We start from the raw sequence: 576,716 nt of genomic DNA on the forward strand, positions 1-576,716 counted from the left end.
CAGTACAGGGAGGCAGCTCATTTTGCCTCTAGCTGCCAATCAGCTGTGCCAGGGGCAGAGCAATGAATGGGCCAGGCTAGGCGGAGCAGATCCCAACTCTTCTGCTGCGTGAGTTGGAACCTCCTGGGAGCTCCGCTACTCCACTCTCCTATTCTATGCTGCTCTGCTCTCTACTTCAGCCTGACTTTACTTGCCTGCTACTAATTCCTCACTCTACTTTGGTCTGTTCTATCCTCCCGCCCCCTCCAGGCTAGGCTCACCTATCTCTCATACCTCCTAAACCAGGGGTGTCCAATGTCGGTCCTCGAGGGCCGCAATCCAGTCGGGTTTTCAGGATTTCCCCAATGAATATGCATTGAAAGCAGTGCATGCAAATAGATCTCATGCATATTCATTGGGGAAATCCTGAAAACCCGACTGGACTGCGGCCCTCGAGGACCGACATTGGACACCCCTGTCCTAAACAGATTCAATGCGTATTTCAAAATTTTTATCCTCATCCTTCCTGGCCCCAGACACCATTCACATCTAGAGCTCACAGACTTAAATACAATAGTAGTTCCACATCCAGAAAGGCTCCACCACCTGCATGAATAAATCTTGGAAGCTCAGCAATCAGTTGCTCCACAGTCTATGGTCCTTAGCCCCCTACTGGGGAATCCTGGTGAAGGCCTGCCATTTTGAAGAGGCGAGCCTGCTGGCAGTAGGGACTGGACAGCCTTCCTGCTGTCTTCTGTATAAGGTACAAGGCAGGTCGGGGTGGCTGAGGCAGGAGGGAGTGGGTATCCCTCATGCAAACGATCTTTGCAGGGAGGGGGGAGTCGGGAGGTCCAGGTTTCTGAGGCACTGGGCATTCTTCCTAATTTTTTTTGTTTGTCAGAGGTGCATGAGTAACAAACGCACATCTGTGCCCATTACAATAAAAAAGAAGAGGAAAAAAAAAGTATTCCTGCCCCGCTCAGCTGTTCGGGCTACCCTGCACATGTGTCAAAGTCGCTTTTCCAACAACTGATCGGATGAGTTTACGGCAGACCTCCGTGAAACTCATTTCCATGCAAAGTTGTTTGAACATCAATTGCCATTTTCAAATTGGACAATTTATCAGCCCCATAGCAACGCAGAGGATTTTGACAACGATTTTTGCGCATCCGTGCCTTATTGAGCTCAAGTCCTACTAAACCCATTGGGTTTCTTAATGACTCTACAATAGACATACAAAAGCCTTTAATAAATAACCCTGGTTCATCAGTTTCTTTACATTCTAAATACAACAAACAAACATAACCCCCACCCCCAAAAGCAAATGTTTATTTGTGGCAATAATTATATTTACATGTATTTTTTTTTTATAAAAACATCATAGCAAGAATGGAAATTTATTACAAGAGCCCGCAAAAAGAGCCAAGAATGTTGCATTTCTCCATTTTTGATCCCTAAAGTTAAGGTTTAATTCTGATTAAAAAAACATGCTAACAGTCCACATATCTCAGAAATAATCCTGGTCTGAACACAAACTTTAAAAGTCTGCCTTTGTAGGTAATTCTCTTTCTTCTAAGTTCTAAGTTCAGAAGGCTGGTGGGCATGTGACAGACATATTCTGAAGCACTTAAGAATGTAACTTCATCAGAGCTTCCTAAATATAATAAGAAAAGTTACCCTAGTGACCATCCTTTCAATTTTTTGAGTAATAATCTGAGTTATTCTGTAACACTCAACAGTTTTACAAGATTTTTTTTTTTTTTTGGGGGGGAGGGGCATAGCCAGAAGTGCATTTGAGGAGTGGGGCATCCAAAGGTGGACTGAGGAAGCTAGGTATTCTCTTCCCTCTCCCCCCACAACATTGAGGCATACCTTGCTTGCAGGAATGTCAAGCTCTGCTAGCCAAAGAGATTGCTCTGCAGAGTCCCATCTCTACCGAAAGAGAAGCACTCAAGTTGGCAGTGCACTTCAGCTGCCAATGTCAGCACTCCCGCACATAGTTCAGTTGCTGAACTGAGCATGTGTGCCCTCTGACTTGAGTGCTGATCTGACTGCAAAAGTGGGACTCTTGGAGGAGAATCTCTTCAGCTGGCACAGCCATTAAAGCAGAGGGGCACATTATAAATATCTTCTGATTTACTTTTAAAATTAAAACTTCAAAAATGCTTGCTCTACACTTTAGAAGTGATCAGCATGCATTTCCTCATATACACTTGCTTCTCACTAAAATGTCCTACAAATTATTCTTAAATATATATTCTTATGCACAATGATCATCATCTGCGATAACCTGCCAGCCATACAAATTCAAAAAGATGCTGACATTAATTTGCTTGAGAAAATTCTTCAATATGGAATGTAATACTGGGTGTTTTCAGAGAAAACCAAAAAAACTCTGTGGAGTGACGATGTTCCTAAATGGACTTTATTTGAAAGTATCAAAGTTCCAAAGGTACACTAAAATCATCCACATAAAAGTACATCATCCACATAAGAGCCTTAAAGGACCTAGTCCGCTAGGGATACAGGACCCAACATGGTCCGCGTTTCGACAAATGCAAGTAGTGTCTCACTTCCGGCTCACCACACAATTGTTTCCCACGTACTCACCTTTATAGGACCCCCAGGGACCCCTGAAGAAGACTTTTTGTCAAAACGCAGACCGTGTTGGGTCCTGTATCCCTAGCGGACTAGGTCCTTTAAGGCTCTTATGTGGATGATGTACTTTTATGTGGATGATTTTAGTGTACCTTTGGAACTTTGATACTTTCAAATAAAGTCCATTTAGGAACATTGTCACTCCACAGAGTTTTTTTTGGTTTTCTCTGGATTTTCTCCTTTGTGGATATTTTGGGGTCAATTCCTTTTGCTTTTTGCTTTATACTGGGTGTTTTCAAAATTGAACATATTCAGACAATTCTTACCCACAATGACCAATCAAAATCTCTTAACCAGGAAACAGTTTTGCAACTCATCTCCCTTTGACTTAGGAAAGTATACATACTACAGCACATTTTACAGTGTCTGAATTTTGTTCTGGTTAAACTCTTCAACTGATAACATAATTCTATTAAATGTTATCACTTCTCACTGAGCTTAAGGCTAAATTTGTACAATGCCCATAATCTAACATATTTGTAGGATGGCAAAACCTTCTTTAACTTTCATCGCTCTCCAGTTTCAATATCTCAGATTGACCAGATTCTCCCAGATGTGATAAGAGTCTTCTGTAAGCTTCTCTGTGGAAGAAAGCATGCATCTATGTTTATTAACTCTGCTACAGTACTTTGGCATGAAGACAAGTAAAATGAGCAGCATGTGGGTATGTAAAACAAATATATTACTCATTGCAAAAGCAGTTTTGGTTTAAAATGAGCCAAACTAGAAGTAACATACACTTGTTTTGTTAAGCACAGTTGTATTAATGCATGTGCCTGTTTGAATTTACAAATTGTGTTCTTAAAAAAATTTAAGTCACAAAATAGCCATAAGAAGCTCAAAGCTCGACTAGTTGTTCAAACAGTTGCTTTGCTCTCTTCTGAACAGAAATCAAAATGTTTTCCCTACAATTTTAGCCTTCTTTACTCTCTCTGATTTTAATCTGCTGAGAAATACAGTGGTACCTTGGTTTACGATCATAATTCGTTCCAGAAGCATGCTCGTAAACCAAATTACTCGTATATCAAAGCGAGTTTCCCCATAGAAAATATGGGAAACTTGCTTGATTTGTTCCCCCCCCCCCCGAGGCCAGTGGCACTGCTCTACCTCCCCCCTGAGGCCAGTGGCACTGCTCTACCCCCCCCCCCGCGAACCGGCATTGCTTCCCCCCCACTCACGAAGGCCTCCCCCCGCGTGATCCGCCCCCCCCCGCGATCCGGAATCCTCTTTTGCTCGAATTGCTCCCCCCGCCGCGATCCGATATCCTCCCCGTACCCATCACCCACCCGAACGCATCACTTACCCCCCATTGGCACCCGGCACCAAGGCACAGGACATGCCGGTGCCCGAAGATCTCTCATCCTTTTTGCTGGGCCTTGATCATCTGCGCATGCTCAAGGCCTTAGTTCCTACTCTCTCCGAGATTCTCGGAGATCTCGAGAATCTCGGAGAGAGCAGGAATTAAGACCTTGAGCATGCGCAGATGCTCAAGGCCCAGCAAAAAGGATGAGAGATCTTCGGGCACCGGCATGTCCTGTGCCTTGGTGCCAGTGCCGGATGCCAGATGGGGGGGGGTAAGTGATACGTTCGGGTGGGTGATGGGTACAGAGGATACCGGATCACGGCCGGGGAGGGAGGGGGCGACACGAGCGGAGGGGTGCCGGATCGCGCGGGAGGTGCCGGATAGCAGGGGGGAGGTGCTCGTACCTCAAGGTAAGCTCGGTTTGCGAGGCACCAATATTGCGAATGTTTTGCAAAACACTCACAAACTGGTGCACTCGTAAACCAAGGTACCACTGTAAAGCCATATGAATTGTGCTCATTACAATTTCATCTTTAAATCTACATCTTTCAATTCAGACTAATTTACATCTTTTAATTCAGACTAATAAGGCTTTTTTTGGTCATATATGAATTTCCAATATAAGTTGTTTTCTAATTGCATAGATGCTGAAAAGTTTCTCAGCAGATTACTAAACCTGGAATCAATCATCTTATTTGCTATTTATTAGGGATTGTTTACTGTGTAAATGCTATTTGTGAATTATTGTATTTACAATTACTGTAACTGTATACCGCTTTGGACCGCTATAAGGAATAAGTGGATTATAAATGTCAGCTTAAAATTAGATTAGATGTGAATCAGCACAGAAGTGCTAACTGTACCTAAAGCTCTTTTATCATCTTAGCAAACAGCTAACAAGATACCTGAGCTCTTCCACAGATTACAACTTGCAATATGAATCACACAACATGCAAATAGTACTAAAATAGTACTGGAATTCACTCCCGTTATACTTAAGAGAGGAGAAGAATTTGGAAAAATTTAAGAGCCAACTTAAGAGCTTTCTTTTTAAAGATGCGTTCAATACTTAATTGAAATGTTAATTTGCTCTTTCATTAATTGCTCTTTTGTCTACTTTTATTTTACCGATGTTATTTGTCCTTCTATTCCTGTTGTGTTTTACCTTTAATTGTTGATTCTTTCCTATCTAAGATTGTATTTCTATCCCACCTGTCCTATTGTATTCTTGTCTTAATTAGTTTGTTTTGTGACTTATCCTCTTGTTAATTATATGGTCTATTTTATGTATATTTTAGACAATTTATTTTACCAATTTGTACATCGCTTAGAATTTGGAATAGGCGATTAATCAAATAATAAATAAACTTGAAATTTGAAAACAACTTTTTTTACAGCACAAATTTAAAATAACATGACCGTAGTCTCAAGGTAGTAGCTAGAGAATGACACGGGGATAAATTTTTCCCCATCCCCATGGGAACTCATTTTCCCATCCCGGCGAGTTCTTTTCCTGTCCCTGCCCCATTCCTGCAAGCTCCATCCTCATCTGCACAAGCCTCAAACACTTTAAAATCATAAGTGTTTGAGGCTTGTGCGGTTAAGGCAGAGCTTACAAGAATGGGACAGGGACAACGCGCCAAAGCTCGCAGGGATGGGGAAATTGAGATCCTCTGGGGATTGGGGAAAAATTTGTCCCTATATAATTCTCTAGTTAAACAGTGGTCCCCAACCCTTCGTGGAGGACCACTAGCCAGTCGGGTTTGCTCTAATGAATATGCATGGCGCAGATTTGCATTCCTATTGTCTTCATTATTGCAAATCTCTTTCATGCATATTCATAAGGGTTATCCTGAAAACCTGGCTGGCGGTCTTCCAGGACAGGGTTGGGGACCACTGCTATAGCAGTAGCTCTCTGGGAACACCCAGCCACTTTTGTTATAAGGGTATGTACAAAGAATCTGCATGAGTGGTATCTACATTCAATGCAGGCAGTGTAGGCAATTGCATTAGTCGTGGATGATGCTGGAAACATTTAGAAAACTGTGTATTGGAAATAAGGTTCTGCATCTAGGGGCTGATGGAAGAGGATGACTTGGATTTGTGGCAGTCACAGAGATTGTGCTTCATGGAGAATCATGCTTGGAATATAGTTATACTGATCTATAATCTATTCAAGGACGACAGGGTTAAAAGAAAGGGAGAGGGGAGTGGTGTTATGTTAAAAATTATATTAAAGCAACAGAATTTCAGGGCTTACAGAGGAAGGGAGAGACACTGTGATTTAATCTGGAAAGAGAGGATGGCAATCTATTTACATTGGTGTGATGTACAGGCCTTCACAGACAGAGTTAAGTGGACAGAGATTTAATTGAAGACATTCACAATACTGAGTGGAGTGGAGTAAAGCAGCAGGCTGAGAATCAGGGAAGCCTGGTTCAAATCTCACTGAAACTCCAAGTTACCTTGGCCAAGTCTCCTAAATCCTCCACTGTCTGAGGTACAAACAGATTGTGAGCCCTCCAGCAACAGGGATATACCTACTGTAGTGGAATGTAATGCACCTTGGGCTACAACTGAAAAAGGCATATACATTTTTTAAAAAAGGTATTATCCAAATACTTGTAGGTGTAGCCTAATATCCTGGGTTCAATCCCTCTGTAGCTCGTGACACTTGGGAATTCATGAAAGCCACTTTCTGAATGGAGACTGCACAGGGTACGAGCACTGCTCCAGCCCCAACTCACTGCTGGACCACCAGGAACGAAGCGGTGTTGAAAAGTTCTCAGCCCAACCATGAAGGGAATGACGTGGAGCCATAAACCTTACAAATTATTCCATACATTCACCCCTAAGTTCAACACACTTGGCACATTGTGAATGAAGTTTCTGTAACCCTTCCAAAAAAATACTCTGATGTCTGGTCACTGAAATACTGCTCTGCTGCTGCAATCACTTCCAAATTGCTTGAAAATTGACACCCTTTCAAACTCTTTGTAAGGTTTAGAAACAGAAAATAGCCAGATGGAGCAAGATCTAGTGAGCAAGGTGGATGGTCTATGAACTCAAACCTCAACTGCGTCAAAACATCCATTGTTTTGCCAGCCTTGTGAGTAGGTGCATTGTCTTGCAAAAAAAAAAAAAAAAAAGAACTCCCTTCCACAGCTTCCCTCTCTTTTTTTCTTTCAATGCTTCCTTTAATTGGCACAGCAAGTTACAGTAGTATTCTGCATTAACTGTTTGGCCCCTTGGAAGATAGTCATTACAACACCTTCCTGATCCCAAAATATTTTGGCCATAACCTTTCCAGCTGACTTTTGGGTCTTGAATTTCTTTGGCCTTGTAAAACCTGAGTGCCACCATTGCATGGACTGTTGTGTCTCAGGCAGGATCACAGTGGTGTAATCATGTTTCATCAACAGTAACTAAGCGTTCCAAAAAGTTGGTACCAGCTCACTAAAAATGCTGCCAAATCAACATGGAAGTGTCCACTTGATGTCATTTCTCACCAGCATTCAAACATTTGGGCACCCACTTGGCTGACAGCTTCTGCATACCCAGCTGCTCATGGATTATACACCCAACATGTTCCCTGGATATCTGTAGTGGATATCGCCGTTCTTCCAAAATCAGGTCATGGACATGGTTAACAAGTTCAGGAATTGACATCGTTTGAGGCTTCCCAGACCTTGCTGCATCTTCAATCTTAAAATCTCCATGCTGAAAGTTTGCACACCACTTCTTCGCTGTGGAGTATGATGGGCATTTTATCACTCAATGTTTGCATCATACATTCATGGATTTTCTTTGGAGTTTTCTTCTGCAGGAATAGGAACTTCATGACGGCTAGGAGTTCCATACTAGAAAAATTTCACACTTTTCGTTGACATGGTTCAATCAGTGATCTGAAACAATGTCAAAACAGTATTATATTCCATATATGTATGGGGGGGGGGTGATATATCTTTTTGTCATAGATTACAATTTTGGTTGAATTTAAGTGCTTTTATAGTGTAATATGATTGTATAATTTGTTGCATTTATTTATGGCTTCAAATGAATAAAGATATATATTAAAAAAACCCAGCATTATAATTCTGCAAATATGCACTTTGCAAAATAAAATAACAATCCTTTCAGATACAGTAGCAAAATAATGCTCAGAATTTAGGAAGTTGGTTGGAATGAGAACTTTTCATCACCCCCTCGGTGCTTGGATGGGTCCAGGAGGGAGGCCGTGGGGGGGGGGGAGGGCAGGGTGGAGCAGCTGGCCAAAGCAGGATGCTAGAGGGATCACACTTGTCTTGGCTCACCGCTAGACCACCAGGACTTAAAGTAGGTTTCAAAAAGGGGTTGGACAAGTTCCTGAAGGAAAAAGGGATTGAGGGGTATAGTTAGAGGGTATTATAAAGGATAAAATGTCTTAAGTAAAGGATCACTACAGGTCACGGACCTGGGGGGCCGCCGTGAGTGCGGACTGCTGAGCACGATGGACCTATAGTCTGACTCGGCAGAGGCGATGCTTATGTTCTTAATGGCCAGAGCTGTTGCTTCTGCTAGGCTGGGATGGGCCAGGACAAAACACCTTGAGGATGCTAAGATTATTGGTTCAAAGAAGGTTACAGTCCATTCTCATTATTCGCATGTTCCCACCTATCCATGGTTGCATCCATTGTAACCGATATTCCCCATTTGTGCTGCTGTGTTCATGTATTCACGTACCTGCTCTTAAAAAAACAGCTTTCTTTGCTTTTACTTTTTCTTCGCAGTCTGGCATTTGCTTGCAGATATGGCCCCTAAGCATCCAGAGAGTGGATTACAAGCATCTACTCCAAGTGCTGTCCCATACATGAACCTAACCCTGTTTTCCCAACAGTTTTGAGGCACAACGTGTACTGATGGAACCTAACCTCTATTTTCCCCAAAGACTCAGGGTTTCATTATTCACGATTTTACAGTTCTCAAACATTTTTGGAAACCATACTACTACGAATAACAAGAATAGACTGTACCTTGGTTTATAACTGGATAGGTTTATATTTGAGTATCTACAGTAATTGCACAGGAGGCAAGTCTCTTTCAACTGAAAAGAAATGAGTGCACATAGGATGAAAGTGAAAGGGGATATGCTCAGGATTAATGCAAGGAAATATGTCTTTATGCAAAAGGGTAGTGGATGCATGGAATGGCCTCCCAGTGGAAGTGTTGGCGATGAAGACGATTTGAATTAAACAAAGCACATAAGCACATAGGATCTCCAAGGGAGAGAAATGGATAGTAGATGGTACAAATGGCAGACTGGATAGGCCATGTGGTATTTATCTGCTGTAATTTTCTGTTTTTATGGAAACTGCCTAGAACCAAAAGGCATTCGCGATATATAAAGATTTATGTTATATTTACTTATTTTAAAAATTTCTACACCACTTATAAGCTAAGCGGTTTACAAAGTAAGCATACATAGTCATGTGTACACACATAATCAGTAAAACATTAACTACTCACCCCTCCAAACTTGTCTAACTTACTAAAACTAATATATGGCTAATAAAACTTCAATAAAACAGATTGTCAAAATCTGAAACATCACTACCTAGTAAAAGGCTCTCACAAACAAACATGTTTTTAGTTGCTTCTGAAAAGACATCTTGTCTTTACATAGCCTCAAATATCCTGGTAAAGCATTCCATTTCAGAGGACCTGCCACCAAAATGGCTGTTGCTCGTGTCTTTTTGTAATGAGTTTCACCAAGCACCTCTATTGATAGCCTCATGGCAGATTCTGATCTTAACGTTCAAGTAGGTATGTATTGTTTCAATGCCTGCCTTAAATCCCATGGTGTTACCCCATACATTGCTTGGTGAACCTCCATCAAAATCTTATTCTACATTGTTATGTTATATGTTATGTTTTTATGTTTCTGAAACTAAACCAGTCAGGTGGATCTGAGAAATAGGTTGTGCATCAGTACAAAAAGAAATCTTAGTAACGAAAACCAATAAAGCACCTTTGTATAATGTTTCTGCCAAGGCCTTGTTTATGCTCAGAGTTCTTGAGAGACTGAGTAATGGTGGGAATCAAGGAGACAACTAGCGATTGGTCAATGCCTGACAGTGTAGTCAAGATGTTGTAAACCTGGTGATCATATATTGTGCTGTATTCCTGCACAAAGTCTCTGCAAGTGAAACAGAAATACTTTTTAACCTGTATATTGGTGCCAAAACATTTAGCACAGATAAACAATTATTACACTTTTACACATACCCACTACCAAGAAAATGATTAGAAAAAGAGAATGCCTGTCTACAGGACAGAGAGCATCTGCACAAATCTGGTTCTATTTCACAAACTTTATATTACACTGAACATGGCTGTGGACTGATTTGATTATGAATTCTTGTCAACTGAATAGGCATTTACTATACTGATCAGCCAATAGTTTGAGATCATATGTATAATAGTTATCACAAATCATGTCATGTGAGAAAGAACCTGGAAAACTTAGCTAACTCAGATGAAAAAAGGGCATTCAGCTGTACAATGCCTAGGACCAGCTAGAGGGCTAATCCCACCACTGAGTGCAACTACTCAATGAGCACAGCTGTTAGAACAAGTTGTGTAGCGAGGGTGAGAGGCGCCTGGAGCAGTAACATCTGCCCCCAACCCTATCCGCTCCTTCCCCACCCCCTCCTCCGCAGGTCCAGGAAGTGACATCAGAGGAAGAGTCGATGCTGACACAAGCAGCAGGTTGGGGGTTGCTGCTCGTGCTGTGAACGTTAAAGAGGTACGAGGGAAAGGGCACACAGTTGGGGTGGGTGGGTCAGGAAAGGAGTCGGGGGGAGGGGGGGCGGAGTGGATGATGGGTGCTGGTGCTACCACCAAGATGGTGCCCTGGGTGGACCTCCCCCCCTCTTATTATGCCATTGGTTAGAACATAAGAACATAAAAGTTTCCAACAGTGGCCAACCCAGGTCACAAATACCTGGTTACCTTAAAACAGAGGTGAGTCGGGCAGCACCTTCTTCTGGAGCCATTCGGCAGTTCTCTACCATTTGCTGTAGAATCTCTGTAGATAGCTTTCTGACTGTAAACACAAAATTCCAGGTTACATCGGCCATATGACCCTATAATGAACTTTGGCAATTTAGAGCTACTACTGAAAACACTTAAGCTAAATCCAAAATCCCTCTATTCCCATTGCTATAATGTTGCATGTAGAGAAAAGACTTCATGCACACAATGCTCACATGAGAAATCTGTTCAATTTAGATCCCATTCAATCAGTGAAAAATCAAAGTTTATAAAAAGAGAGAAATTATTTAAAACATCATATTAGTAATCTCTGGCCCATTTTTTTGCTCAAAAGAAAAATAAAACAATTTAGCATGAGTTTCTTACTATCTGTTTCACTGGAAGGTGAGACTATTGTTCAGTATGCCAAAGTCCATCCATACCAGGTTAGTTTGGTTTTTCATTCCATCTTTATATCCAGGATAGCTTGTTTACTGGAGGATCCAGGGCTCTCCAGGTATAGGAGCTTGGAGATTAAAGTTCCATTTCTCTTTAGGATATCAAACCCAAAAATCTATAAAGGTTCCACTAGAAGACTGGAGGTGGCTTATTTCTGGGAAGAGCCTTTTCTCAGTGAAACTACTCCTCAATCAGCCGGTATCAGTAGGCTTCACTTGCTTTACTGGCTGACCTAGTCTGCTCTATGCTTCCACTTCCTTTCAGATGCCATCTTATCTGTGGTCTATACATTAAGCGCAAACCTGGCTGGAACTCTCTGTCAGAACTTGGTTTGTACCTTGCTGTGTTGCCTAATGCTTCGAATGTCTTTGTTGCATTTCCATTCCCACCCAGTAGAGCCACTCTCAACTTTGTACCAAGTTCCAACTTTGCATCTATTCTGATTCTTCCTAGTGAGTTTGTGTGATTGTGTTCACCCTTCTTTCTGAGCTCCCCTGGCATCCCACCCCAAGTTCTGGGTTTTAGGTAGAAAGGCCTAACTATCACCAATACTGGAAGGCTCAACCTGAAGGGTTGTCAACTGAAAGCCTGCACCCAAAACTTTTAAGGTTAGGCCCTACGTTTAAAGGCTTTTACCTCATTAAATAGAAGATCAATTATGTGACCAGAATCTTCACTTCCTGAAACTATGTTGTTTCTCATCTATAGAAACCTGCTATTATGGGCCTATTCAGTAGATGGAAACTCTCAAACCCTGACTCTGAACGAGGACCAGCTTGAGCTCAGGGTGAGAGACATACTGAAATCCAGAGTGTTTTCTTGGAGAACATGGCTTTTGGTTCACTGGAAAGAGAAATCCTAGATTGATATGAATGAACTTCATGCACCTCATCTCCTAAAGTTCCTTGAAAGATGGTTTAAAGGATTTCTAGAGATATCCCAAAGGGGAGAGAATAATAGGCACTTTTTGCTTCCTATTGTCAACAGGGGTCTCTGTGTACCTCTATAGTCCATACCTCCTGCCAGCAGCTCTTGTTTCCTGTTCAGGACATTTATATCTATCTATATCTGTTATCTGCCACATACACTTCTATGTGTTCCGGGTACAGATTACCAGAACTTGGTCTCTTCCTGTGCTTCATATGTTTATTGTTGTTTATTGAAAGCTTCTATACTGCTACTAATAGCTGGAGAGTCAATTCAGAGCTTCTGTAAAGGTGCTACAATATTTGAGAATTCTCCATTCAAGAACCATTTCACTGTTCTAATCCAGTCTTTTTACTTCCTTGTTCTTCAGCTTTATTTTGTCTGGACTTCTCTGGTCTCACTCTGCTTTACCTTTCTTAGTTAAATCCTGCCAGCTACCATAATCCAAGGATAAAGCCTGGTTCAACTGGAGTCTCTTAGACTTGGCTTGGTCTGCATGTGCCCAATCTGATTCACAGCTGCTTCACCTTTGGTGGACTACTCCAACTACATGGCACATGTGTATCCAAATGATCTCTTCACCCTTCAATAAGAGTGTGTTAGAAGGGAAATACACATTTCTCCATTTGTGTACATATGTTACAGCTGCTACTGCACATCTGGAAAAACTTACAATGCGCGACGGCCTCAAGGAAAGCAAACCAAATGTTGGGTATCATTAAGAAGGGTATCACGGCCAGGACGAAGGAAGTCATCTTGCCACTGTATCGTGCAATGGTGCGCCCGCATCTGGAGTACTGTGTTCAGTACTGGTCGCCATACCTCAAGAAGGACTTGGCAGTACTTGAGGGAGTCCAGAGAAGAGCGATTAAACTGATAAAGGGTATGGAAAACTTCTCATATGCTGAGAGGATGAAAAAGCTGGGGCTATTCTCCCTAGAAAAGCGGAGACTTAGAGGAGACATGATAGAAACCTTCAAAATCCTGAAGGGCATAGAAAAGATAGACAGGGACAGATTCTTCACACTGTGGGGAACCACAAGTACAAGGGGGCACTCGGAGAAATTGAAAGGGGACAGGTTTAGAACAAACGCTAAGAAGTTCTTTTATACCCAGAGGGTGGTGGACACATGGAACGCACTTCCGGAGGTTGTGATAGGCCAGAGCACGCTACAGGGGTTCAAGGAAGGTTTAGATAGGTTCCTAGAGGATAAGGGAATTGAGGGGTACAGATAGGAGTTGAGGTAGGTTATAGGAATAGTCAGGGACCATTGCACAGGTGATGGGCCTGGAGGGCCGCCGCTGGTCTGACCCAGCGGAGGCAAATTCTTACGTTCAATATCAAGACTATATTTCATACCCACAAGTTCTCTTTTTGCCCAAAAAACTTTGACCAGTTTCCTTCCGAATTATTTTGTGCTGCAGCAATGACAGTGTCCCTCTGGCATACGAAAAATTTGATCTTACCTATTAATTTTCTTTCCCTGAACACAACCAGACCAATCCAAAATGTGTGTGTTATGCCAGTCAGTCAGCAGATGGAGACAGAGACCCACAGTATGAGCGGTTCTATGCAGCCACAGCTCAGCAGTATTCCTGTAGCAAGGCATATGTTAACTCCATAGATGAATTATCCCCATAATAACAGTTGTAGAAGAGAATTCAGGGCTCCATAGTTCTGAAGTTTCCCTGAAGGAAGTCTTAAAGTGTCTTGAGCTTGTTCCTGGCTATTGGGTGAGCCCTCTGGGCTGATCTGGTTGGATTCAAGAAAATTAGCATACAAGATTAAAATTTTCTTTCCTTTTTGTCTTAACCAGACCAGTCCAGAATGTACAGGATATAGCAAATATGTAAAAAAAAATATATATATATGGGTTCCTTTCCTGCTGTAGGAGTGATCTCTTAATAATAAACATGAAAGTAGCCTCAAAGGCTCAACAAGCATAGAAGGCAGTACAAACTACCTAAAAACTATGCTATCCAGGAGCACAGAATCCTATCATTGGCTAGCTGTACCAGAAAAAAAAAGCGCACTTTGATATAAAAAAAAAAAATATATATATATATATATATATATATATCACTAAACTATATATATACAGCAAAATGCTAATCCCCCCACTCCCCCCAAAAAGGCATTGCTTAGAGAAAATGATCAAAAACAGTAGGACGCTCCCACTGCCAGGAAAAAGATATGAAGGCGTTCTCAAAAATGAAGACAAAAATTAACAAAATGCAAAACGGGAAAGTCAAGAAGACAAAACATATCTGGAAGTATGAGCAGTTCAGATCCAGTCTTTCATGAACTCTTCATCGCTGTGGGTATTATGTAGTAAAAAACACAATCCTTGGGATATAGCTGTACTGCATGATAGCTAATAGATAGTCGGTGTTCAGTAAGTTCAGTACAGTGGCGAAATAAAAGGGCAGGTGGCGGTCTGCCTTGGGCACCGTCTTGGTAGGGGCGTGGCACCCGTCCTCTCCGCCCCCCCTACTGCTGCATGCGCTGCTTCCCCTTCCCCCATACCTCTGCAACGTTCCTTGCACGAGCAGCAACCCCTAACCTGCTGTCACACCTGCTTGGGCTCTTCTTCTGATGTCACTTCCTGGACCTTCATCTAGGAAGTGACAGCAGAAAGAGAGCCCACGCAGGCACGACAGTAAGTTGAGGGTTGCTGCTCACACCAGGAACATTACAGAGGTACGGGTAAGGGATGCAGTGCACGGGTGGCGGGGAAGGAGCATGTAGGTGTGGAGGGGGCGGAGGCCACTGTCCCAGACACCTCTCACCCTCGCTAAGCCACTGGTTCAGTACACTCCGATACAGCATACATCTCACACAGCACCAAAGAAACCGTGTAGGTCACCAACAGAAAACTGTCATGTTCCACACCTGCGCCAGAAATGAACTTCATCTCGGTGTTCGAAACTGAACCGTTATCACTTCATAAGGATCTATACAACATATACTCACTACAGTTCTCAACCCTCTTCACTATACATTTTCATCTTCAATAATGCAATCCTTATGAAGCGATAGCAGTTCAATTTTGAACCCTGAGTTGAAGTTCACTTCTAGCACTGGCGTGGTGCATGACGCCAATTACAGGTCTTGCTCTTGTCCTCTCTTCCAAATTTTGAATTTGTGGGCATAAAAACTTTCCAAGATTAGCTATTAAGGTTCATAAAGAATCTAAGGTTACCTCAGATGACTCAGTCAGTAAAAAATGAGGCAAATGTGAAGAAAATACTTGATCCAAGGACAAAGTCCCTTTGTAGCACTTCCAGGGGCGTCTTCCATCTCTCCACTAGATGCTGGTAACAACGCTGGAACTGAAAATAAACCTACCCCCTTGAATTGAGGGAGGCCTCAAATCCACTGCTGATTAAACATGGGCCTCGGGTTCAGCAACCTTTTTCAACTGCAACACTACCAAGCCTTGCAGTGGGGAACTACTGTTGCATGGTTGGGGGGGGGGGAAGGAGCTCTCTCATTGGGGTTCAGTCGTATGAAGACCAACCATGTTTCCACTCTGTGCCGGGGTCTCCAGCGAACCACCCCCAGACGAAAACTCCATTCCTGGCCTCCTCAGGAAGTCATCCATTGGGTCCACAGCAGCCGGCTCAAAGCATTGCGAGGCTCCTGCAGTGCTCCTTCTCCACCGTTCGGCATCAAGCAAACAGATGGCAAGATAGAGATGAGACAAGTTCAAGTTTATTACATTTGATATACCATTTAAACTAATCCTAAAACGGTTTACATTCAAAAGTTTACAATCTGGTCTCCCACATTATCTGCTCGCTCTCTCAGATCTATGGATTTTCACCATATGACCATTCCTGCAATCCATATAACAAAACTCAACTCCATCCATCACTCAGATTTCTTCTCCGTTGTACCCTCCTTGTGGAACTTCCTCCCTTTGGAAATCCATGCTGAATCTTCATATTTGAAGTTCTAGGTTCTTCTTAAGGCTCACTTCTTCTTATAAGCCTTCTCTGGGGAGTCCTGAGTCATATCGTGAGCTGGGACTGTTTCAGCACTTTTTTTCTCATTCTTCTTGTTATGCTGTCATATTTTGGAAATGTAGCTCCTTTCTGTTTTTAATATTATAAATCACTCCGATGGCTTCCGAGAGGCAGTATATACATTTTTTAATAAACATGTAGTATTTTTTTTAGGAATATGGTCAAACACATTGTATTATGAACAGATTCCAATTTTAAAAATCGCCCTATCACCAGCTCTCTTTATATATTTTTGCTATACTCCTACCTCAGATATATGACCTAGTGATTTAACACCTAATGAGTAACTTTAGCGAGAAGTTCTTCACATTCCTACACTCTCCTTGTTTCAAATTCATACATCTTCTTGGTTTTATTCTGTTCAGTACTAATAATTCTTTACCACAGAAGAAATACATGGAGGATTTTCAAAAGCTCTGTCTTCCAAACTACAGGTGGAAATCACAAACTTATGTCCATAATGCTGTGGATGGCCAAGTAGAAGGCATTTTCTAAAAACTTCAGTCATTTCTCATCAGGGAAGAAATAAAATCAAAGTGGGGCTCTTGATAATATTGTTTCTAATGCTGACTGAGCTATTAGAGGTGTGCTCAGTTGTGAAGCTTCTTCAATGACAGTAATTTCTGTTCCACCTCAATGTTAGAGCATGGCTCTCCTGTTTATAAGCAAAACAGATCAATCAAAATAAGTATAAAATTAAACAGCACAGCTCACCTTGTGGTTCATTCACTAACACCAAACACTTCAACACAGCAGGGAGAAGCAACTCCATATCACAGAAGTCAGTATTCTTGGTCCTTTGTAAAATGTGCAGAAGGAAACTCAGAACAGATGCCAAACGTGGAGGAGGGGCCTGACCTTTGAACTGAAGGTAGTTCTCACTGAAAATAAACATCAACGGTCACACATTTTATCTTATTTTTAAAGTTACAAACTGCTAAATTTGAACAAAGAATAATTCTATAAAGGCAAGGTTCAAACACAGCTAAGGTCAAGCCAGTCTGAAAGCAACTAGGCAGCATCATCAGGTACATTTTATCAAACCTGTCAAATATAGGAATACAACATAAAAAGAGCAGAAGAAAAATTGGGTAAAAGACTGGGAGAACAAGGAAAAGGTGTGAAAGTAAAATGCATGGTTAAGAGAAAAAGTGGAATGAAAATAAAACAAGTCCAAGTATAATTTTATAAAACTTTCTTGAGCTACTGGGCCAGCTGGTAGGGTTAAATGTATTCCATTGTGGGGGGAGGGGGGAACAGAACTAAGAAAAATGTGCAGTAACATCTGAGAAATTATAATACTTTAACAAAAATCTCCCTGAAATTTCAATCTTCTGGTAAAACCTCCAAAACCCAACATACCACAGGAAGCTGAGTATGCAGTTCAATTACAAATGAATTACAAATGTTAGTTTAGATTTGATTTGTCATCTTCTTAGTCTGCTTTTTGAAAAGCATTGTAGTGAATTACATTAAAAAAAACAACATACTATCATAAAACAATTTCCAAAACACAAATTAAGATATAGATTGATAATTGTAATTATCCTGAAATGGTCTAAGGAGTTTCTTAAATGCCTAATTAGATTCTTCTCTTAAACTCAAGGGGAGTTTATTACAAATATAAGAGCCTGCATATATGAAAGATCTCTCTTAAGGAGATGCCAGCCTAATTAAGGGAATGAGTGTTCTACACTTACAATTGTATGAGCATGTTTATATTTGTTTGTATTTACATTATGTAATTCAAGCTAGCAGTAAATTCTGCTAAGATTTGTAATCTCTGTTGTCTGAGGTCATACCATCCAATCTCTGGGAAACCTGCCATATTCATGTTTAAGGACCTTACTGGTCATTTCCTCAGATCCCTAATCTTAGGGCATTCTCTGTATCCCTCCCTGCCTTGCAGAGCAGAATTCTCCAGTTTGGGCTCGAAAGCAAGCTATCTATAGCCTGTCCTTCTTTAAAAAAAATATCCTCTTTTTACCAATGCACAATATTCCTCTTTCACTGAACCCAGCATCCATCCAATGAACAGACAGATTTTTCCCACTGATGTTTTTAATCTATTTCTGCAATAATTCAGACTCTCTCCAGTTAAAATCCATCCCTCTAGCCAGGCAGTCTAACAACCTGGCTGGAGGGATGGATGTTTCAAGGGCTCATTTTGCCTTGACAGAACTCTTTGTTATTTGGTTTTACTTATTTGCAATAAGGGAAAGGAAATGGGGCTTGTATACTGCTCTTTGTTGTTACACATTCAAAGCAGTTTACAATACTTATTTTGTACCTGGGGCAATGGAGAACCAAGTGACTTGCCCAGGGTCACAATGAGCTTGGGATTCGGTTCAACAACCTCAGGGTGCTGAGGCAGCAGCTCTTTCATTACGCCACTCCTCACCTCCTAAGCAGCTGGAAATGAAGAAAAAGCACGTCTTCCTTTGGATGTTGAGCTGGTTTAGCTAACAGTTTAGTAATGTGTGGCATATGCATTATGAGAAAATAAATGAGGCAATTCTAACCAACTCTGCTGGGAAGAATGTTTCTTCTGCGCTAGCCGACTAGTCAGATAGAGTTCCTTTATGAATATATTTACACATCGAGAAAAGCTATTTTAAAATGGAGACAATATACCGTATTTTCACGCATATAACGCGCGCGTTATACACGATTTTACAAACCGTGCAGAACCATGCGCGTTATACGTGTGAGCGCGTTGTACAAATATTTTTTTTCATTCTGATCCGGCATTCCCCCTGCGAACCGGCATCCTCCCCCCCAGCTCGCGTCACCCCCCCCTCCCCCGCGATCCTACATCCCCCCCAGCACCGCAAAGACAACTCTTACCCGATTGGGCACCGGCACCGGCACCAGCACCAATGCACAGGATGTGCCAGTGCCAGTGCCCGAAGATCCTCCCTCGTTGGGTTGGGCTGGGCTGGGCAAGAGAGATCCTCCTTCTTCCTGTGCCGGGCTGGACTAGGCTTTGAGCATTTGCGCATGCTCAAAGCCTTCTGGTCTCGCTCTCTCCGAGATAGAAACATAGAAGATGACGGCAGAAAAAGGCTATAGCCCATCAAGTCTGCCCACCCTACTGTCCCTTCCTCTTAAGTATATACCTAATGACTATTTATTCAGATTGACTCTCTTAGGGATCCCCTATAGGCATCCCATTTATTTTTAAAGTCCTATTTATTCTTAAAGTCCAACACGATGCAGGTCTCGATCATCCCATCAAGTCTGCTGACCCATCCTCTTAAGTCTCTACATAGCGACTGATGTCCCAGTTCGACCCTCGTAGGGATCCCACATAGGTATCCCATTTATTCTTAAAGTCCAGCACGCTGCTGGCCTCGATCACCTGCGCTGGAAGCTCATTCCAACGGTCAACCACTCTTTCTATGAAGAAGTACTTCCTGATGTCGCCATGAAATTTCCCGCCCCTGAGTTTGAGCGGATGCCCTCTGGTGACAGAGGGTCCCCTGAGAAAGAAGATATCATCTTCCACCTCGATACGTCCTGTGATGTATTTAAATGTCTCAATCATGTCTCCCCTCTCCCTACGTTCTTCTAGAGTGTAGAGCTGTAGTTTGTTTAGTCTCTCCTCGTACGAGAGACCTTTGAGACCCGAGATCCTCCTGGTGGCCATCCGTTGAACCGACTCGATTCTAAGCACATCTTTACGGTAATGTGGCCTCCAGAATTGTACACAGTATTCCAGATGAGGTCTCACCATGGCTCTGTACAATGGCATTATGACTTCAGGCTTCTTGCTGACAAAACTTCCACTGATACATCCCATCATCTGCCTTGCTTTAGATGAAGCCTTCTCCACTTGATTGGCAGTTTTCATGTCTGCACTGATGATTACTCCTAGGTCTCGTTCTGCCGAAGTACTAGTTAAAGTTTCTCCATTCAAGGTGTAATTTCTACATGGATTACCGCTACCGAGGTGCATAACCTTACATTTCCCAGCATTGAAGCCCAGCTGCCAGGTCGAGGACCATCTTTCCAATGTAAGCAGGTCCTGTGCCATACTATCCTGTAAATTATCTTCACTTACTGTATTGCATAGTTTAGCGTCGTCGGCGAATAATGTTATTTTACCCTGAAGCCCCTGAGTCAGATCCCCTATGAATATGTTGAAAAGGAGTGGGCCCAGGACCGAACCCTGCAGTACTCCGCTGGTCACCTCCGATGTTTTAGAGAGGGTACCGTTAACCATTACCCTTTGAAGGCTTCCACTTAGCCAATCATTGACCCAAGTAGTTAGTGTTTCTCCTAGCCCCATCGATTTCATTTTGCTCAACAGCCTGCGGTGTGGGACGCTATCAAATGCTTTACTGAAATCCAGGTACACGATGTCCATAGATTCTCCCAAGTCTAGCTTCCTTGTCACCCAGTCAAAGAAGCTGATGAGATTGGATTGGCAGGACCTACCCTTGGTGAATCCATGTTGATTGGGATCCCGTAGATTCCCCTCATACAGGATCGTGTCTAATTTACGTTTAATTAAAGTTTCCATGAGTTTACACACTATTGATGTGAGACTCACCAGTCTGTAATTCGCAGCCTCTGCCCTGCAACCCTTTTTGTGCAGAGGAATGACGTTGGCTGTTTTCCAGTCCAAGGGTACTCTCCCCGTGCTTAGGGAGAGATTGAAGAGTGCGGCTAGCGGTATTGCCAGGACATCGCACAACTCTTTGAGCACTCTTGGGTGCAGATTGTCTGGTCCCATGGCTTTATTTACCTTTAGTCTTGACAGTTCGCTGTAAACTTCACCTGGTGTGAACTCAAAATTCTGAAACGGGTCGTCCACACTTGACTTAGCCTCTAACTGAGGACCATGTCCTGGTGTCTGGTGCCTCACAAGTGAAGACCGAGCAGAAGTATTCGTTCAGTAGTTCAGCTTTATCTGAATTTGCTTCCAAGTAATTCCCATCCGGTTTGCTAAGGCGTACTATCCCGTCTGTGTTCTTTTTCCTATCACTAATATACCTGAAGAAGGATTTGTCCCCCTTCTTAATGTTCTTTGCTAGAGTTTCCTCCACACGAAGTTTGGCCTCCCTAATTGCTGTTTTGACTGCTGTAGATCTGGTTCTATATTCCATGATAGCTTCTCTTGTTTCCGTACGCTTGTAGAAAAGAAATGCTTTTTTCTTCTCCTTAACAAGGTGCGAGATCTCTGCGGTGAACCATTGGGGTTTATTGTTTCTTTGTCGTTTGTTTACTGATTTTATGAAGCAGCTAGTTGCTTCATGTATGGTTGATTTCAGTGTTAACCACTTAGCTTCTACATCAGCGTCCGATGGACGAAATCTCCCATGCATGCGAAGTCTGTGCCGCGGAAATTGAGTACCTTTGTTTTCGTGTTTGATCTAGGGAAGCCTTTCCTAAGATTGAACCATACTATGTTGTGGTCGCTGGAGGCTAGCGTATCTCCTCCTACTGAGACCTCTAAGACGCTTTCCCTGTTGGTGAGTACCAGGTCGAGGATTGCCTGGGCCCTAGTGGGCTCCATTACCATTTGTTTGAGACGGGCTCCCTTTATGGAGTTTAATAGCCTCCTACTAGCGCTGGTTGTCGCTGAAAGTGTGCTCCAGTCTGCATCAGGCATATTGAAGTCCCCAAGTAGTACAGTGTCTTCCCTTAGAGTGATATTCTCAATGTCTTCAATTAAGTCAGTGTCCATGTCATCCAGTTGTCTAGGGGGTCTGTATACCACACCAAGATACAGGCACTTTTCTCTGCCTCTTGCCAGGTTTACCCAGAGGGATTCCCCTGTGTATTTGACATCTGTAATCCTGATGGTTTTGATGTCTTCTTTAATATATAATACTACCCCACCACCTAACCTGCCCTCTCTGTCCCGACAAAGTAATTTGTAACCCGGTATAGCCATATCCCACCCATGAGAGTCTGTTATCCAAGTTTCGGATATCGCCGCCACGTCTAGGTCTGCATTCCTTATTTCAGTCTCTAATTCTAGAATTTTATTACCTAAACTGTGTGCATTAACATACATATCCCTCCACTCTTTATGTTTGCTAAATCCCTTTGATACTTTTTCTACCTGAGTTGTTATGACCCCTAGAGAACTGTTTGCAGTGTGGGTACTTACCTCAGAGCTTTGACTCATCTCATCAGGATAGTTCCTTACTGCGCTGGTATGTGAGTGGGTACCCTCCCCCGACTTACCTAGTTTAAAGCCCTGCGAAGCAGGCGGGCTAGTCAGTGTCCGAAGACGTACTTACCTCTACTGGTCAGATGGAGTCCGTCTGGTCCCTGAAGTCCCTGTAGCGCCTCTCCATGGTTCAGGAATCCGAAGTTCATATCCCGGCACCATCCCTGTAGCCACTCGTTAGTCCTCGGGATACCCTCGTCCCTGGCTCTCCCCTTGCCTCTAACTGGGAGGATAGAGGAGAAGACCACCTGCGCTCCGGTCTAGGATGTAGGATAATCTAGATGTAGGATCGCGGGGGTGGAGGGGTGACGTGAGCGGGGGGGGAGGGGAGGATGCCGGTTCGCAGGGGGAATGCCGGAGCCCAGCCCAGCGAGGGAGGATCTTCGGACACTGGCACATCCTGTGCATTGGTGCCGGTGCCCAATCGGGTAAGAGTTGTCTTTGCTGGGGGGGGGGGGATGTAGGATCGCGGGGGGGGGGGGGTGACGCGGGGGGGGGGGAGGATGCCGGTTTGGAGTAGGCGGGAGGAGGTTTTAGCATGCGCCGTATACGCGTGTGCGCGCTATATTAAAATTTTATTATATAAATTTCTGTTCCCCGCGCGCTATACCCGTGTGCGCGTTTTACACGGGTGCGCGGTATATGAGTGAAAATACGGTAAATTCATCAAATTAGAGTTGAATGGCTCCCAGTTTTTCAGATATAATCTGGGCTGCATTGTTCTGAATCATTTGCAGCCTCTTCAGAGTGGTTTGGGGAGGTCCAATATAAACTACATTTCAATAATCCAATTTGCTTAAAACTAAGACCACAGTGTGTTATTTTGTGTTTTTAAAATTATTATTGCTTCCCTTCAGTCTTACTTAAGCACTTGCACAAAGGCCTTCCGCAAATATGAGAGGTGTGGGCCGTAGGTAGAGTCGCACAGTGCCTGCAGTATGGGGTGGTTTGCAATGTTGGGAACAGAAGAAGGAGAAACTGGAAGAAACCGTCCAAAATACTGCTGAATGATGTTTCTTAGCTGCTGCTTCACATATGGCCCTTGTGCTTGGGATTGGCAGCATATAAAACACAAGCCCTGAAAATGGCAATTCAGAAAACAACAAAAAATTACAAGGTATTACAAAGATAACACATTAACAATGTTCACATGATCATCGCTATGTATGGGAAACACATTTTATGACACTGAACAGAGATGTACAGTGATGAAGTACAGGGTGCGTCACAAAATAAGTAGTTTAGGAACATAAGAATTGCCATACTGGGACAGACCAAAGGCCCATCAAGTCCAGTATACTGTTTCTTTAAAAAAAGAAAAAATGTTTATTAAAGGAACATATCACAAAAGGCATAAACAAGGAATACAAAACAAGTATCAAATGAGAAGAGAGACAGTGGCCAACCCAGATCCCAAGTAGTAAAACAGATTTTATGCTGCTTATCCTAGGAATAAGCAGTGGATTTCTCCAAACCATCTCAATAATGGTCTACTGACGTCTCTTTTAGGAAATTCTCCAAACCTTTGATTTCCCCACATTCTCCGGTAACAAATTCCAGAGTTTAATTACACGTTGTGTGAAGAAATATTTTCTCTGGTCTGTTTTAAATTTACTAATTAGTAGCTTACATTGCATGCCCCTTAGTCCTAGTATTTTTTGGAAAAAGTAAATAAGTGATTCACATCTACTCTTAACCTGGTTGCTAAACCGATTCCAGCCGGTTTATCATTCATGTATTTTAGTGACGGATTATCAAAACGGCTTACCATTTTCTGAGCTTCCTAGTAGTCTCTGACTCTGCCATGCAAATGTATTACGAGGTCATTAATATTTAAATGAGTACTCCAGACGATTCTCTATTATCGTCGAGCGATTTCCTAACCTCGCTGTCCTAAATTTGTGAGCAAAATTTCCTGGTAGGTCCGAGCTGTCCTAACCTTACTTTTTTGGTCAGTGCCTGAGTGCTCATTGACAGGAAAGTATGATTTGACAGCTCAGACCTGCCAGAAAATGTTGCTTCCGTCAAGCAATCCCCCCTCCCCCGCCATCAGGAGGGAGGTCCACTTCCTCCTGCCACCGCCATTAAGCAGCTCCCCCCCACACACCCCCATCAGCAGCATAGATGCTCACTAGTGCTGCCCGATTCGCGATTCAAATCGATTCTCCAATTCACTTTGGGTGAATCGATTCGAATCAGTTTGTTATTGAAGAAAATCGGACTTACCGATTTGTTGGCCCCCTTGCCACCGCCGCTTTTGCCTGGCCAGGGAGGAGAGGACAAAGCCTTGCTGCCGGGAAGGAGAGAGCCTTGCTGCCCCGATCTGCACCAGAGACCCGTTCGGGCTTTCTCTCTGCCACCGGAGTCCTTGCTTCTGATGTAACTTCCGGTTTTGCAAAACTGGAAGTTACATCGAAGCAAGGACTCCAGTGGCAGAGGGAAATCCTGAACTGATCACTGGTGCAGAACGGCGGCAGCAAGGCTCTCTCCTCTCCTCCCTGGCCAAGCAAAAGCGGCGGTAGTGAATGCAATTCGTCCGCCCAAGCAGAAACAGGAAGTTTTCATTGAGGGCGGGCCGCAGTGGAGAGAAGACGCAAGGAGTGGTGGCAGGAGTGGATCGCTACTGCCACCAGCAGACCTCTTCCCAGATGCGTCCCTCCTGCCGGACTCTCTTTGGGAAAGGTGCGGGGGTGTGGTGGTGGTGTGGGCTTAGGAGTGCCATAAAAAAAAATTTTAAAAGGCAGATGGAGGGAGAGGGAAGATGGGGAGTTGGTGGACTGGAGGAGAGATAGGGAGAAGATAGATGGGAGAAATGAACTTGGTGGAAGGGGAGATCATGGAGACAGGAGATGGGGGGAAGGATAGAAGAAATAAGGATCTAAAAACAGGAGAGGGAGAGAGATGGTGGACAATGGGATTTAGGGAGGGAAGGAACAGAAAGGGAGAGAAGTTGGACACAAGGGATGGTGTGGAGGGGGGGATAGAGATACCGGATAAGAGGGTAGAGAAGAGAAAGTTGGGAAGAGAAAGGGAGACATGGTAGACCTTGGAGTGGTGGGGAAGGAGAGAGAGATGAAGGATAAAAGGGTAATTCAGAAAAGGTGGATGGAGTCAAAAAAAAGGAAAGATACCAGACCTCCGGGGGAGGGAAGGGAAATGGAAGGGGAGGACAGAGACAGAAGATGGATGGTTAGCACGGAGAAAGCAAGTTATCAGAAGACAACTGGAGCCGGGGACTGAAAGATCTGAATAATGATCAGACAACAAAAGTTAGAAAAAATAATTTTATTTTCTATTTTGTGGTGTTAGACCACGAACGTGAGCTAGGATTTAAGAGATAGAAGAAAAGTCTTTTTTGTTTATTTTGTTTACACAACAACGCCAGTGTGGGTAGGAGAGGGCAAAGTGGGTGAAGAGGCTATAAAAGGGGTGACGAGGCTATAAAATAAACTCATCAGGATAATTGGGAAAAAAAACCCAAACATCTACTTGAGCAGGAAAATTGAATCGAATCGAAAAATCAATTCAATAGGCTGAATCGAATCAAATTTTTTTTCCTGAATCAGGCAGCACTAATGCTCACTCCCTCCTGCCACCGCCGTTAAGCAACTCCCCCCCCCCCCCGGCAGTGGGAGAGATGCCCACTCCCTCCTGCTGCCAAGCAACCTTCCCAACACACCCTCTCCTCCCGGCAGTGGGACAGATGCCCACTCTCTCCTGCTATCAAGTAACCCGTCCAACAGTGAGATGGATGCCCACTCCCTCCCGCTGACAAGCAATGTCCCAGACACCCCCCCCCCCCGGGCAGCGGGATGGATGCTCACTCCCTCCTGCTGCTGCTGTGCCTCCAATGCCCACCCCTTTACCTTGTTCACGAAGGCCGAGCGAAGGGATGCCTCCTACCTCCGGCCAGCAGGACGTAGGAGGCATCCCTAGCTCTTCAAAATGACGGATCCTTCCCTGCCTGGTGAATCCTAGGATGCGCTGGGGAGGGGCCTAAGGCTCTAATAGGCCCAGGTTGCTTAAGGCCCCCTCCTTATACTGATCCATGTTCTCTACCGCCATCTGCTGTTTGAGGAACACAACCCACTTATTTGGACTGATCTAGCTGTAGGATAAGAAAAATACTGCTCTACATACAGAAGTCACTTACATTTTTGCATGCATGTATGTTTTTTAAACCTGTTATATTGAATGTTGTATGTTACCTGGAGCTCTTTCTTGGAAAATAGGTAACATACTCGTATGTCTGAATGAAGGAATACATTCAAAATTTATGCAAAACACCTTTAGATTTTACAGCTATGTGAGCAGTATAGAAATCACCCCTTTTGTGTTTCTATAAGTAATGTGGACTTCTGTTATATGTTACACAAATCACAATTGTTAATATGTTGGCTTTTATCTCCCTAAGAAGCTAAATCATTTATTTGAAACTTGCTCTCTCAACAAGTGTTTTAATTATAGCTCTTTAATACTCCCCTTTCCCCCCACCCCTCACAGGCATATGCATTGCTGCCTATAAAGTGTACTTAAAATCAAAGAAAATGGCTGCTGCAAAAAATTACCTGCAGATAAAGAGGAAGACTTTCACGAATTGCAAAGAGCATTGCTGTGGGAAGCGCTTTGTCCTGCTGAAACAGTGCATGTGGCAACAGCAAGAAATCGATGATGCGAAACAGGAGCTGCTGTGCTTTGGAGGTAGCTAGAATCAGTGCCCAGTGCTTCACTAGGCAACCTTTTTGACAGCAGATACACCAAGAAAAGAAAACAAACAAACTGTGAGAATATAATTATAGCCATTATGGCTTGATTTACTATCTACTTCAACAGCTACACAATAGCTGAATGGATTAAAAATCAAATTCCACCATAAAGTCCATTCATATAGTTCAAAAAAAGGAAAAAGAAAATCCACGGACTTCAATTAGTAAGTGCAGAAAAACCTCAGTGGGGTTGAATTTGATTAGCTAGAAATCATAAATCAAGCCCTTACACAGAAACACAGTAGATGACAGCAGACAAAGACCAACAGACCCATTCATTCTGCCCAGTTAATCTGGTCCAGCCATACAACGTGACTGTAGGATGTTGCCCCTTATCTAGCTCAGTTGTTGGTAACTTCCCTTTTTTTGGTTTTCTAACCTCAGCAGCAAACTGCTGTGAATAAGGCCGAATGTTTCCAGTATTTGGCAGGAAATTACACTGAGTATATTACTTACAAATTTCAGTATGGATTTTTTTTTGTTTTACTCTTGTGATCGTCATTTAAGTGGACAGACATTTTGTCAAGAGTAAGGACTAATGCTCCGTTTCAATGATATAAGTGACCCAGAAGCTCAAATGCAGTCAGAACAACTCACATAACTTTGTGACCTTAGATTAGGGGCTCCTTTTACTAAGGTGTGCTAGCGTTTTTAGCTTGCGCTTAAGATTAGCGCCCGCTAACCACGCGCTAAATGAAAAATACTAATGCAAGCTTTATGGAGGCGTTAGCGTGTGCTAAAACCGCTAGCGTCCCTTAGTAAAAGGAGCTCTAAGTGTAATCTAATGTAAGATTGTTTAAGGATTTATAGTTAAAACTGTAATATAGAGTAGAGATGATTGCAATACTCAGGGTCAAGTTAGGTTTTTGTTTTAATTTAAGATAATTTGTATTTTATATATCATTTTTGTTATATGACAAAATTCAATAACATATTAAACAGAAAACTCTCTCTGTCCATCCATCTCATATAACCCTTCTTTATCCCCCTTCCAAACATGTTCTCTCAGCACCTCTTTCCCAATAATACTTTCCTAAAAAGATTTTTCCTACCAACTTTATCCCAGCTAGTCTAAACCCCCACCCACCTCTTTCATTTGCTTCCAACTCCATTGGCCCGAAGCCGCTTGCTAAATTGTTGAATTCCTTTATTTTATGTAGTTACCTGGTTGAACTTTTCATAAGCATTGCCTCTGCCGAGTCAGACCATAGGTCCATCATGCCCAGCAGTCCGCTCCCGCGGCGGCCCCCCAGGTCAATGACCTGTAGTGATCTATTTCTCGAGCATTTTGTCTTGTATAGTAACCCTCTATTTGTACCCCTGGATTCCCTTACCCTTTAGGAACTCATCCAATCCCTTTTTGAAACCCAAAACTGTACTCAGCTCAACTACCCACTCTGGAAGCGCATTCCAAGTGTCCACCACCCTCTGGGTGAAGAAGAACTTCCTAGCATTTGTTCTGAACCTATCTCTCTTCAATTTTTTTGAGTGTCCTCTAGTTTTTGTTGCCCCCGCCAGTCTGAAGAATCTCTCTCTCTCTACCTTCACTATACCCTTCATGATCTTATACGTTTCTATCATATCCCCTCTAAGTCTCCGCTTTTCCAGGGAAAAGAGCCCCAACTTCTCCAGCCTCTCAGCATACGAGAGGTTTTCCATGCCTTTTATCATTTTTGTCGCTCTTCTCTGGACCCTCTCGAGTATCGCCATATCTTTCTTTAAGTACGGCGACCAGTACTGGACGCAGTACTCCAGATGCGGTCGCACCATTGCCCTGTACAGCGGGAGGATAACTTCCTTGGTTCTGGTAGTGATACCTTTTTTGATAATGCCCAACATTCTGTTCGCCTTTTTTGAGGCTGCTGCGCATTGTGCTGCCGGTTTCATTGTTTTATCCACCAAAACCCCCAAGTCCTTTTCTAGGTTGCCTTTTCCCAATGTCATCCCCCCCATCGTGTAATTGTACATCAGGTTCCCTTTCCCTATGTGGATAACTTTACATTTCTCCACATTAAAACTCATCTGCCATTTATCTGCCCACTCACTCAGTTTGTCCAGGTCCCTTTGGAGTTTTTTACATTCCTCTACAGATCTAACCTTACCGGAGAGTTTTGTGTCATCCGCAAATTTTATAACTTCACACTTTGTCCCTGTTTCCAAGTCATTAATAAATATATTGAATAGCAGCGGTCCCAGCACTGACTCTTGTGGGACGCCACTTGTGACCTCTTTCCAGTCAGAATAGTGTCCCTTTACTCCTACCCTCTGTTTCCTGTTTGCCAGCCAGTTTTTGATCCATCTGTGTATGGCCCCTTCCACCCCGTGGTTCCACAGTTTCCTTAGAAGGCGCTCATGAGGTACCTTGTCGAAGGCTTTCTGGAAGTCTAGGTATACTATATCTATGGGCTCACCTTTGTCCAAATGTCCGCTTATCCCCTCGAAGAAGTGCAGTAGGTTTGTTTGGCAGGATCTTCCAGTACAGAAACCATGCTGGCTTGTTCTCATCAGCTTATTTTTTTCTATGTGCTCACTGATACTGTTCTTGATCAATGATTCGGCCATCTTCCCTGGAACTGAGGTCAAGCTGACCGGTCTATTATTCCCCGGGTCGCCTCTGGTTCCTTTCTTGAAGATAGGTGTAACATTTGCTATCCTCCAGTCTTCCGGTATTACCCCTGTTTTCAGGGATAGGTTACAAATCTGCTGCAGTAACTCCGCTATTTCGTTTCTAAGTTCTCTTAGTATTCTTGGGTGAATTCCGTCCGGGCCCGGCGATTTGTCAGTTTTTAGCCTATCTATCTGTTTGAGTACGTCTTCGAGGCTTACCTCCATGCACGATAATTTTTCCTCTTGGTCCCCCTTGAAGAATTTTTCCGGTTCCAGAACATTGGATGTGTCCTCTTTTGTGAAGACCGACGAGAAGAACGTGTTTAATCTGTCCGCCACTTCCTTTTCCTCCTTTACCACTCCTTTCCTATCCCCCTCATCCAGGGGTCCCACGTCCTCCCTCGCCAGCTGTTTCCCTTTCACATATCGAAAGAAAGGTTTAAAGTTCCGTGCCTCCTTTGCAAGTTTCTCTTCATATTCTCTCTTTGCTGTTCTGACTACGCAGTGGCATTCTTTTTGGTGCTTCCTGTGCTTTTTCCAATTTTCCTCAGTTTTATCCTTTTTCCATGTCCTGAAGGATTTTTTCTTATCTCCTACCACCTTCTTAACTTCTCTTGTTAACCATGCTGGGTCCTTTGCTTGATTCTTTCTGCCCCCTTTTCTAAATCTGGGTATATATCGGCTTTGCGCCTCGTTCACCGTGTCCTTAAAAAGGGTCCAGGCTTGGTCCGTCAGTGCCTTTCTGGTGCTGTTCTTGAGTTTTCTCTTTACCATGTGTCTCATGGCATCATAGTTCCCTTTTTTGAAGTTGAACGTTATTACAGTGGTTCTCCTCCCCTTTGGCATACTTAGTTCCACTTTGAATTGGATCGTGTTGTGGTCACTGTTCCCTAAAGGTCCCGCTACTTCCACTTCTTGGGCAGGTTCTCTCAGCCCATTGAGGATTAAATCCAGAATAGCTGCCCCTCTCATTGGTTCTTTGACGAGCTGTTCCAAGTAACAGTCCCCTACAGCCTCTAGGAACTCCAATTCCTTTGAACAATTGGAAACTCCATGGCTCCAGTCTATCCCTGGGTAGTTGAAATCTCCCATAACTATGGTGTTTGCGTTTTTACATTCTCGCCTCAACTCAGCTCTCAGTTCTTCATCTATTGCTTCTGTTTGTCTGGGCGGTCGGTAGTACAGCCCCATCTTTATCTCGGTTCCCTTTCTTCCTGGTATTTTAACCCATATTGATTCCAGTTGGCCATTAATTGTTGGTGTGTCCACTCCGATCGATTGAATTGTATCCGTTACATAAAGTGCTATTCCTCCTCCTTTCTGATGTGTCCTGTCTCTTCGGTAGAGCTTGTATCCTGGTAGTGCTGTGTCCCATTTGTTGTCCTCGTTCCACCATGTTTCCGTGATTGCTATGATGTCTAGGTTCTCATCTTTGGCCCTGGTTTCTAGTTCCCCCATTTTGTTCATCAGGCTTCTTGCATTAGTGTACATACAGTTTAAGTCTCGATGGATTTGTTTTCTTGTTGGTTTCCCTTGCGATCCATTATCCTTTCCGTCCCTTTCTTGTTCTGCAGACTTTTGTTTATTGTCTCTCTTGCCTTCCTCCTGTGGGGCGTGGTGTGTTTCTTCATTACGTTCATTTTCTTCTTCTTGCCCCTTGTTGACTTCCCCATGTAGTAGATTCCTCCTATCCCTTTCCTGATTTGTCTGGCTCCGCCGGTATTCCATTGCTTGTTTGATGTTGTTGGTGTCTTCCCTGCACTTTCCCCACTCAGTATCCTTTTGGGATACTGTCTTCCGAATCATCAACATCTGGTTGACTGTCGGCTTTCCCCTTCCTCTCAGTTTAAAGCTTGCTCTATTCCTCTCTTGATGTTGTTTGCTAGTAGTCTAGTTCCCGCCATGCTCAGGTGTAATCCATCTCTCCTGTAGAGCTTGTTCTTGCCCCAGAACGTTGTCCAGTTCCTCACGAAGTGAAACCCCTCTTCTTCACACCATCTCCTCAGCCAAGCATTTATTGCTTGTAGTTCCGTCTGCCTCTTCACATCAGCCCTCGGTACTGGTAGGATCTCCGAGAACGCTATCCTCTGTGTCCTCATCTTCAGCTTCCTTCCCAAGATCATGAACTGTTCGGTGAGTGCCTTCCTGCTGTAGTCTCTCCTGGCGACATCGTTCGTCCCGACATGGACCATCACTGCCGTCTCTTCCGTCTCTGCTCCCTCCAGGATCCTTTCGATTCTGTCGATGATGTCCCTGGTTCTTGCTCCTGGGAGACAGGTCACCAGCCGATCCTCTTTCCCTCCTGCTATGTGACTGTCCACCTGTCTCAAGATCGAGTCTCCCACCAGGATTGCAGATTTCCCTTCTTTCAGTCTCCGCTGTGGTCGCATATCAGTGTCTTTGGTGGCTCTCATTTCTTCTCCCTCTAGGTTCTGGTAGGATCCTGCTTCTTCCTCCTGCGAGTACCCTCCATGGGATCCTTCCTCCTTCGTGTCGGATAGCTCGTGTCCTTCGCTCAGCTCATCCTCCTTGTGCGTGCTATGCTCGGGTTCTTCTTCTTCTACTCTCCTGTAGGCATCCTCGATGAACTTCTCAAGTTCCTTGACCTGTTCCTTGAAGTGCCTCTCTCTCGTGGGGTAATCGGCTGTCAGGAATGGGTCTTCTGAGATGTAGAGTCCCTCTAGTTCCTGGATCCTGTGCTTCAGGTGACTAACCTCACTCTTCAAGCTCTTCAGTTCCTGGGTTGCAATGTATTTGGAAGGAGGACCCTGGGAGGAAGGGGGGTTATTTATTTATTTTGGGGAGTGGGTTGTGTTGGGTTATTCATAGGTATAGATTTTGTTATTAAAATACTGAGCTTGTTTGTTTTGCTTGTTACTTACTATTGTTGAGCTCAATAAATATATTTGAATATATCCCAGCTAAGCCTATCCCTCGTCTTCTCAAGAGGCCAGCACTGCCTCCAGAACAGTTTTCTTATAGCATCACAGGGTTCTCAGTGAATTTGAGCAGCATGACATTCAAACTACTACTATTAATAATTTCCAGAGCGCTACCAGATGTATGCAAACTCTCATAGCCTTGATAGTGTGGACGTTTGGGCACCTTGAGATTAAAATCCGCTGACAGCTGAGCAATGCAAGTAGAAACCCAATCAGCTACTCCAGATCCAGTGCTGGCATGAAACCTCTGGAGAACAATCAGAGAACCACAATTGGGAATGACAAGAGTTGTCTCTAGCTTCCAATGAAGAACACTGCTCTGCTTACAAAAAGAGCCTCTGAATTTAACTGGAGCCTCTGTTGCTACATACAGAGAATGAAGGATGGTTTGTCTAGCTCCTGGGGGCAGGGAGGGCTCTTTTGTGGGGATGAGGTAGAAAGGATCACACATGCTAACTGGACCTTGAATTTTCAGCCAGTTAGTGCAGGAAATTTTAATATGCCCTGAATGCAAGTGCTCAAATCATCAGTCCTGTGCTGCTGCTACTAATCATTTCAATAGCACTGCTAGACATACACAACGCTATACATCAAAACATAGAAGAGACAATCCTTGCTCATAAGAGTTTACAATCTAATCAAGACAGACAAAGTGGGCAAGAAGCTGCATCAATAAACAGTGCTCAGGAGGGGGAATTACAGAGGGAACGATAAGACAGATATTGGTGCTTAGAAGGTGGGTTGGAGTTTGGAGTTGAAAGCAGCTTCAAAGAAGTAGGCTTTGAATTTGAATACTACCAGAGGGAGCTTGACTTACTGAGTTAGGCAATTTGTTCCAGGCATACAGAGGAGAAAGGAACAGAATAAGAGAGATATCTGATGAGCGAGTGCCTAGGGGGGGAGTGTAGGGAGAGTTACTGAACACTTGCAGGTCAGTAAGAGGAGTTTGAACTGTATGCAGAAACAGGGAGCCCATACACTTGCAGGTCAGTAAGAGGAGTTTGAACTGTATGCAGAAACAGGGAGCCAATGAAGTGAGTTGAGGAGATGGGTAATGTGGGCATAGCAACACTGATGGAATATGAGGTGTGCAGCAGAGTTCTGAACAGACTGAAGAGGAGAGTGATGGTTTAGCGAAAAGCCATTGAGAAGGTTGCAGTAGTCTAGGAGGTTATGGATGAGGGTCTTGGCAGGATGCTCAGAAAGGAAGGGTCTGATTTTAGCGAAACTGCACAGTGGTGTCTCGCAAACTTTTTCAAGCCATGGCACACTAAACTCAGGGCCACAGCTGGTGGGCCTCTGGGCATGCACAGATATCCTCCAGACAGGAGTCCGAGCTTGCTAACCCTGAAATTGGTATGCCAGTAGGGGGTGTGGAGAGATGCAGAAAGGAGAAAAGGCACTGACTAACTGCCCTTAGGACATGCCTCTGCATGCAATAGGCACATCCTTGCCGGCATCTCATGGAGGTTGGGATTGAGAGAGTTCATCGAGCACTGGGCCATGGGATATTGGGGTGTGCCTACAAAGTTTCACCTTGAAGGAGCGCCTTCTTCGCAGAGCAGGAGAACTGGGCTCGGTGGCCTGAAAAGGTTGTTCAGTTGAACTCTATTAGGATCTTGTGGCCTTTAGCCTGCAGAAGCGGTGCTCATTTCAGGAAATAACTAGGGCTTTGGCAAAAGCCGATGTTCACTATCGCTGGATTTTCCCTTTCGGCTTGCTCCTGACACTGAACAGTGTGCATCATCAAATGACTACGCTAGGGAAAGTGCAGGCCTTGTTGCAGAGGGAAGTGTGTGTGTGTGGGGGGAGTATGGATTGTGATTGTTTAGCTGTTGTATGTGTTCTAGTGGAGGTGTGCAAAAGAACCATGTGTACCTTCACTGATGTGTTTTTGAAGCTGTTGATTTGATGGCCTGTTTTCTGTTTTGTTTACTGGTTATATTCAATAAAGCTATTCATTAAAAAAAAAAAAAAAAAAAAACAACCAAAACAAAACAACAGAAGTGGTCCCAGGACAGAGCCCTGAGGTGACACAGACTGACATCGGGATGGCGGTGAAGGAGGATCCACCACAACATATGCTAAAAATGTGATGGGAAAGATAGGAAGAAAACAATATGATAACAGAGCCCTACAATTCAAGCAAGGACAGCATATCAATGAGTGGATAGATCAAAAAGGATGAGGATGTAGTAGAAGCCTTTGGATTTGGCTAGGAGTAGGTCATTGGAGACTTTCGTAAGGGCAGTGCTCCCATTAATGTGGGCATTTTAGCTTATGAACACTGAACACCTCACTAAGTTAGTGACTAGGTTATTTTTAGTGGGCCAGTGACTTTAGTGCCTTTACCCTGTTGGTAGTAATCTAAAAAATCTAAAAATGTCTCCTTTTTTCATGACAGTTTGTGGACTTGTTTCGCCTTACTGATATATGCAAGGAAACTTGATAGTCTGGAATGGTATCTGAAGACAAACCAGAATCTTAAGATTAGAAAGCTAAGTATATTCCGAGCAAACAATGAAAATAATGAAAACTGAGGACCTAGGAAGAACATTATACCTACCCATTATAGAGTACGCAAGTTGCAGCCCTTCTGGAGGTCCTTTCTTGATAAAATAAGGTTTTATATACTTTATCACATCACCAAGATATTCCAGGGTTTTGGATACCATGGCAGTCTTCTCTGGTAAGATATGCAGGCCACTGTAAACTCTACCGGTAGCCTATGGGGGGGGGAAAAGTTTGAGAGACCCAGGACATAGCAGAAGATTTGTTCTTTACATTTTCTTTTCTATAACCTGCAATGGTGAGCTTTAATAAGCCAAACCAAAAGAACTATGTCTATATATAATAAAGCTACAAACACAAAAACGTATAGACAAATTATACAACTAGAGAAGCACAGCTGCACTTATTTAAGCTATAAAAAACGTGGAGAAAACAACCTCAGAAAATAGCAACCCTTATATTCAGTCCAGAAAAGACATGTAGCAGGGTCTAATAACAGTCATCGGTCTCAGAAAAAAAACTCCACGTATTTCCAGATATCAAAAATAAGAAAAAAACAGAGCAGCAATGCACTTATCTTCTTAGCTGCAGGCTGGGATCACAAAGAGAGCTAAATTGGAGAATATAATATGTAAATAGTCACTCCACTTTCAATCACAATAATCCAAGCTGCCAAAGCTGACTTATTAGACCCTGCTATATATAAACTAAAACTTAAGTTTAAAGACCGTGTCTTCTCTATACAGATAGAGCTCGACTCTGTTTATAGTAAGATTAATAATAATAATAATAAAGATAAAAAAAGGAAAGGACAGGATTTACACTTCTCCCTCTGTATCTTCGGATATGCTTATTTGCATTTTTTCGGCTCCTGACTCTGCGCCCTAATTTTCATCACTGAACCCGGAGTTTCACATTGGGAATCGCTGCTCCCGGTGTTGTATGGAGCAAATTGCAGGTCGGGTTATTCACAGTTTACTATCTTTTTCAGGTCTATTTTACCGAAAAACTGCGAACAACATGCAAAAGGTTAGTAGTGGTTTTTCGGTATTCATAGCTATGTTCTGTCCGCATCCCCTGTGAATACAGAGGGGGAAGTGTATAATTTTGAAAATAACCAAGTTTTCAGATGTTTGCGAAATATTTGAAGAGAGCCCAGGTCTCGCAATTTAAGAGAATATTATTCAATAAATCAGTTATTTTGAAAAATAAAGATTTTCCCAGTTTACTAGTAGAGGTGATGCCTTTCAGTGAAGGGAAGGAAACTAAGTTTTTGTATGGTTCTGGTTATACCAAGTCTGTTTGAATTCCATGAGAAAAGGATTAGAAAGGGCAGATGCCAAACAAGATCTTAAATGTTAAACTGGCACATTTAAAGTAAACCCTAGAGATTATTGGACCGAATAAGGGTTGCTATTTTCTGAGGTTGTTTTCTCCACATTTTTATAACTTGAATATAGGCATTTGTGCTTCTTTGGTTGTGGAAATTGTCTATATGCTTTTGTGTTTGGAACTTTAAAAAGAACTGGGCAAAGTTTGCAATTAACCACGTACTTTTGAATTTTCAAAAATATTGCATAATTTTTTAAAAAAAATCTTTTACAAGTAAAATGTATTTTATTAAATATATAACAAGTAATATATTTATTGGAAATTGTGCTTTATAATGGATTCTCTTTTGTAATTAATAATCACTTTGTTTTTTTATTTTTTTAATTCTTTATTCATTTTCAAAATTACATTATATATATATATTCAATCACATTAACAATAAATATATCATTTTACATTCTATCATTTGTACAGTACATAAATTTTTATCCCTCCCCCTTCCCACCCCTCCCTACCATATATTCCATAATCATATAAAAAACATATTAATAAAATATCCCTCACCCTACCCAAATTAATTGATACATTAAAGGGAAACATTTTCAACTAATCCTTACAAAATAATCACTTTGTTGAGAATCCTTGTTTTGATTTTGTTACCTTCTTTGCTTTTGCTTTGTTGGTTTAACAAGTAAAAAACCCACAACCAAGTAATACAATAGCTAAATCAGATCACAGCATCAAAATTAAACTGTAAATAAGTTAACTATAAACAGCCAAGAACCACCCTCTTCTACTCCCCCCCACCTCAAGCCATAAATCAAGAAAACTAAAAATTGTAAAAAGAGCATAAGACCGTGTGCCATCTCAAGGCACTGGGAACCACATTGGGGACTCCAGCCCTTTTTAAAAACTGCAGTGCATTGGTTTGAATAGCAGATACTTGTGAAATATTTTGTGCATTTAATAGCAAGTGTAAATATGTTTATAGTGTTCTGGGGTAATCTTCAGAGCAAAAATATAAGCATATTTCACTTTGAATATATGGCATAGTAGTGAAAAGTATATAAGAGCAGTTGCATCATCTCTAAAAATGGGAGAAAACCTTTGGTGTAGTTGGTCTAAGGGCTCCTTTTACTAAGCCGCGTTAGGGCATTGAGCTGGCGTTAGTTCTAGCTGCATAGCGCGGGTTTAGCGTGCGCTAAAATCGCTAACGCGGCTTAGTAAAAGGAGCCCTAAGTTTCAAATTCCCCCCAAATCGCCAATGAATTTCTGATATTTAAAAATTCAATCCAGTTTAATTTGTGGCTACGTAAGAACTACCAATTGGTGTTCATTCTTCACCGTTGCTCAATAGTAACACCTACTGACTGGACAATGCAAGCACAAACTGGCCTCCGGAGGAAGTTGCAATTGGTGGCACCTAGTCTAACACCAACACTACAATTAGTGAGTAGGTGGGAAATTACAAAATAAATTGATAAAACTCCAGCAGTTGCAGCTCATGGCACCATAGCTTAATGAAAGCTGGTTCTGATGAAGCTGTAGTCTAAAATGACTAGAGCAACTACACCAAAGGTTTTCTCCCATTTTTAGAGATGATGAAACTGCTCTTATATACTTTTCACTACTATGCCATATATTCAAAGTGAAATATGCTTATATTTTTGCTCTGAAGATTAGAACAAACGCTAGGAAGTTCTTTTTCACCCAGAGGGTGGTGGATACATGGAACGCGCTTCCGGAGGCTGTGATAGGCAGGAGCACGTTACAGGGCTTCAAAGAAGGTTTGGATAGGTTCCTAGAGGATAAAGGGATTGAGGGGTACAGATAGGAGTAGAGGTAGGTTATAGGGATAAGAGGTAAGTTATAGAAATAGGCAGGGACCACTCCTCAGGCAATAGGCCTGATGGGCCGCCGCAGGAGCGGACCGCTGGGCGAGATGGACCTCTGGTCTGCCTCAGCGGAGGCAACTTCTTATGTTCTTATTTGCTACCTAAATCTAAGCAGTTCCTGAATGAATGACCCTTGTATTGTTATTCCCTTACATGCACATTTGTAACTGGCCCTAAACATGCCTGGGAGTTTAACTGGAGTACATGTTATTTAAAATCTTCAATAAAAGAATGTTCACACAGAAGTCTCTTGTTGCCACAGACAAGATATGAGGGGTAGTTTGGCTGGCTCCCCCTCCCCCAGAAAGGGTCCATTCTTTATCACAGAGGGTGTGAGCAAGATTGAGGAAGAAGAAATTGTCTTACCTGATAATTTTCTTTACTTTAATCCTATCAGACCCGTTCAGGATCGTGGATCAGCAGCTGGAGACAGAGTAAAAGCTTGTGGACTGTGCCATGCAGCCTGAGCTCAGTAATTCGAATGACAGCAACCTGCAGCTGAAACCCACTGCTCAGTTTTGACTGAAACCAAAACAGGCCTGGACCTGAACAGAAACGGCCTCATTTCCCTGGTGGTCTAGTGGCTAGTCAGGGCAGAAGTGATCCCCAACCACTCCTGACCATAATGGCACTACTTGGTAAAATGGCTGCTGGGATGTCCCATGGCAGTCTTACGAGACTGCCACTAGAGATCCTGGTAGATATTTTGAGATTGGAGCCAGCACAGGCACTACATGTAGGCCCAAACCCCTACTCTCCATTCTTACCATATTGTTGGCTCTGAGAGGCAGGAGCAATTCCCAGTTGCTCCTGCCAATGCCAGTTCGCAATTCCAGGACTCCAGCGGCAGTCTCATGAGGCTGCCCAAGTTCAAGTTCAATATAAATATAAACCAAAAAATGTTAAAATATAACACAAATATGTTAAAATCTAAGAGGTTTACAATAAGTATAAAATAAGGGAATAAAGCAATACAAGACAAACTCTATTACATTTAAATTACAATAAAATTTGCAAAAGGAAAATAGGGAAAGGGAAGAAAAAGTGGGGTCCTCATAATGTAAACACCCCCTCCCAAAAAAAAAAAAAAAACAACTATGAGCAAAATGCTTGAGAGAAGTAAAATGCCTTTAATTGGGCTTTAAATGTAATGAGCAATTTTTCTTCACGCAGGTAAATAGGGAGAGAGTTCCAAAGAACAGGTGCCATAACTGAGAATGAGGAATTTCTGTGTACATGAAGAAATAATTGCCTAAAAGAAGGTACACTCAAGAGATGCTGATTTGATGAACGAAGGGATCTCCATGTAGTATAATGAACCAAAAAACTGCAAGAAAGAAGATAGGCCAGAGAACATAATCAGACTCACCAATTCAGTAAACAGCCCTCTTCCCCCGGTGACATCTGACATTACCTCCAGGGTCTCCTAAAGCATCAGCAGCAGACGGCTCAGGCTCTGAACAGATTGCTCGTGGTCTGCACCGCTGAGACCTTCCCTCTTCCGCGTCACTGATGACTGTTCAGAGTCTGCGTCCGCTAGCCGTCCACTGCCGCTGCATTAGGAGACCCCCCCCCCGGTTTGTCAGATCTCGGGGGAGGGGCTGATCAGGAAGTGCTGCACAGGGGGATGGGCGGGAGGGACAGAAAGCTGCTGCATATGAGGGAAGAGAGGAAGAACTGTTAGACATGGGGTGGAGAAGAGGAAGAGAGTGCAACAAAGAGGTAGAAAGGAGGGAGAGGAAGAAATCCTGCTTATGGTGAAGGGAAGAGAGACGTGCATGGAGAAGAGAGAGGGAGAAATGTTGGACATAGGGTGCAGGGCAGGGAGAGATGCTACATGGGAAGAAATGGTGCCGGGGGAGATAAGGAGAGATGCTGGGAAATAGAGAGGCTAGACCCAGGGCACAAGGCAAGGAGAGAGAGAGAGAGATGGTAGACAGTGGGAAAGAAATGTTGGATATGGCAGTGGAAGGAAAGGTACAGAGATGGGCAGGAGACCCTGGTGAGCGAGTTAACAGAGGACAAACAGAAACCAGAGAATAGGACCAACATGATTTGAATAATAAAAATGACCAGACAACAAAAGGTAGAAAAAAGAATTTCATTTTCTGTTTTGTGATTACAATATGTCAGATTTGAAATGTGTATCTTGCCAGAGCTGATGTTAGACAGCAAGCGTGAGCTAGGACCTAACAGAGAGAGGAAGTTTTTTTTGTTAAATTTATTTACACCACAGCGTCGACGTGAGGTTGGAGAGGGCAAAAGGGGTGGTGTGGGTGATGAGGCTACAAAATAACCCGCCAGGATGTTTGAAAAAAACAACCAACCAACCAATTGGAGAGGAAAATCAAAATCAATTCAATAGGCTGAATTCAATCAAATACTTTTTCCCTGAATCGGGCAGCAATACTGGCAACCATTTTGTCAGTGACTGGGGATCGTTCCTGCCCCCTCTAGACAACTAATGATATTGTAAGCTGGTGGGAGGGGCTACTTGTGGTTCCAGGAAGGGAGGGGTAGGGGGTTGCAGGCTGCACAGCACAGTTTCGGTTTCAGCTGGAGTATTTTAAGAAGCTTCTTCCACATTTGCCTTTATAAAATAGTGTCTTTTTTGACATTCCACATAGCCACCCTGTTAGAAAATCAAACCACAAAAGGGAATTTTGGAAGATATTTCTGTCCTAAACAGTGATTTATAGAAGAAATGGTATGTTAAAAAAACTGCCTGTACTTTATGCAGGTAAATATATTCCAATAATTTCACTTTACTAGTGGTGACCAAAAACATCCTCAGAGCCAGAATGGGGGCAGGATTTGAACTATTGCTCTACTTTTGATTTTTCCAAAGTATGCATTTAAGTTTCCTTGAAAATTTTCTGTGTACATGTACTAAGCTCCCTTATGTACCTATTTTTATTCTGTAAACTGATACAGACTGTGTTAACAACTTACCACAAAAGGAGTTAATTTTATGATTTCAAATATTTTTATCGAAATTTTTAAACAAGTGGAACATAACATATAGAACAAACATGGTAGTTGCCAGTGTTCAAGAACATAAATAGACAAATAAGGTTTTCAAATAGTAAACATGTAATAAGAATTCTGTAATCACACATGGCAACTCCAACGGAGTCAGAAGAAAATCCTGGAGAGGGAGGAGAGAATAGTACCTTGCTCAGTCAATAAGTACAGATGGGGGACTGTTCAAGAGGGCTGTTTTGCATTGTAATGTAAGTAGGCAAGTCTATGTGAAAAAGTCCAAACAGGCACCTATTTTATAAAGCCAACAGTGGCATATGCTTATGCGACAGGGATACAAGTTCAGACATGCACTGTACCTTGATGAACTGGACAAGAGCACTTTTTGGGTCTTGCTTGTAGGATGATGGCTCAACCTGAGCTTTTGAAAGGATGGTTTCTACTTCAGGAAGTTTGAATATCAACCTAGTTAATTCTCCCAGCTGTTTCATATGCACTTTACCTGTTAAATAAGATGGAGAGACAGAATTACCTGCCAAGCCCAAAACAGGCCTATTATGAAGCTATACAAAAGAATGCCTTTTATTTTATGGTCCCCTTTCTCTGGAATAAACTTCCGTTAAGCATTAGGTTTAAACCAGCCCTAGAGTGGTGGACACCCGGAATGCCCTCCCAGAGGAGGTTATTGCGGAATCGACCGTCCTAGGATTCAAAAGCAAACTAGATGCACATCTCCTTACGAGAGGCATAGAGGGATATGGATGACTAAAATTACGCCAGGTATACACCGGGCAGGGCCTCCGCGTGTGCAGATCACCGGACTTGATGGACCGAAGGTCTGATCCGGAGATGGCGCTTCTTATGTTAAGGCTAACCTCAAGACCTATTTTTTTTTTTTGCTGAACCGTTTTGTTAACAACACTGCTGATATTCACAACTGGCCAGCCAAAGTCATCTGGGTAAATCACATTCACCAATCAGGTCTAAAGTTAAGCAGACAGCTAACTTGTGAATTCAAGCTGAAAGTCCAGATAAAGTTAACTGGGCAAAGTATCCAGTGAATGTTACGGGCTAGATCAGTGTCTTGCAAACTTTTCCATGCCGTGGCACACTAAACTCGGGGCCATGGCTGGAGAGTTTCTGCGCATGCATAGACATCGATATGATGACCTCACGCACATGTGCAACATCATCATGTCATGCATGCATGGAGGTCCTCCAGATGGGGCCCTGAGCTTGTTAACCCTGAAATTACTATGCCGGTGGGGAGGTGCGGAGAGTAGGAGAGGCACCAGCTAACTAGCCTAAACGACGTGCCTCTTGCGGCACACCCAGAATTTCACTGCGGCACACAGTTTGCGATACACTGGGCTAGATGATCAAACTTTATTCCAGACTACTTCCCCACTCTCTGTCCTTTCAAGAGGAAGAGAGGCCCCCATGTAACTTCCAGCACATAATCAAGCCCTTACCCATAGATCTCTCAGACTCTGTCCTTGCAAAGATTTCAGCTGGCTGATCAACATATATCTGCAGAACACATCGAAACCAGGAGCGCACAGACAAAGCTTGATAGGACACATATCCTGGTCCAGAAAGTGTTTCAGACAATTCACTGGACAAATAGAGCAAGATTTGCAAGAAAAGAAAAAAAGTGCATTTAAAGTTTTATTGCTATTATGTACATTTTCATGACCAAAAACCTGATGTAAATTGGAAAGGAGCACAATCTTAGGGGCAAGAATGAAGACTTTTATATTATTGGAGAGAAATTTGTGAAATATTACTCCTCCTTTCTACATTACTAGATAGCAGTGAAATTCTCTCTTAAACAAACCAAATGATATACAGTAAGGGGCTCATAATAAAAAAAAAGGTCTAAAAAGTGGCCTAAATGGGTACTTGGACGATCAAAAGCCTGATCGTTCCAAGTACCCATAATCAAAGCTAGTTTTAGACTTATCTAAAACCAGCTTAGGCCTTTCCCCTGCCTCTAAACGCATAGAGCAAAAAGAGGCGTTTTTAGAGGGGGAAAGGGCGGGCGGTGGGCAGGAGGTGGGACGACCTAGACCTAGGCGTACAGAAGGAATAACAAAACGTTTTGACAAGTTGCCTAGTCGGCACTTATACGTTTTGACTTAGACCAAGTCAAAACAGGTATAAGTGCCGAAAAAGGGGCCGCTGAGCTGATCACCGCAGCTCAGCGGCACCAGCAATCTGCCTACCTGCCGCGATGGTGATCGACTACCCCCCTCTGAACCGCGGCACTTCGGGGTGAGCATCGCGGCAGGGCAACTCTCCTGCCGGCGATACTCACTCTGAAGTGCCACGGTTCGGAAGGGGGGTGGGCGAGGGCAATCACCATCGCCAGCAGGAGAGATGAGCCATCTCTCCTGCAACGATCAGCCCTCCCCAAGCGATTACGATCGGGGCAAGAGGGAGCCTAAGCCCTCTTGCCCCGGTGATTCCCCAACCCCCCTCCCCTCCCCTCCGATTACGATGGGGCCAGGAGGGAGCCCAAGCCCTCCTGGCCTGGCGACACCCCCTACCCCCCACCTCCACTAAAATATAGGTAGGAGGGATCCCAGGCCCTTCTGCCCTCGACGCACCCCCCCCCCGCCTACCCCTCAATCCCCCCACTTCCAATCCCCCCTCCTACCTTTAAATCGTTGGCCGGATGCCAAGCACGTCCATCTGGCAGGCCAGCCATCTGTTGAATGGCTGGCCTTAGGGCCTGATTGGCCCAGGCGGCTCAAATCCCGCCCACAGGTGGGGCTTGAGGCGCCTGGGCCAATCGGAATCGGCCCAGTAGCCTTAGGCCCCTCCTGTGGGTGGGGCCTTAGGCACATGGGCCCAATCCACGACTTACAATTTGAAAATTATTGGTATACAAATTCGAGCGTTTCAAATGGAATAGGTTAAAATACAGTTCTAAGGTGGTAAAGCTATTGATCAGTTTCTGAATGGTGCAGATGTTGGAAATAGACTTGGGTTGGTAAACTGCATAGTGTAAGTACCAATAGGATATGGTCGTAGTGTAGGTCCAAGGGTTGGTTGTCGGTAGAGCATATGGAGTCTCGGAGGTAGGTCTTTCGCATCTTATGAAGTGTGAGGTAGTTTAGTTCGATTCTGGAGGTTGTTGGGATTTAGTTGTCAGAAGAACATATGGAGTCTCAGAGGTAGGTCTTTCGTATCTTATGAAGTGTGAGGTAGTTTAGTTCGATTCTGGTGATTGTTGGGATTTAGTTGTCGGAAGAGCATATGGAGTCTCGGAGGTAGGTCTTTCGAATCTTATGAAGTGTGAGGTTGTTTAGTTCGATTCTGGAGGTTGTTGGGATTTAGCTGTCGGAAGAGCATATGGAGTCTCAGAGGTAGGTCTTTCGCATCTTATGAAGTGTGAGGTAGTTTAGTTTGATTCTGGTGGTTGTTGGGATTTAGTTGTTGGAAGAGCATATGGAGTCTCGGAGGTAGGTCTTTCGCATCTTACGAAGCGTGAAGTAGTTTAGTTCGATTCTGGTGGTTGTTGGGAATTTAGTTGTTGGTAGAGTACATGGAGTTGAACAGGTAGGTCTTCAGCTTCTTTTAAAAAAACATGAGGTAGTTTGGTTCAGATTTGATGATTGCTGGGAGACTGTTCCATGCTTTTGCACCAGAGTACATGAACATTGTGTTGAAAATGTATTTGTACTTGAGGTTTCTTGTTATGGGGAGGTTCAACGGTATCTTGTCAAGATTTCTGGTTAAAGAGGACCATGCCGAGGAGAATAAGAGGTGCAGCGGAGCTGCTACTGAGTATGTGGAACATTATATAGGAAATTTTGAAAATTTATGCAGGCTGGGTAGCCAGTGTAGGTGGGTAGCCAGTGTTTGAGGTAGGTAGAGACTAAATCATATTTTTTCAGTTTGAATATGAGCCTTATTGCTGTGCTTTGTATGAGCTGCAATTTGAGGGCTAGGGTGGTATGGATACCTGCATAGACTGAGTTGCAGTAGCATTCGTACTTACTACAGCTTTGTGAAAGGACCCCTATATTTGACCTCTTTGGTACATCAGATTCTCAACAATTAAGATAATCACGGTCATTTAGAAATAAAACAAAATAAAAAGGGTCTGTTATTCTACTTGCTGTAGTGAACATAAAAACCTGGCAATGCATATCTATCGGCTTTTCATTACTCAGTGTTTATAACTGGTGAAAAGGAAAAGATTAAAAAAAGCTACTTCACAAAAAGAAATATGAAATTCTAAGGATTACTGCTTAATGCAACCACTGCCACCATTAGCAAGAATGAGAAGAGTCTTTGTGGAAATATGAGCTCACAAAGAAAGAGACACAGAATAGTTTACCTGTTATGAAGGAGATAGCCTAGGTATCTTGGCACCAGCTGGGTACAGATCATATCATCCCATCCAAACAACTGCATCGTGGTCAAGACTGGCTGGGGCTGGAGATCTGATGGAGCTGTGCCCAACATGTCCATAGCCAACAAAGTGAAACCTTTTCAGGATAAAAGTAAATTAATAAGTTCATGATACAAACAGAACAGCATTGTTTGGTTATAAACTATCAGGGTCAGCTTAAAGGATGAGGTAATAAGGCACTGGCTCAGAGGACCAAGAAACCCTGCCTCACTCACCCTTTACAGCAGAGGAGGCCCAGACTTTTGCACTGAATCCTCCCTTTAACACAGTAAATGACGGCCGATAAAGACCCATGTGGTCCATCCAGTCTGCCTGTAATCATGCATTACAATTTCACAATAAAATGGTCTTTTTTTTTAGTTTGCTATTTCTGGGCCATAGACCTTAGAAGTCTACCCAGTATTGTCCTTAGGTTCCAATTATTGGAGTTGCCGTTGAAGCTCACTCCAGCCTATCCAAACCATCTCCTTTGCTGGATTCAGACTGTGAAAGTTTGCTTATTTATATTCTAATTAACAATCCTCTGTGTTGATCCCACGCTATTTTGAATTCCATCACAGTTTTTCTCTCTACCACCTCTCTTGGGAGGGTATTCCAGGCATCCACCACCCTCTCCGTGAAAAAGCATTTCCTAACATTACTCTCAAGTCTACCACCCCTCAACCACAATGTATGTCCTCTAGTTTAACCAATTTCCCTTCTCTGAAAAAAGATTTGATCCTATATTAATGACTTTCAAATATTTAAATGCCTGCATCATATCGCCTTTGTCCCTTCTCTCCTCCACAGTGTACATGTTGAGGTCTTCTAGTCTCTTCTAGTACTTCTTTTGGCGCAAACCCCCTACAATGTTTGTCACTTTTCTCTGGACTGCTTCAAGTCTTTTTATATCCTTAGCCAGATACGGCCTCCAAAACTGAACACAATACACTTCCCCCTCCCCATTCGCGGTTTTGGCAATCGCGATTTCACATATTCGTGATTTTTGGGGGAGGGGGAAAAAAAGAAACCCCCCCCACAGTTTAGCCTTCCCCCCGGCGTCCTGGCCTTACCTGGTGGTCTAGCGGGCTTTTGGGGCAGGAGCGATCTTCCTAAACTCCTGCCCCATGTAGATCGCCAATAGGAAATGGCTGTGGGGAGTTCCCGTCGTAGTCTCGAGAGACTACGGGAACTAACGGCAGCTATTTCCTATTGGCGATCTACACGGGGCAGGAGTGTAGAAAGATCGCTCCTGCCCCGAAAGCCTGCTAGACCACCAGGTAAGGCCGGGATGCCGGGGGGAAGGCAGGAGGAAGGCAGGGGTGGGTCAGAGCCGGACCAGAAGATATTCGCGGTATTTCACCATTCGCGGTCCGGCTCTGTCCCTATCCCCCGCGAATCCGGAGGGAGAAATGTACTCCAAGTGGGCCTCACCAATGACATGTACAGGGGCATCAACACCTCCTTTCTTCTGCTGGTTATGCCTCTCTCTATACAGCCTAGCATCCTCCTGGCTACAGCCACCGCCTTGTCACACTGCTTTGTTGCCTTCAGATCCTCAGACACCATCACCCCATCCATGCATATCAACCTCTTGCATCGCAGCACATGCATCTCCCTCAGATTCATGTGATGAATAAAAATGTCTGGTGATAGACAATCTATGCCCTGCTGTTTTCAGTGATGTAACATAGTAAATGACAACAATAAAGACCTGAACAGTTCATCCAGTCTGCCCAATAGTTACACGCATTATAAATTCATGATTAAATTAAATCATTTTTTTCTTTGATATTTCTGGGTCATAGAAGTCTGCCCGGTACTGTCCTTAGGTTACAACTACTGGAGTTGCCATCAAAGCTCAATCCTGTTTGTCTGTCTTGGCTGTTTAGATTGTAAGATATTTCGAGCAGGGACTGTTTTCTTCTTTGTGACTCTGTACAGTGCTGCGTATGTCTAGTAGTGCTAGAGAAATAATTAATAGTAGTAATATCTCTCTCCAGCCTATCTGAACCATCTTGTAATTTGTGGGATACAGACCATATAAATCTACCCAGCATTGTCCAGCAATGTTCCAAATTACTGGAGCTTCCTACAAAGTCTGCCCCATCGCAACCTAAACCGAATAGCCATATACAGGACACAGACCATGCAAATCTGTCCAGTACAGGCCTTTAGTTCTTCCATTTATATCATTCATTTTCTAATTACAGATCCTCTGTGTTCACCCATGCTTTTTTAAATTCTGTCACCGTTTTCCTTTCTACCACCTCCCTCAGGAGAGCATTATAGACATCAACCACCCTCTCCGTGAAAAATAATTTCCTAATGTTATTTCTAAGTCTACCACCCTGCAACCTCAATTTATGTTCTCTGGTTTTACCATTTTCCCTTCTCTGCAAAAGATTTGGTTTTATACCAATACCTTTCAAATGGATATCTTGTATTGATTTGCTTTCTAGTGCTGTCATTCTGGGCCTTGTGGATCGTCTGACTTGCTGTCTCTTGGGACATTCATGTAATTCTTTGCTGGAACCCCTTTCTATCTTTGTTAACTGAGTTTTAAAACCTATTGTTGAGGATAGTGTCACATATGAGAGAGAGAGACCTTGCATTTTTTGGTTTACTACAGTGAAAAAATGAAAGCTCCTTTAGTGTCACATTGTGTTTCATATATATATATTTGACTGCTTGAAATATTTTATTATTGATCATGCGATAGCACACATCAGGGATGGGGATTGGGCATTTATTCAATGTCCTTAAAAATATGTAGCCTCCAGAAGAGAACACAGTACTCAAGGTAAGGTCTTATCATTTACTATCACTACATGGGAGCATTATTACCTACCATCCCATTCATTCCAAGAAAGGCCTGGTAGTTAGAGCTGCTGCCTAAGGTTGTGGGTTCAATCCTAGTGTCGCCCCTTGTGACCCTGGGCAAGCTACTTAACCCTCCATTGCCCCAGATAGTTAGACTGTGAGCCCTCTGGGACAGACAGTACCTGATCACTATTCACTGTAACCCGTTTAGATATAGAAGCGGTATACAAATTGCCTTCACATTCACTCTCTTCCCCACTGTAGCGCTCTGTCCCCTTTTCTGTGCCCCTCCCTTTCCAGAAATAGGAGAGTAAATGCTCCCACCTTTTCCATGTTGGTCTACTATCCTCCTTAACTCGCCCAGCGCTGCTGCTGTGCATAAACAAATGTGCCCTCAAGTTGAAATAGGTGACACAAGAGCATGTGCAGGTAATGCACTGAAGGGGAAAGCTAGCAGCATGGCCATGTGCACTAGGCAAGCTTCTTTGAGCACGAATGGAGGTCTAAAGAAAACTAGTTCATACTTTTGTTTCTTCCATATTAATTAAATATAATGAGGTGTCTGAATTTAAGACTTACTACTATAAAGTGAGATATTTATGACAAACAGGTAGGATAACTATGGTGGAAATTCTAGTTATTTGATATATCGTAATTATTAACAGAAAAACCAAAGCAGTTTACAGTAATGAAATCAGGGATAAAATAAAAAAAAACAAAAAACTGACAGGGTAGTAAGACCAGGATAAGGAAACAAACAAGACACGAATAGGTTAACAAGAAGGGAAAGGTTTACAATATGTCCTGGGAAAAAAACATAAGGGAAAGCAACAAAAGGTAACGGGAATAAAAGAAGAAGGAAAAAGCATTCGTATTAACCATTGAAAATTTGGTCTGTGGTAGAGGTGTTACAAATGCCTTTGTAAAATAGTAAGCGTTTAGCTGCGACTTAAAATTCTTAAGAGATTTTTCAGACCGCAAGTATAATGGTAGGAAGTCCCACAAAATAGGAGCCGAAACTGGAATCACGATTAATATCAAGAAACATCTGTGGAAAAGACGGCACAGATAACAAGCGTTGGTGGGAGTAACGGAGGTTCTTAGTACAAGAATAGGGGGTCAAAAAACAGGACAGAAATGAAGGAAGCCCAGAGGACTGAGTCTGGAAAGTGAGAACATTGCATTTAAATGGTATTCTGTATGCTCTTGGGAGCATATGTTCAGATTTGAGCAAAGGAGTGATGTGGTCATATTTTCAGTGACTGTAAAGAAGACGGACACTATGGCACTTAACTTGGGAACTCAACTCAAGTTAAGTGGCATAGTGGATGTGTGGACTACCAGTTCTATAAGGGCATCTTGACACCTAGATTCCACTGTAGTACCTGAATAGATTGTGAATTTGTTTGTGAACAGCTTAGATGGCTTCACCAGATGGTCAGTATATCAAAATACAAATGAATTGGCAAAATAAGTTGGCCATAATGCGCCAGCATTTAGACTCGATCACTTATATCATGCTTGTTTATTATAAGAGTATGCATGCATGCAAGGGGACAAGTGAGAAATCAAGTAAGAAACTAAGATCAATTTGAACTGGATTAATAATTTGAATTTGTTATTATTTTTTGGGGTTTTTTTGTAGACAAAACCTGCCCTAACTCAGACAGCAAAACATGCATGTCGGCAATGGGTTTGGCAGCGAGCTTATAAATGGCATACTGAGCTAAGTATTTCTATTATATTTCGCATATTAAGAACATCACAGATGAAATAGAGAAAAAGTTATATTCAAAACATTTAGGAAGTTATAATTAGAAAAGTGAAGCCGATGAGGCAGCTAAATATGTCCCATTAGCCACTTTTGATGGCTTCTAAATTAACATTCTCAAATGAGTATTCAGTGAATGTATTCAATATAACAGATATGCACATTGAGATTTCTGAATCATATTTATTGGTCAACATCAGGATTAATCTGTATATTTTCCATATAGGCATATACAGTGATACCTTGGAATCCGAACTTAATCCGCTCCAGAACCCCGTTTGAGTTCCAAGACAATTTTTCCCATTGAAAATAATAGAAACTGGATTAATCCATTCCTGGGTCCCACAAAATCAAATTTTAACAGGAAATACACTGGATTTTAAGCTAAAATATTAACAAATATTCCAAAGCAGCATTCAGATTCTGGGGCACAAACACACAGATACAATGTGCAGGGTGTTCGGATTCCAAGACAAAATTTACTACAAAAAAAAGTTCGGATTCCAAGTCGTTCGAGTTCTGGGGCGTTCGGATTCCGAGGTACCACTGTATACGCACTTGTTATATATGTAGGCTTCAAACCAGCAAAGTCTACCTATATAGCAGAATACATACACAACCATGAACAGTAAACATTCCTAGATCTATAGAGGCAGATCTCTATGAATAAAATTAGTACTCTTGGCAGCTGAGTATTCTAGGCCTAAAAACTTACTCAAACTTATTTAGGGCTTATTTGTATAGCTAGTCTGAATGGGTGGTTGTAAATAACATAGTATAGTAACATAGTAGATGACAGCTGACACTACGCACCATTTCTAACGTTTTTCTGTTTTTTCACAGATAATTCGAGGTCTTCCTCACCTTCTGTATTCTGTAAATCGGCATTCCAGCCGTCTCGATGTAACTTGTTAAGTTTATTTTTGTAACCTTTTGTACCCTGTAATCACTGACCGTTCAGAGACTTCTTACCTAATATTCACCCTGTAATTCGCAGATTGTACAGCCCTCTTCACTGTGAACCGCTTAGAAGTCGCAAGATTATGGCGGTATAGAAAAAATAAAGTTGTTATTATTATTATTATTATTATAATTATAAAGACCCGAATGGTCCATCCAGTCTGCCCAACCTGATTCAATTTAAATTTTTTCTTCTTAGCTATTTCTGGGCAAGAATCCAAAGCGCTACCCGGTACTGTGCTTGGGTTCCAACGACTATAAGGCAGTGTGCCATAAACCATGACTGCATGAAGACCAGGTGAGCTTGTACGAACCTGCTGCTGCATCTGCAAGTTGAGGGGGTGGTGTCTGAGACAGTCTCAAACTCTTCAAGTATGGAAAGAAATTTTTCCAGAGCGCACTGGCAACAGCTTGGTGGTGCTCTTTAGCCACAAACAGAGGCAGTGCATGTAGGCCTGATGCACCTGGCCGATGCCCCTGGCTGAAACATTTATGCACATGCCTGAGGAGAAACAAACAAAGCAAATATGATCCGTTTAAAATATGTTTATAATTTTTCTTTAATTGCAAAATTAGAAATGACAGATATATTTATACAGTTAAAGATAATTCTACATAGAAATCAGTTATTTAATAGATCAACAATGATATATTAAGCAATAGGACATGAAAGTTACTTACGTTAACCATTAAACTTTAAGCTTTTAGATATGTAAACAAATGAGAAAAAGGCAGGCTCTAGATTTTATATTTGCTATGGTGAAAAGCAAGGGGTCTTGTAGATAATTTTTCTCCATTTCCTATATCATCATAGACCATATCCTCCCTTCCAGGAGATGGAGCCAAATATTCAGGATGAGGGACATATACCGGTACCTGATATACACCGCTACATCTGATTTTCTGGTTCAGAACAGCTCCATCTCCAGCAGAGGAAGCAGCATTGTTGAATTTATTGAAACTTTGTATACATTTTTTTTTTTCATTTATTTGGAGCTTGCCAACCTGCTTGATGAACATAAGAACATAAGCAATGCCTCTGCTGGGTCAGACCTGAGGTCCATCGTGCCCAGCAGTCCGCTCACGCAGCGGCCCAACAGGTCCAGGACCTGTGCAGTAATCCTCTATTCCCTTTTCCAGCAGGAAATTGTCCAATCCTTTCTTGAACCCCAGTACCGTACTCTGCCCTATTACACCCTCTGGAAGCGCATTCCAGGTGTCCACCACACGTTGGGTAAAGAAGAACTTCCTAGCATTCGTTTTGAATCTGTCCCCTTTCAACTTTTCCGAATGCCCTCTTGTTCTTTTATTATTCGAAAGTTTGAAGAATCTGTCCGTCTCTACTCTCTCTATGCCCTTCATGATCTTGTAAGTCTCTATCATATCCCCTCTAAGTCTCCTCTTCTCCAGGGAAAAGAGACCCAGTTTCTCCAACCTCTCAGCATATGAAAGGTTTTCCATCCCCTTTATCAGACGCGTCGCTCTCCTCTGAACCCTCTCGAGTAACGCCATGTCCTTCATAAGGTACAGCAACCAATATTGGACGCAGTACTCCAGATGCGGACGCACCATCGCCCGATACAATGGCAGGATAACTTCTTTCGTTCTGGTTGTAATACCCTTCTTGATTATGCCCAGTATTCTGTTTGCCTTCTTAGCGACCGCTGCGCACTGTACCGTCGGCTTCATTGTCATGTCCACCATTATCCCCAAGTCTCTTTCTTAGATATTCTCATTTAATAACATCCCTCCCATCGTATAGTTGTACCTCGGGTTTCTGTTTCCCACTTGTAATACATTACATTTCTCAACGTTGAACTTCATCTGCCATCTCGTCGCCCATTCCCCTAGTTTGTTCAAGTTCCTTTGCAATTCTTCACAGTCCTCTTTAGTCCGAGCTCCACTAAATAGTTTGGTGTCGTCTGCAAATTTTATTATCTCACACTTCGTCCCTGTTTCTAGATCATTTATGAAAATATTAAATAGCAGCAGCCCGAGCACCGAGCCCTGCGGGACCCCACTCGTGACCCTCTTCCAGTCCGAGTAGTGGCCCTTCGCTCCTACCCTCTGTTTCCTACCCGCCCACCAGTTTCTGATCCATCTATGTACGTCTCCTTCTACCCCATGGTTCTTCAGTTTCCAGAGTAGGCGTTCATGGGGCACCTTGTCTCTGCAGTACTTAGATTCCCATTTTTTCTCCATTAAACCTTAAACCTTAATTGGGGATATTGCTTGAGGGAAATTAATACCTTGTAACCACTGGTAAGAGACACCATTAAGAAAAATATGGAAACTTCAGACCCTTGTTTAGAGATGTTGAATAAAACTGAAAAGAGACAGGAGTGCTAAATTGAGAATCAAAGCTTGTTTAGACACATTAGAGATTTTTCATATGGTCAGCCATTCTCAGCTGGGTTGGTGTAACCAAGCTTACAATATGATCAACAGACTAGGTTCTTACCTCGTTAATCTGAGTTCTGTTAGGATATACAGGAGTCCATACTTGAGCTGTTGATTCCCTTTTCCTGCAAATTGCAGAAATACATTCCTTTAAGAACCTTCTAAAGCAGGTGCGGCAGCGGCCGGCCAGCAAGAGCAGCGCTGCCGCTCCTGCTTTAGGGGGCGAGGGGGGAGGGTCAGCCGAATCAGGAAGCCAATTTTTTTTTGTTTTGAATCGATTCACCCGAAGTGAATTGGTGAACCGATTCGAATTGTGAATCGGGCAGCACTACTCCTTACTGTGTCCAAGAAGAGGTAATTTCCATTGGGTTTATCACCCCCAATCATTTTCAAAAGTTGGCTCCTATGTCTGCCACCAATAAGAAAGATTGTTCAATAGTCAGGGAACTGCTAGATCCCCTCTTACCTTAGTCTAGCCAGAGCAATCTGTAGAAAATGTAGAACCGTGCCAAGCTCTGAATGCTGACAAGCAGGCAGAAGCATACTAAACCCATCATTCAGCAACTTTTCTTCTGACAGGTGCAAGTAACAGCTGGTCTCAAACACTTCCTGAGTCCCATCAATATAAGTGGAAAGTAACGTCCAGAGAGTCTGCTTCCGAGTGTAGTCATGTTTAGTCACCAAGAATTCTTTTGCCGTTTTTCTGAAACCGTGAGACAGTTTCTCAGCTAGCACGCCAATATCCATATTCTTCTCAACATACGTCAACAGGAAAGCAAAGTAGCCTTGCCAGATAAGTGCTCTCTGGGCAGTGCTGATGGAAGCTGGGGAAAGAAAGTCCAACAAATCCAGAACCCGACATGTGATGTCCTCAGTCTCGGTCAGAGAAGCCAGCATGAGAAAAAGACTGAAGAAATTCTGTAGGCCCACTACACTGAGCTCCTGCATTCTTCTCTGATGAAATTTGGAATAAATTCTGAGGAAGAAAAAAAAAAAAAAAGCAATGGTTAATTCTAGATAAAAACAAAACGTTTGTGGAACAGAAAAGAAACTTTCATACAATTAACTGCAGTTTGAACATGCAACCCTAAGTAACTGAAATATAGCTATTAAAAATGATAAATCTAGCGATAGTAATACATGTATCAAAATATTGCAAGATTCATATAACTTAAGAGCAAAGAATTGTGATTGCTGCTTAAGGGTGCTTATGGATTTAGTGCAGGCTGATTATTAGCGTATGATAAATCCATTAGCACTCCTTGGTAAAGCTCCTCAACTCCACTTAGAAATGTGGAAATAAGGATAAACAATCAAACTGTAGGTGATCACTTTTACTAAGGCCCAGATGCACTACAGATAGCGATCATCATTAAACCAGTTTTGACTGGTTTAGCGACAATCGGATTTGCCGACCCGATGCACAAAACTGCTCACCGCGTGGTTTTGTCCAAGATCGCTCACTCTCCGATCTAGAGAATAACGTGGGGAAAAAAATTTGTTCCCATCCCTGCCCCGTTCCCACCAGCTCAGTCCCGTCCCCACGAGCTCGGCCCCCGTCCCTGCAAACCATCTGATCCCAATCTGCATAAGCCTCAAATAGTTATGATTTTATACTGAACTTATTTTATTAAAGTATAAAAAGAAATATATTCTGTACAGTTGTCATAGAAACATAAGAATAGCCTCATTGGGTCAGACCAATGACCCATCAAGCCCAGTAGGCCGTTCTCACGGTGGCCAATCCACATCCCTAGTAAGTAGCAACATTCCATGCCACTGACTCAGGGCAAGCAGTGGCACAGTTGTCAAAAGAATAGCCTTACTGGGTCAAACCAATGATCCGTCAAGCCCAGTAGGCCGTTCTCACGGTGGCCAAACCAGGTCTCTAGTACCTGGCCAAAACCCAAGGAGTAGCAACATTACATGCCACCGACTCAGGGCAAGCAGTGGCTTCCTCCGTGTATTTCTCAATAGCAAAACTATGGACTTTTCCTCCAGGAAATTGTCCAAACCTTTCTTAAAACCAGCTACGCTATCTGCTCTTACCACAGCCTCTGGCAATGCTAGAGGAGTTGCTGTACAGTGAGAGATTAGAGAAACTGTGCCTCTTCTCCCTTGAAAAGAGGAGACTGATAGGGGACATGATCGAAACATTCAAGATAATGAAGGGAATAGACTTAGTAGATAAAGACAGGTTGTTCACTCTCTCCAAGGTAGAGAGAACGAGAGGGCACTCTCTAAAGTTAAAAGAGAATAGATTCCGTACAAACGTAAGGAAGTTCTTCTTCACCCAGAGAGTGATAGAAAAATGGAACGCTCTTCCGGAGGCTGTTATAGGGGAAAACACCCTCCAGGGATTCAAGACAAAGTTAGACAAGTTCCTGCTGAACCATAACGTACACAGGTAAGGCTAGACTCAGTTAGGGCACTGGTCTTTGACCTAAGGGCTGCCGCGTGAGCGGACTGCTGGGCACAATGGACCACTGGTCTGACCCAACAGCGGCAATTCTTATGTTCTTAACTATTCTCTAGAGTGAAAAAATATTTCCTCCTATTTCCCTGTAACTTCATAGTGATCCCTAGTCTTTGTAAAAAAAAATCAATCCACTTGTATCCATTCTACTCCACTCAGGATTTTGAAGACTTCAGTCATATCTTCCCTGAGCCATCTCTTTTCCAAGCTGAAGAGCCCTAACCTTTTTAGTCTTTCCTCATAAGAGAGGAGTTCCATCCCTTTTATCACGTTCCAGATTCACAGAGATTTCTTTCAGTTCCTTCGAATCATCAGAGCAAAGATCTTGCTGCTGAGTCCCTCCTTCTGATGTAACTTTCGGTTTTGCCGGACATTATATCGGAAGGAGGGACTCAGCGGCAAGAAGATTCCTGGAGCAGCACTGCGTGCAGGAAGCTTCCAACTGGCTGGTAGGCCGCCCAAGGAGGTGGAAGGGGCTGGCACAGTAGAGTCGCGAGTTTGTTGTGTTGGGGGGTGGGGGGGGGTGGTTTGCCGCCGGCATTCGGGAGCCAGGGAGGGAGGGTGCAAAAGCCGTTGGATCTGCAAGAGGAAGGGAGGACTGCTGACCAGAATGGGTGGGAAGGGAGGCAACTTGCGGCAGATTCTTTACTGTGGGGACAAGGCCATTCACTGCTCTATGGGGTGGTGAATGGCCTTGTCCCTGTACCCGTGGCAACCAATCGATGTCTCCTCCTGTTCCTGTGGGTTACCCATGGCTCACCTCGGGAAACAGTCACCATATCATACTCTATTCCAATCCAGCCATGCAAATAAGGTCATTAATATCGAAATGCCATGTAAACTAGTAGAGCGATTGATGCTGATGCTCTAACATGGCTTCCTGATGCACACACACAAAAAAGTGATTGCTTTTAACAAATCTAAAAAAAGGACTGGTCAAGACCAATTGCTTTCCTGTCCCCTATCTATAGGTCAGCCCTGAAATTAATATAACATACCACACCTTGATGGGCCTTCCCCTTCCTTGTGCATGCACGGGGAAGGGCCCTAAAGCTCCGATTGGCTCAGACACCTAAGGCCCCTCCTGGGATACAGAGGGAGGAGCCTAAGCTCCTGACTGGCTCACACGCCTAAGGCTCTTCCCCATGCATCCCAGTATGCACTGGGGTGGCCCGCCATTTTGCAGTTGTGGCCTGCAAACAGGAGGGTCTGGGCATCCCTCCTGTTGTCATAGAATTACAAGGTCCCTCCTGCCGATCTTCAGTTGGGGAGGGGGAGTGTCAGTTTCAGGGGTGTTGGGGGGTTCGGGAGGGCCGGCGGCATCTCTCCTGCCAATTGCAGTGCCAGTGGGTGGGAGGAATCATCATCGGGTAGGGGTGGGGACTTTTTTCTTTTTATGGGGGCAAATATTAGGCATGTGCTATTAAAAAAGGAAAAAATATCTCCCAACAGCTGAGTAACAGGAGGCTGCTTTGAGGCTTCCCCTGCCACTCAAGCTGTTTGGACTTCCCCAAACCGGCTCTGCTCATGTGTCAGTTGCTCTCTCACAGCAACTGATCAGATGGGATTCCGGCGAACCTCCATGTAAATCATTTGCATGGAAACTTGTTGGAACATCAGTTGCTGTTCCAGAGTTGGCAAAAAAAATCAGCCAACAGTGACTCTCACGGTCTTAACGACCGTGTTTTGTGCCTCTAGCCTTAAGTTATTGTATCTCTGATAAGCTTTCGAGAGTTATCCTCTATTCATCAAGTTAGTGAAGAAACATTGCGTTTGTACTAGGCAGAGAATGACATGGGGATGGGAACTCATAGTAAATCCGCGGTAATAGTAAACATTTTGCAAAGCTTACTGCAATTGTGGAAGAAAACATTTTACAGCCCCACAGGAACATAAAAAGCGTTTTTTCCCACGGTAAAAGAAAACAAACACAGTTACCACCAATTACAATGCATCCCTGCTTCCACATTTCTTATAGTCCCCCCTCTTAGGTCAAGCTTCGCTCTCTCTCCTGCCTACCCCCATGCTAGTAATCTAGCAGGTTATTCTCCCTTCCCCTGGTGACCCTCTGAATCTGCTTTTACAGTCAACAGCATCTCTTTAGCCCAGAGCCTCCCTCTGTACCGTAGCATTCTCCCTGAAGGAAACAGGAAGTTTTGTCAGAGGAAGAGGAATAGCACACACCTTCCTTTGATTTGTTTCCAGGGGTGTGTTCCGCTGTTCTCCTTGCCTTTCAGCATTATATGTGCCAAAATACGCAGGAAGATGTGATAGCTGCTTTCTGATTCGTACAGATCAGTACACTGTGTACCTGAACAGCAGTTTTTTACGATCTTCAGCATGGAGAAGGGGGTTTTGCTGACATTTATCAGCCCTTTCAAACCCAGCCAAGAAATATTGAAGGAACTGTTCTGAAAGAAATAAAAAAAGAAAAGAAAAGATGAGAGAAAGCAAACATTTGCCATTTGAGAGACTGGACTAGCCTCGGAGGCGATATTAAGGCAACTATGTGGTATGTTCATCTGAAATATGACACATCTATCTCCTAGCATTTGGGATTGCACATACAAATGTGATAAAATTCTGCATAATAAAAGCTGCAATACAATTCTGGCATATATATTGTATATGATAGCTCCTGTGTAGAACTGAACAGAAGCCATGTGGCTAGAGCCACCTGAAAACTGAGTGACATAGACCATGGCTTACATCAGAGCTGTGAATCAATTCGGATCTAGAACTGTGATGCAGCAATTCAAGGCTCCCCCCCCTGCTAGAAGCCAAAAAGGAAACCATCTAAATACATCAATGCAGCATTTCTAGGCATCTTTTCCTTCCTCAAGGCTGATGGGAGCACTTCCCAGCAGGTTCCCCGATACACACAAAGATGCAGTAGTCCCACAGAACAGCAAATCTACAGCATATACATGCAAGCATCCTGCTGACTGAATGAATGAGGGGAACTCTCTGCTACTGTATGGGAGACTGGTGCCCAAATCAGTAAAATAAGGATGGATGGTGATGTTGTAAAAAAGAGGGAAGGATATTTTTGGCAAAGGGGGAGAAAGAGTGAGATAAGCTAGTCAGAGGATGAAGGATGATACTGAGCAGTGAGTGGAGAAGGGAATGCTGCTCCATGGGTGGGTAGGAGAAAGGGTAGGGAGGAGTAGGAAGACAATGATAATTAACTAGAAAATGACTCACTTTTTCCACTGATTTTCTCCAATTTTTGTTCTCCTTATAATACATATTGATAAATTCCCAAGAAAAAACTAAAAACAAAGTCCTTATGAATCAGTCAATAGAAACCACTAGGGTGAAATTCTAGAGGCTTGCTCTCTCCATCAGGAGGCAAGCAAAATGTCAGGTCTAGAAATCTGAGTCTTTGGCACAACCAGGTCTTGGCTATTGGCAAACAGCAGAGATGACTGTCCACCGATTGCAGAAAGGACATTTGGTTTCCTCAAATATCCTTTCTGCCATCAGTGGACAGTCATCTCTGCTGTTTGCTTTTGCATTTTTCTAGAGAGAGCTTTGGTCTTCTTGGTTTTGCTTTTTCTCTTAGCTAGTAGGCCAGCCTTCACAGTATCCATTTATTACTAATGGCTAGCAAAAGATAGTCAAGACTGACAGTCATACCAATTTGAAAAATCAATTGGTTATTGGTAAAGAACTGATCTTATAAATAGAATGGATTCTACTAACCAGATACTTGCTGTAATATTCCCACAGGATGGTAACAACTGAAATATTTGCATCCCAGACGCCACACAGGACCAAACAGCACTGAAGATGCATTCGTAAATGATCTTCTAATGAGCCATCCTTACGAAAAGAAAAACATCAGAAGATTACTTTTGTAGAAACCTCATAAAGTGCTTGTTGGAAAACAAATTCTAACTTTCTAACTTTTACACTCCTGGACTACTTATAATTTATTTACTTGAATTCTACTTACTCATAAGAACAATAAGCAAGAAACAGAATGGCAAAGCTCTTTGAATAATGTGCCTCAATCAAAATGACAAATTCTCATATCCTTCAATGAAGCTCTACTAAAAACAGATTATGTACTTACCCTGGTAAGCTCTTTTCCAGTAGATAGGTGAGGCATTCTAAACAGATGGGTTGTGTCCCCATGGCTGCGTACACCTGCAGAAAAAATTCACTCCAGATGATTTTCTTTGTGCCTCTGCTGTACTTCTCTGGGCTCCTTAGCTCCACCTACAGTTAGTAACCAAGCACCGGGAGCCACAAAATAAATGTGAAGTTGACACACCTATGGCAATCAAGTTCAGCAACAACCGTTCTGCTCAAGAAGTAACATTAGAACAAGCACTGCAAACAGCCAACTAAGACTTCAAAGGAGCTCAGAAACTATTCCCGCATAAAAGATTAACATATATACAGTACTCTTCCCAGCCCCCAAGGGCTGACAGGCATCCAAGAAACAACTTGGAGAAGCATAAACAGACTAAGATAGTAAACAGGTGCAGGAAGGACAGGGCAGGAGTTTAGAATGTCTCGCTTATCTACTAGAAAAGAGCTTACCAGGGTAAGTACATAATCTCTTTTTCCAGTGCAATAGGCGAGACATTCTAGACAGATGGGATGCATAAAAGCAGCTTTCTGCGCTGACCCATAAAACTGAGGACCAACTGGCAGCGAGTCTGTCTCGCCGCCATATCCACTCTGTAAAACTTGGCAAATGTGTAGAGAGGACCATGTTACCACCCTGCAGATCTCCTCAGGGGAGACAGCTCTAGCTTCGGCCTATGAAGAAGCCACACTCCTGGTAGAATGCACCTTGACGGAAATGGGAGACTGTTTCCTAGAAAGAATATAAACTGACGAAATGGCCTTATGGATCCATCTGGAAATTGTGGCCTTGGAAGCGGGAGCGCCCCGCTTAACAGAATGAGTCAGCACAAACAGATGGTCCAAGAGACGAAATTCATTAGTGACCTCCAGGTAGCGAAGAAGCACTCTGCGCACATCAAGTTTCTTCAAAAGGTGATCTTGTGTCCTGGAACCAGTAGGCTGAAAAACAGACAAACGTACTTCCTGATTAACACGGAAAGCTAAAATCACCTTCGGCAGAAAGGAAGGAACCATATGTAGGGAAATTCTAGTCTTCAAGATGCGGAGGAACGGTTTCCTACAAGAAAGAGCCTGGAGTACCAAGACACGCCGCGCTTAGGTAATAGCGACCAGAAACACAATCATGAGCGTCAAGTCCAAGAGGGAAGCAACCCGAAGGGGCTCAAAGGGAGCCTTGGTGAGACTAGACAGCACCAGGTTGAGGTCCCAGGAAGGGAACAGCGGCTTAACCGGTGGCCTGATGCGAAGAGCCCTCTTCAGAAATCTAGCAACATCAGGATGAGATGCCAAAGAAGAACAACAATCCCAGTTACCTGGACCCAAAGAGATGCTACAGTGAGGACCTTATCAAGACCAGCCTGAAGGAAGGTGAGAATCACAGAGATCTTAGCCAAATAAGGGTCCACCTGGTTCTGAGTGCACCAGTGTTGGAAAGCCTTCCATACCTTAGTGTAAGCAAAAACTGTAGACTTGAGACTTCTTAGACTTGAGAAGAGTGTCAATAACCACATCAGAATAGCATTTGTGTTCTAAGGCTGTTTGTCAAGATCCATGCCATAAGAGCAAAGCGACCCAGGTCCTCCATGCAGACCAGACCCTGCGTAAGCAGGTCTGTATGGGCGTTGAGAAGATGCATCAGATCTGCATATCATGGTCTTCGAGGCCAATCTGGAGCCACCAGAATGATGTAGCCCGGATGGACTGCAACCTGCTGAATGACCCGACCTACCATGAGCCAGGGAGGAAAGATATACACTAGATCCACCGTGCACTGACCCTTGGCCAACGAGGGAGCCCTGATCAGCCAGTTGTCCAAGTAAGGGTGTATTTGCAGACCCATTTTCCATAAGTAAGCTGCCATGACTACCCATCACCTTCGTGAAGGTACAGGGAGCCATTGCCAGCTCAAAGGGCAGAGCTGATAACTGGTAATGATAACTACAAGTATCTGTGGTGGGCCGGAAATATCGGAATATGCAAATAAGCTTCCGTGAGATCCAGCCACCGTTGCAATGACCAAACGCACTGTCTCCATGCAAAAGTGCGGAACTTTGAGAGCTGCATTCACATGCTGAAGATCCAGAATAGGCCTGCAATCTTCGGAGCCTTTCTTTGGCACCATATATAAAGTATCTGCCTGAGCCCAAGAGTTCGGGTGGCACCAGCTCTACAGCTTGAATATCCAACAAGCATTGAATAGTGACTTTAACCTTGAGCACCTTGTCCAGTCAACCTGTGGGAGAGTCCACAAACCAATCCTTCAGAAGCCGAGCAAATTCCAGCTTGTAGCCTGACTAAATAATGTCTAAGACCCACTGGTTGGACGAAAAGAGAACCCAGGTGGGCAGGAATTATGAGTCTGCCTCCTATATGTAGAGGGGCATCCCCCAGCCTGGAGTCATTGCGCTTTTTTGGCAGAGGGCAGAGAATAGAAGGAGGAGGGCCGGGATCGCCTATGGTCGGCATACCATTGCCAGAAGCCCTGGGAAAATCTCTGCGATGTGGCACTCGCATATGGGTAGGACTGCCAAAAGCTATGAAAATTAGAGCAACCAGAACTTCTAGAGGTCCTGGGTCTTAGGGCGATGGTCCACCACAGAATTCATGAGGTCATCTAGGCCCATGTCATACAATAACTGCCCCTTAAAGGGAAGTCTAGCTAAAGTAGCCTTGGAAGTGGAATCACCAGCTCATTGTCTGATCCAGAGCATCCTGTGGGAAGAAATAGTACGCCGACACTTTTGCCAAAACCTGCATAAGGTCATACAATGCGTTAGCAACATAATCTGACTCTGAAATAAGATCTGTCAAAGCTTCAGATTTAAATAAATATTCCTAGGTTCCAAAACCCCATAGGGATCCGCAGATCTTGCACACAGTCCCTGGACCCCCTTCCTAGGAAGCAGTGTGCCTATAAATAAGGGGTCAGCAAGTTGGTCATCATCATAAGGATCTTCCAGATCAGGATAAGGCAGTGCAAGAACAGCGGCTGACTAAGTTGAGGATGTACCCAGAGAAGCAACTCCACTGAGAGACACATCGGAGGTGGAGTGGGACTACACAGGGGAAGAATGCTGGTATCGAAACTCATTTCACAAATGTTTCATAAATTCTGAGAAAGCCTCCAGCTCCTGTGGAATAAAGTCACACTTTGATGACTTAACTTTGCGTTTCTTAGGCTGCGAAGGGTCTGCAGCCAGGCGCACGGAACTAGCAGATGTGCCAAGCCTCAAAAATAAAGGCCACCCTACTGGGCTAGCTGAGCGTTGTCACCTGCTTAATCATTGGAGAGGTTAAGCTTGGTGCTGTCGCCTCTCCCGGCTGTGAAGAGCTAAATTTGTGCAATCCTGGCAAGAATTCACATTAGGAGAGCCCAAGGACTCCACCCCAACAAGTTTTGAGGCAAAAACTGCAGTTTTGGAAAAGCAGGAAGCTTTAGAAAAAAAAGATCGCTAAAAATCCAAGATGGTTGCCACTAAGAAATTCACAATATTTTTCACATTGAATAAAGTGTAAAAATGGCAATTTTAGGATTTTTTTTTAGGTGGGGAAACATGCAGAAACCTTCAAAACTTCGATTTTCAAACCTCCTCTGATTCACCTCACAGGCTGTGACAGCCTTCACTCACTGTGACCTGTGCTGGAAATGTGCTGCAGCCTGCCTCAGCTCTCTAACAGTAGCTGGAATCAGAGAATCACTGCCTCATTCTGGGAATGGATCTTCAATGCTGATTTTCAGGCTGCCAGTCTGACTGCACCTCTACCCCTGCAGATCGATGGACGTACTCAGGGACGGGAGGAGGTGAAAAGACGCATCCGGCACCCTGCGAGACACCGCCGAGTCTCCTACAGATGACCACCAGCTTGCACTCAAACCTTTGTTCGGCAGAAGATTGGGATGACTGAAGGGAAAAACTGTAGGTGGAGCTAAGAAACCCAGTGAAGTACAACAGAAGCATAGAGAAAATATCCGGAGTGGATTCTGCAGAAGGCATGCGGCCATGGGGACACAGCCCATCTATCTAGAATATCTCACCTATTGCACTGCAAATATCATTAATATGACATCTCTATAGCCTTACTAGCAAATATAGGCAAATAAAATTATGATGTACACAAGAATCAGTGGACACATCAACAGTGGAGGAGTAGCTGCTACTAGTTAGTGCAGCAGGCTGAGAACCCGGGAAACTGGGGTTCGATTTCCACTGCAGCTCCTCGTGACACAATCCTCCACATTGGAGATACAAAATCTTAATGTTTGTGAGCCCACTAGAGAAAGTACCTACATATAATATTCGATAACTGCTTTAATTGTACCAGAGAAAGGCAGTATATCAAATCCACTACCTTACATATAGGCCATGTTTGAGGAGTCAACAGTCAATATTTTCCTTAGTCTGACATAGAGAAATCTCACATATCACAGTGACCTTCTTCAGCAATTTTCTTCACTCATGAAAAACCAACAGAGGGATAGGCTTGACTGAGGAAATGTCTTAGCTAAACCATTTCCACTTTACAATAACGGACTTGAAAGTGCTTGAATAATATGACACAGGGAACTAATTATCTTACTTTAAAATCTGCACAATTAAGGTTACTGGATTTATCCTCATTTATCGATAAAATAGACCATACAGACCTGTGTGTGTATGCATTTTTTAAGCAACTTCTCCACAAAACACCAGTTTGGTTCCACTTGTTTCTGTAAAATAATACATTTCATTAGAGTCATCATCTTTGTCTAATATTACAGAGGCAGAACCACCATACGACATGAATTTCATCATGAAAACAATTCTAGGGCCAAAAGTCATGAGGAAGAGAAGCTACCAATCAGGAATACGTCATCAAATGGAATTTGTATTAGGTCTGGACTCAACAAGGCCAATGTTTTGGCACCTAAGTGTCTTTTTCAAGAGTCAGCCACTTGCCTTTAGCACATTCAGAAGTTATGTAATGTATAACATGGAATATTTTATAAAATGTTGTGCAGTATGATTGTGTAAACGGTTAGCCGAGAAGAACACCAAAATGCCCAACATTACATAACCATTGAATGTGCTAAAGGCAAATGGCTGGCTCTTGAAAAAGGCACTTAAGTACCGAAACACTGGCCGTGGTTGAGTCCAGACCCAATACAGATTCCATTTGATGACATATTCCTGGTTGGTGGCTTCTCTTCCTCATGACTTTTGTGTTTGGATTTTCGGTTTCACTGTGGAGGTGTTTGTCTGGTCCTACTTTGGTGAGTCTAACAATTCTAGGGAACCATTATTTCAACCTCTGTTCTCAATATAGTTTTATAGTTGTTACACAACTAGGAAGAAAAATACTTGAAAATAATTGAAACTTACTTTCATTTTACTTTTAACATTTGATGCTTAATATGAATGCAATATATTTTTTCACTTTTTTTTTTTTTTATAATTCTTTATTCATTTTTACATATTACAAGTGTAGCATAGAAGTTGAACTTATACAACAGCACTTGATTAACTTTCATGTACCACATAAATATAATGAATAAAACCCCCCTCCCAACCCTTTTAATACCTAAATTATATAAAATTCAGTATACTAAAAATATTCCTAATTACATCCCTTAATACCAGATCTGAGATCCCTCCCCTCCCAACCTTCCCCTTACATAATTCCAACCCTAATACTCCAAACATATTCATATATTATTTATACATTATACGATTTTCTAAAATATTACCCACCCACACCCATCCCAGCATTACAATTATTTTATCTTTGGGAAAATGTTCATTACTCATTACAGAAATCTGTTAATGGTCCCCACACCTCCTGAAATTTACCAAAATATCCTCTCTGTAGTCACTTTTTAATTAAGGCTAGTGAAGTTAAAACTAGTCATAAGAACTGCCATACTGGGTTATACCGAAAACCCATCTAGACCAGTATTCTATTTCTAACAGTGACCAATCCAGGCCAGTTCTGGCAGAATCCCAAACAGTGGCAGGATTCCATGCTACTGACTCCATGGATACATAGTGGCTTTCCCCTGTATCAACCTTAATAGAAGATTATGGACTTTTCCTCCAGGAACTTGTTCAAACCTCTTTTATACCCAGATACCTTCACCCGCCTATTGTTACTCTTGAATATCACTTCTGACGTATCTAGATCTTATCCTCCTCAGTAAAGACTGAAGCAAAGAATTCATTCAGGGGCTAGTTCTGGAAGCAGCACTTACAAAACGGGTGCATGATGAATGCCAAACACCGAAAAATGTTGCTTCCAAAATCGCGGCTTGACGTGATCTTAGGTGCCAGAAATGTAGGCCAGGGTTTCACAGGCCTACATTTGCAGCACCTAGGGTCAGTTAATAAATCACAATAAATAAATAAATAAATAAATAAATAAAATAAAATGACCTATTTAAAAATATAATCACAGAGCAAAACGAAGCAAAACCTACCTTTTCTTCTACATTTCCATTACGATCAAAATGGTAAAGCAATGCTAGGTGGGTAATGATCCACCAACAAAAACCTAATGAATCTTTACACTGGACAATCTCACAGATGTTGATGCCTTCTATACTGCCAGTCCCTTGAAGGCAGCCATTTAATACTTTATTCAGCCAACTCCAAAATGACTAGGGAAGAAAACAAAGGCATTTCAGGATTACGTAGCTTTGATAAGAAAACTCTGCATGAACACCGTCCACTCCTTTTCATTTACCCTGTCCACTTTTCCTCCTATGCTGTTCCACTTACTTCTGTGTCAGAGCCTTTGTGTCTGTGGTCCAACAGCTGGATAAGCAAAATCCACAATTCTTTGATGCAGGTACAGGGATAGGGAGAGCTAGTTAGGGCTTCAGAAGGTCTAACCTAGCACAAAGAAGAGGATTACACAAAAGGCTAAAGATTTTAGTGAAAAATAAGTTTCTTTGACACCTGTTAGCCATTACAGTCATCAACTCTTTTGAAATTAAGGTTCCACCTTACATTTGGCTACTGCAATAGTTCTCAAGCATACTTGGAATAGATCAAGTCATAGAATACTACTTGAGTCAGCATTATATTCTGATTAACACAGTTTAATCACAACAGGGTGAATGAGCGATTCTGTCAATGGACAAGATTAAAAAATTTAACCCTTTATTTGGCACTGTTGCTCAGAAGCAATGTGATTTTAATGCTCCGGCAGCTGGTAGGAAACATATTTATTTATTTTTTTTTTTGTTTAAAGTTTTTTATTGATTTTTTCATATAACAAGTATCATAAATTTTCATATAATTATCTTAACAATACACTTGATATTTCTATAATGTATTTTATATAAAACATATCTTATATTATCCTTATTATGATTTTACATATCATATAAACTGTAATGATTTTATCAATTATTATTTAATTATGAATCCTCATCCCTCCCTTTATTTTGTTCTTGTCACATAAGAATAACATCTATTATGATAAATTATTTATAATTTATGATAAAGAGAATAAAAACCTTACCCCCTCCCACCCTCCCTCCTTTAACCATTATCTTATTATGGGAAAAAATGAAAATCAATCATTACAAAAATCTGTTAATGGTCCCCAAATACTCTTGAACTTATCCATATATCCTTTTTGTGTTGCAAATGTACGCTCCATCTTATATATATGGCAAACTGAGTTCCACCAAAAATTATAGTTTAATCTGTCACAATTTTTCCAGTTATGTGTAATTTGTTGAACTGCTACTCCAGTCAATATAAATAAAAGTTTATTGTTATTTGATGAAATTTGACTCCGAGCTCTCATTGCAGTACCAAACAAAATCGTATCATATGTCAAGGCTACCGGATTTTCTAACATCCTATTAATTTGAGGCCAAATTGATTTCCAAAATATTAATATGAATGGACAATAAAATAAAAGATGATCTAATGTCCCTGCTTCTAGATGACAATGCCAGCATCTATTAGACTTAGAGCTATCGATTCTATGTAAACATGTAGGGGTCCATAAAGCTCTATGTAAAATAAAAAAACAAGTTTGTCTCATAGAAGCTGACAATGTACATCTTAACCTCCAAGACCAAAGTCGTGGCCATTGAGATGCATTAATCTGATGCTTAATCTCAATGCTCCAAATATCTCTAAGACCATTTTTTTTCTTTTTATGTACAAATCCAGATATCAATTTATACCACACTGCGGCCTGGTGACCCATGGAATCTATCTGAAAACATAAGAATTCCATACTATGATAGTTATTAAGGTTTTTCCATTCAGGGAACCCTTCCTGAATGGCCTGCTTCAATTGCATCCATCTGAAATATTGTGATTTATTTAAACCAAATTTATTTTGCAATTGTGAAAACTCAAGCAGTTAACCTTTATTCATTACATCCTCTAAAATCCGAATTCCAGCGATCATCCAATGTTTCCAGATAATTTTAAAACCGCCAAACTTTGATCTTTGGATTGAGCCATATTGTTTGAGTCGTTGATTTAGTTATTGAGGAGTTAGGTTACTTATATACCTTATAGTTTTCCAAGTATCAACAAATATTTTGTGCTCCTTATATAACCTGGGCATTTGAATACTGATAACATGACTCAGACGTAAAGGAAACATGAGTCTCCATTCTAACCAGAACCAATCTGGTATATTTTCAATACATAGGATCCAATACATACCTTGACGCATAATATAGGCTTGATGGTACCTATAAAAATTTGGAAAATTTACCCCTCCCTCCTCAATTGGTCTTTGTAAAGATACTAGAGCAATTCTGGGGTTTTTTCCAAGCCAAATAAATTTTGTTAAAATCTTATCCAATTTTTTATAAAAAGACCCCTGAAAAAAAATTGGTATCATACCCATTTGGTAACAAACTACTGGTAAGATCATCATTTTTACAGTTTGCACTCTCCCCCACCAAGATATGCACAAAGGGTTCCATTGCTCACACATTTCTGACAATTTTTGTAATAAATTTTTTTCATTAATTTTCATAGTCTCATCCACAGTTTTTGTAATCCAAATTCCTAAGTATTTTAAACCCTCCTCTTTCCAGATAAAAGAAAATGAGTCAAATAGACTTTTTGCACAATGTACATTGAGTGGAAGCACTTCTGATTTATTCCAGTTTATTTTATATCCTGAAAATTTTCCAAATTTTTCAATCAATTCAAGCAAGTGTGGAATGGTTGTTTCCGGATTTCTCAAATAAAGTAAAATATCATCCGCATATGCTGATAATTTATATTCTCTATCCGAATGCGGAATACCCTGTATCTCCCTTACCTGTTCTATAGCTAATAACAAGGGTTCCAAAACGATATCAAAAAGCAAAGGAGATAGTGGGCATCCTTATCTAACCCCCCTCTGTAGAATGAACTGTTCTGAAAAATTATTATTAATATACAATCTAGCAGCAGGGGAGCTATACAATGCTTTTATTATTTGTATAAATCCGGATCCTATACCAAACCATTCCATTGCCTGATACATGAAGGTCCATTCCACTCTATCAAAAGCTTTCTCAGCATCTAATGAAATAGAAAATGCTGGGTCATTAATGGATTTTGTCAAATACAACATGTGATGTGCCAATCTAGTATTATGAGATGAATGTCTTTGAGCTACGAAACCTGTTTGATGCATATCTATAATGAAAGGGAGAGCTTTAGCCAATCTTGATGCTAATGCCTTAGTTAAGATTTTTCCATCTACATTTATTAAAGAAATAAGTCTATAATTTGAAACCAAAGTGGGATCTTTATTTGGCTTAGGTAAAACTATAGTTATTGATTCAGCCATAGTACCTGTAATACAACCTTTATTTAGTTGTGTCTGATACAATTTTAATAAATAGGGCATTATAATGTTTTGAAATGATTTATAAAACTCCACTGTATAACCATCTCCACCTGGAGCGGATCCAACCCTAAGGGATTTCAAAGCTGTATCTAACTCTTTTAAGGATATTGGCTCCTCTAAACTTCGTTTTATATGTTCAGGAATCTTTGGTCCCTCTATTAACTTTAAAAAATCTAAACCATCCTTTTCCTTTTCCGAATAAGGCTCAGAAGAATACAAATCTTTATAAAATTTTAAAAACTGTTTTATAATGGGATCAATTTGGGATAACATTTCACCATTCTCATTTTTAATGGCAATTATTTTTGTTTTTCTTTTTTTTTGCTTTAAGATAATTTGCCAGCATTCTTCCCGCCTTATTCGAATTTCCATAAAGCAATGTTACTTACCGTAACAGTTGTTATCCAGGGACAGCAGGCAGCTATTCTCACTAGTGGGTGATGTCATCCGACAGAGCCCCGACACGGACATCTTGAAAGCATGTCTTGCTTGAAGAAACTTAGAAGTTTCGAGATGCCCGCACCGCGCATGCGCCAGTGCCTTCCCGCCCGATGTACCGGGCGTGTCTCCTCAGTTCAGGTAGCTAGCCTGAGAAGCCAACCCAGGGGAGGTGGGTGGGACGTGAGAATAGCTGCCTGCTGTCCCTGGATAACAACTGTTACGGTAAGTAACATTGCTTTATCCCAGGCAGGTATTCTCACTAGTGGGTGACCTCCAAGCTAACCCCAATGGGATGGTGGGAGAGTTGGCAATTTCAAGAGAATAAATTTTGTAACACTGTTTGGCCAAACTGTCCATCCCGTCTGGAAAAAGTGTCCAGACAATAATGAGAGGTGAATGTATGAACCGAGGACCAAGTGGCAGCCTTACAAATCTCCTCAATCGGTGTCGATCTGAGGAAGGCTACAGAGGCTGCCATTGCTCTGACCTTATGGGCTGTGACCTTACAGGGAAGGGATAATCCAGCCTGGGCATAGCAGGAAGAGATACAAGCCGCCATCCAGTTAGAGATGGTGCGCTTCGATACAGGTCGTCCCAACTTGTTTGGATCAAAGGAGACGAAAAGTTGAGGAGCAGTTCTGTGAGGCTTTGTGCGATCCAAGTAGAAAGCTAAAGCACGTTTACAGTCCAGAGTGTGCAAAGCAGCTTCCCCAGGATGAGAATGAGGCTTTGGAAAGAACACTGGAAGCACGATGGATTGGTTGATGTGAAATTCAGAGACCACTTTAGGCAGGAATTTCGGATGAGTACGAAGAACCACCTTGTCATGATGGAATACAGTGAACGGTGGATCCGCCACTAGGGCCTGAAGCTCACTGACGCGGCGAGCAGACGTGAGGGCCACCAGAAAAACCACCTTCCAGGTGAGATACTTAAGTGGAGCCTTGTTGAGAGGTTCAAACGGAGGCTTCATGAGATGAGACAGGACAACATTGAGATCCCAAACCACAGGAGGAGGTTTGATAGGAGGGTTGACATGAAAAAGACCTTTCATAAATCTGGAAACCACAGGATGAGCAGACAAAGGTTTCCCCTGTAGAGGCTGATGGAAAGCCGCAATAGCACTCAGGTGGACTCGTATGGAGGTAGATTTGAGACCAGACTGAGATAGGTGTAAAAGGTAGTCCAATACAGAAGAAAGGGAAGCTCGCTGAGGTTCCGTGGCATTGGAAATACACCAGGAGGGGAATCTAGTCCATTTTTGGGAGTAGCATTGTCGAGTAGCAGGCTTCCTGGAAGCCTCCAAAACCTCCCTCACTGCTTGAGAAAACTGGTGAGGAGTTATGTTGAAAGGAACCAAGCTGTCAGGTGGAGGGACTGCAGATTGGGATGAAGTAGTGAACCTTGATGTTGAGTGAGAAGTGAAGGAAACACTGGAAGAAGTATGGGCTCCCTGCTGCTGAGTTGAAGTAGAAGGGAGAACCAAGGTTGTCTGGGCCACCGAGGAGCAATTAGAATCATGGTGGCATGGTCTGATCTCAACTTGACCAGAGTCTTCTGAATGAGAGGAAAAGGAGGAAACGCATATAGGAAGCGATTCTCCCAATCCAGCAGAAAAGCGTCTGCCTCGAGGCGGAGAGGAGTGTAGATCCTGGAGCAAAACTGAGGCAGCTTGAAGTTGTGGGGGGCTGCAAAGAGGTCTATCTGAGGTGTCCCCCATTGTGCAAATATCTGATGAAGGGGTTTGGAATTGAGCGTCCATTCGTGAGGTTGGAGAAGACGGCTCAATTTGTCTGCCAAGACATTGTCCTTCCCCTGAATGTAGACAGCCCTGAGGAAGGTGTTGTGGCGGACCGCCCAATCCCAGACTCGAAGAGCTTCCTGGCAAAGGGAGGCCGAGCCCGTGCCCCCTTGCTTGTTTACATAATACATGGCGACCTGATTGTCGGTGCGAATTAGGACCACCATGTCGTGAAGCAGATGTTGAAAAGCCTGAAGAGCATTGAAGATGGCTCTGAGCTCCAGAAGATTGATTTGATGGAGTCGTTCCGCACTGGTCCAGAACCCCTGAGTGCGAAGACCATCCAGATGAGCTCCCCATGCATAGTTCGATGAATCGGTCGTGAGAACCTTCTGGTGGGGAGGAGAGTGAAACAGCAAACCTCTGGATAGATTCGAAGAGGTCATCCACCAAAGAAGAGACTGCCGTAGAGCAGGAGTGACTACAATGTGGCGGGACAATGGGTCGGACACCTGAGTCCACTGAGATGCCAAGGTCCATTGAGGAATTCTGAGATGTAGTCTGGCAAAAGGCGTCACATGAACTGTGGATGCCATGTGACCCAAGAGGACCATCATGTGTCTCGCTGAGATGGACGGGCGAGAAGACACCGACTGGCAGAGTAGAAGAAGAGCATCCATGCGCTGAGGAGGAAGGAACGCTCGAAGTTGGATGGTATCCAGGACCGCCCCGATGAAGGGGAGAGTCTGGGTGGGCTGAAGATGTGACTTGGGAAAGTTGATCTCGAAGCCCAAGTTCTGCAGAAAACAAATCGTGGTCAAGGTCGCCGAAATGACCTCTGGGGCCGACGGGGCCTTGATGAGCCAGTCGTCGAGGTATGGAAACACCTGAAGACCCATGTTCCGGAGTGCAGCGGCCACCACCACCAGACACTTCGTGAAGACTCTGGGCGAAGAGGAAAGGCCAAATGGAAGCACTCGATACTGCAGATGTAGATGTCCCACCCGAAATCTGAGAAACTTGCGGGAGGCCGGATGAATCGGGATGTGAGTGTAGGCCTCCTTGAGGTCCAGAGAGCATAACCAATCGTTCTGCTCGAGGAGGGGATAGAGAGAGGCAAGGGTCAGCATACGGAACCGCTCCTTGACCAAAAACTTGTTGAGGACTCGAAGGTCCAAAATGGGCCGCAGATCGCCCGTCTTCTTCGGAACTAGGAAATACCTGGAGTAAAACCCTTGGTTTTGCTGATCTAACGGGACCGGCTCGACGGCCCGAAGCCGAAGCAAAGCCTGGGCCTCCTGGAGAAGAAGAGCGGTCTGCGTTAAGTTTGAAGGATACTCTCTTGGAGGGTGGTCCGGGGGGACCCGTTGGAAATGAAGAGAGTATCCCTCTCTTACGATGGTAAGGACCCAAAGGTCTGTGGTGATCGCCTCCCATCGATGACAAAAATGATGGAGACGACCCCCTATGGGAAAAACAGTGGAAGACAGAACGTCAGTTATGCTCCCTGGAAGAGAGTCAAAAAGGCTGAGTAGCCTTGGGTGCAGCCGGCATCTGAGGCTTCTGTTGAGTCTTTTGCGGAGGCTGTCTCTTCGCAGGCTGTCTCGCAGGAGGAGTCTGCCTCGGTTGATAACGCCGCTGGTAAATTTGAGGCGGTCTAGATGGACGAGACTGCTGAGGCTTCGGTTTAGGACGTAGAATAGACTGAAAAGACTTTTCATGGTCCGACAGTTTTTTAGTAACAGTTTCGATGGACTCATCAAATAGATCCGCTCCTGCACAAGGTACATTTGCAAGTCTGTCTTGGAGGTTCGGATCCATATCGATGGTTCGAAGCCATGCCAGACGACGCATGGCAACCGAACATGCCGCCGCTCGAGCCGAGAGCTCAAAGGCATCGTAGGAGGATTGCATCAGTTGAAGGCGTAATTGGGACAGGGTCGCCACCACCTCTTCAAACTGGAAACGAGCCTGAGCATCGATGAAAGGAGTGAACTTGCAGAGCACCGGCAAGAAAAAATCCAAGTATGAAGAGAAGAAAAAGTTGTAGTTGAGCACTCGAGTCGCCATCATCGAGTTCTGATAGATACGTCTACCAAACTTATCCATCGTTCTCCCCTCTCTGCCCGGAGGAACGGAAGCATAGACTTGGGAGGGATGAGAACGTTTGAGAGAGGACTCGACTAGAAGGGACTGATGAGAAAGTTGAGCTCCCTCAAACCCCTTGTGGTGAACGATGCGGTATCGAGCATCCAGTTTACTGGGGACTGCAGGTAAGGAATACGGTGTCTCAAAACAGCGCATGAAAGTCTGGTCCAGCAGTTTGTGTAGAGGAAGCCGAAGTGTCTCCGCCGGAGGGTGAGGTAAATGCATGGTGTCCAAATACTCTTTAGAATATTTTGACCCAGTGTCTAAAGTCACATCCAAGTCATCCGCCATTTGTCGGAGAAAGGATGAGAAAGACAGTTGGTCCGCCAAGGCCGGCCGACGAGACGGGCTAGAAGACGTGGAAGCCTCTGGGTCCAGGGAGAGCTGAGATCGGCAGGGAGAATAGGAGGTAGATGGTTCCTCATACTCCGGCCCTTCCGGCTGGGACAAATCCGACGAGGAGTATCCCAAACGCTGCATCTTCTTCTGCGGGGACACCTCCGAATGACGTGAGGAGTGCCGAGAAGAGTGTCGAGATCGATGCCCCTCCCGGTGACGGGACGGAGAACGAGATCTTCTATGCATCGAGTGGTCCTTCGAAGCCTCAAAGGAATGGATAGGGCTTGATGCAGTGGATCGTAGAGGTGGCAGAGATGCGGATTCACGCAGCGCCACCCAGGTCTGGTATGGAGTGCGGAAGAACTCCTCCTGCGATGCAGTATGCTCAGGACTACGATTATCAGGAGCCGCCCTAGCACCCTGTTGGCGTGGAGGTGTGATGGGCTCCAAAGGTGGCATCTCAGGAAGGGAAGCCCTCCTGGAGGATTCCGCCGCCCTCCGCTGATCCCCTTCGTCGAGTAGAGAGATTGAGCGACGAGGAGGAGGGGGAGGGGGCGGACCGCCCTCTGAAACCGGGGTCGGAAGCTCACCGTGAATGTTGGCAATAAGCCGGGGTCCCATAGTGCGCATAAGCTCGACAAACTGAGCTTCTAGCAGGGAACGAAGCGAAGCCGATATGGAGGGATCCGCACCGAAAGGGGGTCCTCCAGTATGGTCTTCGCGTTCCTTCGTGGCCAAGTGCTTCTGCTTGCTAGCTTTAGGCACTTTGATGACCACCGGAGGAACAGTGGAAGGCGGCACCTGAACCGAGGAGACGGAAGCAGGCGCCGATGCTGAACACGATGCTGAAGCCGGTGTGAACGATGCGGGCTTCACGATGCTCGATGCAGGAGTCGTCGATGCAGGTTTCGAACGGACCGGCGAAACCTCAACAGCCGCAGTAGTAGAGATGTCCTTGGCAGTCTCCATCTTGAACATCGACTCCCAGAGCAAGCAGCGCCGCTTAAACGAGCGCGCAGTGAGCGTGGAACAAGGCCGGCACGATTTCGGAACGTGTTCCGGACCAAGACACTGAAGGCAGCGTCGGTGTGGGTCCGTCAGCGAAATCGCACGCTGGCACTTGCTGCACTTTTTAAAACCGGTGATTGGTCGGGACATAGGCCGGAAAATCGACGCTGCAAGGTCGAAGCCGCTAGGCCGCAGCCACGAGGCCGGCCCGGCCGAACCGCCGGAAGAAATAATTTTAAGTTTTTTTTTTTTTTTTTTTTAGAAAAATAAAGTAAAATTGAAATAAAATCAAAGAAAGAAACAGAAACGCGGGTAATTAGAAGGCAAAAAACTGAATTTCAGTCAGCGCAGAATGAAGTACAAACTTCTCAGCTCCGCGGAAAGAAAAGAACTGAGGAGACACGCCCGGTACATCGGGCGGGAAGGCACTGGCGCATGCGCGGTGCGGGCATCTCGAAACTTCTAAGTTTCTTCAAGCAAGACATGCTTTCAAGATGTCCGTGTCGGGGCTCTGTCGGATGACATCACCCACTAGTGAGAATACCTGCCTGCTTGTCCTGGGATAATACAAAGCTTGCTTTACAAATAAATCTTTTCTAATTATTTTTGAAGAAATTTCATTATATTTACCTTTAGCTTTTAAAAGTTCTTGTTGTGTCAAATAATCCCATTTTTCAATTAATTTTGATTCTAGAGACTTCACCACTTTTTCCAAATCTGTAAATTGCTTTTTTTCCTTTTTTATTTGCAAAGCTGAATAAGAAATAATTTGTCCTCTAATGTATGCTTTAAAAGCATCCCACAAAGTTTCTACTGAAATTCCTTCTGTATCATTAATTTGAAAATAATCTTTCATTTTTTCCAGAAGATTTTCACAAAAGTCATTATCTGCAAGGTAGGAAACATATTTAGAAATTGCCTGCCGCGAAGGTAAGGAGCGGGGAGGGAGATGATCATGCGGCAGCGGTGGTGATCGGGCTCAGGCAGCAGCGGCAATCGGGCGGCAGCGATATGGAGGAAGGGAGATGCTTGTGCGGCATCGGCATGGAGTATGGAGGCAGGGAGCGCGATCGGTGACCGCGCGCGTTCCCCTCTCTTTACTGCTGAGACAAGGCCATTCACCGCTCCACGGGGCGGTGAATGGCCTTCTCCCTGTACCTGCGGTGACCACCTCTTTTCTCTCCCCCGTTTCGGCGGGATAGCCGCGGGTAAGAGCTTCCGTGTCATTCTTTAATCTGCATCTCCAAATGCCTGTTATTTGGCACTGGGCCTGCTGTTCAGCATCAAGATACATAAAGCAGTTGTTTTCACCATCTGCCAATTAAAGGGTTAAGGCTCAGCAGATTTCTTTACAGACCTCTATGTCAAGAAAGGACAATCAAGAGGAATTTGACTTGGTGGCGTAGCAAAGGTGAGATGCACCTGGGGCAGTAGCGCCCCTCTCTCCCCTGCTCCTGGCTGCCGTGCGCGCCCCTCTTCTCCTTCCTTGATCTTGTCTGCCATGCCCCCCCTCGCTTCCCTTGTACCTCTAGTTGAAGTTGTTGCTCGCGGCGGTCAACAACATGCTCCTCGTGACCCCGTCACCTCTCCCTCTGACATCAATTCCTATGCGCGGCATCCAGAAGTGATGTCACAAAGAGCCCGAAGTTGACCACCGCAAACAACAACTTCAACTAGAGATATGGGGGAAGGGAAGAGGGGCATGAGCGTGGAGGGGGGGGGAAAGGAAGAGGCAGGGGGGGCAGAGAGGAGGGGAGCTGGCGCCCCAACCAACATGGTGCCCAGGGCGGTCTGCCCCCCTGGTCCCCCCCCTTTACTAAACCACTGATTTGACTGTACAGTTTATATAATTTTCAAATAGATCATTTACATAGTACAAACAAGAGAGCATGCAAGTTCAAATGAAGAGCTACGACATGAACCTCAGTGTGAAAAATATTTTGTTGTGAATCATGAGCATTGTGCAGAGTGAAGCACAAAGAAGCTGGGAAAAGAATGAAAACCACCACGTGCCTTACAGAAGTTCGGTAAAGAAACAGCCAAGTACATCAGCGCTGCAGTCTTTCAAGGTGCTGCAGACCACATTTGTGCTGTTTCTCTGTGAATAGATTGCAAGCTCTGTTGAGCAGGGACGGTCTCTTATGTGTGTGTTTAGTGCTGCATACAGTAGCACTACATAAATAATCAGTACTAATATATAATAACACTAATCATAAAATCTTACTTTATTGCTGACTGGTGCACTCAAATATTCTGAGCCACAAAAGATTCACTCCCAGGAAGCAAAAATATCATCCTGTCTGATTCACAGCCAGCAAGAAACCCAGAATGATATACATTTGACAGCTATGTCATGCAACTGCTTCTGGTATAGCAAGTATGGGATATAAGCACGATATCATAATCTGCTCTAGGAGGTCAAGACATCCGATGTAGACCAGCACTTGAGGGCTCTCTAAGGCTCTGCACTAGGTTCATTTTCCCTCAGTACACCTCACTAAACTAAACTAAATTAAACCTTAGGTTTTTATGCCGCGCCATCTCCATGGTCATGGAGCTCGGCACGGTTTACAGGGATTGTAATGAGAAAGGAACTCCAAGGAAAGAGTTAGATGAAGATCGGAGGAAAGAAGAATGTTAGAGAGCTAGGATGTCAGATGGGGAGGGAGAGTTAGATTTTTGAGAAAAGCCAGGTTTTCAGATGTTTACGGAAGGGTTGGAGAGCACTCACTCTTTCTTTTTTTTTTTTTTTTTAGTTCAATATTTTTTATTGATTTTTTTGAAAAAATATAAGGAACAGTTCAAGTACATGGTATTAAAATATAAAACAAAACATTTAGTATAACAAATATTCAGTTACATTGTGCAATGTAGAATTGAATCGTTTTAAAAGATCTAAAGTACTAGGACTGTTCATGAAAAAATAGTAAAAGAAAAGATAAGAGGAAAGAGAAATTGAAGGAAGAAAAAAAAAAAAAAAAGAATAAAATGAGGAAAAAAGATGAAGGTAAAGAAAAAGAGGAAGAGGAAGAAGAAGAAGAGAGGAGTGTCTATGAAATAGATTGAACATATGAGTCCAGGAATTTCCAGGGTGATTTACATTGTATCAAATTTTTGGAAAGTCGAATTATATTTTTCTTTCTAAACTCTTTCTAAACCGTTAGGTTTATACATTTAAAGGATTCTAAAACATTTGTAGAAGTTATGCTATTTAAGTTTTGCTTTCTCACAATGAATAGTTTTCTTTTATAAAAACTGTTATTTTCAGTCGGCATTGAGCATATTAAAGAGATCATTCAAACCACCGTTACCAATGCATACTCCCTGGAAACAAAACATGGGGAATGACTAGCTAAGCAATACTCAAAATAAGACCTGGGGGTGGTAGTCAGGATTACAGTACTCTTACAACGAAAAAAAGTTAACACTGTATTGTGTATATCGTAACAGAAGTAGGGCAAGTGAAATTTTATCACACATTAATGAGACAATTTAGGAAAGTCTAGTTTTGGACTCAACTTCAAAAAGGAAGTGGATGAAATATTTATTTATTTAATTTTCTATACCGCTCTCCCTGGAGAGCTCAGAACAGTTTACATGAATTTATTCAGGTACTTCAGCATTTTTCCCTGTCTGTCCTGGCGGGATCACAATCTATCTAATGTACCTGGGGCAATGGGGGGATTAAGTGACTTGTCCAGGGTCACAAGGAGCAGCGTGGGTTTGAACTTACAAGCCCAGGGTGCTGAGGCTGTAGCTTTAACCACTGCGCCACACTCTCCCAAGGACAGAGCAGCCAAATCATTAAAAGCCTAATGAGTGGAGGAGTAGCCTAATGATTAGCACAGTGGGTTCAATTCCCACTGCAGTTCCTTGTGACTCTGGGCGAGTCACTTAACCCTCCATTAGCTAAGATACAAACTTATGTTGTAAGCCTGCTAGGGACAAAGAAAGTATCTACAGTCTAAGCAATATGTGAACTGCTTTGGTTGTCAGAAAAGCAGTACAGTGCTCCCATGGTCAGCGATTCGTGGTCCCGTTCATTCGCGGTATTTTCCGACCGGGCAGGAGAGGGAAGCCGGAGAGGCAGGAGAGAGCGGTCGGAGCATACTGCAAGTGATTTCCTTCACTCGCTGGCCCTCTCCTGTCTCCCCTGCTAAAAACCGTATTTGTGGTTTTTCAACATTCGCGGGGGAGTACTGTATATCAGAATCTAACAAATGTAAAACATAATGGGACTCAGAAGAACAGGCTGAAGAATCCATATTTATTTTGCCTGGAAAAAATGACCGAATGATGATGGCAGTTTTCAATTATATACAGGGTAGTTGATAAGAATGTGGATTTAGTTACACTGAGGATACTCCACAGGGGAAAAACCTAGTAGCAATGAAATTAATCTGCAGCAGGGAAGATTTATTTATTTTTAGTATTTATACACCGCTTATAGCCTAAGCCGTTTGCACTCAGGTACTCAAATATTTCTCCCTATCTGTCCCCTTAGGAGCAACTGCAGGAGGTGAATGTTAATCTCAAAAGAAAATATTAAGAGGTCAGACAGACATCTCTGGAATGATACTAAGAGTGGCGATGGGATAAACTAGAAACCCTTCTGAAGTCCTATGGATCTATGACAAAGAAAATTCGCAATCCAGAACAAAGTAAGCGAGTCAACTGGATTAGCCAGCACACCTATTCCCCACCCCATCCCTCTGTACGAGAAAACAACCAGGCAAAGGTCTGTGTTAGCTCCTATGTAATGAAATAATTGCTTATAGTTAAAGTAAATAAATTCTAATCTTACCTTAGTATATCTAGTGACCGAGAGACTTACGAGGTCACAAATAAGGCTCCCACAGTGATTTTCTAACAGGCTGATGTTGGTCAGGTTTTCTCCAGTTATATTCATAAACTGATGAGCATACACAACTTGTCCTGAAACATCAGGAAGAAAGTAGAATATGAGAACCCTTAAGGAACTGACTCAAAGAAGAAAGGCTGCAAGACCCCCCATAGCTTACAAACGATGTGCATTTTGGTTCAACTGGTAAAAATGCTTTCAGAAACTTACCCCCTCTTTTATTAAGGTGCGCTAAGTGTTTTAGCGCGTGCTAAATCTACGGGCGCGCTAACCGCCAACGCGTCCATAGACTAACATGCACTCGTGGAAACAAGATTTAAGATTTAGACCTTGTAGTGCAAACCCTTTGTACTCTATTTTTTTTTTGTAAATCTTTATTCGTTTTACAACTTACAAGTGTAGCACAAATTAACAATGAACTTATAAACATCACTTCATTTTCTATCAAAATGCATATAAAGTAATCACATTTAGCCCCCACCCTCCCGCCCCTATCACGTTCTATCCAATCACAATATATTATATAAAAAAATCAGAAAACCCCCCCATCCCCCTCCTTTCCCCCTTTCAAATATCACATAACACATACATCAAGGTTTTTCAATCTATTCAATTCAAGTAATGAAAAAAACCCTTTGTACTCTCATCATCAGAACAGAGACATATCAGAACATGCTTCCTTAAGAAATACTATGTGGATCGGGATGGTACAGATAAGCTTGAAAAGGGGGGACTTTTCTTGAAGCAGCCTAAGGGCGAAACATGTCGAAATGACAGGTCCCTTCCCGATGAAATAAAGAAAAAAGACTAAACTAAGATAAGTTTTAACATTTATATAAGGATTAAGTTTAGCACGGAGCAGTTTAAAAGTCTGGCAATAAAGCAAAAACATGAAAAAAAGAGTAAATGGGGCTAGGGAGGAAGCCATTGCCATAAATATATGTGGTGACCATAGAAAATGTCTGGTAACCAATGGCATATCTGAAGCCCTAAAAGAATAAAATAAGGAGTAAAAGAGGTTAATGGACATTGAAGGGTATATATTAATGTTCTTAAGGATGGGAGCATGAGAATATCAAAAAAGCAAATCAGTTAATGGATTTCCCTATTTGAAGACAGGGCCATTCTTTGTGGTATTTTCTTGTTCAACTTCTGCTCACAGGAGGCTTGCTCAAGTAAAGTGGATTTTCTTGTAGACTGGATGGAAGTCTCCTCCCAGAATATCCCCCTTAACACCATCTAGATTTGTCTCCTACAGCAGAGACAGCCTTTTCTACCACAGAAAATACACAAGCCCAGGACTACATCGCCTCTATGGCTTGCAAGTAGACCTTGTTAAGCAAAAGCTTAAGGGCATAAAAACATAAGCATTGCCATAGGCAGACAGACTGAAGGCCCACCAAGCCTAGTATCCTGTTTCTTACTCACTTGTAAGGTACCCATGTCTGTTTTATCATTCCCTCTATGAGAAATTCCCTGACCTCTATTTGTCAGTTTTGATTAGACTGCAAGCTCTTTCGAGAAGGGATTGTTTCCTACATGTTTAATGTTCAGCGCTGCATAGGTCTGGTAGCACTAAAGAAATAATTAGAAGTAGTAGCAGTAGTAGTAGTTTAAAAAAATCTTTAGGACAGAAGGAATGAAACAAGCTTACCAAGCGTCTTCTCTCCCAGCAGGTGAAGAATTTCCAGAACAGCCCAATGGATATCCAAGTGAAGATGGAGTAAGTGCCATGATGGTGGAAACACCTGTGATTAAAGGCAGGTATGTTTACAAGCAATCATTTATTTATTTTAAATATTTCTTTTCCACCTAAAACCTAGGCGGGTTACAACTTAACATACATAAATCCTCAGCAAGCAAATTCATATAAAATCATTGTCATCTTCCAACAACTTAGATGTGCAATACAAAATTCTGTTCCACATGTTATTAACTTCAGTACAATGTCATGCTCTGTATGTAGTCTGTCGCTCCAGATTCTTGGTGGATGGGATGTGCGGAAAGTGACAGTGGAATTCTTTTTATTAACATTATCCCTTTTCTAAATGAGGTGATTGGTTCAAGTCCTAAGATTCTGAAGTTTCCCTCTCCCTTTTCTTATCAAAGATATTGTTTAAGGATACCTAACATCTTGCACGAATATGGAGGCAGTATGTACAATTTGTTAAATTCCTTAATAAAATCTAAATTATAAAATACAGAATATAACATGTATAGCACAATCACTAGCTACATACACAACAGCACAGAGGATCTACACAAAAATCAAAGAATGAACAATATTCTTTTAGATTCTTGCCAGGTACTTATGGATTGGTCACTGTTAGAAAGAAGAAACAGGGTTTGATAGACCTTTGGCCAGTCCCACTATGGTAGGGGTTCTCATACCTAGCCAGTCAGGCTTTCAGGATATCACTATGATGTGATTCATGTATGGAGAATTCCAGTCAGTTGTACAATTGGATAAGTTCATGGTGACTGATAATGGACATTGAATATTAACAATATTGACACTGGTTTAAAGGACTTGGGGGGGTTGTTAAATGTGTAATGATGTTTGATGTATGTTGAGATAATGTACAATGGTTAATAATAAATTGCACTGTTATTGAAAATAGACTGTTATGTAACATAGTAAATGATGGCCGATAAAGACCTAAACGGTCCATCCAGTCTGCCCATAAGTTATATCCATTAAAAAATACATGATTAGATTAACTTGTCTCTTCTTTGATATTTCTGAGCCATAGACTATAAGAAGGCAATAGACTGGGCCGTAGACTATGAGAAGGCAATAGCTTCTTTTTGTATTGGTATGAAATATTAAAGTTACATCTTCAAACCCCCTCCCCCCACCCAAAAAAACCAACTTAAAATGATTAGGACTTTACATAAAACTAGAAAACTCCAAGCAGAAACAGATAAAAAGGATAGGTTCTGGAAATGGAAGTCCAGCGGCAGACGCCTAAAGAAGTAACTGAGTAAAGGTGGTTGGTTGCAACAAAATGTTGTGCCATCTGTCAGCATGTTGGTGTAGTGGACTGCTCTAAACTTCTGGAAACTTCTTTCCAGGTGGCACACAACTCAGCCACACATTGTATAAGTGAAACTATTCTACATGACCAAGTTTAGACAAATAGTGCTGACCATGGTCACAAAAAGTCAATTTATTAACAATGCCAAATGCCAAAACACAAGAGAACATTTTGTAACAACAGAGGCCGATATTACAATGCACTTATCTGGTTTGGAACACATACTAATTGCTGGCAACAGGGATATTCAGTGATATTAACCATATAATGCTACTGAATATTTCTACTGATTGATTTATTTGTTCATTCTAGGGGAGCTCAGAATGGTTACATAAATTTATTCAGGTACTCCAACAATTTTCCCTGTCAGTTCTGGCGGGCTCACAATCTATCTAATGTACCTGAGGCAATGGTGGGATTAAGTGACTTGCCCAGGGTCACAAGGACCAGGGTGCTGAGGCTGTAGCTTTAACCACTGTATCACTCTCTCTCCCTGATTGCCCCAGTATTAACCAGATGGTGCTACGGCAGTTTGTAGGCGGAGCATGGACAGATATGGAGCTTAGCTTTGGTTGTATCATAGAAAGGCGATGTATCAAATTCATGGCTCCCCCCAGTGGCAATATGCAGATCACTAACCAGTCTGATTATATTACCACAGTTTGTCAGTAATTATTCTGGATATTCAGCATGTGGTATCCAGACACCAGTTTTGAATTTAACCGTGACAGCCATGGGCCTAATTATTACCTCCAACGTTTGCAACCTACATTTTATGCTTCTAAATTGACTAGGCGTTGCATCCAGCTTACTAGTTAGAAAATGTATAAGAAGGTATATTAAAGAATGAAAAGCCACCAAACCTTTCCCTGGTTTTGCATTGTAAATGATCCCAAAATGTTGTTGGGCAGTTCACAGAGATGCCCAAGGTACAGAGTCAATGCATAAAGCTCTTCTACTAGCACTGAAGGTAGCTGGGCCTCACGTTCCTCGTAGGGGTGAAGTGGTTTATCATCCATTGCCTTGTGTGGTTCCAGATACCTGCATGTGGTAACAAGGAAATATTAAGACACAATCCAACATCAGCCACTTGCAGAGAAAGGTATCCCACAAAGCCCTAAAGCTGTTAAAATGTTAGCAATCTGAAACTTGACCGATAACAATTTACAAAATATTGAACTCTTATTTTGTTATTTGGTTCCTTGTTCATCATCATGCACAATCTTCCACAAAGGCAAGCAAGTTTCTGGAATCCAATGGGTTACAGGACCCGAGGTAATATGGATTCACTAGAGGCAGTTCTTGTCAGACAAATCTGATCATTTCTTTGACTGGGTGATCAGAGAATAGGATAAATGGAATATGCTAGATTTGGTGTATTTAGATTTTAGCATAGCTTTTGACAGTTTCACACAGGTGTCAAATAAACTGAGTGCTCTTGGTTTGGGTCCCAAAGTGACAGACTGGTTCAGGAACTGGTTAAGTGAAAGATGACAGAGGGTAGTGGTCAATTGAGATCACTCAGAGGAAAGGGATGTTACCAGTGGTGTACCTGAAGGTTCAGTTCTTGGGCCTGTTCTTTTTAACATTTTTGTAAGCGATATTGCTAAAGGGCTGTCTGGTAAAGATTTGCCTCTTTGCAGATGATACCGAAATCTGCAATAGAATAGACACCCCTGATTTTGTGGAAAACATGAGGAAGGACCCAGTGAAGCTTGAAGAATGGTCTGAAATTTGGCAGCTAAGATTTAATTCTAAGAAATGGAAGATCATGCATTTAGGCTGCAAAAACTTGAGGGAACGGTACAGTTTAGGGGGTGAATAATAACAACTTTATTCTTCTATACCGCCGCAGTCTGACAACTTCTCGGCGGTTTACATTGAAGAGAACTGGACAATCAGCAAGGCACAAAATACAAATAGTAAAAATACAATATATTTCTTAAAGATAATCAGAGTAGAATTATTGCAACTATTAGAGAATCATTGCAATTAATGTAATTTCTATTTAGGAAATAAATCTATCGAATAGTTTCTTTCCGAAAAGCACTGTAGGTCAACCTGGCTCCACTAATATAATTACCAAACCAGGACTGTTGTTTACGTGCTTGAAACATAAAAGTCCTATCCAAAATTGACTTATATCTACGACCAGTAATTCTTGGATAGGCAATTACATTACAATTTCTGGTTCTCCTTGTGGAGTTGTATAGCACAAAACGAGACTAACGATAAGTAGGGGCCAATCCCCAATCAAATACAAGAGAATTTGAACATTACTGGTGCCTCCACCGGTAACCAGTGCAGCAATCTATGGTAGGGACTAACATGATCTCTTTTCTTCAGCCCGAATATTAGACAGCCAGCCATGTTCTGTACTATTCTTAATTTTCTCTCTTTTTTTTTTTTTTTTTTAGGTATACCCAAGTAAATGATATTGCAATAATCCAATATAGATAGAACCAATGCCTGCACCAGAAGTCTATAGGATACAGGATCAAAATTTTTTTGATAGTTTTTAGTTTCCACAGCGTAAAAAAACACTTCTTCACCACTAAGTTGGTATGTTCAACCATGGATAGATGTGTGTCTAATGTAACTCCTAATATTTTTACAGATTTTGAAATCGAATAATCATGACCATTTAAGTGAAGTGAAGTACTAATTATTTTATCCTTTGGGCTTGCTAAGAAAACTTTTGTCTTTTCTGTATTTAGTTTCAATTTAAAATTGATCGTCCATTGTTCTATTTCAGTCATAATATAGGAAATGTGTTCTAAAATTTCATTTGTTATGCTGTTTAGGGGAATTAAAATCAAAATATCATCTGCATAAATATAAAAATTTAAATTCAACTTTTGAAGTAATTGTCCTAAGGTCGAGATGGAAAAATTATGTTCTTACCTGTTAATTTTCTTTCCTTTAGAGACAGCAGATAAATCCAGAGACTAGTGGGATAGCACACATCTACCAGCAGACGGAGATAGAGAAACTGATTAACAGGTGGTCCTATTGGCTGGCACGCCTCCTGCATCTTCAGTATCGCTCCTTGCCCAAGCATCCGGAACTAGTAATATACTTAGCATGTAAATAAAAAAACTTCTTTCCCATAAGAAAATGCAAAGGTAGTAAAACAGAATACAACGAGCAACCACAATGAAACTACTGAAACTCACGAAACAGAAACCGCGAGCCAATAACCAGAGAAGGGTGGGGCTCTGGATTCATCTGCTGCATCTAAAAGAAAGAAAATTAACAGGTAAGAATATAATTTTTCCTTCCTTAGCAACAGCAGCAGATGAATTCAGAGACTAGTGGGATGTAGCAAAGCAATCCTTAACCAGGGCAGGAAGTGAACACCACCTCTACAATGACCAAAGCAACAGCAGGCTCCGTCCGCGCAGCCATACGCAACCAGGAATGCATACACAAGGAATGCTGAGAAGAGGAACCAGCCTCAAGACAGATCTCCTCCAAGGAGTAGCCATTGCTCCTGCTGAACAGTAAGTTTGTTCATCAAAGGCTGCTTCCCTAGAACTCCGGAAGGGAGCTAATGTGGAGAAGAATCCAATAAAGGAAAAACCTCCAAAAGGAAGCATAAGCCCCAGGTGAAGACGACTGCAATGTCTGGAGAAGAGAAGAAATAACCTGCATCGCATAACCCTAACACTTCAGCCATGACTGTGCAAAAGCTAGGGCATAATATCAAAGTAGGACGAATATCCATGTTAATCAGACCTTAGGTGAAAAAATCCATAGATACCAGGAATCCCAACAGTTCGGCTGCCGAAAAACTCATCAGATCCGCATAGAATGGATGGCGCAGCCAATCTGCAGATTCTCTAATTACTGTGCCCTGAAAGCGAGCCTGAGATGGGAAACCATCCAAGCAGCAGCCAGGGGAAAACACCGAAAAAAGAGAAACCAGAGGCGAGAAAAAAAGCAACGCTGCTACCCCCTCTGACTGCCACTCCCTATGTCTGCTGACGAAGCGAGGAAGCTTTGAATATCGAGACGAGGCCATAAGGACTAGTACCAGGAGATCTCACCCCTATACAAAGAGCTGGAACGCCTGAGCAACTAGTTCCCAAGTGCCAGGAACAAGAAGATTGCACTACTACTAATTAGTATCGCTAAAGAGCTGAAAGGCTTACATTAGATGGTCCATGCTCAGATTTTGTGGTGAAAAAGTCTACCTAAACTCTTTTCCTGTCCCGCAAAAATAGCTGCCAACAGAAGACGAACATGAGATTCCACCCATGGAAGAAGAACCATAATATAACTCGCCAACTGAGTACAGACAAACTGCCCTGGCTGTAGAGAAATACCATCAACATAATGCTGACCTAAAAAAAACCTTTAGTGGCATTCTGGAAAAATGGTCCGAAACACCAGACACGGTAGTTCGACCATGCTACAGAGAAGAAGAATGAACAAGTACTGAGTCGCCTCGAAAGACCAAACTCCTTGAGCCGAGGATAGAAAGCACTGAGCCCCCCAAACCGACAGGCTGGTATGTATGGTGAATATGAGCTAGGTGCTTAGATGAAAGTGCTTCAATAGAAGGTGCTTCAAACATAAAGTGCTATATGCCTGAAAAAGAAGAATATAAATTGCACAATAAATAAAGTGCAAATGCTTAAAGCTGCCACAGTATATCGTATTCAAATGGCTCAAAAACAGCACTTATCTCAAGAAGCTGACAAGCTGGTAAAGCATATTCTAAAAGTCACTCCGACGGCTGAAAAGCTCAAAAATTGAAAATGGCATCCATAGTGCAACTTCTCACTAGTTGTTCCTTCGTTGTTAAGTGAAAGTGCATGAGTGCTTAAATAAAAGTGCTTCAATAAAGTGCTAAATGCCTGAAATAAAGAAAATGAAGCACAATAAATAAAGTGCAAATGCTTAAAGTTGCCACAGTATATTGGACTCAAATGGCATAAAAATAGCACTTATCTCGATAATCTGATAAAGCAAGATCTAAAGTCACTTCAATGGCTGAAAAGCTCAAAGCTGGAAATAACACTCAAAATGCAACTTCTCACTGGTTATTCATTCGTTTTTGAAGCTGGAAATAGCACCCAAAATGCAACTTCTCACTGGTTGTTCATTCGTTCTACGGGCCCCGTTTCACCCCAGAGGGGCTTCATCAGGAAGCTCACTTAAACATGAGTACAATAAACACAGTTAGAAAAAATCATTCTAAGTTAATTAAATATCTAGTATGGTCTTACAAACTTACTTTGTGTCTGCAGGAAATCAATTCAGTACACAAACAACCATATGTAAAATGGCGCTTTTATCTAAAGAGACGCTTGCACATGCGCATTTTAATCCCTTGGAACATGACAAAATTTAAAGTGATATTCCATGTGTTATAAAGCTAATGACTGATATACAAAAAAGAAAAAGAAAAATAAAAAGAAAGAAAAATATCAGACATTGAAGAAGACCATCCATAATGTAGTATTAGATGAAACTCGACCACTCAACTTTAGAGTTCAAACCGTGTGGATACACACTGTTTAATCTAAATATCCATCTAGATTCACGTTGCTTAAGACGTCCAATGCGATCTCCTCCCCTAGATGACTTAGGTTCTATGTCAATTACAAAACAGCATAAATCATAAAAAGAATGACTTTTTGATTGACAATGTTCAACAATCACTTCAGAACTCCGACCCAACTTTAAATTTGATTTATGTTCACGCATACGGGTTCTTAAATCACGTGACGTCATACCAACATAAATCTTGTCACACGGACAAATGATTAAATAGATTACAAAGTTGGTTTTACAGTTGGTAAAGTTCCTTAAAGTATATCTTTTTTGATCTTGAGGATTAATGAATTCCTTACATTCTTTGGTGATTTGACAGATATTACAACTACCGCACTTGTAATGTCCTAACACAATGTCTTTGAATGAGCATTTTGATGAAAAAGACGAGGGACTAAGAATTTCTTTTAGATTTTGGTTTCTAGAAAAAGCAATTCGCAATTTACTATTTTCAAAACAAGGATGTAAATTAATAATCTCCCAGTTTCTTCTGATAATGTCAGCAGCTATCTTGCTTTTGGAGCAATATCTCATAATGAATGTATGTTGATCTTCCTCTTGAGTAGGGATACCTTTAAGTTGTTGCAGCAAATGATCACGGTTCAAATACTTGGCACGCTTCCGGGCTTGATGTAATGTGTTTTTAGGATATCCTCTCATTGTGAGTTTTGATGATAAATCTTTTGATTGTATATTAAAGTCACTGAGTGAAGAACAGTTCCTTCTAATTCTGACCATTTGAGAGAAAGGGAGGCTTTCTTTTAGCTTTCTTGAATGACTGCTATCAAATTGCAAAAAAGTATTACGGTCTGTTGGTTTGAGATATACTTTCATAGAAAAGTTATTGTGCAAATCCAAAAAGATATCAACGTCTAAAAATTGAATATTATTGGTTGAAGATTTTAAGGTAAATTGGATATATGTATCACAAGTACCCAACCAAAAATGAAATTCATTTAATTCAGAAAGGGTTCCACCCCACAGCATGAAAATATCGTCAATAAAGCGATACCAGCATAAAATTTTATCTGCAAAGGGGGAATGCTGCACCCATTCTTTTTCAAAATTACTCATATAAAGGTTAGCGATGGATGGTGCAAACGCTGCCCCCATCGCTACACCTGATGTTTGCAAATAAAGCTCATTATTGAACATAAAAAACAAACAAACAAACAGCAGCTCAAAACAAAGTAGTCCAAGGCAGATACAGAATTCTGCTAGGACCTTGTCCGTCCTAGATAGTAATGCTTAACCACCTGGAGCTTTAACCTGCTAGCAGCAATACATGTGGAATAATTGGACTTGTCCTCTGCCAATCTCTGGGGTTAAGACTCCAAGATTTTTCACTACATAGGAGCTTCCCTCTAACAGGAAACCTCTTAAACTGGGTCTTGCAGGTTGTATCTAATGACCAACTCCTAGATGAAACCGAGACATGCCTGAAACCCTAATAAGATCATAAAAGACACCTGCTATGCAAGCTATACCAGATTTTCCTAGGCGACTCCAACCCTCCACTGATGTTTCCTCATGAGATTGCTGAACCCACTGGAGAAAAGATCTGGAGACATGGGCACTACACACAGCTGCCTGAAGTCCAAGTACTGAAACTTCACATGTTTGCTTTAAAAGCATCTTTAATTTGCAATGATCTTCTTAATAACAGCAGTTACCAAAGCATCCACTTTGGGTTTATTTTTTTTTTATATTTCTTCCGTCACAAAGGACAGAACTTAGTTGTAGTTCTATCAATCTTGAGATCTGCCTCAGGAGCAATGTATTTCCTCAGTAATAAAGTTTGAGCTGCCTGGTGCACCAGAAAAGCTTTAAAGGGCTTTCTTTCCTCCTCCAGAATTGGATCTCCCTCTGAAGCTACTTCAGGAACCAGAGATTCAGAGATGCTTAAGGGTTTTAGCAACAATTACCACTGTTGTTTCCCTACAATGGGACAAACCATAATATGATCATCACTTCAGACGCCCCACCTAAACACATTACAAGCAGTACACTCCAACAGGACCTCTGATCATGATGAATGGGACTCTCAATCCTCTAGAACTTCCATTCTTGGTTTCTTGGATCTTCCCCACCCTAAGGGGCAGCCTGATCATCTGCAACAGGTTGTGGCACCCGAGACCTTTTTCACAAGTAAGCTTGATGTAAAAGTAAGACGCTGAAAGGAAAACACCCAAGGGCCCCAAGTACCCTCTAGAAATACCTGAGGCTGTTCCCTGAGGCACTGGGTCCATTAAAAGCTCTCTTTGTTTGCTAAGAGCAAAACTAGGCTCAGGAAGATAAATGCTAGTAGCAAGAGTTAAAAAGGAGCTCAGGCAGCAACAATATATCTTATGCTCTCTGTCTAGGAGGTTTCCCCTTTAGTTGATATACTCCCCTATTCCTGCATGGCAAGAGCCATAATAATCTGAGGTTCCACAGAAGGAACACTTGACATGCTCCACTGGGGCCTCAATGTCTTGCCATGCTCTGAAAACAGCTATCTGCATCCAGCTGTAAACAAACCAATACAGCATGGACAAGCCCTTTTTGCACTGGATCGGATGCAAATCAGCCTGTTTGCTGCTGGCTCCCACTGAAGCAACACTAAATTGTTGTACCAAAAATAACTCCTCCTCCACTAAAGCAGCATGCCTACTGCTCCTGGTAAAATTGCTTTACTTCTTCTGAGAAAGTATTTGGTTTGACTCTATTTAAAAAGGAATTTGTAAGGAATTTGAAAAGGAGGAAGATACAGCCAGCAAAAAAAATTACTGCCTAGCTCAAGGGAGATGGGAAGAGACTTGAACTCCTCTGAGAATTCCTCTTGTGGCTTCTCTCTCTTTTTTGTACTAATCGCTGGAGTCCTGTCCTTTCTCTGTGTTCGGCTGGTCACCCGGGCTCCAACTGGCCAAAGAACTAGCCACTTCAAAACAAATGTATGATGGTGGGAGGGTTCTCGAGTGGGCAGACTTGTTGGGCCATAGGCCCTTTTCTGCCGTCATATAGCACAGTTACTTACCGTAACAGGTGTTATCCAGAGACAGCAGGCAGATATTCTTGACTGATGGGTGACGGCACCGACGGAGCCCCGGTACGGACACTTTTAGAGTGATTGCACTCTAAGAACTTGGAAAGTTCTGGAGACCGCACCGCGCATGCGCGAGTGCCTTCCCGCCCGACCCCGGCGCGCGGTCCCTCAGTTAAAATAAGCCAGCTAAGAAGCCAACCCGGGGAGGTGGGTGGGACGCAAGAATATCTGCCTGCTGTCCCTGGATAACACCTGTTACGGTAAGTAACTGTGCTTTATCCCAGGACAAGCAGGCAGCATATTCTTGACTGATGGGTGACCTCCAAGCTAACAAAAAGAGGGATGGAGGGAAGGTTGGCCATTAGGAAAACAAATTTTGCAAAATAGATTGGCCGAAATGTCCATCCCGTCTGGAGAAAGCATCCAGACAATAATGAGATGTAAAAGTATGGACTGAGGACCACGTAGCAGCTTTGCAGATTTCCTCAATAGGCGTGGAGCGGAGGAAAGCCACAGATGCTGCCATAGCTCTAACTTTATGGGCCGTGACAGAACCTTCCAGTGTCAGCCCGGATTGAGTATAGCAGAATGAAATGCATGCCGCAAGCCAATTAGATAGCGTACGCTTAGAAACAGGGCGTCCCAATTTATTCGGATCAAAGGACAGGAAAAGTTGGGGCGATGATCTGTGGGGCTTAGTACGCTCTAAATAGTAAGCTAAAGCCCGCTTACAGTCCAAAGTATGAAGAGCCTGTTCTCCGGGATGGGAGTGAGGTTTGGGAAAAAAAAACAGGCAGTACAATAGATTGGTTGAGATGGAACTCAGAGACAACCTTAGGAAGAAACTTTGGATGTGTACGTAGAACCACCTTGTCATGATGAAAGATTGTGAAAGGTGGGTCAGAAACTAATGCATGGAGCTCACTGACCCTCCTGGCAGAGGTGAGAGCAATAAGGAAAAGTACCTTCCAAGTGAGAAATTTGAAAGTGGTAGTAGCTAAAGGTTCAAAAGGAGGCTTCATCAAAGCGGCGAGAACCACATTGAGATCCCAGATTACCGGAGGAGCTTTGAGAGGTGGTTTCACATTGAAAAGACCTCGCATGAATCTGGAGACCAGGGGATGAGCTGAGAGAAGTTTCCCCTGGACCGGCTCATGAAAGGCCGTAATGGCACTGAGGTGGACCCTGATGGAGGTAGACTTGAGGCCAGAGTTAGACAGAGAAAGTAGATAATCCAAAAGTGTTTCTACTGCAAGAGATTTGGGGTCATGATGATGAAGGAGACACCAAGAAGAAAACCTCGTCCACTTTTGATGGTAACATTGCAGAGTGGCTGGTTTCCTGGATGCGTCCAGAATGGAGCGAACAGGCTGAGATAGGAGAAGATCAGTTGAAGTCAGCCCAAGAGATACCAAGCTGTCAGGTGTAGGGACTGGAGGTTGGGATGTAGGAGGGTTTCCTGATCCTGTGTAAGCAGAGATGGAAACAGTGGAAGCAGAAATGGATCCCTGGAACTGAGTTGAAGTAGAAGGGAGAACCAATGTTGCCTGGGCCACCGTGGAGCAATCAAGATCATGGTGGCTCGTTCCCTCTTTAGTTTGAACAAGGTCCGAAGCATGAGCGGGAGAGGAGGGAAAGCATAGAGGAACAGATTGGACCAATCCAGAAGAAAAGCATCCGCTGCCAGACGGTGAGGAGAGTAAAGTCTGGAGCAGAATTGGGGCAACTGATGATTGTGAGGAGCTGCAAAAAGGTCCACTTGAGGAGTGCCCCATTGGGTGAAGATGGACTGTAGGATTGATGGATCGAGAGTCCATTCGTGAGGTTGGAGAACTCTGCTGAGCTTGTCCGCTAAGTAATTCTGTTCTCCCTGAATATAAATCGCCTTCAGGAATAGGTGGCGAGTGGTGGCCCAAGACCAGATTCTCTGAGCTTCCTGACATAAGAGGCGAGATCCTGTTCCACCCTGTTTGTTGATGGAGGAGTGTGTGGCGCAGTGGTTGGATCTACAGCCTCAGCACCCTGGGGTTGTGGGTTCAAACCCCGCGCTGCTCCTTGTGACCCTGGGCAAGTCACTTAATCCTCCATAGCCCCAGGTACGTTAGCTAGATTGTGAGCCCACCGGGACAGAGAGGGAAAATGCTTGAGTACCTGATTGTAAAACCGCTTAGATAACCTTGATAGGCGGTATATAAAATCCTAATAAAACTTGAAACTTGATGTAGTACATGGCAACCTGATTGTCTGTGCAGAGTAGAAGGACTTGAGGAAATAGAAGGTGTTGGAAGGCCTTGAGGGCATAGAACATTGCCCTGAGTTCCAGGAAATTGATGTGGTGCTTCTTTTCCTGAGGAGTCCAAAGGCCTTGAGTTTGGAACTCGTTCAAATGGGCTCCCCATGCATAAGGGGAAGCATCGGTGGTGATGACCAGTTGATGAGGAGGCAGATGGAACAGAAGGCCCCTGGAGAGATTTGAGGATATCAACCACCATTGTAGCGACCGACGAAGAGATGATGTCACAGATATGTGTCGTGAACAAGAGTCTGTCGCCTGGGACCACTGGTTTGCCAGGGTCCATTGAGGAGTGCGCAGGTGAAGACGTGCCAGGGGTGTGACATGAACTGTGGAGGCCATGTGACCTAATAGAATCATCATCTGCTTTGCAGAAATGGATTGCTGAGGCAGCACCTGCTGACAGAGCGATTGGAGGTTGTGAAGACGGTTGTCCGGTAAGAAGGCTCTCATCTGGACAGTGTCCAGCACCGCTCCAATGAATTGAAGTCTCTGTGTAGGAAGAAGGTGAGACTTGGGTATATTGATTTCGAACCCTAGGAGTTGCAGAAAAGGATGGTCTGGTTGGTGGCCAGAAGGACAGTTTGAGATGAAATGGCCTTGATTAACCAGTCGTCCAGGTAGGGAAAAACCTGAAGGTGGTGCGAGCGTAGAAAAGCTGCTACGACAACCAGACATTTTGTGAACACCCTTGGAGAGGAGGCAAGACCGAAGGGGAGCACTCTGTATTGGTAATGACAGTGATTGACCATGAAGCGAAGGTACTGTCTGGAGGCCAGGTTGATTGGAACGTGAGTGTAGGCCTCTTTGAGATCGAGAGAGCATAGCCAATCGTTGTGATCGAGGAGAGGATAAAGCGTAGCTAGAGATAGCATCTTGAATTTTTCTTTGACCAAGCATTTGTTGAGGTCTCGTAGATCCAGAATTGGTCTGAGGTCTCCTGTTTTTTTGGGGACTAGAAAATAACGGGAGTAGAATCCCTGCCCCCTCTGATCTAGAGGAACTTCCTCTATGGCGTTTAGAAGTAGGAGGGATTGAACCTCCTGAAGAAGGAGGGCAGAGTGAGGAGTGTGCAAAGCAGACTCTTTTGGTAGACTTTGGCCCGGAAGGGTGTGAAAGTTGAGAGAGTAGCCGTGGCGGATGATGTTGAGGACCCACAGGTCCGAAGTGATAACTTCCCACCGGCTGAGAAAGAAAGAGAGTCGTCCTCCTATCGGTTGAGGGAGGAGGGGAGATGTTTGAACGCTGGCTATGCCCTGGAGAATTAAGTCAAAAGGGCTGAGTCGACTTTTGCTGAGGAGGCTGCTTGACTGGTTGTTGCTGCTGAGGTCTAGGCGCTTGCCTCTGTTGTTGGCGCTGCCTCCTAGGCTGTTGAGTGGAAGACTGCAAGGGGCGAGCCACAAAACGCCTTTGATAGGCCGATTGTTGTCTGAATGGCCGTGTGGGTGGAGGTTTCTTCTTGGTCTTAAGAAGGGTATCCCAGCGGGTTTCATGAGCCGAGAGCTTCTGGGTCGTTGAGTCCATGGATTCTCCAAACAGCTCATCCCCTACACATGGGGCATTAGCCAACCGGTCTTGATGATTAACATCAAGCTCGGAGACTCGGAGCCAGGCCAAACGGCGCATGGCTACAGACATGGCTGTTGCTCTTGAGGTAAGCTCAAAGGTGTCGTATATGGACCTTACCATGAATTTCCTGAGCTGGAAAAGAGATGCAGAGCATTGATGGAAAGCCTCACGTTTCCCCACAGGAAGGTACTGCTCAAAGGAAGCCATGGTGGTAAGGAGATGCTTCAAATAAAAAGAAAAATGAAAAGCATAGTTTCCAGAACGATTAGCAAGCATCGCATTCTGGTAAAGTCGCTTACCAAATTTGTCCATGGCTTTACCCTCTCTGCCAGGAGGAACAGAGGCATAGACACTAGCTCCTGAGGACTTCTTGAGGGTGGATTCAACAAGGAGTGACTCATGCGGGAGCTGTGGTTTGTCAAACCCAGGAATAGGGATCACTTTATACAGGGAATCCAATTTGCGGGGGGCTCCCGGAACAGTAAGAGGAGTCTCCAAATTCTTGTAAAAGGTTTCCCTCAGGATGTCATGCAAAGGGAGTTTCAAGAATTCCTTTGGAGGCTGGTCAAAATCAAGGGCGTCTAGAAAAGCTTTAGACTTTTTAGACTCAGCCTCCAAAGGAATAGAAAGAGATTCACACATATCTCTTAAAAAAGAGGAGAAAGATGTGGAATCAGGTTTTGATGAAGTGTCCTGAAGAACAGGCTCGTCTTCCTCTGATGAACACTCCCCTTCTGAGAGGAAAGGTTCCTCAGAATCTCCCCACAGATCAGGGTCCCGAATATGGGAACCAAGGTGCCGACTTTCAGGGGTGGATGGTTCCTGGTGTCGGGTCTTGCGTACCGATTTACCCGACCTCATCGATGCGGTACCGGGTGATGTTATCGGCTGCACCGGCGCCGAAGTCTGCACCGATTGGTGATGAGACCTGGGCTCCGGCGCGAGGACAGGCATCGACACCGATGAGGCCGAGTGTACCGGTACCGAAAGGGTGGATGCCGACAATATAGGCTGTTCCACAATCGGTACCGGGGGCTCAGTGGGGACCGACACCGGAAGGCTCGGTGTCAGGAGAGCTGGCAGGAGCTTTTGGAGCTGGTCCTTAAGCTGTGCTTGTAAGATGGCCGCAATGCGATCATCGAGGGAGGGCACCGGTACCGCCTTTTTCTTCTGCGGTACCTGCGGTGCCGCTCTATGCCCCGGAGATGAGGAGCCCGATGTCGAGGGACTCACCTCGATAGGGGCGGAGCGCTTCCGCTGGTGCCTCACGGTCGGCAGGACTGGACTCTCTGCAATGGAGACCGGAGGACGCTCCAGCGGGGAAGGCTTCTTAGCCGGCTTACTTGTATGCTGCGACGCCGATGCGGTATCGCGCGGCGTCGATGAGGTAGGTGCCGACGAAACAGGTACCGGGACCGGTGTCGAGGACGCGGGGTCGGACATGTCGGTGCCGAAAAACAGTCTCTGTTGTATTTCACGGTTTTTCAGAGTCCGCTTTTTTAAAGTGGCACAGCGGGTGCAGGTGGAGGCCTGATGTTCCGGACCCAGACACTGTAGGCACCAGTTGTGTGGGTCTGAAAGGGAAATAGGCCTTGCACACCGCTGGCACTTTTTGAACCCGGGCTGAGGGGGCATGAACGGAAAAACGGCTTCTGCCAAATCGAAGGCCGAGGCCTCGATGATGGCAGCAGGCCCTGCCGGGGCAAAACAAGAAAAACTCGAAAAAGTCAAGATATTTTTTTTTTTTTTTTTTTAAATGAAAGAAAAAAGGAAGGGCAGAAAAAACCCAACAAGTTTACGCGAGCGGGAAGGCGAAGGAAAAAAATTTTTCAACAGCCGTTGAAAATGCGACTTCTTAGCTCCGCGGAAACTAAGAAACTGAGGGACCGCGCGCCGGGGTCGGGCGGGAAGGCACTCGCGCATGCGCGGTGCGGTCTCCAGAACTTTCCAAGTTCTTAGAGTGCAATCACTCTAAAAGTGTCCGTACCGGGGCTCCGTCGGTGCCGTCACCCATCAGTCAAGAATATGCTGCCTGCTTGTCCTAGGATAATCTATGTTTCTATGTTTAACCCACCATTATCTGCAAGAGGCAGAGGAAAAAAAAGAAGCTGGCGAGTATGTACAACAGGGTACCCTTTATAGGGCTGAGTTCATAAGTGATTGGCCCCCATCTCCATCTGCTCGTTGATGAGCACAACCCATTGGTTTAACACAGACCAGCCTGGTGACTCAGTGGTGGTGCTATGCACTGCCATGTAGAAAGTCTTTTAAGTCATCACACAATAATCTTATTAACACATAATGGTTAACCACAAAATTAAACTACACAAAGCACACTGTATACTTCTCAACATTCATTCCTACCAGAACACAGATAACCCCTATGCAAACACGGGACCACAAACTAAAAGTACTAATATATACAAACAAAACCCTAAGATTCAAGACTCTACATGCAGTACAACCCCCAGGGAAAAAGAAACAAATGTATTTCTTCCTGAGCAGTGCAAAATATAGACAGCAGATTAAACTTCTCAAAATTGACACAATTCAAACACTAAATTGAAAATAAAATCATCCCCCCTACCTTTGTTGTCTCCCTCCCTCTATGCTGTGCCTCCCTTTGGCGGGTGTCTTACCTTCTGGCCAGCTCCCACCTGGCTGTTTTATGCAGCCCGCGGTCCAATGCCACCAGCGTTATCTTGTGGCTGGCTCCTTCCTCCACACAGCCGCAGTATGCACATCCTGTGCCTGAACCGGAAGCTTTCTCTCTGATGTCGCAACATCAGAGGGAATGCTTCTGGATGAGGCGCGGGATGTGCAAGGAGCCACTGCACGCGGCTTCGTGCACACTGCGGCTGTGAGGAGGGAGCGGCCACAAGATAACACCGGGGGCATTGGACCACGGGCCGCATAAAACAGTCAGGCAGGCCGGATTCGGATCACAGGCCTTGAGTTTGACACCTGTGATATAGGTAGTGTTCATATCCTCTTTGAGAGATTACTGTTCAAGGACATTACCTACAATAACTACAGGGCTTCAGAAGGAGGCCCTGCTGCACAGCCTCCTCAGTCCAAGACAGTCACTGCAATGACTAGATAGTTGTGAATGAAGGTTTACGGCACCAGATCTGATTGATCTTGCGGCCCATAAGGTACAAAAGAAAGCTGCCAGGTCCAAAAACAATAAATTTCAGAATGATTTTATTTTTTAATGCTACTATATTTTTGTTATGTCTCCAAATATAAAATGAAATATAAATCATGCTTTGCCTCAGTGTTCGAGTGTTCTAATGTGTTTTGGGTTATTTCTATTTCCCAACACTCAGGTAGATGATATCCTTGGCATGGCAGCCTCTTGTTGCCTTTTCTGGGAGTGTTTGCTCTGATGCATCCATGGAGACCAGCAATTCATAGTTTTAGTTGTAGAAACAAAGTACTAACTCAATTGCAAAATTTAGGTCAGACATAAACAGGTTAGCACACAGAAAGTTCTGTACATTTGCTAGTAAAATTAGTATGCTGGTCACCTGAAGATGAAAACTTTCACATAATGTAGAAATTCAATACACTGCTGTCTGATATCCTCTGCTTCATGGTGGACGATTGCTGCTTGGCCTGAAAAACAACAAAAATTGTACATACTGAACAGCAGTGACTACAATGAACATAAACTGCAGCATCCTTTTAAAGAATAAAGGTATTTGCTGGTTACCAAACTATTCAGCTCATTTGAATTCTAATAAGAGCCTGTCCTATCGATGTGGTGCTATGCCAGCATTTCACTTAAGTGAAGGAAACATACAAAAATCTAGCCACACACAAGCAGACTGTTCTTCATTTCACATTCTGGAAAGGTTTTCAATATATTCTAGCTAATGGGGAGGGAAGTTCTATCTTCCACCGTTACATTTTTCGGCAAGTTTTTTTCATGGAATATAAGAACATAAGAAATGCCTTCACCGGATCAGACCGAGGTCCATCAAGTCCGGCTATCCGCTCACGTGGCGGCCCATTTAGGTTCTCTATTATGAAAACCTGAAATTACCGTATCCCTCAATATGATTTGCAAGAAGATGTATATCCAACTTGTGCTTGAAACCCCGAAGAGTAGTCTCCGCCACAACATCCTCAGGAAGAGAATTCCAAGCGCCCACCACTCGTTGTGAGAAACAGAACTTCCTGGCATTCGTCCTGAACCTGCTGCCACCCAGTTTCAGGCTGTGACCTCTTGTCACATACCTTTAACACAAATTGAGTTTCTTTGTACCAATCGCATATACAAATAAACATATAAAATAGTAGTTGTATAAAGTAATTAAGCAGAAAGCATGAATGAACAAGTCAGAAACTCTTGGAATTCTTTCCGATCCCTTTGTGCGAGTATGTGTATGGTGACTTAGCAGCTGTGGTATTGCTGGTCTGTCCAAATTCTCCCTCCAAAAGTCTGTGAAACAGAATTGTGGGCCCAGAGTGCTTTCATAAAAATTTAAAAAAGGAACAAAGTAAAATAAAGGTAGCTTTTGCTTCCTCTTATACACAACAGCACACCTTTATAAGCTGCATAACAGGCAGGCATCTGCAAATTGGACCTTTTGCTTTTGATTCTCCCTCTTTTCCTGCATCTTCAGATAGACAAGGTACTTCTATGAAGCTGGAATGCATACTCAGCCAAATCAAGTTACAGTCCATTCTTGTTATTTGCGGTAGTATGGTTCTCAAAAATGTTTGTGAACCGCAAAATCACACATAACGAAACTTTGAGTCTATGAGAAAATAGAGATTAGGTTCCAGGAGTATATGCTGCGCCTCAAAACAGGGTTAGGTTCCTGCACGGGATAACACTTGAAGTACCTGTAATTCACTCTCTGGATGCCTGGGGGCCATATCCAGAAGTAGACATTTAAATACTTGCAAAGTATTAATATAGAACTAAATCTTTTTCAGAGAAGGGCAAATGGTAAAACTAGAGAGCATAAATTGAGGTTGCGGGGTGGAAGCCATAGGAGTAATATTAGGAGGTTCTTTTTCACGGAGAGAGTGCTTGAGGCCTGGAATGCCCTCCCTCCCTCCCTGTTAAGGTTAGTTTTGAGCTTATAGGGAAGTTAGGTTAAACTTGGGCTTTATTACATAACTGTCCAGACCAGGCCTGAATTGTATTTTTTTTTTTTTTTAAAGAGAATTAAGCTGTCAGAATTATTGATCCATGCTGGTAATACTGAAAAAAAAAAACACTGCAATGTGGAGCTGAATTGTTTAGTCTAGATAAGATCATAGGACAGAAGAACCATGGTAGAAGGCCATTTAGGTCATGCTGATCTGGGACAATCCTGCACACCCATGAAGGTGGTCAGAGGGCAGATCTGCTGAGGCTCCCTTTTAATTGGCCTATCAGAGAATGGGTCGTGTATTCCCTTTCTGGAAACGTCAATCGCTCCTCCTAAACTTACTTGCTCCACTTCATCACTGACGCTGAAACCGTGGATTGAAGACAAAGTTTTATTTTATTTTTCTTTCCAGCTTATGATTTATCTTTAATCTTATCTATTGTTTTGCCTTTTGTCTTTGTTTTGTTCTATTTCTATCATTTAAATTTCTCCAGAATTCTACTGTTCAACGGCTCCCCCTTCTGCTTCTATTCCTTTCTCTCCTCTCTTCTACCTTCCAAAGTATTTAGATCAATGCTGTCTTGTTAAAATGTTTATTTTATTTTTATTTTTCCTCTAACTCTACTTTTCACTTCTCTATTACCCTCCAGGTACTTTAGTTAGATTGTGAGCCTTCGGGACAGTAAGGGAATTTTTCAAGTACCTTTCTTATTTCTAATCTTAATGTATATTTTCTGTAAACCGCTTAGAACCTAACGGATGTAGCGGTATATAAGAAATAAATTACATTACATTACATTACATTACATTAAGCTGACCTCATAGGACCAATTCCCAAGACGTAATCCTCAAGCTGGACCAATCATGAATTGCCAAGCTCCGTTACTTCCATGTTAGCCTGTCAACAACCAATGACAAGACTTACCTTTAATGGTTATGGAGACAAATCCTATATAAGAATGGATTTCCCGGACATTAAAAAAAAAAAAAGAAGAAGGAGGAGGAAGAGGAGAATGAAACTGTGAAAGAGAACTGCTGGCATCCAACCCTGCAGAGGGACTGGAAAGATGTGCCATGGAGAAGGATGTCTTGCCGGGAAAGATGGAAAGGGGGGTACGACAATCTCTATCTGGGCAGAGATGAGAAATGCTGCTACGGTGAAATTTTGTTTTAAATCAGACTCTTTTTAGAACAGTACTAGTACTAGTCTGACAGCAACTAGCAAAGTTCAAGCACATTCACTAAACAAGGGGTAGGCTAGAATAAACACATAGAGGGACATAATCAAAACATACGTCTAAGTCCGATTTGGGTTTATGGCGCAAGACACCCAAAGTCGGCAGTGGGGAAATGCCCATTTTAAAATACATTTTGAATTTTTTTTTTTTCCCCCCCCCCAAAAATCGTCTTTCTGGACATCCAGGCTATTGTTCATCCAGACCGCCAGGATGACTACCTTTATACCATATTTTCAACCAAAATTTTGTCTAAGTCCCAAACACCCAGAACAAGACCATTTGGACATGGGAGGGGCAAATCTTCTAATGGACTGGACATCCAAACATGGCAACAAAGCACTTGGGCACCTTACAGCACACTGCTGTGAACTTCACAAAAAGGGTGCCAGATCAACATCTCACCAGAACTCCCTTATAGGTTATGGTGAGCCCCCGAAAACCCAATATACCCACCTGTCTACAACCTCAATAGCCCTTATGGCTGCAGGTGACATCTATATGGCAGTAGAGTAGGATTTAGGGGTTTTTGGCAGGTTTTGGTGGGCACACATGTTCCATTATAAATGTAGTGGTTAGAGTGGCTTATGGGCCCTGGGTCCTCCTCTCTATGGTTCACCCCCCAGGCTATTTAAGGCACCTGTGTGCAGCTCTACTAGGCTTTCCTATACCAGGTGCCCCAAAATCTTGATTTATATTCCAGTTTATACTGTACTTTATCTCTCCTCCCCCCAAAAATGAAAAAAATATACCTATAAAACTACTTTATCATTCTGAGTTGGATTTTCAGGTGAACAATGGGGCAGAGATGACTATTAGCATTGATGAATAACTTGCAAATGCAAGCTGATAAAGGCCAAAATAGACTCTTGGTTTTGTTCAACATAGATGGCATTTGATACAGTCAATTATGGTTACAGGAGGTAAGAAATGGAGATATAGCTTTGTTTTGGTCAACTTCTTTTCCTCTGCCCCCCCCACCTCCCCAGCCATCAGCAGTTTGCTGGGAAGACAAATATCCAACCCTTAAATTTCTTCAAAGAGGATTTCCACAAGTTTGTCTGTGCTCAGGGCTAGCCATACCATTAGGCAAGATTAGGCAGCTGCCTAAGTTGGTAGCAAAGAGCAGCTGAAGTCAAACCAATGCAATAGTCCTGACAGCCACACAAAAACATAAGAAACATCATCCCGTCTTTTAGGCACAGGGAAACTAGGAATTTCTAAACAGCCTATGCACCCAAGTAAATAGCTTCTGGAAAATGCCCTTGTTAGAGATAAAAGTTAAAAAAAAAAAAAAAAAAATTTAAATGTATGATATTTAATTAAGCACTTTTATAGGATTGTTTTGGGAGGCATGGCATTGAGCTGACAATGATCACTTTTATTAAAATCTTAGGGGGGCTGTCTAGGGGCCTGAACACCTATGAACCAACCCCTATCTGCATTATTCCCCTTATTAATATTTATATCAGATCTGTGCAGGGCAATTCTATGAAGTACATAATCACAGATAAATATCAATTATGCATGTACATAACTAGAAACACATATTTATGCATATATGCCAAAATTCCATCTAAGCACTAATTTGGTAAATTCACACACATTTCATAGTGTGTATTTTATAGGTATGTGTAAACATAATGGGAGTGTGAGAACAACAGGATTAACACTTATGCGTATAACTTATACATGTAACTTACAGATTTAAAAAAGAGGCTTCAATAGGGGAGGCCGCATGCACTGTGCAAACAGAAAAATCCCAAACTGGGCAATATAGATAAGATATATTGATAAGATGTGCTATATACCGTATATACTCAAATATAAACATATCAGAGTATAAAAAGAGATACCATTTCTGTAACTATGGCAAATTAACCTGTAAACTGTATATCCTATATAATAAAATGCTAAGCGCGCATGCGCACTCTTACCCCGTGTTCCCTGATCCGTCGGGCTGTGGCAGGTAAGAGTACGCATGTGCGTGTCTAAGAACCGGCGACAGGTAACACGCCACGACTCCCCCCCCGCCCCTTTAACCGGCACCCCAGAAACCCCCGTTGACCCTCCCAGCCGACCCACTGCGAGACGAACACAAACCTCCCGGCTCCAGCAGCGTCTGAGGCACAGTAAACACGCTGTTTCGCATCTTTCTACTGGCCTAATTTCCTCTGCCGCGTCCTTGATGACATCATCAGAGATGCGGCGGAGGAAATTAGGCCAGTAGAAGACCACGAAGCAGCGTGTTTACTGTGCCTCGGACACTGCTGGAGCTGGGAGGTTTGTCGACTGTCTAGCGGTGGGAGAGTCAACGGCGGTTTCGGGTGTGCCGGGTAGGGTCGGCGCGGGGGGGGGGGGGGTTAAATGGATACATGCTGCTCAGGGGGATGGGAGGCAGGCAGGCAGGCTGCCATCGGAGGTGGGATGGGACAAAGTCTGTAAGATAATGATGGGGACATAGGAAGGAGGCACTGGGGTCACTAAGGACATAGAAAGGGGCACTGAGGGCACTAATGACATAGGATGCACTGAGGACACTAAGCAGGACAGAGGCACTGGGGGCACTAATGACACGGGAAGGAGGCACTGGGGGCACTAAGGACATAGGGAGAGACACAGACAGACAGGCAGCGTGCAAGGAGAGACAAAGAAAAAAAAAACCCAGACAGACAGACATCTACTCTAGCACCCGTTAATGTAACAGGCTTAAAGACTAGTTATGTATATTGGTATCAGTGCAGAAGCGATGCACACAGAAAACTGAAAAAACAGTGGTGTCGTTGAGTGGTCAGCATCAGATAACTGGATGCTGTGGTGACCTACGGCACCTTGAAATATGCACCGGCACTAATAACTGAACAGGCGGTGCAGCAGGTTGACTTCAACAACGAAACATACCGAAGAGAAAAGTCAACCTATGTAGCTGGAATGCAATGGCATAGATATATGGTCCAAAATCAAACTCGGGGAATATAAAGCTAATGTTTGGTGGATCCAAATGATGAACAATTCAAGTATATAAATAACCGATCTCCTCCCTATATCCTTTTAAACTTAATACATTATTTCTGAACTAACTTCAGAAGTGCTCAGAACCCGCAGGTAGAGAAGCCGCAAACGGGGACACACCCCAAAATGCAAACCCCCTTGGTCTATCATTGCAATTCCTCCTACACTGAAAGTCTGCTTTAATAATCTTATTATATTATTTTATTGTGATTTTATTCTTTATATAAAGTGCTTAGTGCTTGAAATTCATGCTTAAGATTTCAATCATTTCATATGAATGCTAAAAAAGTCCATAACCTGGTGAAGTCAATGAAGCTGACAGGTTCTGACTCGTTTGTAATGTGTCATAATTGGAATATGGCACATAAGATAAACCTCTTGTAAGAACCGAGGTTTCCAATGTGGACCGAGATCTTTTGGATAAATTAAAAATATTTGATAGACTTTCTTTGATACTGACTGGTGGGGACACCTCCCTCGCCCACCCCCTCTTTCTCTTGTTGAGGCTTGTGCTGGAAAATTTCTGGTTTGAACTCTAACAATGGTGGGTTAACGGATGGACACTGTGGATCCACCAGAATCACTGGCACTTCAGAAGTCATCTCCAGATCACTGGAAGTTTGAGCATAAGCTGTTTTTTTCCTCTGTCTTAATCTGCTATTCCGACCCATCCAGGGATACACAAATCCTTTTCTGTAATCATTCTCATCCCTCCTGAACTTGTCTATTTTTGTGGTTTGCACCTCATTCCTAAAATCTTCCATTTGCTTTTTAAATTTTGTTAATTTATCCTGAAATGTCTCTGGAGTCTCAACCTGCTGTAATTTCGTAATCTTATTTTGATAATCAGATTTATAATAATAATAATTTATTCTTATATACCGCCAAAGCCATAATAGTTCGAGGCGGTTTACAATAAGAAGTGCTGGACAATCAGAGAAATAGTCACAATGTAAAATCATCAAATACATACATACGGAATAAAAGAAGTAAAAACTATAAAATTCTTAGGTTACAAATCAATTAAACAATTTCGTTTTTACTGATTTTTTAAAACTAAAATAGGATGAGGAGTGCATAATAATGTTACCCAGCCAATCGTTCAATTTACCTGCCTGGAAAGCAAGAGTTCTGTCCAGGAATCTTTTATAACAGATGAACAATTCCACTTTAGTAGATTCAATTATGAGTAGCATAAGATCTTGTGGATTTATTATTGGCAAACAGCTAACCCCCGCCTCGGTCTCAATCGAGAGGTTGAGTGGTAGGCGTTTCTACATTAGGTTTAGGGATTTAATTGGCTAAGGAGAGAGTGATGTAGCCGAACAGGAAATGCAGCACTGAAGAACGGAAGGTCCTCTCCAGCAGTGTCATGGAAGTTTGTGAACAACTAACAGCAAGTAGTATCATATTTTAAAACATTCTATTTCTTTGTTTGTTATAGGAGAAGTAGTAGTCCTTTTGGTTGTCACAAGAAGTTGTGGGTTCTCTGAGGCAGCCCACGAGGGCAAAATGCGTCAGAACCTGATAGCACCATCACAGTCAGCTTCATTGACTTTACCAGGTTATGGACTTTTTTAGCATTCATATGAAATGATTGAAATTTTAAGCATGAATTTCAAGCACTAAGCACTTTATATAAAGAAGAAAATCACACAAAAAATCATATAATAAGATTATTAAAGCAGACTTTCAGTGTAGGAGGAAGTGCAGTGATAGACCAAGGGGGTTTGCATTTTGGGGTGTGCCCCGTTTGCGGCTTCCCTTCCTGTGGGTTCTGAGCACTTCTGAAGTTAGTTCACATATAATATATTAAGTTTAAAAGGATATAGGGAGGGGATCGGTTATTTATATACTTGAATAGATATATGGTCTGCATGAAGACTCGATGCTGGTAAGACAATCAACACCTTGAAGTATGCACCAGTACTGAAGGCTCCACAGCAGGTACCATCAGTGCCGCAAGTTGTCTCGGTATAGGTGACCTCGATGAGAATGCAAACCGTGAAGGAGAGACAACCTGTGACACTTGTTGGGAAGTGGATAATCTCTTAGCTGACTTCCCCAATGCTGGAAAGTTCCACGATGCCGACGTCAAAGCCAATGTCGATGCTTTCGGTGTTGATGGATGCAAGGACTTGGCACCGTCCATGTGTGTGCCGAAGAACCACTCCTGAGGTAAGATAAATAAGCGTGAAAGAAGAAGAACCCCCCCCCCAAAAAATCAAAATGGTGTTTCCAGCCTCCAACACCACCGACCTTGTGTGAACAGTCGGCAACAGAAAAGACCACGACCACCGATTAACAACCTGTCACATGGACGGAAGAAAACTTTGATGGAATAATTTGTTCAGAAAAAACTTGTCAAAAATAAAACCCGAAAGTTCGGGAAAAAAAAAGGAAAGGAAACTTCCTAAACTGTAAAGTTTTAAAGTAAGAAAAACATTAAGAAAAATGTGAAGCGGGAAGGCAACAAAAACTGGAGTCCAGTTAAAAATGAACTTTTTTGCTCTGCGGAAAACGAAGAACTGGCATACCTTGCATCTCTGCTAGTGGGAAGGCACTCGAGCATGCACAAAGTCTTTGAAACTTAAAGTGACAATTCAGTTGTCAAACTGTCCATGCAGGGCTCCGTGGATGACGTCACCCCATATGTGAGAATATGTTGTCTGCTTGTCTTAGGATAAAGGGTGAAATTAAAAACAAAACAAAACTGAGGAACTTGGGAGACCACACTACGCACAAAGTGGCTGCACATGCTCAGAACTTTAGTTCTAACCTCTGGGAGAGTAGTCCAAGCCTGGTGTCACCTACTTCCTGTGCTCAACATGGTCCTGCATCTCAATGGAAAATCTACTTTCCTTGGATCAATAATCTGAGCAGAACTATTCAAAAAATTTTGGAAGTTGCAGAAAGTCCACCTTTTCATTCAGGTATATGGGACGGACCTTTAAATCCCACAATTGGGTATTTTCATTCAGAATTCTGTGTATTAGGTAAAACGACTACTGCGAGGACTTTTATGATTATACCTTTTTTGAAATCTACTTTAAAGTTTTTGTAGTAACAAAGTTAACAAAGAAAAAGAAAATAACAACAGCTAGTCATGTTACCCAAATACATCATAAAAAGTGATACAAAAAATAAAGCATATGGACATTATTCTGAAGCAGACAATGCTCAAATAACTTTCATCCAGACAACTGCATACATTAATCATGTCACTGAGCAGAGAACAGAGCAAAGTATACCACTGTATACCCTCAAAAACAATTTTTCAGGTTGTAATCATGGGCCAAATCAAAATATTGCTTTTAAAACATATTTTACACTATTTATAAACTTACTGAAATCACACGAATTTGCCTGGGCCAGCTTCTCCAATTTATATATTTGTTGTCTAATAAGAAAAAGAGAAGTGGCTATTTATTCATAGAAGATTATTAATAGAGGATTCTTACAGAAAGGCAAACTAAGAAATATAAAGCACTGCATCTCTTATGAAATATGAATAGGACCTTAAATTTGTGTGACAATATTAAAAGAATTGACCACAATTTTAGTCCAATACAAAAACTGCTCGATAACCTCTCAGCCTAAACCATCCAGTATTTACAAAACTGTAATCTTTGCACAAGAGCAGAACTTTGGTACATTCCCTCCTTAATTGAAAAAGAAGGCAAGAAATCTTAGCACAACATAATTGCACAATTTAACAAATAACTTTCTAAATTCCAAAATGTTTTTCTCCCTCCCCACCACCCAGAACATGCTACTTAACAGTGACAGTACAAGCCCAGTATAGGAGCACAATGCTGATGACAGGAATATCTTAAATTTATTATGTGCCCTCCACCCAAATAGGATAGTATCATACTTTATTAATATATATTTCAGAAGCATACAAATAGTCCTCTTTAGGGCACAAAAGTGAGAAGCTTGATCTTAAAGTGAAATTTTTGTCTTACCTGATAATTTCCTTTCCTTTAGTCAGGTCATACTGTTCTGAAAGTGGGTTTTATCCCTTCTAACCAGCAGATGGAAGTACAAAAAACTGATTTTTCCAATAAACTCACTAGTATAACCTGCTGATTCTCAGTGGAAAGTTCCAATATACATCTGCCAAAGCAGCAGAAGGTCCCTTTGTAATGCACATCCCATGCCCCATCAACCACTGAAGCTACCATAGACATCAAGCAAGCACACCATTACAGCATGGCATTCACTACACTGCATATGCAAAAAACTGGGTTTTTTTAACTGTAACGAAAACAGCAAAGCACCCCATAAGTCCTGTGGAGGATACCTGAGCCCGGATAAAGTGGGCCCTCAACCCTGGAGGTACCCAATTTTACAAATGTAGGTGGACCCAAAATTTGTCTTGATCTACTGTGCAATAGTGGTCTTGGAGCCTCTTGGCAGTTCTGCGGGCCATAAATAAGGACATGTAAAAGAACAGCGGTTGGCTGCTGAGGGTATATATGGGAATGGAGTGGATATTGCACAATTCATGGAAGAAAACATTTATAAATTTGAAAATCAGAAAGTGGAAAAAAAGCTACGGGGCTGATGTGATACATCACAGGATATCGAGAGAACTTAGAGACATCCTGAAAGAACAACTTAAGGATTTATTGGATTTAATAGATCGGAGAGGTTCTGTGGGACTGGACACAAACAGATGCTCTTCATAAAAGCAGGGCCAATAAGCCTCACATCAGAAAAATAATGGCATTGCTGCTGAAGGAAAAGACAGTTAACTTTCTACAATCCAAAGGGTTGCAGGATCTAAGGCAACATGCTTTACCATTTGGAAAATCCTGCCAAATGAAATCCGACTGATTTCTTTGATTGGGTGACCAAAGAATGGATAAAGGATGTGCACTAGATGTAATCTACTTAACTGTATCAAAGGCTTTGCCGAAATCCCTCACATAAGACTCTTGAATAAGCTGAGAGGGTTGAACTTAGGACCCAAAGTACTGAAATGAACTGGAAACTAGTTGACCAACAGGTGAAAGAGGGTGGGAATAAATGGAATTCACTCAGAGAACAGGAAAGTGAGTAGTGAAACACTTCAGGAGTTGGAACTGGGGTTGATTATGTTCAATATATTTATGAGAGACATTGATGAAGGATTAGGAGAAAAAAAATGTGCCTTTCTGTAAATGGCATGAAGATAGTCAATAAAGTGGCTACCCCAGAGGGAGTAGAAACCATGAGAAGGGATCTCCAAAAATTAGAAGAATGTTCAAAGTTCTAGCAATTAAAATCTAATGTGAAGAAGTGCAGAGTGATGCACTTGGGATGCAGAAATCCAAAGGAGATGTACAAAATAGGAGGAGAGAGCTTGATAAGCACAGCTCAGGAAAGGGATCTTTGGGTGATGGGTGTCTGAGGATTTCAAAGTGACAAAACAATGCGATAAGATGGTGGCCACAGCCAGAAGAATGTTGAGTAGAGAATGGTATAACCTGCAGAAGAAAGGAGGTCTTGATGCCTCTGTACAAGTTGTTGGCGAGGCCCCACTTGGAGTATCGTGATCAGTTTTGGAGGCCGTATCTTGCTAAGGACATAAAAAGACAAAGTGGTTCAGAGAAAAGAACGAAAGTGGCATGGAATTTGCGCCACAAGATGTATAAAGAGAGATTCAATTTTATTTATTTATTTGGATTTATTAATCACCTTTTTCATGTAGAGAAATTCACCCAAAGTGAATTTGAACAGTAATCAGGTACTCTTAAGTATTTTCCCTATCTGTCCCAGCAGGCTTACAATCTAACTGTGGTACCTGGGGCAATAGAGGGTTAAGTGACTTGCCAAAGTCACAAGGAGCAGGCTGGGATTGAACACGCAGCAGCTCTAATCACTAGGCTACTCCTACACACCTGACCTGAAGATGTACACTTTGGAGAAAAGAAGAGACGGGTTACATGCAGGGCCAGATTAACACTATATTGAGGCAAACATATATTTATGGGCCCCCTCCCCTACCTCTCCAGGAACCCTCTCCCCCACCCAGTGGCGTAACGAGGGAAGGAGGCGGTGGCACCCATCATTAGTGTGGTGGCACCTGTCATCAGTGACGTGGGTAAATCGACTCGAATCAATTCGTTGTCCGAGAAAATCAGACTCGCTGATTCAGCGACCAACCCCCCACCCTCCCAGTAAGACCTGACATACCTCCGAGGCCTCATAAAGCAGCGATGGAGGTCAGCAGGGCATCATTCTGAATGAGCTGCTTGTGGCCTGCCCTGCTGACCTCCATCGCTGCTTTATGAGGCCTCGGAGGTATGTCAGGTCTTACTAGGAGGGTGGGGGGGTTGGTCGCTGAATCAGCGAGTCAGATTTTCTCGGACAACGAATTGATTCGAGTCGATTTACCAAAGTGAATTAGTGAATCGATTTGAATTGGCAAATTGGGCAGCACTATTGCATACTAAGGACATCTCGGCCAGTCTGGTGCCACTAGGATCACATGTTCTGGATGATGAGCTTTGAGCTTTAATATCCTGCCTATCATTGGCCAAGGAGAAAAGACATAAAAAGAGGCCTGAAGTCGGTAACATTTAGACTAAGGCATTGATTCCCAAGTAACCCATCTCTTTCCTTCAGCTGAAAAAGTTGCTGACCTGAGCATTGGTCCTGCATGCCATGAGATCCAGAATGGGAGTTTCCAAATGGAAAACTATGAGATTGAAGGCTTGGGAAAATAGTTGTCATTCCCCTGGATCCAGAGACACTCTGCTGAGGTAACCAGCTTCCGTGTTAATAATTCCTGCAATATGAGTTGCTGAAAAATGGGAAATGTTTAATTCTACCCACTGGAAAATCAGTTGAGCTTTCTTGGCAAGAGAAATTCAGAGCAAATTCTAGAAGAGCTTTCCCGATGGCTCTTATATCCAATCTGTTGGCTGATCAAGAGGTCTCCACAGGAGGCCATAGACTCTGAGCCATATTCTGAAGACAATGTACACCGCAACCTGAAAGACTTGCATCTAAGGTAATCACACACCAATCCTGTGTGGAAAGGGGCAGACTGGAGATTCTGAGGGTATAGCCACCAGATTATGCTCCTCCTGGCCTGAGAAGACTAAGGAATCCAAACTTCATAATCCTTGGATACTGGAGACCAATGTCTGAGAAGAAATGTTTGAAAGGGCTGCATGTGAAATCAAGCCCAAGGTACAATCTCCAGAGTGGCTGCCATTGAACTCAAACATAATCCCAAGCTCTTGAACTCTGAAGAGATAGGAGTTACTTGACCTGTTCTCGTATCTTTAGTTGACAAGCCATGGGAAAAAACACCTTTGCCTCCAAGGTATCAAACCAAACCCCCAAATAATCCAGCGATTAAGTTGGAGTAAGGAAACTTTTATTGAAATTCACTATCCAGCCTACGGAAAATAGAAGAGAAACTACTCTAAAGGAACTCACAATTTTGGAGGGAGCTTGGTTAGCCAATCGTCTAAATAAGGATAAACTTGAATCCCTTCCTTCCAAAAGGCAGTTATCGATAGCCTGAAGGGCATGACCTTGAATTGAAAAGTATTCCCCAAGAATTGAAAACTGGAGAAATGTCCTGTGAGGTAGCCAGATTGGAATATGAAAATAAGCTTCTTAGAGGTCTATGGAAGTTCAAAATTCTCCTGGCCAGACCAAAGCTATGACTAACCTAGTCTCCATATGGAAATGGTATACCTTTAGTGCTTTGTTGACCCCTTTGAGGTTTAATACCAGACAGAATTAGTACTTCTCCTTTTATTTGGAACTACAAAATAAATGGAGTACCTTCCAGTTCTGTGCTCTTGAGGAGGGACAGGCTGAACTGCTCTCAGGCTCAATAGAGGCTGCAGATGAGCAGAACTGCCAAAGATTTGGCTGGAGATTTGCAAGGCCACTCCAAAAAAGAACTCTAGTTTGTAACCATCTTTGATAATATCTAGGATCCATTAGTCTGAAGTTATTTGGGACCATTCTTTGTAAAAGAGGGAGATGTGACCTCCTATAATGGCGGACAAGGAATGAACCTCAAACTCGTCATTGTGACGCAACTGAAGAGGAGGTCTTGAATTAGCTGGCACATTCTCTTTGAAGCCCTGAAAGGAAGATTGTCCTTGGGGAAAATGAGACGACTAGCAGCCTTACCTAGCTTATGATGCTTTGCTTCTCTAAGGCAGGATTTAGAAGATCTAAATTGAACCTTAGGCTTATCTTCTGGTAGACACTGAAACTTAGAATCTCCCAGATCATTAATCAACTTTTCTAGATCTTCTCCAATTAGTAACTTCTCTCTAAAAGGAAGTTTTGCAAGACAGGATTTGGAAGCTACATCAGCTTCTCAAAATCAGTACAAACTAAAGGATAGAGCTTGAACATAGCTTTTGCAACCTTAAGGCCAGAATCAGGAGACTCTCACTTCTGCATGGCTTCATGAATAAGAAAATTCTTAGAGGGCCTTTTAGTGCCAAATATAATAGGAGGAGTGAAGAAGTTCCTTGTGTGGCAGGAAAGGAAATATTAAGAACCTCCAAAGCCTTAGAAATAAGGAGAGGCAATTCATGTCTCATAAAGAACCTAACAGAAGGATCATCTCCTAAGGTCCTCCTCAGTTAAAGATGCAACAGACAAAGCCTCTTCAGAATCACAAAGAGAAAGAGGAGATAAGTCTTCCAAGTCTTTAGTTTTCTTTTTTTGAACTTGTCCCACAGCTTGAATAAGAGAAGGTGCAACTGGGCCAGAAACCTGTTGCCTCTTTAAGAAAAATGCCTGATGTAAAGGACACATTCAGGCAAAAAAGGCATGACAGAGGTAGTAGGAATTAAATTAGGCCTAATGGCTGTTTGAAACCATGAAGAGGGGTTTGAATTAAGCAGAAGTGGGGAAGCAGTTTTCAAAATGGCTGCGGCAATGTGCAATTTGCAGCTTCAGTAGAGATCCCAATGAAATTGAAAGAGATGCCTGTTCAGCCTGAAGGAGGTGGATCAATGTATTATTTTTATGTGCCGGTTTATTTGGTATATTGCAATTGTCTTAGATATTTAACTATGTTGTGTTTTTGAGGTCCTTTATGAGGCACCTGTCTGTATTCTGGATGCTTTTCAGTTCACAAAAGTCAATAAAAATTAATTTCAAATAATAAAAAAAACTTCCTAGATAAAGCAGTTACTGCAATTAGAGAAAATTGCTCTTCTCCACTCTTTTTTCTAAAGGAGGCAGGAGAAATAAAAGTACAGGGAAGTGAAAAGGCAGAAAAGTTGGTGTTTGTGAGGGAGCAGAGACGGACCTGGACCATCAGGTTTGCATCCTAAGCCTTTCAACTACTAAACCTCAACTCCTGGGCCTTACACTAAAGGAAGGAGACAACCACAGGATCAATCAAAGAGCTGCTCCGTCTGCTGGAGACAGAGAATACTGGCTGAGTCTTGCTGCACATCTGTGTATAAGGCACTGCTTGTTAGTGCTCTCTATCTCCACCTGCTGACAGATGAGCATAACCCATTAGCTTAGATGGTTTCTTTGATGATGGAGTGGAATGTACTTATAAGTCTCAGATCAACTGTAGCACTGCAAAAAATCCCAGACCTATCAACTCAAAAACTGTGCAGTATTATACTGCTGTACCAGATGATAAACTGGCATGTCACTACTGCAAGGTCTTCTTTGGTGGGCAATGTATAAAAATACAGATATATAAAAGAACAAGCAAGAATAGTAAACCTGAGCAAGCCAAAGAGCAATCTTGTTGATTCCACTAATGCAATTTCAGTAACCCACTGAAAGCCAAATATTTCCACCATGTCTGTCTCATAGTCTGTTGGAGAAGGATCAAGTCTCAGCAACAGCCTGAAAAATAAAAAAATAATTTGTTCAGATGGTCACCCCACTTTTGTATCCCCAGCAATACTGAACATTAATTCTCTTAATATTAAATAGTTTTCTCACCGCCACCTTAACCAGGACCTCATTTCCCTTTCAAAGGGAAAGCAAATCTTATTCTTTACTTTAATAAAAGGGGATATTGTTTCTTTTTATCGGCGCAAATAAGACAGTTATGTTTTACACAGCAGTATTACTAGCAGAAGACTGTAAAACATAAGTAAGCATAAGAAATGTAGAGATAAGATATACTTATTTTCTAAGCACAAAAGGTTGGTAAGAAAGATGCAATCAATAGTAAACTCAAATAAGCTGTTGTATTCTTTAAAGAATTAGAATTTAATTACTTAAGGGTCAATTTTCAAAGGGATCTAGCTGGTTCTCAAAATGGGGTATGTATACCCCAAGAGTAAGGCTGCCAACTGGATCCAGATTTACAGGACAGGATTTACCACATTGCATGCAGGGACCTGTAGTCTTGCTTTTCCTAGGGAATGCAATGGGAAAATCAGAACTACAGGTCCCTGCATACAATGGGGTAAACCTAGGACTGGATCAACCCTGTCCTGCAAATCTGAATCTAGTTGGCCTTACCTTTGGTGTATGCATCCCCCACATTGAGAACCAAAAGTCTAACTGACTATATCCTTAACCAGATAAAAGGCCCACTGGAAGGCCAAATCTGGATGGCCAGGGCTGAACAACCTTCTCTCTTCCTCATTGCCTCTTCCTACCTGCTTAAATAAATCTCAGGTAGGAAGTGGATATGAAGACGAGAAGGCTTTTACTAAAGAAAGCCGTGAAGACCTGGCAGTCCTGAATCAAGAAAATGCCAAAGAACCAACAGCCCCTCCATCTCAACTGATATGTTAAACAAAAAATAATTCAAAAGAACTTCTACATTTAGCAGCCACTACTAAACACATAATTCCCTGTCCAAATAATGCTGCTGAAAATTTGCAGGTAGAGGACAAGTCTATAAAGCGGATGCCTATTTGGAGTCTATTCTATAAAAAAAAGTAGGCATGCTATGTTTTTAGGTGTGAGCACTTATACCAGAGAGAGCAGCTGTAAATGCTCACACCAAGACTGGGGAGATATGTGTGAAACTTTTAGTTTTCTATAAGATATGGCATGGATTCTCTAATCGGTGCCCAAGCTCAGTAAAAAAAAACGTTGTTTTTAACCGAGTTTCAAGGCGCCGGAATCACACCTCTGTATGAGCTTTAGAACATAAAAATAACCTTACTGGGTCAGACCAATGGTCCGTCAAGCCCAGTAGCCCGTTCTCACGTTCGCCAATCCAGGTTCCTAGTACCTGGCCAAAACCCAAGGCGTAGCAATATTCCAATGCTACTGATCAAGGGCAAGCAGTGGCTTCCCCCATGTCTTTCTCAATAACATACTATGGACTTTTCCTCCAGGAAATTGTCCAAACCTTTCTTAAAACCAGCTACGCTATCCGCTCTTATCACAACCTCTGGCAATGTGTTCCAGAGCTTAACTATTTTCTGAGTGAAAAAATATTTCCTCCTATTGGTTTTAAAACTGGGGCAGCCATTCATAGAGCAGCATGGGACAAGGCAGGAAGTGAAAAACTCGCACCTGCCTTCTTGTCACTCTGACTCTGCTGCTGTCGCTCAGGAGAAAGCAGGAGACTGAAAGCTCCTGCCCTACAGCGCTGGACCGCTGTTCACAGCACGGCACGGGACAAGGCAGGAAGTGAAAAACTCGCGTCTGCCTTCTTGCCGCTCCGACTCTGCCGCTGCCAAGAAAGCTGGATGGAAGGGCAGGAGGCTGAAAGCTCCTGCCCTACAACGCTGGACCGCCAGAAGAATTAAGGTAAGGGAGGGGTTAGTTAGTATTCGCTCCATAAGAGGCACCCTTATTTCCACCCACTTTTTTGGGGGAAAGAAGTGTGTCTTATAGTGTGAAAAATACAGTATTTCCCTGTAACTTAATCGAGTGTCCTATAGTCTCTGTAATTTTTGACAGAGTGAAAAATCAATCCACTTGTATTCATTCTACTCTACTCAGTATTTTGTAGACTTCAATCGTATCGCCCTAAGCCATCTCTTTTCCAAGCTGAAGAGCCCTAACCTTTTTAGACTTTCCTCATACGAGAGGAGTTCCATCCCCTTTATGATCTTGGTTGCTCTTCTTTGAACCTTTTCTAGTGCCACTATATCTTTCTTGAGATAAGGAGACCAGAATTGAACGCAATACTCCAGATAAAGTCACACTATGGAGCCACTGTGGGCATGGCTAACACTGGAAGTGGCGTTAGGCGGCCTAAAGCATCTCCCTAAGTACCGTATAGAGAATCTGGGCCTATGTACATAAGTGCTCTGCTCAGACTCCGCCTACCTTCAAAGTATATGCTATTGAAGATATGCACATATTGACAGAAAATCACAAACTTATTTACACATGTATCTGAATGACTATAATACCAGCATTTACATGTGTACTTGCCACCTAAATCTAGGTGGCTCCTCATAGAATTAGCCCTATAATACAAGGCTGAATTTAGGGCAGAGTTAGGATGGAATAGCAAAGTACATGGATAGTGGAGCTACTCAGGAAAAAAGTAGCCTGGTTTTAGCAAGAAACTGGCAAAGTCAACGGGAGGAGAGAGCGGAGGAGGAGCTGTGGGTGAAAATCTAAATGTATGTGAAAATCTAAATGTACAATTTTAGAACATTTTGTATCTTTAACACCACACAGTTTTAGGACTATGGACCAAGATTTGGACTTTAATAACATTAATGCTATAGTTGCCCTTGTTAATGAAATAAACTGGTCTCAGCATTCTTATTCTGCCCTTGCTTTCTCAACTTGTTCTTCTTTAGCTACTCTTTCTTCATAACCCTCCAACCATCTCTTGAAAAAATCATACCCACTGTTCCATCCTCACATCTCCTTGAAGCAATTGAATTACCTTTCTAAAACTAAATTTAATGCAAACATAATTCTAAAGAACTATTTTTTTTTTTTTAATTAGGTATTTAATATACCACCTTTCAGTGGAAACAGCAAAAGCGGTTAACAATTTTAAAAAGTGGAGTCTTAACAGCTGGTGGAATACAAAAAGAGGCTGAGAGACCTCAGCAGCCAACCTCTACTGTAATTCTTTAGCAAACAAAAGGTCTGCAGAAGTGATCAGTGACCGATACACATTCTGCCAGTTTGTGGTCACTGGCAAAAACCAGGACCCAGGTGAATTCATACTTACAGCTCTAAAAACATAAAAATTGAACTATGGCTCAGACGGCTGAAATATATACAGTACATAGACTAGATGTACTGTGAGACTTTAAAAGCCAGAAATGGCTTAAGGCTATAACATTTTGTAAATAAATTCTTGTTCAGTCCTCATCTGGACATTAATGATGCTCTGACATGTGTCTCTGTTGAACAAAGAGCCCCACTGGTTTGCATTCTTTCTCCTTACTTGCCTTGCAAGAATAATATCAACTCAACAAAACAAGCTCTAATACTATATTACCCCTAATCAGTTGGCAAAGGTTTGATAAAGTTTAATCTTAATAAAACAGTGCAGATCTTTTAATTTCCATTGCATGGCATTTTCATAACTGATATATGAAAATGTGTTTTGGTTATATGGAAAGGTTTAAAATGGGTTTACTTGAGAAATTTCTCAAAGTACTGAATTGATAAATAAAACAATACATCATTAACGTCTAGACAAAGGAAGTCCATTATTCTAACAAAAGAATAAACTTTGAGACTGCCCTTACTACCTGGCCCAGGTACTTTAACCCTGACAGCTATTTCCCTTAATCTCCTTGCAATTACTTTGTGGCTCTTGTTGATCATTCTCTCTCAAGTGACTTTTCTTGACCCCTCTTGAAAATTATACTTTCGATGCTTCAGGTAACATAGAAACAGAAAAATGACAGCAGAAAAGGGCCATGGCCCATCCAGTCTGCCCACACCAAAGACCCACCCCCTATCTACCTCCATGAAGAGATCCGACATGCCTATCCCATCTTTTCTTAAAATCTGGCACGCTGCTGGCCTCAATTACCTGCTGTGGAAGATTTTTCCAACGGTCAAACACCCTTTCGGTGAAGAAATATTTTCTGGTATCGCCATGAAATATCTCACCCTTGATTTTCCACGGATGCCCCCTTATCGCCGAGGGTCCTTTAAGAAAAAAGAGATCTTATTCCCCCTCGATATGGCCCGTGTCATATTTGAACGTCTCGATCATGTCTCCCCTCTCTCTGCGCTCTTCGAGTGAGTATAGCTGCAACTTATCCAGCCGTTCCTCATACGGGAGATCCTTGAGTCCCGAAACCATTCTGGTGGCCATTCGCTGAACCGACTCAACTCTCCGCACATCCTTTTGATAATGCGGCCTCCAGAACTGCACACAGTATTCCAGATGGGGTCTCACCATGGATCTGTACAATGGCATAATAACCTGGGGCTTACGGCTGATGAAACTTCTGCGGATACAACCCATGATTTGCCTAGCCCTGGAGGAAGCTTTCTCCACTTGATTGGCAGTCTTCATGTCTTTGCTAATGATCACGCCCAAGTTGCGTTCTGCTACAGTCCTTGCTAGGATCTCTCCATTTAGGGTGTAAGTCCTGCATGGATTTTTGCCACCAAGGTGCATGACCTTGCATTTTTTGGCATTGAAACTTAGTTGCCAAGTCTTTGACCAATGCTCCAGCAGGAGTAGGTCCTGTGCCATACTGTCAGGCATTGAGCTTTTGTTGGGCACTGTGCCTTCGTCCGATGAGCTTGTGCCTACTATGTTGCATAGTTTGGCGTCATTGGCGAATAATGTAATTTTACCTCGCAGCCCCTCAGTCAAGTCACTTATGAAGATGTTAAATAGGATCGGGCCCAAGACCGAGCCCTGAGGCACTCTGCTGGTCACCTCCGTCGTATCAGAGAGAGTACCGTTAACCACTACCCTCTGACGTCTACCCCTAAGCCAGTCCCTAACCCTTGCGATTAATGTTACACTTAGTTCCATCGAACCCATCTTGCTCAGTAACCTGCGGTGTGGGACGCTATCAAACGCTTTGCTGAAGTCTATGTACAAGACGTCCAGGGATTCCCCTGTATCCAACTTCCTTGTTACCCAGTCAAAGAAGCTGATCAGATTTGATTGGCAGGACCTTCCCTTCGTAAAACCATGTTGATGGGGATCCCGTAGTTTCTCCTCGTTCAGGGTAGTATCCAATTGGCGTTTGATTAGCATTTCCATAAGTTTACTTACTATCGATGTGAGACTCACCAGTCTGTAATTCTCAGCCTCTGTCCTGCTTCCCTTTTTGTGGAGTGGAATGACGTTAGCCGTCTTCCAATCCAACGGAACTCTTCCTGTACTTAGGGAAAGATTGAAGAGCGCGGATAATGGTTCCGCCAGGACGTCATTCAGTTCCCTGATCACCCTGGGGTGTAGTTTGTCCGGTCCCATGGCTTTGTTCACCTTGAGTCTAGATAACTCATTATAGACACTACTGGGCATAAACTCAAAATTTTGAAATGGGTCTTCTGAGCTTTCCCTTGTCTGCAGCTGAGGGCTGGATCCCGGCGCCTCGCAAGTAAATACCGAGCAGAAGTATTCATTTAACAGTTTTATAAGATGACAATTTCCAAGAGGCCTTTTAGATGTGTACAACAGCATTCACACATCTAGAGCTCTTAATTTCTAAACTATTATTCAAAATCATTAAGCTAGACCATTTAAGAAATGAATTATTCTTAATACATAGCCCCACTTTCAAGGATAGTGAATCTGCAATTTAGTGAAAGTAGTGTTTAGAGGGTGAATGAATTTGGGTTTTGGCAGCCCTAAATCCCTTTTCAGCCAATTTTTGATTTTGACTTAAAATGTCCCCATATTTTCAGTGTAAGTTGAAATGTTGAACTTTGGTAGCAAAAGAGTGGCTCCTCCTCCCTCCCGTCTTGAGCAGAATAACCCCTCTTCCTATCCCCTAAGTGCCACCCATCCATAGGCTCACCCAGGCCTAGCCTACAATCCCTAATGGTGTAGTTAGGGCAGAAGATACTGGAGAACACCTCTGCCTTGGCTACACCAGCACTGTAGACCACCAGGGATTGAAAAATAGCCCTGGTGTAACCTACAAATAAGTGGGAGTTGCAGGAGGCTTTTGAAGGTAGGGCGGCTCGTCTGGCTCATTTTCAGTTTCAGCTAAAACTAGGCAACAAATTTAAGATGCAGATTTGGTTTGTACGTTTCAGTATAGTAGTGTTTGTACGTTTCAGTATAGTATGAATGGAAACCTACCTTTTGACAGATCCACTGCCTAGATAAGACTCTAAAGAAAAGGCTTTTCCTACATTTCTGTAATCAGCAGCACAAGAAAAGCATGGAGGTCGGATGCAATCCTCCCTCTCCTCTACCTCAAGGCTTGGGGTCAGATATGGAGAGATAGGAGGAGTCAGAGAGCCGCTGAAGTCATCTGTCATGATTCAGACTTTTCCACCTTCCTCTGAAATGCTGAAAAAAAAAAAATAATTAAAAAAAAAAAATATATATATATATATATATATATATATACACACACACACACCAACCCTTCATTTTTCTTTTAAGATGCACCTAAAGGGACAATTGTTTAACTGGGCACCACAATTCAGGCACCCAAAATGAGTGCTAATTCTATAACAGCATTTGCACACCAAGATTCTGTTATAGAATACTCGTGTAAATAGGTATCAATGTATCTATATTTAGGCACACCCACTTATGCTACATCAACAGCAAGCATAAGTGGGTACACCTAAATGTAGCACTTTGACACCTAACTTATAGTATTCTCTAACCACTCCTTTTACAACAGTAGCACAGTTTTTAGCGCTAGCTGCAGTGGTAACAGCGCCAATGCTCATAGAATTCCTATGAGTGTTGGAGCTGTTACCCCCCCCCTTCTTTTACAAAACCGCAGTGTGGTAAGTTACACTAGTAAATAATGGTTCCACCAATGCCCAGCTCAAGCTTCTCCTCTGTGAGCATCCCCCTTGCATTTCAAACTAAGCGAGTTTCTGTCCACATTTCACCTTAGGGTGGATAAAAATCATAATTTTTTTTTTTAATTACATTTTTTTTAAATACATTGCTTTTTTCCAGGAAAAATCTATCTAAAGATCGTTTTCTATTTAAGATACATTAAAAGTTATTCATCATGAAATAAGAATTAGTTTTTAATTATGAAGAATGAGGCACACGACCTACTGCTACTGGAACAATGGTCAAACACTTGGCAGCTAGGCTTCAATGCTAAAAAATGCAAGATAATGCACCTGGGCAAGAGAAACCCGTGTAGAACTTATGTACTAAATAGTGAGACCTTGGTTAGGACCACGGAGGAACGCGATCTAGGAGTAATCATTAGCGAGGACATGAAAGTTGCCACTCAAGTGGAGAAGGCTTCCTCCAGGGCAAGACAAATGATGGGATGTATCCGCAGAAGTTTCGTCAGTAGGAGACCTGAAGTTATGATGCCGTTGTACAGAGCCATGGTGAGGCCTCACTTAGAATACTGTGTTCAGTTTTGGAGACCACACTACAGAAAGGACGTGCTGAGGATCGAGTCGGTTCAGAGAACTGCCACCAGGATGGTAATGGGACTCAAGGATCTCACGTATGAAGAAAGACTAAAGAAATTGCGGTTGTACTCACTTGAGGAAAGAAGAGAACGGGGAGATATGATTGAAACGTATAAGTACATCACGGGATACATCGAGTCAGAAGATGATATCTTCGGGCTAGTGGGACCCTCGACCACCAGAGGACATCCGCTGAAAATCAGGGGAGGGAAGTTTCATAGCGACTCCAGGAAGTACTTCTTCACTGAAAGAGTGGTGGATCACTGGAACAGACTCCCACTCCAGGTGATAAAGGCCAGCAGCGTGACGGATTTTAAGAAAAAATGGGATACTCACGTGGGATCTTTAAGGGAGTAAATTCAGGGGAGGGGATACCTGGAATGGGCAGACTTGGTGGGCTATAGCCCTTTTCTGCCGCTTTTTTCTATGTTTCTATATTCATGCCATGTTTAAATTTTTTGGTAAATGAATTCAAATTAATCCATTCATATCATTACGGGCAATTTTTGTGTATCGCAAACTGTATGACATGACACACTGACGAGAAGAGCTGTCCACGCCGGCTGCCTGCCTACAGGATGCGAAAGGCACGTCCTGTAGGAAGTCAGCTGGCGTGGATGACTCTGTTCCTAGCTAGCATCTCTCCTCTTCTCTCCAGAATAAATCCACAGTACCGAAGTACTTCCGTGCTGATCCTTAGTAGAACTTAAGCAATATCAGGTTGATGTATTTAAGCTCTAACTAGCTTTGTTCAGATTTACTGTCATAGCACTTTTCTCCAGCTCCTTTAGACTTCCAGCTCAATCCTGATTAGCTAGGAGCCAACCAGCTTTAATTTGCAACTAAAGCTTTTCCCTATTTTAAATCCTCTTCCAAAGCCAAATGTAGCCCAATTTTCCTAAAGACGATCTTCTGCTGGGTCACACACCACAATCCCTTCTTGACTTGAACCCAGAACTTATGCAACTAGGTGTTGCTACCAGGTGCAATGGCTAGGGGCTATGCTGCCTTAGATAAAAAATTTTAAATAAAAAAAACAAAATACTAGAGTCAGAATGATTTTTCTCCTGCAAGCCTCACTCATTTCCCAGTACCAAATTCTTCTTTCAGTTTCTTCTCTCTCGCTTTTAACCCTATTCTTTTTTCACTTTTTCAAATCCAAACATGCATCTGTATCCAATCCATGTCAAGATTTTACTTTTCCTTTATTTTTCTCACTTTTTCTTCGCCCTCAGACCCTTTTCCAGATGCTGACCTGACTCCGCTTTTTCCAGGTCCTGATCTCTACCCGGTTTCTTTCTGCTCTGGCTGCCTCAGTAGCGAGGAATTATTCTTTTTCTTTTTTCAAAAAGGCGCCAATGCCAGAGCACCCACAGCTCCTCCTCCGCTCTCTCCTCCCGTTGACTTTGCCGCTTTCTTGCTAAAACCAGGCTACTTTTGGAAAGTCAGCTACGGGAAATTTGGAGGGGTGCAACTTTTAAGTTACTTTCATGCAACGCGTACGAGTTTTCGAATTAAGCAGAATAGTGAAAGTAGCTCCAGTATGATCTTTTGGCTGCCTGTGTATTCCAAGCCTCATTCTGGTGCACCAGTAGCGTCTCTCAGTGCGGTGCAGGCCTCAGCCTGGTGCTCCAATAGCCTCTCTTAGTGCAGTGCAGGCCTCATTCTGGTGGTCCAACAACCTCTCTTAGTGCTGTCCAGGTCTTATTCTTCTGAAGCTGTCAAAGTCTCGCCGTGCGTTCCAAGCCTTATTGTGTTTGGCACTTTGTGTCTGTTTCAGAGCACTGCTTGTTTTATTTTGACAGTGCAAGACTTTTTATAAACACAGTATCAAAGTAGGACAGTTCAGAAGAGGGTGAGAGTTATGATAGTGGGTCTTTTTGTCTCCTTCAGCAAACGCTTACATTTGATTGGGGGGTTTTCAGAGTGGAATGAAACAAACGGCTGAAGAAGAGAGAGATGAAAACATGATTTGGAAATGGGAACAACTGAGTGAGAAGTGATAAAGGGCTCCTTTTATCAAGCCGCGATAGCGGGGTTAGCGCGTCCGACATTTCATCACGGGCTAACCCCCGCAGCCGGCTAAAAAACTAAGGCCAATGGTGCTTAAATAATTGGTACTATTTATTTGGGGGGGGGGGGGTTCTTTTAATTTCTAACCCACCTATAATAAACTCTTTAAGTAGAGAATGACACAGGGACAAATTTTTCCCCGTACCCGCGGGAACTCATTTTCCCGCCCTGTCCCGATGAGTTCTTTTCCTTTCCCTGCCCCATTTCTACAAGCTCTATCCTCATCTGCACAAGCATCAAACACTTTAAAATCCTAAGTGTTTGAGGCTTGTGCGATTAAGACAGAGCTTACAGTAATGGGGCAGGGACGGGAAGGGGTTAATTGATTTCCTGCAGGGACAGGGAAACATTTGTCCCCTTGTCATTCTGTACTCTTAAGCAGGGGGCATTAAATAATAATATATAACAGCACAGTAATAGACATGCTTAGCCCCACTAATATCTCAACGAAATTTCTCCAAATTGTCTTCCAAATTTTTAGATAATTCTTCATTGCCCCCTGTACAAAGTTCCTTCTTTCGAAGTTCTAATTTAGGTTTTTCTTGTTCTATTTTCTCTTAAGAGTTTGGATCAAAAGAAGAATAAGGTCTAAAGAACATTGGTTCAAGATGCTATTCCATTTGGTAACAAACTCTGGAGTAGAGGCAACAGTTTAAGGGCAATTCTGACTGGAAAGCCCCTTGCAATAATGTAATGTAATGTAATTTATTTCTTATATACCGCTATATCCTTTAGGTTCTAAGCGGTTTGAAGAAAATATACATTAAGATTATAAATGAGAAGTAAGAAGGTACTTAAAAAATTCCCTTACTGTCCCGAAGGCTCACAATCTAACTAAAGTACCTGGAAATTAATAAAGAAGAGAAAATAAAGATGGTTGAAAAAAGAAAAATTCTATGTGAACTTATAGGATGGAAATTAAACTGACAGTGAAGAACTGTATGAAAAATACATATGGAATGCAGTTAGAGAGGGTAGGTTACAATCTATTTATGGTATTTGTTTAATTGGAAGGTGTTAAGGTGGGTAATTTGGGGGAAGGTTATCTGAAGGTAGGTGAATCTTCTGGAGGTAAAAGAGGAGGGGTTAAAATATTTGGATGAATTTTTTGAAAAGCAGGGTTTTGATTTCTTTTCTGAATGTTTTGAGGTTGTCTGATATTGTCATAAGATTGGAGATGGAATGGTTGATTTTTGCTGCTTGTGTTGCCAGAAGGTTGTCAAACATTTTCTTGCGTTGTGTGCCTTTGAGTGGGGGGAAGGCGAAAGGGTTCGAGGTTCTTCTGTGTCTTGAGGTGGAGATTTGGTTTAAGCGGTTATTTAGATAGGAGGGGGAAGAGCCGTGTAATGCTTTGAATATCAGGCAGTAGAATTTGAATTGGATTCGTGCTTGTATGGGTAGCCAGTGAGAGTCTAAGAAGGCAGTTGTTATGTGATCATATTTTTTGAGTGAGTAGATCAATCTGAGGGCGGTGTTTTGTATGGTCTGGAGTTGTTTTATCATAGTGGCTGGACAAGGAAGATATAGGGAGTTGCAATAATCCAGCAGACCTAAGACTAGGGATTGGACGATTAGTCTAAATTGTGCTTGGTCAAAGAATTTTCTGATTTTGCGGAGATTTCTCATGGTTAAAAAAGCTTTCTGGGTTGTTTTGTTGATCTGGGGCTGCATTGTGCAACATCTGTCTATCGTAACTCCTAGGAGTTTTAATTCGGGTTGTATTGGGTATTTGGTATTTTTGATTTTCAGTTCAGTGATGGTAGGAGTTTGGGCTTTTTCAAGCAAAAGGAATTTTGTTTTTTCAGAATTTAGTTTTAGTTTGTGATCTCAGTTTTACAGTAATCCACAAGAACTGCACTATGCAGCTCCTACTTAATGAACTGTTGGGAGTCATCCTAGAATGAGGTCTAATCTGAGGAGTCAATCATCCCCCCCCTCCTTCCTTTTGTGAAAGTGCTGGGTCTTGCAAAATAGTAGATCTCTGATCAGCAGAAAATTGAAAACTGCTTTCCCAAGACTGGGCCATTGCTTAATCCCTATTATTAAATAATATATATAAAACCTATTTAAAATGACCAGTTCCTTCCCATTCTCCACCCACCACACTCTCTACCCCTTTCAAATCTAAAATGTTTCTAATTACCCAACATGTATCACCTCAAGTTCCCGACAATTCCTATGTAATTCTTATGACAATTCTTATGTAAAGTTAATTCTTGTGATCTCCTGATAAATCTTATGTAATCTGCCTTGAACCACAAAGTAATGGTGGAATAGAAATCACTAATGTAATGTAATAACAAAGCAGAATAATTAAAATGAAAATTTTCAATAACAATCATGACTTAAAAAGTGTCCAGTTTGCTTCATGCCTATCCTGAATTTTAGTAAACCTGATTTGAGGAGGAGTGAAAATAATAATAATAATAATTTTATTCTTATATACTGTCATACCGAAAAATGGAAATATATTCCACTAGTCTTTAAGCCCGTTACATTAACAGGTGCTAGAATAGATGGGTGTGTCTGTCTTTCTTTCTCTCTCTCTCTCTCCATGGCCGTTTTCTGTCTGTCTGTCTTTCTTTCTTTCTGTCTCTCTCTTTCCTCGGCTGTCCACCATCACCCCTTGCCTGCTCCCCCTGTCCAGCAGTAGCCCTTCTTCCTTCCTTTTACCTCCCCCGTGTCCAGCAACACCCCTTCTCTGCTCCCCCTGTCCAGCAGCAGCCCTTTTCTTTGTTTTACGTCTCCCCTGTCCAGCAGCACCCCTTCACCGCTCCCCCTGTCCAGCAGACCACTTCTCTGCTCCCTCTGTCCAGCAGCACTCCGTACCTACTCCCCCTGTCCCTCTTCCCTGCTCCCCCTGTCCAGCACCACCTCTTTCCTGCTCCCCCTGTCCAGCAGCACTTCTTACCTGCTCCCCTGTCCATCTTCCCTGCTCCCCTGTCCAGCAGCACTCCTTACTTGTTCCCCCTGTCCAGCATGTGGCTTCCTTGTCGTTTGCATCTGCCCTCCTCTTCAAAGCAGCCTACTGAGGATTGCGGCGGGCTGTAGCAAACCTCGCAGGCCGCTCTGCACCTTGGTAGCACGTTCCCTCTGACGTGATTGCACTACAGCCGGCCATGATCCTCAGTAGGCTGCTTTGAAGAGGAGCAGCGCCGTCATCAGCGGTTGGTGAGTGAGGGCGGGAGGGGAGAGTCACCAGTGTGTTCCCTGCCTCCATGTTCCAAAATGGAATTTGGCACGGAGGGATACAGCACGGCGGCAGTGATCAGAAAACCCTAAGTGCGCATGCGCGCTTAGGGTTTTATTATAGAGGATAACTGGAGACTAGCAACTTTAAAAACTCCCAGGGAGTGAGATGATTGAATTATCTAGAAATGGGGAGTTAGAGAAGGAGCAGAAAGCTGTTTTCCTCTTGCTTCTGATTTTTTTTTCAGAGTTTCTATGTATGGGAAGAGAAAACCCAATGAGGTCCTCAAATCTCTAATGGGAGCTGGTGTCCTTTCCTCACCATACATATTGTCTATATTGGTAGACAGTAAGTTAAGCCCAAACATCTTCATTTTGTTAATTTTTATATTATTTTTTATTTTGGTGGTTGAAATGTTTATTGTACTGCATTTTATGAGTCATTGTACTGTATATTTTTAAATTATTGCAACTGGTAGTCAGTCAGACAATATAAAATGTCTCAAATTAAATTAAGTACACAGGATCTTATGGAAACCTTGTGCATCATGCTCAATAGAGGAACAGAAAGAAGGCCTTGATGAGAGAAATGCAATGTGTGAGTTGAAGAATATGAAAGCAACACAGACAATAAATGAAACAGGATAGTACCCTGATGAGTCTTGAAAAGTAACACCAGTATCTTAAATTAGATAAAGGCAGTGAAAGATAAAATGGCTAAATAAAATATGGTCAAAACATTTGGTTAATAAATGAGCCATAACATTCTGCATCATCTTAACAGCTCTAATATATGCTTCAGGTAGGCCACTGTGGGAGTGATTCCCACCTTACCTATAGGTACACTGTAGGCCTGAAACTTAGGCCAAGAACCATTTTTGCTGCCCTCAAGCATTCCAGCCAAAGACATTTACCGTATTTTTCACTTCATAAGACGCACTTTTTTTCCACCCAAAATTGGGTGGAAATTTCAGTGGGTCTTATGAAGTGAGGGTAACTTTTTTAAAACACCCACACACACGCCGTTGTACCTTTTTAAAATGTCCCACTCGTTGGGGGTATCTGGGCTGACTGCTGCCCGCCCCAACTGCTGCTCCCCGCCTGCCTGCCGCTGCTGCTCCTGCTCCCTGCTCACCGCCACTGTGCTGCAATTCCAGGAAGGGAAGGGAAGGGCCAGCGTGCAGCGATTGTATGTTGCTGGCCCACAAGCCTTCACCCGACGTCAGTTCTGACGTCGGGTGAAGGCTTGTGGGCCAGTGACGTGCAATCGCTGCACGCTGGCCCTTCCCTTACCTTCCTGGAATTGTGGCGCTGCAGTGGCGGTAGACCGGGGTCAGAGGAGGAGGAATCAGTGGAGGGTAGGCAGGCTTCAGCATGGCAGGGAGGGAGGAAGGCAGTTTACAGCGCAGCAAGGAGGAAAAAGGGCAAAGGCTGGACGGCAGTGAGGGGGAGGAGGCACAAACTCATGACATGGGAGGGAGAACGAAGGACAAAGGCTGGAAAGCAGTGAAGGGGCATGAACCCAGGACATGGGAGGGAGGTAGGTCGAAGAACAAAGGCTTGAAGGCAGTGAGGGGGAGGAAGCACAAACTCAGGACATGGGAGGGAGGGAGAACGAAGGACAAAGGCTTGAAGGTAGTGAGGGGGCACGAACTCGGGACATGGGAAGGAGGTAGGTCAAAGAACAAAGGCTGGAAGGCAGTGAGTGGGAGGGGGCATGAACTCAGGACATGGGAAGTAGGTAGGTCGAAAAACAAAGGCTGGAAGGCAGTGAGGGGGAGGAGGTATGACCTCAGGACATGGGAGGGAGGGAGAATGAAGGACAAAGGCTGGAAGGCAGTGAGGGGGCACGAACTTGAGACACGGGGGGGAGGGAGGTCAAAGAACAAAGGCTGAAAGGCAGTGAGTGGGAGGGCACGAACTCAGGACATGGGAGGGAAGTAGGTTGAAAAACAAAGGCTGGAAGGCAGTGAGTGGAAGGGGGCACGAACTTGGGACATGGGAGGGAGGGAATAGAAAGGGACAATTGTTGGGCCTGAGTGGAGAAAGAAAGGAAGGAGATTCATGAAATCACTAGACAACAAAGATAGGAAAAATGATTTTATTTTCAATTTAGTGATCAAAATGTGTCAGTTCTACTGTGTGTATTGTGTATATATGAAAAATGAAAGGAACAGCCTGGCAGGGAAGGGGAGACAGGGTGCAGAGCCTGGCAGGGAGGGGATGGGGTGCAGAGCCTGACTAGGAGAGTGGGCTTGAGTGGGCTTTGTTTTAGATCACATTCCTTTGACACAGCGTAGAGGTGATATCAAAACAAGTCTCTACCAAAGTGAACAATGTTTTATTTCTTTTTGGATACAATCTGGCCAAAGGGGCTGAACAAAAAAATTGAATGATGTGCGTTTTATTGAACTATCTATATGGACTTTCCGGAAGTGACGTCCTGATCATCTATGAGCTTAAATCTGGGCGTCAATTTGGAGCCAACAGTGCACTGAGTTGGAGTAGAACGAGATTATCAGAAAATTTTACCCACAAATTTAGGACAGCGAGGTTAGGGAATCACCTGGCGATAATAGAGAATCGCCTGGAATGCTCATTTAAATATTAATGACCTCGTTGTAATACATTTGCATGGCAGTGTCGGAGTCTGTCAGGAAGCTCAGAAAAGACCACGGTGAGCCCTTTTGAGAATTGGCCAGTAGAATAATTCCACTCTAAACCGGCTGGAACCAATTTAGCGACCATCATTAAAGACAGAGTGGGTTTTGAGAATCTTCCCCTAAGTCCTGTATGGCCCAACCCGTGTGGGTTCCATTACCAAGTGTTGAAACAGTTCTTGTAGAGAATTCAGGATCTCCCTACTTCTACGATACCCCACAATAGGGATACCCCAGTCGGCATCTGGCATAATAACTCACCTCACCACCCCGCTGCGGAACCTGAGCTCCCTTCAGTTATTCCGCAAACAACTGAAAACCTGGCTTTTCAGCAAATTGTAGCTCTATCCTTCCCCCTTTCTCTCCCACCTTCTACACATAAGTTCATGTAATCCTTTTTCTTCTTCTCTACCCACTATTTTTAAGTTCTTGTAAACTGTGTCGAGCTCCATTCTCATGGAGATGATGCGGTATATAAACTTAAGGTTTAGATTAGATTAGATTAGTAATACATCCCCTTTTACAGCTCTTCTCTTTCTACTTCTCTCTATGAAGAAGGCCTGTTTATCACACCAATATAAATACATTCCCATTCCCTCTTTCCAGATTGACCCTCAGGTTCTCTGACTCATCAGCACTTTAATACCATATCTGGCACTGGTATCTTCCCCACATCTTCCATGGTGTGTGTTAATAGTGATAGCATAGGAGCAGTGTTGAATGAGGATAGGTTTTTTGCCAGCCACTGCCCTTACCTTTAGGAAAACATCCTGAGCTATACCATATACAGAGAGTTCTGCCAGCAGGTATCAGTTAAAGTTTAACTGTAAGGCAGTGTTTTCTAAAACCAGGCTAAGCATTAGCTTACAACCTTAACCAAGTACTTCATGGATGCATTCTCTTAGTGTTCTGGGGCCTTTTTTCTTCCAGTCTAGGCTTCTGTCCTTTCTAGAGCCCCACCCTTACTTTATGGCTCTCCATCTATGGCTTTGTTAAATTGATCTCCATTCAAAGACAACTGGGGATCCCTTCTATATACTGTATTTATTTATTATTGGGATTTAACCACCTGTATGAAGAGATTCACCCGAGGTGGTGTACTGCAGCCCTTTACATCCTTCCAATCAGCTTTGCAGAAAAGTAGCAAAGACAAAACTCTTCTCCACTGTGGTGCTTTGAGGTCCACTATCTACAGGCCAATAGGCTCTTGGCTACCATATTCTCTTTCTGAAAGGAGTAGCCTACTGATTAGTGCAGTGACGTGAGAACCTGGGGAATTTGGGTTCAGTTCCCACTGCAGCTCCTTGTGACTCTGAGCAAGTCACTTAACTTTCCATTGCACCAGGTACAAAGTGCCTATATGTAACAAGTAAACCACTTTGATTGTAACACAGAAAGGTGGTATATCAAGTCCCATCTCCTTTCCCTCCTATGGTTTTCCTTTAGCAGAGAGCCCAGCTAGAACATTGCTTAGGGTATATAAATCTATGCTGCTACCAGGGCATGTATTACTACTGAATGGCAAGAATTGAAAAACACGTATTTCCTATCACTAAGGTACTTAGTAAGACCCAGGTCACACATGTTTCTTGGGATTTCCATTTCAGTTTGTCTGTGTGTGTCTGGTTTTAATCTATGGCCCATTATCCTGTATTGGGTGAGGCTCAATCTGTGCCTGAAGAGTTCTGGTAGTGTATAGCTTCTCTGCAGGGACCCACAGCAGTTCTAGTTATCTAATAGGAGGCATTCCTTTGTTCTAAAGACCATTGTAATATTACAGTACTGCCTTCTCTTAGGATCTGTGACTTGTTGCAAGGAGGGGGTAGGTGCCTGATTTATAACCATCAGTCACAGAGTCAGCAATAATATATGGTGCAGTTTTATAATAATTTTTATCAGAGGTCCTTGGGGACATGAGATTGCTTTACAAACAACATAGTTTGAAAGGGTTATTTCCTCATATTACCCCGTGGTACCTCCTCCTCCTCTTGTTCTTTTACTTTTTCTATTTACTTTTTACTTTTTTCTATTAATTATTCATGATTCTATGATAGAGTATACTTAGCTTTCAGGGGATATATAGCAAGGCTGAAAGCTAAGTATACTCTATCATAGAATCATGAATAATTAACAGAAAAAAGTAAATAGAAAAAGTAAAAGAACAAGAGGAGGAGGAGGTACCACGGGGTAATATGAGGAAATAACCCTTTCAAACTATGTTGTTTGTAAGGCAATCTGATATCCCCAAGGACCTCTGATAAAAATTATTATAAAACTGCACCATATATTATTGCTGACTCTGTGACTGAGAGTGTGTGACTGCTGTTTGAGTAATCATGGATAGGAAGATTGTTACAGATGATTTATAACCCTGCATTCCCCTTCTCCTCCAACAGGGATGGCCCCTGCATGCGAGTGCCAGCTTTTTTTCTAGAAAAGAATAAGCACTGTCTGTGCCCGTCGTCTTGTTGCGCCATTTCACTTTGGTCAATCACAACAGGTACAGCGCATATATTCTGCTTTACTGCTGAGCCACTCTGGAGGCTTATCTGTGCTCCCATCCAAAATATAAGTTTGAAGTATAGAGGATGCTCTGTAATGTGTGCCTGGCTTTCTTTGTCTTGCCCAGGGGAAACACCTATAGAGGACTTGAGGTGAGGGATCCCCAGGAGTTAGAAGAGGTTCAATTCAGCAACTATGCTCCAGAAAGTCCAAATGATGAGTCGGTATTTCAGCTACATCCTAGCTGATGCATATAAAGTTGCACACATTAGGTAGGATTCACCATTATATTGATTGCATGCGTACATTGCAGTGCAGTTCACAATGTGCTTGTCCTGTGTTACTATGCATTTCAGGTCATGGAATATTAATGGCTGAGGAAGATTCTGTTTGTGGGGCAAAAACGAGCATCCTTTTCCTTAACTTATATCTTTGCTATGCTAGTATGCTCCTTATAGATAGGTCTGACCTGTTAACATCCTATCCTAGGCAGTGTGGAATGGAGATTAGAGCTTCCAAATAGTTAAAATCAAGCATATATTTGAGCAGGGATTGTTGCTTTTTGAGATGCAGTGCTGCTGATAAGGCAATGAGGACAAAGCAAGTTCTTGAAATGCAAGGCGACGTTTTATTCACCTACTGTATATTATTCTGCAAACATGCAAGCCTTTCCTAACTCCTGTACAGCATTCTTTCTAACATACTTCTAATTATGACAGTATCATTCAATTAGGAATAATAGATTTCCCTTTTTATTGTCCATTCCACCTCATTGCTCCTTCAAGGCAAGAGTTGTTTATTAAAATGAGGCAGTGTGGTGATTGAAATATGGCCAAGCATTTTTAGTTTTCTGCCCTTGTTCTATAGTAATTTCATGGCACGAGAAGTCTTACCTTCCTTCCTCTATTTAATTTCATATTTTGGTGATAGCAAGAGGGCAGCTGGAAAAGAAATGGGTTTTGACCAGAGGCCAGTCTGAAAACATTGCATAAAGAACGATCATGTAACCTCTCTGGAATGCACAGATCCCCAGATCCATGTTTTATTAAAATGGTATGTGATTGTTTTTATCCACTGAATTTGCTGAATAACTGCTGCTGGAAATTATTCTAAGTCTCAGATTTGGATGAATTGACTCTTAAGTGACATCTTTATCCAAGATACTAAAATAGAATACAAGCTTGGAAAACACTATGAAGAAATATATTTATTATAAGTGGCTTCTCTTTTTAGAAGATACATAATGTTAAAGAAGTAGTATCCTTTTCCCCCTTTTTGAACATCATAGAGAAGATGATAAAGTAAAGGATTCTGTCCCTCTTGGAATACATATACACACAATCTGTGCAGTCCCACAATGTCACTTTTCTGCTGTCTTTGGGGGGTTTCCCCTCTACAAATAAATCTCTCACCAGTCATTGGAATATTTTAAATGCAGGCAGGTGTATGCTGCAAATATGATAAAATAGTAGCATAACAGCACAGGACAGGACAGAATGTCCTGCGGTTCACAATAGGCTTCTTCCATTCAGTGATCTGATATATCAGAAAGCCATATAAGCTAAACACAGCCACATCTCTTTCCAGTAGAAGTATTCAACTCAGCAAGGATACACTTTGCAGGACCGCCTGGAACGCAGATTATTAGGAACAGAGAAGTCATTTCTGCTCTTTAGCCCCCAATTTTCATAAAATACGGGAATAAAATATTTTAAGTCAGGACATGTAGATCCAGTCTGGATCGCTCCCTCCCTCCTAATATTCTGAAGCCAGTTGGTCAGCCTATCACCAGTGCATTGCTGCTGCAAGCTTTTCACCTTTGCTGATAAATCATTCAAGTGCATCTCGCCTATTCCCAGGACAAATCGTAACATTTAAACACTACCGGAAGCCAAGAGGGCATCACGGCAACACAACAAAGGTCTTTACCAGTCCAACATTTCCCGAGATGCTTCCTCCTCTTAATTTGCATGCAAGACGCACATGAAGGGCAATTCCATAACCAGGTAGATGTATAGAAGTGTACACTCACCCACAAAAGCGCCAGTGGAGCTATTGTAAAATGCTCTATGTAACTTACCTAGCACATAAATGCAAGGGGATGTATATGTGGGCGGAGCTCCCAATTATATGCATAACTTGTAGGATACTGTGAGTAATTCATGTCCTTGTTGCATTTACACAGCTGCAGTTATGCCAGAGCTATGGCTGGTGTGACTGCAGGCACATATATATTAGGCATGCCAATACCAGGTTATTCTAATATACTGCAATGGAATTGGGGTGTTCAGAGATGCCATTATAGAATAGGCTCCCACTGTGTGCTTTCAGGGGCACCTAAATGGAGGTGCTTGGTTATAGAATTGCCCCCACCGTTAGGCCCCCAAAGCAGTGGCGTAGTGAGGGAGGTTGGCGCTCAGGGCGGTGGTGCCCTGCATCACCGCACCATGCGCCCCCCCAAACTTTTCTGCATTGCTTGAGCACCCCCCCATGTAACTCTTGAAATGTTTGCCGGCACGAGCAGCATCTTCCACCTGCAGCTTGCACCGCCCTTGGCTCCCTTCTAACATCATGACCTGGTCCCATAACCAGGAAGTGATGTCAGAAGGGAGCCGAGGCCGGTATGAGCAGCAAGTGGGAGATGCTGCTCGTGCCGATGAACATTTAAAGAGGTATTCAGGGGCAGGGGTGGAGAAGTGCTGACACCCACGCGAAGACAGCGCCCAGGGAGGTCCACCCTTCTGCCCCTCCCTTTCTTCACCACTGCCTAAAAGGATACTTCATCTTTGACTTCAACGTATCTTGTGCCTCTTCATAATAGCTTGAAATATATTTTACAAAATGGAAAAAAATAAAAAGAAGAGAAAATGTTGCTCATTCCGGTGTCCTCTTCTGTAATGCTATATCTTGTGGCCTATTGATAATTATGTACATGTTTTCTTATTTTCATCTGAAGATAATGGAAGCATATGCAATAACAGTTCTGGATAAGTACCCCCCCCCCCCCATTCTTTTGTTTTTTAATACTTTCATTTAATTTTGTTGGCTCATATAAGTTGCTGTGAATGCTATGTTTGAATGGTGAATACGGAACCTGTTTTTTGAAATGTTTTAGGTGTTAATACTGTGATCAAAATTGTCCATCACAGTTCACCAGAGCGCTTGTTATTGGGGTGGAAGGGTTGATGGCAAGTGAGGGCGATTCTAATTGAGATAGCAGCATCAGATGTCTTTTAATAGGCAACGAGGCCTTTAATGTACAGTGCTGATGGAAAGAGATTTCTGCTGGACTCTTCTGTTTCTCTGTTCTGATTTTTCTTTGTTCTCCAGTGCTTCTCTGCTTTCTCGTTCTTTGTTGTCATGCCTCATTTCCTTTTCTTCTTTGGTTGTCTTTTTTCTCTTCTTCTCTCTGCCTTTTTTTCCTGAAGTAAAAGGAAAACAAAACAAAACAGATTTTGTATGATAAAGCAGGTTGACCTTTCTTCTTGTGTTAGGCATGGAGGTGTGCAGCTGCACAATGCTGACCTCATTGTGAGATCATCAAGGTACACCTGCAAGGTAGAATGCCACAATTAAAATATGTGCTGGGACTTGAACCTCTGGAAGATGAGCACACCGGCTTTTACCCGGTGAGCCACAACTGCTTCCTTGCAGTTCTGGGAGTTCCTACCATGAGAGCTTAGTGATCCTAGTCATGTGAAGATAAAAATGCCTGACAAGATCATAGCTTAGCAGATTCCTAAGCTATCATATCAGATGGGAGGAAGAAAGACATTGTGGAAGCTGCTGTGGCTCAATGGGTAAAAGCCCTGTTCCCATCTTCCAGAGATCATAGGTTCAAATCCCAGAACATATTTTAATTGTGGCATTCTACCTTGCAGGTGCACCTTGATTATCTTACACTGAGGTCAGCATTGTGCAGTTGCACACCTCCATTTGCAATGAAGTAGAAGCCATGCTAAGGTCTGTATCTGATTTTTTTTGTTTTTAAGGTTTAGAAATGAAGTTATGTATGTAATCTAAATATTTTTTTTCCATGTGCTTTCCTTGCTTTCAGTAATGAACTGATTGGAGCACTGTTTAGTCAGAAAAAAAGGGTAGCTTTTTAGCATGAAACCTAAAGCTGTGTTATTTTCAAATGCTCTGCTTCAGTTAATGGATGTTTTCCTCTAATTAGCAAATAACATTGCTGCTTGTCCACAAAAATAGAAGGTTTTGCATGCTATATATCTGTTTTGATGTGCCCTGTTTATGTGGTACCTTATTAAATGTATTTTGAGCTTAATAAAGCAAAAATAAAAACCCAGAGAGCTATTTAGCAAATCACATTAAGGACGTCCAAACTGTGCCTAGAACTCAGGTCTATCTGAAGCCCAAACTATGCTCAAAAGTAGACCTGGTTTTCATTCGCCTACAATGTAGGCATAAGATGGACGCCCTAAGTGGTTCATAGTCAAAAGTGCGCGCCGACAAAGGTGCGCCGAGACAACTGAGCGCAAGGCGGAAGCTCACGCCGAAGAAAAACAGTGTTTTAAGGGGCTCCGACAGGGGTGTTGCTGGGGAACCCCCCCCACTTTACTGAATATAGATCGCGCCGGCGTTGTGGGGGGTTTGGGAGGTTATAACCCCCCTCATTATACTGGAAACTTAACTTTTTCCCTGTTTTTTAGGGAAAAAGTGAAGTTTTCAGTATAATGTGGGGGGTTACAACCCCCCAAGTCCCCCCCAACACTGGCGTGATCTGTATTCAGTAAAGTGGGGGGGGGGTTCCTCCCCACACCCCCCGTCAGAGCCCCTTAAAACACTGTTTTTCTTCGGCGCAGGCTTCCGCCTTGCGCTCAGTAGTCTCAGCGCGCCTTTGTCGGTGCGTGCTTTTGACCTGTCACCCCCTATGTCACTCAGTGCTGTGCAAATGAATTTAAGGATGCCCATATTGAACCCTCGTCTAAACCACACCCATTCCATGCCCACGCCTATTCCGTTAGGCGTGAGTTTTCCCAGTGGGCATCCATGAAATTGCGGAAGCGCCTACAAAGTGATGTCCACATCCTTTGGATGTCCATTTGCCAATTATCGCTCGTTAAGACCCTTAAATGGCTCATTAACCACTTAGTTTGGACGCCTATGTCCCGCTCAGCATTAGACAGGACTTAGACGCCCTTTAGGTGCCTTTTATAGAATCTACTACTACTACTATCTATTGTTTTTATACCACTGAAAAGCGTACGCAGCGCTGTACATTTTAACATACAATAGACAGACCCTGCTTAGAAGAGCTTACAATCTGATTTAGACAGGACATTTCAGGGTTGGGGAGGTTATAGTGGATATAGGTATCTGACAGCAGCAGGTTTGGGGAGATTATAGCGGGTATAGGTATCTGACAGCAGTGAGGGGGAGTTTAAGAGTTGAAAGCAGTTTCAAAAAAGTGGTCCTTTAGCTTGGATTTGAACACTGCCAAGGACGGAGCACGACGTATTGATTCAGGCAACCTGTTCCAGGCAAGAAAGAAGGGACTGAGCCTGGAGTTGGCAATGGAAGAGAAAGGTACAGATAAGAGGGGCTTGCCCGATGAGCAGAGATCACTTGGGGGGGGGGGTGTCATAGTTGGAGATGAGCGAAGAGCAAATGCACTTGTACGCCAGCAAGAAGAGTTTAAACTGTATTCAGAAATGGATGGGGAGCCAATGAAGCGACTTGAGTGTAATGTGAGAATAGCAGCTCTCACAGAATATGAGTCACGCTGCAGCATTTTGAACAGATTGAAGAGGCGAAATACAGGCCCACAGGAGGCCCGAGAGAAGTATATTGCAGTAGTCTAAGTGCGAGGTGACGAGAGCATGGACAAGGGTTTTGGTTGTGTGTTCAGAGAGAAGAGGATGAATTTTGGTAATGTTATAGAGGAGGAAGCGACAGGATTTGGCGGTCTGTTGGATATGAGCAGAGGAGAGAGAGGAGTCAGGGCCTAAGTGTGCATTATGTGAAAATAAGGGATTCAATAATTGCAGAAGTGGCAGTTCATTTATGGACCACTCAAGCTGCTTTCTGATATCCAATAGTTTAAGAAGATGTTAAAGACAACTTTATTTGTCGAGGCTTTTTACTGAATATTTATTTGCTTAAATTGGAGAAGATGTATGCACATTATTTGACATGTATTTTCTTGAAGATTGTGTATGTACTTTGTGAACTGCTTAGGTTTAAGCGGGCTATAATTTTTTAAAAAATGAATAAATAAAATAAATAAGTTGCAGGTCTCCACCTGGTGGTCCAGAGGTGAGTCAGGACAGTAGGGATCCCTCCTGTCTCTGCCGACTCTAGCAATTTTAACCTCCCTCTCGCTTCCTCAATTAGGATAAATAGTACCTTTAAAATTCCTGGTGGTCCACTGTTGAACCAGGGCAGGAGCGATCTTCCTGTGCTCCTGCCCCATGCAGAGCTGCTATCTGAGTGGCTGTTATGAGTTCTCATGGCAACCACGAGACTGTGGGAACTCACAAGGTTTTCACAAGAACTCGCAGCAGCCATTCAGATAGTAGCTCTGCATGGGACAGGAGCACAGAAAGATCACTCCTGCCCCGGTTCACTGCTGGACCACAGGGATGTTAAAGGTACTATTTATCCTAATCGGTGAGGCAGGGGGGAGGTGAAAATTGTTAGGAGTTGGCCGGGACAGGAGCGATCCTTCCTATCCCAGGCCACTGCTGGATCACCAGGTCTTACTGCAGGCTCGATGGAGGCCTGCAAGGCATCGGGAGGGAGGGGGACAGGGTGCAAAGCCTGGCAGGGCAGGAAGAGAGGGGGGACATGAAGCAGAGCCTGGCAGGGCAGGACAGGGGAGGGAGTGAGGGATTGAGAACAGGGCGCTAAACTAGGAAGGGAGGGAGACAAACAGAGGGGGGAGGCTGGGTGTAGAGCCTGGCAGGGCGCCTGAATATAAATATCCCCTTCCCTCCCTCCTCCCCGGTGTATATTTGAGTCAACCTTTTTTTCTCCTTTTTGGGGGTAAAAGGTTACCTCGGTTTATATTCGAGATTATATGGTACTCCAGGAATTAAGTCTACAGAGGAAAACCAGAAAGAAAAACCCATCCACCCGATATTCAGCACTATTTAGGCAGCCAGGAATGGCTTCTGGCTAGCTAAATAGCGCTAAGTCGGCTAACCGTTGATATTCAGTGGGAGATAGCTGGCTATCTCTCACTGAATATCCTGATCAGTAGCTAGCCCTCGAGTTAAGTTGGCCATGTTGATGACCCTAGTGAAGGCTGTTGCCTCATGAAAGGACAAACAAATTGGCATGCCTGAGAAAGTGGCTGGTGCCTTCTCCCTCTCAAATTAGGATGCTTTTGGAAATGCAATAGGATTTGTCCAGAAAAACCTAAAGTTGGAAAAACTGTGTGAACTGAAGTTTTTCAAAATTAATGTTCACTAGAAATATGTGGAACCCCACAGATCAAATCTATATAGTAATCAAATTCCACACAATGTTGGGCACAGATCTCTCAAATAAATGTTCTTTAAGCCCAATCCAAAGACAGGCTCCTCTCCAGCCTGGGAGTGGGAACGATGCAGAGGAGGAGGCGATTCAGTCAGTCCGGATGGAGACAGGATTGCAAAGCCCCGGATGAGCGGTGAGCACAGAAGGGTTGGAGAGACAGGCTCCCGCTGAAATCCGACCAATGGAGCCCAACGCAGAAGCCGGTGAGATCTTACCTACTCTAAATGAGCAGTTTGGGGAGATTGTTAAACCTGCTAAAGTCAATATGGACGACCTGTGGAAAGCTATAGTCACCATGGATTCCAACCTTAAAAAATGCTCTATTAATGGTGCTTGCTGACTTTGCTTCTATTAGCTCCCAGGTTAATACACAAGGGGTAATGTTGAAAGAACAAAGTAAGAATATTAAAAGACATGAAGATCAGATTAGTCAAATAAAGTCTTTGGAGTTGGAGATTATTAAAGAAAGATCTTTTATTCAGAAAAAAATTAGAATACATGGATAATAAGCAAAGAAGGAACAATCTGAGATTGTTGAATTTTCCAAAATCTCCGATAATTCCTCTAGTGGAAATGATGTGGAGATATATAAAAGAGGCTTTGTTGATACCAGAAGAAAGTTTGCCACCTATAACAAGAGCTCAGTATATTTCTACAGGTGGAGGAAAAAAAATGGTTTCTACTCCTAGAGAAGAAGTGGGAACACAGGAAACTAAATTGGATTTGACAAACTTTCTGGAAAACTCACTAGAAGTAATAACCGAGAGAGCTACTCTTATAGTGACATTCGCCTTGGAGTTCAGTAGAGACTTACCCTCTCTTCTACAAAGCCGAGTAGCAACAGCCCCGAAGCCCTTTAAATCTCTATGGGCTTCGGGGTTGTTACCACGCGGCTTTGTAGAAGAGGGGGTTAATGTTTTGAACCTATTTCAGGCACATGAATAATACTTTCCTCAGCTTAACAATTAGAATATTTCCAGATATATCTAAAGAGACACACAAAAAAAGAAAGGACTTCTTGGTTTATAGACCAAGGGTCATAGCTTTGGGTACTTCCTTCATTTTGAAATTTCCTGTAAGATGTTGTGTCTCATTTGAAAGCAAAAATTACTTGTTTTGTGAGCTGAAACAATTACTCGAATTTCTTGTGGCTAAAGAAGGGGTTGGGGTAACTATTGGTTCGACGGCTTCACCAACAGTTTAACGAATAGGCAGTTTGGGGGATAAATAATGTCTCCTGTTCTATCCAATTATATAATTTGCTTATTTTTCCTTGATAGTTTTCTTTGCTCTTGGATCACAAATTTGTGGTCTAAATAATTAATTAATGATTTTCAATATTTGTTAAATTGAATCAGTCATTATAGGACTGATGAGTATATGTTTCTAATCCTTAAGCAAGTATATGTTAACTTGTTAATCATTTTATAATTTAAATAAAGATAACCCCCCCCCCCCCACAGCCCAAACAGCTATTAGATTTTATAGGGCCAAAAGAAGGGTTGGTCTCCTAGTTCATGGATGAATGACCTGTCTACCGGCTGTGAGGGGGGGGGGGTTACCCGTTACCGTTACTCTATATCAGTATTGTATAATTAATTGAATTTATTTTCTCTCTTGATTCTAAATTTGTGGACTGAATAGTTGATTGAATTTTCTAGTATAAATGTAAAAATTTTCTTGTATCTTTTAGTTGGTTATTCTGATCTCTTTTCAAGATTGTAATTCTTGATGTTGAAATGAAAAAGGTTAAAAATAAAAAAATAATAATAAAAAAAAAAAAAAGATAAAGATGCCTTTGGGCTCTAACCGTCTTTTGATTTTTCATTCAGTACTGACTTTGATTTTCTTTCTTTTCAAAAGAATATACGTCTCCCTTCCCTATTGTGATTCCCCTTCCCCGTTCTTTCCTATCGGTTATATAGTTCCACCTTAATTCCTTTTGTTCCAGTTTTGTTTTGTAATTTTGTTTGTTTTGTTACTAATTTGCTGGTTTTACTCTCAGCCTCTTTTACAAAACCGCACCAGCGGCTGCACCGCACTAATGGCCCCGAAGCCCGTAGAGATTTAAAGGGCTTCGGGGCTGTTGCCGTGCGGCTTTGTAGAAGAGGCCGTCTATGTTTTTAGCCTTGTTATTACCAGTTTATGTTATACTCTTTTAATGTTTTGTAAACTGCCAAGAAGTTTGATTTGGCAGTAGAACAAATTTTTAATAAACTTGGAAACTTTGGCCCTGTTTTACTAAGGTGCGCTAACCGATCAGCGCGCTAAATGCTAATGCGTGCAAGTTAGTCTATGGACGCGTTAGCATTTAGCACGTGCTGATCGGTTAGCGCACCTTAGTTAAACAGGGGGCTGGTCGTCATAAACCTTAATGTAACTCTGGGGAAGTGTTGTTTTTCTATAACGGGGATCTGCATTTCTGAAGACAGAAGAGTGCAATCAAGAATTTAAGCTAAGTTCATATGCTTCTACAGTTATTTTGAAATTTATAGAGATTCCACAGTTATCTGAAGTGCACATGGGCTGAATGTGTTGTATTTAAATGCGAATAGAATTGGGTTTTTTTATGCCAGTGAGGAGGCGCATTAAGGTTTGTGAGGACGCCACATAGTCCCAAACTGTACCCTGAGGCCTTTCCAGATTTGATTCGATTTAATGGGTTGAAGAACATATTTTTGAGAGGTTTGTGCTCAACATTATACTGAATTGAAGTTTTTCCCATGAATTTGATTGTGCTTGATCAGCAAATAATTAAAAAAAAAATAAATTTAAAGTCCATCCTGGGGTTGCTCAAAGCCACTGATTACATAAAACGCCATTTTTCTTAAAATTTGCTATTATTTTTGCTTAATGGAGCAAATTTGTTGGTATTATAGCTATAACTTTTATGTTTTCTCACTCAGCAATGATATTGATAGAAAGGCATTTTATGCAAAAAAAATCTAGCACTATTTTATTAAACGAACCTTCAATATCTGCACTTTATTATGGAAAATAACATGTATCCTACTTTGCTAATAGCTAAACACGTACACTTTGGTGTAGTCATCTACCAATGGTGATTCAAACATTCAAGAATTCGATGTCTTGAGATAGGATAAAGTCTGTGACGCTGCCCAACTCCTTGCAACAAGGCCTCATGTTGATACCATGTTTCCGTGAAAAAAAGACCTACCCGAAAATAAGCCCTAGTTGTATCAACCCCGGAAGACTAACCCGAATGTCCCTGAATTCGCTGGCAGCAGCGCTTCCACCCCCCCCCCACATGCAGCCAAACCTCCGTTGACCCTCCCATCTTTTCATCTCTCCCTTCCATCTGAACCCCACTGACCCTCCCACCGCAGAGACCGACATACATAACATCGGACTTCTAGACAGCATAACCAACAAAAGTTCTATGTGGTTTACAAAATATTATCAAAAACATACAATAGAAAACATAGGATCAGAAATTTTAGAAAAAAAGAAGATTTTCAATTATGTTCTAAATTATTCATAACAAATTTTGAAAAAGAAAAGTTTTCAGTTATTTTCTAAATTGTTCATGAGAAAGATGTACGTATTAAATATCGAAAATCTTTGTCGTAATGTGCTGCTTGATAGGCCAGCATGTGGTCAAGATATTTCTTACTTTTATATCCTTTAACTGATGGAAAATGAACAGAGCATGTGACTTTCTACTATTCTTGTAAGGTGCTATAACAAATATATCAGCTAGATATGATGGAGCTAATCCAAAAGCAACTTTATAGCACAGACATCCCAGCATCGTTGGCAGCAGTCTAAACAGGCTGCTTCACAGTCTTCTCCCCCCCTGGGTCCTACCCTCTGCCACATCACTGATGATGTCATCAGTGACGTGGCACAGGGAAGGCCCCAGCGGAAGAAGGTCACGAAGCAGCCTGTTTAGAGTGCTGTAGACGCTCATGTTATAGGAGGGAGGTATGTCGGTCTCTGCGGTGGGAGGGTTGGCGGGGTTTGGATAAGAGGGAGAGATGGAAAGATGCGAGGGTTAGCGGGGGTTTGGCTATGCAGGGGGGTGGGGAGGGAGGGATAGAAAGATGCTTGCTCAAGGGTTCTGCTGCATGGGAGGAAGGGAGGAATAGAAGCTGTGCAAGGGTTCTGCTGCATGAGGGCTGGGAGGGAGGGTTGAAAGATGCTGCAGAGGGAAGGCACAAGGGGTTAGGGGAGAGGGGGAGGAAAGATGCTGCACATATGGGAGAAAGAAAGAAAAGAGAAAGAATTGGAGTGAAGGAGAGGAAGGGAGAGCTGATCATTGTACAAGAAAAAAATAAGACCTACCCTGAAAAAAAGCCCTAGTGTGTTTTTTGGACCCAAAATTAATATAAACTGTCTTATTTTGGGGTAAACACGGTAGGCTAACAGCTTGCGGTTCAATCCTTCTAATTTCATACATAAATCATCGCTAAATGCTGTTTTTGCGGTTTGATCCTTCTTATCATCGCTAAAATGCTGCTTTTCCAAAGAGTTTTTTCCTTGTACCTTTCATGCTCATTGTTCCTATTGTTTTCAGGTTTTAATGTGTTTTGCACATAGTATGCCAGTTATAATTGTTATATAGTTGTTTAGTCTCTGTTTTCTGTTTTTATATAGGATATTGTAAACTGCTTTGATACTTTCTGACACTATGGTATACCAAATTTTACAAATAAGCAAACAAACAAAACGTATACACATCTATTTAAACACTGCACAAATCCAGAGAACAATAAGTCATTAAGACGCATGCATAACAAATGAGGTTCAACGTGGATAAGTGCAAGGTAATGCATGCCGATAACAAAAATCATATATACGAATACAGGATGTCCGGTGCTATACTCGGAGAGACCTGAGAGTACTTGTAGACAAGTAAATGAAACTGTCTGTGCAATGAGTGGCGGCAGCAAAAAGGGCAAACAGAATGCTAGGAATGATTAAGAAGGGGATCAGAAACAAATCTGAAAAAGTTATCATACCGTTATACCGGGTCATGGTTTGCCCCCACCTGGAATACTGCGTCCAACACTGGTCACCGTACATGAAAAAGGACATAGTACTACTCAAAAGGGTCCAGAGAACAGCGACAAACTTGGTTAAGGGACTGGGGGACTGCCGTACGAGAGGCTAGAGAAATTAGGCCTCTTCTGCCTTGAAAAGAGAAGACAGAGAGGACACGATCGAAACATTCATGATATTGAAGGGAATTGACTTAGTAGAGAAAGAGAGATTGTTCACCCTCTCCAAGGTGAACAGAACTAGAGGGCACTCGCTAAAGTTAGAAGGGAAAAGATTCCGTACAAACGTAAAGAAGTTCTTCTTCACCCAGAGAGTTGTAGAAATCTGGAACGCTGTTCTGGAGGCTGTTATAAGGGAAAGCATCCTTCAGGGATTCAAGACAAGGTTGGATAAGTTCCTACTGGAACAGAACATACACAGTAAGGCTAGACTGAAATAGGGCACTGGTCTTTGACCTAAGGGCCGCCGCGTGAGCAGACTGCTGGGCATGATGGACCACTGGTCTGACCAAGCAGCGGCAAATCTTATGTTCTTATGCTTTGACAAACGACTCCTTCAAACTGACTTTTTGAGTGGAGTAGGAGTAGCCCTAATGTTAAGTGCAGTGGACTGAGATCATAGAAACAGATAAATGATTGCAGAGAAAGGCCAAGTGGCCCGTCCAGTCTGCCCATCCGCAGTAACCATTATCTCTTCCTCTCTCTAAGAGATCCCACATGCCTATCCCAGGCTTTCTTGAATTCAGACACAGTCTCTGTCTCCACCACCTCTTCCGGGAGACTGAAAAAAGTATTTTCTTAGATTACTCCTGAGCCTATAACCAGGTTCAATTCCCACTGAAGCCCCTTATGATACTGGGCAAGTTACTTAAACCTCTATTACCTCAGGAACAAAATAAGTTAACTGTACTTTATATAATATGTAAGCCACTTTGATTTAATTACAGAAACATGGTATACCAAATCCCATCCCCTTTCCCTACTTGTAGCCCTTGATGGCATTTCTCAAGCACACAAATAAGTGTGCAGATTTGTAACTCCCCCTCTATGTTATACAGAGGACAAATATGAGGGATACAATGATCAAGTTTCCTGACTCCTTCAATGATACCAGTTGCTTATTTGAGTCATTGTGATCCTTAGGCCTCTATTCTGCTGTGTAGGTTTGAAAGCATAGGGGAAACCCAGACATGTCTTCTTTTTAGAGGACTGTCCAGGTGGATTTCTAGAACTCAGCAATTTGTCCAGGATTTGCAAAGCCTGCGCTTGGGACCTTGTCATAGGGGGCGCCTCTGAGCATGCGCGGATGAGACCCGATGACATTGCATGCACGCGCATATCATTGTTTTGCATCTGTGCATGTTCGAGACCCTTCAGACACGGCTCCAAGCTCAGGGAAGACGACGAAGGTTTGTGTGGGTGCGTGACTGGGGGTGGAACAGGACGGGGCCACATGTCCTCTTTTTTAACTTTAAAAATCTGGTAACCCTATGAAAGCACACGAGTCCCTGTATGTCAAATGAAGTGATGTTATATCTTTCTTAGCTTGTAGGTGACAATGGACAGGGCAGGATTAATTCGTCGAGGGCCCTTAGGCACACAAGTACACTGGGCCCCCTGCCTCGCCCCACCCCACCATGCGCCCAGGTGGAAACAGGAAGCTGCATCAGAGGGAAGCGGCACCGCTTGCAAAATTACTTGTGTTGCTTGCTAGTCTTACTTTCCGTTATGGGGAGGGGCCACATTGCTGATCGGGGGGGGGGAAGAGGGGGGTTTCCGCGTTGCTGATCGGGGGGAGGGCCCACATTGCCAATCGATGCTGGAGGGGCCCATCGCCATTTGGAAAAAAACAATGTTGATGCCCTCCTTCATCGGGCCCCCCTGACCATTTCGGGTCCTAGGCACGTGCCTAGTGGGCCTATTGGTTAATCCTGCCCTGATAATGGGTATTTCCTCTTGCCATCTCCTTCTGTTTACCCTATTCTATGCTTGATGACCCAGATGAACTTATCAAATCATTTGGGCAATTATCAAGTATATCACTTCTTACTGCCTAACAGCAGTGCAAATTTCCAGCTGCTAACTTCTGTCAAAGTATGCAATGAGCATGGGACTCTACATTAGTTATCCTGGCTTCGTCATACAGTAGAAGACCTTTCTCTAAATCCTAGGTAACAGTCCTGACTTTCTTAAAATCTTACTTTCTTATTCTTGTTTCCGCAATGACTTTTTGTAGTTAGGTTACGTCAGAATTTTTGTAACAGCTTGGGCAAGTACCATATTTTTATGCTCTTCTTAGTTCATGACGTGTGTCAGTCTATTTGGAGTACTTCCTCCACCCAATTCCAGATGTTGGTGTCATCAGGAGAGCAACTTTAAAATTCCCAAAAAGGGATAATAAGAGTCATGAATATTACAGTGAAGCTGATAATATACTGTATATATAATGCTGAGCAGAGACTGGTCTAAAATTGTTTATGTAAAGGGTGTGTTTATTTTGGTTTTCCCAAGGTACAGTATATTTGAGATGTGTTTTCTTAAGAACAGAATTTGAATACTTTAATTTGCCAGTTAATGAAAAATCTCTCTCTCAGAGGTTTTTCCTAAGTTCCAAATAGAGTTGAATTAAACCCAAAGAGAGTGAAGGACAGAGTCAAGAAGTTTCTAATATTGGTAAATTGATATCCTATGAAAATCTGGCATTGTTGCTGCTTTAAAAAGTACACTATGAGACACCCTCTGCCTCCCAGAAAAAAATTAATATGCACCATGGCTAATGTTCCATGTATGTTGCAGGAGGAGAGGAATTGCAAAGTGTTTTCCTGCTTCATAACACATTAATTTGAAAGAAGCTTCTGAAACTGATCATAATAGCAAGCTCATTACTAAAATGACATCTCTTTGAAAATTTTGTTCCAGCATTCCAAAGAAACTATTCACCCACATGAAATGAAATGTATAGAAATGATCCAGACATTCAGTGTTTGACATTGTTATCTTGACGTCTACTCAACTCATACAGCTCCTCTGACCCCAGACACAATGTTTTCCATATACTATACTGTAAAAGTGTCCATACCACTCCCGGACCCCACCACTCACTGCTGCTGATTTATGCATTTCTTTGTCTAATACCAACGCATCCGTTAGCAGAGCATTTCTGTCTATTAGCTCATTTCCATAGTTAAATACCACAGGAATGGGCAAAATCAAAATTAGGACATGGCTATTACCCTGAGTAATACGGAAACAAAATTTGATGGCAGGTGACGACATCAACTTCTATGTGGTTGGCCAATTTTTCCACTGCAAAACAGCTGACTTGAATTTCCTTTCCCATTTCTGCTCTTGTGATTGCATGTACTTTTATATTGCAGATAATTTTAGAAGTAGCATTGTGTCTAGTGGTCCTGAACGCTAGGGTCACAGGGATGAAGCAGGAAACTACAGGCCGGTGAGCCTCACTTCAGTTGTTGGAAAAATAATGGAAGTGTTGTTGAAAGAAAGGATAGTGTACTTCCTTGAATCTAATGGGTTACAGGATCCGAGGCAACATGGTGCCAAATGAACCTGATTGAATTTTTTGATTGGGTGACCAGAGAGCTGGATCGAGGACATATGCTAGATGTAATTTACTTAGATTTCAGCAAAGCCTTTGATACGTTCCTCATAGGAGGCTGTTGAACAAACTTGAAGGGTTGAAGTTAGGACCCAAAGTGGTGAACTGGGTTAGAAACTGGCTGTCAGACAGACGCTAGAGGGTGGTGGTTAATGGAAGTCACTCGGAGGAAGGAAAGGTGAGTAGTGGAGTCCTTCAGGGTTTGGTGCTGGGGCCGATCCTGAAGGGTTAGAAGGAAAAGTGTGCCTTTTTGCAGATGATACCAAGATTTGTAACAGAGTAGACACCGAAGAGGGAGTGGAAAATATGAAAAAGGATTTGCAAAAGTTAGAGGAATGGTCTAATGCCTGGCAACTAAAATTCAATGCAAAGAAATGCAGAGTAATGAATTTGGGGATTAATAATCGGAAGGAACCGTATATGCTGGGAGGTGAGAAGCTGATATACACGGACCGGGAGAGGGACCTTGGGGTGATAGTGTCCGAAGATCTAAAGGCGAAAAAACAGTGTGACAAGGCAGTGGCTGCTGCCAGAAGGATGCTGGGCGTAGCCAGTAGAAGGAAGAAGGTGTTGATGCCCCTGTACAGGTCATTGGTAAGGCACCACTTGGAGTATTGTGTTCAATTTTGGAGACTGTATCTGGTGAAGGACGTAAGAAGGCTTGAAGCGGTCCAGAGGAGGGTGACAAAAATGATAGGAGGCTTGTGCCAGAAGACGTACGAGGAGAGACTGAAAGCCCTGAATATGTATACCCTAGAGGAAAGGAGGGACAGGGGAGATATGATTCAGATGTTCAAATACTTGAAGGGTATTAACGTAGAACAAAATCTTTTCCAGAGAAAGAAAAATGGTAAAACCAGAGGTTGAGGGGTGGTAGATTCAAGAGCAATGTTGGGAAATTCTACTTTAAGGAGAGGGTGGGGGATGCCTGGAATACACTCCTGAGAGAGGTGGTGGAGAGGAAAATGGTGACTGAGTTCAAAGAAGCGTGGGATGAACACAGAGGATCTAGAATCAGAAAATAATATTAAATATTGAACTAAGGCCAGTACTGGGCAGACTTGCACAGTCTGTGTCTGTATATGGCCATTTGGGGGAGGATGGACTGGAGAGGGCTTCAATGGCTGGGAGGGTTTAGATGGGATGGAGTAGGTTTTAACGGAGATTTCGGCAGTTGGAACCCAAGCACAGTACCAGGTAGAGCTTTGGATTCTTGCCCAGAAATAGCTAAGAAGAAAAAATAAAAAAAAAATTAAATTGAATCAGGTTGGGCAGACTGGATGGACCATTCGGGTCTTTATCTGCCGTCATCTACTATGTTTTATCAACTTCCATGTGGTTGGCCAATTTTTTGCAAAACAGCAAGCCATACTCAATTTTCTGCTGACTTAAATTTCCTTTCCCATTTCTGTTCTTGTGATTGCATGTACTTTTATATTGCAGATAATTTTAGAAGTAGCATTTTCTAGTGCAATGTGTCTAGTGGTCCTGAACGCTAGGGTCTTGTATCTAAACTAGCAAGTTGCTTGTAGAAAACTTTGAATCAATGTTTTCAACTCCACCTCCTTCCCAAGGAGCTGCTCCTGCCCCCCTCAGTTTGTTTTCTGAAAGCAAGTTGCTCAGAAGTGTTTTTGATCTGATCTGCATTTTTTTAAAATTTTTGAGTATTTTTTCTCAGTGTTCTTTGGAAGCGCGGTGCCCGAGGTTCCCATTTGGGGGACCTCTGCCTGGGAGAAGATGCAGATTCACACAGCAGAAGTCTGCTGCTAGCAGGATCAAACCTTGGGGACATCCAGCTAACCAGCCTGCTTTTATATTTTTTGAGCTTAGGGGCCATTCCCTGTATAAGTGCTCACATCCCCGATTTAACCAGAAGCTTGAGTGCAGGTTATTTGGCTCATTCCCACCTCAGCCGAGATTAATAGTGGGCTGGCTGCATGGTCCTCCCCCCCTTTCGCAGTGTGGTTTTTCCAGGTTCAGTCCAACCTCGGTCCAACTGGCAGCCAGAAGACCAGGTTCATCCAGCAAATCTGTGAGGCAGATTTCTTTTCCATTGATTCCAACTGAAATCCTGTGCTGAAGCAGACAGGCACCACATGGCACAATAAGGCTACTGAATCCTTTGGGGGAAAATCAGGGGGGTAGGGGTGGTGTCCCTAAAAGATGAATTTGAGGGTTTCTGACTCATTTCCCTATGATGTTTTCCTTCAGAAAGGTTTCCACAGGCCATTTTTGGCATGAGTTTTCTGGTGGCAGCTATCTTGGATTTTAAATGATCTTTTTTTTTTTCTTTTGCCTCAATACACCTTGATTTTGCTCAAAATCAAATGGGGTGGATTCCTCAGGCCTTTTTACCCCTATATCATGCCAGATTTGTGCTGGCTGGCCGGCCGAAGAGCGTTCATGCCCGGTGTGTGATGGAGCATGTGGGGGAGGGGCGGGAGCCTTGGGTTCAGCCTCCACCGAGTCCTCCAGGGCTGGGGATCTACAGGAAGTGCATTCCCAGGGAGAAGAGACCCTTCCCAGGACACTCCAAATCTGCAATGGCTAAGCACTATTGTGCAGGGGCTGCATGTTATTCTCAAGTGCAGAGTAGGCGCGTTTTACGCTAATCAGCACAGTTACATTGCCATGCGCTAACCGATTAGTATGTGGTTTAGTATGTGAGCCCTTCCCACCTAATAAATAGATGTTGGTAAGTGCTCATACACTAATGGTTATGCGCTAATGCAGTGTCCCGCAAACCTTTTGGCACTGTGGCACACTAAACCCGGTGTCGCGGATGGAAGGCGTCTGGAAGTGCGCAGATGTCAATGCGACGACATCACGGCGACGTCCGCGCCTGTGCAAAGGCCCTCTGGCCGCTTCACCGGTGGGGGGGATCCTGGAGGGGTGGAGGTACGGGGAGAGGAGAGATGATGGCGAGGAGGAGAGTCATCAGCGCCGGCTAACTGCCTACAGGACGTGCCTCTTGCTGCCAAAGATGTATCCTGTAAGCCAGAGCTGCCCAAGTCCGGTCCTCGAGATCTACTGGCAGGCCAGGTTTTCAGGATATCCACAATGATTATGCATGAGAGAGATTTGCCTGCACTGCCTTCTTGGTATGCAAATCTCTCTCTCATGCATATGCATTGTGGATATCCTGAAAACCTGGCCTGCCAGTAGATCTCGAGGACCGGACTTGGGCAGCCCTGCTGTAAGCGTTCAGCCAGCGCCGGCACCTCACAGCGCACCCGCGATACACTGTGCAAATGGGAAAATTAGTGCGCGGCCATTATTGGCAAAATAGAAAAACTGGCCATTTCCCAACAGTGTTAAAAGCAACACTTCTTAGTAAAAGGGGCCCTTAATTTTGTGGCTATGCATACAAGGCTTCCCACTTGATTGGTAAATACATTTCCTTAGGAATATTGCATAAGTCGAAGATTAACTTTTTATTTAAACTCTAAGCTAAGAGTGCCTTTTAAAACCTAAATCCTTATATCCTGTCAATAACTTCTTTCATGGTTATTTCAAGTAATTTTAGTGAAATGGTGTGGCGGCCGTGTTAGGCCACTCTTCAAAGTAATATGTAGAAATAAAACAGAAAATGAAGGGAAAAAATAATACCTTTTTTTAAATTGGAATAACTCTCCCCCCCCTTTTTACAAAGCAGCTGAAGCATTTTTTTTAGCGCAGGCCGACACGCTGAATGCTCTGCGCTGCTCCCGACGCGCATAGGAACTCTGAGTGTTGGGAGCAGCGCAGAGCATTCAGGGAGCCAGCCGGTGCTAAAAAACGCTTCTGTGGTTTTGTAAAAGGGGTGGTTAATGTAGTTAATGATTAGCGTTCAAAGAGCTTTCGAAGGTGACCCCTTCTTCCTCAAATTTTCTGATCTGAGGAAGAAGGGGTTACCTTCAACAGCTAGTCATAAACTACATTAAGTTAGTCTAAAAAAAGTTATTTTAGGAAACCACTAAGGGGCACCATTGAGCTTTTGATAACAGATTCTTTAAAGTCTTTTTACACTGGAAAAATAATGTCCAGAATTTTACTGTCCAAGAAGTTTTTCCTGTTCCCCTTTGTTATAAAGGCCAATCAACTGTTGATTTTTAGCAGTGTTTAAATCACTAATAAATAATGATAAATTTGGACAGCTCAAATATTTCCTCTGCACGCTAGTCTGTAGATTATGACATATCATTTACAACATAGAAACCACAAGTTTTCAAAATGGTTAGGGGTGCTAAATGCAACACAGTATTATTCCAGACCAGATATATTCCGTGTATTGAAAAGGAGGAAAGAAGACCAAATGGCAGCCGGCATGGTTAACAAGTGAGGCGAATGAAGCTGTTAGAGCTAAAAGAAAATCCTTCAGAAAATGGAAGAAGGATCCAATTGAAAATAATCAGAAACAGCATAAGGAATGGCAAGTCAAATGTAAGGCACTGATAAGGAAGGTGGGAGTATGTGGCGCAGGGGTTAGAGCAACAGCCTCAGCACACTGAGGCTGTGGGTTCAAATCCCTCGCTGCTACTTGTGACCCTGGGCAAGTCACTTAATCCCCTCATTGCCCCAGGTACACTAGATAGAGTTTGAGCCCACTGGGATAGATAGGGAAATATGATAAAGTACCTTAATGTAAATCACTTAGCATATAAGTGGTATATAAATAAAAAAATTAATACCTTGAAAGGAAGATTGAGTTGCAAGCAAAAACACGTGGAGGGGCATTTTCAATAGGATGTCTAAGTCTGAGTTTGGATGTTTTGGGAAAGATGTCCTGAAAACCAATAGAGAAAATGTCCATTCTCAAAAGAGCAAGACATCTAATCTAATCTAATCCTTAGGTTTGTATACTGCATCATCTCCACGTTCGTAGAGCTCGACGCGGTTTACAGTAGGAGAAATGGGAAGGAACTACAACAGACGGTTAGAGGTAGAAGTGTGAAGAAAAATTTATTATTTTTTTTTTTGAGAATGACCTATGTGGACGTTTTGGTCTTTAGTACGTCTATCTTTTTTGGCCATTCTCAAATATAAATATAAAGACGTTCACGTGAAAAACACACAAAAGCAAGTTGTTTGGCAGCTATCATTCTTAGCAACCTGTGACAGACAGCTGAGCATTCCTCAGCACAGTAGAAGGATTAATGCAGAGAATGTCATATTAAAAGTCCCAGGTGCAGATGCCACTTTAACTTGCTTCTGTTGTATGGTGAACCCTCCAAACCCACCCAAAACTTACTGTACCCATATGAATGGACACAACCACTGTACAACGATTCCCCTTATGCCTGCAGGTATCATCTTAATATAGATACAGTAGGTTTTGGAGGGCTCATTATACAATAGAAGTAAGTTAAAGTGACATCTGTACCTGGAACTTTTAATGTGAAATTCAGTGCCCATAAGAGTGCTCTCTGGACTCAAATATCTGTGTTTAAATCTGAAGCTACTGGGCTGAGAACTTTTCAGCCTCGTAATACAGGCTAGAATGTACTGTTTGGGGGGATTTTTTTTTTTTAACATCTTTGGGTAGTGAGAAGGGGTCAATGACCACTGGAGGAGTAAGGGGGAGGGGGTCTTGCCTTAATCCCTCCAGTGGTCATCAGCTCAGTTTGGGCACCTTTTTAGCCTTTAGACACTGTTAAAACAGGTCTAGCTCCAAACATCTATTAAAAAAAAAAAAAAGCCCAGGACCTTTTGTTAAAGGTTTAATTATACCTGATGAGTACCTAAGTCCTAAGCCCACACAAAACACACCTCTATAACACCCCCTTAAGGTTTGGACATACTGGAGACAAAATAACCAGAAAGACGTTGAGAATGCCCACTTGGACATTTTGGAATCACCGCCACAATCGCAAGGGCGGTGGTTTAGTCATTATCTTTCGTAATGGTTTAATCGATCTCTGCGACCAATCATCAGGCAATGTTCTAATTGAATATTTACATGTAAAAATAAAAACTTATCCGAATCTTGAATTACTATTACTCTACGCTCCCCCTCCAATTGGACAAAACAACATAACATTATTACAAGATCTAATCTTTGACCACTGTACAACCTGTTTTCATCCCTTAGTTATGGGAGATTTTAATATGCATTTCGAAGAACAATCATCATCAATTACAAAGGACATGCTTACTTTTATACACATGATTAATCTTTCTCCAATTATCTATCAGCCAACTCATACGGCTAAACATACACTTGATATGATATTTACCTCTAGATCTTCTCCTTGTAAATATTCAGAACCTGCAATATATCCTGTACCTTGGTCTGATCATTACCTTATATCTAGTAGTCTTACATTCCAACAAACCATACCTGATTTACTATCGACAAACCATAAAACAATTACTTATAGAGACTTTACCAAAATTGAACAATTAGATATAACAACAGCTTTTAATTCTACCTCTTCAACTTTCAACTCCTTCTCCTTTGAAGAACAAATTCAAATCTGGGAATCCACATTAAGAGACCTAGTCGACACTAAAGCTCCCTTAATATCTAAAACAATCTCAAGCCGCAAATCGCTAAATCCATGGTACACAGAAGAACTTACACTTCTAAAAAAACAGCAAAGATCACTAGAAAGAAAATGGAGAAATAACAAATCATTGATAAACTTACAACAATACAATGAACATGCAACTTTCTATAAACTAAAAATCAATCAAGCCAAAAACAAGTATTATAACAAAAAAATTATAGAAGCAAAAAATCCAGCAGCTTTATATTCATTGGTAAAATCATTATCTCCTTTATTAAAAAAGAACACTACCCAAAAATGCATCCTTACAGCACAAGAAATTGCCGATTATTTTTCTACCAAACTTAATAAGGTTCGAGAGACTGTACAATCTAGTGTACTCAATCAACCTATAGACAATACCAATTCCTCTTTCATTCCATTATCTAAATGCTCTAAATTTAAAATTCCTACATTAAATGATATTGAACTCAGCATACGCAAAATTAATCTAAAGGGAACTCGTGACGAAATTATACCACCATTCTATCTTAAAAAATATTTTAATTGTTTAGGTCCCTTCATTCTCTCATTAATACAAAACAGCTTTCTCACTGCATCACTTCCTCAGCCTTGGAAACAATCCATAATTACTCCTATTATAAAAGATCATAAAATTACGCCTGATGAAATTTCTAATTATCGACCTATAACAAATATCCCTTTCATGGCAAAACTTGCAGAGAGTCTTGTTTTTGAACAAATATCAGACTTCGTGGAATCCACTAATGTTCTCCATCCTTACCAAACCGGGTTCAGAAAATTTCATAACACTGAATACACCATGATAGGTTTAATTAACAATATTCATTATTTCCTTGAGCACCATAGATCCGTAGTTCTAATTTCTTTAGACCTAACCGCCGCTTTTGATACCATTGATCACGACTTATTACTTAATCGACTAGAATCTATTGGAATCATAGATCAAGTTCTAGAATGGTTCACCTCCTTTTTGTCAAGTCGTTCTTCCTTTGTTAGATTTAACGATAGTACATCCAAGAGTTTCTCATTAGATTATGGTATCCCACAAGGCTCAATACTATCTCCTCTCCTCTTCAATATATTTCTTTCACCACTTCTAAACATAGCCCAATCTTTAGGTTTTACAGCTTTTGTCTATGCTGATGATATTCAGCTAATTCATCCATTGGATCCAGATAGCGATGATGATATCGCAGCCATTAACAATAAACTTGCAACAATAAAAAATTGGCTAAATACAAATAAACTATCATTAAATATTAATAAAACAAAATCGATGCTTTTTCCTTGGAAAAAAGATATAACATTAAGATCTCCAATCTCTATCAATAATATTGATTTAGAACAGGTCACCTCCATAAAAATATTAGGCGTTTTGATAGATGATAAGCTCACATACCACGACTATATTAACAATATCGTTAAATCATGTTTTTATAAACTTCGATTGATCCGCTCTCTTGCAAAATTCTTACAACCAGAATCCATTAATATTCTCATTCATTCCCTAATAATGTCTAAAATAGATTACTGCAATTCCCTTCTTATAAACATAACACAAAAAGAAAAAAGAAGGTTGCAACTTATACAATTTACAAAGCTAAAAAATATGATCATGTTACCCCACTGCTGATTAAATCCCATTGGCTTCCGATAAGCCATCGCATCACCTTTAAATTACTGCTTTTGGTGTTTAAAGCTTTAAACTTTAATGAACCCCAATTTATTAACAGATGGCTTATCCCTTATAGTATAACACGATCACTTCGTTCAACTTCATTTAATCTTCTTTCCGTGCCTTCAATTAAAATGATAGGAACTAGAAGACACGACATGTTCTCAGTTATGGCCCCACATTCATGGAATCTTTTACCACAATACATTAGAGAACTAAAAGATCTAACACTGTTTAAAAAAACGTTAAAAACCTTTCTTTTTAAAGATGCGTATGGATCTTAGGACACTAAAAAATCGATTATTTTTTAACTGCAACCTGGAGTTTTTTATTTTTTATTTTTTTCTAAACAGCTATTATCACCCCTCTTCTTGTTCTTCCCTTTTATGTTTTTTCTTCTCTTCTATCAAAAATTGTAACTATTCCCCCTCTTAACCACACATGTCTTGTAAGTCTTACCCACAAAATTATTTTAAAGTTATGTCTACACTCAGTTTAAGTTTGTTAAATTTTAACTAACAACAAATTTGTTTTTATGTCAACATTAACATTTTATTTGTTTAATTTATTAATTTATGTTATTATTATTGTACATCGCCTAGTAATTTAAATAGGCGATTTATCAAGAATAAATAAACTTGAAACTTGAAACTTGACTAGTAAGATGTCCAAGTTCTGGTTTATGCTGTCTTTTAGACGTCTATCTTTTTTGAAAATGAGCCTGGTAGTAAAAACCTTTTTAGGTAGATTAAAAGTAAGAAGCTGGGAAAAAAATCAGTTGGACTGCTAGATGACTGAGTGGTAAAAGGGATGCTCAGGGAAGACCAGGCTAGTGCCAGAAATGATATTCAATGCTGATGAGTCAAAAAACCCCAGAAACAAACCACTATAATACTGGAAGATGTAAAGGGGTAATTTGACACACTGAAGAGTAGCAAATCAACCAGACCTGATAGTATACATACACTGATAGAAATGAAAAATGAATGTACAGAGCTATTGTTAATAATTTGTACATTATCTTTAAAATCTAGCATGGAACCAGAAGGCTGGAGGGTGGCCAATGTAATACCAATTTTTCAAAAGGGTTTCAGAGGTGATCTGGGAAATTATAGACTGGTGAGTCTGACATCTGTGCCAGGCAAAATAGTAGAGACTTTTATAAAGAACAAAATTACAGAGCATACATATAAGCATGGATTATTGAGAAAAATCTAACATGGATTTAGTCAAGGGAAATCTTGCCTCACCAATCTACTACATTTATTTGAAGGGGTGAATAAACACATAGATAAAGGTGAGCCGACTGATATTATGTATCTGGATTTTGACAAAGTACCTCATGAAAGACTCCTGAGCAAATTAGAAGGTCATGGGATATGAGGTAATGTCCTATTATGGATTAAAAACTGGTTAAAAGATAGAAAACAGAGTAGGGTTAAATGGTCAACATTCTCAATGGAGAAAGGTAAATAGTGGGGTTCCCCAGGGGTCTGTGTTGGGACTGCTGCTTTTTAACATATTTATCAATGATCTAGAGATGAGAATAATTAGTGAGATAATTAAATTTGCTGATGATAGAAAGTTATTAAATCGCAAGAGGATTGTGAAAAATTGCAAGACCTTGCGAGACTGGGAGGTGATGTCAAATGCGAGTGCAAAGTGATGCATGTGTTAAAGAGGAATTTGAATTATAGCTATGTGATGCAGGGTTCATCGGGAGTCACTGCCCAGGAAAAGATCTAGGTTTCATCACTGAGGATACATTGAAACCCTCAGCTCAGTGTGCAGTGACGGCAGCTAAGAAAGCAGATAAAATGTTAGGAATTATCAGGAAGGGAATGAAAAGCAAAGATGAGAACGTTATAATGCCTTTGTATTGCTCAGATTCAGAATCTCGGAGAGAGTGAGACCAGAAGGCTTTGAGCATGTGCAAATGCTCAAAGCCCAGACCAGCCCAGCACAGGGAAGAGGGAGGATCTCCCTCGCACCGCCCAGCCCAGCCCAGCCCAGGCGAGGGAGGATCTTCGGGCACTGGCACTGGCATGTCCTGTGCATTGGTGCTGGTGCCGGTGCCCAGTCGGGTAAGCGATGTCTTTGCGGTGCGGGGGGGATGTAGGATCGCGGGGGAGGGGGGGTGACACGAGCGGGGGGGGGGAGGATGCCGGTTCGCAGGGGGATGCCGGATCGCAATGAGAAAAAAAAATTGTATAACACGCTCACACATATAACGCACATGGTTATACTCGGTTTGTAAAATCATGTATAACGCGCGCATTATATGCGTGAAAATACGGTAGTTAGCGCCAGGACTTTCACTGCTTGAACTTTAAAATTTTCATCAGTCCAATTTCATTTTTTTAAACTTACTTAAAATCAAATTAACTTTGCTATAGCTTATACGTGATTTTTAGTAATATATTTAAATAGTTTAATAGAGCACTTATCTTTGAAGTCACATTGAGGAAAACAGCAGCTGACACAAATTCATGTTTTTGCCATGAACTGTCTCAAGGCAATACCCCCTCAATAGTGGCTTAATCTTGCCACTGTTGCCACTATCGCTTTGTCTACCTTTATTTTAGCTAGCTCCTCAGGAACACAACCCTCTGAAAATCGGTCAGGGCCTACCACTCCTCCATACCTATTCGCGTTTGTCTTCTGTGGTCCCGCTCCCGGTGCTTCAGCCATGAACACAGAACAGAAATATTTGTTAAGCAATTCAGCCTTTTTTTTGGTATCAGCTTCTACATATTCCTCCCCCTCACTTTTGAGTCTCACAATGCCACTTTTGCACTTCTTCCTATCACTGATATATCTAAAAAATGTCTTGTCTCCCCGTTTTACCGTGTTAGCTATTTTTTCTTCCATTTTCATCTTTGCTTTCCTGACTACTCGACCAGCCTCTCTTAACTTTTCCAGATATTTTTGCCTATCTTCTTCTTTCTACGATCTTTTGTAGCTTATAAAAGCTAACCTCTTATTGCTTACCTTCTCAGCTACTACTTTAGAGAATTAAAGCGATCTTCTTTTCCTCTTACTTTTCCTTACTTGCCTCACAAAAAGGTCTGTCACCCTTACAACAACTCCTTTCAATTTTGCCCACTGCATTTCTACTCCTTCCAGACAACAATTTCTTGAAGTAATCCCCCCATCTGATCAAAGTCTAGAACCTTTTTAAAAGTCTAGAACCTTTTCTTTTGAATGAGCCCTCACTATACCCGTCTTAATATTAAACCGTACCATGCAGTGATTACTGGATGCCAGATGATCAACCATTGTAACATCAGAAACACTTTCCCCGTTTGTAAGCACTAACTCCAGTATGACCCCATCCCACATGAGTTCCATTACCAACTGCTGGAACAGTTCTTGTAGAGTATCCAGTATCTCCCTACTTCTAGAAGACCCCACAGTAATCCTACCCCAATCAACATCTGGCATGTTAAAATCACCTATTAGTAAAACTTCCCCTTTTTTATGTATTCTGAGGCCCAGATTCTCTAAAAGTGCGTCCCGATTTTAGGCAGCTGTAGGCGTCCTACAGCTGTCTAATCAGCCAATCGGGATGCACGTTTTTTAAAAAAAAATGCTCCCCAGGCAGGCCGCCTATATTGAAGGCGAGGCCCGCAAGACACCTAGGCCCTGATTCTGTATAGGACGCCCGGGAGAGGCGTCCTATTCAGAATCGGCCTAAACTAAACCCCGATTCTGTAACCGGCATCCATGTTACAGACGCGGGTTAGAGAATCGGGTTAGATTAGACACGGCCCGCTACACTTATCGCGGCAAGGGATCTCTCTGCCGCTATAAGTATAGCGGGCCGTGGCCCCCTGACCGATCACTGGCAGGAGGGTGCCCAAACCCTCCTGCCCGAAGACGCACCCCCCTCCCCGACACTACCGACCGCCCCCCCCGACACTACCGACCGCCCCCCCCAACAATATCGGTCGCTGGCAGGAGGGTGCCCAATCCCTCCTGCCCGAAGACGCACACCCCCCCAGCGCTAACAACCCCCACTCCACCAAACCTGTTCTTACAGATGGGTCTTGCACGTCGAGCAAGCAGGCACGCCTCGTCGAAATGAGGCGGGCTCGCCACTTCCCGGCCCATCCCGCCGAAGCCTAAGGTCTGATTGGCCCAGGCTCTAGAAGCCTGGACCAATCAGGCCTTAGGAATAGCGGGTCCGCCCATCCCTACTAAGTCTAAGGTCTGATTGGCTAATCAGGCCTTAGATTAAGTGGGGATGGGCAGACCCGCTATGCCTAAGGCCTGATTGGTCCAGGCTTCTAGAGCCTGGGCCAATCAGACCTTAGGCTTCGGCGGGATGGGCCGGGAAGTGGCGAGCCCGCCTCATTTCGACGAGGCGTGCCTGCTTGCTCGACGTGCAAGACCCATCTGTAAGAACAGGTTTGGTGGAGTGGGGGTTGTTAGCGCTGGGGGGGTGTGCGTCTTCGGGCAGGAGGGATTGGGCACCCTCCTGCCAGCGACCGATATTGTCGGGGGGGGCGGTTGGTAGTGTCGGGGGGGGGGGCGGTCGGTAGTGTCGGGGAGGGGGGTGCGTCTTCGGGCAGGAGGGTTTGGGCACCCTCCTGCCAGTGATCGGTCAGGGGCCACGGCCCGCTATACTTATAGCGGCAGAGAGATCCCTTGCCGCGATAAGTATAGCGGCTGCGTTTACTTACAATGTAGACCAGCATTTTGCTGGCCTACATTTTTAAGCTTCTCATCTACTAGGGAGACGCGTAGGGCCGCCTAGGTTCAGCCTAAGGCCCGCCTAAGGCCCTTAGAGCTTAGGCATCTTGCGGGTCTCCCTAGGCTCCCGGAGGCGCCTTCAGGCCTGCCTGGGGAGCATTTTTTTTTTAAAAACGTGCATCCCGATTGGCTGATTAGACAGCTGTAGGACGCCTACAGCTGCCTAAAATTGGGACGCACTTTTAGAGAATCTGGGCCTGAATGTCTACTATTAAATCTTTGTCCACAGTGCCTCTTCCTTGCCCTGCAGATCCTGCAATTGTGTGGCTTTAATATGATCTTTAACATATAACAGTACTCCTCCCTCCTTTTCTTCCTATCCTGTCTTTCCTGAAAAGATTAAATCCCGGTATAAGAACATAAGAATAGCCTTACTGGATCAGACCAATGGTCCATCAAGCCCAGTAGCTCGTTCTCACAGTGGTCAATCCAGGTCCCTAGTATCTGACCAAAACCCAAGGAGTAGCAACATTCCAGCATCTCATAGAATTGCAAAATTCCGGAACCCCAATGAAAGCAACATTCAAGAGCTGAGATTGTAATGTCATAATGCCTCATTCCACAGTGCCTCAGAGCCAACTTCATAAGTGATGTTATAATGGTTTGATTGTCCTATACTTGGCACACAGAAGAACAGCTATACTGGCCCAGACCAATTGTCCATCAAGCCCAGTAACCCGTTCTCATGGTGGCCAATCTAGGTCACTAGTACCTGGCCAAAACCCAAAGAGTAGCAACATTCCATGCTACCAATCTAGGGCAAGCAGTTATATCAAAAGTATTATAAACTATTTCTTTCATTGGCTAGACTGGTATCCAGACCATACTGAGCTATGGTTGTGGCCTGTTTCATTGCATGGCACGAAGAGGCTCTGTGAAGCAGGAACTACATCCCAGTCATGGTTCTCTGTGAACCATTTCTCTGTGATCGTCACTATATCCAACTCCTCTTCTTCCATCACAGATGGATCCAGAATCTTGTTTCCCATACTTCGAGCGTTAGTATATATTGCTTTCCAGACATTGCCCCCTTTTCCCATCCATGTAGAGGTATTCAGTGATTTACTTACCTGAGGGTTTATACTCACCTAGGGGCTTTGATCACCCTGTCCCATTGCTTCTAGTTTAAAGCCCTCTTCAGTAGGTTAGCCAACCTGCTGCTAGAGACACTTCTTCCCTTCTTTGATAAGATGCATACCATCTCAGCTCAGTAGCCCTTGGAACATCATCCCATGGTCCAAGAAGCCAAAATCGACGACACCATCCACGTAGGCAAGCATTCATCTCCAGGATGTGAGTTTAACTTCACTGAAAGTAATGGTAAGGAGGACAGATAGATACATATGGCTTTTACTTCCATTGGAAGCAATGGAAGTAAAACCCGGCTGTCTCGATCCATCCTCCTTTTTCTGGAGCCATATGGTAACCCTAGGTTTTCCCCCAAATGGCAACCTTACTCTAAGAATTATGTAAGCAACTAATGTGCATTTTATTATTTCCTTTCCTACTGAGGGTGTGACATATATTTATAACAATATGGAAAAACAGCCTCAAAGATTCAACAAGCACACAGAGCAGGACAACTGCCCAAATTAATTATGCTTTTCTGGAGTACAGAAACCTATAACTGGCTGGTGTTACCAGAAAAAAAAAAAAAAGAGCACAACTAAAAAACCACTTTCTTGTTGGAAAAAGACAGAATGATCTAAAAATACTGGCAGCACTATTTAAGTAGTTTATCAAAAGCAGTCACTTCCCAGCCAGGAAAGCAAAATTACTGTATATACAAGAAAGGGTTAAACAATAAAAGAACCAAAAAGAGCAGATTTGTCTTTATAGAATAACCAAAACTAAGCATAAGAATAGAACTTATCAAATAAATGTAGGGAGTTTTTCTGTTCCTGCTTCACAGAGCCTCTTTGTGCCAAGCGCTGAAACAAGATGTTCCACATTGAAATCCTTCCATACTACAACATTTCATTCCCAGCTGGACTTTCTTTCAATTATAGTTTCCAATTATACCGTTTCCCATGAAGTTATTCAAAAAACTAAATAAAGAAAGAAAATAGACAAAACAGGAGACTTATCTTTAATTTATATAGGGAATCTTTTGTTCCTGACTCTCCATGCCCAGCACTTAGGCAAAAACTTTGTGTCACATTGAAATCTTTCCAGACTGCAGCATTTCACTCGGCTCTCAGCTGAACCTGCTTCAAAAAATCCTTCTAAGAACATAAGAATAGCCTTACTGGGTCAGACCAATGGTCCATCTAGCCCAGTATCCCGTCTTCACGGAGGCCAATCCAAGTCACAAGTACCTGGCAAAAATCCAAATAGTAGCAGCGTTCCATGCCACCAATCCAGAGCAAGCAGTGGCTTCTCCCATGTCTGTCTCAACAGCAGACTATGAACTTCTCCTCCAGGAACTTGTCCAAACCTTTTTTTTAAAACCAGCTACTTTAACCGCTCTTACCACATTGTTTGGCAACACATTCCAGAGCTTAACTATTCTCTGAGTGAAAAAATATTTCCTCCTATTGGTTTTAAAAGTAATAATAATAACTTTATTCTTATATACCGCCAACAATCTTGCGACTTCTAGGCGGTTTACAATAAAGAGAAATTGTACAGACAGCGAATTACAGAGTATAGCAGTGTACATCTGATTATAACAACATTAATCGTGATAACAACAGTTCGTATGCTGCAGGGCCATGCGGCTTACAAAGAATTAGAAAAATTCCATAAATTGAATGGAGTATTCGTAGTTAGTGATTAGGGGTTAACAGTTTACAAGTTCGGTTTTGGGATGGTAATACGAAGGGGGGCTATTGTCCTGGTTCGTTCCCTAGGTATTTCGAGAACAGGTAAGTTTTTAGGTGTTTCCTAAATTCTCCGTATTTGTTTGTGTGTGTAATTAATTTTTCTAGGTCTTTGCCCCATAAGGCTGCTTGGTACGATAGAAGTTGTTGATGGTATCTCTTATATTTGCATCCTCTAGCCGGTGGGGAGACGAATTTCAGGTGTGTTCTTCTCTCATGTCTGTTGGTTGGGAATGAGAAGAGGTCTGTTATGTATTTAGGGGCTAGACCGTGTAATACCTTGAAGCAGAGACATCCCAGCTTGAACTTCGTTCGTGCCTCCATTGGCAGCCAGTGCAGGAGTCGGTAGGAAGGGGTTAAGTGATCAGACTTCTTCAGCCCGAAAATCAGCCTGACTGCTGCGTTTTGTATTAGTTGTAGTCTCTGCATTTGTTCTGGGAGATTGCCAGATGGGTAATGTTGCAATAATCAAGGTGGTTTAGTATTAGGGATTGTACTAGAATTCTGAAAGCTGAAGCGTTGAAGTATGCTCTAATGGACCTAAGTTTCCAGAGAGTGAAAAACCCTTTTTTGATTAGGGAGTCCACATGGTCTTTCATTGTTAGACCTTGGTCTAGTATTACCCCCAGAACCTTCATCGTTGGTTGAATGGGGTAGTTAAGATTATTAATGCGTACTGATTTTGTCGTATTATGTGCGTGTGGCGAGGCTATAAAGAATTTAGTTTTGTCTGAATTGAGCTTCAGTTTGAATTCTGTGGTCCATTGTTCCATCAGGTTTAGCGCTTCTGTTGTGATGGGGGTGATTTCGGAGGGAGACGCATTAAACGGGATAATGATTGTGAAGTCATCTGCATAACTGAATACTTTTATACCTCGCTGGGCCAGCTGCATGCCTAGTGAAGATATATAGACGTTCAAGAGTAGTGGGGATAGTGGGGATCCCTGTGGAATGCCTGATGGGTTTCTCCATATTTTAGAGAGGTTGCAGTTGAAGCGTACTTGATAGGTGCGGGTCGTAAGGAATCCTCGGAACCAGTCAAGTACCTCACCTCCGATGCCAATTGCGTCTAGACATTGTAGTAATTTTTCGTGATCCACCAAGTCAAAGGCCAAGCTCATGTCGAATTGCATGATTAAGGCGTTATGGCCTTTGCTAAATAAGTTGCGTAAGTATTCTAGGGTCGCTGCAATCACCGTTTCAGTACTAAATAGAGGTCTGAAGCCAGACTGGGTTTCATGTAGTAGTGAGAATTGATCAAGGTAGTCCATCAGTTGGGTGTGTACTAAGCCTTCCATTATTTTTACGAAAAATGGAATGGATGCTACCGGTCTATAGTTTGTTGCTGATGTTAGGTGTTGTTTACGATTTTTTGGAATTGGGGTGATTATAATGTGACCGTTTTTCGTTAGGAATTTTCCGTTTTTGAGATTATTGGACATATGACTCCACAGTGTTAGTTTAAAGTCTAATGGGGCTGCTTTCATAATGTTGGGGGGACAGGGATCTAGAATGCAGTTTGATTTGGTATATTTGTTGTAAAGTTTTATGAAGTTATTCCATTCTAGATCCTGAAAGGAGTTCCAAAACATGTCCACTGGTATTTCATTTTCATGTATGTTGGCTGTTTGATGTTCATCTGTATTGTTTGTTGGGCAGTTGTTCCTTAGGTTCACAATTTTTGAGTCGAAGTGTTGTGCTAGATCGTCTGCTGATGGAAGTTTTATTTCTTGTATGGATTGACTGTGACGTGTGGTATCGAATAAATTTTTGACCAGGTTGAACAATTCATGAGTGTTGATTCCTTTAGAACTCGTGTTGGATGTATGTATTTTGGATGAGTAGAATGTTTTTCTTTTTTCTTTTATCAGTTGTTTGTAGTCCTTTATGTTTGATCTCCAATTGTTCCTGTCTGTTATTTCTCCTGTTTTGTTCCAGATCCTTTCTAGTCGTCTTATTGATTGTTTCATTTTTAATAGTTCGGAGTCGAACCAGTTATTATATTTATTTGAGCGGTTTGTTCTGTTTCGTTTAGGGGCTATTTTGTCTAAGATGGATGTGCTTGTTTTCGTCCACTGTTCCCAGAACTCATCCTCTTCGTTTATCTCCTCTCGCGATTCGTAATGAGCCCAGTATTCCTCTGGGTTGATGTGGCCCCTTGTGAAATGTTCTTTTTTTTATCTTTGGGTGAGTTTTTTCTTTTGGTTGGTTCCAGATTAAGTTAAAGTAATATGTGAAATGATCGGACCAGATGTCGTGGTTCCAGATGCCATCGGATATAGAAATAGTGGGATTTAGGATTTCTTTTGAGGACATAGCTACCAAATCTAACTGGTGGCCTTTTTCATGGGTTTGTGTGGCTGGAGGGAGAATGAAGTTGAGTGAGGATAGGAAGTTTTAAAAATCTTTTGTGTCGGGATTGTCCTCGTTCTCTAAATGTAGGTTTACGTCTCCTGCTATAATATTGTAAGACGGTGTGATTGAGTTAAGTAGAATGAATTCATAGAAGTCCTCTCTGGCCTTTGACCAGCATTTTGGCGGAACATAAAATAGAATACATGAGAGGTACACTTCTAGGTCTTTGTTCCTAATTTTGCATGCTAGTGTTTCTAATTGGTTGGTTATCTTGGAGTCTACTAATTCAAGTTTAAGTTCTTCCTTGAGGATGACTGCCAGTCCTCCCCCTCTTCTGTCTTCACGGTTTAACATGTGAATTTTGTAGTTATCTGGTATTAGGTCGTTTAGTATTGGATCCTCTTCGGACAGTAGCCATGTTTCCGTTAGAAAGAGGCAGGCTAACTTCTTACTGATGATCCAATCTTTGATTAAGAAAGCTTTGTTCCTTACTGATCTAGTATTGAGGTAAGCGCAGGGAACAGAGGTAGTTGTGATGGGTATGGTGGGTGTAGTGATTTTGATGGGTTTTATTTCCCTTGTCCTTTTTTTGAGGGTGCGGTGAGGTCTACTGTTACTTATGATTATTTTAATATGATTTATTCTTTCTTCCTGTTGGTTAGTTAGGAGCCTAATGGGTGTGTCAGGATCGTGAACGGAGTGAAGTTTTGGATAGAGTGATATAACGTCTCTAACGTTATTGCTTAATAAATAAATCAATAGGATCAATAAGAACTTCATGTTTGCTGGTTTTTGTAATTCCTTCCTGTATTGATTGTTATGTTGGTTTTCTGTCGTTACCAATAATACATTTGCGCAGGTGCTCCACGAAGGCGCTCACCAAGGCGCAGGCGCCTTTGTCGTGCGCCTTCGTTGGCGCTGGGCCTTTTTAAATGTTGTGTCCTCCGGCTGGATCAGGGGGGGGGGGCGGAGCAGGGCTCCCACGCCGGTCCCGATCTGGCTGGTCTGTGCTGGTGTGGGCGCTGGGCCTTTTTTAAAAAATGTTGTATCCTCCGGCTGGATCGGGGGGGGGGGAGGGCGGAGCAGGGCTCCCACGCCGGTCCCGATCTGGCTGGTCTGTGCTGGTGCGGGCGCTGGGCCTTTTTTAAAATGTTGTGTCCTCCGGCTGGATTGGGGGGGGGGGCGGAGCAGGGCTCCCACGCCGGTCCCGATCTGGCTGGTCTGTGCTGGTGCGGGCGCTGGGCCTTTTTTAAAATGTTGTGTCCTCCGGCTGGATCGGGGGGGGGGCGGAGCAGGGCTCCCACACCGGTCCCGATCTGGCTGGTCTGTGCTGGTGCGGGCGCTGGGCCTTATACCCCAAGTATTATGGTATAACTTAGTATATCCCCTAGTCTTTGTAAATCTTGACGCAGTAAAATATCGATCCACTTGTACCCATTCTACACCACTCAGGATTTTGGAGACTTCAATCATATTTCCCCTCAGCCATCTCTTTTCCAAGCTGAAGAGCTCTAACCTCTTTAGTCTTTCCTCATACTAGAGGAGTTCCATCTCCTTTATCATCTTGGTCGCTCTTCTTTGAACCTTTTCTAGTACCACTATATCTTTTTTGAGATAAGGGGACCAGAACTGAATGCAACACTGAAGGTGAGGTCGCACCATTGAGCGATACAGAGGCAGTATAACATCCCTTTTCTAATAATTCCTGGCAAATTTCTTGGCCGCCACCACACATTGAGCAGTAGGTTTCAGTGTATTGTCCACAATGACACCCTGATCTTTCTCTTGAGCACCGAACCCCAAGGTGGAACCTAACATCTGATAACTCTGGTTTGGGTTATTCTTCCCAATGTGCATCATTTTGCATTTGTCCACATTAAATTTCATCTGCCATTTGCACGCCCAGTCTTCCAATTTGCTAAGGTCTCTCTGCAATTTTTCACAGTCCGCATATGTTTTAACAACTTTGAACAGTTTAGTGTCATCTGCAAATTTAATCACCTCTCTCGTAGTTCCAGTTTCCAGATCATTTATAAATAAGTTAAATAGCACCGGTCCCAGTACAGATCCCTGCGGCACACTGCTATTTACTCTCCTCCATTGGGAAAAATGGCTATTTAACCTGACCCTTTCTTTTCTGTCCAATAACCAATTGCCACCACATCGATCAGATGAGCATTCTCATACTCTTTTGCATACTGTAATTTTTTTTATAACTTCTGTTGGAAAGAATAGAAGGGTACATGTTTAGGGTTGGAATGTATGCTATTCCAGCTTGCTTTCATCAGATTTTGAGCATGCTGAGTGTTCCATGTCAGGGATGCCACTCACCTATTGTAAAACAGAAAATGCTGATAACTCCTGTTTAGAGTAGCAGCTGACCTCAAATAGTGCACGTGGAGGGCCATTTTTATATGACACCTAGGTTCGAGTTTGGAGTTTTGTGAAGTGCGTCCAAAAACCGAGTAGAGAAAATTGTCATTTTTGATACAGCAAAATGTCTATCTTTTTTTTTCTCCTGAAAATGACCTTTTCTAGAGGTGTTTGCCCTTCATGCGCCTATCCTTTTTGTCCATTTTCAGAAAAAAAAATGGCCAAATGAAAAATGCAATTAGCAAGTCATTGGGGTGTAGGAGAAGTCAGCATTTTTAGTAGACTGTCCACACAGACATCTCAGCGGAGCAGTAGGGCATCCTGGAGGGGGGGGAGGGCACCGCAGTGAACTTTACATAAGGGGGTCCCAAGTAACATTTCAAAATAACCCCCTTACAGTGTATGGGAAGCCCTCCAAAACCTACTATACTCAACTGTAAGCCGCTCCAATAGCCCTTAGTATATAGGTGTCACCTATATGTCAGTACAGTGGGGTTTTGGTGGGCTCACACTTTCCACCATAAATGTGCTAGTTACATTGGGATATGGGCTTGGGTTTCCATCTCCGGAGTCCACTGCATTGACCATTAAGCTACTCTAGACACATACTTGCTGCTCTGCTAGGACTGGCCATCACACTTGCTGCTGTCATACAGGTATGGATTGTTTCACATCTTTGTGGGGTGGGAGGGGGTCAGTGACCACTGGAGGAGTGCGAGGGGTCATCTAGTCAGTCTGGGCACCTTGTTGGCACTTAATTGTTATTACAGCAGGTTTAGCTCCAAACGTCCAAATTGTGCCCTGGACGTTTTGCAGTGATAAACATTTTACAAGACATTCAGGTCATAAGCCCACTCTAGTCCTGCCCAAAACATGCCTCCAACATGCCCCCTTGAAATTTAAATGAATTACTGACAGATGGCATAGAAAACCATCTAGAAAATAGGTTTTGAAAATGGTAATTTGGACATTTTAGTAATTAAAACATTCAAGTGACACTTTATGCCATTTTTTAGGGCGTATTTTTTTTCTTTTGAAAAAGGGCCTGATAGTGTGATTCACATGAATTCTGAGAGTGGTTAGAGCTACAGCCTTAGCACCCTAAGGTTGTAGGTTCAAATCCCACACTGCTCCTTGTGACCTTAGGCAAGTCACTTAATCCCCCTTTGCCACAGGCACATTAGATTGAGTGTGAGCTCACCGGGACAGATAGGGAAAATGCTTGAGTACCTGAATGTAAACCACTTAGGTTAAAAGTGGTATACAAATACTAAAAATAAAGGAGCTGATGCAGAGAGTGGCATATCTAGCATATGTCCGGAAAAACCCAGATGTTATGAAAACTCAATGTATGATAGGATAAACACTTTCAAAAGGAGTATGGTAATGTCCACTAAAGTAAATTAAACAGAAACAGCATAGACCAGATCACTCCAGCATGAAGGAAAAAGCCTCAGAAAGGGCCCTCCCACCTCACCAGAACGGCTTAAAGAGGCAGTCGAGCGGTCACCTCACTGGCAAAAAACCTTCATTTTATGTTCATGTCTTATGCTGTGCTGTATAATGCCAATGAACAAAAAAAGATAGAGGAATAAATTCCACTTATCCTGCTGATCGGTACACCAACGATGGCCAGCGTTTCACATTTTCATGCTGCCTCAGAGTCTGATCGGTCGGGACACACCCTGAGGCAGCATGAAAATGTGAAACGCTGGCCATCGTTGGTGTACCGATCAGCAGGATAAGTGGAATTTATTCCTCTATCTTTTTTGTTCATTGGCATTATACAGCACAGCATAAGACATGAACATAAAATGAAGGTTTTTTGCCAGTGAGGTGACCGCTCGACTGCCTCTTTAAACCATTTTGGTGAGGTGGGAGGGCCCTTTCTGAGGCTTTTTCCTTCATGCTGGAGTGATCTGGTCTATGCTGTTTCTGTTTAATTTACTTTAGTGGACATTACCATACTCCTTTTGAAAGTGTTTATCCTATCATACCTAGCATATGTGACACCTGGGGCCCATCATTTTTTGACACCCTCCTCATCTATATGAGAAACATGATTTTTAGTAATAATCCACACATTGTGCTACAAGAGTGTACCTAAGAAAAGGCAGCATCTTACTTACTGCGGTGAGCAGTAAAAAATCAATACATCCATTGTAAAACTAAACAAGCCAGACTAGTACAGATTGAGCCTGCACAATCAATGCTAACAGAGAACCATGTCTTTCATACACACAGAACACAGAAAACACATTCGCCCAGTATGGAATATATAGGGCTCCTTTTACTAAGGTGCGTTAGGGCCTTAACGTGCGGAATAGCGCACGCTAAATTGCCCCGCGTGTTAGACCTTAATGTCAGAATTCAGCTGGCGTTATTCTAGAAGCGTACTACACGGTGTAGCGCGCAGTAATTTCGTGCGTGCGCTAAAAACGCTAGCACACCTTAATAAAAAGAGCCCATAATCAAAAACTAACCCCCCTCCCTTTTTACAAAAGTGTAGAATAGTTTTTAGCACTGGGTACGGCGGTACCCAAAGAATTCCTAAGAGTGTCAGAGCTCTTACCACCACGGCTGGCACTAAAAACCATGCTACAGTTTTGTAAAAGGGGAAGAGGGTAAAATAGATATATTTAGACAAAAGTTAAACTGGACCACCAAGAAGTTGGACTCTGCATATAATGTAACACCTTAGAAACAGTGATTCGTGTCCCCTAATATTGTGCAAAATATAAAGATAGCAGATGTAAATTTGGAAAAACTGAGAAATAGCAATCATCACTTTGTAAATTAACAAATAAACCCCCACTTTTATCAAGCTGCTTTAGGGTTTTTATTGCAGGCTGTGGCAGTAAAAGCTCTGATGCTAATATGAATTCTATGAGCACCGTTGCTTTTACTGCCGCGGCCAGCGATAACCCTAATGTGGCTTCATAAACCCCCCCTTTATGAAGCTGCGTTAGGCTTTTTTATTGTCAACCATGGCAGAATTCCTATGAGCGTCGGACCTAATATTGCCACGGCTGGCGATAAAAAAATCCTAATGTGGCTTTATAAAAGGGGACCAAAAGGGGAGGGGGGGAATAAAACAAAAATGGAAAATAAGATAATACCATTTTATTTGACTAATACATTTTTCAGTTAGCTTTCGGAGGCCAAAACCTCTTTTCTCAGGTCAGTAAAGTATACTGCTGTTACATTATCCTGTCCTGACCTGAGGAAGGAGGGTTTGGTCTCTGACTTAGCCAAAAATGTATTACTATTAGTCCAATAAAAGGATCACTTTATTTCCATTTTCTATTTATAAATATTTATCAACACAGCTACAATACTTCTTTATCCTAAAGGAAAAAAAATAAATAGAAAAGTTTTTTCTATCTTTGTCTTCTCTGGTTTCTGCTTTCCTCATCTTCTCGTCACTCTCTTCCGTCCATCTACTGTCTGCCCTCTCTCTGCCCCTTCTATATGGCATCTTCTTTCCTTTGATGCCTCTTCTAAAAACTGTCTGCCTCCCCCTTCCATCTCTCCCTCCACCCCCATTGGTCTGTCATCCATCTTCTATCCTTCCCTCCCCTCCCCCAACGGTCTGGCATTTCATTCTTTCCTTTCCTCTCCACACCCCACACCATCGTCTGGCATTTCACTCTCTCCTCTCCCTTCCCTTTCCTTTTCTTCCTTCATCTCCCTTCTCAATTTATTTTCAGCATCTGTCTAGATTAAATTCTTACTATCCAGTCCTCAATTTCCCTTTTCACTGTGTCTACTTATAACTTGCCACCTCTTTCCCTCACCCCCTCCAGTATTTCACTAACTCTATCCTCTTTCCCAATCCAGCATGTGCCCCTTTTCTATTTATCCCCTCCTTCCATCATGTGCCCTCTTTCTCTACCCCTTCCATCCAGCATCTTCTCCACTCTCTGTCCACTTCCATCCAGCATCTGCCCCCTCTCTCCACTTCCATTCAGTGTCTGCTTTCTCTCCCCACCTTCATCCAGCATCTCCTCCCTTCTTTCTCCCCTCCCCACTAACATCCATTGTCTGTCCTCTCTCTCTCTCCATCCACCCTCTTCCATCAGCATCTGCTCCTTCTCTCTTCCTTTGCCCCACTTCCATCAGCATCTTCTCCTTCTCTCTTCCTTCACCCTACTTCCATCAGCATCTGCCCCCTTTTTTTCACTCCAACATAATTCCATCCAATATCCTTCCCCCTTTTGTCTCTCTCTCCCTCTCCCTGCATTTCAATTCCATTAGCATCTTCCCCCTTTGTTTCCTTCCACCACTCTTCTATATCAGTTTCCTGCTCCCTTCCGTCTCCCTCCACTCCAATGTCATCTTGTATTCTGCCCCCTCACCTTCCCACTGCTGCTGTATGCTTCTCAAACCAGCAACAGTGGCTGTAAACTTAAATTCAGTTATTGCAGGACATTAAAGTGCAAGATGCATCTAAATGCAGGTGCCTAGTTTTTAGGATTGCCCTTGAAATATACAGTAGAACTGTAGTGTTTTACCACTGTATTTACAGTTGAGCAGTATAATTTAATTAAGATGCCCTTATGCTGCCTTAAAATAAACTACATAGTTACGTGCATAGTGGCAAAATATCATTGCTTTACCTATAGCTGGGTGTCCCATCGTCACTCTGTCCCTGCACTATAAACATAGAGCAGCGTTGAGGCATTTAGAGAGATTTTCAGTGACACTGTCCTTATAGGATTGCTGAAAATCTACAGACATGGTACTTATATGCAGTATATAGTGGCCACTGCTAAATGTATATGTATATGTTGTAAAACAGGCCCATAGTGTAAACAACCAAGTTTTTTAGATCTTTCCAGAATTGTTGAAGCTGAACTATCAGTCTGATGGAGTCAGGAAACCTGTTCCAAATTTCAACCAGTTTAAATGCCATAGATGTGCTAAGCTTCCCAGCACATTTAAGTCCTCTGGAAGACGGAAATGATAATTTATATATTGTTGTAATTCTTGAATAACAGGATCTAGTAGTATTCCAACATAAAGAGATAGAAGGGCCAAATATTCCATAAAGGAACTTAAAAATAACACATGCGCACTTGAACTGTATCCTATAACGAACTGGAAGCCAGTGAAGCTTTCTCAGTAATGGGGATACATGATCATATTTCCTCTTTCCAAAGATAAGTTTAGCCCGTGTTTTGTATCAACTGCAGCCGGTCTAAACTACCCTGTTTAATACCCAAGTAGACAGAGTTACAATAGTCCAACTGAGCGAGGACAGTGGACTGTACCAATAAATAAAAAAATGTTCATGATGAAATAGTGATCTAACTTTCCTCAGCATACGCAAGCTAAAGAAACATTTCTTTGTCAAAGAGTTTATCTGATCGTGAAATGTAAGAGAAGAATCCAGAATAATACCCAAAATTCTGGAGGAAAAATCTAGGTGTAATGAGATGCCTGATTTCAATGTAACATCAGCAGGGAGATTTTCTAATCTAGGCCCGATAAAGTCCTGTGTCAAAATACTAAAGACTATGACTTTTGTCAAACTACAATTACACATGCCATAAAACCTGATTCATGTAACTGCTTCTAATACAAATGACAGCACAGAGTTGGCAACTGAGGCTCCTGGAGCCCAATCCTGTCCTGAACTTCATATACAGTCCTGAATTTCATAAATTGCATTTTCCCATGTCATTTGGGCTGCTCTGCTTTGTGTTCTGCTGCCTGAACTTTTTCTATCCACACATTGCTACCCCCCCCCCTAGCCCCCTACAGATATACCGTACCTCCCTTGCACACAAAAATCACCTCCCCATGCACCCACATATAAATGTATGGAAACCAGAGGATGAGGAAAGAGTTTCATCTGTCAAGACCTGAGGTTCCACAACTGGGAGCTTTTTATTTTTCAAGTTCTTTTGTAAACATTTAATAAAACTACATTCTGTTAAACATGTGGGCATGGTTTGAGCCAGCTCAGCTTACTGCTTTTATTTAATCCCCAGAAAATGGTAGATGCTCCTGTGGTAGCATCTTGGTTTATTTAAAGTCTCTATTGCTTAATTTTGTTAAACAAATTTTTCTACTTCTTTTCTCTTTAACTTGTTCCTTCTGTATTTGTGGACTAGAGTAATATGGTTGGAATATTTTCTTTACTTTGGTTTTCCTTTATCTAGGTATATCTTTACCGTATTTTTGCTGTGTTTTTAAATTGCTGTTTAAAGCTGATGGCCGTCGTAAGAACCGAAAGGGAATGGAATGCTGCTACTATTTGGGGTTTTGCCAGGTACTTGTGACTTGAATTGGCCTCTGCGAAGATGGGATACTGGGCTAGATGGACCATTAGTCTGATCCAGTAAGACTATTCTTTTGTTCTTATGTGAGCCAAGTATAGGACAATCAAGCCATTGTGACATCACTGACGAGGTTGGCTCTTAGGCATTGGTAGAACGAGGCATTATGACATCACAATCTCAGCTCTGGAATGCCGCTACTATTTGGGGTTTTGCTACGTACTTGTGACCTGGATTGGCCCATTGGTCTGATCCATACTTTGGATTAAATTTTACAAGTAGCTCTGTAAGTGGCTGTATGTTAAGTGTGGAAAGCTATTAGTAAAAAGTCCACGGAGAAACTTCCCACTTAAATTTGTAAAGAAAACATGTAAATAGTACAGCCATGCTAAGCTGATTCATGGCAAAAGGCACTTTTGTTGAATTCTTATCACAAAGAGCTAGCCGGAAGGGACTGCTTTTATCACAACTGGTATTCCCTAATAGAGAAAAGGGATATAAATAATGTATAATATAGAAGTATTTTGCACTGGGATGATTTAGAATAATCTGTGAAAGGAGGTAGCCCCTGGAGTGACATTACAAGTTTCAAGTTTAATGAACATTTGATTAATCGCCTATTTTGAATACTAAGCGAAGTGCGATATAAAAACAGGGGGGAATGCAAGTTTAAAATTTAAAAACATAAACCGAATACATGGACAGTCAAACAAACAAAAAAAAAAAACCGAGAGGAAAAGGGGTGAACTAAAATAAAATCAAGAAAAGAGAACATAAAGGGGAAAAACAACGGGAAGGGGGAATTTCTTCATAGCTGCCATTTCCTTATAAGAAAGAGATGGGCTAATATCAGTGCTCAAAGGCGTCTTTAAACAAGAAACATTTCAAGGCCCCTTTGAATTTATCCATCTATTACTGTTTTGAATGTATGGAATGGCCTCCAAATGGAGATGAGAGGAGCCAAAACAGTAATAGATTTCAAGAATGCCTGGGATATATACACATCTTTCTTAATGGATGAGAAGTGAACGCAAGACTGGAGATATGTCTGCAATATTATAACAGGAAGGAAAAATGGGCAGACTAGCTAGGCTTTGCCAATCCTAGTCTGCTGTCATGTTCAATGTTTCCACCTTCATAGACCCAAATATTTCACTCAGCAGAAATGTCATCGGCTTGCAAGAGAAACATGTGCAGAACAAGCCTTGGCAAGTCCTAATGGAATAACCAAGTCTATGAGCAGACGATTCCTTAGAAGTCAGTGCTGACAATTTATGCTCGTCATTGGGTTGCTTTCAAGCCACCTTGTCCATTGCAAGGTCATGCAGATTTTCTGGTTGTTGCTCCATTTCTAAGAATCTTGGCCCAGCCAAGGGAACAGAGCAAATGCCAAAATGTACTCAGATCGAGCTTGTCAAATGCCTGCCAAAAAGACAAAGGATTTTACATAACCCTCTAAGGCCTCTGCCTCTGGATTGCAGAATGAAGACCCATTTAATGCGCAAATTATTACAGCACGTCTCCTCAGACCTTTAACCTCTACATTAGCTACTGATTGCTCGCACAATGCAGGATGTGGCTCTTCTTGTTCGGTGCACTTACATGTTTACCTAAGAATTCTGTTTGAGTAGGAGTAGGGTTACCATATATTCAGATTTACCCAGACATGTCCTCTTTTTAGGAGATTTTTGAAAACCCGGCAGTTTGACCAGGTTTAGGAGCTTGGGGCTGTGTCTGGAGGGCATCCACACATACATATGATATCATCATATCGCATCCGCGCATGCTCCGAGCTCACTGAAGGAGAGATGTTTGTGTGGGGGTGGGGCAGGGGCCGAACGGGGCAGGGACAGGGCTGGGGGGGGGGCACGTGTCCTCTTTTTTTACATGAACAAATATGGTAACTCTAAGTTGGAGTATCTCTGCCTCTAGGGCTTTTTTGAGGCTCTCTCTAATCCAGGGGTGCCAAAGTCCCTCCTCAAGGGTCGCAATCCAGTCGGGTGTTCAGGATTTCCCCAATGAATATGCATGAGATCTATTTGCTTGCACTGCGTTCATTGTATGCTAATAGATTTCATGCATATTCATTGGGGAAATCCTGAACATCCGACTGGATTGCGACCCTTGAGGAGGGACTTTGGCACCCCTGGATTAGAGAGAGCCTCAAAAAAGCCCTAGAGGCAGAGATACTCCAACTTAGAGTTACCATATTTGTTCATGTAAAAAAAGAGGACACGTGCCCCCCCCCAGCCCTGTCCCTGCCCCGTTCGGCCCCTGCCCCACCCCCACACAAACATCTCTCCTTCAGTGATTTCCCCAATGAATATGCATGAGATCTATTTGCTTGCACTGCGTTCATTGTATGCTAATAGATTTCATGCATATTCATTGGGGAAATCCTGAACACCCGACTGGATCGCGGCTCTCAAGGAGGGACTTTGACACCCCTGCTCTAATCTAATAACTTCCCATTTAAAATGTACCTGCCCCATTTAAAATGTATCTGTTACAGGAGGAAAACCCCATTCTTTTCTGCACATGCCCTATTGCTTCCCTCCTCTCCAACTTTGCAATCTCAGTAGTAGCATGGAAGATAGAGCTTTTCCTGGCCATTTTTGAATTTTTTGTACAGTATTAATAGCCATGTGCTAATGTGGCATATTACTCACTAACAAAATGGGAAGAAAAAATAGGAGTTATAATAGAGGTAATCCCAAAATAGCCTAAAACACCTCAGTGTAAACACCTCTAGTTAAAAATGTTTTCCAACTCTTACAGTTAACATTCACAATATATTTTTTGTTGTTGACTATTTTCTGAAAGAACCAGAGACAGAAGTTAACTTGACGTTGTCTCTTGACAACGGCTCGTAATCATTGTACATGATCTTTCTTTTTCTTATTTCTTTTCTGTTTGTGCTTCAGCATTAAATGCTTTTATAAGGAAACAATTTCTTTCACTGAACTTATGCATTGAGGATCCTGACATGGACCATGTTTCAAGAAACTGCTTCAAGGAACCCAACTCACCTTTTCTGAGACCTTCAGTCTCTGATTGTATATTTCTATTAAGTGTAGACTTGTTAAGTGAAAGCTACATTGAAGTCTACCCTTAATAGAAATATATACAATCAAGAGACTGAAGATCTCAGAAAAGATGAGTTGGGTTCTCTGAAGCAGTCTCTCGAAACATGGCCCATGTTGGCACCATCAATACATTAGTTAAGCGAAATAAATTGTTTCCTTATAAAAGTATTTGGTGCTGAAGCATGAATAGAAAAGAAATTAAAAAAAAAGATTCATGTGCAATGATTATGTTATAAGCAGTGGTCAGGAGACAAAATATGAGCACACATATTCAACAAAAAACATATATTGTGAATGGCAATTGCAATATTTGGAATGTATGTGCGTGGCCATTAGAAAAGATTACTGTGTGAGCTCTTACTGCCTGCCTATTTTGGAGGAGAGCGATATATGCTGACCGCTAGAGAAAGCAATGCAATACATTTAATAGAAAAAAGAAAAAAAGAAAAAAGAAGTTAAAAAGAAATAAAAGAAAAAAGCTAAGTTATCATCTTATTTATACAATAATTAATCTAAATGACTATTCATAAAGCCATAGGGGATGAATGAAGATCTTAAGAATCTCTTGAAGTTTGTCTTCAAAGGTCTTGCTGACACCCCATAAAATAGTACATTTCTTACCACTGAAAAATAGTGTATGTTGGTTGATCTGTCTTGAGTTCACTATTAGATTTGTTAGAATGCCTATTTTGGAGGCAGTAAGGGATCATGTGATAATTACATGCTAATCAGTACATGGCAACGTAGCTGTGGTAACTGATTACTGCAGATATGCCCACTCTCCATCCATACACATGCCCCTCCATGGTACAAATTGAAATAATTGTTTTACCATAAGGTAATTTAAAAACATTCCTTTTTAAGGATGCCTTTGAAAACTAATTTTAATATCCCATACCCCTAATAAATTTCATCTTATCATTTTTTATTGTTATTTTGTTTACCTTCTGTATCTTTCCCTTATTGTTTCTACTTTACTTTATTGATTTGTATTTCACTCCTCCTTTACCCAATGTTATAGTATGTTAAGTTAAATTTTAATCCCTTGTCATTGTTTAAATTTTGTTTTTTTATTGTACTGTTTCCCTTCATATGTAATTTTTAAACTGTTCATCGCTTAGAAGTATGATTAAGCGATTAATCAAAAAAAACTATTAAACTTGAAACTTGTATGCACATGTTACCCCAGAACTTACCGCAGGACGCCTGAACACACCCACGGTAAGCCCTATTAAGATGTGGTAAGCACAGCTTGGTAAAAGGACCCCTTGTAACTAATAATCTGCAGATTGAAAAAAATTGTAAAAAGTATTATTTCCTAATGAACCACCCCCCCCTTTTTTTTTTTTTTTTTTACAAAACTGTAGTGTGGTTTTTAGGGGCGGCTGCGGCGGTAACGGCTCCGACGCTCATACAATTCCTATGAGCGTCAAAGCTGTTACTGCAGCAGCTGGTGCTAAAAACCGCGCTACGGTTTTGTAAAAAAAAAATAAAAAAAGGGGGGGGGGGTGGTTCATTAGGAAACAATACTTTTTACAATTTTTTTCAAGGGGTCCTTTTACCAAGCTGTGCTTACCACAGCTTAAAAGAGCTTACCATGGGTGTGTTCAGGCGTCCTGCGGTAGGTTCTGGGGTAAGTTTCAAGTTTATTAGCATTTTATGAATCGCCTATCGTAATATCTAGGCGATGTACATTCTAAAAGCCACAGATGGTGGTTTCACATATAATTTTGACAAATTAGACTTATTACAGACAATACAAAACATAATCAAAATTTTTTTAAAAAACAGTCAATACAATACATTTAAGATCAAAAAATAACATGACTGGGTAGGAAAGGAGGCAAAAGTTACATCGTTTTTATCTATTTAAATTTACATGAATAGGAAAACACAATATGGGGTGAGGAAAGAATAAAAAAAAAAAAAAAGTCCAATGTTTCTTATAAAATGTATAAAAGTTATGTGCGTTATATCGTGTGTTCAAATGCATCTTGAAATAAAAAAGTTTTTAAAAATCTTTTAAATGTTTGTAAGTCTTTTTCTATTCTTATGTAATTTGGTAGTGAGTTCCACAACGTGGGTGCCATAACTGAAAAAATGTTGTTTCTTCTTATACCAATAATTTTCAAGGAGGGGATAGATAATAAGTTCGAAACCGATGTGCATATCATATGGTAAAGGGGTAAAGCTGTGGAATCTGTTGCCAAAAGATGTTATCAAAGTGACTATAAAGGCTTGGATACATTTTGGATGAAAAATATTAGCTAGGTGAACTTGGGAGAGCTATTGCATATCCCTAGAAATGAACAATCAGAAAACAGACCTACTTTTTGGGATCTGCCAGGCCCTTGTGACCCAGACTGGCCATTCGTGGGGACAGGATATTGGGCTGAATGGTTTATGTTATGTTCATTGCAGTCAGCTCTTTGGGTGCTTCAGAACCCCCAATATTGAGCAGACTCCTTAACTGTATCTAGGGAAGGGTCATTTCCTTTGGGTTTACCACCCCCCAATCATTTTGAAAAGCTGGTTCCTATGGTTACGTTCTCATCTTCCCAACAATGGGGCACCAACGATCCTTATTTTCAGGACCGAGAAAGGGAGAGATAAGCGCGTCAATATAGCTTCTGAGCATAACGGAGATTTAGTACACTTGCACCACACTCTGAGGCGGAGATCTAATCTATGGCATTAATTTCCCTTGCGGTCAGAGTGTTTGCCCTTGCCAGAGTCTCAGTTCAGCTGATGCAAGCGTCTGAGCTGGCCTGCAATTCTGCGTTATGTCAGAGCTGCATGTTTAGTCTACCTCTTCCAAAATAATCAAGAAAAGCTATAAATGATAGGAGACAGATGGTACTCTGTTGGCATCAATAGTCTTCACAGCAGTCTCCCTTTTACACAAGTTCACAACCAGGAAAAATATTCTTGAAATCCAGATTTTCTCATATTTTTTAAGTCTTCCATTAATATCTTAAATCTGTTTTGAAATTAGAATCTTAAAAGATAGAATGAAAGCTTTTCTTTCTGAAATTTGTTTTAAATTAGTTTAGTTGAGTTATTTATAAATTCTGCTTTCTAACGTACAACGGAAGCTAGACTTTATAGAGTGTCCCCTAATCCTAGCAAACAACTGTTCCCTATTTACATGTTTTACTTGGTCTAAATCACAACGTCCAAGTTCCATCGATCGTGCTGTACGACTAAGTCTAAGCCGGCCCACGTCCCGCCCTCGACACTCCTCCCGAAACGCCCCATTTAGCTTTAGTCGTTCAGCGGCACTATGAAGGCCTAGGTCGTTTAGAAATACGTCCAAAACCCGTTTTTGGTATCGGCACTTGGACGTATTTGGGAAATGTTCGTCCAAGTGCCGACTTAGGCCGGTTTTTGGACGTTTTTCTCTTTTGATTATGAGCCCCATAATGTATAGACAAATTATGAATTTACATGTATACAGTAACGTTATATTATACAGAGTCAAGTTTAGTATACAACTTGATCATTTTAAGTTAACTGAAGATAGAAATAACCATATGTTAACAGAGTGAATCTAGTTCAGCGTAAATTAGAATACTTATGGTTGGAAGGGGAGTGACTGGATTTATGGGAAGAGGTAAATTTTTATTGCTTTCACGAATACATTTAATATGCACTAAACGCCGCACAGCCCATACTTACACCCAAATTATAGACATGGTGCCTAAAACAACTGGCGCCCTCTAGAACAGCGCTTAGCATGATTCTATACAAGGCACTCGCCATGTATAGAATCATGCTTAGTACCTGTAAGCATGACTAACATTTAGGTGCATCTATTTAGGCCAATGAAAACCAGGCTGAAAAATCTGCATCTAGGTCTCTTCCCCTCCCCCTCCCCTTGTCCTCGGGACCCAAAAGTACAAAAAATTGTTCTGTTTTACATCTGATTCATTCATTGGGTCATGAAGCCTTAAGGCACTGAACAAGAGAACTAAACAAAAATTACACTGCTGTACTCAACAAAGAAACAAAATAAATTTACAAATCAACACTTCTTAATTAACAAACTGAATATTGTAAATAGCTTGAGCTTGTAGAGTACCTAAGAACTATGAAGATGCCAGTCTTGCTGTAGGCACTGCTGAAGACAGTAGGCCAGCGTTGCTGATGTCACTGAGGGCTTAGGGCGCTATAAGATTAGTGTCTCTCTGTGGAACACGGTCACAGGTGTGTGGCCATGGACGCACGCAAAAGGAGGACTCACTAGAACAGTGAAAGACCTCATTTACGACATTTAAATAGCGCATCCTCATCCTGAACTGTGAGTAGAGTCTCCTCATCTTCAGTTTCTCTGTCCCAAGGTGGTCGAACTCCACCTCCCCAAACAGCTGAACTATGGGCTCTGTCACAGCCTCCCAATTCTGGAGGTAGTAGAGCTTTTGAAAGACCAGCGAGTTATTTGGAGCAAACTCCCAAAGATGTTGATGTACCTGCTCCAGTCAAATGTGTATTAAGTCCATTAGAAATGATTATGTCATCTGTTAAAACGTTATTACTCTCTGATAAGGAACCCCTTTTGCTAGCTGATATTGGAGCTTCAGTCCTTAGAATTGAGAAAGGACAATTTATCTTTCTTTTCCAAGTTTTTTGAAGATATTTTGTCTAAAATTACTGAATATTATAACAGAATAAAAGCATTAGAACAAGAAAATTCACAAATTAAAACTACACATGCCGGTATAGTAGGATGTCACTATGGATAACTTGCTGTTGCATATGCAAATGGAGTTACTTGAAAATTCAACAAAAGCATATAACCTCAGACTTTTAAATTTTTCCTGTAACTCATTACTTGTCACCATTTGAGTTCTTTAAAATGTATTTAAAGGGTGCATTACAAATTTTTTAAACCCTGATTCCCTGGCATATTAAATGCATATTATTTGGCTAGAGAGGTTAGACAGATTAGGGAGGAGGGAGGTATGGATGTAATTACTTCTCTGGATAGTTTGAATGTTTAATATTTTTTAGAATCCTCTCAGGATATTATTAGTAAGCAAGCAACTCTTTTAGTTACTTTGCAATTTAAGGAGCAAAAATTGGTAGTTCTAAGGGCTTATTTTCCTAAAAGAATTTACCTTTTTCTGGACAGATAGTTATGATGTTTCCTGATCTCTCTAGGTCTACACAGATGCGTATTTGGTAGTTAGGCCCCACCCAGTGAATCCCAGAATGCACTAAGTGGGGCTGGGCAATGCCATTCACTGAAGACACGACTCAGGAGAGAGGAGGGAAGGATTTCTATTCCCTCCTTCCTACTACTTGAGGTATGTTGGGCTGTAGAGGGGGAGCTAGGGCCGCCCTAGGCCACCAATGAAGACTGGAGAAGGGGTGTTTGGTATGGTTAGGCCAGGGGTCCCACTGTACCACTAGGTCCTTGGTTAGGCTTGGGGGGGGGGGTGAGATCCAATGGTGTAGTAAAGTAAAGGGGGGGTTTGCCCTGGGCATGGTCTTCCTAAAGACATGGCGACACCTCTCCTGTTCTCCACCCCCCACCCACTACTCTCCTTCTTGTGCCCATGTGCCCGCCCCTTGCCTTCCCCCGTACCTTTCCCCAGCGTGAGGTTGCTGCCTGCGTCGACATCAGCACTCTGTCTGACATCACTTCTGGGACCCGCGCCTAGGAAATGACGTCAAAGGGTGAGCCGACACTGAAGTGGGCAGCATGCTGCTCACACGGAGAAGCTAAAAATGTATGGGGAAGGGAGGGGGCAGGGAGGGGCGCCACTCACCCTTACTATGTCACTGGGAAGATCAGAGTCCACTGGACCACCAAGGCTTTCGCTAGGTTTGGAGTGGGGGTTAGGGGTTTACTGGACCACTAGGCAGGGATGATTTTAGATATTCTGGGGCCCAGGGCAGAAATTAAGAAGGGTGGCCCCTTGATCCCCTCTCCTCTCTGCACCCTCCCCATGATATCCCCACCTCCCATTACTACCACAGATAACCCCCCTCCCGATATCCCCACCTTCCATTACTACCACACAGAAAACAACTTTAAATGACTTCTTCACACACAAAACACAGACAGACCTTTACCAAAGACAGAACAAGAGATCACAAATAGAAATTGAACTGGGAACCCCATGAAATTAAACTCAGTAACTATTACAATACTGGAGAAATAAAACCAGACACATAATTCTTTCTGTACTGAACACACAAGGATCACAGGCCCAGGTCCACCAAAAATTATCCACCTCCCTTGCTTTGGGAGGTGGCTAATTTTTAGTGGACCTGGGCCTGGGATAATGGAGATCCCAAAAGCCTGTCAGTTGAAAACCACCTCCTTTGGTCTGGTGGCCAGAAATCTCTAAGCTCTGCAGCTAGTGGCAGTGTCTTTGAGCCGCTACCAGCTGCAGAGCTGCCAGATTAGAGGAAGAGATCTTCAGCTGGTAGGGCTTTGGGAAATCTACAAACTTAGGTATTTATATTTTGCATTTGGGTAGGAGGCACGGGGCATGATAGGAAGAAAATTTAATGACCACCCACTTTAGGCTCAGGGCCACTGCCCACCTTCACTCCCCATCAGTTATCTGGTAAGCCACGGAACACAAAACAAAGATCTGTGATGCACATATCCCAAAGCTAACATATTCCACCAGAGACATATCTAGCATATATGACACCCAGGGATGATCATTTTGTAACATCCCCTCCTTTGTATGAAAAACATGATTTTTAGTAATAATAAGAACATAAGAATTGCTGCTGCTTGGTCAGACCAGTGGTCCAACATGCCCAGCAGTCCGCTCATGTGGCGGCCCTCTGGTCAAAGACCAGTGCCCTGAGACTAGCCCTACCAGCGCACATTCTTGTTCAGCAGGAACTTGTCTAACTTTGTCTTCACTATTTGTACGCTGTAATTCGCCGATTGTACAGCTCTCTTCACTGTGAACCACCTAGAAGTCGCAAGATTATGGCGGTATAGAAAAATAAAGTTATTATTATTATTATTAACTTTGTCTTTAATCCCTGGAAGGTGTTTTCTCCTATGACAGATTCCGGAAGAGCGTTCCAGTTTTCTACCACTCTCTGGGTGAAGAAGAACTTCCTTACGTTTATACGGAATCTGTCCCCTTTCAACTTTAGAGAGTGCTCTCTCGTTTTCCTTACCTTGGAGAGGGTGAACAACCTATCCTTATCTACTAAGTCTATCCCCCTTCATTACCTTGAATGTTTCAATCATGTCCCCTCTCAATCTCCTCCCAGTTTCTCTAATCTTTCGTTGTACGGCAGCTCCTCCAACCCCTTAACCATCTTAGTCACTCTTCTCTGGACCCTTTTGAGTAGTACCGTGTTCTTCTTCATGTATGGCGACCAGTGCTGTACACAGTTTCCAGGTGAGGGCACACCATGGCCCGATACAGCGGCAAGATAACCTTCTCCAATCTGTTCGTGATCCCCTTCTTTATCATTCATAGCATTCTGTTTGCCCTTTTCGCCACCGCCACACATTACGTGGACGGCTTCATCGACTTGTTGATCAGAACTCCCAAGTCCCTTTCCTGGGAGGTCTCTCCATTTACCGTCCCGGACATCCTGTATTCGTGCATGAGATTTTTGTTACCGACATGCATCACTTTACACTTATCCACGTTGAACCTCATCTGCCATGTCAATGCCCATTCCTCAAGATAGATGTTAAATAGGGTGGGGGACAAGGGGGAGCCCCGTGGAACCCCACAAGAATTGCCCCAACCAAAGGAGAAGGTATCATCCTTAAACACCTTATAGGATCTATTTCCCCAAAACCCACAGAACCAATTGAGGACATAACCCGAGATTCCAATGGATGCCAAACAGTCCAGAAGAATATTATGATCAACCAATCGAATGCACTACTCAGGTCAAGTTGCAAGATCATAGCACTTGATTCTTGGATTCAATAGTCCTGTTATTACAGTTCAATTTGCTGATTTTGATTATCCCTCATTCACTGTATTTGTGTTTATATTTGGCCTTTTTAATGTTATGCTCTTAACAAAATTGTAAGTTTTATGTTGAATTATACTCGCTGTACATCGCCTTGGGTGAATCTCTTCATAAAGGCAGTTAATAAATCCCAATCAATAAATAGCTACTGCACCTTATGGTTAATGTGGAGATAGTTACTGAGCATTACCTGCTAGCGAGGCAATGAGGCAGAACAGTTAATGCCATGTTACTGTATGCTGACACCACTGTGCGTTGTTTCTTTGCTAATGATATGGGCAGATGCTGGGAACCCTGCCAACAGTTAATACAGAGATATTGCACATTAATTGTGAAAATGAATACATGCTAATTGCAAAACCTTTCCACAGTTTAGGAAATAGGGCCCTTTTGAGTTTAAAAATGAACCACTTCTGGTTTATACAACGAATGGTTGCAGTTAGGCTATAAACACATGTCATCTGACGTTCATTAATATTAATTATAAATAGCCCTTGCTTTGTAAGCTCCAAGTTTAGCAGATGGGATATTTCCACGTCTGACCCCTTTATAGCTTATGTTTAAAAAAAAAAAAAAAAAAAAGTGTGTTGGCTTCTTGTTTTCAGCCAACCATAAGGAGAATTTGCAGAACCCGATGTTTAGATTAGGTACTTAATCCTGATAATAATCAAAACCAAACGAGAAAGAGAGCGAGAGTGAGAAGAAACTTGAATTTACTCTGAAATATCCTGAGGAGGTTAATGCTGCAACAGTAGTGGTGGGGATGGTGGGGAGGGGGGGGGGAGGAGGGGGAGGTAGGCAGACAAGCCAACTGTTACTGGAAAGATCAGGTAGCTTAAAAGCTGTGCATCTCATGGCTTGGGAAACCCTATGTTTTGTGCGTAAGGTCTCTTTTTCTTTTAATTGCATTCTTCTGATGACAAATGGGCATGAGTATTTTAGGAAGCAAAGAGGCAAAGTACATGCAAGCCTGAGAACAAAGCGGAAATGTCAGCGTGGCTGTAAATCTTAGAGAAGGCTACTGTTTGCCGCCACTGCTTATTTTTATTAGTTTTTTTTTCATGTACGAGGAGCAGGGCAGATAACAGCACTAACCAGTGAGCCTTCTAAGGTTCTGACACACAGATCATTGTCATTACACTTATCCCCTCTTCTATTAAACTGCGCTAGCAGTTTTTAGCACAGAAAGCCGCGCTGAATGGCCTGCGCTGCTCCCGACGCTCATAGGAACTCTATGAGCGTCGGGAGCAGCGCGGCTCTCTGTGTTAAAAACTGCTAGCGCAGTTTAATAGAAGAGGGGGTTAGAGGCTCATAATCAAAACTTTGAAACGTCCAAAAAACCAGCCCAAGTTGGCACTTGGATGTCCTATTGGCCGGGAAGTCTCTGTCACCGCCACTAGGAGACAAGGCAGACAGGGGTCCAGGTTGGAACAAAAATTTTTTTTTCTTGGTGCCTTGGTTTTCTGACCTGTTCCTGGGGTTATTTGGGGCACTGATTCAGAAAATTGCATTGGATAGACAGCATTAGCTTTAGTTTCTTAGATATGATAGCCACACAAAGTATCCTTGCTTTTTATGCCTTTGGGATAGTAAAGCCAAACATGAACAATGAGCAAAAAAAGATTGTCCTGCGAGGGAATGTATGGTGGTTGGAGGACAAAATGTAATCAATGGACCTTTTGTAGCATGAGATAGAATCATACAGCCACCACTACATATAAATTTAGGCCTAATGAAACAATTTGTAAAGGCTTTGAATAAAGACGGTTCATGCATTGAATATGTGGAGGGACATAATCGAAAGGAACGTCTAAGTCCGTTTTCGTCTAAGTCACATGTCGTCCAAAGTAAAAAAACAGCTTAGGACACATTTTCAAAAAATACGTTCAAATTTTTTTTCGTTTCAAAAATCGTCTTAGTATACATCCTGCCGATCTGATCATCCAATTTGCTAAATCGTCTATCTTTATACCACATTTTCATCCTAGAACAAGCCCTGTTGAATGTGGGAGGGGTCTGCAAAGTGATGGACTGAACACCCAGACATGGTGCCTAAATAGTGAGGTACCTTACAGGGCACTGCTGTGAACGTCACAAATCACAAAAAGGGTGCCATGTCTTCATCTCACTACAGCTCCCTTATAGGTCATGGTGAGCCCCCCCCAAACCACCTCCAGAATCCCCTAGTCCCACTTATCTACCACCTCAATAGCCCTTATGGTTGCAGGAGCCACTTATATGCCAGTAAAAAAGGGTTTGGAGGGTGTATAATTGGAATACACAAGTTTCAGTATCAATGCATTGATTACAGGGGCTTATGGGCATGGGGGTCTCCTCTCCATGAGTCTCTATCCCACCCCCAAGACGGCTTAAGATGCCTCTGTGCAGCACGACTAAGCTTTCCTATGCCAGGCTGCCAGGTGATGATGTTCTGGAGGCACAATTTTCAAGTTGTGATTAATATTATTATGGGGGTCAGGGGTCAGTGATCACTGGGGTAGTGTGTGGGGGTCTGTACTATATGTTTGCAGTACTTATCTGGTGACTTTAGGTGGGTTTTTGTGACTTAGATCATGTTTTAAATGGTCTAAGTCACAACGTCCAAGTTCCGTCAATCCTGTGCTGTATAACTTTCGGTTATACATGCAGTACGACTAAGTCTAAGCCCACGTCCCGCCCAAATCCTACCTTCGACATTCCTCGTCCCCCCCCCCTCCGACACCCCCGTACCTTTGGATGACAAATTGACAGGAGGGAAGTCCACTCACTCCTGCCTATAGGTCCACATGCTCAGAATGATGGGCCTTCCCCCTCCCAATTCTTCTTGAGATGCAGTGGGAGGGATCTAAGGCCCTGACTGGCTCAAAATGGCTCCTTCCATTTACAGTAAAGAATTATATGAATATATACATATTGAACTTCAGATTGGAAGGGTATATATTCTCTTACCTCCTAACTCTCTTCACAATGAATAATACATTTGTAGATCCTCAGAAGTACCACCTAGCACTCATACAAATTCATTGTGTCAGGCTTTATGTACTACTTCCTCACCGGATTTTCCATATTTTGCTATTAAATTTATAAATACTTTTTTCTACCTTAGTGTATAAATAGTTTAAATATTTAGCTTAAAACTTATGGTCATGCTTTCAGGGATTTAAGCTAAGTATTTAAACTATACACTAAAGGGCTCATAATTGAAAAAACATTGCCCAAATACGTCCAATTGCCGATAATAAAAACGGGTTTTGGACATATTTCTAAATGACCTAGGCCTTCATAGTGCCGCTGAACGACCAAAGCTAAACAGGGCATTTCAGGAAGAGTGTTGAGGGCAGGAGTTGGGCGGGACCATGTAAAACATGGTCTAAGTCACAAGATAAGCACTGCAAACACATAAAACAGTCCCCCATGCACTACCCCAGTGATCACCGACCCCCCCACCCCCATAAAAATATTAATCACACCTTTAAAATTCAGCCTCCAGATCATCATCACCTGGCAGCCTGGCATAGGAAAGCCTAGTCGTCCAGCACAGAGGCGGCTTAAGCCATCTTGAGGGTGGGTTAGGGACTCATGGAGAGGAGGACCCATGCCCATAAGCCCCTGTAATCACTGCATTGATACTTAAACATGTGCACTCCCCTATACACCTCCAAAATCCTTTTTTACTGGCATATAAGTGGCTCCTGCAGCCATAAGGGCTATTAGGGTGGTAGATAAGTGGGTCTAGGGGATTCTGGAGGTGGTTTGGGGGGCTCACCATGACCTATAAGGGAGCTGTAGTGAGGAGAAGACATGGCACCCTTTTTGTGAAGTTCACAGCAGTGCCCTGTAAGGTACCCCACTATTTAGGTGCCATGTCTGGGTGTTCAGTCCATCACTTTGCAGACCCCTCCCATGTCCAACAGGGCTTGTTCTAGGCGTTTTGACTTGGACGAAAAGTTGGACAAAAATGTGGTATAAAGATGGACGATTTAGCGACTTGGACGATCAGATTGGCAGGACGTATATTTAGACGATTTTTGAAACCAAAAAAATTTTGGATGTATTTTTCTAAAATGTGTCCTAGGCTGTTTTTTTACTTTGGATGACTTGCGACTTATACGAAAATGGACTTAGACGTTCCTTCCGGCTCCAACCTGGACACCTGTCTGCCATGCTTCCTAGTGGCGGTGACAAATGCCTTTGTAGACTCCATCCTTCCTCTCATCAACACCTCTCTACAAACAGGCATAGTGCCCACAAACTGGAAGTCTTGAAAAGACCCACACTCTAACGTGCCCAGCAACTTAGACCTGTCTCCAACCTACCCATTGTCTCTAAGATCCCGGAAAAAAACAGTGTTAAACTAATTACTCTCCTTTATTGATGAACAAGGAGCCCTATCTGCCTTCCAATTGGGATTCAGAAAATTGCACAGTACTGAAACCGTCCTTCTCAACATCATCGACGATTGCTGGAGATTTATGGATAAGGGTAATGATATTCTTCTGGTGCTGCTGGATTTCAGCGCAGCATTCGACACTATTGACCATCCGCTCCTCAATGAATGGCTCTCTGAAATTGGAATCCGAGACATTGCGCTACGATGCTTCGCCTCCTTCCTGAATATCAATTCCCAAAGCATTCTGCTCAACGACATGCTATTGAAACTGAAACCAATGAAATACCGTGTTCTGCAGGAGGTTCTGCTATCCCCCATATTATTCAGTCTCTACATTAGACCTGCCTTAGACATAGCCCACAAATATCAAATACAGATTCACTCCTTCACAGATGACATCCAACTGTTCCTACCGCTAGGAGAAGCCCATGAAACCCAGATTGCAAAACTTCTAAACTGCCTCTCAGGAATGAAAAACTGGATGTCAGTCAACAAATTACAATTAAATGCCTCCAAGACGGAACTCCTTTGGATCCACAAATATTGCTGCAACTGCGCCTGTCCCTCGCTGCACTGGGACTCAACTATCATAACTGCGAAAGACTATGCACAGCCTAGGAATACTCCTAGACTACAACCTGTCACTTTCCAACCATTTCTCTCAGGTAGTATCTTCCTAATTTTACTACCTGCGACAACTCTGAAAAATAAGGAACTACTTTTCAGAGTCTGACTTCACCCAACTACTCTATGCCTTAGTACTCTCCTGCATGGTTTACTGCAATGAACTATTCAATGGTCTCACGGCAAAGAATGTACAAAGTTTCCAGCATGTACAAAATACGGTGATCAGGATCTTAAAAAATATCCCTGCCCGTGACTCTGTCTTCCAGGCTGCCTGTAGCCAAACGCTGTGGCCACTGAGCCGATTGCGGCAAGGGAATCTCCCTGCCGTGATCAGTTTAGCAGTTCCGAGAATCTCGGAGAGAGCGGGAGCCAGAAGGCCTTGAACATATGCAGATGTTCAAGGCCCAGGCAACAGCAAGGATCTTCGTTCACCAGCACATCCTGTGGGCTGTGTGCCAGTGCCAGATGGGGTAAGGCTTCTGTTCGCACAGGCGGGGAGGTGCCAGTTTGCGCAGGGGGGCGTTCGCGAGCCGGTTCTCGGGGGGGGGGGGTGTGCTCGCAAATGGAGTCAACACTTGGTTTGTGAGTCACTATTTGCGAGAATGTTTTGCTCGTCTTGCAAAACACTCGCAAACCGCGTTACTCGCAAACTGAGGTTTGACAGTATTTATCCTTTCCAGTAAGTAGGATTGCTTCTCGTTTCCAGCATTCTTTTGAAGCTCAGCTTCGGTGCTGGGTGATGATGGTCCAGATGAAATTAAATGCTGCTAAGACCAAGCTTTTATGGCTTGGCCCAAAGTTAGACTCAGGAGAATCTTTGAAAATTGAGTTGTCCTCGTTAATATTGGGTATTGTCATTGATTCATCTCTTATATTTAAGGATCAACTAAATTCTCTTGTTAAAAAGTGTTTCTTCAGTCTCCGTATCCTGAGAAGAGTGAGAGTGCTCTTTCATCAGCAACATTTCTCAGTATTGGTTCAGTCAATTATCTTGTCAAGGTTGGATTACTGTAACTCAATGTATCTAGGTCTTTCAAAGTTAAGCTTGCAGAGGCTTCAGCTGATACAAAATACCGCTGCTAAGCTTATTTTCGGTAAGAGTAAATTCGACCACGTAACCCCATTGCTTAAAGAATTACATTGGCTTTCAGTGTACCTTAGAATTCAATTTAAGTGCGTTTGTATTGCATTTAAGATTCTATTTGTCTGGTCCCTTTAGACTGGAAGGTGCACAGATCTCACCTTGCTAGAAGCACTAAAAAATTAAAACTTATATTTCCTTTCCTTAGGGGTAAAAATAGATATTACAAGAGATTCAGTCATTCTTTCGTCTTCAAACGAACTGAGTTCTGGAATGACTTACCGCTTACAGTGAGAAGTTTAGGCCCTTCGTCATATTCCAGAAAGTTCTGAAAACTTTTTTGTTTTCTAAACATTTTGGAAATTAAGTCATTTTAGTTACATTCTTCTTATGTTTAAGTATTATGTTTACTTTATTGTTAACCGGGTCGAGCTCCTTCTGGTTGAAGACTCAGTCTATAAAATTAAGTTTTAGTTTAGTAAATATATTCGTTTGAAGTCTTTGATGAGTATATCTTTGGAATACGTACTGTAGGAACAGAACTTTGGAATGATCTTCCTACTGAATTAATGAAAGTTTCTTCATATTCTATCTTTTGAAAATGTTTTAAAATTTCATTATTTTAATTGATTTATTGTAAATTTGCTGAGAACTTTGATGTATTATGATTAAATATTGTTATCTGACTAGATGTATATTTTTAAAATATTGTTATTCATCTAGAATCTGATTGAAGATTAGAGTGGGCTATAAATGCTATATACAATAGTATATAGTACAGTATAGTCAGTGACATAGTAAGGGGGAGCGGAACACCCTGGGCGCTGTCATGAGGATGCACTAGCACCTCTCCGTCCCACACACCATGCTCATGCCCTCCCTCTCCCTGTACCTCTTTAAATCTTCGCCAGCAAGAGCAACTTCTCTGGCCTGCTGCTCACGCTAGCCTGCCTCCTCTCTGAAATCACTTCCAGGTTGCGGAGCCAGGAAGTGATGCCTCTATCGTCCTATTTCCAACCTTAGCTTTCTTTTCAAACTAAATAAAAAAATTGTCTTCACCCAATTGGTTTCACACATTGACAATTCATTGGTTTTACATCTCTTGCAAGCAGGCTTTAAGTCTTCACATAATACCAAGATAGTCATTACAGCTCTACTGAGCATGATATATTCCTATTATTATTACATTATTTTATTCATTTCCTTAGACTTGTCTGCAGTCTTCTATCTGATGGACAATAGCCTTTTATTCTCTGATCTAGATTGTATCTGTGGATTCTTTTGTATTTTCAGATGACAAATATGCATAGACTACAAACTCACACATTCACCCAAGAAATAGGATGCAATAGGTATCTTTAATATGATGCCAGCAGCAGACTAATCAGCTCACAGTTTCTGGTTTCAGATGGACAGTATTCATGGCGGTCTGTAACCTCCCATGCGCAGTTAGGGGACAATGAAGGGTCTGGCCTACAGAGATTGTGTCTATATCTACACAATGCATAGAGATGGAATGTCGGGAGAAAAAAGCCAAGGAAAGAAAAGAAAAAAAAAACCCTCCAAAGAAGTTCCCCTCTAAAATACTAGCTCATAATGCAGTTATACTAATGCTCTGCACAGACCAAGATGAGCAATCAAATATGCACTCATGAACAGAATCTAGCCAGGGAAAAATGCATGGCTACAGAAAAAGTAATGTTTCTTTTCCTCAGTTACTAACCAATAAGGGAAGGTGAAGGTCTCTGACTGTGGCAGGGGAATTCAGAGACACAGCAACATAAACATGGGCGTGTCAGATAATGAGGCCCAGGGTAAGGCTTTGGATACCTGGGGAATGGCTCTGAAAAATCCAGTTCATAGCTATGTAGGCCCAATTTCCACTGACAAAAGCAGTTTCATAGCATTCTGTATCACTGTCCTGCTTACCTGACATTGGTGTTAGGGATAAAGTTCTTTCATGGTTCACATCTTTCCTGGAAGGTCACTAATTTACTGTATCTACATTGGCATCAACCTCTTCTGAACTCCTCCTCACTAGTAGTGTTCCCCATGGTTTTATTCTATCTCCCCTATTGTTTAATATTTTTCTGAGTCCCCTGGCAACAATCATCCAGAATGCTGGAATTAAAACCTTCATTTACGCTGATGATATTTTTCTCCTCTATTCAACCTCACCTCCAAACCCAGATATCACGGCATTTTTACCATCAATGGATGACTGTTACCACCGACCTCTGGGTCCTTTCCATCGTAAGGGAGGGATACTCTCTTCAGTTCCATCAAGTTCCTCCGGAACATCCTCCAAGAGAGTATCCTTCCAACTTGACCCAGACTGCCCTTCTTCTTCAGGAAGCTCAGGGTTTGATGCAGCTCCGGGCTATCGAGCCGGTTCCTTTGGCTCAACAGAACAAGGGTTTTTACTCCCGGTACTTCCTTGTTCTGAAGAAGACGGGCAATCTGCGCCCCATTTTGGATCTCAGGGTGCTCAATGAATTTCTGGTCAAAAAAAAATTTCGCATGTTGACATTGGCATCCCTGTATCCCCTTATCGAGCAGAACGACTGGTTATGCTCTCTGGATCTCAAGGAGACCTACACTCACATTCCCATTTATCCAGCCTCCCGTCAATATCTCAGATTCCGGGTGGGACATCTTCATCTCCAATACCGAGTGCTTCCTTTCGGCCTGGCCTTGTCACCCAGAGTCTACCTATCCCAAGTGGCTACCTGACTTTCTGCAAATAAACTTGTACTAAACTGATATAAAATTGTAGCATGTTGGATTTCTGGGATTCTACCTCTGTCTTCACTCCTGCTTAAATTATTTGGCCTGCCCATGTCCACATTGCTGTATTTTCACTACCTTTGAGTATACCTTGATTCTCATCTATCCTTCAACTCACATATTTCTAATACTTTAAAGACTAGCTTCTCTATTCTTTGGAAAATCTGGTCATTACATCCCTATCTTAATTTTCAGGAGTCTTCATAATCTCATTCATGTCCTATTCATGTCCCGTTTGGACTAATGCAACATTGTTTATGTTGGTCTTCCACAATCTGACACCAGGAAATATTTCTTCTCCGAGAGGGTGGTAGATCGATGGAATAGTCTTCCGATACAGGTAATTGAGGCCAGCAGTGTGCCTGATTTTACAGCTAAATGGGATCGAAAGGTGGGATCTCTTCACAATGGTAGGGGAGGGTCATTGGTGTGGGCAGACTTGATGGGCCTTGGCCCTTATCTGCCGTCACTTTCTATGTTTCTATGTTTCTAATCCCAACTGAAACTTATTCAAACTCTCCAGAATACAGCTGCCCACCTTATAATCTCATGCCAATAGGTTTGACCACGTAATACCTCATTTTCCAAACTACAGAATTCAGTTCAAAATATCATTAATTCATAAGACTACTATATAAGCTCTCCTCATTATCTGTCTTCCTTAATTTCCCCCTACACACCCACAAGAGCTTTATGCTCTCTGGACTGTCATAGGCACCTTTACTATGGTAATTACCTCCTTCCTGGCTTTCGTTCTGAGCCAATATACAAAATCTTGTAATTGGATGCTGTCTGGTGCAGATGAATCTCCTGGGATCATCTCCTATCTCTCTCCATTCCTTCATGGATGACTGGTCCTTTCCTACTGTTGTATGGCATACCCTCTCTGGTTTTCTTAACTTATTTTATTTGTGAACTGCTTTGACCTACTGGTTAGCTAAAGTGGTATTTCAAGCTTCAATACACATAAACACACATTGAAAGTCCAGGTTATAAATGGCACTTCCGACCCCTAGTTGTAGTCTCATGGTAGTACTGCTAGGTGTAAGCTTCCAACTAAGAGCATGTGGTCCTTATTTGCAGCTTGACTCTTGAGTGTTAATATTACGACACTACTGCTAGGGATCAGAGGTGCCATTTTGAACCCAGTTACTTCATGTAGCAGGAGTGACAGGGGATTGCTCCCCTCTCCCTGCTAGACCACTGCTTCTCAATCCACTCCTGGAGGCACATCCCACTAGTCAAGTTTTCAGAATCAGCACAATAAATATGCATGAAACAGACTTCATTATGATGGGTTCCTTCTATATGTAAATGTAAACTATCATGCATAATCATTGTGGTAATCCTGAAAACCTGACTGGTTAAGTATGTCTCTAAGACATAGCTGAACCACTGGTTTGAACTGGGAGGAGTCAGTGGAGTAGGAGGAGTATACTTAGGTCAGGGGTGGTCTATGGAGGGGGGTCTGGTGATGTCAGGAAACTGATGGTGGGATGTTCCGAGGAGGGGAGATCTTATGATGATGAAAAGGATCCTTTGGCCTTTGACCTACCTCTTCAAGGTGGCACTTGCATGTGTGTTGGACAGATGCAAAAGCCAATGAGGATTTCTTTTAATAGACATGGCTTTACAGTGTGAAATGGGGAACCCATGTTTACTTGTTAGCCCAAACTACATTCAAGTCAAGCCCTTATCATGCCTTCTTGAAATCTCTTCATCCTAGGAGGTTCTACATATGTAACAGTAGATTTCCAAAATCACTATTTGCACATCTATTCAATTTAGAAATGGTGTCATTGTCACATCTAGATCAGTGGTTCTTAAACCCGTCCTGGGGGACCTCAAGCCAGTCAGGTTTTCAAGATATCCCTAATAAATATGCATGAGGCAGATTTGCATATAAAAGAGCTGACAGGCATGCAAATCTGCCTTCTGCATATTCATTAGGGATACCTTGAAAACCCAAATGGCTGGGGGGTCCCCCAGGACAGGTTTAAGAACCAATGATCTAGATGTTCTTAAACAGGACCTTAAACAGGAAATAGTACATCCCATTCCAAATAAGATACACTATTTCTGGTTTTAGCAATACAAAGACATCTTTACCCCTTTTGGTGTATCTGCTATTTCACATCAAGCAGGCTTCATCCTGAGTTTAAGAGTTTCCCTTCTGACTCCCCACATTTGGAATCCTCTTCTCTGACAGCCGGAATTCCTCTTCTCTGCCTTTTTGAAGTGCAAACTTAAAAGTTATTTCTGTGATCTCGCCTTTAATTAAACAGTAGTCCTCTTAATCCCCGTCTATATAAACAGTGTATCGAGGTCTTTCATGTAGACACTAGTGTTGTAAGATGCTTTATATAAAGGCATTGAACGAATGCCATAACAAATAGCTGCCATTTTTGTAGAAATGATATGCTAAAAGATCAGGTCATAGCATGAGGCCGAAAGAGGGTAGATTCAGAATTAACAAGAAAATTCAAGATTGGTAAAAGGGTAACAGTCGGATGGATGGAAGAACCTCCTAGTAGAACGAGTGGAAGCAAGGAAAATAATATAACTTAAGTACGCTTGATAGGAACAAGGATCCTTAGTTGTGGGGAAGTGGAGGTGAACCTGAAGCAGTCTCCATGCTCAACTCAACCTACACCTATAGTATCTCCATTTAAAATCTGGTTAACATTGGCTACCTGGGCCAATAAACCTTGGTGTGCCTTAAGTAAGAGTGTCTTTTTCTCAGCAAAGTTAAAACCATTTTCCTTCCCGGCAAGACCTGAGGAGAGTGTGGTGCAGTGGTTGGAGCTACAGCCTCAGCATCCTGAGGTTGTGGGCTCAAATCCTGCACTGCTTCTTGTGACCCTGGGCGAATCACCTAATCCCCCCATTGCCCTAGGTACATTAGATAGATTGTGAGCCCATCAGGACAGACAGGAAAAATGCTTCAGTGCCTGTATGTAAACTGCTTTAAATGTGGATGTGAAACTACAAAAAGGCGGTATATAAGTCCCTAACCCTTATTCCTTCTTGCTGGCACATGGTGATCAAATGAACACACTATTCAGGAAAAAGTTATTTAGAACAATTCTACCGTATGAGTAAAGAAACAATGGCTCTTGGCAAGAACTGGACACCGCATAAACAAGACGACCCTTAACAAGGCAGATTTCTGAATTTATATCAGACTGGACAAGCAGAGGTCAAGCTATGACCCAGTAGCGCATGTAAAATGTAAACAGCTGGGTACAGTAATTAGTTTCAAGTTAATTTTTTTGATGTCTTTGCAGTCTGTGAGTTCGTTTTAGAAGTCACTGCAAGCCTGCTGAATAATCACACAGAAAGGTCAATAACCACCCTGGGGTCTTTCACACAAAACACATGTCCCTAAGACTGCACCGGAGCACTGGTCCAGCAGGATGTCTTCCCTAGTGCCTGCCAGTGCTCTGATCTGGTTTTCGGTCTATGAGTTTTAACAATGCCATATGGATTTTCATATGAGGAAGAAAGCACTTTCCTGTTTGCATTAGGAAAGGAAATATGAAACACGAACAGCCGTTTTCTTTGTGCAGCTATGTTTAGCTCATTGTTGCACATCAGAAACTGGCATGGTAATATCTGAGGACACGGGGCAGCTGCTTTACATCGGGGGGGGAGGGGGGCCGTCCAAGATTTTTCAGCAGTGGGCCATATGATCAGAAATCCCTGTGCTCTTTAAAATGTGTGGCTCTCTTCTGAAATCATATCTAATGAATCTGTAATGCTTCAGAATCATGAATGTTAGCTAATTAGCTAAGAAAAAAATATATATTTTTGCCAAAAATCTCAAGTGGGCCACATTCCAACATCAGGTGAGCCACATTTGGCCCATGGGCTGCATATTGGACGTCCCTGCTTTAAGTTCCAATTTGGAGGATGCATAATAGTTTAGTGAAAGCTTGCCAAACCTGTCTTAGTGGTACGGGCCTGTCAGTTTGTTTGTTTTTTTTTAATTAAAATAAATAAATAATAAATTATCCACAATGAATATGCATGAGGTGCATTCAGGGGCAGTGTAAAAGGATTGGGCACCCTAGGTGACCTTCACTCTTATGTCCCTTCCTTCCCTTTTAAAGTGTCTTCAGCCTTAGGCCACTCTTGAGCATCATGATTATTCCAACATCGCCCTTGCCAAAGTGAGCCTATAAATACGGGGATAACATTTGGTGGCTTAATTCACCATAGTAATTCAAACACTGGCCCCTGCATTTAAATTAATAAGTTATATTCAGCACTTCTCTATGTATATTCCAGTGTCTCACAAACACACCCACACCCACATCTAGTATAAACGGGATCCGGAAGGTTCGCCCCCCACATTTCGCCCCCAGCAATTCGCCCCTCACATTTCGCCCCCGCACATTTCGCCCCCCGGATGTTTCGCCCCCACACATTTCGCCCCCGCACATTTCGCCCCCCGGATGTTTCGCCCCCACACATTTCGCCCCCGCACATTTCGCCCCTGAGCGTTGGATTATCACCCCCATCTTCAAGGGCGCCTCTTATTTGCTCTCCGCTCACCTCTCTTCCGTTCCGTGGGGGGAGTGACCCCCATCTTCAAGGGCGCCTCTTATTTGCTCTCCGCTCACCTCTCTTCCGTTCCGTGGGGGGAGCGACCCCCATCTTCAAGGGCGGCTCTTATTTGCTCACCTCTCTTCCGTTCCGTGGGGGGAGCGAATGGTACGATCGGATGGGAAGGGAAGCATAGTATGACGCGGCTTGGCACAGTGGTAAGGCAGGCGTGCATGACACACATAGCACGGCATGAGGGATTGTAGCAAGGCAGGAAACTAACTGCAACAACTCCAAATCTAGCCTCAAAACCTTTCTCTTTAAAGATCTATACCTAGGTTTAATTGCTCATGAGACTCAGGCAATGGCCACATATCAGACATTCCCTTTCTCCCTCTTCTTTTCCCCATGCCCCTTTCTTTTTATGCAATGTGTCCCAACCATTTTCCCCTTTTAGCGTGTTTTGTCTTTAATACCATGCAGTCTGTCTTTTTACTACCGACTATACATACATTTCGCCCACGCACATTTCGCCCCTGAGCGTTTTCCCCTACTTCAGGCCTTGCTGCACTTATCAGCGCGCTCCAGCGGGACCCAGGAGTGATTTCAGCGCTTCTCTGCTTTCCCCCGGCTTAGACAACTGATCTCCTGACAAATGGAGTACTATGGGAAAAAACGCTCAGGGGCGAAATGTGTGGGGGCGAAAAATACCTGGCGGCGAAATGTGAGGGGCGAATTGCTGGGGGCGAAATGTGGGGGGCGAAACTTCCGTGAACCAGTATAAACATACCAACATATTGAGGATAATTTTAAAACAGATGCCTAGGGGAAGAGGCCAAGGAAGTGCCTATTTTGACATTATTTTATAGCGACACATAGGCACCTCTTTGTCTTATTAAATATCAGCACAAAATCAGCTACGATTGCAACTACAATGAGGCTAAGTCCATTTACACCACCTTGTGAGAAGGTATAAATGTGGCTGACGTACAGATAGCAGAGAAAAAAGGAGGAAAAATCCCCACACAAGACACAAAAAGTGGGATATCAGAAATCAAAAAGCCACCAATACATGTCGAACACAACAGCAGGAAAATACTGTGTAACAAGGGATTGCAAGCTTGCTGCTGCTGCTGCTATAACACAGACCTCCCCTTTAACAAAACTGCGCTAGCGGCTGCTGTGTGGCAGTGTTTATGTTTATTTAAACTCTTGCTATACCGCTTAAACTACCAATAAGAACAAAGCAATTTACAAAATAATACAATAGAGTAATAAAAGAATTCCATTAAAATAGGAACGATCACTCAAACATACCAGATAAATTCACATGCATTAAATACAAAGGAAACCAAAAAACCTCTGTGGAGTGACGATGTTCCTAAATGGACTTTATTTGAAAATGTCAAAGTTCCAAAAGTACACTAAAATCATCCAGATAAAAGCCTTAAAGGACCTAGTCCGCTAGGGATACAGGACGCAATACGGTCTGCGTTTCGACAAAAAGTCTTCTTCAGGGGTCCCTGAGGGTCCTATAAAGGTGAATACGTGGGAAACAATTATGTGGTCAGTCGGAAGTGAGACCAGGAACCAGGAAGTGATGTCAGAGGGAAAGCCGAGGCCAGTGCGAGCAGCAGCTAGGAGATGTATTTGGATAGATGGAATCTTTAATGTATGCACATTTATTTATGTTATTATCATTTGATATACCACCAAATGGCCTAAAATAAGGCTTCATAGTGGTTTATAATTAAAAAGAAAAATTTAAATAAAATAGAAAAAATTAAACTGCCCCCCTCCCCAAGATTTAAGTGATCAATGAACCAAAAACTTGTGTCTTGAGTCTTGAGGGTCTTTTTAAAACCAGAGAGGGTAGATTGATTTTTAATAACAAACAGAAGCTTGTTCCAATGTTTAGGACCTAAATAGCGAAAGGCAAACAGATATGAAGAAGTAAGATGAAGCTCTGAAGGCAAGGAAACACGGAGCAGATTATGGTTAGCAGAGCGAAGTGATCACAGTGGGGCATGTGGTATGATGAGCCTGCTGAGATAAGCTGGAGCTAGGGGTGAATGAGATTTGTATACCAGAATGAGAACTTTACAGATGATTCTTGCTGAAACTGGTAACCAGCGTTCAAGCTTAAGTAAAGGCGTGACATGGTCAACTGAAGTCAATTAAACAAGCAGTAAATGTTTTTGGGAAAAAGGGGAAGACTAATATACAAAGAGTTACAATAAATCAGATGAGAGGTCACCAAAGCATGAATGAATAGACAAAGAAGGGAAGAAGAGAGACAAGAATGTACCACAGAAATGTGTTGTAAAGAAAAGAATAAGGATTGAAGAACCAACTCTGTAATTTAAAACTGAGTTTAGTGCCAAAGATGATTCCTAGTATTGTAATGGATTCTTTGTAAGCAAGCTGTTGATTCCCAATAGGAGGACTGAGAGAAACATGGAAAGGTACACATGGAGTTATTTGAGGCAGAAAACAGGGAAAAGAAGAGAGTTAAGGTAAGAACATAAGAATAGCCTTACTGGGTCAGACCAATGGTCCATCTAGCCCAGTATTCTGTTTTCACAGAGGCCAATCCAAGTCACAAGTACCTGAAAAAACCCAAATAGTAGCAGCATTCCATGCTACTGATCCAGGGCAAGCAGTGGCTTCCCCCATGTCTGTCTCAACAACAGACTATGGATTTTTCCTCCAGGAAGTTGTCCAAACCTTTTCTAAAACCAACTATATTATCTGCTCTCATCCTCTGGCACTGCATTCCAGAACTTAACTATTCTCTGAGTGAAAAAATATTTCCTCTTATTGGTTTTAAAAGTATTGCTCTGTAACTTCATCGAGTGTCCCCTAGTATTTGTAAATCCTGATGCAGTAAAAAAATTGATCCACTTGTACCCGATCTACACCACTTAGGATTCTGTAGACTTCAATCATATCTCTCTCAGTCGTCTCTTTCCCAAGCTGAAGAGCCCTAACCTCTTTAGTCTTTTCTCATTCGAGAAGAGTTCCATCCCCTTTATCACCTTGGTCACTCTTCTTTGAACCTTTTCTAGTGCCGCTATATCTTTTTTGAGATAAGGAGACCAGAACTGAACACAATACTCAAGATGAGGTCGCATAATTGAGGGATCTAGAAGGATCTGTCCAAGGAAAAGGAAATGTCTTCATAGTAGAGGGATCATGAGCAAAATCAGGGGATGTAAAAACCAAGTCCGATATGTTGCCTGTGAAATAAGTTGGCATACAGATGTGTTGTGAAAGGCCAACATTGGAAGTGAAAGATCAAAATGGACAACTGTGACTGGGTTAAGACAGATTAAAGTCTCCTAGAAGGATGAGAGACCTGAAGAGAGTGGAACATTCCGCAGTAAAATCCAGCAGTTCATCAAGGGAAAGAGTCGAAGAAGGAGGAGGATGATAAAACAAGGCAATGAAAAAGTGGGTAGAGGATGGAGAGTCAATCCGAAGTAAGAGTGCCTCTGTTATAGATAATAGTTTAAATGCACAAAAAATGATGTTCAGTTTTGATGAGAAGGAGTGGGGAACATGAAAAGAAATGTAGCCTAATGGGCAGGACTCAAGAAGAATGGCTGCATCACCCGGGCAAAGCCAAGTTTCGGTTGTGCAGAGAATATCAAGATAGTGTTGTGTTATAAGATTGGCAATAAGAGGAGCCTTGTGTCTTAAAGAATGCACATTAAAAAGGCCAACAGAAATGAACTTGGGTAGTGGCCTGACAAAAAAGAAACATAAGAAGGAAGAGAGGATAAATAGCGATAAGATGGATGAGAGAATGAATGGGGTGCTGGGCAAGGGAGTGGACAAATAAATAAAGGAATAGGAAAAGTTACATTATAACAGGAAGGAAGAGACATAGGGCTCCTTTTACTAAACTGTGCTAGCGGTTTTAGCGCGCGTTAGTTCTTGGCGCGTAGCGTAGGGTTAGCGAGTGCGGCAATGCAGCGTGTGCTAAAAATGCTAGTGCACCTTAGTAAAAGGAGCCCATAATGTTGGTTTTGTAGAACAAGGGAACATGACTTGAAGGCCAGCAGAGAATTAGAATAAAGAAAGCATCATTGTGGATAGCCTGTGAACCTCACTGGCTAAGATTTACCATGACAGGTTTAGGAATAGCTGGGGTTCAGGAATCATGTCAGAAACCATTGATTTCCAAGTCTAACTCTGTTAGTCTCCTCACTGTATCCACAGTTTAATCTCCTGATGCTCCAGTCTATACAGCGGTAATTGGCTAATGATACCAGCAAAGAACATGCACTTAAAATTATGTAAACTCTTTCAGACAGGGCCATGTTACTGTAACGTACACTGACAGCACTCAATAAATATTATTATTATTTTATTTTTAGACTGCCTTTCTCTCTGACAAAAGCTGAGGCAACTATGCATCAGCAAAACAATCTTTCCGTTGGGATCAGCAGTCTACTTTAATCTGCAGTTCTTTGTGTTATATCAACATGGTGAGTGAGAGTGGTTAGACATGAATGGATTTTTAGCACTTAATATTAAGCCTCTTAGAACTAAAGGCCCTACAGTAACTTCTTCCTTAATCTCGATGTGTATCTTTGGGAATTTTACAAAAGTAGTGGGGTGCTGAAAAGTTCTCAACCCAACCAAGAGAATGACGGTTCAATCAATGATCTTAAACAATGTCGAAACATAGAATTTCGTTTCTGCAACTTGGTACTTAATGAATTAAGGCAACACTCTTTTCAGCTACAGTAGCAAAATAACATTCAGAATTTAGAAAATTGGTTGATTGGGCTGAGAACTTTTCAGCACTCCCTCGGCTGAGCCATGGAGCCTGGAAATGGGTTCCATCAAACCTCAAAGCATGGAACCTCACTACGATAATTCTCAAAACAATTTTCCTAGCCTAATATCATTCAAGAGTGTTTGTTCACGATGGTAAAATAAAGATTTAGCTGCTTCAGAATAAGGAGTTTTTCTTCGAACACAGAAGAATGGCTTACTTTATGGGGGAGAGTGTGGCACAGTGGTTAAAGCTATAGCCCTGAGGTTGTGGGTTCAAAATCACGCTGCTCCTTATGACCCCCAGGCGGGTCACTTGATCCCCCCCCCATTGCACCAGGTAGCCCACCAGGACAGACAGGGAAAAATACTTGAGTACCTGAAAACAATTATGTAAACCGTACTGAGATCTTCTGGGAGAATGGTATTGAAAATTGAATAAATAAATAGAAGGAACACCAAGGAAAATGGACTGATTAGCCTCCTACCAATGCAATATTCTGAGCAATAGCAGGAAAATTGAATGAAAAGAATCTTTGGCTGGCTTTCCTATAAGATATCATGCAGGCGGCACTAAGCATGATTTTATAATGAGTATCTAAATTTTATGGACTTTATAGAATCAGGGTCTAAATGGCTATATCCTAAAAGACTGATGTCAGCCCAGCCTTACATTGCTAGTTGTCAGCATTTTCGGTTGGCCTAACCAATGTCAGCAGAGGCCTATGGGACATAATATCAATCTGACTCTGGAATGTTGATGCAGATAGACCCTAAATACTCTTGCACAGAATTCACATACATTAAGCATCCAGCCAGACTGGATTGTTTATCAAGAAGATATGCTACTTGAATGGGACAAAGAGGCCAGTCACACTAATTCCATCTACCATTCCAGCAAGTGTCACACCTTCCTTATGAATTAAGCTAACCATTGTTTCAAAGAGTGTACAAATTATAAACAGAAAGATACTGGGAAATACAATAGATTCTATTTCTAGAATAAGATTCCAACCTATAAAATCCTCCTCTCTGCAACACCCCTCTCTCTCTGGACTCTTGTTTACTCTCTCTGGAGCCTTGACCACCTTTCTCTCTATTTTCTCTGAACTCTTGCTCATCCCCCTGTCTTCTCACAGACACAGCCTCTCACCTATCCAGACACATTAATGCAGGTAAACTGTCCTTTCTCTCTCACACACAGAAGAAGTCTAAATCCACTCTGAATTTGTAAAGCTTATTTCTATCTCTTTCTGTACATTTGTAACCCAGTATATGCTTGATGTATCTTTCTAAACATTGCCTTTTTGTATTATTAATTTCTGCACAATATATTCTTTATGCAATCACTCTTGGTTGTCATTGTCATTGATTTCACTTCCTACTGAACCTTCTATGAGGGTATTGAACCCAGGACCTGGCAGATTGTAAGGCCACCACCTTATATCATAGAAGGCTTGTCTGCTGCAACATCATCCCATCCACAACCTTACAACTGACACTGGGAATTATACCAGCTGCCAAGCACATTTAGGATTTGCTAAACAACTGCTATTGAGAAGCATTCCACCAGAGGAAGGCCCCTTGGTCCTTCAGTGGGTTTTCTCACTTTGGCGTTTATCCACAGTAGTTTGCGATTTTTGGCGGAACAGATATCTTGCTATTTCTCCATTTTTGTGTGACATAATTCTTTTTCCCTTTTTATACCATGGACCCCTGATGAAGGTTGTCCGAAACACGGACCGTGTTGGGTCCCTTGTTTGGTAAAAAGGTTTTTAGATATATTTTATTTGTCACAATAAATTTTGCCTGCATCTTGTACATGTCTGCAGATTTGTTTTGTTGCTCCTGGTCGGTTTTTTACTGCAGACTAGGTTGGACCACCTGTTCTCTTTGGTTTGGTTGCTTTTCTCCCCAAATGCCATTCTGACAGCATCGAGATAATAATTGGTTATGCTCCCAGGTTCGCAAAGATAACCAGTTATATACTGTCTGTGACCCTGTTTATTTATTTAAAATATTTTTAGCTCATCTAAAACTAGGTGGGTTACAAAAACATATTGGTGGAGAATGCTGTTAAGCTGTTGGTCAGATGGCATCTTTCCCCTGTGCTATTTCAAAAGATCTCTCGCTCCATATCTGACAAATCTGGAGTGGGTGTGGAGAGAGGGGTACCTTCTTCCACATGTGAAGGGAGTGCTCGGTGCTGGGCACTTATTGGGAGCAGGTATTTCTGTATATTAGCCAGCTAATACACTTATCCCTACCTAGAACTGCAATGATAGCCCTTAGGGGGTAAAGGGTGGAGGGCCTGAATGATGATCAAGATAAGCTTCTTACATTGGCCTTTATTGCTGCCAGGCTAGTGGTAGCACAGCACTGGAAACAGTCTGTGCCTCTTTTCCCCTATTTATAGGTGAAAAATTATATTATGACATATAAGGGGATGGGAAAAGAAATCTGAATTTGAAAAAGGATCAGGGAATCCAGTCACGAAAGGGTGCATTTCTTGGTTATATAAAATTATACATGTTGATGAGAAAATGAAAACATCATATATGAAAGCGTGGGAAAAAGATTTGGGGAAGGAATGATCAATTGACGGGTGGAGGGGCAATTGTATCACATTTTTTCCATATAGCCAGAGCAGCTACTTTGGTGGAAAATGCTATTAAACTTTTAGTACGATGGTATATCACTCTGGTTTTAATTAGTAAATGTATTAAGGGGAAAATGATGCTTGTTGAAGAGGATGTGGTGAAAGAGGTATATTTTATCATATGTGGTGGGAATGCCAAATGGTTCAGAAATATTGGGAGCAAGCATTTTATTATGTGAGTAAATTAATCCAGATCCCTCTCGATATGAGTGCTGAAAGGGCACTATTAGGAGTTGGAGTAGAGGGAGAATCATCTTCTCAATCTAAGCTTATGGATTTGGCATTTATAGCTGCACGATTAATACTGGCCCAGGAGTGGCATACCCCAAATGTATCAACAATAAGAGCTATGAGAGATTGCTTAGGAATAGTGTGTGAAAAATCAATGGGTGAAGTTTAAAGATATATGAGAGAAATATATTGAACTGGAAAAAGAGGATTTTTGAAAGATCTAATTTATATATCATCCTATCCTTATGAAAAGAGAGTCCAGGCCTCCTGAGGGGGGGAGGGGAGGGAGTGGGATTGTTTTAAGTGTTTGTATGACAAGATGTGTTATTTCACTATTTTATCAAAGGTTCTGAATCAAGTTAAATGTAATTTATGTCTTGTATCGAGATTATTGTATTATATATTTTGTTAAAATATATATATATATTTTTATAAATCTTTATTGATTTTCAAGTAGTAACAGTGCAATACATATGAATCTAACATATAACAAATCAAGAAAAGCACTTTGAACATACAAATATTCAAAAGTAATCTTCCCCTCCACCCCTTTTACTTAATCAATAATATAAATGCAATTATTCTTCCAATAACCCACTCTTATTGGATGTGTAAGGAAATCAGACAAAAATTAAAGAGAAATAACAACAGATATTCACGGGGGTTCCATCCAGAAACCCTCGCGAATCTAAAAAAAACCCGCGAATATGGTTTTTCATGGGGGAGCCTGAAGAGGGAAGCAGGAGAGCAGCCGGAGCACCGCAAGTGCAGGAAATCACTCGCGGTATGCTCCGACCACCTCTTCCTGCACTAAGTCGGGCCTTATCCAATCAGGATGAGCAGAAAGGGGTTTCCCTTCAATAGGCTGATGAAAAGCAGCAAGTGCACTGAGGTGGACTCGAAGGGATGTGGATTTGAGGCCTGATTGTGATAAGTGGAACAGGTAATCCAAAACTGAAGACAAGGAGGTAGATTGGGGCTCCTTGTGATGTATGGTGCACCAAGAAGAAAATCTAGTCCATTTCTGATTGTAGCATTGTCTAGTGGTAGGCTTTCTAGAAGCTTCTAAAATGGCCTGTACAGATTGGGAAAACTGTACTGTAGAATGGCAGTTAGGTTGAGAGGAACCAAGCTGTCAGGTGCAGAGAGTGCAGGTTGGGATGAAGTAGAGACCCCTGACTCTGTGTAAGCAGAGGAAAAAACTGGTAGAAGCAGTGGCTCCCTGCTGCTGAGTTGAAGTAGAAGAGAGAACCAAGGTTGCCTGGGCCACCGAGGAGCTATCAGAATCATGGTGACATACTCCTGTTTAAGTTTGACAAGAGTCTTGAGAATCAGAGGAAACGGAGGGAATGCATAGAGAACTGATTTGTCCATTCCAGAAGGAAAGCATCTGCCTCAAGGCGATGAGGAGGGTATATCCTGGAGCAGAACTGAGGCAGTTTGTGGTTGTGGGGAGACGTAAAGAAATCTATCTGAGGAGTCCCCCACTGAGAAAAAATGTGATGTAGAGGCAAGGAATTGAATGTCCATTCGTGAGGTTGCAGAAGACGACTCATTTTGTCCGCCAGACAGATTTTCTCTCCTTGAATATAAACTGCTTTCAGGAAGGTGTTGTGATGGATTGCTCAGTACTACACCTGTTGAGCTTCCTGGTAAAGAGGGAGAGATCCTGTTCCTCCCTGCTTGTTGACGTAGTACATGGCTACTTGGTTGTCTGTCCGAATGAGGACTACCTGGTCATGGAGAAGATGCTGAAAAGCTTTGAGAGCATTGAAGATCGCTCTGAGTTCCAACAGATTGATATGACACTGACGATCCATGCTGGACCAATGGCCTTGAGTACGGAGACCATCGAGATGAGCCCCCCAAGCATAGGTCGAGGAATCTGTCATGAGGACCTTCTGATGAGGGGGTGTTTGAAACAGTAAACCTCTGGAGAGACTTGAAGAGAGCATCCACCAGTGGAGAGACTGTCTCAACGAAGGAGTTACTGTAATGTGTTGAGAGAGTGGGTTGCAAGCCTGCGCCCACTGAGATGCCAGGGTCCACTGAGGAATTCTGAGGTGAAGTCTGGCAAAAGGAGTCACGTGAACTGTCGAGGCCATGTGATCTAACAGAACCATCATGTATCTTGCTGAAATTGTAGTCAAGGAAGTCACTTTGTGGCACAGATGAATGAGAGCATCCTGACGTTGTTGAGGAAGGAATGCTCTGAGTCGGACAGTGTCCAGGACAGCTCCAATAAACTGTAAAGTCTGAGAGGGCTGTAGCTGGGATTTTGAAAGTTGATTTCAAACCCCAAACTTTGTAGGAACCATGTAGTCCATAGGGTCACTACAATAACCTCTTGAGATGTTGAATCCTTGATGACAACTCCACAATCTTCTATATGAGAAAATTCCAATAAGAAACGACAGAAATCCACAAAGAGAGAAGACAAACTAAAGATGAAGAGGACCGGAGGGGTATCAGACAACCCGACACTCAATACTAGAGTGTTGGGAGCGAATCCTCATTTAACCCCGCGGTGCCTCCACCACCTTATTATGCGTATTATTTTTTGATTATTCTTTGTATTTTGACTAAAAAGCTCATTGATTTACTATTTGTAAGGCCTTTAAGGTTACTTGTATTTCATGCCAAATAATTTAACATAACTTAGCTTTGCTTTTCATTTGCTTTCATTATCAGCAAAGTACTTCGGGGCGTTTGGGGGAAGTACTTTGCTGATAATGAAAGCAAATGAAAAGCAAAGCTAAGTTATGTTAAATTATTTGGCATGAAATACAAGTAACCTTAAAGGCCTTACAAATAGTAAATCAATGAGCTTTTTAGTCAAAATACAAAGAATAATCAAAAAATAATACGCATAATAAGGTGGTGGAGGCACCGCGGGGTTAAATGAGGATTCGCTCCCAACACTCTAGTATTGAGTGTCGGGTTGTCTGATACCCCTCCGGTCCTCTTCATCTTTAGTTTGTCTTCTCTCTTTGTGGATTTCTGTCGAATCCTTGATGAGCCAGTCGTCCAGGTATGGGAACACCTGGAGCCCATGGTTCCGCAGAGCTGCTGCTACTACGACTAGACACTTGGTGAACACTCTTGGAGATGAAGCCAGGCCAAAAAGTAGCACTCTGTACTGAAAATGCAGATTTCCCACCCGAAATCTGAGGAACTGTTGAGAGGCTGGATGAATGGGAATGTGAGTGTAAGCCTCTTTGAGATCTAGAGAACATAACTAATCGTTCTGATCTAGAAGGAGGTATAATGATGCTAGAGAGAGCATTAGAAATTTCTCCCTGACAAGAAATTTGTTGAGGGCTCCGAGATCCAATATGGGTCACAGATCGTCCGTCTTCTTCAGAACTAGGAAGTAAAGGGAGTAAAAACCCCTGCTCTGCTGTTCCAGCGGAACCTCCTCGATGACATGGAGATGAAGCAGAGCTTGAGCTTCCTGAAGAAGGGCGGTCTGGTTTGGATTTTAAGGATACTCTCTTGGAGGCAGATCTGGAGGAACCTGAATGAAATGAAGAGTATCTTTCCCTGATGATGGACAGCACCCAGAGGTCTGATGTAATGATCTCCCATCGTTGGTATAAAAGATGGAGGTGACCTCCAATGGGAAGGGGAGAGGACAGAGGCAGAACGATGGAGATTATGCTTTGTAGTAGCTGGTCAAAAAGGCTGAGAGGCCTTAGGCGCAGTAGAAGTCTGAGGTTTCTTTTGCCTCTGTTGCTGTTGTTGTGGTGGTTTCTTAGGAGGTACCCTGGTTTACAGAGTTGCCCTCTGTGGGAAACGCTGCTGGTAAGATGGTATAGGTCTGAAACCCCTTAGAGGTGGAAGGCTTAGGCTTAGGACAAATGATGGAAGCAAATGGCTTCCCATGTTCAGATAACTTCTTAGTGGCCTCCTCATTGGAGTCATCAAATAAGTCATTGCCTTGACAAGGAATGTTGGCAAGGCGATCCTGTAGATTAGGGTCCATGTCAACAGTACAAAGCCAGGCAAGCCGGCGCATGGCCACTGAGAAGGTGGTAACCCTCAAGGAAAGCTCAAATGCATCACAGGAAGATTGAAGGAGATGCATGCAGAGTTGATTCAGAGTAGTAATGGTATTCTGAAAACCTGTAAGACAGTGTTGAGGAACATACTTGAAATATGCAGGCAGTGTGTCAACCAAATGCATGAAATAAGAAATGAAGATAAAATTGTAATTCAAAACCCTGGTTGCCATCAGAGAATTCTGATACAAACGGTATCCAAACTTGTCCTGGGTCCTGCCCTCTCTTCCAGGAGGGACAGTGGCATAGACCTTGGAAGGGTTGTTCATTTTCAAAGAGGACTCCACGAGAAGGAATTAATGTGATAATTGAGACTTCTCGAAGCCCTTGCAATGGACCATTCAGTAACGGGATTCCAGCTTGCTTGAAACAACAGGAATGGAATATGGTGTTTCAAAGTTCCTCTTGAAAGTTTGAGAAAGAAGTCTATTAATGGGTATTTTAAGAGACTCTGCAGGAGGTCGAGACATGCCCATCTTTTCTAAATATTCAGTAGTATATTTGGAATTAGAGTCCAAATTTATCTTGAGTTCCTTACTCATTTGACGTAAAAAAAAAGTAGAGGATATCTGTTCCAAGGTAGGCTGACCTCGAGGGGAAGGTGACCTTGAAGCGCCTCAAAGAGCAGAGAACGAGGGCGAAGCTTCCCTGGAGTACTCACACCTGAGACCTGAATATGCAGGTATAGATGACTCACTGGGAGAAGAATCCCTCGCAGGAGAAGTCGATGGAGGAGGCATCCTCGACTTCAGAGTAGAAAGCATCGAATAGCCTCAAGGCGTAGAGAGATGAGGCATGTCTCGAGAAGAGGATCGATGCCTTGATGGATGCCTCGACTGGTGTGGAGACCTGTGCCTTGAACTAGGCAGGTCTTGCTGAGAAGAAAGTTTTGCCTTATGCCTTATGCCTTGGAAAGGGCGATGCCTTATGCGAGGAATGAGGGCTGGAGATTGGAGATCGAGATCGAGACACTACTAGAGATTGAGTTCCTGGTGTCGAGGCATCTTGAGGCACTGCCAAGGACTCGGCTCCTTGAAAAGTGTGCTTATCCTCCAGACGAGACACTTGCAAAGAATCGACTCCTTGCATACTGAGTGTGGATTCCTCTCTCGAGGTACTCCCAAAGACTCGACTCCTTGTATAGAGTGAGGAGTTTCAGCTCAAGGTGCAGCCAAGGATTCGACTCCTTGTGACACTGCTTGTTCAAGCTGGACTGCAGGAAGCAGAGTCGAGGCAGCAGTATGTTTGGCAACTGCCTGTCCAAAATGGGCTGGATCAGAGCCTCCAAGTGTGACTCCGAGACTGGAGGATCTTGAACTTTTGGTGGAACCACACCCTCCTAGGAAGAAGAGGAAAAACAACTCTTTAACTTGGAGACATGCTTCTTAGGCAGCTTGATAACCACTGCTGGCACCTGACCTGAGGGAGGCAGCAAGGCAAGTGTCTCGTCAGGTGAAGACTTAGCAGATTTACTCGAGGACAAGGTCCCGTTGAACGAGGCAGGCTTGATCAAGGACGAGGCCGAGGTCGAAGCAGAAGGCGGAACCCCGGTAAGCTTGACCGGATGTGAGGTCGAGGTCGAGACCGTGGCAAAGAGCTTTTCCACCTGAACTCAATGATGCTTGTGGGCTCAAGGTTGAAGGGTAGCACAGCGAGTATACTACGGACGATGGTCAGGTCCCAAACACTCAATACACCACCTATGTGGATCAGTGAGGGAGATCTCGCTCTGGCAACGGCTACACTTTTTGAAGCCTGTGACCGGCCTGGACATAGGCGGAAAGATGTTCTCAGCAAAATCGAAACCTGGTGGCGGAGGCCGCATAGCAGGCCCTGCCGTGACAAAGAAATAAAATTAAAGGGTTTTTTTTGAAAAGAAAAGAAAACGCGCAAGAAACACAACGACCCTGAAAACTAAGAAAACATGAGCCGCGTGAGAGAAGGCACGAAGTTTAGAACTGAATCTAGCGCAGAGCGTCAAAAACACAGCTTCTCGGCTCCGCAGAAAACAGAGAACTGAGGAGACGTGTGCCCTTGCGTGGGCAGAAGGCACTCGTGCATGCGCGGTGCAGCAGTTGTGAACTTTCTAAGTTCTGCAAGCAAATCAGCTTGCGAAACTGTCCGCATCAGGGCTCCATGGATGATGTCACCCACAGGTTGAGAATAAGCTGCCTGCTTGTCCTGGGATATATGTTGTTATGATTGCATTGAATCACATGGGTACTGTAGAACCTCATTCTCTGTTCTGTTGTTTGCTAAGGATTTCATCTTGATTGTTCTATGAACTTTTATATTCTGGTGGGGGGTCAGGGGTGGGGGGAGAGAGGGGACAGGGTAGGGCGTGAGAGGTTTTTCTATTTCACATGTTGGTACTGAAGCTGCAGTGATGTTTTTGGTATGCTGCTGTATACTATATTATCAGTATTGATGCTTTTTGCCATTTGTGTACTTTTTTGATGTGCATTGACAAATAAATAATTACAAAAAAGGAAAAAACAAAAACACAAACAAAAATTTGCCCAAGTCTCAAACACCCAAAACAAGATCTTTGCCTAACACCACGATTCTCTACCCAGCGTCCGTCATAAGTGCTGGTTAGAGAATTGGGGAACCCGTCCCCCACGAATCCCGCAAAGATCGCCGGCAGGAGGAATGACCAAACCCCACAAACCCTGAAAACATCGCTGGCTGGAGGGATGCCCAATCCCTCCTGTCAGACACCCCCACGAACCCTGAAAAAAAATCACCTGCAGGAGGGATGCCCAATTTCTACTGCCGGACACCTCCCACCCCCCTGAAAGTTCGCCAGGAGGGATGCCTAGTCCCTCCTGCCGGAGACTTCCCACCCCTTGAAAGGTAGGCAGCCACTGGACCTCCCAACTCCCAGTCTAACTGGATCCCCACTCCCTAGCCTAGTCAGACCCACCCAGTCTAGCTGGACCCCCCTAGCCCAGCTAGACCCTGCCTTTTTCAGTTGGCCAGCTGGATGTTTCTTCTGGCTGGCCGGCAGGCCAGCCTTCACCAGAATGGCAGTGTATTTCCGTTGTATCATGGGATGCACTGGGAAGGGGCCTAAAGCCCTGATTGGCCCAGGCATCTAAGGCCCCTCCCATAGGAGGGGTCTTAGGCGCCTGGGCCAACCGGAATGTCTCCCAGTGCATTCTGGGATGCTTTGGGAGTGGCCTAAGATTCTGATTGGCCAGATCCCTTAGGCCACCCTCTAATGGAGGGGCCTAAGGGATCTGGCCAATTGGAATCTTAGGCCTGTCTCCCAGTGCATTCCGGGATGCACTGGGAGTGGCCTACAATTCCGATTGGCCAGATCCCTTAGGCCGCTCCTATGGCTATGTGAATGAGACCCCTGGTGGCTATATGAATGTTGTAGTGGTGTGAATAAGAAATGAGGCTGCATGATTTGAAATTCTGGACCTCGATTCTAAGATGCCATCGAAAGCAAACCACACCTATTTCCCATGGCTATTAAAACTGGCAAAAAAAGTGTATCTTAGAATCAAGGAAATGCAGTATCATAATTTCAGGGGCAAACTTAGGGATCTGAAAGATAATTGTATGAGTATGTGTTGGGGGGAGGTGCAAGACTGAAATTCTCCTGGGAAACCTAAATTGTTGCACCAGTGCTGACTGTTTTGAAGTTTGTTGTCTACTCTTATAATTTTGGAGAGTGAAGACACATCTTAGGAGCACAAGACTGCATGTGGACTGGTTCTGGAAGCAACAGAGGTGACATTACACTGTTCCCTGCTGGTAGGGCTCTGAAATACGCTTTGACCCCTCTATGAACAAGAACCCTGGAAAGCCCTCTTTTACAACCTAAGAACAAAGATCTGAATCTCTTTTTTCATATTTCTGGAAGCAGCTACCAGACCAATTCATGCTTGCTATTGCTGGTTTTCACAGTACCTTTTTCTCCCTTTTGACATTTCCTCTTCTGCACTAAACATTTCCTTGTCTCACTGAGAGGTGGACATGAACTGCCATGTGCTGAAGGGGACTGGATGATTTCTCGGGTTCTCGTTTCATTGCCTCGTTTGAAGCCACAGGTTTTTCCCTTTTTTGCACAAGGGCTCCAGGGGCTCCACTCACTGACTATACAGTGCACTGTGAAGAAAAAAAACAACACACAAGTCAACTCACCAGAAACAAGTTTATAAAGAAAGTACAAAATCAAACAACTAACAAAACAAAAAAAAACCCAAACCATATCAAAATTCAGCACATTTTTCCATTTGGAGCAATTCCTGATTTGTGAAGTGGTGACGGTGGGGCTTGCATGCAATTTGCATGATGACTATGCCAGTGTTTCTCAATTTGGTCCTTACCAGTCAGATTTTCCAGATATCCCTAAAGAATATGCATGAAAGAAATATACGTATAATGGAGGCAGTGAATGCAAATGAAGTGTATGCATATTCATTTTGGATATCCTGAAAGCCTGACAGGACTGAGGTGAGAAACACTGATCTAAGGAAGTTCAAAGAGTGCTGAATCATGTACTAGTGCTCTGTGCAACCCCAAGGGAGAAATACACAATAGTGGGTGACATACTGTACTGATTGTCTCACTAGAAGACAGGCATCAAATTGAGCATTCTGTTACGTCCCTTCCGGATTCCATACGCTAGGTGTTCAATCCCAACCCGCAGTCCGGGTGTTGCTGAAATCTAAATCTTTTCAGAATACATGCTATACTCCCCCTAGTGGTAGAATCAGTTTCAATTTCTGCAAACAGTAGAAGTCTTTTGCTGTGATTCTGTTTCTTATTTTTTCGCTTCAAGTTTGCTTAAATTCAGTAGATGTTTTTAAAGGTGAGTCAGCTGATATACAGCTTTAGTAATTATTCTTATTTATGTATTTTAAAACACTTATATTCCGCAAATCGCAAACATCTCTGTGGATTACAAAAACATACAAATAAAATAATACAAACAATCAAACACTAACCCCCTTGTCAATTAAACTTATCTGTGATTTTAAGGCCTCTTTTATTAAACTGCGCTAGCAGTTTTATTGCAGAGAGCCGTGCTGAATGGTCCACGCTGCTCCCGACACTCATAGGAACTTTATGAGCATCGGGAGCAGCGCGGGCCATTCAGCGCGGCTCCCCGCGCTAGAAACTGCTAGCGCAGTTTAATAGAAGAGGCCTTAAAATCACAGATAAAATTATACTGAACATCAAAGTGCATTTTTATTACACACAGTTCCCTTCATAAATCAACAAAAGCTTCCTGAAAGAAAAATGCCTCGAGAGCTATTCGGAAGGAAAGCAACAGAGAAATCTTACGTACTGCATTTGGAATTGCATTCCACAGCTTAGGGCCCATGACACTGAAGACCCTAGAATGGATTGTAACTTTGGTGATAACATGTATAAGTGTGACTTCCAAAAGATGTCAAGACTGTGATCACAGCGGACGAGATGGAACATATGGTCGAATCAAAGAGTTCATAACCTTCAGCAACATGTTCTCAAGGGCTTTAAACACCAAAATTAAGATTTTAAACTAAACTCGCCATAACACTGGCAGCCAGTGCAGCTTTACCAGCAATGAGGTGATATGCTCGGTGCGAGATAGACCACCTATAACCCTTGCATTACCTGCCAAAAGTTGTCCGGGGAGAGCAACTAGTGGGGATCCCCAAGCCCTGCTAGCTGGAAGAGGTCCTCCAGCGGTTAGAACAGGTCATTCTCCTATTTGCTGCACCTGCAGCACTATCTTTGCTTTGCTGCTGCATCAGCCTCTCCCTCAGCACATACTCAGAATATGTGCATGCACGGGGTGGGGGGAGGGGAGACAGCACAGTGGCAATGCATGGACAGTGCCAGGCCCACCTGGCCCATCCATGGCTATGCTTCTGCAAAAGCACTTTTACTCCTTGAGACTGGAACTGGTTGGTACCAAGCACTACATTTTAGATATTAGGGCAATATGACACCTCATTTACAAAACTGGAGCGTGGTTTTTAGCTCCGACCGTGGTGGTAGCAGCTTTGACGCTTATAGGAATTCTATGAATGTTGGAGTTTTTACCATGATGGCATAAAACTGCGCTACAGTTTTGTAAAAGGGGGGAGGGGTAATATAGCTCAATAAAAGCATAACACTTAAAATTATTTGTTGACCTTAATTTTGACCATTTTAACTTGAGTGAAATGGGGTGTTGGCCGTGTTAGTCCACTTTCCAAGGTAGTATAAAGAAATAAAACAAAAAACAAAGAAAATAAGGTTACACTTTTCCCTCCGTATTCATGGGGGTTAGGTGCAGAGCCGGCCCACGAATAGGGAAAAATCGTGAAAATCTCGAGACTACAACGGGAACTCATGGCAGCCATTTTGATGATGGCTCTGCATGGGGCAGGAGCTCCTGCCCCGTGTCACCGCTAGACCACCAGGTAAGGTCCAGGGAGGTTTGGGCAGCCTGCAAAAAGAAGAAAAAAAAAAAATCACGAATAACTGAATTTGCGAGTAGGGAAACCTTGAAACCGAAGGGCGAGCTGTATTCCTTTTTTATTGGACTAACTCAATGCATTTTAGCTTGAAATCCTGCTTACCTATACTGGTGCACTCCATGGTGTGATTGTTGTTCTCAAAGCCCTCTAGACAGGTTTTAAGGCACTTCCCACTGTGCAAATAAAAGCTCCTTTTACATTTTGTGCAGAAACTGTCGTAGAAGCAGGTCTCACAATCAGCTTTACACTCTGGAATACAAAATGGAAAAGAAAGGAAAATACAAAACTGAAAACACAAAACAACCATGAGCAATTTACTAGAGAATGACACAGGGACAAATTTTTCCCCATCCCCGTGGGAACTCACTTTCCCATCCCATCGCCGTGAGTTCTTTTCCTGTCCCTGCCCCATCCCTGCAAGTTCCGTCCACATCTGCGCAAGCCTCACACACTTTAAAATCCTAAGCGTTCGAGGCTTGTGCGGTTAAGGCAGAGCTTACAGCAATGGGGCAAGGGCAAGGACAGGGACAGCGACAAAACACACAGGGATGGTACAGGGAAATTGAGTTCCGATGGCGACAAATTTGTCCCCCGTGTCATTCTGTACAATTTACACATCACAAACAGGCAGAGAGTGACAGAACTCAGGGCAAGTATGCTTAAACAGCAGTCGTAAAATACAATGTGAAGATTGCACAGGATGTCGTGCACTCCCCTCAGAAGCACTTAACAGGAGAGTTGGCAGCCACATTTACCTAGGGAGCAAATGAAACAGCCACACTGGTGCACAGTTCGTGGCAACTCTTACTTTGATTCCTGCGGCTAGAAAAAGAACCTGACTGATAATTTCCAGAGTCCACTTCAAATGCATCTGCCTAACTTTCAAGATCCTCCACGGCATCCTTCCTCCATTAATTCCACTTTCTTGGAACTCCTCAAATCTTAATACCACCAGACCTACCCAAAAATCGAAATTATCCTTCCCCTCATTAAAAGGCATTTCCCACCCAGGAAAACTGGGGACTTCCCTCCCCTTCAGATTCACCGAGCTCTGGAACAACCTTACCTCCCCTCTTCAGAACCTGAGTGCTCTCCAACCCTTCCGTAAACATCTGAAAACCTGGCTTTTCTTAAAAATCTAACACTCCCTCCTCATCTGACATCCTAGCCCTCTAACATTCTTCTTTCCTCCGATCTTCATCTAGCCCTTTCCTTGGAGTTCCTTTCTCACCACAATTCCTGTAAACCGTGCCGAGCTCCACGACTATGGAGATGGTGCGGTATACAAACCTAAGGTTTAGTTTAGTCTATGTGGACAAGCACCTTGGCATTCCATCAGGTGTTGGCTGTATATGTACCTGGGAGGAAGTTAAGATCTGAAACAGCTATGTGGTTGATGACAGATACTGTACATTATGTAACCACAAGTCAGTCAGCTTTTTCAGTGGCAGCCGCAGAATTATGGAATGGGTTGCCAGGTACTCCGCACTTATGCTGCAATATGGATCATTTTTGAAGATTACTTAAAACACAAATGTTTGCACAGGCTTTCATTATTTGAACATCTTGTTAAATCATAAGTGTCAGAGTTATGTTCACAAAGAGTATGCAATATTTGCTGTGTATACGGAGATTGGTTTTATGCAGTGGTGTAGTAGGGGGGGGGGGAGGCGGACCACCCAGGGCGCCATCTTGGTGGAGGCGTTGGCACCTCTCTGTACCTCCAATGCCACGCTCACACCCTCCCTTCCTCCCATACCTCTTTAAATCTTCACCAGTGCAATCAACTTCTCCGGCCCGCTGATCATGCCAACCTGACCCCCCCTGAAATCACTTCCTGGTCACGCAGCCAGGAAGTGATGTCAAAAGGTAAGCCAATACTGGCAGGAATAGCATGCTGGAGAAGCTGCTTGTGCTGGTGAAGATTTAAAGAGGTATGGGAGAAGGGAGGGCATGAGTGTGGCATGGGGGGCATGGAAAGAGCGGGGAGGGGGGATGGAGAGGAGGGCACAGGGGGCACCACCGACCCAAGCACCTCCTACCCTCACTACGCTAATGGTTTTATGTAAATAATTTTGGAATTCACCTATGTTTAGGGGAGAAATACATTTTAAAATAAATAAAAATACATTTCAACTTTGGTTATACAAAACCACACATATATCTCTGAACACTATCCATCTCTTTATTTGGTGGGGGAAAGTACGTATAAATAACATGCATACTTCTATCAGCTGACAGACTGGCAGTAATCAAAACCCTGACATCTTAAGGTGAAATTCTAAGTTACCCTTGAAAGGGTTTCATTAGTGCCCTCACAGGGGGTTAGATTGAAAGAAGACCAGAGGTTCATTGAATTTAATATGTACAATCGCACTCCATGCGTGACTCAGGTTCCTCATTTTTAGGTTCCTAAATTTCTAAAGAACCCATATTTAGGCCTGAAGTTTATTTGCTTAGATTTGGGATGCTAAGTTAGGTGCCTATTGCAGAAAATCAGTGCAAGGGGTCAAAATATTTCCCCCCACCTTACATCAGGCCCTGGAGTCATCCACATTTCAGGACAGACTTGGCTGAAAGGTCTGAGGCATCCTGAGCCAACTTTTGTATTGGCAACTCCCCCCCTCATGATCCCCTTCTATCTCAAGTCTCCCACCCCTAATGCTGGTGAAACAGGGCGCCAAAATCTTGAATACCATTCTAGCATCTCTCCCTCTCCGCCCGCAAATGGGAGGGAAGAGATGCTGAACTGGGATTTTGACACCATTTGCCACTGATGCCTTGGGCCAGTGCCTCACCTGCTCTAGAGATTGAGCCAGCCCTGTTTCAGGAACCCAAATTGAGGTGTCTAGTAAAAATTAGATCCTTAAATTTAGGTGCTCAGCCCTACACAATTTTCAAAGAAGCTAATTTAGGTACCTAAACTCTTCAAAATTTAATTTAATCTAATCATTGCTATTATATACCACATCTTCTCTGTAAATAAAGCTCAAAGTGGTTTACTAAAGAAAACAGAATGCAGTAAACTATACCAATCCTTAAATACAATAGATCTCAACTTCCAATTTTCAGAAAGGTGGGACAGGTCAGAGGGAAAGGTGCAGTGTAGGCTGGGGGCAGTCTGTGAATAAGGCAGCCGCTGGCACTATACTATGGAAGGCTTCTTTACTCTGAAAAGGAAAAGTACTATACAGCAGGGGTTGTACAAGGGTGTGAGGGAGAGCCACAGGCGGGCTGGGTGTGGAGGAAGAGAGCCAGACCATATGTGGGGGAAGGGGGAGAATACAGAAGGGAGAAATTGTGCTGTCTGGATTCTCGGGCAGTCCAAGTTTATTTAAAAATTTTTTATCTCGCCCTAGGGAAAACCTTCACGGCAGCTTACAATCTAAAACATATTTAAAATACACAATATACAAAATAATCCACACGTAATACAAAACAAGAATGTCACAATTCTTTGGTGGTCTGGATTTCTGCCATCTGGATTTTTTGACTAATACTGTAGATGTTAAATACAATAGGGGATGGGCTGAGCCTTGGAGAACTCTACACCTAGGTGTCCACAACTGAGCCATATCTCCATGAGATCTTGTTGCATAAGAATGAGTTGACAAAAATTTCTTGAAATATTCCAGAACACTCTCCTAGTTCTATATCTAATAAAATCTCTATGAGAACATCATGGTTAACAATGACAAAAGCTGTAGACAAATCAAACTTCAGAAGGACGGCCTGCTTGCCTTTACTGATCAAGTCTCTTAGTAATTAATGACAGTAACAATGTCTCAGTACCACAGGCATCGAAACGGGAGAGGCCACTGGGGTCATGGCCTCCCCACAAAATTGGCTTCCCGGCATTGCACTTTAAATCTTCAGGCACCTGCCATGCAGCGTCATCAAGCAGGCCTGCCTCGGAACCCTTCATTTTACTTCCGGGGAAAGGCTTGCTCATTGATGCTGCATGACAGCTGCCTGAAGATTTAAAGTGCAACGCCGGGAGGAGATTGGGGGGAGGGAGTTGGGAGCTGGTGAGGGACCGTGCCACAAGATTCCAGTGGGGCTAGTGCAGAGCTCCTGTGCCCCCACCACACTAAAAAGCATTCCACTGCCTATGCGCAGTACTAAATTGAGGGCGAAAACCAAGGTGAAAGAAATGTAAAACTAAAAACGTCTCTATATGGTCTGAAAGTTTGTGTGCTACTATAAACTCCAGAAGTTTAATGAGCAAAGGAATATTAGCAATTGGGCAATACCTTGAAGGTAAACTTACATATAACGTTGGCAATTTTAGCAAAGGAGTCAAAACTATTTTACCCATTTTAGAGGAAAAGAAAGCTATATTTAAAAAATAGTTTACCAAAGATGTTTTCCAGTATACAACTACAGGATGAGGGCTCCTAAACACTGACAAGGAACAAGGGTCTAAAAGGTAGGGTTACCAGATTTTGGGCTGCATAATCCAAGACACATGGCTCCGCCCTGTTCTGCCTCTGGCCCCGCCCTGTTCCACCTCCAGTCCATCCAGTTCTGCCCCCAGTCCTGCTCCCCCCAAAGCATCCTCTCTTCTTCTCTGAAGAGCTCCGGTCATGTCTGGAGGGCCTGGAGCATGCCTCCCAATTTACCTGTTACATTTCAATAAAAAATACCTGGAATGATTTTATGTTTATGTACCCCTCTGTTAAGTCCTGTTGATTCAAAGAGATTTCTGAATAAGCCATTTGCTTTTCAATTGGGAAAACTGAATTCTTGGTTGACTCCTTTGATTTTTCAAATGTTTTTGTATACTGCTTTTAGAAGGATTTTAAAAACATACTTGTTTGACAAATTTATTACATAATTGTTTTAATTTTATTATGCTTAATATGTATAATCCACTGATTGTCCAGTACTTCTTCTTTGTGAACCACCCGGATCCTCTGTGGGTGGGTGGTATACAAGAATAAAGTTATTATTATTATTTAGATATCTTATTGAAAATGGCCATCCACATATCTGCATGTGAGTATATCTTTGCGTATGTGTCTGTGTGTTTGTGCATATGGGAGCAAAGGGTGCTTGAGAGAATTTAAGTGAGATGCCATGGTGTGCTATCCATCTTTTAACTATGAGAGAAATATTGTGAGTGAGACTACATAGAAGCCTATAGACAGCCAAAAAAGAGCATGGGCAGTCGGAAACATTCATTCATGGGCCTATGATTGGAACAGGTTCTGGCGGGACGGCATTGAGTCAGATCTTTAGTGTCACAGAATTCTTGACCTATGTGGGGGGACAATGCTGAATAGGAGTCCCTTGGAGTTAAGAGGATACCAAGTTGTGACATATAGATTATTGTTACAAATCTCTAAAGAAGAAAATGAGAATCTCCAGGACCTGGAGAGAGCCTAAAAAGTATCCTGCCTCAAGGAGTCTAAATGTAGGGAGAATCAAGAAAGAAGAACAGAAAAGTAGACTTCAAGAGATGAGTACCCAGTGTCTATTTCTGTATTTCATTTGTTTTGTTTTGATGTGTGTCTGTTATGACAATAGAGATGAGGTTGGTTCAAATTATATTGCATTTGTTTCCAGTTTAAAAGAAGGGAAACCAGAAGGCAGTGTTTTCCTTTAAGAAGCAGGAACTACGTACCATTCCGAGAAGGCAATGGGAAAGAGGTCAGCAGGGTCAAGCCTGGGGAAAGACTAGGTGCAACAATCAAGAATTGGGTTGCTAGTTGGCAGAAGCCCCCAGCAAGGAACGGCATGACAGCAGATTTTTGGGCCAAATTACAGAATTATCTATCTGCGATGATGGGACTGCTGCTGGTTAAAGCTCCTTAGATCTGTCTTCCTGATAAGGCTTCCGACGTGCCAGATCAAGATGGAATGCAGATGTTTTTCATTTGCAAGGCATGGCTAGTAGCAAAATGTTGTATATTGTTGCAATGGAAAAACTATGTGCATTGCTGAGAATGAAGCATATGTTTGTAGAATATGCAGATATTACAGCAAAGAAAAAGTTCTTGAAAGGGTGGGGACCCTAATGATAAGCGTGTGTAGTGAGTTGTTGAACAATTTGGAAGTTTGAAGATGCTGGAAGGCCGGGGATGGGGGGGGGGGGGGGGTGGAATCACTGTTTCAGTTGCAGTGTATATATACAAGTAGAAAGTTAATTAATGCATGATGTTATTCATGTTTTAATTGTGAAACAGATGTTTGCAATGTCTTATGTTATGTCTTTCAATTAAAAGATTCAAAGACAAAATTCCCAAATATATTTTCTATACAGTCTTTAGCAATACACCGAAAGACATAAAGTAGGACGAAAATATCATAGAACTGACAGGAATGACCCCAGATCTCTTTCCTGAAATCGTGTGGCTCAGCAACAAATGTTTACCTTGTGATTTGACTTGGTAAATATACTGACACAGAACTTGGAGCCAGAACAATGTATCTTCTGCAGGTTCAGAACTGAGGCGCAGATTCTCAGAAGTAAAATCTGCCTTTAACATGCTAGCTAAACCGGTTCCAGCCAGTTTAGCATTCATATTTTAGTGGCAGATTATCAAAATGGCTTACTGAGGTCTTTTCTGAGTTTTCTAGCAGTCTCTGATACTGCAATACAAATGTAGTACAACAAGGTCATTAATATTAAAATGATCACTCCAAGTGATTCTCTAATCTCGTTGTGCCACATTTGCGGCCAAAATTTGCCGACAGGTCTAAGCTATCATTGCTTTACTTTCTGACCAGGCTCAGGCACTGACAGCTCAGAACCTCCCCCTCCCGGAAATTAAAATAAAAAAAAAACCAAAAACCAACCCAAATTGAAGATCGGCAGGAGAGATGCCCATTCTCTCCTGCTGCATCGCACAATCACCTGACACTGTTAAACCCCCCCCCCCCCAACAGCAGGAGAGGTACCCATTCCCTCCCGCTGCCAAACAATGCTCCCCGACACCTCCTCCAGCAGCGGGTGAAATTCCCACTCCTTCCTGCTGCCAAGCAACACACCTCCTGACACCCCCCACCCCCAGCAGCAGGAGAGATGCCCACTCTCTCCTGTCGTCCCCTCCCCCTTACCTTACTTACGATGGCTGGCTGGAGGAATGCCTACTCCCTCCGTCCAGCAGGCCTGCCTCTTCAAAATGGCAGGCCTTCTCCCTGGACCTGCTGGCTGGAGGGAGTAGGCATTCCTCCAGCCAGCCATCGTAAGTAAAGTAAGGGGGAGGGGCGAGGGGTCATCAGAGGCATGGGGGGGGGGGGTGGCAGGGAGTGCATTGCTTGGTGGTGGGAGGGAGTGGGCATCTCTCCCACTGCCAGGGGGGGGATGTAGGGTGGGGGTTGCTTGACTTCAGCAGCTTGATTTGTTGGGGAAGGGGTTGCGTTTAATATGCGCATGTGCCCATCGCTATCACTAGCGATGGGCACATGAAAATTTAGTGAACCTTCTCTACTCTCTGCCAACCTCATTTGCACGAGCGTTTTTTTGAGAATGATTTGCTTTTTTAAAATCGCTACAATAATGGCTGTGACAGCGGCCCATCGGTTTTTAACGCAAATATTTGAGAATCTGTTTCGCAACAGAAGATTCTGTCCCGGTTTCTTTCTTTTGAAGAGAAAGGGTAACCTGTTATCTGATCAGGCTACATCCACTCTCAAGTGGTATTTGTAAGGTTAAAAAAAAATGAAGACACTTACTTGTACACGTATTTTTTTCAGGCAATCGTATTCCATAGTACCCATTCGGACATGAAGGGAGACAGACCCCAGTTTGTTTCATACCAGTCCTCTCCAGGAAAAAAAACAATCGTGGCTTGCAGGACATGCATCCATTGTAGTCAGAGCATGTGGCACACCCTCCTTGACAACCTTGACTGACATTAGGTGGCACTGAGGAAGCAAAGAGAGAAGGAGGAGAAGAGATGAAAAGAAACCAAGTAACCAGGCTGCCTCTGCAATCTGAGCACTGCTTTGAAATACAATCTGACCAAGTCTAACAGAGGGTCCTGATTTTTCCCTTTTCCTCAGCTAAAAGGATACTTTCTCTTTCAATCTGTAGCGACAACCAGTAAACCTGAAGAATTGTATAGGGGTTTGATAGCATCTCCTAGAAGAAGTTGAGTGATAGATGCATGTAATTAACCACATGAAGCCTCAGAAGATCACGAAATGGAGTGAGAGACCAAGAAAATGTGGCAGAATGAGATAATTATTTCCCAATGTGCTGGGTGCCAGAGGCCTGCTTATAAAAAGCAGCTTCCAAACATATCTTGATAGGTTGCCAATACGTATTACATGTTAGGAACTCCTGAAGGAAGTTCTCATAGGTAATTTGCAAGTATTAAAGTAAACACCAGCAGTAAATTTGAGTGACTGAGATCATAACCCAAAATATTCTGGTTTAGGAGTGAGATTTGTTATTGTCATGGTATGTATAAATAATAGAAACTTTGATTTAATTACTGGAGGAACTAAATGTGTCCTACGATTCTGAAGACCATTGAAATATTAATCTTTAATATAATTAACCCTGAAGCCCTTTCCGCCTTGATTTATGTGCCTCTGCTGAACACAAAAGTCACAGGGCAATATCTTTCTCATTCATCTGTCCAAAAACATTTCCTTGAATATTCAGTGTGTCACTCACTTCAAAAATAAGTCCATAATTTTTATTCATATCCACAATTAAAACTAATAAGTGCTTATTTTTCATTCAATGGGTGCCATACCCACACCCAACAAAGACCTTTGTTTCACCAAAATAAGGTGCTGCTTTGGGTCATTCAGATGACAGAGAGGAATAGGTCCCTGGCATAGTGGTTCCCTTATAGCACCTCCTGCTGGCACCTGAGTTCTGAGTTTATAAGACAGAATGTAGAGAAGTACAAGATCCATCAAACAACCAGATAAAAATGATGATACCATGAGCATAAACTATCTTAATCTCCCTCCCCCCCCCCCAACATAGCCATGTTTTGCCAGAGGCTGCATCAGGGGTTAACCTAAATCAATATATACAAGTCTAATGTTAATATGAAGTGTTTTCTGATTTTCATTTAAAATTTGATTGAATAAAAATAAAAATAAATCAATACATATTAATTTACTTATTATCTGAGTCCTCTAGAGCAGTGGTCTTTATTGCAAGGCCTGCGAGCTAATGGTGGCCCGTGGAGCCTGTGCAGAATTTCATCCCTCTGTCAGGATCTGGCATACTTTTTTTTCCAGCGCCACAGTCCTGCAGTCTTTGGGTTGCGGGCAGCGTGAATGAAGTAAACATGCGCCCTTTGGCGGCCCTGGAAGCTTTCCCGCTGCTACAGCTTCCTACTGCAGGAACAGAAAGCTGTAGCAGAAGGAAAGCTTCCAGGCCACCGAAGGCAACATGTTTATTTCATTCACACTGCCCACGGCCCCAAGAGTGCAGGACTGCAGTGCTGGAAAAAAAAAGTGTTGGATCCCAATGTGGGAGAGGGAGGGGGAAGGGGAAGAAGATGGCAGACCTCTGTGGGAAGAAAGATGGGGAGTAAAAGGGAAGGGCAGTGAAAGGGAAAAGATGGTGCACATGGATGGAGAGGAGGGAAAGGGCAGAGAGAGGGAGGTGATGGTGCACATGAATGGAGAGGAGGCAAAGGGCAGAGAAAGGGAAGATATGGTGCACATGGATGGAGAGGAGGGGAAGGGAGGATATGTTGCACATGGATGGAGAGGAGGGGAAAGGAAGAGAAAGGGAGAAAATGTACACGTGGATGGAGAGGAGAGGAAAGACAGAGAAAGGGAGGATATGGTGAACGTAGATGGCGATGAGGGAAACGGCAGAGAGAGGGAGGATACAGTGCACATGGATGGAGAGGAGGGAAAGAACAGAGAAAGGGAGGATATGGTGCACATGGATGGAGAGGAGGAGAAGGGAAGAGAAAGGGAGGAAATGTACACATGGATGGAGAGGAGAGGAAGAGCAGAGAAAGGGAGGATATGGGGCATGTAGATGGAGAGGAGGGAAAGAGCAGAGAGGGAGGAGATGGTGCACATAGATGGATAGAAGGGAAAGGGCAGAGAGAAGGAAGAGATGGTGCACGTGGATGGAGAGGAGGGAAAGGGCAGAGAACAGGAGGATATGGTGCACATAGATGGAGAGGAGGGAAAGGGCAGAGGGAGGAGATGGTGCATGTGGATGGAGAGGAGGGGAAGGGAAGAGAAAGGGAGGATATGGTGCATGTATATGGAGAGGGGAGAAAGGGCAGAGAGAGGGAGGAGATTGTGCAAATGAATGGAGAAGTGGGGAAGACATGGAAAAGTAGACAGATTGAGAAGGAAGCAGAAACATGGAAGAAAGTTAAATGTTAAAAGTTTATGCCACAATATGATCAAGTTCAAAGTTGAAGTAGGAATATCAAAGGGGAAGAGAACCACAGCGACAACTTTTAACTTCAAGAAAGGAAACTACGAAGCGATGAGAGTAATGGTAAGGAAGAGACTTAGGAACAGCTCAAAGAAATCACAGATTGTAGAGCAAGCCTGGTCATTATTCAAGGACACGGTGAGCGAGGCGCAAAATCTGTATATCCCCAGATTTAGAAAAGGATGCAAAAAGAGCTGAACAAAAGACCCGGCGTGGATAACTAAAGAAGCGAAGAAAGCGATAAGAGACATTCATTCCGGAAATGGAAAAAGGACAAAACTGGGGAGAACTGGAAAGAACACAGGAAGCATCAAAAAGAATGTCACCTCATGGTTAGAAGAGCAAAAAGAGAATATGAAGAGAGGCTAGCCAGGGAAGCACGAAATTTCAAACCATTCTTCAGATATGTTAAAGGGAAGCAGCTGGCAAGGGAGGAGGTGGGACCGCTGGATGACAGAGATAGGAAAGGAGTGGTGAAGGAGGAAAAAGAAGTAGCGGATAGACTAAACATGTTCTTTTCATCAGTATTTACAAAAGAGGACACATCCAACATGCCGGAACCTGAAAAGATCTTAAAAGGAGATCAAGCAGAAAAATTAACATCCATGGAGGTAAGCCTTGAAGACGTACGCAAACAGATAGATAGATTAAAAACTGACAAATCTCCGGGCCTGGACAGAATCCACCCTAGGGTATTGAAAAAACAAAAAGAGGAAATAGCATAACTACTACAGCAGATTTGTAATCTATCCCTGAAAACAGGCGTGATCCCGGAGGACTGGAAGATAGCTAATGTTACGTCCATCTTTAAAAAAGGATCGAGAGGGGACCCGGGGAACTACAGACCGGTAAGTTTGACTTTGGTTCCAGGGAAGATGGCGGAAGCGCTGATAAAAGACAACATCGACGAGCATCTAGAAAGGAATAAACTGATAAAAACAAGCCATTCTGCAAGGGAAAATCGTGCCTAACAAACTTACTGCACTTCTTCGAAGGAATTAACAAACGGATGGACAAAGTTGACCTCATAGACATCGTGTACTTAGATTTCCAAAAAGCCTTTGACAAGGTACCCCATGAATGCCTACTACGGAAACTGAAGAACCATGGGATGGAAGGAGATGTACATAGATGGATCAAAAATTGTTTGGCAGGTAGAAAGCAAAGGGTAGGCATGAAGGGACACTACTCAGACTGGAGGAGGGTCACGAGTGGTGTTCCGCTGCTGTTTAATGTATTTATAAATGATCTAGAAACAGGGACGAAATGTGAAGTAATAAAATTCGCAGACGACACCAAACTATTTAGTGGAGTTAGGACTAAAAAGGACTGCGAGGATTTACAAAGGGACCTGAACAAACTAGGAGAGTGGGCAATAAGATGGCAGATGAAGTTTAATGTAGAAAAATGTAAAGTCTTGCATGTAGGAAACAGAAACCCGAAGTACAGCTAGACGATGGGAGGGCTGGTAATGGATGAAAGTACCCAAGAAAAAGACTTGGGGGTAATAGTGGACAACACAATGAAGCAGTCGGTACAGTGTGCAGCGGCCTCTAAGAAGGCGAATAGAATGCTGTAATACTATCAAGAAAGGTATTACAACCAGAACGAAAGAAGTTATCCTGCTATTGTATCGGGCGATGGCGTGCCCGCATCTGGAGTACTGCGTCCAATATTGGTCACCGTACCTTAAGAAGGATATGGCGATATTCGAGAGGGTTCAGAAAAGAGCGACACGATTGATAAAAGGTATGGAAAACCTTTCATATGCTGAAAGATTGGAGAAACTGGGGCTCTTTTCCCTAGAAAAGCGGAGACTTAGAGGGGACATGATAGAGACTTACAAGATCATGAAGGGCATGGAGAAAGTGGAGAGGGACAGATTCTTCAAACGTTCGAAAACTACAAGAACAAGAGGGCATTCGGAAAAATTAAGAGGGGACAGATTCAGAACCAATGCCAGGAAGTTCTTCTTCACCCAAAGGGTGGTGGACACTTGGAATGAGCTCCCAGAGGGTGTCATAGGACAGAGTACGGTTTTGGGGTTCAAGAAGGGATTAGATAATTTCCTGAAGGAAAAGGGTATAGAAGGGTATAGATAAGAGAATTACTCTCCAGGTCCTGGACCTGATGGGCCGCCGCGTGAGTGGACTGCTGGGTATGATGGACCCTTGGTCTGATCCAGCAGAGGCACTGCTTATGTTCTTATGATCTTAAAGATGGATGTAGGCCAGAACGTGGAGAGAAAAACAGCAAATGGATAAAAGGGTCCTGGAAACAATTAAGAGCACAGACAGAAGGAAGTGCAGACAGAGACTGGAAAAAGATGATTAGAAAAATAAAATCAAAGAACAACAAGAAGAACTGCAGAATCAATGTACCTCGATGCAGGTGCTTTATTTATATATTTATATATATATATATATATATATATATATATATATATATATATATAATATATATTTATATATTTATATCAACATGTAAAATCCACATGTGTGGTAGACAATTCAAGTTCACATGTATACATAACATGTAAAATCCGCAGGAATTGTGTCAGAAAAGGACCCAACACGGTCCGTGTTTCAATTTTAAATATCTTCCTCAGTGGTCCTAAGAACATCAGGTTCAATGTATCAATGTAAATGAATTAAATCTTAAAAAGCAATTAAAATTGAACGTAGCGGAGCACCAACATTGTAGTGAATGTCATCCCACTTAGTAAAATAAAATCACCAGACAACAAAAGTAGGAAAAATGATTTTATTTTCAATTCAGTGATTGAAATATGTCAAAATTTGAGAATTTACATCTGATGTCTATATTCTGCACTGTTCAGAAAGAAATGCATTTCTCTCTTCCTGTACACCCTAGCATCCTAGCTTTCACCGTCACCTTTTCAACCAGTTTGGCCACCTTAAGGTCATCACATACAATCACACCCAAGTCCCGCTCTTCTGTTGTGCACATAAGTTCTTCACCCCCTAATCTGTACCGTACTTCGGGTTTTTGTAGCCCAAATGCATGACCTTGCATTTCTTAGCATTAAATTTTAGCTGTCAAATTTCAGACTATTCTTCAAGCTTCACTTGGTCTTTCTTCATGTTATTCACACCATCCGGCGTGTCTACTCTATTGCAGATTTTGGTATCATCCGCAAAGAGGCAAATCTTACCCGACAGCCCTTCAGCAATATCACTTATAAAAATGTATTAAAAAACAGGTCCAAGAACAGAACCTTGAGGCACACCACTGGCAATATCCCTTTCTTCAGAGCGATCTCCATTGACCAATATCCTATCTGCCTCATCTTTCCCTACCTGTGCAAAGTATATAGATTCACACTTTTGTCCTGTGTGTCTGTCATAATTAGGTTGTAAGCTCTATTGGGCAGGGACTGTCTCTTGCGCATTTAATATACGGCTCTGCGTGCGTCTAGTAGCACTACCAAAATAATAAATTGTTGATGTTTAGGTGGGCTTCAGCCTCTTTTGCCAGCTTAAACCACACTGAATATGTACCTCAAAATCTTTCGGATCTTTCCTCTCCTTTTCTTTTGTTCTTTTATCATGGTTATATGCTAGGGGCAGGGGTGTCCAACCTTTTGCCTTCCCTGGGCCACATTGGCCGAAAAAAATGTTTCTGGGACCGCACAAATGCACAAACGCTGCAGCAAGACTGAGGAGGGAGCCTGTAAACACCCAGGGGCAGCAGAGGAAAACACTGCATCGCTATTGACCGGGGCTGCACAAAATATTTCATGGGGCCGCAGGTTGGACACCCCTGTGCTAGAGTATCTTAGGAAATTCTGAGATCAGAGAATGTTTTTGTTACTACATTTGGTGCTAACTCTACGCCTCAGGCCACAGAGGCATACCATTCGTTCAATCTAGCCACAAACATGTATTCATTGTCTGGTAACAGGAACCAACTACATTTTTGAAAGGCTGAAGGGAAAAATGGTGCATTAGGATGAATTTTTTAATATATATAGCGCAGGAAGCAATATTGCCATGAGCAATTTATCATTTATAAATTCAGAAAGGTCATGACTTATAGCCAAGGTACATAAATAACTGCAGTAGGATGCCTCTGTGGATCTGTATTTTTCCAAGGATGATGAAATTCAAGACAAGACAAAGAACTTATGTTCCCCAATAATCCAAATAAACACAAAACTACAATATGGGCATGAGCACTGGTATCCCACTGCTACTAAAGCAGACAAAATAATGGTAAGAACGTAAAGACCTTTTTCTGAAAAAAAACCTCCAACATTTCCCACAGATATAGAGCCTGAAGAAAATACTTCAAAATAAAAGCCTTCCCAGTGGTTGCCAAGACTGTTGAACTGACCCCATAATTCGTATTTATAAGAGACCCACCACAAGTAAATTTATGTCATGCTTAATTGTTTTGGATAGCTTGAACACAGTGGCGTAGTAAGGAGGGTGGTGGTCTGCCCCAGGTGCCATCTGGGTGAGGGCACCCCTCCTCCTCTCTGCTCCTTCCCACGGTAGCTCTATCTCTTCACTGGCGCGAGCAACTCCAACCTGCTGCTCGCACCAGAATCGGCTCTCCCTCTGATGTCACGTCTGGGTCCTGCACCTAGAAAGTGATATCAGAGGGAGAGACGACGATAGCGTGAGCAGCAAGTTGGCGTTGCTGTTCACACCAGGGAAATTAAAAGAGGTATGTGTAGGGAAGGGGTGTGCATGCACGGCAGGGGGGTGGAGAAGAGGGAGGGGCAGGGGCGTCTCTCACCCCGCTATGCCACTGCTTGAACAGACTGCAAGGGCCAATAGTTTGGGAGCCAGGATTACATTTTACGCATTCATGAAAGACCCTGGCAAGTTTAAGGACAAGGGGGTCAATATATGAACCTGGACGGTCTTGTGGGAGGAATCCTTGGATGAGATAATATATACAGTACTCCACCAAGTACTGTATATATATACTCCACGAATATGTTTTTTCATGGGGGAGGCTTAAGAGGGCAGCGGGAGAGGACAGTAGGGAGCAGCTGGAGTGCCACGAGTGCAGGAAATCACTCGCGGTACGCTCTGACCGCCTCTTCCTGCACTAAGTCGGGCCTTATCCAATCAGGAGCTGTGTGTCAAAGCAGCTCCTGATTGGATAAGGCCCGACTTAGTGCAGGAAGAGGTGGTCAGAGTGTACTGTGAGTGATTTCCTGCACTCGCGGTGTTCCGGCTGCCCTCTCCTTGTCGGTGGTTCGCGGTCAGAAAATACCACGAATGACCGAGACCGTGAACCGCTGACCACGAACCACCGGGGGAACACTGTATGTATGTGTACACTTTATGTTAGCCTTGAAAAATTAATAAAGTTTAAAATAAAAAAAAGAAACTAGATTAATCTGTTCCTTGGTCCCACAAACTCAGATTTTCCAATAAATTTAACAGTAAACACACTGGCAGAGACAGCAAGATTGGGTCCCCCTGGCAATGTACAATGTATGCATGCGCCAGATTTCCTACGTCAGACTCCTCCATGGCTGCTGATCCTCCCTCTTTTGATCGCTGTCATCATTTCCTCTTCCTCCCAGGGAAAGGGCAGCCTGCACAAATCAGAGCCTATAACCGCCATCTATAATATTGACCGTTGGAGCACAAAGCACACACAGGTAACAAAGACTGATATTTCATGTGCTTTTATATAGTACAGCGAGAGCAATCCCTCTTCAGTCTCCCAGAAGAGGTGGTGGAGACAGAGACTGTGTCTGAATTCAAAAGGGCCTGGGATAGGCACGTGGGATCTCTCGGAGAGAGAAAGAGATAATGGTTACTGCAGATGGGCCATTTGGCCTTTATCTGCCATCTATGTTTCAGGAGTCTATAACACATAAATACCGTATTTTTCATTCCATAAGATGCACTTTTTTCCCTAAAAATTGGGTGGAAATAAGGGTGCGTCTTATGAAGCAAATATACAACCCCATCCCCCGGCGGTACCTTTAAATTTTGGAGGTCAATGGCGGTGCTAATGCCTGGGCCCGCAACACTTCCTAATTGTGTCGGTCGCTGGTGCTTGCTGGACAGCTGCCTGCTGTTTACTGGCATGTCGGGGCCAGTGGAGCACAAGTCAGCTGCTGCATGGATGTGCACCACTTCTGAAAGGCTGCCTCAGTTCTCGCTAGCTCTTCACGAGAACTGAGGCAGCCATTCAGAAGTTGTGCGTGCCCACGTAGCAGCGCGCTTGTTTGCCTCTGGCCCCAACATGCCGGTAATCAGCAGGCAGCCATCCAGCGAAGCACCAGCGACCGGCACAATTAGGAAGTGTCGCAGGCCCAGGCATTAGCGCGCTTGTGCGCTGTGGGCCCTGATAAGCAGCAGGCAGCCGTCCACCAACCTCCACAATTTAAAGGTACTGCCGGGGAGCTGGGATGGAATTTAAAGGTGCTGGGGGTTATATAAAAGTGATGATTGATTGGGGGGGCTGGGACGGAATTTAAAGGTGTCAGGTATATATTAGTATACAATTTGGTTCAGAATGAGTTTTTTGCTTGTTTTTCTTCTCTAAATCTGGGGTGCGTCTTATGGTGAGGTGCATCTTATGGAGCGAAAAATACGGTGTATAGAATCAACATCAATTAGAAACATAGTCATAATAAAAGATCAAATAAAACACACCACAATAAATGTAAAACAATATAAATCATAACACATTAATTTTTATAAAAATATGAGTATAATTAAATACAGTTAGACAGTCACATGCCATCTAATATAATAAAATGGTAAGCCGCGCATGCACACTTCCTATGCGTGCGTCCGTTTTCCGTGAGCTGTAGCTAGGAAGTGCGCATGCGCGGCTTACGGTCTGCCCTGCTCCCTGTTGAAAGACGCAGCAGTAGCTCTCACAATCCCTGCCTGCGTTCCCTCCCTCCCTTCCTGTAAGTTGCACGTCCCCGCCGCCGTCGTTCCCTTGCACACCGTACTCTCTCCGCTCTCTCTCTTCCTCCCCCCCGAGGCGGATGTCCACCGCGGCGGCCCGAGTCGGATATCGGCCGCGGCGGCGGCTGCTGGCCACGGCAGCTGTTGGTGGCTGCAGGCCGCGGCAGCCAAACCCGGAAAGCATTTTAACATGGAGTTCAGGAAGAAGGTATGGGGGGGAGGAAAATACTGCACAGGGAAGTGGAGGGGCAGAAAAGGGGTCGATGGACAGGGGAAGAGATGCTGATGAACAGGGAGGGGGGTCAGAAAAATGAAGACAGGCCTACTGCTGGACAGGGGGAGCAGGAAGGAGGTGATGATGGACAGGAGGAGGTAAAACAAAGGGAGAAGGGCTTCTGCTGGATAAGGTGAGCAGTGATGGGGTGGTGGAGGACACAGGGGAGATAAAAGGAAGGGAGAATGGACAGGGGGAGCAGGCAAGGTGTGGTGGTGGACAGCCAAGGAAAAAAAAAAAAGAAAGACAGACAGACAGAAATACAGAAAGCGGCTAAGGAGAGAGAAAAAAAAAATAAAGACAGACACACACACATATATTCTAGCACCCGTTAATAACAGGGGAGGTAAAAAGAAGGGAGAATGGACAGGGGGAGCAGGCAAGGGGTGGTAGTGAACAGCCAAGGAAAAAAAAAAAAATTACAAACAGAAATACAGAAAGCGGCTAAGGAGAGAGAAAAAAAAAATAAAGACAGACATACACACATATATTCTAGCACCCGTTAATGTAACGGGCTATAAGACTAGTATGATAAATAAATAAATAAAAAGTATGTATCCATATAAAATATTTGTATAAAATCAAAATCAGCAAAAATAATATAGTGACAAATACCACAACAATATAAGTACATGCCCAAACTTTAGTATATTCAAGTATGGACTGAAGATACCAGCATGATTGAAAGCCAAGAGTAATCAACCAAAATACATGAAAGAATAAACAGTTGTGATTTATATTGCTTTAAATTTTTTGTGATGTGTTTTATTTGATCTTTTATTATGACTATGGGCTTCTTTTACTAAGGTGTGCTATGCTTTTTAGCGCGCTACACGCTAACGCATACATGTTAGTAGTCTATGGACGCGTTAGCGATTAGAGTGTGTAGATTTCGCGCGTGCTAAATCGCTTAGCGCAACTTAGTAAAACAGGGGGTATGTTTCTAATTGATGCTGATTCTATATATTTGTGTATTATAGACTCCTGAAGAAGGTACCTATATGGTGCGAAACATTGGCTGTGTTTAGTCAGTATTGTCTCAGAATTTGAACAAAAATCCCAGTGGAAATATCTCTCATTTCTATTTTGTATTTTGGTGGTCTTTGATATTGTAGAGGTTTTTTTTCCGTTGTTATTGTTTGTTTGTTTGTTTTTTGTGGGGTTTTTTTTTTTTTTTGGGGGGGGGGGGTTATACAGGACTGCCCATACATGCATATTTCATAATGTCCAAACCTTTCCCCCAGAATCCCTCCACTCAAGTCACCTGGACATCTGATAGGAGTCTATTCTATGAAGTAGGTGTCTACTTTACAGCCTTGTTTTCCAAGTCAGTCCTGGAATACCTCCTTGCCACAGCCAACTTTTCAGAATGATTTGAATACACTGCCTCCATTGTAAGCAAATCTCTTTCATGCATAGTCATTGCGGATATCCTGAAAACTTGACTGTGGCAAGGAGGTACTCCAGGACTGACTTGGGAAACACAGCTTTACAGGTGAGATATATGCGTATAACATTGAGCTGGAATATATGCGTGCGCCTATGTTCCAGAGATATGTGCCTATTGCATAACTTTGCACTATACCCAGACTCCACTAATATGCACATCCTGAAAATACATATTATTTAAGATATATGTGTATTTATAGAACAGCATACTTGACATATATGCGTGTATATTCTGATAAAAATTTATGTTCCCCCCTACAAAGAAAATAGCATTTGCCAACAAGTCCACATTAATGAGAAGCATAGGCACTTAGGGGATCCTACAAAGCTGCAGTAGAAAGTGGCTTAAGCGCACCTTTACACAGGCCTTTCCTGCACACTAAGGCCATTTCTACCTCAGCCAGAAAGTAGATATGTTTCCATTCTCCAAATTAATGGCTGCACACTAATGCTGCCATTAGTGTGCTTCAAATCCCTCCAAAATCCCAAAAGTTTTAATAATAAAATCCGAAAAACAAAAGGAATTGACCCCAAAATATCCACAAATAAGAAAATCCAGAGAAAACCAAAAAAACTCTGTGGAGTGACGATGTTCCCAAATGGACTTTATTTGAAAGTATCAAAGTTCCAAAGGTACACTAAAATCATCCACATAAAATAATTCCATTCACATAAAAGTAAATCATCCACATAAGAGCCTTAAAGGACCTAGTCCGCTAGGGATACAGGACCCAATACGGTCCGCGTTTCGACAAATGCAAGTAGTGTCTCACTTCCGGCTCACCACACAATTGTTTCCCACGTACTCACCTTTAGAGGACCCCCAGGGACCCCTGAAGAAGACTTTTTGTCGAAATACAGACCGTGTTGGGTCCTATATCCCTAGCGGACTAGGTCCTTTAAGGCTCTTATGTGGATGATTTACTTTTATGTGGATGGAATTATTTTATGTGGATGATTTTAGCGTACCTTAGGAACTTTGATACTTTCAAATAAAGTCCATTTGGGAACATCGTCACTCCACAGAGTTTTTTTTGGTTTTCTCTGGATAATATAATCCGAAACTATAAACTCCTAATTATATCTAAATTAAAGGGCACTGGAAAGTGATATATAAAAAATAGAGAGAACTTCAGTAAATATAGCAGTAAATACTGCTCAAAGGTTTGCATGCGGAAAAATCCCCAAATTGCACATGTTGCAAGTTACATCACTAATCTTCTCTTGCAATGATTTTTTAATAAAGTGCCACCACAAGGTGCTACTGCAATATTTCATAGAAACATAAAACATAGAAACATGATGGCAGATAAAGGCCAAATGGCCCATCCGCGGTAACCATTATCTCTTCCTCTCTCTAAGAGATCCCACGTGACTATCCCAGGCTTTCTTGAAATCAGACACAGTCTGTCTTCACCACCTCTACCAGAAGGCTATGCCAGGCATTTACCACCCTTTTCTGTAAAAAAAAAAAAAAAAGTATTTCCTTAGATTACTCCTGAGTCTATCACCTCTTAACTTCATCCTATGCCCTCTCATTCCAGAGCTTCCTTTCAAATGAAAGAGACTCGCCTCAAGCGTATTTATAACACGTATAAATATCTCTTATCATATCTCCCCTTTCCCACCTTTCCTCCAAAGTATACCTATTAAGATCTTTAAGTCTGTCCCCATACACCTTATGACAAAGACCACACACCATTTTAATAGCCTTCCTCTGGACCGACTCCATCCTTTTTATATCTTTTCGAAGGTGTGGCCCATGTGAAAAAAATAATTCTGAACATAAGAATAGCCTTACTGGGTCAGCCCAATGGTCCATTAAGCCCAGTAGCCCGTTCTCACGGTGGCCAATCCAAGTCACTAGTACCTGGCCAAAACCTAAGAAGTAGCAACATTCCATGCTATTGATCCAGGGCAAGCAGAGGCTTCCCCCATGTCTTAATTACAGATTATGGACTTTTCCTCCAGGAATTTGTCCAAACCTTTCTTAAAAACAGCTATGCTATCTGCTTTTACCACAACCTCTGGAAATGCATTCCAGAGCTTAACTATTCTTTGAGTGAAAAAAAATTTCCTCCTATTGGTTTTAAAAGCATTTACCTGCAGTTTCATCGAGTGTCCCCTAGTCTTTGTAATTTTTGACGGAGTGAAAAATCAATCCACTTGTACCCGTTCTACTCCACTCAGGATTTTGTAGACTTCAATCAAATCTCTCCTCAGCGTTTAAACATATCAAACTGAAATGCCATTAGCATGCTGCCAATATTAAAAATTAACACGTGTACCTTTACTGATACCTGTTTTGTAGGCGGTAAGGGCTTGCACGCTAATCCAGCACTAATCGGTTAATGCGCGGCAGTATAGATATGCTAACTTATAAGCACAGAAATGCCCAGACACAATCCATTGGTGCTTAAAAAATAAAATTCTGGGAAGCCCTTTTCAGCTGTGGTAAACTCACACTAGTGTTTACTACAACTGAGTAAAAGTAGACCCTTAATTGGGAAAATATAATTAAAAAAGGAAATGAGGGGGAAGATAAAAAAACTCCAAACAATCCCCATCTACTAAAACAGTAACAAACCAATATACTTGTCCTAGTTCAAGACACTGCAACAGAAACAGTTTTCTCATGTTCATTCACGAGCCTCTCCAGTTGTGCAGGATCAAAAAATATATAATTCTTACCAGACAAAGAATTATAACATTTACAGGGAAACTTTGAAAGAACAAAATGAAAATGTAACCCCTAAAGAGACTACTCTAGATTTTAACTGTAAAAAAAGCCTTGCTGCAAAGCTGTGGATGGCTCATGGGGATATTTGGAAACATTTGAACAGTAGCCCCATAAAAACAGCATCCTTTTTCATAAAATAGCATTTCATAATTAACATTTGGCATATTCAGTTACCAAAAGTCACACATAAGGTAGACCTAGTAGAAATATTATCGCCGACGGTCCTCTATAAAACCAATTAGGCCCAAATTCCTATGAAGTATCAACGCATCAGACTCTGCCCCTCTGTCCACAGATACCTATTTCCTATTAGGAATATAATAATTTGTAAAAGTAAAAAGATTCAGCAATAGCAAGAGTTAGAACTTTCTTAAATCTGTCCTGGGGGACTCCCAGCCAGTTGGGTTTTCAACATATCTCTAATGAATATGCCTGTCACCTCTGTTATATTCAAATCTGCCTCATTTAATCTAATGTAGTCTTTGATTTATATACTGGGTTATCTCCCAACGGAGCTCGATTCGATTCACATGTAATTAAGACTAGAGCAGTGGTTCCCAACCCTGTCCTGGAGGAACACCAGGCCAATTGGGTTTTCAGGCTAGCCCTAATGAATATGCATGAAGCAAATTTGCATGCCTATCACTTCCATCATATGCAAATCTCTCTCATGCATATTCATTAGGGCTAGCCTGAAAACCCGATTGGCCTGGTGTTCCTCCAGGACAGGGTTGGGAATCACTGGACTAGAGTACATAAGAAGAAGAGCATGAGAGATGTAAGAGCTGTTTTACTATCATTTTGTTGATACTATAGTTAAGCCGTTTAAATAATGTGTGAACAGCAGAGTTTTCAGGATTTTACAAAATTGTTGTAGCTGGCCTAGCAGTCTAATAGAGTCAGGAAGTCTATTCCAAATCTCTACCAGCTTGAAGATAAGAAAGCTTCATCTGCCTTCCTTTGCCTTTCATTCCCTCACCAGCCCCTTTCTTCTGTATCTTACTTCCTAACCAGCTTCCAGTTGCCCTTCTTTTACCTTCTTCCCAGCTTCCCCATTCTACTATCTCTCATCCATCCTTAACTGTCCCTCAACTTTTCTACTACCATCCTACCCATCCAGGTCCTTTGCGTCCATCTTTCTATCCCTTATCATCCTTCTCCCAGTCTCACGCCATAAGAACATAAGAATATCTATACTGGGTGAGACCAATGTCCATCAAGCCCATCAAGTTCTAATGGTGGCCAATCCAGGTCACTAGTACCTGGCCAAAACCCAAGGAGTAGCAATATTCCATGCTACCGATCTAGGGGCCTGTAAAAAAGCTCTCCTAAGCTGAAACATCACTGAATATGTAGAGCTGGTAGCAGTGAATGCATTTTGCGCCACTGTCTATCTGCATGGCTCTGCTGAATACACCTATTTTTTTTTTTTTTTTTTTACATAACTATGTAATGTAATGTAATGTAATTTATTTCTTATATACCGCTATATCCGTTAGGTTCTAAGCGGTTTACAGAAAATATACATTAAGATTAGAAATAAGAAAGGTACTTGAAAAATTCCCTTACTGTCCCGAAGGCTCACAATCTAACTAAAGTACCTGGAGGGTAATAGAGAAGTGAAAAGTAGAGTTAGAGGAAAAATAAAAATAAAATAAACATTTTAACAAGACAGCATTGATCTAAATACTTTGGAAGGTAGAAGAGAGGAGAGAAAGGAATAGAAGCAGAAGGGGGAGCCGTTGAACAGTAGAATTTTGGAGAAATTTAAATGATAGAAATAGAACAAAACAAAGACAAAAGACAAAACAATAGATAAGATTAAAGATAAATCATAAGCTGGAAAGAAAAATAAAATAAAACTTTGTCTTCAATCCATGGTTTCAGCGTCAGTGATGAAGTGGAGCAAGTAAGTTTAGGAGGAGCGATTGACGTTTCCAGAAAGGGCTTCTTCAGGGAAGAGACTTGGCAGACAGTCCCAGGATGCCTATGTCTCCTCCCCTGCAATGTTCTCCCATCCATGCATTCCCTCCCAGACACACTGCCCGTGCCCCAGCCGCTCCAAGGAGGCTGCCTCAGATGAGGCCACGGTGAATGCAGGATTCTCTCCTCTGCGGGAAAGCCGCCCGGAGCCGACAGTCGATCTTCTTAGCGGATTGCATGGGGGGAAGAATTCACTCTCTTGGTAGGATCGGGTCTGTGTGCTCTCGGTGGTTGTGGCTGGTCTCGTTGCTGCTTAGGTGTAAAAGCAGTTGATCTCCACTGCTGCTGATATTTAAAAGCAGGCAGATTGATCTCTCCAATGGACTGCAGGGGGAGGAGTTCACACTCCTGGCAGGATCGGGTCTGTGGGCTCTTGGTGGTTGCGGTAGGTCTCGCTGCTGCTTGTATGTAAAAGCAGTTGTTTTTCTACTGCTGCTGATATTTAAAGCAGGTAGATTGATCTCTTAAACGGGATATAGGGGGAGGAGCTCACATGCCTGGTTGGATCGGGGCAAGGGCTCCTATTATAGGCTGCTTAGGTGTAAAAGCAGTTGATCTCCTACTTCTGATAATATTTAAAAGCAAGCATATTGATTTTTCCAACGGAATGCTGGGGGAAGAGCTTACTTGTTTGGCTGGATCAGGGCAAAGGGCTCTCGGTAGTGGTGGCTGGTCCTGTTGCTGCTTAGGTGTAAAAAACAGTTGATCTTCCTAGTGGACTGCAGGGGGAGGTGGAGTTCACACTCTTGGCTGGATCGGGTCTGTGTGCTCTTGGTAGTTGCGGATAGTTCCGCTGCTGCTGAGGTGTAAAAGCAGTTGATTTCCCACTGTTGCTGATATTTAAAAGCAGGTAGATTGATCTCTCCAATGGACTGCAGAGGGAGGAGCTCACATGCCTGGCTGGATCGGGGCAAAGGGCTCTTGGTAGTGGTGGCTGGTCCTGCTGCTGCTTAGGTGTAAAAGCAGTTGATTTTCCTAGCGAACTGCAGGGAGGGTGGAGCTCATATTTTTGCAGGACCGGGACTGTGGGTTTTTGGTGGGTTGGTCCCGTTGCTGCTTAGGTGTAAAAGCAATTGATCTCCCACTGCTGCTGATATTTAAAAGCAGGCTGATTGTCCAGGGAGAGGAGCTCTGCACTCAAACTGCCAACCTCCTCGCCTCCAAGTTCCGGAATTATGTACAGTATTAGGGTTTACACTTTGTAACAAACTGTATTTAATTTGTATATACAGTAAATTTGTCATTTCTTTTTGTTTTTTTAATCTTTATTAATTTTCAAAACTAATACAGAGTGCCAAGAATTATACAGACATTAATAATCAACTTAAGCACTTAAATTCCATCAGTAACAATGCAGAAGAAAAATATCCCTCCCCTCCCATCCAACAATTTAATCAAAAAATAAACCAAACATATTCCCCCCCCCCACCCTGGATATGTATAGAAATAAACAAAATAAAATAAAAGACAACTATGTTGAAGTAACAAAGGATGTCAACGGGCCCAAAAACCAAATTTAAAAAATTGCTTTGCCCCAATATATCAGCATTCATCTTTTCATATTTGTAACCTAAACATATACTGGCCCACCAAAAAGGAAAGTTGAGGCGGTCACAATTTTTCCAATTGCAGGTTATCATTTGCATAGCTATCCCTGTCATAATTAGGAAAGCCTACATATGTCATTTGTCATTTCTAATATCATTTATTCTATACTCAGAGTGCAAAAAAAATAATAATAATAATAAGTGCAATGACACAGTATCTTCAGTCCTTAACCATACTCCTCTGTCCACCAACCCAGCCAGCTGATTTAACCATTCCCTTTAACTGTATCCATGACATCCTGTTTGTCTGTTGATTGTGAGCTCTTTCAAGCAGGGGCTGTTTTCTTCTTCTTTGTGACTCTGTACAGCGCTGCGTACGTCTGGAAGTGCTATAGAAATAATTCATAGTGGTAGTAGTGTGAAGAGTTTCAGTCTTTGGGAAGCAGAGCTGGGATTGTGACATCATAATGCCTCTTCCATCAATGCCTAAGAGCCAACCTCGTCAGTGATGTCACAATGCCTCCCCTCTTTAAATCGGTTAACAGTAGCAGGCATGGCTCTTACGTGGGCATCCTAACCCTAAGGTAGAAATCTCTCATTCATCCAAGGAGAAGAAACCAATCCCTTGAGCTCCGAAGATAGAAATAGTGAGATTCCTTTCTCTCTGGGAGTTGTTTTTTTTTTAAAATTATTATAAGCAAATGTATAAATTACACCTGTGAGTTTAGAGTTTCCACATTTTGTAATAAACTATGTACAGTACTAATGTGATGCCTTCCAGGGGGTACAGTTGTATTAATTCTTGAGTCAAAAAGATCAGCGTACAGCTAGTGTGCCCAAATTGTGCTACGTCAGGAGCGACAGCTGAGAATAGAAGATGAGTCTGTTGAGTCTGTGTCATCTTCTAATTAGTGTCTGGCTAAAATTTATGCCTTCAGTTCTTGGCACTTAGGCCCTTGTAGGATGGATTCATCGTATTACTGGTTATAAAGAGAGCCTATAGATCAACTGATGTTCACATTGCACTTGTATGACCACATGTCCTAGGAGTGCTGCTAAGTCATGACATCATTTCCTAGAAATCATCCAATTCCCATTTATAGTTATTTTCATAATTAATTGGGTTGGATGAACTAGTTTAGTTTGAAGTCTCAGCTGACTGTTATCCTGATGTGACTCTTCAAACCAAAACCCCAGTTAACCTTAGCTCAGCCCTGTCCCATTTTTGACCTTGTTTATCAAGCTGGATGGCCTGGGAGAGGGGGGGGGGGTCTGAGTTATATACATATTATCTGTCCAACTGCAGTATGACTAGTGCCAAAAGTCATAAGTTAGATGGAAAGGCTGCTTGGATCATGAGAAATATTCCTGTCCGCGCTCCGCCCAGTGGATTCAGCAAATATAAACTGGCCCAGAAGTCTGATTTCTCTGAAAATGGTGTCCCAGTAGAGGTTCCTGTTTTAGTGGGAGGCCGGCCAGTGCATCACAGGTTTGATCATACAGTTGGAGAACTGGAGTGTGGGTGAAGGTTAGGTCACAAGCCGTCAGCTAGAACAATCGCAAAGGTGGCTCTTCTGCACAGGAATCCAGATACAGCAGAAAGAGATGGGTTGCAAATACAGGTTCTGTGAATCTTCCAGGCAAAAATATGAGAAACAGGGGTGTAAACTCCACCCAGGCAGCCACTTCAGTGCAGGGGGTGATGGATATTGAAGAAGGGAGCCCGTTTCTAGATATTCCCCTGCTCTGGTGACCCTTAATTTGAAACTTCTGCCACTGATGAGAAATTTTGGGTAATGCGATGTTTATAGGAAACTTTATATATGAGAATTTAAAAATTCCTTGAAAGTGCTAAGAAATAGCTGCTCCTTTAATTCTGTTTCACATCAATTTAAACCGACTGTGTTGAACAATCATTAACAATCAATTAAGTGAAGCTTCCATCTAAAATTATTATATAATTCTCACTCGGGCACGGGGGTGAGCATATCATAACTTTCGTTCCCGAGTGAGAATTATATCATAATTTTAGTTGGAAGCTTCACTTAATTGATTGTTAATGATTGTTCAATACAGTCAATTTAAATTGATGTGAAACAGAATTAAAGTAGTAGCTATTTTTTTTAGCACTCTCAAGGAATTTTTAAAATTCTTATATACAAAGTTTCATATAAACATCGTGTTACCTACATTTTTTCTATACAGTTTAATCCGGGTAAGATGGAATTTTAGGTCTAACATTTTTGATATCTTAACTGATGAGAAATTATACATATTTTTTGAAAACCTTTTAAATTCTTGTTCTTTTATTCTCCTTACCATCATCCCATACGCTTTTGTGTTTCTTTCTCCTAACCCACACAATAGATCTCAGTCAGCATAAATTTAAGCGCATAGGGTGCAATCTCATAATGGGGTGCCTAGAAGACATGTGGCAGGATCCTAATTTATTTATTGGGATCTGTTCACTGCCTTTTGATGAAGAAATTTACTTAAAGTAGTTTACAATACATTGAATAGTAATCGGATACTCTTGGTTATTTTCCTCATCAGTCCTGGTGGATTCATAATTTAACTCTGGGACAAAGGTGAGTTGGGTGACTTGTCCAGGCTGGGATTGAACTCATAGCCAAACAATTCCTCACTCATAAAGAGAAATCTTCCAAAGCTGCTCCTGCCCTGAGAGTGAGAGATCGTATGATTGTGTGCTCCCCTTGGTACCCTAGAAAAAGCCTTTTGAGGCGAAACGGGTCCCGTCGGGCCTTTAAGTTGGGGCAAGCCAGAATACAATAAAGAAAAAGATGAAGATTCATTATTCTTGTCTGTCTGAATTTTTGAAAAAGAAAGAAGTTAAAGCTTTGGAAGATTTCTCTTTATGAGTGAGGAATTGTTTGGTTGCGAGAAGTTTCTTCACCTCACCTCCATCTTCATCATCTTTGCTGCTTTATTGAACTCATAGCCTCAGGATGCTGACGCAGCTGCTCTAACCACTAAGCCACATGCTCTCCCATAAATTTGTAAAGTTATGTGCATTAATGGGAGCCCTGCCTAAGTCCCCTTCATGCTCCTTCCCTATGCAAATACACGCTCTGAAAATTAAGTAGCTCTTTGCGGAATTGTGCTTAGACAGTGAACTGGCATATAGGTGCACTAACCCCCTAATTCTTAAAGAAAGTGCTGAAAATTGCACATGCAAATTTGGGTGAGTAACTGATTTGCATACAATGTAACTGAATAACAAGTTAATGAGCACCAAGAATTGGCATTTTAACAAGTAATCGGTGCTAATTACAATCAATAAGTTATGCATATTTATTTATTTAAAATTATTTATAACCCGCCTAGCCACAAATCTAAGCAGGAAACGAGATCACATACATAATCATGATAAAAATTAAAAACAAATACAAAACAAACAAATACAAAACAGGATAAAACAGCAAAAAATTGCTCAGACTCATACTGTCACATTGCTGGCACCTAAAAAGTACTCAAACAACACAGTTTTTGCCCCCGTTCTGAACTGCAAAAGAATATTCGATTGGCGTAAAGGTCATAAATTTAGATGTGAGATCAGCGCCTAAATTTTAAGTGCATGTGAAAAGGGGGGGTGGGGGGGAGGGGAGTGCCGAAATTAGCAGTAGTGGGCAGATTGGGGACGTCACTTTAAGTTATGTGCATAGTTATAGAATAAGGGCATCCAGTGGCGTAAGGGGGGAGGTTGGGGTGGGGGATGGACCATACTGGGTGCCGTCTTGGTGAAGGCACCAGCACCTCTCTGGCTCCTCTATGCCACACTTGCATCCTCACTTCCCCGTACGTCTGTAAAATCTTCACCAGCATGAGCAACTACTCTAGCCTGCTGCTTGCACCGGCCTGGTTCCCTCTGAAATCACTTCCGGGTTACAGGGCCAGGAACTGATGTCAAAGGGAAAGCCAGCATGAGCAGTAGACTGGAGAAGCTGCTTGCGCTGGCAAAGATTTAAAGAGGTACGGGGTGGGAAGGCACAAGTGTGGCATGGAAGGAGTGGGGGGGGCAGAGAGGAGGGTGTAGGTGACATGGAAGGAGCAGGGGCAGAGAGGAGGGCATAGGGGGTGCAGAAGGAGTGGGGGGGGGGGCGGAGAGGAGGGGGGTGTGCTTCCACCCCAGGCACCTCCTACCCTTGCTATGCCACTGAGGGCATCCACGCCTAAACTGTGGCATGGTAATTTGCACTACGTTTTTTTGGGTGCAAATGGCCCACCTAAATTTGGGTATGGTTCCTGGATGTAAGCACTGTTATAAACCAAGCCTAACTTTAAACACGGAATATAGAAATGCTTTTTTCAGCACTGATTTTGAGGTGCCATATATAGAATTTACTCATAAGTGGGCACATATGCATGTTTAGACTACTGATTAGACTACTAGATTATAAGTGATTGACTCTGGGAAAAGGTGACTAAAATGGTGGATCCAAAATGTTAAGAATGGCCGATTTTTTTGTGTTGTGGGTTCATAAACAGTCTGAAACATCTACATGTTTGAAATTCTGTAACTTCTTTTCACATAAAAGGATGGGCTTTGGACTATTGTCTCATTAAAACATCACTTTCCCCCCTTTTACAAAGCCCCGTTAATAGCTGCCGCTGTGGTAACTAGGGAGGTTTAGGGGGGGGGTTCTGTTTCTGGTGACTTTAGTCACCTTTTCACAGAGATGGCCACATTAATTGCCTTGATATAGTCCAGGTTACAAATATACAACAGACTGCAATAAAATCCAAGATACTTTATATTAGGGTTTAAAAAATAAAATAAAATAAATGAGCAATATGCATAAAGATAAAGCATAGGAAATTAGCATTGTTAAACAAGAAATAAATTGAAGCACAGCAAATAATTTGTTCATAGTTTATTTAGGTTTTCCATACCGCCTTTACTGATGGGCAGGCCAAAGCGATGAACAAATTAAAATATTTAAAAAACAGGAATGGAAATAAAAGTTATGAAAGATAATCACCCAGTTTCATACATAAAAACAAAAGATTACAGCCAAAGGAAAGGAGAACAAACAAAACCACGCTAGCGGTTTTTAGCGCAGGCCGGCGCGCTAAATGCTCTGCGCTGCTCCCGACTCTCAGTTCTGCGGTTTTGTAAAAGGGTACGAGCTACTATTATGTTCTTAAGGTGTAGTCAAATTTGCAAGATACTGTGGGAGCCCCACACTCATCGCTTGGACTGTAAGAACCAGGATATTACATTTTTCTCTAAACTCATAATTATCAACCAATGAAACTAGAAAAACAAAGGGGCAGCAGGGTCAAACTGACAGATGTGACACAATATGCGGATAGCTGAATTTTGGAACACTTGAAAGCCTCTAATAACATTGTTACCCATGCTCTCCATTCTCCCTTTGTCTTCCACCCTTATCTACCTTTTTCTGGGCTCCTTTTACTAAGCTGCGGTGGCGTTTTTTTTAGCGCGTGCTACGCAGAAAAACTAACGGTGGCGTTAGTGTCTAGAGCAAGTGGCATTGTAGCGCACGCTAAAACCGCTAGCGCAGCTTAGTTAAAGGAGCCCTATGTCTTTTCCCTACCAGCCCGAGCTCTATCTTGGCACCAGCCCCTTTCTTTGTCTCTTGCTGTATTCCCTTTCATTCCCCTCCTTTCCAGCTTCCCCACTCCCACTGTTTCTCACCCAGTCTTTTCAGGCAGGCAAAACGAAGTCTCGGTTGTGTGCCATTATTTCTCAGGCTCATTCTTATTCGTCTTTTAGGAAGTTGTTGAAAACTGATTTGTTTGGTAAATTTCTACATTGATATTTTACCTTAATGTATGTCATAATTTTGACTTTCCTTGAATGTACTTCCGTGTTAATTGTATTGTTTCACTGACTATACAGTCCTCTTTGATGTGAACCGCCTAGAACTATGTGGTGTGGCGGTATATAATAATAATAATAATAATAATAACTTTATTCTTGTATACCGCCATACCCAGTGAGTTCTAGGCGGTTCACATTAGTTAAACATGGATTACATGCGGTTGAGAATAGTTGAACAGATTTACATTAGTTAAGTATAATTACAAGAATAAAGTTATTATTTTTATTACTATTATAATCCTCTGCCTCTTTTCACTGCCTATCTACCTTCAGGCACATAGGCCAATCGGTCCTACGCCCCATCACTACCCTTCCCCATCCTTCTCTATCTAGTCTCACACCATCGAGCCCAGCTAACACATTCATTGCCATACCTTTCACCCAACTGCCAAATCCCTGGATGACTGCTGAATCTTATTCCCCACTCAGTACCCATTTACACTTTCATTCTCATACTCAATCTCAAGTTCTCTCACCAAATATTTTTTATTTTTCTTATATAATGCCTACAAGCATGCATTCAGACACAGTAGGTATTTTTCTATCCCTGGAGGGTTCACAAAAATCTAGGTTTACACCCAAGGCAATGGAGAGTAAGTGACTTGCTCAAGATCATGAGGAGCTGCCGTGACATTTGAAGTGGACTCCCCTGGTTTACAGCAACTATTCTAACCATTAGGCCAAACCCTGAATCCTTGGGCAACTCTCTTGCTGCCGTGGGTGGGAGTGGAGTTGCTTGACTTCACCGGCGGGAGGGAGAGGGCCTATCTCCTGTTGCCATGGGGGGGGAGGGGTGACTTCAGCGGTGGGAGGGAGTGGGCATCTGTCCTGCCAATTTTTGACTTGGATTTTTTTTTGTGCATTTATTCTGCGCATGTGCCCATCGCTATCATCAGCGATTGGCACATGCAAATTTAGTGAACCTTCGCTACTCTCTGCCAACCTCATTTGCATGTGCATTTTTTGGGAGAAGGATTTGCCTTTTTGAAATCGCTGCAATAACGGCTGTGACAGCAGTGAAGTTTTGAAAATCTAGCTCTAAATCCTTACCAGCCCCTTGACTCAAGCATGAACCTTATCTCTAAACCACCCCTCCTCAAGCATTCATCTCATTCATTCTCTCGCTCTCCCCATGTGCTCACCCCAACCCTCAGCTCTCTTCCCAAGCACTAATTCTATCCCCAAGCATTTTCCCATCCCTGAGCTTGCCCTTCCCAAGCATCCCTCTAAGCACTTACTGCATCCCTGAGTTCCCACTCCCCAAATACTTACCCATCCCCCCAAGCCCCTCCTCCTAAAGTATCTACCCTACCCCTAAGCCTCCCTCACACCTATCAACTAGCTCCTATGGTCCTCTAGTAATCTCTTGGAATAGTTGGACAGGACCAGGTGGGAGGGCTTACAGAGCAGAAAGAGCAGAAGCAGCAGCAATGAACATACAATTCCCAGAGCAAGCTTCGCTGTGCTGCAGCACCCATACTATGAGAAAAGTCTTCCTGTATGTGGCTCAGTGGAGGAGCAGTGATTTTTCCCACTGACTGACTGCATCAATGCTTCCTTCTCCTGCATGGTTTGATGCAATGCTTTGTGCATGCTCCATACCGTATGGATTGGGTTACCGTTTTTTGGTCACATGGCCCTGCCCAGTTCTATCTTCAGGCCCCGCCCCATTCCACCCCGGCCCCTCCCAGTTCAGCCTCCAGACCCACCCCACAAACCTCCTCCCTTCTTCCCCATGCTCCAGTCGTGTCTTGAGGGCATGGAGCATGAGCAGATGTGTGTGATGTCATCTGCGCATGCTCAGATGCCATCCAGAAGCAGCTGGAGCTTGTCAGGGCTTTCCTAAACCCGCAAATGATCAGTCTCACTGTTGGAAGCAGGGCCGGATTTTCCTATAGGCTAACTAGGCTTCAGCCTAGGGCCTCAAGATCAAGAGGGGCCTACATTCAAATTGTTAGCAAAATTAAAAATACACTATTCTAAAAACAGTGAACACTAAAACACTGAACCGAAAATAAGGAGAAATTCTACGCATATGACTAATAAACAAACATAAAAATGTATTGGTTAAGATCAACGCGTTCGGCTCATTGGGTCTGTTCGTTTGTATATACAGTAGTACCTTGGATTACGAGTATAATCCGTTCCAGGAGCATGCTCGTAATCCAAAATGCTCGTTTATCAAAGCGAGTTTCCCCATAGGAAATAATGGAAACTCACTTTGATGCGTTCCCCCCCCCCCCGAGAACCGGCATTGCTCCCCTCGAAGGCCCCTCCCCTGCGATCCGGCACCCCCTCCCTGCCTCGAACTGGCACCCCCCCGCCACGATCCGACCCCCACCGACACGATTGGGCACCCCCCAGACACGATCCGAACCCCCCCCCCGACACGATTGGGCACCCCCCGACACGATCCGACATCCCCCCTCCGACACAATTGGGCATCCCCCCGCCGCTTCTTACCCTCATCTGGGCACTCTTGAAGATCGGCCTACTCGTCTGCTGGGCCTTGAGCATCTGAGCATGCTCAAGGCCTGCGAGTTCACGTTCACGTTCAGAATGTGAACTCGCAGGCCTTGAGCATGGGGGGGGGGGTGCCCAATTGTGTCGGGGGGGTCGGATCGTGGCGGGGGGGTGCCGGTTCGAGGCAGGGGGGGGTGCCGGATCGCAGGGGGGGTGCTCGTAAATCGAGCCATGCTCGGTTTCCAAGGCACCGATTTTGCAAATGTTTTGCTCGTCTTGCAAAACACTCGCAAACCGGTGCACTCGTAAACCGAGGTACCACTGTACTAGATTGCACCAAAGTATAGTTCATACGTTCACCGATTGCTATGGCAAATATTGATGTGCCTTATGCTACTAAGCTCTGGTTTGTTCTTGCATAAATAAAGTGCAGATTGGAACAGACAAACGAACAGACCTATTGATATCCCGACGTTCGGTTATATTCGTGTTACTTCGATAATATGAAACACGTGTTAATGTTATTAGAAAAGATTCTTATTTTAGGATTGCGTACACGATCATTTGATTCTCGCCTTTTGAGTTCAGTAGGTTCAATACTTTAGTGAAGTGTTTAGACTATTGAAAAATTTTTTTGTGACAATATCTTCATTTCGCGGAATTCTAAGTAAGTTCTTAACATATGTTTTAATTTGCATATTTTAAAATGTATATTACGTGCTTTATTTTATATTCTCATGATTATATCATCATAAATAATAAAATCCTAGAGCGCGCATGCGCTGTTGAAATATTGTGAGTCCTGGTGGCGTGAGGTGTGCTTCTGTGTTACTCCTCACGGTGCCTGCGCCAGCAACTCATCAAAATTCAGCCGGGGATGGGGAATCCGAATTGCACACGTGCTCCAGCTCCGGATCGGATCCCGCTGCTCCTCTCTCCCCCCCCACCCCTTTCCCGGCTCCGGAAGGGAATCGGTCTCAGCCCCGGGTGGGGGCGCGCGCCGGTCCCCGGTCCGATCCTGCCTCCGGTTCAGGTTTTAGCCGCTCCCCGGTTACCTCAGTTCCGCTTCGGGATCGGAACCAGCTCCGGCCGCAACGGGGCGCCGACTTGGCTTCTCCCTTTCTTTTTCTCGCCCTGGGAGGAGGATTGGGGAGGGAAAGACGTCAGTCCGGAAACAGCTGGGCAAAGCCCAGCCCCGCGGGGAGAGAGGCAAAACGTGGATCGTGTCACATTTTTTATAAAGGTTAGTACCAATAACAACATGTTTCATTTAACATTGATATATTTCACAGTAATGATGTATTTTTATTATCTCTCATGTAATTTACAAACTTAAAAATGGGAGGTGAAAGGGCCTCATAAGTGGAATAGCCTAGGGCCTCTTTTCATCTAAATCCGGCCCTGGTTGGAAGCCAGCGTTTCGTCAATTTGCTGCATAAGGGTATAATGGACCACATTTGTCATGACACTTGCCACCCCATGCTACTCCACATAGCTAGGGTTATCATATGGCTCCAAAAAAAGGAGGACGGATTGAGACATCTGGGTTTTACTTCCACTGAAAGCAATGGAAGTAAAACCCAGATGTCTCAATCCGTTCTCCTTTTTCTGGAGCAATATGGTAACCCTACACATGTGCTGAACTGTGGAGTCCAGATCTTAATTTCCTTTTCCATGACAGGTTTCTTGTTCACTTTTGACTGGAGTGGAGGAGTGGCCCACTGGTTCGAGCAGCTGCCTCAGCACCCTGAAATTGTGAGTTTTATTCCAACTGCAGCTCCTTGTGACTCAGGGCAAGTCACTGCCCACATAACCACACAGAAAAGCAGTATATAAGTCCCATACCATTTACCTTTTGAATGTGGAAATGAAGGATATGCAAGGGCAGAAATGTTCATTTCCAGAATTTTCCCCAAGTTTTGGGAATTTCATGTAATTCACACATTTGGTTGCAATGTAATTCAATGTAATTCACACATTTGTGCAAATCAACTATGTGATGTTAATTCATAGGTTAATTAATGTTAATTTGATTTTATGCTCACAAAGGGGTCCTTTTACTAAGGTGCACTAAGGAATTTAGCATAGGGTTGCCAGATTTCCTCTTTAAAAAAATGAGGACACCTAGCATTGCCCCGCATCCTACCTCCAGTTCCGCCCCATTCCCCTCCTAACCCCGCCCCCAGCCAAACCTCATGTCTCCTTCCCCGAGGTCTGGAGGCCCTTTGAGCATGTGTGGATGTCAACGCGATGAGGTCAAGCACATGCAAGCGTGCATATGATGTAATTGTGTCAATGTTACGCGTGCACATAGGGCCTCCAGATGCAGCCCCGAGATGGGACTTCCAAAACCCAGAGAAACTGCTGAGTTTTGGAAATCCCTCCGGGCATGTCCGAGTTTTTCTGGATGTCTGGTAACCCTAATTTAGCACATGCTAATGAATCAGTGTGTGCTAAGTGCCAGTCCATAAGTATACAATGGGCTGCGTGGCATTTAGTGTGTGCTAAATCTGTTAGTAAAAACACCTTAATATAAGGACCACAAAATATTTAAGGCGAGCTAATGAACTGAATTCATGCTAACAAACACACATCCTTATGGGCAATAAATGCAGCTCTTGGGCTTAGGTGCCAGCAAAAAATGGGGACGTGTTCAGATACATGACATTCAGAGTTACGGAAGGCAGTACAGAACACATGATGGCGAGCTAAAGTATTTATATGAAATAATTTAGTATGTACAGGAAAAATAATGGATCGCTCGCTCTCATGGACCAGAGCAGCGTGGTCATGTTGTCGGTAGGTACCACTACAGAGAGGTATGTAACTCTGCCCTCTCTCCCTGCACCTAAGCCCTCGGACCTTTTTCATCTGGGGCTCATACTCCTCCTCTTGCTCCCTCTTCCTCATCCTCAGCAGTCTGTTGCGAGATGTTTGGTTTGGTTTTATTTTATTTATAACCCGTTTTTCCAAAGCGGCTCATAGTAAAAAACATCTAAGATAATAATACCCTTAGCGCACATGCGCACTTCAATTTTTGTGGCTCCGTGCGTCCGTCGCTCTGTGGTCGGTAGAGAAATGATGCAGAGTGTGGTGCGTGTGCACCGTGTGCGCACATTGGGAGCTGACATTGGGAAGAGAATGAGGTGGCGGCGGCGGCCGAGCTACGGAGCTATGGGAGGGAAGGCCACAACTACTGCCGCTCCGTGGTCGCACAGCCTTCTCCTCTGCCTCCACTCTCCCCTCTGGGTGAATTTCCGGGTCGAGGATGAGGATTTGTTGGAGGCTGGTGGTGCTGCCGCAGAGGGGGTGGGATGGGCTGGGGGGGGGGGGTCAAAGGAAGGGGAGTGGGGCACAGGCAGGGAATGGGAGAGAGGGAAGGAAAGAGACAGACACAGGCAGCGGCCAAGGAAAGAGAGAGAGAGAGAGAAAGAGACAGAAAGGCACATAAACAGCGGCCAAGGAAAGAGAGAGAGAAAAAGACAGAAACATACACAGACAACAGCCAAGGAGAGAAAGAGATAGAAAGACAGACAGACACACAGACAGCAGCCAAGGAGATAGAGAGACAGACAGCGGCCAATGAGAGAGAAAGAGACAGAAAGACAGACAGACACACAGTGGCCAATAAGAGAGAGAGAAAGAGACAGAAAGGCACATAAACAGTGGCCAAGGAGAAAGAGCGAGAAAGAGGCAGAAACAAACACAGACAGCGGCCAAGGAGAGAGAGAGACAGACATACAGCAGCCAATGAGAGAGAGAAAGAGACAGGCACATAAACAGCGGCCAAGGAGAAAGAGAGAGAAACATACACAGAGAGCGGCCAAGGAGAGAGAGAGAGAGAGAGAGAGAAAGAAAGAGACAGAAAGACAGACAAACACACAGCTGACAAAAAGACAGACAGACACACAGACAGCGGCCAAGGAGAGAGACAGACAGACAGCGACCAAGGAGAGAGGGAGAGACAGAAAGACAGGCAGACAGAAGCCAAGGAGAGAGAGAGAAAGAGACAGAAAGACAGATACACACAGAGAGCGACAGAGGGAGACACACAGAAAGACAGCGGCCAAAGAGAGAGGGAGAGACAGAAAGACAGGCAGACAGCGGCCAAGGAGAGAGAGAGAGAGACAGAAAGACACAAAGACAGTGGTCAAGGAGAGACACAGAAAGAAAGAAAGACAGACAGACAGCAGCCAAAGAGAGAGACAGAAAGAAAGACAGCGGCCAATGAGAAAGAGAGACAAAGAAAGATAGACAGACACATCTATTCTAGCACCCGTTAATGTAACGGGCTTAAAGACTAGTACATAATAAAAGTACATAAAATACATGTAAAAACACTCACAAAATAAGCGACTAGTGCTTACACCAAAACAGATACCTTAATGCCCATATTTCATATTGCAAAATAAATGTCTCTTCAATAACTTCTTAAACCCATCAAGATTGCATTGCTTTCTGATATACAAGGGTAGAAGATTCCATTCCTGGGGTCCCCTACAGGAAAATATAGTCACACATGAAGAATTCAATCTCAATTCCCTTAGAGATAGAACACACAAATCGCCATGATGGACAGAGCACAATTTTGATAAAGGGGCATAAGCCTGAATAGTACCCACCAAACTTGCAAAAGCCAAACCATTCAAACACAAGTATACTATCACAAGCAGCCTGAAATATATGCGATCTTCTAACTTCACATAGTATTCTGTGACATGCTCAGTCCTTTCCAAACAGAAAAGACTTCTAACCACTGAATTTTGGGCAACCTGTAATGCATTCAACAGGGTTTTTGGTAAACCCAAGAGCACCAGATTATAATAGACCAGACATGACAGGACCATTGACTGCAAAATATGCTAGGAGACATATATAGTCGAAGTCTATTAAAAAGGCGCAATCTGAAAAAAATCTTTTTTTATCAATTACTGAACATGACTTTTAAAAGTCAAATTTGAATCTATGTAGGCAGGATCTGGAAGAGCCATACCTGTAGCATAGGGGAAAGAACAGAGACAATAGTGAGGCAAAATGGATGCACTTCAGGACCAATCTAGAGCCCAGCCACATGGACGGCACCCAAGGTAGCCTTGCTATGCTCTTCACTTACATTAAGCAGTGGTGTTCACTTACAGTATAATCCTAGAGGGTCGCCAACAGGTCAGGTTGTCAGGATATCCCTCGTGAATATGCATGAAAGAGAGATTTGCATACAATGGAGGTTGTAGGTATGCAAATCTAATCTCATGCATATTCATAAGGGATATCCTGAAATCCTGACCTTTTGCCAGCCTTTGAAGACTAGGAGAGAAGACTATCTGCCAAACTAACTAACCCAGTAAGGTCTGTTTTTATTAATTTAGTCTTGTTTATATTATTTTATGTAACATCAGATTTTATTAATTTAGTCATACTACATCAGGGATCTCAAAGTTCCTCCTTGAGGGCCGCAATCCAGTCGGGTTTTCAGGATTTCCCCAATGAATATGCATGAGATCTATGTGCATGCACTGCTTTCAATGCATATTCATTGGGGAAATTCTGAAAACCCAACTAGATTGCGGCCCTCAGGGAGGGGCTTTGAGATCCCTGTACTACATGTACTTTATGTAACACATTTTTATTAATGTACACCGCCTAGAAGCCGGATTTGGCGGTATATCAAATTTTAAATAAACTTGGGCTGAAATTCAGACTGTGGGAGGGAGGCCAGCTAACTCTCGCGATCAGCACTGACTGCGGATATTCAGTGCTGGGCCGTTTCTGGTGACCGGCATTGAATATTTGGTTTATGTTTGGCCAGCCTAAATTTAGCTGGCTAAGTCAATACTGAGCACTGGCTGGTTACATTTTTAGTGGCCAAATATAGACCTTCCTAAGCCAATTTTGCTGTAAAACTTGGCCGGTCAGCTCTCAATATTGGCAGCTATCATACGATATAGGCAGCTAAGTTTTAGCTGCTAAAGCATGAATATTCAGCAGTGATAACTGTCGATATCCTGCTGAATATTGACAGTTGTCTGGTTAAGAGCTATTTAATTGGCCAAAGCTACAGCCTCAGCACCCTGGGGTTGTGGGTTCAAACCCACGCTGCTCCTTGTGACCCTGGGCAAGCCACTTAATTCCCCCATTGCCCCACGTACATTAGATAAATTGTGAGCCCACCAAGACAGACAGGGAAAATGCTTGAGTACCTGAATAAATTAATGTAAACTGTTCTGAGCGCCCTTGAGAGAATGGTATAGAAAATTGAAAAAATAAATAACTCTCTTAGATAATAGGGCCACCACCAGTAGAGGTATGCCTTCCCAGCTCTATGAAAGTACATAATTGCTGTCTGAATCCTGATCCTTCCACGTGAAGTGACAAACACTCATTTGTTCCCTAACAATATGGATTGTTGTGCCTATGGAATACTATTGGCTTTGCCACCTTCCCTTTATACAGCTTCTTAAAAGAAGCCAGCATAAGACTGGACTTTGTTTCTACAGAAAAAGAGATCCAGATTTACTGTTGTAATCGTAACCTTTATCAGCTGCCAACTTCTTTTAAATCCTTTGTAGTAGAACAGTGTGGCTGCAGCACAGGCTCTAAATTTAGTCTTCAAAGTCTTCACATCTTGATGACTGACGGTACGGTCAGGAAGAAAGAAGTTGTGTAAGGGAATAGGGACTTAACAGTGGCACTCACTGGTCCACATCACTCCACCCAAACATGCATTGCAATGAGGCTCTTCCCCATTGGCTATCCTTTGTATCTAACACCCTTCACATTCCACCTCCCCTCCTCACAATTCCCTGAATTAGTAGGAGTTTGCATATTCTTCATAGCCCCTTTGGTGAGCAGAGGTTTGAGAAGAATGGAGCGGGGTACAGTCAGTGGCGTAACGAGGGTGAGTGGTGCTCTCTCACACCCTCTTCTCTGTCCCTCCGCTCCCCCCCTGCTCCCCCCGCCTTGTGCACGCTCCCCTTCCTTTCCCCCATACCTTTTAAATTTTCCAGGCGCGAGCAACCTCACAAACTTGCTGCCTGAGTCATGTCAGCTATTCCTCTGATGCTGTGCCCAGAAGTGACGTCAGAAAGAGAGGCGACACCGAGGTGGGCAGCAAGTTCGTAAACCTGCTCGCACAGGGAAAATTAAAGAGGTACGAGGGGAAGGAAGAGAAGGGGCACATGCACAAGGCAGGGGGTTGAGGTTAGGAAGGAGCAGGGAGCGGAGAGGAAGGGTGCCAGCTCCAACCAAGAATACGCCCAGGGGGGGCCGCCCCTCCCCCTTACTATGCCACTGGGTATGGTTGTCAAAGTAGATTCTCCAGTTGGGAGATTCGGCTACTGCCTCCTGATCTCATCTTCATGAGTGGCCTTGCCTTTGGGCTGCTCCTATGATAAGCAGTTGTATATGAGCTGGCTGAATAAAATGTGAGAAAACCAAAAAAACTCTGTGGAGTGACGATGTTCCCAAATGGACTTTATTTGAAAGTATCAAAGTTCCAAAGGTACACTAAAATCATCCACATAAAAGTAAAACATCCACATAAGAGCCTTAAAGGACCTAGTCCACTAGGGATACAGGACCCAACACGGCCCGCGTTTCGACAAAAAGTCTTCTTCAGGGGTCACTGGGGGGTCCTATAAAGGTGAGTACGTGGGAAACAATTGTGTGGTGAACCGGAAGTGAGACACTGCTAGCATTTGCAATGGAAAGGGGTCAATTCCTTTTGTTTTTTGAATAAAATGTGAGCCAGAATGCACTGTGCAGCCCAGTAGACACCATCAAGTTTTACACCTGAGTGATGTAGAATAGCTAAAAGTGAATCGATTTTTTTACTGTTTCAAAAAAATACAGAGACTAAGGGACACTCAATGAATTTATATGGTACGGTAATACTTTTAAAACCAATAGGAGGAAATATTTTTTTTTCACTCTCAGAGTAGTTACGTTCTGGAACTCATTGCCAGAAGAAAGGTTACAGCAATAAGCATACCTGAGTTTAAAAAGGAGCTGGACAAGTCCTGAAAGAAAAGTCCATTGTTTGCTATTGAGATAGACGTGCGGGAAGCCACTGCTTGCCTGGGATTGGTAGTATGGCATCTTGCTATTACATGATACTTGTGACCTGTATTGGCCACTGTTGGAAGCAGGATATTGGGCTAGATGGATCATTGGTCTGACTGGTCTATTATTCTTATATGTTCTTATGAGGCTCTCTAGTTCTTTTTCCAACATATGTGAAGGTAGCAGACATCTACTGAATGTGAGGAGAGAGACTGCTAGGAGGGAATATGCAGAGGGTGAGAGATCATCTACCCAGGATATAGGTACTTAACTGGCAATCTCTGTGACTGAATTCACTCCTAACTGGAGAATCATACAGCCAAAGCCCATAAGGGATTCTTGTGCAATGGTAGCAAGTAGCAACATCCTGTGTACAGCCTTACAAGCTGAATGAATCAATATACTTCACAGGATGCATGGATTTAGGCCCTACTAACAGCAAGCTTACTTCTGCATGCCTTTGAGATATCCTTCCAGGTGAAGGCAAATGGCACTTGGAAGGGCTGCCCATCACCCTCATAAAAGGATGTCTTCTTTGGCCAGGACAAGTCTGAAAGTTAGGTTACCTTCTGGCTGTCATTTTCACGCAAGGGTTCCTTCCTCTGTAAAGGGCGCTGTAACTCAGGTGAACAGAAGATATGTACTTCTGGTTCCATAAGTACAAAGTCAAAATCCAGGTATAACTAGAGCAAAATTGCCAGTAGCTACATGTACAAGTGGTGTAAAAAAACACTGGTGGTTGCATATACTGTATTTAGTACTTACAAGTATAAGTTCGGATGCCGCCTTATATATAAGTGTAAGTGTTCGGATGCCGAACTTATACTTAACAAGTATAAATTCGGATGCCACCTTTTTTCTTGGCTCTCATTCTTTCATAGAAGGAGAGTTCCATATTATATAAAATACCTGCTAATTTTTAGATGTCTTAACTTGGACATTTATTTAAATCAGTGTCTCTCAAACTGTGTGCCAAGGCACGGAAGTGTGCCTCGAAGAGATTCCGGATGTGTCATAAGAGATTCCAGAATTTTACTTTATTTTTAAAAATTCCCTTCATAAGTATACACTAGATTAGAAGACATGTACGTCGCGTACACAAGACTCTGTCAATTTATGTGTGCGTAAGGATACAACTGCCCAGACAAGCATCATTCTTTGACTTGATTGGTCCTTGAAAACTAATGGCAAGTAATTTTAATTTTTAAGCAGTAGTTGTCCTAACTTGAGCAATAAAGCAATCAAGGCTTTGTTACTGATTGGATCTTCTTATCTTTGTGAACTTGGATTTTCAGCTTTGACAAAATTAAATTGAAAAAAGAGATGCAGATGGTGGATGATGAAATGCGTGTTTGCTTGTAGCCCATCGAGCCGCAATTTGAGTTAATTTGCACTTAAAAGCAAGTACATCCATTGCACTGATTAGCAATTCTATTCTATTTACTTTAGTTTCACCGTTGTTACAATTACCCATACATAGCTTAAAGAATTTTAAATAAATAACTCTCAAATTTAATTTATTTGTTGGTTTTTCAATTTTATAATTTCAATTATAATGTGCTGTGAAAAACATTTGCTCCGTTTAGTGTGCCGGAGCTATAAAAAAATTGAGAGACACTGATTTAAACACATGGATAAGCTATAAGAAGCCATCTTCATAATCTTTATTGCTGCTCTCCATTTTCCTATCATATCTTGCCTTTCTTCACTTTCCCTCCAGCGTACCCCTCCCCATGGCCCCCTCACAATTCTTCCTTTTTTGCCTCTTCCCCTCCCTTCAGTGTTTTCCTTTCCTCTTTCTCCCCCAGGTGTTTACTCTCTTTCTTTTTCCACTCTTCTCTCTTCACTGTGTTCTCTTCCTAGCCTGCCACTGGGCTGAGAATCCAGGCTGAAGAGTATGGTGCTACAAGAGAAATTTTGCCTTTGCTCACTATATCCAATTTTCTTCTAAAGAGGAACCATTAGGATTGTCCTCCTGAAGTAGGAGATTATAATGGCTGTGTTCTCTTCCTGCCACTAGATGGCCCTGTTGGGACAGCAAGCAATTAACTAGGACATATAAGGAAATAGTCAAGATGGAATTGGTTTTCTGAACTCTATTTCACAGGCTGTTTTACACACCACATCTTTTCAGCTGAATGTGCTAATTGCTGTTAGTTCCTTCCAACTACCAATTATCACAGTCTTTTCCATGCTGATGTTATATGTCGGGGATAATATACTAAGCATTTTTCCTTCATAAACACAAAATGGGAAACACCCTGAGTCTATTCTGGCTAGCAATAACATGACTGAATCTCAAGTTTCTATAAAAATGTGAAACATGAAGCCCAATGTTCTACTGTATTATACAAAGGCTCTGCTAAATGCAGAACTTCTTGTAAAATACATGTAAGGACATGCATGCAGGACTGCATGCAAGTGTCATCCCATGTCTAGTAGGAACAGCACATTTTTAATATCTGCACATGGTGGGGGGAGGGGGAAGGTGTAGCTTTTTAAAATTTCTGTAGCACAAATTCGACATCGCCCCACACAGACATCAATAACTCCCACCACAACTTCTGGCATCAAGACCAGCCCCCATCTGATCAACCCTCCACCAGCCTCAAGATCGGCTCCCACCTGACCCTATCACTTGCATCAAGATTGTTGGGGGGTATGGGGGGGGGTCTTAAATATGGGGAAGCCATTGGGAAGCAGATACCCCTACTCTTACCCTCTGATCCACTCCCTAGTATTATGATATCACCAGTAGACCACCCCAGCACAACCATCACGTGTGTTATGTTCCATGGACAAGGCGAGTTTGACTGTGACATCCTTGACCTTTGCGAAGCTATCTGTAACTTGTAAAACTATGTTTTCTGTACATGGTCTGGTTTGTTTGCTGGAATGCTCTTCCTTTGGAGCTAAGGCAGGCCCCTACTTTGATTCAGTTCAGGAAAGGTTTGAAAACAGCCTTATTTGCACGTCGATTTATGAGGTTATAAATTTGTTTAAGATGGGTCTTATTGAATACTTCTTTTTGAAAGTTGTTTGACCTGCTTGTTTATTATGTAGTTTTAATGATGTTTTTTAAAATTTGTTGCTAATGTGTGTGGGGATTTTTTGTGATGGTTTGTTATTGTATGTGTTGTATTTTTTGTATTTTATTTAATTATGTATGTAATTTTGGAACCCGCTTAGCATTGTTGGATTTGTGGGATATAAATATTTTAAATAAATAAAATAAAATCTCCCAAACTCTTACCAGCTTGGGTTCCAAAATGGCACCCACAACTCCTAGTGTTAATCTAGCTCCTGCTTCCAAAAGACACCAGGGATTCCAGTAAGAGCTAGGGATGGGATCAGAGAATGAGGTGTCTACTGGAAGGTCCATGGGGGGGGGGAAATCTTGATATCTGTAGTAGAGGGGTCAGATGGGAGGCTGATCTTGAAGCTGCTGGTGGTAGTTGTGATAGTGGTGGGGGAGTTGCCAAAGAGAGTCTGGGTAGAATGGATATCAGGGAAGGTTGATCAGGTGAATTGATGTTGGGGTGTGATGAAGGGTCCTCCTGACCTCAGCCTTTACAACTGTCCCTTCAAGCAGTCACTTATGTACACATGAGAGCAGGTGTAAATGCTGACACCTTCATTTTTTTCATATCAACCTGTGTTTCCTTTGTACAATAAGGGAATATACATTTATATTGTCAGCCCATCCAAATCACTCCCTCTCTATGCCCTAACCATGCCTCCTTGCAATCTAGACAAGGTAAACATCCTCATATGTAAAATGCAGCTTTCCAAAATTTACAGTAAAGTGTATTGCAATCTACATACTGAATATAAATGCCCCTATTTACCTAAGGGTTGGCTTCTAAAACGAGGGCCTCCATGTCAGAATAAAAAGAGGAAAAAATCCTCATTTTTTACAGATATTTTGGGCTCCTTTAATGAAGGCGCGTTAGGGCCTTAATACGCGGAATAGCACGCGCTTGCTGCTACCGCCTCCTCTTGAGCAGGTGGTAGTTTTTCAGCTAGCGCATCTTCGTAAAAGGAGCCCCTTATTTTGCATATTCATGTTTCCCCTACATATATCATTTTATGAAACTTTTCTATGGAACAAGGTGAGCTTATAGTGTGAGTGAAAGAATCCCAGAAAACTTACAGGAAGATCACAAGGTGACTCTCCATTGGGTCAATGAAAATTAAAACATGGGATGTGTATGTTTCATCTTGCTGATGTTTTTAAATCTTATTTGATTCCAGTACTGCCTAAATTTTGTAGTTTTACAGGATGCAGAATGTAAACAAATATTACATTGTGATTTGGTCACAGCTCTTAAGCAACCTTATGATTTTGTACCAACATTTAACTGCCCAAAGCCTACATTTTGTGAGAGGCTGTGCATTGGGTATTTATTGCTGTCCCTCACATTGGAGTAAAAAACTCATAAAACAAAAATAAAGGAAAGCAACAGGCTCCACAATGGTAAACCAGTGAAGAAAAGTGGGCCAGGTAAATGGTTCCCCCCCCCCAAAAAAAGGGGGCGAGGCCTGAAGAGGTCCAAACAACAATTTTATTAAATAATAGGTTAGAAGAGCTCTCAATGTCCACCACGAAGCTACGACTCAACACAGGGCCATGTATCGGCACTTAGAAGCCTACATCAGGAGTTGTAATCTTATGGTAAATGCACAGTCATATAAATATTATGTGAGAACACTCATTCTGTTTTGTTGGGTTGTAACAACAGTGTTTGATATTACAGCCAGAAAGGTTTGTGCCTATTTGTGTTCCAACATTGTGTGCTCTCTATATTTATATGACTGTGCATTTACCAGTGATCACTGCATGGTACAGTTTAATATTAAGATGGGTATAGAGAGGGCTCATTCAAAAGTAAAGGCTCTAGACTTTACAATAAACTAACTTTGTTCAGATGGGGGAGTACATCAAGGAATTGTCTGGATGAGAACTTCTGGAAGTAGTAGAAATGCAGTGGGCAAAACTGAAAGGAGTTATTGTAAGGGAGACAAACCTTTTGTGAGACAAGTAAGTAAAAGTAACAGGAAAAGAAGGCCACTTTGATTCTCAACAGTAGATCACAGAAAGGACGACAGGCAAAAATATCTGGAAAAGTTAAGAGGTTGATTATATAGTCAGGAAAGCAAAGATACAAATGGCTGACATGGTAAAATGGGGAGACAACATTTCTTAGATATATCAGTGATAGGAAGAAGTGCAAAAGCAGCATTGTAAGATTCAAAGGTGTAGGGGAGAAATATGTAAAAGCTGATAAAGAAAAGGCTGAATTGCTTAACAAATATTTCTGTTCTGTGTTCATGGCTGACGCGCTGGGAGTGGGACCGCAGAAGACAAACGTGATTAGGGAAGGAGGAGTGGTAGATTCTGATCGATTTTCAGAGGGTTGTGTTCGTGAGGAGCTAGCTAAATTAAAGGTAGACAAAGTGATGGGGCCGTATGATGTACATTTGAGGGTGCTGAAGGAACTTAAGGAAGTTCTGGTGGCTCCGCTGACTGGCCTTTTCAATGCTTCTCTAGAGTTGGGACTGGCACCGGAGGTCTGGAGAAGGGCGGATGTGGTCCCTCTCCACAAAAGTGGAAGTAAGGAAGAAGTGGGGAATTACAGGCCGGTAAGTCTGACTTCTGTGGCAAGCAAATTAATGGAAACACTTTTAAAACAGGGAATGGTGAAGTTTCTAGAATCCGGTGGATTACAGGACCGGAGGCAACATGGATTCACTAGAGATAGGTCTTGTCAGACAAATCTGATAAATTTCTTTGACTATGTGACCAGAGAATTGGATAGAGGGAGTGCGCTAGATGTGGTATATTTAGATTTTAGCAAAGCCTTTGACAGTATTCCACACAGATAAACTGAGTGGCCTCAGGATGGGCCCTAAAGTAACGGGCTGGGTCAGGAACTGGTTTAGTGGAAAATGACAGAGGGTATTGGTCAATGGAGATCGTTCTGAGGGAAGGGATGTTATTAGTGGTGTGCCTCAAGGTTCTGTTCTTGGGCCTATTCTTTTTAACATTTTTATAAACGATATTGCTGAAGAGCTGTCGGGTAAGATTTGCCTCTTTGCAAATGATAGCAAAATCTGCAAAACAGCAGACACCCTGGACGGTGTAAATAATATGAGAAAAGACCTAGTGAAGTTTGAAGAATGGCCTGAAGTTTGGCAGCTAAAATTTAATGCTAAAAAATGCAAAAACTTGAGGATGCTACAATTTACGGGGTGAAGAACTTATGTGAATGACAGAAGAGCAGGATTTGGGTGTGATTGTATGTGATCTTAAGGTGGCCAAACAGGTTGAAAAGGTGATGGTGAAAGCTAGAAGGATGCTAGGTTGCATAGGGAGAAGTATGGCCAGTAGGAAAAGGGAGGTATTGATGCCCCTGTATAAGACCTCATTTATAGGCTTTCTTTTATGTATAGTTCTTTTGGCCACTTCTAGGGCTCCTTTTATCAAGGTGCGCTAGCGGGGTTAGCACGTCGGACATTTCATCACGCGCTAACCCCCGCAGCAAGCCCAAAACTAACGCCTTGTCGATGGAGGTGTTAGCGACTAGCGCGGCAGACGGTTTAACGTGCGGTATTCCACGTGTTAAACCCCTACCGCAGCTTGATAAAAGGATCCCCTAGGGTTTGTTTTTTTAAAATTATATCTTCATGTCTCTTTTTGGCTGTTATGTTATTCTGTTCCTCTGTTTAACTTTGACTTTGATATATTTTCCTTATGGGGCTTATAATATTGCAATGCACATGCGCATATTTAGTAGCATGTCTATTTATGACTATTATATTATTTGATTTCTTACTTTTACTGTAGTTTTCACATGGTTATGTTATTTTATGTGTTTTTATGACACTGCAATGCACATACGGATATTTATCCAGCACACATGCTCAAGAGTTTTCTTTGGTCCTTTGTTCTGCACTTCCATAATGTTATCTTGTCTTTATATGTTATCTTTTATGTACTTCATTTATTCTTTTTATTGCTTTGCTTATTTATATACATATGTTTATTGATTTTATGTTTTTAGTGTGCCCTGATGAAGGCATCGTTGATGCTGAAACTTGGATCCTTGTTGGGACTTTTTAACAATAAAGCTTGTAGACTGGTTGATTAGGACATCTCTCGTACTTTTTTATTTTTTTTTTGCTTTGCCTGTCTCTACCTGGCTAGGGCATCAGGATGTAGAATATGTGATAGTGGACTTTGCTGGAGGTAGAGGCTCAGATGGCTGACCCTTGTCATGCTGAGAAGAGTGTGCACACTGCATGTGGCCTTGCTGCTTATATGTGACTGTCTGTAGGAAAAGGTGACTAAAGTTGTGGATCCAAAATGTTGAGAATGACAGATTTTTCATGTCATGGGTCTATAAATAGTCTTGAAGAAATGATATTGTGTTCCACCTGCTATTAATAATGTTGCTCCTTTTGTTGTTATTGGACTTTGATTTTTGTGGCATTGGTGGCTTCTTATTTGTGGGCAAAGGCTAAAAGGTTAGAGCTCTTCAGCTTGGAAAAGAAATGGCTGCGGGGAGATATGATTGGAATCTACAAAATCCTGAGTGGTGTAGATCGGGTACAAGTGGATTGATTTTTTACTCCATCAAAAATTACAAAGACTAGGAACACTCAAATGAAGTTACAGGGAAATACTTTTACAATCAATGGGAGGAAATATCTTTTCACTCAGAAAATAGTTAAGCTCTGGAATTTGTTGGCAGAGGATGTGGTAACAGCAGTTAATATAGGTTTAAAAAAAAAAGGTTTGGACAAGTTCCTGGAGGAAAAGTCCATAAACTGCTGTTGAGACAGACATGGGAGAAACCACTGCTTGCCCTGGATCAGTGGCATGGAATGCTGCTACTATTTGGGTTTTTACCAGGTACTTGTGACTTGGATGGGCCTCTGTAAAGACGGGATACTGGGCTAGATGGTCTGATCCAGTAAGGCTAGTCTTATGTTCTTATACTCATAGTTATGTGGTTTATGCCTGATGTGTCCCAGGGAATAACTCCAGTAGAAAAAAAGCTTAGTTGAAATTTCCTATGGCAGAAAGAGAGCTGCTGAAAGACCTGGCTAGCAAGGTACAAAGAGATGCAGAAAGGGAAGGCATAGATAGGACAGTAGAACCTTGAAGGAGGGAAGATAAAAGTTCCTTGCTTTTCTCACAACCTCCCAAATATGCCTTTGTTATGCCTTTCTATCAAGCTATGCAGGTCTGCTTCTTATGCAAACATATAAATCCACTGGTCACCAATTTTCAAAGGCACTATATTGATGGTGCCAGTGAAAATTACTTTTACTGCCTTGGCTCGATGTGGGTAATTTGATAATAGGTCACCTCGACAACTATTTTGAGGTTATTTTCCACTTCGAATTCCTAAACTGGCATCCACTTCGAATTCCCAAATTGGCATCAATTCCTAAATGTATTCAACAAATACAGCAAATCAAACTGCCTACTAGATGAATGCCCCCCTAAAATCATGACAACTGCCCCACCAGAATTCAAAATGGAACTATTCACCTGGCTAACAACGGCCCTTACAAACGGAACACTAAACAAAGACATGGGTCACATACTGATTACACCAATCCCAAAAGATCAGAAAACCTTTACAGCACTAACATCCAACTACAGACCCATAGCAAGCATTCCCCTTTTCACAAAGCTACAGGAAGGATTGGTCAACCTTCAACTGGTAAACTACCTAGACAAATTTAACATCCTCAGCGAACATCAATCAGGTTTCAGGAAAGGATATAGCACAGAAACGGTCATAGCCTCCATACTAAACCACCTCTATGATCTCTTCAGCAAAGGCAAAAGCGCACTGATCCTACAATTAGACCTTAGTAGTGCGTTTGACCTAGTAGACCACGAAATCATGCTACTGTGCCTTGATGCAATGGGAATCTCGGGAATGGTAAAGAATTGGTTCCAAGAATTCCTAACAAACAGATCCTACCGAGTAGCCAGCAATGGAAATCACTCCAACCCATGGAATAACCCGTCAGGGGTACCCCAAGGCTCCCTTCTATCACCTACATTATTCAACATTTGCATAGCATCCTTAGGTCACCGACTACAAAAATTAAACTTAAAACACTACATATACGCAGACGATACATCCATCCTAATCCCCTTAAATGACATCTCAACTGAAATTATAGACATCCTTTCACACACAATGAGAGAAATCGAAAAATGGACCACCAACTTCAAACTGAAACAAAATACAGAGAAAACAAAAGTCTTCTTGGCAAGCCCCAATGTCAAAATAACGAGAACATTATTAAAAATAAACAGTCACGAATATCCGATTTCCAAAACCATAAAAATTCTGGGTGTCACACTCGACATGCACTTAACCCATGGCTGACCACACAAACTTAATAGTGAAGAAATGCTTTTATACACTATGGAAGCTAAGGACTATTAAAAAATACTTTGACACAACATCCTTCAGGTTACTGGTGCAATCGCTGATCCTATCCACCCTGGACTACTGCAACATCGTCTACCTGGGTATCCCACAAAAAACAATAAAAAAACTGAGATTAGTACAAAACACTGCAGTACGCTTAATCTTCGGACTGCGAAAACAAGACCACATTAGCCCATATTACAAAAAACTGCACTGGCTACCAATGGAAGCGCGAATACAGTTCAAATTTGCATGCATCTGCTTCAAGCAAATCTGGGGCCTAGCACCTTCCTACCTGCAAACACACTTTGCTCTACACAACCCCACACGAACAACCAGAAACAAAACATCTTCGCCTATCCTAAAATTATTGGCTGCAAATACAAATCCTACCTTGACAGAATCTTCATGTTCCAAGCTAACAGACAACAACCCTGGCTGGGAAACTACATAAATAAAACCAGACAGACCTACAATGCATTCCGAAAAGCTATCAAAACCACTCTATTTGACAAATTCATCATCTAAACAGACCAATCTGCGCTCTCTACACTTTTTCTCCCTACAAACCCTAAGCAATCTTCAGGCAATTCCTACCCCTCTCACTTCCCCCCCTTTCATCCCCCCTTACTTCCCTCCCCTACTACCCTTTTCTTCTGTAACTTTCCCCTCATACATTTGTAATTCGCTGAATGTCCAGCCTTCTTTCGATGTGAACCACCTAGAAGTCGTCTGACTATGGCGTTATAGAAAAATAAAGTTATTATTATTATTAAAGACAAATAGGCACCTATGTATTCTTATGAAATACTAGAACATAACCTGCAACAATTGAGGCTAAAATGAAGCAGCATACATTTACACCAGCTCAGGAGAAGGTTTGAAATAAGGCCCTGATTCTATATAAATGGTGCCGGGCAAAATAGTGGAATCAATTATAAAAAATAAAATTGTGGAACATGTAGACAAATATGATTTAATGAGACAGAGTCAGCATGGGTTTAGCCAAGCAACCTTGCCTCACCAATTTGCTTGACTTCTTTGAAGGTGTGAATAAACATGTGGATAAAGGCAAACTGGTTGATGTAGTGTACCTAGATTTCCAGAAAGCATTTGACAAAGTTCCTCATAAGAGGCTTCTGAGAAAATTAAAGAGTCATGTAATAGGAGACAATGTTCAATTGTGGATTAAGAATTGGCTATTGGATAGAAAACAGAGGGTAAGGTTAAATGGCCATTTTTTTCAATGGAGGAGTGTAAATAGTAGTGTGCCACAGGGATCTGTACTGGGACAGGTTAGAACATTCTGCCGGTTATGCACATAACTTAATTGTTAAAATGGGCATTAATTGGCGTTAGTAACTTGGCTGTAGTTGGTGTTAATTGGCACTGTTTGAATTGATTTGCAGTTAAAGACTATAGAAAGAAAAGGATCAAAAAAGTGCAGAACAAACAACATGCACACAAATACCATAAATGGTCTGAAGAATAGGGACTGAGATGACTTTTATTGGAAAGACCCAACACAGCACATGTTTTGGCAAAAAGACTGCGGCAGGGGTCTGTAATGCTAAAACAATCCCTTCTTGGTCAGATGTATAAAGATGGTAAAATTGAACATGTCAGATATCTGCTAGCCTCAAAACAAGTGCCAACAAATAAAGATCGCTCACGTGTCTTGTTAGGCTTTCCAACCACATCCTAAGATTATAGAGATTATGCAGCAGTTAGGTGTGAGCATTTACACCCACCGTTGGGCTAGTACAGTGGTCTCAAACTCAAACCCTTTGCAGAGCCACATTTTGGATTTGTAGGTACTTGGAGGGCCACAGAAAAAATAGTTAATGCCTTATTATAGAAATGACAACTTTGCACAAGGTAAGTACCTACAAATCCAAAATGTGGATTATCTGAAACCTAAAATTATCAGAAGCAATTAAGGAAAGATTTATAAACTATAGTTTATATACAGCTGAAAGTAGTGCAACATGCAGAAAGTGAAAAACTATCAAAGTATCAACTGCAAGAGACAAGATTTTGGACCAACTATTTTGAGGCCCTCAGTATTATAAAGAATGATTCTTTATGGAAAACTTGTGCCTTAAGTGTCCGGTGATCGCGTCCGCAACCGCTTTCAGCTCTCACCTCCTCCTGCATCGGACACACGCATAAGCTGCACTGCCGCCAATGGTTACCTTATGTTCTGGAACGTTGCCCGCCTCACTGCTATAACCTCACACAAGCGCTTTCCTGCGTCTGTACGTGATTGTGAGGTGGAGTGGAGAGGACAATCACGTACAGGAAAGCGCTTGCGTGAGGTTACAGCAGTGAGGCGGGCAACGTTCCAGAACATAAGATAATCATTGGCGGCAGTGCAGCAACGTTCCAGAACGCAACTGCCGGACACGTAAGGCACAGTTTTCCATAAAGAATCATTCTTTATAGTACCGAGGGCCTAAAAATAGTACCTGGCAGGCCGCGAGTTTGAGATCACTGGGCTAATATAATTGGTCGTGCCTAAAGACAGGCCCATAATTGTGGACTTAATGCTATATTTAATGCAAAAAAATATGACCATGTTACTCCTCTTTTACAAAAAGCTCATTGGTTACCAATAGAACATAGGATCACTTATACGATTCTTCTACTAACTTTTAAAACCAGAGTAAATAACCAGTCAGAATTTATTAATAACTTACGTTATCCCATATAACCAAACTAGGACTTTAAGATCTACAGCTCACATAGAAACATAGAAATAGACGGCAGATAAGGGCCACGGCCCATCAAGTCTGCCCACTCCAATGACCCTCCCTATCTATCTTTGCAGATAGATCCCACATGTTTGTCCCATTTGGCCTTAAAGTCTGGCACGCTTCTGGCCTCAATAGCCTGAAGTGGAAGACTATTCCAGCGATCAACCACCCTTTCGGTGAAGAAGAACTTCCTAGTGTCACCGTGCAGTTTCCCGCCCCTGATTTTCCACTGATGTCCCCTTGTTGTCGCGGGACCCTTGAAAAAGAATATATCCTCTTCCACTTCGATGCGACCCGTGAGGTACTTGAAAGTCTCGATCATATCTCCCCTCTCTCTACGTTCCTCGAGTGTGTAGAGCTGCAACTTCCCTAACCGCTCCTCGTATGGGAGCTCCTTGAGTCCCGAGACCATCCTGGTGGCCATTCTCTGGACCGATTCCAGTCTCAGTACATCCTTGCGGTAATGTGGCTTCCAAAATTGCACACAGTACTCCAGGTGCGGTCTCACCATGGATCTATATAGTGGCATAATGACTTCAGGTTTACGGCTGACGAAACTCCTGCGTATGCAACCTATGATTTGCCTTGCTTTGGATGAAGCTTGCTCAACTTGGTTTGCAGACTTCATGTCATCCCTGACAATCACCCCTAAGTCTCTTTCTGCTTCAGTTTTTGTCAAGATCTCGCCATTTAGGGTGTAAACATATCAGTACAATGAGGACTACAATTTTCTCCGTTAGTGCCCCCTCTCTTTGGAACAGTATCCCAAACAACAACTCTTGCCAATTTTAAGGTGAAGCTATAGACGTTTCTCTTCCTTGATGCTTTTGTAACTTTTAAGGACGACTTAGATTCAAGAAAGTCTTACCTTCAGTTCCCCCTTTCTTTGTTAATCTTTCCCTTGTGTGTTCTCTTTCTCTCTATCAATTGTACTTCTAACCCTTCTTTCTTTTTGTTCCCATTTCTCAATTCTTTAAAAACTGTCATTTCCTCTGGTCTGTTTCTGTTTAAATTATATTTTATTTGGCGCATTATTTTGGTGTTTTTGTATACCGCCTAGAAGGCTTGATTGGGCAGTATAAGAAATTTTAAATAAACTATTATAGCATTCCTACTTATCATACACAGTTTAGATGCCTAACTTTAGGCAACCTTTTGAGAATTACCCCTTAGCTTCTGGCGGTTAGTGGCAAATCCACTTACTATGCATACTGGGGGCAATTCTACAACTGGGCACCCCGATGTGAACACCTTGATTCTCTGTGCTGAGCGCTTTCAATAATGGCATCTAGGTGCTAAGATTCCGCTATAGAATACTAGTGTATGTCAGCATTGGTGCACCACATTTTGATGCATCCATTTATGCCATGTCAATTTATATACTGCCTTTATTCTAAGCAGTTTCCATAAAATTGAACATTTATAATTACATAAGAACATAAGAATAGCCTTACTGGATCAAGACCAATAGTCCAGCAAGCCCAGTAGCCTGTTCTCAAGGTGGCCAATCCAGGTCACTAGTATCTGGCCAAAACCCAAGGAGTAGAAATATTCCATGCTACCAATCCAGGGCAAGCAGTGGCTTCCCCCCGTGTCTCTCTCAATAACAGACTATGGACTTTTCCTCCAGGAAATTGTCCATACAGACTGCCGCTCATTCCCAAGTGAAAACTAACAAACTTCACTCACTCCCTACAAATAGTCTATTCACAACATAGATGATCATAAAACTGTCAACCTGTAGACTTCAGCAACTAATGCAGGAAATACTTAGGGGCTCTTTTATTAAAGTGTGCTAACCGATTTAGTGTGTACTAAAGATTAGCGTACGCTAAATGCTAAGACATCCATTATATTCCTACTTATGAGGAATTCAGAAAACGTTTAAAAACTCAACTGTTCCTAAAGTATCTAGACAATTGACCCACTCATCTTCTTTCTCCTCCATAGTGATTCCTCTGTCCTATTAATCTCTTTCTCCTCAACAACGCATTTCTGGTCCTATTAACTCTCCTCTTCCCCCCTCTTAAATTCAATCAATTTGTACCTCGCTTAATCTATTGTAAACCGCATAGAACTTAACGGTATTGCGGTATATAAACTGTTATTATTATTATTAATAATAAAAGGACCCCTTATGTCATAAAGATCAAACATATCCTAAGCTGTATTGCCTCTACAAGTAAATGGGACCCTCCCTCATGTATGCTCCCTTTGAAGTTATGTGCACTTAGGTGTAGAAATACCCATTTTCTCAGTATTTAAGTATGTAAAAGGCACCAAAATAGCACCTCCCATCTCCAGGAAAAACTCAAGAGAGGCTCAGCAGCCTTAACACCGTACCTCCCACAAACCATAAAATAAATTGAACAGGCATTGTCATGGTAGGACTGGGGATTCACTGAATCTGTTGAAGGATCTGACTGTATTCCACTGGTAGGTGGAGTGCGATATCTTCTGCATTTAGGTTTGAGCATTTATACCAGCTCTATGGCTGGCATATACAGCACAGTATATATGTGGGTATATATATTGATTCTGGATGATATCAAACCTGCTATGCCACTTGAAGCCCAAATGATGAAGTTATGACTGTCTTCTTTTGGTTATACTGTCAGAAGAGAAAGATCATTGTATGAAGACATTATGTTTAGGAAGATCGAAGGAACCAGGCAAAGAGGGTGATCTGCAATCAGATGGCTGGAAACAACCATTTGGTGATGCTGGAGGACTTTATCAGACTAGCACAAAATCGATCTCTTTTTAGAGCTGTAATTCATCAAGTCGCTAGGACTTGAGCACGAGTCGATAACACCTACAGTCGACTCCACTTAAGTGCAAGGCCTCTGGACCGTGGCGTGCTCTTAATTGGAGTACCACTTTTTAGTCACGAAAAATCACAGTACTCTGTAGTCAAATGCAATAAAACTTTTATTCAGCAAAAAACACACCGAATAGAATTTAACACGGTTCAGTTATAGAAACAGCACTGTTCCGTCTAATGCAATACACTGTAAACCTTTTTTTAAACCAACATTCTACTGAAATAATCAGTCATTGTTTTCTGCACGCAGATTGCATGATTCAGGCTGTGTATCTGACTATTGATGCTGTAAAACAGTCCATAGTCGTGATATCCATTTATCTCCAGATAACAACGCAGTGTGTGTAGGGACTTTAGCACGTCCGAGAAGGAAACAATCTCTGTAGGTGTTTCATTAGTCGTGATGACCGCAGCAGTATCTCTGTCCTCATCAGACTCTTGGTTGTCTGCAGTGTCCTTTATGACTGTACAGATATCGGAATTAGTGCTGTCAGATGATGTGGACACATTGTTGTCAACGGCGACATACAGCTCAAACTTTTATGGCGAGAGTCCAACTGGGAGTTCAATGGACGAAGTGTCAGCTTCAGTTGTCTCATCAGATGCGTGAATGAAGCTCGCCTATTGATAGCAATTTGAAATAGTTGATGACGAGACTCGACTCCACGCCTCCCGTACCATGTGAAGAGAGTTGGAAGAAACACGAGTTTGATGTTGGTTAGTCTTACATCATTGCTATGTGCTGCACAGTTATCACACAGGATTACAATGTGCCTCCTAAGCCTTCTCATCAGATTGTCAAGCTTCTGCAACCATTCAATCCACAGTGTCGCCTGTTCAAGGTCTTCAGCCTTCCCAATTCTTTTCTGTTTTCTGGTAGGATTGCTGTTGTTTTGCCAGTCTTTCACTATGGCTTGCGTTTTTTGAAAATCCGAGATATCTGGCCAGGATGAACGCTGTAAAGTTTTGCAATAGAGACCTGACTCTCCCATTGGTCAAGTCTCTTTAAGACATCAACATGTTCAGTCAAAGACAATGACTTTTGTCCAGCATGGTAGACACGTTCAGCCAAAGATGAAGATTTTTGTTCACGCGATGCCATGGTGCAGTTCCAAAAGTTCAAACACCTTGCCAGGCCTAGACTGCTGATCCGAAACACGTGGCTCATCCACATGAGAACGTGATTGCTTTTAACTGGAGTGAACATAACGTGAACGCATAGAGGTGGGACCTTTAACATCAGTGCGCATAAGCCAATTATGTGCTTATCAGAATTGCAATTATCCAGAGTTTACGTCCATTGACTTTAATGTAAAAAAACCCCCAAAAAACGGGAACATGGTGATAGGCTGCGGATAACTGAAGCGTACGCTTAACCGACGTGCACTTAGGTGGAGTCGACTGTATATATATCTACCAAGGAAAGTAGGCATCTTCCGCCCTTTACAGATTAGCTTATATGAGAGGTGCACTGTTTTAGAATGATTTCCATATGTGCAGTGTAACCAATTGCTAATGCAATAAAACCTGTGAGCATTGCTCTGTGCACTCACTCCTTAGATTGCTATAAGACTTTGAACTTTCTCTGATATATTGGAGCCCTGTGCAGGATCATACCACCTAAGTTTGGGACAACTTTCAGCAACTGTTATTTGGTGGAATAAATTATAGCTGGTATGTTTACATTCATATTTCTTTTTTAAACAACTTAACATTAAAATTGATTTATGCTTCATAAATAATCTGCTCTGAGGCACAAATATTTTCTCCAGCTTCTTGCTTGCCAATAGTACTAAAATCTGGTTTTTGCTACTCCTAATGCTTTGCAGGAATACAGATCTAAAAACTGAACATAAATGTTTTTCTTAAAGGGGACAGGATGCCCAAACTCAAGTCATGTAGATTTATTCTGTAGGGTAGTTTACTTGTTATCCAGTTACTTAAGCACCTGATTCCAGATTGCCAATTAATTGTGTTGGGGGATTCACGTATTATTTCACAGACTGATTCTGAATTAGTTTTATAGATCTTACTTTGTACATTTAATATGTCAAGAAACATGGAACTGTTTCATTTTAGATTCTCTATTGTGTAAGAAAAGACTGCTTTCAATTAAACTGGAGTACCCTGGTAATTCTCATGTATTATGGTTGGGGTTGACAAATGTTTTCACAGCACTTTTCTCAGACTGCTTTTGGCAGTCTCACTTGCAATAGCACCCTGAGACTAGGGGATAACCAGTATCATTTCAGAGGAGGCAGATGCTGCGGTAGGAGTAAGTGGAGATCGATCCTGCACCTATTGCCCCCAGACTCCTTGGGGTGAGCTAGGGTCTCCACGGAATGCAAGGCCCTTAAATTAATCTACGGGGCAGGGAGAAGTTCTTTGATGTATATGTCCTGCATCAGGGCTGAGGAGTTGGGGCTCTGACCTACTAGTCTGCAGAGATTTTGTTCACCCCTAGGAGAGAGGTCCAGAAAACATTTTCTTAATTTATTTATGCTCCATGGTGTAGCTAATATGGAGGCTCAGGCAACTATTAGACACCAGAAGCACCCCAAGCAATGTTGTGGAGCCTACAATTTGGGACAGTGAGCTCATTAAGCTTTACCATCTCTATGCAAAGGGGAGAGATTTTTTTTTTTTAAATTTCTCATATCTTGCTATTGCTAGTAATATTCAAAGTTATCTGCTGTGGCAATGCATGATAAATATTAGATGAACTTTAGTTAGGGAATGTGAATGAGCCAAGAGCTCTTGCATCTCATCAGGATGGGTGCTGGGGTATTGGATGCCCTAGGCGAAGCTTCAGTCATAGGTCCTCCCCCTGTTAAATTTCATGACTCTAACCTGTCCCCTTTCTCTCCCTTCTAAGATTGCTAATTAACCATATAATCCCTGGGCCTCCTTTTATTTCTTCCAGATTGACTATGGTTAGGGTTACCAGATTTTCCGTCTGGCTTTAGTGCTAAATAGTCATATTTAACTGCCTAAATCAAATGGTTACTTCCATCTGCCATATTAGATACATACCTCAAAGACAGAGTCCCTATGGCACCCTCGTATGTATTAGCCAGCATGATCAACTTTCTGGCTGATTTTCAGAATGTACCATCTCACGCCACCCTCATTACTTTAGACATCACAGCATTCTACACTAATGTACCCCCAAACAGCTGCTATTGATATCATTGCAGAAGAATTGCGGCTTTGGAGCTATCAGACAGTAGAATTCAATTTTTGATTCAGTTGGCCTCCATAGCATTAAGCATGAATTACTTTCAGTTTGATATGGTGTTTTACAAATAAATCAAGAGCACTGCAATGGGAGCTAAGATGGCGCCTTCCATTGCACGTCTATATGTATCCAAATTTGAGCAAACCTTTTTGTATACCTCAAAATATTGGCAATAATTTTTTTTATTTTGGAAGCGTTATATAGATGACATTTTGGCAGTATGGACTGGGACCACAGCCAGTCTCAATTCTTTTTTTTGAATGGTTGAATGCCTGTGACAACAACTTACAGTTCACTATGCACACAGACAATCATCAGGTGCCTTTTTTTGGATATTAACACTGTTTTACACCATGGTCATTTTCAGACCACCATCTATCGGAAACCCACCGATAGGAACAATCTTCTGCAATACAATAGCTTTCATCCCAGGCATTTGAGGAATAATATTACGGTGGGCCAGTTTTTTACGCCTCCGACGATTGTGCACTACAGTTGATGATTATATTAATAAAGTCAATGACATGAAACTTAGATTTCAAGGAAGGGGCTATCCTTCCTCAGTTATTCACAAAGCATATATAACAGCTTTGTATGTTAACTGATCTTTGTTGTTGCATTCTTCTCCCAGACAAGATGAACAAGCTTTAGTTTGGTGCTCCCGTACTCCACTCTAGCGTTTCAAATCAAGCACATTATCAAGCATCATTGGGGTATTATGCAATATCACCAGGAATTTCGGAACTTTCCCAGATTTGCGTTTTCTAGAAATCAAAATTTAACACAGCGACTGGTGCGTTCACAGTTCTTAAGAGGTGACTCACAACCTAGTATACTAGGGGAACACAGCTCTTGTGGCCATTGCAAAATGTGTGAGCACAGTGTCAGTTTACGGCAGATGCATCTCACAGTAACAACTATATATAAACCTAGTCGTCTAGCAACAAATTGGATTCCCAACAAGTTGTTTATATTATTCAATGTCCATGCGACCTTTTTTTATGTGGGCTGCACCACCCGTAGTATCAAAATCAGGATAGGGGAACAGATAAGCAGGATTAGATCCGGTATACAGGAAGCTCCTTTGGTATCCCACTGGCTTGAGCAACATCCTGATCTAATAGATTTGAAATACTAAGTTTTGGATACAGTCATCAGCACCAGAGGAGGTGATATAGCACACATCTTATGGAAGAAAGAACAAAAATGGATTTATACCTTCAATACACTGCACCCACACGGACTTAATAATGAAATAGAGTGGTTGGCGTTTCTTTGAACATTCTGGAAAGGTATTATTAGTAGGTTCTCGGCACATATGGTGCCACACTATCTCCCTTTTTTTCTACCACAGCTTTGTTTTGACAGCTTTATAAGTCAGATACGCTTTCCCCAGCTTTCACAGCATACGTCTGACATCATCACGCAATAATACGTAAAGGAATCCTCCCTCTAATCCTTTTTAAATAACGCAACAGAGGATAGTATTCTTTTATCAGTTGCACTTTTCAGAGTAAGCATCGTTACTTAGCAGTGGTATGTATTGTTTTTATGCGTTTTCCACATGGTTTCCAAGTGAATATTGTACTAATGCATTAAGTGTGGGTATGAAGATTTTATCCACACAATATATTCTAAAAACCATTTTGTGTTGTAGAAACGACTGCATGTCACGGAGAACTTATCAACCTGTCACAATTTCTCATCAAGGATTTTGAGAGTTTATATTGGGTCTCCTGAAGCAGATTTCGAAATGGGGCCACGTTGGGACCCCTTAGATAGCAGTTACAAGCTAAGTGAACTGTTTGTTATATTTAAACAATCCAGCAATTTCTTCATTTTCCTGCATATTATGAATTTAAATGAATTTGAATATATGAAGAGAAGAATTGAAGAAGTATAAGATATATCTTTTTCATCTTTTCCATATAAGATATATCTTTTCCATATAAGATATATCTTTTCCATATAAGATATATCTTTTCCAGGAAAGCCTCAGAGAGTGATCAGTTACATATGAGGTCAAGATGACTGGATGGTGAACTCTTTCCTGCAAAGGTGGCCTTTCAGCCTCCCTTTTTGGAGTTTCATTTCTTTGAGCGCATTATACATGAACTGATCACCCTCCAGAGACAGTTTTTCATAGAGGTCAGTCTTTTTTGGATATATAATTAGGACTCTTTTCTGACTTCCATCTTTATATCCATGATCCCTGTTTTCTAAGGAAATAAATCAAATGGTTAGCAGCTAGTCGCTAAGTGCTATTATTCAATGGAGATTACCAGCTATCTCATGCTGAATAGTAGTGCTTAGCCGACTGCCATTCCTAGCCAATTACACAGTGTTGAATATTAAGGGGGCATGTCAGTAATAACTATATTGCATTAAAAAAGCACTTTACAATCCTGTTTTGCCTTTTACACAATGTGAGTCCTTACAAGTACTATTTAAAGCTCTTATTGCATATGAGCAGCCATTTTTGTTTATGAATTTGCTTCTTGGACATTTGTTCTAGTGAATGATTATGGATCTGCATGGTCTATAAAGCACTCAAATGATTTTATTTGCGTGCATCCACACTTAGACTCCTGACTCCTGAGGCGGCCCCAAGGGCCAAAACATGATTCATGCCAAGTCGCTTCTTCATACTGAGAACTGCTGTTTCGCATCAATAAAGCTACCACTGTTGTGAACACCCATAGAGCATATTGTCTCTCCGTCTTCCCTCAATCCTGCTTTCTGCGTAGAACTTATTCTTCGGGGGGGGGGGGGGGGGAGGGGGTTGTTTTGTTTTTTTACTGTCTACAGCTATACATTCTTCTCTAAAATTTCAACCTTGAGCTTCCTCTGCGGAATAGTAGGTGACCAAGTTATAGAATGTCTTATGCAAGGGTAGTGTACACAGCTACAGTATATGTGCATATCAGGGATGTTAACAGGATGGACAATTTTACTTGTAAAAGAGACAAAAACCTTGCCATATGCACACATTTTTACTGTTCCACCTATGACTTAACAACTAATATCCTCACTCCATCACCAGACTCCAAATTTTACAACCAATAGCTTCCCTGTAATCTTCTGGAAATGACCAGAATCTCTTCCTTTTGTAATCTGCCTAGAACCACAAGGTATTGGCGGAATAAAAGAAACTAATGTAATGTAATTATGGGATAGATATTCAGCCCAAGGTGCTTTGCATTTTGCTTACCGCTGCCAACATCAGCATGGAGTTTCCAGGTATATGCAGGCAGTGAAAACAGCCAGTTAAGTGCAATATTCATCACGTAAGCGGCTAAGGTGAATTGCATATAGAGAGGATTGTGTTTTATACAGTCCTATTTATGCAATTACCCTAGCCTCTTAAATGTTTAACTGGCTAAGTCAGGGGTAGGCCATTCCGGTCCTCGAGAGCTGGAGCAAGGTAAGGTTTTCAGGATATCCACAATAAATATGCATGAGATAGATTTGCATATCAAGGAGGCAGTGCATGCAAATCCATCTCATACATATTCGTTGTGGATATCCTGAAAACCTGACCTGGCTCCGGCTTTCGAGGACCGGAATTGCCTACCTCTGGGCTAAGTGCTGACTCTGCCCATGGAACATCCACATGACTTAGGTTTTTCAGAAGCATTGTCTGGTTAAGTGCTGCTGAATATACCTAGTTAGCCCTGCTGAACAAGATGAGTTCTATAGGATTGGGCGACACATTGACGAAATGGGTTGGGAACCGGCTTGGAGGTAGGCTTTAGAGGGTAGTGGTGAACGGCACCCCGTCCGAAATGACGGAGGTAATCAGTGGAGTGCCGCAGGGCTCGATCCTAGGCCCGATCCTATTCAACATCTTTATAAGAGACTTGGCAGAAGGGCTGCGAGGTAAAATAACATTATTCGCCGATGACGCCAAACTAAGCAATGTAGTGGGCAAAAGCACAACAGACATAAATTCAATGTCCGACAACATGATGCACGACCTACTCCTACTGGAGTGCTGGTCTAGGTCCTGGCAACTCAGCTTTAATGCCAAAAAATGCAAAGTCATGCACCGGGGCAGCCAAAATCCATGCAAGACTTACACCCTTAATGCTTAGTCGCTTTGCTGCCACTTAAATGCAAAAGTATACTCTTACAGTAAAAGTGCTGTTACTCTGTAGTCAGTGATGTATTATTATTATTAGGTTTTTTTTTATATACCGCCTATCAAGGTTATCTAAGTGGTTTAACAATCAGGTACTCAAGCATTTTCCCTATCTGTCCTGGTGGGCTCACAATCTATCTAACGTACCTGGGGCTATGGAGAACTAAGTGACTTGCCCAGGGTCACAAGGAGCAACGCGGGGTTTGAACCCACAACCCCAGAGTGCTGAGGCTGTAGATCCAACCACTGCGCCACACACACATGTAGTAAGAGGGATGCGGGGGTTCCACCCCGAGCATGGTCATGCTAGGGGTGCCGGCCCCCATCCTCCTCTCCCCCCGCCTTTATCACTTGTAAGCTACAGAGTGGCACAGCGAGGGTGAGTGTTGCCCGGGGCTGTGGTACCCCTCCCCGCCCCCCTCTGCCACATATGTGTGCCCCCCTTCTCTTCCCCCTGTACCGCTTTAATTTTCCCTGTGCGAGCAGCATTATGAACTTGCTGCCCACGTTGGAGTCGCCTCACTCTGACGTCACTTCCGGGCCTTGCGCCTCGGATGTGATGTCAGAGGGATAGCCGTCATGGCGTGGGCAAAAAATTTGTGAGGTTGCTCGCGCCTGGATAATGAAAAAGGGACGGGGGAAGGAGTGGGGGGTGGAGCGCCACCGCCCCGAGCACCACTCACCCACGCTACCCCACTGTTTGTAGCTTACAAGTGATAAGAGGCCTATAATTGCAATCACCCAGTTATAGAATTACCCTGTTAAGGCCTGATATTCAGCTTGTGGTGGCATGTGGCATCGGAGCTGCTCACAGCTGCAGGCTGAACTGGCCCGAGATATTCAGTGCCAGGCGCAGCAGCTGATATTCGGACCAGGGTCTAGGTAACTTTAACGTATAAAATTAGAACAGCCTTTTTGCTGTCCTAACTTTATGTGGTTACTTAGTTGGTTAACAGATTGAAAAACTCATGCTTGGTTAAACCCTTTTGAATATTGGGTGGCATGAGTGTAAACAGGAAGCCAGTGGTTGAAGGTAAATGTTAAAGTAGCACAGAAGAGAGCGTTGACCTCTAAGGAACCCCAAATAGTAAAGATTTCTATACATTCTCACATCTGTTCCATTCAACCTTGTGACCTGAACCAGTCCAACATTCTCCCTCCCAACCCCAATGCCACAGCTGAGACAACAAAATAGAATGATATACTACATCAGACACACCATAAACATCTAACATGATCAACAACATATGACCTCCAAATTACACAGGAAAGTATCCAACATGGAAATAAGCAGCACCTTCATGGCATATCCGTTTCTGAAGCCACATGGAAATTCTTCCCAGAATGCAATGGTGTGTAAATAATTATCTAACTACCTTAATCTTCCCCCCTTAATGTTTTAGAGCAGGGGTGTCAAACTCAGGCCTGCAGTGTAATTAGATTTGGCCCGTGAGAAAATGCCCTTTCTGTTCCTTCATTGCCCACTATCTCTCTCCCGGCTTCCCAGTCTCACCTTCAAAGCAGCCTGCAGAGGATCACCGGTCAGCTGTAGCAATCCTAGCAGGCTGCCGTCAGCCTCCGCAGCACGTTCTTGTACGTCAGAGGAGGGGCGGGACCGCAGCAGAGGGAACGTGCTGCGGAGGCTGACGGCAGCCTGCTAGGATCGCTACAGCCAACCGGCGATCCTCTGCAGGCTGCTTTGAATGTGAGACCAGGAAGCTGGAGGACACTAGAAAGAAGGGAGAAAATATGCAGGCCTTCGGGGGGGGTGGGGAGGGCTGGGCCCTGATGTAGAAGTACACAGAGGTTGAGAAGGAGAGAGGGGAGGGGGGTCCAAAAAGACATGCATATGCTGGACTGAGGGGGAAGAGGAAGAAATAATGGGTCTAAAAACAGAGGAGAGGGAGAGAGATGATGGACAATGGGATGGAGGGAGGGAAGCAACAGAAAGAGAGAGAAGTTGGACACAAGAGATGGTGTGGAGGGTGGGGGATAGAGATACTGGATAGGAAGGTAGTTGGGAAGAGAAAGGGAGAGATGGTGGACCCTGCAGTGGTGGGGAAGGAGGGAGAGATACTGGATGAAAGAGTAGTTGAGAAAAGGAGAGATGGTGGATCTGGGAATGGTGGGGGTCTATCACTGCAGCTGCGGGGATAAAGATGAAAAAAAGGAAAGATGCCAGACCTCTGAGGGAGGGAAGGGGAGGACGGAGATGCAAGCTGGATGGTTAGCAGCGAGAAAGAAGAAAATGACAAAAGGGCAGGAGACCCTGGCAAGCGAGTTATCAGAAGACAAAGAGAAACCAGAGCCTGGGACCAACATGATTTGAATAATGACCAGACAACAAAAGGTAGAAAAAATAATTTTATTTTCTATTTTGTAATTACAATATGTCAGATTTGAAATGTGTACCCTGTCAGAGCTGGTGTTAGATAGCAAGTGGATGACTTGAAAGGCACTACAGTTGCGAGATTTCCTCTTTGAAAAAAAATGGATGCCTGGCTCTGCCCCGTTCCTCCCCCCAGCCCCGCCCCCATACAAACCTCCCCAAGCTTGAAGGCCGCATTTGGAAGCCTTTGTGAATGTGTGGACTTTCCACTGAGCAGAACAAAGAATTATCAAAACCTCACTTTGGCAGAGCAGAAAAAACACGCACACAAGATTTAAAGTTCCAAGCTCTTCTTTGACTAGAGCAGTGCCCAGATTTTAAACCTGAAGCTTGCTGTAGTGTCAGACTTTACAACATGAGCTTACTTAAAAGTCAAGCTGGAAAACAGTTAACACAATTTTCCTGCACTTGCAAAGTGTCCTTACCAAACAGATGAAAACCAAACTCCCCAAAATGTAAAGAACATAAGAACAGCCTTACTGGGTCAGCCCAATGGTCCATCAAGCCCAGTAGCCCGTTCTCATTGTGGCCAATCCAGGTCCCTAGTGCCTGGCCAAAACCCAGAGAGTGGCAATATTCCATGTTACCAATCCAGGGCAAGCAATGGCTTCCCCCATGTTTTTCTCAATAAATAAGAACATAAGAAAAAGAGATTCTTTTTATTGCTTTTTTTATCAGTTGAAAGTACAGTACAAGCTTGAAGGAAAAGGGAAAGTATTAGATTCTATGCTTAAAGCAAAATCAAGGATATACAATTCAGGATTACTTAAGCTCTTAGAGTTGCTGTGCTACTAGCACATATGTTCCCTCCAAGGCTTTGTCCCAACACAATGATTGCTTTGCGGGAGTCAATCAAGGAGAAAAAAATGAGAAAAACTCATAGCAGAAGTGCAGCTTTTTCATAACAATGCGCCGGTGTACATGTCATGACAATCACAGGCTGCCTTCGGGGATTTTGAATTTCAGCAGCTAATCATCCACCCTACAGTCCTGACCTGGCTCCCTCGGATTATTTCCTGTTCTGAGTTTTGAAGAAATCTCTGTGGACAGCGGTTTTCAAGTGAAGAAGACATCAAGGAATCTGTGACTTCCTGGTCTGAAGGTCAAACAGAAGAATTCTTTTCAAAGAGGGTAAAGTCATTGCAGGAAAAGTGAGTGAAGTTTATGGAGCTAGCGGAGGACTATATTGAAAAATAAAACAAAATATTTTTTTGAAAACGCTTCTTTCCTACTGAGGTAGATAAATTATTGAACATCCCTCATATAGCTTTCTGGTAAAGGTTTTCCTTTGTCACAGTGACCAATCAAAGAATATTCAGTCCACATGGCAGTCTAGCAGATGACTTCTGAAGGAATCACTTACATGCACAACAAACAAGCAAACAGTGCATGCTGCAGTGACCTCTAAATATTGTCTAATCAAGCTGAAATTAGACACATGAGTAAGACAAAAAATAAGCCTTGTAGAGACAAGATTTGACAAAGTTGATTCCCCAACCACAGAGAAGACTGGATGACATTTACACTGCATTTGATGAATTAATTTACATCCTAATTTGCATACAGTTGAACTACAAAGAAAAGGTTTTATTTAACAGGAGAAAATACTCTTAAAGACTTGAACTGGACTCCTGATAGGGAGCGGAGCTTCAGCTGGGTCCCTTTCAGCCATTAGGAGACATTCTGAGGGTTCAAGAGGGACCTCACCCTGAACTTAAGGGGGGTGGGGGGTTGGTTAATGGACTCCCAGCGGCCCAGCCCACAGGAGCATAGTTTGGAGTTCTTGATCAGGGCGACCAGGGAACATTCAGAGTGACCAGTGTACTGGTGGCATTTGGTGGTACCTGCAGGATACTCGGCCTACCTCATTGAGTAGGCATCATCAGAGACTTGCAGGGACAAAGGTGGTACAAGGTACAGTATGTGGCAGAGATATGTGGCAACAATCTCAATTGGGAGAAAAAGCCTGTTTAAAAAGCCAGGATTTTATTGTATGTTAGAAATTTTTAAAAGACAGTTCAGAGAGGACTAATAGAGGGAGAGAATTCCAGAACTGAGGAGAAGCAAAGTAAACAACACAATGCTTGGTGAACTCAAGCTGGGTGAGTCTTGGATCTGAGCAAAGCCGACAAACTAGAAAGTAAGGAATAAGAACATAATACAAGAACATAACAGTAGCCTTACTGCGTCAGACCAATGGTCCATCTAGCTCAGTAGCCCATCTTCACGGTGGCCAATCCAGGTCACAAGTACCTGACAAAAACCCAAATAGTAGCAACATTCCATGCTACCGATTCTAGGGCAAGCAGTGGCCTCCCCTATGTCTGTCTCAATTGCAGACTATGGACTTTCTCTCCAGGAACTTGTGCAAACCCTTTTAAAACCAGCTACATTAACCACTCTTACTACATCCTCTGGCAATGCGTTCCAGAGCTTAACTATTTTCTGAGTGAAAAAAATATTTCCCTGTAACTTCATTGAGTGTCCACTAGTCTTTGTAATTTTTGATGGAGTAAAAAATTGATCCATTTGTACCCATTCTGTACCATTCAGGAATAGTAATAGTATCTAAATATAATGGCAGACTCAGCTTGAAAGATCTGAAGATGAGCGTGAGCAATTTGAAATTATTCACTGTTCTACGGGCAGTCAGTGTTGTTTTTGAAGTAAAGGTGAAACATGATGAAATCTATGAGCATGGCATAGAATCTGAATAACAGTACAGTACTCCCCTGAAATTTGCAGGGGTTACGTTCGCAGAGTGACCATGAATGTTGAAAAACCGCGAATATCGGAAGAGTACTGTAATCGGCTCTCCTCCTCCTCTCTTGCTTCATCCCCAATTTAAAAACAAAAAAGTTGCCATCTACCTCTAGTCTCATGTGCCTCATCAGGCCACAGAAGACGCCACAATTTGGTCTTAGCATGATGCTGAGTAATGACTCTCGAGGCTTCCCCGCGAACAGCCCCATTAAAGGTACCCTGGTTGCCTTAGTCAGCGGCGTCTTCCAGAGATTGGTGGTGGTAATTTTTCTGCTCTACATATTGTGGGAGGCGCACGGCCAGGAAGACTGCGGGTTGGGGAAGGGAAGGCTGGCTGAGCATAGAGAGCTTTTCCATTGGTTAGTCATTTGCGGTATTTTCTGACTGGACGAGGCGGTCAGAAAATACCGCAAATGACTGAGTCTGTGAATCATGAACCACAAATTCACGGGGGTATACTGTATTCTGAAGGGATTGAAAGCACTTAAGATTTGCTTTTGAACATCCTAAGTAGGCTGTATTACAATAGTCCAGTCTTGTGACCAGTAAAGACAGGATAAGAGAATGAAAAGAGTTATGACCAAAGTATAACTGACGCAGGACGAAAAATATGGTCTTACAGAGAGCTGAAATCTGAGGTGAAAAGGTGAACTTGGAATCTAGCATGATTTCCAGATAACGGAAAAAGTCAACTGCATGGACCTGAGTTCCCAGAAGACTAATTAAAAGTGTTGCGGTAGGGAGATTACCTGTAATGAATAGCAATGTTTTTTTTCTTTGTTATGAACTAGCCTATGATCAAAAAACAAGTTGGAGATTAGATTTAGACAGCTCTGTAAAGGTCCAATAGAGGGGGGAAAGGGGCTTGTGGGAAAGACAAGGAGGATATCGAAAATATGAAAGTGAAAAGAAATACCGGTGGATTGAATGATGGTAGCCAAAAGGCTCAAAAATAGATTAAATAGGAGAGGGAAAAGAACAGATCCTTGTGGAACCCTACAAGTTTGAGGATGAAGTGAAGAAATTGAAGAAGGCATGACAACTTTGAGAGAAACGAGGGTCATTTCATAAATAATGCACACTATTTAAAAAAAAAAAATTGTTTTTTCAAGTATTTCTTTACAATCTTTCAATATAGTCTCCCTGCTTTGCAATGACCAAGCCCCAACGTTCAGGAAGCTTCATTATTCCATCCAAGACACCATTTTGTTCAGTTGCCGAATGGCTCGGGTACTGGCGGAAGAAAGCTCTTCCAGAGATGCAAAAAGATGTCCACGCATAGGTTGTTTCAACTTTAGAAAAAGGTTGACGTCTGGTGGACTCATGTCTGGACTGTAGGGAGTATGAGGTAACGCCTCCCAGCCATATTCAAGTAGTTTTTCCAAAGACGAGTGGAGAGCTCCATCTTCCCACGACCAAAAACATTTTGATGAGCTCAATCAAAAGTCAAACAAATGATGATTTTTGCTTATGATCTTGAAGGCATCATCATCACAGACAAAGTTCCATGTGGAAAAAGTGTCTCAGCAGTGTATTATCATGTTTTTTTGCAAAAAAATATGCAGAAAAATGCACATAACCCAACCTCAGTTGCTCTTGGCTGAGCCACTCATTCTTCAAGACAATGCTCACCCGCACATACGGAATGTCATTGAAAAACTACACAAATATGCTGGGAGGTGTTATCTCATGCTCAACTACAGTCCAGACACGAGACCACCAGACTCTGACCTTTTTCCAAATTTATTTATTATTATTAATTTATTTAAAAATGTATATACCGCATAAAAACTATGTGATTTACAAAATTACACGCATACATATTAAAAATATTAAAACATGTTTCGACAGAACAAACACAATAAAACATCAACTAACAGTATCATTATTAAAACCTTTTTTTCAAATTCATCCAACAAGATGGAAAGACAAAATCCCATAAAAACATTTACAGGACGGTAAGGCTTCAGCAACAAATAGCATTAGCACATGAAGACATTAACAAATAATTGAAACAACCTATGCGTGAAAATCGTTTTGCATCTCTGGAAGAGCTTTCTTCCGCCGGAACCCGAGCCATTTGGAAACTGAACTAAAACGGTGTCTTGGATGGAATAATGAAGCTTCCCAGATGCTGGGACTAGGTCATTGCAAAGCAGGGAGACTATATTGAAGGATTGTAAAGAAATACTTGAAAATATATAAAACATGCAAATAAAAAAAAAATAAATAAATAAAATAGTGTGCATTATTTATGAAATGACCCTTGGAACGATCAGCAAGACAGAAAGAGAATCAAGCAAATACAGTGTTGGATGGTCCTAGAGATGTGGGATAGTAGGAGTGAGTGATTAACCAAGTCAAAAGCAGCTGAAAGATCACGGGATACAGCAAGGACAACATTGTGTTTGTCAAGATAACAGTGAATTTTGCTAAGCAAGGCAATCAAGATGGTTTCAGTACTGAAAGGGGAGTTCAACATCTTGCAGTTTGCAGGAATAGAGGATAAAAAAGACCTCCACCTGGCCTGGCCTGGGTGAGGAAATAGTATCAAAACTGTCAGGCAGGCAATTGTAAAGATAGTGTTCTTCCCCCTTTTTTAAATTCAGGTTTCTGTGAGATTCAGAATATCTAAACCAGCAGATTTAATAAGGTCGTGAATCAGAGTCGTCTTAGAACATAAAGACCTACAGTTGAGTAAAGCAGCAAGAACAAGCATATCAAAGGGGTTACCAATAAAATTGAAATCCAACACACCTGTGGATGTGGCCGTGGCCTACAGACAAGTTCTGAGTGGTTTCCAATAATCACAGGTGTTGAGAATGCATGCAGCAACTTAAAAGAGCTTGAGGAACAGCTGAAAATCACTTCAGGGCTAACAGCAAACAGAAGTATGGCGCAGAAATACATGACTTAAGCAGCTGACAGGATCGATGCTTATGGGTCCATAAAAGAAAGGGATATGTTGAGCAAAAAATACTCAAAAAGATATATTAGGGAGTGCCAGCTAGCTACAGTGGCATTGTATTATGAAATCTGGCTGCCATTAAAGTCTTGTCAGAATCTCACCAGAAAGGAGCAGGTGTGGGAATGGACAGATGGGCATAAATGCGCTTTCACTGAGCTGAAATCACTTCTTTTTTTTTGACAATGGTTTACTTTGATCCTGACAAAAAGGCTGAACTTTTGAGTGGTGGCCAGCACAGTTGGTTTTAGAGCTCTTCTTAAACAGGTGTCTTAAAGTCAAGTCCATATTACTGCTCTGTCGCCAACTGGACAGAGGCATACTGGGACAGACCGAAGGTCCATCAAGCTCAGCATTCTGTTTCCAACAGTGGCTAACCCAGGTCTCAAGTACCTGAGAGAAACCCAAATAGTAGCAACATTCCAGAGCTAAGATTGTGATGTCACAAAGCCTAATTCCACCAATGCCAAGAGCCAACCTTATCAGTGATGTCTCAATGGCTGGACTGTCCTATACTTAGCTCACATAAGAGCATGAGAGTTGCTATATTGGGACAGACCAAAGGTCCATCAAGTCCAGTATCCTGTTTCCAACAGTGGCCAACCCAGGTCCCAAGTACCTAGCTAAGTCCCAAGTAGTAAAACAGATTTTATGCTACTTATCTTACCTCCACTAACACCTTTGTCCACCAGCTTGCATTATGCATTTCAGCAGTAGGGGGAAGAGGAGGTGCCATTCTGCAAAATAGACACTACTCCCCATCCATATTCAGCGGTAACACTATGTAACATGATTTTTGTTCCTGGGCAGTAAGTGTAATTTCCTAATTGCTCATGCCTACAAAGTATAGAAAATGTCTGTCATTTCCATCAAACTTTGCTTTTATTTTATTTCTTCCATTTGTGCGTCGCTCTAGGTGACATTAGAGGAAGGGGTTAGAAGAGGATAGGGAGGACTATGGAGGGCAGGAAGGAGTGGAGAGGAGAGAAGCATGTAGAATATTTAATAGAAATTACTAACTTTACAGATAGGAGCACCATCTACGTAAATGAATTAAAGTAATATGTAAAAGGGAATAGAAGGGAGGAACCGTTTGTGACCAGGATAGTCAAATTTTACAATTTACCTAGTTAAAATGTGAACATGCTGAATTTTCATCTTTACTTTTGCTTAATGTCATAAAAAGCAATTTATAAATCACAATCTAATATAATAAAATGATAGGCCGCGCATGCGCAGTCAAAAATCGTGTTCCCTGATCCCGTCGCGGAAACACGAGTGCGCATGCGCGGGTTTTACGTCACCTGCTCTCCACCTCGCGCCGCCAACGATCTCTGTTCCTCTTGCACCATGGCACGCCGTGCATGTCCGCCGCCGACCTCAAGCTCCTGAGGGCCGGCGCCGCGAGCCGCCCGGCCGGTGCTGAGGCCCCGCCTCCCGCTCTGCACCATGATCGAGAGAGGAGCTGTGGCGGCGGCTTTCAACTAAAAAAAAAAAAAATACACAACTGCAGGTCGCCGCTCTCACCCGGCTCTCAGGGTGCGGCTGAGCGCTGGCGGCCGGCGAACCCTAATTGCAGCGGCGGCTTTCAACTACAAAAAAAACCCAAAAAAGCAGCTGAAGATAGCAGCTCTCACCCGGCTCTCACAGGAAAATGGACAGGGGAAGAAATGCTGCTGCAGCTGCTGTACAGGGAAGTGGGGAGGGAGGAAAATGCTGCACAGGGAAGTAGGGAGGGGGAAATGCTGATGCACAAGGAAATGGAGGTGGAGGGAATGCTGATAGGAGCAGGTAAGGAGTGCTGCTGGACAGGGGGAGCAGGGAAGAGGGTCAGGGGAGAAAAGAAGGAGTGCTGCTGGACAGGGAGAGCAGGGAAGAGGAACAGGGGAGCAGGGAAGAGAAACAGGGAAGCAGGTAAGAAGTGCTGCTGGACAGGGGGAGCAGGTAAGAAGTGCTGCTGGACAGGGGGAGCAGGTAAGGAGTGCTGCTGGACAGGGGGCCATGTCAACAACAGAAATCACTTAATGCTGATCGGCTATATCCAAATCACACGTGCACAGAGTCGCAAAATTCAAGAGTTCAAGGAAGACCTTTAACGGGTATCAGACACATACCAACAAACACCATAGGTTTGTCGGAAAATTCCTCATTTACCCAACGGTACCTCCACCTCCTATTTTGTTTATCATTGATCTTTTTCCTTATTTTACATTGCTTTTGCTATTAAGATTCTTATAAATTATGCATGGCTAGTGTGAAAAACTTTTACTTAGCTTTTTCATCCCCAAACGCCAACGCGTTTCGATAATCTTTATCAAGACGAAAACTGGGGAACTGGAATATCAAACAGACACATACACCACATTAGAGATAACATTGGAGCACACACATACGCCACATTAGAAAAAATCATTCCCTTCTCTATACAATCTCACTTAACTTACATTTATGCAGGACAAACGTCACATACCAACCATCGGCAAAAAAACGCCGAGGTTCACCGACTCTGAGAACTAAATACCCTACCCAAAATACGTCATTTCCGGGGAATTACACTCCTGACCCATACGTAGTAAAAGGGGCCAAGCACTAAAAAACCCCCTGAAAAAACCAACACCCCTTATCCAACCAAGGATCTAAAGATCCGCTTGAGCTAGCCAGTCAGAAGTTTGATTTAACCCATTAGGGGCCATAGAGTCTAATCGGAACATCCACCGGAGTTCACACCGGTTCAGCCTCCGGTTCATCCACCGGAGGCTGAACCGGTGTGAACTCCGGTGGATGTTCCGATTAGACTCTATGGCCCCTAATGGGTTAAATCAAACTTCTGACTGGCTAGCTCAAGCGGATCTTTAGATCCTTGGTTGGATAAGGGGTGTTGGTTTTTTCAGGGTTTTTTTTAGTGCTTGGCCCCTTTTACTACGTATGGGTCAGGAGTGTAATTCCCCGGAAATGACGTATTTTGGGTAGGGTATTCAGTTCTCAGAGTCGGTGAACCTCGGCGTTTTTTTGCCGATGGTTGGTATGTGACGTTTGTCCTGCATAAATGTAAGTTAAGTGAGATTGTATAGAGAAGGGAATGATTTTTTCTAATGTGGCGTATGTGTGTGCTCCAATGTTATCTCTAATGTGGTGTATGTGTCTGTTTGATATTCCAGTTCCCCAGTTTTCGTCTTGATAAAGATTATCGAAACGCGTTGGCGTTTGGGGATGAAAAAGCTAAGTAAAAGTTTTTCACACTAGCCATGCATAATTTATAAGAATCTTAATAGCAAAAGCAATGTAAAATAAGGAAAAAGATCAATGATAAACAAAATAGGAGGTGGAGGTACCGTTGGGTAAATGAGGAATTTTCCGACAAACCTATGGTGTTTGTTGGTATGTGTCTGATACCCGTTAAAGGTCTTCCTTGAACTCTTGAATTTTGCGACTCTGTGCACGTGTGCTGGACAGGGGGAACAGGTAAGGAGTGCTGCTGGACAGGGGGAGGTAAAAGGAAGGGAGAAGGCCTACTGCTGGACAGGTGGAACAGGCACGGGGTGATTGTTGACAGCTGAGGAAAGAGAGAGACAGAAAGCGGCCAAGGGGAGAGAGAGAGAAAGAAAGAATGAAAGACAGACATACATATATTCTAGCACCCGTTAATGTAACGGGCTTAAAGACTAGTTAATATATATTTATATTGAAGTTATACAAAGATGACCATAAAAAATTTAGAAAGGAAGTGATTTCAGAGGAGAGACAGGTCGGTGTGAGCAGCAGGCCGTAGAAATTGTTTGCGCTGGTGAAGATTTAAAAAGGTACTGAAGGAGGTCGTGAGTGTGGTATGGGGGGTGGAGAGGTGCTGGTGCCCCCACCAAGATGGCGCTCGGGGTGCTCTGCCCCCACCCCCTTACTAGGTCACTGAACATATAATGATCCTGCAACTCTCACTTGCTTTTTCCTCTAATATCTTCTCATATTTTCTAAATAAACAGACCCATTGCCACCATAGAATAACACACACCACTATTATCCTTAAAACGACACTCTGAAGACTTTGGAATGGTGGCTGAAAGAACTAAGGGCTTCCAAATAATGTCAGTGATAAATTAATATCTATTTCTAAAAGAGCTGTTATCCTTTGCCACACATCCTTCCATTGGACTTGCAAATTTGGACACTCAGATATCAAATGAGTCAAAGTTCCAACTGACTCTATTCAAAACCAGCAAGCATCATTAGTTTCTAATCATCTAATTCAGTGGTCTCAAACTCGTGGCCTGGGGGGGGCCACATGTGGCACGCCAGGTACTATTTTGAGGCCCTCGGTGTGTTTATCATAATCACAAAAGTACAATAAAACAGTTTTTTGATCATATTTCTCTTTAGCTATAAATTACAATATTATTATTAAGACTTAGCTAAAAGGAAAGATTTATAAACTATAAATGACTTTTACCTCATGTTTTCTGAGGCCCTCCAAGTACCTACAAATCCAAAATATGGCCCTGCAAAGGGTTTGCGTTTGAGGCCACTGATCTAATTGTACTCACAGATCAGTGGTTCAGAACCCAGTCCTGTAGACCAACTCAGTGTGTAGCTGGCTTTCCAGGATAGCCACAATAAATATGAACAAGATCAGTTTGCATGCATTACATTTATAAAGGGCACAGAGGTGTACGAGGGTGAGAGGCGCCCGGGGTGATGGAGCTCCTTCACCACACTCGTCTCTGCCTCCCCATTCGCCCTTACTATACCACTAAAAGGGCAATTCTATAACTGGGCGAATGTTTATGTCTATTAAAGAACCTGGTACCCCTAGAAGTTCCTTATTGAACTTTTGACACTGGAGTGTGAGGGGAGGGGGTGTTTCTGGTGGGTGGGATTGGTTTCTGTGGGTCTTCGTGAAGGAATAATGCAAAAGACCTGACTGCTATTTTCTCTTGTTTGCAGTTGTTGATTTGTTGTTGTATTGATTGTATTTAAAAAACCAAAAACTTAATAAAAATGATGTTAAAAAAAAGAACCTGATATACCACCCCTTTTCATCAGATCTATGTGGTTTACAATAAAAAAATATAATAAATGAAAAGGACTCCATTTTCTAATAGGAAAGATAAAATCCATTAATTAAAAACCATCACTCAAACACTGTGCTCCTTATGTTTGCTCAAGAGACCCCAAATCCTGTTCCCATTATTAGCATATAGACATTCTGCCTTCCATGTATGCAAAACCTCTAGAAAGCATGCTAACCTTTGAAGTTTTGCTTAAATAAATGACATTTCAGCACTGATTTACACACTTCTGTAAGATAACCGTGTAACTGCTAGGACAGGAGTTGGCAATCTGCGGCTTGCAAGCCACATACTGCTCTTCATGAATGTGGCTGCAGCTCACCAGGCCCCCGACCCTTTAATCTACCTCCCAACCCCATGAGTCCCTCTGGGCCTACCAAGGTACCTGGTGGTCCAGTGGGGGTCTTTGTGGTCGGGGTACAGCCTGCCTCCTCACGGCTATCTTCTAAAATAGCTGTTGCAACCTCTCACAGCTGTTCGCGGTATTCCTGAAAGCAAGCTGCTGTGAGAGGTTGTGGCAGCAAGTTTAGAAGACAGCTGTGTCTGGTATTGTCCTAGATTCCAAATGCTGAAGTCGTCGTCCAAGCTCACTCCAGCCTATCCCACCATCCTGTTGTTTGCAGGATATCTACTGTAAAATCTGGCCATTAATATCTTCATGTTCCAAGTTAGTGGAATTCCCATTGATGCCCACCCCAGTCCATCCTACACCAAATCACCATATATGGGACACAGACTGTGCAAGTCTGTCCAATACCGGCCTTAGTACTTTAATTTACATCCTTCGTTTTCTAATTAGAGATCCTCTATTTTTATCCCACTCATTTGAATTCTAAACACGTTTTCCTCTCCTCCACTTCCCTTAGGAGGGCATTCCAGGCATCTACCACCCTCTCCATAAAGAACAATTTCCTAACATTGCTCCTAAGTCTTCCTCCCTGTAACCTCAAATTATGCCATCTAGTTTTACCAATTTTTCTTCTCTGGAAAAGATTTGGTTCTATATTAATATCTTATAGATTTGAATTCCCTGATCAGTATTTTCTAGTATCTTTCTCTGTCACAACTGTGACCTTTTTGAAGAAATGTTTTTTTGTTGAAAGCCTTCTGAAAGTCTAGATATATTACGTCAACTGTCTGTGCTCCTTTTGTTATATCCAAGCACCTGTCTTTGCCATATCTTTTGAAAGTCCATGGCTTGAAAGATATTCCCAAGCACTAAGCAAAAGGTCTTTTGTTGGTCTTGAGCCCTGGTCTTTAAACTGGCCAGAAGGTAGGAGGCATCTAGTCTATTTGCAGAGGCATTCCCAAAGGTCAGATTGTTTAATATAATATCCTAGAAACCTTTGCTTACACTGTGGGTAGGCCAGCACAAAAGCTGATAGATTACATCTCTAAGGCTTGCCTCTCATGAAAGCAGTGATTAGGATCATTACACTGGTGCTGAAGCTCTTTTGAGTGAGAAATAGGACTCAGAGTGTGAGAGTGAGAAAATTTTCAAATGAGTGTGTAACACTCCTAATGATCGATACTTGGCATCTCTGAGTGTACACATGGATGGAGCAAGGTAGGAGTATTACACACTTAAGTGTGTCCATTTACACCTGCATAAATGATCGTGCCTAAATTTGGGCACCTCAATATGAATTTACACTAGTATTCTGTAATGGCATCTTGGCACCCAGATGCCATTACAGTACCGTATTTTCACGTAGATAACGCGCACCCGTGTAAAACGCGCACACGGGTATAGCGCGCGGGAAACCGACATATATGTAAAAAAAATTTATATACCGCGCACACCCGTATACCGCGCATGCTGCCCCGACTCTCCCGTCGCCGCCCGACTCTCCTTTCGCCCGCCCCGACTCTCCTCTGGCCACCCCGACTCTCCTTTCCCCCGCCCCGACTCTCTTCTCCCCCTTGAAGTCCTGTCCCCACCCTGAAAGCCTGATGCCCCCCCGATGTCCAATTCACCCCCCCGCAGGGCCGCTCGCACCCCCACCCCGAAGGACCGCTCGCATGCACCCGCACCCCCACCCCGAAGGACCGCTCGCACGCACTCCCACCCGCACCCCCACCCTGAAGGACCGCTCGCACCCCCACAGCCTCCCGACCCCCCCCCCGCTCATCATGTAGAAGCTCCTACCGGTGTCCTGCTGCTTCCTCTTGGCGGTCCCGGCCCTTCTGTGAGCCCTGCGTCTGTGCTGTTTCGTCTTCCAGCGGTCCCGCCCTTTCTCTGACAGGGCGGGACCGCCGGAAGACGAAGCAGCGCAGACGCAGGGCTCACAGAAGGGCCGGGACTGCCAAGAGGAAGCAGCAGGACACCGGTAGGAGCTTCTACATGATGAGCGGGGAGGGGGGGGGGTCGGGAGGCTGTGGGGGTGCGAGCGGTCCTTCAGGGTGGGGGTGCGGGTGCGGGTGGGAGTGCGTGCGAGCGGTCCTTCGGGGTGCGGGTGCGTACGAGCGGTCCTTCGGGGTGGGGGTGCGGGCGGTCCTGCGGGGGGGGGGGGTGAATCGGACGTCGGGGGGGGGGGAACTATGTAAAAAAAAAATTTGTAAAACGCGCTCACGCGTATAACGCGCAAGGTTATGCACGGTTTGTACTCCCCCAAAATTTACGGGGGTTCTGCTCCAGGAACACCCGCAAATTTTTTAAAAAAATGCAAATACGGTTTTTCAGCTGATCCAAGGCAGGAGAGGGCAGCTGGGGTGCCGGCGGGTGCTTAAATTGTACTTAGGAAGCCGGGCACATTTTCCGACCGTCTGTTCCTGGTACTAAAGTCATGGTTGCACCAATCAGGAGCTGCTTTGATACGCCAGATAACGTGTCAAAGCAGCTCCTGATTGGTGCAACCATGACTTTAGTACCTGTGCTTAATTGGAGGCATCAAGTTACAGATTTGCCCCCCAACATTTGCAAAATTCAGAGATGCCATGTCTCACTTGCCCTTTCCAAGCATGCTTCCTACTCTGTCCCGCCCTGCCCCTCCCAGGAAGCAACTTGTAGAAATCAGCAGCGAAAGGGTGCGAATGGAGCAGATAGAAGAACGTGCAGAAGAATTATTCTGCTCCCTAATCCAGCCCTTCACCTGTGTTATCATATTCCAGGAACTGATGCAGAGAAATAAAAAATACCACTCTTACAGGCAACAAAAAAATCCTTGTCTTTAATCTTTCATTTAAAGCAGATCAGAGACCTCCCTGAACAGATGCATGAATGCTGTAAAGGGAACGACAATTCAAGCCAGCATTTGAGAAGAGTAGGACCAGAAAGAGAAAAATAGCCGCCAAGATAAACATTAATAAATTAACTCTGCTTGTCTATGTGTTTGTTTATCTTTGGATAGTCTAAAGGACTGTTCAGGACATTATTTTGGTGGCTGGGTAGTAATGGGGACGATGTTAACACTGTATACTAGAAAGTATTTCTGGAGGTCAGCTACAAGTACCCTGTTCATGTGCACTAAATCCTGACCTTGCGTGCATCAGCGATTCAGTCTTATCATTAACCAGAAACTCTGCTGGCAGTTATCCACACATGGAGAAGGAAGATTTTACACTAGAAAGGAACACTTAGAGACATTTAGGGCTCCTTTTACTAAGGTGCGCTAGCGATTTTAGCATGCGCTTAGCGTGCGCTACAATGCCCCGCACGCTAGACGCTAACGCCTCCATAGAGCTTGCATTAGTATTTTTCATTTAGCACGGGGTTTGCGCTAATCTTCAGCGCGCTCTAAAAACGCTAGCGCACCTTAGTAAAAGGAGCCCTTAGTTGCTGTAAAACTATAGACAGGCTACAAATAATACGTTACCTTTTTTGTTCCCTTGAAAAGAGTTGTAGACGGCTAGCTATAGTTTTCTTACCACCTCGGCAGAGATGAGCTAAGGAGGAGGTTATCTCCGTCTACACATGGCAGATTAGATTGTTTCTGGAATACACTGACCTGATAAAGGGAATATAAAATTCTTAAAAAGCCACCATCTTGAGCAAAATATTGTGGCTGCAGTTAAGTTTACTCGTATAAGTAAAATACGTTTCAACAAGGAGACTGCAGGCGGCATATTTCTATTTGTCTAACTCAGGGGCCGAGGCAATTAACTTGCATGAGGGTCCAGTCAGCACACGGTTTCCTAATGCAAGGGTAAGATCATTTAACCCACACTGCTGAAAGCCAAATAACATGCAAGTAGGCCAAGCGCAAAAAAATGTGCACCAAGATGGGAAGAGCATAACTTGGGCCTGCGCTGCTGGAAACTATGGGGTCTTTTTAACTAAGCGAGGTAAGCAATAAAGCAACTAAGGGCAACTAAAAATACTCAGGAGTCCTGTGGCAATTTTGGGATTAGCACGTGCTACCCACTGGGGTGGGTCTGGGGGAAGACAGCTACGTTGCTGCACACTAAATGATTAACGCATGGTTAGCAGGTGAGCCCTTATGGCCTACAAGGGCTCAAGCACTAACGGATAAAGCACAACAAGGAGAAAAGGACAAAGAGGAGAGTGTGGAACAGTGGTTTGAGCCACAGCCTCCTTGTGACCCTGGGCAAGTTCCTTAATCCTCCACTGTCCCAGGAGACTGTGAGCCCACCAGGACTGACAGGGAAAAATGCTTGAGTACCTGAATAAATTCATGCAAACCATTCTGAGCTCCTCTGGGAAGACCAGTATAGACAACTGAATAAATACAGTATGACAAGTTTCATCCTCTGATAACCAGAGCTGGTACTGTGACATCATAGAAAAATCTGGTAACCCTATCCCCCCTGACAAGTCCTGTGTACTTTGTCCATGTCCCTGCCCCATTCCCACAGGCTTTGTCCCCATCCCTTCCCTGTGAGCTCTGCCCCCTCCCCATGGACTCTGTCCTCATTTGCACAAGTCTCAAACACTTATGATTTTATATTTAAATCTTTTTTATTCAAGTATAAAAAGGGAAATATTCTGTGCAACTGTTTTATAAATCACACTGTTTTATAAATATAGCCTTCCATTTTGATCTGGTATTGGTATAACTGTAACCACACCCCTCAGAGTGGAAGCCCTGCCTTACTTTACCCGCAATTGTGTTGTAGTCGCTAAACAGGCCGATACCTCAGGCAGTACTTCACTCTGAGGAATATGGCCACAAATACATAGGAAAGGGGAATAAGGGCAAAGCAAGCTACAGTTGCTGAACAAGTAAGAGTTAGATGACAATTTATTTCAATATAAATTTTAGAAATAATTGACATAGAATCAAGAATTTGTTTTCTTTCTTTAAAAAAAGTTTATATACCGTATATAGCCTACGCGGTTCACATAAAAAACATGCATAAAAATTTGACAATGCATAGTAGTTATAAAAGCAAATTGTACCTAATTTTAGAATAACATCAGAGTACACAAACCAAATCCTTGACCTATCACAAGCCACACCTCTCAACTAGAGGTCTGCACGGGAACGGGGATCGCGGGAATCCTACGGGTCCCACGGGAATCCCCCCATATCCCACGGAACTCCCACGGGGACCCCCCTTTGGCCCACGGGACTCCCACGGGGAACCCCCTCGAGCCAATGGGACTCCCACGGGGATGGAAGGCTTTGGAAGAAGGGTTCGTCCATATAATATAATGGACACATCAGCCTTAGTAAAAGAGGGGGGTTATAAATTAATTACCTGAACAGAAAACAAAAAAAGGGTTCCACCAAAGAGATTCCACAAGGAAAACAGCAAAAGAAACTGTGGAATTGATGATCCTGTCAGAAGTAAGTGCTGCTTTTTATGGGGACGGGCGGGGATGGAGGTAATTCCTTGCGGGGATGGGTGGGGACGGAGGGGATCCTGACGGGGACGGGTGGGATTTCTGTCCCCGCGCAACTCTCTGTCAAATCCCATCACATAAATGAATTGACTAACAAGTATGGTTTTAATAGTTTCTTAAAGCCTAATCTTATATTTTTCTAATAAATGACCCTAACTCGATCCAATTCATAAATTAGAATAAATACAATTAAAACAATTGAAAATTGTCCAGTGTTTAAAATACCCCCAACAGTGTTAAAGCGCTTTTCTTTTCTTTAGAGTCCCAGTGTCCAGATCCTACTGTCCAACATTAAATCAGATGAGTGTTACTGTATTTTCTCAGAGATTTAGGGCCTGTTTTACAAAGCCGCGCGGCAACTGCCCCGAAGCCCTTTAAATCTCTATGGGCTACGGGGCCGTTACCGCGCTGCAGCCGCTAGCGTGGCTTTTTAAAAAAGGCCCTTACTTTAATGTTCACCCCAAACAAATGGTTCTTTCTGTGTAAATCTTTCTCTTCTCTTTTTCAGCTCCAGCAATACCCCACTAGAAAGTGATCGCCCCACCTTCAGGTAAGTAAATCCAGTAAAGTGCCTGATGTTTTTATTAACTCAATTTAGAATTCCCTTTTTGAATAATCCATGTTTAAGCCTGCGGTATGAGTACTCCATCCAAAAGGAAAATTAGGGGCTCCTTTTTTGAAGGTGTGTTAGCGGTTTAACATGTGTAATAGCGCGTGATAGCTGCTACCGCCTCCTCTTGAGCAGGAGGTAGTTTTTCGGCTAGTGCGGGGGTTAGCGCATGATGAGAAGTTGTGTGCATTAAAGCCGCTACCGCGGCTTCGTAAAAGGAGCCCTAAATGTCCCAAACAGTGTGTGCACACACAAGAAAACTTATCTCCAGGTTTTCTCTCTCCAGTTGGCCGGCTTCTTTTTCTTCCTTGTTCAGGTCTTTCTGGATGGCTTTTCAACCTGAATCCAGAAACTTTAGCTTTGAAGAGAAACCTACTACTGGCCCAACTTTATATTTTCCCTCTAAATCACAGGCTTCTACTCAAGGTTTCTACACAGCCCAGCCTGCTTAATAAAAAGTTCTCCAGGCTATCCTTATATTTAAGCTCTCACCCTTCTTAGGCCTCCCATTAATTATTTGGCTCAGCCCTACCGTCCCTAAATCAACTGTTGCTGTACAGCTATATCCAAAATAATAAGAGCCACTATCACAATTACAAAAAGAATCTATTTCCTTAAACAGTATCCATTCACAGCTCAATAAATTAATCTGACTTCTGTCAGATTCTATAAACCACTCAGGCTTTTCAGTCTGGGTTCTATTCTCCTGGGATCCCAAAGACAAAAGGGACCCAAGAATGGGTTCCAACGTGCACGGACCACCTGGCCCAGACCCTCGAGACAGCTAGCAACCCCGCAGGAGCCCAGAAATCCTGAGACCCCCCTCCCCCGAAGGAGGTAAATAAAAATAAATAAACTTTTAACCACCGGTTACACAACCTTCTCAAAGATTCATAGTAACATAGTAGATGACGGCAGATAAAGATCCGAATAGTCCTCCAATCTGCCCAACCTGATTCAATTTAAATTTTTTATTTTTTTCTTCTTAGCTATTTCTGGGCAAGAATCCAAAGCTTTACCCGGTACTGTGCTTGGGTTCCAACTGCCGAAATCTCTGTTAACACTTACTCTAGCCCATCTACACCCTCCCAGCCATTGAAGCCCTCCCCAGCCCATCCTCCACCAAACGGCCATATACAGATACAGACCATGCAAGTCTGCCCAGTACTGGCCTTAGTTCAATATTTAATATTATTTTCTGATTCTAAATCCTCTGTGTTCATCCCACGCTTCTTTGAACTCAGTCACAGTTTTACTCTCCACCACCTCTCTCGGGAGCGCATTCCAGGCATCCACCACCCTCTCCGTAACATTGCCTTTGAATCTACCACCCCTCAACCTCAAATTATGTCCTCTGGTTTTATCATTTTCCTTTCTCTGGAAAAGATTTTGTTCTACGTTAATACCCTTCAAGTATTTGAACATCTGAATCATATCCCCCCTGTCTCCCCTTTCCTCTAGGGCAGCGATGGCGAACCTATGGCACGCGTGCCAACTGTGGCACGCGAAGGCCTTGCAGCTGGCACGCACAGGGCCGCCATCAGGGCAGTACTACCAGGGGGTGCACAGGAGAGAGAGCTGAACGGGGACGATGGGGGACCCGCGGGGTTAAATATAACTCGAGCCGCGAGGCTCGTCTTCTACTCCGACTGCCCTACGGCTCACACAGCCAATCGGAAATCTTCCCCGACGTCAGCTCTGACGTCGGAGGGAGGGCTTAAGCAAAGCCCGCCCTCCGACGTCAGCGCTGACGTCGGGGAAGATTTCCGATCGGCTATGTGTGCGCGGCGGGACAGGCAGGAAATAGAAGACAAGCCTACGCGGCTCGAGCTACATTTTGCTGAGAAAGTTGCTAAGATGGGCTGGGAGGCAAACGGGGAACACAAAAGGGGGAGGGAATGGGTTTTTGCACACAGAAGGCATGAACTTGGGAGAGAGGAAGAGAGGGAAAGAGATACTGAGGTGGGGGAGGGAATGTGTTTTTGGACACAGAATGCAAGGACTTGGGAGAGAGGAAGGGAGGGAAAGAGATGGTTGTGTACACGGGGAATAGAAGAAAGGAGAATTTTTGGTCATAGGGAGGGAGTGAGGTACAGACAGTGGCATACCAAGGTGGGGGTGGGGGCGGTCTGCCCCGGTTTTACACCCCAAGGGGGTGCACAGCTGGCCACCCTCCAGTGTTCTCCCTAGGCTGGCAAACTGCGTCTCTTTAGCCACTTGAGTGCCACCGCCGCCATTGGGAACAGGCCGGTGCCAAGTTCTCCCTGCTTTTCCCTGTGGGGCCGACCAACTCTCGCCACCCGCGTCAATTCTGATGTCGGAGAGGACGTTCTGGGCCAGCCAATCGCTGCCTGGCTGGCCCAGAACGTCCTCTCCGATGTTAGAATTGACGTCGAGTGGCGAGAGTTGTCGGCCCCGCGGGGAAGAGAAGCAAGGCGAACTCGGCGCCGGCCTGTTCCCGATAGCGGCAGTGGCAGCCTATTCCCCAGTGGCGGTGGCAGCATTTTCCCAATGGTGGTGGCATAGGGGAGGGCAAGGAGAAAGAAAGAAAGGGGGGGACAGGGAGCCAGAAAAAAAAAAGAAAGAGGGCTGGGTGAAACAAAGAAAAATGGGGCACGGAGAGAGAGAGAAAGACAGACATACAGAATGAAAGGGGGTATGGAGAGAGAGAAAAAGAAAGAAGGGGGCAGGGTGAAACAAAGAAAAAGTTTGGGGAGGGAATGAGGTCTGGAGGAGAGGAAGCATACAGGAGGCTGAAAAAAGGGAAGAAATATTGGATGCACAGTCAGAAGAATAAAGTGCAACCAGAGACTGATGAAATTACCAAAGGTAGGAAAATGATTTTATTTTCAATTTAGTGATCAAAATGTGTCCGTTTTGAGAATTTATATATGCTGTCTATATTTTGCACTATGGCCCCCTTTTACTAAACCGCAATAGCGTTTTTTAGCGCAGGGAGCCTATGAGCTTCAAGAGCAGCGTGGGGCATTCAGCGCAGGTCCCTGCGCTAAAAACCGCTATCGCGGTTTAGTAAAAAGGGAGGGGGAATATTTGTCTATTTTTGTATAGTTGTTACTGAGGTGACATTGCATAAAGTCATCTGCCTTGACCTCTTTGAAAACCTGCGGAATATAAATGATAATTAACATTTTCTCTGCGTACAGCGTGCTTTGTGTTTTTAAAATTTTATTGTTGGTAGATCATTTTGACTTGGCCACAAAGGTAAGGGGGAGGGAGGGGAGCTGCTGAAAGAGTCTACCTTGATGTGGTTGCAGGCTTACAAATCTTTTGGTCAAAGAGTACGGCGACAGAGAAAAGTATGTGTGTATTCGGCCCATGAATGAAATCATTAAAACATTATAAATTGCCAATAAATTGAAATGAAAACCAAAGGATTGTGAATCAAATTGATTCTCTGACAATACAAAGATTCCAACCTTTAAAAATGATGTTACATAGTTCAGGCAACTTTATAAAGAGTTTTTAGATACTAAAATCTTGTTATTAAGGTTTAATTAACGTGCTGGAACTTTGAGGAAATTCTTTGGTTTTGTGCGGCAGTTTAAGCACTCGGGCTCAAAAAGGTTAGCCATCACTGCTCTAGGGTATACATATTCAGGGCTTCCAGTCTCTCCTCATACGTCTTCTGGCGCAAGCCTCCTATCATTTTTGTTGCCCTCCTCTGGACCGCCTCAAGTCTTCTTACGTCCTTCGCCAGATACGGTCTCCAAAACTGAACACAATACTCCAAGTGGGGCCTTACCAATGACCTGTACAGGGGCATCAACACCTTCTTCCTTCTACTAACTACGCCTCTCTTTATACAGCAGCCTTCTGGCAGCAGCCACTGCCTTGTCACACTGTTTTTTCGCCTTTAGATCTTCGGACACTATCGCCCCAAGGTCCCTCTCCCCGTCCGTGCAAATCAGCTTTTCTCCTCCCAGCATATACGGTTCCTTCCTATTATTAATCCCCAAATGCATTACTCTGCATTGAATTTTAGTTGCCAGGCATTAGACCATTCCTCTAACTTTTGCAGATCCTTTTTCATATTTTCCACTCCCTCTTCGGTGTCTACTCTGTTACAAATCTTGGTATCATCTGCAAAAAGGCACACTTTTCCTTCTAACCCTTCAGCAATGTCACTCACATACATATTGAACAGGATTGGCCCCAGCACCGAACCCTGAGGGACTCCACTACTCACCTTTCCTTCCTTCGAGCGACTTCCATTAACCACCACCCTCTGGCGTCTGTCCGACAGCCAGTTTCTGCCCCAGTTCACCACTTTGGGTCCTAACTTCAGCCCTTCAAGTTTGTTCAACAGCCTCCTATGAGGAACTGTATCAAAGGCTTTGCTGAAATCCAAATAAATTACATCTAGCATATGTCCTCGATCCAGCTCTCTGGTCACCCAATCAAAAAATTAAATCAGGTTCGTTTGGCACGATTTACCTTTTGTAAAGCCATGTTGCCTCGGATCCTGTAACCCATTAAATACTAGGAAGTACACTATCCTTTCTTTCAGCAACACTTCCATTTTTCCAACAACTGAAGTGAGGCTCACCGGCCTGTAGTTCCCTGCTTCATCCCTGTGACCACTTTTATGAATAGGGGCCACATCCACTCTCCTCCAATCCCCAGGAATCACTCCCGTCTCCAGAGATTTGTTGAACAAGTCTTTAATAGGACTCGCCAGAACCTCTCTGAGCTCCCTTAGTATCCTGTATTTCTACATCATCTAGGAAAATAATTGGATTGTCTTTCAGACATGGGTGTAGAAGAGAATCTACACTGAGTAGTGGGTGAACTGGAAAATAAGTGTCAATTAAGTGCTGCAAATGTCCCTTGATGCCAGCAACGATGGATGAATCTGTTGCAGTAACAGTAAGATGCATGAGCAGCTGGGCATATGATTGAAGGCCAGTAGGCGTCTGATCAGCAGACAAGACTCATTGCCACATCAAAGGCAGACAACACACAAATGATGTAATTTAACAGTAGATCATGTAAACCCAAAAACAACTTCTACAGTTTTTTTAAATCTTTGAATTCAGTTGCCAATTGTCTAAGATATGTTAACATTTTACATATTGATACTATTCTCAAGCTTTAAAGAATGACATGAGGACAAAGTTTGCCCCTACCATCACAGGCTCTGTCCCTGTCCTACTCCATCCCCACAGGCTCTGGCCCTGCCCCACGTTTAACCATGGGTATCCATCCCTATATAATTCTCTAGTCTACAGGATAAGGAAGAGAGGGAGAGAACACAGGGGCTTCTGATCCACAGCTTCTCCTTGTGACTTACTACGGGACCGATGCTGAAAGGTCTTGAGCTAAAGCCAACAGCGCAGACCCCGATCGGTGCAGAAACTGAGCTTTGCAATTCTCAAAGCAATGGTATTCAAGTCATACGTGCCTTGTGAAACTAAAAGCAAGGGGGAGGAACGTGCCTGGCTCAGGTGCACAAGAGTTTCGTGGTTAAGTGTGGCTCTTGTGCACATACCCAGGCAAGAGCGGAATTGCAAACATACATTGGCACCATTCTTCTGTACCTTCAAATATAAGCTTCTCAAAAATTGTTTCCACTTGAAAAAAAAAAAAATCATATTTAAGTGCAGAAGAATGGTGACGACGTGTGATTGCAGATTCTGTTTTGCTCAGACACACACACACACATTTATTTCTCACCATCAGCGTTTACAAGCTGCACAGGCTTCCTTCTGCTTCTACAAGAAGGCAAAATAAGCAGTTTAAGGTGAAAATTCTGAAGAAATCTTAACAATATAAGTACATAAGAGCTGACATACTGGGACAGACCACGGTCCATCAAGCCCAGTATCCTGTTTCCAATAGTGAGTGGCCAACCCAGGTCACAAGTACCTGGCAAGATCCCAATAAGTAAAATATATGTTATACTGCTTTTCCTAGGAATAAGCAGTGGATTTCACCACATCCATCTTAATAATGGCTTATGGACTCCTCTTTTAGGAAGTTATCCAAACCTTTTTTAAACTCTGCTAAGCAAACTGCTTTCACTATATTCTCTGGCAACAAATTCCAGAGTTTAATTATACACTGAATGAAAAAATATTTTCTCCTATTTGTTTTAATAATAATAATAATAACTTTATTTTATATACCGCAGTACCACAAACAGTTTAGAGTGGTTTACAGTGTAAGAGACTGTACATTTACAGCGAAGATACAATGAGGACTGTACATATTCAGTAAAGGTGTTTATACAGCGAAGAACATAATCTACCACTTACCGTAGAAGCTTCAATACATGCCCCCTAGTTCTAGTATTTTTGAAAAGTGTAAACAATTGACTCGCATCTACCTGCTCCACTCCACTCAGTATTTTATAGACTTCTATCATATCTCCCCTAAGCCATATCTTCTCCAGGTTAAAAAGTCCTAGCCGCTTTAGCCTTGCCTCATAGGGAAGTTGTCCTATTCTTTTAACCATTTACGTTGCCCTTCTACGTACCTTTTCTAATTCCGCTATATCTTTTTTGAGATGTTTTTTATTTCCCCATTGTTGACTTCTATGCGACTGTTCAGTTCCTAGTGATATACGAGTACTGTGGCCTGCTTGTAGAAACATAGAAAAAAGCGGCAGAAAAGGGCTATAGCCCACCAAGTCTGCCCATTCCAAGTATCCCCCCCCCCCTGAATTTACTCCCTTAAAGATACCACGTGAGTATCCCATTTTTTCTTAAAATCCGTCACGCTGCTGGCCGTTATCACCTGGAGTGGGAGTCTGTTCCAGTGATCCACCACTCTTTCGGTGAAGAAGTACTTCCTGGAGTCGCCATGAAACTTCCCTCCCCTGATTTTCAGCGGATGCCCTCTGGTGGTTGAAGGTCCCATGAGCCAGAAGATATCATGTGTATTCCAATTGTTGTTTTGCTGATGTGTTTATGTTCTGCTGCATTATTTTTATTATTTTATAATAATAAAAATTATTTAAAATAAAAATTATGACACACATCAACCTCTGTCTTTCATTTTTCTCAGAGACTTTCTTCTAATTTTTAGTCAGCTATCAGGGGACCTTAAGGATCAAATATTCAAAGGATTTATTATAATGAGTGTGTACGTGGAAATCTCATGACAGCAGAGGGTCTAGACAAGAGCATGAAGTTTAGCATTTTGGTCCATTGGCCCTGAAGATGTGGAGCAAAACGCTGGCCAGCATCGGCCATGGGTTGTTGATTGTCTGAGATAAATTGGAATACTGAAATGTTAAGAGAGAACTATAAAATCTATGAGAAAACTGTCTACAAATTACCAGTTAAGTAAATATTTCTTGAGCTTTTTGACTTAAAAACTGTTATATAACTGGATTTACGGAAGATTTTTTTATGCCAATGATGAGAGATTTAGCTCTTTAGGCTAATAAATCGCTTGGAGCTCTTTGAGGCTTTTTTTCTTCCATCTTTTTGTGTATTAAGACTGCTGTTGTCCGATTTCCTTATACATCCAGGGTGGGAATGTATTACTACTTTAAATAAGAGTACTGCTTTATGTATATTTCTTATAATATTCAATAAAATTATTGAATTAAAAAAAAAAAAAAAAGAGTGGGTTATTGGAAGGATAATTGTATTATATTATTGATTAAATAAAGGGGGTGGGGGAAGATTACTTTCGAATATTTGTGAGTTCAAAGTGCTTTTCTTGATTTGTTACACGTTCAGATTCATATGTATTGCACTATTACTACTTAAAAATCAATAAAGATTTATAAAAATAAAAAAAAAGACTCCTGTTGTCTTTGAATTTTGAGAGAACTGTTACAATTTGAGCTCTCCTATAACTCTATTTCAGTTAGATATAGTGTATGTTTATTATGCTAGTCTGTGCTTGAAAAAGAAGTTTAAAAAAGTGGTGGTTTTTGGGGGTTTTTTTTGCTACAGACCCGCTCCCACCCGCAATTTCAGAACAAGTGCTGTTCACAATCTTGGGGTCTTGTGACAAGTCATATTTCAAGCATATTTCATTTTCAACTGATTCGTTTCAACTTATCTAGCCAACCGCTTTAATTAAAGCGATCCTACCCAATATGTTTTCCCCTACCCTCACTATCTCCCTCTCTTCTCCAGAATATGTAACTTTCCCCCCCCTTCCCCTCATATCCTCACCTTCATGTTAGTCAAATTATGCCTTTAATGTTCACTCACCACATTTTATATTTTAAATTTTATCTTTGTTTTCCTCTGTATAAATTGTATTGTGAACCGGCCAGATACTTGGTGATGGTCGGTATATTAAAAAGTTAATAAACTTGAAACTTGAGAAAAGCATCTTGCCTGCATTTATTTAGCCATTGTTTAAGATTGTACTTAGGGACTCACAGTTTCCTTATTGATACCTATTAATTATGTTGATATCCTCTATAATAAAACCCTAAGCGCGCATGCGCGTTCCTACCTTCATGATCCCTGACTCCGTGTTGTGTGACTCTGTGGCCGTGTTCGATTTGCGGCGTGTGCAGCGTGCAGCAGCTTGCGGCGCATGCGGTGGTTTGAGCAGCGCCGAGAGCAACGGCAGGAGGGTGTCCTGTGGCCTGGACGAAGCGGACAGGGTTCAGGTGATGCCAGGCGTCTGGCTGCTACTGCTGCACAGGGAAGTGGAGGGGGAGAGGGAAATGGGGCTGCTTTGGGGGTGAAGGGTATGCTTGGGGGGGAGACAGAAGGGGGCCATGGAGAGACAGGCAGGCATGGCACAACAGAAAGAGATAGGCAGGTAGGGGACCAAGGAGAGAGACAGACAAAAAGAAAGACAGACACATCTATTCTAGCATCCGTTAATGTAACGGGCTTAAAGACTAGTTCTTTTAATAATAAATAATATTGGGAAATATTATATCCAGAGGCTCTGACTGAGAAAACTGGGGGGCCTGCCTGCGCTGTTCTGTCTAAGCTGAGCAGGAGTCTTCCAACTGCATTGCTGCTAGTGAGAGGTAGTTTTTCAATTCTTAGGGACAGGCAGGTTCCCTGGAGTCCTGCAGAGGTTTCCTGTCCTTCACAAATGAAAATCTGATAGTGAAACAGCACTAGGGTTGCCAGATTTCCTCTATGAAAAAAAAAGAGGACACCTAGCCCCGCCCCATTCCACATCCAGTTCCGCCCCATTCTGCCTCTCCCCCCCACCCTGCCTGCACATGAACCTCCCTGAGCTCGGGACCGCTTCTGCACATGTGCGGACAACAGCACGATGATGTCACACGCATGCATACGACATCATCAAGTCAACGGCTGCCCCTACGCAGATGCCTTCCAGATGCAGTCCTAAGATTGGGGGCTTCCAAAACCTGGACAAACTGCCAGGTTTTGGAAATCCCTCTGGGCACCTAGTTTAGAGTTACCAGATGTCCAGAATTCCCCAGACATGTCCTCCTCAAAATTGAGCTGTGTCGTTGCGCCACATCTGTGCATGCGCGGATACAGTCTGGGGGGGTTGGGGCGGAATGGGGCGTGACAGATGGAACGGGGTGGAATTGGACGGGCCTGGGGGCGTGGCCATGGGCCCGGATTTTCCTTCAGGAAAATCTGGTAACCCTAACCCACAGTCCTCTAAAAAGAGGCCATGTCCAGGTTTTCCCAGATGTCTGGTAACCCTAGACAGCACCTTTTACTGGCAGTGTAAGTAGAGAGCTCCCGTTCAGCTTAGAGGGAACAGTGTCTGCCTCTCTCCCAGTCCAACCCCAGGGAGCCAAAAGTGACCTTCCCTCCTCCCTGCCTGGTTCCAAGGAGCTGTAGGATGACTTGACTGTCCCTGAGGAACCACAGGAAAGCCTGTCTCTCTCCCTTTCTGGCCACCAGAGGGCCTGCTTCTTTTCTAACCAGCTCTGGAAAGTCCTGCCTCTCACCCTGTCTGACACTGAAAAGCTGCAGGGCTAAATTTACAATCCAAATTCTAAACTTCTGTTGTTTTTACCCAACCGACTGTTTTATCCTTTTATGTCTCGCCTTTTCTATATCAATTGTAGTTCTTCCCTACCATCCCATTGTGTGACTGCATGTCTTGGTATGTTACCCCTTTTCCTTGTTTTTATATGTTCTAATGTAATTTTACAATTTGTTTTTATGTAATTTTACAATTTGTTTTTATGTAATTTTATTTTGTTAACCGCTTAGAAACTAGAATAAGCGGTCAAAAAAATATTTTAATAAACTTGAAACTCTTGGGCTGCTTTGGCTCCTATTACACTGCAGCCAGAAATCCAGTAAAGTCACAAATGTACAGCAACTCATTTCATCTAATATAGCTAGGGTTACCATATGGCTCCAGAAAAACGGAGGACAGATTGAGACATCCATGTTTTACTTCCACCGAAAGCAATGGAAGTAAGAAGGTCAAAATAGAGATCTGGGTTTTACTTCCATTGAAAACAATGGAAGTAAAACCTGGATATCTCAATCCATCCTCCTTTTTCTGGAGCCATATGGTAACCCTAAATATAGCCCTCCATGGAAAAGCCTTCCGATGGAAATGAGTTTGATAAAAAAAAAAAAAAAATGTACTACAGTAGAATTTATGGAAAAAGCACAGAAGAGCAGCACCACAATTCCTGTAAACTGTGCCGAGCTCCACGACTATGGAGATGGTGCGGTATACAAACCTAAGGTTTAGTTTAGTTTAGTTTAGAAGATGTAACTCAAATAATGTTTGCACTAGTACACAAGATTGGAAAAGGGAAGACGAATTGGGCCTTACGATCTTTATCTGCCATCCTTTCCGATATGTCTCTTGGAAAGCAATACACAAAGAAGTGCATCTCTCAGCTATATACCACAAACAAGGCTGAAGATGTACCAATAGTGCTGGAATAAACTGCAGTTCACAAGTAAAGTCACTGGGGTAAATTTAGGACACCAGATTACGAGCAGCAGATTTTCAATCTCATTTCACAGTCTGCTACAGCAATTGGCTGACCCTCCTGGGATATATCAGTGGGAGGTGGCTCATCTCCCTTCAGGGTTCCTCTACACACGTCAGCATTCTCATCTCTGCCAATGTTATTTAAGCCAGCACCCCAGCCAAAAAGGCCAAGACAAGCTGAAGAGAAAAAATTAAAAGACAGCACAAAGAATGCCAATTGAAACTAAGATGTTTATAAAAAACTGAGACTATTCATGCTATTATTGTTTAAGCAGAACTTCTCAACCCTCTCCTGGAAGCAAACCCAGCCAGTCAGATTTTCAGGATCACCTCCGTGGATATGTATGAGATAAATCTTCATATATTTTTTATTCATTAGTTTTAATGCTTGAATTAGTTTCTTAGAATTTTATTACCGTATGTATGATGTTATTATTATATTGTATGCTGTGTAAACGGCTATGAACTGCTGGTAGGCGGTATATACAAATAAATTATTATTATTATTTTGGGGGGGACACACATTATATACAAACCTATTTCACTGGGGCAATTCTGAAAATTTGACTGACTACCGTATTTTCGCGGATATAACGCGCGCGTTATACGTGATTTTACGTACCGCGCATACCCCTCGCGCGTTATATGCCTGAGCGCGGTATACAAAAGTTTTTAAACATAGTTCCCACCCCGCCCGACGCCCGATTCACCCCCCCCAGCAGGACCGCTCGCACCCCCACCCCGAACGACCGCTCGCACGCGCTCCCACCCGCACCCGCATCCACGATCGGAGCAAGAGGGAGCCCAAGCCCTCTTGCCCGGCCGACTCCCCGACGTCCGATACATCCCCCCCCCCCGGCAGGACCACTCGCACCCTCACCCCGAAGGACCGCCGACTCCCCAACAATATCGGGCCAGGAGGGAGCCCAAACCCTCCTGGCCACGGCGACCCCCTAACCCCACCCCGCACTACATTACGGGCAGGAGGGATCCCAGGCCCTCCTGCCCTCGACGCAAACCCCCTCCCCCCAACGCCCGCCCCCCCCCCAAGAACCTCCGCCCGTCCCCCAGCCGACCCGCGACCCCCCTGGCCGACCCCCACGACACCCCCACCCGCCTTCCCCGTACTTTGTGTAGTTGGGCCAGAAGGGAGCCCAAACCCTCCTGGCCACGGCGACCCCCTAACCCCACCCCGCACTACATTACGGGCAGGAGGGATCCCAGGCCCTCCTGCCCTCGACGCAAACCCCCCTCCCTCCAACGACCGCCCCCCCCCAAGAACCTCCGACCGCCCCCCCAGCCGACCCGCGACCCCCCTGGCCGACCCCCACGACCCCCCCACCCCCCTTCCCCGTACCTTTGGAAGTTGGCCGGACAGACGGGAGCCAAACCCGCCTGTCCGGCAGGCAGCCAACGAAGGAATGAGGCCGGATTGGCCCATCCGTCCTAAAGCTCCGCCTACTGGTGGGGCCTAAGGCGCGTGGGCCAATCAGAATAGGCCCTGGAGCCTTAGGTCCCACCTGGGGGCGCGGCCTGAGGCACATGGGCCAAACCCGACCATGTGTCTCAGGCCGCGCCCCCAGGTGGGACCTAAGGCTCCAGGGCCTATTCTGATTGGCCCACGCGCCTTAGGCCCCACCAGTAGGCGGAGCTTTAGGACGGATGGGCCAATCCGGCCTCATTCCTTCGTTGGCTGCCTGCCGCACAGGCGGGTTTGGCTCCCGTCTGTCCGGCCAACTTCCAAAGGTACGGGGAAGGGGGGTGGGGGGGGTCGTGGGGGTCGGCCAGGGGGGTCGCGGGACGGCTGGGGGGGAGGGGGGGTTGCGTCGAGGGCAGGAGGGCCTGGGATCCCTCCTGCCCGTAATGTAGTGCGGGGTGGGGTTAGGGGGTCGCCGTGGCCAGGAGGATTTGGGCTCCCTCCTGGCCCAATATTGTCGGGGAGTCGGCGGTCCTTCGGGGTGGGGGTGCGAGTGGTCCTGCCGAGGGGGGAGAAGAATCGGACGTCGAGGGGGGGCATCAGGCTTTCAGGATGGGGACAGGACTTCAAGGGGGGACAGGCAGATCTTCAAGGGGGACAGGCAGACCTTCAAGGGGGACAGGACTTCAAGGGGGGACAGGCAGACCTTCAAGGGGGGACAGGCAGACCTTCAAGGGGGGACAGGACTTCAAGGGGGACAGGCACGGAGAGGCGGGGCAGTGCACCGAAAGTCAGGGCGGGTGAACGGTGAGTCGGGGCAACCAGAGGAGAGTCGGGGCAGTGCACCGAAAGTCAGGGTGAGTCGGGGCAACCAGAGGAGAGTCGGGGCAGTGCACCGAAAGTCAGGGTGAGTCGGGGCAACCAGATGAGAGTCGGGGAGGGCGAAAGGAGAGTCGGGGTGGCCAGAGGAGAGTCGGGGAGAGCGAAAGGAGAGTCGGGGTGGCCAGAGGAGAGTCGGGCAGCATGCGCGTTATATGCCTGAGCGCGGTATAGAAAAGTTTTTGTACATATCATCGTGATTTCTGCGCGCTATACCCCTGTGCGCGTTTTACAATGGTGCGCGTTATATCCGCGAAAATACGGTAGATATGCCTCTAGGAGAGGGTTGAGAAGCACTGCTTAAGAATAAGACTAGCTGAAGCAGCTGTAGATAGCTCTTCCGCCTTAGCCGTCTCATATTCATAACTGTTGAAAACGCAGCTTTTTGTTCAAGCATTTTTTAATGTTTAATATTTAAGATATGGTCAGGGGCCAGTGCTGATGAGTCAGAGCAGTGGTTCTTAAACCTGTCCTGGGGGACCCCCAGCCAGTCGAGTTTTCATGGTATCCCTAATAAATATACATGAGGCAGATTTGCATGCCTGTCACCTCTATTATATGCAAATCTGCCAGCTGTTAGCATAGCTGGGTTTAATACAGGTTTTGACAAGTTCCTGGAGGAAAAGTTCATAGTCTGCTATTTAGACAGACCATTGATTGCCCTGGGATTGGTAATATGGACTGCTGCTACTATTTTGGTTTCTGCCAGGTACTTATAACCTAGATTGGTCACTGGGCTATATGGACCATTGATCTGACCCAGTATGGCTGTTCTTATGGCTAACTAACCAATTTGTGCTAATAATTGGATACTAATTGTTACTAACTGGTACCAGTTTGAATTTGCGTGCGCATCTTGCTGTGAGTACATGCTATTCTATAACAATGATCTTGCAAACATTCCTGCTTACTTTGAAGTGAAAAGAAACTTTGAAGACAGAACATCTTGTACGTAGTTTTTTTTTTGTGGCAGAGCAAGATTCTGGTTTGCAATGTTAGTTCATTCTATGTGTAGGGGAGGGTTGGCACTGCCCAATCTTGATCTTTATGGGAAAGCCTGCCACCCATACCAAATTTACGATTGGCTTAAAGCAGTGGTCTCAAACTCAAACCCTTTGCAGGGCCACATTTTGAATTTGTAGGTATTTGGAGGGCCGCAGAAAAAAATAGTTAATGTTTTATTAAAGAAATGACAATTTTGCATGAGGTAAAACTCTGTAGTTTATAAATCTTTCCTTTTGGCTAAGTCTTAATAATAATATTGTAATTTATAGCTAAAGAGACATATGATCAAGAAACTATTTTATTTTACTTTTGTGATTATGATAAACATACTGAGGGCCTCAAAATATTACCTGGCGGGCCGCATGTGGCCCCCGGGCCGCGAGTTTGAGACCACTGGCTTAAAGACAGCAATACATACACTCCTATAGAACTGGAGTTTGCGTTACATGCTCGTACTGTAGAATTACCAAAGTGGCTACAATGGAGTAAATTGGTGTATCCATTAAGAGTGTTTTGGGGTTGGTGGTGTAGGTAAAATCTTTGAGAGGTAATGCTAGTTTTCCAGTAGGAAATACTAAGAGGACATTTAGACACTGAGAGAGGAAAGAGCTTACTCGAGTTCACAATTTGATAAACGATGAGGGGAAGATAGTTCCTTTAATGCAATTATGCCACATATACACTCTCAACTTTGTGGATGTTTTTGCATTTATGCAAGCGAAGCCTTACATATATACAGTACAAAAGCTTTAAAATATGCTGTTTCCTATTAAACTAAGGCTTGAACTAGTTCACATTACTGAATTCTACCTCTTATTTCAGGATTCCCCATATCTGTCCTAGGGATATCCATGACCAATTTGCCTTAAAGGATATCCAGAAAGAATATGCACTAGAAGTCTGCATGCATTGGACACCCAATATAAACAATGCAAACTTGAAATCTAGTCTTTCTGATAGAGCTATATGAAGGGGTGCTGAAAAGTTCTCATGCCAACCGATTTCCTAAATTCTAAGCATTATTTTGCCACTGTAGCTGAAAATGGTGCTATTTATTTTTGCAAAGTGCAAATTTGCAAAATCTTAATGCTGTTTTGACATTGTTTCAGATCGTTGATTGAACCATGTCAACAAAAAGTGTGGAATTTTGAAGTGTGGAACTCCAAGCCATCATGAAGTTCCTATTCCTTCAGAAGAAAACTCCAAAGGAAATTCATGAATGTATGATGCAAACATTGAGTGACAAACACCTATCATACTCCACAGTGAAGAAGTGGTGTGCAAACTTTCAGCGTTGAGATTTCGAGACCGAAGATGCAGCAAGGTCTGGGAGGCCTCAAACGGTGTCAACTCCTGAAATTATTGACCATGTCCATAACTTGATTTTGGCAGATTGGCGAATGTCAGCTAAAACAATTGCTGAGATACTACAGATATCCAAGGAACGTATTGGGTGTATAATCCATGAGCAGCTGAGTATGCAGAAGCTGTCAGCCAAGTGGATGCCCAACTGTTTGAAAGCTGATGAGAAACGACGACGAGTAGACACTTTCATGTTGCTTTTTCAGCATTTTCATCGATCTGGTGCCAGCTTTTTGGAACAACTAGTTACTGTTGATGATACATGGTTATACCACTATGATCCTGAGACAAAACAACAGTCCATGCAATGGCAGCACTCGGGTTCTCTAAGGCCAAGAAAATTCAAGACCCAAAAGTCAGCAGGAAAGGTCATGGCCAAGGGGCCAAACAGTTAATGCAGAATACTACTATAACTTGTTGTGCCGATTACAGGAGGCATTGAAAGAAAAAGGAGAGGGAAGCCGCAGAAAGGAATTCTCTTTATGCAAGACAATGCACCTGCTCACAAGGCTGGCAAAATGATGGATGTTTTGACGCAGTTGGGGTTTCAGTACATAGACCATCCACCCTGCTCACCAGATCTTGCTCCATCTGACTATTTTCTGTTTCCAAACCTTAAAAAGAGTTTGAAAGGATGACAATTTTCAAGTGATTCGGAGATGATTGCAGCAGCGAAGCAGTATTTCAGTAACCAGATATCAGAGTGTTTTTTGAAAGGATTATAGAAACTTCAGACATGATGTGCCAAGTGTGTTGAACTTAGAGGTGAATATATGGAATAACTTGTAAGTTTCATGGCTCCATGTCATTCCCTTCTTGGTTGGACTGAACTTTTCAGCACCAGCTAGTCGTTTGATTTTTTTTACACAACACATTGTTGTGCCATGAAATTGCAACTGCTATAAAAACAGGTAAACCAAATTTCATCACATTTGCCCAAGTGTCGTTTTCAGAGCTTTTATTGTAAGTAGGTGAAATGGCAGTTTACTAACTCTGGTAAACAAATACAAAAAGAAAATTAGAGAGAGAAAGTCTAAAACCTTGTCCAGTCCCCTCAAAACCACTTCCAAAATAGTACAGATTATTCAAGTTCATTTCAAAGGCTTAGATGAAAACCAAAGCAACATCATACATCTAAAAAAAAACTCTGACTGATCTTTTTCAATTTGTTTAGCTTTCTGTGTTTATGCTGAATTCAAATCCAAGTATAACACTTGTAGAGAATAGCCACGACAGGGGACACACAAGACGAAATAAGCAATAACTGAGAAAAAAAATGTTTTGCTGCTTGACTAATGCCCACAATATTAGGAGGACTCAAGTCCAAAACTCCAAAATGAACAGGTACATATGTACTGAAAGCAACAAACCACTATTCTATGCATCCAGATTGCGGTTTAATATCCTGAGAATAGATTCATCATTAGGGTTATCAGACATCTGGATTTACCCGGATATGTCCTCTTTATAGAGGACTGTTCAATCGTCCAGATGGCTTTTCAAAACCCGACACTTTGCTGGGTTTTGAAAAGCGTTGAGATCGGGACCACATCTGGAGGACATCTGTGCATGCGCAGGTGCAATGCGGTGACATTACACGCATGCGTGCAATGTCCAGGTTTCCAAAGAGTTTATTATACCGACCATCTACGTCAGGGATCTCAAAGTTCCTCCTTGAGGGCCGCAATCCAGTTGGGTTTTCAGGATTTCCCCAATGAATATGCATTGAAAGCAGTGCATGCACATAGATCTCCTGCATGTTCATTGGGGAAATCCTGAAAACCCAACTGGATTGCGGCCCTCAAGGAGGGACTTTGAGACCCCTGATCTACGTATATCTGGCCGGTTTACAATGCTAAAAGTATAAAAATAAATGTATGGCGGGGTAAAAGAAAAATTATACAAAAAGAAGACTAAGGGCTTCTTCTATCAATCCGTGCTAGCAGTTTATAGCACAGAGAGCCGCGCTAAATGGCCCCGCTGCTCCCAACGCTCATAGGAACTCTATGAGCATTGGGAGCAGCGCGGCTCACCGCGCTACAAACTGCTAGCGTAGTTTGATAGACGAGGCCCTAAGACACTGACATGACTGGACATGACAGGAGTTGGGGGGGGGAGGAAAGTTGATAATTACATCATAAATAATAAAAGTAAAAGGAAGTACGAGGGGAGGGGAGGGTGCTGCAACTAGAGAAAGGTTTTTATCATGTGCTTTGGAATGCATCTTGGAATAAAAAGATTTCGAGTTTAGTTTTGAATTTATCGAGAGAATTTTCCTGGCGGAGATGAGATGGCATGCCATTCCAGAGTGCATTACATCCGTGCATGCGCAGGTTCACTCCAGACTCACTCTGAAGAGATGAGATTTGTGTGGGGCCGATGTTGAGGGGATGGAACAAGGTGGGGCCGGGAGTGTAATGGGGGCGGGGCCAGTGGAACAGGGTGGGGCCATGTGTCCTCTTTTTTCCCCGATCTAAAATCTGGTAACCCTACTCATTGTGGGACGAAGAGAAGAGGGTCTTCCTCCCCCACTCTATTCGGTAACACCCTACTAGAAATAAAAGTAGACAATTGTGCTGGATCAAAGAAAATATACTTAGGGCTCCTTTTACTAAGCCGCGTTAGGGCTTTAACACGCGGAATAGCGTGCACCACATTGCCTCACACGTTAGACCTTAACGCCAGCATTGAGCTGGCATTAGTTCTAAAAGCGTAGCGTGCGGTAATTTCCTGCGTGCGCTAAAAACGCTAGCGCACCTTAGTAAAAGGAGCCCTTAATTTTACATTTGCAAAGAAAATTTTAGAACAAACAAAGCACCCATTTGCAGCCCATAAAAAAATAAGCCGTCTCCTTCTGCGGCAGGAGGGAGCGTTTTTATTATCTAATTGTGTTTGGCACAAAACATGTTTGGTATAAAGCTTGAATTGTGATCATATTGAACTCATATTTATCTTTTTATTTCCTTTTTTTTGTCTTTTTGAATGCCCTGCAGAGTTTATTTCCGGATAATAGAACTGTTTTTTGCTGCTCCATCCCACGTCATTTCACTTTGATTATTACGCACCTAGGTATATTACCAACCTAATAGCACCAGGACTAATTACATTGTGGTATCTCTTATTTTGAATCCATGTATGTCAATTCATCTTTTTTTCCCCTTTTTTTCCTTTACTGTTTTAAATGAATCAACTCACATAAGATGTTATCAGGTATGGCCTTATCTTTTAAAATATATGACATCTTTTCATTCTCTTCATAGTTTTACTATTTAAATATTTTCAGGTTTAGTATTCTAATCATTTCATGCTTCTATTACTGGTTTTATATCCTTGTTTCATAGACTCTAGGGGCTCTTTTTATCAAGCCGCGCTAGCGGTTTAGCGTGCGTTAAACTGCCGGCCGCGCTAGCAGCTACCGCCTCTTGAGCAGGCGGTAGTTTTTGGTCAGTGTGTGATGAAACATTGCGCGCGATAACCCCGCTAGCACGGCTTGATAAAAGGAGCCCCTAGGATTCCTGAGGCAGGCTATTTAGCCGAAACCTGGCCTGTGTCATGTTGAGTCAAGTCACGATATGTTTTATCCCTATTATTGAAGATCTGGACTGCTCTGCTTCTTTTTTTGGATTGACCACTAAGGAAGCAAAATACTGGGCTAGATGGTCTTGACCCAGTATGGCTATTCTTATATTCTTATGACTGTCGCCCGATACAAAATAGGGGACCATAAAAAGCATGCAGACAAAAACTCAAATCAGAGAACCAGACTCTGTATGTTGTGCAATACCACAGAAACAGAAAGAAATGCATGCTCTCCTGTATAGAACAAAATAAAGATTACAGATGTAAATTTTCAACACTAACATCATTCCATTTCTAAATTGAAAATAAAATCATCTTCCCTACCTTTGTTGTCCAGTGATTTTATTACTCAAATCAATTTATTCCCATCTCTGCTTTTGCTTCTCTCTTAACTCTGTTTCCAGAAACTTCTTCTCATCTTATCTACGTTTATGTTTGCCATTGATTTTTTATGTTTGACTTTTTCACTTTTCTGTCTTCTTAATTTTATCTAGTTTTCCATCTCTCTACCCATTAGATCAGGCCTTCCTCTGGCCACCCCGAGACTCTTCCTCTGCTGCACCCCACCCATGTGAAAAAACAAAGCTGCAAAACAGGAAAGGACCCTGGGACTGGCCAGAGGAAGGTCTAATATATCGCTGGCAGTAACCACCTCAAGTTTCCAAACTTGCGACTGAGGGGAGAGCGACCTACAAACCCAAGGAATGAGGTGGGGAGGCGATGCTAGACTTGCTAAATTCTGGCTGGGGTGACAAGGCAATTTTTTGGGGTGGCATTTGTCACCCCATAGTGATGCCTATGCCCAAAACTGACATAATCTAATTAATACATAAAGAAAAAAATTCATTTGTCTTCCTTTAACTGATTATTGCTTTTGTTCTTGTGTCTCTTTTCTGCATTTACCTTAACTCTTTCCAGGTTCTTCTGACATTTCTTCTGTATATCTACCATCCACTTTCCCTCTGCATCCCTTATCCGTCCTATCAGGCATCTTCCCTCTGTGTCTATATCCCTCTCCCCTCCCCCGAGTCCAGCATTGCCCTTCAGTGTTTCCTGTCCCTATGTTCCCTTCATGCCCTGCATCTCTTCTCTGTGTCCCTGTCCCTCCCATGACCAGCTTCTCCTTTCGCTTCCTTTCCTCCTGCACTTTACCCCAACTCCCCAACCAAAGGCCAGCATCTCTCACCTCCTCTTCCTCCTCTTTTTGGTCCTGATCTCTGTCTCTCTGTCTTCCCACAAGTTCAGTATCTCTTCTCCTCTTTTTCTCCACAGCATCTCCTATGCCCTTGCAGATCTGGCATTTCTTTCTGCTGCTCCATCCTCCTGTGCAAGTATGGCACCGTTTTATGTCCCCCCCCCCCACCTCCTTGTGTGTCCCCCATCTCTCTCCTATCCTCCTGCAGTTTCAGTGTCTCTCGGCTGCCTCCCCCCTTGTGGGATTTGCATCATCCTGTACAAACTGAGTCATGGCAGCTGATTGGCAGAGGCAGTGATATAAACACTTTGGCCTGCACCTGGCCTTTGCTGTCCTGCCTCCTATGGTCAGAAGTAGCAGAAGAACCCCCCCCCCCACACACACACACACCCACTTCCAGTCAGCTGCCAGGCCTCTAGAAGACCACATTGTGTGTGTGTGTGAGGCCACAGGCTGATGCCCACCTGCATGTAATAAGAAGAGAATGATGACGGTCACTTGGGGGGGGGGGGGGAGAGGGAGGTATGATGAAGGGAGACAGAAAGGTAACAAGTGGGATGGAGAGCAGAGGACAGCAAGCAGCCCCTACCATTAAACAGCCCTGGGCATTTTATCAGGCTTGCTCAATGGTAGCTACGCCCTTGGGAGTGGGGTTCATTAGTGGCCTGGCACAGTATGTGCAAAAATAGCCCATCTGGCGATACTGTCCCTGAGCCTTTTAGTTTATTTAATATTCAGCCTTTCATATAAGCAGCAAAGCAGTTCCCAATCAAAACTGATATAAAAAACCAAACAGGACAGCCAAGTTACTAAGAAATTAGAGTATCATTACGAAAGAAAACATAATGACACTACAGAAAAATGACAAGATGCAATGAGGCCATCAAAATCCACAGAGTACAGATCAAATAGGAATATAAGCTTGGTTATTTGGAATGTTAATGTTAACCACAAAAACCTGTGAGAATAACCAAGTCTTTAGTACTTAGAGCCCCTAATACAGAGTTTGCGTTTCCTGGGATGGCTTCCATAGAGACATTATCAAACCATAATCAGTACTTGTAAAGGTGTAACAATACAGAGTTAGCATTTTCTGAGCTGAGCTGCAAGGAATGAGAATCCTTACTATATAGGAAGGATGATTTGTCTCCAAAATCTTTTTTTTTTTTTTTTTAACATTTTTGCAATTTAAAATATAAACACAGAGAATAAACTTTGCACAGAAATGTGCCTTACATATAAAGAAAAACTCAAAAGGAAATAGAACAATCAGGCATACTAATTCTATTTATACGCAATGGCATGATAGTCCACAATACTGGATCGCTATAATCACGAGAGACTGAAAAGAGGCAATTAACAAAATAAAAAAAATGAAAAAGGGGGCAAGCAAATCGGACATTAATTTCCCTACAGAATATTTGTTTAAGGTCCATCAGATGGTATATAAAAATGGTCTAGTTTTGTAATGTTCAATTCCCAAGGTACATGTAAAAGTTCAAAATTTCTAAAGTCCCAAAAATTAATATCTTACTAGTCATTTGCAATATGCTAAATGCTAACCCGTCCATAGAATATAATGGGCATTTTAGCATTTGGCGTGCGCTGAATCGGCTAGCATGCCTTAGTAAAAGACCCCCTTAGTTACTTATATTCAAGTGCATAGCAAAGTCTGGATTCATAAATGAACACGTTTTGTAATAATTCACTGGTGCTACAAGTTGTATATCTATTATAAGATGTATAAATCGGAAGAAGGACATATAAATCTTCCAATTTAAAGATCTGTTGTTGACACTACAGGATTTGAAAATTCATTTTCGGAATAATTTTAGATGATGAGTGGATTATTCTGAAATGGAGCTAGTTATCCACACTTAAGATTGATTTGGCAGAAACTGGAAATACTGCTTCTATTCGGGATTCCGAAGGTCCTGATGTTTTCCTCGTGCCGCCACTGGAATCTCTTACTACATCAGACCACAATGGCTGCAGTAATTATATCCAAACATAAATCTGGAGTAAACTGACTTTTATGACATCATAAACCTTCTGGCCACCAAAGCCAAGACTCCTGACAGCAAATGAAATGGAAGACATAAGAGCTGCCTCGGCAGTACCATTGTAAACATTCAGCCTCATTGCACTGTGTGTTCACTAAGGAGGGGTGAGACAATAACTGCACATTTTTCTCAGCAATAACTCATTTGGTTGATTGGCTTAACCTCAGTCAGGAACTGGATTATTAGCTTTTAAAATCACCCAATTAAATATTAAGAGCATTCAACCTGTAAATCAGACAGAGATAGCAAATGCTTTTAAGGCAAAACAAGCCGATTGGTCACTGAGAAATATAATAACCAAGATCAGTGGTTAAGGGCATTCCTTCACAACTGAGAGGACTTTCTAACTGCAAGAGAATACTAGGGGTTGGCTGTCATTTGTAATGACAAGGGAAATATTAACGACATATCCCACGTCATTGGAGGTTGCTAACAAACGAAAATGAGAAAAAACATGGCATTTTATGTGTTTATGTGTGGGGGAGGGGGGTGCTGATAATGTGTTCTGTTTGCAATGGAGGCGCACCCTTTCCCCATAGCACATGCATGGGGGGTGGAAATTACAAACATAGGTTAAACTGGTTGGAACAGAAATGGATCTATAGGTTAAACACGGTGGTGCCGGGAGGTTTAAACCATGAAGTGGAATGGAACACTTTACTGTAATGTATGCCCCTGATTCGTTATTTAAAGGAGTGATGTCATAAAGTAGGGGAGGTACTTATACTGGAGAAAAAAGACGCCGCGGCCATCTTTGTTAGATCAGTAAATTTGGATATCGGGATGGTCTGTTTGAATTGAAAAAGGGTGAGCATATAGTTTATAGTTATTTACTATGTGGTTCCCTTAAAGTTAAGTAAAGATATGTTCATAAGAAATAGGGGGATGGGAATATAATGTCTTCTTTCATTCCTACAGGGGATAATATCTTGATAAAGCCTCACGGCGAAACATGTCGATGTGACAAGCCCCTACCCGATCCTATCAAGGAAACAACATATGCTTAAGATAAGTTAAAATTTTTATTGCAAATTTTTATTGCAAATATTTATGAGAGCACTATGCACTTTATATAAGAAAAGAAATTAAAATAGTAAGAAGAAAAAAGAAAAAACGTTTTAAAAGATAAAAATTTTTTTTCGAATGGGCGAATGAAGAAGCCACAGCCATAGCCACCAAGATTATTTTGTATCGCCGAAAAAAACGGGCGAACAAAAATGGCATGTCTGAAGCCCTAATTAGTTGCATAAATGTTGATGAGATAGTAGAGACATTAGTCCGTTGACATTGAATATAGAGTATGGACTTATGTTGAAGAAAGGACTGGGACATTTACTTTTCTTTCTGAAAGTATGCATCCTCTTTACACCAGGGACATAGCTGGGACTCAATGGGCCCTGGGTGGGAGGATTCAGATATTCCTCCCCCCACTCTGGTGCCCCACTAAATCCAGTACCCCTCTAGGTCCAGCACGTCCCCTCCCCCTAGCCATACACAGCTACTTACTCCCCTGTAAGGTCTTCCACAGCTACAGCATCACAGACAATGCTAAAGGCTATCTCTTTGGCTGGCGGAACCTTCTTTCTGCCGCATCCCTCCCATAGGAAGTTGTATCATTGCAGCAGGACACGGCAGAGGAAAGGTTCGGCCAGCCAGAGAGGTGGTCTTTAGCACTGTCTTCGATGCTGTAGCTGTGGAGGACCTGGTGAGCAGGTAAGTAGCTGAGCATGGAGGGGGGTTGAGATGCCAGACATGGAAAGGAGGGCTCAGCTGCAGGGGCCCCCTGCCATTGGGCAGACCTGGGCATTTTGCCAGGCTCGCCAGTGGTAACTATGTCTCTGCTTTGGACATTGTGCCTTGCTCTTTGCAAAGAGGTTGCACTCTTAACGGCATTGCTCCGAAACAAAAACGAGGACAAGCTAAAACACAATGAACAATGCTACAAATAACATGGGAAACAAAAAAAATAAATTTTGGGGCTGCCCACTCTTAGAGCATATTGCCAAAAGGACCCATAATGGTCTTCTTTATAGCAACTCTACTCCTGTTTGTAATGGAAGTGGAATGGCCCAAAGCATCCAGATTCCAAAGTTCAGAAAGTCAGAGATCTGGCAGGACAACAGACACAGAACCAGTCTAATCAAGTGCTATCGTCAACTGGGTGACAACTGGTTATACCAGCTTGAGAGGAAAAAAAAAAAAATCTAACTTAGCAAACTGTTATTAACACACTTCTGTGCGAGAGGCCTCATTGACTGTTAGACCATCTGGCATCCTTTGCTGTCTCTCATTCATACACAACAGGGTCTCATCAGTCTCTGAGTGAGACCTGCTGGGTCTTGCAGAGGTGTCTTCTTCCTCAGGTCTGCTGCCTGTGCCCATGACCTTGGAAGCAATTAGAAGGTCCTAATTAGTAAATGAAATGTATGTGCCTGGCTGCAGCTGGTTAACTACAGTGCAGAACAGCTGTCTCTAGTGGATGAAGCCTGCGTGCGTTCTCAGTTTGTTAAAAAAAACAAACAAACAAAAAAAAACACAACATTTTAGAAAAATCAGAACTTGATAAATCCCAGGTGCCAGCTTGCCAAAAATTTTACTCTGATAACAGGGATTTTGTGCTCTTGTAGTTTTATTTTTTAATGGTCTATTGGTGTACCACTGTTGAAACTGTTCTCCCATTGCACAATGCAACCTTGCTCGAGTTTGAGCTGTGTGGTACAAAACTCTGCTATTCTTGTGGTCTGAAGCTTCACGCGATCACGAGACCAGTGCCGGAGTTCATGTACTGTGTAGCTCAAGCTTGAGCTGAGTTGCATTGTGCAAAAGAACTGCTTCGACAGGGACACAGCAAGAGGCCACTAAGAGAATAACAAACGGAACATAAATCAGGAGAGAAAACAAGGGAATTAAAAAGGAAAGAAAGAAAAGGGAAAGTAGTAAAGGAAGAAAGAGGGGAAGGGAACAGAAGGGCAGGGATTAAGAGGAGAAATGGAAAAATTAGAGGCATAGAAAAGAGGGAAACTGGGGGGAAGAAGAATAAAGCATCGCTCCATAGCAGCAGTAAAACAAGAAACAGTAATGTATGATGCAAAATCTTCATGCACCTGTGCTGTTGAAAGCTTTGCACTTCCTGCCCCCCTCTGTTGCGGTAGAGGCAGGGCATGCATTACTGATTTTTGCCTTACTGCCACTATTCCACTGAGAAAGAGCCAAGTAAAGTTTGAGATGAGAACGTGTTGGACCAGGGGTTGTAAGGAGAGAGGAAGATGTTGGACCTTGTTGGAGGATGGGGATAAGAAGAGATGCCAGATTGATAAGGGAGGGGAAGGGGAGGAAGACGGGGAGATACTGGATCTGGTTGGTGGGGAGAGCCAAGAGAAGATGTTAGACTTGGTTGTTGGTGGTGTGGGGGACAGGGAAAGGGGGATTCTGGACTGTGTTGAGAAAAAAGAGGGGAAAAGAGTAGATTTTAGACCTGGTTAGTGGGCTGGGGAGAGGGGAAAGCACTACATCTGGTGTTAGGGGAGAGGAGAGAAAGGAAAATGCTGGACTTGGAGGAGTGAATTTGCCAGGAGGAAAAGAGAGTGCTGAGAGAAGGAGGAAAAAGGAGCAAGAGAAAAAAGGGGAGGGAAAATCAGAATTAAGGAGGAGAGAGGGAATGCTAAGGAGAGAAAGGATGGGGGGAAAGAAAGAATCATGAAGAGGAAGGGAAGAGGAGAAAGAGTTTTGTACTAGAATTGTTGAGAGGGTAAGAAAAGAGTATGCCTGAAGGAAGGGGGAATAAGAATCAGAGAGAGTGAAAGAGGGATAGAAGGGTAGAGTTCAGGCAGGAGGAAAGGAAAGAAAAGAGGGAAAGGCAATAGAGGTAAGAGAAATAGAAAAAGTCAAGGAAAGAGGGAAGGCGAGGAAGAAAAGCTTAGAAATGGGCAGGGAGCAAAGATGGGTAGGAAGAGGCAAAAGTGGACAGAGAAGAAAGGAGGGGGGAAGGGTGATGGCAGGTTGAGACTGTAGAAGTCACAAATACCATTTTAAACCCAGTGCAGCCCCAGAATGGAAGCAGAAAGGGACCACTCCCATGCTGATCCACGAGACTACTAGGTAAGTCTTGGTAGTGGGAATTCTGGTGGTGACAGAAGATGGCGAGTGAGAATAGGAGTATAGTGTGTGTGGGTGGGGGGGGGAGGGGGCTTCAGCTGGGTTATTCCTGTGGAGGAGCCAGTGCTATGTGGTGTATGGAGGAGGAGAAGGGTATTTCTTTAGATGGAGAGTTGATTTTCAAGGGGCTTCATTGTGGGGAGGGCTTGAATAGAGGAGTCTTATTTTGGAAGAGTTTTGATTATGGGGTCAGAGTTTATTTTGGGGGATCAGAAGGGTTTTGCCTCTATGATGCGGCCATGCTGATCTGCTGGAAGTATGGCTGCATTTATGACCTTTTGCAGTGGCGTCAAGTGTAGCGATGCTATCAGCACTCAGCAGTCATGACAACCACATACTAGCTGTCAGTGCTAGCCATGTCCTCTACCTGCACTGCTGTGCTGTTCTGATATCAGTGTGTACAGTGGCCTAGTAAGGGGGGGGGGGGCGACCATCCTGGGCACCATCTTGGTAGGGGCGCCAGCACCTCTCCACCCTCCCCCCATGCCACACTTGCGCCCTCTCTTCCCCGCCCCGTACCTCTTTAAAATTTTCACCAGTGCAAGCAACTACTTTAGCCTGCTGCTCGCACCGGCCTGGCTCTCTCTGAAATCACTTCCAGGCCACAGGGCCAGGAAATGATGTCAGAGGGAAAACCAACACCAGAGCGAGCAGCACACCGGAAAAGCTGCTCGCACTGGTGAAAATCTAAATAGGTATGGGGTGGGAAGGGAGGGCAGAGTGTGGCATGGGGGCATGGAAGGAGTGGGGGCGGAGAGGGGGGCACGGGGGCACCACCGTCCCAAGCACCAATGAGTGTGGGGTAGCTGTTAGTGCGAGTCCACCCTAATGGATATCACATACTAACACCCCCACTATCTGTTTAGCAAGGTTTAATAAAATTTGGTGCCAGGCCCTAATACTGTGGGAAGTGTGCCCCCCCCCCCCCCTTGTGTTACGTGGAGACATGTTTCTGCACAGGTACAGGCAACATGCAAGAGAATGGGTGCTGGTGAATGTGTTCCTGAACTAGGGTTACCAGATGCCTGGGAAAACTCGGACATGTCCTCTTTTTAAGAGGACTTTCCAGGTTCCTGGATGGACTTTCCAAAACTCAGCAGCTTGTCTGGGTTTTGGAAAGCCCCCAAGCTCCGGCTGCGTCTGAATGGCTTTCAACAAGCATGCACAGATGATGTCTCATGCATCCACGCATGCTGGAGGCCCTCCAGATACAGTCTGGAGGTCAGCAAAAAAGAGATGAGGCTTTTGGGGGGGGGGTGGGGGTGGGGCTGCGGGAGGGCCCATGTCCGAGGTTTCCTGTCCTTAAATATGGTCACCCTACTCTGAACCCTTTACATATTAAAAATGGAGGTTTAAGTGTTTCTCACCCAGGACTGTACTGGTCAAGAAGTGATAGTGCAGAAGAGGGAGAAAAGCCAGAAATTCAGAGCCAATTAAATAACAAAGGGAGATTAACACTTCAGATAGACTTAGGAGGGCAGGTCAGTGGCTTTGAGTAGCATTTACATATGTAAATGGAATACATATGTAAATGCCAGCTTTACAGTGCCACTATTTGCACATGTAAATGTCATTCATGGGAAGAGCTGATGCAAGGTATGTGTGTGTATATATGAGGGGGGAGGGGTTCTGGGTATGGGTTGTGAGGTCCAAAAAAACTATATGTGAACTGCAGATTTTCCATGACACTATACACATATGTCAGCTTTTTCTCCTTCAGCAGAAGTGTTAGGTAATTACATTACATTAGTATTTATGGATGGCTAATATGCCCCAGAAGGTGTTCAATGCGATTTACAGTTTAGAAGAGCCTGGCTCTGTTCAGGATTTACATTATTTCATGCCATAGATATCTTGGTTTGTGTTCGTGTAGATATGATTATGGTATTTGGTTTGAAGAGAAAATTGGTCATATCTGGTGCTGTAATCTTGCCATTACACTCCTGGGGTGATGGATACGAGCTTGATCGAGATTGGATACCAGGTATTCTCTTTTTTAATAGAGGAAATCTGGCAACCCTAGTTATGGTGCCCTGAGCCAACTTTGATGGCAGTGCCCTACCCCCAAAGCTTACGCTTTCTCTCTTTCTTTCTCCAGCCCCTAGTCCAGCATTGCTTCCTTTCCTCTCTCCCTCCCTTCTCCTTCCCCCGCAGCCCCCTAAACATTACCTTGCTTGCCAGTAACAACAGCATGCCTGGGTCTTCCCTCTGCTGTGTGCCACCGACAGGAAACTGCAGGCAGAACGTGGCAGAGGGAAGACCCAGGGTTGGCCAAAAGCAGCTTGCTGTGCATGCTGTTGCTACCGGCAAGCAAAATGATGTTTAGAGGGTATGGGGGAAGGAGGAAGGGATGGAGAGAGGAAAGGGAGCAATTCTGGACTAGGGGCTGGCGAGAGAAGAGGAGAAATGTTGGACTGAGAGAGAAGGGGAAGAAAGCTTTGGACCAGGTAAAGCACTGGTGGTGAGCTCGGAGGCCAAGGATTTCTGGGCCCTGAATCTCTGGTGCCCTGGGCCAGAGCTTTACCTGCTCCAATGGATGAGCTGGCCCTGGTCTGGGCTCCCCAGTCCAATCTGCTTAATTTTATCCCTTTCCACAAAGCTTCTGGAGTTATTTTTCCCTCAGATAGATAAGAAGGCACACTAACACTCTTGACCTCCATATGTATAATTTCTTTCTAAATGCCATTGGATTGGATAGGGTAATTTAAAAAATTCATCTACCTCATCAACCTCTGCCAGCTTTACACATGGAGGCTGACATTCTTGCTGTTTATAGGAATCTAGATCACAAACAGCTCTTAATGTTTGGGTTAGCTGGTTTTCTTATGCAATTCTTTGTTAAATTCTGTAATAGGAAGTACAGAGATCTGAAATAAAAGGCTTCTTTGTTGAGTGCTAGGTCAACTGAACTCCTGAGATATATTTCAAGATTTCTTTGATGTATGTACTTTTTTTTTAATGGATATTTGCATTTAGGTATGCATCTGTTGAACAATAAAACCTAATACAAAATATCCTTCAGGTTACTTGTAACCCCGTATTTCAATGGAAGGAGAAGCAGACTGAAAACAGACTTTTTGATATAGCCTTCAATCCATAACCCTACTGCCCACTGCCCACCAACCTAGCCAGCAGATTAACCTTTCCCCTTAACTGTATCCATGACATCCTGTTGGTCTGTCTTGTCTGTTTAGATTGTAAGCTCTTTCGAGCAGGGACTGTTTTCTTTGTGACTCTGTACAGCACTGCATGCATCTAGTAGTACTATAGAAATAATTCATAGTAGTAGTAGAGGTGAGTTATTGGAAAAAGCCATGGTTAAGATGGTAACAGTGGTGTAGCCATGGGTGGTCATAGCCCACCCATGTTGGGCTCAGGCCCATCTACCCAGCTGCTACAGGCTGCCAGCAGTGACTCTTACACTCTGCCAGAGGCTGATCCAGAAGCTTTCCCTTTGATGCGTTTGCATTTTGCGTCAGAGGGAAGGCTTGTGGATCAGCTCTCTCCATCCCTTCAACCACCAGAAGCATGCAGGACCACAATGCCGGTGGCTAGGAGAGAGAGGCTGCATGAGCTGTAGGGGTGGGAAGGGAGGGAATGCAAGAGGCTGCATAGATTGGGATGGGTAAGAAGATATCCTTCTGCCGCTATCCATCCCCTCTGATGCAACTTCTTGATTCTGCCTGGGCAGATTGTGGCAGAGAGAAAGCTTTCGGGATCACTGCTGGTAGCTTGTAAGAATGGCTGCCAAGCTTTCTTATATGAAGGTAATTGTGAGGAGTTTGGGGAAAGTGAAGACATCAAAGTAGGGAGGATGGATGCGAGAAGATTGTTCATTAGTATCACATTCCTGATTTTGGATCCCTTCTGCCCCTCCTAACCCATCACTCTTCCCTCCCATTTGTCTACCTTCTCCCTGATTCTTCCTATCTTCCTCTCCCTCTTTCCTGCAGCTTCTTCCAAGATCCACTCTCACTCTTCTGAGATCTTCCCATCTTTTCCTATCCTCCAGATCTCTTCTCCTTCCCATATTCCTTATCCCCTTCCTCTTTTTGTAGCATCAATTGCTAAGATTCCTTTCCCCCTAAAAGGCCCACATGCAGTAACTGGTCACACAGGAAATGCAAGAAATAATTTAATATGTCACAGATTTTGCAAACTCTACTGTAGAACCTTGAAAAATCTACCACGGGATATCACGGACTTTGTATAGCTTTACTGACTTTATTCTTTCAAGCAAGGGCTTTGCACAGTTCCACTAAGTTTATTCTTTTAATCAAATCACTCAAAGTTTTAATCATTGTTCCTAAGAAAAACAAACTCTTGGGACTTATTAAAACTTGGGTTCTTTGCTTAGGGAAGTATAGCTGATAGATTATAAATAAATACCATTGGATTTTAACTAGATATATTTCTTTATCATTTAGGACCTAGTTCATCCAAATCTGAGGCTTAAAACATTTGCAGCAGCAAGTTAATCTTTGATTTGAATGAATAGAAATAACATCTTGAATGTTTAATGTACAGTGTTGCATATGTCTAACAGTGAAGTAGAAATGATAAGTAGTAGCAAAAGTAAGAGAAGGAAAGAGCCTGCCCAAAATTGGGTGTCTGGCTATGCCACTGTGCCTGTATCTTGGTGCACAGATGCTGTTACAGATACATTTATATACATAATTGGTGCCAAGTGCTGGGTATTTGTGTGCCTAAGTTCATAGAATTTCCTCCCCAATATATAACTCAGGAATATCTTTATTCCTATCTTGATTGTTGATACCTGCACACCCAAACACTGAAATTCGTTGCCGGGAAATGTAGTAAAAGCAGTTAGCTTAGCAGGGTTTTAAAAAAGATGTGGCTAATTTCCTAAAACAAAAGCCCATATGCCATTATTAAGGTGGACTTGAGGAAATCCACTGCTTATTCCTAAATTAAGCAGCAAAAAAAATCTGTTTTACTCCTTGGAATATTCCCATGTACTTGTGACCTGAGTTGGCTACTGTTGGAAACAGGACATGATGGACCTTTGTTCTGTCCCAGTAGGGCAACTCTTATGTTCTCAATTGTGCTCAGCTCAACATCTTCTAGTAGCTCCATCTTTTTTTCAGATTTGCTTTTACACTCTTTGCTGTTCCCTCTTCAGTGTTCTCGTACTCTCCCTATGGAATCCTCTGCCACTGAGCTTGTGCATGGAACCCTCATATCTTTAATTCAAAACTAGTTTAAAAACTTGCTTAAAAAAAAAGCTTCTAGCCCTTAAAATTGATAGTTATGGCAGCCTCTCTTTAATCATGGGATGAACATAGGGATTGTAAACACACAGCAAAACAAGGCTTCTTGCTTTCCTTTTCCCTCACATTTGTATTTTATAAATCGCCCAAATGACATTGCCAATGGAGGTGTATATCAAAAGAGAAATAAATTTGGAAACTTGGAACGGTATTATCATGTCTTTCTTTCAACATTTGTGATAATGTGTAAATTTATAAACTTTTATATCAAAAAATTTCTAAAAAATATTTTAAGATGGCCTGCTGGAAACAGACCACCACAGGAGAGAAGGAGGTGACCCGTCAAAAGCGTGCCAGACACTGGCATGCTGAGAAAGCCGCGGTAACATTTGCACATAGGATTAATCCTCACCGCCGCTTCTGCTGGTTTCAGGCCTTCAGTTTTGTGCTGTGAGGGGGGAACCCCCCACTACACTTACAAGTCCTAGCGCTCCCGTTGGGGGGAGTGTGTATGTGTGGGGGAGAAACCCCCCCCCCACTACACTGAAAACTCCTGTTCTGCTTTCGAGAGTTTTCAAGGAGTTTTCAGTGTAGTGGGTGGGGGAGGAGGGGTTCCCCGAACTTCTAAGTGTACTGGGGCTTCCCCCTCAACCCCCCTCACAGTGCAAACCTGAAGGCCTGAAACCAGCAGCAGCAATGGTGTGCATTAGTCCTGCGTGCATATGTCACCACGGCTTTGACGGTGTGCCAAAGTCCAGCGCCCTTCACTTACGGTACCGAGAAGGAAGGTCATCATGGGAAACGACAGGACTTCCAGGTTCATACACAGCCATCTACCTCTTGCCATCACAAACAAGGAATATAATGGGTACCTTAGAATTTTGCGTGTGCTAAATCATTTAGGCCCTGATTCTAGTAATGGCGCTTTCAGAGCTGGTGGATCTAGTCCTGCTTTACGTCCTGGCATGCATGGTTTTGATTTTCTTAATTTTTTTAATTATAAGTCTGTGCATGGAGGTTAAAAAGGCACTTCCACAGGACATGCTTAGACGTCCCATGATAGCTGTGGGATCTGTGTGTGCTAACCCTGCGCTTAAAAAAGTAGGAAATATTTTTCAGTGCAGAGGGCATGTTTGGAGGTAGAGAGCAGCCATGCCCTGTGCTAATCGAGTGGCACAGGTGAATTGCCGCACATTGACCCTTTAGGGGGGAATTCATCAATAGATGCTAAATGATTTAGTGCATGCTGACCTCATTAGTGTGTGCTAAATGCTAAGAAGCCCATAAGAATATAATGGGCATCTTAGAATTTTGCGCACGCTAATCATTAGTATGTGCTAATACAGTTAGCGTGTGCTAAATCATTTATACCAGGGGTGTCCAACCTGCAGCCCCCTGAAGTATTTTGTTCGGCCCCGGTCAAGGGCGATGCAGTGTTTTCCTCTGCTGCCCCCAGGTGTTTACCGTCTTGCCGGCTCCCTCCTCTGTCTTACTGCAGCGTTTGTGCGGCCCCAGAAACATTTTTTTGGGCCAATGCGGCCCAGGGAAGCCAAAAGGTTGGACATCCCTGATTTAGGCCTTGATTCTAGTAATGGCACTTTACGTTAAGCGGCGCCTAACTTAATTGTTTTAATTGGTGATAAAGAGTATAGTAATTAATGACATCATTTAAAACCAATGAAAAACTGATATTAAAAAAAAAATGGAGGCGCCTAATAACGGTGCCTCCAAAATGGCCACCACTGTAGGCGTGGTTATTGCTGGACATGGCATTAGGTGTTGTTAAGCACCTTCATAGTCTCGATTAGTGAAAAAGGTAGGCACCAGAAATGTAGACCTTTAAAATCCTGGCCTATATTTCCAGTGCCCACTTTTCACAAAGCCATGATTCTACCGTGTTTCCCCGAAAATAAGACCTAGTGCCTTTTTGGGGCCCAAAATTAATATAAGACAGTGTCTTATTTTCGGGGATGTCTTTTTTTTTTCATGTTCAATGAGCATCTCTCCCTTCCTCTCCTCCACCCCAATTCTTCCTATTTCCTTTCTCACCCCCACATGTGCAGCATCTTTCCTCCCCTCGCACCCCCCCTCACCCCTCTCCACTGCCGACCCATCTCTCCTTCCCACAAGACACAAATAAATACCTTATAAACAAACCAGCAGCAATCTAGACAGGCTGCTTCGCGGACTGGGCCATTCCTCTGCCGCATGACACCATCAGCAATGCGGCAGAGGAAAGGCCCAGGCCGTGAAGCAGCCTGTCTAGATTGCTGTCGAAGCTGCCGGTTTGTTATAAGGTATTTATTTCTGTCTCGTGGTTTGGATGGGAAGGATAGATGTGTCGGCGGGGAGGAGAAGGGGAAACGCTGCTGCTGCTGCCGGCAACTAGGGCTTATTTTTTGGGGTAGGGCTTATATTAAGACCTACCCCAAAAATCATGCTAGGACTTATTTTCAGGGTAGGTCTTATTTTCGGGGAAACATGCTAGAAAAAGCACAGTTACTTACCGTAACAGGTGTTATCCAGGGACAGCAGGCAGATATTCTTAACACATGGGTGACGTCACCGACGGAGCCCTCGGTACGGACCTTTTTTAACTAGAAGTTTCTAGTTGGCCGCACCGCGCGTGCGCGAGTGCCTTCCCGCCCGACGGAGGAGTGCGTGGTCCCCAGTTAGGATAAGCCAGCTAAGAAGCCAACCCGGGGAGGTGGGTGGGACTTAAGAATATCTGCCTGCTGTCCCTGGATAACACCTGTTACGGTAAGTAACTGTGCTTTATCCCAGGACAAGCAGGCAGCATATTCTTAACACATGGGTGACCTCCAAGCTAACAAAGAGGGAGGTGGGATGGTTGGCCATTAGGAAAACAAATTTTGTAACACAGATTGGCCGAAGTGTCCATCCCGTCTGGAGAATGCATCCAGACAGTAGTGAGTAGTGAACGTGTGAACTGAGGACCAAGTGGCCGCCTTGCAGATTTCCTCGATGGGCGTGGAGCGGAGGAAAGCCACGGAAGCAGCCATAGCTCGGACTCTGTGGGCCGTGACAGTTCCTTCCAGTGAGAGACCGGCCCAAGCGTAGCAGAAAGCAATACAGGCAGCAAGCCAATTTGAAAGTGTCCGTTTGGAGACAGGACGACCCAAACGGTTGGGGTCGAAAGACAAAAAGAGCTGAGGGGCTGTTCGGTGAGCTCTGGTACGATCAAGATAGTAAGCAAGGGCACGCTTACAATCCAGCGTGTGCAACGCCTGTTCCCCAGGATGCGAGTGAGGCTTAGGGAAGAAGACGGGCAGCACAATGGACTGGTTGAGGTGAAAAGCTGAGACCACCTTGGGAAGGAATTTAGGGTGGGTACGCAAAACAACCTTGTCATGGTGAAAAACAGTGAAAGGTGGGTCGGCAACCAGTGCATGTAGTTCGCTAACCCTCCTGGCAGAGGTGATGGCAATTAGGAAAAGCACCTTCCAGGTTAGAAGCCTGAGAGAAGTTGTGGCAAGAGGCTCAAACGGAGGTTTCATAAGAGCTGAGAGAACCACATTCAGGTCCCAGACGACAGGAGGAGGCTTGAGAGGCGGTTTGATGTTGAAGAGGCCTCTCATGAATCTGGAAACCAGAGGATGAGCCGTGAGAGGTTTTCCGAAAATAGGCTCATGAAACGCAGTGATGGCGCTGAGGTGGACTCTGATGGAGGTAGTTTTGAGGCCAGCGTTGGACAGAGAGAGCAAATATTCCAAGACAGTTTCCACCGCTAAGGAGGTGGGTTCCTGATGATGCCGGAGACACCAGGAGGAAAATCTGGTCCACTTCTGATGGTAACATTGGAGAGTGGCCGGTTTCCTGGACGCGTCCAAAATGAGGCGGACCGGTTGAGATAGGTTCTCCGGAGAGGTCAGCCCGAGAGAAACCAAGCTGTCAGGTGGAGCGAAGACAGATTGGGATGTAGCAGAGACTGATGCTGTTGCGTAAGTAGAGTAGGAAACACAGGAAGAGGAATGGGCTCCCTGGAGCTGAGTTGGAGCAGGAGGGAGAACCAGTGTTGGCGAGGCCACCGAGGTGCGATGAGAATCATGGTGGCGTTGTCCTTGCGGAGTTTGGACAAGGTCCGCAACATCAGAGGAAGTGGAGGGAAGGCATACAGGAACCGATCCCTCCAATCGAGCAGGAATGCATCTGGGGCCAGACGGTGAGGAGAGAAGAGTCTGGAGCAGAATAGGGGCAGCTGATGATTGTGAGGAGCTGCAAAGAGGTCCACCTGCGGAGTGCCCCATCGAGCAAAGACGGAGAGCAGAGTCGGGGGGTCCAACGTCCACTCGTGGGGTTGAAGGATGCGACTGAGATTGTCGGCCAGAGAGTTCTGTTCGCCCTGGATATAGACCGCCCTGAGAAAGAGATTGCGGTCCGTGGCCCAGGTCCAGATGCGCAGAGCCTCCAAACAGAGGGGGCGAGATCCGGTGCCGCCTTGCTTGTTTATGTAGTACATGGCGACTTGATTGTCCGTGCAGAGGAGGAGGACTTGAGGGCAGAGGAGATGTTGGAAAGCCTTGAGGGCGTAGAACATGGCTCTGAGTTCCAGGAAATTGATGTGATGACGACGCTCCTGTGGGGTCCACAGACCCTGGGTGCGTAGATCTCCTAGGTGAGCTCCCCATGCGTAGGGGGACGCATCTGTGGTGATGATCATAGAGTGGGGGGGCAGATGAAAAAGCAGACCCCTGGAAAGATTTGAGGAGTTCAACCACCATTGGAGAAATTGCTGAAGAGATGATGTCACAGATATGGGATGAGAAAGAAGGTCCGTAGTCTGTGACCATTGGTTGGCGAGAGTCCACTGAGGTGTACGAAGGTGGAGGCGTGCCAGAGGAAGGACATGCACCGTCGAGGCCATGTGACCCAGTAGGACCATCATCTGTCGGGCAGGGATGGAGGGGTGCCTGAGTACCTGACGGCAGAGATGGAGCAGAGTTCGCTGGCGATCGGAGGGGAGAAAGGCCCTCATTAGCGTGGTGTCCAGAACTGCTCCAATGAATTGAAGTCGCTGGGTGGGAAGCAAGTGCGACTTGGGGTAGTTGATCTCGAACCCCAGGAGGTGGAGGAGAGAGATGGTGTGATGAGTGGCTTGTAGCACGAGTTGAGATGAAGGTGCTTTCACCAACCAATCGTCCAAGTAGGGGAACACCTGGAGGTTGTGAGACCTGAGGAAGGCCGCTACCACTATAAGGCACTTGGTGAAGACCCTGGGTGAGGAAGCGAGGCCGAACGGTAGCACCTTGTACTGATAGTGATGGTGCAGTACCTGGAACCGCAGGTAGCGGCGAGAATTTTGATTGATGGAGATGTGAGTGTAGGCCTCTTTGAGGTCCAGGGAACATAGCCAGTCGTGTTGAGAAAAAAGAGGGTAGAGCGTGGCAAGGGAGAGCATTCTGAACTTCTCCTTGACCAGACACTTGTTGAGGTCCCTGAGATCGAGAATGGGACGGAGGTCTCCCGTCTTTTTGGGTACCAGGAAGTAGCGGGAGTAGAATCCCTGCCCCCTTTGATCTGGAGGTACTTCTTCGATGGCATTGAGAAGGAGGAGGGATTGAACCTCCCTCAGGAGGAGGGGGGTTTGAGATGAGTTTGAAGCAGACTCTACGGGAAGGTTGTCCGGAGGTAGAGTCTGGAAGTTGAGAGAGTAGCCGTGGCGGATGATGTTGAGGACCCACTGGTCCGATGTAATGATTTCCCAACGGCTGGAGAAAATGGTGAGACGACCTCCGATGGGTTGTGGAAGAGGTAGCAAGGGTGGATGACTGGCTATGCCCTGGAGAGAAGAGTCAAAAGGGCTGAGTTTGTTTAGTAGGCTGAGGAGGCTTAGAGGGTTGAGAGGCCTGAGATCGAGCCTGAGCGTGATGTTGCTGTTGACGGGGCCGCCTAGATTGCTGGGGAGGCGGATTGAGTGGCCTGGCTGAGAACCTCCGTTGATAAGATGTTTGTGGCCGATAAGGTCGGGTAGGCGGTGCCTTCTTTTTCGGCTTGATCAGGGTGTCCCACCTGGTCTCATGGGCAGAGAGTTTCTGGGTGGTGGAATCCAGTGACTCTCCAAAAAGCTCATCCCCGAGACAGGGGGCGTTGGCCAGACGGTCCTGGTGGTTGATGTCCAGGTCGGAGACTCTGAGCCAGGCCAAGCGACGCATGGCTACAGCCATGGCAGAGGCCCGAGAGGTGAGCTCGAAGGAGTCGTATATCGAGCGGACCATATACTTGCGCATTTGGAGAAGGCCAGAGATGTGCTGTTGGAATAGCGGGACCTTGCGCTCAGGTAGGTACTTCTGGAGGGCAGACAGCTGTTGGACCAAGTGTTTGAGATAGAAGGAAAAATGGAAGGAATAGTTGTTTGCCCTGTTGGCAAGCATGGCATTTTGGTAAAGCCTCTTGCCAAACTTGTCCATGGTCTTACCTTCTCTGCCAGGAGGGGTAGAGGCATAGACACTGGAGCCCTGAGTCTTTTTTAAGGTGGATTCCACCAGAAGGGACTCATGGGGCAATTGAGATTTGTCGAATCCAGGAATAGGGATGACACGGTAAAGGTTGTCCAGTTTACGGGGAGCTCCCGGTACCGTGAGGGGATTTTCCAAGTTTTTGTAGAATGTCTCCCGTAGGATGTCATGCACGGGAAGCTTGAGGAACTCCTTAGGAGGTTGCTCAAAGTCTAAGGCTTCTAAAAAGGCTTGGGACTTTTTGGAGTCAGATTCCAGGGGAAGGGACAGAGCAGCAGACATTTCCCTCAGAAATTTAGAAAAAGAGGACTGTTCAGGTTTAGAGGTGGCATCAGGTGCCGATGGTTCCTCATCAGATGAGGAGGGATCCTCCTCGGTACCGAGAGGAGTCTCCTCCCATAAATCAGGATCCCTGACCTCTGGTGCATGTCGGGACACCGGGGTGGAGGGTGCGGTGTGGCGAGTCTTGGACAAAGATTTACCAGAGCGCACCGAAACGGTACCAGGGGAGGACGATCGGCGTCGTTCTCGGTCCCGAGAAGAGTGCCGTACCGCCTGGTGCCGAGGAGGATCCACTGTGGGTTGAGAATGAACCACTGGATCATCATGAAGTTGTTGGGCCGAAAGGATCGGCATAGAGGTGTTTACCGGTACCGAAGGAGTGGACACCGGGGGCTCGGTGCGGGGCTCGGGCCGGTCTGGTACCGGAAGGAGCGGTGCCAGGATAGAGGGTAGCAGTTGTTCAAGTTGTTTCTTCAACTGCTCCTGAAGCTGAGTTTGTAGAATGGCCGAGATACGGTCATCTAGGGGTGGCATCGGAACCGCTTTCTTTTTCTTCGGTTCCTTGGATGCCGCTCCACGCCCCGGCGATGAGGAGGCCGATGACGAGGCACTCACCGATATCGGGGCGGAGCGTTTACGGGACCGGTGCGATGCCGGTAGGGACGGTGTCGCCACCGTAGCAGGAGGGCGCTCGAGGGAAGAGGAAGGCTTCTTAGCCGGCTTACCTGGCGCCAGTGGCGCCGATGCGGGGTCGGTCGGTGTCGAGCTTGACGGTGCCGATTTTTGCGGTACCGCCGTTGAAGGTGAGGAATCCATCGCCGACTCGGTGCCGAAGAGAAGGGTTTGCTGGATTCTTCGGTTTTTAAGAGTTCGTTTTTGCAAAGTGGCACAGCGGGTGCAGGAGTCCGCCCGATGCTCCGGACCCAGGCACTGCAAACACCAATTGTGTGGGTCAGATACGGAGATCGGGCGTGCACACCGCTGGCACTTCTTAAAACCGACCTGCGGGGGCATGAAGGGGAAGATAGCCTCCGCAAAATCGAAGTCCGAGGCCTGTATAATGGCAACAGGCCCCGCCGGGGCAAAAACGAAAGAAAAAGGAAAAAATCAAAGTTTTTTTTTTTTTTTTTTTTTGCAATTCAAATAAAAAGGAAACCCGAAGGTAGAGGGAGAAAAATTTAGAACAAAAGCGCGAGCGGGAAGGCAAAAAGTGATTTCAACGGCCGTTGAAAAAATACACGCGTCTTCTTCGCTCCGCGGAAACGAAGAAACTGGGGACCACGCACTCCTCCGTCGGGCGGGAAGGCACTCGCGCACGCGCGGTGCGGCCAACTAGAAACTTCTAGTTAAAAAAGGTCCGTACCGAGGGCTCCGTCGGTGACGTCACCCATGTGTTAAGAATATGCTGCCTGCTTGTCCTGGGATAAAGGTCTGTTATGTGATGGACATGTAATCAGTAGCCATTTATTAGTCAGCCACTAACAAAGGCACTATTTATAGAACCTAACCCTTAGTGCACATTGAAGTATTTCCCCCTTAGTATGGGTTTAGCGAGGAAGCCCTTACCACAGTGGCATAGTAAGGGGGGAAGCAGGGGGCGGACCACCTCGGGCACCATCTTGGTGGGGTCGCAGGCACCTCTCCACCTCCTCCTCCCCTGCTGCGCAAATGCCTTCAATTCTCCGCCTCCATACCTCTAGCTATTTTCCAGTGAGCAGCAGCTCCAACCTACTGCTCACGCCGGCCTTGGCGCTCTCCCACCCCCCCCCCGACTTTACTTCTGGGTCCCGCGACTAGGAAGTGACATCAGAGGGAGAGCCAATGCTGGCACAGGCAGCAAGTTAGAGATACTGTTTGCACCGGGGAACTAAACAGGTACAGGGGAAGGGGGAGTGCATGTGGAGGGAGGGAGGCGTAGAAGAGGGCGAGGGTGGCACTACTGCCCTGGAAAACCTCCCACCCTCACTACACCACTGCCTTACCACCTTCAAAATAGGTAGCAATAAGGCCTCACATGGTAATGACCGCATGCTAATAGGGAAATTGCAGCCATTTTACAGATACACTAACCCCCCCCTTTTGCAAAGCTGAGCTGTTGCGTGGCAAACACTTTGATGCCCATTAAGGTCTCCTTCTATCAAGCCACGTTAGGGTTTTTTAGATCAGCGACTGCTGCAGTAAAAGCTCATACGCTCATAGGAATTCTATGAGTGTCAGAGCTTTTATTGCAGTGACCAGCGATTAAAAAAAAAACCCTAACGTGGCTTGATAAAAGGGGGCCCTAAATCCCTACGGGTGTCAGAGCGATTACTACAGCAGCAGCCGGTACTGTGGCTTTGTAAAAGGAGCCCTAAAAAATGGCCTTAGAATGTGTGAAACCCGCGTGCTAAAAAGAGCACTGGCAACTTTATAGCGCTGCTTAGGGCCTCTTTTATTAAGCTGCGTTAGCAGTTTCTAGCGTGGAGAGCCGCGCTGAATGGCCCGCGCTGCTCCTCAAGATCAAAGAGTTCCTATGAGCGTCGGGAGCAGCGCGGGCCATTCAGTGCGGCTCTCTGCGCTAAAAACTGCTAGAGCAGTTTAATAGAAGAGGGGGTTAGTAAAAGGGCCCCACAATTTTTAAACAAATTATTAAATCATTACTTCACCAGAGATGAAGCACTAGAAAAGTGCCCTTTAAATCTTAGGCTATGACAAAAAACTTTCGCTCATTAGACCCATCTAACAGGAATGAAAAATATCATTCTGAAAGTCCTTTTGATACAAATAAGTTTAATTTATTTTATTTTTCTTTTGTCTCTAAGCAAATCAGGATTATCTTGTCAAATAAGTTGTTGAATTATAGAAACCTAACGCTAAAGCTTTGATAGACACAATTGCCTGCTTCAGAGGGACTTCAAATGTAAAACGCAACTACTTTTGGAACATTTGCAAGAACTTCATAAGAACATAAGAATGACCACACTAGGTCAGATCAATGGCCAGTCTAGTCCTGAATCCTGTTTCCAACAGTGGCCAATCCAGGTCTCAAGTATCTGACAGAATCCCAAATAGTAGCAAGATTCCAAGCTACCAAGCCCGGGGAAGGCAGTGACTTTCCCTATTTCTTTCTCAGTAGCAGACTATGGACTTTCCAGGAACTCATCCAAACCTTTTTTAAACCCAGCTACTCTAACCGCTGTTACCACATTACATTATATTAAAGGAAATTTGTAGACCACATAATACCAGCTAGGGTTCAAAGAGGTTAACAAAAGAAAGACTGAACAACAATCAGGAATTATATCAAATTCATATCAAACTACTCACAGCATAAATTTCCTACATAAATACATTTTTAACAATTTACAAAACACAGGAAAACTAGATTCTTGTCTTAAAGAGAGTGGGAGAGAATTCCATATAGATGCTACCTGATAATATAAACTATTATTGTAAAACTTATACAATCTTACAGACTTACTGCTACTGCCAGATACACACAGTGCTGCACATTAAACACGCAAGAGATGGTCCCTACCCAAAGAGCTTACAATTATTGTTTATTGTTTATTTTAATTATTTGATTAAACGCCTTATCGATTCTACAAAGCGTTGTACAGAGTAAAAAAAAATTTTTCCTTTAGACAAACAATATTACAATTAATACATACTTTTTTTTTTTTAAAAAAAAGAAAACTACAGACGAACTATAATACATACAAAGTTGTTGTGGACGAACGAACAAAAGACACACAAGGTAAAGAGGGGAGAAATACAATAGTTATAGTAAATGGAAGAGACATTAATGGAAAGAACAAAAGGGCAGGGAGATTAATTAAAAAAAAGTAAAAAAGAGATTAAAATTAAGACGTCAATTAAAATTAAATTTAAGATAAAGTAAAACTTCAGTTAAAAGCATCTTTAAATAGGAAGCATTTTAATTTGCTTTTGAATGATGTTAGATTATTTTCCATTTTTAAATACAACGGAAGAGAATTCCAAATCGTTGGGGCTGTTACCGAAAAAATGGTAGTACGACGTGTGCCAATCATCTTCAGTGAAGGGATATTAAGGTTAGATTGGGTTATGGATCTCAAAGATCTTGGTGGGTCATAAGGGATCAATAATCTATCAATGAACGCTGGAGAATTAGTTTGCATGGTTTTAAATGTTAAAAGAGCTATTTTATAAGTTATCCTATGTGAAATTGGCAACCAGTGGGCGTCTTTTAGCAGAGGGGTAACATGATCGTACTTTGATGCCTTTGAAATTAACTTAATGGCCGTATTTTGAATTAACTGTAAACGTTTCAAATCCTTATGATATATTCCTTTTAAAAGTGAATTGCAATAGTCTATTTTTGAGATTACAAGTGAATGAATCAGTACGTTAAGGGAACTGGTGTCGAGAAGAGGAGCCAGTGTTCGAATCATTCTTAGTTTGTAAAAGCAGTTTTTGACTAAGGCGCTTATTTGCGGACGGAAAGTAAGCCTGCTGTCTATGAGGACCCCTAAAATTTTTATAGTTGTGGTCGGTGCAAGTGGGGTGTTATCGATAGTAACTGGGGAGATTAGTTGCGCCCCCTCTTTTTCAGGGAATAAAAGAGTATTAGATTTTGAAATGCTTAAAGAGAGCTTATTAGAATTTAACCAGTCATAAACTATACTGAGTTTATGGTTAATTGACTGAATCTCAGATTGGTCAGTTGATTCTATGGGGTGCAATAGTTGGAAATCGTCCGCGTAAGCATATACTGTGAACCCTATTGATTGGCAGAGAGTCAGGAGAGGGGACAGGTAGATATTAAACAATAGAGGCGATAAAATGGAGCCTTGAGGAATACCAAAGTTTGAATGAATAGATTTTGATTTTGAATTATTAAATTGAACTGTCGCGGCTCGCTCAGAAAAGTATGATTGGAACCATTCAAGGACGTGATCATCCACACCTATAGAAAAAAGACGATTCAATAAAAGGTGATGGTCGATAGTGTCAAATGCTGCAGCGAGATCTAATGAAATTAGAAGAACAGATTTATGATGGTCAAGATAATAATTTATGGATGTAATGAGGCCGAGTAATGAGTACTCTGTGGAATGGTTTATGCGAAAACCGGTTTGATTTGGGTGAAGAACACGTGTTTTATCAATGAAATCTGATAGTTGTTGAAATACAATTTTTTCCGTTAATTTGCATAAAAAAGGGAGGTTTGCTATTGGTCTGTAATTAGAACAGTTGTCCAGATTATTCTTTGGATCTTTGATAATTGGAAATATAGTAGAATGTTTCCAATCTGGAGGGATTTTAGCTGTGGACAGACTAGTGTGAATAATTTGAAGTAAATATGGTCCAAAAACATTAAAATGACGTTTAAGGAAAAATGGAGGGATAGGTTCGAATTTGGAGCCTTTAATGTTAATGCTGTGTAGTAAGTTTTCCAAAGCTTTCAGAGTTGGAAGGCGAAAATTAGATAGAGTAGTATGAAATGATTGTGTATTAGTTAAAATGTTATCGTTATTGGTCAGGCTTGGTAAATTAGTGACAGTAGACACACACAGGCAGAAATTTCTGTCTTCCCATTCTCTGAAACCATTGAAAATAAGTATACAAATATGAGGGCAATACCACATATAATGTATCCCCCTTTTACAAAGTTACACTAGCGGCTGCCGCTGCAGTAACTGCCCCAAAGTCCATAGGGATTTAAAGGGCTTTGGGGCTTTTGCCATGTGGCTTCGTAGAAGAGGGGGACAACGACTTAAAGGCAAAAACACATAGTTTATAAAAAATCCAACACTCAGCCGGTAACCAATGCAGCTGTATAAGAAAAGATGGAGCTGATTCAAATATAGAAGCAGAAAGAAATTAGCCTCACAGCAACATTTTGGTTCTTTGAGAAATTAATATAAACAACGAGTTCCAGAGTTTAAGGGGCTCATAACCGAAACAAAAATACATCTAAAAACCCGCCTAAATCGGCACTTGGACGATCATATAGACAGGTCGTCCAAGTGCCGATAACAGAAACAGGTTTTAGATGTATCTAAAAGCAGCTTGGGCCTTTTCACTGCTGCTGTATGTCAAAGTTGAAAGGGGCGTTTTACGAGAATTGATGAGGGTGGGATTTGGGCAGGACGTGGGCTGACCTAGACTCAGGGTTCCTTTTACAAAGGCGAGCTAAGTGTTTTAGCGCGCGCTAAACACTAACGCGTGCATGTTAGTCTACGGATGCGTTAGCGGTTAGCGCGCACCAAAATGCATAGCGCACTTTAGTAAAACAGGGGGTTAGTCATACTGCAAGTATAACTGAAAGTTTAAGGAGACTGCCTAGACGGAACTTATACGTATTGACTTGGGCAATCTAAAAACAGGTCTAAGTGCCCAGAAGATATCCCAAGTGAACAGATAACCACTGCAGAGACAAAGTACAGACCCCCACACACTCCCTCAGTGATCAATAACCCCCCCTACCACCATAAAAATTGGAATAAAAAAGTACATACCTGCCTCCAGAACATCAGCACCTGGCATAGGAAAGCCTAGTCTTAAATAGCCTGGTGAGTGGGCTAGTGAACCATAGAGAGGAAGACCCAGATTTTGGGGGCCTCATCATGACCTTCAAGGGAGTTGTGGGCGAGATGTTTATGTGGCACGCTTTTTGTGAAGTTCACAGCAGTGCCCTGTAAGGTGCCCATGTCTGGGTGGCAAGTCCATCACTTTGCTGGCCCCTCCCACATCTAAAAGGTCTTGTTCTAGGTGTTTTGGCTTAGATGAATTTTTGGACGAGAATGGGGTATAAAGATAGATGACTTAGCGGTCTGGATGATCAAACAACTAGACATAGAAGTAGACGATTCTCAAAAATAAAAATAAAAATTGGGGGATGTATTTTTCGAGAATGGATTTTGGACGTTTCCGACTTTGAGCGACTAGCGTTCCAGGCCCAAAACGGACTTGGACGTATTTTTTTTTTTATTATGGCCCTCTAACTGTTTGAGATGGCTAGGCTTAGGAGAAGACAGGAATGACTCTGGGAGCCATGTGTTGCTATTCCTGCAGAGAGCTCAACAGGACTTGAAAACCATCAAGCACTGTGTATTCCAGGAGGAGGAAACCAACGTGGGGGTCAGTCTTGCGGTAGGCCAACAATACAGTATTTTATAGCTATATAAACATTGATACTGCTCGCTTCAATCAGCTCTCTCATTTAATGCAATATCCACCATATATATTTTTAACGAGTCTTGCTAGATCCTTAGAAGCACCTCTCATGAACCATGGTTGTGCTACATAAGATTCTCTGCACTCAGTTCCTCATTTGATCAAGCGGTTCTTTTTATTTATTCACATGACTTATTTTCTCACATAAACTTGTTTTTTGAATACTTATAGGGCTACTTAATATAAGCTCATATATAACTTATCTTGTAAACAGTGTTGGGTGGGGACATGCTACTCCAACATGTTTCACCTACCAGCTTTATCAAGGAAGTCCTTCCCCCAACATTTCACTCACTACCATCTCGACTGTTATATGGATGATGCCTACACCAGTGTGCTTAGCTGATTTTATTTTTTAGCCTGTTCTCCCAAAGGAGCTCAGAATGGGTTACAAATCAGGTACTCAAGCATTTTCCCTATCTGTCCCGGCAGGCTCACATTCTATCTAATGGACCTGGGGCAGTGGAGGATTGACTTACCTAGGGTCACAAGTAGCAGCATGGGGTTTGAACCCACAACCTCAGGATGCTGAGGCTGTAGATCTAACCACTAGGCCACACTCTCCTCCTGATCTAGGCGCCCAACTTAATTTTTTTTTAATTGGTTCAATTGACGCTGTTAATTAAAAGCACCATTAAAAAAACAATTTTATTTTTTATTTATTTTATTTTAGGCATTTATAGGTATATACTGCCTATCAAGGTCATCTAAACTGTTTACAATCAGATACTCAAGCATTTTCCCTATCTGTCCAGGTGGGGGTCACAATCTATCTAACGTAACTGGAGCAATAGAGGATTGAGTGACTTGCTCAGGGTCACAAGGAGCAGCATGGGTTTGAACCCACAACTTCAGGGTGCTGAGGCCATAGCTCTAACCACTAGGCCACTCCTTCCTCCACGCTTAGAACCTAACGGATGTAGCGGTATATAAGAAATAAATTACATTACATTACATAATCCAATTAAAAATGAATTATATGGCAGGCGCCTAACTCAGTAGGCACCTGCCACTTCAAGGTAGACGTCTACACCGAGGCACCTACCAGCAAGTAGGCCTGGTTAGGGGGTGGATTCTGAGCGGATTTTGGGGTATGGTTTAACTTAGGCGCTTAACCTAGGTGCACTTCTTTAGGCCACAAAAACCCTGGCCTAAATGACAGTACCCCTAAGGATTAAATGCCTACCAGCGCCTAAGATCGCTTAGGCGCCACTAGATATGATTGTACAAATGGCGCCTAACAGATGATTGACAATCGCACTCAACGGCACCTAGAACTTAGGCACCCTCTATAGAATCAAGGCTCTCAGCGCTATGGGGGCTCATCTTTGGGTGGCAATTCTAACAAGGGACGACTAAAAAAAATTCTCAGCCCAACCACAAAGAGAAGGATATGAAGCCGTGAAACACAAGTTTATTACACACTTTTTTTTTTTTTTTTATATTTTTCATTTCATTGTTATGAAATGAAACAAAAAGTGTGGAATAACTTGCAAGTTTCACGGCTTCATATCCTTCTCTTCTTGGTTGGGCTGAGAACTTTTCGGCCGCTCCTTGTAGAAAAGCATCGCGTGCTGATTTTTTTTTCACCACCCAATTCTAGGAATCATTTACTGAATCTAGCCCCATATGTGCAATGAAAATGATATTCTCCACTTATTTGTTTAGACACATATCCCGTCCTTACCACAGTGCCCAGGACGAGTAACAGTAGAAGTGCCATTAAAGCAGCAAAATGTTAGTTTGCGTGTTTTGGATGTACACCATACCTTTGGTTATAACCATCCAAATAAATTAAAACAAAAAATTGTTGGAAGAAAAGCCCTGTTGAATATCAACCACAGAAAATGTATCAATAAATGGGAATATTGCCCATATGTTAATAGTTCATCCCACAGAATATTAAGACCTTTGAATAAACCTTCACCCATATATGGGACCTATCTGAATACAATTCTCATTTAGTGTTAAACCTACCTTACACATCCCAAACAGTCAGCTCTCTCTAACACAGGGGTGTCCAACCTGCAGCCCAGTGAAGTATTTTGTGCAGCCCCGGTCGAGGGCGATGCAGTGTTTTCCTCTGCTGCCCCCTGGGTGTTTACCGCCTTACCAGCTCCTTCCTCTGTCTTGCTGCAGTGTTTGCGCGTTTGTGTGGCCCCAGAAATATTTTTTTCGGCCAATGCGGCCCAAGGAAGCCAAAAGGTTGGACGCCCCTTCTCTAACATAAGCAGCGAATAACATTTCTGCAGCACTTCTGTGGGTAATTAGGGCTCCTTTTACAAAGGTGCGCTAGTATTTTTTAACGCACGCACCAGATTAGTGCGAGCTATTTGAAAATCTACCACCTGCTCAAAAGGAGGCGGTAGCGGCTAGCGCACGTGGCAATTTAGTGCACGCTATTCCACGCGTTAAGGCCCTAGCGCGCCTTTGTAAAAGGAGCCCTAAGTGATTCTGCCAATACTCTATGGGGATCCTTTTATTAAAGGTGCGCTAACCAATTTAGCGCGCGCTAAATGTTAAGATGCCCATAGGATATAATGGATGCCTTAGCATTTAGCGTGCGTTAAATCAATTAGCGCACCTTATTAAAAAGACCCCTATGTTTGCTTTAGGATAATTCGTTATCACAAGATAAGTTTTCTTTAGTTGGCTATGAAAATATCACTGTTTAAAAATGACTTTAAAGCCCTCTCAAACATAGCTTCCGAACCCCACATGCCTTATTTTCAACCACACATCCTCATCTTTCTGGCATAGCTTTCTTTTCAGTTTCATTCTACACAGGATGTCTAAGTTAAAAATTAGATGTCCATATTAGGATGTTTATAGTTCCCTGGCTATTTTACAAAAAGCCATAGTCAGTTTAGAGCCTTTTGAAAATTATATATATATTTAACTTGACACATGGATTTCTCTACTGGAATTTCTGTTAAATTGTTAATGAATTTTAAGGTTTTCCAAGTGTCAAATATAATACTATTGTCCTTAACATAACTAGGTAACTTGATACTCAACACATGAGACAGCCATAACGGGGACATAATTTGTCACTCTAAGTACAGCCAATCAGGAAGATGTCCATATTGGGATGTTTATAGTTCCCTGGCTATTTTACAAAAAGCCATAGTCAGTTTAGAGTCTTTTGAAAATTATTTATATATATAGATCCATAAGAATTTATTCAATTTGACATCTATATTCTGCCACACTACCGCAAAGACGTGCAGAGGGTCGAGTCGGTCCAAAGAATGGCCACCAGAATGGTCTCAGGGCTTAAAGGTCTCCCGTACGAAGCAAGACTAGACAATTTGCAGCTCTACACTCTAGAGGAGCGCAGGGAGAGGGGAGACATGATTGAGACGTTTAAATACGTCACCGGACGTATAGAAGTGGAAGATAACATCTTCCTTCTTAGAGGCCTCTCAACCACAAGAGGGCACCCGCTCAAACTCAGGGGCAGAAAATTTCACGGCGACACCAGGAAGTATTTCTTCACGGAGCGAGTGATTGATCGGTGGAACGGGCTTCCAGTGCAGGTGATCGAGGCCAGCAGCGTGCCAGATTTTAAGAATAAATGGGACGCCCATGTGGGATCCCTAAGAGGGTCAGGGCAAAACACTAGCTAATCTTAAGGGGAGGGTCTATAGTGGGCAGACTTGATGGGCCTTGGCCCTTTTCTGCCGTCATCTTTCTATGTTTCTATGTTTACTGTACTTAACTAGACAACTCAGTCCAAAGTGAATCACAATATAGAAACATCATCACAAAACGTTAAAAAAACAAACAAAAGAAAATCACAATATAAACATAAAACAGTCAATATAATCATCAACACTGAAACATATTAAAACAATCAGGACCAGCCAAAGGGCATCTTACACCTTAGGTGAAAAGTTCAGTCATATGCACTCCATCAAGGGGAGATTCATGGCCCTCCTTCTCCCTCTCCATAGTCCAGTATCTCTCTCCTTCCTTCCTTCCATGGTGTCCCTTCTCCCTCCCTAAAGTTCACCAGCATCCATTTCCCTTCCTTCCCTACCCAAGGTGTTCAACATCTCACTTCTGTCTCTCCCCCCAGTGAGGTGTTCAGTAGTTCCCCCCTCCCCTTCCTTATTCTCTCTAGGGTGGTGCGATAGTTAGTGTGTCTACAGAAGTCTAATTGCAGTTGGCAGGAGGCCTTATGCATCCATACATGTTCAAGGTTTTTCAGGTCCTGTCCCCTCCGAATGTTCTATTTCAAGGGAGGGGGATGGGAGCCAGCTGATCCTGAGCATGTGTAAATGCTCAAGGGCCCATGACAACTGTGATAAGTCTTTTGGAGATTCTCTATCAGATCAGTTTAGCCCTCTCAACTGTACTGGCCTGGGTAGATTGTTCCGGCCCAGAAAACAACCAAGTTCCCATAATATCCACAATAAATCTTATAATTAGAACATATGCAAGGAAAGTAAGAAGAAAACCCATGAATCATAAAAATCATAATCATAATTTCTTCCCCAAAATTCTTTAATTTCTTCCACAAAATTATACTTCATTTTAATATCTAACAGTAATGAATTGCAGTTCAGAGGGACTCTGCTTTGAGGGAACAGTTCAAAGCAGAGTCCAAATTAAAGAATTTTGGGGAAGAAATTATGATTATGATTTTTATGATTCATGGGTTTTCTTCTTACTTTCCTTGCATATGTTCTAATTATAAGATTTAATGTGGATATTATTGGAACTTGGTTGTTTTCTGGGCCGGAACAATCTACCCAGGCCAGTACAGTTGAGAGGGCTAAAGTGATCCGATAGAGAATCTCCAAAAGACAGAGCTGGCTCCTCTTCCAAGAAAGAAGTCATGGAATTCTGGTTATATCAAATAAGATTGAATGTGAATTTACAAGAATTCAAAGCAGAAAAGACAGAGGTTTGCTGAGATCTTAATTTAGGGTTATCATAAGGTTCCGAACACAGGAGGATGGGTTTTACTTCGACTGAAAGCAATGGAAGTAAAACTTAAATGTCTCAATCCGTCCTCCTTAATCTCCTCTTTAGCAGATGTTGCTTAGCCTAAGACGTTGAATATTTGGGATCTGATACCCTTCATTGCCTTAAAAACAGTAGTTACAAGTTTGATCTTGTAATAATAGGCCCAATTTACAACGCCAGGGTTGTATCTAGATTTACTTTCATAGGATTATTTGCAAACCAACCACCAACACATTGGCAGCATTTGGCTATTTTAGCACAAGCATCAAGAAAAGATCCAGCTTGCAGAGAAATACTTCAGAGTAAATGTATCAAATCTATTTTTTCTGAAGTACTTTCCAAGCGCCTCTCGCTTTGATCATCTTACTCCCCTATATCTCCACCATCATTGGCTTCCTATTTCTTTTTTGGTATTCAATTTAAAATTCTTATTTTAACTTTTTTTTAACTTTTTTAATTCTTTATTCGTTTTTAAAACTTTCAATAATTGCAACATAAGATACAATCACTTGACACTTTAACATCACTTAACTAATACACATCAAAAACTAATAACACATAAAATATCCCCTCCCCTTATACCCTCAATTGTATTTAAACATAAGAAAACATAACATAAGATATCCCTCCCCCTCTAGACGTGTATAAATAAAGGGAAAAAACAATATTCATTCTGTACAGTAATTTTGTTAATGGCCCCCAAACATCCTTGAATTTCCTAAAATGCCCCTGCTGTATAGCAATTACTCGTTCCATTTTAAAGATGTGGCACAACGAACTCCACCAAAAATTATAGCTCAACCTATCCCAGTTTTTCCAATTTTTCATAATATGTTGTATGGCAACCCCTGTCATAATAAGTAAAAGTTTATTATTAGAAGAGGTTTGTCTCCTAGCTCTCATTGATGTCCCAAATAATTTAAATCAATTCACTGTAATAGTCCAGCTTATCTCTCTTCTCTCATTAGGTCTTGTCCACCAAGACTTTTGCGTTCTCTGAATGATCAGCGTCTTCAAATTCCTCCTGTTCGTGCATTTCATTATGAATTAACTAGAGAAAGAGCTTTGCTTTTGTATTTCACCATCTCTTCGGAATTCTCTTCCAAATATACCCCCACCTTTTACTAAACCGCAATAGCGGTTATTAGCGTAGGGAGCTGCGCTGCTCCTGACACTCATAGGAACTCATAGGAACACAGCTCCCTGCGCTAATAACCGCTATTGCAGTTTAGTAACAGAAGGGGGGGGGGGGGGAAGGGATAGTACGTCTTGAATCCACTTATTTGAAATTTAGATCTCTTTTAAAGACATTTAGTATTGAGACATTTATTATTATTTTTTTCTTTTCATTTAGATGATTCTGGTGTCATGATACTAGTGAGGCAGTCTGCAGAATGTTTTATATTTGTTTTAATTTTTTTTTTTTTTCATACTGTGCTATCTCTAGTTTCATTTTTGGATATGGAGTTCCTTTCTATTTTAATTGTAATTTTGTAAACCGCTCTGTTATTGCCTAAGGAAGGGTGGTATATTTAATATTTAATAGGGTGGTATATTAAACCATAATAGGTGGTATATTAAACCATAAACTATAAAGACTGTAAATAAAATAGGTGAGAAAAAAGATCCATGTGGCACTCTGCTCTCCATCAACCAAAAATCTGAGGCAGATGACCCCAATCATGCCTGTAACAATCTCTCTGCTAAAAAACCAGGCATAAACATTCCCCAAATCTGTCAGCCTTTCCAAAAGCTGCCAAGGGTCCAAAGCTGCCGAGAGATTTGATTGGATTAATTACCTTTCCTACCCTTATCCTAGTCAGTCTCAGTTTTATTGTTCTCCAGGAGGTCTGTATCAACAGTGCTAGTACCTAACTCTTTTATAAATCCTGATTGTACAGGAGCCAAAAAGTGCCCCTGTTCAAGAAATTTAATAAACTGCCTGAGACGACCGACCGACTCAGCTGGTTTAGCCACAAAAAAAAGGAAATATTGGCTACAGGATGATTGTTTTCACAAGAAGGGCTCTAAAGGCGACTTTTTTTTAAACTGCTGAGCAATAATCAGCTTCTTAAGCGCAGCAGGATAAACCCTCTCTGCAAGGCACTAATTAGCAACACTAGATCAGGGGTGTATATATAATAATAATAATAATAGCAATAACAGTTTTATAGACCACCCAAATCAAAAACTCAGGACAGTTTACAAGTACATTCTCCTACAAGTGCAGCAGGAACAAGCATTTTGTAAAAGGACACATTCACCAAAAGAGCAGCATCACTCAGGGACATAGGTAGAGGGGGTTGCTGAAAAGTTCTTAGCCCAACCAACCAACTTCCTAAAGTCAGAGCGTTATTTTGCCACTGTGGCTGAAAAGAGTGTTATCTTATTTCGTGAAGTGCCAATTTGCGGAAACAAAATTCTATGCTTTGACATTGTTTCAGATCATCGATTGAATTGTATCCATGCCATTCTCTTGTTGGTTGGGCTGAGAACTTTTCAGCATCACCTCCTATCATAAAGAAGAGTTATTTTACCACAAGTCAAAATTTTTTTTTTTTTTTAGCACAGTCTCGTTGCGTAAAATGGGACCCTGTGCTCAAATAACCTGCCTTGTGGTAAAATAACTTGCCCCTTCCCCCTGTAGTTACTAATAACAGAGTAAAATAAATGCCTTAACAGTAGCCCCATGTTAATAACTTCCCCCTTCAGTGAAACCAGCTCTTAAATTGTGCAAGTGCCAATTTTTTCCAATGTACATGTATAAGTATCAGCGCTTGCATGTGTATGACTGGAATGTCAGAACACTACAGGCATAACAGTGGCTAATTAAGGAGCCAAACTGCTAGAAAATCATTAGAAATATTGGAGGGTTACAACCCTAATTGAAGTGAGCAGCTGACGCTTCTGCATGACTCCAAGAAGATGCAAACGATGACAGGCATTTAATAAAATATATGTGTAGCGTCATGGAAAATCTGGAACACACATATAATTTTGGGGGACCTCACAAACCATGCCCAGAACATCGTCCCCCTCTTTGCATCAGTGCATCCAATGACATTTACTTGTGTAAACAGTGGCATTGTAAAACTGGCATTTACATATGTAAATGCCACTCAAGGCTACCGACGGCTAGATTCTCAAACAGTCACGGTAAAAACGGATGGGTCACTTTTGCAGCCATTATTGTAGCAGTTTCAAAAGGGCGGGTCATTCTCAAAAATCACTGCATGCAAATAAGGTTGGTTGAGAGAGCAAAGGTTTGCTAACTTTACATGAGATGAATCGCTGGTGATAGTGATCAGCCCATACATAGAATACACCATGAAAGAGACGTAAATGTGTGCGTGTGCCGGGAAAAGCAACACCGTAAGTGGTGTGTCAATCATAGGTGTGCCAGAGCTATTGGATGAAGGAAAGGGAAGGGAGGGGAGATGCAACAAGCATGCATAAAATATGCCTTTTCTCCCCCCCAACTGCTATAATTCATGTAAATCTTGTAATTTGTTTATAATGTCATATTTTTTTCATGAATCACAGCCAGAAACACATAAGACACAGCTACGAGGGTCATTTCATAAATAATGCACACTATTTTTTTTAAAAATTTTACTTTTTTTTTTTTCAACATCCGGGAAGCTTCATTATTCCATCCAAGACACCATTTTAGTTCAGTTGTCGAATGGCTCAGGTTCTGGCGAAAGAAAGCTCTTCCAGAGATGCAAAATGATGTCCATGCATAGGTTGTTTCAACTTTGGAAAAAGGTCAAAGTCTAGTGAACTCATGTCTGGAATGTAGGAAGCATAAGGTAACGCCTCCCAGCCATATTCGCGTAGTTTTTCAATGACGAGTGGAGAGCTCCATCTTCCTCATAACAAAAAAATTCCAATGAGCTCAATCAAAAGTCAAACAAATGATGATTTTTGCTTATGATCATGAAGGCATCATCATTATAGACAAAGTTCCATGTGGAAGAAGTGTCACAGCAGCGTATTATCGTGATTTTTTGCAAATAATGCGCAGAAAAATGCACAAAACCCAACCTGGGCCATTCATTCTTCACGACAACGCTCGCCGCACATAGGGAATGCCATTGAAAAACTACGCAAATACGGCTGGGAGGTGTTACCTAATGCTCCCTGCAGTCCAGATATGAGACCACCAGACATTGACCTTTTTCCAAAGTTGAAACAACCTATGCCTGGACATTGTTTTGCATCTCTGGAAGAGCTTTCTTCCGCCGGTACCCGAGCCATTCGGCAACTGAACTAAAACGGTATCTTGGTTAGAATAATGAAGCTTCCCGGATGTTAGGACTCAGTCATTGCAAAGCAGGGAGACTATATTGAAGGATTGTAAAGAAATACTTGGAAAAAAATACCCAAAACATATAAATTTTAAAAAATAGTGTGCATTATTTATGAAATGACCCTCGTATAATGCATGTGCTCAAGAAGCGTGCTTTTGTCCACCCCCCTAAAAAACACTATAATTTATGTGAATCATGTAGGGGGTTTTTTTTCTCATAAGTAACAGTCAAAACACATGCCAGAGATGCACTTTTCACAGTACCAGCACCCCTGGACCAGTCACTGATTTTTGGTGGCCAAAAGCCGGTGCCGCACTTGGATAATCACTTGGCGATGTTGAAGAATCCGCCGGAGTGCTCGCTTAAATACTGATGAGCCCATTTGCAAGACAGAATTGGAGAGTGCTAGGAGACTCAGAAAAGACCACGGGAAGCCGTTGTGTAATCCGCTGCTAAAGTACCTGCACGCTACACTGGCTGGAACCGGTGTACGACCTTAAGTTTTGAGAATCTAGCCCTAAGTCTATCTGAAGTGTTAATCTCCCTTTGTTATCTAATTGGCTGTGTTGCTGGCTTTTCTCCCTCTATCTGCACTATCACATCTTGCGCAGAATAGCTGTTGATGAGAAACCCTTAAGTTTACACTTGTAATATGTAAAGTAAAGGGCTCAAAGAAGTCTTTCACCAGCACCCATTCTCCTGCCTGTTGCCTGAACCTGTGCAGAAACGTGTCTCCACAAGACACAAGGGGGCACACTTCCCACAGCATTAGGGCCTGGCACCAGATTATTTCCTCCCCTTCCCCCCTCATCTAGAGTTAGAGAAAGGGCTGCACAGAAATGCCACAGCACTGCCAAATGGGCATGTGCCTGTCTCGTATCCTTAGGGTCCTACCTACCTACTAAGAATTTTCCACAGAGAAAACCTTTAGTCCATAAGAACTAGGAAGAGAGAAACACCAAGAATAAAGATGGACATATAACCATAGGAGCCAGCTCTGTGGGTGCTTGAGCATCACCAATATTGAGCAAACTACTTGGCCTGTGTCCAGAGTTGGGGTCATTTCCATTGGATTTAGCACCCCAGGTCATTTTCAAAAGTTGGCTCCTGTGCATATAACCCTAACCTTGTTGAAAAGTGTTCGAATATTGTGCACTGGAAGGTTTATGGATATCCGCAATGCTGGTGGGAAAGCTTTCTGGGGTGCAAGGATACTTTCTGGTCTAGCTTCTCAGGGTCTGGTTTAGTCTTGTCTGTGGGACCTTCTTGGTTCCACCCGCAGGAGAAAAAATATTTCTCCTTCTGCATTTAAAGATGGGCCCATTTTAAAGCTTTCTCCAGCTGCAGAAAAGGAAAATCGACGTGGGTTGCCATCCCTTCCACTACAGCAGAGAGAAAGATGCTGTAAGCACCTGGGAGACAGGAAGCCAAGCCCTCTTCACCTGTGCATGGACTTTTCCAAGCTGTTGGCAGGGAGAAGCTGCACCTCCGCTTTTCTATCAAGAACACGAGATGGAAAAGAGAAGTTTGCTGACACCGTTGTTCAGCACAAGGCCAAAGAAGATGCAGTAATGAATCTTTGAGCCTCTGCAACCATGAAGCATTTTTTAAAAAGTTTAATATTATACCTTACATCAGTGGTTCCCAACCCTGTCCTGGAGGACCACCAGGCCAATCGGGTTTTCAGACCAATCCTAATGAATATGCATGGAGCAGATTTGCATGCCTATAACTTCTATTATATGCAAATCTCTCTCATGTATATTCATTAGGGCTAGCCTGAAAACCCGATTGGCCTGGTGGTCCTCCAGGACAGGGTTGGGAACCACTGCCTTACATCACTATCAGCCCTCACACAAGCAGCCCATGCAGTTAGACTTTATTTTCGGCTGTCCAAGTTCCCCTCCCCCCCCACCCCTTCTCACAGTCCTGTATCAGCTCTTTTTAAAAAAACTCAGATTAGCCTTGGATTAGATAGCACTGCAGCTTGCAAGCTTCCAGCTGAGATTGGCTTCAGCAATACAGACGTTTTATGTCTTAATGCCACATCTGTTCGTGGCTAGGGGAGAAAGGGGGCGGGAGCAAGGATTATGAAGACTGTAAACCCCCAATTACCCCCCCCCTCTCATGCAGCAGAACCAGAGACACATGTATTCAACCCCCCCCCCACATAAAAAAAAAGCCACAATGCAAATTAAGATTTAAATCCACAAGATTCACAAGATCCACCTTGAATTCTCATCAATGTCACCTCCCCCGCTACCCCTTCCGACTGTCCACTCTGCCGACCTCACTTCGACAACCCCTTATGACCCTTTTTCCTTTTGTGAAGTTACGGAAGAAGAAACTGCTCACCTTCTCTCCTCCTCCAAACCCACCACCTGTTCCTCTGATCCGATTCCTACCTGCCTACTCGGATCCATCTCTCCCGCTGTCATCCCTCCCATCTGTCACATCCTCAACCTTTCGCTCTCCACTGCTACAGTTCCTGATGTCTTCAAACATGCTGTAGTTACATCCCTACTTAAAAAGCCCTCGCTAGACCCCACATCCTCCTCCAACTACTGCCGTATCTCCCTCCTCCCTTTCCTATCCAACCTACTTCAATGCGCTGTTCACCGTCGTTGCCTGGACTAGAGTTGCGCGGGGACAGAAATCCCACCCGTCCCCACCTGTCCCCGCCAAAGTCCCACCCGTCCCCACCCGTCCCCGTGAGGAATCCCACCCGTCCCCACGAGGAATCCCTCCGTCCCCACCCGTCCCCGGGAGGAATCCCCTCCGTCCCCACCCGTCCCCGCGAGGAATCCCCTCCGTCCCCACCCATCCCCGCGAGGAATCCCCTCCGTCCCCGCCCGTCCATATAAACTTCAGAAATAGTTATTTCATTTAATTATGCTACTGAATTAAAGGCTCTGGTAGAAACCCATTTACAAATAAGCACAAAGACTTTATTAATTTGAAAATATTAATTGGGAAGAATACATACTTTGCAAATGGGTTTCTACCAGAGCCTCTAATGTTTATAAATTTTTATCAACACAACTAATATACTACTTTATCCTGAAGCAAAATAAAAAAAAAGAAATATAATTCTTTTCCTACCTTTGTTGCCTGGTTTCTGCTTTCCTCATGTTCTCATTCAATTCCTTCCATCCACTGTCTCTCTTCCTTCTGCATCTTCCATTTGCTCTGTTACTGTGCCTCTCCCTTTCTTCCCCCTTCCAAATTGGTCTGGCACCCATCTTCTTCTCTCCGCTCCCCCATAGTCTGGCATCTGTCTTCTTCCCTGCCAGTGTCTTCTCCCTACTCTCTCTTCCCCATTTCCTTTCAGCATCCTTCTCCCCCCCATCTTCCCCATGTCCTGTCAGCGTCCTTCTCCCCCCTCTGTCTTCCACATGTGCTTTCAGTGTCCTTCTCCCCCCTCTGCTTCCCCATGTCCTTTCAGCGTCCTTCTCCCTCTCTGTCTTCCCCATGGCCTTTCAGCGTCCTTCTCCACCCCCCCCGTCTTCCCCATGTCCTTTCAGCGTCCTTCTCCACCCCTTTGTCTTCCCCATGTGTTTTCAGCATCCTTCTCCACCCCTTTGTCTTCCCCATGTGCTTTCAGCATCCTTCTCCACCCCTTTGTCTTCCACAAGTGCTTTCAGAGTCCTTCCCCCCCCCCCGCCCTTCCATGGCCTTTCAGCGTCCTTCTCCACCCCTTTGTCTTCCCCATGTCCTTTCAGCGTCCTTCTCCACCCCTTTGTCTTCCCCATGTGCTTTCAGCATCCTTCTCCCCCCTCTGTCTTCCACAAGTGCTTTCAGAGTCCTTCCCCCCCCGCCCGCCCACCCGCCCTTCCCATGGCCTTTCAGCGTCCTTCTCCACCCCTTTGTATTCCCCATGTGCTTTCAGCGTCCTTCTCCCTCCTCTGTCTTCAAGTGCTTTCAGAGTCCTTCCCCCCCTCCTCCCGTCTTCCCCATGGACTTTCAGCGTCCTTCTCCCCACTCCTTCTCTACCGCCCCGGGTGCAGTACAGCAGGCCAGGTCCCCTTACTTTTGTGGCACTTCCCCGACCGACTGACAACAGCCCCGGTCCGACAAACCTCCCTGCCCTTAACTGCGAATCTAAATTACCTTATTACAGCTGCTGTAAGAAGATAATTTAGATTCGCGGCTACAGGGCAGGGAGGATTGTCGGACCGGGGCTGTTGTCGGTCGGTCGGGGAAGTGCCACAAAAGTAAGGGGACCTGGCCGGCTGTGCTGCAACTGGGGCGGGGTGGGGCGGGGCGGACCGCCCCCTCCCTTGGTAGCCACTCGAACCGCGAGGCTACTCTCCTCCTTACCTGCACTGCCTGCAGCACAGAGCCAAACGGAAGTCTTCCTGACGTCAGCGCTGACGTCGGAGGGAGGGAGGGCTGTGTTTAAGCCCTCCCTCCCCTCCGACGTCAGCGCTGACGTCGGGAAGACTTCCGTTCGGCTCTGTGCTGCAAGCAGAGAAGGTAGGGAGAAGAGCCGCGCGACTGAGTACATCCAGCTTTGTTTAAGCCCTCCCTCCCCTCCGACGTCAGCGCTGGCGTCGGGAAGACTTCCGTTCGGCTCTGTGCTGCAAGCAGAGAAGGTAGGGAGAAGAGCCGCGCGAGTACATCCAGCCCCGCAGGAACCCCGCGACCCTCGGAGGTGTCCCCACGGGATCCCCGCGACCCTAGGGGGCGTCCCCACGGGATCCCCGCGACCCTAGGGGCGTCCCCACGGGATCCCCGCGACCCAAAGGGGGAACCCGCGGGATGCCCGCGGGATTCCCGTCGTCCCCGTTCCCGTGCAGCTCTCTAGCCTGGACTTCCTTTCCTCATAATATTCTTGACCCGCTTCAGTCAGGCTTCCACCCTCTTCACTCTACTGAAACTACCTTTGATAAAGTCTCTAATGACCTGCTCCTGACCAAATCCAATGGACTATACTCTATCCTCATTCTTCTCGATCCGTCTGCTGCCTTCGACACTGTTGATCACTGCCTCCTCCTCGACGTGTTGTCCTCACAGGGATTCCGGGGTTCTGCTCTCTCCTGGTTTTCTTCCAATCTCTCTCGTCCTTCTACGGGAGTTCAGGCCCAAATTTCAGCCTGCCTGTCCGACACTGCCGCTTGGATGTCTCGCCGCCATCTCAAATTAAATATGACTAAAACTTATCTTTCCGCCTAAACGCACCTCCCACCTCCCGTCGTTCTCTATTTTGGTGGATAACACTATCCTCCTCCCTGTCTCGTTGGCTCGCAACTTTGGGGTGATCTTTGACTCCTCTCTCTCCTTCTCTGCTCAGATCCAACAAATCGCCAAATTCTATCGCTTTCTCCTCTATAACATTACCAAAATCCGTCTTCTTCTCTCTGAACATACGACCAAAACCCTTGTCCATGCTCTCATCACCTCGTGCTTAGACTACTGCAGCGTACTTCCCTTGGGCCTCCTGCGGGCCCATCTCTCGCCTCTTCAATCCATTCAAAATGCTGCTGCGTGACTCATATTCCATGAGAACCGCTATTCTCACATTACCCCCCTCCTCAAGTCGCTTCATTGGCTCCCCGTCCATCTCTGAATACAGTTTAAACTCTTCTTGCTGACTTACAAATGCATTCGCTCTGAAGCCCCCCATTATCTCTCTTCACTTATCTCCCCCTATGCTCCTCCCCATGATCACCATTCGTCAAGCAAGCCCCTCTTATCTGTACCCTTCTCTTCCACTGCCAACTCCAGACTCCGTCCCTTTTTTCATGTGGCGCCGTATGCCTGGAACAGGCTGCCTGAATCAATACGTCATGCTCCCTCCCTAGCAGCGTTCAAATCCAAACTAAAAGCCCACTTTTTTGAATCTGTTTTCAACTCCTAACTCTCACTCACTACTGTCAGATACCTATATCCAGTGTATCATTTCCTCTACCATAATCTCCCCAATCCCGAAATGTCCTGTCTAAATTAGATTGTAAGTTCTTCTGAGCAGGGACTGTCAATTGTTTGTTAAAACGTACAGCGTGCGTACACTTTTCAGCGCTTTAGAAATAATAAATAGTAATAGTAGTCCAGAACAGTAATTTGTATAAATGCTGTAGATCAGTTTTCGTGCATTCATTGCAAGACAGCACAGGCTAAGGGACGGATATACCAGGGTGGTTTTAAAAATTTAGTCAAAAAAAGCATGTTAAATAACTTCATGGAGGGATATACACTTAGTCCAGCGAGTTCCTAGCTCACAAAAAAATTGGAAGCTCGCTGGATAGCCCTCAATGGAGAGTACGTTGTTTAACTTACTTTTTTTTTTAAACCAAATTTTTCAAACCACCTTCGTACAAGGCGTCTAAATCTGAGGAGGGGGTGAGGGGAGGTAGAACTATTAATGAAGTCCTGACTTCAGGGCAGAAAACGAAAACAGGCGAATCAATGAATCTATCAAGTTGCTCCCCCCCCCCCTCTCCCCAAGTGGGAATCTCAATCAATGAAGTGGCAAAACATAACTGCAAGTCCTGGAGGCCGTCATCACCCATCAGATACCTTACAATAAGCAGAAAGCTGCCTCACAGTTGTATACATGCCAAGTAGGGTAAGCCTTTAATAGGGCTATTTGGGGTGGGTGGAGAAAGGGAGAGCAAGCTTTCGCACTGTTCCTTTGCAATTCTTCAGCAGTGAGGGAATTTCGACATGGAGAAAATGAAGCGGCTACAGCTGAATTAAAAGAAGGAGTTTGCCTGCTAAGTAACCCCCTCCCATCTCAACACACTGTTTGTGCTTTCCAAAATGGACAGAGTCGACTAGCCCCTTTCCCCACCTCCTGGCTGCTCCTCTTAGATCAGTGGTTCTTAACCTTGTTGGAGGTACTGAACCCCAGTTTCATATGCGTGTTCACTGAACCCTTCTTTATTGGAAAAATAAAATATGATTTTTACAAATTCAAAACATAGGTATACAGTAAGGGAAAAAAATAATATCAATTTTGAAAACAAAAAAGTTCTCCTATATTTCGAATAATAATAACATAATAATGAAATTTACTGCAAATCAGTGTGACTTCTGTTGTTGCCTCTCAGAGACCAGTTCAGAAATGCGTGGCTTTACCTTGGCAAGTGCCACTCTCATGTCATTTTCGCAACAAAGTCTGTTCCTTTTCTTCGTTTTTATGTCCAGCATCCTCAAAAAGGATTGCGCGCTATATGAGTCGGAGGTGTGTTTTGACCTCCGCCGAACCCGCGAGACTGACTCACCGAACCCCTGGGGTTCGGTCGAACCCAAGTTAAGAACCACTGTCTTAGATGCTCAGAGCTCTCTCTACACCTCAGGTGTCCCCCAGCAGGAATCTCTTGTCAGAAAGTGAGAAAGAAGATGCTTCGAGAACAAAACAAACAGAAAAAGAAAGAAAAGCCCTATCTTGTAGCTGACGAGCGCCAGATAAGCCCAATCTCCAGCCCTGCCCCTTCTATTCAGGCCGGGCTACCTGCTCAGAGGAGCCGGGTTCAGATCCCCCCACCTCCTTTTGTTCTGCGCAGTTTTAGTGAGGGCTGGTCTGGCACCTAATTGCTGTTTTCGGATTGTAAAAGTCGCCTCAGAGACTGGGGGAAGGAGGGGGGGGGAGGCATAAGTGTTTTAAAAGATCCCTTAAAGAAAAAAAAAAAAAAGAAGGGGTTATCTACAATGCTCGCAATGGACTTTCTGACAGGGAATCTCTGCTTTTTCAAACCAGTTATTTGGCCTCTCTGGGAGGCTGTTTCCAAACCAGGTTGTATTAATGTAATATTAGCCCCCCCCCCAAAAAAAAAAAAATCTGACGTACAAGCTCCCACTAAGAAATATACCCCAACCGAAAAAAAACCAACTTTAATTTGATACATTTGGGTAAATATCATCAAGTCTAAAAATTTACTCCATTACCAGGGTTTATGAGTAAGAAATTGGAACACAAACCAAAACAGACCCTCTTCACAATTAAAATACATCCATACGTTACTTGTTCTATGCAAAACTGTTATTGAAGTAGTGCACTTTTTTTTCTCTTTCTTTATGTTACATAAAACTGGAAATTTTTTCAATAAAAATTATTGAACCCCCTGCACCCCCCCCCAAAAAAAAAAATAAACCAACAAAAACAAAACCAACCCCATCTATATCTTCCTGTAGATTCCTACCTACTTGGTTGCATTCAGTAATAACAGTGGAAGACATTCCTCGTACCTTGCAGGCTCCACCGCTCCCGTTAATTAGGAAAATTATTCATACCATCGGGGGGGGGGGGGGCGACTATCCATTTTACCACGTTTGCTCTCTTTGGGGATCCCCCCCCCCGAGACAGAAGGACACCCCGAAACAGCCGCCTCCATCGGCTGGCGGCCGAGCCCCTCTTATCAGCCCCTCCTGGCGCTCTCACTTACTTCTCCGATGCCTCCTTCCCCGGGGCATGTGCCGGTGGCTGTCAACGTGCTCCACGCAGTTCAAAACGATAAGGAAGCAAGAAAGGAGCCGCAAGCGCATAGTCACCCCGTCGGTGGTGGCCGGCCCTTCTTCTTTTTTTTTTTTTTTCCCCTTTTTTCCTGTGTAGAAGAATCCAACCCCCTCTCCCCCCCCCCCTCGGCGATCTCCTTGCACCGGTCCGAAGAAGAAACACCTCCCCCCCCCCCCCGGGGCCAGGTAGTTCAGCAGACGGAGAGGACGCTCGCCCCGCCCCCGCGCCGGAGAGCCAGCGGCGGATGGATCAGTGCGTGCTCATGCCGCCCGCGCGCTCTGCCGGAGGGCTGGGAAGGGCCCCGGGGGCCCCAGGGAGCATGGTGCGGTGGGAGCAGACCTCCTCCGGCTCGGGGAGAGCTCAGCGACCGCCGCCGCCGGGGATCCGGCTCTCATCTGTCACTTTCCAGCCGGCTCCGGAAGAGATGCTGCCTTTGCCTTCTCACTGGACACATGCAACCGCTCTAGGCTCCTTCCAACAACCCGCATGTAAGGGGGTAGGATTCCTTATAGGTAGGATTGTTTCTTTTTATAGGACTTGAGGGGGAATGGGGGAGGGGGAGTGCGAATGGGGGGGGGGGGAGAGGGATGGACGTAGCAAACACAGTACAATATTTGTAAAAAAAAAAAAAAAAAAAAAGTGTTCAAGTCAAGGTTGCTGTAGGGTTGGGGGGCAGTTTAATTTGCAGGATTTCTTTCCAGATGTCCGAGAGGAACAGCGTGGATGGATGGAGAGAGAGAGAGAGAGAGAGGCAGAATTCCTGGGTGCCGGGGTGGGGTGGGGGGTGCCAGGCTCCTCACCTTCAGCAGTGCGAATAGCTAGGCTCACATTGGTGCCAACCCCCAGAGATATAAAATCCAGCGTCCCGAGCGCACAGCAGCCACCCTAAACCCTTCCTGGTCCTTCCTCCAAACTCCTGGCAATATTTTAACTACAGCGCCTTTTCTCTCCTCTCGTTCAAACCAAAGCTTAAGTATTGAAAGCGGACTCCAGTAGGACGTGGGCAGTCCTAAAAGAGGCCTCCAATCGCCTGTCAGATGGTCCCAGAGGAAGAGCAGGAGGAATCTACTTTTGCATTACTCTGCAGTGTGATCCCCCCTCCAAATACATATATTAGGGTGGTTAAAGATTGCCCAGAAATAAAATGAAGACGATAGAAGGCAGACCTCTTGTGACAGAAGTTATTAAAATGCTATTACCTTAAATAGTTTATCTGCCATCTGCAGTGATATTGCATCCCCAAGAATTAATGAAGGTTTGAAGCATGCTGATTGGATCCACCTCACACTCAAGTAATTCTGGCCTTCCAGAGGTGTTGGGGTATGGCTTCATAATGTTGCTATTTCACTATTAACTTTTTTTTTTTTCTTCAAAATATCAGCTTTGCCTGTTTCCTGACTGTTGCTTTATTTATTTAATTTTCTATACCAGGGAGCTGAGAATGGTTTACATTAATTTATTTAGGTACTCAAGCATTTTTCCCTGTCTGTCCCTGCGGGCTCACAATCTACCTAATGTACCTGGGGCAATGGGGGGATTAAGTGGCTTGCCCAGGGTCACAAGGAGCAGCGTGGGTTTGAACCCACAACCTCAGGGTGCTGAGGCTGTAGCTTTTTAACCACTGCGCCACACATTCCCCCCTTTTTCTTTTGGTCTTAATTGTAAATCTAGTGGGGGGTGGGGGGGATTTTTTTTTTTTTTTTAAGTTGTCCAGTTCCCAGAGAAGAGTTTTTAGCCAGTCCTGAGTTTGTGCTTACCTCCCAAAAGCAGCGGCAGCCCTGATTCTGCCAATAGAAATAAGCAGTGCAGGTCTCATCAAGCATCAGAATGGGGCTGTCGGAATTGAAACTCGGGACTGATATCTGAAGGGATACTGAAAAGTTCTCAGCCCAACCAAGAAGAGAATGACACGGATATGGGTCAATCAGTGATCTGAAACAATGTGAAAACAAAGAATTTCATTTCTGCAAATTGGCACTTAATGAAATAAGATAACACTCTCAGCTACAGTGGCAAAATAAAGCTCAGAATTTAGAAAGTCGGTTGGTTGTGCTGAGAACTTTGCAGCACTTCCCTCCTAAAATCTCTGTCCTGGAACTGTGTAGCGTAGCAGCTCTGGAAATCACCTTCAAGGAGGGAAATTCAGTCTCCTAAGTGGCCTCTCTGTGGAAGCTATCAACCAACACAATTCGCTCAGAATTAATAATCCAAAGACCCACTACTCAAGTAATCAGTGTACACTCAGTCCCTATGGATATAACCTTATATTCTTCCTAAAGAAGATTTTCATGGACCTCGGTGGTACCTTCTGTATGTATTAAACTTTTTTCATACAGAGTATTGGCACCCAAGTTCATCATCGGTCCCAAATGTATATTTCTTTATATATATATTATTTCTATTTTCAAATATTCTTAGTAAGATAAATACTCATCTCAGTCTACGCGGGTGGGGGCAGGCACTCCGACATAGGACTATGTTCGCCCATACAGTGCTTTATCAAAGAAAAATCTCCCTTAAGCCAAACAGCTCATGCTCCCTGCGTTCGCTCGTTTTTCCAGTCATGAAATGGGTACAATAAACGTAGAGGGGCGTAATCAAAAGGAACGTCTAAGTTCGTTTTTGTCTAAGTCGCAAGAGGTCTAAAGTAAAAACCAGCTTAGGACACATTTTTGAAAAATACGTCCAAATTTTTTTCCCTTTTGAAAATCGTCTAACTAGCTTCTAATCTTTTTAATTCTACTTAATTTGTAACATCTTTTAACTATTGTAAACCGCATAGAACTTCACGGTCCTGCGGTATATAAACTGTTATTATTATTATTATTATGTCCTGCCGATCTGATCGTCCAAGCCGCTAAATCGTCTATCTTTATACCACATTTTCGTCCAAGTCAAAAACGCCTAGAACAAGCCCTGTTGGACGTGGGAGGGGTCTGCAAAGTGATGGACTGAACACCCAGACATGGCACCTAAATAGTGGGGTACCTTACAGGGCACTGCTGTGAATTTCACAAAAAGGGTGCCATGTCTTCATCTCACTACAGCTCCCTTATAGGTCATGGTGAGCCCCCCAAACCACCTCCAGAATCCCCTAGACCCACTTATCTACCACCCTAATAGCCCTTATGGCTGCAGGAGCCACTTATATGTCAATACAAAAGGGTTTTGGGTGTGTATAGGGGAGTGCACATGCTTCAGTATCAATGCAGTGATTATACGGGCTTATGGGCATGGGGTCTCCTCTCTATGGGTCCCTAACCCACTCCCAAGACGACTTAAGCTGCCTCTGTGCAGGACGACTAGGCTTTCCTATGCCAGGCTGCCAGGTGATGATGTTCTGGAGGCTGAATTTTACAGGTGTGATTATGATTTTTATGGGGTGGGGGTGGTCAGTGATCACTGGGGTAGTTTGTGGGGGTCTGTATTATGTGTTGGCAGTGCTTATCTGGTGACTTTAGGTGGGTTTTTGTGACTTAGACCATGTTTTAAATGGTCTAAGTCACAACGTCTAAGTTCCGTCTAAGATCTGATGTAAAACTTTCGGTTATACATGCTGTACGACTAAGTCTAAGCCTGCTCAAATCCCGTCCTCGACACTCTTCCTGAAACGCCCGGTTTAACTATGGTCATTCAGTGGCACTATGAAGGCCTAGGTCGTTTATAAATACATCCAAAACCCGGTTTGATTATTGGCACTTGGACGTCTTTCGTTTATGATCGTCCAAGTACTGACTTAGGCCGGTTTTTGGACGTTTTTCTCTTTCGATTATGAGCCCCATAGCCTGCATCTTGTACATAATAGTCTGCAGTTTTTCTTTTGTTTTTTGCTTGTTCTCACTATACTGCAGATCCTGTTGGATTTTTTTTTGTTATTGTTTATGCTTTCCAACATATGGAAGGTTGGAAAGAATTAGGTAAAAGGAGTCTGTCTGCATCTGGGGGCAGAATAACCATCTAAAGAAGGGCCTGAAGTCATGTGGAGGACAATTCTTTAACAGTGCACCTATATGCAGAGCTGGGCTTCTCAACATAGTCAAGTTGCAAGTTTTTATTAAAATTTGATTATGTCTTTTATCCAATTTCTAAGCGAGATACAAATTAAAATCTAATAGGGAAAACGAAAACAATAACATGACTAAAATAAAAACAATGCAATAACAGGGCCACCAGGTTTTCAGGATATCCATAATTAGGGTTACCAGTCGTCTGGATTTCCCTGGACATATCCTACTTTTGAGGACATGGCTGGGGGGCCGGATGGCTTTTCAAACCCCTGTACTTTGTCCAGGTTTTGAAAAGCTGTGTCGGGCAGGGAGGAAGTCCATGCATGCGTGGACGCTAAGTGATGACATCACGCGGTAGGTAGGTGTGGCCTCCTCCCTGCCTGCGTAGGTGCGGACCTCCTCCTTGCCCGACAAGGCAGGCGGCAGGGATTGAGCTAGGGCGGGCATGGGGCGGGGACGGGCAGGCCTGGGGTGGGGCTAGGGAGCGCGGATTTTTCCAAAAGGAAAATCTAGCAGCCCTGTCCACCATCAGTGGCGTAGCGAGGGTGAGTGCCACCCAGGGCAGTGGCATCCTTCGCCTGCCCTCTTCTCCCCTTCACTGTGCGTGCACCCCTTCCCTTCCCCTGTACTTCTTTAATTTTCCTGGCTTTGAACAGCATTGTAGATTTTCTGCCCACACCATGTCCGCTCTCCCTCTGACGTGACTTCCTAGGCGCAGGACCTGGAAGTGATAGAGCGGGCAATGGGCTCATAATGCAGCTTGCGCTGGGAAAATGAAAGAGGCACAAGGGAAGGGGCGCACATGCACAGCAGGGGGGGGCAGGAAGGAGCCGGGGGGGGGGGGAGGGCAGAGAGGAGGACGTTGATTGGGCTAAAGGGAGGAAGTGTCTTGTTGCCTACCGCAGGTCAAAGGACGAGAGCTGCTAACTGCGCTAGAAATATAGCTATTTGGAGGTTAGGATCCTTACTGTCGATTTAATGTCTTGTCATATAGATGGATCTCGCTGGATAATTGGATCTAGAGCAGACCAGTCAAGCTTCCAGCAGACTTCAGCAAACGGCAGAAAGTGAATTTGGTTTGTAAGGGAATAGATTATGGTGTCGAAAATCTTTATTAACAATGTCACTGTTGGGAGAATAGACATGTCGACAAAATATTTTACCTGTTGTTCCCTGAAGAACTTGGAGAAACAGGAGATGACAACTTCCCAAAGAATGGAAAGAAAGAACAAACAGCGAAGGAGACTCTGTTGCCGAAACTTGAATCCTAATCGGGACTTTATATGATCTTTTGGATCAAAGACTTGTTGGACAATTATTGTTCGTTTAATAAATGTAACTGTTGGATGGTATAGACATCTGTCTTGCCTCTTCCTTTTTTGTTCATGCAGAAAGGCTTACATTATAGCTGTACTATGTAATACTATGCCATGAAAAATGTTAAATATATTATAATTTTACAGTATGTATGGAAAACTTGTAGCTAATGGGAGGGAGGGGGGAGCATGATGGATGCAATTGCAAAAAGGTTTCGTGGTAAGCATGGGTCCTTTGGCGCATGCCCAAAAGAAAATGGAGGTGCCAGCACACCTTAGTGCCTGTTCTTTTTGCAAGATTCATATTTAAGTATAGAACAGGGGTCTCCAAACTTTTTGCCATGAGGGCCTCATTGGGTACTTCAGCACTTTTCAGCGGGCCGTAGTAAAAAAAAAAAAAAGATAAATAATTCTAGATATATGAGTTTTATTGACAGCAGAAAATTTTATAAACTAATTACAGAGTATGTGAGATTAAATTATTGTATATTAACGACGATGAACACTACCAGCAAATTCTCATATTTTCATCACAAATATGTGAATAAGTGAATACGCCCCTTTAAATATAAATTTAAGCAATTACAAATTGAGTATTACACTGCACCACTGTATTAGCTGTAACGACTAGTAACAAACTTCCAGATTCAATTTAAAGATTAGTCACAGTGCCAGAGCTACCTACAACGCCGTGAATTGATACTGTTGATCGAGGCCAAACAAGTACGAAGAAATACCGCAAAGTATACAATTACAATTCAGTATTAAATAAAGTTGTGAATAAGATTAATATATTGATATTCCATATTATGTTAATATTTTGAATACAATTTTAAGTAATGAATTTGAAATCTATCAAAACCCTGTGGGGTTGTGGTGTGTTGTTTTGGGGTTTTTTTTTGCGGATTCTCATTGGAAAATTAGTTCAATTGGCGCATTTCCACACAGTTCTTCTGTGGACCCGATAAAATCATATCACAGGCCGAATATGGCCCACGGGCCATACTTTGGAGACCCCTGGTATAGAAGAACAGGTGCCTGTTTGTGCTTTCACTTGTTGTTTTGTTCAGACATACACATAGGTCTGTGACTTCCTGCCTGCTTCTGAACCTTGCAAGGGCTTCCTTCAGGTTGCAAAAGTAGGCAAAGCCGGCAGTTACAGCTAAAAAAACCCCAGCATAAAATCTCTCTAGAGTGGAGGAGCTGCCTAGTGTTTAGTGCAGTGGCCTCAGAACCGGGTGAACTGGATTCAGTTCCCACTGCAGCAACTTGTGACCGTGGGCAAGTCACTTAACTCTTCCATTGTCCCAGTTACAAAATAAGTATCTGTATACAGTATAATGATATACTGCCTTTTGTGGTTACAATCAAAATGGTTTATATAAGTCCCATCCCCTTTCCTTTCTTCTGCAGTCCCAGACCTGGAAACAAAATTTTCATGGTAACTCTTTTGCAAACCCCTGTTTACATTGCTGCAATGCCATGGAATACTTGATGGCCTCATTAGCTCTAGCGTACCAAGGGTGGGATGGTGGGGGCGGTCTGCCCCAGGTGCAGGCGATTTGTGTGTATGTGTGAGGGGTCTGTGGAGCAGTCGTGAGGCCACACACAGTCCTCATGCGCTCTGCTGGCCCCAACCCCTTCTGAGCCAACTTCTTGTTATGGGGCAGGGGATGGCAGAGCCGATGGCTGCACATACCGCTCCATGTATCCCCTCACATTTTGTTAACCTTCTGTATTTTCCCTTAATGTTTTCTCTTTACTTTAAAGATTTGTATTTCATTCCCTCTTACCTAATGTTATGAGTATGTTTAATTGATTGTAATTCTGTACTTTTTTAAGTATTTTTATTTATTGTATTGTCACCCAACAAATGTAATTTTAAACTGTACATCGCTTAGAAGTATGATTAAGCGATTAATCAAAAAACCTATTAAACTTGAAACTGCCTGGAGGACGGGGGGTGCTCTGCCCCAGGGGGCTGCCAACCCAGGTACACCACTGCTCCTTTAGCACTCATTTGAATGCAGCATTTGGCCATGTATTCTGTGTGGGTTAATTAATGAATTTATTTGGTTCATTTTATATCCTTCACAATGAGCTCAGAACAACGGGTTACAAGGTTATTTAGGTGCATGGCAAGTTGGTCTGTACAGGCAATGCGTTAATTTACAGCATTAAATTTCTCCTAGTCTACAAGATCCTTCTAAAGCTCCTCCCAACTGTCTGCCATTTTTAATGACTTTGAATAGTTTTGTGTCATCCACAAATTGAAGTATCTCATTTGTCACTCATAGTTCCAGATCATTTATGAATACATTAAATAGCATACAGTAGATCCTAGTACAGACCTTTGGAAAACAGTATTTTATATGGATAAGGACTCATTTTGTCCTACTTTCTGTTTCCTGTCTTTTACAAGTCATAAAAGGGCACGATATCCTATCTAATAACAATTCGTTTTCTGGAGTCTTTCATGGAGGACTTTTCAGTTGTCTTTTTAAAATCCAAATATACTGTATCAACCAGCTCGCCATTAGCATCAACACCTGCTCTCAGTTCCTCTCTGCATTGCTTGGCTCACATATCCTGCGTACAATGCTCAGTAACTGTGTGCATGGCCCACAGCAGCTTTCTGCATTAGCCTCTGAGTATTTTTAAAGTTTCTTTACTATTAGTTAAAACTTATGCAAATTTCTGTTCTAAAGAAGGAAACCAGACAACAATCTTCTTGTGTTTTCTCCTTGTTCATCTCTCTTATCTCAAAATTAAGAACTATAAAAGGGAATATTTATTTATCACCTTTTCATGAAGAGATTCACCCAAAGCGGTTTACAATACATTGAAAAGAAATCAGGTACTCTTAAATATTTATTTAATTTGTTTTCCCAACGAGCTCAGAATGGGATAATAGGTTAACATGCATAATATATAGTTGATGGGCTACAATTTGCCATAGTTACAATACAAGTGTTTTTCAATAGAAGTTTTTATCCTTATCTGACACATACTAGGAATTTAATACCAATAGACGTGGAGGAGCATAATCAAAAGAAAGGCCTAAGTTCCACTTGGACGTATGGTGCTAGACGCCCAGTGTTCCCTCTAAGCGGGCGGGTGTTGTGAGCAAACTTTTTTCACCGTGAGCCAAAAATATCGGGCGCCAGCAAGTTATGAGCCAACTCGCCCGATTCTCCTCTCGCCGCCCTGCCATCTGCCGTACGCCTCTTCCGATCGTGCGCTGTGACGAGAAACGTGTGCGCTGCGATGTAATATTTTGTGCGCCAGCGCACGCCAGCGCAGCTTAGCGGGAACACTGGTTCAAATGGTTTTATTTATTTCCCCAAATTTATTTTTGTTATACGCATTGAAAATATTTGATATTGCGTTTAAATCAAAATCTCAATAAACTTGAAACGAGTGCCCGTGAGATTGTGGGAGGGTTAAATACTCAAAACTTAGAAGTTTTTGCTACGCCAGCTTTCTGGTATCTTTACATACAGTGGCGTACCTAGCATATGTAACATCCGGGGCCCATCATTTTTTGGCACCCCCCCCCCATCTGTAAGAAAAACATGATTTTTAGTAACAAACCACACGTCACACATGAGTACCTAGGAAAAGGCAGCATCTTACATATTGCAGTGAGCAGTACATCAATACACCCATTGTAAAACTAAACAAGCCAGACCAGCACAGATCAATCCTACACCGTCAATCCTAACAGAAAACCATGTCTTTCGAACACACAGAACACAGAAAACACCTTCGCCTAGTAAGGAATATGTAATCACAAACTAACCCCTCCCTCTTTTACAAAACTGTAGTGTGGATTTTAGCTACGGAGGTAACAGCTCTGATGCTCATAAAATTCTGAGCATCAGAGCTGCTACCACCAAGGCTGGTGCTAAAAACGCTTCACAGTTTTGTAAAAGGGGGGATAAAATAAAAATACATAGACAAAGGTTAAATTGAACCAGCAAGAAGCTGGACTCTGCATACAATGCTTCACAGAAACAGTGACACATGTCTCCTAAAGCAATAAATAAATAGAAATTTTTTTCTACCTTTGTCTTCTGTGGTTTCTCCTTTCCTCATCTTCTTGTAACTCTCTTCCTTCCATCCACTGTCTGCCGTCTCTCTTCCCCTATATGGCATCTTCTCTCCTTCTATGCCCCTTCCAGAAACTGTATGCCTCCCCCTTCCATCTCTCCTTTCACCCCATTGGTCTGGCATCTCTCTCCTCGCCTTCCCTCTCCCACACCTCTCCTCATAGTCTGGTATCTCCCCTTCCCTGATTCTCTGGCATCTCTCTCCTTTCCTTTTCTTCCATCTTTCGCTCCCCCTCCATGCTCTCACATCTCCCCCTTCCTTTTCCCTTAGACTGGCATACCTTCCTCCTACGCTCCAAGCCCTGGCATCTCCTTTAATTCCCTCCCTCATCTTCCTTCTCCCTCCAGCTGGGTACCGCAACACTCTTCCCTGCAGCTCTGCACTTCCCCACAATTGCCATGCTTCGATTCCTCTTCTTCCTTCCTTCCTCCCCCCCCCCCGCGGGACCCTGCGGCACCATCAACTCTTACTCCCTCTAATGTCGGCCCTGCAGCTCCAGACTTCCTCGCACCTTCTCCCCTCCCCCTTTGGATCGCTATTATTTTAAATGTTATAGCCGCGGAGCTGTATCCATCAGTGGAGATGTCTAACCTCGGCCTGCCCCGGAACTCTTACTGCAACAGTGACTTCCTGTTCCTGCCTAGACGGGCGGCTGCTGCAGTAAGAGTTCCGGGGCAGGCCGAGGTTAGACATCTCCACTGATGGATACAGCTCCGCGGCTATAACATTTAAAATAATAGCGATCCAAAGGGGGAGGGGAGAAGGTGCGAGGAAGTCTGGAGCTGCAGGGCCGACATTAGAGGGAGTAAGAGTTGATGGTGCCGCAGGGTCCCGCGGGGGGGGGGGGGAGGAAGGAAGGAAGAAGAGGAACCGAAGCATGGCAATTGTGAGGAAGTGCAATCCCCCCAATGCGTCCCCTTACCTTACCTCCCCTTACCTTTGCGACGCGTGTGTGCGCTGTGAAGAGAAACTTTGCGCTGCGATGTAATATTTTGTGCGCGAGCGCAGGCCAGCGCAACTTAGCGGGAACACTGAAAATAACGCCCAAAGTCGGCAGTGGAAAAATTTCCATTCTCGAAAAATAGAATATTTTTTTTCCTGAAAATCGTCTATTTGGACGTCCAGGCCATTGATCGTCCAGACTGCCAGTACATCTATCTTTATATCGCATTTTCAACCAAAAATTTGGCCAAGTCCCAAATGCCCAGAATGAGACCATTTGGACATGGGAGGGGCCAGCAAAGTGATGGACCAGCCATCCAGACATGGCAACAAACCAGTGGGGGACTACTGTCAACTTCACAAACATCACACTAGAACTCCCTCATAGGATGGTGAGCCCCCCTGAAACACACTATACCCACCTGTCTATGACACCCAATAGCCCTTATGGCTACAGGTGCCACCTATATGGCATTACAGTAGGATTTTGTAGGTTTTTGGTGGGCTCACATTTTCCACCATAAATGTAATGGTTAGCGTGGCTTAAGGGCCTGGATCCTCCTATGGTTCACTAGCCTACCCCCCAGGCTACTTAAGACACCTGTATTCAGCTCTACTAGGCTTTCCTTTAGCAGGTGCTGATGTTCCGAAGACAGGTATGTACATTTTTATTCTGATCTTTGTGAGTATGTGAGGGAGTCGGTGATCACTAAGGGAGTGTGCGTGGGTCTTTACTTTGTCTCTGCAGTGGTTATCTAGTCACTCTGGATACCCGCTTTTATATCGTCTAACTCAGAACATACAAGCTTTGTTCAGGAAATCTCATGAAACATTCGATTATCCCTGCAGGGTGACTAAGTCTAGGTCGGCCCACATCCTGCCCCAATACTGCCCTAACCACTCCTCCAGATATGCCCCTTTTAGCTCTGGGCGCACAGTGGCAGTGAGAGGCCTAAATAGTCCCTGTCTTTTAAGATTGATCAAGTGCCAACTTGGGCGGGTTTTTGGACATGTTTAAGTTTCAGTTATGAACCCCATAATATATAGGTTACAGGTTACAATTTGCCATTGTTACAGAGCAAGATTTTTCAATACAAGTTTTTATCCTAATGTGATATGTACCGAGGATCTAGTAGCCGGCAGGCTCACAATTTAACTGTGGTATCTGGGGCAAAAGGACCTTCTCTGAACAGGGAAACCTCTCTCATATTATACTGAAGAGAGCTGTGAATAAAACTCCAAATTTAAAAAAAAAATTTCTATCCTTAAAGATATATGATGCTTCCATAAATTTCAGATGAAAGAGACATAACCAAACATGTAAAGAAGTGCTACAGGACTGCAGATTAGAAGGAAACCTGAGAGGTAAATGAAAGTTTTTAAACAATACAGTAAAACCTTGGTTTAAGAGCATAATTCAGTCCAAAAACAAGCTTGTAATCCAAACACTTGTATATCAAAGCAAATTTCCCCACAAGAAATAATGAAACCTCAAACGATTCGTTCCACAACCCAGAACTTTAATACAAAATACTATATGTACTTGTATTGCAAGACCTCGCTCATTTAGAACAGTCACTACACTCTCGCAGTGTCAGAGAGCGAAGAACCATCGGCTCAGTTGTGATGCGTGTATACTGTATGAACTCATATTGCAAAACATTGCTTGTATATCAAGTTAAAATTTAATCAAATGTTTTGCTTGTCTTGCAAAACACTTGCAAACCAAGTTACTTGCAATCCAATCCAAGGTTTTACTGTATATGTTAAAAAAGATGAAACTTTAGTTGTCATAGAACGAATCTGTATTTCACAGCATCATAAACGATATGTGCACTCCTCACAAAGATGGTTGACACGCGCTGATGAGACAGCCTGACAAATAACATCTGACAAATAGAACATGGTCCTGTGATCTTTATCTGCCATTTTGTTCAAGCTGGCCAGTAATCAGCTGGCGGAGATCAGTATTTTTATGTCTGCCGCTAACTGTATTCCCAAATATTCAGTGCTGGGCCACGTCTGGGCACCAACATTGAATTTCCGATTTTAGGCTGGCTTCTAAAGCTCACGTGTTAATTGTAATATTGAGCCCCTGTCCACATAACCACTTAAAGATGGGACTGTTATTTACTCAGATGTGGCCCAATTTAAGCAATTAACTTATGCAGTTAAGTGTCAATATTCAGCCCTTAAGTGCCAACTCTGCCCCCAGAATGCCCACAAGTTAGTTTCAGTGCAGGCACTAACTGTGAATATTCAGTGATGCTAACACTGAAGGGCCCCTTTTACAAAGCCGTGGTAGCGATACTGCTAAAGTAAATGCACCGAAGCCCATAGGAATTGAATGTGCTTCAGTGCATTTATATTTATATGTATTTATTTACTGGCAGTCCCCAAGTTACAGATGCCCTTAAGAACGCGGTTGCAGCTTCATTTGATTTCGCTGAGCAGTATTTCCAGTGGCTTAGACACCTACACTTCTCCTGCAGCAGATTCAGGAATGATGCCTGGCCACATTAAGGACAGTGTGTGGTCCTTTTGTCAGCTGGGATCATAGGTAAGCAGCAAGAATCTGAAAATCTTCAAGTTCTGAGTTACATACAAATCTGACTTAAGAACAGCTTAAAAAATGTAACTTGTTCTTAACCCGGGGACTGCCTGTCTATACCACGTATAGCCTAAGTGGTTTACATTCAGGTACTCAAGTATTTTTCCCTATCTGTCCCGGTGGACTCACACTCTGTCTAATGTAGCTAGGGCAATGGAGGATTAAGTGACTTGCCCAGGGTCACAAGGAGCAGAGAGGGATTTGAACCCCCAGCCTCAGGATACCTTTACTGCAGCAGCAACACTACTGTGGCTGTGTAAAAGGGGTCACTCAATAACAATGAAGATGAAAGCGAGGTAGTTCAAATCTTGATAAAGCAAAACTCCACCTCACTCTATGAGAAAAGGAAAAAAAAAATTTCTTTCTTTTAACACTTGCTGGGATCCATCATCTTCCAATCTTTCCAGAAGTAAGACAAACCAGCATCAATTGATAATTCAATCATTTATTTACCCTTATGCTCAGTAATTCTGCATTAAGGATAAATAAATGATTGAATTATCAATTGATGCCGGTTTGCCTTACTTCTGGAAAGATGGGAAGATGATGGATCCCAGCAAGTGTTAAAGAAAGAAACTTTTTTTTTTCCTTTTCTCATAGAGTGAGGTGGAGTTTTGCTTTATCAAGCTTTGTAAAAGGGGCCCTAAGTGTTGCTGAATATTGTTGGGTAGCCATAGACAAGTGATTTAAGCAGCCTTTCCTTCCTTCTTTAATTGTTTTGAATATCGCCTGGTATGTTTCTGAGATGAACTGTTGTGGCTTGTTCATATTGAACTCTTTCTTCAGGCAGTGTACTGGAAACTGTGCATGCCTACTTTGAATTTAACTAGATTCTTCTTTTCCTTTGTAATAAAACCACATTAAGGGGTTCCTAATAGATTTAGTGTACGCTGACAATTAACATGTGCTAAATGCCATGCAGCCCATTATAAGAACATAAGAATTGCCGTACTGAGTCAGACCAATGGTCCATCAAGCCCAGTAGCCCGTTCTCACGGTGGCTAATCCAGGTCCCTAGTACCTGGCCATAACCCAAGGAGTAGCAACATTCCATGCTACCGATCCAGGGCAAGCAGTGTCTTTCTCAATAACAGACTATGGACTTTTCCTCTAGGGAATTGTCCAAAGCTTTCTTAAAACCAGCTACGCTATCTGCTCTTACCACAACCTCTGGCAATACATTCCAGAGCTTAACTATTCTCCGAGTGGAGAAAAAATTTCCTCCTATTGGTTTTAAAAGTGTTTCCCTGTAACTTCATTGAGTATCCCCTAGTCTTTGTAATTTTTAACGGAGTGAAAAATCGATCCACTTGTACCCGTTCTACTCCACTCAGGATTTTGTAGACGTCAATCATATCTCCCCTCAGCCTTCTCTTTTCCAAGCCGAAGAGCCCTAACCTTTTTAGTCTTTCCTCATATGAGAGGAGTTCCATCCCCTTTACCATCTTGGTTGCTGTTCTTTGAACCTTTTCTAGTGCCGCTATATCTTGCTTGAGATAAAGAGACCAGAATTGAACGCAATACTCCAAGTGAGGTCATACCATGCAGCCACAGTGACTCTGGATTTGCAGATTTCAGTGTTTGGTTCCGTGTGAGCTAACTACAGCTAAGTGTGATTTCTTCTATTTTCCTACAGTTTTTTGGAACATGAAACAGTTTTCTGTATCAGTGTGGTGCTCACAATTGTTGCTTTTGGTGAGCTGGCATTACATCTAAAGAGGGGTGGTTTCCTCAGACTACAACAGTGCTTCTCTTGTGTTCCAGCATATTTGGTAAATATTTTAAACATTTGATTAAAACGAAGTTACATGTGGAGAGGTGGAGGTTGTTTTTTTAACCAATGAAGCCAAACTGAGGTTTTTTTCTCCACTTCTCATAGTTTTGTGTTTTTTTCCTGAGATACAGTAGGTGTGAAGCCATGTGATGTTGAGGGTTCCCCTCCATTTTCTACATAGGACATATATTTTAGTATTGTGATTGTTTGTGTCCTTTCCTTAGGTTAAATTGGTAATTGAAATCACCCATTATATACTGTTGTCCAATTTGCCTGCTTTCTTAATCTCTGAAAACATTTCTTCATCTGTCTGCTCATTTTGTCCCAGGGGATGGTAGTATAATTCTACCTTTATATTCCTTCCCTTCACACATGGAATTTCTATCCATATGAATTCCATACTGCCTATTGGGTCCTGTGCGTGGAACTGGGAGCATTTGTGAAAATGCTACCCTGGAGGATCTGGATTTCAGCTTTCTACCTAAGAGCCTAAATTTGGCTTCCAGAACCTCCCTCCCACATTTTCCTATGTCATTGGTACCTACGTGTACCAAGACAGCTGGCTCCTCCCCAGCACTATCTAAAATCCTATCTAAATGACGCGTGAGGTCCGCCACCTTTGCACCAGGCAGGCAAGTAACCAGGCAATCCTGACACCTACCCAGCTATCTACATGCCTAATGAATGAATCACCAACTACAACAGCTGTCCTAACCGTTCCCTCCTGAGTAGAAGCCCCTGGAGACACATCTCCTGGCTACAGGATTATTTCCTACTTCACCCAGGGTGATGCTCTCCTTCTAGGAGACCTCTCTCCTCCAAGGCAGCACAAGGGCTACCAGACTGGAGGTGAGACTTCACTACAACAACCCTGTAGGCAGTGGCGTACCTAGGGTATGTGGCACCCGGGGCCCATCATTTTTTGACACCCCCCCCCCCCATGTAAAAATTTTTTTTTTTTTTTTTTTTTGCAATAACCATGAAATGGAATAAATGGTCAGAATAGAAACAGGCAGTGAAAATTTTCTTTTATTGAACCTCATATATGTAACCATTATTCCAAACATAACATAACATAAATTATGTCTAAATTGTCATGACATTAGAAGTACATATGGAGTAGTTGCAGGTGATGCTTGGGACTGTTCTGATTGTGTTAGTTCGGTTTTATGTGTTTTTTGAATAGAAGGGTTTTTATTTCTTTTTGAAGGTTTTGCAGTCTGTGGTTGATATCAATTGGTTGTAGAGTTGGGGGTCGAGTGTTGCAGCTCGAATGGCTAGGAGGTTGTCGAACAGTTTTTTTCTTTTGACGTTTTTGGTTGGAGGGTGTGTGAATGGTGCACAAGTTCTCCTATGTCTGTTTGAAGTGGATTGAATTATTTAGCTGAAGAAATTAGTTACCTCCCATTCCACACACATTAATTCTCTTCCATTTTTGTTCCCATTATAAAAAACACTGATAAGTTCCCAGAAAAAAAATACATTAAAATAAGAAGTGAAAACAAAGGCCCCTACAGATGAGAACATAACATAAGAATAGCCTAACTGGGTCAGACCAATGGTCCATCATGCCCAGTAGCCCATTCTCATGGTAGCCAATCCAGGACACTAATACCTGGTCAAAACCCAAAGAGTAGCAACATTCCATGCTACCGATCCAGGGCAAGCAGACACTTCCCCCATGTCTTAATAACAGATTATGGACTTTTCCTCCAGGAATTTGTCCAAATCTTTCTTAAAACCAGCTACACTATCTGCTTTTACCATAACTTCTGGCCACTTCATTTTTAAGTTTAGATCTTTCCTTTCAAACAGAGACCTTGCTAGATGTTAAATACAGCACAAGGTAACTTCACATGGACTTAGCTGTGCAGGAATTGTGAATCTCCTCATACACCCACCATATAGTGCAAAAATGTGCAAAGGTCTGTTTTTTTCTTTCGATCACTACATAGCCTAATGCCACACAAGCAGCGCTTTTACAAACATATTCTGTAGGTCAATGCTAAGGATAACAAAGTTTCCTTCCTTGGACCAGAAGGAGATAAACCACTGGAAGAGATCCCAAAACAATACCCAAAGACCCACTCAGTGTGTGAATCAGTTGAGTGGAGTGGACTAACTGGGGGGTGGAAATGGGCCCGGAGTTTGCTCAGCAGAATTTCCCAGACCACCTCTTCCTCTCAACACATTGACACGCTGCCACCATCACCACTAGGAACACCTCACTGGGTAGGCCAGCTATGCTATAAACTTTATAAAACACATTATTATATTTTCTTATAAAGCACATATTTTAACTGACCTCTCCGACATCCTCAGCCTTTCCATTCACAAAAATAGAAGGAAGAAAAGTTCCCATTTCCTGCTGTCTCATGTCCCCGGCCTATACAATATTTTTTTTCTGCAGACCCTTCAAAAGTCTGACCAAATCCTCGTTTCACTTGCATTATAAAGTACTGAGGATGCCATCTCTCCCCAATCCCAGGTCCTAAAGTCTAAGACAGTAGCACAAACTAATGCTGCCAGATACAGGAAAAAAAAATTTTGATTCGATTCAGCCCTATTGAATTGGTTTTTCAATTCGATTTTCCTGCCCAGTTGGGTGATTTTTTTCAAAACTCCTGGTGGGTTTTATAGCTTTTTCACCCCCTTTGGCTTCTCCTAACCACACTGGCGCTGTGGTGTAAATAAAATAAAGAAACAAAAAGGACTTTTCCTCTTTCTGTTAAATCCTAGCTCACGTTTGCAGTCCAACACCAGCTCTGGCAGGATACACATTTCAAATCTGACATGTTATAATCACAAAACAGAAAATAAAATTAATTTTTCTACCTTTTGTTGTCTGGTTATATTTCAAATCTTGTTGGTCCAAGGCTCTGGTTTTCTTCTGATAACTTGCTTGCCAGGGTCTCCTTCTTTCTGCATGCTAACCATCCATCTGCCAACTCTGTCCTCCCTTTCCATTTCCCTTCCCTTCCCAGGAAGTCTGGTATCTTTCCTTTTTTTCATCTCCCTCCACAGATCCACCTTTTCTTAAATACCCTTTCATTCGGCATCTCTCCCTCCTTCCCCACCATCCCAGAGTCCACCATCTCTCCGTTTCTTTTCCTAATTACCCTCCTATCCAGTATCTCTATCCCTCCTCCACACCATCCCTTGTGTCCAATTTCTCTCCCTTTCTGTTCCTTCCCTCCCTAAATCCCATGGTCCATCATCTCTCTCCCTCTCCTCTATTTTCAGACCCATTATTTCTTCCCCCCCCCAAAGTTTGGCATATGCATGTCTCTTTGAACACCCCCTTCCCTCCGTGTACTTCTAAATCATGGTCCCCCCCCAAAGGCCTGTCCCCCCTTAAAGGTCTGCCTGTCCCACCTTGAAGGCCTGCACCCCCCTTGAAGGCCTGTCCCTTCCCCTTGTAGGCCTGTCCCCCCCTTGAAGGCCTGCCTGCCTGTCCCCCCCTTGAAGGTCTGCACCCCCCGAAGGCCTGCACCCCCCCCGAAGGCCTGTCCCCCACTTGAAGGCCTGTCCCACCCCCTTGTAGCTTCTCCCCCCCCCTTGTAGGCCTGTCCCCCCTTGAAGGCCTGCCTGCCTGCCTTTCCCCCCTTGAAGGCCTGTCCCCCCTTGAAGGCCTGCACCCCCTTGAAGGCCTGCACCACCCCCCTCGAAGGCCTGCACTCCCTTGAAGGTCTGCACCCCCCCCCCCCGAAGGCCTGTCCCCCACTTGAAGGCTTGTACCACCCCCTTGTAGCTTCTCCCCCCCTTGTAGGCCTGTCCCCCCCTTGAAGGCCTGCCTGCCTGCCTTTCCCCCCCTTGAAGGCCTGCACCCCCTTGAAGGACTGCACCCCCCCCCCCCGAAGGCCTGCACTCCCTTGAAGGTCTGCACCCCCCCGAAGGCCTGTCCCCCCCTTGAAGGCCTGTCCCACCCCCCTTGTAGGCCTGTCCCCCCCCTTGTAGGCCTGTCCCCCCTTTAAGGCCTGCCTGCCTGCCTTTCCCCCCCTTGAAGGCCTGCACCCCCCTTGAAGGCCTGCACCCCCCTTGAAGGCCTGCACCCCCCCTTGAAGGCCTGTCCCCCCCCCTTGTAGGCCTGTCCCCCCCCTTGTAGGCCTGTCCCCCCCCCTTGTAGGCCTGTCCCCCCCTTGAAGGCCTGCTTGCCTTTCCCCCCTTGAAGGCCTGTTCCCCCCCTTGAAGGCCTGCACCCCCTTGAAGGTCTGCACCCCCCCAAAGGCCTACACCCCCCCCGAAGGCCTGCACCCCCCTGAAGGCCTGCCTGCCCCCCTTGAAGGCCTGCACCCCTTGAAGGTCTGCACCCCCCCCCGAAGGCCTGTCCCCCCTTGAAGGCCTGCCTGCCTGCCTGTCACCCCCTCCCCCTTGAAAGCCTGCTTGCCTGCCCGCCCGCCCCACCCTGAAGGCCTGATGCCCCGACCCACCCCGAAGGACCGCTCGCCCCCCTGGCCTCCCCGCACCACCTATGAACAGCCGCAGCAGGATCGCGAAGTCAGCGTCAGCGATCCCTTTGCTGCTTCCTGCGCCACGGTCCCGCCCCTCCTCTGATGTCAGAGGAGGGGCGGGATCGCGGCGCAGGAAGCAGCGCAGGGATGCTGACGCTGACTTCGCGATCCTGCTGCGGGCTGCTTCACAGGTGGTGCAGGAAGGTCAGTGGGGCGAGCGGTCCTTCGGGGGTGGCGGGGGACTGAACGGCAAGGCCGGGAACACCCCCTTAGGGCTGGTACCCGGGGCGGCCCGCCCCCCCCGCTCCCCCATAGGTACGCCACTGCCTGTAGGTTTCCTCCATGTACTTCTCTGTCTCCCTGAGCTCCTCCAAGTCTGCTACTCTAGCCTCAAGGGAACGTACTCGTTCTCTGAGAGCTAAGAGCTCTTTGCAGCGAGCACACACATATAACTTCTCGCCAACCGGGAGAAAATCATACTTGTGACACTCAGTGCAAAAGACTGGATAGTATTCCTCTTGCTGCTGGACTACTCTCTGTGTCTTATTATTGAGCTGATTAATTAGTTAAACCTTATTAAACTACTAGGAATATATTAGGCTAGAGAGCCCTAGGATTATATTATATGCTTTATTTAATGTTTGATTCTTAGTAGGTAATGAAATATAATAAGAATATGTAGTAAAGAGCTGTCCTGTTGTCCTAATTAGAATAATCTATATATATAAAATCGGAGGTATGTATGTGTGTATGTATGTGTGTATGTGCCGCGATCACGCAAAAACGGCTTGACCGATTTGAACGAAACTTGGTATGCTGATCCCTCACTACCTGAGGTGATATGTTCTGGGGGTCTCGCGGCCCACCTGCACACGTGGGCGGAGCTACAAACAGAAAATCAGATTTCACCCATTCATGTCAATGGAAAAAATGTAAAAAGCTGCCATTCTCACAGTAATTCAAAAACGGCTTGACCGATTTGAACGAAACATGGTATGCAGATCCCTCACTACCTGGGGTGATATGTTCTGGGGGTCTCGCGGCCCACCTGCACACGTGGGCGGAGCTACAAACAGAAAATCAGATTTCACCCATTCATGTCAATGGAAAAAATGTAAAAAGCTGCATTTCTCCCTGTAATTCAAAAACGGCTTGACCGATTTGAACGAAACTTGGTATGCAGATCCCTCAGTATCTGGGGTGATATGTTCTTGGGGTCTCGCGGCCCACCTGCACACGTGGGCGGAGCTACAAACAGAAAATCAGATTTCACCCATTCATGTCAATGGAAATAATGTAAAAAGCTGCCATTCTCACAGTAATTCAAAAACGACTTGACCGATTTGAACGAAACTTGGTATGCAGATCCCTCACTACCTGGGGTGATATGTTCTGGGGGTATCGCGGCAGGTATGTAAAAAATTAATTTCATTCACCACTATAAAGTATCTTTATTTGAATCCATTTACAGTGTTATTGCTATAATTAAATACCCGTGCAACGCCGGGGCATCAGCTATATATATATAAAATCGGATGTATGTTTGTATGTTCCAGCATAACTCCGAAACGCATGGACAGATTTCAACCAAACTTGGTATACGTATCAATTGCTATCTGGGAAAAAAATACTGTGGGGGTGGGAAGGGGATGACATGTAAAGACTCATCGAAAAAGACAGATATTGCTTTGACCAATGGTGTGAAGCTTGGGGAATGATGTCACACAGTCAGAATGATGTCACAGTCAACAGTATATAAGGAAGTGCCGCTGTGGTGTGGTGTGGTGAAGCCGAAACTGAAAATTTGTGTGATGTTATTCCTCAAGTGAATGTTCCTGAAGGGAATTTATATCCGGGCAACGCCGGGTGATCAGCTAGTTGATAATAAATTAAAACTATAAGGGCTAGATTCACTAAGCCCACGGATCTGACCCGATCCGTGGGTGGGAGACTGATTTATGATGCGTCCTCATGCAAATTATTGCAATCAGAGGCATGCCCCAAACTGACCACACGGATCACTGAAGAGCGATCCTGACACATGCACAGACCATCTTCTTTGCTTGTAGATGAGCTGCGCTTGCACTTGCTCTCCTGACTTCCCTAATGTCTGTATAGAACCGAAAACTATGGTTTCAGATATTAGCAGATCTATATTCGAAAGCCCATTGAGCCCTTCCTACCTGCGTGTGGTGACTGGAGATCGCTGCGGGGAGATCGTTGCTGGAGGTGGGACCAGTGGAGGCATGGTTGATAGCGCTGATTGTTGCTTAGGATGGGGTGGCGTCTGCTCTCTCATTGGGGAGGAGCTGGTGGTGTCTCCGGATCCATGGAGTGGGACTCCTCCTCCCGGTTGTCCGATGGAGGCAGAGTGTTTTATTCTTCGAGAGCTACCCATGAGCATCCGCCGCTCACTGAGAGCAGTGCGGCCCGGCGCTGGATTGTTCTATCTCTGTGTGTCTTCTGCCTGGAAGCGATGAGTCATGGCTGCAGCAGCTGGAAAGCCCGAGTGATATTTGGACTTTTGCCGTTGGGATTATTTAAAATATGCTGAGGCAACAGAGCTGCTTCAGGAAATTGGACTTCTGCCAGACTTATTTGATTTTGGTTTTCAATTTTTTTTTTCTTTCAGTTTATGAATTATTTTAAATTTTATTCCATTGTTTTTACCCCTATTCTTTTTATTTTATTAACTGAATTCTATTGTTTAACAGTTCCTCCCTTCTATTCCTTTAATTCATTTACATAGATGGTGCTCCTATCTGTAAAGTTAGGAATTTCTATGAAATATTCTACATGCTTCTCTCCTCTCCACTCCTTCCTGCCCTCCATAGTCCTCCCTACCCTCTTCTAACCCCTTCCTCTGTAACAGGGGTAGGGAACTCCGGTCCTCGAGAGCCGTATTCCAGTCGGGTTTTCAGGATTTCCCCAATGAATATGCATTGAAAGCAGTGCATGCAAATAGATCTCATGCATATTCATTGGGGAAATCCTGAAAATCCGACTGGAATATGGCTCTCAAGGACCGGAGTTCCCTACCCCTGCTCTGTAATGTTGCCTAGAGCTTGTATAGTTATGTGCGACGCACAAATGGAAGAAATAAAATAAATGTAAGCTATCTACATAACTATCTAGTGGGGCTCATCCAGATAAGCTTGCTATTGAATGTACTGTATATAGATCAGGGGTCCCCAAAGTCCCTCCTTGAGGGCTGAATCCAGTCGGGTTTTCAGGATTTTCCCAATGAATATGCATGAGATCTATGTGCATGCACTGCTGTTAATGCACATTCATTGGGGAAATCCTGAAAACCCGACTGGATTTGGCCCTCGAGGAGGGACTTTGGGGACCCCTGATCTAGATAAAAAGCACTGCTTGTTCATCTTGCTTGTCTCCCCCTTCCCTTTCCCCTGGCTCAGCTGATCGTTGCCAGCAGCGCTCGCTCTCCCCATCCCCCCCTTCACCATAATGCAGCCCTGCTTTTAACTCACGGGTTAAAACCACGGGCTCGCAGAGTTTTTATTTATTTTTATTTTTTTTAATTCTTTATTTATACATTTTAACCTTTTGACAAACAGATAATGAAAAAGAATGAAATAATACTATGCCAGTTTAACAAGAGGCAAATCCTTATTTCCCAAGAAGTAACAGCTGTGCCAGCTTCTATAAATTAGTCCACAATATAACAGGCTAGAACTGCCAATTTAACTGAAATGTTTCATTGGTAATTATTCAAAAGAAAATAAAGATGAGAATAGATGGGCTCTGAACTTACTTCATTGAGCTAATACACAAGTAGCATATTTCACGCATTATCTACAATTTGCCCTTCGGCGGAAATAAATTTTTTACAGCTGCTGAGGTTCAAAAAAATACATATCTACTCCCTTGATAGTGCATAACACATTTACAGGGGTCTCTCAAAACAAATGTTGCACCCAACTGCATAACCTGGGAGGGGGAGAGTGTGGCGCAGTGGTTAAAGCTCCGACCTCAGGACCCTGAGGATGTGGGTTCAAACCCACGCTGCTCCTTGTGACCCTGGGCAAGTCACTCAATCCCCCCATTGCCCCAGGTACATTAGATAGATTGTGAGCCCGCCGGGACAGAGAGGGAAAAATGCTTGAGTACCTGAATAAATGCATGTAAACCGTTCTGAGCTCCCCTGGGAGAACGGTATAGAAAATTGAATAAATAAAATAATAAATAAATAAAAATAAATACAAGAAACTGCTTTCTTCTCTGAGTTGAACGTGACACGACTGGATACATTCTCACTACTTTTGACATAAATGGAACATCTTTTTTTTTTTGTAAATCTTTATTCGTTTTTATACGTACAATAAGTGTGATAATGCATAAACACATTTGCACATTGAGAATATCACTTAATATTCAGCAATAATACCGATCATAAAATCTTATCTCCCTCCCTTCCCACCCCTTCATAACATGTAATTAAATTACTTTATATAAGATGTTATACTTAAAATCCCCCCCCCCCCTGAATACTGAACTTTAAGAATTAAGGAAAAAGTAACAACTAATCATTACAAAATTTTGTTAATGGCTCCCACACAACTTGAAATTTCCTAATATATTCTCGCTGTATTGCTATTACTCTTTCCATTTTATACATATGACATTCATTGTTTTTTTCGCTGAATGTCCAGCTCTTCTTTATTGTAAACCACCTCGAACTACTTTGGCTTTGGTGGTATATAAACAATAAATTATTATAATTATAATGAATTCCACCAAAAATTATAATTTAGTCTGCTCCAGTTCTTCAAGTTTTAAGTAATTTGTTCAATGGCAACCCCAGTCATTATGAGTAATAGCTTGTTATTATTTGATGATAGATGGAACATCTTTAAATTTGAAAAAAAGCTTAAGCATCCATTCCCTGTCTGAATCAATGGCAAATTGTACAAGTAGTGTAGCGGTAACGGTAACCGGTGTCTCGCTATCCGATCTCTCAAGGAAATTTGCTCACAGAGTTTTTAAAGGGGGCTTCTGAGCAGGCAGCAGAGTTCGGTTGCCGGAGAGAATCCTTCTTTTCTTCCATTATTCCTCCTTGCTACGACCATGCAGCCAGCGTTGGCTTCCCTGATATGCTACTGGCTTTGCATTTGGCTAACAGAGCAGGGCGGCAAAGAACTGAGAGCATGGTGGCAGAGAGGCAAAGAGCAGGGCGCTTTAGATTGTTTTGTTTTATTTTTAAAAATTTTAATACTGGGATTTCAGGGCGGCAGAGAGCAGGGCAGTCGGCAAGGACATGAGCGATGGTCCTCAGCAGTCGCTCACGTTTGGATTGGCCAGCCCAATCGGTGTTCTTTCGTTGGTTTAGTGAATCGCTGCCTTCCTACTTATGCATGTGCGGATCCGGTCAGGATCGGCCAGAAGGTTAGTGAATCAGGTTGGGGTTGCAAAGTGGTCGGGACACAATCGGTGTCCTTAGTGAATCCAGCCCTAAGTATCTCTATGGGCTGCATGACATTTACCCTCTCTTTTACTAAGGTGTGCTAACCGATTAACGCATACTAAAGATAAGTGAAAACACTTCCTGTTATAATGTCTTATAAAAAGTTGATTATATAACAAATTAGTAACAGTAAGATTTAAGTAAAACACGGGCAGGAGGTGGAGATAAGGGTCAATGATTGAGACTCTAACCCAGCGGTTCTCAAACCTGTCCTGGAGGATCCCCAGGCCAGTCGGGTTTTCAAGATACCCCTAATGAATATGCATAGAGCAGATATGCATTCCTGGCATCTCCATTATATGCAAATCTCTGTCCTATGTAGTCTTGATATCACACATTTATGTGTTTAATCAAGCGGGTTTCTGAGACCTTTTACCCTCCTTTCTTATATTTGACGCTCTAAAGTGGGATCATTTGTATTTGTGGACGGTTCCAGTTAATCCTACTTTACCATCTTCCTAAATGCTAATGTGTCCATAGACTAACATGCATATGTTAGCGTTTAGCATGCACTAAATCGATAAACGCACGCTAATCAGTTAGTGCACCTTAGTAAAAGAGGGCCTTAGCGTGTGCCATTCGTTAGCCAACCAACTTCCTAAATTCTGAGCTTTATTATGCTTCTGTAACTGAAAAGTGTTATCTTATTTCACATTGTTTCAGATCATTGATTGAACCATATCCAGGTCATTTTCTTCTCAGCACCCCCTGCTATATTTTTTATGCTCTTTAGTTACACAATTTTTGTTTTGTATATTAAGCATTGGTTAATTTATTTTTGTTTGCCATCTTGATTCTCATGGCTGGCTAAGATTTGGTTTATAAACATGGATTTCAATTAATATTAAAATGCAATTACATCACTGGCAGCTCCATTGTGAGCCTTTCTTTGTATATTTCAGAGACATAATTTTCCTGAATATTTTGGCCTGGGGCTAAAACCCTAGGTGCAGGGAGAAAACATGCTGAATGATTCTCTTATGAAGCATCAAGGAAAACACATTTACTGAGACCTACAGGATCAAAGGCTCAATCTCCTGAGCTCTTTTGTAAATAAAGAAGCAACTAGAAGAGAGAAAATACTCCGCAGAATAGCACTGGGTCGCTCTTCAATGAAAGCTCTTGACAAAGTATTCAAAGGCAAGGAGGTAACACTCCAAACGAAGATCAGACTTGTCCACGCACTCATTTTCTCAGTAGTCAGTTACGGATGTGAAAGCTGGGCACTACGGAACCAAGACGGAAAGAAGATTGACTCGTTTGAGCTTTGGTGCTAGAGAAGGATTTTAGGCATGTTGTGGACCACTGGAAGGGTTCATAGACAACGGCGCGAAAGACAAAAGCGCGTGCCGCCGCGCCGCTCTAAATTACAGTTTTTAGGGGCTCCGACAGGGGATTTTGTGGAGGAACCCCCCCAGTTTACTTTATAGATATCGCGCCGGCGTTATGGGGGGTGTGGGGGGTTGTAACCCCCCACATTTTACTGTAAACTGAACTTTTTCCCTAAAAACAGGGAAAAAGTGAAGTTTTCAATAAAATGTGGGGGTTACAACCCCCCACACCCCCCACAACGCGGCGCAATGTCTATTAAGTAAAGTGGGGGGGTTCCCCCTCACACCCCCCCCGTCGGAGCGCTAAAAACAGTAATTTAGAGCGGCGCGGCGGTGCACGCTGCGCTCAATTGTCTGGCTGCGCCTTTGTCCCGGCGCGCTTTTGACCTGACACCCACCGGAAGATATCGATTCTGGAAGAGATCAAACCGGCTATGTCACTCGAAGCCCAAATGATGAAGTTACGACTGTCTTATTTTGGTCTCACCATCAGAAGAGAGAGAATAACATCCTTGTTTTGGAAAGATTGAAGAAACCAAACAAAGAGAGCGACCTGCAATCAGATGGCTGGACGTGTTGAAAGCAACCACGGGAATGATGCTGGTGGATCTTTCCGGACTAACACAAAACCGATTTCTTTTTAGATCCACAATTCATCAAGTCGCTGGGACTTGGGGACAAGTCAGCGGCACAATAATAACAACAGGATCAAAAGATAGGAACATCAGTGGGGCACCCTGCTTGGTTTTGGTGGATGAAGAGGTACTGGAAATTCTTTAGGACCGGTTCCATTCCTAAGTAATGTAGTGGCTGGTGCATATTTCTGCTTTGTTTAGCAGTCAGAAGATATTTAAAGGGAGTGCTTAGAAACATAGAAACATAGAAATAGACGGCAGATAAGGGCCACGGCCCATCAAGTCTGCCCACTCCAATGACCCTCCCTATCTATCTTTGCGGATAGATCCCACATGTCTGTCCCATCTGGCCTTAAAATCTGGCACACTGCTGGCCTCAATAACCTGAAGTGGAAGACTATTCCAGCTATCAACCACCCTTTCGGTGAAGAAGAACTTCCTAGTGTCACCGTGCAGTTTCCCACCCCTGATTTTCCACTGATGGCCCCTTGTTGCCGCGGGACCCTTGAATAAGAAGATATCCTCTTCCACCTCGATGCGATCCGTGAGGTACTTGAATGTCTCGATCATATCTCCCCTCCCCGCTTCTACTGTAAATCCAAAGTAGATCTGCCCACATCCCCGTGGACATGGATTACTGTGTTTGAAGGCATGCCAAAAGTGTTCTGCTTAACCCACTTTATAAACTGTGCATTTAGAGCCAGACTTGCTGTGGATCTGTTTCAGTGCATGAAAAAAGATCTCCAATAAGCAGGCATAGTGGCACAGCAAAGTCTTATTAAGGCACCTTCATGTAGCCAAATGAATTTGTAGCTCTGTAGTTTCAACAGTAGAATGCATGCAAACTTTGATATGCTTTTAATATTTAAGTGAATTTTCAGGCTGTATTTCAAATCATTTCCCTTTGTTTCATTTTTACAGTTCTAACAGGTATGTTCGCTTTTTTTAGTATCAAGTGTCGGTAAATACATTGGCAAGTGGTTATTATGGGGATAGCATCGGGCAGGAATGAACACAGAACTTCATTCCCTACCCATGTACAGATGCGTGGAATCCCTGATTGACATCCAGCTGTGAAAGATTTTTTTTTTATCGTGGTTCCAAATGTTCACAAGTGAAACTGCGCACACATTGACCAAATGTGCTTGAACATCCGTGGGGCCTGCACAGTTGCCCTAGGACATTTTGGAAACGTTTGAGGAAGGGGAAGGAAAAGACATATATAGAAGCATACAGGTGAAGAAGGTAAGACCTCCATGAAACTCGTGGTTCCCATAAGGTGCATGACTTTTCTCACCTTGCTGAAAAAAAAAATCAAACGCTTTCCAGTGCACAGAAGCAAATCTATTTTTAAGTTAAATATATTTTTTAAAATGTGTGTAAATAAATCCTTTTAATGAAAACATGTCTCTTTTTTTTATTTTTTTTTTAACAGAATGCAATCATATCCCTGTGCAGGAGGAGCATAACCTAAGGGCTATTTCCTGATGCTTTGAAATACAAGGCACATTTATACATCCTAGAGAAAAGCAGAGTAGCAGAACGTAGCTGCCCAGAGAAAGTACAGTTTGGCAATTAACTTTCTGTGACCTGAAGTCAACCAAAGCGCCTAAGTGATAAGAACCTCTTGTCACGTTTGTAGTACAAGATTGTGATTGTCCGGCAGAGGTACCGAAGTGGCAAAAAAAAAAAAAAAAGTCCCCAAACAAATAAACAGGGTTTTGTTGCAGTTGGTAATTAATGAGATGTTAAAAGTGCCAAAAACTGCAAATTCCAGGTCTGGGGCTCAAAGAGCTCAAGTGTCATTTCTCACCATAAAAAAACAAACAAACATGCAAAGCAGCCTCGGGATCTCTTCTCGCGGATTGACGCAGACGTCGCAAGGGTTCCAGAAGTGGCCGACTTCTCTTTTGCCTCGATTTGCAACTCCATTTACAGGGGTTCTCTACTCTGACGTGATCTTGCAGAGGGCTGGCACACCAGTGGTCTCCTTCTCCCCCCTCCCCCAATATGTGATCCTATCACCAGACTGCACTGGAGGAGTTTGGATCTTTGGCCTGTATCTTAGAAGAATCTGGTTCAGGCAGTGAAATATCTGCCCACATCTTTTCTCTGAAAAAGACAATTCAAGAAAGAGAGAAAGAGAAGGGTCTTGTATACACATATACCAAAAATCTCTCTCTTAAATTGAATGAATATATTCAATATTACTTCCTGTTCCCATACGCTCAGACATATGAAGCTTTGTAAGGAATAAACCCCATCTCGAGCTTATGGTAACTTCTAATTAATTTTTTATACCTTTTATATGTTAATATAACTTATTGTAACTTTTAAATTCTTGCTTTGCTTTTGCTAAGTTTCACTGGTAATTTGAATGCAGCAAAATAGCAAGCCACAACTTAAGGATAGCAAGCCACATAAGCCACTTATCTTAACTGTGACTTATTTCAGGGGGTCACAGTTAAGATAAGTGGCTTATCCATTCTAAGTTGTGTGACTTGCTATTTTGCTGCATTCAAATTACCAGTGAAACTTAGCAAAAGCAAAGAATTTAAAAGTTACAATAAGTTATATTAACATATAAAAGGTATAAAAAATTAATTAGAAGTTACCATAAGCTCTGAGATGGGGTTTATTCCTTACAGAGTTTCATATCTCTGAGCGTATGGGAACAGGAAGTAATATTGAATATATTCATTCAATTTAAGAGTGATATTTTTGGTATGACATGTCCAGAAATCCTCTTCTGTAATCCGCCTTGAGCCGCAAGGTAATGGCGGAATAAAAATCACTAATGTAATATAATGTAATATAGGTGTACACATCTTTTCCCTAGCAAATACTCTAGAGGGAGTCAAATCTAAGAAAATTTAGCAGCCTTCAATACCACTGTTTTCCAAATATCTATCTTAAGTCCACTTAGATGTACTTTAAAATGTCCTGAGGAACAGCAGACAGGTCCATTTCCTCCCCCCCCCCCCCGAATACCCCTAATGAATATGCATGAGAGAGATTTGCACCCATGCCACTTCCACTGTATGCAAATTCATACCGTGTATATTATTGATCCTTCCAGGCTATTGCCCGGTCACATTAACCTCCTGAACTTCACACTATCGCTTCTTTTATTTTCGGATAATTTCTTTTTTTTTTTTTTTTTCTGAGTATATTCTGATCTGAAGTATGGAATGTTAGCTCTGGAAAGCTACAGAAATGTATTACAGTAATTTTAATATAATACCTTTTTTGTTGTTACTTAACTTTTATTTCATACATTAAAAAAATGAAAAAAAGAAAATCTTTCCAGAATGAGAATAAAATGCCAGCTAGCACATTTTACTGAAATGAGGGACATTTAACAGATTACTTCTGTGCATTTCATTTCAACTAGATTTAGAATCTGCCTTAAAACGTATTATTTTTCAGATATCTTTTGGAGTACCACTGTAGTAGGTGCTTGGTCAGTCTGGATCTACCACAGGTCAGCTGCCAGCTCCACTGTGGGTTTTTTTTACTTTCGTGATTTTATTACTACTAATTTTTTCTTTCCTATCCCTCTTCTATGTTATTTAATGGTGTTCCATTCCTTGTTCAGCTTTAGGGCTCCTTTTACGAAGGTGCGCTAGCGTTTTTAGCACGCCCACAAGATTAGCGTGCACTACAGCGCCTGCTTAGAAGGAGGCAGTAGCGGCTAGCACGTGTGGCATTTCAGCGCACGCTGTTCCGCGCGTTAAGGCCCTAACGCACCTTTGTAAAAGGAGCCCTGTCTTGTGTGATCCTCCTCATTAGGTGGTATAGTAAGAATCTAGTAAACTCTCTCTCCTTGGCTTAGATTCACTAAAGCTCACCTATCTTTGTGATCCGTAGCCGAGTCTCGGTGGGCGTCCGATTCACTACAGCGTCCTCATGCAAATGAAGTGATCGGATACAAGCCCCTTACCAACCCCACGGATCGTTGCAGAGTAATCCAGGCACATGCGCAGACCATCCTCTCTGCCTGGAGATGTGATCTGCGCATGCGCTTGCTCTCCGCTTCTGGTCAAATCAAAAAGAGGGGGTGGGGGGGTGGCTGCACTCGCTGGCCCCACGAGAATTCAGATTGGAACAAAGCACCGTAGTGCAGTCTCACTTTAAACCCGCGGGTTAAAACCATGGGTTAAAAGCAGGGGCTTGCAGGGAGGCAGGGCGGCAAAGAGCAGGGTTTTTGCACAAGGGAGATGTTTTATTTCAGGGCGGCAGGGCTGGGATTTCCGGGCGGCAGAGAGCAGGACAGTCGGAAAGGACGTGAGCGACTGGTCCTCAGCAGTCACTTCTTTTTTGAACGGCCAGCCCAGTCGGTGTTCCTGAATTTGTTTAGTGAATCGCTGTCTTCCTACTTTTGCATGCCATTTCCCCTCATTTGCATGTGCGGATCGGATTGGATCAGGAGGAAGTTTGGTGAATCAGGTCGGGGGTCGCAAACTGGTCGGGACATAATCGGTAAGCTTAGTGAATCTAGGCCTATATATACATATATATATATATACATATATACATAGATAGATAGATAGATGGATCATGCCACTGAGTTGGCCACTGACTCATGACAACACGCACAGTGAAGAATCCACCCTGTGATGTTTCACAGCAGAATACAGGAGTGGTTTGCCATTGCCTTCTCCTGCAAAGTATGCGGTTCCACTATGTTGTTGCTGCCCAACATAGGGCCCCTCAGCCTACAGCACCTGGTATTCCCAGATGGTCTCCCATCCAGGTATTAGCCAGGCTTGACCCTGCTTAGCTTCCGATAGTAAGAGTGGGCCTGAAAAAGAAACACAAAAACATCAGCAAGTTAATGCACTGGCCTGAATGTTAAGACATCAAAAAACCCTGCCCGATCTTATAATCATTGCCTCACCAAAGACTGCTGCTCTAGGAAATCCACAATAGTTTAGGGCAGAGGCAGAGGAATAGGGTCAGCCACAGGGGCCATGGCCCTGCCAATTTTTTGCCACACAGAGAAATGGAGATGGGGGGTGGGGGTCGGCAGGGACAAAGTTTCTCTGCCATGGGAAGACATATTCTTCTGCCTCAGAGCATTGAGTGCTACTGAGTACCTAGTTTGGAAATATTTGACTTGAATTCACTTACAGAATCAGACTCTGCTTCAAGCAAATCTTGAATCTGAGCGCCCATACAGTAGATTGTTTCAGATTCATAGGTATATTTTTACAGACTGAGATGTATTTCAAGACTGTGTGTTATTCAAATATAGGTGTAAAATGTCAATATCCCCTAATGACTGGAGGAGGGGGAACTAAGGGGAGACACTGAAGATGGTTGAAGAGTTACAAAATCCTCTGGTTTGGCTCCGATTAGATTACATGTGCCTGGGATGTTATTGATGCCAATTTACCCAGACCTAATTGCACTTGTTCATTTATCTATGTAGATTTTGCTTGAAAAGGAGAGCTTGTTAAGATTAAGGATCTCTTTTCAAGTGGGGCATGGAAGGGCAAGATTAGCAAGGATAGTGAGAACCCTGCAGCTAACACACACACGGCTAATGGACACTGGAAGCACGTTCCTGTTTCTTTGTAATCGTACTGCAACTATTTTGATTCTGAAAGTTTTTATTATTTTCCAATAAGGGGGACAGCAGTGGGGGGCTGCTATGCCATTTTGCATGCTGCTGACCTTTTGACTCTAATACATTTTTGGAACATATATTGTCAGGGAAACATTATACGGATGAATTGAAGGAGGCTGGATGGGTTCTTCATACAGTCATATATAACACAGCCTCAAGGCCTGCTTACCCAGCTTCTAGGGCCTGGTGTGGGTGGGATAAGAGGAGATGGAATGAAGAGGCAAAAGGATCTGCACAGAGGTAGATATGAGGAGAGCAGGCCGGTTCAGAATGGGATAGGAGGATAGAAGAGGTGTCTCAGAAACGGTGCCTCTGATAATGCTGTTTTATTTGGTATTTCTTATAGATTAGGAATTTATATGTGGCTTAAAGTACACTGACATGAGAATACTGCTGCAAAGCTGATCTTTGGAAAACGTAAATTTGAGCCTTCATTGGCTCCCGGTTTATTTTAGAATTCAATTTAAAATTCTACATGGTATTTTTAATCCTCTTATTCCTTTATTTTGGAATGTTTACCAATTCTCCTTTGCAAGAGGTATCCAACAATTTAAACTTTCCCTTCCTTCTAAAAAAGGGATTAAAGGAATCAAGATCTTCAGTCAATCTTTGGTCTTTAAACTCTCTCAACTCTGGAATTATCTCCCCCCCCCTTTTTTTTTTTTTAAAGGAGTTCCAGTTCATTTCAATTTTTCCGTATATCTTTAAAAACTATTTGTCAAAAATTTTGAAAATGAATTCTTTTAAAATTTTGCTATTATCTTCTATTTATCATTTGTAAATCGAGTCGAGCCTTCTCAGAATGATGACTCGGTATACAAAGTTAAGCTTTAGTTTAGTTTAGTAAAGAAGTACGGGTTAGCATTTCTAGCTTTCTACCAATATTATATGCTCTGGTTATGGAGTGAGCAATGCACATGCTTCATATATTTCTTCTGTCCCATTCCAGACGTCGCTCAATGCTCTGTCTCTCCCAAAAGAAATATTGAAACTTCTGCCTACAGGGCAGAAATAACTGAGGGCTCTAAGCAAACAAGTGTATTTTTGCCCCCAATAATAATATAAACATAGCCATCCTACCACAGAACCACCTTAAGTTGGTCCTCTGGGTCCATCTCCATCACCCTCTTCTCTTACCTGCCCAAGATGTCCTAGCATCTCTTCTTCTTGCAGTGACAGTGGCTCCCAGCACATCAATGGTGTCTATAAACAGAAATATTTGGGGTGACAATGGGAGGGGGGGAGGGAACTCTAGTGGGAGGTAGCAAGCTAAAGTGATATTTCCACATATAATACCCCTCTTTCCCTTTACTTTTAAATTAGCAGTATAACACACTATAACCTTCTATGCATAAAGAAATTCTCCCCCCTATCCAGTTTTTACTATCCACTATTATAATTGGTACCATCATTCAACAAAGAGTTCAGGATGGGTTGCAGTGGGCCCTAGTTATAGTGCAAGTTTTGGTTTTTTTCTGGTACGTTTTTTCCCTAATGCGACATATACTGAGGATCTTGTATCAATATACATGTCTTTGTAATCTATAGTTATGGGACATCTGGGTTTTACTTCCATTGCAAACAATGGAGCCCGAATGTCTCAGTCCGTCCTCCTTTTTCTGGAGCCATATGATAACCCTATGTGACAGTAAAATTAGGAATCAGGCAGTATTAGGTAGAAAAGTATAAGCTGTGAGCTGAGATTTGAAGTTCTTGAGTGACTGCTCAAGACACAGGTACCATGGAAGAGCATTGCACAATGTGGGAGCCACAGCACTAAACATCTAGAAACATCTAGAAAGTCCCGATGGAAAGAAGGAGCTTTCATATTTGTGGAGACAAAAAAGAGGAAACATAAAAAATAAAAATGGGTGCTATCTTTGCTAAAGAAATATTTAATTATAGCAAATGTGTAAATGGATTTTAGTTAATGAGCACACATCAGAGAGAGGCATATCCAGTAGAAGAAAGGAGGTGTTAATGCCCCTGTACAGTCATTGGTGAGGCCCTACGTATTTGGAATATAAGAGGCTGCAGCTCGCTAAGGCCTGTGGTGGTTCAGAGAAAGGCTTGTGCCAAAAAAGACTCAAGATCATGAAACCAACCCTAGCTTCTGGCACTGTGAAGCTCAAGTTTACAGAGAGATAAGTTGTGGTGGGGAAGCAGAAATCCCGCCTTTTCTTCTGCAGCTGAAGCCAGGTGAGAAAAAGATACCAGGTAAAGGCTGGGGGGGGAAGGGGGGTATATAACAAAGAAATGGATTGCTTATTCCTGGATAAGCAGCATAAAATCTGTATATTACACGAACCGCTTTTAAGAAGCGATCCCCATTCCTGGTATTTTATTCCCCCCTTTCCCTTTAATTATTTGTTTTTAATGATGTAATTATTAACTTCTCCACCCCCTTTACCGTTAAACTCATGTTTGTATTTATAATTTGTCTAATTAATGTTCACATTTCCCCCCTCCTACCCCCCTACAAAAAAAATTTATTTTAACCTTTTTTAGCTTTGTAAACCGGCCAAGTGCACATCGATGGTCGGTATATTAAAATTTAATTAAACTTGAAACTTTACTACTTGGGATCTAGCTAGGTACTTGGAACCTGGGTTGGCCACTGTTGAAAACTGAATACTGGGCTTGATGGACCTTCGGTCTGTCACCATATGGCAATTCTTATGTTCTATGTAGGAGTCCAGATTCTCTATGGGATTGGAAAGAATCTTAAACACAGTGCCTCCAGTCCCATTAATAGAGCTATGCTGCTTACAACATACCACCTAAAAATATTCAACAGCACTTCTTCCTTTCACTGACACTTTGTTTAAACCAGTTGTGATTTTGTTTGTATGGTGACACTACAACATGTGGAGACCACTAATCAAGAGCATTTTTAATTTTGGGTGACAAGGGCTGCTCCAGAGCCTGGCTTTCAAACAAGCCAGGCACTGCAAAATAACACAGAACCCTGGAAAAAGACACTCAAGTTACCAAACCATAACACCCTAACCCACTTAAGGAAAGACAAGGAAACTAGAACAATCTGGACTGTTATATATTCTTAACCCTTTCAGGACCATAAGGATCGTAGGCCAATTTTTGTGGTTTTGACGACATTTTTATGGTAAAAAGGGCTTGCAGATGCCAAAAAATTGATTTTTTTTTTGTGAAATATCGTTATTTTTATTTAAAAAATCAAACTTCTGGCTTATGGACAGTGTGGCAAGTGAATCTTCTCGTCAATCTGGCAACGACGCTAATGAATGAATGTCGGAACCAGTTTGTTTACATAAAGGCAGTATCATATGGAATCCGTACATATCAAATTTAGAACTGTAGACTATCCCAATCAAAATTTATAGGATTTTAAAGTTATGGGACAAATATGTCCCTTGGTCCTGAAAGGGCTACACGGGCACTACATGTTAGCAGAATCTTATCTCAGTCACACAGACCCATAAATATTAGAATATAGAGAATGACACGGGGACAAATTTGTCCCCGTCCCCGTAGGAATTCAATTTCCCTGTCCCGTCCCTGCCCCATTCCTGTAAGCTCAGCCTTAACTGTACAAGCCTTGAACACGTATGATTTTAAAGTGTTTGAGGCTTGTGCAGATGAGGACAAAGCTTGCAGGAATGAGGCAGGGGCAGGAAGAGAAGTCATGGGAACAGGATGGGAAAATGAGTTCCTGTGGGGACGGGGACAAATTTGTCCTCGTGCCATTCTCTACATCAAAACGGAGGGATCCATAGTGCCATGGCACCCTCAAACCTTTCTTCTTTTCACCTCCCCTCTGCTTATATGTCTGCCTGCCCCTGGTTTTCTTTCCTTACTTCTGTCCCCCCTGGGTCAGGATGCTACAACTACAAGCATCAAGACTGGCAGTTGTGGGATCTTGAGCATTTGCTCATTTTCAAAGCCTACCGCCTCCCACCTACTACTACTATTTATTATTTCTATAGCACTGAAAGGCGTAGGCAGCGCTGTACATTTTTAACGTACAATAGACAGTCCCTGCTCAGAAGAGCTTACAATCTAATTTAGACAGGACATTTCAGAGTTGGGGGGGGGGATTATGGTAGAGGAAATGATAGAGTGGGTATCCAAAGTTCCTATTTTGGAAGGGACAGGTGCAGGTAAGCCTTAAATGTGTACAAATGCTCAAGGTGCAGTGTTGTAGGAAGTGAGTTCCAAAGAGAAAGGCCCATTATACTAAAGATTCTATTTATCTGCCTTCATGTTTCTATGTCTACAGTATGATTACAAATAGTATGATACGAAGGGAAAGGATAACTAAACAGTCATGATGTGCTGATTGCAAAGCCTTAACAGGCAGGAGGAGAGTGTGGCATAATGGTTAGAGCCACAGCACCCTGAGATTATGGGTTCAGACCCCATGCTGCTCCTTGTGACCCTGGGCAAGTCACTTAATCCCAGAAGAAGTTTATTATTAACCAAAACACAGACTGTGTCGGGTCCATACCACACTCATTGCTGTGTTTCATATGGATTAACCTATTGATTTGCATCGTTTCATTTGTGAAGACTTTTATTAAACCTTTACATCAAGAGCTTCAATTCCATGGCTTTGCTTTTTTGTTTGGTTTCTCCGTCTTTCTGTGGAACGCTTTGGTGATATTTGTTGTTTTGATTGTGGTTCAAACCCCATGCTGCTCCTTGTGACCATGGGCAAGCCACTTAATCCTCCATTGCCCTAGGTAAATTAGAAAGACCGTAAGCCCAGAAAATGCTTGAGTACCTGATTTGTATACCATTCAGAGTTCCTTTAGGACAGGCTAAAATATCAAATTAATAAATAGAAAACAGGTTCATATGGGATCAATAAATGTGAAAGGTATGGGGGTCCTGAATGATGGACCTTAGACTACCATAAAAATCTTAAATGTTATTTTATGTACAATGGGAAGCCAATGTTTTTGTCATAGTAATGGAGTTATACAACTGAATTTCTTTGAATCAGTGGAAGCTGCTCTTTGAATCATAGGGCTCCTCTATGGTATGGAGCCTTATGAGGTTCAAACAGAATCTGTTTCAACTGTGCAGTTGAAGCAGATACTTTTTGACCATCACAGGGCTCCTTAGGGGAGTCCCGCAGTTCAAAGTGCAGCTTTCAATTGCATGTTTTTGGCAGTATAGAATGGAAATAGCAGAATGGGACGATTCATTGCAAGATATTTCATTGCAGCTGTGACAAAACAGCCATGATAAATCATCCCAGTGAAGGGAGATAAGCGTGTAAACCCTCAAATTGGCAAGCAAATTTTTCAAGGTTCAGGTTTTATTAAAATTTGATATTCCGCTTATCAAACTTCTAAGTGGTGTACATTTAAAAAATATAAAATCTCTTCATTCAGGCGTGAAGTTGGTCTGGCAAGAGAACAATGATATAGCAGGAGACATCACTCCACAGTACTGCTGGCCGGAAGTGCACCCTATTTGCAACTTTTGGTGGAGTAGACTCGTGCCTGTTGTCGACTCCCGGGACATCTTTCTTTGTAGGTTCTTTTCCGCTATGGCAGAACTACTGCCCAGTTACTCTCCAATCCAGGGAGGGGAGGGAAGAATTTTGGAGGGGTGTTGGGGGGGTGTTGGGGGGGGGTATCCCCCATTAATGCTGAATCTACGTAATCTTGGAGGGGGGGAGGTTGTTTGTTTCATCGCTGGATATTTCATGGGACAGTTGAGTGCTGAAACGGCCACGATGAATCGTCCTAGACCCGGAAGGAGCTGCTCCTTTGGTTTGGTGCTGCTGTTGTTGGCACCAGACCTATGGACCTGAGAGACCAGTTTAGAGATGCCTGCATTTACCTGCCACTTGTGTAGATCTTTTTCTTGGGTGCTGATCCCCAAGGTGGATCCTAGCATCTGGTAACTATGATTTGGATTATTCTTCCCAATGTGCATCACTTTGCATTTGTCCACATTAAAGTTCATCTGCTATTTGGATGCCCAGTTTTCCAATTTCCTAAGATCGTCTTGCAATTTTTCACAGTTCACAGATATTTTAACCATTTCGAATAGTTTCATGTCATCTTCAAAGTTAATCACCTCACTCATTGTTCCAATTTCCGGGATGATGGAATCTGGATACCCAAATGCTCTTATAGGGGGACCTAAAAAGAGGTGCCCTCATGATACTATAATCACACATGCACATTTTCAGTTTTAGTGCAGAATTGCAGTTATGTATATAATGTAATTGTTAAATTAGTGCTTAATGAATGATTACCAAAAATTAGCAGCAACTGAAGTTAATTAGTGCCAATTAACACTAATTTGCAGTTGTCCTCATAATCTATAATTTTAGTGAGCAAAGAAGAAGTCTAATGGTTAGTGCCCACTGTATCATTTCCTCTACCATATTCTCCCCAACCCTGAGATTAGATTGTTAGCTCTTCTGAGCAAGGACTGTCTATTGTATGTTAAATGTACAGTGCTGTGTACGCCTTGCAGCGCTATAGAAATGATAAATAGTAGTAGTAGTAGTGCAATGGGTTTTGATCCTGGCAAACTGGGTTCAATTTCAGCTGCAACTCCTTGTGACTTTGGGCAAGTCACTTAACCCTGCATTGCCCCAGGTACAAAACAGATTGTGTGCTCACTAGGGACAGATAACTGCATATAATGAGTATAGTGCTGCGTAAGTCTAGTAGCACTATAGAAATGATTAGTAGTAGCAGTGTGTGTGGATGTGGGAGGGAAGCAGGCAGGTCAGGGGCATGCCCAGCAAATGCATGTAGAGAATGACACGGGGACAAATTTGTCCCGGTCCTCACAGGAACTCAATTTCCCCTTCCTGTCCCCGCGAGTTTTATCGCTGTCCCTGTCCCTTTCATGTAAGCTCAGCCTTAAACGCACAAACCTTGAACACATGATTTTAAAGTGTTTGAGGCTTGTGCAGATGAGGACAGAGCTTGTAGGAATGGGGCAGGGACAGGAAAAGAACTCGCTGGGACAGGAAAATGAGTTCCCGCGGGGCCAGGGAAAAATTTGTCCCCATGTCATTCTCTAAATGCATGCTAAATTTATTGAATGTTGTCATTTATGTGTGTGAGAGAAAATAACTTCCTGTTCAATCCCCTCCCTCCCCTTCTTTCTTTTCTCAGGTAATGCACAGGGAACAGAAGGGGAAGGTGAGGCTGGTTCTCCTACATTCAGCTCTTCCCCTTCTTTTGTTTATTGTCCTCTCTCAGGCCAGCCCAAGAGAATGAATTAGCATATTTGGTAGGCCAGCGTAACCTTTTGGCCTATAAGCATGTTCCTAATTTACCTCTGTCTTAATTCCTTCATATATACCTACGTATGGCTACAAAGTTCATAATGTATTATGCATTGGAGAGAGGGAGACAGCCTAAAACCCCAGATAAAGTGGGTTTGGCTTTATCAAGATATGTAAGGTATCCCAAGTTTATTAAAATATGATACAGTGCTCCCCTGCAAATTTGAGGTTCGCAGTTCGCAGTCCCGGTCATTCGCAATATTTTCCAACCATGAAGGGGAGGCAGGAGAAGGCAGCTGGAGAGAGCATCCGGAGTGCCAGCGAGTGAAGGAAATCACTCCGACCGCCTCTTCCTGTACTAAAGTCGGGCCTCACCAATCAGGAGCTGTGTGTCAAAGCAGCTCCTGATTGGTGAGGCCCGACTTTAGTATAGGAAGAGGTGGTCGGAGCATACAGCGAGTGATTTCCTTCACTCGCTAGCGCTCCGGCTGCCCTCTCCTGCCTCTCCAGCTGCCCTCTCCCGTCTCCCCTGCCTAAAAACTGTATTTGCAGTTTTTCGACATTCGCGAGGGTTCCTGGAACGGAACCCCCATGAATATCGGGGGATTACTGTATACCGCTAATAATTATCTAAGCGGTGTACATGATTATAAAACTAAAATTATAAAATTAAAAGGTAATCACAAAAACCGAGATAAACTAATACACGTATACAGTATAGGGAAAAAGGGGAGAGAAGTACAATATTCAGTTGGAAAGAGAGACATCAAAAGGGAAACACAAAAGGGAGGATATTAAAATCCTGTCAGATGGGGGAGGGTGGAGACTGATCAAGATGGCTGCCTGAAGCGCTCGACAGGACGCCACGTTTAAAACTGTTACCTGAATTGATGTAAAGAGGAAGGCAAAGACCCGGGTTTTTCCTGCTGAACCCGGATCGACTCAATGATTATCCGGTCCAATGGATGCCTTTGTGGAGCAGGGGACTACAGTAGTTTTGGAAGAAAAGTCCTCTGCTGGAGGTGGGAGCCAAACAGAGGACTCCAAAACCTCCCTCGAGGCAGTTGGCTTCTCTCTGGAAGAACGAAGAGCTCTGGATCAACCATTCTCCCTTCCTGCATGTGATGATGCAGGGAAAGAGAAGAGTCGTGCATTCCAACCTGCAGACCACGGAGAGAGAGAAGGCACCACAGCACAGATACCGCAGGCTGATTCACCAGCTCAGCTGCGATCCAGTATTGCCTTGAAGACAGGAGGGGGAATGCAGGACTTACTTTGTTTGGTACTGTGAAATTGTCTGATTTAGAATCTATTCCTATGATTCCAACCTTGGTGAAGCCACGAATTATTGGCCTGGACTCTATATGGGAAGCTATTTCCTCATTACAATTATCTCTGGGGACTCGGATACAAATGCTAACTTCCCATTGTGCTGGAGTATTGTCAGAGTCTTCTAAACTAAAGGATAGAGTGGAGAAGTTGGAAGTAAACTATAAAGATCATGAGAGTAAAATTGAGACATTGCAAAACCAAGGCCAATTTATGATGAGAGATAGTGGAAATCTCAACTTTAAACTAGAGAAATTGGAAAATTTATCTAGATGGCAGAACTTCAGATTAATTAATTTTCCTAAAGTAATTTCTATTACATCCCTTGATATGTTCAAGAGATATCTATCTGAGGTTCTAAAAGTTCCAGAAGTTTCTTATCCACCAATATCCAAAGTTTACTATCTACCATTTGGTAAGAAGAAATCAGAGAAGGGTCAGCAAGCTCTCTCAATGGATAGTTTGGACTTAACAAACTTTTTGGAAAAATCAGAGATGGAAGTGGTGGCTTCGGCCACTCTGTTCGTCCAGTTTGCATTGGATTCAGATAGAGAGAGTGGTTATTAAAAATGTTTTTTAAACATCAGGATAAATTGTTTATGAATAGAAAAATTGGAATGTTTCCAGACGTGTCGAGGATTATTCAAAAAAAGAGGAAGCAATTTTTGCTTCTATGACCCCAGTTCATAAAGTTAGGGGCTACCTTTACCTTTAGATAACATAAGAACATAAGCAATGCCTCCACTGGGTCAGACCCGAGGTCCATCGTGCCCAGCAGTCCGCTCACGTGGCGGCCCAACAGGTCCAGGACCTGTGCAGTAGCCCTCTATCTATACCCCTCTATCCCTTTTTCCAGCAAGAAATTGTCCAATCCTTTCTTGAATGTAAATGTCTGATTAATCTCCAGGGTGTGAAATACATATTTTTTGAAGCATCATAGTTAACTAAATTTATAGCTGGTAAAGAGGTTGTTTCTACTAGTACCCCATTAGATCTTCAGGCATAAACTTTGCAAGAAAGGTTAGCCCATGCTAAGGTATTCATCTTTTTCTTTTCCTTAAAAATTTGAATACAGTATAATCTCGTAATAACGGACTTCAAAGGACCGGGCAAAACAGTCCGTTATATCCAGAGTTGCATTTTTTAAAAACTTTATTTAGGTCAACGTGAAACAACATACAATCAATGAACAACAGTCACTGCACAACCATATCAGCAACATCAATAACAAAACTCAGCAAAACATTGGTGTGGCATGAAATGATTGCAAAACCAAAACACTAAAGCATTATGTTCTAAAGCATTATGTTGCACTGTACTGGAAAGAAAAATAATCTGTCATTTTCTTCTAGGCTGCATTTTGATAATGTATCACCTGCACGCCATGCGCCTTGTAGGCGGAGCCTGCACGTCCGTTACAGCCGAACAAAACTACAGCTAAAAGCAGCTCTGGGGACCAAATTGCTTGTCCGTTATTTGTGAAATTCTGTTATATGCGAGTCTGCTATATGCGGTGCTTTTCTGCATGTTTGTAAAGGCACACGGCCGGGACCAGCGGACCTCGTCCGCTATAGACGATATTTCATTATAAGCGAGTCCATTATAACGAGATTATACTGTATGTAATCTCCGTTGTTATCATCACCCCTCTGTATAATTGGGGACTAACTAACTGTACAAGATAATGATTGTTTCTTATTACTTGATTCCATAATTTTTTTGTGGTATCTTTATGGTGTTTCTATTGTACAGTTACTATGGGCTCTTTTTACAAAGGTGCGCTAGTGTTTTAAGCGCACGCACCGGATTAGCACACGCTAAAGTGTGCGCTGCCTGGAAAACTACCACCTGCTCAAGAGGATGCAGTAGCGGCTAGCGCGTGTGGTATTTTAGCGTGTGCTATTCTGCACGTTAAGGCCCTAACGCACTTTTGTAAAATGAGCCCTATGTTATGATTTGTTATGATCATGAAAACTTGAAATTTAATAAAGAAATAATTTAAAAAATCCTGTCAAAGTAAAGGCATAAAACGATATTAGAAGTCAAAAGCATCCTTGAACAGAAATGTTTTAAAGTTTGATTTAAATTTTGTAAGAGAGGAGCCTTCCCAAAGGTACAAGGGGAGACATGATTGAAACATCACGGGACGTGTCGAGTCAGAAGATGATATCTTCTGGCTCATGGGACCCTCGACCACCAGAGGGCATCCGCTGAAAATCAGGGGAGGGAAGTTTCATGGCGACTCCAGGAAGTACTTCTTCACCGAAAGAGTAGTAGATCATTGGAACAGACTCCCACTCCAGGTGATAGAGGCCAGCAGCGTAACGGATTTTAAGAGAAAATGGGATACTCACGTGGGATCTTTTAGAGAGTGAATTCAGGGGAGGGGATATTTGGAATGGGCAGACTTGGTGGGCTATAGCCCTTTTCTGCCGCTTTTTCTATGTTTCTATGTTTACCCTCCTTTTGTTCCTAACCTATTTGTTCTTTCCTTATGATACTGTAACCTCTCCTGCCCTCGTTTGCCCATTTGTATCCAGTTTTGTTAATTCTTGTTTGTCCATTTCCATTGCTTGTTTTTATTGATTTTAACGGTTCCTGTTGCCTTATCCTTGTAAACCACTTTGATTTGACTTTTGTTGTTAAAATAACTGTAACTGTAAAGATGGGGCAGTGACAGAAAAAAATTGATTTTCTGTTCGTATCGTATATTACGCGAGGTGATGGGATCTCTAATAAATTTTGATTGCTTGAGCGTAGTCAAAGGTGACTTGGACAAGAGGTCATGGACTGAAGCTGTGGGGAGACAGGGCCAGGACAAATGTCAGAAAGTTCTGCTTCACACAGCGAGTGGTGAATGCCTGGAACGCTCTCCCGGAAGAGGTTGTGGAGGAAACCACCATTCCAGGATTTAAGGGCAAGTTGGATGCATATCTTCTTGAAAAATACATTGAGTAACTAAGGTATTCGCCAGGGTAGATCTGGCTGGGCCTTCGCGGATCGCCGGACTAGATGGACCCATGGTCTGATCCGGTGCTGGCATTTCTTATGTTCTTAAGATAACTATTGATAAATCCAAGGGATTGTGTCGTTCTTCCATGAGCCATTTTCTTTATAAGAAAAGGATACCAAATAAACTTGGTGGCTTGAGGTGACATCTAGGGCTCCTTTTACGAAGGTGTGCTAGGGTTTTTAGCGCACGCACAAAATTACCGCGCGCTATATATAGCGTGTGGTAGCCAAAAATCTACCGCCTCTTAAAAAGGAGGTGGTAGTGGCTAGCGCGCTCGGGAATTTTATGCCCTAACGCACCTTTGTAAATGGAGCCCATAATTTTTAACTGTAACTTTTTTTTTTTTTTAAATTAATCCTCACATGGGAGTGAACTGAACCACAAATAAGTACAAAAGCTTGCTTTTGTTATTTACTTTTTTGGGGTTAAAATTTACAGGCTAGTTTTAAATAATTTTCTAGTACATCTGAAATTGATCATATGTAAGCAACCCAGATGGACAAGGCTTCTTTCCATATCAAACCTGGTTTACCCCCCACTGGCTGCTGAGAATGGTTTTCATGTTATACCCGTCAACACTCTTACACATCCTATATGAAACTCCCAAAACTAATTCAAGAGCCAGAAGTACAAACTTGTCAAAATATTCCCCTCAAGAGAGACCTGCTGTGAGAATAATTTGTTTCTTAGGAACATATGGAAGCCAATGATTTCAGGCTGTATTTCAACACGACACACACATTTTGTCAAGGTTTCTTTCTTTTATTTTTTTTAAATAACATCCTTGGGGAAGACAGAAATAAAGAAGTGAAATTTAATTTAAGATTGCAAATAGGTCTTGATTCACTGACAAAATGTTGTCCTCTGGAGAACAAATTGTGGAAATTAGCCAAGAATCAAGGATATTCAGCTGATATGTCATTCTCTGCTATAAAGTAGTTGCTAACATTTAGGATACTGGCATATATGAATGCTTGTGTGCATGTGAATGCCACAATTCTGCTCAAGCAATTTCTGTAAACATGTGAATATCTAAAAAACCAAAACAAAACTGCATAAAAATGTACAAGGTGCAGGAATTTATTCAATAAAAGTCATAAAAACATATACAGTATAACTTAAATAAACAAAACTATCCAAAAACTGATCCTTGTGCGTACCGGACCCGACACGGCCTGCGTTTCGAAAAAACACTTCTTCCTCAGGGGTCCCAGATGTGTGGTACATAGAGTATGAAAAACCAAATTGAATAAAAACAAACAAAATCTCAAATGGAACAGTCGTAAAGAACTCCTGTCAAAAGCGCTGCACTGAGAAACACCAGTTTTGGGATATATTTGTTTTTTTATGTTATATATGTTTTTTAATGACTTTTACTGAATAAATTCCTGCACCTTGTACATTTTTATGCAGCTATGTTTTGGTTTTATGGTTTGCTTCTTCACCGCAGTCTCCGTTGGTTCTTTTTAACATGTGAATATCTGACATAGCACATATTTTACAGGTAGGCAACACATAAGAACGTAAGAATAGCTTTACTGGGTCTGACTAATGGTCCATCTAGCCCAGTATCCTGTTTCCACAGTGGCCAATCCAGGTTACAGAACTTGGCACTTTGGCAAAAACCCAAATAGCAGCAACATTCCATGCTACCAATCCCAGGGCAAGCAGTGGCTTCCTCGATTCCCCCATGGCTGTCTCAATAGCAGATTGTGATCTTTTCCTCCAGGAACTTGTCCAAACATTTTTTTAAAACCTAGCTATGCTAACCACTGTTACCACATCCTCTGGCAATGCTTTCCAGAACTTAACTATTTTCTGAGTGAAAAAAATATTTCTTCCCGTTGATTTTTTAAAGTATTTTCCCGTAACTTCGAGTCTTTGTAATTTTTGATGGAGTAAAAAATTCATTCACTTGTACCTGTTCTACACCACTCAGAATTAGAAAAGGTTCAAAGAAGAACAACCAAGATGATAAAGGGGATGGAACGCCTCTCATATGAAGAAAGACAAATGAGGTTAGGGCCTTTCAGGCCCACCTAGTCCCGCCCATCCCCACCCCCAAGCCAGCCCCAGCCCCACCTCCTGCTTCCTGCTCTTGTCAGGCAGGGAGGAAGTCCACGCAATGCAGCCATCACACGATGACATCACGTGCAAGCACACGTGACATTATTGCGTGATGGCTTTGCATGCATGGACTTCCTCCCTGTCCGACACAGCTTTTCAAAAACTAGACAAAGTGTTGGGTTTTGAAAAGCTGTCCGGACCCCCGACATGTCCTCAAAAAGAGAGCATGTCTGGGGAAATCCGGACGTCTGGTAATCCTAGGCCAGGGCTGCCCAAGTCCGGTCCTCGAGATCTACTGGCAGGCCAGGTTTTCAGGATATCCACAATGAATATGCATGAGAGAGATTTGCCTGCACTGCCTTCCTGATATGCAAATCTCTCTCATGCATATTCATTGTAGATATCTTGAAAACCTGGCCTGCCAGTAGATCTAGAGGACCGGACTTGGGAAGCCCTGCCCTAGACATATACCATATGCTGTTTTCTGATACTCTAGTCTTGTGGATTATACTGAAACTGGATTGTAATATGATATTCTTTTTCCCTCTTTGGACTGGGACTTTGAGAAGGAAGAGTTTGGGAAATCAATTGCTCATCCCCGATATCCTGAACAGTAAATATCAAGTTTATGAATTGTGTTTGTTGAGTTCCTGTTCAGTAAAGCAACCCACCACTACTGCTTATCATTTCTATAGTGTTACCAGACCACGCAGCGCTGTACATTAACATGGAAGAGACAGTCCCTGCTCAAGAAAGCTTACAATCTAATTGTTTTGAAGTGATTCTTTATTTGCTGACAGTAAAATAAAGTGTGCCCAGGAAAGAGTACACTTTGGCCTACAGGAGTAAATCTGGTCCTGACCTACACTCAGCTCAAAAACAGACCATTTTAGTTTGTATGCCCCCAGTCATGGGTTACCTGACCCAAATGGCTAGCTGGTGCTCAAAGACTGTGTGTGAGTGAGACCAGGGTTACACAAAGGACCAGGAAATTACATCAGAATAATACCTCTCCTCTCCTCTCTCCTTATACACCTCCCAGAGAACTCCGTTACTCAGATAAGTCACTCGTAACGTTACCCTTCTCCGCCACTGCCAATTCCAGACTTCTTTCCTTTCATCTAGCTGCCCCCCTATGCCTGGAATAAATTACCCGAGTTTGTCCATCAAGCCCTTTCCCTTCCCTTTTTTAAAAGCAGACTGAAAACCCACCTTTTTGATATAGCGAGTCCAAAACCCTACTCTCTACTGCCCTTCAACCCATCCAGCAGATTAACCGTTCCTCATAACTGTATCCATGACATCCTGTTTGTCTGTCTTGTCTGTTTAGATTGTGAGCTCTTTTGAGCAGGGACTGTCTTCTTTGCCTACGTTTGGTAGCGCTATAGAAATAATTAATAGTAGTAGTAGTAGTAGTAAAGGCTTGAGTTGGCATGAATGGTGGGTAGGAGTCTCTGTTCGCTGCCGGTGAAGTACAGAAAATTTTAAGAAATGGGAAGATGGGGGGTGGTATGGGGGGAAAGATGGGCAACATCTTCCCATACTCTCTGTGACACTAGTATTCTATAAAGGAAATTAGTCACCTACTTTTCCTTTATAGCATATATAGATAGGTATGCCTATAGGGATTTACTATAGTAAAATCCGGACCCCTAGACCTGCCCCCAGGCCCACCCAGTTCCACCCATCCCTGCCCTGTAATGTTCCAGTCCTGTCCCAATCCCACCCTAACCCCTCCCCCTGCTGCCTGCTCTCGTCGGGCAGAAGGAAATCCGCACATGCGCGGATGCCACAAAGTGATGTCAAGTGTGCGTGGATGTGACATCACGTGGCATCCGCGCATGTGCATGTGCGGATTTCCTCCTGCCCGACGTGATTTAAAGGAGGCTTTTCAAAACCTGGACAAAGCACTGGGATTTGAAAAGCCGTCCGGACCCCCGGACATGTCCTCAAAAAGGAGGACATGTCTGGGGGAAATCTGGACGTCGGGTAACCCTATATATAGAAACATGTTGGCAGATAAAGACCATCCGCAGTAACCATTCCTCTCTCTAAGAGATCCCACGTGCCTATCACACGCTTTCTTGAATTCAGACACAGTCTTTGTCTCCACCACCTCTTCCGAGAGACTGCCCATCCGCAGTAAGCATTACCTCTTCTTCTCTCTAAGAGATCCCACGTGCCTATCACATGCTTTCTTGAATTCAAACACAGTCTTTGTCTCCACCACCTCTTCCGAGAGACTTCCACGCATCTACTACCCTTTCTGTAAAAACGTTAGATTACTCTTAACTTCATCCTATGCCCTCTCATTCCAGAGCTTCCTTTCAAATGAAAGAGACTTGACTCATGCATATTTACGCCCCATAGGTATTTAAACATCTCTATATATAGGTTATATAGGTGCCCTCTGGGTGCCTAAATATAGGCACACTCTTATAGGATTTCACATCCCCCCCCCTCCTTCGAGAATATTCTATAACAGTGTGCCTATGTGGTGTCTATTCTTTGCTATCTTAACTGGACAGTTATTTGGATATGTGCCACAAGAGTATCTGAATTTGGCCCAGTCAATAGGAGATAAACGGGTTGAAGCCTCTTCTACCCAGCGTTTATTTCCTTAACATAACTACTTTAAATGAAAAAAAAAGCCTGTTATTTAGTAAATTATTCACACAAAAACTTTCCCAGCAACATTAGGGAGCCATTAACTGCAGGCATGAAACTGTGATATGTAAATCTTTGGATGGGATCAGAAAAACACAAATGAACCTCAGAGCATTAGGGATCACACATTTCAGATCAGCTGAAACCAGCTTTAGGCTAGCTCTGTTTTTCTGGCTCCAGCCTCCTGGGGAGCTTTTCTCACTTTGCACAATGATTTCAGCACCTCTGTCTTTAGAAATACAAGGAGTTAATGGTTCTTACAGACTGGCCATGCAATAGCTGAAGGCCATTTTTTTGTCTTAGGGGCTTAGCTACTCTTCTGAATTCTGGCATGCTAGATTACAATAGCATTATAGATTTATAATAAACCAGCAGAGACATATTTTGCAGCTATAGCTGTTGTTTCTGCTCTTCTTCCAGGAATAAGCAGTGGTTTTGTTGCTAATTCTTTTGCGGGAAGTCTTTGCATTTCTCTCTTGGTTTAGAAAATGTGTATCTCCGATAGAAGTGCATTTTTGTTTCTATTTCTCCCTTATTTATTTATTTATTCAATTTTCTATACCGTTCTCCCAGGGAAGCTCAGAACGGTTTATACGGATATTCCATTGCACCTGATTTCTTGGAATTTTCAGTTTGGTGATTTTTTTATATTTTATTTTTATCAGCAAATTTACTATAAGCAAAGCATTTGATTAAAAAACAGAGCAGTATGTCCAATTATTAATATGACTAAAGAGATATTACTACTATTAACATAGGAGATGATATTTAGCCGGCAGCGGGCAGTGCATTTAAAGCCTGCCAACAGCACTGATACCAGATATTCAATGCTGGGTCATTTCTGGTGACCAGCATTGAATATCTATATGTTTTAAAAGTCTAACTGATAACTGCTTAGCTGATATTTAGCACTAACCAGCCGTCGGTTAATGCATACAGACAGGACCGCATGAAAAGCAGTCCTTTCTGTGCACCTCCCTTTAGTGTCCTAGGGCCAGATTCTCAAAACAAAATCTGCCTTTAACGTGCTTGCTAAATAGGTTCCAGCTGATTTAGTGACTGTGTATTTTATCAAAATGGCTTACCCAGGTCTTTTGCAAGCTTTCTAGCAACCTCCCTCTGATGTCACTTCCTATGTGCAGCACCCAGAAGTGACATCAGCGGGAGAGCCGACGCGGTTGCGGGGAGCACATTGAAGTTGTTACTCATGGCAGTGAACAACTAGATGGAAGGGGGAGGAGGAATGCACAGCAGGGGGATCTGGCAAGGAGCAGGGAGGGGTGCCTCTCACCCTCGCTATGCCACTGTTCCCAGGAGCCTGATGTTGTTTCTTTGATTCCTGTTATTGATATCTTCTAAAGTCTTCGTAAGTTTCAGTACTATTTTATGAGTGGAACTGCATAATGGACCACTCTTCCTGGAGGCTACTGATTCTGCTTTCAACTTCTCCCATTCACATTTTAAAGTAATTAAATCTCTCTTTGAATTGTGACAAGTCCTCTTGAATTGCTTTAATTGCAGGGTTGTTTTCTGTGAATAAGGAAGTAATGTGATTGAGCTGTAGTAACATATCAGAAGTGCATGTGGTCTTGCTGTCATTGGCTTCCTTACTCAGAGAAGCAGGGTCGGATTTTCTTCTTTTACTAGTGGGATCGGCAGAGAAAGCCAAATTAATTGTGCTTGTGTTTGTGGTGCCATGATAAAGCATCAAGAAGTAAAAGGATTTCTATGAAACAGATTCACACTTGATTCAAATTTTGATGAAAATATAGAGTGTCACTGAGCTCTCTCTCTATCTATGCAGCCATTCAGTAGCAGCTGGTTCCTTCTTTATTAAATATTAAATTTACAAATCAATTTGAGATAGAAAGAGCACACATTATCCCTTCTAAAGCAGATACAAATATTAACCCTCCCTCCCCAGACCTTTTATAATAATAATAAAAAAAAATGTTAACTTTTCAATAAATAAAAGAGATCCTTCAAACATCTAAAATACAAAAACAGATTATTTGGAATGGAAATCGCATAACATTTACACCTGACTTTGCTAAATAAACTGCTAAAAAAGAAAAAGAAGAAGTAATTTTTAAGACTCAGGCCACATCTTAAAGCAATTGAGGTCAGATATAGATTGTTTGCTCCTGCTACAATGAAGGTCACTTAGAAGAATACAACTAAACCGTACCATGACCCAGCTAGTCTGGAAAAGTGTATCAAAGAACAGGAAGCAATCAATATGGTCACTACTTGATTTTCACAAGATTTATCCACTTCCAGCCACTTCAGTCACTGGGGCCCCCTGGTCTGGCAGGACTGTTCAGTCACCTCAGGATTCAGAAATGGTACAGTGGTCCAATGGGACTCTCCATGCTCATCTCCACCTGTGCCTTGACTTATTACCACTCCTAGTCCAGTCCCAGAAGCATCCATTTGCAGAAGGAATTCTTAACCAAAATCAACATTTTATGAGAGCCAGTTCTTGACATAAGGATTGTTTAAAATGGTTAAAGACTTTTCAGTAATATCATTCCATTCTAACCTGTTTGGATGGGCTGCTCATGCTGCTTTCTTAATTGTCGGCAAAAATAAAGGGGTACTGACGTGCAGGGGGCCCAAGATCAAAGTGGGGGGCCTGTGATCATGTGACTGGGCCGAGCGGTATTACCTATCACATATCCACCCCCAGGCACCTTTGCTCCCTGTAAAACACAACAGGGTCCCTTCTGGTCTCTCCTGAGTTCTTCCTCTGACCCTGTATTGACTCTTCAGGTCTTCGGCAGCTTCTGGTGCCATTCATCAGTTACTCTACTTGTTGCCACCGTCCCACCTGGTCCCTTTGCAGGACGCTCCTTAGATCTTGGCCAATGCTCCCAGGGTATATCAGGCTGCTTCACCTGGGGTCCTCTCTGACAGCTCTCGGTGCCATCACTGGTCTCTCCGCCAGTCACCACTGGCCCATCAGCCACCTGACCCCCTCAGCCTTAGACTCTGCCAGCTCTTCCAGCTGCCTCATGTAGGGCCACTGCCAGTCCCTCATTCCCTGGTCTCTTGGGTCCCCATCACCTGGATCTTTCTTCACTGGTCCCTCCACCGGTTGTCATGCTTGAGTCCCTTCTTCAAATCCAGGCTCTACTGGGCCCTCTGGCTACTTCTGTGTTCTTTCCTGCCAGTATTATAGGTCCCCACAGACCCTCCCACCACTGGGCTTCACTCCAGAGCCAGATCTACCTCCACCACTGTATAAGTCCCTGTGAACCCTCTCACCACCACCAGGCTTTCTACTGCTGCACCAATCCCCCCATCAGGACTAGTCAGCCTGGCCACTCTACTCTACTGTATCAGGCCCCCTGTCTGCACCAACCTTCAGGGCTTACTGGGAGTTAGACCAGCATTCCTCCTCCCAAGGATCACCCAGCTCCCCAAATGATCTCCTTGTTTTCTGAGCGCTCTATGCTGGGAGCTGTTCTTTTCAGCACCACAATCCACTCAGGGTGAATGGACAGCTTCCAGCAGCATTTGCAGCTCTTATGCAAATCAGCTTTTCTCTCGGGCTCAATGAGATCTTCTCTCGGGCTCCACTGCTCGGGCTCCCTCCACTGGCTAGTGACAGATACTCCCCAGACCCCCAAAGCCCCCCATTGGCTATGTTACTGGTATGTGCAAAATCTGTTAGCACGCCTTAGTAAAAGGACCCCTTTCTGTCTTGACAGAATCCAGCCAGTGATACTGAGAAGGTTAAAGTCTTCATAAAAGTGGGAGAGATGATAATGCTACATGTAGTCTCTGCTAGAGCGCTTCAGAAATGTTTGTCATTGTAACAGTGGTGTTGACTGAAATAGTGTTCTACATTGCAGTTCCAATTAATTATTTAACAAAGCTGTTCCCACAAATAATTGAATGAAAGCCAAATTTATTATAGCACTCCAGAAAGAAATTAATATGATCTATTTCAAGATTTAATAAATAAGTTCTGCTGTCAGGCACAGTTCTAATGCTTGAAACTGTGCAGGCAGGATATAAAAGACCACTTAAAACCTGGTCATGCTATTAGGTCACTTCTATTCTTTTATTTGTATTAGTCACATAAAAATTAAGTATATTCTGGAACCTGAAACAGGCTAGATATAGGGGCTCATAATCCAAGTGCCGATAATAAAACCGGGTTTTGGACGTATTTCTAAATGACCTAGGCCTTCATAGTGCCGCTCAACGTCCAAAGCTAAATGGGGCGTTTCAGGAGGCATATCGAGGGCAGGAGTTGGGCGGGACGTGGGCCAGCTTAGACTTAGTCGTACAGCATGTATAACCGAAAGTTTAACAACAGAGCCTAGACGGAACTTGGACTTTGTGACTTAGACCATGTAAAACATGGTCTAAGTCACAAACACCCACCTAAACTCACCAGATAAGCACTGCAAACATATAAAACAGACCCCCCACACACTACCCCAGTGATCATCGACCCCCCCCCACCCCCATAAAAATTTTATTCACAACTTTAAATTTCAGCCTCCAGACCATCATCACCTGGCTGCCTGGCATAGGAAAGCCTAGTCGTCCAGCCCAGAGGCAGCTTAAGTCATCTTGGGGGTGGGTTAGGGATCCATAGAGAGGAAGACCCATGCCCATAAGCCCCTGTAATCACTACATTGATACTTAAACATGTGCACTCCCCTATACACCCCCAAAACCCTTTTTTACTGGCATATAAGTGGCTCCTGCAGCCATAAGGGCTATTGGGGTGGTAGATAAGTGGGTCTAGGGGATTCTGGAGGTGGTTGGGGGGGCTCACCATCACCTATAAGGGAGCTGTAGTGAGGAGAAGCCATGGTACTCTTTTTGTGAAGTTCACAACAGTGTCCTGTAAGGTACCCCACTATTTAGGTGCCATGTCTGGGTGTGCAGTCCATCACTTTGCAGATCCCTCCCACGTCCAACAGGGCTTGTTCTAGGCGTTTTGGACTTGGATGAAAAGTTGGACGGAAATGTGATATAAAGATGAATGATTTAGCGGCTTGGACGATCAGTTCAGCAGGATGTATAATTAGATGATTTTTGAAAGTAAAAAAAAGTTGGACGTATCTTTTGAAAATGTGTGTTAGGCTCTTTTTAACTTTGGACAACTTGCGAGATGGACCTAAACGGACTTAGACGTCCCTTTCGATTATGCCCCTCCACGTGTTCTAGATGAGGGAGATAGTATCTCTAATTAATTTTTATAAAGTAGTACTAGAGGGTGCTGAAAAGTTCTCAGCCCAACCAAGAAGGGAAAGACATGGAGCCATAAAATTTACAAGTTATTCCATATATTCACCCCTAAGTTCAACACACTTGGCATATTGTGTCTGAAGTTTCTGTAACCCTTCCAAAAAATACTCTGATGTCTGGTCACTGAAATATTGCTCTGCTGCTGCAATCACCGTCATATCACCCTTTCAAACTCTTTAACTGTTGGAAACAAAACATAGTCATATGGAACAAGATCTGGTGAGCAAGGTGGAAGGTCTATGCAATGAAACCCCAACTGCATCAAAACATCCATCGTTGTACCAGCTTTGTGAGCAGGTGTTTTGTCTTGCAAAAAGAGAACTCCTTTCCGCAACTTCTCTCTCCTTTTTTCTTTCAATGCCTCCTTTAATCGGCAAAGCGTGTTACAATAGTATTCTGCATTAACTGTTTGACTCATAGAATAGGGCCTGAAGAGATCTGAAGAGATCAGATGGAAAACTTCATCATCTGGTGTAAGAAGGTCAACACCAAGCAAGATTGCCACTGAATAGATAAGTGTCTGAGGCTCCAAGGGTTCTCTGGGGCTTCTACCGATAGCAGTAGCAACCACTGAGGACCCCAAGCAAAAGCATTACAAGGAGGTCATAAGCATTTAAATGAGCACTCCTTGTTGGGCTCAAAAGGAAAGAAAAGGGAACACTCACCTCTTACCAGGGAAATTTTTACAGCAGGTCTGGAGCTACCTGTAGCTGTTGTGCATGTGTTATATGAGTGTATGTCCTTCCATTCCTTGTGCTGTTTACAGTTATTTTCAGTTGTATCCTTCTACTTTCTGAAGGATTTTCTTTTAGCTCTAATAGTTTCCTTCACCTAACTCGTTAACCATGCTGGCTGCCGTTTGGTCTTCCTTCCTCCTTTTTTAGTACTTGGAATATATCTAGTCTGGGCTTCCAGTATGGTATTTTTGAATAACATCCATGCATGATATAAATTTTTGACCTTTGTAGCTGCTCCTCTAAGTTTCTTTGTTACCTTGCTCCTCATGTTTCATAGTCTCCTTTTTTAAAGTTAAATGATGTTGTATTGGATTTCCTGTGTGAACTTATTCCAGGGATTACAGTATATCAAATCTGATCATGTTATGATCACTGTTATCAAGCGGCCCCAGCACCATTATCTCCCACACTATTCATGCGTTCTACTAAGAACTAGGTATAGAATTACTTCACCTCTTGGCAGTTTCTGAACCAGCTGCTCTATAAAGCAGTCCTTGATTTCATCAAGGAATTTTATCACTCTAGCATGTTCTGATGTTATATTCACCCAATCAATATTGGGGTAGTTGAATTCAACCATTATTATTGTGTTACCCAGTTTGTTAGCCTCCCTAATTTCTGATAACATTACAGCATCTGTCTGTTCATCCTGGTCAGTGAATTTCTACCCATAGGCATTCCAAGGTGTGTTTCTGCTCCAGTAGAATTTTCAGTCCATTCGATTCAAGGCCCTTCTTAACATATAATGCTATGCCCCCCCCCCAACTTGATCCACCCTATGATACCCCTTGTTTCACTATGATATAGTTTGCGCCTTGGTTTGGCAGTTTCCCATTGGTTATCTTCCTTCTACCAGGTCTCAAAGATGCCTATTATATCTATCTTTTCATTTAGTGCAATATATTTTAACTGTCCCATAGGCTTCTGGCATTTGCATTCAGACATTTCATACAATGTTTGTCTATCTTTTTACAATTTGCTCAGCAGTTGGCATGGATAATTAGCAATCTTTTAAATCAGCATGCTCTGTATTTAATGAAATCTGGTCTACTGTGGTCTGTATTGCAATCTCACTATCGGGATACTCTGTCTTTCCTTTTATGATGATATCTTTTAAAGATACCTTGTTCCAAACCATGCTCTTATGAGTGACTGTTGGCCACATCAACATGCATGTGGGGAGGGCTAGCTACGCCCCTGTTTAAAAGTTTAAAATCTGTTCTGTCTCCTTTTTAAATGTTGATGCCAGCAGCCTGGTTCCACCCTGGTTAAGGTGGAGCCCATCTTTGTGGAATAGGCTCCCCCTTCCCAGTATTTTGCTCAGTTTCTAACAAATCTAAAACCCTCCTCCCTGTACCATCGCCTCATCCACTAAAAAAGAGTTTCCTCAACTACTATCTGTGCCCTAATCTGTTCTTATCTTAATCTCTGAAATGCAACCTAAAATATTAATCTAGACTAAAACACTTTTTATATAAAAACCCTAACAGAAACTCTAAAGGCTACATTATTGCCTAAACTGATTTTGCTGAAAAGCAGAGTACTGAACTACAAAAGTAAAAGAGAAGAACAATGAAATAACCTACTGAGGCCTAAGTTTTACCTTTTCCCAAGTTTGAATGCCATCAGGTAAGATATTCCAATGAAGTTATTCTTCCCCTTAGCAGATCTTCACTCAGTACCTCTTCAGGACAAGGAGCAGTTGAGGTCTGGGTTACCTTTTTGTTAGCTGCAGGGCAGGATTAATTCCTCGAGGGCCCCTAGGCACACAAGTACACTGGGCCCCCTTCCCCGTTCTGACGCGCCCTGGCAGAAACAGGAAGCTGTATCAGAGGGAAGCTTTGGGCAAGCAGCACTGCTTGAAAAATTACCCACATTCCTTACTCATCTTACTTTCCATCGATGGGGGTCCATTGCCGATCGGTCCGTCGATGGGGGGGGGGGGGTGCTGCATTGCTGATTGGGGGGGCCACATTGCCGATCAATGCTGGGGGGGCCCATCGCTGTTTGAAAAAAAAAAATATCCTCCTTCATCGGGCCCCTCTGACCATTTTGGGCCCTAGGCACGTGCCTACTAGGCCTATTCGTTAATCCTGCCCTTGTTAGCTGTGCTTCTAAAGTGAAAATGATGTCAGCTACACCTCCTGGATGAGTCGCCCAGCATTGATCCTGACCTTTTAACTTTTCCCTTTAATCGGGCACTATAGTTTAACTGAAAGGCAACTAAACAAAAGATCAGTTTCTAACTGTCTAACTGAAAAGATCTTTGCAAAACATATGCTCTGTAGAGCTACTTTTTATCTAGCTGTATTTTAAACTAGTGAAGGTGCATATTTTTCAAAGTTTCAAAGAGATTGGGAAATGGTTAATCTAAAAATAAACACGTAAGAAAATACAAAGGGAACTCCAAGCTGACTGGCTTTAAATATGCTGATAGATGTGGTGGAGGAGCTAGTTTTGATTTAGCACAAGCTATAATAAAGGGCCCACAGTTTGCCCAGTATTCCATAATCTAAGCCAGCTCTATCTGGACTCACAATCCCATTTGTGACCCAGTTCATGAACCGGACAAAGGTGACTCACAAGCTAGGCACTTGTTGGATGTTTAACTACAGTATATGGGCTGCCAAGAGGTGATGACTAGGTGGAAAAACTACTTGACCCAAAAGAGAGACCTCAGCAAATCAGACTTTGCATTGAAAATGAGACTTTTGCATCCCCTTCCCAAAATCCTCCATGCTGGCTTTTATATATATATATAAAAAAAAGTCTGAGATAACACAAGATAGGCAAACCCTTCCCCCCAAATTTAGACTTCAAAGTAAATGACCAACCTCCCCCCCCCCCCCCCCCCGCACCATTGAATCAGTCACTTAGAACTGACTTGGAAAATCCAAGCTGTTATCAAAGCCAGGTCACGGCTGGTTCACTCATCTCTAATTCAGTGGCCTCGATCCACTAAGTCCATTTCATGCTTGCTCGTTTCTGGAATGCGTGCTTTCCTAAGTTTCCTCTGTACATACTGTTGGTTGACAGACTTATTTTCCCGCATTATTATTAATAGGGTTACACAAAAGTTCTTATTTTGACTCTATACAATTAATTTGTGCATGACAAAATACTTTTAGAATGTATTAGAGGCCACATACATACATCATTCAAAATCTATTTCTGGCATTCAAATTTTAAGATGTTTCTTAAACTTTGTCTTGGCTTGCCTACTTCAATGATATATTTTCACGTGAATGAATAAATATGAGTACAAAATTCAGTTTTCTGCTCTGTTATACTCTGGTTTAGGGTTTAAAAAGAGACAAGAGTATAAAGTGAATGGGATTACCCTTTCTAGTTTCTCTTTTCCTAATACATATTTGATGCCCCCTTCAGGGCGGCTTTGGGTCCAGGGCCCTATTTGGCAGCCTCCGTCGATCCCTCACTGAGTGCTAGGTGCCTCCACCTTCCAACTGGCTAAGGACAACAGTCTTGGGCCCACCAATCCTCCAGACACAGAAGTATCTTCTCAATCAAATCTGCATGAGGGTGGATGGCAACTACCCACATACAAAGATTTGGGACATTCCTTCTGAGGTCTCTCACTGCGTTGTGAATCAGGAAAGGTCTTAGCTTTCCGAGGGATATCCAGAGAGAATCTAAAATCCTTCTGGTAGTGTCCTAACTTTCTGCACTTAAAACATATAAGGGGGTCTTGAATGGGGGTGGGAGTGGGGTATTGATTGGCCCTGTAGCCCCTTTAAGGTCAGTCTCAGAAGCTTTGGGCTAAAAATTTGAAGCCTGATGCTCCTGGCAAGGTAAAATAACTTTTGGCTGGGAGGTTCTAATGTCGCTCATAGGAATTGTACGAGTGTCAGAGCACTTATTGCGCCAGCATACGCTAAAAACCTCTTATGCAGCTTGATAAAAGGGGCCCAAAGTAACTTTTGGCAAACTGCAAGTTGTATTATTGTTCTTCATAGTAAAGATCTGGTTTACATGTATTTGCATGTTTTGCATCTCATTAATATGCTGAAACGAACAGGATCCGTTTCTTGGTCCCGAAACTGCCCTGCAAAACACTCTGTCATCTGGAGGCAATTCCCCTTAGAAAGAAAGATAGGTAGCCAGTATTCTAAAGAGATTTTTGCCTGATTTATTATGAGTGTGCATTCATTTATATATCTGTTACATGGGTCAGTGGTAACCATCACAGGAAAAGGGGGATGGACAAGAGAGGGGAGGGGGTGCGTGAGCAGGATATGTACTTCATTGTTGGGTATTTTAGTTGGATGCAGGGGTGGGTAAAAGACCTTCTTATTGTTATAATCTTTATTATTATCTGCACTCTTGTTGCTTCTGTAATTTTAGACTGTTCCTGCGCTGTTTGACTCATATTGCAGCCCCTAAAACCCCTCCTCAAGAGACATATCTAGAATATCTCTCCCTCCACGCTCATGCTGTGCATTTATGATGTCATTTTCATGACGTAAGAGGGGATTGAAAGGAAAGGATAAGTTTTCTGCCTCTGTCTATGCTGGAAGTAATCAAATGCAAAATGTTCTGTTTACTCTCTTAATGGTTTGGGAAGAGGTCATTTAATTTATGTTAACTAGGTTAGTTGTCTGAGACATGAAGGCTCAACCCCCCACAGCTCTTAACACCTTTAAGATTTCTTAAAGGTGTTAAGAGCTGTGGGGGGTTGAGCCTTCATGTCTCAGACAACTAACCTAGTTAACATAAATTAAATGACCTCTTCCCAAACCATTAAGAGAGTAAACAGAACATTTTGCATTTGATTACTTCCAGCATAGACAGAGGCAGAAAACTTATCCTTTCCTTTCAATCCCCTCTTACGTCATGAAAATGACATCATAAATGCACAGCATGAGCGTGGAGGGAGAGATATTCTAGATATGTCTCTTGAGGAGGGGTTTTAGGGGCTGCAATATGAGTCAAACAGCGCAGGAACAGTCTAAAATTACAGAAGCAACAAGAGTGCAGATAATAATAAAGATTATAACAATAAGAAGGTCTTTTACCCACCCCTGCATCCAACTAAAATACAGATCCCAAGGATTAGATAAACCAGAATTACGTTTAAGTTCAACATTCTTATTGATAGTAATAAGGGACTCAAACCTAGCCTTAACCTGGTCTCGGGCCTTGAATTCATCTGGGACCCCTATCTCATTTATGTATAGCTAAAGTGCACTGGCCTATCTACTGGCTGAGTAGTTTAACACGGAGCCGGAGGTCTCCACAGAGCCAGTAAATATCACCTAAAGCAAAATCTAATGCTGCAACAGTGAAGCATACCTATAATTTCCAAAAAAGAATACTAGGCTGTAGTTAAATTTCCAGTATGCCTCGGACAATAGTTTCTGATTAATACATTAACACATTTTAGCTAATCATGATTTAATCAGGACTACTTGAAACCGTCTTCCTGCCCTCAGGGTCTATCTGCATCCCCATGCCAGAGTCAGATTGATACAATTTCCCATAGGCCTTTGGTGACACCAGCTATGCCAACCGAAAATGCTGAACGCCTGCAACGGCTATGCTGACATCTTCCATATTCTTTGAAATGAAAGCAAACTTGTGGTACCCTTAGCCAGCTTGCCTCGCTTATGCCTTGCCAATCTCTAACAGTATATCATAGCTGTCCTCCAAGCTATGAAGATGAACAGTTCCCATTATGAGTTCAAACCTCTGTCTTAGGTTGCATAGGTCGTATCTATATCTTACCCGTCGTTGAGCGAGTGAACAGTACATAAGGGTAGGAAACTTTCTCAGGAGGCCCAGGCAAAAAGGTACAAGGATGTCATAAGAGAGTATGTAAGTATGGGATATGGGATAATATTATATCTGACCCTGGTAATGGTAATGCAATAGGCCATGCCAAATTAAAACCAAATTAGAACCAAATTAGCAAGTTGTCAGAGAAGATACTGGAAATTCATGTATAACTGCCTTAAAAGCTAAAAGAAATGTACACGTGTTTCACTCTACAGCAAAGGAGAATCATAACAATACATAGCAAAATTTGTAGAATAGTTAAGATAGGATTAATTAAAACATTAAATACATGGTTTGCAGTGGGCGAATACCCAAAGAAAAGTTCCCAAACTGAGACATGAGCGTCTTGTAGCAAATTTTCTATAGTTTGTGCAATCTGTCCATTCTCAAAAGTGATAGTATGATTCACTTCTTTGGAGGTTTTCTTAAGTTGTTCAATGTAAGTATGGAATTCAGTAAAGTTCAGCATCTTTTGGAATGTCTCATTCCCCATTCCAAGAGGTAGTGGATGTACAGCATATGAAATAAAGTCTGAAATGTCCATAGAATAGGTTAAATAGGAGGAATTGTACAGCAAAGCGTTCTTAGGAAGGTGGCTATCTCCGATGAACAGGAAACATTGTGTACAGCGTGTGTGGAAAAGTCTTTGCAGTCAGGGTGCAGGGAGATGAATTAGTCCAGCAGGAACCGGCAGTCTCTTTAAACTGGTGAGATGGGATGAAATGATGTTTGCACAGGATCTGATGTTTGCACAGGATCTTTCAGTCACTGCAAATTAGTGGTATTCACCCTTGAGATGGAATGATGTTTGTGCATACAGGGAGGGATTTGAAAAGAGTCCCGATATCATTCAGCAGCTGTACTCCAGTGTGATCCAAATAAGAGATAGAAAATGGAGGAGAAACCATGTTGCCTGTACTGAATGTAGAGAGAGAGAGAGAGAGAGAGAGAGAGAGAGAGAGACCAGGTTGCCTGTACTGAATGTGGCAACATGTGACAATATTAATACATTTACTTGTTATAGTTATGGCAAAAGAGAGACAATATTCAAGTACTTAAGGTTCTTAATCAGACATTCCAAAAAGATATGTTTTTGTGTGCCGCATATTCAGAGAGACCATAATTCTGTACTGAATGTATTTAAAAAAATTATGTCAGTCAGAAATGTGTACTGAATGGTTCATATCAAGTGAGCACCATAGAATAAACACTGTATAGATATAGAATAAAACCTTTTCTTAAAAATATAACCCCTAACTAAGCTACATTTAGCATATGCAAATTATAGGGAAAAAAGAACATTGCGCATTTGGGCTAGTAAAAAGTGGGAAAAGAGCTAGCTCTAGAAATGGCCAATATTATATATCCTGGGGTACCCCTCAAACCAAAACAAGTAGACAAAACACAGACCACATGGCACAGACAAGACACAAAACATATAGCTCTAGGCTTCAAACTATTCTTCCATCGGTCAAGTGTTCAGAGCTGAACTTATCTCTGGAAATAAACACATTGTTATAGAAAAACAAAACAGAGATGAACACATGAGTAAAGTTTATGGACAAATAATGCATATCATAACCATCTCATATTTAGAAAAGCTAATGTCTCTTTGGATCGTCTTTATCTCTGCAGTGACAAAGAGGATCCCTGGAAAACACCAGATATATCCTTGTGCCAAAACTGGGATGGGCATGCATATATCCGAACCGCTGCTAAGAAAAAGAAAAGAAAAACACATTTTAATTTTGCAACATCCTAATTTCAGCTAAAACAATAGGAAGGAATTTTTTTTCCATTCACAAATGTGCCAGCTGTGGCTTTCCAGATTTTATCTTTAATAGTCCTGTTCATGCGTTCGACAATACCGGAACTCTGTGGGTGATATGGGAGATGAAATTTCCACTCAATGCGGAATGCGATAGCTAAATCTTTGCATACTCTGGCAGTGAAAGCAGGACCATTATCTGAGTTGATGTGTGTGGGATATCCCCACCTAGGGATGATTTTGCGAAGTAAAATGTTCACCATAGTCTGAGCAGTTTCATTTGTAGTGGGAAAAAACTTCAGGTTATCGGGAGAACATGTCAACAATAACAAGGGCAGCTGGTATATAGGGTTTCCCCTCTTTGCACCAAAGTCCGTCCGAAGGGCGGCTTTGGGCACCGGCCAGATGGGCATTGATTAAGCCAGTGACCAGGGTCTCCGCAATTAAAACATCCAGTACTTCTAGATGGATTATTACCATCTTAATCGGAGACAGGGGCCCGCCCGCTACGAAACCCGTGACCCCTTCTTCCGCGAGGAGCGGACAGGCGCGGTGCCCAGGTAGGTAGCTGGCCCTAATAATGCAGGATTTCCCAAGGCTTAGAGATCTCAAAGCGTGGGAGAGTGTTGCGTAGTGGTTAGCGCTACAGCCTAAGGAACCTGAGGCTTGGGGGTTCAAACCCCGCACTGCTCCTTTTTTCAATCTGAAATTATGCACGAGAACTAGTGGGCCATTCTGAAATCATTTGTTTGACCAGAATCTGCAAAGGAGAACGGAGGTTAGAAAGGAAAGTCTGAAGTAGGGAACCCATATTTGCAAGGGCACTAAGTCCTGCCTCTTGGGTCCAGGTTTCAAGCTCTGTCTGCAATCCTAATCGAATCACATTGGATTCCTGTTACTCATCGCATTACCTTTAAAATCCTACTTTTAGTTTTTAAAACACTGTCTTTGAACGAACCCCAATTCAGATCCATTAATCAAAAACTCTTAACAATTCCATCACTGAAAGTTATCGGAACTCGTCATCATGATATCTTCTCTATAATGGCCCCACAATTATGGAACACCTTACCTCAGCATGTAAGAGAAGAAAATGACCTAAACCATTTTAAAGGCAATCTGAAGAGCTTCCTTTTTAAAAGACGCCTTTAATTAATTTATTCCCTATTCCTATTGTTTTCACCATTCATGTCTTCTTTTGTGCTTTATTAATACAATTGTAGTTCTGCCCTTTTTTCCTTATGTATCTGTTAGTTTGTATGTCAATATGTCAAACTCATGTAATTTACTATAAATAAGCATATGTGTACACCTTTTGTTTTTTATTTGTAAATCGCTTAGCAAATTAAATTAAGCTATTCAATAAGTTAAAAATAAACTTGAAACCTGAATCTCACAAATTTCCATATTTTTCTTTCTCTATCTGTAAAACTAATTCTGGCCCCTGTATTAATTAAAGTTAATTTATCCTGACCCTCTTTAAGACAATTGCCTCCAAATTATTCAAAATACTGCCATTAAAATCATTTCACCTTAAAAGCTCAAAAATTTGATCATGTCACACCACTTTTGATTAACTCCCATTGGCTTCCCATAGATCATTGATTTACTTATAAAATAATGTTACTGATACATAAAACCATAGCTTCCGGTCTACCTGATTTCATCAACAGGTTATTAATCTCCCACAACCTGCATCGCACATTACATTCTTCTTATCAAAACCTGTTATCCATTCCCTCTTTAAGACACCTTGGCACCGTGCATACTAATAAAGTTCATCACTTGATAAATTTAAAACTAGCTTGAAGGCCTTTCTTTTTTAAGACGCATTTGGAGTATAATAGTCCTTTTAAGGACTGTAATGGGACTTTGCTCCTTGCTTTTCTTATTCATTTTAATCTTTTCTACAAAGTGCTAGATTATTTATTTTTTGTTTCCTCCCTTTTGTTTTCATCCTTCTCTCTTTCTTTTTCATTATAATTTGTTTTGCTTTGTTTTTAAATACCGTATTTTCGCGGATATAACGCGCGCGTTATACGTGATTTTACGTACCGCGCATACCCCTCGCGCGTTATATGCCTGAGCGCGGTATACAAAAGTTTTTAAACATAGTTCCCACCCCGCCCGCCGCCCGATTCACCCCCCCAGCAGGACCGCTCGCACCCCCACCCCGAACGACCGCTCGCACGCGCTCCCACCCGCACCCGCATCCACGATCGGAGCAAGAGGGAGCCCAAGCCCTCTTGCCCGGCCGACTCCCCGACGTCCGATACATCCCCCCCCCCCGGCAGGACCACTCGCACCCTCACCCCGAAGGACCGCCGACTCCCCAACAATATCGGGCCAGGAGGGAGCCCAAACCCTCCTGGCCACGGCGACCCCCTAACCCCACCCCGCACTACATTACGGGCAGGAGGGATCCCAGGCCCTCCTGCCCTCGACGCAAACCCCCTCCCCCCAACGACCGCCCCCCCACCAAGAACCTCCGCCCGTCCCCCAGCCGACCCGCGACCCCCCTGGCCGACCCCCACGACACCCCCACCCGCCTTCCCCGTACTTTGTGTAGTTGGGCCAGAAGGGAGCCCAAACCCTCCTGGCCACGGCGACCCCCTAACCCCACCCCGCACTACATTACGGGCAGGAGGGATCCCAGGCCCTCCTGCCCTCGACGCAAACCCCCCTCCCTCCAACGACCGCCCCCCCCTCAAGAACCTCCGACCGACCCGCGACCCCCCTGGCCGACCCCCCCACCCCCCTTCCCCGTACCTTTGGAAGTTGGCCGGACAGACGGGAGCCAAACCCGCCTGTCCGGCAGGCAGCCAACGAAGGAATGAGGCCGGATTGGCCCATCCGTCCTAAAGCTCCGCCTACTGGTGGGGCCTAAGGCGCGTGGGCCAATCAGAATAGGCCCTGGAGCCTTAGGTCCCACCTGGGGGCGCGGCCTGAGACACATGGTCGGGTTTGGCCCATGTGCCTCAGGCCGCGCCCCCAGGTGGGACCTAAGGCTCCAGGGCCTATTCTGATTGGCCCACGCGCCTTAGGCCCCACCAGTAGGCGGAGCTTTAGGACGGATGGGCCAATCCGGCCTCATTCCTTCGTTGGCTGCCTGCCGGACAGGCGGGTTTGGCTCCCGTCTGTCCGGCCAACTTCCAAAGGTACGGGGAAGGGGGGTGGGGGGGTCGGCCAGGGGGGTCGCGGGTCGGTCGGAGGTTCTTGAGGGGGGGGCGGTCGTTGTAGGGAGGGGGGTTTGCGTCGAGGGCAGGAGGGCCTGGGATCCCTCCTGCCCGTAATGTAGTGCGGGGTGGGGTTAGGGGGTCGCCGTGGCCAGGAGGGTTTGGGCTCCCTTCTGGCCCAACTACACAAAGTACGGGGAAGGCGGGTGGGGGTGTCGTGGGGGTCGGCCAGGGGGGTCGCGGGTCGGCTGGGGGACGGGCGGAGGTTCTTGGGGGGGGCGGTCGTTGGGGGGAGGGGTTTGCGTCGAGGGCAGGAGGGCCTGGGATCCCTCCTGCCCGTAATGTAGTGCGGGGTGGGGTTAGGGGGTCGCCGTGGCCAGGAGGATTTGGGCTCCCTCCTGGCCCAATATTGTCGGGGAGTCGGCGGTCCTTCGGGGTGGGGGTGCGAGTGGTCCTGCCGAGGGGGGAGAAGAATCGGACGTCGAGGGGGGGCATCAGGCTTTCAGGATGGGGACAGGACTTCAAGGGGGGACAGGCAGACCTTCAAGGGGGGACAGGCAGACCTTCAAGGGGGGACAGGACTTCAAGGGGGACAGGCACGGAGAGGCGGGGCAGTGCACCGAAAGTCAGGGCGGGTGAATGGTGAGTCGGGGCAACCAGAGGAGAGTCGGGGCAACCAGATGAGAGTCGGGGAGGGCGAAAGGAGAATCGGGGTGGCCAGAGGAGAGTCGGGGAGAGCGAAAGGAGAGTCGGGGTGGCCAGAGGAGAGTCGGGCAGCATGCGCGTTATATGCCTGAGCGCGGTATAGAAAAGTTTTTGTACATATCATCGTGATTTCTGCGCGCTATACCCCTGTGCGCGTTTTACAACGGTGCGCGTTATATCCGCGAAAATACGGTATATGCCTTTCTGACTGTCTGTTTTAATAATTACACAAATGTATTTTCTACCCTTTTTCATTTTGTTTCGGTAAGTTCCCCAAACAAACCTGAAACCTAAAACGGAATTTATTTTTTATTTTATTTTTTTCTTTTCTTTCCGGCGACACAGCACAAGAAACGGCAGAAATTTAAACCTATAAGCAGTGCAAACACATACGGGAAAGACAAGCTGCTGGAAAGTTCTCAGCCGGCCTACAAACAGTGCTGAGAACAAGTCAGCCTGCCTGTCACTACAACAAAGAGAGAAGGAGGATGAAAAGGAGGGGCTGCCACAGAATCAGAATCAGATCTCCGACTCCAACTCAATCCCTTCACCCATACCACATATCCACAACCTGGTTCACTCACATTCAATTCATATTAAGCCCTACAGGGTTCATCACTTTCACCTACCCTATTCAACATTTACATATCCTCTCTAGGACACCCACTGCAAAAACCAAACCTGATCTATTACATATATGCAGACGACATCTCCATCCTAATCCCAGTGAACAGCATAACAAATGAAACCTCAAAATACATTACTCATATAATGACCGAAATAGAACATTGGACAAGCAACTTCAAACTGAAACTTAACACAGAAAAAACAAAAATCTTCCTTGCAAGCCCAACGGATAAAATTGCCAATTCAACGCTATATATAAAAGACCATGATTACCCAATTACCAACACAATATAAATATTGGGAGTCACATTGGACACACACACCTCACTATGATTGAACACACGAATATAGTGGCAACAAAATGTTTCACGATGCTATGGAGATTAAAGACCATCAAAAAATACTTTGACCCACTTTCGTTTAGATTACTAGTGCAATCACTAGTGCTTTCTACCCTGGACTATTGTAATATCGTTTATTTGGGTATCATTCAGAACTCAGCTGTCCGCTTGATATATGGATTAAAAAAGAATGACCATGTCACCCCCACCACAAACCACTGCACTGGCTGTCAGTTGAGGCAAGAATATTATTCAAGTTCTCCTGCATATGTTTCTACAAACCCACTTTGCACTCCACAACCCAACAAGACAAACCAGAAACAGCTATCTTTTTGCATACCCAAGCATAACCAATTGTAAATACAAAACCTTTCTGGACAGAACCTTCATGCTCCAAGCAGATAAACAACAACATTGGCTAGACAGTCACATTAATAAAGCCGAACTGACCAACAATGCCTTTTAGAAAACTCATAAAAACTACCCTATTTGACAGATACATCACCTAAACAGAACCTCACCAAGCACTCTTTCTTTTCACAATGCTCGCTGAAATCCTAATTCGTGCTGTTTCTGAATCTCTAAACAAACTGTACATTGTAATTTTTTCCCTTTTTTTTCTTCAGGAAAGCTGTGATTTTTCTTTACAGGTCAGCTCCGAAATTCTTAGCAAACATATATTTTGTAATTTTGATTCCTAATAGTCTCTGTACTCTGTACTAATAGTCTCTGTACTCTGTACTCCCTCTACATATTGTAAATCGCTGAATGTTCAGCTCTCTTAAATGCAAACCGCCCAGAGTCGCAAGATTGTGGCGGTATAGAAGAATAAAGTTATTACCATTATTATTATTATTACTGAAGCGAACAAAGTCTCATCTGTCTAGGAGGTGGAGAATCCTAAGTGCCTTTATGACCCATTAGAAAAACAATATCACAATGCAGGAATTTTTTCAATAACAAAAACAATATAACAATGCAGAAATTTTCGCTTACCTTACCTTATAAGCGAGGTACATTAATAATATACAATATAATCTTATACTCTATAAAATCTTATCTAAGCGATAGAAGAGAAAAGCGCATGCAAAGAATAGCACAGATGACAGAATGCGCAGACGTTTCTATAAATCCACAATAGAGACTTTCCAAAAGTCTTCACTTAATTTCATTCTTCCCGAAAGAATGGCAGCTGCTTATTTTCGCGGCGGGAATTTACCGAAAACTCCACATTAATATTTGTCCTTGCCAAAAGGACAGTAACCGCGGTGGGTTTACCGAAAACCCTACAATTTAAATAAAGGGTTGGAACATGATGCCAATACCTGTGAGTATTAAAGAACAGAATTCAAAATTCAGAAATACTCACAAAATATTGGTAATGTCAAGTCCATCCCGGACGTAGCCCCCAAATTGAAACGAACAGGATCCGTTTCTTGGTCCCGAAACTGCCCTGCAAAACACTCTGTCATCTGGAGGCAATTCCCCTTAGAAAGAAAGATAGGTAGCCAGTATTCTAAAGAGATTTTTGCCTGATTTATTATGAGTGTGCATTCATTTATATATCTGTTACATGGGTCAGTGGTAACCATCACAGGAAAAGGGGGATGGACAAGAGAGGGGAGGGGGTGCGTGAGCAGGATATGTACTTCATTGTTTAAATCTTAAAGGTGTTAAGAGCTGTGGGGGGTTGAGCCTTCATGTCTCAGACAACTAACCTAGTTAACATAAATTAAATGACCTCTTCCCAAACCATTAAGAGAGTAAACAGAACATTTTGCATTTGATTACTTCCAGCATAGACAGAGGCAGAAAACTTATCCTTTCCTTTCAATGCAACCTATGGTGACCTAAACATTGTGAATTAGAACATGACCAGCCTGCATTAGAGCCCTTTAAGTCATATTAAGGGACAATTACCGCAACTCAAGGTCCTAATGCAGCTTGATTATTTCTCTCTTTCTTTGGTTCTCATCTTTCCTTTTCCCATCATACAGGGCTGAGTAATCCACCTGGGCCAGTAGTTAGAGTTACCCAGGATCTTACACCACAGTGTCTCTAATCGACCCTAGCTTTTTATTTTAACAATTAATTATGCTCAGTAAACTTAGAATGTACTGATACAGTAAAGCTCTTAAATGTTAAATGGACCATTATATATACATGTATATAAAAATCTATTTCTATGCGTGTTTAATGCATATCAAATTGTATCAAGGGTTACATGAATTTAACCAATTCAAAAAGACTTGCATCTGAGATTATGGGCGGAATTCCGCGCGTTAAACCACCTGCTGCGCTAGTCGCTAATGCTTCCATTGACGAGGCGTTAGTTTTTTGGCTTGCCCTGGGAGTTAGCGTGTGATGAAATGTCCGACGCGTTAACCCCGCTAGCGCACCTTGATAAAAGGAGCCCTATGTACTAAACCGCAGCATAAAATATTGTTTATAAAGTACTGCCACAAAATCATATGTTCCAAAAAAGGTGCAGTGACAATCCATAATGCTTCAGATTCAGCCATATATAAATTCACTAGCGAAGAAGCTCCCATTGCTGTGCAAACTGCAAAAAAAAAAAAAAAAAAAAAATTCCTTCCAAAAAAGAATGAAAAATATTTTTGAATGCAATCATGGCCAAATGGTACCAAAAACTCAGTAGGGACTAAACGGGGAATTCTATATATGGTACCTAGCAATATGCACTATTTCCACTCCATGTTTTCAGTTCAGAAAAGCGCTATAACAGGAGCAAAGTGCTGAAATGACCCCATAGTGGCAAAGGTGGGAATTCATCAAAGGGCGCTAACTGATTTAGCACACACTAATGATTAGCATGGGCTAAGACTCAGATTCTATAAAAGACGCCTAAAGTTAAGTGCCTAGATCAGTGCACCTAGCTGATCTAGGCACCTGACTTAATTATTTAAAAAGCTTAATTGGCTACATAATTGGTTTAAATTAAAATTAATTACTTTATAGGCGCCTAACTAAGTAGGTGCCTACAGTGGTGTAATAAGGGGGAGCAGGGGCGGACTGCCCCCGGCACCATCTTGGTGGAGGCACCAGCACCTCTTTGCCTTCCCACACCATGCTTGCATCCTCTTTCCTCGCTCTCAGTCCCTCTTTAAAATCTTCGCCAGCCTGGCACCCTCTGAAATCACTTCCGGGTCATGGGACTACAGCTGATTTTTCTGTGTTGCATAGCTTGTTGTGTCTCTTGTACTCTTTCAGCCTTTCCTATAGTACGTCCAATCTCACCAATGTAAGATTTGGCCACAACTGCATGGGATTTCATATACACCAGGGGTTTGGAGCAGAGACAGCCAGTCTTTCACATGTGTAAGTGCGGATGCAAGTTTCTGTGATGCATTGTAGGCTGTCTTGATGTTATTTTTCTTTAGTAGTTTCCCTATGCCAGGGGTAGGCAATTCTAGTCCTCGAGAGCCGGAGCCAGGTCAGGTTTTCAGGATATCCACAATGAATATGTATGAGATGGATTTGCACGCACTGCCTCCTTGAGATGCAAATCTATCTCATGCATATTTATTGTGGATATCCTGAAAACCTGACCTGGCTCCGGCTCTCAAGGACCGGAATTGCCTACCCCTGCCCTATGCGATCTGTTACTCTTTGGACATAAGGAAGCACCACCATTTTTTGTTCTGATGCAGTATTGTCCTCTAGTGGTTGTTGGTCGTTGCTGGGTTTCTGGGTCGGTTTGTCCATAAATTTTAGGGCTTTGGAGGTAGCCCTTCTGCTGTAGCCATTAGCAAGAAAAGTGTCCTGGAGGGTGTCCTTTTCTTTCTGAAGGCTTCCTGGGTCACAAACTCTTTGAGCTCTATTTATGAGTATGTGTAGAACCCCTCTTTTTGTGGATGGATGGTGATGAGACTCTGCATGCAGATAACAGTTGGTTTCCTGTATACCTTCTGTCCAAGGGTTCCACCTGACCATTTTCTGATCATTACATCTAGAAAGGGAAGGCATCCATTAGTCTCGGTCTCCATAGTGAATTTTATGTTGGGGTGGCTGTTAGATAGTCTAGAAATTCATAGAGTTTCTTCCTTCCATGGGGCCAGATGACAAAAGTGTCATCCACATAGTGGATCCACAATTTAGGTTTGAACTTGGCACTTCCCAGTAGGGTGGTTTCAAGACTCCATGAATATGTTGGAGAGGGGGGAGCCTATTGCACCGGGGGGAGGGGGAGCCTATTGCTGTGCCTTCTGTTTTGGCACAGTACTGTTCTTCTGTTTGGACATAGTACTGTTCTCAGTACTGAAAAAAGTTGTCTTTAAACAGAAAGTCGCTAGTGTTGCTCATTCCGAGTCTCTGACGTTTAAAACTATATCGTCAGTTAAAGTTCTTAACTTTTTGGGCTAGAAAGCATGCTAGAGAGTGGGTTAGAGAATTGAAAGCACTTAGAATGGGTCGCTGAGGGACTCCTGGTTTGTGGATCTTGGGTAAGCTGTAGAATCTTGGTGTCAGGTGGTTGCCTTGCTTCAAGCGAGGTTTTAACTCCAGCTCGATAGAAGTGGCTTTGTTTATCCGGTTTGTTATTTTCCTGTGAATTTTACGGAGTGGGTTGCTAGGGAGCAGTGTGTACATGTCCTCAGCTAGGAGGTTGGATATTTTTGGGTGATAATCTTTGGCATCCATCACTACTGTTGTGTTCCCTTTGTCCTCAGGAAGAATCACCAGGTCCTGTCATTCTTGTAGGGATTTCAGTGCCAGGCATTCCTTTCGTGGCAGGTTGTGGCGAGGTGCCTTTGTTCAGAGTACAGTGGTGCCTCGCATAACGGATGCCTCGCACAGCGAACGTTGCGCACAACGAACTTCAGGTCTTGCTTCCCACAACGAACTTCGTTTCACACAATGAAGTCGCCCGAGCTGCATCCTTCCGCGCAGGCACCGCGCTTAACTGCCCTCTCTCCGCCTGGCTCCCTGTGCAGTGGCGACCGTCGGCTCGCAGGGGCCCGGCGCCTACTGCTGATGCGTTGGGGGGGGCGGAGCTACTCTCACCGCTTCCCCGATGCTAGAAAAAAAAAATAAATGAACAGTTAAGTCCCAGTTTTTGCCGCTGAGACTCTGCCCTCTCTCACTGTAAAATTATTGTTTAAACAGTATATCATGGCTTCTAAAAAAAGCAGGAAGGTGATTTCTGTTGAAATTAAACGGGAAATAATTAGAAGGAGTGAATGTGGGGTAAAACAGTGTGACCTCGTCAAAGAGTTTGGCCTCATCAAAACCACCATTTTCACCATTTTGACAAATAAGGATGCAATAAAATCAGCCAAAGTAGCCAAAGGAGTATCAAAACTATTTCATGAAAAACATAGGTCTTCAATCCACGAGGAAATGGAGAGGCTATTAGCAATTTGGATTAAGGACAGGCAGGTGAAAGGTGACGTAACAACCCAAGATATTATCTGTCACAAAGCCAAGAGAATTTATGACGATCTAAAGAAAAACGTCCCTGGAAGTAGCAGCAATCAAGCTAATGAAGAAGAATTCAAAGCCAGCAGGGGGTGGTTTTTTAGATTTAAGAAAAGGTGTGGAATCCACAGCGTTACTATGCATGGTGAGGCTGGCAGTGCTGACAAGAAAGAAGCAGAAAAGTTCTCTATTAACTTTCAAAAATGTATGAAGGATGAAGGATACTGCCCACAACAAGTGTTCAATGCCGATGAAACGGGTCTTTTCTGGAAAAGAATGCCGAGCAGAACCTTCATTACAAAAGAGGAGAAGAAATTGCCAGGACACAAAGCCATGAAGGACAGACTTACCCTTATGTTTTCGTCTAATGCTAGCGGAGACCTCAAGATCAAACCTCTATTGGTTTATCACTCTGAAAATCCAAGAATTTTCAAGAAAAATAACGTTATTAAGTCCAAACTGCCCGTCCATTGGAAGTCCAATCAAAAAGCATGGGTGACCCAAGTTATCTTCAACGAATGGATTCTGGAAACCTTTGCTCCTGCCGTGAAGAAATTCTTGCTGGAAAAAGAACTGCCGCTCAAAGCCCTTCTGATACTTGACAATGCCCCTGCTCACCCAAAAGACCTAGAGGAAATATTGCAGGAAAATTATCCTTTTATCAAGGTGCAGTATTTGCCACCAAACACCACATCCATTATTCAGCCAATGGATCAGCAAGTTATTGCGAACTTTAAAAAACTCTACACTAGAGCCCTCTTTAATAAGGTGTTTGAAGAATGCGAGTTTGGTGGAGACAATATGACTGTCCGAAAGTTTTGGAAGGAGAAATTTGATGTCCTTATGGCAATACGACTTATACAGAAGGCCTGGGAAGAAGTGTCACAAAGGACCCTAATTTCTGCTTGGAAGATGCTTGTGCCTTCGTGGACCCAGGAAGAAGCAGTAGTTGATGACACAGAAGTGGTGAAGGACATCATCACAGTGGCCCAAAGGTTGGAATTAGAGGTAGAGGAAGAGGATGTAGAGGAGCTTATTGAGGAACACGAAGAAGAGCTGACAACTGAAGAGCTCCAAGCACTTCTGGTCCAGCAACAGGACAATGCTCAAAGGGAAGTGTCATCTGATGACGAGGAGCAACAATCAAACAATAAACCAATCCCAACTGCTGACATCAAGAACATCCTGGTCAAATGGAAAACAGTTCAGGAGTTTACCAATGCCCACTATCCTGATTCAGCTGAAGCAAACAGGATCAACGATCTTTACTCCGATACTCTTGTCCGTTATTTCCGGCAGATGTTGGAGAAAAGAGAAAAACAAACGACTTTGGACAGGTTTTTCATGAAACCATCGGCCAAAAAGCAGAAAATGGATGAAGATGTGCAAGATTCGGTAGACTCTACTTAGTCTGTCTTTAAATTTAAAAAATGTGTGTTGTTTTAAAAAACAATTATGTTTTTAGATGTATCTAAATAAACATAATAACAAAAAATTTATCTTTTTTTATGTCATCTTAGCATATTTTATGCTGCAGAACGAATTATTTTTTTTAACATGTATTGTTATGGGAAAATGCGTTTCACATAATGAACTTTTCGCATAACAAACTTGCTCCTGGAACGAATTAAGTTCGTTGTGTGAGGCACCACTGTAGTAGCTTGGTGGCTTCTGTGGGGATGTGGAGACGCTGCTCACGCTGGCATAATTTTTAAGAGATACCATGTTAAGCTAGTATTTTATGATGGAGCTTAGGTTTCTTAGTTCTGTTGTAGAACAAATTGCTATTGTATGTCCTTGGGGCAACTACAATTAGATGGCTGCTGGGTGCTTGGTAGGAGTCTAATATATAAAGCAAGGGTTTTCAATCCAATTCTCAGGATACACCTAGACAGTTAGGTTTTTAGGACATCCACAATGAATATGCATGAGATAGATTTGCATACAATGAAGGCAGTGAATGCAACTTTATCTCATGCATATTCACTGTGGATAATCTAAAAACCTGACTGACAAGGGGTGCTCCAGGACTGACTTGGGAAACACTGCCTTATAGAATACTAGCCTAATCAGGTAAATACACCTATATTATTAGACACAAGCACTTATGCCAGCCAATGAGCACATATAAATGGAAATGCTGGAGAAATGCACATAGTCTATGCATTCAATGCTTACTTGTGATCTCACTCCAGTTTACTCTGCCCCTATGTTCTCCCCCTTGCAAATCTGGTCTACAAATTCATGCATATTCATAGAACTGTGCGTCAGCATATATGCACATGTATATGCTGATGTTCTAATGTTTATCATTTATTATATTTGATATACACCCTTATTTGCTAACCTCCCCATTTACAAAACCGCAGAAGTGTTTTTTAGCGCTGACTGGCACTCGGAATGCTCTGCGCTGCTCCCAACATTCATAGAATTGTCAGGAGCAGCACAGAGCATTCAGCATGCCGGCCTGCACTAAAAATATGCTTCAGCGGTTTTGTAAAAGGAGGAGGTGGGGGGGGGGTAAGCAACTTATCAAACTCCATTAAAAAAACAGGGTAGTTGCAATCATTCCAAATCCATTCATACCCCGATTCCTCAAGATTAATTCCTCCCGGCATGGTCATCGTGCAGAGCTTGCAATATAGAAAAGCTTTTTTTCACTAAGGTGCATTTTTTGCATAGAACGGAAAGTGGGAAGTGACTGTTCTAGTCTTACACTATGAAGGAGCAAATCCCAAAACATAGTAGCCATGATAAAAAAAGGCTGAGTTCCTGAATGACTCCCGCTTTATTTTTGATGAATGGGAAATAACTAATCTGTTATCTGTCAGAGATCTCAATTTACGCCTAGGGGTATAGGGAATAATCAGGGCAGCATGATATGTAGTATACAATATCTTATGAACTAATAGAGGAATCATAAATTGACCTCTACATTGTATTGGGAGCCACTGAAATTGTTTCAGTAAATGGGTGACATGATCAAATCGTCATGCTCTAGTCTACACACTATTTTTGCTGCGGCATTTTGCAGGGTCTGTAATCGTGCATAAAGGTTAGCCCCTGTGTTATAAAATTGTCCCCGTATGAGAAATGTTTATAAATAGTGCTCAAAAATGGGGGCAAAAAAAAAAAAAAAAAAAAATTTGGAGATAAGCACTATTGATTTATTTAAAACATTTATTTATTTAAAAGATTTCTCAACCGCCTATTCCTATGCGGCTTTACAAATAATAACATACAGAAAATAAGACAAATAGAAATTGTACAAACATCAAAGATTGCAACATCTAATAATTCTGTGTGGATCACAATAATACATACATTAACCTGGGAGGAAACACGCTGAACAGATATTTGATCCATTATATGGAGTATTTTTTATACTGAGGCCCTGAAGCAGTGGTGTAGTGCCACGAAACAATCATTGGCTGGTGGACTTTATCTTTGGGACTATCACCTGTTTTTTTTCACCGTGTTGTTTTTCACATTCTGCCTGTAATGTTTGGGTGGTAGAGTGTGGGTTCACCTCTCCCGTTATCTGAGGCTTTTTCTTTCGTTTGTGAAATTCATTTGGTGCACAGCTGTGTTGGTTGTAATATTATTAATGGAGTGAAGTTTTATTGTTTGGGTTATTTAACCCTCCATTCCCTATTTTGGGTTTTTAAGGCTTACATTTCAGGTGCCTGCATTTTTGGAGAATCACGCAAAGTGATGCCTAAATCACGCTCCGCTCACAGAAATGCCCACTTATACATCAGATGCCTGTATTTTATAGACTCGAATAGGCATCTATCACCCAATTAATTTTTTTTTCTAATTAATGAGACTATTAAGGGGATTTTGCTAATTAAGGACCTCTATATACTAAACTTAATGCTAAATGCTCCAACGCTGCTCCGACGCTCATAGTGATTCTATGAGCGTCAGAGCATTTGGCGCTCCTGGCTGTGGTAGAAACCTCTACCACGGCTTAGTAAAAAAAAAAAAAAAAAAGGTGGGGGGTAAGTTAGGTGCCTGTTATAGAATTAGCCCCATAATGCATTTCCCCTAGAAATGTTTATAGGCAATCTATCATAAAATTACTTGAGCAAACAGTAGGGCAGAGCATTTTAGGACTGGGTCCTTCAGTTTGTGATATACTTTTAATTTTATAGCTGATGCATGTAATTCCTGAATGACCAATGGTATCTGCATCTGGTCACAGTGAAATGCAGTATTCCCCATTTCCAGACCACCTGAAGAGGGATGTCCATGAATGAACTCTGATAAACTGTTAAGAATTTTCAGCCTATCTGAGATGATGCTTTTGCTTTACAGTTACATTTCCCCCCCCAATTTTTTTGATTTAGAAGATCATAGCCACAGCAGCAATGTGTTCAGGTTTGGGCTGGTTGTGAAGTGTTCGATACACACAAGAAGATTGATGGTACAGGGTAAAACATGCATTTGGGAAATATAAATGACCGGATGAAGACTGAAAAGCAGGGGAAGGACGAATAGAAAACAATACAATGGGGTGCTGAAAAGTTCTCAGCCCAGCCAAGAAGAGAATGATGTGGACATGGTTCAATCAATGATCTGAAACAATGGGCTTCTTTTACTACGGTGCGCTAGCGTTTTTAGCGCACGCAGGATATTACCGCGCGCTACGCGGCTAGAACTAAATGGAGCACTCAACGACAGCACTCAACTTCAAAAAAGGAAACTACAAGGACATGAGGAAAATGGTAGGAAAAAAGCTCAGCAACAGCTCAGGGAAGGTAAAGACCGTAAAGGAAGCCTGGACACTGCTTAAAGGCACAGTGCTCGAGGCACAAGACCTGTACGTCCCAAGGTTTAGGAAAGGGTGCAAAAAAAATCGAACTAAAAACCCAGCATGGATAACAACTGCAGTTAAAAAGGCTATAAGCGACAAGAAATCATCCTTCAAGAAATGGAAAAAGGAACCAACAAAGGAAAACCAAGAAGAGCACAAAAGACACCAGAAAGAATGTCATCGAGAGGTCAGGAAAGCAAAGAGAGAATATGAGGAAAGACTGGCAGGAGAAGCAAGAAACTTCAAACCCTTCTTCAGGTATGTGAAAGGGAAACAACCAGCCAGAGAGGAAGTGGGACCACTGGATGACGGAGACTGGAAAGGAGCGATAAAGGAGGAAAAAGAGATAGCTGACAGGTTAAACAAATTCTTCTCGTCAGTCTTCACCAGAGAGGACACAACCAATATTCCGGAACCCGAGGAGATTATAAACGGAGAACAAGATGAAAGGCTGGTAAAACTAGAGGTGAGCAAAGAGGATGTCCTCAGACAGATAGACAGACTAAAGAGCGACAAATCACCAGGCCCGGACGGCATCCACCCAAGGGTACTAAAAGAACTGAGAAACGAAATAGCAGAGACACTTCGCCAAATATGTAACCTCTCCCTAAAAACTGGGGAGATCCCAGAGGACTGGAAAATAGCGAATGTCACGCCCATCTTTAAGAAGGGATCGAGGGGTAACCCGGGAAACTACAGGCCTGTGAGCTTGACCTCGGTTCCAGGGAAGATGGTGGAAGCAATGGTAAAGGACACAATATGCGAATACATAGAAAACAATGGACAACTGAAGGCGAGCCAACATGGCTTCTGCAAAGGAAGGTCATGCCTCACGAACTTGCTGTACTCCTTTGAGGGAATAAACAGCCAGATGGATAAGGGGGAATCCATAGACATCATTTACCTTGACTTCCAAAAAGCCTTCGACAAGGTACCTCACGAACGGCTACTTAAAAAGCTGTGGTACCACGGGGTGCAAGGGGATATATACCGATGGATCAAACACTGGTTGGCAGGCAGGAAGCAGAGGGTTGGAGTAAAAGGCCAATACTCAGACTGGCAATGGGTCACGAGTGGAGTTCCACAGGGGTCAGTGCTGGGACCTCTACTGTTCAATATATTTATTAACGATCTGGAGGCAGGGACAAAATGTGAAGTTATCAAATTTGCTTATGACACCAAACTCTGCAGCAGGGTTAGAAACACGGAAGACTGCGAAGACCTGCAAAGGGACCTAACGAAACTGGAAGACTGGGCAAAAAAGTGGCAAATGAGTTTTAACGTAGAGAAATGCAAGGTCATGCATGTAGGGAAAAAGAACCCGATGTTCAGCTACAAAATGGGGGGAACACTGCTAGGGGTGAGTAACCTTGAAAGGGACCTGGGGGTGATGGTCGACACATCACTGAAACCATCGGCGCAATGTGCGACAGCCTCAAAGAAAGCAAACAGAATGCTGGGCATCATCAAAAAAGGTATTACAACCAGGACGAAGGAAGTCATCATGCCGCTGTATCGCGCAATGGTGCGCCCGCACCTGGAGTACTGTGTTCAATACTGGTCACCGTACCTCAAGAAGGACATGGCGATACTCGAGGGAGTGCAGAGGAGGGCAACTAAACTAATAAATGGTATGGAAAATTTTTCATACGCTGACAGGTTAAAAATGCTAGGGCTGTTCTCCCTGGAGAAGAGGAGACTTAGAGGGGACATGATAGAAACCTTCAAAATCCTTAAGGGCATAGAGAAAGTGAATAAGGACAGATTTTTCAAACTGTGGGGAGCCACAAGCACTAGGGGTCACTCGGAGAAATTGAAAGGGGACAGGTTTAGAACAAATGCTAGGAAGTTCTTTTTTACCCAGAGGGTGGTGGACACATAGAACGCGCTTCCAGAGAATGTGATAGGCCAGAACTCTGTACAGGGGTTCAAGGAGGGTTAGGATAAGTTCCTGGAGGATAAGAGGATAGAGGGGTACAGATATAACTTGAGGTAGGTTATAGAAGTAGGCAGAAACCACTTCACAGGTCGCGGACCTGATGGGCCGCCGCGGGAGCGGACCGCTGGGCGAGATGGACCTCGGTCTGACCCAGTGGAGGCAACTTCTTATGTTCTTATGTTCTTATGTTCTTAACTAATGCCAGCTCAATACTGGCATTAAGGTCTAGCGCGGCCGGCAATTCAGCGCGTTAATTACCTAACGCAGTTTAGTAAAAGGAGCCCTATATCAAAATAGAGACTTTTGTTTCTGCAAATTTGGCACTTAAAGAAATAAGATAATTCTCTTCTCAGCCACAGTGGCAATGTAACGCTCAGAAATATAGGAAGTTGATTGGTTGGGCTGAGAACTTTTCAGCACCCCTTCGTATGTGAGAGAGATTCATGACAAAGTAACAGAGATCTCTTCTTCAACAGCTTGGATGAAAACACCTGCTAAACTGCTGTAAAAACTTTCAACACGGCAGTAATTACAGTGAACTGGAGCCGGCTTTGACGTTCAGTATTTTTGTTGCACATTTAAGACAGAAACAAGTAGGTGTATGTCAAGATTAGGTCACAAACTTTGACCTAACTTCTCCTCATTAATACATTTTCTTTTCAAGCCTTACAGGCAAGTAATTGTACTACTAACATAAATTACAATTTCATTCTTGATGAATTAGTTGTTGAAAGTTCTGGACATGAATGGCTTTTTTGTCTTAGAAGGCAGCATGTTTTTTCCAGGGACCTGGTCCCAGTCTCTGGGCCTTGCAATAAAAGCTGCAGTTTGGTTCATTTTCAGCTTAATACAAAATAAAATTCAATTGATCCTCATGCTTTGTGGCCTCCGCAGGGAGATTATCTCAAGAGCAAGAAATCCATGGAACATACACTAGCATTTCAGGCTGCTTTCTAGGACAGGGATTTTAGGCCACCGTCGTGTAGTGCTTGCTCTTACAAGCACTTTAGAACTCAATTGAAAACTCACAGAGCGGCGCGGGACCAGGCAGGAAACGCAAAGGTCGTTCTCCTGTGTTGTACGTCGCTCTGCAAAGAGGCCGCCGGCCAGCAGGAGACCACGCTGGACCACCGCCACTTAGAAAAGGTACCGGGGGGGAGGGGGTGGATGCACAGTGTATTCGGTCCATAAGATGCACCCCTTTTTCAGGTGCAAAAAAGTGTGACTTATGGTCCGAAAAATACGGTATAGTTTTCTTCATTGTAACGTCTCACCTAAATATTATTCAGCTTTAGATTACAGGCATCCCCAGAATATGTCATATAATGCCGGTTTTGAAACATTTTTATTGGTTACCAATGCAGCAAAGAGTACATTTCAAAGTCTTATCCATAATACATCAGATTTTGGAAGGATTTTTTGAAACCTACCAGCCAAGGAAGAGTTTGAGGTTGGAAAATAGCATGAAAGTATGCTTAAGGGGGGGGTGGGGGGGGAGAGGGATGGTAATTTCTCATTCCACGATTGGTGGGATATTATTATCGATGGGAGTTATGAAACTCTGGAATGCTCAGCCAGGTGATTTGCGATTCTGCACTGTCAAAATGGGTTTTAAGAAGATGTTGAAGACACAATTGTTTGTTAGTGTCTTTCTGAGCTGAGATTTTATATAATGTAAATACCTGCTGATGTATCTGAGTAATAATCAAATTTTTATGGTACAGCTTTTATACCCCCTCTTTTACTAAGGTGAGCTAACCAATTTAGCGCACGCTAATCGATTCAGCGTGCACTAATTGATTTAGTGCACACTAGGGCGCTAAATGCTAACGCGCCCTAGATGCATTAGCATTTAGCGTGCTCTAATCGTTAGCATACCCTAAGGGCTCCTTTTATCATGGCGCGCTACGGGGGTTAGCGCGTCGGACATTTCATCACGCGCTAACCCCTGCGGCAGCCTAAAATCCTAAAGCCTTATCAATGGAGGCATTAGGTGCCAGCACGGCAGGCGGTTTAACGCGCGGTATTCCCCGTGTTAAATCGCTACCGCGCCTTTGTAAAAGGACCCCTAAATCAGTTAGCATACCTTAATACAAGGACCCCATAATTAGTTAAAATGTTTTTTTGTCCAACATTTATGACTGTGACTATGTAAACCGTATAGATAATATACGGTATATACATTTTTAAATAAATAAGATTTAAAAGTGATATAGAACTATCATTAAAATCAATGGCTCAACACAGTGAAGACAACAATACCACACTGTTATACTGCATATTCACTTAATTGATAAAAATTTCAAAAATAGTGCAAAACAAATACACAAAGGGGTCCCTTTTACTAAGGTGCACTAACCGATTTAGCGTGCGCTAAAGATTAGTGTGCACTAAGGGCTCCTTTTACGAAGGCACGTTAGGGCATTAACGCGCGGAATAGCGCGCGCTAACCGCTACCGCCTCCTTTTGAGCAGGCAGTAGATTTTCCTCTAGCGCACGCTAATCCGGTGCATGCGCTAAAACGCTTAGCGCACCTTCGGAAAAGGAGCCCTAAATGCTAAGGCGCTCATAGATCATTAGCACGCCCTAAATAGGTTAGCGCACCTTAGTAAAGGTACCCCCAAAATAGCAAAAATCTTAAAATTATTTAGTATCTTCATATGGAGTCTTACTTTACCGTCTCTGAGATTTAATATCTGAATTTTCAACTAAAATATCAGCATCCCCGCAATTATTCAACACATGTGACCCCAACATGAATGACATCAAGTTTCAAGTGAAGACACTTTGCTTCAGGGTGTTCTCTAACCTAATTCTACTTAAGAGTTCACTTCTTATAACACAGTTCAGGACAGCTTCAATCATCTAAAGAAAAAAAAAAAAAAAAAGGCATCTCAGCATTCTTATCCCAGCCATTCATCAGTCAGCAAATAGTATAATCAAATTTGAGCTGATCACAAGAGGAACAATTTTAGGATAAAGTATTGAAACAGCATTTAACTTTTTATAAAAAGAGAGATTACAATAACATGAGGTGTGGAAATTGTTTAAAAATACCATTTTGGAAGCCTGAATAACATGTATCACTCATATTAACAATGGGAAAAGCACGTGGTGCATGGCTTATGTCCTTTTGTACTATTATACTGATTGATTGGGCAGGTTCAAGACAGGCACTGAGATTTTGAGTTCCAAGGTTTGTTCATTCACCCTACAAAATAGATGTTCCTTTTGATTATGCCCCTCTACGTAATTATATATTGTGAAATATTTATTACTAATTACAAATAAATGTATGTGGGTGCATCTGCATGTTGGAGGACCCGCCTGGAGATGGATAGAGGAGCGGTGTCTCGGTTCCTAAGACCAGTGTTCTTCAACCTTTTGACACCTATGGACTGTCGGAAATAAAATAATTATTTTGTGGGCTGGCACCAGTCCGCAGACCGGCAGTTGAAGAACACTTGGCTAAGTCGTGCCCATCTCCGCCCCAGACCCTGCCCCCACAATAGTAATATTTGCAACACCATTTTTTCCATTCAGTTTTCATAACAACACACAATATAATTGTATTAACAACACATAATGGTTAACCACAAAATTAAAATACACAAAGCACACTGTATGCTTTTTAATATTCATTTCTACAAGAAAACAGATAACCCCATGCAAATGCAGGACCAAAAACTAAAAGTATTAATATTTACAAACAAACCCTAAGATGCAAGCAGTACAACCCCAGAGGAAAAGAAACAAATGAATTTCTTCCTGAACAGACAAATCAATCACTAAATAAAAAAAATAAAAGCATTTCTCCTACCATTGTTGTCTCTCTCACTCCATGTGCCTTGCCTTCTGGCCTGCCCCCCAGTGTTATCTTTGGGCCGGTCCACTGTGCGATCAATGCAGTATCTTCGGGCCAGCTCCCTGAGTGCTGCATTGCACAAAGCTGTGGGCAGCAGCTCCTCACACACATTCCGCGCCTCATCTGGAAGCCTTCCCTCTGACGTTGCGACCTCAGAAAGAAGGCTTCCAGTTCAGGTGCATGTTACGCGTAGGAGCTTTTTCCTATGGCTTTGTGCACTGTAGCACTCAGGGAGCCGGCCCAAAGATGCTGCGTTGATCGCATCGTGGACCGGCGGCTGAAGAACGCTGTCTTAGGCCTGATGGACGTGCCAGCCCTGTGGACCGGCAGAAAATTTCTGCGGATTAGCACCGGTCCATGGACCGGTGGTTGAAGAACACTGCCTAAGACCATTGGAAATATATGTTTTCCGATGGTCTTAGGCGACCCCTATGAAAGTGTCGTTCGACCCCCCAAAGGGGTTGCGACCCACAGGTTGAGAACCGCTGAAATAAATAAACCTCAAAGCTCTGCAAAGAGATGCCTCATTTGCAAATCCACCCTTATAGCAAAGACCGATTTCTTCTTTAGTCTCAAGGAAAAAATAGGACAGTCCAAAAAAACTCCAAACACAACTTAAAACAAAATTTTAAAGAAAAATATTTTGGGGAGAAAAATGGCCGTCCTACAATAAACCCCAGACAGAACCACAAGACCGCACAAATCAGTTGCTTATTCTTCCCAAAAATCTTTTCAAAAAATTTATACTCCGTTCTCACTTATGAGAACCAAACCTAGGAGAAGAAACAGGTCTCTGGTATATGGGTGGATTTGCAAAGGAGACCACACTTTGCAGAGCTTTGAGGTTTGTTTGTTTAATATACAGTGATACCTTGGAATCCGAACTTAATCCGTTCCAGAACCCCGTTCGAGTTCTAAAGCGTTTGAGTTCCAAGACAATTTTTCCCATTGAAAATAATAGAAACTGGATTAATCCGTTCCTGGGTCCCACAAGCTCAAATTTTAACAGGAAATACACAGGATTTTAAGGTAAAATATTAACAAATATTCCAAAGCAGAGTTCAGATTTTGGGGCACAAACACACAAAATTTACTACAAAAAAAGTTCGGATTCCAAGTCGTTCAAGTTCTGGGGTGCTCGGATTCCGAGGTACCACTGTATTGTATATAGTAGCATTTCTGCATATTCTTTCTATAATATGACACACTACTAAACTTTCACTGATAAAATTAAAGTATGCATACCCTGGAAAATAGAAATAGCTAACAAAAAATTAATGGCCTTAGCATTCTAAATTTGCCACCACCATTCTGCATCCATTTGGCCTTGGCAGCATGTACTATAATCTGAGAAACAGATTTAATTGCTTTCTACAGACTGGGAGTGACGAAAGATTATTCCCTTAATTATACACAGTTCCACGGTGAACTGCGTTGCATAATCAAAGTTAGAGAATGACCAAGGCATTCACTGTATCAATGAGCCAACAATAATCCTGCTCCGCAGCGTTTGCTGAGCAGATGTACCCAGAATATTTATCATTAAATTACAAACCAAACTGCGAGCTTTAGGATGGAGGTGCTGTGCTGTAGGTCTGAAAGTTCCAGTGTGGGTGAGAGACCAAAGGCAACGGATGTGTTCACCACATTAATAAGCCAATCGAAAAATTGCTTCTTTTCTTTTTGAAGGCCCAGCTGGTTTGAACTAGCTCTGGAAGTGAGAATGGTTTAAGTTACTAAAGTCCATCTGTGCTATTTAATGGCTATATTTTAGGCACAAAGGATTACGGCATTGGAGTACTGAACTTTCTTCTTGTTGACAGTAGCGTTTATTTGATTCAGTAGACAAGGGAGAATAATCTGAATGGTCACAACATGGGCCCGAATAATAGCACAAGGATCAGAGGAATGTAAGAGAGGCAGATGATCTGCGATGATTAAAGAGCACAACAAATACATATATGGAGCGAAAGGAGTTTAATAAAACATATGCTGATGTGGCCATGTTTCGCTCGTAGGCTACGTCAGAGGCAAAACCAACAATCTTGAGAGGTAGAACAGACAGCACACTCCTCTCTCTGGAAACACCTTTATAATCATCCAGAGAGCTCAAACACAAAAGCATTTCTCTCTGGTTCATAAATCCTTTTTCTGTATATGTGATTTATAAAATGACAGTTGTACAGAATATTGTTTCTTTGTATACTTTAATAAAATGATTTCAATATAAAATCATAACTATTCAAGGCTTGTGCGGATGGGATCAGACAATTCATGGGCTTGGGGTGGGGATGGAGACAAGTTTGCAGAGATGGGGCGGGCACAGACACAGAGTTTGTGGAGATGGGGACAAAGTATTTTCCATTTACTTCAAAATGCGCCCTAAATAGAACACTCAAGGGTCTTATGATTTCAGCTCTTTGCGATGCACTGTAATTGAGCACTTTCCCTATCCATCCAGACGCGGTGATTGGCGGCGTCTATTGAGAGAGAGAACAGTGCTGGATTTACGTGTTAGAATCCGTTCAACCAATAGGACTGAACGCCCGGATTGAATGGGCGGCATTTTTTTGGTTAACCTTCCATTGAGAGGTTACTAAGGAGCAGTGATTGGCTGATGGTTTCTAGGAGGTGGAGTCTGTGGAGTATAGAAGGGCTGTGTTCTGCAGTGTTTCCTGACTGTGGAGTATGTGAAAGATATGTACAGAGGGTCATGGTGGATTGCCTTTGATGCAGGAAGTTTTACATCCCTGACGCAGCACGAGCGAAACGGAGATTTCCCCATCGGGTGGGCTGACTATCCTCAAGGCACCGGTAGTGGGGCTTGTGAGTAAGCCTGATTCGAGACAGCTGGGACTTCGTGGACAGCTATGATTTTCTATTTTCCTTGTTCAAGTTGCAATATTTCTGACTGTGCCTCTGGATTGCAAACTTTTCCCCACAATGTTTGTATATGAGATTTTGGCGTGCTGGTTGTGAGGTGTTTTTTTTTGGGGGGGGGGGCTGCTACTGTGCCTCATTTTTTCACCACTGTTTTTGATATAATGAAGACACATAAGTGGAGGATTTTTTTTTTTTTTTAAGCCATATGAAGCTTAACTGAGGCTTTTTCTCCACTTTTTTTCATACTGTGGGTGTATATGTGATGTGTGGGTGGCCTTGCAGTGTCCCATAAGACCCTTGAGTGTTCTATTTAGGGTGCATTTTGAGGCAAATGGTGATTGTTTGTGTCCCTATCCTTAGCTAGTTTGGAGTAAATAGTGTGCCAAATTTTTCCCCACGTCATTCTCTAGTGCACATCTATTAAGTGTGATGTGGAGGGGGGATTTTCGATATGGCATCTAAAACCAAGTTTAGATGTTTTCCGGAAGATGAGGGTGAGAAAAAGAGGCTGGGAAAATAAGGGGGTTTTAATATATACAATGAGAACTGGCATTATTTAAATAAGGTTAAAGCAGCCACCACATAGAATATGATTTTACTGGATTATGCTCCGATAAGCATGTGAGATAAATTCAGACCTTGTGGAATTCCCTATTTTGTTTTGGTTAATTAGTAAGGTAGTGATGAGAGGTGACATAATGGAATATGTGATGTGGAAAAAAAAACTAGAAGAAAACATTATTTAGCTAAAGCGAGAGTTATGAGAGGCTAACCCTTGAATTTTATAAAAAGTGGTAAAAATTGCACATACAAATTTTGGTGCTTGCTCAATTTGCATGTACAATTTAATTGATTAATGAGCCAATTGGATTTAATTAATATGTACACATGTAAATTTACAAAAAACAGGGAGGAACGGAGGAAAGTGTAATCCAAAAATCCAAAAATATCACTCCAAGACATAGGGCTCCTTTTACTAAGTCGCATTAGGGCTTTAACGTGCGGAATAGCGCTCTAAATTGCCACGCGCGCTAGACCTTAATGCCAGCATTGAGCTGGCATTAGTTCTAGCCATGTAGCGTGGGTTTAGCATGTGTTAAAATGATTCGTGCGCTAAAAACGCTAACTCAGCTTAGTAAAAGGAGCCCATAGACATAGGGTAGGTGCCTAAATTTTACATGCAAAGTCTAAAACAGGGGCATGGAAATGAGAGGGTCATGGGTGACTTAGGGGCATTCCCCCCAATTTCATACTTAGTTACAGAATAAGGGAGGGTCTGTACTTTAGGTGTGAGGATTTGTACATTTCCATTGGCGTAGAAAGCCTTGAACTTAGGCGTGGGTCCTGGCACTATGTGCTATTCTATAAATGGCATGTAATTTTGACCACTGTTTATAGATTCAAGTCCTAAGCGCAGATTTGATCATAATCCTACTGGACCTACAAAACATTTTTAGCAGCACAAATAGCTTTAAACACACCGATGAAAAAGCGGAGCACGAGAAAATGGACTTTTACAAATTTCCCTTTTTGAGGTATGAAAACTGACCAGGGAAATTATTAACTCACCTGGTTCATCTATGGTTGGGAACTAAATGCACAGACACCCTATTAACATCCGAGGTTCAAAGAAGAGCGACTAAGATGATAAAGGGGATGGAATGCCTCAAGTATGAAGAAAGTCTAAAAAGGTTAGGGCTCTTCAGCTTGGACAAGAGACGGCAGAGGGGAGATATGATTGAAGTCTACAAAATCCTGAGTGGAGTTGAACGGGTACAAGTGGATCGATTTTTCACTCTGTCAAAATTTACAAAGACTAGGGAACACTCGATGAAGTTACAGGAAAATACTACTGGGCTACTGGGCTTCATGGACCATTGGTCTGACCCAGTGAGGCTATTCTTATGTTCTTATGAAGGAAATGTTTTATAAACCAATGAAGAAATAGCTCTAAGAATCTGCAAATTATTAAAAGAATCTTTGTGAGTTTCAGGAGGGAGATCTCCTGTGACAAACATTGTTTACCTTCCTCACTGCTTTGTGAATTCACCTGCTTACATTTGCCACCCTTTCCTTCCAGTTTAAACACCTTCAAATATATTATCTGAGTTTCTTATCATAGATCCTCTTTTCTTACAATATAGCCTTTTGTTTTTCCATATATAGTAGACTCTCTGTTAACTGGAACTAAGTTAACGAGAACTCTCAAACAACTAGAAAAAAAATCTAAGAAATACTGTAACACTGTAAATAAAAATGAAAATAAAATCAATTTCTGGCGGCAATTTAAGTGTAAACTTGGCACGCCACACCTGAGCACGTCCACGTTTTGCCTACCACATGTCCGGTAGTATGTCTGGAACAGTTTATGGTATGGCATCGTATGGGGTATAGAATCAGTTAGGCCTATTTTTAATAGTAACTCTCAAGCAACCAGAAGCTTCATTTATCCAGCATCTATCAATCACCACGGGGGACGATTAACTGAGAGTCTACTGTATTATGGTCAGGAGCAAGCCACTAGATTAAGCCCTCTGGGGACATGAAAATTCCTTCCTTTTCTTTTTTTTTGTCATTAAATCTTTATTAATTTCAATTTCAATTTCAAGCATTACACTTGTACAGAAAGCAATAACAGAGAACACATTAAGTACAATATAATTATAACTCATAAAGTTAACAAAGAAAATTTTTTTCCCCTATTCATGCTCAAGTCCTCAACTTGGGATCCAAGACTCAAAAACAGTGAAACATAAAGGAAAATACTAAGAATTTAACAAGAAACTGAAAGCTGTAGCTCTGAAGAGGTCATCAAATAACAAATTATAGGGCTCAAAGATGTCTTCCATCCAGTCGAGACATTGCCACAAAAGCTGTCAATTGAGATAGTTCAAAGAACACATACTTACCAGTACGGTAATACACAATTCCTTCCTTTTCTGATGGTAAACTTTCACAGAATGGCCTACCAACCAGTGAAGTCTGTATGTGTACTATTTAGGAGGCTAAACTATAGTGGTCTTCTTTTATAGATGACAGCTGAAAGTCTTTTTAAAGACAGCTCATGGCATTATTTTTTCTTCGAGACACATATATATACAGCTCTTTGTGTTCATGAATGTTTGCAATAAAATTTGTTCAACACTCTTAAATTCTGATAAACGTGTTCCCTATAAATGAGAAATCAAATCTGGAGTCTATCAAGAGAGCACACTGTTAAAATGAATAGAAGAACACATGTGCCAATGGAGTATGTTGCAACAGGTCTCATGGGGGGCGGGTGGGGAGGGAAAGGAAATAGGACTTGTATACTGTGAGCAAGTGAGAATTAAGGCCCATATGCGCAAAACTCACTGTGCCTTTAATGATCGACGCTAGACTAGTTTTAACAGGTTTAGCGCCAAAGTATTTCATCTATCGACGCCCAAAATGACTAATCGTGGTCTTTTCTGTGGTTTGTAGCAGCCTCCGTATGTAAATGGTTTACAATGAGCTCATCCGTATTCAAATGAGCACTCCGATCAAAGTCCAGATGATGCACAAAATGAAGCGTCAGTTTTTAATGCTCCGAAATCTCCAACATGTCTGGAGGTGCTGGTAGTGTTAAAAAAGAAAAACACAGCTTTATTTTTTTTTTAAATTTAATGGACACAGATATCTGTCTATCACAAAATAACAAAATGCAACTGTGGGTGTACTTTCACACAACGTGAAAAAACGAAACCACCCGTGTAAGTACTCAAATTAATATTTAGCATAAGGGGACAAAAGACTTCAGAGACCTTTAAAGCCAAATTGCTGCTTAAATTTGGCAAATGAAGGTCGTGTCTCAATCACTGGTCAAAACCCCAAAATGCTTTAGTGCTAGGTGCAAAATAAACTACCTTTTAAATAAACATTAAAGATCAAAAAGATAGCGCTACTAATTTAAAAAGAGCACTTATCTTCTCCGTTTCACCAGGACACCCAGGCTTTGTCAGAGGAAGTGCTACTGTACCTTTGAAAGAAAAATATGTGCATGACGAAAAGAATCTAAAAGTGTGCCAATATACAGAACAAAATATAAATACACAGCCACAGATGCATTTCTTGTAATACAGCATCAATAATATAAAATTGCTGTAAATTTATTGCTTCATTCTTATGTCTGCATAGTCACCATCCAGGGTTCTCCGATCATTATTAGACAACAGACTAGTGATTCCGCATCCCTCAAAAACGAAATGGGAGAGAACTAGAAATTCAGCATTCTTTGCCATTGTGCCAGCCTTATGGCACTCATTGCTGACTAGTTTACGCTTGGAATCTTCATATTCTCGGTTTCGTGTAATAATAATAATAACTTTATTCTTCTATACCGCCACAATCTTGCGACTTCTAGGCGGTTTACAATCAAGAGAGCTGGACATTAAGCGAGTTACAATGTGCAGATAGTCAGAGAAAATACAGAGAGCAGAGACTTTAAGGAAGCAAGAAAATAGAAATACAATTTGCTGAGCAAGAGTATAAGATGTAGATCAGTGTATCACAAACTGTGTACTTTTGAAGACTTATCTCTTTGAATGTGCTTTCTCTTAACTGTGTAAATTCATTAGATAACGTACTTTTGCAGTGATGGACAATGATTGGTTTTATGTTTTCATTGTTAACGTAGTATACAAACCAATTTTTAATGGTGTTCTTTTTTTATTTTATTGATGTATTTTATTTAGACCTCCTTGAATTGTGCTGCAACTAAGGCGGTATGTCAAGTTTAATAAACGATAAACGATAAAATAGTATGTTTTTCACATATTTTTGAAAAATCAGCAATAAGTTTACAGTATGTGAACCTGCTCTGGAAGTACATTCCACAGCTGTGGATCCACCACCCTAAATATCCTAGAATGTGCCAAAGCTTGATATATCTGATGCAAAGAAGGAATTTCCAGCAACTGTCTAGTCTTTGAGAGGCTTATAAGGTAGTGTTACATTAGTCATCACAGAAGGTAGAATTTGATGTATTACTTTGAAAACAGAAAATAAGCAGAACCCGAAAAAAATGGGAGAGAAAAACAATAGAAAAAAGAAAAATCTCCCCAAACCCCAAGAAATAAAACTAGATGAGGGGGAGAGACAGCCCGAACTAGCACCTACACTACTATCACACAAACAATACAGTTAAGTAATTTGAAAAGATTAAGAGAGCCCTCAGTCACACAGCCAACCACAGGGAGAATCCCCAGAAGTATTGGCTGTCACTGGCTTAACTATATTGTTCGTGTGATAGTAGTGTAGGTGCTAGTTCGGGCTGTCTCTCCATTGCATATAATGGAAATCTGCTCCATGCATATTCATTAGGGCTATCCTGAAAACCCGACTGGCCTGGTGGTCCATCAGGACAGGGTTGGGAACCATTGGTCTAGGGAAGCAGTTTTTTCAGGACAGGTAGGAGCAGCTGTAGTTGAAACAAAACAAACAGGTCTTGACAGTCACACAAAGAACAATCAGCGCATAATCTAACTTGCATTTTTATAGGATGTTTGTGTGATAATCACGATTGTTGACTATCAAAATATTGGCAGAAGGATGCATGCCAGAGGGTAGAAAGTTAATTTGGGGGTGGGGGTGGGGGTGGGTGGGTAAGGATGAAGGTCTGCCTAGGGCACACACCCATCTCACATTTGCACTGGTTCTGCTGATCACATTCCTTGTTAGGAAAGAGTCATGGTTAGTAAACCAGGATGACACTTGGTAGCTGGATTTAAAGCCCATGGTTTCAAGGTTCTGGAAGACGTTCGGGTATGCAGTTCTTGGCATCAGGACCATCATGCAATGAGCAAACTAGTGTAAAAGAGGAGGAGGATACCTACTAAACAGGGGTTTTAGGCATAGCCAGCTGTCTCGGCTGCCAGATTTTGAAGACACCAACGCTCCAGGCTGAACAAGAGTTTGATTTTACTTGCTTTAGGACCATGCTGTATGATCTCTGGGGGATCTCCCCACTGCTCTCAGATCCTGTTTATAAGTGAGAAATCCCAGGAAATTGGATAAAGGGACATGGTGCCAGGATCCTAGAACTGATTCTAACTAGTTATTGGGTCCCCCCCCCACTAAAAAAAACATCTATAATGTGTTTTGTGAAAATATGAATAAACTGTTAGGATGAAAATCGAAAGATCGATTTACAGAAGGGTTACCATATTTGAAGAGGTAGAAACCCGGATGCATGTGACATTATCTGCACATGCTTATTGAAGGCTCTCCAGACTTGGCCGGAGTTCGTGGTTTTTAAAACCTGGACAAACTGTTGGGTTTTGGAAAGTCTGTCTGGGAACCTGGGCAGTCCTCTAAGAGGACATGTTTGGGGTTTCCCTAGAAGTCTGGTAACCCTAATTTACAGCTAGAAACTTATGCTCATAATGCTGACTAAAAATAGGACACAAATTTAGGAGTATAACTTAGAAGCTCAGCTTTTCTTGGATATCAAGCCCTACCTGTACTTAGAAAACCAACTGAGGAAAACCTCCCAGAGGTTTGTGTGTTAATGACAACATAAGATGGGATTCATGTTCTGTAGAATGCCATTCTCTAGGAACAGTTGGCCTACACTGCGGAGATCTCAGACCTCATCAAGGAGAAGAAAAAAGCATTCATCTCTTACAAACAATTGGGGAAACAGGACTCTAGAGAAGACTACCTGACCAAGTCAAAAGCAGTCAAAACAGCAGTCAGGGAGGCTAAATTCCACATGGAGGAGTCTCTGGCAAAGAACATCCAGAAGAGAGATAAATCCTTCTTCAGGTATATCAGTGATAGAAGTAAACTCTGGCGGGATTGTACGTCTTAGGAAACCAAATGGAGACTATGTGGAAAAGGATTCCGAAAAAGCCCAACTATTAAATGAATACTTCAGCTCAGTCTTCACCCGTGAAGCGCCGGGGCTTGGCCCTCAACTACAGACAAGGGCTGACTCAGTTGACCCGTTTAGTAACTTCGAGTTTACGCCCAGCAGTGTCTACGATGAGCTGTCAAAACTCAAGATTAACAAGGCAATGGGGCCTGACAACCTACACCCCAGGGTGCTTAGGGAGTTGAGTGATGTCTTGGCAGAACCACTGTCGGCGCTCTTCAACCTCTCCCTTAGTACAGGAAGCGTCCCGTTGGACTGGAGGACGGCTAACGTCATTCCACTCCACAAGAAAGGCTCAAAGACGGAGACAGCAAACTACAGACCAGTGAGTCTAACATCAATAGTGAGCAAACTAATGGAAACTCTGATCAAACGCCAATTGGATAAGATCCTGGATGAGGAAAATCTACGGGACCCCCGTCAACATGGATTTACTAAGGGGAGATCATGCCAATCCAACCTGATCAGCTTCTTTGACTGGGTGACGGGGAAGCTGGATGTTGGGGAGTCCCTGGACATCGTGTACCTGGACTTTAGCAAAGCATTCGATAGCGTACCACACCGCAGGTTGCTGAGCAAGATGAGTTCTATAGGATTAGGTGACACATTGACGAAATGGGTTAGGAACTGGCTTGGTGGTAGGCTTCAAAGGGTAGTGGTGAACGGCACCCCCTCAGAAATGACGGAGGTGATCAGTGGAGTGCCACAGGGCTCGGTCTTGGGACCGACCCTATTCAACATCTTTATAAGAGACTTGGCAGAAGGGCTTCGAGGTAAAATAGCATTATTCGCCGATGACGCCAAACTAAGTAATGTAGTGGGCAAATGCACAACGGACGAAGATTCAATGCCCGACAACATGATGCACGACCTACTCCTACTGGAGCGCTGGTCTAGGACCTGGCAACTTAGCTTCAATGCCAAAAAAGTCATGCACCTAGGCAACCATAATCCATACAAGACTTATACCCTTAATGGTTAGATCCTAACAAGAACGGTAGCAGAACGGGACTTGGGGGTGATCGTCAGTGAGGACATGAAGGCTGCCAGTCAGGTAGAGCAGGCCTCATCCAAGGCAAGACAGATCCTAGGTTGCATATGCAGGGGTTTCGTCAGCCATAAGCCGGAAGTCATTATGCCATTGTATAGATCCATGGTGAGGCCCTATCTAGAATACTGTGTGCAATTCTGGAGGCCACATTATCGCAAAGATGTGCTGAGATTGGAGTCGGTTCAGAGAATGGCCACCCAGATGGTCTCGGGACTCAAAGATCTCCCGTACGAAGAACGGTTAGACAAACTGCAGCTATACTTGCTCAAGGAGCGCAGAGAGAGGCGGGACATGATCGAGACGTTCAAGTATCTCACGGGCCGCATCGAAGCGGAAGAAGATATCTTCTTTTTCAAGGGACCCACGGCAACAAGAGGGCATCCGTGGAAAATCAGAGGCGGGAAACTACGAGGTGACACCAGGAAATTCTTTTTCACTGAAAGGGTGGTTGATCGTTGGAATAGTCTTCCACTGCAGGTGATTGAGGCCAGCAGCGTGCCTGATTTTAAGGCCAAATGGGATTGACACGTGGGTTCTATTCACTAGGCAAAGGTAGGGGAGGGTCATTAGGGTGGGCAGACTAGATGGGCCGTGGCCCTTATCTGCCGTCTATTTCTATGTTTCTATGTTTACTTCAATGCCTGAAAGAAAGGGGGGGGGGGCAGTGATAGAGGTAAATAACCCCGAGTGCCCTTTTTATTAAATGGTGCAGCAATCCAAATTTCAAATAGGATATGTTGCACTGGTCAGGCCTAACTTTTAGGCAAGCTCCAGGAAAATCAATAGAAAAAAAGTTAGTATTAAAAAAAAAAAAAAATGAGAATGGTGATAGGGTGCCTTGTTAACATTTATTATACTTTTTATATGTTAAAATCAATAAAAATCTTTGATCTAAAAAAGAATGGTGACAGGGATTTTTCAAATGGTATAGAGGGGCATTTTTGATATGATATCTGAATCCAAATTTACTGAATAGTTAATATACAAAACCACTATGTAGCAATGAAACTGAAACTGGAGATATTTTTGTTATCAGGGTTGAAAGCCTCAGAATTTGGAGCTTTATTTTTTACCCGATTAGGGTTATCCTGTGGAAGCTCTCCACTTGCTCCTGCTCACATCACCGGCTGTGACCCACCCTCACTCTCACTAGAATTTATTTAAACAATCAGTTAATTTTTTCTTTTCAGAATTCTTTTGTACCGTTAAAATTAAATTTATGTGATCTAACCAATCAATAATTTATAACTTCTTAATAGAGCTTCAACTCAACTATTTAAAACGTTCCAGCTCATTTCAGAACACAGAATCGGCAGACTGGTGCAAGCATAAAATATAAACCCTTGTAGGTAATTTAGGACATTTTGTGGAACGTGCCATAAAAATCCAGTAGTGAACATGACCATTTTCAAGACTGAAAAACCTCTTATCTTTTTGTTTTGAAAATGGCCGTTTCTCAGACGTGCTTGTCCTCGGTGCATCAATCTTTTTGAACTGTATTTGGAAAAAAACAAAATCTCCAAAAGAAAATCACACTTAAACAAGCTACTGTAATGTAGGAGAGGCCAGCATTTTTAGTAGACTGGCTATACAGATATCCCAGCAGAGCAGTGGGGCATCCTGGTACTGCAGTGAACTTCACATAAAATGGTCCAGGTACACTTTTCACCATAACCGCTTTATAGTATATGATGAGCCCTCCAAAACCCAGCTAAAATCTACTGGACCCAACTGTACACCAAATCAATAGCCCTTATGCCTATATGTAGCTACAGTGGGATTTGATGGGTTTTGAAAAACCCACATATTCCACCATAAGTGTAGCAGTTAGAGTCCCCATCTCCACAGTTCACTACACCGCCCACTAGACCTGCATGCTACTCTACTAGGACTGAAAACGAAAAGAAGGTGCCAAGCCTCGGGGTAAAACCACAACAAAGAGGCACAGGAGATGTCGAAACCAACTTTTAGTTACATATACTTTTATTAGCAGGTTTTTAAATGTCCATAAACAAGTCCTTGGTATGCAAAATGAATATGGTCCCACCTAGGATCCAAGTTTCAGTGACAACGTCGCCTTCCTCAGAGGCCAACGAAGGACTGAAGGGATTGATCTATGTGAGTCAAGTTCTCCTAAAAACATTCAAGTGTGACCACTACTGGCTTGATCAAACCTCTCTGCTCTAGTCCTCTTCCACTGAACTGCGACGGCTTCCTATACCGCCATGCTCCACCTGCACTCCGCCAATACACCCGCTGCCGATGTTGGTTTAGACATCTTCTGTGCCTCTTCCTTTGTTTCTTTTGACTCTACTAGGACAGGTCATATTATCTGAGACTATCATACAAGCAGGTGTGTACTGTTTCATTCACATGTTTGGAGAGTGGGAGGGGGTCAGTGACCACTGGGGGAGCATGGAGGGGGATTATGCCTTCATCCCTCCAGCGGTTATCCGGTCAGTTGGACTCCTTTTTGGCATTTATTTGTTATTGAAACAGGTCTAGCCCCAGATGTCCAAACTGTGCCTTGGACATTTTCTAAAATGTTCCATTATTGCAGAAAAATATCCAAATCATGTCTCAACATGCCCCCTTCAGATTTAGACATGCTACAGACAACCACCATAGAAATCCATCTACAAAATCCATTTTGAAAATAGCAAATTGGAAGGTTTGATGATATAAACGGTCATCTGCCCTTTAATGCCACTTTTTGGAGATTTTTCTTTTTTGAAAATGTGCCCCATAGTCTTATAATTCATACCCGACTCCCCTTCACACCCTTTATTTACTTTTCCCTTGAAAAAAGGTGCTTGACATTTATGAGTTGTAAAGTAATTTCCTTCTTCTGCCTTACTTGGGATCTCTGTTATTTCAGACCCTCCTCCCACTGACCTCAGTGTTATGTTTTCATTTAACATATGGTACGACCATAAATGTCACCAATACAGGGCAATTAGAAGGCTGAAAAGGGCTGTAACACAAACCACTATTAGAGTGTGAAACGGATACTGGCTTAAGCCACCTGCAATTCACTTGCCATCGGAAAGCCAATCTCCTGCCAGTCTCCCATGGTGGCCTTCAGCTGAGCACATCTGACTGAAGCTTGACCTATTATTAAAATAAGCCCCTGCTTGGCTCACAACAATAGAGAAACATAGCAAGAGGGAAGCCAGCAAATCTGGCTGCTAGTCAGACAGTGCTGGGCAGAAATATGACACTGGATTAAGCCCTAATAGCTGTCTGTGGAGGTATCTGTGAAATCCAAGCCCCCCCAACACCCCTTGTTTTACTGCATAGCAAAGAAGGAGCTTGCAGTTTGGTCTTGCATGAAATTCCCACATTTTTCTGCTAATAGCCATTTGCATTCTGACTCCCATCACTCAAACTCCCCTGCCTTCTCCTTCAAGACCTTTGCAATAAGAAAAGCAGGAAACCTTTATCATTTTTCTTCCGTAACAGTTATTCTTTCCCGGATGTTAGGCCTGTATTAATACTTGCTGTCAGAAGGAAGCGCTGACCTTGCCTTTTCAGCCACTGTATATTTGCATGGTTTTTGCACCATGTCTCTGAATTATGATGGCTGAAAACTCTGTGGCATCTCACACATACTCTGAAGCTTAGGTTGCACAGCAGTTTCTCCTAGTAACACTAAGCAAGGTTTATGGTTTATTTTGATTTGCTATACTACCCTTCCTGCATATATCACAGAGCAGTTTACAATACAATAATATTAAAATACAGAAGGAAAGGAATGCCAAATAATCATAGGGCAGTCTATAGTCATTCCAAGGGCGGGGGGAAGAAAATGAAATGTAATAAAGAGGGCCTGTGAACTTTCAATAAATCATTGTAGCTAATGGAGGCATCACCAAACACCTTCTGAAAGAGATATGTTTTAAGAGCTATAAGAAATTTAAAATAAGATGATTCAAGTCTGATTTGAAATGGCAATATGTTTCATAGGGATGGTGCTACACAAAAAAGCACACTCCCTTCAGACTGCAGGAGATCACCAGAGATCTCCCGCCTTCTGTGGCAATACCAGCAATTCAGTGCTGGAACCATATCTGGCAACCAGCATTGGATTTCTGGTCTATCTTTGGCCAGATGAGACATGGAAGGGCATTTTAAATAGGACGGCTAAGTTCAACTTTGGATATTTCTTGCAAGATGTCTAAAGTTGGAGGCGGAGAAATGGGCATTTTCGAAACCGGCAAAACTGCTAGACATCCAAATTCTTTTTTACTTAGACGTCTTAGCCGCCAGGACGTCCAACCCTAGAATGTCCAACTTTGCTCACCATTTCCGACCACAAAAACACCCAAGTTCAAAACATCCAAATCCAGACCATTTGGACATGGGAGGGGCAAGCATTGTAATGTCTGGCCACACAAACATGGGTTTTATTTATATTATTTTTTGCATTTTAATTTTGATACAATAAATTTGCCTGCATCTTGTACATAGTCTGCAGTTTTGTTGGTTTCACACATACATGCCAACAGAGCAGTGGGAAACCTTAGAGAGCACTGTTGTGAACTTCACTTAAAGGATGCCAGATGCACATCTCACCATATATCCTTTATAATTTATGCTGAGCCCTCCAAAACTCCCCTAAACCTACTATACCTACCTGTCTACCACCTCAATAGCCCTTATGTCTGCAGGTTGCACCTATATGGCAGTAGAGTAGGGTTTTGTTGGGTTTTAGTTCGTTCACACTTTCCACCATAAATGTAGTGGTTAGAGTGGCTTATGGGCCTAGGTCCTCCTCTGTACTACTGCTACTATTTTTATTTATTATTTATTTAAAAAGTTTTTATACCACTAAAAATCTCAGCGATTTCCAGGATAATATACATAAAAACATAAAACTACACATACACTACAGCACGACAGTCCAAAATCATCACACATAAAGCATAAAAAAATGCCCTTTATAATATTTTCAACAAATACTCATCTTCCTTAAGTAAGGGAAAGCAAGACAGTTTCAGAGAAAAAATTATTATATCCTATTAGAAATAAGCGTCAACAAATAGCTTAGGGCTCCTTTTACGAAGCTGCATTAGCGACTTTATCTCACGTGACTTTTTATCATGTGCTAACCCCCCCCCCCCTGCTAGCTGAAAAACTACCGCCTGCTCAAGAGGAAGCGGTAGCAGCTAGCGTCGCCCGCAGTTTAGTGTGCACTATTACGCGCGTTAAACCGCTAACGCGGCTTCGGAAAAGGAGCCCTTAGTCTTAAGCAGTTTTTAAAAAGTGGGATATTCCACACATAATTGTATTTGAGCAGATAGCTTATTACATAAAGACATCCCAGCAAACATAAACATTTTCTTACCTATAGACACATAATTTATGTTCATAGATAACAGACATACTAATTTCATACTGCTAACTGATCACAGGGCTTTACCAGGTCTATACTGTATATTTCCCAGAGGCACTAGAACCAATATGGCATCGTGTGGTGCAAAGTTTGATGTACCAGAGATAATACAGTATACCCCTAAAGTTCGTGGGGGTTGTGTTCCAGGAGCACCTGCGAACTTCAAAAAAACCATGATTATTGGATGAGGAAAAGGAGCAGGGATTGGAGGCGGGAGAGGGCTGCAGGGGTGGGCGGCAGCTGCTGTGAGTGCCGATGCGGGCAGTGGCGCTTGTGGGATCACTGGTCAGGTCCTTTAAATGTTTGACTGCTAGACTGTATTTCAATGAAAGGGTTATGGTGAGAAGGCTGGGATCTTTACAGTTTTAATCTAATTAACTGTGTAAACTATCTCTCATTAATCACTGAAATTGCTGGTATCGCTGGTCAGGCAGAGCGGATCGGGGGTCCAGAGGATGCGCACGGTGGGGGTCTCGGGTCCTGGGCTGGTCAGGCAGAGTGGATCGGGGGGGCCGGAGGATGCGCACGACAGGGGTCCCGGGTTGTGGAAGAGGTGGACGGAAAAACCCACGAATGACTGAGGCTGCAAATTGTGAACTGTGAATGCGCGGGGGGTATACTGTACTTTGAAATGAATCCTCTGTTCAATTGGTAACCAGTGTAAATTTTTTAATACAGGGGTAATATGAGATGTTCTCATTAACCCCACTAATCAGTCTGGCTGCAGAGTTCATCATAACCTGTAAAACTCTCAGCTATACTTTGACCAATCCCAAAAGCAGCGAATTACAATAGTCTAGCTTACTCAAGAACAGCAACTGTACCACTGTTCTGAAATCATATGTTGTTAGGAGGTGTTTCAATCTATATAGTAGATGAAGCTGAGCGTAACCCTTTTGAACCATATTCAAAACTTGTTACGTCCCATATTCAATGACATATCAAGGCAAACTCCCAAGATATTAATTTCTTTTTTTACCTGTATCAATTCACCCATAATAGCCAATGTCGTCATTACAGTCATCTCACTATCTCAAGACCACATACTTTTGTCATACATTGATTCAATCGCGTCTCCACCTCTCTCTGCTGACCCTCAAACGGAAAAAAGAAGAGGATGTCATTTTAGCATAAATCCAGTATTGAACTTCCAAAGTTTGAAAAACCTGCCCAAGTGATGGCATGTAAATGTTAAATAACACTGCAGACAGGGCAGATCCCTGGGGGACTCCTCTACTAATCATTTTTCTATTCGAGATCTTCTGTTTCCCTCTCACACAAAAGGACCTGCCCATTAAATAAGATGAGAACCAATCAAATACAACTCCCTTTAATCCTAACTTTTTTCAATTTAGAAAGCAGCACAGTATGGTTAACTGTATCAAACCCCAGATACGTCTAGTGAGACCACACAATAGAAGCAACGCTTATCAATGCCTTCCCTCAAAGTATCCACTACCAAAAGTAATAATAATTCAACACTATAAGCCTTACAAAACCCATATTGAAATGGATTCAGGCAACCAATATCCTGTACTCTTCCAGTACAGTACTCTTCCAGTTGTCTCAGCACCAATTTATCCATTTCTCACTCTTTTTGAAAATGACCATTTTTTTTTTTTGTAAGTTCTTGTTGTAATACATCTTGGATAATTCTTTTGTAATCCGCCTTGAATTGCAAGGTAATGGCGGAATAGAAATCCCTAATGTAATGTAATTTTTCAAGAAATTTTCCAATAGGAACAACTGATATTGGTCTACTATTTACCATTTCTATAAGGAAAAATGTTTGAGTACCTGAATAAATTCATGTAAACCGTTCTGAGCTCCCCTGGGAGAATGGTATAAAAAATTGAATAAAGAAAAAATAAATACAATCTACATTTTTAAGATGGAACGAAGTATGGCTATATATAAGGGACATTATAAGAAGTTTCTGAAGAATTGGGAGCCATTGATAAAATTTTGCAAAGAGTGATTAGTGATTTTGCCCTTTGGTCATACATGTCAAGGGTGGGTGGGAGGGAGGGTTGGAATATATTTTTCAATTTCTCAATTTGAGTGTATTTTTTGGATATAATTGGGGGGGGGGGGTGATATATCTATTTGTCATAAATAATAATTGTAAATGTATTTAAGTGATTTTATAGAGTTATATGATTGTATTATATCATGCACTTAATCATGGCTTTTTAAAATGATTAAATAAATTAAAAATAAATAGAATTTGTTTCAAGGATGCCTCTTTGCATGGACTATCTTTCTCGTGAAATCAGACTATATTTTCTTTCTTTCTTTCTTACTTTTTCTCTCATGTTTATAACTCTAATGATGTATCGATATTTCCTTAAGAATTTTGATTCTTGTTAAAAAAATTTTGAAATTTAATTTTTAAAAAACGTGTTTTTTTTAAATGCATAGCAACCCAGACTTGAAACCCAAACTTGGTAATGTTATGTTTGAAAGTTAGATTGGATTTTGAGGACTGAAAGTACATGTTTGCTTATGTCCTTATTATTAATAAATTTAATCAGAACATGCCAAATGGATACATGCCTGATCTACATGCATCAGGCCTTTGGAAGATAGAATAATATGATACATGGCCTCCAGGTAGGTCTCTAATTGAATAAATCACTGATGAGAGGTTTCACTGAGGTATCCTTCAATTTCTGAGGCCAACATTTTGTCTCTGTAAGCTTCACCTTGTAAATTACATTTAGACCATTGAAATTGTGTTTGTGGGAAGCTGCTGTAATTTGGTGAGAGAAAGAATTCATTTAAAGCCTTGTGGACAAATAAACAATGTCTGCGCTCACTACTTCCTTGTTTACTGAGTTAGAGATTACTGAAGAACCCTCACCTTTCATGCTTCATTTACTGATAAATTAGTTTTATGAAATTTAGAATCTGAAGCCCTTTATTTTGAATGGTTGCATTAAGGAATCCATAACTAAAATCTAAAAGGAATATAATTATTTTTATTTTGAGATGATAACTATGAAGATCCCAATTATGGTCACCGATATTTGGGGGTATTAATTTTGAGATGCTGGTATTTAAAGCATTGAGCAATGATGCCCCATTATCCATTGATTCTAGTCTAAAGATTTATTGTCCAATACAAACATTAAGCTTACAAGGCAAATGTTTGCTAGATGTCCTCTCCCTTATTTTATATATTTATAGAACAGAGCCAATGCTATAGAATAATCATCCATTATAATTGAGACAAATGACATACTTGTTATCATGTAGAAAATCACTAAAGACCTAATTATTTTCACAAGAATTTGAACAAGTTTAAGTTATTCTTTGGATGTACGTATTTTGGGCTTGACTGATTTTAATCATATTGTGGCCATAATGTTTGGGATCATTAGAACATATATATTGAAAAGCATAGTGTTCCAGCACCATTTTTAATTATTTTAAGGTAATACAGTATAGAGAAATAAAACAAAAACATAAAGGAAACAAGATAATACATTTTTATTAAACTATGATTATGATTATGCTATGATTATGATTAGCTATTAAACTATGATTATGATAAATTATGATTATGATTAGCTTTCAAAGGTACATGGGGGACAGGGGGCATAGCATGGTGGGAAAAAGTGGGGGTGTATGGCGTGGCATGCTGGGTGCCAACCTCCCATGATATGCCAATGGGCACACAAAGAATTTATGTATTAGGACTAGGGCCAGGAATAACTCTAAAGCTGGGAGGCCATGCAAGCTAGCATCAATACTTTAGGACCACACCAAATTCGTAAACTGAAAACTTGAACTTTACTCTCTCAGTTGATGAAAGATGCAGTTCAATAGGGAAAAAACAGTTTCACAGGATATCCTTTACTTTTCTTCTGTCCTCCATTCACAAAAAGGTGTTACGCTTCCTCCTTCCTATTCGTGGTTTCAATTATTCGTGATTTTTTTTTCTCCAGTCCCCCCCTGAGAATCGCTCGTTGGCAGTCTACATAAAAAAAAGGTCCTGAAGACTTGGATTGGGGCGAGGAGGGAGGCGATTGGAGGAGGAGGGAGGCGATTGGAGGAGGGGGGCAATCGGAGGAGGAGGAGGCGATTGGAGGCGGAGGGAGGCAATTGGAAGAGGAGGACACGATCGGAGGCATAGGAGGTGAACAGCCACCCCAGGAGCATGGACCTTATCTGGTAGTCTAGAAGTGACGTGGGGCAGGAGCGATCTTCCTACACTCCTGCCCCATGCAGAGCCGTGCTCACGAGACTACAATAATATCTGCACAAGTGGTGGAACTTGAAGTAATAAATGCTCAGTTTGTAGACGCGAGACACCGTCTAGATGCCTTAGAAGAGTAAGCCACATCGACGCAATCGAAACTCGTTATGCTAGAGAAGCATGATAAATTCATACTTTACAGAGAGATGTCGAAGACCTCTCGAACAGAAGTCGATGCAACAATATAAGACTTATAGGTCTACCAGAAAACGCAGAAGGCTCCAACACTATTGCTTTTCTGTCCAACTTATTACCTAAGACACTTGGCTTACAATTAAAGGAACCGCTCGAAATTGAGCAAGGACGTCACACACTTCTCTCCTCCCCATGCTACGTATTCGAGAATAGATTTTTTTCTAGTCTCATCTAGGCTGGCTCAGTCCCTGACTAATGCTGTTATTCATCCTATTACACTTACGGATCACTCCTCCATTTCCCTGCATATTTTGATTGAACCCAATTCAAAGAAGGCTTTTTCTTGGAGGTTAAATAACCAATTACTGACTGATGAAGACATCATTACTAAAATCAAAGATTTTAGATCAGAATTCTTTGCAATTAACTCCAATGATCATGAGGTAGCCCTGTCCACTATATAGTAGGCATATAAGGTGATGCTGCGAGGGGAATTAATTAAACTTTCCTCTTGGAAAGAGAAAGCTTTAGAGCAATCTATTAAGCAATTGGAGACACAACACTTGATTGATCCCTCCCCCAACTCCTACAGTTTAAATATGAATATAACTCTCTTCTTTCTTATAAAGCTAGACATGATCTTTTTGTTCATGCATCTGGCCATTATATGGGAGATAATATAATGGGAAAGTCTCTAGTAAAATACCTTAGAACCAAGCAAAAAAATTCAACATATCTTTCATTCAGATTGACACAGGACAGACAGTGATGAATCAATCATTAATAACATCCCATTTTGGAAACATTTATGCTAATCTATATAGATCTGAATCCTACTCATCTTCCTCTGTTGTGGATACTTGCATCGATCAGATAGCTCACCCCTTATTACAGGATTGTATTAAACTAGACTTAGAATCCCCGATATCGATAGAGGAAATAAAAACAGCCATATCCTCCTTGGCAAACAATAAAGCCCCAGCCCAGATGGAATCACTAACAAATTCTACAAAATGTTTAGTTCCTTAATGGCTCCCTGTCATCTGTCTTATCATTTTATCTATCAATGCCTGGAAAAACAATATAACTTTGCTGAAGCTACCATCATAGTCTTCTCTAAACCAGATAGGGATCCCACCCTCATAAAAAAGTATAGACCAATTTCATTACTCAATTTCGATTATAAGATCATGGCAAAAATCCTATCCATTTGACTCAACAATGCAATAAATCATTTAATACATAAAGACCAGGTAGGCTTCATTAAACATAGATACATAGGAGATAATTTAAAATTATTTCATCATATTAACAATCTGGCAAAATCCACCTCGGAGCCCGTGGTATTGGCCATCGATGTGGAAAAAGCATTCGACCGTGTCGAATGGCCCTTCCTGCTGTGGGTTCTGAGGTGGTTCAATTTCAGTGAGCACTTTATTAAATGGATAGAAACTCTATACTGGCACCCTACTTCAAGAATCTTAATTAACAATTAATTATCAACTCCCTTCTCTTTATCTAGAGGCACCCACCAGGGATGTCGTCTCTCACCATTGCTATTCAGCCTTGCTTTAGAACCCTTTTTATTATCCATCTGACAATGTCCCCAGATTCAAGGTGTTTCCATAGATTCCAGACAAATCTAGCCGCATATGCGTACAATGTCCTTCTTTTTTATGCAATCCCCTTCTTTCTAAACCACTTTTATTGAACAAGTTAAAACCTACTCTGCTCTCTCAGGATACTCAGTCAACTTGGAAAAGACTGAGATATTCCCATTGAATGACTTTGTTTTCTCCTCTGATATAGATCAATTTAAATTCACATGGTCTTCCAAAGCTATTAAATATTTGGGTATCCTAATTCACAGACACCTCACACATCATGGAATTGAATATAGCTAGAATCAAAAACTTGGTGATCCATTTGACTACCAGATGGTCCCCTTTATATCTTTCATGGTGGGGCAAAATCTCATTGATCAAAATGACAGCCCCTCAAATTACATACATACTATCTATGCTACCTTCCCTTTGCCCTCTCTGTTTATCATTGGAAAAACAAAAAGCTATCTGACTTTATTTGGAATAATAAGAAACCGAGAATTTATCTCATCAAATTGAGGGCTTCAAAGGGAAATGGAGGAGTGAACCAACCTGATTTCCATTTTTATCATATGGCCTCTCTTGTTAAATATGGGGCACATTGGACACAAGATTCTATTCAGTCTGAACTTCCCACTTAAAATGTGACACAATCTCAATGGAGACAGGAGTTGCCATTCCAACCAAAACCAGTCTGGAAGATTTTCCATGAGCTCGGGGAGGATCCAATACATACCTTGATGCATTATATAGGCTTGATGATACCTATAAAAATTGGGAAACTTTACACACACCCCCCCGCCGCAATTAGTTTTTGTAAATATACTAAAGCAATTATCTCAGTTATACCCAGCCAAATACATTTAGTAAGAATACTATTTAATTTCTTATAAAAGGACCCTTGAAAAAAACACTGGCAACATACCCATTTGGTAACAAACCACAGGCAAAATCATCATCTTAACTGTTTGAACTCTCCTCCACCAAGACAGATGTAAAGGGTTCCATTGCTCACACATTTCTGTAACCTTCAGCAATAAAGATTTTTCATAAGAACATAAGAACATAAGAAGTTGCCTCCACTGGGTCAGACCAGAGGTCCATCCCGCCCAGCGGTCCGCTCCCGCGGTGGCCCATCAGGTCTGCGACCTGTGAAGTGGTTTCTGACCACTTCTATAACCTACCTCAAGTTCTATCTATACCCCTCTATCCCCTTATCCTCCAGGAACCTATCCAAACCTACCTTGAACCCCTGTACAGAGTTCTGGCTTATCACCTCCTCCGGAAGCTTGTTCCATGTGTCCACCACCCTCTGGGTAAAAAAGAACTTCCTAGCATTTGTTCTAAACCTGTCCCTTTTCAACTTCTCCGAGTGACCCCTAGTGCTTGTGGCTCCCCACAGTTTGAAGAATCTGTCCTTGTTCACTTTCTCTATGCCCTTTAGGATTTTGAAGGTTTCTATCATGTCCCCTCTAAGTCTCCTCTTCTCCAGGGAGGACAGCCCCAGCATTTTTAACCTGTCAGCGTATGAAAAATTTTCCATACCTTTTATCAGTTTAGTCGCCCTCCTCTGCACTCCCTCGAGTACCGCCATGTCCCTCTTTAGGTACGGCGACCAGTATTGAACACAGTACTCCAGGTGCGGGTGCACCATTGCGCGATACAGCGGCATGATGACTTCCTTCATCCTGGTTGTGATACCCTTTTTGATGATGCCCAGCATTCTGTTTGCTTTCTTTAAGGCTGTCGCACACTGCGCCGATGGTTTCAGTGATGTGTCGACCATCACTCCCAGGTCCCTTTCAAGGTTACTCACCCCTAGCAGTGTTCCCCCCATTTTGTAGCTGAACATCGGGTTCTTTTTCCCTACATGCATGACTTTGCATTTCTCTACGTTAAAACTCATTTGCCACTTTTTTGCCCAGTCTTCCAGTCTCGTTAGGTCCCTTTGCAGGGCTTCACAGTCTTCCGTGTTTCTAACCCTGCTGCAGAGTTTGGTGTCATCAGCAAATTTGATAACCTCACATTTTGACCCCGTCTCCAGATCGTTAATAAATATATTGAACAATAGAGGTCCCAGCACTGACCCCTGTGGAACTCCACTCGTGACCCATTGCCAGTCTGAGTATTGGCCCTTTACTCCAACCCTCTGTTTTCTGCCTGCCAACCAGTGTTTGATCCATCGGTAGATATCCCCTTGCACCCCGTGGTTCCACAGCTTTTTAAGTAGCCACTCGTGGGGTACCTTGTCGAAGGCTTTTTGGAAGTCAAGGTAAATAATGTCTATGGATTCCCCCTTATCCATCTGGCTGTTTATTCCCTCAAAGAAGTACAGCAAGTTCGTGAGGCACGACCTTCCCTTGCAGAAGCCATGCTGGCTCGCCTTCAGTTGTCCATTGTTTTCTATGTGTTCGCAGATTGTGTCCTTTACCATTGCTTCCATCATCTTTCCCGGAACCGAGGTCAAGCTCACAGGCCTGTAGTTTCCCGGGTCACCCCTTGATCCCTTTTTAAAGATGGGCGTGACATTTGCTATTTTCCAGTCCTCTGGGATCTCCCCAGTTTTTAGGGAGAGGTTACATATTTGGCGAAGTGTCTCTGCTATTTCGTTTCTCAGTTCTTTTAGTACCCTTGGGTGGATGCCGTCCGGGCCCGGTGATTTGTCGCTCTTCAGTCTGTCTATCTGTCTGAGGACATCCCCTTTGCTTACCTCTAGTTGTACCAGCCTTTCGTCGTGTTCTCCGTTTATAATCACCTCGGGTTCTGGGATATTGGATGTGTCCTCTCTGGTGAAGACTGACGAGAAGAATTTGTTTAACCTTTCAGCTATCTCTTTTTCCTCCTTTATCACTCCTTTCCTGTCTCCATCGTCCAGTGGTCCCACTTCCTCTCTGGCTGGTTGTTTCCCTTTCACATACCTGAAGAAGGGTTTGAAGTTTCTTGCTTCTCCTGCCAGTCTTTCCTCATATTCTCTCTTTGCTTTCCTGACCTCTCGATGGCATTCTTTCTGGTGTCTTTTGTGCTCTTCCTGGTTTTCCTTTGTTGGTTCCTTTTTCCATTTCTTGAAGGATGATTTCTTGTCGCTTATCGCCTTTTTAACTGCAGATGTTATCCATGCTGGGTTTCTAGTTCGATTTTTTTTGCACCCTTTCCTGAACCTTGGGACGTACAGGTCTTGTGCCTCGAGCACTGTGCCTTTAAGCAGTGTCCAGGCTTCCTTTACGGTCTTCACCTTTCCTGAGCTGTTGCTGAGCTTTTTTCCTACCATTTTCCTCATGTCCTTGTAGTTTCCTTTTCTGAAGTTGATTGCTGTCGAAGTGGTTCTTTTCTTTCATTTACTTTCATCGTCTCCTCCAACGTTTTTTGTATCCAAATACTTAAATATTTTATACCCTCTTCCTTCCAAAGAAAAGGGAATGTATCAAATAATCCTTTTGGACAATGTACATTTAGTGGAAGAACTCCAATTTATTTTATAGCCATAAAATTTGCCAAATCGGTCAATCAAATCCAGCAAATGCGGGATGGAAGTTTCAGGATTCCTCAAATGAAGCAAAATATCATCTGCATATGCTGAGCTTTATATTCCCAACCTGCATAAGGAATACTCTGTATCTCCTTTGCCTGTTGAATGGCCAATAGCAAGGGTTCCAGTACAATGTCAAAAAGCAAAGGAGATAATTGACACCCTTGTCTAACTCCTCTCTCCAGACAAAAACGTTCTAAAAAAGTATTATTAATATATAATCTGGCAGAAGAGGAACTATACAAGGTTTGAATCATTTGTATAAATCCGGAACCAATACTAAACTAATCCATTGCTTGATATATGAAGGTCCACTCCACATGATCAAAGGCCTTCTCTGCATCCAAGGATATAGAGAAGGCCGGATCTTCCATGGCTTTTGTTAAATTTAACATGTGGAAAGCCAATCTGGTGTTGTTTGAAGAATGTCTTTGAGCAACGAACCTTGTTTGGTGCATACCAATAATAGAAGGGAGAGCCTTGGCCAAGCGTAAAGCCAATAACTTAGCCAGCAGTTTTCAATCTACATTAATCAAAGAAATAGGCCTGTAATTTGAAATCAACCTAGGATCTTTAGCTTTGGCAAAACTATAGTTAAGGATTCTGCCATAATACCAGCAATACAACCTTTAGTTAGTTGAGCCTGGTATAAATTTAAAAGATGAGGGAAAAGGGTAATTTGGAATGACTTATAAAACTCTACAGTGAAACCATCCCCAACTGGAGCGGATCCAACTCTAAGGGACTTCAACGCTGCTTGTAGTTCTTTCATTGATATAGGCGCATCAAGAGTTCCTTTTATATGCTCATACTCATTCAAACAGGATTTATTTTCACATTCGGGCTGAGGAAATTGCCAATGTATGGTCCTGTTAAATCAGGTTATTTTACTATAAGTAGGTTATTTTAGCACAGGGTCTCATTGCATAAAATGGAACCCTATGCTAAAATAACCTGACGAGCAAAAATAACCCAACATATCGGTAGCCCAAATTGATAACTTTCCCCATCGGTGAATTTGGAAACAAATTTTTAAAATAAGGTTCAAAGTATGCTCTAGCTTAATTTCTTTTTCTTCCTATCAGTGTGGATGTCATTTACATCTTAGATGATGATGAACTAAAGGACTCTGGTTTTGTGTCTGAGCATGAACCTTTTTCAGACAAAGGGGTCCTTTAACCAAACCGTTGTAAAAAAGTAGCCTTAACACATCCTTATGTGGGTCATTCCCGAGTGTGAAGGCCATTTTTCCACTGGGATAAAATAGCTGATATTTAAATTTTCCCTATTAATGGCCACATGCTAATTTTCCCATTAACGCATAGTCATGGACCCTACTGTAATCCATTACATAGGCGGCAAGAGCCGTGTTCTATAAACAGCACCATCTCAGTATATTTTGATTATGTATGTCTTTATTATAACCTGTTTAGACATTAAGCAGGGAAGAAATGTTTAAAATAAATAAATAAATAATTGGTAGAGCCATTTAAAAACAATTTAAAAATCATTTAAAAAAATGTAGGCACCTAGAAAAATGGCAACTTCATCATATATATGGAGGCGCCTTAGAATGCATAAGGTCAAAGTAGGCGTGGTTAACATTGGAAACATCCTTAGGCGTTCTCATCAAAGGTAGGCGCCGGATGAGGCTCAGGAAGGAGGACCCAACCACTAGGGAGTGGATCCTGGGTTCCAGAAGGGTTGATGACATGGGGGAGAAGACCAAAGGCTTTTTTATATGTAGATTAAGGAGTCATAATTATGTCACAATAATTCAGGTACAGTAAAGAAGAAGAGGAGAAACCACAATGAACAACCAGCCCACAAAGTAGTCGCTGATGTGAATCAATAGAGAGGCAGCCAGAGATTCTGGCTCATTTTAGATACTCAGTTTTAGAACTGTATCAGGATAAGTCCTGCCTTTTATCTTATCTTTTTATTTTCTGTGATTAGCACGTAAAAACTCATTCTATAAAGATTGTTGTGTTTTTTTTTTTTAATATCTAACCATTAAAATGGGGCTGATTTGGATTTTTGAGTACTGGATTTCACAAAGCTGCTGGGAGTTCATGGAAGATGGATTTATATACTTTTTCCCAGAGTGAATCAGAAGAGATACAGCAAGATTACACATAAGGCATTTAGCTTCTTGGCTCTGATTTATGATAGAGCATGGCTACTTTTCCATAGGGAAAGGGGATGGGATTTGATATACTGCCTTTCTGTGGTTGCAATCAAAGTGGCTTATACATTATATACAGGTACTTATTTTGTACCTGGGGTCAACAAAAAGTTAAGTGACTTGCCCAGTCAGAAGGAGTTGCAGTGGGAATCATTAGAAAATCTGCTTAGGTGCATATGACTCAAGTAGTTCTATGCTAAAACATTTAGTTTGCTTTTATTTACTTTCCTGACCACTTTACATGCCTTTCCTGCACTGTTCCTAATAAAATTAGTTTTCTTCGATTCCTGTTCTTTGATTAGCAGGAAGACATAACAGCATGTGTGATCTGATTGCGGTTTTCGAGGGTGTAGTTGACCTAGGTTGTAACTGATGCTTTCCTCCCTCCATTGATTTGTATAAACTAATCTGTACAAAGTTTTAAGAACTGGATGAAGTAAAGATGTGGAACAGACATGCTGGATTTAATCTATGCTGTGGTGGGTAGTGCCAGTTTGGAAACAGCCCATCAAGCAAGTCCTATTACAGCATTTGAGAACTTTCCTGAGTGACTGCCTCCAGAGATTGGATGGCTTTGGGCTGACTTAAGGCCTTATGAATTTTGCTGCTTATTTTGTCATATTTTGTCCACCCGAACAATCCATCAAACGCTTTCACTCATCCTGCATCTAGAGAATTTTTTTCCCCCCAAATGCATCAGGCCCTGACAACTTACTTGAAAGCTAGTATTTGGGCTAAACTTATGCGTAGGGCTGATTCAGAGCCTCAACCTAATGAAATAATAACAACATTTTCTGTAAGGTTCAATTAGCCAATTCTGAGCCAAATCTCTTTCTAACTTAGCAAGTAGCATTGGAATCTGCTACCTATTAATGGGGATGATGAGACCAGGCATACAAATAAAGAGCAAACAGCAGTGTTTCCTAGTTTTTTATTTTTATTTTTTTGAGTTCAATCATCTTTATTGAAAGTTTTTGAATAAGTACAAAACAATAGGGCAACAATGACCAATATATGAAGCAGATAATTTTAAGAATTTGGTTTACTTAGCGTTTGGGAAAAGCCTGGGCAAGGAAGAAGAACCTTAATAAACAACAAAAGCAGAAAAAATGTTACAGAAGGGAAAATGTAGCGGAACATCAAATCAGCTTTAAGTTCACCTGTACTTACTTATCACCTTTTCAGTCGAATGACTGCCCAAAGCTATCTAAACATTGAAAGAAGCCGCTTGCTACCAGAGTCTTGAGGCTGCTGTACTAGAGAATGTTATTAGGTACAGACCGCTCACATTCACTTTCTATTCTAGTTTTTATATTTGAAACCCCCCTCATAAAACAAACAATACTGAAATCATTGACAGGAATTCCTATTCCCCTGGGTCCTTGATATGGATGAGGTGAATAGCACTGTCATCAAGAATTACTCATGAAACTAGCTGGCCAGGAAAGCAAACCTTTTAAACATTCTCTCGGAGCATGGCAATCAGCTGATGAAATGTGTTTTTTATTTTCTCTCTCTTTTAATAACATTCACTGTGGAGCCAAATAAGAAGCATTTAGGGCTCCTTTTACAAAGGTGCGCTAGTGTTTTTAGTGCACGCACCGGATTAGCGCGCGCTACCTGAAAAACTACCGCCTGCTCAAGAGGAGGCGGTAGCGGCTATCGTGCGCTATTCCTCGCATTAAGGCTCTAATGCACCTTTGTAAAAGGAGCCCTTAATTTCCATTTATCTTATAACTAATGTGTATCCGCAATGTTGTTGGGTTTTTATGGGGTGTTTTTTTTTTGTTTTTTTTTTTCAGAACCTGGAGTCCAAGCTTTGCAACTGTTTCCCTCCCAAGCTTGTTTATCAGGATGATTGCAGACTAACTTATTGCAGTAGGTTCGGAATGAACCTTGAGGTTTGTGTCCTAGAAGGGCTCCCATAGGCACTGAGTGAAATATCTCTACAGCTGTTCTTTGCCACCATGGACTAAAGTATCAAGGATATGAGCTAAGGCTGGATGAGTGGTTTTATAAAGAGCCTTAAATAAATAAGGCACTTGACTGTAAGCCACAACCCATGCTTATGCACTTTCATCATTTAGGAGGTAGATTACCTTGTGTTCTTGCTTTCCGTGTATAGTCAACAATCACACTTTTATCCTGGAGTTGAGGACATCAATAGACTTGCCAGAGCATGGTACAGACTGCTAAAAAGTTCAAGGTTTCTGCAGGCAATCGGCACCCACCCACAGGAAACTCTACTGATTTACGGGTAGCTGCCTCCAGATTTCCACAGACATCTGGAACTTTTTAATGGTCTGCGCTGAACGTGCTGAAAGAATTTCACCCTGTTGATAATTGCTTCATGAAATGCTTTCTTTGTAGGGTACATTACTAAAGTTCTGATAGAATTATTCTCTGGTGGCTAGATATGCCTTTGGCTGTATCAGCTGGCATGGGTTTACGGTTTCCTTGCACACAAAGACCTTTCTGGAAGTATGCTACCATTCTGTTTGTAAAAACAATTAAAGCACTGAGTGTTGTGTTGGACTAGAAGTTATCTTCTCAGTCTCACTTTTCTAAATTGATTACAAATGTTTTTTGTTTTTTTTTAATTTTATGAATGAATCTTATTTGACTCCCCCCCCCCAAAAAAAAATCACTTACCATACTTAAACACACTCTACTGCTTAATTGACTAGACTATTGTAATGCTCTGTTTCAGATATTAGGTGCTTGCAAAATGTCCAAAATATTGCTTTTAAGCTTATTATGGGATTTCATAAATTTGACTACAGTACATCACTTTGCTTCTTTTTTTTTTTTTTTAATCTTTATTGATTTTTCATTACTAACAAAAAGTGCAACACAATATTCATATCAGTAAAAATAACAAATAAGCATTTAATTTGAATCAGTAGTAATGCAACAATATAAGCACCCCCCCACTCCAAAATTACATCAAGGAATCACCCCAAAGATATATCCCTCCCCTCCCTCCCCCCCTGGATGTGTCTGAATTATACCAACAAAAAGAAGGATAAAAGAACTATAACAATTGTACAAAAGACGTTAATGGACCCCAAACTAAGTTAAATATCTTAGAATACCCTAGTATGTCGGTATTCATTTTCTTATACCTATAGTTTAAACATAAGCTCGCCCACCAAAAAGAAAAATTAAGACGATCACTTTGCTTCTTAAAGAGGAACACTACAGCAAGTCTCAAACTCCACCTCTCACTAAAGCCAACTACCCCAAACAAATAACCTTACCCATTTCTCACTCTTTTTGAAAATGACCATTTTTTTTTTTTGTAAGTTCTTGTTGTAATACATCTTGGATAATTCTTTTGTAATCCGCCTTGAACCGCAAGGTAATGGCGGAATAGAAATCCCTAATGTAATGTAATTGGCAGTGCCCTATAGCATACCTTTTAGAATACTTAGACTAACACAGAAGATCTATTATAATGGAGAACCTTCTTTTTTTGTCACATTATATATTCCTTATACTTCTGCACAATTTCTTAGATCTAATCAACAAAACCTCTTTGAGATACCTTCATTCCAATCTATTCAGCTGGATAATATATATTAGGTAACTTTTCCAGTAATAGCCCCATTATTGTGGAATGATTTCCAAGCTAGTTATCCAGTGGGCAGCTCAATGTTGCCACTTGTCAGCTATCTTTTAGCACTGTTCCGGGACTGCCCAAATCAAAACTGATAACTTAAGAACATAAGAGTTGCCTCTGCCGGGTCAGACCAGAGGTCCATCGCGCCCAGCAGCCCGCACCCGCGGCGGCCCATCAGGTCCATGACCTGTTAAGTGTCCCTGTCTTTCCTGTACCTATCTCTATGTCTATCTGTACCCTTCAATCCCCTTATCCTGTAGGTATTTATCCAAACCTTCTTTGAACCCCTGTAGTGTGCCCTGCCCTACCACAGCCTCCGGGAGCGCATTCCATATGTCCACCACCCTCTGAGTAAAGAAGAACTTCCTAGCATTTGTTCTAAACCTGTCCCCTTTCAATTTCTCCGAGTGCCCCCTTGTATTTGTGGCTCCCCTCAGTCTGAAGAATCTGTCCCTGTCTACCTTCTCTATGCCTTTAAAGATTTTGAAGGTTTCTATCATGTCTCCTCTAAGTCTCCGCTTTTCCAGGAAGAAAAGCCCCAGCTTATCTAACCTATCAGTGTATGAAAGGTTTTCCATACCTCTTACCAATTTAGTTGCTCTTCTCTGGACTCCCTCAAGTATTGCCATGTCTTTCTTGGGGTACGGTGACCAGTACTGGACACAGTACTCCAGATGGGGGCGCACCATTGCACGATACAGTGGCATGATGACTTCCTTAGTCCTGGTCGTGATACTCTTTTTGATGATACCCAACATTCTGTTTGCTTTCTTTGAGGCTGCCGCACATTGTACCGATGCCTTCAGTGTTGTATCCACCAACACACCCAGGTCTCTTTCAAGGTTACTTACCCCTAGCAATGATCCCCCCATTTTGTAGCTGAACATCAGATTCTTTTTCCCTACATGCATGACCTTGCATTTCTCTACGTTAAAGCTCATTTGCCACTTTTTGCCCATTTTCCCAGTTTCGTTAGGTCCCTTTGGAGGTCCTCACAGTCTTCCGTGGTTCTAACCCTGCTGCAGAGTTTGGTGTCATCTGCAAATTTTATAACCTCACAATTTGTCCCTGTCTCCAGGTCGTTTATAAATATATTGAACAGGAGCGGTCCCAGTACCGACCCCTGCGGAACTCCGCTCGTGACCCTTTGCCAGTTGGAGTATTGGCCCTTTACTCCAACCCTCTGTTTCCTGCCCTCCAACCAGTGTTTAATCCATCGATAGACATCCCCTTCCACCCCGTGGTTCCACAACTTTTTAAGCAGCTGTTCAAGGGGTACCTTGTCGAAGGCTTTTTGGAAGTCAAGGTAAATGATGTCAATGGATTCCCCTTTGTCCATCTGGCTGTTTATCTCTTCGAAGAAGTGCATTAAGTTTGTAAGGCACGACCTTCCTTTGCTGAAGCCATGCTAGCTCGCCCTCAGCTGTCCATTGCTTTCCATGTGCTCGCAGATGCTGTCCTTGACCAGTGATTCTATCATCTTTCCCGGAACCGAGGTCAAGCTCACTGGCCTGTAGTTTCCCAGGTCTCCCCTCGATCCCTTCTTGAAGATAGGTGTGACATTCTCTATTTTCCAGTCCTCTGGGATCTCCCCAGTTTTTAAGGATAGGTTATAGATTTGCAGAAGTGTAACCGCTATTTCATTTCTCAGTTCTTTTAGTACCTTTAGGTGGATTCCGTCTGGGCCTGGTGATTTGTCACTCTTTAATTTGTCTATCTGTCGGAGGATATCCTCTTGGCTTACCTCTATTTGCTCTAGCTTTTCGTCCTGCCCCCCACTTATGATTTCCTCGGGTTCTGGAACATTGGATGTATCCTCGCTTGTGAAGACTGACGAGAAGAACTTGTTTAACCTGTCGGCTACCTCTTTTCCCTCTCTCACCACTCCCTTCATATTTCCATCATCCAAAGGTCCCACTTCCTCCCTTGCCGGTTGCTTCCCCTTCACGTACTTGAAGAATGGTTTGAAGTTTCCCGTTTCCCTCGCCAGTCTCTCCTCGTATTCTCTTTTTGCTTCCCTAACCACCCGGTGACATTCCTTTTGTTGTTTTTTGTGTTCCTTCTGGTTTTCCTCAGTTTGGTCCTTTTTCCAATTTTTGAATGATATTTTCTTGTCCCTTATCACCTTTTTCACTGCGTTTGTTATCCACACCGGGTTTTTTGTTCGATTCTTTTTGCACCCTTTCCTAAACCTGGGGACGTACAGGTTTTGTGCTTTGTGCACCATGTCCTTGAGTAGAGACCAGGCTTTCTCTACGGTCTCCATCTTCCCTGAGATGCTTCTGAGTTTCTTTCCAATCATCTTTCTCATAGCGTCGTAGTTCCCTTTTCTGAAATTTAGCGCTATCGTTGTGGTTCTCTTCACCTTTGATGTTCCTGCTTCTAGTTTGTACTGGATCATATTGTGATCGCTGTTTCCCAGTGGCGCTATTACTACTACCTCCTTTGCGAGTCCCCCTAGCCCGTTGAGGATTAGGTCGAGAATGGTATCTCCTCGCGTTGGATCCTTGACCATCTGTTCCATGAAATAGTCCCTCACAGCCTCCAGGAATTTTGTTTCCCTCACGCAGTTGGAGTGTCTAATACTCCAGTCTATCCCAGGATAGTTGAAATCCCCCATCACTACCACACTTCCTCTTTTGCATTCCTGCCTCAATTCAGCCTCCAGATCTTGGTTGTTGGCTTCCGGCTGTCCCGGTGGGCGATAGTACAGTCCCAGTTTAATGTCAGCCCCATTTCTTCCTGGTAACTTAACCCAAAATGATTCCAAAATGTCCGCCCTTACTGCTGTTTCCATCCTGGTCGAGTGAATGTAGTCTTGTACGTCCTGTCCCTCATATAGAGTTTGTACCCCGGTAGGACCACATCCCATTTGTTGTCCTCGGACCACCATGTCTCCGTGACTCCAATTATGTCTAGGTCCTCCTTGTTGGCTATGACTTCCAGTTCTCCTATTTTGGCTCTCAGGCTCCTTGCGTTTGTGTATAAGCAATTGTAGTCCCGGTTGTTTGTTTTCCTTGCTGGTTTCTCTTGTGGTTTATTGCTCCAGCCGACCCCCTCTAGGGCTGCCAGCTCTCAAGTTTCATTTTGTTCTTCCTCCTTCTGTGTTGTGTCCCCTTTATCCTCAGCCAGCTTCCCCACTTTTACATGTCCCTTTAGCTCCTGCTGTTTGCTCTTCTTTTTGCTCTCCAGTTCCAGTTGTTCCTTGGACCACTGTGTTCCATCCTTAAGTCCTCCTCTACAGTTTCCCCGCTCAGTATCTTTGTTCGATACTCTAATCCGATGTGTCGTTGTTAGATCGACTGTCGGCTTTCCCCTTCTCCTCAGTTTAAAGCCTTGTCTATTGCAGTCTTGACATTGTTCGCCAGCATTCTTGTTCCCGCCGTGCTCAGGTGCAGTCCGTCCCTCCTGAAGAGCTTGTTCTTCCCCCAAAAAGTTGTCCAGTTCCTTACAAAGTGGAAACCTTCCTCTTCGCACCATCTCCTCAGCCATCCATTTATTGCTTGCACTCGGTCTGCCTCCTCGCATCCGCCCTCGGTACTGGCAGGATCTCAGAAAAAGCTATCTTCCTCGTCCTCAGCTTCAGTATCCTCCCCAGTTAGTGCAGTCCTGTTGTAATTTCTTCTGCTGACATCGTTGGTTCCAATGTGGATGATCACTGTTGTCTCCTCCGTTTCAGCTCCTTCCAGGATCTTCTCTATTCTGTCCGTGATGTCCTTCGTTCTTGCCCCCGGGAGACATGTCACCAGCCGGTCTTCTCTCTCTCCTGCTATGTGACTGTCCACTTCTCTCAGGATTGAGCCTCCCACCACGATTGCAGATTTCCCCTTCTTCTTCAGCTTCCTTTTTGGTCTCCAATCTGTATCCTTTGTGCGATCCGCAGCTGCTCCCTCTGGGCTCTGGTGGGTCTCAGTCTCCTCAGTCTGCTCGGTACTTCCGCAAGGTCGTTCTCCCTCGGCGCCTGGTGGATTCAGTCCTCCATCGGTTGATTCCTGTCCCCCGGCATCTGGTGATTCTGTCCTCCATCTGTTGGTTCCTGTCTATATTGCTGGTGATCCTGTACCTCCACCATCCTGCAGGCCTCCTCGATGAATTTCTCAAGCTCCCTAATTTGCTCCTGGATGTGGTTCTCTCTGGTGGGATCCTCAGTTGCCCAGCACGATTCTTCTGAGGTGCACAGGCTTTCCAGCTCCTGGACCTTGATCTGTAGTCTCTCGACCTCCTTCTTCAGGCTCTCCAGTTCCCGACACCGGCCGCATATGTACGCCTGTCTTCCGGACGGGAGGTAGTCGTACATATGACATCCGGTGCAGTAAACTGGGAAGCTACGCTGGGTTCCTGCTGCCTCCATTTTTCTGTCCTCCTTCATGTAGCCCTTCGTTGTCTGGAAGTGATGTCCGGAGTGCAGCTAGTTTTAGGGTCTCTCTTTTGGCTCCTAGCTTCCTGGCTCCTTCGCAACGGCTCCTTCGCAAAGGCGCACTCGCTAAGGCGAGCGCCTTTTCCGCTCGCCTTCGCCGCGCACCGAACGGCTGCACGCCGTTGGCTCCCCCCTTTTAAGGGGGGAGTCCGGGCTAGGTTGCTCTGACGTGGTGGGGGTGGGCGGAGCTACCTCTTGCCGCTACCCCTTGCTTCCCGATCCCTTGCTGACTCTCCTGACTTTGGCCTTTTACAACTTAAACAGCCCTTTTACAACTTAAACAGCCCATATTGTGTAAGTGACTGAATTTAATAAAATAAAAAGTGTTCTGCAGCTGGCACAGCCACTGGCCACACACAGCTTTTGAATATTGACCCCTTACCCCTCCCAATAGAAAGACTTCTGGCTTTGATCGCTCTTTTCTGTTTCATGTTATTCTCACTGATGTACTGCTCAGGAAGCAACTCTGTGGCAGGGCTCAGAGAACCGCTGGCATGCACTACTTATGACCATTGCCCTAACTTCAAGAACTGGTAAGATCTGGGCAGCCTCTATGCGAGCTCAGACGGATGAGGGCAGTTAGTGTGCAGATCAGTGGTTTGGACATTGCAGGTGGACAGCAGTGTCCATCATTTCATATCTGAGCCTGAGCCGTGAAGTTACCTGTAGTTGCAAGAAAGGGCTCCTCTGATTTCCAGTTGTGTCAGAGGAAACCTTTCCGGCAGCCACATGTGACTTCAAGGCTCCGGCTGCTGCTAGAAAGAAAATTTAAAAATCACCCATCACGAAGGTAAGGGGAAGGGAGGGAGAGAGAGAGGAAAGGTGGGGTGGAGAGGAACAGATGCTAAAGGGAACTTGGGAAGGGACAGAGGGGTGAACACGCTGAAGGGAACTGGGGAAGAGAGAGAGGGGAGAAGACGCTGAAGGGAACTGGGGAAGAGAGAGAGGGAAGAAGATGCTGAAGGGAACTGGGGAAGAGAAATAGGGGAGAAAATACTGAAGGGAACTGGGGAAGAGAGAGTGAGGAGAAGACGCTGAAGGGAAATGGGGAAGAGAGAGATGCCAGACTATGGGGGGAGCAGAGGGAAGAAGATGGATGCCAGACCAATTGGGGAGGGAAGGGGGGAGGGAGAAATAGAAGGGAGAGAGAAGGCAGACAGTGGATGGAAGGAATTGAATGAGGAGAAGATAAGGAAAGCAGAAACCAGACAATAAAGGTAGAAAAAAAAATTACTTTTTTTTTTTTTTTTTTTGCTTTAAGATAAAGTAGTATATTAGTTGTGTTGATAAAAATTTATAAACAAAGCTCTGCCAGCTGAATATCTTTCTCTAGTTCAGCAGCCAGAACTTTGATTTATAAAATGATAATTGTACAGAATATTGTTTCTTTTTATACTTTAATAAAATAAATTCAGTATAAAACTATTTGAGGCTTGTATGGATGGGATCAAATGGTTTGCAATGACAGGGCAGGGACGAGGACTGAGCTCGCGGGGATGGGAAGGGGACTGAGCTCACGGGGACAGGGCGGAGAAGGGGACAAATTTTTTCCCCCGTGTCATTCTCTAGATTGCATTAAAGAAACGATGCTTTACCTCCTCCCTCCAGGTGCTTTGTGATGAGTACAGCTTCTTATAATATTTTTAAAAAGGCAATAGCAATCTCTTGTTGGGAAAAAAAACATTTGCTAATCCGATCTTATTTCTCTAATGTAATTTTCACTTTCTGGCCTTTCATTTGGTAGGGTCAGCCTTCTTCCCCTTTTCAAAATACAATCTCATCAGCCGCTCAATTCTTGAGTTTAATAATATGTCCAATCATCTTCTTTAATTGCATGGCTCTTGATATATCTTATCTTCCCTAATGTTTCCCTAATTTTTATACTGTACTGTAGGTCCATAATCTGCTTCTCTGTCCTTCTTTATAGGAGGCAACAGATATATGAAATAATCCCTAAGGGTTTCTTTTTCTGCATACTGCAAGGTATTCATACTTATCTCAGGTTAGAGCTATTCAAATATCTTCACGGCATCTTCACGGCATATCTTCTTTTTTGTTTAAAACTTTCCTAGGTTTCACTTTTCAAGTTGTTCTTTTTTTTCTTCTAATAGTGTCTCCAATAGAATAAAGTTACAAATTTTACAAATATTGATTTCTTAAGAAACCACCTAATATCTGTTCAATCAATATTCAGGTATGTGTCCTCATAGCCACACTTCATCACACTATAATATTATATGTGAATTGTTCCTAATTATTTCCTTTCATCACCAATTTTATCAGTCCATGGTGACATTTTGCAAATCATGTTCTTTTTCATATGACCCAATAAGTCATAAAGGGGTCCTTTTACTAAGGGCTCCTTTTATCAAGGCGCGCTATGGGGATTAGCGCGTTGGACATTCCATCACACGCTAACCCCCGCGGCAGCCTAAAATCCTAACGCCTCGTCAACGGAGGCGTTAGGTATTAGCGTGGCAGGCGGTTTAACGCACGGTATTCCATGAGTTAAACTGCTACTGCACCTTTGTAAAAGGACCCCTAAGGCGTGTTAGCTGTTTTAGCACGCGCTAAACACTAACGCATCCATTATATTCTATTGACACATTAGCATTTAGCATGTGCTAAAATGGCTAGCGCACCTTAGTAAAAGAGGGGGAATATGAATGGTCACCTTTTTGGTTTGCTCTTATTATTGGTTTTAGTTCAGTGTTTATATGATGTTACATTATAATTTTCAAATTTTTAATATTTTTATAAACTTCTTACCATTTTTACATTGTTGTCTGATACTCTATTTCTATTTTTTTTTATCATGATTTGCATTTGGCCTTTGTATTTTATCTATGACTTTTTATGTTTTATGCTTTTTTATTTGTATTTTTTGTATTTTTCATTTGATTTGATATGTTGTATCTTTATAAATTCAAAAAAAAAATTTTTTTTAATTGAAGAGCATCTCAACTATTTTATCAACATGTAGAAGTGATTAAAAGTGCAACACAAAAAAAACAAAAAGGGAGACCCAATGATCCACAATAAAAACAATCCAAAGATAAAAACAACAAACTGTGGATGTGGATGTTCTGAAAGATGATTTTTTATTCGCTCTTCACAATAAAAATACAAATAAAAGTCTGAATTAGTTAAACACGTATGATTGTCCTGACGGACCCTATGAATGTCAGAGTGCCACGATACCATGGCCTAGTAAAAGAGGGAGTATATTAGGGAGATATGAACTAAAAACCATTTCAGAAAAAATCAGAGAAATTGGAGGGATTTTTGCAAAAAAAACAAAAAAACAACAACACCAAGGAGAGTTTTAAATGCATGAATATGAGAGTGGATATGAGAGTAAAGCTAATGATTTACCAAAAGTTATTAGTTCTGAAAGCAGTGATTGTGTCATCATAGCCATTTTGAACCTGAAGATACGTAGTATGGGTGCAGGAGGGGATAGAAAGGAAGTGGGATCTAGACCCTTGTTATGTTAATCAAGATTCTATTCTGCCTTTAACTATTCAGTTCAAAGTCAGATTACAATATAAGAAGCTGGGTCAGGATACCCTGGAGGTTATAATGTACAAAGTGATTATGGATACAGTTAAGAGTCATACAGGTTATGGTGTGCAAAGTGGTTATCAATATAATTACAATAGCTTTAGGGTAAGTACAGACTCATTCTAGGAGAATAATAGCAATTTGCCCTTGTATGGAAGGCTGCTCCCTAGTGGTAGTACTGTGAGACTACCACTAAGGGGCCAGTGTGGCCAATTTGAACCTGGATCCAAGATAGGCAGGAGCAGGAAGGGACTGCTCCTGTCCCATCCCACTGGACTATCAAGAATCACCTTCTGGTGAGTTGTGGAGGTGACAGAGGTTCTGAGGAGGTTGGGAGGAGAGGTGGTCTGAGGGGAGCTTTTCTCTTGGATTGGGGATTTATGTTGGATTGAAGGAGGTGGGGAAGGGGAGGCAGGGAGGTTTTCTTGTTGGTTGGTTTATCTATCGTGATCTCAACTAATATTCAGGATAGGCTTGACCCGGCAAAGTTAAGACTGCTTTTTATATGGTCCTATTTGCCTTGTCCACTTGTCTGGATCCTGGCTGAAAATCAGCTGATATCTGGTCAAGTCTCAGTTCTGCCCTGACTCCACACCCCAGACCTCCCACACAATAGCCAGTTTGATGGGCTATTTAGCAGCAGTATATGAGTGAGTGCCACTGAATATTAGAAGCACACAGCTTAACTGTTAACCATTGAAGTGATTGCAGATTTTTTTTGCTTTTTAACTCAAAACATACCAATTGATTAACAATATTTGCTTGTACGAAGTCAGATACAGTCTTGGCTAGATCTTGTGACTCATAAAGCAGGCATTTGTCACTGAACAGATCTGGGTTGGGTCTGGCAACATATTTATGTATATTGCAAACCTTTTTCTGTAATCTATTTTTATTTTATTGGTTTTATAATATTTTTTATCATTTTTTCTATGGTCTGTTAATATATACCTATTTATATATGTTTTTTTCACCTTTGTAGTTCATTCAAATTTAATGACTAGATACCAGAACTACAACCTAGAAAGCTATGACAGGATAAGAACAATGATGTGTTCATCTAGAGGTCAAAAGAAATTTAGGCAAATTGATTCTTAACTTCCTTTGATCCAGATGACAACCTTCTTGCATGGATCTGAGAAGCCAAATGAGAGCAAAGAGTGCATCCTGCCATGGGGAATCAGGGGAGACGTTATCAATGTGGGGGCATGGCATAGTAAGGGGCGGTCGAGGGGGGTGGTCCGCCCCGGGCACCATCTTGCTTAGGGCACTGGCACCCCTCCTCCTCTCTGCTCTTTACCATTCCTCCCCTGCCCCTTCACCCGCCCTTTTTAAACTTTGGCGTGAACAGTGCCTGCGTCAGTTTCAGTGTTCTCTTTCTGATGTCACTTCAGGGACCCTTGCCTAGGAAGTGACATCAAAGAGAGCTCCAAAGATGATGTGGGCAGTAAATTGGTGACTGCTCATGCCGAAATTAAAAAGGGGAAGGGGCACACACATATGGGGGGGGGGGCAGGGAAGAGAGCGGGGGAGGGGCACCACATCCCCGAGTGCCGCTTACCCTCCTTGCACCACTGAATGTGGGCAACTGTTAATATGGGCTGTTTTACTGTTAACCCCAGCTATTAGTAACTAGATCTCATTGCATAAAATGGGATCTGTGCCAAAATAGCATGCGTTAGTGGCAAAATAACATGTCTTAAGTGTGGCAGTTTGCCCATTCTTCCTCTTTCCCTGCTGGCATTTAAGGATCTGTCTGTGAGGCAGTGGTGTAGAAAGGGGGAGGGGGTGGTCTGCCCTGGGCATCATGTTTGTTGAGGCCCGGCACCCTCCTCCTCTCCATCCCCTCCTCTTCCCACTCCTCCCCTCGTCACGCAGGCGCCCCTTCTCTTTCCCCATACCTCTAGTTGTTTATCGCCGCAAGCAAGAACTTTAATGCGCTCTTCATGACCGTCATACTGGTCCATCGAGCTCAGTATCCTGTTTCCAACAGTGGCTAACCCAGGTCCTAAGTACCTGAGAGAAACCCAAATAGTAGCAACATTCCAGAGCTGAGATTGTGATGTCACAAAGCCTCATTCCACCAATGCCTAAGAGCCAACCTTGCCAGTGATGTCACAATGGCTTGACTATCCTATACTTAGCTCACATAAGAACATAAGAATTGCCATATTGGGACAGACCAAAGGTCTATCAAGTCCAATATCTTGTTTCCAACAGTGGCCAACCCAGATCCCAAGTACCTAGCTAGATCCCAAGTAGTAAAACAGATTTTATGCTGCTTATCCTAGGAATAAGCAGTGGATTTCCCCAAGCCATCTCAATAATGGTCTATGGACTTCTCTTTTAGGAAATTATCCAAACCTTTTTTTAAACCCTGCTAAGCTAACTGATTTCACCACATTCTCCAGTTAACTATATATTATGTAAGATTGCCAAATTCCAACCTATTTGACTATATACTCATGCATGTAAACCTGTAACACGTTCTGAGCTTGTGGGGAGAACAGAATATAAAACAATTAAATCAACCAATCAATAAATGTGTGCCCAAATTTGGGCACCATATATAGAATCTGGTGGGGCTAATGTGACAAGAAAGAAGTCAATGTTTAGTGGGGCATTCATTGCTTAAAGGATAGGATTTGATATATATATATGCCGCACACCAAGTACCTAACTCCAGACTCTCTGACTCCCTAAACAAAAATCACTATGCCTCCCAATTTATCTACAATCACACTCCTACATTTAATATTCTTCCTACTCCTAACCAACAGAAAAGCAGAAGGATATCATACATCCTATATCCCAACCTTAACAAAATCCCATAGATTCCCTCCACCTACCAGAAAACTATACTCGCCCAGAAACTTGATAGACTGCTCCTCACTCAACCATATCAGCATACCAACCAACTGGAGAAATAGACCAACCCTAAAACCAAAATCGGTAAACCACAACTATCACCCACTAACCAAAGAAAATCTCCTCCACCCAAACTGCTCACCCACTCCCCAAACACTTAACACTACATTATCCTGTGCATATATGAACATCAGATCAATAAGCACAAAAGCAGACCTTATTAAGGACTGGATAATTAAAAAACAACTAAGCTGCTTATTCCTATCCGAAACCTGGTTAACCTCAGAATCCGATCCCTCCATCACAGAACTCTGCCCAATGGGTTATAAAATTGAATTAATCTGCAGAAAAAAAAACCCGTGGTGGAGGCCTAGCCATCATACTCAAAAACAACATCAATATAAAGACCCTAGACAAACACTCCACTCCCCACCTAGATCTCCTAGCCTGTCAACTATCCGATGATTCTCTCATAGAAACTCTAACATGCATCCTCTGCTACTCAACACCAAGAAAATGGAATGACAACAAACAAGCGCTTGAAGAATTTATTTACCAGAACTCCCTAACATCACCTCATAACCTTCTCCTAGGAGACATAAACCTCCATCTAGAAGATCACACCTCAAAACAAGTAATAAATTTACTCTCATACCTCAATGCACTAAACTACCAGATCCTCAATCCCCAATCCACACACGAAAAAGGACACCAATTAGATCTTGCTGCTTATATGACCCAACATCTTCACAAACCCAAAATCAATATCTCTAATGAGGCATGGCACCCCTCCCTTTGGTCAGATCACTATAAATACACCTTTGACATCAACTGGCCTCAAAGCATTAACAAACAACCTCCAATAAAAACCTCCTTCAAAACACGCCAAAAAATCGAACCCTCCATATTCTGGGATAAAGCAGACCACGCCACCACCAACATAGCTCCCAATGAATTTATATCCCAATGGAGATCCATAAGCGAAACCATTCTAAATGAGCTAGCCCCAGAAAAACTAAAATTCAAAATATGCAGACCTTCTGATAAATGGTTCGACGCCGAACTTCTCCAATCTAAAAAGCTCTGCAGACAACTAGAAAGAGTCTGGAAAAAAAACAAGAGTTTAGAACACACTAAAACTGCATGGAGATACCAAATTAATCAATACAAAACCAAACTCAAGGAAAAACGAAAAGCCTACTACTCCAATATGATAGGCAAAAAACCCCCAGACACAAAAAAGCTATTTAATCTAGTATCAGATCTACATTCATCAACACACACACCCATCTAGAAAAGATAACAACAAACCCATCAACTAGCGAAGCCATCGTAGCAGACAGAAGCTGGTCCGATTTCCCAATTCTAGTCTGGTCGGATATGAACCGACTCTACAATAAATACAGCCATGCTTTCAGTGACCTAAATAATTGCCCCACCTACATATTCTCAAACGGCTCCACCACATTCAAAACCAACTTCATGCTATGGATTCAAACCACATTGACAGAAGGCCAATTCCCACAGGACCTAGGAGAGATCTTAATCACTCCAATCATAAAGGATCACAAAGGCCCAATAGATAGCCCCTCCAACTACAGACCTATCGCTTCAATACCATTGTACGTTAAAATAATAGAAGGCCTAGTGGCACAATACGTCACCGAATATCTGGAAAAACATAACCTACTACACCCCTCACAATCAGGATTCCGAACTAACCATAGTACAGAAATACTACTTATCACATTACTAGATACAGCCCGACAACACATCAGTAAAGGAAAAAAAATGATATTAATACAATTAGACCTCTCCGCAGCATTTGACCTAGTTGACCACACCTTATTACTACAAATTCTCGACGCCATAGGAATCTCAGGCAAGGTCTACAAATGGTTTCAGGGGTTCCTCAAATCTAGAACCTACAGGGCAAAATACAATGATATCAAATCAGAACCATGGACAAATCCTTGCGGAGTTCCACAAGGATCACCTCTCTCACCTACGCTCTTCAACCTCTTTATATCCTCCCTAGGAGCCACTTTAGATACCCTAGATGTCACATCTTTCAGCTATGCTGATGACATCACCATAATCCTCCCATTCGACCCATCAGAGACCACCACCACAACAAAGCTAGAAACAACCTTAGACACAGTAGAAAAATGGATGATGGATCACAAACTAAAACTAAATTCTGAAAAAACAAAATTCCTTTTGCTCGAAAAATCCCAAACTCCTACCATCACTGAACTGAAAATCAAAAATACCAAATACCCAATACAACCCGAACTAAAACTCCTAGGAGTTACGATAGACAGATGTTGCACAATGCAGCCCCAGATCAACAAAACAACCCAGAAAGCTTTTTTAACCATGAGAAATCTCCGCAAAATCAGAAAATTCTTTGACCAAGCACAATTTAGACTAATCGTCCAATCCCTAGTCTTAGGTCTGCTGGATTATTGCAACTCCCTATATCTTCCTTGTCCAGCCACTATGATAAAACAACTCCAGACCATACAAAACAAAGCCCTCAGATTGATCTACTCACTCAAAAAATATGATCACATAACAACTGCCTTCTTAGACTCTCACTGGCTACCCATACAAGCACGAATCCAATTCAAATTCTACTGCCTGATATTCAAAGCATTACACGGCTCTTCCCCCTCCTATCTAAATAACCGCTTAAACCAAATCTCCACCTCAAGACACAGAAGAACCTCGAACCCTTTCGCCTTCCCCCCACTCAAAGGCACACAACGCAAGAAAATGTTTGACAACCTTCTGGCAACACAAGCAGCAAAAATCAACCATTCCATCTCCAATCTTATGACAATATCAGACAACCTCAAAACATTCAGAAAAGAAATCAAAACCCTGCTTTTCAAAAAATTCATCCAAATATCTTAACCCCTCCTCTTTTACCTCCAGAAGATTCACCTACCTTCAGATAACCTTCCCCCAAATTACCCACCTTAACACCTTCCAATTAAACAAATACCATAAATAGATTGTAACCTACCCTCTCTAACTGCATTCCATATGTATTTTTCATACAATTCTTCACTGTCAGTTTAATTTCCATCCTATAAGTTCACATAGAATTTTTCTTTTTTCAACCATCTTTATTTTCTCTTCTTTATTAATTTCCAGGTACTTTAGTTAGATTGTGAGCCTTCGGGACAGTAAGGGAATTTTTTAAGTACCTTCTTACTTCTCATTTATAATCTTAATGTATATTTTCTTCAAACCGCTTAGAACCTAAAGGATATAGCGGTATATAAGAAATAAATTACATTACATTATATACCACCTTTCTGTGGTTACAATCAAAACAGTTTTACATATTTTATAGAAAAATGAAAGCAGATAAAGACCGTATGGCCTATCTAATCTGCCTAACCAAGCCATTTATTTTCCCTTCCTCTCCTCTTTAGAAATCCAACGAACTTGTGCCAAGCTTTCTTGAATTCAGATACATTTTTCATCCACATCCTCTCCACCAGGAGGTCATTCCATGCATTCACCTCCCTGTTCATGAAAAAGTATTTTTTGAGGTTACTTCTGAATCTATCACCTTTCACCTTCATCCTGTGCCCCCTTTTTCCAGAGTTTCCTTTCAAGTGAGACTTGCTTCATGCACATTTATGTCACGTAGGTATTTAAACATATCTATCATATCACTCCTATCCTACCTTTCCTCCAAAGCAGTATATCGCAAACTGTGTGCCTTGGTACACTAGTGCAATGCAGCAGATTCCAGGTGTGCTTTGAGACACTGGTGAGGAGGAGAGGCGAGAGGCACGTTCTGTAGGCAGTCAGCTGGCGTCAGCACCTCTCCTCCTTGCTGGCACCTCTCTTTTTCTACGTGCCTCTCTTTTTGTATCACCCTCTACTGGTGGTTCAGGGCCCCATCTGGAGGGCCTTTGTGCATGTGCAGATGTTGACATGATGACATCATACGTGTGCATGATATCATTGCATCGATGTCCGCGCATTTCTGGATTCCCTCCAGCTGTGGCACAGTTTGCGAGACACTACTGCGAAGTATACATATTAAGATCTTTAAGTCTGTCCCTGTACATCGTATGATGAAGAGCAACAACCATTGTAGTAGCTGTCTTCTGGACCACCAAGGCATACCAAGGGCGGGGCGGGGGGGTGCGGACCACCCCGGGTGCCAGCCTTAGGGGGGTACACAGCTGGCCAGATCTGGAACCTCCTGCGCTGCTCTTCAATGGGACCTGCACCTCAGTGCGGCTGCCGCACTTATTCTAAAGCAGAGTTGGCAGGCGCGCTGAAATGCAGGAAGGTCCCGCGATGACTGCTTCTGCTGCCTTTGCCTACGGAAGACGTAAGTGACGTTGTAGAGGTTGGACTGGCAGCTGCAGTCATCACGGGACCTTGCCGCAACTCCCTGCATCTGCCGGCCCACTCTCTCTGATGTCACTTACGTCTTCCGGAGGTAGAGGCAGCAGAAGCACTCATTGTGGGACCTTGCTGGTTTGGAGGGAGAGATTAGCAAAGAAGGGTGGTGGAGGGAGAGAAAGGGGGTCAGGGTTGTATGAAAGGGTGGTGGAGGAAGAGAAAGAGGGTCAGGGTAGTATGGAAGGGTGATGGAGGGAGAAAAAGGGGCAGGATGGTATGGAAGGGTGGTGGAAGGAGAGAAAGGGGCAGGTGCTGATGGAATTGGTGTGCAAGGAAAGGAGAGAGAGACATAAGGGGGAAGGATACTGGATGGAATTGGGTCGGAGGGAAAGAAAGGGGGCAGAGGCTGATGGAAGTGGGGGAAGGGAGAGGAGAGAGTGAAATGCAAGACCATAAGTGTGTGGGAGATGGAAGGGAAGAAGAGGAGAAAGATGCCAGACCATTGGAAGAGGGAAGGGAAGAAGATGGATACCAGACCAATGATGATGAAGGGAGAGATGGAAGGGAGAGGCATAAAGTTTCTGGAAAGGAAATAGAAGGAGAGAAGATGCCATATAGAAGGAGAAGAGAGAGGGTAGACAGTGGATGAAAGGAAGAGAGTGACAAGAAGATGAGGAAAGCAGAAACCAGAGAAGACATGGTAGAAAAAAAAATTATATTTATTAATTTTTTTTGCTTTAGGAGCGATGCATCGCTGTTTCTGTGGTGTTGCATTGTATGCAGAGTCCAGCTTCTTGGTGGTTCAATTTAACCTTTGTCTACATATTTCTATTTTATCTCCTCTTTTACAAAACTGTAGAGCGTTTTTTAGCGTTTGCCATGGTGGTAACATCTCCAACGCTCAGAATTCTATGAGCATTTGAGCTGTTACTACCCTGGCTAAAAACCACACTACAGTTTTGTAAAAGTGGGAGGGGTTAGTTTATGATGACATATTCCATACTAGGTGAAGGTGTTTTCTGTGTTCTGTGTGTTCGAAAGACACGATTTTCTGTTAGGATTGACTGTGCAGGATTGATCTGTACTAGTCTTGCTTGTTTAGTTTTACAATGGGTGTATTGATGTTGTACTGCTCACTGCAATATGTAAGATGCTGCCTTTTTCTAGGTACACTCTTGTGCGACATGTGGATTGTTACTAAAAATCATGTTTTTCAAACAGATAGGGGGGGATTGTCGAGAAATTACGCCACTGCTCTGGACCGACTCCAGGTACTTATTTTGTACCTGAGGGAATCGGGGGGGGGGGAGAGGGGAGGGGTTAAGCGACTTGCCCAGAGTCACAAGGAGCTGCAGTGGGAATTGAACTTGTTTCCCAGGTTCATAGGTTGCTGCAATAACCATTCAGCTACTTCACCACTCCAGCTACTGTATGCATATCTTCAGTCACAATCTCTGAATAAGGAAGAATTCTGCATATGTAAATGTAAATGCAAGTGTCTGGAGACCTAGTTACACAGTCCTACTTAAGGATATCACTGCCATTCACTTACCTTTTAATCCTGCTCCAGAACATCTCCAATTCCTCCCTCATTTGGTTGAACAATGACCCCAAATTATAAGACCTTGTGATTTATGTGGCTAATCACTAACATATTGACTTGAAAGTTTTCACAGAGTATTAGAAGATAGATATATTATTTGGGAACACTGAAAACACTGCAAATTGGTCAGTATGTTTTTATAGCATCAACAAAGAGTCCAAGTGTTACGAGCAATTACACAGTATACCTCAACGAGTGAAACGACTCCCTTGTTCATGACCTTCAACATATGAGAGGTGACGAAATGTTTTTGGCCTGAACTCAGGTAGAGGAAGAGTGTTGAGCTCATGGATGCTTCCTTACAAGTCATTAATGCTTGCCAAGGACATAACATAGAACAGTGGAAAAATAGTATTGCATTTATATGACGGAAAGGTTATTGCCTGATCAGTGATGCATTGAGTAGAAAGGAGTACCTTCTTCTGTATTATGTGAACGCTCTGATTAAAGAAATGCTGTGATGTGAATTAGAAAAAAACAGCAACTTGAGTTATTGTCCCTAAAATCTGTATCTCTTTTGAAACCAGTTTTCAATAGGACTTAAACATGTACCAGTGGCTGGATTTTCAGCTGCATGGAAGATAATCCTACGACAGAGTTCCTATATTTAAGTATCTATTCTATAGCAGAAAGTAGGTGCCTACTTTCTGTTAGAGCAGGGGTTGTCAACCCAGTTCTTATCATATACTTAGCCAGTCAGGTTTTCAGGTTGTCCATGATGAATATGAATCAGATGAGTTTGCACGCACTACCTGAATTCTATGCAAATCTGTCCAATGTGTCTGCCTGTTTGACTGACTTTGCTGCCTGGAAGTCCTGCGGTCATCTGAAACTAGCTTATAAGCACCCAAACATCTGAATGAACTGTTCCTCTTTCCTCCTAAATCCTCTGCTTTTTTTCCTCTGTTCTCCATCTCTGTAAATAATACTGTCGTTCTAGTCTCTGCTCACAACCTTGGAGTCGTCTTTGATTCTGACCTCTCATTTTCTATGCACATCAAACAAACTGCTAAGGCCTGTCACTTCTATCTCTACATCACCAAAATGGCCCCTTCCTCTCTGAGCACACTACCCTTGTAACTTCACGCTTAGGTTACTGCAATCCACTTCCAATTGGTCTCCCGCATTGCCACCTCTCCCCCCTGCATTAAGTGCAAAACTCTGCTGTATGACTCATCTTCTACCAACCTTGCTACACTCATGTCACCACTCTCCTTAAATCACTTCACTGGCTCCCTTCAGACTTCGCATATAGTTCAAACTCCTATTGCTGACCTACAAGTGTGTTCATTCTGCTGCCCCTCAATATCTCTCCTCTCTCCTTATACACCTCCCAGAGAACTCCGTTCCTCAGATCAGCCGCATTTAGCTGTACCCTTCTCCTCCACTGCCAATTCCAGACTTTGTTCTTTTCATCTAGCTGCCCCTATGCCTGGAATAAATTACCTGAGTTTGTCCACCAAGCCCCTTCCTTTACCTTGTTTAAAAGCAGACTGAACCCACCTTTTTTTTTTTTTTTTTTTTTATAAAGCCTTCAATCCATAACCCTACTCTCCACTGCCCACTAATCTAGCCAGCAGATTAACCGTTCCCCTTTACTGTATCCATGACATCCTGCTTGTCTGTTTAGATTGTAAGCTCTTTTGAGCAAGGACTGTCATCTTTGTGACTCTGTACGGTGCTGCGTATGTCTGGTAGCGCTATAGAAATAATTAATAGCAGTAGTAGTAGATTGCGGATATCTTGAAAACTGGCCTGGCTGGATATGTCCCAAGGAATGGGTTGAGAACCCTGGTTTTAGAAAACACTTGTGTAACTGAGTATATGTACATGCGCCCATAGTGTTAGGTATAAGCACTTCCAGCCAGACTTCACCTATGTGTGCAGATTTTTATAGAAGAAAGCTTAAGGCAGAATTTTATTTATGGCATATGTGCACATACATATGTATATAAGCAATTATTATAATCATTTATGTGCATAATCAGTGTATAAAGCTACATTCTCAGAACCCTGAGGTTGTGGGTTCAAATCCACGCTGCTTCTTGTGACCCCGGGCAAGTCACTCAATCCCCCCGTTGCCCCAGGTACATTAGATAGATTATGAGTCCACTGGGACAGACAGGGAAAAATGCTTGAGTAACTGAATAAATTTATATAAGCCATTCTGAGCTCCCCTGGGGGAACAGTATAGAAAAATTGAATAAATCAATAAATGTTATTAGCCCACTTTGTAGAATTACTGTACTCCTGTACATGGACAGTGGTAGGCTGAAAATCCATCTAACCACTCTGGCAATCTGGATAATTTGTTAGAAGCAAAATGGAATAACAGCCTTGTCGTCCCATTTTATAATAGGGAAGAGAATAATTTGTTAGCCAGACTGATATCAGTTGGGTCTTTGGTCTCTTTTATTCATATATATCATGGGCACTCACTAAGAAAATAAGAGATCAATAGAATGTTCCTCAATCCAAATTTTATCCATGGCTACATCATCGTGTACATTTTAAATAAGTCTTGTTTCTCCTCTGATCCAAATATTTTTACTTTAGCACAAGATAATCAATAGAATTATCAGGATGTATGTAAATCTAAGATGAACATAGTACATGATACAGGTATTATGTATGCAATTAAGTAGAATTTAGTATGAATGTGGTATACAACACTAGTATTTTATACATGCACTAGTCTTTAAGCCCATTACATTAATGGGTACTAGAATAAATGTGTGTGTCTGCCTTTCTTTATTTCTTTCTCTCTCTCTCTCCTTGGCCGCTGTCTGTCTTTTTTTATTTGTCTTTTTCTCCCCTTGGACGCTGGCTGTCTGCCTGTCTGTCTTCCTTTCTGTCTGTCTCTCTGGCCCCCTGTCTGTCTGTTATTCTTTCTCATATCAAAAAACCACAAGCAACCTTAGATAATTTCAGTTTAAATTCGCTTTAGCACACTGTATGTAGATTTCATTCACAGTTTCATTAGCACCAGAGTCTTCATCGGTCTATTTTTTTTAGTTTTATAGCTCTATATTTATCTAATTTTGATACTCATCTCTTTCATAAAGCATAGCAGGGGATCTTCATTCCCAACATAGGCTATGTTTCGCCCAAAGGGCTTTATCAAGGTATTTCCCTCTTTGTTATGCCGGTTCCATGAATGCTATACAATCAGTTTCTTCAGCAAACGGTTATTCTTTCTGTCTGTGTCTCTCCCTAGTTCCCTGTCTGTCATTCCCCTTTCCCTTTCCCTCTCCCCCTGGCCCCTTGTTGTGCCATGCCTGCCTGCTCCGTGGCCCCCTTCTTTCCCCTCTCTCCCAGAGCACAGCATGATTGCTGTCTAGCCCCCAGCATATCCTCCCCCTCAAGCAGCCCCCTTTCCCTCTCCTCCTGGCCCCCTGTTGTGCCATGCCTGCCTGATCCGTGGTCCTCTTCTGTTCCCCCCTCCCAGAGCAAAGCATGATTGCTGTCTGCCCCCAGCACACTCCTCCCCCCAAAGCAGCCCCCTTTCCCTCTCCCCTTGGTCCCCTGTTGTGCCATGCCTGCCTGCTCCATGGCCCCCTTCTCCCCCCCCCCTCCAAGAGCAAAGCATGATTGCTGGCTGCCCCCCAGCACACTCTTCCCCCCAAAGTAGCCCCTTTTCCCTCTTGCCCTGGCCCCCTGCCTGCCTGTATTGTTCCTATTCTTACCCTCCCTCCATCCCGTATTCCTTGTGTCTTCTGACCTGCTCCTATTCAAAGCAGCCTGAGGATCGTGGCTGGCTGTAGTCAGTGGCGTACCTAGGGTATGTGGCACCCGGGGCCCATCATTTTTTGACACCCCCCCCCCATGTAAAAATTTTTTTTTTTTTTTTTTTTTTTGCAATAACCATGAAATGGAATAAATGGTCAGAATAGAAACAGGCAGTGAAAATTTTCTTTTATTGAACCTCATATATGTAACCATTATTCCAAACATAACATAACATAAATTATGTCTAAATTGTCATGACATTAGAAGTACATATGGAGTAGTTGCAGGTGATGCTTGGGACAGTTCTGATTGTGTTAGTTCGGTTTTATGTGTTTTTTGAATAGAAGGGTTTTTATTTCTTTTTGAAGGTTTTGCAGTCTGTGGTTGATATCAATTGGTTGTAGAGTTGGGGGTCAAGTGTTGCAGCTCGAATGGCTAGGAGGTTGTCGAACAGTTTTTTTCTTTTGACGTTTTTGGTTGGAGGGTGTGTGAATGGTGCACAAGTTCTCCTATGTCTGTTTGAAGTGGATTGAATTATTTAGCTGAAGAAATTAGTTACCCCCCATTCCACACACATTAATTCTCTTCCATTTTTGTTCCCATTATAAAAAACACTGATAAGTTCCCAGAAAAAAAATACATTAAAATAAGAAGTGAAAACAAAGGCCCCTACAGATGAGAACATAACATAAGAATAGCCTAACTGGGTCAGACCAATGGTCCATCATGCCCAGTAGCCCATTCTCATGGTAGCCAATCCAGGACACTAATACCTGGTCAAAACCCAAAGAGTAGCAACATTCCATGCTACCGATCCAGGGCAAGCAGACACTTCCCCCATGTCTTAATAACAGATTATGGACTTTTCCTCCAGGAATTTGTCCAAATCTTTCTTAAAACCAGCTACACTATCTGCTTTTACCATAACTTCTGGCCACTTCATTTTTAAGTTTAGATCTTTCCTTTCAAACAGAGACCTTGCTAGATGTCAAATACAGCACAAGGTAACTTCACATGGACTTAGCTGTGCAGGAAATGTGAATCTCCTCATACACCCACCATATAGTGCAAAAATGTGCAAAGGTCTGTTTTTTTCTTTCAATCACTACATAGCCTAATGCCACACAAGCAGCGCTGTTACAAACATATTCTGTAGGTCAATGCTAAGGATAACAAAGTTTCCTTCCTTGGACCAGAAGGAGATAAACCACTGGAAGAGATCCCAAAACAACACCCAAAGACCCACTCAGTGTGTGAATCAGTTGAGTGGAGTGGACTAACTGGGGGGTGGAAATGGGCCCGGAGTTTGCTCAGCAGAATTTCCTAGACCACCTCTTCCTCTCAACACATTGACACGCTGCCACCATCACCACTAGGAACACCTCACTGGGTAGGCCAGCTATGCTATAAACTTTATAAAACACATTATTATATTTTCTTATAAAGCACATATTTTAACTGACCTCTCTGACATCCTCAGCCTTTCCATTCACAAAAATAGAAGGAAGAAAAGTTCCCATTTCCTGCTGTCTCATGTCCCCGGCCTATACAATATTTTTTTTCTGCAGACCCTTCAAAAGTCTGACCAAATCCTCGTTTCACTTGCATTATAAAGTACTGAGGATGCCATCTCTCCCCAATCCCAGGTCCTAAAGTCTAAGACAGTAGCGCAAACTAATGCTGCCAGATACAGGAAAAAAAAATTTTGATTCGATTCAGCCCTATTGAATTGGTTTTTCAATTCGATTTTCCTGCCCAGTTGGGTGATTTTTTTCAAAACTCCTGGTGGGTTTTATAGCTTTTTCACCCCCTTTGGCTTCTCCTAACCACACTGGCGCTGTGGTGTAAATAAAATAAAGAAACAAAAAGGACTTTTCCTCTTTCTGTTAAATCCTAGCTCACGTTTGCAGTCCAACACCAGCTCTGGCAGGATACACATTTCAAATCTGACATGTTATAATCACAAAACAGAAAATAAAATTAATTTTTCTACCTTTTGTTGTCTGGTTATATTTCAAATCTTGTTGGTCCAAGGCTCTGGTTTTCTTCTGATAACTTGCTTGCCAGGGTCTCCTTCTTTCTGCATGCTAACCATCCATCTGCCAACTCTGTCCTCCCTTTCCATTTCCCTTCCCTTCCCAGGAAGTCTGGTATCTTTCCTTTTTTTCATCTCCCTCCACAGATCCACCTTTTCTTAAATACCCTTTCATCCGGCATCTCTCCCTCCTTCCCCACCATCCCAGAGTCCACCATCTCTCCCTTTCTTTTCCTAATTACCCTCCTATCCAGTATCTCTATCCCTCCTCCACACCATCCCTTGTGTCCAATTTCTCTCCCTTTCTGTTCCTTCCCTCCCTAAATCCCATGGTCCATCATCTCTCTCCCTCTCCTCTATTTTCAGACCCATTATTTCTTCCCCCCCCCCAAAGTTTGGCATATGCATGTCTCTTTGAACACCCCCTTCCCTCCGTGTACTTCTAAATCATGGTCCCCCTCCAAAGGCCTGTCCCCCCTTAAAGGTCTGCCTGTCCCACCTTGAAGGCCTGCACCCCCCTTGAAGGCCTGTCCCTTCCCCTTGTAGGCCTGTCCCCCCCCTTGAAGGCCTGCCTGCCTGTCCCCCCCTTGAAGGTCTGCACCCCCCGAAGGCCTGCACCCCCCCGAAGGCCTGTCCCCCACTTGAAGGCCTGTCCCACCCCCTTGTAGCTTCTCCCCCACCCTTGTAGGCCTGTCCCCCCTTGAAGGCCTGCCTGCCTGCCTTTCCCCCCTTGAAGGCCTGTCCCCCCTTGAAGGCCTGCACCCCCTTGAAGGCCTGCACCCCCCCCCTCGAAGGCCTGCACTCCCTTGAAGGTCTGCACCCCCCCCCGAAGGCCTGTCCCCCACTTGAAGGCTTGTACCACCCCCTTGTAGCTTCTCCCCCCCTTGTAGGCCTGTCCCCCCCTTGAAGGCCTGCCTGCCTGCCTTTCCCCCCCTTGAAGGCCTGCACCCCTTGAAGGACTGCACCCCCCCCCGAAGGCCTGCACTCCCTTGAAGGTCTGCACCCCCCCGAAGGTCTGTCCCCCCCTTGAAGGCCTGCCCCCCCCTTGAAGGCCTGTCCCACCCCCCTTGTAGGCCTGCCCCCCCCTTGTAGGCCTGTCCCCCCTTTAAGGCCTGCCTGCCTGCCTTTCCCCACCTTGAAGACCTGCACCCCCCTTGAAGGCCTGCACCCCCCTTGAAGGCCTGCACCCCCCTTGAAGGCCTGTCCCCCCCCCTTGTAGGCCTGTCCCCCCCCTTGTAGGCCTGTTCCCCCCCTTGAAGGCCTGCACCCCCTTGAAGGTCTGCACCCCCCCAAAGGCCTACACCCCCCCCCGAAGGCCTGCACCCCCCTGAAGGCCTGCCTGCCCCCCTTGAAGGCCTGCACCCCTTGAAGGTCTGCACCCCCCCCCGAAGGCCTGTCCCCCCTTGAAGGCCTGCCTGCCTGCCTGTCACCCCCTCCCCCTTGAAAGCCTGCTTGCCTGCCCGCCCGCCCCACCCTGAAGGCCTGATGCCCCGACCCACCCCGAAGGACTGCTCGCCCCCCTGGCCTCCCCGCACCACCTATGAAGCAGCCGCAGCAGGATCGCGAAGTCAGCGTCAGCGATCCCTGCGCTGCTTCCTGCGCCACGGTCCCGCCCCTCCTCTGACGTCAGAGGAGGGGCGGGATCGCGGCGCAGGAAGCAGCGCAGGGATGCTGACGCTGACTTCGCGATCCTGCTGCGGGCTGCTTCACAGGTGGTGCAGGAAGGTCAGTGGGGCGAGCGGTCCTTCGGGGGTGGCGGGGGACTGAATGGCAAGGCCGGGAACACCCCCTTAGGGCTGGCACCCGGGGCGGCCCGCCCCCCCCGCCCCCCCCTAGGTACGCCACTGGCTGTAGTGAACCTTGCAGGCCGCTCTCCACCTCGGTAGCACACTCCCTCTGATGCGATCCCATGCGTCAGAGGCAACGTGCTACCGAGGTGGAGAGTGGCCTGCGAGGTTCGCTACAGTTGGCCACTATTCCTCAGCAGGCTGCTTTGAAGAGGAGGAGCAGCGGTGCCAGCGGTTGATGAGTGAGGACGGGAGGGGGGGAGTTGCCAGCGTGTTCCCTGCCTCCGTGTTCGAAAATCAAATTCGGCACAGAAACAGAGACCACAGTGGCAGGGAACACAAAACCTTAAGTGCACATGCATGCGTAGGGTTTTATTATAAAGGATACATATATATATCTATATCTATATATAGGTAGATATGTATCTATATATATATAGATATACTGTAGATATACAGTGTATATATCTATCTATATATCTATAAGATGATTGATTATGATATTAATATGTCTGTACGTATTGAAAACCATCTCAGAAAATGTTACCTTTATATTGTAACAACTATTATTACTAGTATTAATTATTTCTATAGCGCTACCAGATATATACAGCACTGTACAGTCACAAAGAAGACAGTCCCTGCTCGAAAGAGCTTACAATCTAAACAGACAAGATAGACAAACAGGATGTCATGGATACAGTTAAGAGTAACAGTTAATCTGCTGGCTGGGTTGGTAGGCAGCAGGGAGTAGGGTTATGGATTGAAGGCTATATATAAAATGTGGATTTTCAGTCTGCTTTTAAACAAGGTAAGGGAAGGGGCTTGGCGGAAAAACTCGGATAATCTATTCCAGGCATAGGTGGAATTTCGGGTGTGGAGAGGTAGATCTGGGAGTCATCAGCATATAGGTGATACTGGAAGCCGTGGAAGGAGATCAGGGCACCGAGGAAAGAAGTATAGAGAGATATTACAGAAACTCATGTAAACCACCCTGAATTGACTCCCCAGTCATTAGTAGCGGTATAGAAGCTTTCAATAAAATACTGTACATCAAATCAAACTGTTAAGTAATCTGATTTATATAAGTAAAGGCTTGGGAGTAGGATATCACTAAAGTAGCAGCTAAAATTTGCTGAGATAGATTCTGGTTCCATATAAATTATCCTATCCGTCTTTGTTTGTCCCTATTTTTTAATGACATATATAATTCCTTGGACACCTGTCAGATCACATACAACTGGATTGCTAGAAATGGCTAAGGCCCTCTTTTATCAAGCTGCATTAGGGTTTTTAAAATTGTGAGTCACTTCAGTAAAAGCTCCGACGCTCATAGGAATTCTATGAGCGTCGGAGCTTTTACCACAGTGGCCTGTGATTTAAAAAAAACAAAACCCTAATGCAGCTTGATAAAAGGGAGGCCTAAATGTTGGCATGCATGTTACTTAAAAGGAATACTTCTGCATAAGTTAGTGGAGTTTTTCTTACTAGGAAGGGATCTAGGGTGAAATAACTAAAATATTTGCTAGTCATAGATAATTTATTAAGATTTTTTTATTCCACACCATCTAACATTCTAGGCAATGTACAATCAAAACATACAATTCTAAAAAAAATAAAACTTACAACATAAACCAATCAGTCTAACATCTTTCGCCCAGAATTAATAATTCCATTTTCAGCTTCCCAGGCTCACATCTTCCAAAGGCAGCAGCTAGGCTGTTAGACATTCTTATAGCTGTTGTGTTCCACCAGATTTGTGTAAAATTCCAGAATTCTAGCACTTTCTTGGGAAAGTACCCCTTACAGGATGCCTATGAAGTATTCTGTAAGGGTGCATGTAAGTGGCATAGGGCCCTTGTACTAAACAGTAGTAAAAGGTTGCCTTAGTGTGCCCTTATGCGGGTCATTCCCTTGCACTAAGGCCATATTTATCGCTGAGGTAAAATGGCTGATTGCTGTATATTTTAGGCAATTAATACTAATAAAACAAAACATAAAAAAGAAAATAAGATGATACTTTTTATGGGACTAACGATACATTTTCTGACTAGCTTTCATGACTAGCTTTCAAAGGCAAGACTTCTTCAGAGTAGAAAGCAAAATGAAAAAATGTATTGTTAGTCCCATAAAAGAGGTATCATCTTGTTTTATTTCTATATAATACCTTTAAAAGTGGAGCAACATGGCTACTACAGCATTTTACTGAATGGTTGTTATTTATAATATTGCCCCAAAATGGAAAAAAAAAAATAAATCCCCATAAACACAGGAAACCAAACACATGAAAATATTTGGACAGCACACCCTAATAAACACAGCAGCAAGTCCTTGCTATTAGCTCCCCATACAGGTCAGCATTCAATCAAGGGCAGGGGTCTTTTTGTTTGTTTTGCTTTGTCCGTGCCGAGGAATGAATCTGTTTAGATTCAGAGTCCTATCTCTGCGGTCACAGTCCACTGGTAGACAGACATCTGTCTGAAGAACCCCGAGAGCAGTTTTATCTTTTCAGGGCTGTCTATTTTTTCTTCACCTGCACCATATCTCCTGCTTGCATGCATCAACATCAAGAGAAAGAGATTTTGTTGCTGTTAAAATGATAAAAAGATGTGGAAAAAAATAAAGGGATCCTTATACTTAGCTATGGTAAGAACTAACGCGTGCTTATTCAAGGTGAAAAGCACTACCATGGGGCAAGCTCAGGTGTCCCTAAATCCTGTTTGATGGGGGTAAAGTGAATTGTTATTTTTCTCTAAATAGTCATCTAGCTGATATAAAACTAAGTATTCTATAATTTTGGTAACAAAAGGGACCTGTGCAATAGTATTATAACTGGAACAGTCAGCCAGGTCGGCCCTTAGTACCTTAGAGTTTGGGATATATTTTTTCACTCAGAGAATAGTTCAGCTCTGGAACGCATTGCCAGATGTTGTAGTAAAAGCTGGTTTTAAGAAAGGTTTGGACAATTTCCTGGAGGAAAAGTCCATAGTCTGTTTTTGATAAAGACGTGGGTCAAGCCACTGCTTGCCCTGGATCGTTAGCATGGAATGTTGCTACTCTGAGATTCTAGAATTTTGTTATTCTTTGGGATTCTGGAACCATGCTATTTGAGATTCTGTATGGAATGTTGCTACTCCTCGGGTTTTGGCCAGGTACTAGGGACCTGGATTGGCCACTATGAGAATGGGCTTGATGGACCATTGGCCTGACCCAGTAAGGCTATTCTTATTGGATTGGATTTATTCCACTTGATATACCGCTAGTACCTATTTAGCCGTTTACAAAACTAAATTAAAATACTGTACAGTGAAGTTACAATACAAAGTAAATTCAATGGAACAGGTGCAGTGCAAGAACAGATATTTCAATAGAACAACTGCCGTGAAGTACAGCAGATATTTTAATCAGCGAGTTGAATGGAGTAGCAATGAGTTAGTTTTTTTCAGTTGCTGTGACATTTCCAAGGTTGATGTTAGCCTGGTCCATCATAATATTGTTGAAAAAGGATAGATTTCAGTGGTTTGTGAAAGGCAGAGTAAGATAGTCCATCCTGGAAGCTGTCCAGCACTGAATTCCATTGAGCAGAAAATAAGCCCTTTGCTAGGCTTTGAACTACCATCAAGTGGAGATATGGGAGAAGTGTGGAATGGAAGTGGTGAACAAAGGTAGGAGGACTGAAGGAGCGTAAGTGGTTAGAACAGATTGTAGAGCCTTCTATTTTGTTAGAGAAGTAGGCAGGACCAATCACAGAGGAGTCCCTGGAAGGGGTCAGTGGAGAAGTCAAGAGTGGCTTGGAACTGGGAGTACTGGAAGCTAGCACAGAGACCTTTCTACCAAATGCTGTGTTGCCACTTGTGTAGTTGGATAACCCTGCTTAGTCTGTTGGCCATGGTTGAAAGGGTGGTTGATTGCTGGAATAATCTTCCACAACAGGTAATTGAGACCAGCAGCATGCCAGATTTTAAGAAAAGATGGGATTGGAATGTGGGATCTCTTCATGGAGGTAGTTAGGGGGTGGGCAGACTAGATGGGCCATGGCCCTTTTCTGCTGTCATGTTCTATGTTTCTAAGTATTTTTCTGAGTAACATGCTATGACTGGAGGCCCAGTGCCACATCCTGACTGCTTCCTAATACAAGAGGTTTGATGATCCCATGCCTCCCAGCTTGTAGGCTGATTGTCTGTTTGAATGAGAACAATTTGGCTGATTAGCTGATCTCTGAAAGCCTTTAAAGTAGGGTTACCACATGTCTCGATCTACCCGGACATGTCCTCTTTTCAGAGGACTGTCTGGGCGTCCGAATGGCTTTTCAAAACTCAGCACTTTGTCTGGGTTTTAAAAAACTGGTAAGATCAGGGCCGAGTCCAGCGTGCATGTGTGCCTGCGCGGATGTGATATGGTGTCGTCACACGCATGCGCGTGAAGAACTGGCCCGAAGAGATGAGGCTTGTATGAGGCTGGGGTTGGGAGGCAGGATGGGACTAGGCCAGGAGTGGAAAGGGGCAGCCCAAGGGTGGAACAGGGCAGGGCCATGTGTCCTCCTTTACCAGATGCAAAATCTGGTAACCCTACTTTAGAGCATGCGAAATAGTCCACAGGAGATTGAGGTGAAATTGAGTTTTCTGAGCAGACCAGTGATGCTGAGTGTGGAGCCCATCTACATGAGTTCCCCAGCCCAGGCTGGACACATCTGTCATTAGTGTCATCTGAGGAGAATATATTTGGAATGAAAGTGCCAGGACTAAATTTGGCTGAATAGTTCATCACAGGAGTGACTACGAGCTGCAGAGTGACAGAGCTGACATCCACTAGGTCTGAGACAATTGGGAATCTAAGATCAACTGAGATTGCCTTAAATGGAGGCCTGCCATGGTTATGTCATGCATGGTAGGAGCCATGTATCCTAGCAACCTCAATATCTGCCAAGCTGAAACCTGCTTATCTCTGCCAAACCCGGTGAGTAATGGCTATTAGGGCATTGGCTCAAGGGATTGGAAGGAAGGCTCAGAACTGAACTGTGTCTATGAGGGCTCCAATAAATGTCAATGGCTAAGCAGAAAACATATGAGACTTTGGGCAGTTGATAAAAACAAAAGACTGTGAATGTGGATGTTCTGAAAGATGATTTATTATTCGCTCTTCACAGTAAAATCATAAAAATATAAATATAAATATGTAGTACACATGTGATTGTCCAACTGGACCCTACACGGTCCGTATTTTGGTGAACACGCTTTCCTCAGGGGTCCGGATGATATAGGGCAGGGGTGTCCAATGTCAGTCCTCGAGGGCCGCAATCCAGTCGGGTTTTCAGGATTTCCCCAATGAATATGCATGAGATCTATTAGCATACAATGAAAGCAGTGCATGCAAATAGACCTCATGTATATTCATTGGGGAAATCCTGAAAATCCGACTGGACTGCGGCCCTCGAGGACCGACATTGGACACCCCTGATATAGGGTGAACAGGTAAAAGCATGGACTATGTGTCTTTGAGCAGATAACCGAAAATGGCTTGAGACAAGCAAAGTGGCACGAAAATCGTGATTTTACATAGTCAATAAATAATATAATCTGGTTTTAATATTCCAAAAAAATATGGAAAGACAAGTGCTCAAAGTGAAAATATAAGTAGTCTTTCTCAAACTGAATGAAATTGCATTCAAAATAATTTTCCCATTACAACTTAAAGTTGTCACTCATTGTTCACATATGCTCAGAGAATAGAAGCTCTATGGAGACAAGCTCCGTCGCGGAGCTTACACTCCAATCATTGCATATAACTAGTGTGCTAAATATTTTCTATACTAACGCATGAAGAACTGTTACTTCTTAAAAAATGCTATAAATATAAGGAGATATGAGCGATGACTTATCACATCACGCTTTTTACCCCACCTACAGGTTACTGGAATATTCTTGGGATGTTATCCAGGTTCTCGCGGAGTTGGCAAGCCTGTTTTGGAAGCATTATTGGTCTCAATTGGGTCATGAGAAAAGCAGCATCCTTGATGTCACTTGGAGAAATAATCAAAATGACATTTTTATAGATTGAACAACAATTTATTAGAACAGTTGTAGGAGGCCAAAGAAAAAAAAAATCTCTGAAATATAAATATAAACAAGCAGATTGGCTAATAAGGTTTAATAAAAATACTGAAACTACACATAGAACTGTATTTCACAAAAAAACAGGTAAGCAAAATCTAGGAATAGATAGTATAAAGGTTGTCTGTAATCCACTGCTTGGAGGACGTAGGGGATGGAATGGCAAAAATGCTGAATTCAGGACAATTTGTGGGTTCATAGACAATTGCGCGCAAGACAATCGCGCGTGGACAAAATCACGCAGACAACCGAGCGCGAGACAACTGAGCGCAAGACAAATGAGCGGAAGACAATTGAGCATTAAGACAAGTGAGCGCAAAGACAACCGAGCGTGAGACATTTGAGCGCAAGACAATTGAGCGCAAATTGTCTTGCGCTGAGTTGTCGCTGCGCTCAATTGTCTTGTGCTCAAATGTCTTACGCTCGGTTGTCTTTGCGCTGAGTTGTCTGCGCGATTTTGTCCGCACGCGATTGTCTTGCACGCTTTTGTCCTGTCACCCAATTTGTGATGACCATCTTCATGTTGTTGCCTGCCAAAATCCACTCGCTGAAAATGCTGCACAGAAAATAGAAGGGACGTACTTAAGGCAAAGGTCATGTGGTGTAAAGTTAATGAAGTCTAAAGTGCAAATACATGTCTGATAACCCTAGCTACATGGTCATTGGTCAGACTCAGTATACAGTAGGTATTTTATGCTCTTATGCTTTGTCTACTGAAGTGCCCCTAAGTATTTGGCTTGGCTTTAGGTGTCCCTCATCTCCTCTAAATCTTTGCATTCTGAAGGAAAGAGCTTGCTTGATGGTCTATCTATTAAAACATTATCATCTAGCAGAAATATGTGTGCGCATTTTTTGCCACTCCTTTTCCGTGGAATTTGTTACCAGCTGAATTATGTCCTTATGCTCAGCTTCTTCTTTCAGGAAACTATTAAAAACACATTCGTATCAGCAGGCTTATGATAATATGAGATGAATAGTAGAAGTTCACATAGCTGCAGCTGATGAGTCCTTGAACTTGCATATGGTAAACAGATGTATTTGAGCAGTGTAATCATTGTTTTGTTTTTATTATTTTTATTTTGTGATGGAATGTGCTTTGCTTAGGGAATCTATTGTTTTGTTTTTATTTGATTTGTGTAGAAAATACCTTATGGCGCAGATTCTCTAAATGGCGTTGATTTTTTAGGCACCGGTAGGTGACCAACTCAGTATAAAACGACACTGAAACAATGTTTTTAACTGAGTTTCAAGGTGCCTACCGGTGCCTACAAAAATCGGTGCTAACACCGGAAGTGGCGTTAGGCGGCTTAAAGCGCCTTTGGAGGCACATCAAAGGTAGGCAATGGAAATGTAGGCCTGGAAAAGCCTGGCCTATATTTCCAAGGCCTAGCTTTGCCGGAGATTCAATTCTGTACCCGGCACCATCACGTGATTGACATGTGATCGGCAGCTGCTTTTAAGGTGGCCACCGACAACGGCGCTGGTTACAGAATCTAGGCCGATGTGTTTTATTATGTGCTATAAGATTTGTATTTAATCATGACTGTTATGTATAGAAACATAGAAACATGATAGCAGATAAAGGCCAAATGGCCCATCTAGTCTGCCCATCTGCAGTGGAACCTTGGTTTACGAGCATAATTCGTTCCAGAAGCATGCTCGTAAACCAAATTGCTCGTATATCAAAGCAAGTTTCCCCATAGGAAGTAAGGAAAACTGCTTTGATTGGTTCCACCTCCCCCTCCCTCCACGAGGCTACCGGCGCTGCTCCATTCTCCCCCCCTTGAGGAATCCGACGCTGTTCCAAACCCCTCCCCATGATCCAGCTTCCCCCCCCCTGCGAACCGGCATCCCCCCCACTCGCGTTGCCCCCCCTCCACAACGATCCTACTTCCTCCCTCTCGAGCAGTCAATGACACCCTTTACCCGACTTGGCACCAGTGCCGGTGCCCGAAGATCCTCCCTCTTCTGGCGCGGCTGGGCGGTGCGTTGGAGATCCTCCTTCTTCTGGGCTGGGCTGGGCTGGGCTGGCTTTGAGCATTTGCGCATGCTCAAAGCCTTCTGGTCTCACTCTCTCCGAGACTGAGAGCAAGACCAGAAGGCTTTGAGCATGCGCAAATGCTCAAAGCCAGTCCAGCCCAGCCCAGACCAGAAGAAGGAGGATCTCCAACGCACCGCCCAGCTCAGGCCGCGCCAGAAGAGGGAGGATCTTCGAGCACCAGCACTGGTGCCAAGTTGGGTAAAGGGTGTCATTGACTGCTCGGGGGGGGGGGGAAAGTAGGATCGTGGTGGAAGGGGGGCAATGCGAGCGGGGGGGGGGGATGCCGGATCGCCGGGGGGGGGGGGGTGCTCGTACAGCAAGGCAAGCTGTACCAAGTTTGCGAATGTTTTGCTCGTCTTGCAAAACACTCGCAAACTGGTGCACTCGTAAACCGAGGTACCACTGTATTTGTTTTCTCTCTCTGAGAGATCTCACATATGTTGTTTTGGTACCCACCTCGATTTTAAGATACAGAGAATCTAATTTTTTAACCCTCTCCCCTCCCCCCCATTTACAAAACCGCCAAAGTATTTTTTGGTGCTGAATGTCTCTACGCTGCTCTTGACACTTATAGAGGTCCTATGAGTGTCGGAAGCTACGCAGAGCATTCAGCGCACCGGTCTGCACTAAAAACTGCTTCTGCGGTTTTGTAAAACGGGGGTGGGGGGTAAATAACTAAGGGCCCCTTTGTCAAAGCTGTGGTAGAGGTTTCTACTGTGGGCCAGTGAGGTAAATGCTCCAATGTTCATAGAAATTCTATGAGCATCAGAGCATTTAGCTCACTGGCCCTTGGCCCGTGGTAGAAACCTCTATCGCAGCTTTGTAAAAGCCATTGTACATAAAGTATATTAGAAATTGGTTAGCATATTCCTAACAACATTTATGTGACAGACTTGCATAATAAATGAAAATGGGAATTTGGGAATTTAAGGCCCTCTTTTAAAAAGGTGCGCTAAGCGTTTTAGCGTGCACTAAATCAACATGTGCGCTAACCGCTAATGCATCCATAGTATAACATGCACGCATTAGTGTTTAGCGCGTGATTAGCATGCATTAATGTTTGCCGCTCTGTAAAAAGCATAGCACACCTTAGAAAAAAGGGGGTAAATGCCACAGTAGTGGTTGCCATGTGGCAAATGCTCCAGTGCCCATTAAATCTCTGTGGTTGTTGGCGCTATTACTGCAGCAGCAGCCGCTACCACGGCTTTGTAAAAAGGATCCCTTTATAAAGATTTCTTTGTGATTTTTTTTTAAAAAAGGTTATGGCTTTATAACTCATATTTCCAAAGCTTGAGATGGGTGTTTTGTTAACTAGCTGTTAAAAAAAATGGACACAGGCCTGCTGTCTCAAGAGGTAAGATTTTAGAAATCACATTGAAGCCTTGGATATTCATTTTGAAGATTTCATTTCATTTATTTTATAGATTATCTACATTTCCTCTACATAAATCTTAACAAGCTTCCACATAGGAACCAACTTTTCAAAACGATTGGGGGGTGCTAAACCTAAAGGAAATTACCCCTTTCTGGACAGAATCAAAAAGTTTGGTCAACATTGGGGGTACTCAAGCCCCCAAAGCCCCCTTAGAAGTGGCTCCTGTGAGCTTCCATATGCCGTAGCTTTTCCAGGCTATAAGGGAATTATTTTCCACATTTTGTAATACTTGGAAAATCAAAATTATATGGATTGTATGCCAGTTGTTAAGCATCCCTGGACCTTGTCCAATGTGATGAATCAATGTGAAATTGAAAAGTGCCTTTTTCTACTTACGTCATCATGTTCAGTTAAATGCATGGAGGCGTTCTCACTCCTCCAGCGCCATTTTTCAACTCACCTATGTTCACAGATTGCTTGGTGGCTTTCAGCTTATATTCAGCAGAGACTAGTAGTGCAAAGTTCCTGAGGAAGGGGGTTTAACCTTTGAAACGGAGTCCCATTGGACTTATACAGCACGTGGATTATTTTGGATCTTTACAGTATGCAAATTGATTCTCGGCATTTCCTTGATTGTATCCCAGCAGATAAGTACTGTGCTCTATTTAAATTCCAACAAAATTGTAATATTTGTGATTTTGTTGCCATCTACGGCATAGGCAAAAATTTTGGTTGCTGTATTACCCTTCTTTGACGGAAGCAGCAGAACAAACTTTGTTTAGCACGTTATTTTTTGTGCACTTTTCAATTTCACATTGATTCATCACATTGGGCAAGGTCCAGGGATGTTTCACAGGTGATACCCTTTTGGGTGCACTATTGTGGCAGCAGTGCTTTGAGGGAGGACTCCCCAGGCAGCTGTTCTAATTGAGGACCTGCCCATCACCATTACAATATTTAAGTATTTACCTGTACTTATTTTACTTTGTTTAGCAGTTACCGTATTTTCACGTAGATAACACGCACCCGTGTAAAACGCGCACACGGGTATAGCGCGCGGAAAACACAAATTTATGTACAGAAATTTTTATATACCGCACACACCCGTATACCGCGCATGCTGCCCGACTCTCCCGTCGCCGCCCGACTCTCCTTTCGCCCGCCCCGACTCTCCTCTGGCCACCCCGACTCTCCTCTCCCCCTTGAAGTCCTGTCCCCACCCTGAAAGCCTGATGCCCCCCCCGATGTCCGATTCACCCCCCCCCCGCAGGACCGCTCACACCCCCACCCCGAAGGACCGCTCGCACGCACTCCCACCTGCACCCGCACTTCCACCCTGAAGGACCGCTCGCACCCCCACAGCCTCCCGACCCCCCCCATCTGTAGAAGCTCCTACCGGTGTCCTGCTGCTTTCTCTTGGCGGTCCCGGCCCTTCCGTGAGCACTGCGCCTGCGCTGCTTCCTCTTCCAGCGGTTCGCCCTTTCTCTAACGTCAATCCCTCTTGCCCCGCCGACTCCCCGACACGATCGGGGCAAGAGGGAGCTCAAGCCCTCTTGCCCCCCCGACACGATCGGGGCAGAAGGGAGCCCAAGCCCTCTTGCCCCGCCGACTCCCCAACTCCCTGACAATATCGGGCCAGGAGGGAGCCCAAACCCTCCTGGCCACGGCGACCTCCTACCCCGCACACATTACGGCAGGAGGGATCCCAGGCCCTCCTGCCCTCGACGCAAACCCCCCTCCCCCCAACGACCGCCCCCCCAAGAACCTCCGACCACCCCCCCAGCCGACCCGCGACCCCCCTGGCCGACCCCCACGACACCCCCACCCCCCTTCCCCGTACCTTTGTGTAGTTGGCTGGACAGACGGGAGCCAAACCCGCCTGTCCGGCAGGCAGCCAACAACGGAATGAGGCTGGATTGGCCCATCCATCCCAAAGCTCCGCCTACTGGTGGGGCCTAAGGCGCCTGGGCCAATCAGAATAGGCCCGGGAGCCTTAGGTCCCTCCTGGGGGCGGGGCCTTGGGCACATGGTCGGCTTGAGCTCCCTCTTGCCCCGATCGTGCCGGGGGTGCTGCGGTTGGCTGGGGCAAGAGAGCTTGAGCTCCCTCTTGCCCCGATTGTGTCGGGGAGTCGGCGGGGGGCAAGAGGGCTTGACGTTAGAGAAAGGGCGAACTGCCGGAAGAGGAAGCAGCAGGCGCAGGACTCACAGAAGGGCCGGGACCGCCAAGAGGAAGCAGCAGGACACCGGTAGGAGCTTCTACATGATGGGGGGGGGGGTTCGGGAGGCTGTGGGGGTGCGAGCGGTCCTTCAGGGTGGGGGTGCAGGTGCGGGTGGGAGTGCGTGCGAGCGATCCTTTGGGGTGGGGGTGCGGGTGTGTGCGAGCGGTCCTTCGGGGTGGGGGTGCGAGCGGTCCTGTGGAGGGGGGGTGAATCGGACATCGGGGGGGGGAACTATGTAAAAAAAATTTTATATAGCGCGCTCACGCGTATACCGCACAAGGTTATGCACGGTTTGTAAAAACACGTATAACGCGCGCGTTATATGCGTGAAAATACGGTAATTCCAGGTTCGTTCCGCTTCTGACCCGCCTAAATTGGATTGGGAAGATCTTTGTATTATAGAGTATTGTATACTTTTCCCTTTTGGATTTTTCTTTATTGCATTTTAATTTTCATATGATCACAAACATCATTCCACATGAGCAGTAACATTCAAATCTTTACAAGCAATAATTTCAAAGAAAGTAAACTATTTTTTTCCATTGCTCTGTTATTAGTCCACAATATGCAGGGGAGATAGCTTTAATAAGTCGGATTAATCAAAAATCAAACATCATAAGAAAAATAAATGGCGCTTTTGATAGCTAACCTAGTTCTAAATTCACGAGCCTTCTTCCTGGAAACTAGCAGGGGTACTTGCAGTAATCATATCTTTACCCATAATGAACCTTGAAAGCTGTGAAGACTCAAAGAAAACATACTTGGCTCCTTCAAACCTGACACAACATTTATAGGGATATCTAAGTACAAAAGTACTCCCTAGTTTTAAGACCTGAGGCCTTAAGAGCAAAAATTGTTTCCTCTTTTTTTGGTTAGCTCTGGAAACATTTGGATACATTGTAACTTTTTTATCCAAAAATAATTTATTTTTATACTTAAAGAAAATCTTCAAAAGCCAATCATGATCCGAGTCCAATGCTAACTGAACAAAGAGTGTGGCTACCATCATCTACTCAGTCTCTGATCTTTCCAGGATATTCGTTAAGTTCAACATATTCAAAGCTGGAGTCTGTTGAGTTTCAGGTATTTTCCTTTTCCCCTCAGGGAAATAGTAAACTATTGAGACTGGGGGATAAGCATGTTGAGGAATCTTCAAATTCTCAGAAATATACCTCTTAAACATATCAAGAGCTGGTGTTCTTCATTACTTTTGGAAAATTAATTAGTCTTATATTATTTCTTCATGATGCGTTCTCCAACATTTCTAATTTAAAGTTAATATTTCCATTTTCTTTCATCAGCAATTGATTTTGTATCCCCACAGTTTCTACTTTTTGTTTCTGCTCCACTAAGTCTGTTTCAATTTTTTCCACTCTTTGCTGGATATTTAATGATTCCAAAAGTATTCCAGAACATTAAGTGGTTAAATTTTTCATCTGAGTACCCAATGAGGATTGTAACTGGGAAATTGCCTCCCAAATAGAGTTAAGGTCTATAACTGAGGGTTTCTTCAATGGAGCGATTTCGAAATTTACCACAGAAACTAGAGTTCACAGCACCTACTGAGGAAATTAATGAAAATAAATTCTGCCATTCCTCTGCTGACTCCAGGAGTTCACGCAGTGATAGTTGTACTTTAACAGAAGCTGAAGCCCCTTGTGCAGCAAGCTCTTCGCTTTCTTTGCTGCACATTGACATCACTGCCTCACTTCCCTCACTAGCCGTGCTGAACGCTAACGGCTGGGGGTGTGGCTGCACCGGTGTTCTCTGCTCCTCTGGACAGAGACTGACCGCCTCAAAGGAAGCTAAAGAGTCTCCTGACTGACTCTCGCCTCGAGCCGAGGCGTTTTTCTCATCCAGATCTCCTCTAGGCTGTCTCTCCATGAAAGTGTCAATCGGACCTGATCGCAAAGGTTCAGAAGGGAAAACCCAGGTCTTCGACTTCCGTTTAACCATCAGAATTAGTAAAATGGTTCGGCAGTGCTCCCCCGAGATCAATCATAAGAACATAAGAAGTGCCATCTCCGGAACAGACTCTAGGTCCATCTAGTCCGGCGATCCGCACACGCGGAGGCCCTGCCAGATGTACCCTGGCATAGTTTTAGTCCCCATATCACTCTAAACTTCTCATAAGGAGATGTGCATTTAGCTTACCCTTACCTATGTCACCTTATGCCACTCATAAGGAGATGTACATCTAACTTACCCTTAAATCTCAGAACGGTGGATTCCGCAATTACCTCTTTTGGGAGAGCATTCCAGGTGTCCACCACTCGTTGCGTGAAGCAGAACTTCCTGATATTTGTTCTGAACTTGTCCCCCCTTAGCTTCAGTCCATGTCCTCTTGTCCGTGTCACATTGGACATTGTAAATAATTTTTTCTCCTGCTCTATTATGTCGATTCCTTTCAGTATTTTGAAAGTCTCGATCATATCCCCTTGCAGTCTCCTCTTCTCAAGGGAGAACAATCCCAGTCTCTTAAGTCGTTCCTCATATTCCAAGTTCTCCATGCCCTTTATTAGCTTCGTTGCTCGTCTCTGCACCCTCTCGAGTATTTTTATATCCTTCTTTAGGTATGGAGACCAATGTTGGACGCAGTATTCCAAGTGTGGTCTGACCATCGCTCTATAAAGCGGCAGTATTTCTTTCCCCGATCTACTCGTGATTCCCTTTTTTATCATGCCTAGCATTCTATTCGCGTTCTTCGCTGCCGCCGCGCATTGCACCAACGGCTTCAGGGTCCTATCGATTAATACGCCCAGGTCCCTTTCCTGTTCATTTTTTCCCATCTTGGCTAGACTCCTCCCCCTTTACCCCTATTGGGTTTTTCATTAGGATTTGAGGTAGACTGCAGATACTTGCGCATGCGCTTTGGATAATCTGAGCCAGAAGGAAAGTATCAAGTGAACAGAATGAAGTGCAGACACTTTCCAGTCCTTGCTTAATTGCCCAAAGCTTGCTTGGACTTCAGCCATATGTATACCTCTATGTCCTTAATCACTAGACACCCTCTGGACAATACGTCGCACCTGGGACGGATAATAATTTATGACTTGCAGATGGATTAACATTGTAGCTCACTTACTTAGCCTTAGTCCCAAAGGTCCTCTTTGTAGTACAGTTATACCCATTAAAATTATGACTTCCAAAATTCTATTACACTTTATAGCTTGCATGAAATATTTATGAGCCTTGCTGGTAAAGTGGCTATTTCTACAAATTTACTACTTGAGCGATTAGGAAGAATAACTCTACAGTAGCATAAACATTAGTCTCTGTGCTTTAAAACTTGCCAATGTAGTTGTGCTTCTGAAGGGAAGTTCTATACAAGGGAGCAAATTCTACATATGCTGCCGAAAAAAATTGTTGCTTAGCGCTATTCTATAAATCACTTCTGGAGTTAGGTGCGGTTTATAGAATCACACGGAGCGCTGCTCCACATGATTAATATTTAGGCACAGGTATTTATGCCAATGAAAACCAGGCCTAAATGCCTGCACCTAAGTTGTGTGAGGAACGGGTGTGTTCTTTTAGCAGTGCACCTAACTTTTAGGAACGCCTGTGATCCGTCCAGGCTCTTCCCCTGACCATGCCCCTTCTGAGATCCACACTCTAGAATCTACGCGCACCACTTTATAGAATATGCTTAGAAAGCTGTGTGCGTAAATTCTAATTAGTGCCAGCTAGGGAGAAATTCATCAAGGGGCACTAACCGATTTAGCGCATGCTAAATGCTAAGACACCCACAGGAATATAATGGGCGTCTCAGTATTTAGTGCATGCTAATCGTTAGCCCGCACTAAATTGGTTAGTGCCTCGATGAATTCCCTCCTTAGTGCCAATAATTGCTAATTATCAGCGCTGATTGGTTTGTTAACTAATCAATTTACGCATGCAAATTTGCAATGTACACAGATCTGTGCGCATGACTTTGGTCGCAGTATACAGAATCTGGGAGAAGGTGCCTGGTAGTAGCCTGTCTATAAAAGGAGGTAGGCACCTATTTAACTTTACAGAATACTAGCCTAACTGGATATATATACACCTATAATTTAGACAAGGGCACATGCACCAGTCATAGGGCTAGATTCACAAAGCATAACGATCGTGTACCGATTGGTTTGCGACCCCTTTGTGACCAGATTTCCCTCCGGCCCCATTCACTAACCTCTCCTGCGATCCGCTTCGAATCCATGCATGCAAATGAGGAAAAAACACATGCAAAGTAGACAGGGACGCGATTCGCCAACCAAATTTTCCAAACCGACTGGGCTGGCCGATCATCCCAAGAAGCAACTGCTGGGGACCAGTCGAAAATGTCTTTCTGACTCTCCGAAGCCCTGCTCTCTGCACGCCCTGCTTTCTGCTGCCCTGAATCTCTCCTGCCTGCTGTCCCCCCCCCCTGCCCCGATGCTCTTCTCCTGCCTGCTCTGCCCCGAATCACCGCCCTGCTCGTTCCTGGTTTTCTCCTGCCTGCCGCCTCAAATCTCTCCTGCCTGCCGCCCCAAATCTCTCCTGCCCTTCCCCGCACTGCAAGCCTGTGGTTTTAACCCGCAGGTTAAAACCACAGGCTCGCTGGTCTAAAAAGTATTAAAAAAGTAAAGTTAAAAAAAAAGTTGTGGCTTGGACTGGTCTAGACGCATGCACAGACCATCTATAGATGGTCTGCGCATGCGTCGGGATCGCACACCAGCAATCCGTGCCAGCAGATGGGAGTTTTCCTCCAATCACCACATCTGCATATATGAGTTTCGAGAATCCATCGGACCTGCCCGGATCGGGCACAGGTCGGTCCCGATCGGGCAGGTTCATGAATCTAGCAGATAGACATGGTGTTAACTTTGGGCACCTAAATGCTTAAGATACGCTTGCATTTTAAAGTAACAATATCCACCAAAATTATGTTCCCTAAACCAGATAAATGAATGTCTTAACACTCACAGTTACCCCCCTTTTTACAAAACCACGCAAGAAGATTTTAGCGCCGGGGGTGCGCTGAATGCTCTGCACTGCTCCGATAGTCATAGAGTTCCTATGTGCATTGGAGCAGCATAGAGCATCAGAGTGCTGACCGGCACTAAAAATCTCTTGTGGGTTTGGTTAAAAAAAAAGGGGGGGAGAGTTTAAAAATATCACAGCTTGAGGTGCTTAGGAAAGAAAAGCCTTAGAAGCTAAAACTTTGGTCTTAATTAGACTTAATCAAGCTTTCAATCATTGCATAAAAACCTTCCTTCAAATGTCCTCATGTACGAGGGTGATCAATCAAAAGTCTAGTAAAAAAAAAAAAGCAAGTTAAACAACATAATCTCCATCGAGGCCTAAATGCTCAGTCTAATGAGTTTCCAGTTTTTTTCATATCATAGGAAAAATAGCTTGCAAAAAACCTGGAAACTCAGTGGACTAAGGGCAGGATTCACTAAAGTCCCGAAATCTATCATATTAATGTCCTATCTGTTTCCGAGTCATTGCAGCCGATCGATTTAGTAAAGCTTGTCCATGCAAATGATCCAATCGTAAACACGCCGCTATTAGGGCTTAAACATCGATCGACGCACGTGCGCACTGTATCCTTGTTGATTTTGAAGCTCATAACGCATGCGCTAGCTCTTTCGGACTTCACTGCGTAGAAATGGGGCGTGGTTTAATCGCGGACTTCATTAGCGGGCTCCGAATGCACCGCAAAGCATTGTTGTCGTAAAAAAGGCAATATAAGGAAGTCTTCTTACCAACCATTATTTTTCTGAAGTACTGTTGCAAGCTGTGACCGTAGCTTTTTGAAAATTTTTAGCATCGGAGGTTTGTGTGTGAGGTGTTGAATTCTTCGAGTTTGTCCTTTTTTATATATATATATATATATATATATATATATATATATATATATATATATTCGTCCTTTGTTACGTACAGCCTACAAATCACAAGAGGCTGTGCGGCTCTATCTGCCGTGAAGCACGAAGCAACCACTGGCAACACCATGACGTCACATGCACGCGACAATCTAGCAGGGGGAGGGATAGCTGGCCCTTAAAAGTTATATTCGATTTAGGTATTTTTTTTTTTGTTATTTGGCATTGATATTTGAAATGTACAATGCGCAAGGAGAGCACGGGGTTAATCCACGATTTTCTCACCATGCGCATTACAAATATGAGATTCACTCCCACGCTCGCTATGCGCATTACAAAAAAATAAAAAAAATATTTCTAACACTTATGTACATGAAAGTTTACATATATTTAAAAGTTTAGATATATTTTGGATTTTTGTAGCTGAAGATATATATTTTTAATGGGGTTCTTAACATGCACGCGTCAGTTGCTAAGCAGAAATAGCTGGCGAGGATGTAAACGATTGGTTTTCAGCAGTCGTAAATTTTTTGACAGGAAAGGCCAGTCGGTTTGGCTGAAATGGTTTCATGAATCGACGCGTTAAGAAATTTACGTGCCTTTTTACTCATTTGCATGCGCAGATCGGATGGGGTGCAGATAGAGTCTGGAGGAAGGTTAGTGAATCGAGCTGGAGTCGGAAAGTGAACGCAAACTGAGCGATACACGATCGGTTTGCTTAGTGAATTTAGCCCTAAGTGTATAACCCTTGATGGAGACTATGGAGTCCTTTTATCAAGCTGCGGTAGGGGTTTAACGCACATAATACCACGCGTTAAACCGCCTGTTGTGCTAGCCGCTTACGCCTGCATTGATCAGGCATTAGTTTTTTAGCCGGCCCCGGGGGTTAGCGCGTGATGAAATGTCCGATGCGCTAACCTTGCTAGCGCAGCTTGATAAAAGGACCTCTATGTTGTTTAAATTGCTTTTTTTTTACCAAACTTTTCAAACTTCTCTTCTATGTATTTAACATAGCAGTGAACTATCTCAAAAACTTAACTTTATAACTTGTGTCTCCATTCCTTCTTTCAAGCTGCAAACCTGTGACTCCACTCCAATGGAGGCCTGTATTTCGCAATCGCCAGATCACCTCTTCAGGGAAATTCCCCATGTGAATTGCTGAAAGTCTCTGCCACTGCTAGGGAGCACCCATTTATCTGGTTTAGGAACAAATTTTGGGTGAAGTATATACTGGATGTTGTTGATCGAATGACATGGGGACAAATGGTGCGTGATGACTAAGCCAAAATCACCTCTGTAACTGGCACCTAATAAATTAAGTGACTGTGTAGTGACAAGCCTCAGAGACTTTGAAGTCAAGCAGTGGACAGCTAGATTTGATATCAGATCAGAATCTCAATCATTGGCTTGTGACACATACCTATGTGGCATAAATGCAGATGAGTCAAGTCTCATTTGAAAGCAACCTCTGAAATGAGAGGGCATAGGATGAAGTTAAGAGGTGATAGGCTCGGGAGTAATCTAAGGAAATACTTTTTTACAGAAAGGGTGGCAGATGCATGGAACAGTCTCCCGGAAGAGGTGGTAGAGACTGAGACTCTGTCTGAATTCAAGAAAGCATGGGATAGTCACGTGGGATCTTTTAGAGAGAGGAAGAGATAATGGTTACCGCGGATGGGCAGACTGGATGGGCCATGTGGTCTTTATCTGCCATCATATTTCTATAAAAACAGCTGTCAGTCATGCTTAGGCACCGTTTAAAGAATTGCAGCTAACGCTGCCTACTAGAAAACATAGGTGTCTGCATTGTAGGCTAGAGTTTTACTAATGGCGCCCAGGTCCCGCTCTGTCACTAACCATGGCCACTTATGCTTAAGGCGCCGTTGTGTGTCCTGTTGTAGATCTGATTACAGCGGCTACACTGTAGATGCCTCACAGTGCCTACTTCTTTTTTAACAGGTTTTTAAATCAATTTTAAATGACATGGTCAATTAACATGCTGATTAAACCCAATTGAAACAATTAAGTTAGGCAGCAGTAGGACGTCAACCGCTGTCTAACTTAAGGCACCATTTATAGAATATTTGGGTCAATTCATCTTTGGAGATTTGGGTCTCCACTTAGACAATATTGAATGAAGCTTGCATTTTCTTAAGTATTTATTGTTATAAAAGGGGATATTTGTCTTCTACTCCAGTTGTTTATGAGCACTCAAAAATTATTCATGTAATGTAGGAAGTGGAGTTTGTCTACTGCTTGGTAGCTTTTCAGTGCTCAAGTTTTTTTGTGTGCATGTGATTGACCGAACCTTGAATTAACACAGGACTTGTTCACCTGTGTATTATAACATTAAAGTGACTCCTGATGCAGGTGCTTCTTCGCCGAAACACAGTACTGTGTTAGGTGTACAGTTGATGTTTGTCCTTTTGTTTTGGAATAAACAAGTCTTTCATTATATTTTTGATTTCTTGTGGAGTGTTCAATGTCCGTTCCCACTGCTTATTGTGTGTTTGTCTATACTCTTCATTATCAGGCTTAACTCCACCTCCATCCTGTCCATTAAAATGCTAGATACTACCTTGATTTATGTCATTTATTCATTTCCTCAAGGGCTCTAGCCCAAGTAGATTTACTTGTGGTCAAAGCCGGAGTACATTTGGGTCATTGCCATAATTTCTAATCTGAGAACACTGTATTTTAGATTTTCTTTTCATCCCATTGAAAATCACAGAACCTGCACTGTGCTACCCTCTTTCTTTTACTTAGTCTAAAACCGTCGGGTTTGAGTGAAAGCACAAGTATTGGGAAAGAATTTTGAAAAAGTGCTTTTTTGGCACTACTTCTTAGTGTTTTTGAAGATGCAGCCTCAGCACATATGACAGCATTGATCTGGGAGAGAAGGGGGTAGTCACCTGACACTCTTAAAACATCTGGCGCTGATTAGTTATCCTTAATCACAGCCTGTATGAAAGGCTGCAGGTTGGGCTGTAATTTCATTTTCACTCAGCGGCTCTAAGAGTGTTTTATGAACACAACACAAGACTAGAGTTCTCAACTGGCTCCGCCTTTTCAAGACAAGCTGATCCAGTTCTGGTTTTACAGTGCTGTGGCCCCGATCCTACAAATGGTACCTAAATAATCAGCGCCAACTAGAGCAGCAGTAAGTACAGTTCTATAAAAGTTAATCCCACTGTATAGAATTGTGCTTAGTGCCGCCTAAGCGGCGTTTGGCCTCACTAGGCACACTGCATTTATGCCGAGGTTTTCTTGGCCTAAATGTGTACGCCTAAGTTAGGCACACAGTGGCGCCTAAGTCAACAAGTGCCCAACTCCAAAATATGCCTATGATCTGCTTCTAATCACGCCCACTTTTAAGTACGAAATTTGGACTAGGCGCCTACTTTTTTTATAGAATGTTTTTTTTAGTTAGGCACCTAACTTTCTATTAAATCCAATTAACATTAATAATAAGGTTTTAAATGCCAATTTATTGATGCTGATTAAGCCTATTAATCAGTTAAGTTAGGTGCCTACATTGGCTAGGCATGCAGATGTAGGCGCTTAACTTTAGGAGCACTTTATAGAATTTGAGGGTCCCTGTTACGTTTTCTAAGATAGGGGTTCTCAACCTAGACATCGGGACACCCCCAGCCAGCCAGGTTTTCAGGATATCCACAATGAACACGCTTGAGATAGAGTTGCATGTGTTGCTTCCTCAGTATGAAAATCTTGCTCATGCATATTCATTGCGGTATCCTGAAAACCCACCTGGATATGCCCCAAGAACTAGGTTGAGAAGCACTGTCCTAAAAAAAAGCAAAACTGGCAGTCCGTGCTTTGAGTGGGATAAAACCAGACTGAATCAACCTGTCCAGACTATCTGGAATCAGATGACAATCCTACGAGAGATGCTGAACCCCCCCCCCCCCTTGAAAGAAAATATCCCAGGCCAGATTTAGAGGAAATGACTGAGAAACAGAGTGGATCATCTCACTGACATAGCGAAGGTGGGAGGCGCCGGGATGGTGGTGCCCCCCTCACCCTCTTCTCAGTCCCCTGCTCCTTCCCTGCCCCAGTACCTGTGGAGCTTCCCCGTTGCGAGCAGCATCTCCAACTTGCTGCCCACGCCGGCATCGGCTCTCCCTATGACATCACTTCCTAGTCGTGGGACTGCTGATGCTGGTGTGAACAGCAGGTTGGAGCTGCTGCTCGCGCTGGTGAAGTGCTAGAGGTACAGTGGGGGAGGGGGAAGTGAAGCTGCACGCATGCCAGGGGAAGAGTGGGAAGAAGCAGGGAGGGGGGGCGTAGAGGAGAAGATGTGCCGGCAGTCCACCTTCCCGCCCCCCCCCCCACACTTTACTACGCCACTGTTTCTGATCCCCTTCTTTATCATTCCTAGCATTCTGTTTGCCCTTTTCGCCACTGCCGTGCGTTGCTCGGACGGTTTTATTGGCTTGTCTACAAGTACTCCCAAGTTCATTCCTGGGGGCTCTCTCCGAGTATAGCACCGGACATCCTGTATTCGTTCATATGATTTTGGTTACCGACATGCATCGCCTTGCACTTATCCACGTTGAACCTCATTTGCCATTTCGCAGTCCATTCCTCGAGCGTATTTATGCCTCTTTGTAGGTCTTCGCAATCCTTCTGTGTCCTCACTATTCTAAATAACTTTGTATCGTCCGCAAATTTAATCACCTCGCTTGTCGTGTCAACTTTGAGTTGTGCGCAAATTTTAGTTGGGCATTGCAAGGGGTCCACGATCAGGGTGCCCAACAATGCCTAATGTAGTCACCGTTTATAGATTCAGACCCTGGGTGCTTACATGTATGCACACATTACCCCCTGGATTCTATATATCACGGTCACATTTCTGCGTCCAACTATGCACGCATCTCTGACTAATGAGCTCAGAAACATGATAACTGTTGCCTTTAAAATGTCATCATACCAAAAATCCACAAGAATACAAGCATCTGTGCTCATATGCCTCAATAGTAAAGTGTTATCGCTTCAGGAGCCTATTTTAAAGACAGCGGTTATTGTATTCTTAAAATGTGGTGTCAAAAAGATGTTTCCTTTCTAGAATATCATTAAGCTCCTGATGCAGACCATAGCGCTGAAACACAATTGTGTCAAGTATTGATTTCACAGTTTTAATAAATACCTAATACCTAAGGTTATCGCCACTGTTTTTTCTACTATCATCTTTATGGAGTTTTGTTTCTTCAGTTATTTTGTGGCAAAAATAAATGAGAACATCCAAAACGAATAGCCATTTTCCAAAATAAAATGTCCAATTATGAATCCCCGCCCTCAAGTTTATTAAGGTTTTGATTTGAACGCAATATCAAATAATTCAATGCGTTTAACAATAGTAATTTTGGGGGGACAAATAACAACCATTTAAACAATAAAAACATACAATCTTATCTATAGTTATTTGAAGATACCTAAGGAATACAAGGATAAATTGCATTTGTTTAAAATAAAATAACCAAAAGAAAAAACATTTAGGGAAGAACAACATCAGGAGGGATATTAAAAGGGACAAAGATATTTGTCTGGCAGCATTTGTACAAAAATGGCCACACAGATGTTCCTACAGAGCAAAGGGTCAACCTGGTGGTCAGTGCACCCAAGCTCATATTCCACTGTAACTGAGTTATTTTAAATTTTGACCCCTACTGTACCTGAATGTGTACCACTTCAATAGCCTTCAGGCTTGCAGGTATCTTTAATACTTATATTCTGTAGGTATATCTCTGTTTCTAGACAGCTCTCAATTTAATGGTAAAAAAAAAAGTGGATGGGGGATTTGAACCCGAGTCCCCTGGGTTACAGTTCATTGCACTGACTACTAAACTACCCATTAGACTTGCTTCCTATTTGCTTCAGATTGCCCACAATACCTGATGTCATCAGGGAGCCTAGTTTCTTTTTCTAGGGTCGCTTTCAGGGGTGAGGGAGGGGGACGATAACCACTGGAGGGTTAAGGAGAGGTCATGTTCTAATCCCTTCAGTGGCCAGCTACTTAATCAAAGCACCTTTTAATACCGTAGATGTGATTGAAACAGGTCTAACTTAGGATTCCTTCCTTTTTTTTTTTGACTTGGACATTTCTTCCTATTTGATTATTTCTGTTGGATGTCCTAATTTTGAGCCCTACATAGTCCTACCCTAAATATGTCCAATCCATGGGCGATTGGAGGCAGGCCGACCGATTCACCAACCATCTTCATGAAAATGGTGGTGATCGGAGGCACACCCCCATCTGAGGACACAGATCGCTAGGTAGCGATCCCCATGCATGTGCAGATCATCTACTTTGCCTGTAGATGGTCTACACATGCTTACCAGAGCTGCCTGAGAGTGTGATGGGGTGGGTGAAGGGGTGCCCACGAGCAGAGCAGGGAGGATAATGGAAGTCTGTGCTGCCCCGACTCTCCTGCTATCTGCTGCCTTCGCTGAAGTGTGAACCCGCGGGTTTAAAGCAGGGCTGCACTATGGCATGTTCTGCAGGGAAGGCGGCAGAGATCTAGAGTCAGGGCAGCAGAGATCAGTCTGGGCGGCAGAGAGCAGGAGGAAGTTTGGATTTGGGGCAGAGAGCAGGGCGGCGAGTCAGGGCAGAGAGCAGGGCAGCGAGAGGAGAGTAAGGGCAGCGGGGCTGAAAGTCAGGGCTGAAAGGAAGGGGCTGAAGGGCAGGAGAAGGGCAGAGAGCAGGGTGGTGAGAGGAGAGTCAGGGCAGCGGGGCTGAAAGGCAGAAGTCGGCAGAGAGCAGGAAAGGTCGTGAACGACTGGTCCCCACCAGTCGCTTCTTTTTTGATCGGCCAGCCCAGTCGGTGTTGCTGACAAAGTGTAGTGAATCGCGTCCTTCCTGCTTTGCATGCCACTTACCCTCATTTGCATACGCAGATCGGAATTGGATTGGCCACGAGGTTAGTGAATCGGGTTGGGGGTCACAAAGGGGTCACAAACCGATCAGTACACGATCGGTTTGCTTAGTGAATCTAGCCCATAGTTAGGTAGAAAAAGTTCTCACCTACATGACATTTTCAAAAGTAGATGTTGAATGCTATATAAAACAACAGCTGAAAAGCATGTGGCTTCTTTCAGTGATAGATAGTGCTTTACCCTGATTTTCAAAGAGAAAGTACACAGGTATTTTCTTAGTCAGCTGGTGGCAGTGAGCTGTTTATTTTTACAGACACTGGCGTTATTCCTAGACATTTAATGTTGGGCCGTGTCTGGGCACCGGAAATGAATATCCAGGTTTATATAGCCAGCTATCTCTTATGTGCTTAAGTGCTATATTCAACGCTTAACCACCTCAGCAACACCACATAAAGATAGGATTGATTTATGTGTTCTAATTTGGCTGCTTAACTTAACTGCATAAGTACTGAATCCATTCCCCCCTCTGGACAGCTCACCAAATAGTTGACTTTAAGTTTAGCAGTCTGTTGTGATATTCAGTGACATTAACCAGTTAAAAAAATTCCCAGCTTTGTTTTTACCAAAGACTCCTTTCAGACTAAAGACTGGGGGAATGGAGCCTTGTGCTAGTTTGATATCTATATCTATACAATATGTACATATATGCATGTGTATATATATATATATATATATATACACACACAATATGTATATATATATATACATATTGTATATATATATATATTGTCACAAGCCCGAGCCCAATGCCGGCCTTGTGCCAGAGAAGAATGAAAGAAAACATCCCCTGAAACTGGTCCGGGCTAATCACTGTGTCCCTGATAGGCAGGAACAAGACCAGAAAGCACAGGCTGTGTTCAGACCTAATGCAGAACACAGCCTGGTGAAATCTGGTAAGGCCCCTTTAAATCCTCCATTTTGTGGAAAGCTGGCTAAGCAGGGGAAAAGGCAAACACAGCTGAAGGAAGTTCAGCCCCGGAGTAGGGCTGGGCGTGGTACAGCAGCTTGGCAGCATTTAGAGAGCTGGCTGACCAAGAGAAAGGGGAAGACTGGAGAAGCTCTCATGTGGAAGGAGCCTCCAATTCCTCCAGAGCCACGGGATGTGGAAATGTTGGACTCTGAACCAGTTGAAACAACCTTGGTAAATCCAGAATGTGAAGATATGGATTACAGTGTTTCACCAGAGGTGGGATTGCATGAAGCAATGGAAATCAGTTAGTTTGGAATTGTTTTTTTTTTGGAATTAAGTTGTGAATATTTCCAATTCTGCTGGGCATGAGGTTTTTGGTAAGCATGCTAGCTAAAGGGATGTATGCTAGTGAAAATGTGTTTGCTTTAATGGGAAGTTTTTTTTTTTTTTTGCCAAGATGGCTGCTATGAAAAGAACCTCAACATTTTCTTTTCATAAGAGGTAAACATCCTGATAGCTGGAACAGGATTTACCCAGCACCTTAGTGAATTGTTTGCAATTTATTTTGCCCTTGATAGCAAGGAGCCGCCTTGATAATTCCGCCTGCCTTATGCCTCTGTGTTTTTGAAAGGGCAGCGCTGCACAGTGCAGTATAACATAATTGTTTGTCAATTTTCAAATAAGACTTTGAGAGAGTTAAGAACTGCCAGAGACTTTGTGATACCTGGGACATTGATAGATGAACTTGGAGAAAGTTATCCAGACCAGGCTGGTTACCTGCATATTATTTTGTTTTCATGTTTATAACCAAGACCTTTTGGAATTCATGTGCTTTTCATATTTTTTGCCAAGGACCATTGGAATACAATTTATTTTGATGCATTTTTTTTGGACTTGTGAATTGAACAATAAATTTAATTTTTGTTATTTCATAACTTACCTGTGTGAGGCCATTCTGATTAAACTCATAGGATAAGTTTTGCACAACAGGGACTTCCTCCATCTTGGGGAAGCACGCTGGGGAGACTATTGTAAGCGTGGGCCGGTTACCGCGAGCCTTGAGGGCCGGCCACGCTACACGTGGTATCAGAGTGGGATACAGCACCCCCTGTTGTTGAAAAAATTTTTTTTTGGAAAAAAAAAAAAATAATTGTTTTTTTTGGGCTTACTTTTGAATTTTTGGTTGGAGCTGAGTATTGAGAAGCTGTGGACTTATGCTGGTGGACTAAGGACTTACAGACACCGGAAAACAAGCCACAGGACAACCGGAAATCAGCTGCGCTGGGACCTTGGAAGCCGGTGTTCCAGTTCTTTTGGAGAGCAGTTCCAAGCTCAGAGAGGCTCGGAGTCGGACGCAAGACCCATCCTGGAGAGCAGTGGTATCCAGACCAGAGTCGGAGTGTTCCCGAGTACCAGAGTGATACAGTGCGCAGACTCATCAGTACCGCGGGTAAGAGTACCTAATTCAACGGGCTGTTGAGGATAAAAGTATCACTCAGGGAGGCTGGTCGGCTACACTGTGGGAGGAGGGTCAGGCAAAACTTAAAAGGAGCCACACTTGGTTTTGTTTTCTTTTTGGATTCCATTTCAGGTGTTGGAGATGGAGCAGCAGCAGGTGTTGGCCCTGATCGCTGGAGAACGCCAGAAGCAGATCCAAGAGATGCAGGAAGTTTTCCAGACAAGCCAAGACCGCTGGAACCAGGCACAGGACCGTGCAATGACACAGCACCAGGAACTCATGGCTGCAATGGGGGAGCAATCAAGACTGTTTGCACAGTTTCTTCAAGCCCCAAGGCAACCGATGATGGGTGCACCGCTATTAAATCCAGCACCCCAACAGCTGGTAGGAGCCAATCCTTTGGCTTGGATGCACTTACATAAAATTACACCCACTGATGAACCTGATGACTTTTTATCAGCCTTTGAAAGGACGGCCAATGCCGCTGGTTGGCCGCAGGAACAGTGGGCAGCACGATTGCTACCATGTTTGGCGGGCGAGACTTTGGCTGCCTTCCAAACCTTGAACCCTGATTTAGCCAGCAACTACCAAAATGTTAAAGCACACATTTTAGACTACTTAGGCTACACACATGAACATTATAGGCAGAAATTTAGATCGGCCATAATGGGAGAATACGAAAGACCTAAGGCCCTTGTCCAACGCCTAACTAAAATGGCTGAACGCTGGTTACAACCTTGCTTAGCTGACCCTAGGGCACTCTTTGCTGAGATTATTAAAGAGCAATGCCTCGAATCAATGCCCAAGGAGCTCAGAGGCTGGGTGCAAAAGCAAGGATGTAAGAGCTTGATGCAAGTTTTGGAAGTATCTGAGGCTTATTTGGATGCTAGGGGTTCTGCAGGGGAAGTTAGGGTAGTTCCTTCTTCCCGAGGTGAGGTAGGGAAAGAGTCTATACCTACCAATAGACACACCATTCCCCAAAAGCCATCCTTTAGGGAAATGAAAACTTCTGAGCCCGGGGGTCCCGCACGTAGGGAAGGACCCAAATGTTTTAGCTGTGGTAATGTAGGCCATACACAACAGAACTGCAGGGTGAAGAAGGACTTAGTGGCCATACGGGATTCACAGATACCAGATAGAGCTGGCTCATATTTGACTCAGGTGTGTATAGGCGGACACCTTACATCGGCTATGGTGGACACAGGGGCTGATCAATCTATGGTAGCAGCACACTGGTGGGAGAAGGTCCGCCCCAGGAGGAAGGAGATAAGGAATGAAGGTTCTATTACGATCCGATGTATCCATGGGGATAGTATTAGGTATCCGCTGAAAGACACCACTATGTTGCACAAAAGTAGAGTGTATCGGGTAAAGCTAGCGGTAGTCCCGGAAGCCCCATTTGATGTGATATTAGGGCGCGACTGGGATGGCCTGGGGGAATTTCTAGGGAATAAGCAGGGATTGGTTAACACACGCTCCCAGAAACCCCCTGGAGACAAAGAGGAGGATGAATTGGGAAAGGTGTTCCCTTTTAAGGAAGGAGTATTTTGTAGGTATCCACAGAGGCCAGTAAAGCGAACTAAGACTAGCAACAAAAGACAAAAACAGCAACGTAGTCAGGTTCTGCGGCAGGTTGCAGGTAAACAAGAGATCCCTTATTTACCACAGGAAGTAATGGACCTGTTTCCTACCTTCTCAGTGGAGCAGAAGGCAGATGCTTCATTAAAGGAGGCTTGGCAACAGGCTTCAGAGCCTCAACGGGGGAAAGGCCCCTTTAGGTTAAAGAGGGGGTTATTGTACCATAAAGAAATGAATGGGAGTACGGAGGCCATGGAAGAACAGTTAGTGGTACCGAGGGGTTTTAGAAAAGTTATTCTTCAAACTGCTCACGATCACCCCATGTCTGGGCATAAGGGAGCTGAGGCTACTTTGAAGCAGGTACTACGGAGATTTTTTTGGCCCGGGATAAGGCAGGATGTGCTTAATTTTTGTACCGCCTGTCCTACCTGTCAGAAGTTGACCCTGGCGAAACCTCTACGGGCGCCCATGATTTCCATACCTCGGGTGGAAGATCCCCTTAGTCGAGTGGCAATGGACATAGTGGGACCTTTGGAAAAGACCCCTCGAGGACATAGTTTTATCCTAGTGATAGTGGATGTGGCCACAAGATTCCCTTGGGCATTCCCTCTGAGGAAGACTTCTGCTCAGGCTATCATGAAAGAGCTCACGGGTTTGTTCTGCTTGGTAGGATTCCCGCGTGAGGTGCTGACAGACCAGGGTAGCAATTTCATGTCGAACGAGATGCAGGATTACTGGCGAGGTTTCGGGGTTCGTCATATTCGAACCTCGGCATACCAGCCTCAGGCGAACGGTTTAGTAGAACGTTTCAACCAGACCCTTAAACAAATGCTTAAGAAGGGGCTGGATGGGAACATGAGGGATTGGGACCTGCTTATACCTTTTGTTCTTCTCGCCGCCCGGGAGAAAGTACAGGATTCCTTAGGAGTAAGCCCCTTCGAAATGTTATTTGGAAGAAACCCAAGGGGGATTTTAGATGTATTAAGGGAAGGTTGGAGTCCTCCAGAGGATCAAGAAGTTAACGTGGTTTCCTACCTGGTTCAGTTAAAGCAGAGGTTGACCCAGGTTGCTCAAGTGGGAAAAGTCAATCTAGAATGGAGTCAGAGGAGGCAAAAAGCTTATTATGATAGGCGGTCTCGTGAGAGACACCTACAGGTTGGGGATAGGGTACTAATTCTGGTACCTACTGACCCCCATAAATTCTTAGCGCAATGGAAGGGCCCGGCCGTGATAGTCAAAAAATTAAATGACGTAGACTATCAGGTCAAGGATGAGAAGGGTCGGGAACAAACATACCACATCAACCTATTGAAACCCTGGAAGGATAGGGAAACATTAGCCCTGATAGCCCAACAGAACCAGGAGGAGGACTTTGGTCCACAAGTTGCAGATCTCTCTCGGGAAGAGGGGGTCAACATAGGTACGGATCTCTCTGACGCCCAGGTGCAACAGGTGGGGATATTGATTAAGACCTTTGAGGACGTGTTCTCTGCTACCCCAGGGCGCACTGAGGTGGTGGCGCATGATATTATTACCACACCGGGTAAAATAGTGAGAGTCAAACCATATAGGTTGTCTGAAGAAAAAAAGAAGCTGGTACAAGATCTAGTGGAGGAAATGTTGACACTCGGAGTAATTGAGCCCTCACTTAGCCCTTGGTGCAGTCCGATAGTAATTGTGCCCAAGGCAGATGGGTCCCCTAGATTTTGTATAGACTTCCGTCAACTTAATGAAGTCTCACAATTTGACGCTTTCCCTATGCCACGGGTAGATGAGTTGTTAGACTGCTTGGGTCAGGCACAGTACTTATCTACACTGGACTTAACAAAAGGGTACTGGCAGATACCCTTAATGCCAGCCGCTAGACCCAAAACAGCCTTTAGTACCCCTGCTGGTCTGTTCCAATTTAGGCGCATGCCTTTTGGACTTCATGGAGCTGCTGCAACATGTCAAAGGCTAGTCAACGAGGTACTGCGGGACCACCATTCTTACGCGGAGGCATACCTTGATGATATTGTCATCCACTCGAGCAGTTGGACTCAGCACTTAGAACATGTTGCGGCAGTCTTGAGGTCATTAAGAGAGGCAGGCTTAACGGTAAACCCTAAGAAATGTTTCCTGGGACAGAGGGAGGTGAAATACTTGGGCTATGTAGTAGGCCGAGGCCAGGTAAAGCCACTAGTGGACAAAGTCCAGTGCATTAAGTCCTACCCCTTACCTGGCACGAAGAAACAGCTAAGAGGGTTCTTAGGGCTTATAGGGTACTATAGGAGGTTTATTCCCCAGTTTGCTACTAGAGCAGCTCCCCTCACTAATATGTTAAAGAAGGATAAACCGGACACATTACACTGGGAAACGTTAGGGCAGGAGGCCTTAGAGGATCTGAAAGACTGTCTTTGTGTGGAACCAGTCTTAAGAGCAGTAGATTTCTCTAAACCAATGATCCTGCAGACTGACGCCTCCACTAGTGGGTTAGGGGCTATCCTTAGTCAGGAGGTCCAAGGAGTAGAACACCCGGTACTGTATCTCAGTCGCAAATTCCATGACAATGAGAGAAGGTACGCCACAGTGGAATTAGAGTGCCTGGCTGCCAAGTGGGCAATGCAGACTCTGGTTCACTATTTGGAGGGACGTGAATTCACATTGGTTACGGACCATGCGGCTCTCAAATGGTTGAACACCATGAGAAATAACAACACGAGGCTCACCCGATGGTACCTTGCTCTACAAACATTTAGATTCAAGGTAGTACACAGGCCAGGTCATCTGAGCACTAATGTGGATAGGCTTTCCCGTTTGCAGGAGAACCCGGAGGAAGTTAGACCATGCCCGGGTGGTCATGGTTTAAGGGGGAGGGTATGTCACAAGCCCGAGCCCAATGCCGGCCTTGTGCCAGAGAAGAATGAAAGAAAACATCCCCTGAAACTGGTCCGGGCTAATCACTGTGTCCCTGATAGGCAGGAACAAGACCAGAAAGCACAGGCTGTGTTCAGACCTAATGCAGAACACAGCCTGGTGAAATCTGGTAAGGCCCCTTTAAATCCTCCATTTTGTGGAAAGCTGGCTAAGCAGGGGAAAAGGCAAACACAGCTGAAGGAAGTTCAGCCCCGGAGTAGGGCTGGGCGTGGTACAGCAGCTTGGCAGCATTTAGAGAGCTGGCTGACCAAGAGAAAGGGGAAGACTGGAGAAGCTCTCATGTGGAAGGAGCCTCCAATTCCTCCAGAGCCACGGGATGTGGAAATGTTGGACTCTGAACCAGTTGAAACAACCTTGGTAAATCCAGAATGTGAAGATATGGATTACAGTGTTTCACCAGAGGTGGGATTGCATGAAGCAATGGAAATCAGTTAGTTTGGAATTGTTTTTTTTTGGAATTAAGTTGTGAATATTTCCAATTCTGCTGGGCATGAGGTTTTTGGTAAGCATGCTAGCTAAAGGGATGTATGCTAGTGAAAATGTGTTTGCTTTAATGGGAAGTTTTTTTTTTTTTTTGCCAAGATGGCTGCTATGAAAAGAACCTCAACATTTTCTTTTCATAAGAGGTAAACATCCTGATAGCTGGAACAGGATTTACCCAGCACCTTAGTGAATTGTTTGCAATTTATTTTGCCCTTGATAGCAAGGAGCCGCCTTGATAATTCCGCCTGCCTTATGCCTCTGTGTTTTTGAAAGGGCAGCGCTGCACAGTGCAGTATAACATAATTGTTTGTCAATTTTCAAATAAGACTTTGAGAGAGTTAAGAACTGCCAGAGACTTTGTGATACCTGGGACATTGATAGATGAACTTGGAGAAAGTTATCCAGACCAGGCTGGTTACCTGCATATTATTTTGTTTTCATGTTTATAACCAAGACCTTTTGGAATTAATGTGCTTTTCATATTTTTTGCCAAGGACCATTGGAATACAATTTCTTTTGATGCATTTTTTTTGGACTTGTGAATTGAACAATAAATTTAATTTTTGTTATTTCATAACTTACCTGTGTGAGGCCATTCTGATTAAACTCATAGGATAAGTTTTGCACAACAGGGACTTCCTCCATCTTGGGGAAGCACGCTGGGGAGACTATTGTAAGCGTGGGCCGGTTACCGCGAGCCTTGAGGGCCGGCCACGCTACAATATATACAATATGTATGTACGTATATATATATATATATATATATATATATATATATATATATATATATATATATATATATATACAGTATATGTATATATTGTACAACATATACCCATGGGTGTTTTTAAACCAACATGTACATATTGTACATATGTACATACACACACACACACACACACACACACATATATATCTCAAACTAGCACAAGGCTCCATTCCCCAAGTCTTTAGTCTGAAAGGAGTCTGCATGCAAAAGAAAACAAACAAAAAAATAATATATTTTTTTGCATGCTCTTTCTTTAAATTCTGAGAGTGTGACAGCGGTACTGAAATCCACAGCCTCACTATTGCTGGAGGAGACAAGGTGCATGCAGCTGCCCTGCAAGCTTTCCCACACTGTCTGCCAGCGGCTGTAGAGAAAGGTCCCTTGGTGCAGAAGAGAGGTAATTCAATCTCCATGCTGGATCAGATTTGGGCTGCATCTGAACAGAGACGGCGTATTGTCTTAAATTACTTTTAATAGTTTTTGTTACATGGACTACTGCTGGCTGAGACTTGGGTGAGACCACCAAGCCTACGTACTTTACTGGAAAGCTTAGGGTGGACTGTCAATGCAGCTTGCAGAGTTAAAAAACAAACCTCCCCTTTCACAAAACCGCGCAAGAGGCTTTTAGTGCCGGCCAGCGCACCGAATGCTCTGTGCTGCTCCGATGGTCATAGAGTTCCTATGAGTATCGGAGCAGCGTAGAGCATTCAACGCACCGACCGGCGCTAAAAGCCTCTTGCACAGTTTTGTAAAAGGGGAGTAAAGTTATCTATTTGTAAAATGTATCTACTGCTTATATGGAGGGATCAAAATGGATGTATATCATAAATATTAAACTACAACAATCAATGCAAAAATACAACGAAAATAATAATAATAATAACTTTATTCTTGTATACCGCATTACCATGGAAGTTCTATGCGGTTAACAGATGAAGAGACTGTACATTTACAGCGAAGTTACAATTTCGTTAATGTTGCATTTACATAATAGATTATACATTTTCAATCATGTTACATTTACATTTTAGACGATGACTTTACGGTGAATTTATTTTTACAGCTAGGTTGTATATTTGGAGCAGTTACATTCGCTGTAAGTTACATACAGCGGTGATACAAATGGCAGTGTTACATACGGAGGTAAGGAGTCTGGGGGTGAGTCGAGGTAAAAGGAGGAGGAAGGAGGAGGGAGGGTAGATCAGAGGAATTTGTCAAAAAGGTAGGTTTTGATTAGTTTCCTGAATGTTTGATAGGGGGGGGGGAATTGGAGATGAGAGTAGAGAGGCATTTGTTCCATACTCATAAAATACCTGTGTTACCTTGTGTTTCCTTTTCAATTACTATCAGTAGAATATATAAATTACATTAGATAGAGTATGAGTCCACTGAGGAAAAAATGCTTGCTGAATGTAAACCACTTAGGCTATAAGTGGAATATATATATTTATTTATTTACCGCCCCCTTTTTACAAAACCATAGCGTGGTTTTTAGCGCCGACTATAGCAGTAACAGCTCCGATGCTCATAGAATTCCTATGAGGTTCTGATCTGTTACCGCCACAGCTGGCACTAAAAAAAGCACTACGGTTTTATAAAAGGGGGGGGGGGAGGGAGGAATTTATTTACTTATTCAGTTTTCTATACTGTTCTCCAAGGGGAGCTCAGAACAGTTTACTTGAATTTGTTCAGGTACTTAAGCATTTTCCCCTGTCTGTCCCAGTAGGCTTATGTAACTACAATAAGTAACCAAATAAAATCATTTACATCATTGTATTACAATGAGATATAGCAGTCCAAACGGACTGTATTTGATCTGGCTTGCTAACTGTGCACCCACATTTATGCACCCGATGAGCAAGTCGCCTCATGATATTTCAAGAGAGTTTCAAGAACCAGATGAGTGCAGTTCCCACATGCAGGAGCGAGAATGACTTCTGTTAGAGAACTAGTTAACTGGGATGCAAGGGCACGGTTTCAAACAGATCATATATAATTTTGTTTGCAAGATTTGAAATGGCTTCAGTTAAAACAAAATATGGTGGTCAAAGTCATCTATGGCACTCAGAGAAGGGCTCATGTGGCTTCAAAAGGAACACTGCCTTCCTAAGGCCTGTACAATCACTTATAAGATTCTTCTACTATATCTGTCATTTTTATCTTCTCATTTGAATCCTTACATCCCACCAGAGCCTTGTGGCCAACAGGCTATATAACTTTTTGCCGTTCCCTCTTACCGTACAATATACTATGACCTCATTAGAAACTCTCTTTTCCATGTTATGGGCCTGAAGCCCTGGAATGATCTTCTCTCATATTTACACATTTGCAAATTATTATTATTTTTTTTTAAATATCTTTATTGATTTACCAATTCAACAACAGTGCAATAAACAATTAGATATATATAGAATAACAAAACAAAAGCACGTTTATCTTTCAGAAAAACATGAACAATCCTTTTTTCCCTTTCCACCCACCCACCCACTTGAGTGAACAAGAGAACATAAGTATTTCTAATATATCCCCACCCATCCTCCCCTTGGATGTGTAATTTACAACCAAAAGTATATTAATAAATCATTCAACTATCTACTATCATAAAACGCCAAGCGCACTCCTACCTACGTGTTCTGTGATCGGTATATCTGTGGCAGGTAGGAGTGCGCATGCGCACCTAGGGTTCTGTTTTCCCATAACATAGTTCATCGTTGTCGCCCCCGCTGTACCTGAACCCGATTGTCCCACTGCGAGATGACCACAAACCTCCCGCCTCCAGCAGCATCCACAGCACCCCAAACACACTGCCTCGCGGCCCTCCACCGCCCCGATTTCCTCTGCCGTGTCCCTGATGACATCATCAGAGACGCGGAAGAGGAAATCAGGGCAGCAGAAGGCTGTGAAGCAGCGCGCACAGAGCGCTGCGGACGCTGCCGGAGCCGGGAGACCCGTCGGTCAACTCGCAATGGGAGGGTAAGTGGGGTCGGCTGCACGGCTGCGGTAGTGGCGGGGGGCGGGGATAGATGGAAACATGCTTATCAAGGGTTATACTGCAAAGGGGGATGGGAGGGAGGAAGGCAGGCAGGCAGGCTTCGGAGGGTGGAGGTGAGACAAAGTTTGGAAGGCAGTGAGGGGGACATAGGAAGGAGGCACTGGGGGGCACTAAGGACATATGAAGGGGCACTGAGGGCACTAAGGACATAGGAAGCACTGGGGGCACTAAGGACACAGGATGGAGGCACTGGGGGCACTAAGGATATGGGAAGGAGGCACTGGGGCCACTAAAGACATAGGAAGGGGTACTAAGGACATAGGAAGGGGTACTAAGGACATGGGAAGGAGGCACTAAGGACATAGGAAGGGGCACTAAGGACATAAGAAGAGGCACTGAGGGCACTAAGGACATAGGAGGCACTGAGGGCACTAAAGACATAGGAAAGGGCATTAAGGACATAGGAAGGAGGCACTGAGGGCACTAAGGACACAGGATGGGACACTATGGACATAGGAAGGGGGCCACGGAGAGACAGGCAGGCATGGTGCAACAGAGAAATACAGGCAGGCAGGGGGCCAGGGAGACAGAGACAGAAAGAAAGAAAGACAGACAGAAAGAATGACAGACAGACAGCGTCCAAGAAGAGAGAGAGACAAAGAAAAAAAAAAACCAGACAGACATCTACTCTAGCACCCGTTAATGTAACGGGATTAAACACTAGTTATTAATAAAATTAGTCTCTCTTGAAAATATATCATTATAAGAGAATTTAGTTCCCATCTCTAGCTCGGATAGTTAATTTTTGGCACTGAACTTCAGGTGACACTCTGCCTTACAGTGTACAGTTCCCATTCTTTTCTCTCCCTGCCTCTTTCAAATGATGAATGTAATTCCACTCTTTTTTCCCTTTATATTACCTCCTTGCTTTTATTGCTAACTGCTCACAAGCAACCTTTCTGTCAAATATTGGCCCTATTTTGGATTGACATTGTATGGCTTTATAACTGTGCTCAGAATCTTTTAGATTTTTGTGAGTCCTGACACAGCCAATCAGGCCAAACCATGGCACCACATCGAGTCCTTCTTTTGAATACTGGTTTGCAAGCTTTTTTGTATACTGGACTTGTTTGGAACCTATAATTGATCTCCATATATACCTTTGCTATTTGATATTAATATATCGTTAATGTTTTTAAACATCCTTGATGACTTATTTTATTATGTATATCCATTGGTCTAACCCTACTATTTTTTGGGTAGGTTTTCATGTCATAGGGGGGCATTTCTCTTTTTTCCTTTGGGGTTCCTATAAATAAAGTGCTAACATTTATATACCCAATATTCACCTAAATGTTTACAACACTGACTATTCTGAATATACATGCATATTGTACATAGTGCATATTTGATGGTTGGGTGTACACATGGGTGGAGTCTGCACTAAGCATGGGTGGGACTCATAGGCAAATAGTTTATAGAATGCTATAAATTATGTGCACATCTCTGGCATGTAGGCACAAGCATTTGTGGCTGGCATAAGTGGTCACGTGCATACCTGGTTATGCTAACATTATAAAAAGGAAATTGTAGGCTCCTAATAGATGCCTTTCAGAGGGCTAATTCTATACTATGCATGCAAATGATTAGACTAATCCATAAGTACTGGCTATTTAACAATGTGCTCCTAAAGTTGATCCAATTATCAAATCATGTAATTAACATTAACTGACTTTCAATATTTAGATCTCGTCTGGGATCTCAGCGGTGCCACCCATTGTGATTCAAACTTTCATAATCGCTAGGGATTTATACACCATTTTGTCACAGAACCCTTCAGCTTTTAAAATTATTAAATTTTAAATGTACTCTTCCATAATTCAATATTCCAGGTGATTCTCAGTCTGAATACTTCAGACTTTGAACTTAATACATTCAATAACTCTGTAAAGTTTACTTAGCTTTTTGTCAGACAGGAGACCTTGTATCACCAACAAGAATCATGTTTCGCATATCAGCTGTTTCAAGGCTCGTCCCCTGGAAGTAAAAGAAAAGTACAGTATACTCATTCATCTAACAGAGACTTTCCGTATAAATTTTTCAACAATATCAAGTATAAATTACCTTTGTAGTTCCCCATCACTTCAATAGCTGTAATATGGCAGCGGTGTTTTTCCAAAAGCATTTATTCAAACTTCCACATATCAGCTGATCTGTTATTGTCCAATCAGACTGCTCCATTCTCAGATCAAAGTCATCAACTCAATTTCAACATTTAATCCTGATGGGTTCACTGAATTAGAGGGAGCTACGCCTCCTTTTGAGATCTGCACAGTATAATTTACACACACCACTTTATAGAATATGCTTAGAAAATTGTCCACATAAATCCTAATTAGTGACAATAATTGCTTTTAGTGGCCATTTATTGGTGCTGATTGTCTCATTAAACAAGTGGATGGGCATTTTCAATAGGACATCTAAGTCTGAGTGTGGATGTTTTGGGAAAGACATCCAGAAATCCAGTAGAGAAAATGTCTATTCTCATAACAGCAAGACATCTATCTTTTTTTTTATGACCTATCTAGATCCCTAAGTATGTCTATCTTTTTTTTGCAACAAAACAACAAAAAATCAAATGGTAATCTATTAATAAAATAAATATTTATGAAAAACCATTAGAAAATAAAAAATGAACGTAGACTCTAAATTCTTTTTTTTTGGCCATTTTTGAATACAAAGATGTCCAAATAAAAAAACGCACAACACAAACTATTAGGACGTCCAAGCAGACAGCATTCTTAGCAAACTGACACACAGATATCTGAGCAGAGCAAAGGAGCACTCCTAGGGGGTACTGCAGTGAATGTCACATTTAAAAGTCCCAGGTATACATGGCACTATAACCTGCTAATATTGAATGGTGAGCCCTCCAAAACTTACTGTATCCACACACCTCAACAGCCCTTATGCCTGCAGGTGTCATCTTTATGTAGGTACAGTAGGTTTTTGGTGGGCTTTAAAGGTCTCAGTATACAATATAGAACCATAGAAACATAATGGCAGATAAAGGCGAAAGGTCCATCCAGTCTACCCATGCACAGTAACCATTATCACCAAGGAGAATGATGTGGATATGGTTCAATCAATGATCTGAAACAATTTCAAGACACAGAATTTCATTTCTGCAAATTGGCACTTAATGAAATAAGATAACACTCTTTTCAGTTACAGTGGCAAAATAACGCTCAGAATTTAGGAAGTTGGTTGGTTGGTTGGGCTGAGAACTTTTCAGCACCCCTTTGCAATACAGGTTAGAATGTACTGGGGTTTTTTTTTCACATTTTTAGGTGATGGGAGGGGGTTGGTAGCCACTGAGGGATTAAGGGGGGTGGGGGATCATGCTTTAATCTCTCCAGTGGTGATCAGGTCAGTTTGGACACCTTTTTGACCCTTATTTGTTTTTTTTTTTTTTTTTAATAAATCATTATTAATTTTCAATTTGAGTACAAAATGCATTAAATTTTACATACAATTAAATTCATGAACAGCACTTACATTCGAGCAAGGAATAATACTAAAAATATATTACCCCCTCCCACCCACCCTGGATGTATGTACAAATCAAATAGGAAATAAAGGCATTATACAACTACTCAGAATTAACAAAATTCGTTAATGGACCTCATGTTATTTTAAATAGTTTATTATGCCCCAATATTTCTGAATTCATTTTTTCATATCTATAACATAGACAAAAGGTTTCCCACCAAAAGGAAAAATTAAGCCTGTCCCAGTTTTTCCAATTTTTGGTAATCATTTGCATGGCAATTCCTGTCATAATAACAACGAGTCTGCTTTTATACCTGTCAAATGACCCTTATTTGTTTTTAAAACAGGTCTAGCTCCAAACATGTAAAAAAAAAAAAAAAAAGCCCTGGACGTTTTATTAAAGGTTTGATTATCCCTGCAGAATGTCCAAGTCCTAAGCCTACCCAAAGCATGCTTCCAACATGCCCCTTAAGATTTAGATGCACTGGAGACAAAACAACCAGAAAGATGTCTGGAAAGTCAGTTTTGAAAATGCCTACCTGGACGTTTTGGCTAGTAAATCGTCCAAGTGCCAGTTTATGCTTTCTTTTGGCCGTCTATCTTTTTTTTGAAAATAAGCCCCATACTGTGTGTGCAGTTTGGACATATGGACATATTGGTATGCACGTAGAATCCAGGGGTAGGTGCCTAACTGCACTTACGAGCTATTCTATAAGTGAGCACAGAAGGACTGGAGGGTGGCCAAAGTGATGTTGATTTTTTAAAACGGTTCCAGAGGTGATCTGAGAAATTATAGGCCTGTGAGTCTGATGTCGGTGCCGGTCAAAATGGTAGAGACTATTAAAAAGAACAAAATGACAGATAACATATACTGTACATAAGCATGGTTTAATGAGAGAAAGCCACCATGGATTTAGTCAAGGGAAATCTTACCTTATCAACCTACACTTCTCCCTCCGTATTCACGGTTTCAGCAATCGCGGTTTCGATTATTCAAATTTTTTAGCTTGCTGGCTCCTCCCCCCAAATTACATCAGCTTGTCTAGAGAAATCGCTGATTTCAAGCCTTTAAAGAGAAAATCACCGATTCCCGGCACTTCCTTCACCGTGTTTTGCCTCTCCTTCAGGAACAGGCCAGGTCTCCCACCATGTTATTTGCGTTTTCAGCAGAAAACAGCGAATAACATATGAAAAAGTTATTTGTGGTTTTTCTGTATTTGCGGGTCTGTTAATCCCCTATCACAGCAAATACGGAGGGAGAAGTGTACTGCATTTCTTTGAAGTGGTGAATGAACATGTGGATACAGGTGATCCAGTTGATATTATGTATTTGGATTTTTAAAAGACATTTGACAAAGACTTCTGGGGAAATTAGAGAGTCATGGGATAGGAGGTAATGTCCTACTATGGATTAAGAGCTGGTTGAAAGACAGAAAACAGAGAGTAGGTTTAAATGGTCAATATTCTCATTGGAAAAGGGTAAATAGTGATGAACTGAGCACCCGTTCTAGTCTGAGGAAATCTCCCCCAATGGGGTTCTGAAGCTTTTATATTTTCCCAGTTTGTTTTGACAGATATACACACACTCCCACATTTTTATTTTTTTTTACTTTCTTGTCTGGGTTCAAAACAGTGGGATTATCCAGGGGTCTGTGCTGGGACCCCTGCTTTTTAACATTTTCATCAATGATCTAGAAATGGGAATTACTAGTGAGGTAATTAAATTTGTTGATGACACAAAGTTGTTCAAAGTTGTTAAATTGCAAGATGATTGTGAAAAATTGCAAGAGGACCTTGTGAGATTTGGAGACTGGGCGTCAAAATGGCAGGTGACGTTTAATGTGAGCAAGTAGAAAGTGATGCATGTGGAAAAGAGGAACCCGAACTATAGCTATGTGATGCAGGGTTCCATATTAGGAGTCACTGCCCAAGAAAAGGATCTAGGTGTTATTGTTGAGGATACATTGAAACCCTCAACTCAATGCAGCTAATAAAGCAAATAGAATGCTAGGAATTATCAGGAAAGGAATGTAAAACAAAGATGAACATGCTATAATGCCTTTGTATTGCTCTATGATGTGGCCACACCTTAAATACTATGTGCAATTCTGGTTCCTGTATCTCAAAAAAGATATAGTTGAATTAGGAAAGGTACAGAGAAGGGTACTGAAAATGATAAAAGGAAAGACTAAGAACATAAGAATATAATAATAGCCTTACTGGGTCAGACCCATGGCCCATCAAGCCCAGTAGCCCGCTCTCACGGTGGCCAATCCAAGTCACTAGTACCTGGCCAAAACTCAAGGTGTAGCAATATTCCATGCTACCGATTATAGGACAAGCAGTGGCTTCCCCCATGCCTTTCTCAATAACAAACTATGGACTTTTCATCGAGGAACTTGTCCAAACCTTTCTTAAAACCAGCTATGCTATCCGCTCTTACCACATCCACAGGCAACACGTTCCAGAGCTTAACTATTCTCCTAAGAAAAAAAATTTCTCCTATTGGTTTTAAAAGTATTTCCCTGTAATTTCATCGAGTGTCCCCTTAGTCTTTGTAATTTTTGACGGAGTGAAAAATCGATCCACTTGTACCTGTTCTACTTAGGATTTTGTAGACTTCAATCATATCTCCCCTCAGCCATCTCTTTTCCAAACTGAAGAGTCCTAACCATTTTAGTCTTTCCTCATACGAGAGGAGTTCCATCCCCTTTACCATCATGGTTGCTCTTTGAATCTTTTCTAGTGCCACTATATCTTTCTTGAGATAAGGAGACCAAAAGTGAACACAATACTCCTGATGAGGTCGCACCATGGAGCGATACAGGAGCATTATGACAGTCTTGTTAATCATCCTTTTTTTAATAATTCCAAACATCCTGTTTACTTTTTTGGCCGCCGCCACACATTGGGTAGAAGGTTTCATCGTATTGTCTATTGACTAAAGTGACTAGGGCTCTTCATTTTGAAGATGAGACGGCTCATGGGTGATATGATAGAGGTCTTTAAAATAATGAGTAGAGTGGAAAGGGTAGATGTGAATTGCTAGTTCACTCTTTCTAAAAATACTAGGACTAGGGGACATGCGATGAAGTTACTAAATAGTAGGTTTAAAACAAACCAGAAAAAATAATTAAACTCCGGAATTCATTGCCAGAGAATGTGGAGAAATCAATTAGCTTAACAGGGTTTTAAAAAAATGATTGAATCATTTCCTAAAAGAGAAGTCCTTAAGCCACTATTGAGATGGCTTGGGGAAATCCACTGCTTATTCCTAGGATAAACAGCATAGAATCTGTTTTGTTACTTGGGACCTGGTTGGCGACTGTTGGAAACAGGATAATGGGCTTGATGGACCTTTGGTCTGTTCCAATATGGCAATTCTTATGTTCTTATGTACCTAAGTGATTTACACCTAACTGCAAAGAGTGCATGCATGTGGGCGGGGCATGGGCAGGTCACACCCTTAGGTGCCAAACTTACAGAATATTGTCTTATACTATGTTGGTGTGAATTTGAGTATCTTGTACATATGATCATGAGCCTGAAATGGATAGCTAAAGGCATGGGGTAAAACTCTAATTCCTACAATATTTCTTAGATGAGGTGGAGGGGCTCAGAGCTCCCAGTGGTCATGTGCTGAAGACTTTCTTGTTTTGAATATTATTTTTTGCTTACACTGCAATAGCATATGACAGATGACCATGGAGTTGGAAAATTGATTGTCCCCTAGTAGTTAATGACTGATTTTCCGGTAGTCAGCATGTGAAATGTATTTTGCTAGTCTGATGCCATTCTTCAATGTCTGGTATATTCCCAACGATAGAAAATCCATGGAACGTAACATTAGACACTCTACATGCATAGACTGGAATGTAAATGATTCCAGCAGTTAATATAATTTCAGTTTCTATCTCTTCTTGATAAAAAACAAACTGGCTTCTAAAGCAGATTTTTTTTTTGTTTAGTTTTGTTTATTTGAGAAGTTATTTTGCTGCACATCCAGTCCTTAAAAACCACACTTTCTTTCACATCTGGGTTTCCAGCCCACTTGCAACAAAACAACCCCTACTTGCCACCGTTTATGTTAGAGGAAAGGACTGGGAACATGGTATTAAGGCCCTTCATTAGTAGCCCCAAAATGTTTTCTCTGATGAGACCCCCATCTTCTTCCAACTTTTATTCAGGCATTAGAGTGACAGCATTTTGTGAGGTTGTATCTTTATGATTTGGTATGCATACACCAGTGTCTCTCAAACTGTGTGCCACGGCACAGTGGTGTGTCCTGAAGAAATTCCAGGTGTGCCATGAGAGATTCCAGAATTTTGCTTTATTTAAAAAAAAAAAAAAATCCCTTCATACTAGAATAGATTACATGTACGTCGCGTACACAAGAGTCTGTCAACGTTATGAGTGTCTGTGTGCATACGGATACAACGGTCCAGACAAGCATCATTCTTTGACGTGACTGGTTCTTGAAAACAGCAAGTAATTTTATTTTTATTTTTTATGCAGTCGTTATCTTAACGAGCAACAAAGCAATCAAGGCTTTGTTACCATTTGGATCTTCTTATCTTTGCGAACTTGGATTTTCAGCTCTTACAGAAATTAAATTGAAAAAAAAAAAAAAAAGAATGACTGCGGATGGTGGATGATGACATGCGTGTTTGCTTGTCAACTATCGATCCACATTTTGAGTTAATTTGCACTCAAAAACAAGCACATCCATCGCATTGATTAGCAATTCTATTCTATTTACTTTAGTTTCATGGTTGTTACAATGATCCATGCATAGCTTAAAGAACTTTAAACAAATAACTCTCAAATTTAATTGTTTTTTTTTGGTTTTGCAGTTTTATGATTTCAATTATAATGTGCCACAAAAAACATTTACTCCATTTAGTGTGCTATGGCTAAAAAAAAGTTTGACAGACACTAGCATACACCCTGCTTCCTACCCATCCCCCCTAGTTTTCACTGATATGCAGTATCTGAAATTCCTTTCCTTCTGCTCTGTCCTGTAAAGCCCCTTGGGCCATGAATGCTGTTTCTGCAGCATCCCATGTGTATATAAGAAAATAAAGCACACAGGCAAACAGAAGAGAACCCTACCTTGGGATATAAACAGAACAAACAAGGAAAGGCAAGATGGATGTCTTTTCAACCAAAAAAGTCTTTCTTAGAAACAATAGGTTCCAACAAGGATCCCAGTTTCGGCGTGCAGAAGACACCTTCTTCAGGGAACACTTTCCTGAAGAGATGCAGGTTAAGAAAAGCTTGAGCAGTAAAAAGCTGTGAAAGTGTCTAGTACAGTGTGGTTTTCACTGCTCAAGCTTTTTTTTAACCTGCATTGCTTTAGCAAAGTGTCCCCTGAAGAAGGTGTCTTCTACACGCCGAAACTGGGATCCTTATTGGGCCTATTGTTTTTAATAAAGACTTTTTTGGTTGAAAAGATCTACACCTTGCCTTTCCTTGCTTGTTCTATAAGAAAATAAGAAATGTCATTCTGAGTCAGACCAATGGTCCATTGAACCCTGCATTCCAACAGCGGCATGTCTGCGTCACTCAGAAGTATTGGGCAGATCCCAAAATGAACAACCTCTCCATATTGCCCACTCCTTGAAGTGAGCTTAAAGGGCAATTCTATAACATAGACCAGGGGTGCCCACACTTTTTTGACTCGCGAGCTACTTTTAAAATGACCAAGTCAAAATGATCTACCAACAATAAAATTTTAAAAAAACACAACGCACACTGTACGCATAGAATTATTAATTATCATTCCTATTCCGGGTTTTTTTCAAAGAGGTCAAAGCAGATGACTCTATGCACTGTCACCTCAGTAACAACCATACAAAAATAGACAAATACCCACCCCCCTCCCTTTTTACTAAACCACAATAGCAGTTTTTAGCGCAGGGAGCTGCGCTGAATGCCCAGCGCTGCTCTCAATGCTCATAGGCTCCCTGCGCTAAAAACCACTATTGCGGTTTAGTAAAAGGGGACCATATTGTAAAATATAGACAGCAGATATAAATTCAGACACATTTTGATCACTAAATTGAAAATAAAATCATTTTTCCTACCATGTCTGGTGAATTCATGAGTCTCTGATTGCACTTTCATCTTCTGACTGTGCATCCAATCTTTCTTCCTTTCTTTCAGCCTGTATGCTTCCTCTCCTCCACACCTCAATCCCTCCCCCAACTTTTTCTTCCTCTCTCCCTGACCTTTCTTTCTTTCTCTCTTCATGCCACCTTTCTTTTTTTCCTGTTTCTCTTCTTTCCTTCTACGTATCTCCCTGCCTGCCTCCTTTCTTTCTTTCTCCCTGCCCTTCCCCAAGCCACTGCCACTGCCGCTGCCATCGGGGAACAGGACCCAAACGCCACTAATGGCCACAAACAAACACCAAAGCCGACGCCACCCCATGCTCTCTTTGCTTCGGGCTGATCAATCTTCCTCTCCCCGACGTCAATTCTGCTGTCGGAGAGGAAGTTCCGCCCAGCCAGGCAGCGATTGGCTGGCCCGAACTTCCTCTCCGACGGCAGAATTGACGTCGAGGAGAGGAAGATTGATCGGCCCGATAGATCGCCAAGGCAAAGGGAGTCCTGGATGATCGACTCACTTTGCCTTGGCGAGCTACCGGTCGATTGCGATCGACCTATTGGGCACCCCTGACATAGACAATAGATTCTGGCTTTGCCTTTTGCTTTATGTACTTTTGAAATTAGAATGATCAATCAAGCTGAAACTGACTGAAAAGGATACAATAGAGACATTGGCTTTCTTACTCATTATCGGCTATAAGACCTTTGAACTATAGAGTGTTATTGTTACATCACCTCTGTCTGCTCAACCCCTCCCCCCATTCCACTGAGTTGTAATAACATACAAGTGTGTAAACAGTCTAAAATCTAGATGAGTTTGTATTGTTTAAACCAAATTTATTTATTTATTTCAGTTTTATATCCTGTCCTACCCAGGAGCTCAGAACGGGTCACAGTAGTACATTCCTGAAAGTAATAACTTTAACACACCAGCGTGCATAAGTCTCGGTTGCTTTCTGAAATTTATTGAATAAATGCTTTTATTTACTCATAGTTTTGTATATTCTCAGAAGCTCGTTGTCTTAAGGCAAGAAACTTCATAGTACACTTCTCCCTCCGTATTCGCAGTTTCAGCATTCGAGGTTTTGCTTATTCATGATTTTTCGCATGCTGACTCCTCCCCCCCCCAAATTACATCATGAGTAAAGTACCTGTACTTTACCGATAAAAAAGTTTAGTGCTTACTATCATTCACTCGGAAAATAGCTGCTTCCATGCTTTCACCAACAAAATCGCTGCTTCCAAGCTTTCACTATTAAAATCGCTGCTTCCAATCTTTTACCCTCAAAATCGCTGCTTCCCAGGTGCACATAGAAAAATACTACTTCCCAGCGTTCAGAGAGAAAAACTCTGCTTCCCAGCATGCATGGAGAAAATCGCTGCTTGCATGCTTTCAGCCTGAAAATTGTTGAAAATCTCTGCGAGTTTCAATATTAATAATAGTGGCTGTTACAAAAAACGGCGAATAACATATAAAAAGTTATTCGTGGTTTTTCCGTATTCGTGGCTATGTTCTGCCTATAACCACCACGAATACAGAGGGAGGAGTGTAGTAGGTGAGGATGGAAATTTGGGGAGAGAGGTTTGATTTAGTTAATTCATTTTCTATATCATTCTCCCCAAAGAGCTCAGAACGGGTTATAGGTTAACATATGTAATATACATGTACAGTTAACAGGCAATGGGCCTGATGGGCCGCCGCGCGAGCGGACCGCTGGGCGAGATGGACCTCTGGTCTGCCTCAGCGGAGGCAACTTCTTATGTTCTTATGTTCTTACAATTTGCTACAGTTACAATACAAGTTTTTGCAATACAAGTTTTTATTCTAACTTAACATATACTAGGGATCTAATACCAATAGTTTACATTACAGAGGTTGGAGAGTTGTCAGGTAGATTAAAGTAGCTCCAGAGGTGAAATGCTGAGTTGTCTGAGTTGTGCATATATGTGTGGTAAAAAGACAAGTCCATTTGCAGGGGGAGGTAGAGGAGCACATGTGCTTCCTAGGTGAAGTGTGTTTGAGCTCACTCAGGCACTAAGATCCAAAGACATGCTCCCAAGGTCAAAGAGGTGAAGTGGGAGACAGGACCTGATACCAGGTACAGAGGATGTCAATAGGTAGACTCTTAGCTGAGAGAAAAAAAAAAGGTCTTTGCAAAAATAAAAAAGAACTACTGGTAGCAAGACTTACACAGAGAAGCTGCAGCAGGTAAGAGACACACAATGCATTGCTCACATATCATGGCAGGACATGACTGTAATACAACTTGAAATTGTTATGTTACTACTTTCCCTCTCTCCTTTTGGAGCTCGTCATTACATATGACTCTTTGGTTTACAGTTTTTTAAAATTATACATTTTCAACGGATCTGATTATTTTCTTAATTTTCGCTGCTAGGATGTGTTTTTAAATGGCATATATCAAGCCTGTATAAATAAATAATTCCCTCCTTTATAAAGCCGCGCTAGTGTTTTCAGCGCCGTCTGCAACGGTAAGAGCTCCGACGCTCATAGGAATTCTATGAGCGTTGGAGTTCTTACCGCCGCGGCCGGTGCTAAAAACGCTAGTGCGGCTTTGTACAGGAGGGGGGTAAATAACTTAAGGGCCCTTTCCTAAATTGGCAGCCAAACTGGATGCATGTTTAAAAACAAAACTGCCCGAGGCAGTACGCCTACACTGTAGGTATTTAAGATCACCCAAGGCTGGATGTGGGCGTGGTTTCACCCAGAAACTTTGGCCCCCTTTTATTAAACCACGCTAGCAGTTTTTAGCGTGGGGAGCCACACTGAAGGGCACGCACTGCTCTCGATGCTCATTGAGTTCCTATGCACGTTGGGAGCAGCGCGGGCCATTCAGCGCGGCTCCCCATGCTAAAAACTGCTTGCGCAGTTTAATAAAAGGAGGCCTTTGTCTAACACACTCTCAGTTCCCTCTCCCCCCCCCCCCCCCCCGCCCTGATTTGGAATTTTATGAGGTGAGCTGTGTCTCTTTTGGAAATTATACACAATCATTTATGTTTCACTGGGAAGATATATAAATTAAAATGTCCAAGGGTTGACACTCTGTTATATTGCCTTTCTTCATATTGTAACATACCAGTATTTCTGCTTTATATCTTCAAGTTAGTTTCTGTAAAAAATGGACAGTTAGATAAATATCGCCAAGTCCCTTCATGTTTTGGGGAACCTGATTACCCAGATTTTTAGGCCTAGCCCCTTTTCTAATATGAACTACATTATTAGCTCTGTTACAGCAAGCAAGAGACTCATTATCCCTTCTCTGATGTGCAAAGTTACTTGGCTAGGATCAGCAAAAATGGAATTGGACAGAAAGAGTGAATCAAGCATGTTTTACATCATGATGTCAGTGTGATCTAAGGGCATGAAATCAAAAATGCTTGTTCACACCTCAGACAGCTCATTACCTCATTGAAATATCCAGCCCCAGAGGAATGAATGAGAAAGAAACAACTGAAGCAATAGGCATACAAAAACAACTTGTTATATTAAAAATAAGTGGGGAAAGCTTACAAAGTACGGCTCATGAAATTCTTTCCAACCCTAATATTCGGGGCCAGGTTGTGCTCAGATTCCAGAGACGAATATCCAGGTAATGTTGCCACTGGAAGTTATCTGAGTACTGCAAATATTCAGCACTGTACCCAAATAACTACTGTGTTTCCCCGAAAATAAGACAGTGTCATATTAATTTGGGGGCCCAAAGAATGCATTAGGGCTTAATTTTGGGGATGTCTTTTTTTTTTTTCTTTTCATGTACAACAGGGGTGTCAAAGTCCCTCCTCGAGGGCCGCAATCCAATTGGGTTTTCATGATTTCCCCAATGAATATGCATGAGATCTATTTACATGCGCTGCTTTCATTATATGCTAATAGACCTCATGCATATTCATTGGGGAAATCCTGAAAACCTGACTGGATTGCGGCCCTCGAGAAGGGACTTTGACACCCCTGATGTACAACAATCATCTTTCCCTTCCTCTCTTCTACCCCACCCCAATTCTTCCTCTTTCTTTTCTTCCCCCCTCTCATGTGCAGCATCTTTCTTTCCTTCTCACTCATCTCCTTGTGCAGTATCTTTCTATCGCTCCCTGCCATCCCCCTGTGCAGCAGAACTCCACTGACCCTCTCACTGTGAGACTGGCATACCTCCGCTCTGAGGCCTCCTAAAACAGCAGCGGTGGCACTGCTCAGTGATGCGGCAGAGGGAAGGCTACAGCAGGGATGGCCATGAAGCAGCCTGTTCAGAGCGCTGCCGCTTTAATAGGCCTCGGAACGGAGGTATGTCAGGTCTTACCGGAGTGGGGGTTGCTGAATCAACGAATCTGATTTTTTTTTCTGTGAATCGGGCAGGGATGGAGTCAGGGAGTGTTGGGGATATTCGGGGGGGGGGGGGGTTTCGGGGGTTGATCTTAACTAAGGCTTATTTTTAGGGTAGGGCTTATATTAGCAGCATCTTTAAAAATCATGTTAGGGCTTATTTTCAGGATAGGTCTTATTTTCAGGGAAACAGGGTATCTGGATACTTTAGGATAACTATTTTGTTGTCCTAATATGTCTGAATAGTTATCTAGGTATGGCGCTAAGAGGTGTCATTCTATAAAGTAGGTGTCAACCATTAAGTGAGAAATATGCATTTAGATGTCCAGAATACTGCTGTCAGTTGCAACAACAAAGGAAGTGTCAATGACAGAATTTAAAAATGTGATCAAAAGACTTTCCCACCAGAATTTAAAATTGTGCACCAATGAACTTTCCCGCCAAAATTCAAATTTGTGACCAATGGACTTTCCCACCACAATTTAAATTTGTGACCAACAAACTTTACCGCCAAAATTCAAATTCATGACTAACAGACTTTCCTGCCTCAATCTTCTCAAACCCCAGCCAATCAGGTTAGAGGTCCCACTATATATAAAGACAAACTGCAGACATCACAACATACTGAAGTATGAGGGAAGGAAAGCAGTGCTTATGAGGCAGGAGAGGGAAGGGAAGGAGCATGTAGAGGTTGGGGGGAGCAGAGAAGAGGGGGAGGGGGAGTACCTCTCATTAGTGCTGTCTGATTCAGGAAAAAAAATTTTGATTCGATTCGATTCAGCCTACTGAATTGGTTTTTCGATTCAATTTGATTTTCCTGTCCAATTGGGTGTTTTTTTCAAACATCCTGGTGGGTTTATTTTATAGCCTCTTCACCCCCTTTGCCTTCTCCTAACCACACTGGTGCTGTGGTGTAAACAAAATAAACAAACAAAAAACACTTTTCCTCTCTCTCTTAAATCCTAGCCCAGGTTTGCAGTCTAACACCAGATCTGGCAGGATACATGTTTCAAACCTGACATATTGTAATCACAAAATGGAAAATAAAATTAGTTTTTCTACCTTTTGTTGTCTGGTCATTATTCAAATCTTGTTGGTCCCAGGCTCTGGTTGTCTTCTGATAACTTAAGAACATTAGCATTGCCTCTGCCGAGTCAGACCATAGGTCCATCACGCCCAGCAGTCTGCTCCCGCGGTGGCCCTCCAGGTCTCCAGGGTCTCCTTCTTTCTTCTTTCTGCATGCTAACCATCCATCTGCCATCTCTGCCCTCCCCTTCCGTTTCCCTTCCCTCCCCCGGAGGTCTGGCATCTTTCTTTTTTTTTGTCTCCATCCACAGATCCACCTTTTCTTCACTACCCTTTCATCCAGCATCTCTCCCTCCTTCGCCACCACCCCAGGGTCCACCATCTCTCCCTTTCTTTTCCCAACTACCCTCCTATCCAGTATCTCTATCCCCCCTCCACACCATCCCTTGTGTCCAACTTCTCTCCCTTTCTATTCCTTCCCTCCCTAAATCCCATTGTCCATCATCTCTCACCCTCTCCTATATTTTTAGACCCATTATTTCTTCCCCCCCAAAGTCCGGCATATGCACGTCTCTTTGAACCTCCCTTCCCTCCATCCGTGTAATTCTACACCAGGTCCCCCCTCCCCTGAGGTCTGTCCCCCCCCTGAAGGCCTGCACCTCCACCCTGAAGGCCTGTACCCCCATCCCTGAAGGCCTGCCCCCCCTTGAAGGTCTGCCTGTTCCCTCTGAAGGCCTATGCCACCATCCCTGGCCTGTCCCCTCTTTGAAGGCCTGTCCCTCCCCTTAAAGGTCTGCACCCCCCCTTAAAGGCCTGTTCACCCCTTAAAGGCCTGCAGGCTCCAGCAATAAGGTAAACGGTTCGGAGAAGCCAGGAGCAACATGGAGGCCTTCCTGGGGGGGCAGTCTTTTTTTTGAGGGGGCAGTCCTTTGGGGAGGCCAGGAGGGAAGCCGGACTGCAGCACTTCCCGACTGACCCTCCCTCCTCGCCCTCTAAAACAGGTGCGGCAGCGGCCAGCCAGCAAGAGCAGCGCTGTCGCTCTTGCTTTAGGGGGCGAGGGGAGAGGGTCCGAATTGGGAAGCCGATATTTTAAAAATTTAAATCGATTCGAATCGATTAACCCGAAGTGAACCGATTCGAGCACTACCTCTCACCCTTGCTACGCCACTGCCTATGATGTCTAGGTTTTAGAAAAGTGATTCTATTGATCAGCACTCCACCTATCCTATGGTGCTCGATGTCCCCTCCCCCCTCATCAAAAGTCAGAGGCTTTTTTTTTTCTCATCATTTGGCTGCCATCTCTCCCTCTCCTCTCCTTATTGTAGTTCCTTTCCAACTATTTGCACTTATTATGTTTCCTGTGTACTGCTCTGACAAGTTCCTCTAGGGACTATAACAAATTCTAATAAACTTGAACTTGAAGGGATACAGGACTCAGTGACAGATTCAGGAAAAATATTTATCTTTCTAAAATGGCTAAGATAAACATTTATGTTCAGGCACATAAGCTGCTATTCCACCACTTAGAGGTTTATGTGCTGGCCAATAAACATTTATATACCCATTTAACCTATTGATATTTTAGAGGTTTATTTGTCTAAAATGGATGTTCAAGCTGCATGTAATATATAGATCCAATTCTCCATGTATTTTAAAGCAGGCTCAATCCCCCCTCCCTGATATTCAGCACTCTTTGGCTGACCAGCTATCTGCTGATAGCCAGTTATCTCCCAATGAATATCCGGCTTGGTGGAATGGCTGGTGATTGGCTATGTTGTGACATAGCCAGGCACCGCCAATATTCCGGAACTGACTGGCTAAGGCTAGCAGCTAGATAGACCCACCTAAAAATTAGATCTTTGGTTGCTAGGCCTTAGCTGGTCAGCTGCTGAATATTGGCTTGCCTGTCTAAGTCCGCAGTGCTGAACTTTGACCTGGTGGCTGGATACAACCCCGGCACTGAACATCCGGGATTGCCACAGACAGGTCTAACTATGGGGTCTAACTATGGGGCTTGATGTCAGCAGATTCTGTTCTAAAATATCCCAACCTGGACATTTCATTCGGAATCTGAATGGCCTGGCATTCAGCAAACTGTAGGACTGTTATACCTCATATTAAGGTGCATATACAGCTCTTCTTTTACTGCACTTTGATAACTCCCCCCCCCCAATAAGCTAATCTGCCTAGAACAGTGGTCTCCTACTCAAACCCTTTGCAGGGCCACATTTTGGATTTGTAGGTACTTGGAGGGCCTCAGAAAAAATAGTTCATGTCTTATTAAGGAAATGACAATTTTGCATGAGATAAAACTCTTTATAGATTATAAATCTTTTTGGCTAAGTCTTTTTTTTAAAATTTTATTAATTTTCAACATGCATACAAAGTGCAGAAAATTATTAAACAAATAACATAATATACAGAACTTACATCCAAACAGGAGATAATATAAAATATATCCCCCCCAGTCCCTGGATGTGTATTGGAATCTTATAGGAATTAAGGGCTCTTCCACTTAATCAGATCTCATAAACTCAATTAATGGGCTCCATGTTAATTTAAAAATGTTGTTATGTCCCACTCTTTCTGAATACATTTTTTTGAATTTATAGCATAGACACAAGGACTCCCACCAAAAGGAAAAATTAAGGCGGTCCCAATTTTTCTAATTTTTAGTAATCATTTGTATGGCAATCCCTGTCATAATAATCAAAAGTGTGCATTTATATCTGTCCAACCCAGGTTTAGCATACAATAATGTCCCACAAATAACCACCTCATAGGACAACGGAATCCTAGTTCCTAGTATGAAATTAACTTGTGCCCATATCAATTTCCAGAAGTCGAGTATCAAGGGACAATAGAACAACAAATGTAATGTAATTTATTTCTTATATACCGCTACATCCGTTAGGTTCTAAGCGGTTTGAAGAAAATATACATTAAGACTATAAATGAGAAGTAAGAAGGTACTTAAAAAATTCCCTTACTGTCCTGAAGGCTCACAAAGTACCTGGAAATTAATAAAGAAGAGAAAATAAAGATGGTTGAAAAAAGAAAAATTCTATGTGAACTTATAGGATGGAAATTAAACTGACAGTGAAGAACTGTATGAAAAATACATATGGAATGCAGTTAGAGAGGGTAGGTTACAATCTATTTATGGTATTTGTTTAATTGGAAGGTGTTAAGGTGGGTAATTTGGGGGAAGGTTATCTGAAGGTAGGTGAATCTTCTGGAGGTAAAAGAGGAGGGGTTAAGATATTTGGATGAATTTTTTGAAAAGCAGGGTTTTGATTTCTTTTCTGAATGTTTTGAAGTTGTCTGATATTGTCATAAGATTGGAGATGGAATGGTTGATTTTTGCTGCTTGTGTTGCTAGAAGGTTGTCAAACATTTTCTTGCGTTGTGTGCCTTTGAGTGGGGGGAAGGCGAAAGGGTTCGAGGTTCTTCTGTGTCTTGAGGTGGAGATTTGGTTTAAGCGGTTATTTAGATAGGAGGGGGAAGAGCCGTGTAATGCTTTGAATATCAGTGTCTAAGGGCTCCTTTTACAAAGGCACGCTAGGGCCATAAAGCGCGGAATACCGCACGCTAAATTGCCGCATGAACTAGCCGCTACCATCTCCTTTTGAGCAGGTGGTAGATTTTCGGCTAGCGTGAGCTAATCCAGTGCGTGTGTTAAAAACGCTAGCGCACTTTTGTAAAAGGAGCCCTAACTCTTAATAATAATATAATTTATAGCTAAAGAGACATAAGATCAAGAAACTGTTTTATTTTACTTATGTGATTATGATAAACATACTGAGGGCCTCAAATAACACCTGGCGGGCCGCATGTGGCTCCCGGGTCACAAGTTTGAGATCACTGGCCTAGAACATTATGAAAAATTAAATGAATCTTTCCAGTCAATTCTCCTGGAGTGTAGTAAAATCTGTAAATGAAATTAAAAACGGAGAGCCTAATTTTGAAGACTTCAAAGACTTCATCCCAACGCTCATCTGAAAATTGATTCCGGCCCCTTCCCATTTGTTTTACTTTATCATTAATGCATAGTAATTTAAATCTCAGCGTATGTTATATCTTGCCATTATAATGGTTTTCATTTTGTTTCCTTATAGTAATAATTTAGTGATGTTTTTTACTGGTAGTTCTGTTTAATGTTCACTTTCTTGTAACAATGTGTTGTACATTACCTGCACGGATATACATTGCATGCAATGACAAATACATTTTCCTGTACAGTACAATAATAAGCATAAAACCATTGATGTTTTTCACTCTCTTGTGGCATCTTGTTATTTTTTGCATAGATTGATTGGGACATCTTTTCAGATTCATTTCGGTTTCTTTATTCTTTACATCTGTGCTGCTCTCTGTTCTGCCACAGAATTATTCCATTGTCTTAGAGAGAGAGAAGACCATATGTCTGTATGAAGTTTTTCATAATCATCTCTAAGGGACATTGTTACTTTCTCTAGTGACATTCCAATCAATATAGAAACATAGAAACATGATGGCAGATAAAGGAAAATGGTAAAACCAGAGGACATAATTTGAGGTTGAGGGGTGGTAGATTCAAAGGCAATGTTAGGAAATTCTACTTTACGGAGAGGGTGGTGGATGCCTGGAATGTGCTCCCAAGAGAGGTGATGGAGAGTAAAACTGTGACTGAGTTCAAAGAAGCGTGGGATGAACACAAAGGATCTAGAATCAGAAAATAAGATTAAATATTGAACTAAGGCCAGTACTGGGCAGACTTGCACGGTCTGTGTCTGTATATGGCCGTTTGGTGGAGGATGGGCTGGGGAGGGCTTCAATGGCTGGGAGGGTGTAGATGGGCTGGAGTAAGTCTTAACAGAGATTTCGGCAGTTGGAACCCAAGCACAGTACCGGGTAAAGCTTTGGATTCTTGCCCAGAAATAGCTAAGAAGAAAAAATTAAAAAATTTAAATTGAATCAGGTTGGGCAGACTGGATGGACCATTCGGGTCTTTATCTGCCGTCATCTACTATGTTACTATGTTTAAAGGCCAAACGGCCCATCTAGTCTGCCCATCCGCAGTAACCATTATCTCTTTCTCTTTCCGAGAGATCCCACATGCCTATCCCAGGCCCTTTTGAATTCAGACACAGTCTGTCTCTTCCGGGAGACTGTTCCATGCATCTACCACCCTTTCTGTAAAAAAAAGTATTTCCTTAGATTACTCCGGAGCCTATCACCTCTTAACTTCATCCTAATCCCTCTCATTTCACAGCTTCCTTTCAAATGAAAGAGGCTCGACTCATGCGCATTTATATTACGTAGGTATTTAAATGTCTCTATCATATCTCTCCTCTCCTGCCTTTCCTCCAAAGTATACAGATTGAGATCTTTAAGTCTGTTCCAAAAAACAAAGTCCCGACTAGGACCCAAGTTTCGGCGATACCATCGCCTTCCTCAGGGGACAGTTATGAACTAAAAAATAACATATGAACATTGAAACAAATGACATTTAAGCAATTCAATATTACAACAAAAATGCTCACATATAAAACAAATTGATAAGAACACATAAAATGAAGGAGACATTAAGAACTGTGAGAGTAACAACAAAAGGACACCTTTAAATAGGAGCAAAAAGAGGACTGCAATTAATGTAGAATGCTCTTGACAGTTAGTTTTTTCACCAATGAATGGTTGAATGGAAGGCAACAGAGGATAGTGGGTAATAGAGATCGTTTTGAGGAAAGAGATGTTACCAGGTTCAGTTATTGGGCCTGTTCTTTTTAACAATTTTGTAAATGATATTGCAGAAGGGCTGTCAGGTAAGATTTGCTTTTTTGCAGATGATACTAAAATCTGCAATAGAGTAGACTCCCTGATTGTGTGAATAACATGAGGAAGGACCTAGTGAAACTTGGAGAATGATCTGAAATTTGTCAGCTAAGATTTAATACTAAGAAATGCAAGGTTAGGCATTTGGGCTGTAAAACCCCGAGGGAATGGTACAGTTTAGGGGGTGAAGAACTTTTGTGCATGAAAGAGGAGCATGACTTGGGAGTATGTGATGATCTTAAGTTGGCCAAACAGGTTGAAAAGGCACTGGCGAAAGTTAGAAGGATGCCGGAGTGAATAGGGAGAATTATGGCTAGTAGGAAAAAGGAAGTATTGATGCCGCTGTATAAGACTCTGGTGAGACCTCATTTAGAATATTGTATGCAATTCTGGAGACTGCACTTTCAAAAAGGATGGAGTCAATTCAGAGGAAGGCTATTATAATGGTCATTGGGCTTCATCATAAGGCATATGGGGACAGACTTAAAGATCTCAATATGTATACTTTGGAGTAAAGGCGGGAGAGTGGAAATATGATATAAACTTTTTAGTATCTACGTGGCATACATGTGTATGAGATGAGTCTCTTACATTTGAAAGGATGCTCCATAATGAAAAGGCATAGGTTGAAGGTACGAGGTGATAGGTTCAGGAGTATTCTAAGGAAATACTTTTCTACAGAAAAGTTGGTAGATGCATAGAATAGGCTCCTGGTAGAGGTGGTGGAGACAAAGACTGGGTCTGAATTCAAGAAAGCATGGGATAGGCATATGGAATTTCTCACCGGGGGGGGGGGGGGGGGGGAAGGGGGGGAATGTGCTGAAAAGTTCTCAGCCCAACTAACCACCTTCCTAAATTCTGAGTGTTATTTTGCCACTATAGCTAAAAAGAGTATTATCTTATTTCGATAAGTGCCAATCTGTAGAAACAAAATTCTATGTTTTGACATTGTTTTAGATTATTAATTGAACCATATCCACGTCATTCTCTTCTTGGTTGGGCTGAGAACTTTCCAGCACCCCCTCATAAGGAGAGTAGGAGATAGTGGATGGGCAGACTATAAAGGCCATTTCTGTTTTATTGTAAATGTGGTATTAATATTGCTACAGTAAACTATGCTTTCTTTGATCCTGTTAAATTGAAATTTTTCCAGATTTTAAAAAGATGGATAAGCTTCAAGCTAACAGCAGTGAGCCATAACAGCTATATTCCTAGATATACTATAAACCTGGTCTCATCTTATAAAAACTTCTCCTTTTAATTGGATTGTGTAATTTTTATTTTCTCTTGGCTGTCTGATAGGCTCGTTCTTTTTCTTTCGGGGGTGATTATTATTTGTTTTCGCTTTGTTGTAATTAATTGCATGCTTATATATTTTAAGCTATATTCTTGATGATAAATATTTAAAATGTATATTACCCCCACTTTCCCTCTCCCAAAACAAGGTACAAATTGCAGGAGCAGTTTCTATCTAGCCAAAAGAGAATAAACTGGTCAAAAAGAGCACAAGAATACATTTAAACAAGAAAGGCAGTTTAAAAATAGCAATTTCGTAAAGATACCGTAATGTGCTCTGATCTCGCTGATATGTGAGGCAGCATCATTTTGCTAGAAGTTGGACAAATCTGATTAATTTCTTTGGGTGACCAGACAGTTGCATGCAGTGACATAATAAGGGGTGGGGACGGACCGCCCAAGGTGCCGGGTCAGCGGGGGCGCCGAAACCTCTCCGCCCCACCCTACCACACCACATTGTGCTCGTAACCACCCCGTATCTCTGTAGATCTTTGCTAGCACAAGCAGCTTCTCCTGCCTGTTGCTCACGCCAGCCTGGTTAACCCTTTGAATCATTTCCGGGCCAAGGGGCCAGGAAGTGACGTCGGAGGGAAATCCAAAAGTGGCGTTAGGAACATGCAGGAGAAAAGCCACACGAATATTAAGAGGTATGGGAGGGAGGAAGGGAGAGCGCAAGTGTGGAGGAGTGGGCGGAGGCACGGAAGGAACAGGGGCACAGAGAGGAGGGCACAGGGGGCTCGCCACCACCTTGGGCACCTTCTACCCTTACTACGCCACTGGTTGCATGAAAACGACTACCTAAAGGCTTTACATCAGATCATGAACAGCTCATTAAGAAGCTCTTTTATTAAGCTGCATTAGTGTCTTAACACGCATCCAACCCAACTTAAAATGGTGTACTGCATGCTCAGGCATAAGTGCCAATACATTAAAAAATTTGCAGGGGGAGAGTGTGGGAGCAGAGAAGGTGCATTACCCCTTACTAACTAGTTATCACAGGAATAGTGCATGAGCCCTTCCTGTCTACAAAACGGGTGTTGGTAAGCGCACATGAGCTATTTTTTTTAATGGTCATGTGCTAATTGCAACAGTAGTGCATGGCCATAAACATAGAAAACAGAAAAAAAAAACTCATTTTTATGTCTGTGGTAAAAATGGCCTTAATGCACAAGGCTGGGCTAAGGACATTTAAAAACAAAACAAAACCCCATACCATAGTAAAAGGAGCCCTAAAAGTAAAACAATACTACACATTCTAAGATGCTTTAGTAAAAAGGGCCTAAGCTCTGTAATCTGTATAGAGAATGACACAGGGACAAATTTGTTCCTGGCCAGCAAGAACTCGCTTTCTCCGTCCCTGTGAGTTTTATTGCTGTCCCTGTCCCTGCCCCATTCCTGTAAGCTCTACCTTAACTGCACAAGCCTCGAACACATACGATTTTAAAGTGTTTGAGGCTTATACAGGTAGACATAGAAACATGACGGCAGATAAAGGCCAAATGGCCCATCTAGTCTGCCCATCCAGAGTAACTATTATCTCTTTCTCTCTCTGAGAGATCCCATGTGCCTATCCCAGGACGGAGCTTTCAGGCATGGGGCAGGGACAGCAAATGAACTCGCCGGGATGGGAAAGGAAAATGAGTCACCGTAGGGATAGGGAAAAATTTGTCCCCTTGTCATTCTCTAATTCTATATAGGTCATCCAAAGCTAAGCGCACAATTTTGGGTACTGATTGCAGATCCACATGCAAATTAATTTGCTAATTAGTTGCTAACGAAATTGGTGTTAATTGGCTTTTTGCAGTTATGCAATTATTTGTCCTATGCCCTATTCTGTAACATGCATGTCTAAATTTCATAGTGTGTACCTCCAAAGGAGCCATGGCCATAGGAGAGGCATGGACAGATCAGGGGAATTGACAGAAGTTAGGAGCAATGTTTTAGAAGCATAGAAATAGAAAAATGAAGGCAGATAAAGACCATATGACCTATCCAGTCTGCCCGTTCTTAGAAATCCTGTATACTTGTCCCAAGCTTTCTTGAATTCAGTTACATTTTTTGTCTCCACCACCTCCACCAGGAGGCCATTCCACATATTCAGCACCCTTTCCATAAAAAATTATTTTCTGAGGTTACTTCATAGTCTATCCGGTTTCATATTCATCCTATGCCCTCTCATTCCAGAGCTTCCTTTCAATTGAAAGAGACTTGCCTCATGTGCATTTATACCACGCAGGTAATTAAACCGTCTCTATCATATCGCCCCTCCCCCACCTTTCCTCCAAAGTATACAGATTGAGATCTTTAAGTCTGTCCCCATACGCCTTATGACGAAGACCACCAATCATTTTAGTAGCCTTCCTCTAGACCAACTCCATCCTTTTTATATCTTTTTGAAGGGGTGGCCGCCAGAATTGTACACAATATTCTAAATGAGGTGTCACCAGAGTCTTATACAGGGGCATCAATACCTCCTTTTTCCTACTAGCCATACCTCTCCCTATGCACCCTAGCATCCTTCAAGTTTTCACTTTTGCCTTTCTTTCTATCATCATATATTATCATCACCCAAGTATTGCCCCTCTTTTGTGCACAAAAGTTCTTTACTCCTTAAACTGTACTGTTCCCTTGGGTAGAACACTTTTTCGTTTGGGGGCCCAAAGACTCCACTCTAGCCCCAGCATCCTAACCCCAGCAGGATCCTGTGGCATGACCTCTCTCCAGCTCCCAGCTCCCCACTTACTTTCCCCAGTTGCTGTAATTTTAAATCTTTGGGCAGCGGCCATGCAGTATCAACAAGCAAGCCTCCGCCGGAAGTCTTCACTCTGCAGTGACACTGTGCGGTGGCTGCCTGAAGATTTAAAGTTACAGCGACTGGGAGGAAGTGGGTGGGGGAGTAGAGCCATAATTGACTGCCAATTTTTGGGGAGGCCAGGCCCCTGTGGCCTCACCTGTTCATAAGAACATAAGCAATGCCTCCACTGGGTCAGACCTGAGGTCCATCATGCCCAGCAGTCCGCATACGCGGCAGCCCAACAGGCCCAGGACCTATGCAGTAATCCTCTGTCTATACCCCTCTATCCCCTTTTCCAGCAGGAAATTGTTCAATCCTTTCTTGAACCCCAGTACCGTACTCTGCCCTATTACACCCTCTGGAAGCGCATTCCAGGTGTCCACCACTCGTTGGGTAAAGAAGAACTTCCTAGCATTCGTTTTGAATCTGTCCCTTTTCAACTTTTCCGAATGCCCTCTTGTTCCTTTATTTTTCGAAAGTTTGAAGAATCTGTCCCTCTCTACTCTCTCTATGCCTTTCATGATCTTGTAAGTCTCTATCATATCCCCTCTAAGTCTCCTCTTCTCCAGTGAAAAGAGTCCCAGTTTCTCCAATCTCTCAGCATATGAAAGGTTTTCCATACCTTTTATCAGATGTGTCGCTCTCCTCTGAACCCTCTCGAGTAACGCCATATCCTTCTTAAGTTACGGCGACCAATATTGGTCGCAGTACTCCAGATGTTCCAAAGCCTATGCCTTGGGTTTTGCAGCTCAAATATACAACCATGCATTTCTTTGCATTAAATCTTAGCTGCCAAGTTGTGGACCATTCTTCAAGCTTCGCTAGGTTCTTCCTCATGTTCTCCACACCATCAGGGGTGTCTATCCTATTGCATGCCTCACCGCAACAAACTGGGTCTCAGCATTTACACCAGCCTTTGGCAGACATAAATCTTCATTCCCAGAGTTAGGCACTGAAATGAGCGCTAAGCTAGCATTCTGTAAAGGTTGTTCCACACAGAGTACCCTTTGCTGAATACTGGTTTAGCACTGATCATTTTGACACCTAACTGTGGGCACCATTTACTGAATGTCCTTTTAGGTGACAATTCGCTTTCTGAACTGAGAACTCAACATAAGCCAGAGACCTGTCCAGCATATATGGTGGTAAATTTCTTGACAACCTGCATTGGTAATATGTAGGGCTCCTTAGGAGTCCAGTATGAGCTGTAAAAATGTGTCTCTTTAAAGTGAAAATCCGGCTCATTTTTCAAATATTAAAAGCAGATATTCTTTTTGGCAGCAGATAGGAGAAATGTGTCTTTGCAGATTTCCTGACTGAACCTAAAGAAGTATTCAACATTATTTAAAGATCTGAAGTTAAGGCCCATATAGTAATTAGCATAGTTGTTAGGGGCATGGGATATTTTTTTTCTGTGTAGGGAGCAGATGTGCAAGAGTATGTAAGTGATAAAAGTTTCATTTGCCTTCAGCATGAAACCATTTGATACTGGAAAACCATGCGGATATATTTGGTTTCCACACATGGGCCAAAGAGGTCCAGCAAAAGAGAAGAGAATGAATGGGACAAAATACTATGGGAATATTTTTGTGTATTCATCACAGGAATTACAAATTTGATCCAAATTGTCAATACTATAAAAATTCAGGACAGACATGTCTTTGGCCATGATAAACGCTGTTGTGACAGTAGAAGCCTGGCAACAAATTAAATACTAATTATGGACATGCCAAGGGACAGCGGAGACACTCCTGTGGCTTGCAGTTCCCTCGGCATACTCCATCAATGAACAGGAGGAATCAGATGTACAAGGGGGTGATGTCATCTGATGTCACTGACACAGAATGCTTTCCCAGAGCTCAGAAAAGCAGGAAGATTTTTCTTTGCATGGGAAAGGGATAGGGATTGGGACTTGAATACTGCCTTTTTGTAGTTTTACAAAGGATTAAATGTGTTGTCCAGGGTCACAGGGTGCAGCGTGGGATTTGAACCCACAACCTCAGGGTGTTGAGGCTGTAGCTCTAACTACTGCACCACACTCAATGTAATTTCATCTGAGTTTTTGCATAAAGACATTTTTATGCATGTTTTGCCCAAGCAATAGTGGCTATTGTCAGTGGCGTAGCGAGGGTGAGAGGCGCCCGGGGTGGTGTAACCCCTCCCCCACCCTCATCTCCGCCCCGCTCCCCCCTGTGCCCCCTTCCCTTCCCTTGTACCTCTAGTTGTTCACCGCTGCGAGCAACAAGAACTTCAACATGCTCCTCATGACCCCTTCGGTGCTCCCTCTGACGTCACTTCCTATGCGTGACCCCTGGAAGTGATATCAGTGGGAGAGACAACACGGTCGCAAGGTGCATGTTGAAGTTGCTGCTTGCGGTGGTGAACAACTAAAGGTACGAGGAAGTGAAGGGGGGAGGGGCACACATGTGGTGAGAGGAGGAGGGGTACAGCGCCCCATCAACATATCGCCTGAGGTAGACTGCTCCCCACACCTTACTATACCACTGGCTTTTGGGGGAGATTCTATCCATCTGTCTGTTCATAGACACAAAGACATGAGGATACACATACATCGTAATGGTCATTCACTTAGAGGGAAATTCTATAAATGACGCCTAAACTTAGGTGCCTAAGTTAATCGAGAAACACCATTTGAAACAGCAATTAACAATGATTTTAAAGTGCCTACCGGCGCTTAAACTAAAGGTGTTGGAATCACGCCTCTGGAGGCACCTACCACCATTATGCTTAGGCACAATTCACGGCAAATATAAGCACCGGAAATGTAGGCCAAGTTTATTAAGTTTTGATATACCATCTATCAAATATTGGCTAAACGTTTTACAACAAGTTTCATAAAATAAAATATAACTTAAAATAAGCATAAGATCAAAACTAATAAATATTTAAAAAAGGGAGTAGTGGACAGACAAATCAAACATGAGAAGTTGGAAAGAACACTAGGTAGCTAAATTACATTGAGATGGGAAATAAAAAAAGAAAAACGTGGGTAGAGGGGAGGGAGAGGAGGCAGTACATATGGGAGGGGGGGGTCGCTTCTTAGAAAGCGTTTGTAGTTCTCTGCCAAAAATGCATGAATGCCTCGATGGAAGAAGTGAGGTTTCAAGTGTTAAAAGTGTCTTTAAAAAGAAATGTTTTGATTTTGGATTGGAAGTTGTCTATAGAAGATTCAAGTTTAATGTCTAAGGGAAGGGCGCGGTAACTGAGAATTTAGCCTTTCGAGTGGTATCGTAGAATAATTCACAGCCTGATGGCATTACTAGTAGGTGATGGTTGTTGGATTGAAGTGTTCTGACAGAAGAGTATGGGATGAGATGTTTGTCAATAAAGGCAGGGATATATGTATGTTTAGTCAAGGGGTGTCAAAGTCCCTCCTCGAAGGCCGCAATCCAGTCGGGTTTTCAGGATTTCCTTAATGAATATACATGAGATCTATTAGCAGACAATGAAAGCAGTGAATGCAAATAGATCTCATGCATATTTATTGGGGAAATCCTGAAAACCCAACTGGATTGCGGCCCTCGAGGAGGGACTTTGATACCCCTGGTTTAGTCTCATAGTTAACAACCAGGTACTGAAGTGTTGCCGGGGCTAGTGGCTATGGGAGCTAGAGAACTGTCAAAGCAGGAGTAGGGTGAAGATGTGGTTCTATTGGTCACCTTGGTGATGGGCGAAAAAGCATGTGGTAGAGCGATACTGAAGCAAGAAATGTGGGAGGGAGAGCAATGCTAGTTAGCTGGAAAATGGGTGGTGGAGCAGAAGTAGACAACAAGCAAGACAGAAATGTTGACAGAATTGGATGTTAGGGTGCAAGAAGGGATTTCTCTTGGGGCTATGAAATCTTTGGAATGAGCATGAGAGAAAGTATCAGTGGTTAAGAAGTTGGTACGTATGTTGATTTGGATGTGGGTGAGTGCTGTATTTAGGGGCACGAATGTCTGGAACTTAGCACCCTGAGGTTGCAGGTTAAAATCCCATGCTGCTCCTTGTGAACCTAGGCAAGTCACTTAATCTCCCATTGTCCCAGGTGCATTAGATAGAGTGTGAGCCTACCAGGACAGATGGGGGAAAATGCTTGAGTACCTGAATATACACCACTTAGGATATAAGTGGTATATAAATAAAGAAGGCCAGGGAATTAAACTCTGGAATTCACTGCCGGAGAATGTGGTGAAATCAGTTAGCTTAGCAAGGTTTAAAAAAGGTTTGGATAATTTCCTAAAAGAGAAGTCCATAGGCCATTATTGAGATGCTTGGGGAAATTCACTGCTTATTCATAGGATAAGCAGTGTAAAGTGTAAATTCTGTTTTACTACTTGGGATCTAGCTAGGTAATTGGGACCTGGGTTGACCACTGTTGAAAACAGGATACTGGGTTTGATGGCCCTTTGGGCTGTTCCACTATGGCAACTTATGTTCTTATGACTAGGGTTGCAGAGGACACTAGGCCCCACCCTGTTCCACCCCAGACCCATCCTGTCCTGCTGCAAGCTCCGCCCTGTTATGCCCAAGCTCCTCCCCAACCCCATCCCCACCTCCAGCTGAACCTTCTGTCTCCTTCCCTGAGGTCTGGAGGGCTTCTCTGTATGTGTGGACGTCGACGCCATGAAGTACGATTAAGCGATTAATCAAATTTTTAATAAAACTTGAAAACATGCATGCGCGTGCACATGATGTCATTGCGTCGAAGTCCATGCATGCGCAGAGGGCCTCTAGGCATGGCCCCCAGCTTGGGGACTTCCAAAACGCTGACAAACTGCCAGGTATTGGAAATGCCTCTGGGCATCTGAACAGTCCTCTAAAAAGAGGACATATCTGGGTTTTTAAAGACATCTGGTAACCCTACTTATGACAACAAGAGGCATCAGAAAGGCGGGTGTGAATATTCATCTCTTGAGCTATCTGTGTCCCTGTTGATCTGTACATGTGAAAGTATCTACAGAGTCAGATAATTGTACACAGTTGGTATAAGGTTTCAAGGATTCATAAAGGCTTCACAGGGGGGAATGTTACAGCATCAAAAGATGTATACCAGTGATCTCAAACTCACGGCCCACCAAGTACTATTTTGAGGCCCTCGGTATGTTTATCATAATCACAAAAGTGAGAATAAACAGTTTCTTGAACATATGTCTCTTTAGTTATAAATTACAATATTATTACAGTCAAACCTCGGTTTATGAGTGCACCGGTTTGCGAGTTTTTGCATGACGAGCAAAACATTCGCAAAATCAGTGCCTCGGAAACCGAGCTTGACTCGATTTACGAGTGCCCCTCCCCGCAATCCGGCATCCCCCCCCACGAACCACCGCTGAGCACCCAAATAGCAAAACCTACTCCAATTTGGCACCGGCCCCAGCACCAACGCACAGGACATGCCGGTGCCCGAAGATCCTCCCTCTTGGCTGGGCTGGGCAAAAGAGGGAGGATCTCCGATGCGATGCACAGCCCAGCCAAGAGGGAGGATCTTCAGGCACCGGCACCGGCATGTCCTGTACGTTGGTGCCGGTGCCAAATTGGGGCAGGTTTTGCTATTTGGGTGCTTGGCAGGGGATGTAGGATCGCGGGGGGGGGAGGTGACGCGAGCGGGGGGGGGGGTGCTGGATCGCTGGGGGGGATGCTGGATCGTGGGGGGGGGGAAACGGAGCAGCGCCGGTAGCCTCGGGGGGGGGGGAGGGATGAGGTGGAACGAATCAAAGTGAGTTTCCCTTACTTCCTATGGGGAAACTCGCTTTGATATACGAGCAATTTGGTTTACGAGCATACTTCTGGAACGAAATATGCTCGTAAACCAAGGTTCCACTGTATTAAGACTTAGCCAAAGGGAAAGATTTATAAACTATAAAGAGTTTTACCTCATGCAAAATTGTCATTTCTTTAATAAGACATTATCTATTTTTTCTGAGGCCCTCCAAGTACCTACAAATCTAAAATGTGGCCCTGCAAAGGATTTGAGTAGGAGACCACTGCTCTAGACCCACAACCTATTTTTGTTTCTTATCACAAAAGAGAGCCTTATCTTGCGTGCTGCCTTGCCAGTCAAGACTTCCTCAGTCACCCCACAATAAGCTCCCCATTATGCCAGAAAAGGGTTAGAATTTATTTCAAAGGTGGCTCATAGTCCTGTTGACCCTTATTAAAGAAGTTCCATTTTTACGTCAGCGTGGTCTTTCTTCACTTTCTTTTTGATGCAATGTATTTATGAATTGTTGTAAAAGCAATGAATAAATTCTTAAACCAAAATCAGTTATTTTTCTACTGAATGCAAGGTCAAGTGCAGTTTTTTAATGGCCCCTATTTTGCTTCCTGCCTTTTAGCCACGGTCTTGTTTTGACTAGGAGCCCTTGCAGTCTGAGCCACCTGCATAATCTCTCCCCTTAATTTTTTTCAGGCAGGCTTTTACCGCAACAGAATCTTCATAAAGCATCAACGAAGGAAAAGGTTGGCTCTCAGTAAGTCTGTTCCCCCTGCAAGTTCCCTGCTTGCTTCCTCTGCAGATTCTAATTAACACGTTTTACATTCGTGATCACAGTAATTTAAAGTGTTCCGGTATAACTGCAACTGTCTAGGTTGGTTCCTCAATGTCAAAGCAACACCTTGGGCAAACTCGCTGCTTTTTGGTGGCAGATGCGTTAGTGCAGCGTTCCCTTTGCAACACGAGGAAAGTTGAAATCCGTGATACTTCGTTTTTGAGATCAGCATATGAAAATGACAGCTCTTCACTATTTTAAGGAAGCAGGAATAAATGACCGAGCTCGTTAAATCAGCAGCTGCTCTGATGCGACTTCTCTAGGTCTTATTCCTAGACCAACTTTTCCCAACCCCTTTCAGCAGGGATTCTTACCAGTTCAGTTTTCAGGATAGCTCCAAATGAGTATGTACGAGAATGATTTGCATACAATAGGTATCAGTATACAGTACGTACGGGAATATATCTCATACTCGTTTATTGACGCTATTCCATTTCATCATATTTAAAACAAAAGCCTAGAGCTGGAGGCTGGAAAGTAGGGCAGGCAGCCTAAAATCTCACTGTGGTTTCTTTTGATCTTGGATAAGTCATTTAAAGGTCCTTTAACTAAGCCTTAGAGCACCCTTGCATGGGTTTTTCTCATATGCTAAAGTTATTATTACCGCAGCTGGAAAATGGCTAATGTTCTGGTTTTTTTTTTAATTTAATTTGTTAACGCTGTAATAAAGTTTAAATGGGAGCAAACTCGATCCTTATACTACTGTAATAATAATCAATCAAACAGTTTTGCTATACATTAAAGAATTGCTGCTTTATCAGGAAGAGCCTAAAGTGACAAGGTTAAACAAAGCAAGCCTCAAAGACTTAAGTGCAACCCTCAGGGCTCCTTTTACAAAGGTGCGCTAGGGTTTTTAGCGCATGCACCGGATTAGCGCGCGCTAGCTGAGAAACTACCGCCTGCTCAAGAGGAGGCGGTAGTGGCCAGCGTGCACGGCATTTTAGCGCCCGCTATTCCACGTGTTAAGGCCCTAACACACCTTTGTAAAAGGAGCCCTAAGTCCAGTTGCTACTTATAAAAGCCACCTTTGTTATCATTGGCTCAGTTGTAAAAAACAGAACAGTAAAAAACTCAGATCAACCATCTGAGAAAAACCTGTTCTTCAAAACCCCACACTTTAAATAATAGTAATAATAGGGCTCAGGCTGACAAATCCAGCAATATTCCTCCGTAGTTGAAATAATTGAAGTACAGTGGTACCTTGGTTTACGAGCATAATTCGTTCCAGAAGCATGCTCGTAAACCAAAATACTCGTATATCAAAGCGAGTTTCCCCATAGGAAATAATGGAAACTCGCTTTGATACGTTCCCACCCCCTGAGGCCAGTGGCGCTGCTCTATCCCCCCTCCCCACGAGAACCGGCATTGCTCCCCCCGAAGGCCTGCCCGCCGCGATCCGGCACCCCCCCCCCCGCCGCAACCTGAAATCCCCCAGACCCACCCGAACCCGTTTCTTACTTTCATCTCGGCCTCGGCACCGGCATGTCCTGTGCGTTGGTGCCGGTGCTCGAAGATTGGCCTCCTCTTTTGTGCTGGGCCTTGAGCATCTGTGTATGCTCAAGGCCTGCGAGTTCACGCTCTCTCCGAGATTCTCGGAGATCTCGGAGAGAACGTGAACTCGCAGGCCTTGAGCATGTGCAGATGCTCAAGACCCAGCACAGAAGAGGAGGCCGATTTTCGGGCACCAGCACCAACGCACAGGACATGCCGGTGCCGAGGCTGAGATGAAAGTAAGAAGTGGGTTCGGGTGGGTCTGGGGACTTCAGGTTGCGGCGGGGTGGGGGGTGCCGGATCACGGGGGGAGGGTTCCAGATCGCGGGGGGGAGGGGTGCTCGTATATCGAAGCACGCTCGGTTTCCGAGGTGCCGATTTTGCAAATGTTTTGCTCGTCTTGCAAAACACTCGCAAACCGGTGCACTCGTAAACTGAGGTACCACTCTACTTATAAACAGAACGGGAGCATGCAATTCTGTCACTTGCCTGTCCCACTGGAACTCGCATATTGCAACTCCAAAATCTCCATAGAGTTCAATAAAAATAATTTGCAATTCACTGTAATCTTCCCACATTGTCCGTATCCTACTGTGACTGGGAAACACAATTCTCGACAAGGGCCTTATGTCACGGACAGAGCCACTGTGTCAGGAGGAAATCGGCATGAACACTTACTGCCAACTGTTTTGTAGGTGGGGTAATCCTGTGCTAATCAGTTAGCACACGGTAATGTAGATTAGCACAGAAAACCTGCTCTATGTCCCCAGACATGCCCCTCCATGATAAAGCTAAAAATATGTTTTGGGATGCATGCAGATTCAGAAATTAATGTAGGATGCCTGAGTGCAGCACAACAAAGGAAAATGGGGAGTGCATCCCATAGTAAAAGCCATTTTAAGCTGCGGTAAATACATAGTAGCTCTTACCACAGCTTAAGAACATAAGAAGTTGCCTCCGCTGAGGCAGACCAGAGGTCCATCCTGCCCAGCGGTCCGCTCCTGCGGCGGCCCATCAGGCCTAATTGCCTGAACAGTGTCCCTGACTAATTTTGTAACTGCCTCTAATCCTCTAATCCTATCCCTATTACCTACCTCTACTCCTATCTGTACCTACCTCTACTCCTATCTGTACCCCTCAATCCCTTTGTCCTCCAGGTACCTGTCCAGACATTCTTTGAAGCCCAGTAGCGTGCTTCTGCTTAACACATCCTCCGGTAGCGCGTTCCATGTATCCACCATCCTCTGGGTGAAAAACAACTTCCTGGCGTTTGTTCTAAACCTTTCCCCTTTCAATTTCTCTGAGTGCCCCCTTGTACTTGTGGTTCCCCATAATTTGAAAAATCTGTCCCTGTCTACTCTTTCTATGCCCTTCATGATCTTGAAGGTTTCTATCATGTCTCCTCTAAGTCTCCGCTTTTCCAGGGAGAAAAGCCCCAGCTTCTTCAGTCTGTCAGTATATGAGAGGTCTTCCATACCCTTTATTAGCTTAGTTGCTCTTCTCTGGACTCTCTCAAGTACTGCCATGTCCTTCTTGAGGTACGGCGACCAGTACTGGACACAGTACTCCAGGTGCGGGCGCACCATTGCACGATACAGTGGCAGGATGACTTCCTTCGTCCTGGTCGTGATACCCTTCTTAATGATGCCCAACATTCTGTTTGCCTTCCTTGAGGCTGTGGTTCACTGCGCCGACGTCTTCAATGATGTGTCTACCATCACTCCCAGGTCTCTTTCAAGGTTACTCACCCCTAGCGGTGATCCCCCCATTTTGTAAGTGAACATCGGGTTCTTTTTCCCTACATACATGACCTTGCATTTCCCTATGTTGAAGCTCATTTGCCACTTTCTGGCCCACTCTTCCAGCGCTGTCAGATCTTTTTGGAGATTTTTGCAGTCCTCCTTGTTTTCAACCCTGCTGTATAGTTTGGTGTCATCCGCAAATTTAATAACCTCACATTTTGTTCCTGCCTCCAGGTCGTTAATAAATATATTGAACAGGAGCGGTCCCAGCACCGACCCCTGCGGAACTCCGCTCGTGACCCATTGCCAGTCGGAGTAATGGCCCTTTATTCCAACCCTCTGTTTCCTGTCCGCCAGCCAGTTTTTGATCCATCGGTGGACCTCCCCTTGCACCCCGTGGTTCCATAGCTTCCTTAGCAGTCTTTCATGTGGTACCTTGTCGAAGGCTTTTTGGAAGTCAATGTAAATGATGTCTATAGATTCCCCTTTATCCACCTGGCTGTTTACCCCCTCAAAGAAGTATAATAAGTTAGTGAGGCATGACCTGCCCTTGCAGAAGCCATGCTGGCTCGGCTTTAGCTGCCCAGTGTTTTCGATGTGTTCCCAGATGCTGTCTTTAATCAGCGCTTCCATCATCTTTTCCGGGACCGAGGTCAAGCTCACTGGCCTGTAGTTTCCTGGGTCTCCCCTTGAGCCTTTCTTGAAGATGGGCGTGACATTTGCTATTTTCCAGTCTTCCGGAATCTCTCCAGTTTTTAAGGATAGGTTGCATATTTGTCTAAGTGGCTCAGCTATTTCGTTCCTTAGTTCCTTGAGTACCCTTGGGTGAATGCCGTCCGGACCTGGCGATTTGTCACTCTTTAG

At 43.0% G+C, this 576,716-nt stretch overlaps 3 protein-coding genes and 1 long non-coding RNA gene across 8 annotated transcripts; 2 read left to right on the forward strand and 2 right to left on the reverse strand.

The window, feature by feature from the left end:
- Positions 1 to 2,754: 2,754 nt before the first annotated feature.
- MMS22L (MMS22 like, DNA repair protein) lies at positions 2,755 to 124,962 on the reverse strand. Of its 2 annotated transcripts, none has more exons than XM_033935773.1 (25): positions 124,508 to 124,962; positions 121,931 to 122,143; positions 115,477 to 115,602; positions 109,104 to 109,156; positions 99,932 to 100,019; positions 84,816 to 84,993; positions 82,569 to 82,662; positions 80,858 to 80,988; positions 67,271 to 67,384; positions 66,970 to 67,149; positions 65,164 to 65,226; positions 60,123 to 60,242; positions 58,602 to 58,828; positions 54,408 to 54,917; positions 51,856 to 52,043; positions 45,934 to 46,084; positions 43,058 to 43,200; positions 41,945 to 42,087; positions 35,432 to 35,591; positions 27,119 to 27,288; positions 23,414 to 23,628; positions 17,081 to 17,247; positions 10,931 to 11,024; positions 9,948 to 10,115; positions 2,755 to 3,218 (listed from the first exon to the last, which is right to left on the reverse strand). In XM_033935773.1, exons 2-25 carry the CDS (start codon positions 122,110 to 122,112, stop codon positions 3,137 to 3,139), a joined length of 3,747 nt encoding a protein of 1,248 aa, XP_033791664.1. In that variant the 5' UTR covers positions 122,113 to 122,143; positions 124,508 to 124,962; the 3' UTR covers positions 2,755 to 3,136. The 2 variants fall into 2 exon arrangements, with proteins under 2 accessions (XP_033791664.1, XP_033791665.1); XM_033935774.1 differs by having other exon boundaries at positions 124,401 to 124,962.
- Positions 124,963 to 134,868: 9,906 nt separating this feature from the next.
- On the reverse strand, positions 134,869 to 366,552 carry RSPO3 (R-spondin 3). Of its 4 annotated transcripts, XM_033938933.1 has the most exons (6): positions 366,148 to 366,176; positions 308,671 to 308,708; positions 226,969 to 227,160; positions 219,391 to 219,537; positions 216,743 to 216,940; positions 134,869 to 137,098 (listed from the first exon to the last, which is right to left on the reverse strand). In XM_033938933.1, the coding sequence occupies exons 1-6, from the start codon at positions 366,159 to 366,161 to the stop codon at positions 136,929 to 136,931; spliced, it is 759 nt and encodes a 252-aa protein (XP_033794824.1). In that variant the 5' UTR covers positions 366,162 to 366,176; the 3' UTR covers positions 134,869 to 136,928. The 4 variants fall into 4 exon arrangements, with proteins under 4 accessions (XP_033794824.1, XP_033794823.1, XP_033794825.1 ...); XM_033938932.1 differs by lacking the exons at positions 308,671 to 308,708; positions 366,148 to 366,176 and adding an exon at positions 366,391 to 366,552; XM_033938934.1 differs by lacking the exon at positions 308,671 to 308,708 and having other exon boundaries at positions 366,148 to 366,274.
- A 27-nt stretch (positions 366,553 to 366,579) lies between these two features.
- On the forward strand, positions 366,580 to 372,185 carry LOC117357805. The gene is made up of 2 exons (XR_004538862.1): positions 366,580 to 366,973; positions 371,463 to 372,185. It is a non-coding gene; the product is annotated as an uncharacterized LOC117357805 (long non-coding RNA).
- Positions 372,186 to 438,783: 66,598 nt separating this feature from the next.
- Positions 438,784 to 440,454, forward strand: LOC117357821 (tigger transposable element-derived protein 1-like). The gene has a single exon (XM_033938970.1). The coding sequence runs from the start codon at positions 438,854 to 438,856 to the stop codon at positions 440,339 to 440,341; it is 1,488 nt and encodes a 495-aa protein (XP_033794861.1). The 5' UTR covers positions 438,784 to 438,853; the 3' UTR covers positions 440,342 to 440,454.
- The last annotated feature ends 136,262 nt before the right edge of the window (positions 440,455 to 576,716 follow it).

Source organism: Geotrypetes seraphini, chromosome 3 (assembly GCF_902459505.1).
Source record: "Geotrypetes seraphini chromosome 3, aGeoSer1.1, whole genome shotgun sequence".
Lineage (NCBI taxonomy): Eukaryota > Metazoa > Chordata > Amphibia > Gymnophiona > Dermophiidae > Geotrypetes > Geotrypetes seraphini.

What these genes read in the sequence shown, in the direction of transcription:
- LOC117357821 (XM_033938970.1), top strand. Translation starts at nt 438,854, where the DNA reads ATGGAGAGGCTATTAGCAATTTGGATTAAGGACAGGCAGGTGAAAGGT.
- RSPO3 (XM_033938932.1), bottom strand. Translation starts at nt 366,490, where the DNA reads ATGCGCTTGCGGCTCCTTTCTTGCTTCCTTATCGTTTTGAACTGCGTG. An exon ending in GGGAAGGAGGCATCGGAGAA is followed by an intron (nt 227,161 to 366,390) that starts GTAAGTGAGAGC and finishes TTGCTTCCTCAG; the next exon opens with TGCCACCTAATGTCAGTCAA. An exon ending in TGAAAAAAATACGTGTACAA is followed by an intron (nt 219,538 to 226,968) that starts GTAAGTGTCTTC and finishes TTTGTATTCCAG; the next exon opens with AGTGTAAAGCTGATTGTGAG.
- MMS22L (XM_033935773.1), bottom strand. Translation starts at nt 122,112, where the DNA reads ATGACAGATGACTTCAGCGGCTCTCTGACTCCTCCTATCTCTCCATAT. An exon ending in GTGAAAGTTTTCATCTTCAG is followed by an intron (nt 84,994 to 99,931) that starts GTGACCAGCATA and finishes TACCACATGCAG; the next exon opens with GTATCTGGAACCACACAAGG. An exon ending in GCTGGGAGAGAAGACGCTTG is followed by an intron (nt 80,989 to 82,568) that starts GTAAGCTTGTTT and finishes CTGATGTTTCAG; the next exon opens with GACAAGTTGTGTATGCTCAT.